Below are 509,811 nucleotides of genomic sequence, written 5' to 3'. Positions count from 1 at the left end.
CTTTACCAAGGGTTTCAACCTCTCCTAATCCTAGTTGAAGGGTGTCTCTTCCATGCTCGAAATTGACGAATGCACCTAAGTTGTTGCAGACATGCGCACTAGCGCCTATGTCTAGCACCCAGCTATCTTTCTAGAGCTCCTGACCAGACTAGGTCAGGAAAGCTGATTTCTGCAGAAATATAGAGTCTATAAATGCACTAGAGAGGTCTGGAATGGTGTCCAGAGTATCTGAAACTATGTCCAGAGTATTCAGAGTATCTGAAGCTGTGTCCAGAGTGTCTGAGATTATAGTATTTCGGCCGAGAAACTGGTCTTCGGCAGTGCCTGCGAGCTGTATACTATCGCTTGAATCGGCAGCATAGGTAGTTTGAGATGCGAAAAACACTGGTTTTATAGTATAGTTGGCAGTGTGGTTTACGGCTGCAGATTGCCTGGCTGGCTCGGCTAGGGTATTGCTGGTGTTGGTGGATTCTTTTAGTTTAGTGTCGATCCACTGTTTCCAGCCTAAATCCCCGTCCAGGGCCTATTTTATCTTCTGTTTCATGCCAGCATTTGGCTTTCTGCTGCCTTTACCATTTAAGTTGAAGCACTTATCGACAGGGTAGCTACAACCATATGGGCATGCCCTATCTTTAAATGGTTTTGCTTTCTGCTCCTATAGGAATTGAGCTCTAGCCAGAGCTTTCTTCCCTTGACCAGGGGCACTAGGTTGGCCAGGAGCATGAGGGGCAGGAGCACTGGCTTGGCCAGCTGTTTCCTGGTGTCCTTGGAACGTCGTGAACACTCCCTTTGAGATGGCTGGCTGCTTTGGTCTTTGATTCTGGTAGGTGGTTTTGAAATGATCTAGAAGGCGACGCATAGAGATCTGCTCGCGATCAACTATAATCTTTCCATGCCAGGACTGCCACCAGTTTGGCAGTATATCCTTTACCAGCTCTAAAAAGAGCCACACAGCATCATCATTCTTGGCAGCTGAGACGCCCTCAACCTCTGCTTCAAGGCGCGAATGCTCCTATTCTTCAAGCCAGGCGCCAATATCGGCGCCAGCTATAGGTGGAGTAACCGCAAAGTTGTGCCAATGGTAGAATACCCTGGCTCTGTTTGTTGACGAGATACCATAGCGGTCATACAAGAATTTAAGTCGCATAAATGGTTCGTCATATTATAAAACAAGACTCTGAACATATGTATCTAAGTGCTTTAGGATATATTCATTCACAGATTCAATTGCTCGCTTCTTGGTTTGGTAGAATAAAAGACGGAACTTGTAATCCTCTACATCGTCCTTCCAGTCCTGTCGTAACCAATCATACTCTTTACGATCCATGTCGAGTTCAAGCATTAGTTTGATCGGGTAGTCGCGTGGTTCTGATCCTAGGACTGGTCGTTCAGTCCTAAGCTCTGGATCGCAGTATTCCCATACATCTCCGCCAGTGGCTACGGCTTTGACTCGCCTATACCACTGCTGCCATTGAGAGGCATCTTTCAGTCTTATATCGCCGGACATCGCGGACACAGTCTTCAGTCTCGTTTACCCTTAAAATATGCTTTTCAAGGTAAATTGTCGGCGAACCGGGCTCATAACTGTCAAATGGAGGTCGACTACCAAGGAATAGTGGATTCTAGTGGGCAAATGAGAACGCAGTATGCGTACCAAAGTGTGTATGTGTATCGATTGTAGAATGGAGGAATCCCATTGTGGGATTCCAATGCTGACTAAAATAGACTAACTGTAAATGGAATCGGGCCTTTGACACGGTTGGTGGGTCACGTGGTACAACCACGTGATAGTTCACCAGGATTCAACCTGTTACAGTAAGAGAAAAAATACTATCATAGGATAAAAATATACTCAACTAAATAACTAAAGTATTTCACCACTGAACGGGTCACACTACTGAACGGGTCACCCCATCAATTTTACGCGTCAGTCTGGTGTTTCCATTTTCAACTACCCACCATGCCCCCCCTAAATGCTCTATATGTCCAAGACAAACAGGATCAGGAGAATAGGGTCTTATTAGCTTACCAAGCTTACAAGAATGGCGATATATCATCAATGCGTAAAGCTGCAGCTATGTTTAATATACCATTTTCAACCCTCCAACGCCGCCATTCTGGTGTCCAATTTCGTCTTGAAACACACCCACCGCAGTCTAAACTGACTGAATCTGAAGAGGATTCATTACTTCAATGGGTCGTCTCTCTAGATGATCGCGGCTGTGCTCCTAGAACTAAAGATGTTGGTAGAATGGCTAATATCCTACTCGCCGACCGCGGAACCAACCCTCCTCTTACGATCGGTAAAAACTGGGTTACTAGGTTTGCGACGCGTTTACCTGAACTTAAGACGACCTATTCAACACCGCGCGATTTTACACGTGCGCGTCAAGAGGACTATAATGTGATCAATAATTGGTTCAAACTGGTTGAAAACACGATCGCAAAATATGGTATCACCACCGACGATATCTATAATTTTGACGAGACTGGGTTTGCGATGGGACGATGTGCGACCGCGAGAGTGGTTACTAGAGCTGGTTATTATGGTAAACGCGCAAAAAAACAGCCTGGTAACCGGGAATGGGTTACTGTGATAGAGTGTTTAGGCGCGTCTGGTTACGCACCTCCACCCTGTATTATCTTTAAGGGTAAGGTGATGATGCAGAGCTGGTTTGCTCCTGATCTAGGTTTACCACCTAATTGGCGTCTTGAGATTAGTCCTAATGGCTGGACATCAAATCAAATAGGGCTCCGTTGGCTTGAAAAGCTCTTTATACCTGCTACTGCTCGTACTAAAGGACGGTATCGCCTTCTGATCTTAGATGGCCATGGTAGCCATTTAACACCTGATTTCGACAAAATCTGCCAGGAGCATGATATTATACCATTATGTATGCCTGCGCATGCGTCTCATCTTCTTCAACCTCTTGATGTTGGGTGTTTTGCGGTGTTAAAACGCTCTTATTCTCGGCTGGTTGAGTCTAGAGTAGAGCTTGGTTTTTCCCACATTAGTAAAGGAGATTTCCTAGAGATATATCCTACTGCGCGTATTGAAGCATTTGCATCTGCTTCTAATGCGTTTGCTGCAACTGGAATCGTGCCACTTGACCCTACTAGGGTGTTAAAAAAGCTTACTATGCGCGTCGATACACCACCACCACCACCCTCTATAGGAAGCGATTCAAGTCGAAATTGGACACCTAAGACGCCTAGGACGCAGAAAGATTTACGACGTCAACACCAAGCTATATTACGCACTGTATCTCGAACGCCACCAACACCATCTAAGAGAGCATTAGACCAGATAGTAAAGGGTGCAAATTACCTATATCAAGAGAATGCTCTCTTACGCCTGGAAAACAGAGATTTACGCGCCGCCCATGAGAAAAAGAAAAAACAAAAAGAACGTCCGAATCGTCAATTAACAGTAGTAGGGGGTCTTACAATTCAGGAGGGATTAGACCTGGTTGACGCGTCGAATGGTGGCCCTAAACTTAATGATGCCAATTTACAAGAGGGCCAGGCGCCTGTAAGGGCGCCTGTAACCCAACGCCGGTGTGGGATATGTAAGACACCTGGACATAGGAGGGAAACCTGTCCTAGTAGGCCCATTCAGTAGTTTTTTTTTACTATATTACATAGTAAATAATGGAGTTATTGGGATTCATAAAAATAAGTGGGTCAAACTGACCCGTTCAGTAGTGTGACCCGTTCAGTGGTGAAATACTTTAGTACAAATGTATACTAGTATAACTGGGCGGTGGCAGAAAACTGCGAATATTCGCGAATATTCGCATCAACTATAAGTGCGAATACGAATAATGGCTAGTGGTCGCGACTGCGAATACGAATAACCTGAAATGAGTGCGAATATTATTCGTGCCGAGCTCTAAAGTATCTTAATGCTCTCAAAGCTGAGAGGGACCTGCATTAGCTTTGTCTAAGTAAGTGTTGGTACTATCATCTCATGCTTATCATGGCATCACTCGCCGCTTATCGGGTGGGAAGCCACATGTCAACTTGGGCGAGGAAGTGGGATTATATGAACCAATCAGAAGACTTCACAATCTCAAATATGTGTGTATTCGCAGTAGTGAATCTTACTGCAGTAAAGAGCGTACGGAAGCTGACTAATAAAGAACACTAGACTAAAATAGGACTGGCCATTTGACACCACATGCTTATCATGTGACTTCCAGGTACCATATCCATAGCAGCAGTTTCATGATAATCAACCACTTCTTACAACTTACAACTACCGCACGTACTACACGCATACGTAGACCACTTGCGGCGTAAGCTGAAGTACAATAGCAAGCTATTGTAGATACTCACGACCTGAGTATCCCGACAGTAAGTCTGACCACTATGCGCCTTCACAGGCAGGCAAATAGCTAACTTGGTCTATTATATCATCGCAGTCTCATAATGTGAAAGTGAAGTGAAGTAATACATGCTAACTTCAGTCTTACTCTCATATAAGGAGTGGAAGGCCTTTATTCACTGTGCCGACTTTGTTGTTCAATCTTTCACTCTACATCTATCGTTCACATCTTCTCTACATTATATCCATTTCCACACATACTCGCTTTAGTAACAATATGAACGTTTAGATCATCCTTTCTTCAATATTCATGTCAGAAGCAGGGACAATTTGCTGCTATGGAGACTGCTATGTCTTCAGAGCAGACCGTTCAATATTTCCGCTGGTGGGCTCGCTCAAGAGGAAATTGACTTTTTATGCATCCAACGCTTCCTTCAGAGATGAGTATGCCAAAAAACAACTGTACGGAAGAAAGACCATATTCGCTTTCGGTTTTCATGAGAAGTTTCGGGACTTAGTCTTTCCGGAGACACCTAGAGGTGGCGACACAATGTCTTCTACTTGCCACTCTGGATACCACAAGATCATTAAGGTATGACACCCAAAATATTTTCCTTCATCTTGAACTGGGCTACAGCTAACACCAAGTCTCCCGACAAGTCAAGAAGACCTACTTTAGCTTTGGGTGAGAAGTTCAAATGCAACGCAACGCACGCTCACCTTACTTTTTCATTCTACACTCCAGCGGGTTTGCTGTCTGCAAGACACAAAATGAGGTCAGCGTACGCTCAGCTCAATTTCACTTTACACTCAATCCAGTGCCATTATACAGAAGAAGGCTAGAGATTGCAAAGAATTCTCTACACATGTCTGCTTATCAATAAGCTCTTTTCATTTGAAGGGACGCGTATGTTAGGCCAATACTTTGGTCTGAACCAGGCCCTATCCGTCCTATGGCGGATACAATATTCGTCGAACAAGCTCGGATCAACAAAGTTCCTATTTTGCGACTCATCCAGGGCACTCACGACTCCGGAGATTAAGGACCGAGTGATCGGCTCTTTATGGGACATCATCACACCTTTATATCTCGTTAGCACTTTCACATATTTCTCCTATAATTTGGAGGACGTGCGCAGAAGAGTTCCAAGAACCAAGTGAAGAAATTTGAAGAGAAGCGCCACGTAAAAAAAAACTCTGAATATATGCAGATATTGCAAAATGCTAGACAAATATCTACCAGGCAGCACCAGTGATTTGGGAAAAAACATCAGGATGCGTACCTAGGTATGCAAACTTGGATGTACGTGCTCTAAGCCTGGGAGAAGCTGCGATTGTTTGCACCCATTGCCAGCGGGGCAATAATACTCTCAACAAGAATGTTGACTACGGTGGTTGTGTCGCACTTCGGCATCAAGACTCCTACAAACCTCCAGTTGGCGATGGACTAATCAGGTTCGAGGAGGCAGAACGAGTTTGCTACAAGTGCAAGCAGCATCCTCGAAGTCATCCCATTGTTGGCATGTGCCTGCCTGCACAGCCTGCAAACAAACTAGGATGCTTAATCCATCCACGTATACAGCAAGATGCTGAGCTGGAAGTTGGCAGTGAGCTCTTTTTATTCGATGAAACTCTGTAAGTATACAGTGGTATACTTCACACCGGTATCAGGCTGCCCTTGTGGGACTGAGGATACCTCTTCAGATTTAGAGCTGTGTAGTTTTGAACCCGAAGCCTCTAGCAGCAAACCACTTCTCTTAAATTCCGAGGTCATCCTGGAACTCAATTTGATCTCCTACCACAGGCAGTCTCATCGAAAGAAAGTACCCGCCGCCCCATCGACTAGAAGCTCAAAAGATCGCACGCTCTCGCATTCCCATAGATGAAGCCCAGGTGAGCGCTCGTTCGCGCATTCCCATCCGTAATGTTGAAGATCAGGCCAGCGCACATTCCCACCATCTCATCGATCAAAAATCTCAAATGAGCACACGCTCCGCGAATAAGATAGAAAGGCCCCTACCTAGGGACCAGATAGCCCGCCTGCAATTTATCCGGTGGTATATTTGAAAGATGTCTTGCCGAGATGTACTTTTGTTTTTTTATAAACTTGAAAAGTAAAAGGAATGGAGATCCTCCTCAACGATGACTCAATGCTGTGGTTTAATTGGATAGTGGCGGAATCTGACTATTGTCAATTGATATCCTATTGATTGAGGACTAAGTGGGTTAATGCAATTGATGAAGGCACTTATTAGTCCAATTAGTAAATCACCCGAAGATGTGTTGTTGTGCTGTCTCCGCAAGCCGAGGTCCATTTTGCGGGGAAACAATCTTGTACAGAACATCAACTTTATTTACCAGTAACATTTTTTATTTATTTCCTTCGTCATACTTGAACAATGAACGCTCCACCCCTTCGAGGAGTTCGGGTTATTGAGTTAGCTGGTCTAGCTCCAGGTACAGACATGTGGACGAGAATGTATTTCCACGACCGATTCGATTAACTCTTATAGGTCCTTTCGCTGGTCTCCTTTTAGCTGACTATGGTGCGTCAGTCGTTCGCATTGACCGCCCAAATGTAGCGAGCAATGATTCACTTGCACGACGAAAAACATCCATAATCATTGATCTACGCGATGCGAAATCGCGCGATGTTCTACTACGTCTTCTTACGGCTGCCGATGTCCTAATCGACCCATTTCGCCCAGGCGTCTTAGAGCGTTTCGGTCTATCACCAACAGAAGTAATGCTCAAACGCAACCCACGACTTATCGTTGCGCGAATGACCGGTTTCCGCCGTGACGGTAAATACAAAGACATGGCCGGCCACGACATCAATTATATTGCCGTCTCAGGCGTACTCTCCATGCTAGGTCGAGCCGGTGACAGGCCATACCCACCGGGAAACATCCTGGGTGATTTTGCCGGTGGTGGAGCAATGTGTTTTTTAGGAATTATACTAGCACTTATTTCACGCTCTCATACCGGTCGTGGCCAGGTTGTCGAAGCTAACATGGTCGATGGCTCGGCATACCTAACTACCATGCCCCGACTTGCGCGCCAGAATCCCACATGGGCTCAGCCACGGGGCGAAAACCTGCTGGATGGCGGCTGTCCGTACTACGATACATATGAAACCAAGGATTCTGGGAAATACTTCGCTATCGGGCCGTTGGAGCCACAGTTTTATGCTGCTTTACTGCAAGGGTTAGATCTTGATCCTAGAGATCTACCTGCTCGTGAGAATCGTGAGAATTGGTCTATTTTACGGGATGTTTTTACTCGGCGCTTTAAGGAGAAAACTCGCGCTGAGTGGGAGAAGATCTTTGATGGGACTGATGCTTGTGCGACTCCTGTTTTGGAACAGAGTGAGCTTCAAGCTAAGGGGTATGAACAGCGTCCGGCAGTTCGTTTGTCCCGGACACCGGCTTTCCCTTTCAAGGTTGATGAGGGTGGTTGGACGGGAGGGGTGCTGATACCTGGTTCTGGAGGTCTAGAGACTCTTCGAGCGTGGATGGGATGGGAAGAGAATGATCTCCAGATTCGTCAGGATGGATCACTTGTTATGCCAGATGGCAGAGCGAAGCTATGAGTGAGATATGTGTGTGATTACTCTGTTTCTATTGATCCTCATATTGATATTTGCTTGTGTCTTGAAGTATGAGGATCTATAGAATGACTTTGAACTCGCATTATCATTAAGTTTCTTCGCTTGAGCCCTGGACATATTGCAATACCCTTCCAATAGTATGCCTCAACACTGGTCATGCACAGCCTACCTTCCAATTCGAGTATCCACCTCGTAGTTATAGTATGTAAGCAACTCTGTCTAATTTTGTTTCCAGCCCTAGTTTCAAGGTTCGCAAAATCTTCCATCCTCTGGGGCCGGCGACCCTAGTGACCAGCCTCCATGTCTGGGACAAGATTAAGGAGCACGCTGGATCCTCGATGCTAAGAATTCTTCAAAGGGTCACATGACCTGTAACTTAATGAGGAAATTACTCCAGTGTCATTGTGCATTTGTCCTAGACTATTCAACTCTCAAATCTAAGTAAAGCTTCAAGACCAGAACTATTGAAACATGTTGACGTCACAACGTCTAATAAAACCTCAACTCCACTTGAAAACCGAAATACCACCCCACGCCTTGGGGCTGTGGCGCAGTGATACATTGGTATTGTAATTACATAGTGATCCTACACTTCATACTATATAGCACGTGTATCCCAAAGTCAACGCTAAATACTTCCAAAATCCCTTAACTCAATAGTTTAGTGGCTCTACCCTTCAAAATTTGCTTCACGTCTGGGAACTATCGGAGTCTATGTCCCAAGTGGGTAATCTCCGCGTACATCTCCAGAATATGGGGCCATAAATCCCGGTACTCAGTATCTAACAGTAGAATACTTCCAAGTTTCTCTAGACTGAAAAGTGACCTGTTGCTCTCATTTCACTTATTGGAAAAACTAGAAAACTGCTCAGATGTGCCCAATCTTGGCCGATAACTGGACAAGTGACGTTGATGTAGCTAGCTAGGTGCATCCTGGTCATTCTACGCACCCTGCAGTACCTTACACCCCGCGCTAGTCAAAAGCCCTGATCGTTTAACTAATCCACTACCAAATAGTGCATCTGTTGGTACTTTTCTTAATTGATTATTGGCGCCACTTTCGTCATGGATTTCTGTTCCGTAGAACTGTAGCCATCACACTATACAAACCTCGACACAGCTTGGAGCTTGAAAGTGATCTCCTACCTAGAAAGGTCTTGCTGCAGTTAAGCTGTTGATAGGTATGTAGGTACTAGTATCAGTATCGGTCTGAATGAGCGATGCGTCACAATGACCAGCTTTGAAGCCCTAGAAATTAGTATCCGGGCTATCAAAATAGTTTGAGTTCCAGGCCATATAAGCCAAGATTGGACAGATACCTACTATCCAGCACGCGGGATTCGGGATGTCTTGTACGTAGTAGCTCAACCCCTGACATTCATCGTAGCAGGCCAGTATTCCATGATAGACGTAATGAAGACTGGGACAGACCTAGATACCCTGTACTAAAGTGATGTGTTTTGATTAAGCATATTCCAAGGCTCAACAATTTGCACACGACGTTTGCAGATTTCCAATGTTGCCCAGATCCTCATGACGTTGTAGGGCTAGATAGGATAGATCTACTCATCTATCCAACAGGGGACTGTGTTTCAGCTTTAAGCTTCCAGGGTTCAGATAGATGAGCCCCGAATGACAATTGATGGTACCTAAGTATAAGGCCGTCTAGGTACTATATGAGGCGTGGGCTTTAACCTTATTTACAGCTAGTATCAATTGGTTCAGCTTCGAGTCTTCAGCCTTAAGGTCAACTCCAAATATAATATTCTATAGAGTAGAAGATGAAGCATGAAATGATGAAATTGTTCAACAGGTATATCTTGAAGTAACAGAATATTCGCTTGGCTACATGAGATAGTTTATTTCCTTGATTTGACCTCGGAAGCCCAGCCCTATAGCGTGTATTAGTGTATTTTTCAATACCAAACTGTGGCTGGACAATACTCAACCCCACTCAACTAAGGAGTATTTCAGGTCCGCTGTGTTCCGCTGAAATCGGCCAATCATCAAGTAATAAAGAGAGAGGTTCTCCCTACTTTATCCAATATTCCAACTTCTTCATTTTCTTCATCTTTGTTCGTTAGTCAGGGCTATTGAGGCAATCGGGTACCGGAAGGCCACACCGCGTGTTCGGGTTTGTTATAGCGGGTCCGCACCCCCAAACTCTTCCCGACTCCTCCAATCTTCTCTCTCGTCGGCAACCCATTTCCCCTTGATAACGGAAGACTCAATAAACTCAATCCATATACACCCCGCTTCAAACTTCATTTAAAAGCGGGAACCGGTGGCTGCACGTCCCGCGCTGGGCGCTGAAACCTGCAGATTGTCGCAATCATCAGCCGCGCGCATCGGATTTACAAGAGCAAAGCCTGTCTTAGAAGGCAACTTCTCTGAAAGAAAAAAAAAAAAAAGATACACTCTCACTCGGTGTTAGCCTCGCCTTTTTCTCGCCTTTCACTCCTCTCTCAATCAGATCACCAGAGAATTCTTCCGTTCAGAATCCCCCCCTCAACATGACGGAATTTCGAGTCCCTATGCACCAGGGTCCCCCTCACCGGAAGCCCCTACCTAACTCCCAGCATGGCTTCCCATATCAGCCCTATGATGCTCCCCGGACAGTAGCACCTCATTTGTCAGGACCCCCAAGCGCCCACAGTCGGACTCGCACTACCTCTTCCAACGTTTTCCCGTATGCAGGAGGCGCTCACGCTCAACATGGTCAGCACTATCAATATGCTCCTCCTCCATTAACTCCTCAACAATCCATGGCTCCTCCGATGGGCTACCCTCCATCGCGAAGAATGTCGAGCACAACCACATCCACTACTTCGACTGGAAATCAGTATATGCACGTTGACACCGATATCCGACGGAGCGCCTCAAATCGTTCAGCTAATTCTCAGCTTGGATACGTGGCCCTCATGCGGCGGCAAAAAGCGACAGTTTGGTGCGACCGAGTACAACCAGAGGATGCACGGGCGCGGGCACAGGCACTCCGTGACAAAAAGCGGGCGTACCTGGAGGTTCATGGGTCTGGACGATCAGGGACTCTCTCTAGTGGCAAGATTCGCCACGGAACCAAGAGTGGTCTTGAATTTTCGCCGTCGAATCTCGTGGGAGCGAAGGTGCCCGTGCGCCTCAGCGCTAATGAGGTGGGCGATGGCGACGAAGCTCAGAGTATTGAGGGCGGTGCTATGCACCGGCGCACTGGCAGTGGACGTAGCTCCTTGGGAAGCAATCGGTACCCTAGTGGATACCAGCGGACTCAGGGAACTATGGGCAGCAACAGCTCACCGCCGAATGAGAGAACCGACCTTCCAGGTGTGTCAGAAAACACTCATGCTGAGGTTCAGGAAGAGGAGAAATTCCGGACATCGTCTCTTCATAGGGAAGACACCGCTACCTCTCATAGTAGTGAGCAAGATGACTTTGTAGGTGATATGGAGGCACCAACTGCAGCGGCTCAAGCAGCTACAAAAGCCAAGAAGGCAGCTGATCTGCGGCGACGAGGTAGTGTCGATGAACGGACTACTTCCATGACCAATGTGCGGCTGTTCGTTGCAAATCCTGACCTCAGCGACTAAAACTCGCTGGATCCTCTTCTTCTTCTCTCTCTATATATCTCCCTCCAATTACGCAGCGTCCTGCTCCTTGACTTCTACACTTTTGCTTTTCTTTTCCCCGTTTCTCGATGATCTCCACTTTAGATTATCTTCGACGCTGCACATAATACCTCTTTTCTGCCGAATTTATCTATCTGGTCGCACTTGGTTGGCCTTGATGGCTGGACCAAGTGCATTGTTTGTGACAATATGCCTTTTCTTACAGGCCTTTCCATCTTGGCCTTCAGGGCTTATACTTTCCCCCACATGTATTGGGATAATAATTTCAAGAGTTCAATACAAGATATTTCTTTCATAACAAAATTATAGGAAATATGCATGTGATACAATGTTAGGCCTAATGGACAGTAAAAGTATACGCCTCACAAGCGTAAGTAGAGATGAAAAGGAATGAATCGAGCGTGCCACTTGAAGCTTGATATATTGAATGCCGGAACGGAGTATCATTAACCCGATGCACTCAACACTTTAATCCGCGACGCGAAGTCCTAATTAACGCGTCTCACCGCTCGGCTTCGACATCATCCTCACACTTCTGCACCTAAGCTTCCAAAACCCAGCGTTGTCTCTTTGATTGATGATTCCATTAAACACTTGGTTTGCTGATGACAATCACCTTACCTTAAATATTATCTTAACCTGCCTCAATTGTTGGGCGTAATGGACTCAAAAATGAGTCTATCTCCTCTTCCTCCAGCCGGATCATTCACAGCATCTCCTTCATCAAGACCTCGAAAAAGATCTATTCATGAAGTTGAAGATGCTTCCTTACCTTCTGTTGGCCCTAAGCGAGCACTCACCGAACTCAACGAAGAAAACCAGGAGAATCAGAATCCAGTCCCAACTCACCCGAAAATCGATGCATCCCTATCAATGAGACAGACAGTTGTCTTACCCCCTCCTCCATCAGTAATTATCCCAATGAAGAAGACCAACGGCGAACCAATACTATCGCCTGTCAAGAATCAAACCGTCGATCAGGCGCCTTCTACATCCCTTTCCACAACAGATGTGACAATCCCCCTGCCTGTTACCAAGCCTTTGCCTGCGAACAAAGAAGCAAAGCAACAGGAAAAGGAGGCCCGAGAGCGCCAGAAGCTAGACGAAAAGTTGAAGAAGGAAGTAGAGAAACGGCTCAAGGCCGACGAGAAGAAGAAGCGTGATGCGGAGAAAGAAGAGGAAAAGAAGAAGCGTGATGCAGAGAAAGAGGAGGAGAAGAAGAAGCGCGAGACTGAGCGAGAGGGGAAGCGCAAGGCCAAGGAAGAAGAAAAGGCAGCCAAGGAGGATGAGAAGCGACGAAAGTCGGAAGAGAAATTGAAGAAGGACCGAGTATGTGGCAGTAAAATTGATAGTTCCCCGGATCTCCACTAATCTCTGTACTCTAGGCTCAACCCAAGTTGAATGCTTTCTTTGTCAACCCGAAAACAACCTCATCTTCTTCTACAGCCCCGCATATGGCCCCATCACCAGCCCAAGAGTCTCCCGCCATCGGCTCAAATACTGCTGGTACTCTACAATCAGACTATTCCCAAGCGTTCCCAGATTTCTTCCTCCAATCCCATACTACCCTTGCTCCCACAAATCGCTTCGAGCGTGACTCGGAAGCCCTGCAGCACGTTCTTCAAACAATTGACGATTCCTTGAACCAAAATGACAACTGCGAGACTATACCATTTCGTCCTTCTGATATATTTCATCTTATCCCGTACAAACGACGCCCAGCTCATCCATCTCCTTCTGTCAAGGATATCTTGCTCCAGATCCGCAACATGAATGAAAAGACCACCGATTCTGACACTATGGATGTGGGTATCCTTTCTAACCCCCATGAACTTCTCCAAAAAGTCCCTGTCAAGTCGCTCAAATTCACGGAAGATGTCCGCCCACCTTACCAAGGAACATTTTCTCTTAATCTTTCACAGGATGTTGCGAAAAAGATCGCATTAAATCCCTATTATCAGGGCCTACCGGGCGTCGACTACGTGTACGACTCGGAGGCAGAATGGGAGGAGCCTGGAGAAGGCGAAGACCTTGATTCGGAAGAAGATGAAGAGGCCAGTGACGAAGACGAGGACGATATGGATGGGTTTTTGGATGATGCGGATGATGATTTGGCTGTGACTGAAAAGAAGCAACGACCCATTGTGGGCGATCTTGAACCTCGTTCCAGTGGTATCCACTGGATAGCTGATGGTACTGATCCAGAACTACAAGCCCATTGTATCGAACCCCTCTCCAATCTTGTCCGGGTCTCTATTGACCCGTTCTCCACGGCGTATTGGAAGCAACCAAAGACTGCGGCAAAGACTGCAGCAAAGACTGCTGCAAAGACTGCTGCAAAGACTGCTGCAAAGACTGCTGCAAAGGCCGTGGCAAAGGCAAATGTAAAGGCGGCAAATGAAACTGCAAAGTCGGCAAAGGCAGCAGCTAAGACAACAGCCAAGTCACCGCCAAAGGTTGCCCTACCCAAAGGCCAGCAATCTCTTAGCGATGTTATTCTCAAACCTGGCTCGACTCCGTCTGCAGCTGAGAAGATTGTACCGGCGGTGAAAGTCAAACAAGTCAAACCGTTCCCCTCTGATAAGTTGGATGAATTCAAGGGCGTGGTCAATGACAATGGCGGTGTCAGCAAGATCGGAATGGTAGAGCTGCTCAAAGCACGGTAAGTGCCCTATTCTCCATTATACCATGGCGTATAGTTTGAGCCCGTACTAATCCATGCTACAGATTCCGCGGCGTTGCAACCAATGACACATTGAAGGCCACCCTGGACCAGGTGGCCAAGCGTGTTGGCCAGAAAGAGGCTGACAAGAAATGGGTACTCTTGTAAGTCCCGGCTCATAGTTCCGAACTAAGTGATGAAAGGAGGATTGTGCATCTGTTATGTCTCATGATTTGTTCTACTACGACCTGACACTGGTCAATGGATGAGAGTGAGAAGTTGAGTTTTAGCCAGCGAATGTATGAAGTATGAATACCAGCTTAGATGAATCCGTAGTACTCCTTGATATGCAAGTAGACTCATCCTGATTGCCTAGTAGATGCGATGTCACGCAAACTAGATCGAATAAGCAATTGGGAATCTAAACTTAATCGTGTTCACTGCTCATTTAATCGGTGTAAGATCAGAGTTAGATTAACGTACACGACTGAACTGCATGTAGTAATTTTATTGGAGAGAAGAAGCTGACTCCGCAGAGACCAAGAGGGGGGGCGGTGGGCGAATCAAAAGCAATAGTAAGGCTGTCCACCTCATTCCTGCATGCATTGCCAACGCATCGTGTCCGAGTATTCGGTACTTACCGCCAGTGTACTTGCGCTTGAATCTCACAATCTCCATTACTGTTCTTTACTGTTAATACACTTTTCACCTTGTACTACTTACTTAGTTCCGAGACAAATCTCAATCTGCAACAGTCCGCTTCGAGTCGCTATTCTCTTGACCTGTGATTTTATACCACGTACTTCTCCTTCTTCTCCTCCCTTCTCGCTCTCTTCATCCCTTCTTTCTTCTGAATCTATCCACCCTGGAATCAAATCACTTGGCCCCCGACCGGGCTTGTCCCTCTCATGAACATTTTCCTTGCCCCGCAATAGAACCATGCGATAAGGCCCCACCCACGGCCAGGAGCATTTCGCGACTGGCAATTTGGGATAAAATGGTGGACCAGAAAGAGTTAGAGGATCATCCCTCTCCGACTTCAGTGATTAGTATGTTGGTCATATCGATTACTTTTCGGTGCCTGAATTTAATCCAATCTGATCGACAGCCGTGCGGATTCCCCTTCAGCCCAATCCGCCATGTGACCAGTCGCATGAAGATCCCACAACGGTGCCTCTTCCCCCTTCACCAGTGTCGCCGCTAGCTACCCCTCCCCCTATACTGTTTTCGCCCGCACACGAGGCGGACCCTAACGTGGGGCCAGAGCCAGAGCTAGGTGAGCTAGGTGAGTTTGGTGGCTCGGGCCGTTCCAGTCCCATGTTTATGGCCAACCTCCTTGAGTTTGACTCACTCCGCGCAACTACAGCTCCCACGATGCCCGTCTCCAAGGATGTTGATGTTGCTCCTCAAGTCTTCTTTGAGGACTTTGCTATTCGATACCGCCAGAGCCAGCGCAAACAGGCTCAGAGGAAACGACTTGAAAAGCGTCTGCGGGCCATCAAGGTCTCTATCGGTGTTTCTGCGCGCTTGATTCGCATTGGTAGTACTGTTCAGAGGGGTCTAGTCGAAGCTCTCAAACAGGATGACAAGGCTAACTTCGCTGCCCTTTATCATATGCTCTATGATCTTCAGGAGTCCTGTTCTTCCATCTCGGAATGCGATAACCATGATGAACTAGAATCCTCGCATGAGATGAATCATTCCTCGGATTTCTTTCATCAGCTTAGCCCCCAGTCTCGTTCAGACCTGCTGGATATTCTGCGACTGGTTCGTTCTGACCCACAGTTCTTGGTCGACCGTCTACGCAGCCTGACCCCTTCTCAACTTGCCACTTTGACTGCCCCGGCCACCACTTTGGACCCCGGTGACCCTGCTTTTCCTTCTTCTTCTTCTTCTTCCCGCCCTCGGGGTCAATATCCTTTTAATCGAACCTATGTCCAGACCGCCTCCTTTAAGGACCACGCGTATGCTTTTGAAAGGACCGATCCACTGTCAATATTGCTTTGTAACGTTTATGCCGCGCCAATGGAGCCAGAGTCGCCGGAAGCGAGATTGCAGATGGAAACATGGTCGTCCGTCTGTGCCCAACTAATGAGCCACGGTAGCAGTAGATTCTACCCTCTTATTGGCCAGATTCTTTCCTCATGGGCCGCTGGCAGCAACTGGAAAGCTCGCCCCAAGTTTGAGCTCTACCTCATGGATATCCTGCAGACCGGAGCGTTTCTACTGGAACCTATAGATGCCCCTGCCGGGCTGGACTTTTCCACAAGTACATTGGATCCTCTCCGAACGGAAGTGGCCGAGGAGTTTTTTGCTTCCGCCGTGGATGATTTGTTCCGAGTTCTGGATGATCCCGATGGTGGCTTTCCTTGCACTGTCTTGAAGTTTGCCAAAGCTGTTCTGGGGAAATTGAATAACCCTGAGAGCCGCAGCCGATTTATTGAGTATTTGTTTTTACAGTGGTTCTTTCCCAAGTTCCTCTACAGCGCTTTGACATACCCCGAGGTAGGTTATCTTCTATCTCCTGAGTTTAAGCTGATTCTGACCGCGGATCCTTTCTTCTTTAGACATTTGGTCTGCTACTCGACTTTTATATCTGCAAAGATGCTCGTGATAAACTACTTAACCAAGTTGGATTGCGGGCCTACTCTCAAGTATTTGCGGTTTTACGCTCTATGTAAGTTTTATTTTTTCTCCCTAATGAGTTGAGATCTGACTGAGTTACTCTTCTAAAGGCCCAATTTCTCAATTCTTCGTCTCTCAGTCAGGGAAAGAGTTGAAAATATGCTTTCACGATTCAACACGGCTTCCGCTGATCCTACGGCTCCTGATCCTTCAGCTCCATTATCCGATTGCCCGAACCATCGCAACTCCTCGAAATTCTTGTTGTTGTCTTCCACGGATATGCTTACTATAATAGACGCCCTCTACCCAACGTGTTATTCCTCGCATCATACCTCTCCTTCCTCCGTCGGAATCCATTCCTGGTCGTTCAATATCCCAAGACCCTATAGTCCTCGATTGGAGCCGTTTACGGAGCCCAATGTTGTACGTTCAAATCATAATACCAGTCCACGGCCTACTTCCCAAAATGGATCTATCCTTTCCATGGAGTCTTTATCCGGCTCTGCCTCTGTTCCTGAGCCTGGGCCTGGACAAATTGCTTCTCGCATCCGCTTTGAGTTGACAGATCTGGACGATCTGAACGAGCGACCGAAGCTGGAGCACCCCTCCGATGAGCACTGGGCGATATTTTCCATCTCCAAAGATGGCAGAGGTTTGACCTGGAGCTTACTACCAGACTGGGAAGCTGGCTCGGCAGAGGTCTCGGGTATAGAAAGTGATGATGATACACAATCTACTACCTTGGGCCTTGAAGACAATCACGAGGCTTTGCAGACAGCTATTGTTCGGCTAATCAAGGAAGACCACGTTTATTATTATGATGATTATGATCGGCTGTCTAGTTCTGCACAGCGAGATCCCATGTCATTAAAGAACCGGTTCTATCGAGCCATGGCTGCTGCCCATAATAGTTTTGACTTTGTGGGGGAGCACTACTGGTGGAATTCGTCACAGCAGCTACGGCATGGGCGCGCTGGAGAGTCATCCCCTGTCGCTCCTGATTCATGGATTCTACAGCCTATGCATGACTCCAGCGTTCGCTCCTTGGACAAGTCACGAGCCGTCATTGAGCGCTGTGAGCAAGACTCGGTGTCTCTGGATCAGAGTCTTCGGCGACTTCAAAGCCAGATCAAGGAGCTTATGGCCACTGTTTCAAAGGTTCGCAATAAAATGTGGTACATGACAGATGTCAAGAACTCCAACAGATACGAAGAAGCCAGGCATGTGGCAATGGCCCTCAAAACGATGATCTACTCTCCACGATCCAGTGCCGCGATGCCTGACGAATCGAGATCTCGCAGCGGACCTCGATCATTGGGGGGATCCCTCTTCCAGAAGCCTGAGCTGCAAGTCATGAACATGATGAGAGCACCAAACAGCCAAGGTGGCCCGAAGAAACTATCAGACGAGCAGGTTGAGCTCACACGCAAGTGGCTGTCTCACAATGCGATCGAAAACTTTTGCAAAGGCGAGGAGAGGATCCACCGGTTCTGCTATGAAGTACGTGCTAGCATCACCCGTCTTGTCGGTGAGACCATGGCAGAGACACCGGTATTGTGGGCGAGCGAGTTATTCCAGAAAGAACGGACCAGATACGAAGGCTACGGTGCTCGCACCTTTCCTGGAATCCCCATGGCGACAACTCCTCGCTCCTCGACGACTACTAGTGAGGATCCGCTGCATTCATCACATATCCACAGTCCCGGATCCTCCATCCCCGAATCGCTGTCTCGGTTTTCTCAGGATATTCCGTCATTGGAACACAAGCCGTCCATCCAGAGTTTAATGTCTGACAGCTGGAGACTGCAACGGGAAGTACCTTCCATTGATGTAAGCTCTGTCGGAGGATCGCCCACTCGTGCCGCGTCTACTTCAACCGGTGATACCTACAGCACGTTCTGGTCTGCACCTTTTCGCCATCAAATGTACGCCGCCAGCGTCTCAAGCGCATACTCCCGACCTCCGTCAATGTTTAGTGATACCGGAGCACGGCATCTTCGCCGTTCCGACCGTAAGACCCAGGGAAAGACTGCTTTCATAGACAGTCTGAAGCAGACGCTTACCAGTCTCCTTCTGAGCGATCTCGGTTCTCCGGTTTGGAGCTGCGGCAGTGAGACAGATGCGTGGTTTGCCAATACCATTGACCAGAACCGCATCCGGATGGAGATGCAAAGGCGGGCTGCTGTGCAGAACTTCTACTCTCGCTATGACGAACGGGCCAAGCATCTTCGTGAGCAGCGTCGGCCTACAGGGGCTCGCCGGAGCAGGTCTCTCGATACCCCAAGTCTGCGTACGCGCAAAAACCAGGATAACGGGGCTTCTTATAATTCCGAAGAAGAATCATCGACTAAAGATGATAGGCCAGAGTTCTCCTACAAGACAGTCTTCTACCGTTTGATTGAGGTATTCTCGCGCCATGGTAATCCGTTTGTCAAACTTGACGCACTTCGAGATCTGAGATCGTTGGTCGTGGCCTCGTTGATCTCAGGACCGGACGCTTCTTCTTCTAATATGGCGGGTGTGAGACCCGTGTCTCCTGAGACAGACAGGGTGCGTGACAACTGCCCTAGATCACGCACCAGTGCAACGCGCCACAGCTTCTCGGCGCGCTGTGCAACTACAAACTCACAGATTGGCACGGCGCCGGCCACGGCGCCGGAGTTTAGCGCCCGTACATCTCACAGATCCGAACCGTCCGATGAACAAATAGTCACCGCCCTCCGTGAATTGATCCTGGATGTCAAGCCCAAGACGCTCTTCCGGGATCTTCAGTTCATCTCGGCTTTCGTTCCTGCGGACCAACTCAACAACACCGACCACGGCACAGCTTTCCTTCAGTTTGGCCTTGCTGCGCTGAGCCTCAAGGACGAGGTATGTCACAGTATGGTTGAAATCGCGGACCGGATCGTGTCTCGGGAGTTTATGCGACGACATCCACCTGAATCGGAATTCTACCCGCGACCAAGCCATGCTATCGAAGATGCAGCGGCCATGTGGATCATCACCGCCAAAGAAGGCAACGCAGTCGCACAACGTGAGCTGGCCATATTATACCTCACCCACCCCGAGATGCTCCCCCGTGTAACTCTTCCACTTACTCGGCCACGGGATACCTTCAAAGCGGAGATGATGTACAGACGTGGTAAGGACCCCAAGTTTGACCCACAGAGTATGTGTCTGGCACTGCACTGGATGCAGCTGTCAGCAGCAGGAGGTGATATATTGGCATGTAATCGACTCCGTGAGCGTGAAGAGTTCGATTCTATAGCGTGACGGGTTATACTTTCTCTTTTTCTACTCTATCAGACCGTCAAAACCCTTTTACTGTTTCATTTTCATTTCTAGACAGGGCAGGCCTTGGCTATTTGCATATACAGATACCCCCCCCTTTTTGGGCGATTTATCTGGTGTTATGGGGATTTCATTTTTATAACTTGTTCAACATTGCCTGGCACGGCGTTTCTAAATGCATTGAAAGGGGAAAATGCCTTTGCTCTAATTATTGAAGATTTATGATATCTATTGCCACAAGATAATAGACTGTATATTTCCTAAAGCAGTAGTGAAGCGGTACTTAAATATAATATAAGGTCAGGCGCCAAGTCCGACGTCATCGAGCACCACGTGAGAAGTTGAACTTCAGCTGACAGTTTAACTAAAGGACTTCAATTTATAAGATTCAAGATCTTCAACTCTCCTCAGCCCCACTTTCCAAGGTTCCAAAGGATCCGTCTGACACTCTTAATCTCCTTCTCTTCTCCTTCCTATCCCTACGCCCGTTTGAAAATTGGACGGCAAGCTCATCCTGTTCCATCCAACCATGACTACCGCACCGCATATGCCCGCGAAGGCGCACAGCAGCGACAACGTGCACCATCGGCCAAAAGGTAACTCGTGGATCTTCAGACCAAAAAAAAAAAAATTAAGGAGTTAACGTTAACAACATAGGTATCCTAAAGAACAACTCTGAAGTCTCAGTTCCCACAGTCATGCCAACAACCGTGCCTACGATTCCCGAATCCGAAACGAAGGACATAACCCTTCAAAACACCCTGCAGAACGCCGGCCCCCGTCGTCTTTCATCCGCACGACCGGGATCTTCGGCCCGCCGCCAGTCAGCCGCAAGTGTCTACGACGACAACGAGCCCCGTCTCAAGTGGGACGAAGCGAACCTGTACCTGACCGAGCAGGAGCGGACGGCGAAAATGAAGATCGACGAGCCCAAGACTCCCTATGCCCCGCACTACGACCCCACCGAGGACGACGAAGAGATGCAGCTTGCTGAATCTCAGGATGCGCTTATTAATTCCCAGGGCGTTATTGTCGATGAACTCGACCGTAAGAAGGTTTCCGAAGACGAGATTCCGGAATTCGAGCTCGGCGAGCCAGAGGAATCACCTCCAGTCGCCGAGGCTGCTCCTGACCAGCGCATCTATCGCGATCGGAGTATGAGCAATGAGTCGGCTAAGAGTGAGAAACACGTTCATGTTGGTACTGAGCCTGTTGATAATGACGATGGGCTCGTCACGACCGATGAAGCGAAGGAAAAGCATCGCAAGTTTGAGAAACAGCGGAAAATGCACTATGAGATGAGAAATATCAAGGAGTTGCTCGCGTATGATCTTGCCGTTCAACCCAAAACCTGGTTGTTGCATGCTAATACTGTTTTTCTAGTCACCCGGAGGACGAGGATGAAGATGACGAGATGACTGGAGCGTAATAGATGCATTACATGCTATCGTTCTTATCTGATTTTCCCCGCCTCTAATGCAAGAAACGCTTTCATGCCTTTACGATGCGGTTGAGTCCTGATTTCTGTTCTCAGATCTTTTGTGCAACTCCATGTATTATTCCCAACGCTTCTTTTTTGTCACTATTATTTTTGCTTTAAATACAGCCTTTTTTCGTTTCTCAATAACTTTCAGACTGTTTTCCCGCTTCTGTTGGATTCCATGGATTCAGTTCCAGGCACGCCGCTTATCTATGGCGACTCTCTACTACCTTTCTCTACTATCTTTATTGTGTGGTGAAGCTCGGTACTTTCGGTTTGCTTTTGATTGAGATACGAATCTTGAATAAGTCAAGACGACAGATGAATTTCACAGGTGAATTTCCAAACAGTTCAGGGGTTAGCCCTAACGATTCAAATGTCCAGTAATGACTTTCTGCGGAAGCATTCCCAGGCTGAGCTGGAACTATTAATAACCTAGGTAAATCACTGATCTCACAGGTCGGTATATGTACTTCAAAGCTTTCAAGGTTGGATTTGGAATGTCTGTTTCTCCGGATGTCATATCCCCGCTGAATCCCGTGGTCACTTACGCCATGATATGGAATATGGCGACCTCCAGATAAGCACCTAGCTCGAACGCTTTGTAAAATCGGCAGTTAGTATCGGTTCCCACCATTGCTATTTCCCCAGGTGTTCAAGCTAGTATATTTTCCAAACTTGATCCCTCCGGTAGCACGCAATAAACTTGTGTATTATGTGCTATAGTGACGATACCCACGTGAAATATCGCGAATTGGCTGGCAATGAATCCATATCTATAGAACCCCCTGTTTTCTCTGAAAGTGGAAATTTATTTGTTTAGAGTTGACATCTTGGCAGCGTTATTTGGTGGTTGACATCTTGGAGCCACGGCTCGAGCTAACAACACCATGGCGTCCATATACCGAAATGAACCGGATGAGTCGATTCAGAAAAGTGCCTCTGCTTTTAGAAAATGGCTGCGTGTTTTCGCGTGGTATCCATCAAGTTATTCTAAGAAGGAAAGACGTCTGTTGATCAAGTTGGACCTGTTTGTTCTGCTTTATTGCTGCATGAACTGTAAGTGCTAATTCTTGGAAATATTGGCACTGATATGACGGTTAACTGACAGAACCTTAATAGTCTTTACCAAATACCTCGACCAGACTAATGTCACCAATGCGTATGTCAGCGGTATGAAAGAGGATGTACGTATACTCTGATCACCTCTCGACATGGCTAGGCAGCTTACCCGATTTCTACAGTTGAATATGCAAGGGGACGAGCTCAACCTTTTCACAACATTTTATGTCATTGGCTATGTCATATCCCAAGTTCCGGGCGTGCTTCTCCTGACAAGAAATGCCGCACCCTACGTCCTCCCAGTCTGCGAGCTTGTCTGGGCTATTTTGACATTGTGTCAATCCCGAGTCACCAAGGTGCAGCACATGTACGCTATTCGCTTTCTGATCGGATTCGCTGAAGGCCCTACATTCCCTGGTATCCATTTTATTCTGGGCTCGTGGTACAAGAAAGGTGAGTGGACGGATATTCTCTAGCTGTGCTGATTCGAAAGCCAACTGACTTGAGCCTTTTACAGAGGAGATACATAAGCGTGCTGGCATTTACTTCGTCAGTAGTTGTCTCGGTACTATGACAGCTGGATATCTACAGTCGGCGGCATATAAACACTTGTCGGGTGTTAATGGATATAAAGGCTGGCAGTGGTAAGTGCGGTGCGTAAATTGGATTGGCATCCGACTGACAAGCTTGAAGGCAATTCCTTATTGATGGAATTTTTACACTTCCAATCGCAGTGGCAGGCCTTCTTCTATTCCCTGGTATCCCATCGAACCCTAAGAAATTTTATTTCACGGAAGAAGTAAGTTTACCTCCTTTCCCAAGTTGCTATTTGGGATTGGTACTCACAGATTGATCCACAGGAGTATGCCTTGAGTTCTTCCAGATTGGAGAGAAAAGATGAGAAGAAGCCTAATGCCACCAAGATTGAATGGGCGCTCTTAAAGCGTGTATTTCTGCGCTGGCACTGGTGGTTCTTCGTTATTCTGTGGAGGTAAGATCTGCTTCTCACTGCTCTCACGGACATTCGAATTAAATATTTCATAGCCTTTGTCAACTTCAATCCGCCGGTTCGAGTTATGGTATGATATACACCGCTCACAATCATTGGCCAAACTAACGAGAAAATAATTTCAGCTCTTCCTCTATGGTTAAAAAGCCAACCTGAGAGATTTAGTGTGCCACAGATCAACAACCTACCAACCATTACGACTGGCATAACTTTGATCTCTGGATTCCTCGGTGCATCTATGATCGACATCTTCCCAAAAGAGCCAATTGTTCTTACTATACAGGTATGGATACGGTCCTGATAATCAATTCCAAGGTTTCTTTAATATAATCAATACTAAGAACAAACCAATTTAGCTCCTCATGCTCTTCAGCAATATCTGCCTCTCCGTCTGGAACATCCCAGATGGACTCCGGTAAGTGCCTACAATCAATACACCGACCTTTTCCACACAACTAAGAAATTATTTAGTTTCTTCTGCTATTTCATCACTGGCATTGGTGGCCCCATATCTCCCATCTTCAACTCTTGGGCCAATGACGTCTGTCGAAACGATGCTGAAGAGCGAGCCGTCGTACTCGCTAGTATGAATACAATTGGCTACAGGTAAGTTACATAGCAAAGCTATTAATTATTTTGCTTTGTATTGAGTATCTACTAATCAACCTCTTCTCACAGCTTCCTGGCTTGGGTTCCGCTCCTCATTTGGCCCACCACACTAGCTCCAAAGTATCGTGTTGGTTTCATTACTAATAATGTCTTCGTCGTGCTTGCGGCTATCACTTTTATCATTGGAACTATTCTTGACAGGAAGGAGAAAAAGAAGCAGCGACTTTCGGCAAGAGATTCAGATGATGAAGATCAGACAATTGCGGTTGTTTCACCTGACGTTAAAGGTCAGACTGCCTAGCTATTTGAAACATGATTTCATCTATGTATGCATGAGTCAAGTGTTCTAGGTAGCTCGATGTATGGAGTAGTATACTACCTCTCCCTTTTGGAGCTTTCCTATATGCTGGTCGCTCAAAGTTCAGCTCACTAATTAGTAATTTCCCATCTGGACTGAACACTTGCCAAGGTACTCTTTAGCCGTCTTTCGTCCCTGCCTAGGTGATGTTGATCTGTAGGTATCTTGATCAGCCTAATGTCTCTAGGGCTATTGAAGGCCATTCCAGTAGTCTATAGACCCTTCAACCTCTTATTCCAGAAATTCAATAATTCTGCCAGTTGTACTGAAATAAGGGCCAAATGTGAGCTGAAACAAGAGTTTGACCAAGTAAACCACTTCATGCGCATTTTGTGGCTCACCTGCATGCTTCTAAGATCGCCGTACACCCTGATCTCAGCCGATCATTTCCTTTCAGGAAAATTGGGGTTTAGATTTATTTACCGGTAAATCTAAGCTAAATATATCCAAGCAAAAAGCGGCAATTACTAAAACGACAAGTGATCTACATAAACAATGAATTTATCAGATGACATATGAGAAATTGAAGTCAAGAAATTGAAATTCTGGAAACAAGGCGTACGTCTTTACATATCATCCCTCCGCGACTTTCTCCACGGCTTCCTTGTCTAATGCGAACGGGTACTGCACCAAGGGATTTCATCACTTAGTGACCTACTACCCCTTGCGTATTTCGAAGTGAATCATAGCCAACCCTTGAACATTCTTGAGAATTATTGACGAATATTGGGACCTGCAAGGAATCTCGCTTACCACTAGCGCCTTTTTGACAATACATATAAACCGCCTTCTCTATCCCCTTTCCCCCTCTCTTTTCTTCTTCATACTTACCTTGTTTGGGTGGCTGCGCTCATGAATGCAGTTTAACCACGATTCGGTCTCCACATTGCACTACGTGGATGATCAAGTCGTCCAACGGCTTTCGGGTCTTTGGCAGGCGGATTCTTTGGCATACATATTCCTTTTTATGGGATTCTTTTTTTCCTTCATCAACTCTTGAGTCAGTGATTCGAGGTTGGAGAAGAAACGAATTTGCCAGGTCGAATACAAATGGCGTCTGTCATCAACACACACATCACGTGTTGAGGCTGGTTCATTCATTGGAATCCTGAGTTTCACTTCATATATCCCACAACACTCTACGCACTTGAAATCTTCATCTTCCTGATTTCTCCAAGACCTGAAGACTTAGTCCTTCGCATCCATTACTCACTAGTCCCTATTTGTTTTCAGGCCCCAAAACTGACAAGCCCCGCTTGTCGATTATACTCCACCGGTCTAGTACCCTAACCCGTTTCCAAACCACTCATCGTGAACACAGTTCACTTTGATTTCTTCACAATGCAAAGCGCCGGCTTTTTCCAGAATATTGATGTCACCGGAGAGAATGAAATTGTCATTCAAGACAGGATATACGGCGAGCACGTTATTACTGAGCCTATACTTGTGCAGCTTCTCCAATGCCCTGAGCTCCTGCGCCTAAAGGGCATCTCTCAACATGGAATCTCAAGCCTCCTCGGGTTCACACCCAAGGTTACCCGATTTGAACACTCGGTCGGTGCATTCCTACTCGTGCGCAAAGTCGGCGCCAGTGTGGAAGAGCAAGTTGCTGCACTTCTTCACGATATTAGCCATACTGCCCTCAGCCATGTAGTTGACTATGCGCTTTCCAAACCTGGAGAGGAGAGCTACCACGAAGTTCACAAGGCTCGATACTTGAAGACGACTACTTTGCCTCAGATCCTGACCCAACACGGGTTTGGAGATTTGAAGGCATTCAAAGAGGAGTTATTCCCACTGGTGGAAATGCCATCCCCTCACCTCTGTGCCGACCGACTAGACTACGCATTGCGGGACACAGTGGCCTTTGAGAAACTCGGCCTGAAAGATGCACAGCAGGTGTTTGCAACCGTGAAGGCGTTTCCTTCCGCCTCATTGCCTCACCGTCTACTTGTTCTCGAGGATCCACAACTAGCATTGACGCTTGCGCGTGCATACTTAGCAGCAGACCGAGATGTATGGTCGAATCGCGCTCATGTTGATATTTATAAACGAACAGGTCAGGTCATCAGAGACCTAGTTGAACAAGGGTTTGTAAAAGAGGAGACATTATGGTCTCAGTCTGATCAGGATTTCTGGGCACTGCTTCGACGTGAGGCAACACCAGAGGTTTTGCATGCAATAAACAGACTGGAAACGGAAGGACTTCCGAGCGAAGAGGGCTTGCGACTTCCAGAATGCACGAAAGTACGCACCCTGGATCCTGACGTGTGCGATGATTCACCGGGCCAGCCCTCTCCGCTGTCAATGATTCTCCCACAATGGGGTTTGGAGCGCCAGCAGTACATCTCCTCCCGACAGGCAACCCGAGAATGAGTTGATCAGGCCTCGTTATGAGTTTTGAGGATTTTATCAAGCTAGGATATCCTAACTGGGTGTGTAGAACATCTAGGGCTTGCTAGAATATCAGGGCCTTGCTAGAATATCAGGGCCTTGCTAGAATATTTGCAACCCTAGAATCTTACAATCGGGTTATCAACTCTATAATAAGCTCAATCTACCTGTGATCTTAGAATAAGAGTCCCGGTGCGTTGATAAACTCGGTATAGACAAAGGAAAATCCCGAGGTCTGCCCAGGTGTTTACTTTTTTGCCGAATCTCTCCGAGTTGGGGTTCATGATATACCGTAGTCATATCTGCTTCTTACCAGGTCGGGTCTCGCCATGAAGTGCAGAACACAATCTGATACAATATCGTCGAGACAACGATCGCAATCAAACAGTGAATCTTTAGAAAGTGAAGCCATCACCAGACTGTCTAGGGCTGCAGTCAGATTATACCTCAATGCATGGGATCATCTGGTACTGGAAAGATGACAGCAGAGAGGCAGAACTCGATGTCAAAAAGTTGTCTCGGGCCCTCGTAAGGACCATGGGCGCCAAAGCAGAGATTATTGTATTCAATGAGGCACAATGGTGGATGCCGAGCATCTTGGACAAGCCAAATTCCTGGGGCTATTAAAGTAGCTTACCTAGGTATTGATAGAAGAAACTCGCTATCTAAACTAGAAACTGCGCCAGTATGGCTAGCAGATAGTTTGAGCTTGCGAACTTAGCATAACTAACTACGCAAATACGTTTTCTTCTTTTTATTAGGCCTATAAGTGACGCTGGCCCTCCGGGAGCCACTGCCGTGGAGGCCGTCAATTCTAAGCTCATTTCCAGGCTCAATTCTAGGCTGAATACATAGTCTCTATATTTGTTTTAGTAGGCTCCTACGTCGCCTGCAAATGGCGGGAATATTTAGTTAAATCCGAGTTCCTGCGTCGAACTGGGCCTAAAACGTTAGTGACGGCTGCGAGAAGCGGATTCCGGGAGTTGAAGTCAACTTGAGATCTAGGATATAACAGACGTAAATAGATTTTTGGATAATTAATATTGAATGTCTCCGCTCTCATGTATCTCTCGTTTTCCAACCCGTCAATCTACCTATCGGAAAATAAATTAGCCCAAGGTCTACATTTCGACGCAGGATATTCCAGGACGATGGCGAGACTCTACCTTCCAAGGTTGTACTTCAATGGAGTTTTCTTTATGAATTTGATCTGTACCTAGGTAGTGATTTTCAATTTCGTTTGGTCTGAATAGTGCTGTTTGAATATTGAATTTGCGATGACTAATAACATAATATGCAGGAAATAGAAAGTAGTTACCAAAATGGTATTATCATACGACCAAAGTGGATCCAAGTAGCTCAGCATTATCTCCGATAGCGGGCGAGTATAATCTTTGTGCTGCCACATGTCTTCCTATCATGTCAAAAAAGGCTGAAATTCTTCTAGTTGGCAGCGGTGGCGTGGGAACTATCACAGCACTGAACTTGGAGATAGGTGGACAAGCCCAAGTCACAGCAGTGCTTCGATCTAACTATGAGAGAGTCATCGCTGATGGGTTCCACATCCGATCATGCGATCATGGAGAACTCACTCACTGGCGACCATCTAAAGGTGCGTAGAATTTCAGGGCATAGTAGCTGGAGCTGGCCCGGCTAATATGAGAATACAAGTTGTACGCGAAATTCCTGTACAGCCACAGAGAACCTTCGACTACGTCGTCGTGACGACCAAAAACATTGCCGATCATCGGCCTAGCGTTGCAGACTTGATTGAACCTGCCGTGGCTCCTGGCAAAACGGTGATCGTCTTGATCCAGAATGGCTTGAATATAGAAGCACCACTTCTGACTAAATATCCAAACAATATATGCCTGTCCGGCATTAGTTTGATTGGGTCTCGCGAAACAGCACCGGCCCTCATAGAGCATGAGGACTTGGACAGACTATTCATCGGGGCATTCGAAAACCCTGGTATCTCTCAGGAGGCACGAGACGAAGCAGCAAAGGATTTCGTCGAACGATATTCCGCTGGAGGGAAGACGGACTGTTCATTCGCACCTAATGTGGCATTCCATCGTTGGCAGAAGCTGGTTTACAACGCCTGTCTTAATCCAATTTGTGCTATAACAGGCCTTGACACAGGGCGTATCCGACTCGCAGATGACATCGTGGCTACACTACTACGGCCTGCGATGGAAGAGGTGGTGGCAGCTGCCAAAGCGACTGGGGTAACTCTACCAGATGGGATTATCGATCGGATGATCACAATTGATCCATTGACATTATACCTCCAGCCCAGTATGCTACAAGATGTCCAAAAAGTGAGAATCAAGACCTAGAGAGAGAGAGAGAGAGAGGAAGCCCGAATTAACTGAGATAGGGAAATCTGATCGAGTTCGAGACTTTAGTCGGAGAGCCCTTAAGAGAAGGGGCTGCTCGCGGTGTTCCGATGCCTACTTTAACGTTCCTTTATCGAACATTGAAAGCTATGCAGTGGAGGATGAAGGAAGAACGAGGTCTCATTTTGATTCCTCAGAAAGGAGAGAGCCTAGATACTAGTGCGTCTTAGTCTTCAGATTAGCAGTTTATTTATTACGAAGGATCGATAGATATCCGAGTCATTTAAATGATACCAAATGTAATAAGACGGATGGACTTCAAGCTTATACGCGTTAAGATGAGGCCAATTATTGGGGAATTGGATGTATTAGATATCCGACTCGAGTCGTCAATTTTCGGCGTTTTAGCTGTGCAGTTGTGGCGTCAACAGCTTCTTCGGCTTTCCAGAAAGTCCACGTATAGAATTTCAAAACCCAAAGATCAACTTGCGTTGACCTAATTTCCTGGTGAAATTAATCAGGGGCTCCAATTTAATTCTCCGACGCAAAGTAAGCGTTACTGGGCACAAATGCATATAGGGATGACGGGTGGAGATCGGATGTGGGTCTGATATCGATAAGTTGGTCTAGACTAGCATTAAGAAGGCAACTGGCCCTAGTATGTTTTGCATGTTTTGACCCCCTGAGTCCCTTTTAAGATTTTTCTCTTCCTCCTATCCCCAATCACTCTCTTCCCATACAGTCTTGTCGCAAAATAATCATGTCAGAACAAACACCCGTCGCACAGCCCCCCGTGGCCGAACTCGAAAAGAAAGAAGTAGTTGCTGTCGCTGAGCCTGAGACTTCTACAGTTGTGGTGACTGAGAACGGCAAATATGTCGAGCCCACAGAGGAGGCCAAAGTCGATGCGCCAGTGACCGAGGAGGCTACCAAGGAGGATGCGCTAATCAAGGCTGATGAGCCTGCTCAAGATGCGCCCGCTGTCGCTACCGCTGCCGCTGCCGCTGCAGCTCCTGAAGCTGAGATTGAAGCTGCCAAGACTGAAGAGCAGAAGCCAGAATATTTGACCAAGATCCCATCCTTGAGCCAGTTCTTCGATCACCTTCCTAAAATTCTCGCTAGCACCGGCCACAGTGAAATGTGGGGCGTGCCCCTCAAGGACAGCGAGGATATTCCCACTGCCAACGTATTGATCAAATTCCTGCGCGCTAATGAAGGCAACCTTCAGGCAGCCCAAGACCAGCTTCACAAGGCGCTCGTGTGGCGCAAGCAGACAAAACCCTTGGAATTGGTCGAGTCAGGTCGCTTCAGCGCAACCAAGTATGGAGGTCTTGGATACTTGACCACATACGAGCAGGATGGACGCCCACTCGTGTTCACCTGGAATGTCTATGGAGCTGTGAAGGACATAAGCTCGACATTCGCGGATTCTGACGAGTGAGTCGCACCGAGTGATTTTGGAAGATGGTTTATACTGACATTCACCTTCAACTAGGTTCGTGAAATGGCGTGCTGCCCTCATGGAACTGGCAGTGCAAGACCTTGGAATGAAGGATGCTACCACCGTGATCGACTACGACGGCGAGAAAGACCCTTACCAGATGATCCAGGTGCACGACTACATGAACGTCAAGTTCCTCCGTATGGACTCTAAAGTGCGCGCTGCTTCCAAGCAGACCATCGAAGTCTTCTCTACTGCCTACCCAGAGTTGCTTAGCCAGAAGTACTTTGTCAACGTCCCTACTATCATGGGCTGGATGTACACTGCTATGAAGCTTGTCCTGAGCAAGAACACCACTCGCAAGTTCCACCCCATCACCAACGGTGCCAACCTGGCCCGTGAGTTCCCCGCTGCTCTCGCGGACAGTATTCCTAAGAACTATGGCGGAAAGGGCCCTGAGCTGAAGGATGGGGCTCGAACTGTTCAACTTGAAGAATTTGAAGAGGAGACAGTCAACGAGGAGACAGTCAAGGAAGAGACAGCTAAAGAAGAGACAGCTAAGGAAGAGACAACTAAGGAAGAGACAGCCAAAGAAGAGACAGCCAAAGAAGAGACAGCTGAGGAAAAGCCTGCCAAGGAGGAGCCTGCTTCAGAGGAGCAACCCAAAGAGGAGGCCGTCAAGGAAGAGGCCGCTAAGGAAGATCATAAGGAGGAGGCTCAACCAGAGCCTACCAAGGGAGAGACCCAGGAAGAGCTGAAGGAGGAGTTGAAGGAGGATTCCAAGTAAATGGCTAGTGGGCTTTCAAGCCATTTGTTGTGTGATACCCGAGCAGTGCTTGACACTCTTCACAGTTTTCGTTCCAGGTAATTTTTACCTTAGATAGTTCTTTGTAATAATCAATTATTATTTTTCATCATAAATTATTAGAATCAGCTTTAATCATTTCAATAATGGGCTAATGCGACGCGAAAGTGAATGCTGACCAGCTACGGCGAACCGGTAATGCCAGTAGTGCAACTTCTCTTATCGACAAGCTCCATCGCTCCTCCCATCGCGAGTCAATATATTGACAGTGCGCGCGTCCTTTCCAAAGTTTCTACTTCCGTTTCTTCCTTACAATTTTCTATTTTCTGGGGCTTCTTAACTATGCGACTTTCTTTCCTCTAATATTTTCACTCCACTAAACCTACTTCCGACCACCATCTGATCTCGAAGTCAAAGTCAACCAGTCCACCTGCCCGCTAGCTTTCCTACTCAATCCTTTCCTACCGCCATATCCCCCAGAATGCCCCTCCATTTATAAGGAAATCACTCGATTGACCTTTCTTCTCAACAACCATCCATTCGTTTTTTTTTTTTTTTTTAAAAAAAAAAGCGTTGATCCCGTACACCCATACATCTCTTCATAACCAACCATAATGTCTGTCTGGAATCCAGACAACATCAGGGATGTCGCTGAGTCCCTTGGCATCACCAACCTCAGCCATGATGTGATTGAGAACCTTTGCCGCGATGTTGAATACCGGGTTGCGCAGGTGTTAGAAGAGGGGCTCAAAGAACTGCGCAAGGCCAAACGCACCATGCTCACGACCCAGGACATTTCTATTGCTTTGCGCCATCTCGATGTTGAGCCTCTCTATGGCTACGAATCTCTTCGCCCATTGCGGTTTGGCGAGGCATCGCTGGGACCGGGCCAGCCACTATTCTATGTGGAAGACGAAGAGGTTGACTTTGAGAAGCTGATTAACGCTCCTTTGCCAAAGGTCCCCAGAGAGGTCTCCTTTACAGGTGTGTTAATTTTTTGTCCCATGATGAATTGTACCACGTGACTAACATCCAACCAGGCCATTGGTTAGCTGTCGAAGGCGTACAGCCATCAATTCCGCAGAATCCGACTTCTGCAGATTCCCGCAACCTTGAGCTGGTCTCAAAGGGTCCAAATGTCAACTCTACTCTGGCAGCAATGAGTGGTACCGGTGACGTGGCTGTGAAACCGCTGGTCAAGCATGTACTTTCCAAGGAGTTGCAACTGTACTTCGAAAAAGTTTGCAGCGCCTTCTTGGATGAGACCAGTGAGGAATACCGGATCTCCGGATATTCCAGTCTGCGAGAGGACCATGGTCTTCATCAGCTGGTTCCCTACTTCGTGCAATTCATCGCAGAGAAAGTCACTCACAACTTGAAAGACATTTTTGTGCTAACCCAGGTGATGCACATGGCCGAGGCCCTGGTGCAGAATCAGTCTCTTTACGTTGATCCCTACGTAAGTATTGCTCTTTTGTGAGCTCTGTATCAATAAAGCTTTCTAATCCTTCTCAAGATCGCTTCTCTCGTTCCCGCTATCCTGACTTGCTTAGTTGGCCGACAGCTTGGTGCTACTGCTGACCAAGTCGAACAATTTACCCTACGTGATCTGGCAGCATCACTTCTTGGTTTCATTTCGAAGAAATACTCACACGCATCGCATACTTTGCGACCCCGACTTGTTCGGTCCTGCCTCAAGAGCTTCCTTGACCCCTCGAAGCCTTTTAGTGCCCACTACGGAGCGATCATTGGCATCCAGGCCATCGGTGGTTCTGAGGTAGTGCGTGTGCTCGTCATTCCTAATCTCAGCGACTACTCCAAACTCCTCAGTGAAGGCATCGAAGACTCGGCTCGTCGTCCGGCTGCTGAGCGTGTGCTGAATGCGTTGATTGCCGTTCTGGCTAGTCTACGTGATAGCAAAGTCTCGCTAGCCAATGGCTATCCTTCTGTCGTCACTGAAGCTCTGCGCTCCCGACTGGCAGAGAAGGTTGGAGATTTCATTGCTGGTCGGATTGCTGAAGCAAACGAGGTGCAACTAGCACACTTGTTGGTTGACTCTTGAAATTCCCGCAATACCATAGTCCTTATCTCAATTGTTAAGATTGCTATAATTCCAAAGCTTTCACCAAGTCCATATCCTCAAAATGGGCATAAAATGGATAATTACAAGCCCATATACCTTTCAAGTAGTGTTCTGCAGTGTACAAGTACATCGAAACTCATTGGTCCAAATACCCTAGTTACTTTATTTGATTTGAATTATCTCATTCCTCCTATTCATTATTTCTCTCTTCATTTCGCTCACTATTACCTCCACCCCGTTTTCGAAGGTCTAATTTAAACAATGCACTACTCCACACTCCCATCAGATACCCCAGATTATCCGATGACGCAATCTACTAGCTAATCAATACCGTCGATAATGAAATTCGTGTAGCCCTATTGACATGTTGTAATTTCAAATTTCACATAATAACGATAGTCCAAGGGTAGTTTTTATTCGAGGAACTGCCCCAGATTAATACTAGTTACGTATGACACGCCCCAGTGAAACCAGACTCCCCGATCACTGGATTTGGTTTGATTGTCAAGGCCAACGGAGGAAATTGAGACTACTTTCTTCAAACCACTTCTAAGTTCTCACCAAGCTCTTCAGGGAATATTCATGCACGCAGACTTAGAAAATATGATGTATCATGTAGTTGAGGATGTACTGCAAGTCGTACAGGAAAAGAACAGGGACCAGAAAGTTTAATTTATTCTGCCACTTTCCACCGTCTCGGGTGTCGATCCTTGGTTTCTTGGTCTCTGCTTTCCTCGTTTCATCTCACTCAATGAAATCAATCCAACTCCTGTCCCCCATTGCTATTCAGATTACCAATGAATTTTATTTAGGTGTGTTACTCCAAGTTGAGTGAATGAATTATTTTTTTGCAAAAAAACAAGGACTAACGAACGCTCTGATGTCAGACAGATTTTGCCAGCCCCACTAACCCTCGGGCCCACAGCCCGCACATAAAAAAATCGCGCACCAACCATTAGACCGCAAACATTTCTCAGTCACCCCCTCTTCCTCTCATTGTTGAGAAAACGACCATTACACCCTTGTGTACGGAGTACTAGCTATATTCTCCTTGAACATACTAGCTCTCTTCGCTCGGACAGCAACTATACCTCAGGTATCCATTGGGCTTTTGCTCTAAGTTTGACAGTTGTACTTCTACCCCGTACTGCTGCTACTTCGCTCATGTTCACGATTGTGGTCTCGCGCGACAACGTGCAATCTTAAGCCGATTTCCTTTCCTGCCTTCCATGAGCCCAAAGGACCTTCTGCGATTTCTCTCCAAGCCTGCGAAGTAAGTGGTAGATTATTCCCACAATCCTTGGCAGAAAAAAAAAACACCTTCTTCGAAGCGACTTCAGTGTCATTTTTTTCTGCCGGGTTCCCAGCAGACCTTTGCTTTTTAATCTAAAATATCAAGTACTGATATATTCACTGTCATCCAGGCCTCGATAACGCGACTCACACCCACAACAATCAACATTTTCTCCAATATCTCTTTTAAAGGAGCAGATACCACTCGTCTGCTAGACCCGATACTTTGATAGGTATCGGTATCTTCCAGTACGAGGGTACTTGACTGACAGTCAATATTTCTTGTAACAACTTCTTCCTCACCTTCGTCTTCCAACCTCCCTAGCAGCCCCCTTCAGGCTTGTTTGGGTTACCCTGCCTGGATTGCCAGCCCGTTTTAGTCAAAAGGGCCTTCTCTTCTCAGACGGGCATTGCCCCCTACTCGTCTGGGTAAGTAGACAGTGCTTCTAAAGCCTTTTTGTCTCTGTTTGCATACGGTACCAGGGCGGTCCCACACTACATACGTTTCAATATTTCAGGCTACCCAGTCCATCATCTCCAACTACATCAATCTGCAAAGATGGTTCACGTCACTATCCCAAAGCATTACACCCAGTCTCCGTCGTCGTTTACGGCGACGCCCTCTCTTACAATCAATTATGAGGCTGCCCAGGACCTTGATTCGACCAACGCGTTTGAGGGTTAGTCAACCCCGTCACCATGAGGCCAATTTGAAACAGCTCTAATGTGAAATTTATAGGTCCTGAAAAGCTCCTCGAAGTTTGGTTTGCGCCATCTGCTACCGAGCTTGGTGTCGCAGGCCCAGAGGGCTTGAAGAAGGTCCCCAGTGAAATTTGGAAGGACATGCTCAATCTGGTCAACTGCCAGGTTCTTTCCGTTGTCTCATCCGACGATGTCGATGCCTACCTCCTATCAGAATCTAGCATGTTCGTCTGGCCTCACAAGTTGATTTTGAAGACTTGCGGCACTACTACCCTACTTTCTGGTCTTCCACGTATTCTGGAAATCGCTGCTCTGTTTGCAGGCTTCTCGCGCTCTACAGCTCCTCCATCCCTCGGTATTACTATGGCTGCGGCTCCGTATCGCGTTTTCTACAGCCGAAAGAATTACCTGTTCCCTGACCGCCAGCGTGGCCCTCACCGCAGCTGGCGCGACGAGGTCCGGAACATGGACAAGCTGTTCCTCAATGGAAGTGCCTACATGATCGGCAAGATGAATGGCGAGCACTGGTATCTGTACTTGACTGAGCCACACACTCTGCTCACGCCCCCGGCTAGTCCTCAAGAGCAGGACGTAAACTTTGCCGAAACCGAAACCAAGCTTCTCAACTTCCCGAACAGCGCTCCTCTTCCTGACTGTGAAGAGTATGATGAGACTTTGGAGGTTCTGATGACCGATCTAGACGAGGACAATGCGCAGCAGTTCTACCTGGACAATGCCGCCGCCGTGGCCGAGAAGCGTTATCGCAACCAGGACAAAGATGATGAGCACATTGACGTTTTCAACAATGGCTCGGATCTAGATGATACTGTCAATGAGAACAATGGCTCTCTGCCAACTGAACTGACCACTGAAGGTCATGCTCTTGGCACTGTGGTCTCCGAAACCTGTGGCCTGTCGGACGTTTACCCTAAGAGCAAGTTCCCCGATGCTCGTATCGATGCTTATCTCTTTACACCATGTGGATTTTCTGCGAACGGTGTTATCCCTGCATCTGACGGCAAGTCCGGGACTCACTACTTCACCGTCCACGTCACTCCGGAGCCACACTGCTCGTATGCATCCTTCGAGGCCAACGTCCCGCACTCCCAGAACGGCAAGACCACCGCCGATATTATCCAGCAGGTTGTGAACATTTTCAAGCCTGGTCGCTTCAGCATCACTTTGTTTGAAACCAAGCCTGTCCTACCAGAGAACGAAGGAGATGCCAATGCATTCCACGAGGTCTACTCGCAGCGCCAGGCTGCTCGCCGCCATCCTAAGAATGAGCATGTTGACGGCTACCGCCGTGTTGACCGTATCGTTCACGACCTGAACGGGTATGACTTGGTATTTCGCTACTATGAGCGTAACGACTGGAAAGGGGGGCACCCCGAATCGGAGAGAAATTCTGAGGACACTCAAGATTACTAGAAAGTCGTCTCTTTATTCTCACCTTCGTCTGGCCCAGTCGTTCTGCTACCAAGTCGATTTCCGTCCAGTGTCTTTGTGAACATCGAGTCTTTTCGCGTATCTTCTATTTCAATGTCTTGATTTGTCCCGCATTACATCTTTATGCTCTGAGTACACGTTGTTTTCGGTATTTTGTTAGGCCTCATCAGCAATGATGAGATACTTGATATCTTGTCTATCCTTTTTTTTCTGAAATTCCTCCTATTTCTATTATCGTCATTCATTGAATATTAAACTCAGTACTTGCTCTCATTTAAAAAGTCAAGTAACACACTCATGTAGAGACAATATTCAATTTCAATTTGATTATATTGGCTTCACTTCGACCTCCGAAGTGCTGCTTAAATATGGCAGAATTCCTAGAACGGCAGGCGGTCTGATGCTACGTCAGACCAAATAAACATCTAACTACTTTCTTTCGGAAGCTCTAGCTTCGATCACTTTGACAGTAGCCACATGGCTTCTTGCTCAACCATCCGCATATAACCCTCATCCTTCTTCTCTGCCACTTGAACCCGACATGTCGTCCCCACCACCGTATCAAAATGTCGCCAATCCCCTTAAGCGACATTCCATCTCATCGAATGCATCACAGCCTGGTAAAAAGGCGCGCATGCACCCACTCCGCCAGGCCTCGTTTGCAGATTCTCTCGATATCGAGCGCAGTTTTGGAGGGACAAGCGATGCAGGAAGCGTGACAGGAAGTTTCACCGGAAGCCTGGGCGGAACAAGCGCAGATGGAGTTTTCTCGCGAAACAAAAAGCGCGGACGCAAAAACAAAATTGATAAGGACTGCGACGATGCTATGAGTACACGTGCTACCGACACTCCGCGGCCGGGCTCACCTGATGGGGGAGGCTCAATCCGCGCGGGAATGGGTGGAGCGGGTGCTGGAGGCGCCGATGAAGCTGATGATGATGATGATTACGGAGATCTAGGCCGGGATGAGGGCACGACTGATACAGAGGCTGAGAAGAAGAACTTAGCGTATGTTTTTGCGCTCCCGAATTTACGTCACGAGCTGCACACTAACACTTTGCTACTTGATACAGTATTCTGGTTGACGCTTTCAATCCTATGCAATCCGAGCGATACGACCTCTTCAAGCGCGCCAAGCTTCGTAAAGAATCCCTCCGCCGTATTGTCAACCACGCACTTTCCCAGTCTGTTCCTGCGAGTGTAGTTACGACCGTGAATGGCTTCACAAAGGTCTACGCGGGCGAGATGATCGAAAAAGCTCGAACTGTCCAGGCTGAGTGGGCTCAGGCATTCGACGACTCCTCACGTGCTGCATTCGATGCTCAGGAAGCGGCTCGATCAGTCAAGGAAGAAGGCTCTTCGTCTCAACTTACACAGCGCGTATTCCGCCCTCCCCCGAATCCGCACCGTGGTCAACTTCTGCCATCTCACTTGCGTGAGGGGCTGCGACGCACTAAGCGCGATGGTGAAGGTGGAGGCGTTGGTTACTCTGGTCTTAGTAATGATAATCTTGCCGTCAAGGGCTCAGTTACTTGGAGCTCTGGTACTATTGGCGGGCGAAGATTGTTTCGCTGAGCTTTTCATGAAGTTTATGACTGTGGGAAAGAAGGCGTTCATATTTTACTAAAATTATCATACCCCGTTTACTTTTCTTCAGAGGTTGCCTCCTGGCACTTTGCGCTCTAATCATTCTTTGGACAACCACCCCTCTTGGTTTAAATAACTTGAGAATATCGTGCCCCGCACGCTCTAAGACGAGATTATGAGTAACAAACCAACAATCTGTGCTATTTAATCCAGCACTTTCTAATATGTGATTACCACTACAGAGTAGAAATATCTTTATTCACGAAACATTCCACTACTGAGGTCCGCAATCCATTCTCATACATCCCTTGGCAGTATCTAAATGACGGGAGTATCACCGAGTCATGAACGCACGTTCCTAGTAACCTCCTACTTTTTACAAGGCTCATCCACGTGTATATGAGAGTATTCTCAAGCAAATCTGCAAATATTACGGATTCTACGGAAATTCATGCGCAAGCCAGGTCATATGCAAGGGTCAAATCGGTCCATCGGACCCAACTACTCTTCCTGTCTCCTCAGCCTGGCATTCCAGTCCTTTTCTACATCGGTGCTATCAACAATGTTCAATAACCCCTAGTATGCGCTGAAAATATTCCACGGCACCTGGCTCTCTCTTCAGAAGACTCCATAGAGGGTTTTCTCGCGCTATCACTCGTGTTCTATTCGTGTTAGAATTGCTTGTTCACACCCCTTCTTTCGTGGCAAACCCCCATCTGCAGTCTTCTACATTAATTTATTTGCGTCGATTGTGGCTTTTCCAGGTGCCCCCATCCTCTTTGTTTCTTACATCACTGAGAGATATTCACCTATTCCTATTTAATATTCTAATACTATCACGTACACACGTTGATGGTTCCTTTTCGATGCCCTTTATGATTCTTATCTTGAACTGAACCCGCAATTCTCCGAGTCTTTATCCTATAGACCATGCCGCTCCTCCAATCGTCTCATCTATACACTCGTTTGAGGGATACAATTCCAGCTGTCATGCCATGGAAACAATCAGGCTCTACAACGAAAGGTGACCCACGGAAAAGCGTCAAGTGGATCGATGTTCGTGAAACAATTCAGCCCTAAACACAATCGATAGCTGCCCAAGCTAACAAACCTACCCAAAATTCTAGGGCCTTAGAGGAATTGCTTCATTTCTAGTCGTCTTGACACATCTAGCTCGTGCTTGGGACTATGACCTCTTCTCACCCCGCGACAATGAAAACGCAACGCCCCGGATGTTACAATGGCCAATCCTTCGTATTCCTTGGCAAGGTCGTATCGGTGTGACAATATTCGCTTTCCTGACCGGTTATGTCTGTGCCCTAAAACCACTCAAACAATCACGGGCTGGCGATACCATGGCGGCATTTACAACAATTGCAAAAAGCGCTTTCCGCAGGCCTCCGCGCTTGATATTCCCTGCTACTATTGCTTTATTTATCTCGTGGTTAGCTGCTCAGTTTGGGGCTTTTGTCGTTGCCAATCGGTCTGATTGCTGGTGGTGTAGATATGCTGCTCCTGAGGTAGAGGACTCGCTCTGGAAGGAGATTCTCCGGTTAGGAAAGAACTTCTTGACTACCTGGACGACTGGGTATATGGCCTATGATGATCATCAGTGGGCACTCCTGCCACTGCTCCGGGCTTCTATGCTGGTTTATATCCTTCTCTGCGCCACGATGTTTGTTCGATTCCGGTATAGGGTCATTGTATACATCGGGATGATCCTATATTTCCATCAGGATAATGCAAAGAACACAGGTGAGCCATCTCAACATGATTTTTTAAGGAAACAGAAAAAAAAACATTCAGCAGAGAACAGTTGCATGAACTCATAGCTGACTATTTTCTTAGAAACATTCCAAATGCAAGCAATATACGGCGCCTTTCTCAGCGATCTCTCTTACAACACAGCCCTCAAAGACTGGATCGAAGCCCACCGATACACTCGCAAAATGCTCACTATACCAATGACAATAGCAGGACTATTTATTGCCTCGTATCCAGGCGAGCATCCAGAATGGGCAGAGTGGTCCAATAGCATGTTCAATCTAGCACGCCACATCTTCCCACCGGACGTAAATATCGGAAAACGCTACACAGCAGTCGGAGTTGACCTTATCATTCTCGCAATCTTTCTCTCGCCCTCAACAAAGGACTTCCTCTCCAACCGACTTTTACTCTGGCTCGGAAAACAGAGTTTCGCCGTCTACCTCATCCATGGCACAATGCTGCGAGTCGTCTTGTGCTGGATGCTGTACGGCATCTCCGGCCAACCTTGGGAAGGAGGCGAGGCAAAGACAGACGATCAACGCCAGTGGCTTCCTCTGCGCCCTCCGTGGGTCGTTGCTATTTGTATCCCTATATGGATCGGGATTGTATATGCTTGTGCCACGGCTTGGACTGCTTATGTTGATAGGTTCTGTGCAAAGATGACGGCGAAGCTTGAGCGGACTATGTTTATTGAAGATGAGAAAGCTTCGTTGCCCATGCCTGCTGTTTCGATTCCTATGCACATGCAGAGTTCTTAACTTCAAATTCAAGTTATCTTTTTTATGTATGATTAACTTGATCTACTATTGAAACATTCCGGGTGTCATGACCTAGCAGGACTAGAATATGGTTCTGTGTGTTCAATTATCAACGTCAAGGCCGGAAAACCTTGGGATTTAAGCTTCCAAATTTCAGCCTACCACTTTAAATTTTAATAGGAGGCATGCAAATAATTGCTTTTAAATCATCCCATTAGTCTTCAATAATACCTAGAAAGGCGTCAAATGAGTTGTACGAAGCGGAAAGTATCTCGATGGGCCAATTGATAGTACCTCTCGAGTGCAACGTAAGATATGGGATACAAAACCCACATTACCCCAGAAAGACGACTGAGAGATCTCCCAAGTTCAAAGGGCGGAGAAGTTTAAGGGACCTCTGGATCTCCAATTGAGAGAATGAACAGTAATCTCAAGCCTCATTCCTCATGTGGGTCATTAGTCTGACGAGTAGTAAAATGGCCGATTCCAGCCGAACCTCGGGTTACAATAGCATTACTTAGTCAACTATTAGAGGTTGCATTATATTACTCAGTGGCACATTCATATGAAGGCAGCCGTTAGTGCAGTAGAGTGGAAGCCCTGCGAGAGGTATACCTTTCCTTACCGCGGCGAAAGATGGATGCCTTCCCGGGGTTGGGTTGTTCAAGAGTAGTATTCACGCCGCTATATAGGTACCAACCGAAAAAGGTTTCTTACTCAAATACTTGATGAAACAGCTTAACATCCTCTAACAATACTATGCGTCGACTGCATTGCCTTGCCATTCTGTTTCCATTGACTTTTGTCGTGAGAATCAATGGATACACCAAGCCGTGTATCTACCAAGCCGAAAAATGTGGCTATACATTGATCGCAGCCTACGGTATGAATGCACTATAAAAGGGCTTCCATACAAATATTGGAGCCTTGGAACGCGTAAGAAGCCAAAGTTAACCGCCATTACAGGTTATACCGTGAATGAGCTTATTGCTGCCGTCAATCAGACAGCTTCCATCCCACCCATTACATCAGACCAACTTGCCCAGGTCATATTCCACTGTGAGAATATATATGGAGCCCTCATTGGAAACTCCTTTTGTTTCAATGGATGCTTAGATTCTCGGAACCCGACCATGGATGACGACTGCCGAGTAGCAGGCAATGGCTCGGCCCCGGGTACTGTCACCGTCACAGCTACTACAACATCAATATCAACATCAACACTTACAGTCACAAGCCCAGGAAACACAACTACAACCACTGTTACTTCTGGGTATGCTTTTACATGCTTTACTGAGCACAAGGCTTGGTGTTTTGGAGGGAGTAATACATCATACATGGATTCTTATACACTGTACTCAGCAACTGCTACAGCAGCGTGGCTTACAGAAGTTTGAGCGAAATAAATCCATGGACCTCGGGAAAATTATTATGATGTTGAAAACAGTCAGAAGATTTGTTTTGAACCAGTGCAATTTTATTAAATCCACATGTATATCCAAGTTCTCCACAGGTTCTAGCTTTTAAATGCTCTTGAGATCTTGTAGATACCTACCATATTTCAATGTTCAAAACAGAAGTTCTAAAAACGTTCAATCTAATACAAGTACTGAGGTTTAAGCTTAGCATTTATCAATGGGTATTGTAGGTAGGTACGTTGGTGACTTCTATAGAAAAGGTGACAAGGTATGGCTTAGTGCAAGCGATTGTGGTAGTTAAATTGGAAACTAGCATAAAATGCCATTTAAAAAGAATTTTTCTGGTAATAATGAATGAATAGTCCCCTAGGCCCGACCCTTTCCGCTCAAAATCATGAAGGTTTATAGCGAACAGATGTTATTCAGGACTACCTAAGGAGGAGTGAATTGGAATCTAGACCCACCCTATAAAACGAGGAAAGGAGGTAACATCTCCAAATCAACGTATATATCGGGGTAGCCGAGCTAAAAGGACTTCAACTACCTTAAGAAAAGATGTGGAGAGCTCATGGCGCCTACAAGATACATTGGTCATTGCGAGTACCGGGCTTGGCGTCACATCCAGCGAAACAGAAAGCGTTTCCAGTGATACCACCCAGAATATCTGTACAGTGGAAAAGAGTTTGGGACAGCTGGGAAATGCTGATAGGCGGGATTGAAGCCGTATCGTTAACAGCTGCAGAGAGCTGGGCTTCGGTGTAGCCTAGAAAAGAGTTACTGTTAGAGAATTACTCGACGAAAGAGTCAAGAGATAGCGCTAACCGTATGGAGCAGCGAGCAAGGCTGAACCGCACTTCAATGACTGGTATTGACAGTTTGCAGCTTGTTGAGCCTGAACTCCAGCGAGGAACAGGCTAATTGATAGAACAGATTTTGCAAGCATGTTTATAATGGTTTTTGGGGGAAAATCGAGTAATCACTTTTGAATGAAGGTGTTTAGGGCTCTTTCATCCCATACATTCTTCGGGAATCGGTCACTATTTATACCTAGGTAATGCTTTATGCACCTAGGTACGACAAATTCAAAGTAGTAGCATAGTCATCCATTCGATTGCATACAACTGTCATGTGCATATCTTATGACAGAGGTCCCGAGGTCTGAATGCTACCATCGACGAAGTCTGTAAGGGAGCACTTGGATATGCTTAGGTAGCGTTCCTTTATCTCGATGGTCTGTGAAACACCTGGGCAATGAAGACACTGTCAAGATATCCGAGGCAAGAATATCTGGGATCAGTCCCACCGAAATTCAAAGTTTCACTTGGGCATGCATCATATAATGTCTGGAGAGAATCAAGGTCATAGTTTCTCACTCAAAAGTGTTGTATACAACCACCAGCCAGGGTACTTAGGTTAATGTCTTACCTCGAATTTGAGTATTTTAGTGCCCAAACTTTAAAAGAAGCTTAAATCAACGGCGCCAAATCAGCATCTGATACTGCCAATGTGACTAGTACCTAGTGACAGAGAACTGGTTACACCCGGGGGTGGGGCGAATCCTATGTAATATCGCACAACCAAGGGCCCAATATTTTCAATGAGGGGTCTGGAGGTACCTACATATTCAAGTAGTATCAATTAAAAATAATCCATTTCCGAATAGGAAACTACCTACATGAGTACCATATGTACATCGCTTCAGTATTAGGTATTGAAATTTCTATGTACTCTATCTAGGTATGCAGCATTCTATCAGCTTACATACCGCATTAAAATTCAATAATTCAAGCTTGATTCTACAAATACCCATACCTATCTGAGTAGAGTGTTTAGCTTTGGAACTTCCGAGGTCGCTAAGTGCCAAGCTTGCTAATATAACGACCATTGGAAGCTGCAACATTCTCCTCCTTTTCTCCTCAACTTCTTCCCTCCTCCAATTTTCCCTTTAATACAATGGCATAACTCAAGAACAAGTAAGATCAGCACCCTAGTTGTGAACCGCTCTAAACCACCCCTAGTTTTGGACCCGAACGTAAATTATGAGCTAGTCTAAAAAGGCAATATTATATACACCACAGACACTAGGTATGCCATTGAAACATCATCTCTTGTAAAGCAGCCCTTACTATGCTTCCTGGAGATTTTTTAGTTCCTTTCTCTAGATCCTCTGTCGCTGACGCTCTACTAAAGCTATAGCTTCTAGCTGTGCCATTTGAATATTTTCCATGTCTGTAAACCATGTATTGGGGTCTATAGTAATCCTTTTGTTCTTTTTATGATTTTGAAAGGTTTTACCTCGGTCAGTAAGTTTAGAAATTAGAGCTCCATCAGCTACCTGCTTGGTAGTAAGGAGTCTTGTAGCCTTGCCTGCTTTCTTAAGAGCTAACCTTTGGTCTCTAGTTGAATTTTGCTGTTTTTGAAGGAGATTTTGACTTTTTTTTAATATATATAAAGGTAGCTCTAGAGCGTAGTAAAGGCCATAAAGCACTTAGAAGAGAGGAGGGGTGTTTTGGCATTTTTGTGGTATAGAAGAAATCTGGATTTGAATTTGGGATGTGTCAAGGCCATTAGTCGGATAATGTGCTGTGTAGATAAATATTAGAAGCTATCTTTCCACCGTGGAGAACACGATATGTCGGAAAAATGTATTTTCAATCTAATCTTAGCATATTTCTTTCTAGCCTTTATCGTATTGCTCTTTAATACAAGGAGAGATATCGTAGTGCTCCTGGATAGCTGCTGGCTATATTTCATGGATTTTAGACGTATCAATGCGTCTGATAATACAAGAAGTGATGCGTGGATTCTGTTCAAGGAACTTTGATAGCCAAGCTTTTTAAGTGCTTTACCAGATTGTAAAAAGCAGATAGCCATCTCACGCGCATATATATGAGAGGGAGGAAATCCTTGGAGTCCTGTTCAATAATCCATTCAACTAGAAATTCTTCTTGGTACAGAGACAGCCTGTATTGATTTACGTGGCCGGCTCGAGCGTTTTATGTATTATTCATTCAAACGTCATAGGGTAGTTAGAGCAGCAGCACTCCAGTTTTGGACCACGCGGTCGCGTCCCCTACTTCCCATATCTTCCACTTTTCTAATACAATCATCTGTCTAAAATGCCTATCACTCGTGCGTTTCTGATCTCCAATCGGGGCGAATCTCTTCGCCGAGAGCTGCTGCCAATCCAAAAGCGATCGCGATACTCAACAGGCCATTTAGGTGAAGAGATAATCCAAGGGAATCAGCTAGTTATTGTCCAAGCCAAAAGATAAAATAAAGTAAAAAAATACGAAGTGGATCTTCTCCGATAGGGGGAATCGAACCCCCGGCTGCCGTGTGAGAGACGGCGATGTTAGCCACTACACCATATCGGATATTGGATATTTTAGTGGTCACTTTTTGATTATATAAATAATTTAGCCTTATGAGTCTCTAGCTCCCTGTGCGTGGCTCTATAAAAGTCCCCCATTTCCCCTCCAACTTTTTGTTTCTCATTTACCCTGCCAATTTCTCTCCACTATGTTTTGAGGTATTTCTGCTATTGGACTGGATCACCGAGCTCCGAACCTCCCTTGTATCTCTGGAGAGACTCGTTAGTTCCTCGGCGTAATCAGCCGGTCCTGAGTCGAATTTTCGCGCCATAAGATCTATTTCCTAACCCTTTCAGAATTAATTTTCTTGTATGGCGGGGCTTTAAATCTGCTTTGGGTATAATTGTTGAGCGAGGGGCTACTTAGCCTTAGCTTAAGCGATTACACGATATTGAAACGGAGAAACGCCATATAGTTCGCTCGATGTTACCGTCCCTGATAGCTAGTACAACTAGACATCGTTACGAGATGCTATGATAAGAACTGCAGCTTTAACAGCCATGTATGGAGCAGGAAATAGCTCCAACTGCTACAAATTTACTTATGATGTGGAAGAAATGAAGAGGGGCCACCCTTTCCCGGAATCAACCTCAACCACATTCTGCAACACTGCTGCGTTTGCCGCAGTCGATTACTATGATTTCTGGTGGAAGACGGACTCAAGTCCAACAACGCAGAAGATATATGTAACGTATAAGTCCGACACCGATGCTGGTGGTGATTTCATATGTGATTTATTAGAGGACCTTATTGATGCCTTTGTAGTCGTGGAACTCGAATTTGTGGTGGGGGACATTGAGCTCGGTGACGCTATTGAAGTTTGTTGGAACGAATATCAGCTGACATACCAAGATCATGTGATCTTGGCATGGCAGCTACTATATCTTCTTTCATCTGAGCATTTTAGAATGACACTTCACTTTTACCCAATATGCATACACCTATTATATACGTACAGAAACGATATCAATAGCTGTCTGCTTCGGTAATAACCTAGTCAACCGACAAAGTTCTTTATGCGGATAAAATGCCTGAAGATTAAGACTGAGAGCCTACTGTCGGTTGACTAGGTTATTACCGAAGCAGACAGCTATTGATATCGTTTCTGTACGTATATAATAGGTGTATGCATATTAGGTAAAAGTGAAGTGTCATTCTAAAATGCTCAGATGAATGAAGATATATGTCAAATGGAGGTCTGACTACCAAAGGAATTGTGGATTCTAGTGGGCAAATGAGAGTGCAGTATGCGTATGTGTGTATGTGTAGCTATGGTGGGAATCCCATGGTGGGATTCCAATGCTGACTAAAAATAGACTAGCTGTAAATGGAATCGGGCCTTTGACAATAGCAGTGCCAAGATCACATGATCTTGGTATGTCAGCTGATCTTCGTTCCAACACCTACTTGGCAGAAAATTCTTTTTTTTTTTTGTGCTGAAAAAACTTGGATTTCTTCTAATAAGCAAATCACATATGTTGTAACAATCCTACTCCGATATGACAAAAGAGGTGGAAGTAAAAATGGAATTCTAAGATGGGAAAAGAAAGAGAAGAAAAGAAGAGAGAGTGAAGCTCTCTTTGCTGAAACTATATATAAGGGATTGGGAAATTGACGCCCCCTCCTAGTATTCTGACAGCTGTTCTCACCGAAAGTACCTGCAGCAAATCTATTTTCTCCCCGCGCTGAAAAACATCTTCCTGATAGCCATACCAGTTCTCGAAAAACAATTTTTCCATTACAGTCCCATTTTTTTCCTCTACGGAATCACTGGCACTCACGACAAACTCCACCTCATTCATCTCCGTTCCCGGAGTGCTGTAAATGACATGATGGGTAAAAGGAGAGACTGCCAGTTCGCCATCACTTTGGGTACGGGGAGTAGGACAACCATTAATATCGATAGTAAGGCTACCGCGGAGGACGCGGAAGCACTCCCGCTGTGAAGGGTGGAAGTGGGGGCTTCTTCCTAGTGGCAGTCAGCTTGGCGTAGATCCCGCAGCTTGGGTGCAATGTGCCGTGAAATAAGAACAGGCAGTTCGGTGGCGGGTTTGCAGGGAGCCATCTTAAAGTTCGGCAGAGGTAAATATGGGAAATGAATCTAAGTATCAATCGATGACTTTAATTTACATAATGCTTTTTGATTCCGAGGCCTGGTCAGCGACAGTAAAATAGTCACTTTGAGCTCCACAAGGTCATACATAGACGAGATGTAATTCGGACGAGAATTTCGCTCAATCGGACTTCCATTTTAGGGCCTTCGTCGGCCGAATGCTGAGTCACCCTTGTTTGTTTGGGACAGTGCTTAAAAGTCACGATCAAGAGCGAGCTTTAAAGGGCAAAGTGCAACATTCAGATTAAATAGTTGTGACTCCCTCAAGCTTTTATATCTTATTCTGTTTCAATTTGAATTAAACTCTTATCCTTGACAAGGCTCTATTCCTCCCCAAGTTTCATCTAAGTCCTATCATGGTTAACTTTATTCAGCCGAAAGTGGATCCTCTGCCTTACGGGTAAAACAGTCGTGATTACTGGTGCCAGTGCTGGTATGGGACTGGAAGTGACCAAGCAACTGCTAAGATTTCGTGCTTCCGTGATTCTTGCTGTCCGTAATGTCGCGAAGGGTGAGACTTGCGCCACTTCTCTCCGCCAAGACGGCCGCATCAAAACTCACAACCCGAAGCCGAGCATTACGGTTATGGAGCTCGATATGGACCGGTACGAAAGCGTGCAAAAATTCGCGAAGCAACTTCGCGAGGAGGTTGCCGTGGTTCATATCCTTATCCTAAATGCGGGTATCAGCTTATTGAAGCTAGAACGTAGCCCAAGCGGCCATGATCGCACTACTCAAGTAAGTCTGTGTATTAATGATTTGCGAATGGCCTAGCTAACCGAATGATCTAAGTCAACTACTACTCTAATGTTCTATTAATTGCTGAGCTTCTGCCTTATCTCAAGGAAGGATCGGACAAGACTGGCTCTCCTGCGCGTATAAGCTGGGTTGGCAGTCGAGCGCTTGAGATGACAAGCCTCGAGAAGAAGTCTCCCATCAAATCCGATGAAGGGGTACTTGAACATATGGACAAGGCAGACGCATTTGTGCCATTCCAGCGTTATGGTGACTCCAAGCTCCTTTGTGTGTTATTCATTTATAGTCTCGCACCGCGCTTAGATCCCAAGAAAGTCATCATCAACATGATGTGCCCTGGCATGGTTAATACCAACATGAGCGATGTTCTCCCAATCTACTTAAAGTTCATTGTGAATATGGTTAAAGCGGTGCACGCCAGGCCTGTTGAAGTGGGTGGCTGGATCATCCTGAATAGTGCACTGGTGGTAGGTCCGTTGTCCCATGGAAAGTTCTTAATGGATAAAACAATCAGCAAGTAAGTGTTTTCAAATCCTTGTTTAGAAGTGCCTATTGTAAATGGCTAACAATTGCTCCTGTATAGCCCAACTGCCTTCATTGAGTCTTCGACAGGCCAGGAGATTCAGAAGACATTGTGGAAGGAGAAAATTGCTGAGATGAGCAGTTTGACAATTCTTCCTGCCGAGTTCAAGTAAACTACGTGAACATGAGCGTATGATCAACTTCTAACTCAAGTCACACAAATGGAACTATTATGGTCTTAAATAGTACTTAGCGTAGATCAATCCTACTAACAGCCAAATATAACAGTATATCCTATTCAGGCTCTCCTTATCCAACGAGGACACACCTTGTGCCAATATCCTAACTAGCCAGGTAGTATTAATAAAACGAAGTCCTTAAAACGCACGAAATTTCCACTGTCATAGGTAAGCTCATGTATCCGCTTAACTTAGCCAGTCATGGCCAAACCTAATACTACTCACCAAATCAGCTCCACGCCCCTCACAACCAATTTCCCGGTACTACCGCAGCAGATTGTCTCACCAGCTCCAGCGCGGCGAATATATTCCCTCTCTCATCACATATTCCACTCGCAAGTGCCACTGGCACTGCCTTCAGCTGCATACGACTCCACGTATACCAGGACAGCGTCACTGCATATCCCACCCAACATCGCAGTGCCCCAGGTTTTGCTCCTGTCCGGTCATCAATCCCTAGTCAGGTTGAATTCTAGGACTTGGTAGAACCAAGCAGATCATGTGACAGAGTTAGTGGGAATCGGAGTATGTCCGATTCTATCGCGGGGACTTAGAATAAGACACGCATCTTACCGCACAAATTTCTCCACGTATCAACGTAGTAGTGAATGGTGCATTGAGATCCCTGTAAACCATCAGTAGCGCAAACTGTGACCTACGGAATTGGCATATGTATACCCTTCAAATGTTGTCGTGGGGAGGATTATAAAGGAGGATAATATACTAACCCCTATAGAGCTCGGCACGAATATGCGAATATTCGCGAATAAAATATTCTATTCCTGATTAGGCTTAATTATTAGTACCAAATATAGGTGTCAGCTGACTATTTATTCTTACAATCTCTCAGATATATATTTCTACTCATGCATATTTAATTTAGTCAATTATTTCCAGATAACTAGGTTTCACAACCAACAAAATTCAATTTCTAGCATCAAAGTAGTTTCTCACTATCTTTAAATACATAAGACTTAGACTGATCATCAGACTCATGATAATTGACTTGAAAGACATTGCGAAGTAGCACATTCTTTCGCATAGTCTCACCTGTCATAGAGTGTCGACGAACACCAAGTAGGTCCCTGACACTTCTAAATAGTCTCTCTACTGATACCTCTGCTGCTGGAATAGCTAGATAGTCTCTTGAAGCTGCTGCCACCCTTGGATATTCACTTTTGTGGGCATTCTACCATAAAAATAGCTAGGCCCAATCTTGCTCAGAAAATGGGATAGGTTCTTTCTGGACCTCATTCTATAAAATGATCTGATGTTTGGCGAGTCGGGCATCTTGGAGCATAAGGTAGGTTGAGTTCCAAAGTGTCTGGACATCGACTCTAAATTATTGATAAGTAAGGGTATAGAGAAGAGTATAGAAGAGAGCTTACCAAATGAATTTATCAGGTAAAGAGTTCGCCTAGCAAATAGCCTTCCATTGCTGCCGTCTTTGAGGCGTCCACTTGACCCAAGGAGCTAGAGCGCGGATACGTTCTAGTATAGACTTTCCATCTGGAAGTCCTTTATTATCCTTAAGAAGTAGACAGATATCCTTAGAGGACTTCTGGCTCCCACATCTCAAGTCTGTAAGGATATCTTGCACAATAAGATGAAGGATATGGCAGAGACACCTAATAAGCTATCAACACCTAATAATTATATTAGTAAATAGTAAATTTAAATTTATAGAAAGCTTACCTTTGAAACGTGAGTTAGGTGTATTCTCAAGATAGAAGAAGATCTCAGATATCAGAGTATAATTAATACTAGCACTATCAGCAGTAATAGTGAGTAGCTTTGGTGAGATTTGGAGCTCTTCTAGTATCATATAAAGCTGTTCTGCCATATTCTCTCTGGTATGAGACCCAAAAAGCTCAACAAAATCAAGGATTCGCTCTTGATATTGGAAATCAGGGGTTATTGGTCATTGGCTAGCCCCTGATTTCCAATATCCAGAGCGAATCCTTGATTTTGTTGAGCTCTTTTGGGTCATATACTAGAGAGAATATGGCAGAACAGCTCTTTAAGATACTAGAAGAGCTCCAAATTTCGCCAAAATTACTGACCATTACTGCTGATATCGCTGGAAATAACGATACTCTAATGTCTGAGCTCTTCTTCTATCTTGAGAATACACCTAACTCACGTTTCAAAGGTAAGCTCTCTCTCTCTCTTTCTTATATATACTCTCTCTTATTACTAACTAATAATTTATTAGGTCTTGATAGCTTCATTAGATGCCTCTGCCATGTTTTAAATCTTATTGTACAAGATATTCTTAAAGATTTGAGATGTGGGAGCCAGAAGTCCTCTAAGGAGATCTGTAAGCTTCTTAATGATCGCCAAAGACTACCAGATGGAAAGACTGCGCTAGAACGTATACGCGTTCTAGCCCTTTGGGTCAAATGGACACCTCAAAGACGGCAGCAATGGAAGGCTATATGTCAAGCGAATTCTTTACCTGATAAATTCATTCGGTAAGCTTTCTCTATCACTCTCTTATACTATCTCTTTAGTATTGATGTCCAGACCCGTTGGAACTCAACCTACTTAATGCTCCAAGACGCCCGACTTTCTAAAAGGCAGATTATAGCATGGAATGAGGTTCAGAAAGAACCTATCCCATTTTCTGAGCAAGATTGGGCCTGGCTAGCAGAGCTTGAGATGGTTCTCTCTAAGTTCTATGAGTTTACTTTATATATTTCACAGCAAAGACCTCATATTAGCCTTATTATTCCTCTTTGTTATGAGTTACATGATCTACTCAATCATTCTATCTCTTTTGAAGAAGAATTTAAAGGGCTTAGTGCTGACATCAGTACTGCTGTCAAGTCTGCAATGTTGAAGTATAGTAAGTATTATGCTTACATGGATCAGCAAGACGCCTATCATATAGCGCTGCTTCTTGATCCACGCTTTAAAACGATCCTACTAGAGAAAGAGCTTGATGAGGATGCAGGACCAACCATTAAGTATATTAGGGACTTTCTACATGAGAAATACCCTAGTACTACCCAGCCTTCTCCTCATCAGTCTGATCCTACCTCTCCTCTACTACGTCTCCAGGCTCGCGTTATACAAAAACTACAGGGCCCTCGGTCTAGTATATCAGATATTGATCGGTATTTTGAAGAAGCACCACTCCGGATTGATTCTACTATTAGTCAGAAGGACTGGCTATTCTCATGGTGGAATGCTCATAAAGATGAATATCCAAAGATGGCGGCAGCTGCGAGAGATTATCTTGCTATTCCAGCAGGAGAAGTCTCAGTAGAGAGACTATTTAGTAGTGTCAGGGACCTACTTAGTGTTCGTCGATACTGTATGACAGGTGAGACTATGCGAAAGAATGTCCTACTCCGCAATGTCTTTGAAGTCAAGTACCATGAGTCTGATGATAAGTCTAAGTCTTATGTATTCAAGGATGGGGAGAAGTTACTTGAAGATTGGGAGGAATAGATTGAAATATATGACATGTTGAGAGATTTTTAAGAAAGTAATTAGATATCTTAGACTAACCTGAAAAGAATTCACACCTTACATTAAACAAAATTAGGATTAGATCCCACGAATAGTAAAGTGTGTTCGTCATTTCTATGTTCGCAAATTATTCGTATTCGTGCCGAGCTCTAGGTATAAATTCTATCAAGACCATCTAATATACACATTGACAAAACATAATGGCAAAATATAATGTAGAAAGGTGATTTTGTCATCGTAGCGCTATTATGCTGGGAAAAGTCCTTCAGGTAGACCAGCGTGCACGGAAGTGATAACAGGGGGATCAGAAGCTAAATCATCAGGATGCGCCAGGATGTTGTCAGATTCAACAATCAGCGACGATGACCAGGTCTCAATATCAAAACCATGCTCATTTTCGGCCACAAGCACATCATTTGATGGTCCTAACTTACTGCCACTAATGGGCAGCAAAGACTCTGTAAGGATTTGAGGAGTACCACATGCATGGCTGGAGTCAGTAATTGTAATGGAAGATGCCTCAGGTGTGACTGGATTGAGTGTTGCGCGTAAGTCGGATGCTTTGATAGCAAGGTGGGCCATAGAAAACTGAGCTTTGCACTCATTTAGGTCATACGGTAGCGGCGCCGGCAGTCGATCTTCCAATCCGAGCGATGAGTGGAGTTGTTCCTGGAGATGAACCAGAGCTTGAATTGCTATTGGCGTTCGTAGCTTGTCTTCGTTCGGTTCATTTCCAACGGAATTTCCCCTGCTCGAGGAGTCGAGAGCCTGGTAGGTCGACACGCAGTGATATATGACCTCATCGATACAGTATCGGGCTAGTAGGGTATCCTTGGTGTCCTGGAAGGAATGAAGGTACATAAGAGTCAGGAACACACATTGAAGAGGTCCAAAGTGGCTGCAGCAAAACCACACGTACGGCGAGAACGCAGGAGCCTGATAAAACTGCAGATATATACGCAGGTAATTCACACAGAGCTGTACTATGCTAAAAAATCAATTGAAAGTTAATAATTATAGTGGCAGACACTGTCGCAGTGGTATATTAAACATGAACATTGAATGTAGGCGAAGGGGATTCTTACCAAGTCCATGACCTGCAAGATTGAGGATTTGTATTATCTGCTGGGGGCAGAAATGGCTTCTACAGTAGAATGGCTATTTCAAATTTCAGCAAGGTCAGCATGATCCGCGCGCATGCTGCAAAGACGTTCGGCTGGTTTGAATCGTCATTGTATAGAAACGGATGTGTGTACGGAGATAAATTAGCAAGAAGAGATGGAATGTATCCCCTTTCAGGTATTCCTTGTGTAGGAATACGGGCGATGAGTGAATCAATCTTCTGCATAAGCTGCTTCGAATCTGTTATAAGATCTTTAAACCCATTATGCGTCGGTCCCTTTACACTTTGTAGGTATGATATGACCCGTGCCTGTATGCTAGCTGCTTCATAGCGCCCAATGGCAAATAAAATGGCAACGGATTGCCCATTCGAAACAGGGTCGGAGGGTGTGAGGTAATCAGGGTGATCACTGGTTCCTTCATTATAGGTGCCAACCATTCTTACAGAATCGAGAGCCTCGTTCCCACAGCATGGAGCAAGCCCTGTAGATACGCTTGACTGCACATCAAGCCAAATAATGTGCCACCAGACCCGACGTCGAATTTCCTGATCGATAGGACTCAGTGCTGACCACAGTCCCTCTCTGTGCAATCCCATAGTTTGGGCAATGCGCAATGTGGTGCTCACTTGAACTAGATTGCATAACGACTCAATGGGTCGGTCCATGAAGGGACTGGTGAGTAAAGTTGAAGTCAGAGTATTCATTGTAGGATGTTCTAGATGCTGACACATATAAAGGCTCGTCGTATATGCAGACTTTAGTTGGCTGACTGTTGTACTCTTCTGTAGGCCCTCAAGATTGGCTTGCATCCATCTTGCCGCTGGGGTGGCGGATGCACCGCAATATAGAACTGCGAAGAGAAGACAGATGAAAGTTGGGTCGTCGAGAAGGTTTTTCGATGGCAAGGATTTTTCACTATTTCGACACTAATCCCAAAAACTTACATACTCTTCCTGTAGATCTGGTGGGTGCAGAAGAGGAAGAATCGGCCACACGGCGATGAAGAACATCTTGAGCAAGGTATCGGCCACGGGCTTAGTGGGAAGGGACCGTAGGAGATTGAACATGCCCATAGATGAAATGTGGGGCAAAGGTAGATCGGGGTGAGCATGGAGGTTTTCATCAAAGAAGTTGTCACTCAGACCCTTCTACAGGAGAGTTGCTAATGGTCAGTGATGATAGACTGGCGATAGATTTAACAAATCTTGGTGTGCTTCGTGTTCACTCACCTTTCCGGCAATGAAACCCCAAAAGGTTCGGCCAATATAACGTGAGCGGGAGCCGCGCCGTAGGCTAAGATGATCATGGCCCAGGGGATCACCGTTTGTGAAGGGGGGCATTGATTGCACTGGCGAGGGATCCCGAGTGGTTGCCGTGCTACTCTGGGAGGCGCTAGGGTGAACCTTAGGGGGCTGGATGACCTCTTCCCACGATGATACTATAGAAAAGACCTCTGACTGCTGTAGTGACTTAGGACTAAGAGTCTGATTTGAAGAACCAGGTCTCAAATGCTCGGGATATGTCGCAGATTCAGCTTCCGCACGCCAATGGGACCTAGAAAGCTCGGGTCTAGCATTTGGTCCGTTGGAGACTCTTTGAGGTGACACTGGCTGCAGGTGCCCAGACTCCTCATGAATCATAGCCTTGTAGACACAATTCTCTTTCATTCGCACACAATTCGTACATTTGGGCTGTTCGCGACCGCAACGAACTTTGCGACGCCGACAGACATTACAACTAAGCGATAAGCGAGGTTTTTTGATCTGGCGATGCTTTTGCGAATCCATTTTCAGAGAAACAGAGATAATTGCCGCGTCAAGAGAGAGGTGTCTTGGGTTGTTGCTAGAAACGTAATCTTAAGTAACTCAGGCGCGGGTGTCTAAAAGCGGTGATTTCGGACTGTAGCCGTGTGGCTGGGATTGTCTAATATTCGAACTTAAGGTAACAAGTACGACAAGATCCAAATTCCATTGTTTTGATCGTACATAATAAGCCAGGAACTTAATATATTATATCCCAAAATCAGCTAAAGCGGCAAGTGGAGTGTGGAGCCGCTACAACCAGGACATGGTCATAACCTGCTATTCTTATGGCCAAGATAAACTTCAACTTTGAAAATTTCTACTTCTCGCGAGGTTTTGATTATACCCCTAACCCACTTTGTAAAAGATGGGTTGCCTAGTAGAGCCGCAGATCCACAGACTAATCTCAATAGTCCGTAGATAGGTCTGAGGACAGGGCTATGTGATACATCAGGGACTTATCTCTGTCTCAGGGTCGCCGCATCTTAATAACGACACATATTGACTACACCACGCGTTCAAAGTGATACAAAATTTCCCTTGCCAAACTGATAGGAACGCCTGCCAATTCTGCCTTGGGTGGACAAAGATACGCTTGGCCTAGTACTAAGCTAGGGCCCATTCAGATAGCCCTCATATGCGTTAAAGGCATGCATGCCCATGGTTGATGTGTTATCTTGAACTCCTGAACCCGGGATGTGATGTTTTATTACCTCTATCCTCGATTCAATAGTTGCATGGATCTCATTGGTTTTCCCAATATGTACTATCCGGGCTAGGTTTAACAGGTTAAATGGATTGAGCAGGGATTCTCAGTCAAAAGCCGTTCGTTTCCGGTTCCAGAATCGGTTGGTTAAAGATGCCCACGTATGGACATCCGTTCTGCTAAGCCAGAATATTCCAGGAGAACTGTCATCGATAGTCATCATTGCTAGAGGAAGTCACCAGCCTGCTCTCTGTAGATTGACCATTTTGATTATAAATCACAAATTTACTACTAACATCGCATTTGACGGATCGCGGAATTCCCGAGTACATGTAGAAAACAACTCTGGAACTCGGACCATCCAAACACGGCCCCGAAATTACTCGTCGGATACGTCAATTAAAAGCTATTTTGTTTGAAAATGGCTCCTCAGAGGCTATCATTGTCTCAATCTCGAATGCCTAAGTATTCAGTTCCAAGGTTTTACGGCAAAGTAACTAACCACAACTTGGTAAATATATCAACTCACGTGAGTTTCAGTGCCATTGGTCCATTGGTCTTTGATTGGATCGCGATTTTATCCACTGAAAGCATTGTATACTTGAATATATTAAAATGGATGTTGAAATCGGGGGAAAATGCTATATCCAGCTTTAGCCAGCTTGCGAGGTTTCCGAAAGCCGTGGACAGCGTAATTCTAATACCAAGATTCTCCAGACCTTTGGGGGTATTATAAATTAACAATGAGCAAAAAAGGAAGGAGGTTAACAATTCACAATGCCAAGAACCGACACGGCGGGGGAATCATTACGGACCTGCGCCAAGGCGTCCATGATAAGTACTAGAATGCGTCCTTCAGATCGACACTTAGAATAACCCGATACAGAATTAGAATATTAAACTAATCCTACTTAGGTAGCGAATGTTGATATTCGCGAACATAGGGGGTTCTCGAATATATTATGAGGGCCGTCGCTATCTACAACGGCAAATAGACCGACCATATATGAACATATATAATAAATATAAACAAAACATACAACAGTCAGGATTCGCATGTGGTCACCTACTATTACTAACTGACCGGCGTGTGGCTTGTGTGTGCCGAGAATGTGGAAGGCGGTTTCTTGGCATTGACCTTTACCAATCATGTTGTCTAGCTAGTTAGTTAGCTGGAGGCTTCTGCATGTCAGCCCCCAAAATGCTTGTCACTGGCCAGAGCCTATTCTGATGGCCTGACCTGGACCTCATATTTTCCAAAACAGGAAAATACGCGATGCCAGCCCGATCCCGTGGGTTGAGAAACCCGCGGGTATTACCATATCTATCCATGTTTCACTAGTCATGGCTTAAGATTTTCACTTCCCTTCTTATACTTACATCTTGCAATTCCCCGGGCCTACAGTCCTGCTCTACCCACGTGTACTATCTCTCACTTGATAATCACTTAAGTACGATTGTATACTGTGTACCGATAGACGATCAGATCTCGAGGGTACACACGCCAGATAGAGTCCTCGATGCTCACGAAATGCCTATTTTTTCAATTCCAGCCATTCTAAAGTTGGCCTGTATTCTTTTCATACTTATTGGGCCTATTACTGCGGTTGAGGTCACTAACAACACAGCTAAATCTGACATAGTTGTCTGCACCTATCCAGTCAGTGGACAATATGGTGCATTCCCGCGAGTCCTCAACTACGTTTCCGTCATCTTCGCAATACTAGCCCGTCATGCCGAATGGCTCGTCACTGGGGCTTTGGCGTCTGTTATGATATTTACCGCTACGGCTGTAGTCCACGCGATGGTTATTCTTGGCCAAAGCCTCGACCCGCCTGTGTTTGATCTCGATATATTGGCAATCACCGCTTTGTTGCTGAGTAATGTCCTCCTATTTGGCCCCATGATGGACTTCTCCAGTACTGTGCGTAAATCAGCGGCACGACCGATTATCGCCATCTGGGGCATATGGGTCTGGTCCGGATTGCTGATATGTATTATCGCCTGGTCGCGTTGTTTGGATGGTCCAAACCCTTCACCCACCCACTCCTTGATCCCTAGTTACATCCCAAAGAGCTCTGAACTTCTCTGTGTGTCGACAAATGGCACTGTCAGCATTTTGCTCCAGACGATAAGCCAACTCAACGAGCAGGTAAAATTCAACTGCACATATGACTGCTTTGCATATGATACTTCTCGCATAAGAGGGCAGGATGAGATCTTGGTCGTTCCACAAGATGCCATCTATAATAACTGGTTTGGAGCACTATGGGGCTTGTCACTCGCTGGTGTGATAGGTGGTGCTGTGGGGTTACTTATGATCCAACTGGGTAAGAAGCCCTTTGGACAGCGTATGACGGAGGCGAGAGAGCAGGATGAGCGGGGTAAGAGAGCAGGTGGAATGATTTATGCTTATCAAACAGCCCGAGGGCAATCCAATACGGGAGGACAATTTATTAGTCGATTATACACATATGGACTTGCCGCTATGTCAATTCCTGCAATCGTCATAGCCGAATACTATCTCGTTGGAGGCCGGGTCCCAAAAGGAGAGGAATACTATGCTATTGGACAATGGGCTCCATTAGTTTCGGCATTATTCGCTGTGCTAGCCTCGCTGTTTGACCATTTTGTTCTGGAGAAATTCCGGAAAGTATCTGAAGGGGGTACGTTCTATTCTAAAGAAGACCGAGAGTCCCCTAGGGAGGAGGAGCATGCGCTGATATCTATGATGAATTCAGCGACAACGCGTCAAATTTCACCCTATCTTCCGCCATTGTCGATTGAAGATTTGGCGACCGAGCCACTTACAGCTCACTCTGGAGACGATCATGTATGATGGTTGATACTGGCTGTGAGACTGGGACTTCTCCACACGGGTGTATGAGTGAGAAAATGGTATGGCAAGGTTGTCAGTTTACAGGGATCTCGATGCACTATTACTACGATATTGATACGTGGAGTAAGTGTGTGGTAAGATGTGTGTTCATTCTAAGTTCCCGCGATGGAATCCGATATTCCCCGATTCCACTGGTTTCATTCTCTTCCCGATTTGCAGTAAACTAGATTCCATCGGTTCTAAAAAATGTTGTGGATGCTATAGAGTAGTAAGGTGTAAGTATAAGGGTTGAGTTCCATTATGTGCTTTGGATTCGTAAACCACAAGAGGAATTGTGCTAAGGCAGGGGTCCGGTCTTCGCGGAGTCTATCCATAGCTGACCTATCAGATCTAAGAGATTTGCTCACTCTTTGTGTCAATTCTCAATCTAACGATCATTTAAACGTTCCCCAGCAGACTTATCGTCGACATCATTCTTCCCCCAAGCTGGAGGAGCCCCTGATCACCACCGAAGGCCTTTTACACCTCACATTCGACAAAACCAAGGTCTCGAGCGAGCGGGGCATGAACGTTCACCCAAGCAGGTTCAACAAGCGCGAAACCCAGCAACTTCCCTCCATAACGAGATCCACTCAGTTTCAAAACCGGATCAACAAGACCGAAGGGAAAACGCCTCCCTACTCGTTCAAGGTCACTTTGACTCTGAAGATGGCACGTCTGCTTTGACACACCTCTGCGCAAGTATTGCTTACGAATCCGCTACCAATCCAAAAGTGCTGATTCTCACTCACTTTTGCTCACTCCATACGGCCAGTCGCGCGGAGATCGGTCGCCGGGCTGGTGCCATGGGGTTAATCGCCAGCTTTATTGGTCAGCTTCTCTCTTACGAACACTATCCAGTGCAATTTGATCTATCTAAAATTACCAAACACGAATTATCACGGATCGAGGAGTTTTCGTTCAAGAAATTGTGTTTTTTTATTCGAAATGCTCATCGCCCAGGTTAAGAAGAAAATCAAGGTTATTTGCATTATTGACAATATCTCATCTTATGAGACAGAAGAAGCGGTGGGCGATCTGAAGTGGTTGGTCTGTTATCTACAAATCTGGGTTATACAGGCAAATCAAACTTCGTCGAAGCCAAGGATGAAGTTGTTAATCACCGATACGAACCAGACCACCCGGGTCTACCGGTATTTTCAGCAAGATGTTATTCTGGACCTTGACAGGAGTGGTGAATCGGGGGAGGATTGGGAGGATGACTCTGATGGGGACAACTGGATAGTATAATTAGGGCTCATCGTTCACAAATTGGCATTATGACGTCTGAAGGGACTCAGCAGTAGGGCGGCAAGGAAAAATTCCTCAAAAGATACAGAATGCAAAATGCAAAATTTGCATTTTGTAATATCTCTTATAGTGTGGGACAATGTGGCATAATTTACGTGGATGAAGTTCCTAAGGATGCATACCCTTTCCGCCGCCTCAATTTCAGGATTTTTGCGATATCCGAGGTGATCCGAGGTATAGATGACTTCTAGTCGGCTAAAATATCACACAAGGGCGAGATGAATTCCAGGAAAATGATATTAATTAGAGAGAATAAATATTGTGACTCTAAATATTCCTAGAGAACACTACTTTCCTGATAACCATGATTCTTAGCCAACTTTCATCACTAAAAAAATCTACCTCTAAACTAACTACTATTATCTCAACTTCTGAACAGCCGTAAACATCTATCCACTAAAGCAATGCTGTTCTAATCGGTGTTTTGGTTAGCGTTGTAACTAAAGTTATAATAATTATGGGATGGTGTCTGTCGGTTGACTAGGTTATTACCGAAGCAGACAGCTATTGATATCGTTTCTGTACGTATATAATAGGTGTATGCATATTGGGTAAAAGTGAAGTGTCATTCTAAAATGCTCAGATGAAAGAAGATATAGTAGCTGCCATGCCAAGATCACATGATCTTGGTATGTCAGCTGATATTCGTTCCAACAGTGTCTATGTTTTAGATAAAGTGTCCGGAGACCTCGAGAAGAGAAAGGTAGATCTAAGAATGATGGTATTGATGGAATTCGGGGAATCTCAGGCCCTTAAGGTCCTGAGGGGCCATCTAGAAGTGCTGGATTTAGAGGCCAGGACAGAGAGTGTGGCCTGCGTGGCCTGCGTGGGCCTCAAGGAGAATTAGTACCAGGGCTGATTGTTGCATCTGACCCACGGGGTTGCCTTGGTGTTCAAGGAATACCAGGAATTCAGGTTTTATGTGGTCGTGACGGTCAAAGAGGATTGCCTAGGCTGCCTGGCCCTCCATGCTTGGCTGGGCAATATGGCCATAATGGGCAAAGAGGATTGCCCGGACCTACTGGACCTGCTGGACCTGCTGGACCTACAGGTTGGCTAGACAACGTGGTCGTGATGAGAGGAAAGGATCCACGTGATCGGGTGGAAGATCTTGGCGGAACAGATGTAATAGTCGACCTGGCCGCGATGGCAAGAATGGGTCTACAGCATCGTGTGGGCGGAATAGCGATCAATCTTCCCGTACTCGACGATCATCGTCTCATAGACATTCACGCTGCCACAGTCCTCATACTTCAACTCCTGAATGGATATCTGGAGATCAGCAAATCATTATGATTAGAAGATAACAAAAAGACAGTTTTCTTAGCACCTAGTAAACTATTAATTATCTATCCTTCAGAGATAAATTATGCGGTTTGACGGTACCATTCCAATCTAAGGGAATAATAACTGTATCCGCGCGAGCTGATATTGCGCTATCTTTCCTGAAACTAACTACAAATTAGGCCCTTTAGAACTATAAAATACCTCATATCGAGAGGCTTTAGAATATAATATAAAGAACAAGGCACAAAAATTAGAATGTTTTTCTTGGCAGATTTAGTCATTGTAGATGTTAGTTAAATAAATAGCTTGGCCATCTAAGATTTGTTCAAACTAACATCACGCAGGATCATAGTCTCACTTTTCGTTACAACCAATAAGATCCAGGTCTGGTCATTTTTGCGCTTTTTATTTTTGCTCGGCCGTGCATGGTCTTGCATAACTATTCCCAACATTTTCAGGTTCCCCTCTTTATTTCTCTTCTTCCTTTTCCCTCTTGGCGATGTTACGGACGAATTGGGCCGTGAAAGTAACTATGTTGAATGACTTGAATTTTTTAAAGTTATTCCCTATAGCCTCTACTTTTTGCTCTAGGGCCTAGTTTCAAAGAAGGACAGCACAACCAGTACTACTCATACATTACTTAATAGCGGCCGCAGGCCAACAGTACGAGGGTATATTTCCCCTTCTTAGTTTTCTCCTCATTCATTTGGTAGGGCGTCGCATCCCACCTATCCTCTAATATACTTAGACTTCTCGTCTTGATTTGGCTTTCGGATCAATAACCAAAACTTTCGAAATTTAACCTTGGAAAAGTCCGTGTTTTGGGGAGGTAACTTGGTTGTATATCTTATGTGCTGATTTTACTGGACAAGAAACAGCATGAACGCCCGTTGAGACGCATCATGAACAAAAATTTCCAGAGCGCCATATGAGAAAACGCCAGATCATGACGGACGGCCGAGCGATGTGTTTGATTAGTCTTCATGGTCATTTCGTAGTGAAGCCTCTTGTGAGCCATAACCCAGCAGTGCCTCCGTACTAAGTTATGTAACTGTCATTCCCCTCTCCCGCATGACACAGTCTGCATCAGCTCTATTGCAGATGTAAACTTCCTTGGAATGCATAGAATTATTATACAGAGCAAGCGTGTGAAGTATACATTGATTCCTAAGGGCGAACACTCATTCGTGAAGCTGTGCATCGGCAAACACAGACACGCACGGGCCGGAAGCGCTAAGGAATGAAATGAGGCTACCTATGACCAAGCCAGAATATCTCTATGATTTCTATTTTTAAAGGAAATTTGGGCTATCTATCAAGCCTAGAAAGAAAGAGGAAAGTGGGGCGACCTGCCATCAGACCCCTGTAGTCTCCTTATCTGTGCGGCTCAACCTAGATATCTACTCAATCTCGAATAAATAGAAGGGGAGGGGCGGAGAAGCTCATATTTAATCCAATGGTCAGTTTGAATGTGGGGCTGAACAGATTTAATTCTCGGCACAGTCTGGTTGCATGATATAAGCGTTAAAAGAATCCATACCTCCTCGATCTATATCATCAATTTTGTTTTCAAAACGTTAGAAGTGATCTTCAGTCTTTCTTCTCTAATCACAGCTCCTACGATCACGGCTTAGTGTATAATGGTAGATCCTTTTTCAATAATAGGCGTTGCCTACCCCATTGCACAAGACCTATTCAGGCTTGCCAAGATAATGCAAGCCGCATACTGGGGAATTCGCCATGCAAAACAAGATCTCTGGAAAGTGATTGAAAGAACAAAAATAGTGGCCCGAACCTACGAATTATTTAGGGATACAATGAAGGGCGCGAAAGATATTGAAGAGTTAGCTCCAATGTTCAAACGACATCGAAAGCTCATCAAAGGAGTGAAAACGGAATCAAAGCGTATCATCAAGAGCCTAAAATGCATCACAACCATTTTCAAATCCATGATAACTGTGAAGCCTTCTAACTCGATTGAAAAATGGATCGCACAGTATGAATGGTGATGATGATGATGATGATGATGATGATATTCTATTAACCTGATGCTGCCTAGCTAGAGTCGCTATGGCAATGCAGGCGCTTCATCCGTCCGAAGCAAGAATATGCCCGTACGCCGTGCCCACGCAGTAGAGAATGACTAGACAAAAGAAATTGGGTGTGAACCCGTACAGGTAAAATGAAGCCCAAAATAAATCCCAAAATAGAGCCAAAATGGAGACCGAATCCCACCCAGAATGTATTGCTATGCAGTGTGCAATGCAAGATACGTTTTGATATCCCCAATATCACTCCTGTGCATCTTCCCGATGTCTATAGTCACTTCCCCTGCCCCTCTGACGTTGACACCTCCTCGCTTCCTTCGATAATGTTCGTCACTTATTTTCGCTGTCGTCGTGGTCGGTATCTCAGCTACCGCTCACTTTGTTGTTGGATACGCATCGTCTTCACCCCTTGCCCGTTCCGGTCAATCCCGGTATGTTGGTTCAGTGTCATCGTCGGGCTCAGGTTCAACATCACATTGTCGAAACTGCCCGAGAAGACCGGTTGATAGCATGAATTCGGCGACGTAGCGAATCGCCTGTGGGTGAGACATGATGGCCTCATAATCCGTCGGGTCCGTCAGGTCTGTCCGCCTGACTTTTTGCATGAATTCCATTCTCCTCTCTGTATACAACGGACACTGGAGGAGGACATGCCTCGGTGTTTGTGAGCCCTCCTCGCAGCTGCACCTGTCCGACTCCGCTTCGTTGATTTTGTATAGGAAGTGGCGCAGACCAATCCGCATCGACCTCATCTGTATCAAAATCGACGTATATGGTCTCGATAAGCCCTCCCATAATTTCAGAACCTTCTGGTGCGGCACGCCCACTAGCCTCTGGTTTGGTTTTCCAGTCTTTTCCTTCGCCCACTGCTTCGCCCACTCTGCACGAATTCGCGCTCGTACCTGCCGTTTGGCATTGGTCGCTAGTCTCAACTTAGGGCTCGCCCCGGCCCCGGAAGAATGTGGGTCCGCTTCCGACCCCGCCACCCCTTGTTTCGCTGCCTCCTTCGCCGCACAATCCGCCATCTCATTGCCGACCACGCCTATATGTGCGGGTATCCACCGGATTTATACCGAGTGGCTAGGCGTGAGGGCACGGATGTGGGCATAAATTGCGTGGAGAACATGTTGGCCGGAGGGACGTTTGGGGTTTTGCACAGCTTGGATTGCAGCCTGCGAATCTGCGAAGATAACTAGTTCACGTGGGGATGATTTGGACTTACTGAAGTGGCTGATCGCCATCTCTATTCCTGTTAGTTCGGCAATATATACTGTTGACTGGTCAGAGCTGCCTAGGTGTTGGCGCTCTGACGTCCATGGTTCCTCTCGTGGGGCTACCGCGGAGGCCCCGATCATACCCTCATAACCACTTCCGTCTGTGAAGAACACTACTGGAGGGATTGGGATAGGATCACAGTATGAATGGTTCAGAGCGAATAAGAAGGTCGTCCCTCCTCTTTTCCAGGATATGAAGGTTTTGGAAAAATCCATGAGGACAATTGGTACTCTAGTGAATACTTAGATACTTGAAAAGGCCTACCAGAGAGATAAATCTACTCTCATCTTAGAAAGAATGTAAGAATTATCCCACATTCAGACTAACATCTGGCATCTTGTCCTCTACTGACCATGTGTTTGGCAGAAAGTCTTCCCAAAACACCTTGAAAATCGAATTGAACAAGCTACAGAACGCTCAACGCGTACAGAGGGAGGTCTTTTTAAAGCACGGGATCTCCAAAATCCAAGACCTTGAGCCGAACCATTTTGCTCAAGAGATACTAAAGATCCTGGAAAAAGAGATTCCTGAAATCCCCAGGAATAATCTCCCTGATAGCTCATACACATTTCACTCTCATCTATCAGCAATCTCTTCAGTATCAGATGAGCATTCGCCATTGATAACACCTTCTCTTTCAGCTCATTACGAAGATGAAGATTGGGCAACAGCCACAGAGTCGCAAACCGCGAATGTATTATTGTCCAGACGGAAAATTTCGCGGAGAAGAGAAACTCATTCAGAGCCTCCAGTTAGTAAAGCAATTATCTATACCATCCTATATGTATATACTAATAACATTAACAGCAATCACGTCCACCCACATTTCCGTTCTCATCTTTCCTTTCGAATGTAACAGAATTCGAAATCCAAGACAATGAAAATTTTCAGGAAGGAAAATATGAGAATGAAGACCGAGAAATGAAAGGCGTATACATGCAAATGCCACCTAAGCTTGCTCCTCGCCCGCGTGCCGGACAAAATACCTCTAATGAAGCCAATATGTCCGGAGGCAGACTTGATAAGCAGCGACACAGCCCCTAGAGTCATGGAGTCCTGTTTAGAGTGAGGAGCGAAATGATAGCAGCATATTTGGCTATGGAATTGAAGGCGAGGCGACCGCTGGAGAGTAGAAAATCGCAAGAGCAGAGATTAATAATTAGTCGGTCCTGTTGAATCAATTTCTGTATGAATGCATGCGTATAGTTCAATACTAAGTTACTCCTGTGGATGACCTTCTATGTCGGCTAATCCATCCCACTATCCAGTCAATTGCATCCTCTTGGCTGACCACTTTATTAGGCCTACTGTGCCCTGAATCGACAGCTACCTAATGTAGTGGGGGACTCACCTGACACTAGTGGAGATTGTGTATTTGAGCATTCAGTTGAGAGATTAGACCATCAGACTACCTTTACCTTCTTGAGCTACCCCTTGGTTCTCCTTCCTTTCTCCCACGCAGCCCCTAGAGGACAGACTCTGACTACATCTACCATACTCCATGATTTAGCTAGGTTCGCAGACTGGCTAGGACGTCCCTGTTCCTTGTATCACTAGGTAGTAACCATACTGTAAGTAAAGTAAAGTGTATTTGGCATTAGGACTCGGGAAAAATCGAAGAGTGTAGGAGACCCCCGAGCTAGGAGCATTCATAAGTTCACGCCTGAATATTGAAAAATTGCCCTCGGTGAATCCGCACATAGTAAGTATGTTCCGAGATCGGTGCGACGAGGTGGAAAGACTACGATTTTCCAACTTAATACCACGTAGAATCATGGTCTTTCCACTGTCACTACCCTATTATTACGTATCTTTAACACCCATAAGGTCCTGAGATCGAGTCTCAGTCTGGTCATTTCTTTTATGCGGTTTTTTCATACCTCCGAAAAAGATTTCGTGCGCTGTTTCGCTCAGCTTAAACTATAAAATCTAAGCTCTTTTTAGATTGATATGTTGTATCCCACGCCGTTACACTAATATAGCTATAGGATGAAAGCAAACGTACTATGGTATTGTGTATCCTGTTGGTATCGTCGATCATACTTGTGCACGAAACTCAAGCTTGTTCTACATGATCCTGGTGTATATCTTACCGCTTTCATATCACGCTTCATTCCTTTAAAGAGGCGAATTGATAGTCACACTATTTGCCAGGAGTGTGCTATTAAACAAAGCTGTAACTATATAGAGGATGAACTAGACATCATTTTTAAAGCGAAAACACAAGTTATAAAGAACAAGAGACTATCTTGGGCATGCCGTGAATAGAATTTTTGGGTTTCAGCTTTAGAGCGTGAGATAATATGTCGTGCTATTGAAGAATGAGAGCTCGCCCTAAATTTTCCGATCATTATTCAGCCAGGTTAGATAGATTTCAAAATTATCCAAGAAGTCTGGAACTTACTATCTCTTATACAGTCGTTCTCGAAATCGGCTTGACAAACACGCACCGAGTAACTCTTTCCTGACCCACTGCCAAAGCTATAGTGTAAATCTTTTATTTAGCCGGCCGGATTCAATTGAGGGAATAAGAGAGGCGCTAGGAAGATACACACTAAAGAAAATTCTGGTGCCAGTAGTAAATCGATCCCGCGGTGAAGAAAGCACGGCGAGGAAAGCGAAGAAAGGTAGTACAGCTTACATCGGCCACATATCCTGATGATCAAAGGCCCTGGTTGCAATTCTGCAAAGCTTATCCAGGTTGAATGGGAGGAGATCATGGGGATTTTGACCGTCTAGGATAAAGGCTGATCCGAAGACGTCTTCTCGGGTCACAAAGAGGGGGAGTTCGGGGACTGTAGGGACGGGAAAAATGTGGCGCACTTCATCTTTGTACGGGATTCCCTGTTGATTCAACCGCCAGAATTCAAGTCGGGTCCTTACTTGTTTCCGGGCCTGTTTATACTGCTTAAGGAGCACCACTAGGCGAACAGTCGGAGCGCCTCCGATTAAAACTTTCCGTGCATTCTCTTTCAAGCTTTCATATGATTGGAAAAATCTAGCTTCAAAAAATATGCTCGGAATAGGAGACAGCTTTTTGCCCCGAGCATCCCAGCCGGATGAAGGGGCGCGGGAAGACATGACACCAGTGTCCGGCTCTTTTTTGAGGTTTCTCCGGGGTGCTCGCGGACTTGCGTGAAAAGATAATCGCCTGGGCTATCCTTCGTAATTTTCTGAATGACTTTTGCTTGAAAACACTCAAATTGATCGAAGTCGTTGGTGGAGGTAATAGTAACGCAGACAGGTGGGATGGAAAACGGAGATGAAAAACCAGGAGAAAGACGAGTGATGGGACTAGAGCTGTAATCATCAGCCGATGGACTTGACATGATGAAAACTAGATGATCTCAACGAAGGGAAGTTTCCCAAGAGAGGTTTTAGCGTTGCGTATGCCTAGATTATGAAGAAGGTGCAGCTGGTGGTTAGCTGAAAGATCTGATAATAGTTGCTCAAGTAAGAATCGCCTTATCATGAAACCAATCAGGATTACGCTTAGAAAAGAAGTGCCTAGATAAAACGTGATGAATTTTTGAAGCTGAAGAAGTCTACAAGTAAATAATCAAATATTGTTTTCCATCTCCCGTCATTTCATAATGATGATATGATTACCCTAGTTGTTGCGTTTTGAGTGGGCTTCGGTACGGCCCGTCCCGAAGGAGTATATAGAACAAATTCATAGACAAGAACGATCCCAAAAATCTCATCGACGAACTTGATATTATCGAGGGTAAGTAATAACCAGCTAATTACACCAAATAACTAGTTATTCTGATATTTCATAAGGACAACCTCCGTCGCCGAGCATCAAGTAATTTATGGGATCAAAGACATCCTAAAGATATCCCTCTAGATTCTCAGTTTTCAAGAGAGATTACTACGAGACAAATTGAGGCACGAACACGAATGATGGAAGCTAAAGCCCGAGAGAGAGAGGTCCGAACACGCGCATTAGAGCTAGAGAATGAACGTCAACAGCTAGCCCTAGAACGTGAGCGGTTAGGACTAACTAGATAGAGGAATTACCAGAATAAAGTAATTTTGAACAATAACTAGTTATTTGGTAAGTATTAGAACGAAGATCAGCTGATATACCAAGATCATGTGATCTTGGCATGTTATCAAATGAGATTTTTGACCGTTCAACCACCATTGGTTGACGAAACTGGATTGTCTATCTAGGGATGAAATCCTGCTTAAAGAGAGTAGTTTTATTGGGGTTGCCTCACAGTGCCTGCAGCCTCACGTGATGTCTACACCGACATTACTGAGGACCTCCCCCTCTACGACTGCCTCACGAGAGTCAGTTCTTGCCTCACGAGAGTCATTTGCTTGTCTACACAGGTAGTTCGTCATCTCTTGCACAGTCAAGTCTCGTTTTTGTCCCTCCCGCCTCCCCTCTGTATATAGAATCTACTATAATACAGACACATTGCCTCCGACCAGGGAGCGCGAACGGGCCCCCATGTGACGCTACGTTCTACGATCGCAGCGACAGGTGACCCGTTATGGCCAGACTACACTCTTCTTTCTCCATTTAGCCGCGTGAGGTCACCAATAAATACACACATTATGGATCCTGCTTACGTACAGCATAAACCCCGTATCGGACCTTTGACACATGGCAGCTACTATATCTTCATTCATCTGAGCATTTTAGAATGACACTTCACTTTTACCCAATATGCATACACCTATTATATACGTACAGAAACGATATCGTTGGTACTATCATCTCGTGCTTATCATGTGACTTCCAAGTACCATATCCATAGCAGCAGTTTCATGATAATCAACCACTTCTTACAGCTTACAACTACCGCACGTACTACACGCATACGTAGACCACTTGCGGCGTAAGCTAAAGTCCAATAGCAAGCTATTGTAGATACTCACGACCTGAGTATCCCGACATGTAACGGGCTGATACCCGCCATAGGGATTCTGGTGCCCATCATCCATTTTTACTGCAGTAAGAACTGTAACGGGTCGATGCCCGCCATATGGATCTCGGTGCCCATTATCCACTTTTACTGCAGTAAGATCACGTGACTCGAAGAACCTTCATCCCCGACTCCACGTCGACCTTCTTACAACCCTTAAGGATTTTGTACACAGTTTGTGACCTAGCTAGTTCTGAATCTAAGTTGAGCTTTAGCCCTTCACACGACAGATATCAATAGCTATCTGCTTCGGTAATAACCTAGTCAACCGACAGTAAGAATAGCCGGATACTCGGTAAAAAAAACCTTATGATCGACCCACTTATAATAAATATATAACTAGCTATTTCCCTGGTTTCTTCTTTCCTCTTCTTCATCTCTCTACAATGGCACAAATTATCAATCACCCTTCCTATGTACGATATCTTGAGGAATCACCTAGTCTTCCACCTCTTCAATATAGAGTATGTTAACTAGCTAAACCCTACTAATAACTAGTTATTAATATATTATAGGATGGGAAGAATGGCTCACGTGAGGTAACTCTTTATCTCCATGAGGTTTATTGTCGTCATTGTGGGCATGAGAGGCGCTATAGCTCACATCGTGGCTTACGGCAACACTTTAGTAATGCTCATAAGGATATTATTCTAGTAGAGCATAAAGGCCGATCTACAAAGAGCTTAATTACTGCATCTCTAGGTATGAATAAGTCTTATAGCTATTTTTATAGTATTTTACTAATAATATAGACTTTTATACTCAACTTTTCACTACTAAGTCTGTGAAATATGAGTCTAAAGCTACTCAAACCACTGAAATAGAGCCTATTGAGATTCAATCCGCCGATGAAGAGGTTATTGAGATTCAAACCACTAAAATAGAGCCTATTGAGACTTAATCTATTGAGGCTATTGATCTACGGCCTTACTTACCACTCAAAAATGACAAGACCATAAGTAATAACTAGCTATTCCTAGTTATTAACTAACTGTTGGAATATGGAACAAAGCTGTAACGGCGTGGGCTGCAAGAAGGCTGAGAGAGGCAATGGACTCTCTACATAAGCTGGCTGAACCAGCTGTCAGGGAAGCAGGGGTTCCCCGGATAAGCTAGTTAGAGATCTGCCACTTCCTGATGTATTTAACTCTCTGAGGTCTTTGGACTCTTGAAGGAGTTCAAGAGTTGTTCTTGTCCCCAATTTACCCTAGGGGAATTGAGCCCTATGGGATACCACACCCACACCTCCGTCCTCTGGTGGCCTTCTCATAATAGTTCTTCTCTTGTTTACGGTAGCCCAACCGCATTGGACTCTAACCCTTACAAAAGCAGTCATGTGATCAAATTGTTACTTTATAATAGATAGCAAGTTAAGAATGAAAACCAGACTTTACAACCACTTCAAGAAGACACACAGATATCATAGGGGCGTAAAGCGTTACTTGTGATAGGTGTCAGAAGTAGGCGTTAGCCTCTTATCAACTCTATCGAGTTGCTATACCCACCGGTGTACCGACACTAACTATTATAGTGTAAGGGTTAGAGTCCAATGCGGTTGGGCTACCGTAAACAAGAGAAGAACTATTATGAGAAGGCTACCAGAGGACGGATGTGTGGGTGTGGTATCCCATAGGGCTCAATTCCACTAGGGTAAATTGGGGACAAGAACAACTCTTGAACTCCTTCAAGAGTCCAAAGACCTCAGAGAGTTAAATACATCAGGAAGTGGCAAATCTCTAACTAGCTTATCCGGGGAACCCCTGCTTCCCTGACAGCTGGTTCAGCCAGCTTATGTAGAGAGTCCATTGCCTCTCTCAGCCTTCTTGCAACCCACGCCGTTACAGATACCACACACACACCCGTCCTCTGATATTCTTCTCATAATAGTTCTTCTCTTGTTTACGGTAGCCCAACCGCATTGGACTCTAACCCTTACACTATGCTTCTAGCTCTGCTCCTGACTATGGCTCTAGCTGTGGCTCTGGTGTATAGAATACAGCATTCTCTATACTAGGAAGATGTCTTACTCTTCTGATTGATTGTTCAATTGGTTGTTCAATTTAGACATGTTCATTGGGTTGGGTAAACCCATACCCAACCCAACCCAACCCACAATGGGCTGGGTATGGGTCAGAAATTTTACCCAAAACCCATATGGGTTGGGTATGGGTTTGAAGTAAAACCCACACCCAGCCCATAAACCCATCTTTTTGCCAAGACTTGTCAAAGGCCCGATTCCATTTACAGTTAGTCTATTTTAGTCAGCATTGGAATCCCACAATGGGATTCCTCCATTCTACAATAGATACACATACACACTTTGGTACGCATACTGCGTTCTCATTTGCCCACTAGAATCCACTATTCCTTGGTAGTCGACCTCCATTTGACAAGACTTTTATTTCACGTGATATTTGTCACCTAGTTAGTACTAGATTGAGGCAAAAATTAGGCACTAAGGCACTAATTACCCTAATTTAGTTTAGGTTGAGGCGAAAATCAGGCATTAAGGCATCAAAAATACCCATATGGGACCCATACCCAACCCATACCCACGTGGGTTGGGTTGGGTATGGGTATGGGTTTACCTTACCCCTGATGGGTTGGGTATGGGTATGAATTTTGACCCATACCCAACCCATGCACATGTCTAAACCCTGAAATAAAAGTTAGCTGGTTATTGTTAAATATTAGCTAGTTACTTACCTTTAATCTTCTCAATTAAGAGATCATAATCAAATTGTGATTTACATAGAGGGAGTGCTTCAAGGATTGCTCGAGACTGAGGATAAGGCGTGCCCCTTTGATAATGGATCATCTTACGGATTGATTATTTAAAATGAACTTGACAGAATATCATGATGCTTTGGCATTGCCAAGCCCAAGACCGGTGCGCAGGATCAATATCTCGAAGATAAAGGCCAAGTCCTATATAGCTAGTTAATATAGCAAAATATCCGGTTATTGAAAAACAAACCTTTCATTTGTCCTCTATCTATATCGGCTATGATGGCTTGCCAGTTATTTTCCAGAGTAATGGTACAGTATAGTACCCTGCAATATGCTGGAACGGACCTTGTATGATATACATTGAAAATACATTGAAAATGATATCTGTCCAAAATACTGCGGTAGTGCTGATTCCAGAGCCCAACACAAGATCTGAATTCGAGGGAAAGTAAGCATAATCATAAAAGCGCCGACTCCAGCCCAGTAAAGATAGTCCCAGGTTATGCTACAGCGCCATCTATAATCTAATACACAAGCTTCTTTGCGTTTATTGTATCACGAAAATGAAACTTGATAGAGACCAGCAATAAGGCATAGAATTATGTAGATATTTTCAGCAATTTTTGAGCTGCCAATCGCTGGGAGGTTCTGACTATAGTTGTTAAGTCTTCATTCCGGCTGAGGTCCAACTCACAAAGAAGAATACCACTCAAAAATAGAGCCATACCCCATCTTCCTGGAGACAGGGTGAGAATGACCAACAGGATAAGGAATCAAATCCGTACTTGGCTTCTTATCCGGACAAGAAATAAACATGTTAGAGATACAATCATGGATCCCCTGAATAAAACTAGAATAGTCCATAAATACGAATCGCATAAAAAGGCTGAACTCTCATTCCGCCACGGATTTGCCAGTTCGTTGATTGAAAATTGAAACCATTCAGTGATCTGAGCCCAAAGACTCTGCTAGGATTCAGGATGAGTGGGCTGTCTTCCCGGTATTTCGTCATAAGGGAATGAATAAAGGCCAAGAAAAACAGAAATCATGAAAACAATGTAGAAGTGATTGGAGGAAGATAAAGACAAATTGCTCTGCAGAATATTGAGCTTGATAGATCAAGTAGAATAGATGGCCATGACTGAGACCGAGATAGTTTTAATGAGCGAGCAACGAGAACATATCCAGAGGCGATAGAAAAGATTGGGGCTAGAGGGCCAGAGAAGAGGAGTCATAAAATGTGGAGTCGAAGAACCCCATTGAAGCCCTGTTATCCATATCCGAGATCGGGATGTTGTTGCCAGGGTAAAGCAAAATGTTTGATTAAAACAAGAAGAGAAACTGTTGGTACTATCATCTCATGCTTATCATGGGATCACTCGCCGCTTATCGGGTAGGAAGCCACATGTCAAATGGGTGGTGGTTTAGGCTCGATTGGGCCTAGTTAGCCTGATTTGGCCTGGTTTGTAGGGTTTGCATTACCCACTTTGTATCACTATTTTAGGCGAACTTCATCCCTAGTTTAGTAATTCAGTTTCATTCATTTGTGGCATTTGAATGATTGGCCAGTCTGAACCAGTCGACTTGACACCACATGCTTATCATGTGACTTCCAGGTACCATAACCATAGCAGCAGTTTCATGATAATCAACCACTTCTTACAACTTACAACTACCGCACGTACTACACGCAAAAGTAGACCACTTGCGGCGTAAACTGAAGTCCAATAGCAAGCTATTGTAGATACTCACGACCTGAGTATCCCGACAGAAACTAAGCCTCTCAAGCCATCAAGGTAAGCTGTACACCGCAGCTTCCTGGGCATACCATTCTGTTTCTCTTCTGGGCTTAACCATGATGGGGTGAAAATCGATCTTATGAAGGAGATAACTCTTGAATTTGAGAAAGTACACGAACGGCTCTTTGCAAAGTCTTCAGAGACAGCGGCATTCTATTTTCCATATCATTAAAAGCTAAGAAAGACTCGTGAGCTTCAAGTTCAATAGAGATAGCCCTAGAGAGAGTTCACAACTGATATGTCCAGAATTTTTCATAGAATATTGGAAATATCGTGGCTCTGCTGGAAGTTAGATGAGAAGATAGCCCCAAAAAATTGCGAAATATCATAAGTTCTTTTAGCGTCTAATTTTTAAATTAGCCGTTTCTAAAAAAAGACGACTTTGTATTATTTCTTTACTTTCCAGATGGGAAGCTACTTCGCATGCAGCATGCCGATGAACGAAGTACATCCCCACCCTTCCTCCCCCTCCTCACAGTACTTTAGTATTTTGTATTCCGTACTTTAGCTTTGATACAAGTACGTGCCCCATTAATCCGTAGTAGAGTTATACGGAAGTTTTTGATTTGATCGCATATGTTGGACTCCAAGACCCATACCCAGTTAGTATCATTTTAATCAATTTTTGTCAACGCAAAAGACTCGGAGTCCGGCGGTGGTCGTTCGCTACTTTGTAGCAATTATTAGCTCGCACATGTTAAATAAGAACCTAAGGTTACTTACCACTCGATAAGTAGGTAATTTTTTCCTCTTTAGGCTACTAGTCACCGGCAATTTCTCTTTTCACATACATTCTTGTTTCTCCATCATGGATATTGCAATTGGAGCACCGCAGCAGCCCATAAACTTCGAAATATCTCCACAATTGCTGATTGAGGAGGCAAATAAAATTACGAGTACTACGAAGTCTCTCTGGAATACACTGGTGGCCACTATCAGTGTTAAGGATGCTACTTTTGTGAATACCGTATGGCCAGTTATTCAAGACGAAAACTCCTGTTTTGAGAGAGAGCGTATCCTGCGCTTTTATGCATCAACTTCTCCATCCAAAGATTTACGGGTTGCCTCAAAGACAGCATTCAACATATTTTCTGATGCCAGAGTCGATTTGTTTTCTCAGCTTGAAAATTTTCGCCTGATAGACAGTGTCTTCAAAAATGCAGCAAACCAAAAGCCTATCTTAGATAGTGAATCCGATCACTATCTTCGGAAAATTCATCGAAAATTCATTCAAAACGGATGTGGTCTCACGGATGAAGCCCTCAGGAAGGAATTTAGCATCAAAATGAAGCGCATAAGTTACCTTGAGCTCGAGTGCAACAGCAATCTTGTCGAAGAAACTACGGGTCTTTGGCTCACTCGTGAGGAGCTTGGGGGATTATCAGACGCGACACTAAGCCGGCTTCATGAAGGTGAGGGTAGCCAAGTTGGCCGCCTTTGGCTGCCTACTAAGACTCCGACCAGCACCCCAGCAATGGAGCAGGTAAAGCGTGAATCGACTAGGAAGAAGATACACTATGCTATCAAAAATCGAGTCATACAAAACGCACCTCTCTTTCAAGAACTAGTGCTGCTTCGCGATGAAACCGCCAGAATCCTAGGGTATCCAAATCACTTCATGATGAGAACAACTGGTAAGATGATTCAACATCCCGAGATCGTTATCAGGCTACTATCAGAGATTCGCGACGCTTTAACCCCCCAGGCTAGAGTTGATGCAAAAGAATTTCTCCAGATGAAGCAGCAGGAGCCAACTGCCTTTGTGGAAACCAAGAACATATTGTTTCACTGGGATGTGCCATACTACCATACGCGAAAACTTAAAAGAGAGGAGCCACCGGAGTTTTCACTCTCGGAATACTTCGAGCTAGAGACGACGCTTACAAAACTTCTCCAGATGTTTCGACATCTCTTCGGAGTAGAGCTTCGTGCAGTCGATACTATAACCTATAAGCACCTTATTTGGCATGAGGATGTGAAGATGTACACTGCTTGGAATATTGATGGCTTACAAGAGGAGTTTCTTGGGTACGCTTATCTCGATCTCTTTCCTAGAGATGGGAAGTATAGTCATGCAGGGAACTATGCATTACAATATGTAAGCACCATTACTTCTCTAAGTGCTAAGTTAAAAGAAGATTGGATCTAATGGCCATATAGGGATACCAGCGCCATGATGGGACTCGCTTTTACCCATCCTCGGCTTTAGTCATGAACTATTTTAAGCCAGCTTTTAATAAGCCGACTCTTTTTAGCCTAGATGATGTGAGAAAATTGTTCCATGAGCTAGGACATTTATTCCATGCACTTTTCACTACAACAAGGTTTGCAGGATGTTGTGCTGTTGATCGTGACTTTGTGGAGATACCAAGTTTATGTCTTGAGCAATTCTTTTGGGTAGAGCGTCATATTAAAGAGACCTCGTTCCATTATTCCTATATCAATTCTTCGATGAAGGATGCCTGGATAGCAAGTCTTGGAAATGGTCAACAGACCAATCTTCCGAATATGCCTCCTCTTCAACTTGACGACAAACAAGTGGCAGATCTATCTCGCAGAGGCAAAGCCAGAGCAGCCCAAGGGCAGCTAGGTAATGTCTCCTTGGCCACCTATGATGTACTTGTTCATAATCCAAGTTCAAGCGAGGAGTTGAGAAGAACTAATCTCACGGAGCTGTTTAATAAGACGCAATCGGAAATCCTAGGTGTTGGAGGAGGAGAGCTTTTAGGAGAGGGATGGGAGTGGGGCCATGGCCAGACGGTTTTTCGAGCCCTGGTTAACAAATACGATGCCGGGTACTACACTTATCTTCTGTGGGTCTTCTATGCCTTGCTTTCATGTTCTCAAAAAAATTTAATGATTTAACAGGGGCAGAGTGTTTGCTTTTGATGTTTTCAAGACCGGGTTCAGCCAGGATACAATGAGTACAGAGGCTGGACGAAGATATCGTGATATGATACTTCGAAAAGGCGGCTCCCAGCCTGAGATGAAGACATTGAGGGACTATCTAGGTCATGAACCAACTGCTAAGCCATATCTCCAGTGGCTCGGAGTGAAATATAGTGAATATTAGATGGAGTTATTGGCGGTTAGCACATATTACGGTTTATTTCTTTTTATCCATTATGAGCCCGGTAGAAGTCAGGTAAAGGGATGAGTTCTGTTGGAAGAAATGGCGAGTTATGCATGTTCAAGGCAGGTTCCGCAAGTGTCTTGCTGTAGCGAAGTTTCTGCCTCCGTGTCACGGAGTTGATAAATCTGAAAATCATGTGACCATTATGTAATATCCACAACTACTTAACCGATCCGTACCCGGATCCATGATTTCTCCAAGAATCAGTCTTGAAATTTATCGAGTTCTTGTTCCCATTTTAAGTCTTCTCTATAAAATCCAGTAACCCCTTACAGATTCATACTGTCACCTTATCTCTCGTATCATTCAAGTAAAACTTAACACTATATTAGGGCAACGGCTATGCCCAAACAGAAGATAGCTGTCGGTTGACTAGGTTATTACCGAAGCAGACAGCTATTGATATCGTTTCTGTATGTATATAATAGGTGTATGTATATTGGGTAAAAGTGAAGTGTCATTCTAAAATGCTCAGGTGAAAGAAGATATAGTAGCTGCCATGCCAAGATCACATGATCTTGGTATGTTAGCTGATATTCGTTCCAACACTGGGCATACTTTAAGAGGGGTAAAACGCGGTCAACTGATAAAATCAAAGTATCATAAGCTCGCATGGCAGTCCTGAGTTCCAATCTTCTGCCTTAAAAATCAAAGTCTCTATTTTTAACTTCCAAATTCAATTCGATCGCTCGACCCAGCCAATTGCCTTTAGATTGATTTTGTTCGTGTCAATAAGTTGAGTTAACGTATTGCACGGTTTGGCCTTGGTCATTGCGTCTGCTGGGTTGGAGGTTCCATCAACCCACTTGATTGACGCGATTTGGCGGCGTTCATACGCCTGTCGCAGGCATATTACGTCTATCATTAGGTGCTTTTCCTATATAGACCCGAGCCGCACGAGGCAATCGTATAATGATTTCGAATCGGTGCATAAAACGATTGGGAAGTTCGCCTTTAGCATTTGATCCAAAGTTGACTTGATCGCGAAAGCGATATCTGAACTATGAACTATGGCGTAAAGTTCGGATGCCAAAACGCTCCTAGTGATTCGTTTATATTTGATCGAGCTCCAGTGAATGATATTAGCGTTGGCGAAGTTATCAATCTAGCTGGGTTCTGTGGTCTTGGTGTTGTCGATTTGAACGTTTCCCTTGTCGGCGAGCATAATGATATAGCCAATTTATGACGAGAGGTCCTTGTTGTTGGCAAATGATGCGTCTGTAAAGATAAGAAGTTGGAGTGATTTTATGTCTAAATCGACGAACTTGAGTCCTCTAGAAGAATTTTCTCTTTACCAATTAAGCCGTTTGTTTAGTAACTTATAGTCATCTTTGTCCAGGTGGGTCGCTTAGGCAGCGAATGATAAGTCGAACATAGCTTTAGGTTGATATACTGAAGCTATATAGGCGCCTCTCGCGCGCTCGGCGATATATTTATCTTTAGTGTTGGCAAGGGAGATCTTATCGCATTGGCCCTTCTGCGCAAGGGTGATGCTTCTATCTGTTACCAATTCGATGACTCCACCATTGAATTTTAGTGGATTTTCAATGGTTAGTTGTTCGCGTTCTTTCGCCGCGAAGTTTGCCTTTTGTAGCTCCTGTTTTTCTGCTTCTACAAATTCGTTATCTATAAGGATAAGAGTATCATCTGTTTGAAGTCCGACGATACCGAATCCTTTCGAATCTGTTATATATAGAAGATATAGGTCAAATGTCGACTGGTTCATTTTTAGGTTTATCGAATGGTGGGAGTGATATGTCCTGAACTAGTGGTTTCCTGCTTCGGGGATGCCATAGAGTGGCTTAATGACCTTTAGAAGTATGTTTTTCCTAAGGTGGCCTATCAGTTCCTTCGGCGGGCGTGCGTAAAATTCATGGTTTAGTATGGTCTTTGATTAGATGTACGCCTGGGAGATATCGCGGAGGAATAGCTTGGATTTAGCGGTAATGCCTTGGCGACTTGTAGCGATATAAAGGATTAGTCTCTGACTGACATGTTGAATCGTTGGCGATTGAGTCAAAACCAGGTCTTTCTCTTAGTCGTTATATGCTTAAATAACTAGTCTTGATTTTTCGAAAGCCCGCTCTATGCCTTTATTCTTGATATCGTCAACGAATCTTGAATTAAATAGTCGCACACCGGGTAGGGCTTCTGTGATAAGCTTAAAGACTCCCTTTTTAAGTAACCTATTGATTTCTTTTTGTCTTGAATCTCGGAACTGAGTATTGGTGCTGCTCTCCTCTTGTAAAAAGATAGTTATGGGCGGAAAGTGTTTACGTGGGCGACCTAGGCCACGTTTTTGCGCTTCTTTAGGGACAGGGGTAGTTATAGGTATCGGGTGCTTACGTGGACGGCCTGGGCCACACTTCTATGGCTACGTGGGCTGCGAGGGAGTAGGGGCAAGTTCTTGTTCTTGATTATCTACCCGTGTTCGGCCAGAGCGTCTAGGTTCTGGCTGTGATCCAATATGTTTAGAGAGGGTTTTAGTTTTGGCTTCTGGTGCCATTAGGTCGATTTGGTCTATTCCCTATGGTTCTGGGTTTAGAGTCGGCGATTCTATATAAAATGGTTTGACCACTGTCGATCGAAATGCTGTTGGTCCACTTGGCAGTTTGACTATGTAGTTTTCGTCTTCAATCGATAGCAGTATATATGGCCTAGTCTAATTGCCTGTTTTTCCTATGTTTCCTTCTCTCTAGACAAGAACTGGTGAATTCAGTAGCAAATCATGGATTACGGTCGTGTTTAGGCCATTTCTTATGTTTAATGCATCAGCGATTTGGCGTTCTGCTAGGAGCTTCTATATCTCGGCCATCGCCTTTCTGACTGCTATAGCACGCTATGTGATTAATGGTGAAGGGGAATCTAAGTCAATCATTCGGGGGTATGCGCCAAAAACGAGTAGTGTAGGGACTAAACCTCCTGGTCCAGCTGTGTCGTTAATTGCTTTAAAGGCCATTTAGAGGGCTATTTCTCGGTCGATTCCAGGAATTTCAGCAATAATAATCTGGTAGGCGCGGCGTAGGGGGCCGTGGTATCGTTCAACTATGCCGATTGAGTTATGCGCTTTAATAGGCATACTTCTTGTGTTTATGCCTATAGCTTTTGTATAAGTCTTGAATTCCTTATTGATGAAGTTCTTTCCGGCGTCGTGGGTGATCTAGTCTGGAGGGCCTAAATATATGTCGATCTAGCATGATCGTAGCTTATCCTAGGTGTTTTTAGTACTAATGTTGTCTAGCCATCGGCCTGATTGAAAGCGTGTTGCTTCGTCAACAATATAAAGGAGGGGCATGTTTACGATGTATATAATATCGACTATAATATTGAAGTTGAATTTTATATCATCTAGGTCCTTTAGGGTGAAGCGGAATCTTCCTGGCGATTTTCTAAACTTCTGGCAGAATTGGCAAAATTTGGTAAGGTGTTCCAGTGCCGTGGTGTTTATTTCATGGCCTGCGTTTTAGAGCAACTTTTGGAGTCGGCTGACTGATGGATGGCCAAAGCGACGGTATAGTTGTCTAAGCTTAGTATCGGTCAGGAAGCAAGGGTTTGTGCTGAACAATGTGCTTAGGTACGAGGAGAGGGGTGCGTCCTATAGTATGAAGGGGTGTCCAAAACGGCGGATAATAGGTATTTCATCATACTTGCCTGGTTTTGAAGTGATGATTATATTCCTGAGGTTGTTATAATATACTCCAAGGTTATCTATATCCGCTAGATATAGCAGGAATAGGGTGTCTGCATTGACGACGTGGAATTGAATGTTGCTAATAGGAGTAGAGATTTTTACTGATCCGATCGAAGAAGTTGTTCTAATTCCGAATTGGACGTCTACTTCGCCAGCTATGGAGGTATCCAATTTAATGTTCTTAATCCTCTAGAGCGCTTAGAACTGGCCAAAACCGGCTGTAGATTTTCTTGAGGCTCCGGTGTCGATCATGATTCCTATAAAATTTTGGGAACTATATCGGCTGATAGGCATAGTAGTGTAGCTGAATAGGTCAGAGTCAGCTAGCGAAGTATGCTCTAGTAGGCGAGAGTTATCGAAAAGCGAATGCAAGAACACTCTATTAGCAAGTTCTGAGCTTGTTGCTATAGCTTGCTTAGCAGTAATTGAGCCGAATGAGGTAAAGAAGTTATCAACATGGTCATATTCTTCTTCACCAGAGTCTGTTCCTTTTGTCACGGGGCGGGCAGGTGAATAGAATTATACTAGAACTGGACAGACAGTATTACATTGACTGACAGGCTAAGACGAAGACGTAGCTTGAAGAGCTACATTCAGACAAGGTTCTGAGTTTACATGAGGTTGCGGGTCACGTGGCCCGCACTATCTAATCAATCAGTAGTCGTCTGAGCTGGCACCGTGACACCTTTGGTCTGGAGGGCAATGGTTTAGGTGTCGACCAGAAGGGCTTTAAAGGCTTCTATTTGTTCGCTCTCGTCGTCTCCTTCGCAATATACCATATACTGCCTATATCGCTTATTGAAGTCACCGTTTTTCTCCTTATTGTTGTTGAATCCCTGGAGGAACTTTTGCTTAGATTGCCTTTGTTCCTCCTCACTATGTCTCCAAGATCGGTAGGTTGGTTTCTGGCAGACATAGCATTTTCCCTATAGGTTTCTTTTAGTCTGATTCCTGGTAAGTCCTCTTCCTTGATTACCGTCTCTATGGTATCGTCTATTGGTGTAGAATGTTTCTTCTAAGGCGAATGCTGCTTGCCTCTCGGGGTTTTCTTTCTCCTAGGTAGTGATTGATGACTATAGTTTATTGATCAATACCGCGAGGTCTTCTGGTGGATCAGAAAGTGCGTTACTACACGCTAGGACTCCTCTATAGGCTATGATAAGCTTATTAATAAGGTTCATATTGCTCCTGAGTTCTGGGTGAAGACTATATCGCTTTCTAAGGAGGTCACTAAGCATGGATTAGAAATTCTGATAGATTAAGTTTAGGCTATTAGAGTTGTTGTTTATCACTCTTTATAGTGTGATATCGTTCCATTTGATCAAGTTTTGGCGGTAGAATTCGGGACCTTTAAAGAATTAGTGTAGGTGGTTACACGCTTCTTAGAATGTTCGCGAAGGTAAATCACTGCTATAGTAATGATCTTCAGCGATTCCGGTAAGCATTGTTGGAAATACTATGTTATAACTGTCTAGTGTTATCCTAACTCTTTTATAGATGGTGTAGAAGATATTGAGTTTCTAGTTAAAGCTGCTATTATCTGTCCTATTATATCTCTGTTTCTTAGTATAAATCTTTGACATAGAGTTAATCTCTTTAGTGAAATCAGTCTTCAACTTCTTGGTTTCAAAGATAAACAGGCTAGTCTCTGGAGAAAACTGATTGGGAACGCCTAGAGTATCCTCTAGCAAGGATTTGTCGCTTCCTTGGTCAGGATGACTACTTCTAGGGGCGGACGTATTGATTTTTGGTGTAATCAGGCGGTCCGCTTATAGGGGCAGAGTGCCTTATAAAGGCTGCTTCAATCTAGTGCAGGTCGGGTTAAGGCGGTGTCTTAGTGCTCCAGTAATCATTGGCATCTTAAATTCCGTGAAGAAGCTTTCAATATCTTCGTCTGTCTATTCGTGGAACTCCTCTTGTTAGGCTACTATGGATAGTAGGGTGTAAATTGCTATTCCTCGACCAAATCGTGGAACAAATACTCTATGCTGAAGTAGATTCGTCCATAATACTGTTCGTCTTAGAGGTGCGACTTGCTTAAAGTGTTCTGGTTCCCAGTTTTCGAAAAGGTCGCAGTATGTTGCCCATAGGTTGTAATCTGATGTTCTGTCATCGAAATACATGTTCTTTTCAACGTAGTCATTTATCTCTCGCTTTATGGCTGTCGCTAAATCGATTTCCTAATCATAGTCATCGTTGATTGATTGAGCTGATTCAGCGGCTGAAGGTGGTGCAGACATAGTGTAAAGCAGTGTGGGTTTTTCAGAAATGTTAAGATGGTGTAGCAGTATATAAGATAGGTCATTTTTGGGTTTCCTGGATTTTGAATATAGGGATATGTAAGGTTAGAGGGCGAGGATGAGGGGATTTGAGCGGTCAAGGATATGCAAGTAAGAGAAATAGGATGAGGGGATTTAGGCGGTCAGGGATATGCAAGTATGAGAAAAATGAAGGGATTTGAAAGGAATGGAGGAAAATGAGAGGGAAGTATGGTAGTGTTTTTCAGTGTTTTTCAGTGTTTTTGGACATTCTTCATAGACCTTGGGGCTTCTATGAAGTAGGTTCTTAGCAAGATGGTGTAATTCTCGGCGATCGTTCAAGCCTCGAATTATCACGATCTTCTCCTTCGACTGAGATATGGCAAGGACTTAGCGAATCTGGAAAAACAGCTTTTGAAGACTGTTCAACGCGCTCGAGCTTCGTAGATGCGTATTTCCTGATCTGTACGTCTACTGATCAGTGTCGGTTGACTAGGTTATTACCGAAGCAGACAGCTATTGATATCGTTTCTGTATATATATAATAGGTATATGCATATTGGGTAAAAGTGAAGTGTCATTCTAAAATGCTCAGGTGAAAGAAGATATAGTAGCTGCCATGCCAAGATCACATGATCTTGGTATGTCAGCTGATATTCGTTCCAACAATAGCATAGTATGTATGGTGGTCAACTAACCGATGCTTTTCGGTCAATACCGATGCAAACTATGAATGGACATACACCCAAGAGTAGAGGTCGGCACGGTTTTACGGATATCCGTATCCGTAACCGTAACCGTAGAAATTCTACGGTTACGGATACGAATAAAATCTCTACGGTTACGGTTACGAATAAATGCCCTCTATCCGTACGGATATCCGTAATATCCGTAGCTTATATCACGTGTCTAGAACCACATGCAGTTCTAATATATATTTCCAAGTCTATAGAGTTATAAATCTCATGTAATTCTCAAGTAAAAGAAATTTCAATTAGGAATCAATATTATATACATCTCTTAACAAAACTAACTCTCTCATGGTCTTACTGTTCAGAGATTGTCGACGAACACCCAGGATATCCCTTACAGAACTGAAAAGTCTTTCAACTAAAACCTCAGCTGCTGGAATACCAAGGTAGTCCCTTGCAACTGCTGCCATCCTGGGGTATTGATCCTTATGAGCGTTCCACCATGAAAGCAGCCACTTAGAGTCATCTTGGTCTTCTATTAATCCTTCTACTTGAATAGGAGGCTCATCAAAATAGCGATCAATATCAGAAGCCCGAGATACTTCTTGAGAATGTACTTTTTGTAGAAGACGAGCTCTCATACCTGGTCGAGCAGGAGGATCCATAGTTCTAGAAGTAGAACTAGAGATGGAGGTAGCCAAAGGGGGATATTTCTTATGAAGAAAGACCTTAATGCTCTGAATGATTCCTTGGATAACCCCATCTTCAAGCTCTTGTTCTAAAAGAGCAAATTTGACACGTGGATCAAGAGCAAGAGCTATATAATAGATATCTTGCATATCCATAAGATCATAGTATTTCCTATACTTTTGCATTCCAACCAAGACAGCAGAAGAGATATCAGGACTAAGCCCTGTAAAGTCGCCTTCAAAAGAAGCTGCTTCTATAAGGAGGTCATGCAATTCATAGTAAATAGGAATTACTAGACTTATATGAGGTTGCCGCTGAGAGATAAGTTGGGTAAACTCATAGAATCTTGAAAGAACCATGGCAAGATCACGAAGATTAGACCAATCATCATTTGAAAATGGTATCAGCTGATTCTGAACATTATTCCAATGTTTAATCTGCTCTTGAGCAAGGATAGCATCTTGAATCATAAGATATGTCGAGTTCCAACGTGTCTCGATATCATACCTAGAACTATAAGTATATATAAGAAAGAGAGAAAGGAATCTTGCTTACCGAACGAGCTTATCAGGTAATCCATGCGTCTGACAAATGATTTGCCACTGCTGCTGTCTTTGAGGACTTCCAGATACCTAAAGGGCTAAGATTCGTACACGAGCTAGCGCAGAATGCCCAGCTGGTAGGCTCTTATGGTCCTTTAGGATACCACAGGCATCTAAAGAAGATTGATAATCGCCAGATTTCAACTCTGATAGAATCTTTTGGACAATGAGATTCAGAATATACGCCAGGCATCTAATATAGCTATCAAGACCTATCTTAAGTGAGTTTAGATAATTAAAGAGAGAGAGAGAGAGAGAGAGAGAGAGAGAGAGAGAGATGAAGAGAATCTTACCTTGAAACTATAGTGTAGCTAGATTTAACCCTTGAAGATTGAAGTAGAGCTCTTTAATTAGGGCACTATTATTTGTTGCATTATCAGCAGTAATAGTAAGTAGCTTAGACTCAAGTTGTAGCTCCTGAAGAGATATTTGAAGCTGGCTTGCCATATTCTCTCCAGTATGTGCTCTAATAAGCTCTATAAAATCAAGAATCCTCTCACGGTACTCAAAATCAGGGGTTATCCAATGTCCAATAACCCCTAAAATAGCTTTTTGATTCTTGGATGTCCATATATCTAAAGAAAAAGCAATTGTTGAACATGTTTCCGCGAGCTCACTGACCAAATAGGCACGATACTGAGTAAACTCCATATTGATTCGTCGAGAGACTGTGCGAGCAGACGTAAAAGGTAGAGGGGTATTTGGTAATTCCTAGAATAATTAAAGTTAGTAAGAGAGAGAGAGAGAGAGAGAGAGAGAGAGAGAGAGAGAGAGAGAGAGAGAGAGAGCTTACCCTGAAGATTTGCTGGAATGCTGTAGACTGAAGAGCAGTGAAAGGGATATTCTCCAAGACTATCCATCGAATCAAATTCTCCTCTAATGCCTCTAACATAGATTGACTAGTTTTTGTCCGAAACATAGAAACAATAGATGCTTGCTGAGTTGCTGATGATATCATTGATCCATGTTTTTTCATCAGATGCGTTTTCATATTAGAAGTTGATGTATCTCTCTGGGAATCCAAGATCTTCCATTCTCCACAATGAATACATACAATCTCTCGGTCCTGTAACGGCCCTTTACCCTGTTTAGGATGCCAGAACTTCCCTGGAAGATTGCGGATTGTAAATTAACTCCAAAGGGCTTGGTTTTTGGATTTTGGTGTCTTGGGCAAAGAAGAGTCTAAAGGAGTAGACACTATAGAAGAGGTTGTTTCAGGGATTTGACTCGCTGAATCATTCGGAGAGATAGATTCATCTTCATCTTCATCTTCATCTAATGGGGAGTGATAACGTGGTTGCTTTTTGATACGATCACTAGGATCAGCTTCCTCATCACTACCATCATTTAGAACAAGGTAATCCTGTCGTGGAGCGCGTTTAGGGCGTGGTAGGAGACTCATTCTATCAATGAATGGATAACTATTTAGATATCAAATTAGGGACTTCGGATGATAAGTTTCTATCGTAGTATCGTATGATTTATTTAGGCGGTGGCATAATATCACGGATATCCGTAATCCGTATCCGTAACCGTAGAATTTCTACGGTTACGGTTACGGATAGAAGCTCTCGACTACGGTTACGGATACGAATAATCCAAAATCTTACGGATATGTATCCGTGCCGACCTCTATGGGACTGAATAGCGAATTCGTGCGAGCAAATCAAAACAGAGTAGTCAAAATATGTGTGTGTCCAGCAATGATCTGGCGGTAATGCCAGTTACAGAATTTGACTAATAATGCACTAAACTAAACTAAACTTGGAATCGGTCCTTTGACAAGCTCTTTTAGCATCGGCGACTTAGGGGCTGGCTTCAGGGTCCTCATTCTACGCTAGGTGGGAATCAGCTGATAGAAGGATCAAATTTCTGGATACCGGAGAATGGGAATTTTTTCATTTGATCCCGAATACTCCCCGAACTCTTTGAATCTTCTAGCGGGCGTTACAGCAATTGTCTGCGTGAAAGATATTCTGAACCAATTGGACTTACCCTGTTACATACCAAAACAATGATAAAAGGTCGATAGCCATCCTCTTAGAGTAAATTTTGCGCTTTTTCATATATCAGTCAGAGACCATTTTAACTCAACGTGAATCAACCTCAAAGTAACATGGTAAACAGCAGCGAAGCTAAGCTTTCGGAAGAGAAGGTAGAAGATGTCGGGAGCAGATATTTTCTGCCCCGAAACATGGAGGAAGCAAAGCGAATGCAAAACCAGCATGAATGGCTGAAAGGAGGTGCCAATGGCTTAGTCTTAGCGCCGATTGATTTAGGTCGTTCAAGAATGCGAGTTCTCGACGCCGCTACTGCAGATGGTACGAGACTGGTTTTCAGATTTGTCACTTGCTATGCTAATCTTCTCTAGGCTACTGGATGCAGGATGCCAAACCTATCTTCCCCAAAGATACAGAGTTTGTTGGTTTTGACAATGCGTAAGTTCTAAATTATGTACTACGGTACAGTAATGTCGCCTAAGCTAACGATTTGCCTTTAGTCCCGAAGGATATCCCTCTCTCAACAGCATTCCTCCACTACAGATAGTGAAGCAAAACTTGGTAGAGGAGTTCCCTGCAGCGTGGAAAAACACCTTCGACTTCGTTCACCAGCGGTTCGTCATTCCTTTATTCAAGACAGAAGAGGTTCCACTGGTACTTTGCAACTTGATTGGGTGCTTGAAGCAGGGAGGTTGGATCCAGCTTGTTGAAATGGACTTCCAGACCCCAGTGTCTAAACATATCGAGTCATTGCCAGCTGTCCAGGCAATCCACAAGTTGACTAGCACAGTGGTCTCAGACCCACTTGCTTCAACAAAGCTGGCGAGTCGGTTGAAGGACGAAGGACTCATTAATGTAGGATACAAGGCAATTGACATGGTTGCTGGCTCGTCGCATCCTGATCCCGAACTGGGCAAGCGAGGACAGGAAAATATGTTGTCGGTTCTTGGATTTTTCCAATCAGTGGCCAGGTATGATCAAATCAGGGAAGACAGGGAAGGAATTTACTAACGAAACCTAGACCTGAGATGATTGAGATGACGGAAGAAGAATGGAAGACTTTGCCCCAGCGCTTTTCTGAGGAAATGAAGAACCACCATGTTGCCCTGAGGGTTTACTTTATATGGGGTCAGAAGCCAGAGTGATGGGAAATGAGCCCAAGAAACCCGAGACAGATGATATGAGAGGGCTTACTTTTATATAAATTCCCAGTAAACGGGGATAAATATGAGTACGATCAATCAAAGCTCTTATAATTGACTAAAAAGGATCTGTATTTACTTAAAGTAAGAATCGTGCAGAAGAAAACCTAGTCAACATGTATAATTTGCTACTCTTAAGCCTTCTCATAGCTTTAATCTTCTCCCTCAGAATACCATTTCAAATTAAGCACATGGGTATGTGAATTGTTTAAAACAACAACCTCAGCGCAAATTTAATTTTTGAAATTTCTCAAGAACCAGACCAGTTGACGACTAGCTCGCAACGGCAAGTTAAATCTAACTCTCTGCGCTATATTTTGATCCTAGTTGCCAGCACATATGGCCATGGAATCGATGGTGCGCGTGTCTAAGGGAGTTGGGGTCGTTCCGGCGGCCGCAGCCAACCTGTATTTAACGCGTCCGATGAACAGAGAACGCGTAAGAAACACTAATCAAGAGGCGCACGCCCTGCTGAAGGACATCAGCAGTGGACAGAACTTCAATCCCAAGGTGACGAGCTTCCTCAAGAGTGTGGAAGAGCTCACCAAGGACCTCCTCTCAACCCCCATGAATGACTGGCAGGACGAGTTGGGGGCGCTGCGACGAGACATCCAGGGCATCAAGGCAGCTATAGAGCAGCCTTCGAAGCAGATAGTGGAATCGTTCGCAAAAATGGCAGCCAAGGCGCCAGCGCCGGCCCATTTCCTGTCCTCCCAGTCCTTAGGCTCTGAGCCTGCACGACCAATGGAGGTTGCACGTGATCGCGAGGTGGTCGTCTGTCTTGGCGACCATGCGTAAAACAGCATCTTTAGGCGGTTGACGCCAGCTGAGCTCATAAAGAGGGCAAATCAGGCCAGGGCCAAGGCGGCAACGAACTCGAGAGACCCCGTTTCCGCCCTAGCTGCTGTCATGATCCTAGCATCGCGCCAGTTAAGATTGGGCGATCTCCGCTTCACGATGCGGAATGCAAAGGAGGCTAAGATCATGAGAATATATAGAGACAAGTGGGCTAAGGGTCTCTATAAGACAGCGTTTGTTCATCTCCTAACATAGGGCATCATCGTGCATGATGTTAACGTACGCTCGCTAGGCATTAATAAGGCGACGGACGATCTGAGACCAGTATAGGACCAGATCATAAAGAAGATGCTGGCGGCGAATGTGTATAACTGGGGAGGGGAGAAAGACGGGAGCGAAATTACGAGAATCAGCTGGCTTAAGATCCCGGCAGGGAAGAAGAGCGGCTCGCTTATCGTCGAGTTTGTGTCGCCAATCATAGCAAATGAGGCGATCGCAAGAGGAGTCCTATAGGATTGCGACCGGCTATAGGTAGTTCTCTACGACAGAACTGCTCGGGTGCGTTAATGCTTCAACTGTCAAAGGTATGGTCACATAGGAGCCACCTACGCCGAAAACATGCGATGTGTGTACTACTTAGAGGGACATCAGTCTCGGGATTGCCCTCTAAAAGACACACAAGGAGAGAACACACAGAAGTGCGCTAACTATAAGGGCGCATATGCTGCGTGGAGCTAAGACTACGAGATGAGAAAGGTAGAGGTAGAACGCGTCAACCAGTCAGCTAAGCAGAGAGGTAGATACCATCCTATGCCGGCATACTTTAGCGTGAAAATGCCACTAAGCCATCTCGAGGTCTCCTCCACCAGTTCGTGGGGAACATCATAGGAGTTAACAGACTCGAGTGGAGGTAGCTCCGGGGGTAGCGGCCCTATACTGTAGGACGACGAGGAAACAGGCCCTAGTAATAGAGGGCCGAATAATAGTACAACGAAGACAACAACGAGCGTAGCAATAAAGGAGCGCAAGACCAAAGGGGGGAAAACCGGATCGAAAGCGTCATCCATAGGGAGGAAACATGGCCGCCTAAGGAAAGCACCACAAGGATCCCAGGAAGCCATGAATACTCTAGAGGACATAGACATGCAGGAGGACGAATCGGCTGAGGCAGTAGGCACACCGCAAATAAGCAGACAGGCTTTCTAATTCGGATAAGGGGCAGTCCACCTGTTCATAGACCCAAGAGTGGTACCATCGACGCCACCAGGAGTGATCCAATTCGAACCCGAAATGGCTCACGAAACGCGAACCATAAAAGAAATGAGAGAAGAAGCAATCAGAGCAAAAATGGTAAAGGCCCGTGAGGCACTGGCAAAGAAGAGAGCTTCATTAAAGGCGAGTCAAGGAACCACGTCCTCTATATCAATAAGCAGAGAGAGAGTAAAAAAGACGAGGAGCCTTAAAAGAATGAATCAGACACACGAGCCAGATCTAAGCTTGGTTGACAAGGTGAATATGGCTAAGCTAGAAGAAGTACTTTAAAGAGATAAAGATTTAGAAGAACATACCAGCTCGCCATCACCAGAGCGAGTAAACGACGACGAATACCAGCCTACACCACGTAAACAAAAACAACCTTAAAGCAACCAGCGGTCAATTCCCTGGCTGTCGTCAGAAAAGCGCAAGAAGATTTATAGCAGGAAAACTCACCGGCCTTACCAGCCCTCTCAACAATGATTAACGGAACGTATCAGCTAACTTAAGGAACCTAACTCAACATCTTTTAATATAATATAAACTGGTTAAAGGATATAGTGATGGCGTAGTTCATATGCGATCTAGAAGTGGTGTCAGCAGAGATTATAGCTATCCAAGAACCTTAGAGAAACAGCTTTAAAGACGACACCCACCACCTAGTAAAACAAATACACGACCTCTACTACCTATTCGAAGCGGAGACTGGTGCAAGGGCACGAGTGTGTGAAGGGCTAAAGCTAATCTTGAATTCAGAACTAGCTAGGCACATGCTATTTACAAAATCCTTGAAGAACGTGAACAATTCGGGGTGGAATCGTGAGGTATGCGGTTGGTGGGTCACGTGGTACAACCACGTGATAGTTCACCAGGATTCAACCTGTTACAATACCCCCCTCCTATTCTCCTGTTTTCCGGGGTCCATTCGAAGTCGTAATTGGTCCGTATCGTAGTTCAAAGGTGTCGAGAGCTGTGCAGTTTTCCATTGCGTCGATAGGTTCCTATGTCAGTTCTGCGTATCCTCGCCATTTCACTAATGCTTCCCTCCGCGATCCACGTCCAATTTTTCGTGTCCTTGCTTGTAGGATCTCTTCAATTTCGTATTCCAGATCTCCTTCGACTAACAGCGGAGGCGGTTGCGAATCGTCCACGATTTGTGACGGTAACGGGTCTGTTGCCGCGGGTCTTATTAACTCAACATGGAAGACAGGATGTATGCCGCTTGGCACATCCAGCTTCACTGTATGAGAGGATGGCACTTCTAGAACTGTGTATTTGGCGTGAAGCCAGTCTAGTTTCTTTAAAGGCCGTATCGTGCGTACATTCCGTAGGTTTAGCCATACTTTATCGTTGATATTATAGACTGGAGCGGCTCATCTTGAACGATTCGCTTGTTCCTGTTGGCGTTCTTGGGCGATAGCCATCGCTGTATTTGCCCAATCGGTGGCGTCTCGTAGCCGGTTCGTGAACGTTTCCGCTGCGATCTCTGGTCCTCTCTCTGCTTAGACTTCTATCACTTCGACTGGATCGACATAGTATCCGTGTATGAAGAAGAATGGAGATAGTCCAGTAGAGGTTGCGTCTCGGTTATTGATCGCCATGGCTACGATAGGTAGTAAACTTGCCCAGTCGTCCTATGCGTATGTAGTAAAGGCGCGTAGAATTCGTTCGACTTCTTGATTTGCGCGTTCCGTAGCTCCATCAGTTTAGGGGTGGAATGCGGTAGATAATCGGCGTCGAATCTTTAGCTTTTCGCACACGATTCGCCAGAACCCCCCTACGAACTGTGGGCCGCGGTCACTAGTGATCGCTATCGGTAAACCATGATGTATATAAATATGCTTCATAAAGACATCTGCGACGCTTTCCGCAGTAATACTATGCATATCTATTAGGATCACTCCTTTAGATAGCCGATCAGTAATTACTAGACAATTCGTCGCTCTTTCTTTCCCAGTGGGTGGAAGTTCTGTGATGAAATCCATGGATAGTTCGGCCCAGATTCGTTATGGAATCGGTAACGGTTTAAGTAGGCCTTGCTTCGAATCTCTCCAAATCGTGTTTCGTCCGCAAATGGTGCAATTCCTTAAGAATCTCCGTACATCGTTCGTCATTCCTGGCCAAAAGAATCTACGGGCCAGTATCGTATAGGTTGCGTCCCGTCCTGGATGTCTAGTCGTGTAGGAATCGTGGACCTTCTGGATCAAGGTTGTGCGTAGTAGTTCGTTGTCTGGAATCCATGTCCTTTTCCTAAAGCGTAGAAGATTTCGTTCATCTAAGTCACACTCGGATAGGCTTATTTTTAGGTTCGATTCGGCAGGGATTCGTCGGTCTCCCTTTTCAAGTGCGAGTGCGAACTGCTGGTATATTTGATCTTCCTTCCGCGCGTTATTCCATGCTTCCTGCGTTTCTGCTTCTTCAAACATCGCCACTGGTATATCAAAGTCTAAAGGTGGACTTGGTTCAGTGCTATTGTTACGGATCGTTACTGATTCGAAGAGTTTCCGGAAACGATTCGTGAGCCTCTCATCAGAGATTCCTTTAGGTTCGTCTTGTCCTCGCCGGGATAGAGCATCTGGTTGGATCGCCTGTTTCCCGGGTCGATATCGTAGCTCAAAGTCGAATTCGGCCAGGATGTCTGCCCATCTCATTTGTTGTTCGCTTAGATCCTGCGCCTTATGAAAATATCGTAGATTTTTGTGGTCCGTTAAGACCACAAATCGCGGGACCATCTTCAGCTCTGGCTTCCATTCCCGTAGCGCATGGATGATAGCGAGTAATTCCTTGTCGTGTATCATATAATTGGTCTCTATAGGTGAGAACTTACGCGAGAGATAGGCGCATGGTCTTAGCGTCCCATCTTCTTGTCTTTGGGATAAGACTGCTCCTATCGCCCATCCAGATGCGTCTGTTTCCACTATTGTTTCGGTGTCTTCTCGGAAATAAGCCAATATTGGTGCAGAGATAAAGAGGTCCTTTAGGGTCTCGAATGATTCTTGTTTCTCCTTGTCCCATTTGAATATCGTATCTTTCTTTATCAACTGCACCAATGGTGCAGAGACGTCTACGAATCGTGGTATAAACGTCCGGTAGAAGTTAGCGAATCCAACAAAACCACGTACTTCTCGGACATTAGTAGGTGCTTCCCATAGCTTAATGGCTTCAACTTTCTTTGGGTCTACATATAGACCTTCTCCAGCTCGTATGATGAACCCTAGGTATTTCACAGAGCTCTGTTCAAATTCAGATTTCTCGATATCGCATTGAAGTCCAGCATCTCTTAGCTTTTAGAGCACCTCGCGTACTTTTCGTCTATGATCCGTGATCGATCCGTCGGAGTAAATAATGATATCGTCCACATATGCTGACACAAACTCGTCGAGAAATTCGCGTAGAACTTCATTGATATACCGTTGGAAGGTTGCGGGAGCGCCAGTCAGGCCAAAAGGTGTAACTAGCCACTCATAGAGCCCGTATCGTGTTCGAAACGCTGTCTTCCATTCTTCGCCTTCCTATATTCTGATCTTATAGAAAGCCGCTATGATATCGAGTTTAGTAAACCAGCGAGCCTTCGACATGTTTCGTAGTGTTTCTTGAATCAGAGGTAGGGGGTAACGGTCCTTGATGGTTATGGAGTTTAACCCTCTATAATCGACACAGAATCGGATGCCTCCACCAGGTTTTCGTACTAATAACACCAGTGAAGCTGCTGGCGATTTGCTGACTCGTATGAATCCTTTTCCTAGTAGATCGGTAAGAGTTTTTCGTAGAACTAATAGCTCTTCTCTATTTATTCCATATAATGGCCCATAAGGTGGTGTCGATTCGTTACCATTTCTATCGCGTGTCAAGGGTATCTTATGATCGATCCCTGGGCGATGGCTCGGAAGCTTGTCTACTTTCTCCTGGCTAAAAACATCTAACCAAGGGAGATATTATAGAGGAAGTTTAGCTCTCGGATCGGTGAATTTCTTAGGTTGCAGCGCCTTGTCGATATCGTCCATAGTCACTTTGGCTATTCGGAGGTGGTCCGGCGACGAAACGCTATCGAATAGTTCTTTGATTTCTCCCGCAGATGATTGCTGTACTTTCAATCTCTTTACTTTTGTTAGACCGATTGATGGGTCGATATGGTTCCAACAACGAATGCGCTCTCCATTTCTCGAATGGATATCTAAATACCCTTGTTTCGTAGCGTAAACTCCGTCGACATCTTTTAACCAAGGCGTCCCAAGTATCATTTCGTCTAACTATCTTGGAATGATGTAGGCAAAGACTTTCTGCTGTTGTAGTCCATTAACATCAAGATCGAAGTATGTGGCCTAAGTGATCCGTCCTTGATTCTTGATGACTCCGTTCAGGATTCGCGGTGGAATCGGGATACGCGGAAGGTTAAGAGATTACGCTAGGTGTCCGCTGATAGATGCATAGCTATCGCTTCCGTTGTCTACTAAAGTCTTCGCGAATTGAATTCCATTAACTCTAGCATCGACATAGAATGACGCCTCTTTCTTTAGCAGCTTCTCAACCCCCTTCTGCTCCTGCTCGCGGTTTAGTGCAGGAGCTAATCTTTTCCCCGAATCATTCTCCGCTTCCTCTTCTTCAATCGCTGGCGAATACTCCCTTCTTCGGGGGTGGCTCGATCTTGGTTCTTCGACTGCTACATTCCGTACCACCACTTGGTTCGGATTCCGTGCGGGCAGTAAAGGGCATACGCTTTACCAACAGTTGTCTCGACCACATCGTAGACATCTCTTTTCTGTACGGCGACGTTAGAGTTCTTCTTTCTCGACCCATTTTGCACGTTTTCCCATAAGATGTTGATCCTCTTTACGAACCTGTCCCTTTTCGTTCACGAATCGGGACGAATTCGTCTATGTGGTGTTCGTGTTTATTGTTGGAGTCCAGTCCATCCTATCCTCTATGGCTGTGGTTGATTGATCTCTTTGGATTCGCTGGCGAGTGGATAACTGGCGTCTGCCTAATGCGATATTTAGTGTCTCACTATCAGTGTCGATTTCGTGGAGCCGTGTGATAAGACCTATAAAATCATAGGGAACACCACGATTCATAAGCGAATTCGTCATATCTTCGTTAAGAGCATTTAGTAAGAGTTGTCGTTTTGCTTCGTCGTGCCATTCGGTTGCACCAGCATCTGCGAGCTCTCGTTCTAACTAGGGAAGGAATCGTGAAAAAGGCTGGTCGGGCTTCTGTTTAAGCTGATATAGACGCCGAGCTGCTCGTGACCAAGCATTAGGGTCCCCATACATCCTCTCAAGATATTCCAGAAGCATATACGGGTTGCCTTCGCTTCGTTGTGTCTTCACAAACGTTCCGGTGTTCTTGGCGGCCATTTTCTCTAGGCGGGAAAATGTATAGAGGAATTGCTCCTGTGGGGTACCGATGGCAGCTCCGTCTACTAGCAATTTGTTCTCTATCGAGATTCTCCAGGTTGGCCAATCAGAGATGTTTCCTGCATACATCGCGGGGTCGGGGAGACGAGGGCGAGGTCGTCGAATCTGGTTATTATCGCTGGTTGATTCGATTGGTATCCCTTGTGGTTCCGTGGGTGGTTCGGGAGCGGCTCGCTCCTGGGACCGAACCACTAATTCTTCGAGTCTTCTAATTCTCTCATCGGTACTAATACTTGTCTGACTGATGTGCTGCATCAACGTCTTGGCCCACTCGGGTGGGCTCGACGGTTCGCTTGCAGTCATGATGATGAAGATATTCGTTTTCTTCTCGTGTTTGAATCGGATGCTTTCCGTCTTCAATTCGTTTGTCGGATGCTCAACTAGATACTTTCTAAGAGCGATTTCGTATTTGTAGGACGCTCAATTAGATACTTTCTAAGAGCTTTTCGTATTCGTTGGTATGCTCGATCGGATTCTTTCCGAGAGCGATTCGTTCGTCTGTCGTATGTGGCTCGATCAGATACTTTCTGAGAGCGCTTTTCTTATCGTCGGTCGTGGGTTTTACTCTCGTTAGAGGAAGGATTTTGTATGTGAAGGGCTAAAGCTAATCTTGAATTCAGAACTAGCTAGGCACATGCTATTTACAAAATCCTTGAAGAACGTGAACAATTCGGGGTGGAATCGTGAGGTATGCGGTTGGTGGGTCACGTGGTACAACCACGTGATAGTTCACCAGGATTCAACCTGTTACAGAGTGTGCCTATTCATATCGAAGAAGATGGCACTAGGCACACACATCGTTCACTCAGCCGACTGCCAGGAGTATTAGATAAAAACAGAAGAATAGGAGCTCCGCATCATTAATATATATAATAAAGGAGGAATGTTAGCCATGAATGACCTAGCAAATGCTCTCCTCCCAGCCCGGGAGCAGATACTAAGAAGGATATCCTACCTAGTCATAGGCGACTTCAACCTTCATCATCCAGCCTAGGGCGGCGACAGAGCTTCGCAGGACTTAGGGTCAGACGACCTACTAGACTAAATCGACATCGCGGGTCTAGACCTATGGCTTAGACCTGGTACAACCATATGGAGAAGGGGAGGAGAAGCAGGCCTCCAGGAGACAACGATCGACCTAGTTCTGGCATCATATGCCCTCCGTGTCACGGTGCCAGCTCAGACGACTACTGATTGATTAGATAGTGTCAAATGGAGGTCGACTACCAAGGAATAGTGGATTCTAGTGGGCAAATGAGAACGCAGTATGCGTACCAAAGAGTGTATGTGTATAGATTGTAGAATGGAGGAATCCCATTGTGGGATTCCAATGCTGACTAAAATAGACTAACTATAAATGGAATCGGGCCTTTGACACACCCCTTCAGTTTTCACCCCTCCAAGGTGTAAACTGGCCTTAAACACAGGGCCGATTTGGGCTGTTGAATCGCCTCAATTCCCTCTAAAAACGCAGTCTATATCCTGATTTAGGCAGTTGATGCTCTAAATCCTCTGAATCTAGGGGTAAGACCCTAGATTAGAGCAGTTCACTTATATCTTCCAAATTGAGAAGACGAATCCAGGCGTCAAATCTCTGTTTTGGCAAGATTTTCGTGAAGCCATCTGCCACCATAAGCTTTGTTGGGACCCATCTGATCTTAATACGTCCTTCCTGCACCTCCTGGCGTAGCCAGCTGTGGTGTATGTCTATGTGACGTAGCTTGGTCTCAAATGCTCCCTCTTTAGTGAGCAGATCAACTGTTCTCTGGTTGTCGCAGTCGAGAGTTATATTGTCGTATTCCATTTCTAGTCCAACATGGACTAGTACTCTCTTCCACCATACCAGTGTTTTGGCTGCGTCCGATAAACCAAGCAATTCTGCTTCGGTAGTGGACGTCGTCACCGTCTTTTGTTTAGACGCCTTCTAATCTATAGGGCCGCCGAAGAGCATGCATATCATGCCTGCAGAGCTCTTACGGTCTTTATGGTCACCATAAGATGCGTCACTAGCGATGGTTAATGCCGATATGCCTATAGATTGGTGGGTTGCGTCGTTGATCTGATCCTTATTTCGGCTGAAATCAGGGTCAGAGGTGTCATCAGAATGTTCTGAATGGTCAGAATGGTGTCCTAAACCATATCTAAGTGCTCTGTTCTTGGTGTGGAACAGATAAGTGATTGTCCTGTCTGCCGCAGCAGAATGCTGCGGACCTGGGTTCTGCAGGAATTGGGCCAGTTTAGTGGCTGGTTTAGCTATATTAGGCCTGGTTATAGTAGCTGCATACTATATTGAACCAATCTTTTCCTGGTAGAGTTTGATCGCATCAGGCGACGTAGTTCCTTCATACGGTAAGAGTTCTTCAATTGGCATTAGTGTAGCTACTGATGGTCGGTTATTTAGGCCGAAACGGGCAGCCATACTATCAATATAGCTGTCCTGGCATAGCCAGAGCTTGCATTGTTTACGATCGCGTACAATGCGTATGTTCAGGAACCACTCTGCGTCGCCGTGATCAGTCAGTTCCCATGCTTTTTCGAGTTCCGATTCAAGCTGCCTTGCGTATTGAGCTTTTGTCTTATGGCTAGCAATCAGGAAGTCATCAACATAGAAGAATATTATGACTCCGTCGCCTATAAAGACACATGGATCCTCTAGTAACTATGTAAGACCTAGGCCTAACAGGACTCTAGAGGCCTCCTTCTGCTAGAGCTTTGGTGAGACGCGTAATCCGTATAGTGCTTTATGGAGGTGCCAAACTTGGTGTGAAGGGCTAAAGCTAATCTTGAATTCAGAACTAGCTAGGCATATGCTATTTACAAAATCCTTGAAGAACGTGAACAATTCGGGGTGGAATCGTGAGGTATGCGGTTGGTGGGTCACGTGGTACAACCATGTGATAGTTCACCAGGATTCAACCTGTTACAATACCCCCCTCCTATTCTCCTGTTTTCCGGGGTCCATTCGAAGTCGTAATTGGTCCGTATCGTAGTTCAAAGGTGTCGAGAGCTGTGCAGTTTTCCATTGCGTCGATAGGTTCCCATGTCAGTTCTACGTATCCTCGCCATTTCACTAATGCTTCCCTCCGCGATCCACGTCCAATTTTTCGTGTCCTTGCTTATAGGATCTCTTCAATTTCGTATTCCAGATCTCCTTCGACTAACAGCAGAGGCGGTTGCGAATCGTCCACGATTTGTGACGGTAACGGGTCCGTTGCCGCGGGTCTTATTAACTCAACATAGAAGATAGGATATATGCCGCTTGGCACATCCAGCTTCACTATATAAGAGGATGGCACTTCTAGAACTATGTATTTGGCGTGAAGCCAGTCTAGTTTCTTTGAAGGCTGTATCGTGCGTACATTCCGTAGGTTTAGCCATACTTTATCGTTGATATTATAGACTAGAGCGGCTCGTCTTGAACGATTCGCTTGTTCCTGTTAGCGTTCTTGGGCGATAGCCATCGCTGTATTTGCCCAATCGGTGGCGTCTTATAGCCGGTTCGTGAACGTTTCCGCTGCGATCTCTAGTCCTCTCTCTGCTTGGACTTCTATTACTTCGACTGGATCGACATGGTATCCGTGTGTGAAGAAGAATAGAGATAGTCCAGTAGAGGTTGCGTCTCGGTTATTGATCGCCATGGCTTCGATAGGTAGTAAACTTGCCTAGTCGTCCTGTGCGTATATAGTAAAGGCGCGTAGAATTCGTTCGACTTCTTGATTTGCGCGTTCTGTAGCTCCATTAGTTTAGGGGTGGAATGCGGTAGATAATCGGCGTCGAATCTTTAGCTTTTCGCACACGATTCGCCAGAACCCCCCTATGAACTATAGGCCGCGGTCACTAGTGATCGCTATTAGTAAACCATGATGTGTCACGGTGCCAGCTCAGACGACTACTGATTGATTAGATAGTGCGGGCCACGTGACCCGCAACCTCATGTAAACTCAGAACCTTGTCTGAATGTAGCTCTTCAAGCTACATCTTCGTCTTAGCCTGTCAGTCAATGCAATACTGTCTGTCTAGTTCTAGTATAATTCTATTCACCTGCCCGCCCTGTGACACTACGTAGCTTCTACCCTATACTAGAGCTGCCACCCGCCAGCATGCCCCGCCCTGAACCGCCTTTGAACGCCGATTCTATTGAAGAATTCCTGGCTCACGTCCAAGAACACCCCGATGTCTGGGTGCTGTACCTCCGGACTATGGAGGGCTACTCTCAAGAAATTGAGAAAGATAACCAAACCCTCCGCTAAGCCGCGACTGAAAGCGAGGAGACTCGGCACCGCAGGGAGGGCGTTATTAGATATCAGGAAGAGCGCATCAACAGCTTATACGACAAGATTGTTGGGCTCGAAGTCGAAAAAAATCAGATCCTGAACTCCGCCCTGCCTGCCGTACGAACCCCCCCCGACCGAAAACACTCCTGCCCAAGGTATTAAGAACCTAGCAGATATCCCTACACGAGAACTTGCACCGACTCCTACCCTAGGTCCCCGGTCTGCCTCCCTTAGTGAAAGAATCCCTAACCCGAAAGAGTTTGATGGAACTCGCAGCGACCTCCGCCGCTTTATATAGCAGATCTATGGCAAGATGAACGCGAACCAGGACTGTTTCCTGATAGCCACTATCAGACTTATTTATATCGCGGGGAGACTTACTGGTAAAGCGTACGAACTAGTACTACCAAAGATCTTGTACGGAGTTCCCTAGTTTATAGACTACCCGCAAATGCTTGAATATCTCGAGAAGGCCTTCGGCGACCCTGATAGAGTCTAGAATGCCTAGAACCGCTTATACCAGCTCTGCTAGAAGAATAACGACTTTAACACCTTCCTATCCGAATTCCAGTGTTTAGCCCTAGAGGGCGAACTACATAAAGAAGCTCTGACTCCCCTCCTAATATAAGCTATCTCGAACGAGCTCCAGGATATGCTCTTATATAACCTAGCTCCGTCCCGCTAGTTTTATAGCTATATAGCCTATCTTTAGTCGCTCGATAACCGCTTCCGCCAACACCAGCAACAGATATACCATGCCCGCCAACCCACGCCCTTAGGTAGTACACCCTGGGAGAAAATCGCAAGGACCTTGTACACAGCTGCCGCGACAACGAATATACTACCTAGGACCCTGACTCCCGCCTAAGGCCCTAGCGAACCTATGGATCTCTCTAAGGCTAAGCTCACCCAGCGTGACTAGGGGGAGTGCTTTAGATATAGATCCAAGGATCATCTAGTCTAGGACTGCCTGCTACCTAACACCCGCCCCTGTTCCCCTGCCTGCCTATATTCTAGCTGAATAGAGAACCCCGCCCAGGCTGACTCCGCTGCCTATACTAAATCTGCTAAGTCTGACTACTCTATACTCTAGCCAACAAATAGAGTAAGCCTAGCCTAAATCGCGACCAGGTAAAACCTAACCATGTGCTCCGCCTATCCACAGCTATGCTAGGAGACTCTATCGAAGAAGAGAACCTCCGCGCCGACGCTTTTATCCTGCCTATAACCCTAACCCAGAAAGAGACCCAGATCCCTATATACGCTATAATAGATAGTGGTGCAGAAGGGAAGAGGTTCGTCGATGAAGATTAGGCCCGAGACCAGAGCCTTATATTCGAAACCCTGAAAGAACCTATCCACCTGGAGGCCTTCGACGGCCGAGAGCCCGAGAAGGGCCATATCACCTATTTCGTACGAATAAACATAAGGGTAGAGAACCACTATAAGAAGAAGGCCCTATTCCTTGTCACGAAAATCGCTCACTACCCTGTTATACTAGGCCTGCCTTAGCTTAAGATCCACAATCCTAGTATTTATTTCGCGAACCATACCCTCGAGCTAAATAGCCTGTACTGCCAGAAGTTCTGTAACACCCCTGGTAGGGCCCCGAAGATCCAAGCCCTACATGATGTCCCGAAGAAAACCCGCCCTATAAACCTGCCTGATCGCCCCTCTGTCCTAGAAGGCCTAGATATATAGTCTATAAGCCTAAGGGCCTACGCCGTGTACACCCGAAGCAAGAAGGGCTATCATTTGTTCTCCGCGTCTATAGAGACACTGGACGAGATACTATAACCGAAACCTGACCCTGCCCTACCTAACGAATTTAAAGACTTTAGAGATATGTTCTCCCCTAAGGAAGCCGAACAACTTCCCCCGCACCGACCTTACGACCATGATATTCGACTAATAGAGGGGAAGGCCCTGCCATTTAGGCCCCTCTATACTATGTCCCGCCCTAAGCTAGAAGCTCTGAAGGAATGGATCTCCGAGAACCTAAGGAAAGGGTTTATCCACCTAAGCTCCTCGCCCACTGCCTCGCCTGTCCTATTTGTGAAGAAACCTAGAGGGGGTCTCCGATTTTGTGTAGACTACTAAGCCCTTAACACGATCTCGGTCAAGGACCGCTATCCCCTGCCCCTAACTAAAGAAACCCTGAACCAGTTAAAGGGGATAAAATACTTTACTCGCCTAGATATCATCTCCGCCTTTAATAACCTTCGGGTGAAGGAGGGGCAGGAGTACCTGATAGTGTTCTATATAAGATTAGGTCTCTATAAGAGCCTAGTAATACCGTTTAGCCTAATAGGCGCCCCTGCTATATTCCAGAGATTTATCAACGATTCCCTACGAGATTACTTAGACCTGTTCTATACCGCATACCTTGACGATATACTAATATATAGTCGTATAAGGGAGGAACATATCGGACACGTCTATAAGGTCCTCGCCCGCCTCCGCGAAGCAGGGCTATTCGTGAAACTAGCTAAATACAAGTTCTGTGTTTCTGAGACCAAATTCCTAGGCCTGATTATAGGAGGCGAAGGAATCTGTATAGACCCTAAGAAGGTCCGGACGATCATGGACTAGAAATCGCCGACGAACGCGACTAATGTCCGAGCATTCCTAGGATTTGCTAGCTTCTACCGACGCTTTATAAGAGACTTCTCGAAACTAACTACCTATATGAACGAACTCACAAAGAAGGATGTTGCCTTTAAATAGACTCCCGCCTATGAAGAAGCCTTTAAGACCCTAAAGACAGCCTTTATATCCACCCCGATCCTGGCACCATTTGACTAGACTAAAGATATGATCCTAGAAACCGACGCGTCTGATTATATATCTATAGGCGTTATTTCCTAGTACGACGAAAAAGGAATACTACATCCTATTGCATTCTTCTCTAAGAAGTACTTAGCAGCTAAGTATAATTACGAAATCTATGATAAGGAACTTATGGCTATCGTACGCTGTTTCGAAGAATAGCGCCCTGAACTTAAGGGCACAACCTCCCCGATCAAGGTTATCATAGACCACCGAAACCTAGAACACTTCATAAGCACTAAGTTACTAAACCGCCGACAAGCCCGCTAGTCTAAGTTCCTGTCCCGTTTCAATTTTACGATTATCTACTACCTAGGTAAATAGGGCGCGAAGCCTGATGCACTAACCAGGAGGTCAGAAGATCTACCTAAGGAAGGGGATGAACGACTAAAGCACCAGAGTTATATAATCCTAAAGCGCGAAAACCTGGATAGCCAGATCTAAGGAGAACTAGGAATACTGACCCCGCCTGCCTCACCACCGCCTGACTCCCCTCTAACCCTAAAACTAGACGCCCTAATAGGCCTAGAACCTAACCCACCTCCACCTGATATAGAAATAGTAAGAAGTGTACGCTTTATAGATAAACTATAGCTAGAACTACCAGTCGCTATAAAGGAAGCATACAAGTCTGCCCTATAAAGAGACTAGATATTATAGTTAATCCTAAGCGCCCTAGACGAAAAGAAAACCCGGCACCCAGATATCACGCTCGCGCACTACATAAGAGATGGGAACAACCTGCTATACTAAGGATGTATTTATATCCTAGATAACGACGACCTTAAAGCTGAACTAGCCCGACTCTGCCATAACAACCCAGCAACAGGACACCTAGGTCGCATAAAGATGTACGAGCTTATATCTCGCGAGTACTATTAGCCGAACCTCTACTGTTATGTCGAGCAATGGACCAAAAACTGTTATACCTGTCGCAGAATTACCCCGTCCCGAGAAGCCCGTCAAGGAGTCTTACAACCACTCCTGATCCCTGCCCGCGCCTAGCTAGATCTATTAATAGACTTTATCACACACCTGCCTAAGAGCTAAGGATTTGATGTAATCTTGGTAGTAGTCTGCCGCTTAACTAAAATGAAACACTTCCTGGCCTGCCATAGGACCTATAACACTAAAGACCTCGCCTGCCTGTTCTTGAAACACGTCTGGAAGCTATATAGACTCCCTCGTATAATTATATCTGATAGAGGCCCCTAGTTTATAAGCCAGTTCTGGAAACACCTAATAACCCGCCTAAAGACTAAGAGCCTGCTATCTATTGCCTTTCACCTAGAAATAGATGGACAGACTAAGCGAGCTAATGCTATCCTAGAACAGTACCTCCGAGCCTATATAAACTACCTATAGGACGACTAGGCTAACTAGCTTCCGCTAGCCGAATTCGCCTCTAACTCTATATAAAGCGAGTCGACTAGCGTCACCCCGTTCTTTGCTAATTACGGCCAACACCCAGTCGTTGGATTCGAGCCTGTCCGCCTAAGTAATCACCCCGCCGCCCGCGATATAGAGAGGTTCGCGGCTTATATAGAGGAGATCACGAACTTTATATAAGCCTAGATCCTGGCCGCCTAAGCTCGCCACGAAGAATTCGCTAACCATCACCACCAGCCTACCCGAACATTCACTAAAGGACAGAAAGTCTGGTTAGACGCCCGGAACATCAAGACCTATCGCCCCTAGAAGAAATTAGACTAGAAGAACTTAGGCCCCTTCGAAATCACCGAAGTTCTAAGCCTATACGCCTACTGTTTATAGCTTCCCCCTAGAATGATGATCCACCTAGTATTTAACGTCTCCTTATTACACCCTGCCGACGATAACCCGCTTCCCGCGCAGCAACAAGAACCTGCCCCACCTGTCGAAGTCGACGGAATCGACGAGTAGGAGGTAGAGGAGATCCTAGACTCCCGCTGGGAGAAACATGGTCGCCGGGGAACACCATATCTAAAATACGTGGTTAAGTGGACTGGTTACAATGACCCAACTAAAGAGCCTGCTGCTCACCTAGAAAATTGTGGACAGTTAGTGAAGAACTTCCACCTCCGCTACCCGTCTAAGCCAGGTCCTGTCTACGCCTCTACGGAGCTCGGCTCTAAGGAGGGGGATACTGTCACGGTGCCAGCTCAGACGACTACTGATTGATTAGATAGTGCGGGCCACGTGACCCGTAACCTCATGTAAACTCAGAACCTTGTCTGAATGTAGCTCTTCAAGCTACGTCTTCGTCTTAGCCTGTCAGTCAATGCAATACTGTCTGTCCAGTTCTAGTATAATTCTATTCACCTGCCCGCCCCGTGACATGATATATATAAATATGCTTCATAAAGATATCTACGACGCTTTCCGTAGTAATACTATATATATCTATTAGGATCACTCCTTTAGATAGCCGATCAGTAATTACTAGACAATTCGTCGCTCTTTCTTTCCTAGTAGGTGGAAGTTCTGTGATGAAATCCATGGATAGTTCGGCCCAGATTCGTTATGGAATCGGTAACGGTTTAAGTAGGCCTTGCTTCGAATCTCTCTAAATCGTGTTTTATCCGTAAATGATGTAATTCCTTAAGAATCTCTATATATCGTTCGTCATTCCTGGCCAAAAGAATCTACGGGCTAGTATTATATAGGTTGTGTCCTGTCGATCAACTACGTTGAAAGGACAGGGTTCACACGTTGCACTATATATACTAGAAAAGGGTATGGTTCGTCCTAGATTCTTAGTATATACGTTGTGCAAAGTGGTGTGAAATGTGTTCGATTCATGTAGCTACTTGAGTTCCTAATATAGTTGTTCCCCTATGACTCGGGGGTCTGTTTGTTCCGTTCCGGGTTTATGGTATTACATGATTGCAATATCCATGTTCCGACACTGGAGCAACTTTAAAATCTCGAGTCGCTATATACATGGATCGATAAAATAAATAAATGTGGATAGGTGCACGATATGCCCCCGAGTACCCTGTATATTATATCTGTTGGGTGGCCGATTTTTGTTGAAGAATCAGCCTTTATATAGGGTAAAGAAAGTGGTGAGTGGGAAAAAAAATAATAAAAAGTGGATAACACGAAAGTAGGCTTTTCCTAGAGAAGCCAGTCTCTATTTCGTCTTCTATCCGTGGTCCTCTCTGGCGGCATTTTACTGATCCCCTAAGATCAGAATAGCAAATGGTATTCTGTTGCCTTATTCATGATAACAGCGGTGTTCGTAGGTTAAGCCATTACTAATTCCCGGAAAAAGGATAATATGGCGGACTACCATATGGTATACCCTCCTTCTAAGGATTCTAGTCTATATAAGGTGTTCGGGAAGCGAATCGGATGCGGTAGGAGTCTGATTTAGGCGTTATGCTTTTCCCGCTGGACGGCTATATATTCCCTAATAAGCTTTAGGTCATATTTCTTGTCTGTTTCGATCCCCGATTCCGTCGAGTAGATTATGATTAGCTATCAGAATGCCATCATCAGGTTACCAGCTACCGCCTAGGCTATTTTGGGTGTGGTTTCTACCTAGGTGAACGCTGTGTTGGTTGCTCCTAGTATACCAAATGGTGCCGATAGTCCTTGACTCGCATATGTTGCGGCAGGGTCTATATTTCTGGCGTAGTCCATAAGTATATAGAATATCTAGCTATTATATTAGATTCCGAATAGTGGTGGGTGATATATGGCTTTGCTAGCCCCTCTATATTAGTTACATTTCTTACTAGCTATGGTATCGAAAAGGCAGTTAAACGTGGGAAATGTTTCTCCTTCCTAGTTTATGTTTTCGTGTCTAATATATCTAATATATATCATAAACTTTGGCTATTCTGGTATCGCCTATAGGGTTGTCGGCGATAATACTATAGTAGGTTCCGCTGGCACTGCTGGTGCTCCTAGGGCTAGGGCTGGGTCTGCTGCTAGAGCTAGACCTGCCGCTAGACCTGCTACTAGACCTACAGCTTTCGCTCTTTTAGGTCCTCTTGCTCCCTTTCCTTTTGCTTTCGTCACCCTTCCGGCCATCGATCGGGTGGTTTATAGTAGCTTCTGGGGGTGGCGTTCTTATAGGAAAAGGAAGGTTTTCGGCAGTTGGGGTCTTCAGATAATAGGTGGAGGAGTGTTCGGGTGATAGACAAACGGAGAAGGAGAAGGGGGCTTTTCTCTTCTTTTATTTCTAGGAAAAAGGGCGATTTCCGTGTCTAATGCGGGGGAAATCAGGGATTTTTCCTTTAATAGTATTATATGATCTGGTTTTCTAAAAGGAAAAATGGCCTAGTGTTTCCGTCGCCGAATTATTATTAAATAGGTATATGAAAGAAGTATGTTGGATACCGAAAAATAGTTGAAAGAAAGTGGTTGGCGATAATATTTTTAGGGCCGTTTATCATCGCCGGGTGATGCCTAATTTATGGTGGGTTATATAGAGAGATTTTCCTCTCTTTTAACCTATTCGATGGTTTTCAAGTTGATTCTGTTAGAGTCTATCAACTTCATCAATGCATCATAGGGCTTTAACTTAGTTATTATATTAGCCGGGTTAGAGTCGCCTTCGATCTAGAGGATCTCTATTTATCTTCGCTTATATACCTCACGGAGTACTATCACGTTAATCATAAGTCGTTTTTCTATTATAGAGCCTAGTTTCACGAGATAGTCATATAGGGATTTCGAATCCGTGTAAATAGTAAGTCGGAGGGTAGTATTTAGTATCCGGTCTAGGCTTATTTTAATGGCGATAGCAGCATCAAAACCATTAGCCATTATATATAGCTCTGACGCGAGCACGCTCCGGGTGACCCTCTTACACTTAACAGATGCCTAGTATAGGATGTTAGTGTTTTTACCCTCGGCTTCTAGGGTTGCAAGGATAATAATAAAGCTAATTTGCGATATGAGGTCTAGGTTATTTACGAACGATGCATCCACGAATACCAATATTTAGAGTGATTCGCGTTATAATGGTATAAATAATAATCCTCTCGCTATATTTTGAATCTGCTATAATAACCATTTATCTAGGTTATTTATATTATTAGCTATTAGGTTGATGATTTAAGCTACATGACTTAAGTTAAACGCGGCTTCTGGCTATAAGATAGTCGCGATATAGGTACCTCTCGCGCGTTAGGCAATATACTGCTCCTTGATTTTGGCCGGTTCGTGCTAGGTTTTTCTAATTATAGACAACTTTTTATATTACTATTTTTGGGATAGCGTGATTCCTTCTAGGTTCAAAGAAATCATTCCTCTATTAAACTTTAAGGGCGTTCTATGGTCGAGTGTCTTATAGTCTTTTGCTAAGAACTTCGCTTTATCTAGTTACTTCTATTCATTGGTTACGAAGGCTAGGTTAGCTAGGAAAAGTATATCATCCATCTATAGTCCAACGATTCTAAATTCCCCTATATTACTCTGGTGCAATAAGTAGAGGTCATATATCGATATTGTCATTCCTAGTTTCTCGATATAGTGCGAATGGTATGTTTTAAACTAATGATTTCCAGCTTCAGGGATCCTATATAATGGTCTAATTACCCTAAGTATCGAGTCCTCTAGTAATCTAAACAACTCCCGGAGTTCACATAGTGGGCGTGCGAAGAATTTTCGGTTTAGGTTGGTTGTGGATTATATATAAGCCTAGGAGATATCGCGGAGATAAAGTTTTATATCTGGTTATATCGCCGCTATAGCCAAGATGATTCGCTAGCTTACATATTAGATGGTGGGTGATTAGGTGAGAATCATCTCTTTGCCGGCATTATTAAACACCTGGACTACTAGTCTCGATTTCTTAAAGGCTTTCTTAGTGCCTAGGTGCTTGATTTCGTCCACGAACCATGAGTTGAATATCTAGGTTCCTGGTGGGACGTCGCTTCGTCTTGCGAATTCAAACACTCCTTTTTCTAGTAGGCCCGAAATCTCCTTTTGCCTAGATTTCTCGAATGGCGTGTATTGTGCGATTTATAGGTGGATTATCGGGATTTCAACATACAGCATTTGTTAGAGGCGAGGTTTCTTTGGTTTAGGGGGTTCCTCTTTTTCTTTATGCGATGCTCTTATCTCTATCCTCTCTCCCGCCACGTTCGGCCTTAGGTCGGCTAGGTTCTCTATCTATACCCTTATTGGTTCAGGTTGCGCTTCGGTTACAACATCTTCGATATCTATATGGTATAGCTTTACGACAACCGATCGGAAGGGAGTCGGGCCATATGGTAGGTTCAACGTGCAAGTTTCGCCTTCAAGCGCCAAAAGCGCGAAAGGTCCGTCCCATTTCCTAAGTTGTCCGCCATTTCCTTCTCTCTATACTAATATAGGCGAGTTTAGTAGGAGGTTATGGATTATGGTGATGTTAGGTCCGTTACGTGTCGCTAGGGCTTCGGACATATTTCTTGTGGCGCGCATCTTCTAGATTTCCCCTATCGCCTTTCGAATGGCAGTTACTCGTTAGGTAATCGTGGGTGATAGGGCGTCTAGTTCTATCATATATAGGTATGCTCTAAAGACAAGAAGGGTGGGTATTAGACCATATAGGCCGGATATATTGTTCGCGGCTTTTATAGACATCTGAAGGGCGATTTCCCTATTAGTACTAGGGATCTCGTTCATAATGATTTCGTATGCCCTTCGGATCTGAGCATAGTATCTTTCGACAAGTCCAATGGAATTATGGGATTCTACTAGGATAGTTTTGACTTAGGTACCGAGTGTCTTCGCATTCTATTTGAATTCCCTAGATGCGAAGTTCGTGCCTAAGTCGGTGGTAATTAGGTCTAGTGGACTAAGGTATATATCAATCTAGTACTGGTGTAACATATCCTAAGTATGTTTCGCTATTAGGTCGCATAGCCATCGTGCTGCTTAGAAGCAGGTTGCTTCATCGATCATATAGAGGATTAGAGAGTTTTTAATATATATTACATCGATGATAATGTTATAATTGAAGCGAACAATATCTAGATCTTTAATAGTAAACCGAAACCTGCCTAGGGAACGTCCGTATCTCTAGCAATATTCGCATACTTTTATGAGTTATTCGAGTACTGCGATATTAGTGTTCTCGTGTCCTAAGGCGCGTAGCAGCCTATATAGGCGAGGGACGGACGGGTGTCTAAATCTACGGTGTAGTCTTCGCAGCTCCGTGTCAGTTAAGTAGCATACGATATCGGTCAATCGGCTCTCTATCGTGTCATTTCCGGTTATATTTAACAAATAGGCCCTAAGTGATTGGTCCTAAACCATGAATAGATGTCCAAACTGGCGTATGATCGGGACTTTTAGGCCATCTTTTCGGACAAGGAGGTTCTCCAGATTGTTTAGGTAGATGCCTAGTCTATCCATATCTATAAGGGATAGGAGGAATAGTATATCCGAGTAGAAAACATGGAAGGTGAGTGTACTAATCGGGGTCTCTAATATGACCGAACCAGCCGACGATGCTTCTCCGATTCCGAAGCGAACCTTGATCTAGTTGGCTATAGAAGTATCTAGAGTCGCTAAAGGGTCCGAATTTTATAGGGCTAAGAATTAGTTATGCCCAGCGGTTGATATATAGGCTACTCCTATATCAATGATTATTCCTATGAAAGTCGTCGTTATATACCTGGTTTTTGCCGTTGTGGTTATGTTATAACTAAACGGCGATTCCTCCTCGGTTCCTATCTAGGGTGTGTTTAGTCCTTAGGCCATAGAGTTCTCCTATTATATATAGGGAGTTTTTGCGAGGGTTTCTAACACAATGTTATTAGAGAGCTCTATTATAAGTTGTTCCGCAAATCCTGGCGTTAAGGCTCTATAACCAGTCGTGAAGAGGATTTCATTTTCTGAGTCCGAGTCGTCTTCGGGTCCTATGCTTTTCGTGGTTAGGTAGTTATTCAGGAATATATCCATTTCCTCATCGCTCTCATCATCAGGTGTCGGCTCCTGGTTTAGTGGTCCTTCTATATTAGTGATGAATTGCTGGTATGCGGGTTTATAGCTTCCTTATTGATTTCTTTGAAATTTGCTTTAGAATCGTTCTCGGGCCGCGTCTCTTTCTTCCTTAGTGTAGTTATATGAGATATAGTCTGGTTTATAGCAAACACCATATTTCTTGCCGGTTCCTAGTCTATATTTCGTTCGGGGAGGGTTCGTTGATCGTCTAGGTGGTTATTTTATAGGGTTTATGTGTATAAACTTCCTTTCTATAAAGTTTGTTATAGGGAGTTCCTCCGCCTAGAATATAGATAGGTTATTAATAGCAGGCTCCTTATATTTTCTCTTGTTTTCCTAGGTGGTTATCGACATCTATATTCCGTTAATAAGTCCCGGGAGGTTTAGTAGTAGGTGTGCTAGGGTTATTCGGCATACTTTAACTCCTTTATATGCTAAAATCAATTTTTCGTATAAGTATTTATCTGTTCGCCATAAGGGATTAATTATATATCGGAGCTTATAGAGCTTATTAAGTAGTATCTTGAAGCATTGGTAGAGGCTCTTATCGGGGTTCTTTTGGATAGTTGTTCTAAGGTTTTAGCTATCCCATAGTTGTTTCTGCCTTCTATAGAACTCTGGTCCTTCGAAGAATTCCCTAAGTTTCTTGTATAATTCCGCGAAGGTTCTCTCCTATAGGGAGTTCGTGAAGTAAAACTCCAATGCCGGTCCTTTAAGGAAACTACTAAATACGTCTATATACAATTATTCCGGGAGTCTTATACGTTGGTAGATGTCGGTGAAGATCTTGATCTTGAAGTCGAGACTAGTACTTCCATCGTATTTTTGGCTCTCGGATATCGACTTCATGACTATTATCGTTTACCTTATATAGTTATCTAAGGCAAGGTCGGGAGTAGATCGAGGTGTCCGGGAATAACGACTATTATCTAGGTCGTTATTTCCTCTTAGAGTACAATCACTCTTATTATTATCATCGTCATCGTCACCCGGATCGTCTCCTAAGTTTCCGGTGTAGGTCGTAGGTGGTACGCCTCTAATTTAGCTTTTACGCATATACTCTTGGTTATTTAGGATGTTTATATACGCGTGTGGTTCCGGCCGAGGTGATGAGAAAACATGCGAGGTCTAGTTCTAGGTCTTGCGCTAGGTGGGAGGTATTTCCTTTAGTATTTAGCTTAGCTAGCTAGCTAGATTAACTAGATCTTATAGATATTAGGTAGTGGTCGTTCCCTTTAGACCATCTAGTATATCATTCAACTTATCCTAGAGTGCTAGAGTTCTTATAGCGCCATTGATATCTTTAAAGGCGTTTTTGATTTCTGCGTCTATCTATTCATGTTCTTCTTCCCTTATAAGGCATTCTATTAGGGAGTCGGCTAGTTTTAGTGTCTATCTCACATAAACTCCGCGCTGGATAAGTATATAGTATACTAATCGGAGGGTGTTTCGTTCGAGTTTCGTAAAGTCCTCCTCGGTCTAGTTCTTGAAGTCTGCTTAGAAGTCGGCCCAGAGTCCGCGGTCCATAACTCCCGTGGTTATATAGTAGGTAAATCGTGTGGTTATATATTCCTCACGCTGATCCTAGTTACATTCCTATGGGTCAAAACCATTTCTATAATAGAATCTGATTTTCTCCTCTTATATCATATTGCCCTATGATTCGTGCGCCTCTCGATAGGTCTGGTCCCTATCTATATATTCATCGGGGTACCCTTGGCCTCTACTCTAGTTAAAAGCGGGTGTAGGGCTAGTATGTTCTGTGTATAATCTAGGCATACTTGCTCGTGTATAGCTGCCCTAAGTGCGTGGTCTATATAACGGTGTTCCGTCTATAATGATGGTGAGTGGATCTGAACTTTCGTCGTCGTCTCGTAGGGTCAGGTCTTCTTCCGTGATTAGGGAATGGCGTGCGAATTACCCTCGGTTATTACACTTTTGTTCATAGTATATAGATTTGATTAACTATGGTGTCTAGTATGCTAGTGGTGCTATATAGCTCCTATAGGTGATGCTAGGAGGAGATTAGCTGTATTCTAGCGTGGATCTATAGAGGAGCTAGATAAGTCACAAGTAGAGAAGTTGAACAAGTCACCAGTGGGTTCTGGTGTCCCACAATTCAAAGAGGGGAAGATTTTTAGGGGTTTTTGAGTATCCCCAGTTTTTCCAATACAAAAAGGAAAAGTTTTAGTCGAATGTCCTTCGAAAAGTAGTTATAAAGGAGGTGTTGAAAGGTAGAAACTAGGGTGTAGTTTTCTAAATCAAACTTAAAAATTATGTTTTTAGAAGAGTGAATAGGCTTGCTGGTGCCAATTCATGCTCTTAACAGTGTTTTATCGTATTTTCTTCGATCGAATTTGGCTTATCGTCGTAACGAGTTTTCGTGGTTTTGAGGATTTTTCACAATAACTTAGTGATATAACCTCTAAGTCTGATTCAGCTCGTCAACTGATCAGTGTCGATCAACTATGTTAAAAGGACAGGGTTCACACGTTGCACTATATACACTAGAAAAGGGTATGGTTCGTCCTAGATTCTTAGTATATACGTTGTGCAAAGTGGTGTGAAATATGTTCGATTCATATAGCTACTTGAGTTCCTAATATAGTTGTTCCCCCATGACTCGGGGGTCTGTTTGTTCCATTCCGGGTTTATGGTATTACATGATTGCAATATCCATGTTCCGACATGTCCCGTCCTAGATATCTAGTTATATAGGAATCGTGGACCTTCTAGATCAAGGTTATGCATAGTAGTTCGTTATCTAGAATCTATGTCCTTTTCCTAAAGTGTAGAAGATTTCGTTTATCTAAATCATACTTGGATAGGCTTATTTTCAGGTTCGATTTGGTAGGGATTCGTTGGTCTCCCTTTTTAAGTGCGAGTGCGAACTACTAGTATATTTGATCTTCCTTCCGCGCATTATTCCATGCTTCCTATATTTCTGCTTCTTTAAATATCACCACTAGTATATTAAAGTCTAAAGATAGACTTGGTTTAGTGCTATTATTATGGATTATTACTGATTCGAAGAGTTTCTGGAAACAATTCGTGAGCCTCTTATCAGAGATTCCTTTAGGTTCGTCTTGTCCTCGCCAGGATAGAGCATCTGGTTAGATCGCCTGTTTCCCGGGTCGATATTATAGCTTAAAGTCGAATTCGGCCAGGATATCTGCCTATCTTATTTATTATTCGCTTAGATCCTGCGCCTTATGAAAATATCGTAGATTTTTATGGTCTATTAAGACCATAAATCGCGGGACCATCTTTAGCTCTAGCTTCTATTCCCGTAGCATATAGATGATAGCGAGTAATTCCTTATCGTGTATCATATAATTGGTCTCTATAGGTGAGAACTTACGTGAGAGATAGGCGCATGGTCTTAGCGTCCTATCTTCTTATCTTTAGGATAAGACTACTCCTATCGCCTATCTAGATATATCTGTTTCTACTATTGTTTCGGTATCTTCTCGGAAATAAGCCAATATTGGTGCAGAGATAAAGAGGTCCTTTAGGGTCTCGAATGATTCTTGTTTCTCCTTATCCTATTTGAATATCGTATCTTTCTTTATTAACTATACTAATGGTGCAGAGACATCTACGAATCGTGGTATAAACATCTAGTAGAAGTTAGCGAATCTAATAAAACTATATACTTCTCGGACATTAGTAGGTGCTTCCTATAGCTTAATAGCTTCAACTTTCTTTAGGTCTATATATAGACCTTCTCTAGCTCGTATGATGAACCCTAGGTATTTCACAGAGCTCTATTCAAATTCAGATTTCTCGATATCGTATTAAAGTCCAGCATCTCTTAGCTTTTAGAGCACCTCGCGTACTTTTCGTCTATGATCCATGATCGATCCGTCGGAGTAAATAATGATATCGTCTATATATGCTGACACAAACTCGTCGAGAAATTCGCGTAGAACTTCATTGATATACTGTTAGAAGGTTGCGGGAGCGCTAGTTAGGCCAAAAGATGTAACTAGCCACTCATAGAGCCCTATATCGTGTTCGAAACGCTGTCTTCCATTCTTCGCCTTCCTGTATTCTGATCTTATAGAAAGCCGCTATGATATCGAGTTTGGTAAACCAGCGAGCCTTCGACATGTTTTATAGTATTTCTTGAATCAGAGGTAGGGGGTAATAGTCCTTGATGGTTATAGAGTTTAACCCTCTATAATCAATATAGAATCGGATGCCTCTACTAGGTTTTCGTACTAATAACACTAGTAAAGCTACTAGCGATTTACTAACTTGTATGAATCCTTTTCCTAGTAGATTAGTAAGAGTTTTTCGTAGAACTAATAGCTCTTCTCTATTCATTCTATATAATAGCCTATAAGGTGGTGTCGATTTGTTACTATTTCTATCGCGTGTCAAGGGTATCTTATGATCGATCCCTAGGCGATGGCTCGGAAGCTTGTCTGCTTTCTCCTGGCTAAAAACATCTAACTAAGGGAGATATTATAGGGGAAGTTTAGCTCTCGGATCGGTGAATTTCTTAGGTTGCAGCGCCTTATCGATATCATCTATAGTCATTTTAGCTATTCGGAGGTGGTCCAGCGACGAAACACTATCAAATAGTTCTTTGATTTCTCCTATAGATGATTGCTATATTTTTAATCTCTTTACTTTTGTTAGACTAATTAATAGGTCGATACGGTTCTAACAACGAATGCGCTCTCTATTTCTCGAATAGATATCTAAATACCCTCGTTTCATAGCGTAAACTCCGTCGACATCTTTTAACCAAGGCGTCCTAAGTATTATTTCGTCTAACTATCTTAGAATGATATAGGCAAAGACTTTCTGCTATTATAGTCTATTAACATCAAGATCGAAGTATATGGCCTAAGTAATCCGTCCTTGATTCTTGATGACTCTGTTCAGGATTCGCGGTGGAATCGGGATACACGGAAGATTAAGAGATTACACTAGGTATCCGCTAATAGATATATAGCTATCGCTTCCGTTATCTACTAAAGTCTTCGCGAATTGAATTCCATTAACTCTAGTATTAATATAGAATAACGCCTCTTTCTTTAGTAGCTTCTCAACCCCCTTCTGCTCCTGCTCGTGGTTTAGTGTAGGAGCTAATCTTTTCCCGAATCATTCTCCGCTTCCTCTTCTTTAATCACTAGCGAATACTCCCTTCTTCGGGGGTGGCTCGATCTTGGTTCTTCGACTACTATATTCCGTACCACTACTTGGTTCGGATTCCGTGTGGGTAGTAAAAGGCATACGCTTTACCAATAGTTGTCTCGACCATATTATAGATATCTCTTTTCTATACAGCGACGTTGGAGTTCTTCTTTCTCGACCTATTTTACACGTTTTCCTATAAGATATTGATCCTCTTTACGAACCTATCCCTTTTCGTTCACGAATCGGGACGAATTTATCTATATAGTGTTTATGTTTATTATTAGAGTCTAGTCTATCCTATCCTCTATAGCTATAGTTGATTAATCTCTTTAGATTCGCTGGCGAGTAGATAACTAGCGTCTACCTAATATAATATTTAGTATCTTACTATCAGTATCGATTTCGTGGAGCTGTGTAATAAGACCTATAAAATCATAGGGAACACCACGATTCATAAACAAATTCGTTATATCTTTATTAAGAGCATTTAGTAAGAGTTATCGTTTTACTTCGTCGTGCCATTCGGTTATACTAGCATCTATGAGCTCTCTTTCTAACTAGGGAAGGAATCGTGAAAAAGGCTGGTCGGGCTTCTATTTAAGCTAATATAGACGCCGAGCTACTCGTGACTAAGCGTTAGGGTCCCTATATATCCTCTCAAGATATTCTAGAAGCATATATAGGTTGCCTTCGCTTCGTTATGTCTTCATAAACGTTCCGGTGTTCTTGGCGGCCATTTTCTCTAGGCGGGAAAATATATAGAGGAATTGCTCCTATGGGGTACCGATGGCAGCTCCGTCTACTAGTAATTTGTTCTCTATCGAGATTCTCTAGGTTGGCTAATCAGAGATGTTTCCTATATACATCGCGGGGTCGGGGAGACGAGGGCGAGGTCGTCGAATCTGGTTATTATCGCTGGTTGATTCGATTGGTATCCCTTATGGTTCCGTGGGTGGTTCGGGAGCGGCTCGCTCCTGGGACCGAACCACTAATTCTTCGAGTCTTCTAATTCTCTCATCGGTACTAATACTTGTCTGACTGATGTGCTGCATCAACGTCCTGGCCCACTCGGGTGGGCTCGATGGTTCGCTTATAGTCATGATGATAAAGATATTCGTTTTCTTCTCGTGTTTGAATCGGATGCTTTCCGTCTTCAATTCGTTTGTCGGATGCTCAACTAGATACTTTCTAAGAGCGATTTCGTATTTATAGGACGCTCAATTAGATACTTTCTAAGAGCTTTTCGTATTCGTTGGTATGCTCGATCGGATTCTTTCCGAGAGCGATTCGTTCGTCTGTCGTATATGGCTCGATCAGATACTTTCTGAGAGCGCTTTTCTTATCATCGGTCGTGGGTTTTACTCTTGTTAGAGGAAGGATTTTGTATGTGAAGGGCTAAAGCTAATCTTGAATTCAGAACTAGCTAGGCACATGCTATTTACAAAATCCTTGAAGAACATGAACAATTCGGGGTGGAATCGTGAGGTATGCGGTTGGTGGGTCATGTGGTACAACCACGTGATAGTTCACCAGGATTCAACCTGTTATACTTGGCCATTGGTGCTCCTGAAGCTAGAGGGAAGCTCTATATAAACCTCCTTATCTTTAAGGAAGCTGTTCAGGAAAGCTGCGACAGCATCTCTTTGACGTACATCTAGATCGAATGTAGCTATTATTACGAATAGCATGCGTATAGTTTTGATGGCTAGTATAGCTGAACGTTTCTCTTTAGTAGATATCCACTCCATATCTCCGCGTACATAGATATAAGCTTTACACTTCAGGAGTAAACCATTCTCATCAAACTTGTAAGCATATACCCATTTCAAGGGCAGAATCTGCTTTGATCTATCGTTTGGCCTTGGGACGACTGAGAATATGTGCTTTTCAGTAAGACTATCGATCTCCTTTTGCATTATAGTATTAAACGCATCTTTAAACGCATGCCCTTTTACCTCCTTAAATATGTTCGGAGGTGGTGGAAGGTCGTCTCTATGTATCTGGCTCGCTGGTTTCTGCACCATTCTGGTGTAGAATGTATGGTAATAAGCTTTAGATTATGTCTTAAGCTCATCTGGATCCTTGTCTGGCCGCAGCATAAGCTATGTAAAGTAGGCATCATCTCTCTTGGTTGGATGGCGAATATGTTTACTAGGGATAATGTTCGACTCGTCTAAGTCTAGACCAATCTGTCGGAATTGTGGTTCACTATCTTAAGCAGTAAACAGGGGCGAATCCCCTTTAGTTAGCTCTATAGGAGCTACCCCCACCCCTTGATTTAGCACTAAGTCTAGCGAATCTGGTGAATTCGGTGTGTTGTTAGTTATATCAGGCTCGATTAGGTCTTCTGGGAATGTCCCAGGAATCCAGTCATGTTCTGTTGGTGTAGGGTATCGTGGTGTATTTGGTCCAGGATTTTGGCCGAAAAATGGGTTTTCGGCATTGATGGATATACTAGACTGGTTGCTTTTTCTAGTAAATATATTAGGTTGTTGAACTGATCGAGCATCGAGAGAGAGGACAGGACTATTAGTATCCTGATCAGATAGATATGAATGGTCAACTACTTGTGTTTTAGGTAACATCTCCTATAAATTGGTCTATAGGTGGGTTTATAGGACTCCAATCTCCCTCTAGAGGACGTCGTCAGCCTCTTCTTTAGTTAGGATAACTGGCTCAGGACCAGAAAAAACAGGCATCTCCACTAGCTTATATGGTATAAAATCAGCTATATATCGCCTATTCTCGTCGAAAACAATGTCTCTGACTAGCCTAACTTGACCACCCCTTGAATCTGGAAACCAGATTCTCTAGATATTAGATGCCATATATCTAACAAGGAATCCAATCTCTGCCCTTCTTAGCATCTTGTCTGATTTCGGAATCTTTTAGATTCTATAGTAAGCTAGACTGCCGTATAGACGTATGTTCGCGAGATTCGACTTAGGCAGTGTCGTTTGTTTATCCTATAGGTCTGAATTAGCGTATTTACGCGCCTCTTCCTAGGGCACTATCTAGGAACCATTTGCGTTCGTTGGCATACGATTTAGTATATAAACCACAGCCTTTACCGCCTCTGGCCATAGGCTGATAGGGAGCTTTCCTTCCTCTAGGAGGGCCCTGGCGTATATAATTATAATGCCGCCTGCCCGTTCAATTAGGCCATTCATCTCAGGATGTCCTGGAATTGAATGCGTCACTATAATACCTTGATCTACCAGAAACCACTCTATAGTAAGGCCTACAGCTTTCTCATTGTTGTAGTGGAATGCTCGAATGGGTAAATTCCACCAGTTTTTCAGGAGTTCAATGAAGTATCGAATCGCATCATTTATCTGGTTCTTTATATGATAGGTAAAGACCCAATAGAAGTGGATTCCGTCAACGTAAAAATGGCAAATCCAACGCTCTTCATTATACGCGATTGACATTTAGATCAGGTCTAGAGAGATCTGTCCGAATCGACCATACCTATGTCCTAGATGATGTCTAGATATCTATCTAGGAGCTCTAGTAAGACTATAAATAGAGCATAGGCTCTATATTTGGCCATTTATACGGTCAGTGACTGGTTCAGTTGAGTCTGGTTGATCGCTTAAAACGACTCCGTCAACGAGCTTAGGAAGCTACTATATAGCATTATGGTGTAAATGACCTAGACAACGATGCCAGAGCTCTGTCGGTGCCTTAGATTCTAGTGGTTTTCTGGAATCCTTGCCTATGTATGCATGCTTTTCCGCCAAAAAAATCTCGTCAGGTGTCTCTTTATCTATCTCTTTATCTGAATCTTGTTCAGCTAATAATGGCTCCACGATCAATAAATTTGGGTTATGAATCCTTTGAATGGCTAGGACAGGTGTCCCGTCCCTATCAATAAGATAGTCTTTCGAAGGCACCCAATCGCCTCCTTTATCGTTTAGGGCGCAGTAAGAGAGTAGATTCAATCTAAACTCAGGGCTATAGAGGACATTTGACAGGATGATTGATGTCGATTCCTTGGTTACTGGATGGATCCCTTTGACTTCGCATTATCCTTTACCAAGGGTTTCAACCTCTCCTAATCCTAGTTGAAGGGTGTCTCTTCCATGCTCGAAATTGACGAATGCACCTAAGTTGTTGCAGACATACACACTAGCGCCTATGTCTAGCACCCAGCTATCTTTCTAGAGCTCCTGACCAGACTAGGTCAGGAAAGCTGATTTCTACAGAAATATAGAGTCTATAAATGTACTAGAGAGGTCTGGAATGGTGTCCAGAGTATCTGAAACTATGTCTAGAGTATTCAGAGTATCTGAAGCTATATCTAGAGTGTCTGAGATTGCAGTATTTCGGCCGAGAAACTGGTCTTCGGCAGTGCCTGCGAGCTATATACTATCGCTTAAATCGGCAGCATAGGTAGTTTAAGATACGAAAAACACTGGTTTTGTAGTATAGTTGGTAGTATGGTTTACGGCTATAGATTGCCTGGCTGGCTCGGCTGGGGTATTACTGGTGTTGGTGGATTCTTTTAGTTTAGTGTCGATCCACTGTTTCCAGCCTAAATCCCCGTCCAGGGCCTGTTTTATCTTCTGTTTCATGCCAGCATTTAGCTTTCTGCTGCCTTTACCATTTAAGTTGAAGCACTTATCGACAGGGTAGCTACAACCACATAGGCATGCCCTATCTTTAAATGGTTTTGCTTTCTGCTCCTATAGGAATTAAGCTCTAGCCAGAGCTTTCTTCCCTTGACCAGGGGCACTAGGTTGGCCAGGAGCATAAGGGGCAGGAGCACTAGCTTGGCCAGCTGTTTCCTGGTATCCTTGGAATGTCGTGAACGCTCCCTTTAAGATGGCTGGCTGCTTTGGTCTTTGATTCTGGTAGGTGGTTTTGAAATGATCTAGAAGGCGACGCATAGAGATCTGCTCGCGATCAACTATAATCTTTCCATGCCAGGACTGCCACCAGTTTGGCAGTATATCCTTTACCAGCTCTAAAAAGAGCCACACAGCATCATCATTCTTGGCAGCTGAGACGCCCTCAACCTCTGCTTCAAGGCGCGAATGCTCCCATTCTTCAAGCCAGGCGCCAATATCGGCGCTAGCTATAGGTGGAGTAACCGCAAAGTTATGCCAATAGTAGAATACCCTGGCTCTGTTTGTTAACGAGATTCCATAGCGGTCATACAAGAATTTAAGTCGCATAAATGGTTCATCATATTATAAAACGAGACTCTAAACATGTGTATCCAAGTGCTTTAGGATATATTCATTCACAGATTTAATTGCTCGCTTCTTGGTTTGGTAGAATAAAAGACAGAACTTGTAATCCTCTACATCGTCCTTCTAGTCCTGTCGTAACCAATCATACTCTTTACGATCCATGTCGAGTTCAAGCATTGGTTTGATCGGGTAGTCGCGTGGTTCTGATCCTAGGACTGGTCGTTCAGTCCTAAGCTCTGGATCGCAGTATTCCTATACATCTCCGCCAGTGGCTACGGCTTTGACTCGCCTATACCACTGCTGCCATTGAGAGGCATCTTTCAGTCTTATATCGCCGGACATCGCGGACACAGTCTTCAGTCTCGTTTACCCTTAAAATATGCTTTTCAAGGTAAATTGTCGGCGAACCGGGCTCATAACTGTCAAATGGAGGTCGACTACCAAGGAATAGTGGATTCTAGTGGGCAAATGAGAACGCAGTATGCGTACCAAAGAGTGTATGTATATAGATTGTAGAATGGAGGAATCCCATTATGGGATTCCAATGCTGACTAAAATAGACTAACTATAAATGGAATCGGGCCTTTGACAGATAGTGCGGGCCACGTGACCCGCAACCTCATGTAAACTCAGAACCTTGTCTGAATGTAGCTCTTCAAGCTACGTCTTCGTCTTAGCCTGCCAGTTAATGCAATACTGTCTGTCCAGTTCTAGTATAATTCTATTCACCTGCCCGCCCCGTGACACTCCGAGAGCGTATGATCGCATGCGAAACAAAAGAGAGGATCCACACTGACTTAGACCACCTACCGATATTAACCACACTCGAAATGAACACACCAAAAATCCCAGAAACGCGAAGACGACAATAGAAGAAGATAGATATTAGCAAATTTACAAAATTCGTATCCGAAAACCTAAAGAACAAGCTATGGATGCACTCACCAGAACTGATTAACGAATCAATCGACCACCTACTCGATGTCGTGTAATGAGGTACCGAGGAATCGATACTATAGGTAAAACAGTTAGAATATACACGCTAAGGGTGGACACCAGAATATACTGAAGTAATCAAAACAGCGAGACAGGCTTATAGGAGGTGGAGGCGATCAGACGACGACGTCGACGCACTGATCTATAAGGCCGCCAGAAATAGACATGTTCATTGGGTTGGGTAAACCCATACCCAACCCAACCCAACCCACAATGGGCTGGGTATGGGTCAGAAATTTTACCCAAAACCCATATGGGTTGGGTATGGGTTTGAAGTAAAACCCACACCCAGCCCATAAACCCATCTTTTTGCCAAGACTTTTATTTCACGTGATATTTGTCACCTAGTTAGTACTAGATTGAGGCAAAAATTAGGCACTAAGGCACTAATTACCCTAATTTAGTTTAGGTTGAGGCGAAAATCAGGCATTAAGGCATCAAAAATACCCATATGGGACCCATACCCAACCCATACCCACGTGGGCTGGGTTGGGTATGGGTATGGGTTTACCTTACCTCTGATGGGTTGGGTATGGGTATGAATTTTGACCCATACCCAACCCATGCACATGTCTAGCTATATGGGCTCTTAGCATGGTACTGTCCACTAGCAAAAGCGCTCCTAGTAGGAGAGCTGCGGCGAATCAGTAACAAATTCACTAAGATCCAATAACGTGCGGCAATCATGATCAGCGGTGCTTTCAAATCAACAAGTGCGGCTGCACTTAACATAGAACTATATCTGCTCCTAGTTAAGCTATTGATGGACTAGATGATTCAGGAAGCAGCATTACGAATCTAAACAGGGCCAGAATGGGCTCGCCTAGAAAGCCTCTGGAACCGTGCAAGGAATAATAAGGAAAGAAAAAGAAGCAGATGGAGCCCTCTAGAGGCGCTGCGGTTTAGGAAGGGAGGTGTACTAGCAACACAAGAAACTAAGTAGGAAACCCAGAAATCGTCCGTCCTAGCGCCATAGGAGGCACGGATCCTATATATTATCCAATTAGATCTAGAGGTAGCCTAGGCCTCGATATATGATATTGAGTGCGGACAGAACCAGATACTGGTTTATTACTCAGACGGAAGCGGAAAGAAGGGACAAATTGGCGCCGCGGCCATTGCTCTAAATGAAGGGGTGTTCCTAAGGAGACACCTCGGAACTAATGATGACTCAATAGTCCACGTTGCGGAGCTCAACGGGATAGAGATGGCGATTGCCTACTTCGCCAAACTCTAGAAGGATTCAATAGATGACCCCAGGTATATAAAGATGGTCATCTTCTCTGATTGCCAGGCTGCGATCTAAGCAGTCCAAAACCCAAAGCGATCGTCAGGCTAGTACATGCTCGACTTAATTTATGACCATTTCCGGACCCTCCGATCGCTCCGACAGACACCCGCGGTCGATACGATTCCCATCGAAATCCATTGGATTCCGCGCCCACGCGGGTGTGCCTAGCAATGAGAGCGCGGATGTTGAATCAAAGTTGGCTACGGAGAATATTGCGGGGACGGAACAAGGTTTTCCTAGTTCCGACCACGCTCCAGGAACCAGACTAATGGCGATCGCAAAACGCGAGGTGCGGGCGCGTACGAGGGCATGATGGGCGTAGGAGTAGGCGAGGGAAACAACTGGCAGACCGAATCAGAGACTAACGAAGGCGCCGGAGAAAAAGAATCTACGGAGATTCGAGGGGTTACCGAAGGCGTACTCTGCAGTGATGATCCAGATGCGATCAATGCGGATTGCTCTTAAGCACTTCCTCTTTAAGATTAACGAAGCCGACTCGGACGAGTGTAACTGCGGAGAAGGGTCTTAAACGCCGAAACACGTTCTCCTGCAGTGTCCGTTATACGCGAGCCTGAGGAGGCGGATGTTGACCAAGATCCGGGCACGGACGGACTTGGATATGAACAAGCTGGCTGACTACGATGCATTGGTATCAAACTCGCAAGCCACCCGCTATATGGCCAAATTCATGATCCAAACAGGCCTCCTCGGGCAGTTTAGACATATAGACGCTGGATCTGACTCTGAACAAGACGAAGACCCAGGCTAGAGGAGACTAAGACAACTAGCTACGAATGGCGCAGCGGGGTGAAGACGCTAGGTGTTAGGAACGACGAAACCTAGAGCTTACCGAGAAGCTTCAGAAGAATACATCGATAACTTCAATGAACAACAAAAGGAGGAAAACAGGAGTGGAGAAGAACATAAGGAGTGGTGAGAGGAGAAACAGGGGAGAGGTGATTTACAAGCGATATTACATGGAGGGCGTTACGGTTTAAGAAGTGGGATATGGGATTTCGGTGTACAATGGCGCAACGCCACATTTCTTTTGTATCTATCTTGACATTCTGGCGTTCGGAATACTCCTGTTTCCGCCGGAGGAAACGCCTGCATAGCCATACGCTACTAGTTAGGCTGCATCAGGTTAATAGAGTATTGATTGATTGATTGATTTAATATGTGAATTGTTTTATCTTCACATCTTTATAAGATAAAATCATTTCTCTAAAATTGATCAAACATTCGGTATTTTATAGGTGATATTAAGATGGATTTTATGCTTAGATAATGGCAATATCGCTCAAGGTTGAGTGACAGGGGACCTTGCGAGCGCACAATGGCTCATGAGCTTGATAAAAGACAGACATGCAAGATACAAAGTATTTTTGTAAATTTTACTCCTATCGGATATTAAATCGGCCTTTAAAAGCAAGGGCCACTTGATACTTAGTGTGCGCTGTACGACTTGTGTCATTTCTCTCTGCCTTGATACCATAATAAATCAAATAACAACAAATATTTGACACCATATTCTTCTCTACTTTAAATACCTTCTCACTTCGTTTTTTATCATAAGTCTGATTCAAACTTTTTGTTCTTTCATCTTCATTTCGTCAATGGAAATGGCGGATTCAACTGACGCTCTCATCATTGGTGGCGGCCCAGCCGGTCTTACCGCTGCCCTCACTCTCGCTCGTCAACAGCAGACTTCAATCATTTTTGATGCTGGAACCTATCGAAATGACACCGCGGACTATATGCATTTGATCCCAGGATTTGATCACATCAAGCCATCAGAGTTCCGTGGAAAAGCCATAGAGAATATTCTCTCAAATTATGACCATATCCAGTTTAAGAGAACCGCTGTGTCCATCGTCAACAAAAAGGTGTCAGGTGAAGGCTTCACCCTAAGGGATGAAAAAGGAAATGTATGGAATGGCAAGAAGCTCATTCTTTGCAGCGGTGTCACAGACATCTACCCTAATATTGACGGCTACGCTGAGTGCTGGGGCAAGGGAATGTAAGGCAACACCAAGATGACTACCTAGTGGACTATTCTGAGCTGACCTTTTACAAAGTTTTCACTGTCTGTTCTGCAAAGGTTACGAGGAGCGAGGTTGTATTTCAGCTGGTGTTCTCGCCATTGATGGACTTTCCAAGTCCCCTTGGGCTCTGCACGTCGCTCGGCAAGTATCCGCACTCACCCAGACTGTCACAATCTACACAAATGGCTCTGAAGATCTAGCCAAGGAAGTGAGTGCAGATTTTGGAGCTTCAGTTGTCATGAAGGTAGACTCTCGCGTAATCAAGCGCCTCTCCAAGCAAGCTGAGAAGGCAAGCGTGCTTGTGGAGTTCGAGGATGGAAGTAGCGTTTTAGAAGGATTTATAGCCCACACACCCGCGACAAAGCTTCATGGTCAGTTTGCAGAGCAGCTGGGCTTGGAGCTCACCCCAAGTGGTGATATCAAAGCAGGTCCTCCCTTTTATCAAACCACCGAGAAGGGTGTTTTTGTGGCCGGTGACAACTGTGGAATTTTGAAAAACGTTCCCCATGCTATTTTCTCTGGTTCTCTCGCTGGAATGGGAGTCTCAACTCAAATCGAAGCAGAGAACCAGGGGCAGAAGCCCCTGTTTGTTTAGGCTCAATTCGAGGACCTTTTCATGCTCCCGTTCATTCTGGACTCGCTCTGCATCCGCGAAGTCGTTTTTTATACAAAATTGTTTCCAATAAAATTTGCTCTTCGCTGTAATCACTATCTGATACTTTTCAGATTAGGCAAATTTTCGATGTATTGAACTGTGTCCGTTGTGGCATACCTTACGCATAAAGTTTAAGTCCATTTGAGCTGTGATCACGCTTTTTACTCCATTTCAGCAAATATCTACCCCTTTGAAGGCTCTTCATTGCGTTTTACTAGAAGTGAGTTATCTTTTACAACATGATAAGCTCTTAGCTTTTCCCAGTTCCTGGGGAATCAATAGAGATTTTTCTTAGATTTCTGTCAAAACTCCGTAATAAATTAATTTAGCAGTTAGTTGAACATTTTTATGATTAGCTGTACATCTTTCAAATGGTATAATCTATTATCCCAAGAAGAAGCAGAGAATTCATACTTTGAAGACATAGAGTAGTCGACAAGGCTTCATGAATCCTTTATTGAGCTTTAGTCTTTTGAAGTTCTCAAAACCCATCTGGCTTTGCCTAAATCATGCAGTCTGAATCGAGTCACTGAGGCTTAAATATTCACCGAAGTTTAGTCTCCGTAAAAGAACAATATATTGCCAAAGCCAACTTGTAGCAAATTTAACTAGTACCTTCCTCCCACCTCTACTTCAGATTGTCCAAAAACCAAACTGCCTTTCAAACATGACCCAACACACTATATCTGAGTCACCAGCCCTTTTGGAAAATAAACTCCAGCCCCAGTCCATATGTGACATGATCAAAGCAAATGCTCGCAATCAGCCAAATTCAATTGCCGCTCTCAGAGACATAGAAGCTTAACCTACGAGCAACTTGATACGACTTCCTCTTTTCTAGCTGTGTTCTTTAATTCACGTGGTATAAGGAAAGAGGACACAGTACCGATATTTCTCTCAAGGTCTTTGGAGAGTGTCGCGGCTATTCTGGCGCTGATACGACTGGGTGCCTGCTTTGTGCCTATAGATGTCAGCGCTTGGAGCCAAGCGAGAGTCGATGCAGTTTTGCGATCTGTCGAGCCGAAGATCGTGATTATATGTGAGCTGAGCGGACTGAATACCGCAGGGTACCCAAATATCGACCCAGAAGATGTTAGTTCCGAATATAATGCTTCTTTGGGCGACAAGAATGTTCCAGTCATGACTGGAGAATTTGATACCCCTGGTGACTCTGAGAATCCATTATATGTCATTTTCACTTCTGGGACCACGGGGAACCCGAAAGGCGTTGTTATTCCCCGCCGATGTGTGGAAAATTATGTTATGCAAGGACACAAGAGAGGTATGCCTTTCAATTTGGGAGTTGATAGCAACGACAAAGTGCTTCTTTTATTCTCTCTTGCTTTTGATGGTAAGTGCAGTCAGGAAAACTGAAAGACATGAAAGCATGCTAAAATAAAATTTGTGTTCTAGCCGCTTGGGGAGTTTTCTTCAGCTGTCTCTGCTATGGGGGCGTTTTAGTTCTGTCTGAACCGGACAGGGTTTTGGAGGACGCAAAGATCTGCACCATTCTTCCGGCAACTCCATCGCTCCTTGTCACGTTTGGGGACCCTAACGGATATCCACGGCTCAAGAAGATCTTTCTTGGAGGTGAATCTCCAAGTTTAGCGTTGATCGAGCGATGGTGGAGCCCACAACGGCGAATCTTCAACTGCTACGGGCCAACGGAGGCCACCATCTGTACCAGTATGGCCGAGTTGCAACCTGGAAATCCAATTATTCTTGGAGAAGCGATGGCGGAGACAGAATTGCTAATTCTAAATGAGCACCTTGAGGAATCTGATGAGGGGGAAATTTGTATCAGTGGACCCGGTCTGGGATCTGGGTACTATAAGAACGAAACATTGACTTCTGAAAGATTTATTATGCGGAATGGCAGTAGAGTGTACCGGACACTTGACCGAGCTCGCAGAGAACCCTGGGGTATTGCTTTTTGTGGCCGGGAGGATAGCATGGTGAAGAATAGAGGTAACCTTATCAATATCGATTTGGACGTTCTTCCTATCCTGACTTCATACCCGGGTGTATGTTCAGCGGCTGCTTTCATGCACGATGGTAGATTGCTGGGAGCTGTCACTCCTGAAAGCATCAATGTCACAGAGATGCGACTGCAGCTATCTGATTCTCATGATAAGTTCGTCGTTCCTGATCAAATAATCGCCTTGCAAGAGTTATGTCGCACATCCAGTGGAAAGATAGATTTGATCAAGTTGCGAGGCTATTTCAAGTCCATATCTGAAAGCATTTTTTCGAATACTATGAGCGGTACTCCTTCAGAAATACTTCAAGTAACGGTTGCTGAAACACTGGGGCATTTCGTTGGCTCAGTAACTACTCATTGCAGTTTCTGGGAGCTTGGTGGAAACTCCCTTCTTGCTATCAAGCTGTTGTCAAGCCTGCGCCAAAAAGGGTATGAACTCAGTTTTCAGGATTTATTTGCGCCAGTTTCCTTGGCTATTTTGTCTAAGCGGCTGGAGCCAGTTAGTGCCAAAAAAGAGACACAGTCAGTGCCTTCAATGGATAGCATGCAGAATAATTCCTTCATCACGTCCGCGATTACGGCAACACAGATTGGAATGATTAGATCTTCGATCAAAAGTCCAGGGACAAGTTACATGCTGGTGACCATCGAGCTTCCTTGGAATTCCGAAACGGGATACAATGACAAAGTTCGAAACGCCTGGAAGGTAGCTCTAGAGCGGCATACTATATTCAAAACAACATTTGATTTGATTGAAGGCATGCAGAAAATCAGTCCTGAGTACCATCATGACTGGGAAACTCGTTGGGTGGCTGATGAAAAGTTTTCCTTTGCTCTCTTGGGTGAATCTGAAGAGTTGATCAAAAGCACAGTCCATGACGCAGATAGTAATGTCTTCCAGCCTCGCAATATCTTTCGGCTTATTTTGAATAAGAGCAATACAAATGCCAGTTTGTTGTGGCTTGTTCATCATAGCGTTATTGATGGCTGGTCCATGAGTAACATCATCGAGCAAGTCCAAACACTTCTGGAGGGAAAGATTTTGAGGGGCATGCCTGCGCAGTTCTGGCAGTTCTCGCAAAATTTATCACAGATCAAGCTTCCGATGGAGAAGCAAATGGAATTTTGGAAGGAGGCACTGTCGAAGGTTGCCGATGCTGTTCCATTGACCCTTCCAAAGCCGAAGGATGAAATATACGAGCAGCGCTTCGGCATTACTACTGCCGAGGTTGACCTTGAATTAACTCAGGCTGAATACTTATGTCGAACACAGGGTGTTACATTGGCTGCAGTCATACATGCTGCCTGGGCCCTTCTGCTACGGTCTTATACAGCACAGGATCAGGTCATATTCGGAACTGTTTTCTCGGGTCGCGACTTTCCTTTCCAAGGGATCGACACAGTCGTGGGCCCAACTCTGAATACATGTCCATTTCCAATCAGCCTTGTGGACTGCGATATCAAATTTGACTTCATTGCAAGCGTTCAGCGCCTACTACTTGATATCAGCTCACATCAGTGGTCATCGCAAGAAGCATTACAAACCATAATGCCAGGGAGTCACTCAAGAGTTTATCAGTCCACCTTATTTCTGGAGTACAGCTTGCCAGGGCTTACAGATTCTACCTGGAAATTCTCTCGTGCCGATGTTCCAGAATTCGACTTGACCGTCATTATTCGGCAAGAAGGAGATCATATCCTGCTCCGGGGTATACATAACCAGGAAATTTATGCGAAAAAAGTTATGCAGCGCATGATGATCCATTTCCGAAACATTTTTCTAGCACTGCTCGATCCTCAATGTTACACAATACGTCAGGTTTGCGAAAGAATGTTGGAGCCAAGCGAGTTTATCTCTCTCATTACAAAATCCCCAACTCTCCTGAATCCCTACATAGGACCATCTAATCTCAAGGATAGTTTTGAGTTAGGTGTTAACCAGTGGCCAGAAGCAATGGCAGTTGAATCGCTCACCAGGTCTATGACATATCGGGAGCTAGACCAGCTGGGCAATTATATCGCCCAAATTATTGCAGCCCGCGTTAGTCCTGGAGATGCTGTGGGGATAATTAGTGATCGAAGCTTTGAATGGGTCATTTCTGTCATTGCCGTGATGAAAGCTGGAACTATTTACGTTCCGCTTGATACGAAATTACCTCACCAGAGAATGCACAGCATGATACGGACGGCTGAAGTGAGACTCTGCATTTTCCCTAACGAATGCTCTCATTCAAAGTTCCAATCCATTTTCCAAGAAAACATCCTTTTGCATAAAATCCTGGAAGAGAAACGCGTGAATATGTGTCCTCAGCTCGAGACAACGGTGATGGGAGAGGACATTGCATACATCACCTTCACATCTGGATCTACCGGTATTCCCAAAGGTGTTCAGATCCCACATCAAGCAGTGGTCTCATACCTCGCCTATGAGCCTGCTCGCATGGGCGCTCGCCCAGGTCGACGCCACTCGCAAATGTTTTCCCCGGGGTTTGATGTCAATCAAGCCGAGATTTTTGGAACACTCTGCTTCGGAGCTACTCTTGTTCTAGTAGATCCAGCAGATCCATTTGCTCATCTATCACGAGTTGATGCAACTATGATTACACCATCATTTCTCTCGGTGTTGGATCCTTCCGATTTTTCGAATATTGACACCATTCTCTTTGCCGGAGAGGCGGTTCCGCAGGCTCTTGCAGACCGTTGGACAAATAATAGAACTGTTTACAACTCCTATGGTCCATGCGAGTGCACAATCGGGTGCTTGTTCAAACTTCTTAATCCATATGAGGAAGTTACCTTGGGCCAATCAATTCCTCGCGTTGGAGTTTATTTACTTGATTCCCGGAATCAACCAGTCCCCATTGGTGTACCTGGAGAGATTTGCCTGAGTGGCATCCAAATTGCCAATGGATATATCGGCGCTGACATGGAATCTGTTTCTCGTACACATTTCATCTCGGACCCATTTGTGCCTGGAAATCACATGTATCGGACCGGAGACTGTGCAATCTGGACAGAGAATATGGAGCCTAGGTTTCTGGGACGATATGATAACCAGGTCAAGATACGAGGCTACCGGGTTGAGTTGAATGAGGTCGAAAATGTCATTCGGACTGCCAGTCCGCAAGTTCATCGGGCAGCAGTTCTTGTGAGCAATCAAACCCTTCTTGCGTATGTTGAGCCAGAAAATGTCGATATCTCTGGTCTCCAAGTAGCCCTTCGAGCCAGATTGCCTGATTATTCTTGCCCTTCGATCATTTTCTCACTTCCTGTTCTACCTACGATGCCGAATCAGAAGCTTAATCGCAAAGCATTGCAGTCGCATTTGGATCTATCAAGGAAACCAAGTCAAATTCAGTTGACATCACTCCAGTCTTTGATGGCTCAAGTTTGGCGCGAAGCGATAGGCCTTCCCGAAACCCGGGATTTTGACGCAGAGTCGGACTTTTTGGCACTCGGAGGTAATTCTCTTTCACAGATCAAAGCAGCTCAAATCGCCAGTCGTCGACTGAACACAAAACTGCCCATGGGTTTGTTCATTTGGAATACGACTTTGTCGGGATTATGCAAGAAGATTACAAGTCATTTGCCAGATGAACATGGGCTGTCTTATCAGCGGTCTTTTACTTCAACCTGGAAAACTGCCAAACCACCATACAGAAGTGTCTCTCATATTGAAGAAGAGATCTTCAAATTGTCAACATTGTCTCCAACACCTCAAGCCTTCAATGTGACCTGTCACCTACGATTATTAGGAGACATTGACCTGAGATTATTCGAGAAAGCCATTGCACGAGCCACTTCTCATGATCCACTTCTCCGGAGTTTATTTAAAGTCATTGATGGTAGCATCTCACGGGAGCAGACTAATGCTTCCTGTGAAGTAATCATGGACAAGGTGTCTGAGATCTCAATCAGCAGCTTTGTAAACCGACCGTTTGATCTGGCTGTTGGTCCACTATCCAGAATCATGATCACTCAAAACAGTTCATGGGTCGATATGATCATTTCGCAACATCACATAATTACGGATAAGGTTGCGATGAAGCTGCTTCTGCAAGATATTCGAGATGAGTATCTCCATTCCATAGAAAGCGATTCTGAAACAAGGGGGACTGTGCCTGCACAGGGAATCCCAGACTACACTATCTGGGCCCAATGGCAGAAAGATCATCAGTCATCTTTGTTCACTCGGAATGAACATGCCGCATACTGGCGAAACAATCTACTCGATTTGCCTAGTCCCTTATTTCGATCGCCTGTGGAGGGTTCTAGATCCTTTGTTGGACACTCACAATCTGTGAAATTGAAAAAACCCCAAGCCCTCGTGGGATCAATGGCACTTTACGTCGCTCTTGTGGGAGATGCACTTACAAAGTTTCAAGGACTTCAAGATGTCATCGTCGGCATACCGCATATTGATCGCGCTGAGCCTGGTACTGAAGATCTTCTGGGCTGTTTTCTCGACCGCCTACCCGTACGCGTAAATTTATTATCCAAAAGCCTCAATGATTTCGAAGATCTCATAAAAACAGTGCAATTTTCGATACAAAATGCCTTAATACACTCCATTCCCCTTAAAGACATTCGGAAGATCACTGGGCAACACGAGCTTTTCCAAGTGATGGTCGTTTATAACAGATGGGAAGATTCCATCACAAAAAGTATCGAGTTTCCAGATATCAAATTGGAATCTGGACATTGCAGAACGACAGGTGCGAAGTTTCCGCTTCTGGTTGAATTCACTGAAGAGGAACACCATACATTGTGTGATTTTGAATACATGGAAGATATGGTCTCCGCGGAAGCTGTTGCTTTGATTTTAGAGACAATGAGGGAGACATCCTCTCTGTTATAAATTTCTCATTATTGAATATGAATCTTTTCTTTCATTCCCCACATTGTTCGTATATTGTAGTAGTAGCAGTAGATATTGTCGGAACGGTGACGTTCTTCGGTGCATATGCAGCTAGTATTCTCGATGGAATAAATCTAGGTGTGTCGATGCGAAGTTGTAAGAGGTGTGTTTTTCAATCTTATCCTCGCTGTAACTATATAGACAAAACTCGCTAGATTCACTTCATGTCGAACTAACAGCATCGGAACCATTCGTCCTGTGCCCCACTTTGGTCTAGTGGTATCGACAGATATTTACCGAGAAGTTGCATTGGGTATAAGCCTGAGGTCCCTGATTCCTTTTGAAAACAAAACATGCACACGTAGAGTGTTGACGACCCACAAGTTTTCCTTTCCACATCATCTTAATTTCCATGAGGCACCTCCAAATTGCTAGTTTTCACATTCAGGGTCACCCAAATCATAGTAAGTTACCTCTGCCTGTGTTAATGAGGCATTATTGGTATTTGAAGCTGACTATTTAGTTCATCTAAATCAGATCGAATGGCCGCCCAAGTTCGAGCACGCGAATTTTTCAAGCAACCCTTCCCCAGACTAGTCAGTTCCACCCATCGGACAAAATCGAGCGCATAGCATAATATCTTATACATGCATACAATGGCTGAAGACCCGAACTTTATTATCAATTTCCAGGCCACCCTTAACAGCCAAGAAAGCTGGAGCACCCGAATCATTTGCTTTAGAGCAGATTCTCCCAAGACAATCCCTGCATGTAACAAGGAAATTGTAACAAGCCGCCTACACAACCAATTAGGTCATTATTTAGACAAAATGCTTCAGGCACAACAAATCAATGTCCAGTATGGCGGATTCAAGAGCGCGAATATCAACTATTCGGGGAAGCCTGATCTTGCTATACTAGATAAAGTGACCATTCAAGTGATGGGAGTCGGAGAGGTGAAGACCCCGTGGGTGTGGGAACATGATTTGGAGGGCTTAGATGATGCAGGACGAACAATAGCCTTTGCACAGACACTGGGCTACATGCATGAGCTTCACTTAAAGCATGGTTTTATCACCAATTACGAGCAAACCATTTTTCTCGAACAGATTATGGTAAATGGGCAGGTGACTGTCCTATACTCCCCAGTCATTCGCACCTGTTTGTACCTCCGAGCCCTGGTTTACAGCCAGCCGTGACTATACGACAGGCTTTTTTCATCTGCCCTATTGTGTCGATGGAGCTCTCCCATTTTTTAACCCATTGCCGCTGGACCGTTGGATGATATAGCCTATCAATTAATCAATCAATCAATCAATCAACTAATCAATCAATCAATCAATCAATCAACCAATACTCTATCAACCTGATGCAACCTAAATAGTAGCGTATGGCTATGCAGGCGTTTCCTCCGGCAGAAACTAGGGTATTCCAAACGCCAGAATGTCAAGGTATTAGATAAAAAGGAAATATGGCGTCATGTCATCATAAACCGAAATCTCTCTTTAAACTATAACGCCCTCCATGCATAGTAACCCGTAGCTCTCCCTCCGTAGCCAACTTCCTTTGTTTCCCCTCTCCCCCTTCATAGCATTCTCCTCCCCTCGTTTCAGTCCTTTTGTCGTTCGTTGAACTTGTCGATGTATTCGTCCTTAGCCTCTCGGTAGGCCTCGGTATTGTCGTTCTTAATACGCAGCGTCTTCACCACGCTGCGCCATTCGTAACAAGTTATCGTAGTCTCCTCCAACCTGGGTCTTCGTCTGATTCAGGGTCTATTCCAGAGTCAGATCCAGTGTCTATATGTCTAAACTGCCTGAGGAGACCTGTTTGGATCATGAATTTGGCCACACAGCGGGTGGCCTACAAGTTTGATACGAAGGCATCGTAACCCGCCATCTTATTCGATTCTAACTCCGCCCGTGCCTGGATCTTGGTCAAAATCTGCTTCCTTAAGCTCGCGCATAACGGACACTGTAGGAGCATGTGTCTCGGCGTTTGGAATCCCTCTTCGCAGCCGCAATCGTCCGAGTCAGCTTTGTTGATCTTGAAAAGGAAGTGCTTTAGGGCAATCCTCATTGATCGCAACTGGACCATTACTAGAGAGTATGCTTTCGGCAACACTTCAAATCTCTAAAGGTTCTTCTTTTCAGGTACCTTCGTGAGTCTCTGGTTTAGTTTACCAGTTGTTTCCCTCGCCCACTCCCGCGCCTATCGTGCCCTCATACGTGCCCACACCTCGCGTTTAGCGATCACCATTAGCCTGGTTCCTGAATTAAGGTCGGAACTAGGAAAACCTTGTTCCGACCCCACAGCATTCTCCGTTGTCAACTTTGCTTCAACGTCCGCACTCTCACTATCAGGAATAATTGTGTGGGCGGGTATCCATCGGACCTCGGTGGGAATCTTGTCGATCGCGAGTGTTTGGTACAGCGATCTAAGGGCCCGGACGTGGTCATAGATTAAGGCGAGCACGAACTAACTCGACGATCGCTTTAGGTTTTGAATAGCTTAGATCACAGCCTAGCAGTCAGAGAATATGACCATCTTTATGTACCTGGGGTCATCTTTTGAACTCTGTTGGAGCTTGACGAAGTCGGCAATCGCCATCTCTATCCCGTTGAGCTCCATAACATGGACTATTGATTCATTGTTAGGACCGAGGTGTCTTCTCAAGAACATTCCTTCGTTTTGGACGATGGCCGCAGCGCCAATATGACCCTTTTTCCTGTTTCCCTCTGAGTAATATATTAGTGGCTGGTTTTGTCTGCATTCAATATCGTATACCGAGGTCTAGGCTACTTCTAGATCTGACTGAATGATGCATGGGATGCGTGCCTCCCATGGCGCCAGAACGAATGATTTCCGGGTCTCCCACTTAGTTTCTTGTGTCGTCAGGACGCCTTCTTTCCTAAATTGGAACGCCTCTAGAGGGCTCCATCCATTTCTTCTTCTCTTATCTTTGTCCCTTGCTCGGTCCTGGAAGCTATCTGGGCGGGCCCATTCTGGCTCTGTTTAGATTCTTAATGCCGCTTCCTGAATAAGATAGCTCTTCGACCATAATATTCAGCAGGTACAATGACTTTTTTTAGTCGTATTTACCCCCATCGCGAAACCTGTCTCGTCGAAGTTGAAAATATCGGCCGTATCGGCACCATATTTGCCAATGGTTTCTTCAACCAACTCAAAATATAACGGGCTGGTGCTGTAAAAAAGTTCTACGTAAGGTACAAAGTTCTAAGGATTTGATGATCAGAGTAAAAGAAGTATGTTCGAAATGTAGTTCGTAGTAATTAACCAAGTTAATCGCTGACCTTCTCTCGTGGTTCAGCTCCTCTATTTTATACCATTCCTCGTCCCGTGTTTCGTACTTCGTGTTTTGAGGCTATCTATCCTTCCTCGTATTCCGTATTGTGCCGTATAAGGAATCGTATGTGATTCGTGGTTCGCCATCGAAGTTCGTATCGAAGTACGATACTTCGACAACACCCCTTACTTCTACAACTCAACTTCTTCGTTCGTCTTAAGTGCGTTTCGTGTTTAACCCACGAGAGATTTTGGGAGCGAACTTCGTAGCTTCTCCCGTATTTGTAAGTTCATGATTTTGAACTTCAAATGCGAAATAGCTTAACCTCGAATGAACCAAAACCCTAAGACGAAGTCCAGACACTATGTCCAAACCCTTAAGGGAACTTGTCGTTCTTCGTGCTTCCCTTCTTCTCCCTAAGCTATCGAAGTTCGGGTTCGAAGATGAGCCTCTACCTTAAGAACCTGGAGCGGTCCTTCCAGGATCGTGACAGAGCTCCTGCTGTAATGCATTTCAATGGGTATTTTGATCATGCTGACCAACTTGTATCCACGTATATACTGAATATAATCCTGATAGGTCACTGTAGTCATCCTTGGTGAGACTGTCCGGGTAATCTAATAATGACTTTGTCTGAAGTACGACATAGCCCAAACTTCATTTTGAGCGACCGAGTAAATATAAAGTCTCTTCTACGCTAGCTACACAGCTCCTGTTCATCTGAAATTCTGCTTATATATATAAGTACATCGAAGCAAGATTGAACTTGTGGAGTCCGACTCCAACATCTATATCTTGTTTTATTTACTAGACTGGCGCCTGAGGCATCGAGCAAGTTCACTTACCAGCTTGGAAATCCTGAATACCAAGACCAATCCTCCTGAGACCCTCTTGTAGCTGCTCATCAGGAACTCCGTAACAGATACGAAACCACCCAGCCTCTTGAAAATGATAGCCCGATCCTGATGAAACAGATAATCCTCTGCATTTGAAACATTTCAATAGCCTCTCTTCCTCATCGAAATCATTGACCCTTCCAAGTCTAGCAAACACGAACATACCATGAGTTACTGGTACATACTGGGTCTTTTCTTTCTCTAGGAAAGACTTTACGGACTTGTATGCTTCAATGAGCTGTTCACCCCCATGCTTTGCGATTTTCTCAACGGTGGCAGGCTTCAGAATCAATTTCGATGCCAACACAGTTGACAATGTAGATACTTGATTGTAAACGCTCAGAGCGGTACTCAGGCGCACAGCATCATTGAATTGAGTGATAAGCGCACCCTAAAATTGTTTGGAATGAGGTTTTAGTAATATTCATCGCAATTTTGCAAAATCACTCACGACGCGGATTCCGTTGCAGCCAAAGTCCTTGCTCAAACTGTATACAACATGAATCTGATCTTTCAGACCATCTTTACCGAGTTGAAGTGCCGAAACAAATGGTTGAAAATCTACCGCAAATGGCTGATGTGCAGAAAGAGCATATACTTCATCTGAAATATAGTGCAACTTATGACGCTCACAGAGTTCGAGCAAAGCCCGCAAAGTCTCCCGGGGGTAGCACTGACCCAATGGGTTGTGTGGATTGCAGACTAGAATGGCCTTGATAGGGATTTTAGAATTGTTGATCTCTTCTTGGTAACTCTGAATACTGCTTTTGCTGAAAAAATCATTTAAGGGCACATGGACAGGCACAATTGTGGCATGGCAGTGAGTGCTGATCGAAATATCAAGACCGGCCCAGTATGGCGCAGCAATTAAGATCCCATCCCCCGGATTACAGATCTGCTCCACAAGTGCCGTCAAGGCGAAGCTGGCTCCGGCTGTCAAGACAATGTGAGAGCTTTTGACAGTAATTGAGGGCTTGAAGTGGCGATTAAGCAAGTCTGCGATGCGCTCTCGAGTAGTTGGACAGCCACCAATGCTGGATGGATAGGCCAAGTTCTGGTGATATCCGTGAGTGTCTAAAGACAGAAGTATCATGGGCGAGGAGACACAAACATACATGTTCGGATAGTTCGCTATATGCCCCATTGATAGATTGCAGCAGTAACATTTTGGCCGCCCAGTTTTCAGCCGTACTAAGGTCGATGGTAGAAGTATCCTCGGAGAGAACAACATCGTGCCTACCCATGAGATTGGGTATGAGCGTTGCATTTCTTTCTCTACAGCAATCGGAAATTTTTAAGGTCATAGTGTATCAAAACTGTAGTACTGATTTCTCATGTCATTCATGTAAGTTAAATATGAAGAAAATTAACGGTAGTTAAGTCGGAATTTTTGAGTATACAGGCGGCGGGGTGGCAGGGTCGACCCCGCCACCCTACCACCCGACGAACTTTTCGTCTTATCGGCCAATAAAAACTCTGTATTTCATTTTTTGTGGGTAATATGATACATCATAATAAGTTTGTCGGGGAGCTAAAAAAAAAAGGTCGTCGGGTAGTGGTAAATAGCCATCTTATGTGGTAATATGCAAGATTTGACTTACGGTGCTTCAACCCTACCACCCCGCCACCTAGCTTCAATTTTCGATAATTTACCAGGAATTTGTAAAATGTTTCTTCCTTCATTCAACAATAAAACAGTCAACTCAATTCAGATTTTGATAATATAGATATAATTATTAAAGGAATTCCTAAGAATAATACTTTGGAACTGGTTTTAGGAACTTATTATCATTTTTTGAAGTTTTCATCTAAAATTATAAAATTTCATAACAATATATCTATATCTGTATATATATCTGTAGACTGTATCTATTTACATCTCAGTCCTTGCAAATCGATTCCTATCTTTTACCATCTTTTACTGATCCTTACCATTATTTACTAGACTGAAGATTTAGGTATTTGCTTTTTTTGTCTATTTATACTTCTCTATATATATCGTTTAATTTCTAAGAATATGATCTCTCATAATTCAATTTATGAACCCACAAATTCCCTTCTATTTGTACAGATTTCTCTTTTTTTTCATTTCTGTTTGCCTTCACTTTCTTAAGAATCTTTATAATTATGGCTTCTGCTATGATTTTATCTTGGAAGAAAAATCGATCAATTCCATTTGATGAACTCTATGATCCTGATCATTTCTTGAATCTTAATGACGAAAGGGAAAGCCTAGAAACCTTCTCTCAATCCCCTACCGACCTACCTACTCTTACTCAGGAGAACCCTCACGGCTTCCAACTTTCCTCTGTTCCAATATCTGGTGGATATAATAAAGTCAGATTCCTACAATACGCCGCATGTCTACCTGAGTACCCTCAGACGCATCCAGACGGATTTGCATATCTTATGCCGATTACTGGTCTAGATCCTTCAGATATGATCAAAGATATGCAGTATGGAGCTGGAGGTCGTGAAAACCAGCATAAGCGCTGGCATGGGGATAAGAAATCACCACTACTTAGGAATGTCACTTACACCTTTACTAAGAAGTCATGCTCTGGTATCAAATCTTGTCCGAAACTCGCAAATGATTTCACCTCTGAATTTGGTCATTCTGAAGTCACTGCTGATCTTTGGGATCATCTTGAAAATAGAAAAATCGAAGTCAATAACTACTTTCAGACCAAGTTTGGAGATGACCGAGCGAACGCACGTACTTACGCATTTTATCATAAATGCCGTCAACAATGGGATCGAAAATGTGGGAAAACACATAGAGATTATTCCCGAATGATTTTGAAGAGGTTCTCCTCAAGTGCGTTTGAAACAAATCAGTATTATCTTGGGTGTAGTGCATAGAAGCCAGAAGATGAATCTGGTAAGCACTACTTCCATAGGTTTCCGGTTCTCGAAGGCTATGATTTAGTCTATCTCAGAGAACTTGTGGAAGGCCATGCTAGCCGCGATATTACCGTGAACTCTCTCGCGTGCGCAACGATGGTACCAGCAAAATCAAGGACTTCAAAGTGCCAGTACCATGTGGACATGAATCTCCATTATGTCCCATGTAATACTATCTTTATCTCAGTGATTCCAAAGGAGACTAAGAACTACCCATTTATAATCTTGGCATCTTGGGGCACCCATACACATCCACCTCCACCAATGAGCAAGACGCCGTCCAACATCATAAAGGATATGACTCAACTGATTCAAAGGACCGATCATCATTCATTATCATATAGTCGATTCATCCGCAGTTCTATTGTGACTGAGTTTTTGCAAGCACAAGGTGTTGCATCACTCCCTGAACTTCACCCATCTCTTGGTAATAGAGATCTTATTGCTTCTTGGATTAAGAAGCAAAGAGTGATTTCCTGTCCGCTTGGACAAAACTGGATAGGTATGTTATATATTATTTATCCTATAGTCTAATCTTGATTTAACCAATCCTTACCGATCCTTACCGATCCGTATTGTATTTAGTTATTTTATACTAATTACTATTAGGTGCTTTACTTGAGCATTGTAAGCAGCAATCAGGACCTAAGGAAGACCTCTATATTCGCGAGATGTATAATGATGGTATAAATCTCCGGATTGTGTGTCTTACCGATGCCCAAGCTCGCTTTTGGACAACCATTGAATACTTTCAGGTCGATATGACTTTTAAAAGAGTTACAGGGATCTTGAACGAAGTTGTATTCGTCACAAAAGATCCTGACTTAGAGCAAACTGTCTACCTGGCAAGAGTCCTTGTTAGTAGTGACTCAACCGAATCCTACCAATTTCTTTTTCAAAGTCTGTTTAACATACTTGAGACGATTAACGGTAAAAAGATTGATTGGTTCCATATTCATCGGAAAGGCATCATCGCTGTGATGGTTGATATATATGGGAAACAATCTAGTGGGTTTGGTCAATATCTGCATTCAGTTGATGGCAGTTACACTTGGCAAGAACATATTCAACATATGTTTATATATTGTAAGGTTCATTACCATCGGAACCTTGCAAGATATCAAAATGAGATTGAGTACCCTATGATGCAACGGCTCGAGAATATAACACCTAGGAGCGCTTGTGAAAGTCTTATTACTACCCTTAAGTCTTCACAGTCGAAACGTGTTCGTGACTGGGTTAAGAAGATTTCTTGTCGTTGGTTAATCTCTGGACTGAATGAGTCAATGACTAAGATGAAAAAAGAGCATTTCCGTGCATTTGTTAAGCACACCAATCTGGTCGAGAGTAGTCATGCTGGTAGCAATCGTGGAGGTATCCAATTGCAACTACTCCCAGCTCTCAAGGAATCGCAAGCTCGAGATACACGCCCACTTGATGATATTGCCCGAAAAAGTCGTTATGGAGTCAATCCAACACAAAGATCTCGGACTTTTGGTAGTCATTTCCACAGAAAGCGCCCTGGATCTTTCCTAGAGACACCAACACCTATCCGGCAGCTCAATTTAGATCATATCGATCTCACTTCATCACCTCCATTATCATCAGCTATATTACAACAACCACCTCTTCATCATGAACCTACAACTAAATTAGCTGGAACATCTCATCAAGATTTACTAGTACAATTCGTGAACAGAATACCACAAATGATGAATGTTCTACAGAAATTGGAGCATACCGTCGAACGCAATAATGCTCGTATTGACAAGTTTGAAGAGATGATGGGTGAAGCAGTAAAGGAGAAGGATAGTTAGGATCAATATTTATCAATTAAAGTCAGTCAGAATCAGTCGAAATTAGTCGAAATTAGTCGAAATCAGTAAGAGTTAGTAAGATATGATCAATCACATTTCTTTTTAAGAAAATTTATTTCCTCGCAATTCTGGTTTTATCTGACTTTCCCCCTTAATTATTTCTATCTTTTACCATATCATTGGATTCTCTCATCATGCCATATTCTACGAGATCCAGGACTAACGCCAATCATCCTGATGATGAAGCCCCTCCTATAAAACCGCAGAAACAACCACGACTTCAGACAAGGGGTATATCGAAAACGACTATATCTACCCCAAGACGAACGAAATCAATTAAACCTCCTCTTCAACAAACTAAAGCAACAAGACCTACTATAAAAAAAACTAAAGTAGTAAAGCCTCTTCAAAAACAAACGAAAACAACAAAACCTCCCCCAAAACAAACGAGAATAACAAAACCTCCACCAAAACGAACAAAAACAACAAAAACTCCTCTGAAATCATCACTTCAACCGACCGATGGGACTGAGATATCCCAACAGCTCACTGATCAGGCTGAAGTAATCCAGCAACCAACCGACCAGACTGAAGTACTCCGGCAGCCGACCGACCAGACCGAGGTACCCCAGCAGCTGACCGATCAGGCTAAAGTGATCCAGCAACCAACCGATCAGGATGAAGTGATCCAGCAGCCGACCGATCAGACAAAAGCACTCCAGCAGCCGACCAACCAAACTAAAGCACCCCAAGCTAGATCATGGCCTCTCAAAGAATCACAACCCCGATTTAAACCAATTATTGGTCTCCCAGATCTTGGCCCACCAAGCAATACTATTTCTTTGGTCGCAAAAGAACGTGGTGAAATCTCACAAGAGGAAAGAGTTAGAGGACAAAAGGAATTATATCCAGAATTGATTCAAGAAAACCAGTCAAGAATCAGGTCCTTTAAAGTCTGCAAGTGTCAGGAGCATACACATGATACTCGATATAATATCTGGAATTTTACTGGTCCTATTGTGAGCTCAACTTCCTTTTCTTAATACTATTACTAATTTCTTTAGGCGATTCCAAGTTGCGCAACTAATTGCCCATATTGTTGTTACTCACCAGAAGGTATTAACAAAAAGACTGGACAGATAAGAAAATACCAGGCTTCTACAATTCGAAAGCATATTGAAAATATCCATACTATAAGTCATATAATATCTTATTACTTAATTATTTATATTGATTAAGATTAATAAATTTAGGTTGATAAACGGTTTACTAGACTCTACACTGTTTCTAACACTGTTTCAAAATCCTATTTTCGGTATATTGAGGGAGATAATAAAGAGGCCTTTAAAAAAGCGAATTACTTCCACCAGATCTCTAAGGAACCTGAATGAAACCTGAAAACTGCTGGAAAATGAAAAAGAGACTTGAAGTTGTTGTTCTTTGTATTTGTTTTTGTATTATCCTAAAAATCCTATTTTCTTTGGGCTCTAATAAAGAAAAGAAATTTTAATCATATGATCTGATGTTTGTCTTTAATTCTACCTAGATAGGTCTTTAACCGATTTATTGATCTAAAGATTTTCCTAGAAAATATTCAATTATTCTAGAAATTACTTTTTCGACAATAAGGTCATTTTGAGCTACTTAATCTATGAAGTTTCCCCTAAGTCCTCATTATCTTTTTCGATATTTTTTATTCTCTATCAAGCTTATTATGGCCAACATAATAGTTAACCCAAATGATCCTGACGATATTCCCACAGATACCCCTAGTGGTCATTGGTGGTATAGTAGGATAGATAGGATACCAGGAAGCTTTGTGTAAGTATAAGTCTCAATATTGATTCCTGACTATCAAGATAGAATAGTACTAATCTATCTCTTATTTTAGGAACCCTGTTAAAGTTTGTAAATGTCCAGAACATCCAGCACAAAGATGGCCTTGTCAAAACGCAATAATCGAGATTCATGGTTGTGTTCAACGATGTCCTTATTGCTCTTATACACCAATAAGTACTAGGTGTGTAGCAGCACCAATCCGAAAACATATTAAAATGTCACATATTGTGAGTTAAATTTGATATTACTAACATAACTCAATCTAATATCTATTAGAAACCAAACCATGGAGGTAAATGGAAGGGACTTCATGTCCTAGACGGTCGGAAAACTGCAAGAAGGTGAGAATTGATTATCGAAGCCCTTTACCATCCCTTACCATCCCTTACCACTCCTTACCATCTTTTACCATTACTTACTAATATATATATCAATTTTCTAGAAAAGAACGCAGCCATAAAAAGGTCGAAGATGAAGAAACTGCTGGTGTAGGCCAAGAAAGTGACGAGGAGGAAGAAAATGTCTTACAACTTGCAAAAACGAAAAAACGAAAAAGAAAATCAAGATTCTATAAAGATGACACCGATTCCGACGATGATAGTCCATCTGAATCAGCAAGAGACCGGCGACAGCAAGACAGAAATAAAAGACGGAAGCGACAAGAACGAGAAGATCGACTTCAGAATGCAAAAGAACAAGAAGAAAAAGAACAAAAAGAATTTGAAGAACAAATGGCTAAGATTCAAGCTCAAAAGAAGAAGAGAGAAAAGGAACTAGCTGATGCTAAGAATCCTAAATCTAAGAGCATATCTTCAAGTTCTGTCACGAAGGAAAGAAAAGGTAAAGAGAAAGCTGACATTGAGCTCCCTTCAGAAGCTGAGTGTGATAGCTTTGTTCGTTGGTTAGAGTCGCGGACGAAAGATGGTAAAAGTTCTGGGGGGATTTGGGATTTTCTGAAGCGACCTGAACTTCATATACCAGAACTTGAAGATAGACTTGATGAGTTGATAGATGAAGCATCTATTAGAGTGGATATGGAAGAGGATAGGAAAAGAGAAGCTAAGAAGAAAGAAAGAGAGAAGGCGATTGCTCGTGCACAAGCAGAACTTGAAAAAACGGATAAAGAAGGGGCGAAGAAAATAGCTGCTAAAGAGGTAAAGAAAAAGGCTGCTGAAAAGGCTGCTAAAGAAGCTGCTGAAATTATTGAGGATGATAAGGATGATCTAGGATCCGAGGAAGCAGGAGAATGATAAATAGTAGTGTAATAGTGCTTAGTGATTAGTGCTTAGTGCTTAATATTTTAATTTTAAGGTTTTTGATATCAAGTGATTTAAGAAAAGACTATTTAAGATGTTTATTTTTATACAGATATCCTTAAAATTAAGATTTATAAAGATATTACATTTAATTTGGAAAGATAATCGTTGATATGTTTCAAGAAATCATAAAATCTAGTAAATAATGGTAAGGATCAGTAAAAGATGGTAAAAGATAGGAATCGATTTGCAAGGACTGAGATGTAAATAGATACAGTCTACAGATATATATACAGATATAGATATATTGTTATGAAATTTTATAATTTTAGATGAAAACTTCAAAAAATGATAATAAGTTCCTAAAACCAGTTCCAAAGTATTATTCTTAGGAATTCCTTTAATAATTATATCTATATTATCAAAATCTGAATTAAGTTGACTGTTTTATTGTTGAATGAAGGAAGAAACATTTTACAAATTCCTGGTAAATTATCGAAAATTGAAGCTAGGTGGCGGGGTGGTAGGGTTGAAGCACCGTAAGTCAAATCTTGCATATTACCACATAAGATGGCTATTTACCACTACCCGACGACCTTTTTTTTTTAGCTCCCCGACAAACTTATTATGATATATCATATTACCCACAAAAAATGAAATACAGAGTTTTTATTGGCCGATAAGACGAAAAGTTCGTCGGGTGGTAGGGTGGCGGGGTCGACCCTGCCACCCCGCCGCCTGTATACTCGAATTTTTGGGCCAAGTGTGGTATCTCCGATAGCTTTCATAGTAATTAAAATCCTGCTGTCGTGACCGGCAAACGATTTAAGATGTCTATCAAATGAGACTCCTCTCTGAAGCGGAGAATTTGAGAGATTCTGGTTAATTAGTCGCCGAGCCCTCCTGCTTACGCTCCGTGAACAGGGTGACTGAATCCTGAGCGCATGAACGTTGGAAGCATCACCCCAGGAGATTTTATAACTGTACTTAATATTTTGTCAGATTAAAATCCAGCTCCAACTTGGGCTTCAGAGTGATACTAGCCTTTCCAATATCAATACAAGCGGAAGGCCACCATGGCATTGACACTAGTAAAATTCCTGTGAGTAACCGTCCGCGCACAATAACACGGTATAGTACTTACAAATGTTAGAACTCGATTTTCTAAGTGGAAACGGTCGGAGAAGATCAAGGTAATTAGATTTTTTCGTGAATAAATCAAGCCATTAACAATCAACCTATTAATATAGAATGAGAATGAGAAAAACGACCATCAACCCTCAGCCAATGACCGATCATTATGGATAAATGAGGTCGGCTCCATGCTAACTGACATGTTAATTATGGCTGGCTATCCTTCCCTATCAGAATCAATCCATACGAAGTTTTTTCATGAGTCAGTCGCACAATCTTTGGGTCCTCATCCTAGGGGGCGTGGGTCCCCAGACAGTTGGAAGAGCTTCATGACGGATGACCATACACCAGTCGAGCTAAGCTGGTGCTGGTCGACATCGCTAGAAACCCCTACAGTTCGATATTCAGTCGAACCTATTGGCCCATTCGCTGGAAAAGAAATCGATCCTATCAACACAGCTGCTAGCCTGCGCCTACTTGGTGATACTCTCCCCTTGGCTCCAGGCTTGGACTTGAGCTTGCATCAACATTTTCAAAGGATGCTTTCGTCACGAAGTGACCCGTTCAGAGTTGAAAATGAAAAATTGTCCGTTGCCCAGTCACAAAGTTTTATGGCCTTTGATTTGCTAGAAACATCAATTATTGTGAAGCAATACTACTTGCCGGAACGAAGGGCATTAGCAGAAGATAAAACAAAACTCTTCATCATTGAGGACGTATTTCAGAATCTTCCTACATCTGCAAATGCTCTGATGGACTCCGTTGATATGTTTCGCGACTTTCTTAGCTCCTTTCCAGGAAATTCGCAGCCAGCCGTTGAGATTATTGCAATTGACTGTTTAGATCCATCCCATTCCCGACTAAAGATATATGTTCGATCTCGATCCACTTCATTGGCGAGTGCAATTCACATGTTGAGTCTTGGAGGTAGGGCTCCCAAAACGCGTGAGGAAGAAGACTCTCTCCGGGAGCTTTGGTGCTCGGTCTTCGGTTTAGACCCTAAAAAATATCATGATTATCAACCACTTCGTGGAAAAGAACATCGCACTGCCGGCATTCTATATTACTTTGAGCTCAAACAGGGTACAAAAGCTCCCAAGTCAAAGGTATACCTTCCTGTCCGACATTATGCGCAAAGTGATGAGCAGATTTCCCGAGGCCTTTCCGATTATCTTGCTCGCCGTGGCAAGAAACTGGCGAAATTCTCTTATTATGATGGAGTTAAACGATTATGGTGAGCTTCCTGAAAAGTGATATCGCTTTTGCGGCCAACTGACTTAACAACTATCTGGCAGTACGCACCGGGACTTGGCCAATGGGTTAGGATTTCATACTTACATATGCTGGGCTTCTCACAAGGGGAACTGGAATGTGACTGCATACTTCAACCCGGAAATTTACCATCAATCTCGGTGACGGATAGGAAAATCTGAATGTCAGTCTTGAATGAGAGGGAGTCTCATTATTGTGATAAAAACTATAATACTATCTCGAGATGCTTCAAAGATAATGGGAATATCTAGCAAGTGCAGCAATTTTTTTGAATTTTTCTTTTGATGAGTTAGTCAATCATATTTGAGGCGACTTAAACGAAAACATTTATCAAAGCTACCCGAAATCCAATAGTAGAATCTACTGTAGTTAGTCTCACATTTTTTCGTGGAATTCAGTTCTTGGTAATCTCTAGCCTCTCGAGAGTTGACACTCGATGTTAACCGGGCGGGGGCTTGATCCGTTTGCAACCTCCTGGATGTGTATTTAATATTTTTGCACTAGTTAGAAATGACAGTTTTTTTCATTCATGTGTGGCTTTTTAATGATTGGTCAGTTGGTTCAGAAAATTTAACAACACTGCAAGCCGATATAAGAAAGAATCCAAATCTGGCTAAAATCGCTGATCCTCAGCTCGGAATCCTTATTTATAAGTTTACACGTGACAAATTCTAATTGTCAAATGGAGGTCGACTACCAAGGAATAGTGGATTCTAGTGGGCAAATGAGAACGCAGTATGCGTACCAAAGTGTGTATGTGTATAGATTGTAGAATGGAGGAATCCCATTGTGGGATTCCAATGCTGACTAAAATAGACTAACTGTAAATGGAATCGGGCCTTTGACACACCCCTTCAGTTTTCACCCCTCCAAGGTGTAAACTGGCCTTAAACACAGGGCCGATTTGGGCTGTTGAATCGCCTTAATTCCCTCTAAAAACGTAGTCTATATCCTGATTTAGGCAGTTGATGCTCTAAATCCTCTGAATCTAGGGGTAAGACCCTAGATTAGAGCAGTTCACTTATATCTTCCAAATTAAGAAGACGAATCCAGGCGTCAAATCTCTGTTTTGGCAAGATTTTCGTGAAGCCATCTGCCACCATAAGCTTTGTTGGGACCCATCTGATCTTAATACGTCCTTCCTGCACCTCCTGGCGTAGCCAGCTGCGGTGTATATCTATGTGATGTAGCTTGGTCTCAAATGCTCCCTCTTTAGTGAGCAGATCAACTGTTCTCTGGTTGTCGCAGTCGAGAGTTATATTATCGTATTCCATTTCTAGTCCAACATGGACTAGTACTCTCTTCCACCATACCAGTGTTTTGGCTGCGTCCGATAAACCAAGCAATTCTGCTTTGGTAGTGGACGTCGTCACCGTCTTTTGTTTAGACGCCTTCCAATCTATAGGGCCGCCGAAGAGCATGCATATCATGCCTATAGAGCTCTTACGGTCTTTATGGTCACTATAAGATACGTTACTAGCGATGGTTAGTGCCGATGTGCCTATAGATTGGTGGGTTGCGTCGTTGATCTGATCCTTATTTCGGCTAAAATCAGGGTCAGAGGTGTCATCAGAATGGTGTCCTAAACCATATCTGAGTGCTCTGTTCTTAGTATGGAACAGATAAGTGATTGTCCTGTCTGCCGCAGCAGAATACTGCGGACCTGGGTTCTGCAGGAATTGGGCCAGTTTAGTGGCTGGTTTGGCTACATCAGGCCTGGTTATAGTAGCTGTATACTATATTAAACCAATCTTTTCCTGGTAGAGTTGGATCGCATCAGGCGACGTAGTTCCTTCATAAGGTAAGAGTTCTTCAATTGGCATTGGTGTAGCCACTGATAGTCGGTTATTTAGGCCGAAATGGGCAGCCATACTATCAATATAGCTGTCCTGGCATAGCTAGAGCTTGCATTGTTTATAATCGCGTACAATATGTATGTTCAGGAACCACTCTGTGTCGCCGTGATCAGTCAGTTCCCATGCTTTTTCGAGTTCCGATTCAAGCTACCTTGCGTATTGAGCTTTTATCTTATGGCTAGCAATCAGGAAGTCATCAACATAGAAGAATATTATGACTCCGTCGCCTATAAAGACACATGGATCCTCTAGTAACTATGTAAGACCTAGGCCTAACAGGACTCTAGAGGCCTCCTTCTGCCAGAGCTTTGGTGAGACGCGTAATCTATATAGTGCTTTATGGAGGTGCCAAACTTGGCCATTGGTGCTCCTGAAGCTAGAGGGAAGCTCTATATAAACCTCCTTATCTTCAAGGAAGCTGTTCAGGAAAGCTGCGACAGCGTCTCTTTGGCGTACATCTAGATCAAATGTAGCTATTATTGCGAATAGCATGCGTACAGTTTTGATGGCTAGTATAGCTAAACATTTCTCTTTAGTAGATATCCACTCCATATCTCCGCGTACATAGATACGAGCTTTATACTTTAGGAGTAAACCATTCTCATCAAACTTGTAAGCATATACCTATTTTAAGGGCAGAATCTGCTTTGATCTATTGTTTAGCCTTGGGACGACTGAGAATATGTGCTTTTCAGTAAGACTATCGATCTCCTTTTGCATTATAGTATTAAACGCATCTTTAAACGCATGCCCTTTTACCTCCTTAAATATGTTCGGAGGTGGTGGAAGGTCGTCTCTATGCATCTGGCTCGCTGGTTTCTGCACCATTCTGGTGTAGAATGCATGGTAATAAGCTTTAGATTATGTCTTAAGCTCATCTAGATCCTTGTCTAGCCGCAGCATAAGCTATATAAAGTAGGCATCATCTCTCTTGGTTGAATGGCGAATACGTTTACTAGGGATAATGTTCGACTTGTCTAAGTCTAGACCAATCTGTCGGAATTATGGTTCATTATCTCGATCACTGTCTTAAGCAGTGTCTTAAGTAGTATCTTGAGTAGTAAACAGGGGCGAATCCCCTTTAGTTAGCTCTATAGGAGCCACCCCCACCCCTTGATTTAGCACTGAGTCTGGCGAATCTGGTGAATTTGGTATGTCGTCAGTTATATCAGGCTCGATTAGGTCTTCTAGGAATGTCCCAGGAATCCAGTCATGTTCTGTTGGTGTAGGGTATCGTGGTGTATTTGGCCTAGTATTTCGGCCGAAAAATGGGTTTTCGGCATTATTGGATACACCAGACTGGTTGCTTTTTCTAGTAAATGCGTCAGGTTGTTGAACTAATCGAGCATCGAGAGAGAGGACAGGACTGTTAGTAACCTGATCAGATAGATATGAATGGTCAACTACTTGTGTTTCAGGTAACATCTCCTATAAATTGGTCTGTAGGTGGGTTTATAGGACTCCAATCTCCCTCTAGAGGACGTCGTTAGCCTCTTCCTTAGTCAGGATAACTGGCTCAGGACCAGCAAAAACAGGCATCTCCACTAGCTTATGTGGTACAAAATCAGCTATATATCGCCTATTCTCGTCGAAAACGACGTCTCTGACTAGCCTGACTTAACCACCCCTTGAATCTGGAAACCAGATTCTCTAGACATTAGATGCCATATATCCAACAAGGAATCCAATCTCTGCCCTTCTCAGCATCTTGTCTGATTTCGGAATCTTTTGGATTCTGTAGTAAGCTAGACTGCCGTATAGACGTATGTTCGCGAGATTCGACTTAGGCAGTGTCGTTCGTTTATCCTATAGGTCTGAATTAGTGTATTTACGCGCCTCTTCCTAGGGCACTATCCAGGAACCATTTGTGTTCGTTGGCGTACGATTTAGGATATAAACCACAGCCTTTACCACCTCTGGCCATAGGCTGATAGGGAGCTTTCCCTCCTCTAGGAGGGCCCTGGCGCGTGTAATTATGATGCCGCCTGCCCGTTTAATTAGGCCATTCATCTCAGGATGTCCTGGAATTGAATGCGTTACTATAATACCTTGATCTGCCAGAAACCGCTCTATAGTGATGCCTGCAGCTTTCTTATTGTCGTAGTGGAATGCTCAAATAGGTAAATTCCACTAGTTTTTCAGGAGTTCAATGAAGTGTCGAATCGCATCATTTATCTGGTTCTTTATATGATAGGTGACGACCTAATGGAAGTGGATTCCGTTAACGTAAAAATGGCAAATCTAACACTCTTCATTATACGCGATTAATATTTAGATCAGGTCTAGAGAGATCTATCTAAATCGACCATACCTATATCCAAGATGACGTCTAGATATCTGTCTAGGAGCTCTAGTAAGACTATAAACAGAGCATGGGCTCTATATTTGGCCATTTATATGGTCAGTGACTGGTTTAGTTGAGTCTGGTTGATCGCTTAAAACAACTCCGTCAACGAGCTTAGGAAGCTACTGTTGGAACATGGATATTGCAATCATGCAATACCATAAACCCGGAACGGAACAAACAGACCCCCGAGTCACGGGGGAACAACTATATTAGGAACTCAAGTAGCTACATGAATCGAACACATTTCACACCACTTTGCACAACGTATATACTAAGAATCTAGGACGAACCATACCCTTTTCCAGTGTATATAGTGCAACGTGTGAACCCTGTCCTTTCAACGTAGTTGATCGACAGCTACTATATAGCATCATGGTGTAAATGACCTAGACGACGATGCTAGAGCTCTGTCGATGCCTTAGATTCTAGTGGTTTTCTGGAATCCTTGCCCATGTATGCATGCTTTTCCGCCGAAAAGATCTCGTCGGGTGTCTCTTTATCTGAATCTTGTTCAGCTAATAATGGCTCCACGATCAATAAATTTGGGTTATGAATCCTTTGAATGGCTAGGACAGGTGTCCCGTCCCTATCAATAAGATAGTCTTTCGAAGGCACCTAATCGCCTCCTTTATCGTTCAGGGCGTAGTAAGAGAGTAGATTCAATCTAAACTCAGGGCTATAGAGGACATTTGACAGGATGATTGATGTCGATTCCTTGGTTACTGGATGGATCCCTTTGACTTCGCATTATCCTTTACTAAGGGTTTCAACCTCTCCTAATCCTAGTTGAAGGGTGTCTCTTCCATGCTCGAAATTGACGAATACACCTAAGTTGTTACAGACATGCGCACTGGCGCCTATGTCTAGCACCCAGCTATCTTTCTGGAGCTCCTGACTAGACTAGGTCAGGAAAGCTGATTTCTGCAGAAATATAGAGTCTGTAAATGCACTAGAGAGGTCTGGAATGGTGTCTAGAGTATCTGAAACTATGTCTAGAATAGTGTTTAGAGTATCTAAAGCTGTGTCTAGAGTATCTAAGATTATAGTATTTCGGCCGAGAAACTAGTCTTCGGCAGTGCCTGCGAGCTATATACTATCGCTTGAATCGGCAGCATAGGTAGTTTAAGTCGCGAAAAACACTGGTTTTATAGTGTAGTTGGTGGTATGGTTTACGGCTGCAGATTGCCTGGCTGGCTCGGCTGGGGTATTGCTGGTGTTGGTGGATTCTTTCAGTTTAGTGTCGATCCACTGTTTCCAGCCTAAATCCCCGTCCAGGGCCTGTTTTATCTTCTGTTTCATGCCAGCATTTAGCTTTCTGCTGCCTTTACCATTTAAGTTGAAGCACTTATCGACAGGGTAGCTACAACCACATAGGCATGCCCTATCTTTAAATGGTTTTGCTTTCTGCTCCTATAGGAATTAAGCTCTAGCCAGAGCTTTCTTCCCTTGACCAGGGGCACTAGGTTGGCTAGGAGCATAAGGGGCAGGAGCACTAGCTTGGCCAGCTGTTTCCTGGTGTCCTTGGAATGTCGTGAACGCTCCCTTTGAGATGGCTGGCTGCTTTGGTCTTTGATTCTGGTAGGTGGTTTTGAAATGATCTAGAAGGCGACGCATAGAGATCTGCTCGCGATCAACTATAATCTTTCCATGCCAGGACTGCCACCAGTTTGGCAGTATATCCTTTACCAGCTCTAAAAAGAGCCACACAGCATCATCATTCTTGGCAGCTGAGACGCCCTCAACCTCTGCTTCAAGGCGCGAATGCTCCCATTCTTCAAGCCAGGCGCCAATATCGGCGCCAGCTATAGGTGGAGTAACCGCAAAGTTGTGCCAATGGTAGAATACCCTGGCTCTGTTTGTTGACGAGATTCTATAGCGGTCATACAAGAATTTAAGTCGCATAAATGGTTCGTCATATTATAAAACGAGACTCTGAACATGTGTATCCAAGTGCTTTAGGATATATTCATTCACAGATTCAATTGCTCGCTTCTTGGTTTGGTAGAATAAAAGACGGAACTTGTAATCCTCTACATCGTCCTTCCAGTCCTGTCGTAACCAATCATACTCTTTACGATCCATGTCGAGTTCAAGCATTGGTTTGATTGGGTAGTCGCGTGGTTCTGATCCTAGGACTGGTCGTTCAGTCCTAAGCTCTGGATCGCAGTATTCCCATACATCTCCGCCAGTGGCTACGGCTTTGACTCGCCTATACCACTGCTGCCATTGAGAGGCATCTTTCAGTCTTATATCGCCGGACATCGCGGACACAGTCTTCAGTCTCGTTTACCCTTAAAATATGCTTTTCAAGGTAAATTGTCGGCGAACCGGGCTCATAACTGTCAAATGGAGGTCGACTACCAAGGAATAGTGGATTCTAGTGGGCAAATGAGAACGCAGTATGCGTACCAAAGTGTGTATGTGTATCTATTGTAGAATGGAGGAATCCCATTGTGGGATTCCAATGCTGACTAAAATAGACTAACTGTAAATGGAATCGGGCCTTTGACACTAATCGCTCTGATCTACTCACAGGCCCAATAGCTACATAGTCATTGACTTAATAATTATTTAGCTAGTTATGACCATACTCAACTTCAGCTTTTCAACCATTTTCGCTTAGTGGTTCAAATTTTTCTTCGGTGGCTTATTATTTAATCATCAGCATCAAGAAAAACATCCCTACCCTTCATAGATACCTCACCGGCTTGTGTCAAGAGGAATCAACATGCCAGTCTGGGTTGATGAAAGCAATAGTATCATCATAAGGACTGGAGTTATGCAAAAAGTTTGATTTGTGAGCCGTAAACATCTTAATGCCGGGATTAACTTGAGGCACTAAGTTACATTAATTAAGAATATCGCGCATTATCTACCACAGTTAGAATAGAATACATAGGTATAGCCCTCTCCTTTGATAACATTGACACAAAGTGTCGGAATACTCAGGTCGTGAGTATCTACAATAGCTTGCTATTGGACTCCAGCTTACACCGCAAGTGGTCTACTTATGCGTGTAGTACGTGAGGTAGTTGTAAGTTGTAAGAAGTGGTTGATTATCATGAAACTGCTGCTATGGATATGGTACCTGGAAGTCACATGATAAGCATGTGGCTTCCCACCCGATAAGCGGCGAGTGATCCCATGATAAGCATGAGATGATAGTACCAACACAAAGAAACTATAAAAGTTTTCTCATTAACAGATCCTTGATCCCGGAGTTTTTACTACCCGAAATTGAAAAACGAATACTTGAGAGGCAACAGCTCGGAGAGTATGTGATGAAACCTAATATTATCCTCTCCTGTAGAGTACCTTGCAGACAAGACCTTGGAAATGATATATATACAATTGCGCCTGGTCAGTTATGCTTTAAAGCTATCACGAGAGCTATCTTCATCCCCATCAACGACGTCGGCAACGTCACGGATCATTCGTGATGAGCTTGATCAATTCCTGGTCTTTTTTTTTGCTTCTCGGTATATTCACAATATGGAAGCTTTATCAATGGAAGGATTATATAATTCATAAAATCGTGAGAGCATGTCCCCTCAACTAGACAATAATGACCGACCGTCGGAAACTTACGGACCCTTGGAATCTCAGATCTCGACTATGTTTTACCCAATTAAAAACACACAAGGTAGCAATATTCCAGGCCCTCAATTAAGATCTCTTGATGGGCAGTGTCTCGATAAATTTCTTCGAGGACGCGAAGCTAGTCAGGAATGGAGTCAATACGGACCAGTCTACCGCATCTGGTCAGGTTTTGTCCCCGAAGTGTAGGTCTTCTGGTACAACTGGGAGAAAAACACCAAAGCTTCAATATTGATTTACTACAGCGTTATTACGAGACCTGAGGACGTCAAAGCCTTTCACAGTGACTCGTTCACTCATAGGAAATCAAAGTCTAGCAACGGTGGCTGGCTATTCCATGAGCTTCTCGGGGACTGTATGGGTCTCATTAACGGGGAACGATGGAAACAAGTTCGGTCTCACTTTGAACCTCAATTTACTCATCGCACCGTGGCATCCATCTCTCGTTATTCAGAGCTCGCCGCAGCTGGGTATTTGCAGGGCTTTGACACAAAGCGTGCTGAGCCTCTTCAGCTGCACGCTGCCAGTGAATTTTCGCGCTTTCCATTTATGACTACCGCAGAATATCTATATGGGCCCTTGACTAAAGATCAAAAGGCGGAGCTGTGGCGTCTGGGTCAAGAAAGTCTTTCTCTCATGGGAAATGTCATTTCAGGTGGAGTATATCGCTTCAGGCTATGTCAATGGGCGAGGCCACAGTCGTTCCGCCGACTCCGGCGCTTTCAGACCGAATGGCGAATCTTCAATGAAAAGATCATGAAGTTCCCAGGACTTATGAATAATAATCTACCGCCTGCTTTCGAAGCTTGGAATGGGGTGAAAAATGGCCGTATTTCGACAGACGAGGTAGCATCATTCATTTTAGTATGCCTTCACAGCTTCTGATTGGCTTCTAGGTACTCCAAACTCTGAGCGAAATGCTTTTCGCTAACTTAGACGTTTCTGCACACGTTTTGAGCTGGCTTATTATCTTTTTAGGCGAAAACGTTGACATACAGCGACAGGTTCGTGAAGAACTTTTGGGAAAATCTGCATCCCTTGGAGATTTATGTGGCAAGAAGAGTACCCTGTTACATTGCTGCTTTTTGGAGTCAGCCAGACTTCGGCCATTTACTAGTAAGTAATTCCTTTGTACATTTTCAAAGAGCCGTTGACTGACGACAACAAGTTTTCACAATCCCTGAAAACTCGCCATTGACAAAGTCTCTTGGGAACTATATTATTCCACCATACGTCAGTTTTATCCATACCACGTCTCAGATCATTTACTTATTTCAAAGCCAGACAAGCGTCGTTATAGACACACTTGCAATCAACCACAACGAGAGATTCTGGGGGGCTGATAGTTCTCATTTCAACCCACATAGATTTCATCACTTAAATTCAACGGAGGTGAGCATCCATAAATGGAGAGTTCACATGCTTAATGCTGATACTGACTAGCTTCGCTATAATCTCTTCACATTCGGATTTGGAACAAGAAAGTGTCTTGGACAACACTTTGCCGAGTCTATATTAAAGCATTTTATCTACCAGCTAGTAGATCGATACGAGATCGAGTTACCAGTGGTAGAAGCCAAGAGAACTTGGAGCTCGCAGCCCATTCAGGAGACATGGGTCCCAATCTCCGACACGCAGGTTATTTTGAAACCAATAAAATGATGAAAATATATACCAGCCATACGATTCACGCGGATTTATTCAATAACCTTGGAACCAATAACCTTAGAACTATAGGTTAGAATTACTCGGCTCAGGTCGCTGGCTACATGAGTACACTGAGTTGGACTGGGTTGACGTAACCCGTTCACACTTCTTCTTAAATAATAAATTTTTAAACAAGTTGAGTTTCTTCAACCACAACGAATAAAACTCTTTCTCGGTAAGCGTAGGAGAGACTTCTCTACAGCCAGAAAGACATATATGATCAAATCCATGGGCCTCTCCAATTCATGTAGATGTTGAAGGGAAAAATTAATAGATATAAGCATCCGGGCTGACTGATCCAACAACCCACGCTGTCTAACTAGCGTCTAGATTGTCAATAACAATACCAACATTTCCTTCTAATGAGAAATATATTAATTTCTTGTTCTATTCTAAAAAAAATTACAAGTACTGCTTCGAGACTAATTCGATTCTAATCCTGGCGATTCAACTTCATGAGTTCTTCATCGGATATTCCAAACCGAGAAATTCGATTCAAGGCCCTCTCAACTGGAGGCAAGTTACTCATTCTCTCACTCCACTCCTTCAGTTTTGGCCAGTTCGTAAATTCAAGGTCGGCAGATTTTGCAACGCCCTCATTCGCCAAAGGTAAAATAGCAAAATCTGCAAGCGTTGGTCTATCAGGCAAGGCTATGTAATCTTGATCGGGCTCATTCAGCCGAGTCTCCAAGAATTGGTACTCTGTCTGGATATACTTGAGCAAAACTGAAAGAGACTCGCCAATGTCCACTGACTTGACTGCTTTCATCAAAAGCCAGGTCTTTCCAGTTGCACCTAGGCCCGCAGTATAGGACATCAGCCAGTTCATAACGACGGTTCGCTCGCAGATGTCCTTTCCAATGTAAAGTCCTTTATTGTCATACTTCTCGGCCAGGTATATCAAACACGCGGAGCTGTCAAATACGTTCAACCGCTGCGATTTACCGTCATATTGGTAGATATCGACTCCTTCCATGGCGGGAACCATTTTGTAGGGGTTAACAGAGTGAAACCATGTTTCGTTGCTAGTTGATGCAACGATATGAATTGTATGAGGGATTTCCAGTGCCTCAATTAGCATCAGCGGCTTCACAGTGTTAGCCGTGGATGTAGGACTCGCTGCAAACGGTTAGTAACTACCGTGGAAAATTCATGCTGAATATCAAACGCGAAACAATGACAAATAAAAAAGAGATCCACTTTACAGTCACAACACTGAACAATCTTACCTTTTTTGACGTACAGAACCAGCTTATCCTCGGGGATTTGAGGGTGTGCGGATATTTTTCCACATGACTCGGCCATCTCGTATGATAAAATTGCAATTAGAAAAAAAATGAGTTTGCATGCATACTTGAAAGCATACACAGGTACTGGTTTTGTCGTCATATATTTATCACATTGATATCGGCGAGTATATTACTCCCAAGGTTGGTCGAGTGAGTGATAGTCGCCGAAATATATTTTTGAAGCCCAGACAAGATACCTGAAAAACAAACAACCTTGCTTTCATTGCCGCCCTCTCATTGACCTCTGAGAGCAAGCGCTTCTTCACCTAAGCAGGATTTCAATTCTTCTAACTCTTCAAATGACCGAATCCCACACTCAAGACACCTATCGAGGCCCTCGTCACCAGGGAGAATATGATCGTCTACGAACTCAACATGATCTAGTGAAAGCTTCAATGGGCGGAAGGCTGCTCTATTGCCCTGTAGATCTAGAGCAACCCAATCTCCGTATATTGGATTCAGCCACTGCCGAGGGTATGTGGTTGATCGATCTGGCTCAATTGGTTTCCTCTTCGACGTCACTTTATGGAACCGATATCGCCCCACAGCACTTTGTCAATCAGAATGAGAGACCTCCAAATGTTCACCTTTCTCTTCAATCAATATTTGACCCGTGGCCAGTCAATTTCCAGAACAGCTTTGATGTAGTGCACCAGCGCTTCGTTCTCACAGTCGGCTCCAATGAAACAGCGCAAGAGGCTGTCAAAATGTTGTTCTCATGTGTGAAACCTGGAGGTTGGATTGAGCTACATGAAGGAAATATGCTTTCAATTCAAGAAGGGCCCAAACATGCAGCTTTTATGAAATTTCGCGATACGATGGTCAACGCATGGGCAGCAATAGGGAATCAGCCGAGCCCAGGACTGTTCCTGGTACCGTGGTTACGAAGTATTGGCGCTTTAAATATCTACGAAAGTGTGCAGACCATCAAGGTTGGAGCTGCATCGGATGATGAAGAGCAGGGCGAGAGGGCTATAACTGTCTTGCTCCACCTTCTGGATGGAATGAAAATTATGCTTAGTGGTATGTTGATTACTGATAGCCTTGCTTATACAAATACATACTGACGGACATTACATGGATAAAGATAAACCAGGACAGCTTACGTGCAAGGAGTTCGATGATCTTCGGAAGCAATTGGAGGTGGAGCTTCGCACTGTTGGGAATGTCTATTGCTATCATCTCGCTTGGGCACAAAAAGCCTTAGAAAACTAAGAGTTCCAGAAGCAGAAATGTTTTTCCAACTGATACAGCAGACTATCTAAATAGATCTGATAATTTCTTCAAATATGATGGGATCTTCTATAAAAATTTGAAAAAAAAACTCAGATAATCTTGCTGGTACCGTGACTAGATAGTCTTCGCATAGCTTTATCTTCCATTTCTCACTCCCTGTAAAGCTGTCTTAGCTAATAGCCGGGTCTAGCTACAGAAAATTGAGTCTTGGTAGAAATTTAAAATTCACAATATTAATGACTGCACGTTCATAAGATCAATATATCATTCGGTTTATGTGCTTCATTCTAATTTGATACATTCCACTTTCCCTCGCTATGAGTACAAACACCAAGATCCAATGCAAGGGATTCTTCCATTACACTAGGTAACATGGGATAGAGAAAACATTAGAATGCAGTTGATTGTATTATCTACCACTAGTAACCAAAGGAGAGGAATATGAGCAATTGTATTCCATGAGAGGATCATGATGGTTTCAGAGGAAAGAAAATATTCTTAATCTAATTGATAGATGTCTTGCTAAGCCCTTGAGCCACGTTGGGTTACCATAAGAAATTTTCGGAGCAACACATCATATTTAACCTAGCTCTAGAATTTGCTAGCGCTTCACCTTCAGCTCTTGCATCTCTTTCTCGTCTGCAATGGCTTCCTCAATGAGGCCTTCTGGTTGTTTGACACGTTGTGGCCAGTAAAAAACAGCAACGATGATTGCAGCAGCTCCAATCACTCCAGCCAGTAGCTAAAACGCGTTTCTGTATCCAGTCATCGATATCAATAAGACTCCTTGGACGGACTTCTGATTTCCATTCATAAAGGTATTGGCACCGGCTAGAAGAACACTAGCCCCTATTTGATAGGCGGTATTGAACAGTGCGCCAGCTACAGCTGAATCTTTTGCATCCACTTGGCGGAGTAAAATGCTCTGGGCTGGAACCATGGCCGGCGGGCTGCCACAGACAAAGATGATACTAGCTACAATAATGTACCAGTATCCGCTATGATGGTCTGTTCTTCCAGCTAGCTCAGGACTGGCAAACGTCCAAGCTACAGCACCAGCTGCTGTAATGGCAAGACCAATGACTAGTGTCACCTTTTCGCCGGTGAACTTGATCATTTGCGTGGACAACATCCCACTAACAATCGCAGAGAATGCAGCTGGCTATTCAAAATGAGTATTTATCGGATTTGAATTCCACTTGAAGCTTCCACAAGGTGATGCTAAGTGGAGTTGAAACGTTGAAAAGACTGAACCCTGGGAAGACTTACCAAGATATAAACCGCAGTCAAAATCGTAGTGTAACCCAGTCGATTGACACATAGTTGCGTACTGATAAAAAACCACGAGCTAAAGCTGCCACCAAACGCAAAAATAACGAAAAGCATGAAAAAGAAAGGCAGGTTCTTCCAAACATAATGGGGAATACAGGGATTGATCACTATCTTTATCTCGATAAAGACAAAGACACCTAATAGACATATTCCTAGTATTATTCCCACAAGGACAGGAGCTGAGGACCATCCGATTCTCGAACTGTCATTGAGACCATAAACAAGCAGAACGATTCCAGTTACAAAAACTAGACTTCCCACGATGTCAATTCGAACATCGCCCTTCTTGTCAAACGATGGCAAAAATAGGCAGGCTAGGACAAGCGCCATCGCGGTGAAAATAAGACACAGCCAAAAAATCGATCTCCAGCCAGCGCTAGAGGCTGAAATTGCTTGGTCAATTAAACTCGCAAAGAAGGGGAAGGGGGGATTGAAATATACAAGAGAGAAGAGATCCGATCACGGTGCCGATGGTTGACCCTAAAGGTGCGCAAGCTGTGTAAATTGCTAATGCTTTGTTTCGAGCCATGCCGTCTGGAAAGGCCGTATTCAGGATGGCAAGTCCGTTGGGTGCCTTGATATCAATTTATCGTCAGAGAGTGGAAAGTGCCACTTCATCGTTGTTATCACTCACAGTCAATCCCGCTCCAATCCCAGAAATCGTACGGCCGGCAAGAAGAGTTCCTTTATTTGGTGCTACTGTGTTGATAATATTTGATATTGCCAGAATAGCCGCACCTGAAATGAAAATCTTCTCCAACCCAAATTTTTGGCCCAATTGGCCCCCAACAAGGAGGGATGCGGCAAAGGTAATGTTATAAACAATCAGTACCCAGTTGATATCCTCGCTGGTAAATTCCAACGTTTTTTCAATATCTGGGAGACCGAAAAGGACAGATGAGAGCTGAAAAAGATCCAAAAAAGTTGACGAGGGCGGTTGTCATGAGAATCAAGTTGAGATTGGTCCTGGGGCCCAGCCGCTCACCCAGCTGATACGGCGGCGTCCACGGGCCCAGTATCATCTTGGTGTTTTTTTTTTTTTTTTTTTCAACTACACAAAAATTCAGCAAGAGGAAATTGGATGGTATAACTACCTGAATTCTTCAATCCAGTTGCATATTATATGTCAATAATCCCCGAGAAAGTCTCCGAGATCAAAGGATTATGAGGCTACACCAATCGGGGATAAAGTAGAACTGATAACTGAGAAATGAACGTGTGGTTCAAAAATACTAAAGTCAAGAGAGAAAGTGATAAATGACAGGGAATCACTGGAAAGTCAAGAAGACTTGTCCTTATCCAACGCTGACCGTTTCCTGACCTCCCCTCGAAAGATTTACCTTTTACAGAATTATAAAGGCTCCAAAGGTACTCACCCGAAAGATTCGAATGTCAAGTACCTTTATTTGCATGCCAATTGAAATTTTATTGGAATTAGGTTCTCCGATGCTGAGAAAACATGGTTAACATGAGTATATCTATGCAAGAGGCTCTCAGTATCCTCAAATCAGTTCCACTAATTGGTATGATACTTTGAACCTGTGAGGCCCTGTTTGAAGTTGACACTATATATAGACGGGCACAACGATTGGCCACACCTTATCCGTGGTTTTTATGATAATCGACTGAACGATCGCTTCGAGCCCAATAAATCCCTCGTTGGGCATGTTGATCTCAAGCGTCTGAGGAATGGAAAGTCTGGTGGGGCTTTTTGGAGTGTCTATGTAGACTGGTATTAACAATGTAACCCTGGTGTTGGTTTCTGCTGATGATATTCTTAGCCCTGAATCAGAATACTTCACCGAAAATGCAGCCCACCTAGTGATATTGCGAGATACGCTGCAGCAAATTGATGTAGTACATCAACTAATAAATCTGTATTCGGATCATATGGGTCTCGTGGATTGTGCCTCAGATATCATGTGCCTGTTCAAAGATGGGAAATTTGCCAGCCTAATCGGAGTTGAAGGCTTACATCAAATTGCAAACAGTTCAAGCGTCCTTCGCTTATACCATAAACTGGGAGTTCGATATGTTACATTGGCACACAATAAGAACAATCTTTACGCAGATAGTGCAGTGAGTGATGCCACTTCCTGAACAACTCACAGGAACTAACATACCTAGACTGCAATCTCCCCAGCACACGACGGACTATCTGCCGAGGGAGAATTGATGGTCAAGGAAATGAACAGAATTGGAATGTAAGAAAAGCTTGGTCTTTGCATATCATTCATTGTAGACACAATGAGTTGACTAGAATTAGGATCATTGACCTCTCTCATACAATTGAAGCTGTGATGCATCAGGTATTGGATATATCTGAAGCCCCTGTGATCTTCTCTCATTCTTCAGTGTGAGTAACAGGCTCTGAGTAAGAATACTCCAAAACGAATCTAAATCTCGAAACTATAGAGCATCGGTTGTCCCACATCCTCGCAATGTTCCTGATGCAGTCCTCAAGAAACTGCAAGCCAACGATGGAATAATTATGATCACATTTATCCCATCTCTTACCCATGTCGATGCCACAAAAGCGAGTATGGACCATGTCATTGATCACATTGAGTATGCTGGTAAACTTATCGGCTACGAGCATGTTGGACTTGGGTCTGACTACGATGGTATGTTTGAAGCTGCGAGAGGAGTCGAGGATGTTGCTTGCTATCCTCATTTAGTGGCTAGAATGCTTGAACGCGGCATTTTCCGGTCAGATGTGGAAAAAGTCATAGGACTTAATCTGATCCGCGTTTTCAAGTATGTAGAGCTTCAGTCTCGTACGAGCAAAGCTCAAGCACCATTTATGCAAGATGATGTGATGCAATTATGGAATGACAAATTTCGGACGTTTGTGAGAGAGGCTTACCCTCATGGTGAAAAGGATTTGCCTAGAAATTCATAGAATGTTACAGACCGAATGCTCCAAAGATCTACTATATCCAACAGCCTTTCTATCACTGCTAAAGTCGCAAAATTGTTTTTGGATAGCGTTTACCATTTTGGTGGCTTAATATTGGCAGAATAGAGAGGTGATATAGCATCAAATAAATTTAATTCTCAAGAAACCATTCTCATTGTTATTGAAAAACTTGAAAACCCTTGAGGCAGAACTTCTGTCCAAGGTCGCGATAAACCACCATGAACATCAGTTCCTTTTGACCTTCTCTCTATTTGCGTTCAGCTTTCAATAGCAGATGAGTTTTCGGTCTATTGTAGCCCGGCAGAATCTACGGAATGGTTCTGTTTGTCTGAGGCAAGTGAAGTTTGGATTTATTTTAGATCTAATCCATCACCTCTGCCCCAAGTTACACCGTGAACATAGTCATGGTAATACCACATAGTCCATAAGAGAAAGTCAAAGATCAGTAGAAACCACGGTGGAAGGTTTCCATCGTCGTCTTTAAATTTCCAAACACCCTTTTCAATCCAGCGCGCGACCCTCTGCCAGAGTATGTCAAATAACCATTTACCAACTTTGAATCGGTAACTTTGTCTCAGAGTAAAGGTCTGCTGTGACAAGAGTCTCTTCTGATATAAAACGGGGAGAGAATGTTCGCTGGCACCTCGAATCAATAAATCCTGTGTATTCTTATTAGTCTCTAGACGATCCATCGTTGAAGTTAGTGGACGACTTTACCATATATCTTTTTGAAGGAAGTCTCTCGTAGCCTCGTGGAATGATGTGTCTCCCGATTAATGTATTCACATTCACTTCAGAGCCATCGCTTTGCAACGTGGCTGTGAGAAGCTCGGTCTTATAAGCTATTCCGCATCTATACTATGTTATTTGGGGCTAAATGTGAGTGAAGAATTCCTATACGTACCCTTCGCTAATGATGACCTTTTTCATTTCGTCCGGGGATAAAAGATATGCAATGCCGTATACTGGAAGATCCTGATTTTCTGCCGAGCATAAGCCTCCCATGGCAGGATCTGTGTATGGAACACCCATAATATTAAAGCAGAGGGTGTGCGTTTTAACCACAGCAACTTCGGACCTGAGAGGTTGGATCTTGCGTCTTCCGATGAAGACATCCGAAAACATATTCGATCCATAGGCAAAATACCACTTTTGGTTATCTGCCATTTCGCTGATATACCAGAATCTCGTCAATTCAAATAGCCTTGGAAGGCAATAGGTAAAGTTGGGCTAGGAGAATAGACTTCAGTTTCTCACCAAGCCTGTATTTCCTAAAAGACTCAATTGTCAAGTCCCAGTTTAATTTCTTTTTTAACGGGCGCTGTTTTTTGTTTCCCACCCTTCCTGGTGCAGCTACCTTGGAGACAGCAGGATTCGGATAGGATCCGATGGTAGGTACCTTGTGAGTGATTTCAATTCTGTAGTACTGCATATTATAAGCATGTATCTCTTCTGGGTTAGTACCAATCACACCTGTTAAAAATTCATACAATGTGATGGGCACTAGGTCCACTATTTCTCCGATAAGGAAATTACTCAAAAAAAATCTTGGCTACATATTCGTACTCCCACTTGGGCTATTGGTGGGGCAAATGGCGGTATTTCAGAAATCTTCGAAGTTTTCCGTTACTCAAGTAGTTTGTAGAATAAAATTCCAAGCTTATAAGTCACCAACAGCCGTGTTACTAGGTCGATTTTATCTTTCAATTGAACCCTAGAAGCTGCTTTCTTTGAGAGAAACGATTCCTCAGCTTGGGATTTGATGTCTCCCTCCACTACTCTCGTTGACTGTGAAGGCACAGATTCCTCAATCAAGTCAATTGATAGAACACGGAAATCTCAAGAATTTGAGAAAGATTTTTCAAAACTTCGCAGTGCATGTGATGCATGCCATGCGGCAAAGGTTCGCTGCACAGGAGATAAACCATGTACAAGATGTGCCAGGGAGTAAGTCTCTTCTTCTGCAGATATCCGATCCATTACTCAGTGAGTATTTTCGCGCTCAACAGCAATCTTGAGTGTCGCTATAGTTACAAAGCAAAAATCGGAAAGCCAAGGGGCAGCATGAATAAAAAGACAATCGAGCGTCTACGCCAAATAAAGGAAGCAAAAGAAAAGCAACAACTAGCACTCCACACTCCGCCATCAATGAGAGATGACACCACGTCGATCCCCCCATTGCCTCCCTGCAACGAGGAATTAACATTCAGCCCACTAGAATCGCCCCTCAATGCGGAACTTATACTTGAAAACCAAAGCCCATCTAGTTTCGATCTAGACTCCTTACCCAAGGAGCCTATCTTGCCGGAAAATGATATTGGATGTATTGACTGGCTACCAATGATCCCTGATGAATCCATCGAGAATGTAAAGCATCCAATCATGAAATTTATTTCGTGTAGAAGTCTAACAGCTGTTTTCATCAATAGGGGCCTCATTCTTTATTCGGTAATTTGACCGGTATGTTCCTTCTTTTATGTTCTCTCTGTGCAAGGAGTTATGTAAATCCACAGTACTGACAATGCATAGCTCCAATTGAGAAAGTGATACCAAGTGAATGCTCTGGGGGATTTCTTAATGGCATTGGCTGTGGCTGGCACAATGCACCAGTGACCGAGATCGAATGTCCTTCCCTTTTCCCATGTTCATCCAAATTGTCGAGATGTGACATGGATGCGAAGCCCAGCTATCCAATTATTTACGACCACTCTGGACCTTCTTCATCAAAAAGCTCATGTCATCGCTCGACATCCGATGGCTGCTTTGCAACACTCAGCAAACACCTTTGCACACTTCAAGCTATTCCTCAATCTTCAGAGCAGGCGACAGCCATCGATATCCTTCTGATACAATCTCAAGGCATCATCCCTTCTATGCGTTCTATCTTCAAGTGCCATCATTGCATGCGAGACCCACAAGCACTTTTCCTAGTCAATATGGTCTTGGCGCGCCTGTTGAAATGGAGCAATTTTTCTATCTGTGCTTACGGAAAACGATTCATTTCAGCAGAGGTTCGCTTAGGCAAATATCAAATTTCTGGAGATTTTGGAACTACCGTTGCAAGAATGTTGGTACAGACACATCTGGCTGATATCAAGGCTGCTATCCTTGAGTTTGAGAGCATGGTTGGCCATAGCCAGGACAAGGCAGATGGTGCCTACTTGAGCCAACAGGCAAAAACACTTGAATCAGAGCTGAATATGCTGGCTGAAAAGATACAGAAAATTTCAAATTCTGGCATTGTGTAGATCCCTGCAAATACCTGTTAAAATTACATAGACCATGTGAGGCTTTTTCACCGCAATATTACCTATAGTATATAGTGAAATATAGTCTATTCCACGAGGCTCATGGAATTTGTAACAGTATGGGATGATGTCAAGTGGATAAGATAGGTCTGAGTATCTCGGGCCATTTTTGAATCTGCATAAGCCATTGTATAATATGCTCAATCCGACTTACCTGGGAGCGGATCATTCCGGAGATGTTCGGCAGATCAGGGGGGATTTCAAGGTGATATATCCATACTTGCACTCTGGTAGTCAGGTCGGCTACTAAGTGTGCGCCAGCTTCTTTGGTATTTAACCCAAACTTTTTATTATCCTCCTGTCCATAATCTAGGCGGCCAGGAGCTAGGCAGATTGTGGCTGTATTGTTGGCAAAGGCGAAGAGCAGATTAAGATTCACTCGAACAGGAGCTTCATCGATAACGTCATGTAACTAGTGAAAAGTGGAACGCTCTAGGTAGCACATTCGGGACGTGCAGGTCAATTCAGCAAAGAAAAACCAAACATAAGCACAAAAGAAAGCCCAATGAAATTAGGGAGTCAAAAAGTGAAGAGGTGTGTAAAGGTGCCCATTCTGTAACTATCACAGCTTCTATAAATGGTATAACTCGGTTCTGCCGACAACTTTAACATCGAGAAGCTTTGAGCACTTACACTTTCTACTAAATACAAGCTGCTGGGTGCCAGGGTAACATCGTCGTCATTATCCTCAGCATGATCCATAGCCTCTATTCCTCCAAGATCAAGCGTCAAGACTGTAAAATGGACCCCATATCCTGGGGCTGTACATAATCCCTCGTCAATATCGCTGACCGGATCAAAAGATTAATTCCGGGTTTTAAAGAGTGGTGATTACAGCATAAATGGCCATGAGCCGTAGTATATAATCTGTTCTACTTTTGACCGATGAAAAGTTTAACCCACTTACTTTATTGACCTAAGCGACGTTCGTCTCTCCATAGATCTAGAATTACGGCCTCAGGCATTGTCGGTAAGTTGCTTAACTGAACAGTAAACTCCCGAGGTCAACATAGTGTCACTACTCTAACGCCTTGATTCCTCTTTTCAAGATTCCATCACATCTAACATCAAGTGATTCATCACCAGTTATAACGTCATTGGTTGTCACTAGTTGTCTTTTTATTCCGTATCAAGAACTGATATCCATATACCCTGTACGAAGCCATAGGGCTTCAAATTAAAGACTTAGTTGGATCAGTATCTCAGCCACACGCTAGAAACCCGCATCTTGTCCTATAAACTCATCATAGACGTAGGTCATAGCCTACCTCAAAACGATTTGTCGAGGCTTTTTGATGACCCCATGTGTTCATTGGAACTCAATGTAATTTGGACTCCTCTCAGTTCGTAATGGTCACGGGTATACCCCTTACTCTCTTTCTTAGATTGCCAAGCAACCAACCCAAAGACAGCAATGAGTCCTAAGCCTATGATGGCCACAATAATTGAGTATCCGATCATGACAGCATGGGACGCATTTGACCAGTAGAGCCCAATACCGCCGTTTACGATCGCAGCAAACATAATGACGTATCCGAGATACCGATGAATTTTCCCAAATATAGTGGGCAACTGAATCCGCTTATATGAGAGATGGTGCCAGACACCCATGACCAGCTGGGCTAGAATCGCCAGTAGGATCAAAGTGCCAATAATCTGGTGCGCAGAATGATGCGACTGCGACTTTGTGAAAAGGTGGCTGAGGTAAAACCCGACGATTATACCTATTATGGCTAGGATAGAGGATAATGTCTGGTTGACCCAGTGCCATCTCACACTCCTTGGGGAGAGACGAAGATAGACCACGCCTGTGGGCATCAAGAGAATGATTGCAACGCAGACGAACACAGCATGGATGATACTAGGTAGGTTTTTGTCGTTTGTGATTTCTCCAGTCGATGATGAACCAGCCGCGTTGGCGTAGGATGTCGGCAACCCGCCGGTCCCGCCTGTCGCGTGAGTCATATTCATAATAAAAACTCCTAGATACTCCCGAATCAGTACCTCAGAACCTCAATTGAGTGTCATTTGGAATGTTCACAAACCATATTTCGAATGTCTTTCTATGTTGGCTGTTTTGGAATTACTTCGCATTCTAGCAGATGTGCTCCCAACTGGACCGAGCCCAAAAATCCACGGTTGCGATGTGGACGTTGAATCGAATGACCTGCTTGCCTTAAATGGTCCGCCTCCCTTAAATGGTATGCCTGCCTCGAATGGTCTGTCTGCCCACTGCGTACAGTCGTTGCATCGCGCATTGAGTGTCATCGTATTATTCACGATCCCTGTTCCAGCTAAGAGATCGAGAGAAGTTGAAGATGAAAAAACGGGTTCTTTTTCGCCAAAAGCGATTCGTGGGCTCACTGTCACATCTGTACTGGGATTAGAGAACGCTCTTCCTAGCCGTTGGGAGTTGGGCTCACTAACTCGTGCCATCAGCATTGGAATAAATGATGATCATGTGCGAACTCTGCATTCCGGCTCCTGTCCCGACCGCTATCCATGAATAATCTGCTGGGCCAGACAGATGAAGGTAAATATCAGTGGAGTCATCTGGAATATTAAGGGCGAATGTATAGTTGGCCGAATTTTGCTGCAGGGGAAGATTGAAGATGCTCGCAGCATTGGAACTGGATGATGCATATACCACCACAAAGAGGCACGAAACGAGGCCTGCTGTTAAGGAAGTACTGTTAGAGGGGCCATCGACAACAGCGAAAAAGTCCTCAGCTAACCTAAGACAAAATGTCCAAGTCCACCCCGGATGAGCGGTGACATTTTAACAGTCGAGTTAATTTTTGAGTTACTTTTGGTCTGATTGTTCAAACGTAATGCGATCACAGATGGCAGGAGCCGATTGTAATGATTTTGAGGCTTCCGGACCTATCCTTTGACCACGTCAATTGAGTAAAGTGCATGGGATCTATTTATATTCAGACCGCTGCCCAAGTAGGCTGCATTGATCGTATCTAGCTAGATCTCATTGGCCATAGCCTCCTCGATATGATTTATGCGTTCAGTTGCATATATCCAGAACCTGAAAAAGAGAAATCATGAATATTTCAGTACGTTGTATCCCGTAATGAGCCAGTCCTGAAGATGTTAATTTACCAGCCCCTCAGGTTCGACTTGTTCGCATTCCATATCTGGAATATACCGAAGGAGATCGTATGGGTCTGTGCAGAGATATGCAGGTCTTGGGAATACCCGGAGCCAGGGATAAACGGAGGCTTGAGAGGACGAATCATCTTTCTGACACATCAATACATGCAACAGGGAAGGAGAAAGTACTGACCGCGCACAGACTACCATCATCAAAACTTCCTAAAACTTCTTTTGGCAGCCCCGTCCATGCCTCCGAATTCACCTAAAAGACGTGAATATATAATATTAAACGAGCTCATTTTGATGATACATTTGATGCCCACCAAAAAGACACCTCTCTCAATCAAATCACTAGAACACTCGATTTCCACCTCCCTCCTTTGACAGCCCGTGGATGGCTTCGTGAGCGCGAATTACTCGGGTCTTCTGCCATTAGAAGGTCCAGAAATTTCTCTAAGCTTGGAGAAATCCTGAAGTATTTGCAGCTGACCTTGAGAAGCTGACGAACCGGAACGGTCCGATCAGTGAAAAAACCATGGGAATAGCAAGCAGAAACATTATTAACCAACCCTTTTGTGACCGCATTACAGCACTATGCAGCTCAAGATGATACATATCGGTTTAAGAGACGTCATATGACCGATATCTCCAGTCAAAACAAGCTAGAACGGGCTGAATATGCTCAAATGAAGAAAGATACAGAGAGAGTGTGTTATTCCTTTTAATTTACCCCTCGCAGAGAGGTTATTCAGGCTATATCGCCTTGAAGATCAGAGACTTGAACCGCGTCTGATGCCGGTTCGATCGAAAGAAGTTGACAAATAGACCGCGAAGAGTTAAGTGTGAAGAAAGGATATAGAAGATAGCGGTGCTTCTGGAGACCGGGGGAACGCAATTACCGTATCCACCAGTCGTTTTGCCGGCAACCCAGTTTGTTCCGAGTCCATGATTCTGCTAGATTTGAGAACCTGAATCCGCAATTTTCCATTTCCTAGAGTGAATTGGATCTCAAGCCGACCCTTTAACGCGCCCCGACTCATTGTAAAAGAATTCGATATATTGCCACTGTTGTTTAAAGATAGTGGAACATTATCATCCACAGCTAGGTGGTTCATGATGCATTCAAATTGAGTATCCGAGGGCCAATCTGTACTTTTAGCACGTATATCGGAGAAAGTAAGGGGACAAAACTGGTGCGTATCGGTCGCGCAAATAGCCTGCACAGATCGTTGAACGTGCAGACCTGCGCGAAACAAGCTCGAGGAGGGTTAAAATTGATACAGGGCCCGAGAATTGTTTGCACCTGAGGCAATGGAATTGCACATTTAGTCATCATCACTCGAAACACAACATAGACCTTCTTGGTCAGGTTAGCCAAGATGAAGGAGAAAGCTGCGGTGATCATTGTTGTTGGAATTATAATACTCTCCAGGCGCTGGAGAGGTCTCCGAAAGCGATCTCCTTGCTATACATGGAAACATGACCGACCTGCTTGTAGATCCAAAAAAGGAAGCGCTGTCATCACTCAGCCTTGCAAACAGTCTTTCCAAAAGTCAAATGCAAAGTCAGAGCGGTCGTTGCCACAGTAGTATACTTAGTTACTAAACATTGCACAAACTGAGCCAGATTGAACGTCTTGGTTATAAGCAGGCAAAAGATCGCGAAGAATGACTGATTTTGAAGAGCCACCATACTGGGCATGTGAGTCAGACAGTGAGAATGGGTTCTGTCTCTAACCGGGAGAGAAGGGTGAACTTACCAAGCGGCTCGCCTATGAAGGCTTCTTCGTTCAAATCGACTTTACAGACGGACATCCAAACCGGCTCGAGAGGTTCTTTCGTGTGAATATGATGTAATGGAACATTTAAGGACTTCAGAACAACCTGAAGCAACTTCTGGTGTTTGATAAGAACCGTAGAGCGTCCGCTCCATGACTGTGGTAGGTGGGCGCTTAGCCGCTGAAGGACAATTTATTGTCCAAGCCAAAAAATAAAGTAAAAAATTTGAAGTGGATCTTCTCCGATAGGGGGAATCGAACCCCCGGCTGCCGTGTGAGAGACGGCGATGTTAGCCACTACACCATATCGGAAGGGTACATTGAATTACTGCGTATGGCTTAATCTTATCACTTGCGATTTAGAGTCATGAGTCTCTATAGCTCCCCATGCGTGGTTCTATAAATGCCCTCATTTCCACTCCAACTTTGTTGGAGTTTTCCCCTGTCAATCTCCCTTTCACTCCACAGCTTGAGGCATTTTTGCTATTGATCCGGGTCACCGAACCCCTATATTCCTGGTGCGACTCGTCGGCTTCTCGGCGGTCCCTTGATTAATTAATGATGAATGATGAGTTGATGAGTGATATAAAATTTTCGCACTAAGTCATAAAATAGGTGACACAGTCTAAGAACTACTCTCGTCGGCGAGATGTTTTCGCTATATCGAAAACTCTAGGCTGGGCCTACTTTGCCTTATAGTCGCTTTCGTTTTACCTATAGGTCCTGCATAACCATCGTTGTCGCTCAATAGATGGCTTTTCTATCGATTTTGCCATTTTAAATATCCTCGAACTGACCCTGTATATGGTTTTTAACGCCCGCTTGATTAGACATGTGCATGGGTTGGGTATGGGTCAAAATTCATACCCATACCCAACCCATCAGGGGTAAGGTAAACCCATACCCATACCCAACCCAACCCACGTGGGTATGGGTTGGGTATGGGTCCCATATGGGTATTTTTGATGCCTTAATGCCTGATTTTCGCCTCAACCTAAACTAAATTAGGGTAATTAGTGCCTTAGTGCCTAATTTTTGCCTCAATCTAGTACTAACTAGGTGACAAATATCACGTGAAATAAAAGTCTTGGCAAAAAGATGGGTTTATGGGCTGGGTGTGGGTTTTACTTCAAACCCATACCCAACCCATATGGGTTTTGGGTAAAATTTCTGACCCATACCCAATGAACATGTCTACGCTTGATTTCTTTTCCGGTTATGCTAGTATTGATGTATTAGTAGCAATCAATAGTTGAAAGATTGTGTCCCTAATCTATTCTTCATCTTTGTCTTCATCGTCATCTTCAGAGCCGGGGCCAAATATCATCTGGTGGAGGACTTGGTAAGCCCGTTCGGAGGAGCAATCCTTACCAGCTTGGGGCATATCTATGTATAGAGAAAACGTCAGTCAAACTTCGTTATTGTAAGAAACTGCCATAGAAGAAACATGCATTTAATCTCTGGGCATAGTTCATTACACTCCTCATCTGTCAAACTATCTACCCAAGCCATTCGGGATTCCACCGAGTTCTCATCCGGCTTAGCAAGCTTGGTGGTGACTTTAGACTCAGTAGTGTCCTCGGGCTGGCTGGTGTCCTTAGACTGGGCGGTAGACATTCTTATGAATGTGAGAGAGTATTTTGAATAGTTAATAGGAGTGGAGTAAAGCTGGTTGAGTAGTAGTGGAGAAAAGAGTGGTGGAGCATATTTGGATTAACTAATCAATTACTAATAACTAGTTAACACACCTCTTAGTTACAACTCGCAACAATACATTTATAATAGATGCATATGCACCAGTAAGACGCGTCAATGTTCCGACACTTTCCACGCCAATAACATCTTACGGGCAGATCAGTAAGGTAGCTAAGAAAGTGTCGGAATATTGACGCGTCTTACTGGTGCATATGCATCTATTATATAAATGTATTGTTGCGAGTTGTAAGAGGTGTGTTATTCAAGTCTACTCCAAAACTGCCTAGAGTAGCTCTGGCCCCATTTATTAACCGACAAACCGATGAGGTGCCACAAATTTACTGCAGTAAATCTGGGCTCCACTCGTGGTTGAAACCACTTTCAGTTCATTGTATCAACAGAAACCCACTACTCCGCACTAATGTCCAATAATATAAAACGCTCACAATTCTGGCATATGCCTTGGGATGTTATTTGCCTAGAATCCCTACAGCATATGCAGTCGCCAGCTGGTTTATTGAAATGTTTCACTAAAAGACGATCAATACCACTTTCGCGCTAATCATGTTAAATAAGGCATACGTAAGATATGTGTTCATTCTAAGTTCCCGCGATGGAATCGGATATGCCCCGATTCCACTACTTCTATTCACTTCCAGAGTTCATTCACTGCAGGTAAACCAAATTCTATTGGTTCCAACAAACATCGTACAACTAGAGGTTTCCCCACGACGCCGTGTTGATTCGGCCACGAGTACCTGACGAGGTAAGCCCATTGCAATCTCAACATGTCCCATACCTGATAAGGGAAGATCTATCAGGGGATCATGCAGGGTGCATTAGCGAGTAGGGAATAACCTGCCCTGATCCAGATATAAGATAAACTGAGGAACTCCCCATTTCTTAAGGATTCCTCAAGGATTAGTAAAAACTACTCCTGTACCTCACTGGACCGATTCCCCTACTCTTCGTACATTGCAACTACTCCTCTATCGATACTAGACTTCGGCAAACTACCGAGTCAACCCTTACAAAATACGACTAAGCAAATTACAGCGCGAATGCCAGGGGTAAGCTTCGAGTCTTGGTTCAGTTCGTTCTTTTCTTTCTAAGGCTGCTCACTTTCAAAGCAAAATGGTGGGAAATTTTACTATCAAATCAAACTATGAATATGAAAGTGCTCTCCGAGATTCAGCATCCGATGATAAAGTGGATGATGCCATGCTGCCCCTTGACAAAAAGGCCGATGTGGACGCCCAAGGTGGCGAACTTGCAAATGATCTTCAAGCCGCAGCATACGAGGGAAATCTAGATGTTGTTAAGCTGCTCCTTGACAAGGGGGCCGATTTAAACATCCAAGGTGGTGAATATGGAAATTGTCTCCAAGCTGCAGCATGCGGTGGACATCTGGACGTTGTCAAGCTGCTCCTCAGCCAGGGTGCGAATATCGACATTCTTACAGTTGACTCTCGGGGCGCGTCATTGCTACATTCTGCTGTCGCTTGTAAAGACAGAGAAACCCTGAATTTTCTTCTTGAAGCTGGCGCACATATTTACATAGCTGAAGCTGATGCTTTCAACCAGACACCACTACATATCGCTGCTTCTTACTATCCAGAAGCCTTTCAAATCCTAGAAAACTCGTTGAACCTAGCTGCCAAGAACGATAATATGGACGCATGGGCCCTTATGCGCGTTGCTATCAACAAAGAAGACATTGATGGATGTACTCCTTTACACCGTGCTGTTGAAAATCGTACTTTGGAGGCTGCAGAATGGCTTATCAATCATGGGGCCAATGTTGATATTGAAGATTTCAACAAGACCACTCCATTTCAGCGCGCCTCTCAGTTGAAAGATTTCAGCATGATGAGCCACCTCTTCCCTCATGTCACCAAAAACTTTATAAAGGCAACAGACTGGAGAGCTTGCACCCCTCCAGGGGCTAAAAGAAATATAGTTCTAGCTCCAGGCGGACTAGAGATACCTCCTGTACAATTGAAGGATAGTCAGGAATTAACGCAATATTTTAATGCGATGTCATATTCCTTGAATTTTCCCACAACAAGCATATCAGCACAGGGTGATAAGTGTGTCGCTACTACTTTTTCACAGGGGGCAGTCGTGTGAGTTTTCCTGACACTTATAATCAGAAAATCAGCTCATTGTTACAGGCTTCTTGAAAACGACAGACTTTTCGGTCAATCCTCTTCTAAGGGGGTCTCCTGGAGATGGTGGCGTAAGGTCATGAGGAAACGAAAACAGAAAGATCTGAGATTGGAAAATGATAAACTTGATGCATGGCATTGGAAAGTACAGCTAGATGGAATCCCAGATTTTGTTGCTCTACATCAGCCTTCTCGAACTGAATGTTAGTAAACATCACCTTCACCTGTCTTAAGACCCCGATACTAATGACATGAAAGGCTTTCTCGAGTGCCGTGTATCACTTCCCTCATATCAAACACTCCCTTCATCTAATCATATGTCACCTCTGATGATAGAGCGAAAGAATCATGCCATAATTTGGCTTTTAGCTAAGTCCAATCAGCACCACCCGGGATCGATATCCGGAAATCCAATGCTTGAATCCAAAATTCTATTTACGACACTAGAGTATTGCGAAGTCTCAAAATCACCGATTGAGCTTTTCTATCCTTGCATCCGGCAGCTAGAGGATGAATGGAATAATATTTTTGAAGCTGCAGAAGATCATCTTTTCAATATGGTATGGGAATTAACCGCCTATTTGGATAGCCTTGTTGATCATCTACTAGCGGAGGGAGACGTTTCGTTCTAACGGAAGAAGCAAAGACCTAATCAAGATCCATCTGAGCGATGCAGAAATATGGAACGATTTCAAAAGGGTGCAAATGGAGCAAATAGAAACCCTTAGATCATTATGCGATCAAAGAAACATACAAACTCTCCAGGGAGCCAGCACTACTTTACATAAAAGGACGAGCCGAGAATTTATACGCAAAATCGAGACTACAGACAGGAAGGTCAAAGAAAAGATTTTATCTTTAAATCTAGCCTCTCAAGAGCTGATTCAACTGGTAATCTTCACACCTCATTAGACGTTCAATTTCACTGATATTTTAATAGGAATTCAATCTGGCCTCCATCACAGAGGCACAAAAATCTACATCCATGAACAGGAGTATGAAACGTCTCAGTTGGATCACTGTAAGGTTTAGCCTAATCTAATTCTATCAGCTGCTAACTGCTAGCAAAGTTCTTTTTCTTACCACTCATGTTTATTGCGGTAAAAATCCCTCATGATTACCTTGTATACTCGTGGGATAACCTTGACTTATGTTGGCTTCTAGAGTCTCTTTGGAGTAAACGTCGACCTGCTTGAGTCGAACCCACCTTGGTGGCTATACATCCCATTTGGTGTAATCACTGCTATTCTGACTTTGTCTATATGGATCTTGTTCAAGGGTAAAAAGGAGTAAGTAACTTGATTTCCATTGTCGTTTTTTTACCAGCAGAAGCAACGATATTGGAACTAACCCCCTAATCTGCTAGACGAAAGACGCAATAAAACAACGACTCGGTGCCCTATTCAGACGCAAAAAACTCAGAGACGAGGAATCCTTGCTGCATGTGAATCAAATGAAGGTGAGAACGGGAGGATTTGCAGAATTTGGGAAGAAGCGATTTTAAGTCAGCATTTGAGTATCGGATAACTGTTAGGTACAGTGAATTACGCAATTAGTTTAGTATTATCACCTTCCGATTAACGTCATTATTCTCTATAGCTCCCTGTCTGTGGTTCTATAAAAGCCCCTCGTTTTCCCTCCAACTTTCTTTTAATTTACCCTCCTCATCTCCCTTCCAATTCAAATTTTGAGGTATTTTCTTATTGAACCGGAGTTGATCAGCTTGTCCTGAGTTGAAGTGTCGCGCACTAAGGTCCATTTCCTATACCCTTCCAGGATAAATTTTCCTGTACAATGGGGCTTCAAATCTGCCTTGGCTTAGGAAGCTTGTACGATATCGAAACGGAGAAACGCCGGGATTGGAAACTGCTCAATCTTACAGATCTATTAACCCCTTTTTCCTGAAAGCTTCAAAATTCACTTTGCTGCCAATTTTAATTTCTAGTGGCCTTCCTCTATTCCTTCTCTCTACTCAGCCGAGCGTCTCCAAATCGACATAATTGGTCATAACAAGACGCTGCAAAGCATCACATCTCTTTGCTCCTTTAGTCAATCCATCGGCCGGATTGGGTTTATTCTCTATCCACTGAATATCCTTTTGCCTCCTTTCATATGCTTGGAGGCAAATCAGGTCTATCATAAATCTATTTTCTTCTGGAGTGCCGAGTATTACAACATAGTCAAAGATACTCTTAGGCCCTGGGCACAAGATAAAGAGAAGCTGGTTTCCGCCAAGTATATCGGTCAGAGTTGATCGAACCGCAAAGCTGATGTCGAGAGACCATGGATAAAAGCGTAAATTTCTGCTGTAAGGACACTGCGTGAGACTCGATCACACTTTACTAAAGACCAATGGATTATTTTTGCTTTACAGCGCTGTCGTCTAATGCCATCACAAATGCCATCTGAGAAGAAATATCTTTGTTGTTCGCAATACCGCGTCGGTAAAGACAACCAAAGAGAGAGAGAGAGAGAGAGAGAGAGAGAGAGAGAGAGAGAGAGAGAGAGAGAGAGAGAGAGAGAGAGAGAGAGAGAGAGAGAGGGAGAGGCAGCTTGAAACGGGTTGGAATCGGAATGAAACTTCTCCATCTCCATCTTCATATCCAAATTTATTAATCCCAGCCAGTATGTTTAATACAAATACTATTTCAAGGTCAAATCCAATGGGAAAATATAATTTAACCTTCTTCCCTGCTGCCTATATACTATCTTAAGCTCACACATCACCTTTTTTCTAGTCGCAATTTTTCAAAGCTTTTCGGTGTCTCTGTTCCTGAATTCATCGACAAATCAAACGCTCCTACAATGAGTACCCGTGAGGACCCTAGTGAGTTCTCTACACTCCCCATCCTGGTAATAAGATCAGACGAATAGGAACAGATCAACTATTTGATTAAAATCACTAATCCTTTCTTTAAATACACAGCTGGACTCTCTTTAATCAAGAAGGCCATATATCATCTAATATTTAGCATCTATGATAATCTTTTTCGCATATTGAAGAGTAACTAGACCGATTAGACTAAAACCCCGTGTCCCTGGGAACTGGAGACGTTGTTGCAGTCGAAAATGGGGAAAACTTTCCTTTTTTCCAACACTACCCAATGGTATTTCAGAATCCAACAAAATGTGCAGTAATCATGCATTAGCTAGCTTTACTATGTGGCTATGTGCAGATGCGAAGGCAGCACTGTTTCAGGAGAAATAGCCCTATCCAATAGTCTTTAAATATTCAAGGATCAGTACGGTAGTCATGCATTAGCTTAGTCTCACCCCAATCTCACCCTGGCTCACCCGATGCTCACCCTGGCTTATCCGATGTTCACCCTGTTTATTGTGTACTCACCTTGCTCACCCCCCGGTCGCGCGACGCTAAAGCAGCGCTCACCCATTGCTCGCCCTGGCGACACCCACCCGACTATTTTCCGCGTTTAAGCCACATGCCGGTCAGTTAGTAGTATGGTGGGTGACCACATGCGAATCCTGACTGTTGTATGTTTTTATTTGCTTTTTTGAATATTATTAGATACTCTGTAAACTGCACCCTTTCTACTGTAGGAGAATATGGGTAACAAGGAAGCCCGGAGAGCAATTCGATGACTCTTGTCTACGAACATGACTTCAACGGGCACCAGGATGGATGTTTGGGATTGTTCTATGGCTTGAACAAGGGACCTTGTCTTTTTTGGGAGAAAGAATGGGGAAGTATCTCTACTGAGAGCTATGGTGAGAGGATTGTGCCTCTTATTGATGGGATGGTAAGACTAGCGGTATTGATGGTATTACTTTAAAAGTGATGCAAGAGCTACCAATGTCATTAATGAACTTCGTTGCCGCGGAGTTCGTTTAATTCATTGGCCGGCATGGTTGATTAGATTTGTAATTCAAATTTCCTTCCTTTGGTTACATGGTCTTGCCATCTTTGGAATGCCTCCAAGCCCTGTCGAACTCTTCCCAGCCCCCAGGTGGTGCGTCCCACATGGCCAACTCCCGAACCACTGTGTCGTAGTATCCGTCACTGGGCATATTTCCCTGACAGACATTTCCTCCAACAGCAATGTTGATGAGTATTCTGAACTCAGTCATCTTCCTCGTTCCAGGCGGCTTTTCAGCCCTCATGATGGGCTTGCCGTCAATCAACCAGACCAAACGCCCCTTGCCCGTTGTTTCGTCTTCGTCCCAGATAAAATCATACCTCACCCCCGCCGGCGAGCTGATCATGGGGATGGGGGTTTCGAGGACGCGATGCTTGTTCCAGTCCTGGCCGTTGAAGTGGCCCCAATGCAGACAAGTGTGATTAACGGCGTCGCCGTTCCACGCCTCCATAATGTCGACTTCACCATCGTCAGGCCACTTGAAGGGGTCTTTAGGCAGCAGCCAAAAAGCGGGCCAGATGCCTCGGGCTACCGGCGCTGTAATTCTGGCTGACAGACAGCCCCGTGGTCTGCCGAGGGTCTGGTGACTCGACAGCCTGGCGCTGGTGAACTTCTGGGTGGGATCTGGATGCCCGTGGTTAATTAGAGCGCGCACGATCACCGCATCGCCCTGGGGTGTATGGAATGAGTTTTGCGGACTGTCGGTGTAATTCTGCGACTCATTGTTTCCCCATCCATGTTGGCCCTGCTCGTGGTAAAAGTTGGTGGAAACCGGCGCTTCGGGATGTAAATTGGGCTGCCAGTAGATCTGGGGTCGCGAGTGCTGTTCCTGATAAGCTGGTGGGGGTTTGCTAGAGGTTGGAATTGGCGGTGGGGGAGGCTTGTTATACGACGGTACCGGCGGAGGGGCGTGATGGCTTCTTTCCTCCCATGCCTTGTCTGCCTTGTCGATCAGGCCCTGTAGCGTCTGTCTGAATGTCATGTTGAGTATGACTTCAAGTATGGGTGTTGGGGTTGCGCAAGTAGCGAAGACATGCAGTAAGCAAAGCTGACGTCATATTGTGGATATGGAAATATCCTCAGTTTACAATCTAAAAAACGACGGATATAAACCATGTTTTATTCGTATATTAGGCTTAATAGTACTATGATAGTAATAATCACTATAACACACTATGAAGTTATAGTAAAATAATAATCTGTGAGTCCTCATTATGACCAATCTTAGTACCTGATAGTGATATATAGATTTAAAGACCTACGACGTACACCGGTTTCTTTGGCTCACTCCCTTCCTGAGGCTCTGCGATGAATGCTTCGTAATCAAATTCAGCCACTTCACTACTATATCATTTAATTAGCTAACCCAGATCGGGTGTGAAGAAATAAACATTCTCTTACAATATCCATCTCAAATCTACAGAGCGAACATAGCGAATCAGCTTGGTCAGTCCCTTTTCCTCCTCGGTAGAATTTATGAAAGGGCTCAACAGACGCATCATACGGAGCTACATCAACCTATGAGACTATTGCGATCTTGAAGAGGAGGAATATAGGCTGGAAAAGCTCCAGTCTACAAGACTAAGAAAACAATCGTTCTCCTTCAGAATCCTTCGAACAAGATCTAGATGGCATAAGACCAGAGGACAGGGTATTAGGTTGATGGTGTCTCTTCGTATCTCCAGGCTCTTATCAACGTAGTTATCCAATTCCTCAATTGAGTGGGATTCGGTGTTCGTGCCGTAATCACCCTATATATATCCTTGTTGTTGGCCGCCACCAATTGGGGCTTCTTATCTCCTTAAATGTGACTTATATGCAGGACTATTGGCCACGTGGGGGACAACTCTGGGTGGACTTCGAGATCAATGTCCGGCCGGAGACCTGTTTCATGAAGAGGTACCCTTTAGGGTGTGACTATTTATTTAATGTAATAAAATGGCAAACTCGTGAGATATGAATGATTCGACGGTCAGCTCTGCGGTGTGCGAAATCTTGAGTGGTTGCTTCGGAGGCTGTCACCCTATAGCCATACTTGACGACGATCTGCCAGGAGACCTTGATCGCCTGATCCCCATACTATTCCCCTCCTATCTTTCTCCCTTTCTTTTCTGCTCGGTGACGAAGGCCAATCAGCCATTTGTCACTGACGGCTTCGATATCCCAAGTTATGGTAGTCTTGAGGAGGGTAGAGATGAGAGAGACCAGTCAAATGGTGGCATTGACATGCACTTGTGATGTTATTTCCTGCTCCGGATGAGTGCTTTTAACAATTTTTCCCTATGGGGTGACTTTCGTGAGTTTATATTTACTCCACTTTCCGCGGGCGCTTAAAGCCTTGTGGATGAGGCTCGGCTCGGCTCCTGCATGATCTCTCCGTTACCATAGATCGGCATAGCTTAAATAATGCTTACTTTGGTCTCTCTGCATCATCTGAGCCAAAACCTAGTCATTAGAGACTCTATTTATCTCGTTGTCCTGTCAAGGTTTTCGAAAGGGGCAGACTTGGCAGGTCCCACGCATATCTCGTACTATTTTATAAAATATATTATTATCTGTCTTGTAACTCTTCACATTAAGCCTTGGTAAATAGTAAAGTGTGGGCGAAGGATGGCCAATAAATTTCCTCAACTTGATAGCACAGGCGCTTTGCCAACCCAATCAGAGCCTTCAGGTATCTGGTCAAGTACCCAAGCTGCTAAGCTCGCTCTGGATAAGAACATCCCATCACTGCCAGTTCCTGTATATGATGCGGTGACAGGTGCAGTAGGGCTATTAGTCAGGAAAGGCACTCTGAATAATGTCCACTTAAGCTGCGAGACATCCTGGGATGTCACAAACGAACCAAGACCTTTGAACTCATCATAAGCCGACCCGCCTATGATTTTGACAAGTATGATTGATAATTTCCATTTGAGAGCACCTTTATCTTCTGGTGCGGGAAATGAACATGTTCCGAGCACCAGTGCCCGTTTGTAGTTATTAGCAACTAGGGTAGGGAAGATGTGTTTCATAGCATCAGTCACGGGCTGCAATATTTCGTCAATATATGGAATCGGCTTTTTGTAAGAATAAAAGGGGTGAGCATAAGCCCTATCATTGACGCACAGTTCCTTTGGAATTTGAGACCGGTCCTGCGAACGAGACAAAGACGGTGGGACCAGAGGCTGCCGCACGCTGGAAACTAGACGTATCTTCCAGAGTACCCTCTACTACTGAGACGTTTGCATCCCTGCTTATCTCAGCAGGAAGCTTAGCTGGGCTCCGCACATAAAGGGTCAATTTTTGCCCTTGTGCTAGTGCGGCTTTGCAGAATTCCAGGCCCGATGGACCTTGTATAGGATTAGAATAATTTTGGACTGTGACAGAGATAGAGCTCACCAGTGGCTCCGATAACCAATATATGCGTTACTGCCATCGCTCAGAAACTTGCGTGCGTTGCTGAGAACTAACAAGTGATAAGTATTCTCTTATACGTTGTTAATCCAGAAGCAGAAGTGCGTACGGATGAACGACCATTCCGTGATCCGAGACCAATCGGTTTCAGTACTGCCGGCCCGGATGACAAATAGATTTTGAATGGTCAAAGCCCAACGGATACTTGCCCGAGTAGGTATTCGTCTGCATATGTTCATTTTAGCGCCTTGGCAAGATGAAAAGAAACGGCTTTTATTACCACGCACTGGTCAACGTTTTGTACACAAATAATATGCAGAAAGTGTGGAAATACGACCATTGTGCGTAGCACTCAGCAAGTGTATTAGTAAGATTGATTAAGCCAATCATAGTTATCCATTCTGCCAAGGCGCAAAAATGAACATACAAAGTAACTTTGGTACGGAGGACTACCCATAAGTAATGTTAGCGCGAAGTAGATTTTTTTTCAATTTCCCTAATTTCCCCCTTTTGAAGGAAGAAGGTAAAGTCAAGGCTAGCCACACGATTCCAGCATCTCACCATCACATCCTCTCGTCGAATCAGCCCTCTCGGCTTCTAAAAAAGTCGTAGATAAAACGGCGTGGTGAATATGCTTGATAGCGCGTTAGATGCTAGGCTGTCTCGCGCCGCTGATATTCCTAGGGGAGGTGCGGGGGTGTAACTCGTGATGAATAAGCTCGTAAAAGTTGCTCAGATATACGCTATAACTACATATAAAATCCTGTATTTAAGGAAAGATACATTAGATCGCGTGAGCTATTTCGTCCTTCGCATTTTACACGATCCAGTGGTTATTGAAAGCGCTGCATTTAATAATGAATCCCAAAAAGAGACAGTCCTGGTTAGGGGATTATTTTACATGTTAATTGTCTTCATCTTCATCGATTCCGGAGTGAGAGTGTTCTTCGTCATCTGCTTATAAGGACAAGTGATGTTCTTCGTGATCTTTATTCCCGAGACTCAACTAGTTCATCGGTTTTATTTTAGGGATCCGTAGAGAAGACTTACTAGGATAACAATTCTTTGTCATTAAAGATTTCTTGTGATGGTTAAGAGATCAAATATATGGATATAAAATCAAATAATTACATAGATGAAAAAGAACGGTGACTTGCTGGTGATCAACTAGCGTAAGCTATCAATATATGAAAGGAAAGTGTTATAATATCAATAATCTAGTCATATGACTATTGAGACTATATAGACTAAGTAGCTAGCTTTTAAAACGACAAACAACTTCACTATTCGTATACATTCTACTCTGTCTGCTCGGATATAACTAACCATTTCAACAGCCAGAAACCATACCCGCTACCTTACTTCATCTTAATTTATCCAGACTCTAGTATTTTGAAATCGGCCGGATAAGACTGTTATCTTTTCCGTTATCAACTGCCTTCGATAAATTACAATGCAGCCAAGTACCTTCAGAAGAAGAATTGTTATAAATTATGCTTAAAACATCGACAACTGTATCTCGAACTGACTTCAGGTTCCTAACATGTGGATGATACGAGTTAAAATAGTACTGTCGGTTGACTAGGTTATTACCGAAGCAGGTAGCTATTGATATCGTTTCTGTATGTATATAATAGGTGTATGCATATTGGGTAAAAGTGAAGTGTCATTCTAAAATGCTTAGATGAAAGAAGATATAGTAGCTGCCATGTGTCAAATGGAGGTCGACTACCAAGGAATAGTGGATTCTAGTGGGCAAATGAGAACGCAGTATGCGTACCAAAGTGTGTATGTGTATATATTGTAGAATGGAGGAATCCCATTGTGGGATTCCAATGCTGACTAAAATAGACTAACTGTAAATGGAATCGGGCCTTTGACACACCCCTTCAGTTTTCACCCCTCTAAGGTGTAAACTGGCCTTAAACATAGGGCCGATTTGGGCTGTTGAATCGCCTTAATTCCCTCTAAAAACGCAGTCTATATTCTGATTTAGGCAGTTGATGCTCTAAATCCTCTGAATCTAGGGGTAAGACCCTAGATTAGAGCAGTTCACTTATATCTTCCAAATTGAGAAGACGAATCCAGGCGTCAAATCTCTGTTTTGGCAAGATTTTCGTGAAGCCATCTGCCACCATAAGCTTTGTTGGGACCTATCTGATCTTAATACGTCCTTCCTGCACCTCCTGGCGTAGCCAGCTGCGGTGTATGTCTATGTGATGTAGCTTGGTCTCAAATGCTCCCTCTTTAGTGAGCAGATCAACTGTTCTCTGGTTGTCGCAGTCGAGAGTTATATTATCGTATTCCATTTCTAGTCCAACATGGACTAGTACTCTCTTCCACCATACCAGTGTTTTGGCTGCGTCCGATAAACCAAGCAATTCTGCTTTGGTAGTGGACGTCGTCACCGTCTTTTGTTTAGACGCCTTCCAATCTATAGGGCCGCCGAAGAGCATGCATATCATGCCTATAGAGCTCTTACGGTCTTTATGGTCACCATAAGATGCGTCACTAGCGATGGTTAATGCCGATGTGCCTATAGATTAGTGGGTTACGTCGTTGATCTGATCCTTATTTCGGCTGAAATCAGGGTCAGAGGTGTCATCAGAATGTTCTGAATGGTCAGAATGGTGTCCTAAACCATATCTAAGTGCTCTGTTCTTGGTGTGGAATAGATAAGTGATTGTCCTGTCTGCCGCAGCAGAATGCTGCGGACCTGGGTTCTGTAGGAATTGGGCCAGTTTAGTGGCTGGTTTGGCTATATCAGGCCTGGTTATAGTAGCTGCATACTGTATTGAACCAATCTTTTCCTGGTAGAGTTTGATCGCATCAGGCGACGCAGTTCCTTCATATGGTAAGAGTTCTTCAATTGGCATTGGTGTAGCCACTGATGGTTGGTTATTTAGGCCGAAACGGGCAGCCATACTATCAATATAGCTGTCCTGGTATAGCCAGAGCTTGTATTGTTTACGATCGCGTATAATACGTATGTTCAGGAACCACTCTGCGTCGCCGTGATCAGTCAGTTCCCATGCTTTTTCGAGTTCCGATTCAAGCTGCCTTGCGTATTGAGCTTTTGTCTTATGGCTAGCAATCAGGAAGTCATCAACATAGAAGAATATTATGACTCCGTCGCCTATAAAGACATATGGATCCTCTAGTAACTATGTAAGACCTAGGCCTAACAGGACTCTAGAGGCCTCCTTCTGCTAGAGCTTTGGTGAGACGCGTAATCCGTATAGTGCTTTATAGAGGTGCCAAACTTGGCCATTAGTGCTCCTGAAGCCAGAGGGAAGCTCTATGTAAACCTCCTTATCTTCAAGGAAGCTGTTCAGGAAAGCTGCGACAGCATCTCTTTGATGTATATCTAGATCGAATGTAGCTATTATTGCGAATAGCATGCGTATAGTTTTGATGGCTAGTATAGCTGAAAGTTTCTCTTTAGTAGATATCTACTCTATATCTCCGCGTACGTAGATACGAGCTTTACACTTCAGGAGTAAACCATTCTCATCAAACTTGTAAGCATATACCTATTTCAAGGGCAGAATCTGCTTTGATCTATCGTTTGGCCTTAGGACGACTAAGAATATATGCTTTTCAGTAAGACTATCGATCTCCTTTTACATTATAGTATTAAACGCATCTTCAAACGCATGCCCTTTTACCTCCTTGAATATGTTCGGAGGTGGTGGAAGGTCGTCTCTGTATATCTGGCTCGCTGGTTTCTGCACCATTCTGGTGTAGAATACATGGTAATAAGCTTTAGATTATGTCTTAAGCTCATCTAGATCCTTGTCTAGCCGCAGCATAAGCTGTGTAAAGTAGGCATCATCTCTCTTGGTTGGATGGCGAATATATTTACCAGGGATAATGTTCGACTCGTCTAAGTCTAGACCAATCTGTCGGAATTATGGTTCACTATCTTAAGCAGTAAACAGGGGCGAATCCCCTTTAGTTGGCTCTATAGGAGCCACCCCCACCCCTTGATTTAGTACTAAGTCTAGCGAATCTGGTGAATTCGGTGTGTCGTCAGTTATATCAGGCTCGATTGGGTCTTCTGGGAATGTCCTAGGAATCCAGTCATATTCTGTTGGTGTAGGGTATCGTGGTGTATTTGGTCCAGGATTTCGGCCGAAAAATGGGTTTTCGGCATTATTGGATACACCATGTGAAGGGCTAAAGCTAATCTTGAATTCAGAACTAGCTAGGCACATGCTATTTACAAAATCCTTGAAGAACGTGAACAATTCGGGGTGGAATCGTGAGGTATGCGGTTGGTGGGTCACGTGGTACAACCACGTGATAGTTCACCAGGATTCAACCTGTTACAATACCCCCCTCCTATTCTCCTGTTTTCCGGGGTCCATTCGAAGTCGTAATTGGTCCGTATCGTAGTTCAAAGGTGTCGAGAGCTGTGCAGTTTTCCATTGCGTCGATAGGTTCCCATGTCAGTTCTGCGTATCCTCGCCATTTCACTAATGCTTCCCTCCGCGATCCACGTCCAATTTTTCGTGTCCTTGCTTGTAGGATCTCTTCAATTTCGTATTCCAGATCTCCTTCGACTAACAGCGGAGGCGGTTGCGAATCGTCCACGATTTGTGACGGTAACGGGTCCGTTGCCGCGGGTCTTATTAACTCAACATGGAAGACAGGATGTATGCCGCTTGGCACATCCAGCTTCACTGTATAAGAGGATGGCACTTCTAGAACTGTGTATTTGGCGTGAAGCCAGTCTAGTTTCTTTGAAGGCCGTATCGTGCGTACATTCCGTAGGTTTAGCCATACTTTATCGTTGATATTATAGACTGGAGCGGCTCGTCTTGAACGATTCGCTTATTCCTGTTGGCGTTCTTGGGCGATAGCCATCGCTGCATTTGCCCAATCGGTGGCGTCTCGTAGCCGGTTCGTGAACGTTTCCGCTGCGATCTCTGGTCCTCTCTCTGCTTGGACTTCTATCACTTCGACTGGATCGACATGGTATCCGTGTATGAAGAAGAATGGAGATAGTCCAGTAGAGGTTGCGTCTCGGTTATTGATCGCCATGGCTACGATAGGTAGTAAACTTGCCCAGTCGTCCTATGCGTATGTAGTAAAGGCGCGTAGAATTCGTTCGACTTCTTGATTTGCGCGTTCCGTAGCTCCATCAGTTTGGGGGTGGAATACGGTAGATAATCGGCGTCGAATCTTTAGCTTTTCGCACACGATTCGCCAGAACCCCCCTACGAACTATGGGCCGCGGTCACTAGTGATCGCTATCGGTAAACCATGATGCATATAAATATGCTTCATAAAGACATCTGCGACGCTTTCCGCAGTAATACTATGCATATCTATTAGGATCACTCCTTTAGATAGCCGATCAGTAATTACTAGACAATTCGTCGCTCTTTCTTTCCCAGTGGGTGGAAGTTCTGTGATGAAATCCATGGATAGTTCGGCCCAGATTCGTTATGGAATCGGTAACGGTTTAAGTAGGCCTTGCTTCGAATCTCTCCAAATCGTGTTTCGTCCGCAAATGGTGCAATTCCTTAAGAATCTCCGTACATCGTTCGTCATTCCTGGCCAAAAGAATCTACGGGCCAGTATCGTATAGGTTGCGTCCCGTCCTGGATGTCTAGTCGTGTAGGAATCGTGGACCTTCTGGATCAAGGTTGTGCGTAGTAGTTCGTTGTCTGGAATCCATGTCCTTTTCCTAAAGCGTAGAAGATTTCGTTCATCTAAGTCACACTCGGATAGGCTTATTTTTAGGTTCGATTCGGCAGGGATTCGTCGGTCTCCCTTTTCAAGTGCGAGTGCGAACTGCTGGTATATTTGATCTTCCTTCCGCGCGTTATTCCATGCTTCCTGCGTTTCTGCTTCTTCAAACATCGCCACTGGTATATCAAAGTCTAAAGGTGGACTTGGTTCAGTGCTATTGTTACGGATCGTTACTGATTCGAAGAGTTTCCGGAAACGATTCGTGAGCCTCTCATCAGAGATTCCTTTAGGTTCGTCTTGTCCTCGCCGGGATAGAGCATCTGGTTAGATCGCCTGTTTCCCGGGTCGATATTGTAGCTCAAAGTCGAATTCGGCCAGGATGTCTGCCCATCTCATTTGTCGTTCGCTTAGATCCTGCGCCTTATGAAAATATCGTAGATTTTTGTGGTCTGTTAAGACCACAAATCGCGGGACCATCTTCAGCTCTGGCTTCTATTCCCATAGCGCATGGATGATAGCGAGTAATTCCTTGTCGTGTATCATATAATTGGTCTCTGCAGGTGAGAACTTACGCGAGAGATAGGCGCATGGTCTTAGCGTCCCATCTTCTTGTCTTTGGGATAAGACTGCTCCTATCGCCCATCCAGATACGTCTGTTTCCACTATTGTTTCGGTGTCTTCTCGGAAATGAGCCAATATTGGTGCAGAGATAAAGAGGTCCTTTAGGGTCTCGAATGATTCTTGTTTCTCCTTGTCCTATTTGAATATCGTATCTTTCTTTGTCAACTACACCAATGGTGCAGAGACATCTGCGAATCGTGGTATAAACGTCCGGTAGAAGTTAGCGAATCCAACAAAACCATGTACTTCTCGGACATTAGTAGGTGCTTCCCATAGCTTAATGGCTTCAACTTTCTTTGGGTCTACATATAGACCTTCTCCAGCTCGTATGATGAACCCTAGGTATTTCATAGAGCTCTGTTCAAATTCAGATTTCTCGATATCGTATTGAAGTCCAGCATCTCTTAGCTTTTGGAGCACCTCGCGTACTTTTCGTCTATGATCCGTGATCGATCCGTCGGAGTAAATAATGATATCGTCCATATATGCTGACACAAACTCGTCGAGAAATTCGCGTAGAACTTCATTGATATACTATTGGAAGGTTGCGGGAGCGCCAGTCAGGCCAAAAGGTGTAACTAGCCACTTATAGAGCCCGTATCGTGTTCGAAACGCTGTCTTCCATTCTTCGCCTTCCTGTATTCTGATCTTATGGAAAGCCGCTATGATATCGAGTTTAGTAAACCAGCGAGCCTTCGACATGTTTCGTAGTGTTTCTTGAATCAGAGGTAGGGGGTAACGGTCCTTAATGGTTATGGAGTTTAACCCTCTATAATCGACATAGAATCGGATGCCTCCACCAGGTTTTCGTACTAATAACACCGGTGAAGCTGCTGGCGATTTGCTGACTCGTATAAATCCTTTTCCTAGTAGATCGGTAAGAGTTTTTCGTAGAACTAATAGCTCTTCTCTATTCATTCCATATAATGGCCTATGAGGTGGTGTCGATTTGTTACCATTTCCATTGCGTGTCAAGGGTATCTTATGATCGATCCCTGGGCGATGGCTCGGAAGCTTGTCTGCTTTCTCCTGGCTAAAAACATCTAACCAAGGGAGATATTATGGGGGAAGTTTAGCTCTCGGATCGGTGAATTTCTTAGGTTGCAGCGCCTTGTCGATATTGTCTATAGTCACTTTGGCTATTCGGAGGTGGTCCGGCGACGAAACGCTATCGAATAGTTCTTTGATTTCTCCCGTAGATGATTGCTGTACTTTTAATCTCTTTACTTTTGTTGGACCGATTGATGGGTCGATACGGTTCTAACAACGAATGCGCTCTCTATTTCTCGAATGGATATCTAAATACCCTTGTTTCGCAGCGTAAACTCCGTCGACATCTTTTAACCAAGGCGTCCCAAGTATCATTTCGTCTGACTATCTTGGAATGATGTAGGCAAAGACTTTCTGCTGTTGTAGTCCATTAACATCAAGATCGAAGTATGTGGCCTAAGTGATCCGTCCTTGATTCTTGATGACTCTGTTTAGGATTCGCGGTGGAATCGGGATACGCGGAAGGTTAAGAGATTGCGCTAGGTGTCCGCTGATAGATATATAGCTATCGCTTCCGTTGTCTACTAAAGTCTTCGCGAATTGAATTCCATTAACTCTAGCATCGATATAGAATGACGCCTCTTTCTTTAGCAGCTTCTCAACCCCCTTCTGCTCCTACTCGCGGTTTAGTGCAGGAGCTAATCTTTTCCCGAATCATTCTCCGCTTCCTCTTCTTCAATCGCTGGCGAATACTCCCTTCTTCGGGGGTGGCTCGATCTTGGTTCTTCGACTACTGCATTCCGTACCACCACTTGGTTCGGATTCCGTGCGGGCAGTAAAGGGCATACGCTTTGCTAACAGTTGTCTCGACCACATCGTAGACATCTCTTTTCTGTACGGCGACGTTGGAGTTCTTCTTTCTCGACCCATTTTACACGTTTTCCCATAAGATGTTGATCCTCTTTACGAACCTGTCCCTTTTTGTTCACGAATCGGGACGAATTCGTCTGTGTGGTGTTCGTGTTTATTGTTGGAGTCTAGTCCATCCTATCCTCTATGGCTGTGGTTAATTGATCTCTTTGGATTCGCTGGCGAGTGGATAACTAGCGTCTGCCTAATGCGATATTCAGTGTCTCACTATCAGTGTCGATTTCGTGGAGCCGTGTGATAAGACCTATAAAATCATAGGGAACACCACGATTCATAAGCGAATTCGTTATATCTTCGTTAAGAGCATTTAGTAAGAGTTGTCGTTTTGCTTCGTCGTGCCATTCGGTTGCACCAGTATCTACGAGCTCTCGTTCTAACTAGGGAAGGAATCGTGAAAAAGGCTGGTCGGGCTTCTGTTTAAGCTGATGTAGACGCCGAGCTGCTCGTGACCGAGTGTTAGGGTCCCTATATATCCTCTCAAGATATTCCAGAAGCATATACGGGTTGCCTTCGCTTCGTTGTGTCTTCACAAACGTTCCGGTGTTCTTGGCGGCCATTTTCTCTAGGCGGGAAAATGTATAGAGGAATTGCTCCTGTGGGGTACCGATGGCAGCTCCGTCTACTAGCAATTTGTTCTCTATCGAGATTCTCCAGGTTGGCCAATCAGAGATGTTTCCTGCATACATCGCGGGGTCGGGGAGACGAGGGCGAGGTCGTCGAATCTGGTTATTATCGCTGGTTGATTCGATTAGTATCCCTTGTGGTTCCGTGGGTGGTTCGGGAGCGGCTCGCTCCTGGGACCGAACCACTAATTCTTCGAGTCTTCTAATTCTCTCATCGGTACTAATACTTATCTGACTGATGTGCTGCATCAATGTCTTGGCCCACTCGGGTGGGCTCGACGGTTCGCTTGCAGTCATGATGATGAAGATATTCGTTTTCTTCTCGTGTTTGAATCGGATGCTTTCCGTCTTCAATTCGTTTGTCGGATGCTCAACTAGATACTTTCTAAGAGCGATTTCGTATTTGTAGGACGCTCAATTAGATACTTTCTAAGAGCTTTTCGTATTCGTTGGTATGCTCGATCGGATTCTTTCCGAGAGCGATTCGTTCGTCTGTCGTATGTGGCTCGATCAGATACTTTCTGAGAGCGCTTTTCTTATCGTCGGTCGTGGGTTTTACTCTCGTTAGAGGAAGGATTTTGTATGTGAAGGGCTAAAGCTAATCTTGAATTCAGAACTAGCTAGGCACATGCTATTTACAAAATCCTTGAAGAACGTGAACAATTCGGGGTGGAATCGTGAGGTATGCGGTTGGTGGGTCACGTGGTACAACCACGTGATAGTTCACCAGGATTCAACCTGTTACACACCAGACTGGTTGCTTTTTCTAGTAAATGTGTTAGGTTGTTGAACTGATCGAGCATCGAGAGAGAGGACAGGACTATTAGTATCCTGATTAGATAGATATGAATGGTCAACTACTTGTGTTTCAGGTAACATCTCCTATAAATTGGTCTATAGGTGGGTTTGTAGGACTCCAATCTCCCTCTAGAGGACGTCGTCAGCCTCTTCTTTAGTCAGGATAACTGGCTCAGGACCAGAAAAAACAGGCATCTCCACCAGCTTATGTGGTATAAAATCAGCTGTATATCGCCTATTCTCGTCGAAAACGATGTCTCTGACTGGCCTGACTTGACCACCCCTTGAATCTGGAAACCAGATTCTCTAGACATTAGATGCCATATATCCAATAAGGAATCCAATCTCTGCCCTTCTCAGCATCTTGTCTGATTTCGGAATCTTTTGGATTCTGTAGTAAGCTAGACTACTATATAGACGTATGTTCGCGAGATTCGACTTAGGCAGTGTCGTTCGTTTATCCTGTAGGTCTGAATTGGCGTATTTGCGCGCCTCTTCCTAGGGCACTATCCAGGAACCATTTGCGTTCGTTGGTGTACGATTTAGTATGTAAACCGCAGCCTTTACCACCTCTGGCCATAGGCTGATGGGGAGCTTTCCTTCCTCTAGGAGGGCCCTGGCGCGTGTAATTATGATGCCGCCTGCCCGTTCAATTAGGCCATTCATCTTAGGATGTCCTAGAATTAAATGCGTCACTATAATACCTTGATCTGCCAGAAACCGCTCTGTAGTGAGGCCTATAGCTTTCTTATTATCGTAGTGGAATGCTCGAATGGGTAAATTCCACCAGTTTTTCAGGAGTTCAATGAAGTGTCGAATCGCATCATTTATCTGGTTCTTTGTATGACAGGTGAAGACCTAATGGAAGTGGATTCCGTCAACATAAAAATGGCAAATCCAACGCTCTTCATTATACACGATTGATATTTGGATCAGGTCTAGAGAGATCTGTCCGAATCGACCATACCTATGTCCTAGATGATATCTAGATATCTATCTAGGAGCTCTAGTAAGACTATAAATAGAGCATGGGCTCTGTATTTGGCCATTTATATGGTCAGTGACTGGTTCAGTTGAGTCTGGTTGATCGCTCAAAACGACTCCGTCAACGAGCTTAGGAAGCTGCTGTACAGCATCATGGTGTAAATGACCTAGACGACGATGCCAGAGCTCTGTCGATGCCTTAGATTCTAGTGGTTTTCTAGAATCCTTGCCCATATATATATGCTTTTCCGCCGAAAAGATCTCGTCGGGTGTCTCTTTATCTGAATCTTGTTCAGCTAATAATGGCTCCACGATCAATAAATTTGGGTTATGAATCCTTTGAATGGCTAGGACAGGTGTCCCGTCCCTATCAATAAGATAGTCTTTCGAAGGCACCTAATCGCCTCCTTTATCGTTCAGGGCGTAGTAAGAGAGTAGATTCAATCTAAACTCAGGGCTATAGAGGACATTTGACAGGATGATTGATGTCGATTCCTTGGTTACTGGATGGATCCCTTTGACTTCGCATTATCCTTTACTAAGGGTTTCAACCTCTCCTAATCCTAGTTAAAGGGTGTCTCTTCCATGCTCGAAATTGACGAATACACCTAAGTTGTTGCAGACATGCGCACTGGCGCCTATATCTAGCACCCAGCTATCTTTCTGGAGCTCCTGACTAGACTAGGTCAGGAAAGCTGATTTCTGTAGAAATATAGAGTCTGTAAATGCACTAGAGAGGTCTGGAATGGTGTCTAGAGTATCTGAAACTATGTCTAGAATAGTGTTTAGAGTATCTAAAGCTATGTCCAGAGTGTCTAAGATTATAGTATTTCGGCCGAGAAACTAGTCTTCGGCAGTGCCTGCGAGCTATATACTATCGCTTGAATCGGCAGCATAGGTAGTTTAAGTCGCGAAAAACACTGGTTTTATAGTGTAGTTGGTGGTATGGTTTACGGCTGCAGATTGCCTGGCTGGCTCGGCTGGGGTATTGCTGGTGTTGGTGGATTCTTTCAGTTTAGTGTCGATCCACTGTTTCCAGCCTAAATCCCCGTCCAGGGCCTGTTTTATCTTCTATTTCATGCCAGCATTTAGCTTTCTGCTGCCTTTACCATTTAAGTTAAAGCACTTATCGACAGGGTAGCTACAACCACATAGGCATGCCCTATCTTTAAATGGTTTTGCTTTCTGCTCCTATAGGAATTAAGCTCTAGCCAGAGCTTTCTTCCCTTAACCAGGGGCACTAGGTTGGCCAGGAGCATAAGGGGCAGGAGCACTAGCTTGGCCAGCTGTTTCCTGGTGTCCTTAGAACGTCGTGAACGCTCCCTTTGAGATGGCTGGCTGCTTTAGTCTTTGATTCTGGTAGGTGGTTTTGAAATGATCTAGAAGGCGACGCATAGAGATCTGCTCGCGATCAACTATAATCTTTCCATGCCAGGACTGCCACCAGTTTGGCAGTATATCCTTTACCAGCTCTAAAAAGAGCCACATAGCATCATCATTCTTGGCAGCTGAGACGCCCTCAACCTCTGCTTTAAGGCGCGAATGCTCCCATTCTTCAAGCCAGGCGCCAATATCGGCGCCAGCTATAGGTGGAGTAACCGCAAAGTTGTGCCAATGGTAGAATACCCTGGCTCTGTTTATTGACGAGATTCTATAGCGGTTATACAAGAATTTAAGTCGCATAAATGGTTCGTCATATTATAAAACGAGACTCTGAACATGTGTATCCAAGTGCTTTAGGATATATTCATTCACAGATTCAATTGCTCGCTTCTTGGTTTAGTAGAATAAAAGACGGAACTTGTAATCCTCTACATCGTCCTTCCAGTCCTGTCGTAACCAATCATACTCTTTACGATCCATGTCGAGTTCAAGCATTGGTTTGATCGGGTAGTCGCGTGGTTCTGATCCTAGGACTGGTCGTTCAGTCCTAAGCTCTGGATCGCAGTATTCCTATACATCTCCGCCAGTGGCTACGGCTTTGACTCGCCTATACCACTGCTGCCATTGAGAGGCATCTTTCAGTCTTATATCGCCGGACATCGCGGACACAGTCTTCAGTCTCGTTTACCCTTAAAATATGCTTTTCAAGGTAAATTGTCGGCGAACCGGGCTCATAACTGTCAAATGGAGGTCGACTACCAAGGAATAGTGGATTCTAGTGGGCAAATGAGAACGCAGTATGCGTACCAAAGTGTGTATGTGTATATATTATAGAATGGAGGAATCCCATTGTGGGATTCCAATGCTGACTAAAATAGACTAACTGTAAATGGAATCGGGCCTTTGACACCATGCCAAGATCACATGATCTTGGTATGTCAGCTGATATTCGTTCCAACAAGTACCACTAAGAAATTATAGTTTTTTCTCTGCCACGTTTTGTTTATAGGTCGCCCATCACCTCTATTTGTATGAATGGAATATAGCGGCGATGTTTGACTTTTTTTTTTTTTTTTAAGAAAGGATTGTTCTTTACCGTACATATAATTGAACGACCTCAATACTCTCCCCTACCTATCTATCTATATCATTTCCCAGTAAATCGTTGTTCATCGCCCACTCAATCCCAAATAAATCAGTTCTCCCGCAACTAAACATCTAGAGCTTCAATCTCGATAGCCATGGGATGGATTGCAAGTTATAAGTACGTCCCCTTAAAAGCATTGAAGAACTCCCTAAATTCTGAGACCCGCGCAAGTAAGGAAGACGGACTATCACATTCAACAAGCTCTCCATTATTCATCAGAGCCACTCGGTCAACACGAGTGATGTAGCGAAGTCGATGCATGACGATGATAACAGTCTGATCAGTGAATTCTGTCTCTATCAATTCCTGCATACCCTGTTCTACTGTGACATGCTTGTATAATGGACTCAAAGACTCGATCTTTTGGCTCGATTCAAAGAAAGCAATCAGAGCGGTGATGATGTATATCGTCGTCCACAAACCTCTGCAGGGACCTGACGCAGGAATTAGCCACAATTAGCGTAGCCAGGGATCCACAGAAGTGTTAGCGAAGAAAAATAAACAACTAGAAGGTCTGATAGCTGCATTGAGCGTTGGTCTTCTAGAAACGAAAGGATTACTGCCCCAACGGTGACAACGATATTGAGGATGTCGGATGCTAGTGAAAACGAGGTATGCAACACCGACGTTCTAATGCTCAGAACTGTATAGACTACATGCAACATGAATAGAGCCGTTAAAAGTGTCTTTTTCACTCATCACGGTCAGAGTTTAGAGCTCGCATGTACACAAGAATTTCCCTCTTACCAGTTTATACGCAGCTAGTTTATAAGACAATACTTTCACCGGATCTCTTTGTACGATATGTAGTCGTGCTAGTAGGAAGAGAGAAAACAAGGCTGCGGGTATCATTGTTAGCACAGAATCCTCGAAAGAAGAGTGAAATCGAAGCTTCGACAGTTGGTAGCAACACGAGGGTCAAACTGTTGGTCACTGTTAGTGACACAGATTACGGGCATGTCGACTAATAGTTATCCGCCAGTTACGGATTACACAAATCTCAGGATATTCTTTCCCTTTGAAGAGAGTACCTGTCTTGGATTAATGGGGATTTGGTGAGGCAAATTTTTCTCTCTGTGGGAGGTCATAAGTTATTGTAATGGGAATGCGTCGTATTTTTATGTATTACAGAACCCGAAGAAGTACTATACCAAAAATTTTAAGCCTTAGTTTAGGTGCTGAGGAGCCCCTGGAGGTACACTCATAATTCCATTTTGGATCACTTGTTCCTGTACATAATACAATTACAGCGCTATCCTATAATATGTATTTCCCCTCTTCTGTTATTTTCCACTTTACCCTATTAGAAATTTAGTCTGCTGCTTTTGGTGTTAGTTTTCCCAATTTTTCTCCTATCCATAGATTTATCTTAATTTTCTGCCTCCGACCTTGAAAATTACTTTGTCCTCCTTCAAGGTTTGCTCTAGAGACGCTGTCAACCTGAGGATGCTCTATGGTAAATGCAACCTTGGAATAACGAAGTACAGATAAAATTCTGATGCTTTAGATCTGTCCCAGGTTCTAGGCATCTTATCTCTTTTACCAATCGAGAGAAGAGCCAGGATTCTGAAGGTTTATTTGAGAGATAAGGTCAATAGAATAGCAGGAACTTGGGAGTATATTTCAAGACCGATTCTTAGAGGAATCAAGAGCGAAGCTTTCTGAGCACTTCTATTAGAGCCTGGATTGGAGTAGAGTACGATAAGCAACCAAATCAATAACAAGCTTTTTGATTTCAGCTCTTCTGATAGGCATAAAGATGAAGTTCTCATCAGCTTATGACGAGTCAATGTCATTGATTATTAAATACTGTATTGTTGTTTTTATTTATAGTAAGGCTTTTCTGAACAGTTAGCGCAAACTTTTGGGGCTCTAAGTCATTTGATTGTTGCTGCGAGCTGTGTGTTGGTTGGTGTAGCCTGGGGTCTACACATATAGGCTCCCTGATTTAATTCGTGTCAATTTACACATCAACCATCCGAGCATCTGCACTATGGCCCCTTTGAGGCTTTGACCCTTTGATGATAGAAACTGCGGAGGAAATACACCCGATTTCTTGCGCGATTAATCGCCGAGAAATATTCAGCCTCTAATCAAGTCTGAAGATCGTGATTACCAAGCCATACAAGTCAATTGAACTAGTCCACTTCTGACCAAACGATCACGCAGATTAATAATATAAAGGACATAGAGTTCAAGCAATTCCTAGCCACGCAATACTCGTTTTCTTGAAATTGCGGACGCCTTTCGGAGCTAATATCATTATAAGAATCAAGCACCTGCTTAACAATCACCAGAAGTCTCCGATAACTAGGCATATATTAAGCCATTCTGCATTCAATAATGTCGCTACAATAAGCTCTTCATCAGTTTCATCTGACTCTATATGTATGAATCATCGCAAAATGTCAAATCTTTTTAAACCACTCCGAGTTGGCCGCATTGAGGTCTCCAACCGTATTGTCCTAGCACCATTAACCCGGTGCCGCAACGACGACAAACACATCCCACTTTTCTTTGTAAAAGACTACTATGCTCAGCGTGGCTCAACCCCTGGCACCCTTCTTATATCTGAAGGAGCATTAATCACCCCACGCGCTGGCCTCTGGGACAACTCTCCAGAAATTCACACCGATGCCCAGGTCGCTATGTGGAAGGAAGTTACCGACGCCGTGCATGCTAAAGGCTCCTATATCTATATGCAAATATTTGCTATGGGTCGTGTAGCCAGTCATGAACAGCTAAAAAAGGAAGACAACTTCGACCTTGTCTCTAGTAGCGCAACCCCCCTATGTGCCGATGGTCCAATCCCGCGTGCCCTAAGCGAGTCCGAGATCGAAGAGTACATCGCCGACTACGTACAGGCTGCGCGTAATGCCATATCTGCTGGCTTTGACGGTGTAGAGATTCACTCAGCGAATGGCTTTTTACTTGACCAGTTCCTTCAAGATACCTGCAACAAGCGCACTGATTGCTGGGGCGGCAGCATTCAAAACCGTGTGCGGTTTACACTCGAGGTCACCCGCGCTGTGGCTGCTGCTATTGGTGCCGATCGTACTGGTATCCGCCTGAGTCCCTTTAGCCCCTACAATGGTATGAAGATGGAGAACCCGCTGCCGACGTTCAAGTATCTAGCGCAGGAGTTACGCAAGTTAAAGATTGCCTACACACATCTTATCGAGTCGCGTGTCTCTGGTGCTGAGACTATCGATGCGCTCGACTCCCTTGACTTCTTTTTAAAGGCATACGAGGACGCCAGCCCTGTTATCGTTGCTGGTGGGTATAAGTCTGATTCGGCGCGTGAAGCTGTTGATATACAGTACCGCGGGCATGATATTCTTGTTGCATTTGGTCGGCCTTTTATTTCCAACCCCGATCTGCCATTTCGAATCAAGGATAACGTGAAATTTGCTCCCTATGACCGTGATACTTTTTATACCCCCGGTACTTCTAAGGGCTATACCGATTATGAGTTCAGTGACGAGTTCAAGGCCAAGGCGGCTGCTATTGCAGCATAGCCCACGAAGGTTAGTCCAATGCACCGGCATTGTAATTATGCAAGGTTTTTTCTAACCAAAATGTAGAACATTGGAGTCATCTAGACATGAAATGGTTATAGTCTGATAGATTTGAGTTATTTATTGAAATCTTTCTAATTTCCTATACAAATAAAGGATAGCTTTTATTTCATATTGCTCATACATAGACTTCACCGAGTGCGACGGTATCCTTCAAAAATAGATGGCCCAGTTCGCAGCTGCTCAGCAACAATTCGAGCGGCCGTTAAAAGTAATTCGTCCTCATCGACCATACGTTTGTGAGCTTTGACCGCGGCTTCTTTGACGGCATTTGCCGCCTGGTCAGAGACCTTCACCATCTTTGAAAGCTTGGGGAATTGGAGTTCCTTTTGTTCCTTCTGTTTCAATGCTTGCTCGGATAGTTTGTAAGCCTCATGTCGTTTCTCGGCCTGTTCTTCTTCTTCACGTGCCCTCTTTCGAGCACGTTTTGCCACTGTCGAGTTAATGAGATTTTGCCATGCGGTTCTTTCTTCCTCCTCAGTTTCAAAGGCTAAGGTATAAAGTTAGTGTTTGAGGGCCGAGATATATATTTTCATGGATTTTATGAGCTTACCTGGGTATAAATCATCATAATTTCGATAATGGCTTCGACTGAATGTCGACGCGTTAAAAGATGAAGCGGACGACGATGTCGATGTTTGGAATGGGGTACTAGTCGCACTTTGTTCCGGAGACATGACCCGATTGGAAAGTGATTGGGCCGCAGAACCAGCCAATTCATTAGACTCCATCGGTCTGAAGGACGCAGAGGACGCAGATGGTGAGAATGGCGTGGGAGAGAAAGCTTGTTTTGCCAGAGTGGGAGGAGTAACGGCCTTTTGCTGTTGCCCGGATGGCTTGGCGAATGCAGTGAAGGGTGAAGATGATGGAAATGGGTTGGTGGGAGCTAATTCCGAGGAAGGTAGCGTTCCAGCAAAAATAGAGCCACCTGGAGCATGGCTTTCGTTGATTTTCTCTAATCGATTAAATGATGATATAGACGCTTCAAATGGGTTGGGAGTTCCAGCTTGCCCCGTTGAAGCAGGAAAAGTATTGAATTTTTGGCTGGGCTCCGAAGGCTTGGAAGATAGGGAGGACGAAGATGCTGGGAATAGAGATTGTCCCGCCGAGGTGGGGAGAGTACCAGACTTATCGTTTAGCTCGGAAGGCTTGGCGGATGCAAGAGTGGACGAAGATGCGAGGAATGGACTTGGAACAGGTGTTTGTTTCGTAGTGGGTATTGTAACCCGATTAAACAGAGAGCCAGCTACAGCATTGGCTTCTTTGATTGGCTCTGATGGCTTGAAGGATGATAGCGATGCGGCAAATGGATTTGGAGTCATTGATTTTGCAGTGGTCTCGAAATTATTTGGCGGTATCAAGTCGGAAGCAGGAGAATCATCAGCCTCTTGGTCAGGCTCCGATGATATAAAGGAGGATATAGAATCTGCGGACATATGGGGAGCCACAGCTTGTCCCGTTGAAGCAGGTGGGGTGTCGGCCTTTTGTCTGGGTTCTGGTTGTTGGAAAGGTATAGAGAGAGGAGAGGAGATGGTGGATGAAGAATCATCCTTTTGGTTCAGATCTGGTGGCTTAAAAGATGTAAAGGGGGATTTCGATGGAGGAAACGTAAATATTCCCGTCGAAGGTAAGATAACAGACGGATCGATAGGTTCTGACGGCTTGAAAGATGTAAAGGGGCTGGATGAAGATGATGGGAATAGGACTGAGGTCGTAGGTTTTTCCGTCGAAGTAGACTCCTCCTGGATGGGCTGCGACGGCTTAAAAGATGTAAATGGAGATTTCGATGGCGGGAACAGAGACTGTCCCGTGGAAGGAGGAAAAGCACTAGCCGTTTGGTCAGGTGCTGCCGGATTGGAAGACGCAAAAGATAATTTCGACGGCGGAAAGATGGATTGTCCCGCAGAAGAATCAGCAACACCCATCGGTTCTTTGGGTTCTGTTGGTTTTAAAGATCCAAATGGGGATGAAGATAAGTGGAGTGAAGTGGCGGACGTAGTTTGTTCCGTCGAACCCGAAAAATTATCAGCCTGCTGGCTAGGTTCTGATATCTTGAAAGGTCCGAAGGGAGACGAGGATGCTGGAAGAGGCGTAGCTTTTCCATTCAAAGTTGAAAGGGTGTTCTCGGCCGTTTGATTTGACGACCTCAAAGACGCAAAGGGGGATGAAAGCCCCGCAAAGGGAGTGGAAGCGGCAGGTTGCTTCGAGGGCTTGAGCAAAGTGGCCGGTTCGAAGGCAGAAGGAGAGGGATCGGCCCTTGGAACTGCCTCTAGCGGGAAGGATTCCATGATTGGCGACATTGATATCTCAGAACCGCAACGAATCTCTTCTGGGTCAATCATACCCATTGCAGCAGCTTCACGAATGCTCATTCCAAGGATGATGGCAGGGAGAGATCTTCCGACCCGTTTCGACTCTACGTATGTATTGGAGAAACACTGTGTCGAAGATGGGGAGAATGGGATGGTGTCAACATTACGGTCGGCCCAATCCAAATAAAGCTGTCCACTAGCATTCTCTTTCAGCTGAAGATCCTGTTCCTCGCAGAACTGGATTGTCTGCTCGTCATCGTCAAAATGCAGAACCCGGGTCAATTCATCCAGAGTCCAATCTTCGTTTTTAGCCTGTTGGCTTACAGGCAATCGACGGTATCCCTTCCAAATCGAACGAATGGCTGTCTGACGAATTTGAGAAAAGTAAATTTCAGCAACACATGCCGTGAGATATGACACGCTTGGAGAATCAATAATGTTGAAGAATCGACTATAGAATCCTTGGGCAATTGCATTTGGCCGACGCGCATCGAGAGTTCCAGAGGACTCCCAAGTATTCCCAGAAGCTGCGTACAGCTCCAATGCAACTTGAACTCGCGGAGAATTCAAAAGTGATGCGGGCCATCTCTGAACTCGGACCTCAAGGTCAGGTCGTTGATCGTGGATGGAGAATAAAATATAGTATGCTCGAAACTCATCCTCGCAGGGAAAATGGATGCGTTCACGATTGTCATCGTAGTAGTACATCAGGGAAAGCATTGTGTTGTTCAACTGCTCGCGTTCCTGATGCCTGTCGAATGGCTCTTCATTGTCTGGGCTGCACAAAAGATGAAGGGAAACGATGTGGAATCGGGCAATTCTTTCCAAACACACTACAGCCAGTTTGACATCGTTCTCACTGGTGACTTGTTGAACAGAAAAATCATTACGAATGGAACGCGTCCGGTCCCAAACGAATTTGTGAATAATACCCAATGGTTCCTCTCCACCAATGATATGACGAATAAGATAGTTTGTAGTTTGCAACAGCGTATTCGGGGTTCGAATGTCGGAAGGGAGCTGCTCCTCATAGCCAGCTGCGGATCGTCGGAAGCGCTTGAGCATCATAGCTATCGAATTCTGTGGGACACCGGTTGATGGATCCAGGTACTGAGAGTAAAAATTTAGCTTGTCGCGCGGGAGGCTGAAATGTAAGGCGAAAAAGGTGAATAGCGCGTGAAAACTGATGATAGACCACAACATACCTTTTCTTTTTTGTCGACCATTTTCTGCACAATCCGTTCTATGCTCTCAAACTCGGGGCACATGGAGGTACATGTACCTACAGGCCTGATAGCTTTGTTCAGCGCTGTAGGTTGATCTGGATCGGCCATGTGTCCTTCTCTAATCGCCTTCTTTCTCTGCGCCGCGCGTTCGGATTTGAGCTGAAAAGTTGGGTTAGATGATGGGTTTGAGATTTTATGCAAAGGCAGGCTGGGCAGATTATTTTGCTGACCTGTTCATAGCGTTCTTGGTAATTATCGGACGGTGAGACAGTCGATTGATGCGCAGGAGACGATGTCGCAGCCGATAGGGAACCGCCTCTGGTCGCAACGCCAGCGCCGCGACCTCGACCCCGAAAACCCTTGATTACTGCCCCTCTTCCACGGCCACGGGGATTGTCTCCTGATCTGTGTGCATTTGTGCTCCCGCCTCTTGAAATGTGTTGCGAGCCTCGCGTAGCGGATCCTCGTCCACGAAATGCGTTGTTGCCGTTGCCCGAGGCGCCTCTCTGGCCCCGAGGCGCGCCAAAGGAGTTGAACTGACTAGCCATGCTAGCCGCTCTTAGCGGAGCAGTTCAAAAACGTCGGCGAGAGAAACAGGCTACGGTGAAAGTCGTGGGGTTATGGTTGGAAAGGAGAGGATGCTGAGAGGAGAGGGAAGCAGAGGCTCTGAGCTTGAAAGAAAGCGGACCCACTTTAAAGGCGCGCCGCAACAATGACCTCGACTTGCATTCATACGTCCTATATTTCATAATAGCTTCTCTTTCCTCCAATAAGTTCAGAATAACATAAAAGTAGTCTCAATTATTTGAATCTTTCTTTTTACAATCTTCTGCTTTCTATCACCTTCTCCAACATGATTGTCCCAAGGAATTCCGAGTTTGTTCACTGTCCTGAGGGCACCGAGGTTTCATTTGCCGAGCGCGACAAGTTTTCCTCCCAGGCCTGGGTCATCGTCGAGAAGCTCAATGAGACTCTGGAGTAAGTGATCCAGGAAGGCTTTGATGATATTGGACCTTCGTATACCGCTGCCAAGTTCCCTGTCATTGCAAAGATGACAAAACCAAGATGGGTTTCATGAGGATTTCTCTTCAAGCTCCGATCACTGGTACAGAATTCCATAGCCTCCAGATCTGAGCGCAGCAGGCTGCTGCAAGAGGCGTCTGGCTACCTGACAGACCACCAAGTGACATTAGATGGTACTCCAGCGTGGATGTACCGCCGGGGATACCAGGTGTGCCGGTGCGGGAGAGGAAATGCGGGTTTAAATCGTCAGTCAGGGGAAGAGACGACCGAAGCGCGAAGAGCTCAACCCGGTGAGCATATCGATCTGACGGCACTCCAGATTATGAACAAGCTGGCATACCATGCAGTGCCAAAGCTTCATCGCTACAAGGAACTCAAGACCAAAGTGGTATTGCTCCGCGCAGTTACGTTATTCATCTCGTCTAGGATAAATTCCCCGGCGACCTTCTAGAATTAGAGAGGCTCTGTGGCATAAATTCTGCCACTCGCCGCACAATCAGCGATAAGTTTCGCATTGCCTACGAGTAAGTTGAAGCCAGACTTATACATAAGTATATCACAGTTACACAAAGTAATTACCGTATCAATTCCGTATTTTTGACCCTCACGTGTGTCCAGTCACCGCTCTGATACACATGTCACCTCGCTACTACGGGGTATTTTCCCTGATCGAAGAGACTGCACAATCCTCAAAAAGTGAAATACACGTCCATTCTCACGATGCTGGAGCCCACAAAATCGACCTCTGACATTTTCATGAGCATAAAACCCGAGCACATGAAAAACATTGCATCAGGTGCAAAGAATCACGAATACCGGGGCTATCTACTCCCATCAAAAGTTCATCGCATCTGGTTCTACACTACTGCACCCGTCAAGAGGCTTGAATACGTTGCTCGTATTTCTGCAGGGAAAACTCCAGGAAAAGTCCCAGAGAACGGTGGAATCGGCAATGTAGATTTCAACGCCGGTCTAAAAGAATCCAAGTTCGGATACGAGATCATTGAGCTATGGAGCTTGAAGAACCCTATCAGCTTGCAGCAGGCTATCTCCACCAAGATCTTAAAAGGACCGCCGCAGAAATACTGCTGGGTACCGGCTAGTCTGATCCGAAGCCTTCCACTTAACACACAGCACCAGATCATTTCAAAAAGGAATGAGCAGGTGAAGAATTCCACCCAAGAAACTACCCTAGCGGAATTATTCGCCAAGAATAAACCGGCACCGGCTAATGAGAAGCGAGAAGGAAACGTGCTAAAAGCCAAGGAAGAAGAAATGGGCTAGGGAAATATCATGTCATACTTTGGCAAACAGGAATAGCCTTATGCTAAACATATGGTTCATTCGATGGCATACCTACGGGTGCTGTGATTGAAGAATAAGAGTCAGTAAAGCTGCACAAGGCTATTCTCCGTGCGGCCAGTTGCTTATCAATATAAGCAATGGTGTAGCTCCTAAAAAACATGAAAGGTTTCTCTACCTATTCGTTCACTTCCGAGTAAAGAGCTTCTAGTTCATAGTCAAGCTTCAGCAATAGCTCTATATAGTACTGCTGTTCAGTCTCCGAAGAATACCTGTAAGCACCTTCCTTAACATACAAGCTCTTCGAAAGCTTGGCACCAGACCAGTCAATAGTTTGAGGACACGAAAAAAGACGCCATGTGAATTGCTCCTGATAAAATCCAGCGTAGTCAGACCCAGTACACATAATCCACGATTTGCTCACATCACTTCCAGATATTTTTACTCGAATTAGGTTGCGAAGTGGCGTTTCCGATGTGTGGGACGCAATTTGGCTGCGAGCCGATATGAACATCGATTTCCGGTAGAGGGCATTGATCACTGAGATATTTGATTAGACTGTCTTTGAAATAATAAGATCCTGTTCCGAGGGGGTGGTGAATGGCTTCGTCGTGGAAATCCATGATGCTGTAAGGCTGAAGATTGAGAGCAGGCGAGAGATTGAATAAAGACTGCCTAGGTGCTCTTACTTTTCGACCGTTTTCGACAAACTCTGATCCTATAATTAAGGCTGTCAGGAAAATCAGCTGACAGATGGTCCGCATTGCACTTTTAGTCTTGAGGAAGGCAGATTTTGAATTTGACTATATAGTGAGATTATTAATTTGAGTAGGTACGAATATAATTCATGTGGTCAAATTAATAGTATCATTGGTATCTAGAAATAAGAACTATAGCAGGTAGATAACTAAACAAGTTTTAAATAATAGCTGTAAGATAAAATGAACACACGAATACACACACGCATTTCAATTCGTTGATTCAGTGAGCTTAACTGTAGACTGAAATTTATTCAGTGAGCCCTGCCTTCATAAAAGCGGCTGCACCTGAAATACGAAAGCCCCACGGTACGTAGAGTGTACCAAGATACCGTATAATTGTGGATCAACATAACCACCCGGAGAACCCTATAATAACAAACACCAACGAAAGGTAAAGTAGAAACAAAGAGTATTAGCGAGAGTCAGGAAAAGTAGAAAATAAAAGAGCAATAGGAAGCCGGAATATCAAAAAAACCCCATCCAAGATATCTCAAAATGACCAAAACCAAACCATATCTGTACGGGTCACTTCCCGGCGACACCGTCTTTTTTTGTATTCACAGTTAAAGAAGAAAAGAATATAAACTCCCCTAGGGAAGCCCCCGTATATTTGAGTGCTTCACGTGGTAATTGAAAGCCATCAAGTCATTGATTCATTATAAAGGGCCATGCTTTTTCCATAGTTATGGAAATCACCTGTCAACTGGGTCCAGCCCAGTCTGCCTTGTGATTTAAGCAGGGTGGGAGATTGGAAGTCCGTGAGGATGACTAAGGGAGCCATTGCGGAAGGGCAGAGCCCTTTGCGAGTCCATGGGGGACTGAGAGTGGTGGTGGTGGGACATGTCCTGCAGGTGTGTCGATGCCAAGTGCATGTGGTATTGCATTGAAGGTTGAGGAAGTGGTTGACTAGTGGGCGGGGTGCTGTAGTCCACAGGACCGTAAATGTGTTGTGGGCGGAAGGTAGGTGCCCAGCTATCATACTGGACATTGGGGTTGCGTTGCTGCTCAGCAGAGGTTGGGTAAGAGTTCTGAGACGAGTAATCGAAGACTGTAACCTCATGGGGGCTAATTATCTCTGCGGGCACTGGGGTGTTGAGCATTGACTGTGAGGAGAAGGATTCGGCGTAGTGAGGAGGAGTAGCATAGTATGGTCGATCTTGTCGGGTAGCGTCGAATCCAATTGGCTCAGCAATCGAGTAGGTAGACATAGAGTGAACACTCGACACAGGCAAGTTCATTGGGGTCATAGAGGTAACTGCTTGTTCGACAGATGATGTGGGTGTCATTAATCCCTCTTCGATGTGCTCGGAAACGTCAGCAGAGGCATCGTTCGAATCATCATCTTCCTCGCCATCACCCTTAGGGCTAGGGCCACGGTTCATCACATAGACTGCCATGCCAGAGTCGACTTCACCACGTTCAAAACGCTCTTCCATCTTCCGCACTCGCAAAATCTCATAAATAATATCGACGTGGGATGGGTGCTTCAGGCTACGTTTGGTATCTCCAGCGACTTCCTTGAGCTTGTCTGCAGTGATTCCATAGCTCCCAAGCTTGCGGATAATGTGAAGTAAGAGCTCGATACGGTCTATCAGAAGTTAGCATGCATAACACGATTTTTGAAGTTAGGACTGATACATACACTCTTTTCGTAGGTGATCAGGCTCTTTGTGCATGACCATAGGAGGCCACCATTCAGGTTTGGTCTTTTCGGGGTCGCCAGTGGTGCCAGGAGCGGATCCCGGTGGGGGCTTACCGCCGTTATATGGGTGTCGTACTTGCTTTCGAGGCTCGATGAACTTGATAAAAGCCTTGGCGACCATACGGCAGTTCAGTTGCTGGAAGTGCTTCAAAGCACCTTCATAGTAAGCCATGACCTTCTGAGTATCTCCAATACGGAGAGCGACCATCTCAGTTGAGTTGTTAGTACCATAGTCATCGCTATCGGAGCCATGATCGGCCAAGCGGTTATCATTGACGATAGGACTGCGAAGGTTACCGCTGCGACGGGGCTTAACTCGTCGAGGAGAAGCTTCCAAAATGCCTGCTAGGTTCTATTAGTGATGGAATTCATATTTGATCAAGATCAGTCGAACTCACGCCGAGTGGCTGGGTGGTAGCCAATCTTCTCTCCCAAAATTTCCAAAAAGCTCTGGCGGACCTCCGGGGTGAAAATGCTTGTATTTTGTTCTTGAATAGAGGCTGATTCATCAACCTTGAGTTTGCCCTCGTTGTCTAGGTAAATCATGGCATAGTGAGCATAAGGTAAGCGCATAGCTGAGCGGGAGCTGCTGATCATGGGCTGAAGATGCGTTAGCCAGAGATCCTATGTTTTCAAGGATGGTAATAAGCCTACAGGAGGAACATCCCAGCCAGGAGCACCTTCATGCATAACTGAGGCTGACCTCTTCATGGCGCCGTTTGACGCACTGGGCTTGCTGTAAACCATTGCGAAATTGTTAAAAGATCAAATCAACGAAAATCTTGCAAAATCAATGATCTTCGTGGATGTGCCCTTAAAGTTTCGAATTTCGAAGTATAGAGTTTGCTTCGTCTTATAGAAAGAGTGGAAAGCTGTCTGTGTAACTGGTTGACGAGCTCTAAAAAGACCACAGTTAGTCCCACTTTCTTTCAATTTCACAATCTGATGCAGAAAGTTGAATTGAACCGTTCCATAACCAGGCTCTTGACATATAGTCGGCCCAACGGCAGCCAGCCCTCCTGCTGTTCCCCACCGGTGCCCCCACTAGGAACCGGTAGGACAGAAAATATGGCATTTGGGAGCGGTTCAAGCCAAGCTATTTGGAACAGAACCATGCTGGGGGATCTTCTGCAGGATGTATACTCACAGATATCACTCTTTTGGGATGAGATGTTGGTAATGTGGCTTCGTAATGCAAAGGGAGACTGCAGAAGAGGTTCAAGATGCTGCTCGTAGCCGGCGGATTCGAATGCAGGAGCAAAGAAACTCCACTCGTTTCGAGTTGGCAAATTTCCAGGGATGATCAAGGTTTGGTGAGATGAAGGCTTGGAGGGGTTGGTCTAGTTGAATACACAATATCTTGTTTCAATGTTGGCAGGTGGATATAGTCAACGATATAGATCAGAGAACCCAAGAGAGTGAGTGGGCCAAACAGATGAGATGACTTAATTGAGAATAATAAAATGGAAGACTTGAGAAGGGGAATGTCAGTGTTTAAATCGACACGAATTGGATACGCATTTAAATCCGAATTTGGCCAAAGTACGATATCCATGCTATGACACTATCCATAGCGTACAGGTACAGAACATGGATGATCCTTGAAGAGATTAGAAGCCGGGGGATCCCCGGGAGCTATTTCTGATCGAAATATGAAAGCTGCAACAGGATTGGATCAATTCGTGGTCTTTTTGCAGTTGTGGGGAGTTTCCTTCTCTAGCAGTGTCCCGATTCGGGATGACATCCACAATCCCTGCCAATCCTAAGGTACTATTTGTAGATCAACCTACACTTTTATTTTATTTTACTTTATTAATTTATTTCTTTTTTTTAAATCCATTTTCAATGATTTTTGGGGGTAATTTTAATTTTCTGATTTTCCCTATTTTTCCATTTTCCTTAATCGTCCATACTCCACTTAGTGTCAACAGACCAGGTGTGAAGTAGACTTTTATATGGGAATTTTGAATATTACTCTTCGTAAGGACATCAGGATTAGGAAAGCGTTCTATAATATGTACTTAATACATTCTACATAGTACTTGTTATTAATAATCTAGAATTCACTGAGAACAACCCTTTATTTAACATTTATCTCCCCACTTTTGATGCGACTTACGCCATAGAACCATAGCCTGGAGGTAACGGTATGGAAGCGCGTGGTTGGCATATACTATTCTTTGTTTGTAGAATTTAGCCGAGTATGTATAATTTTGATTTAACTCCGGTTCCCACCATATCCCCACTGTCTAGTTCAGGTAATCACATATTTTGCAAACGTTCGTTCGAGTTCCAAGGCTCAAGTCCTTCGAGCCCTCACACGCATATCACGCACAGGCCCTAAGTTGCCACCTGTACGGAGGATATTGCAGTGGACGCTATTCTTAAGCTACGTGCAGATCAACTTCAGCTTTTCGGAGCGTCCACAAATGTGGGACTTCTGCAGCTACGGGCTACTTTTACCCTTCATTTAGCTAGTGGGAATTTTCAAAAAAGAAGGTATTAAATAAAACTCAGGACAAAATAAGCGTATACGTAAAATTCTGCTAGATAATTTTACGATGAATTGTGCGCAACCCTCGGCCGTGCTCGATCATCGGATCTCGCAAATTGTGCCCCGACGCTAGCTGTACGTCCTGGTGGTTATATGGAGCCAATGAACGGTTCCACACCCAAATTCTGTCTAGACCTTCTTTTTCCATGAACCTCTCAATATCAATTTTGGGTGCGAGGCCCAACTTCCTGGCTCCTGGGATAAAAAAAGGATGACTCGCTGATCCTTTCATCCATAGATCTTATCAGGTATCTCCGTTTGATATACGGTCCCCGTCTTTTAGTATTTTATATTTGACGATCCTTCTTTGTTCTTCATGGGCCCTGATATCTGTAACACATGACAGAAGTTCGCGGGTTCAGCCTGTAACTAAGTATCGAATACAAACTATGGAATGCAGACTAACGGGTACACAAGCCATCGTCTCAGCTTGATAGGTGAAATTTAACCTTGGATTTTGATAAGGAGAAGCCTAGATAGGAGAAATTAATAAATTGAGAACCAAGTCAAACGAACTTTTGTTAGCCTAAAATGATTTTCAAGGCAGACTAAAAATATGAGGCGGTTTAGCATAGCATCTAGACAACTTGATGAACAGTGAATGTGCTCTATCATTATACATAGGTACATTCTACTCGATAGTGCGACCAACGCAAAACATGGCCGACGTACTACGTAGCTAGGTCGTCTACGACATACCATGGAAGGTTAGCCGCCGTACCTTTGTGTCGTTTGGCTTCCCCCGGTCCCCCTTGGCGCCCAAGCACTCTTTATTGTCAATCAGCCAAGGAAAATCTCTTCTCTTTTAGAACTAAGTCCCATCTCGAAAGAACCCCCGCACATTAGGGTCTCCGTCTTCCCGACAGGAAGGATTCCCTTTAGGGTTTTAGCCTCTTGATGCTAGACGGTAAATCGGGGCCCAAGGGAAAGGGAACATCTACCCAAACAACTGTCAGCCAGTCTATCTCCCGTTCTAGTGGATTCCATGGCGCCATTTTCTAGGTTTCTCACCCCCATAGTTAATTATTATAGTTAATTATTGCAAACTCAGAAGGCTCCAGGCTCTAAAGTCTGACTGACTCCCAATCGCAGCCCAATCATCGCTGAAACTGTTTAGCTTGCAGGATGCGCAAACACCGTACCTGCGTGTTTGATCAGCCGTTTGGTTCATCTTGATTGGTTTTTTGCGCCCTGCGGCTGATGAGAGTAGGTGCCGTCCTTATCCGCCACGCTAATTTATACGTAGATATACGGGGCGGCGCAAATGATCGTATAGCGTAATCATCACCGCATCCCCTTATTTAAAAATACGTTGTTACGAGGGTTCTGATAGTAAATTACGAAGTACTTTTTCAGTTGAGATTCCAACCCCAGGTATTCACTACTAAGTATTTCTTCTGCTTATTTTTAGGCAAAATCTCGACCCTCGAACGCTAACGTCTACATGCGTAACTAACGAGTAGCCGCTCAAATCCGAGTTCCGCGATATCCACTGCATGTCGCAAGGGGTGAATTCTTTGTTTGTTTACCAGCCCCCATTTATATGTCCATATCGGTATAATTTTCCGTTTCTTTGTCTCCACCGTTAGAAAAATTGAACAAAATTGGGCCGTTTAACGTTAATGTCAAATAATCCCCGACATACAATCTTGTGAACAAAGAAAACGGGGTATTCCGCAACTCGAGAATTAACTACTTGATTCAAGTGGTCTAGAACCCCTCTCAGAATTTCTAGGGCTTTGACACAAATGAACTTTGATTAGTCGCTCAGCCACACTAGAGCATGTGGCACAGCTATTTTCAGCTATACCCCGCCACACTGTAATGCTTATCAGAAGGCAAAGTACACTACATGAGACCCCCCATCTAGTCGATCAGATGCATATATTAAAAATGCAGGGGAGCCTTGTCAAGTTTCGAGTCCCTGGGCCCCGGTCAAGCCGAAAAGGTTACCTTCATAATATCGCCGTGATCACACTATTTACAACTCCACGCCACTCAGCACTGTACGGAGTACTCTGTCAGTATTACAATACAATTTACCTTGAAAATACTCAAGTCGAGTCATGACAGGCCTTGACATTCCACACACGAATCAGATTAAGTTTGTACCGACAACTATTTCTTAAACTATAATTAGGCTAATACTATGCCCGTTTTGAACACACCATGTTTGATTAGGAAAAAGACCAGAAGCCAGTAGTGCGAAGCTACTCAGTAGTCAGGAATCAAGATGCAATTACCCTGAAACTTCAAGGATGATGTATTTCCTTGGCTTGAACAGGATTTGAAAATAGCAGCTGTGCGGTAAATCGGAAAAGGGGGGGGTAAACCGGAGTTTTGGAATTCCATCCAGTACTTTCTTGGATCTGCAGAACCTTTATGTCTGTACCCGCTTTGCTTTTTCCTGGGAATCGTTCACAGCCTGTCATTACCGAGGTTCATAGTTCTACCGCCTTCGAAGGAATGTACATATACAAAAGTTCCAAGGCTCCGTACTTTTGTTTCTAGCTTCTGGATTCCATTTTCCTTCTATTCATTAGTCAAACAAACGATCGAGTCAGAGTGCTTTTTGTACAGTATGACAGAGCGATATTAAGAAGTCCAGATGAGGAAAGTTTTGTGTATCAACTCGTTCGATCGATCTATGCTGGTGCATTGAGACGCAAAGGGACCATCGAAGCAAACCGAATATGAAGTCATTCGAGGGCAACCTTGGAAGACATAAAGTTTGTCTGTTTGCTCAGATCGTTTTGAGTGATTGCCATTGCCGTATCTCTATTTGATTTCTCGGGTCATCGAAGCCACCGGGGCGGACATTAAATTGCCGAGCCATTGAACGACAGATGGATCAATCAGAGTCAACGATCGAATCTCATCGGTCCGATCTGGAGGGACATGGCGTCCGAACGAAGCCCATGCCTCGGGAGTTGAGGTCGCCGATGCCGGGGATCCAGAAAAACCCTGAAGGAATACGGAGTCCATGGTAGTTCATGAGAAATTAACGGCTTACTCCGTACTACGTACTGCGTTACCGTCTATACTTCTTTAGGATACGTCTTTTGAACTAGCTGTCAAACTCTTGCCATGTTTCTTCTGCCCCCCTCTCTTGACTCTCTTGGTCCATGCGGGCTTGACAGCAACTTGGTACTTAGAGCCCAGGCCCCGGCTGACCAACCACATAGTCTGGCGGGGGCGGCCCGGGGGCACCGGTCCGGAAGGTACTAAAGCTGTCAAACTCTCGAAGAAGTTTAGCGTTGGTCCCCTCCCCACCAAAAAACCCAACCATAGGGTCAAAGTTGGCAATCATTGCGCCGAAATTTCTGATAAAACACAACCTGGAATAATGCCACCTCAGATCTCCTTCGATCTCGGAGCTGATCTGACGATCTAGGCCTGTTTCATGCTAACGACCGGCCGTTAGAGAATTTCTAATAAGTGTCAAAAGAATATATACGGATTACGCAGTATAAGCCGCGAGTATACGCTTGTAGTGTACGACAAGATTCATGCCTGCCCGGACCATGAAATTTTGCTATGTAACCTTTACCCACTTTAGCCGCCCCTTCTACAAGCATCAAAAATTGGAATAAGGCTGATCCGATTGAACAAAAATTAAAAATGATATTAAGCTCCGCGGACGAAGACATTTTTCAAAGTCATGAAACTAAAAATCACCCGTTGTTGAGGTCGGATCCGGTTACCGCTATCACATGGCCTGTAGCTCACTAGTCCGGCCGTAGACTATGAGATGTCTCGCCCACTTCGGATCACGTCAGATAACTAATTGGAGCTAATTGTTTTAGGTTATTGGATTTTCCCTTTTTACATTCCTTGCTTTTTCCTAATACGATGTGATTGCATGATGTTTCGACTTTTGTCGTTGACACTGCAAGCCGTTCTTGCGCCCTGTCTCAGGAGTACTTTACGCTTTACGCTTTGCGTCGATCAACTATACATTCTGATGAACCAATCAGTTATTTCAATATCAATATCAGCAATCTTGAAAATCTTTCAATATGAACTGTCTTCACGATTAACTCTGGTGGGTGCTGCGGGTAGAGTGCACAGAGCACATCCCGCGTGGATATGACACCTGGTCCCTGCTATGGCCTATTATATCTTGATTTGGGTATGAAAGGGTGATTATACGATTCTGATTGGTCTGCGATAATGATCATCCCCCTTTTTGCTTATTCGTATTTCGTATTCTCGCGGTGCTTTAGCTTAGTTTATCTTTGTTGATCTCGTCAGTGGAGTCTGACCCCGATGATCTCCCTAGTCATGCTAGAGTTTCGTGACAAAGATAGCGCCTTGCTTTAGGGCTGGAAGTAGGTTACTTTGTAGATCTTTGTTCTTTTGTCCAAGGCCTCCAGACTAAAGGCTTCGTGTAAGTGGCGTATTATTTGTATCATATAGGCTCTAGTAATATTGATAAGTTTTTTGTCATTTTTTGGTCATTTTTTAGCAATTCATGCAAGCTAACTACCTAGCTAGGTACCAATATGTACTTACGGATAGGACGAGAAGTACTGGGTATACCTAGGTATGCAGTACTCGAACCACGAATGGCTCGATCACTTCCAAGGTTGTCAACCTTGGAAGGCTCGCATAATCTTACAGGATAATGGTCTATCAATCCGGGTCTCTGTTTTATGGGTTCCAGTTATCTGGGATTTCCTTCCCCAACACGGATAACTAGATTCGAGGATCTTCTGATATCATGGCTACATCAAACATCGAATTAAATCGGTCGGGGAGTATGAGGCCTAATCCGCGACCTGCCGTTGACAAGGTTAGAGCCCATCATCTTCGCCTACAGATCCTTGCATAACGCCTTCATCCGAACATTCAGTGACAGCCACTCAACCCACGTTAGCACTATTAGCACTGCATGACTTCAATTCTATTCCGTAGAAGACACAACCCCTATATTCGCGCTAAGAAGGTTCCCCGGAAACCTATTCTTGGAACCCACCACGGTGGGCACCGATTGTTCAATAATGGCATGCATGATCTTACTTTCTCCTCAACTATATTGAAGCGGCCCGTTTGATTTCATGCCTTGATAAAGCTATCATTCTGAGTCGTTTGAAGTATTGTTTCTACTCCATTACGAGCTATTTAGGATCTAGACCGTGGAATCGATGCAATGTCAATGAGATGCAGCCACGGACAAATTTCCCGAATGGGCGGTCCTAGATCGTTCCTGGCGGAGATCTACGCTCCGAAGTGGATCTCATATTAAATATCTCCTATCAAATATCTCCTAGCTTTTTCCGCCGTCCTTTTGATTCTTCATTCTCCGTTCCGATATTAAATCTCCATCTGTCTAGAGTTGAGTTTATTGTTGAGATAGATAGAACGTCAATTTTCACTTCGATTGGTACGATCCACTTTACCCGAAGGGCCCGACCCATGCGAGTCGTTTCGTGGCGTAGAGAAGCTGAGATCTTTTGGGTCATTAAAATCTCCACTCTTAACATCATCGTCTCATCCCGAGGTCGCATAGGTACTTATGTCTACCTAAGTAGGAATAATATCACCAGGGCCACATACTGTGGAGAATACCCTTGACGTTGCAACATAAAGTCATTTTACTCGCGTAATAGATTCATCTACCAAGATTCCAAGTCCAAGAAATGGCATAGTAGATTTCAAATCCTCTCTTGTCTGCTGGGAATATAAGTCACACCCTGCATATATCGTAGCAACAGAGTAGCAAGCCTAGAGATGAAATCGGCAAAGCCAATGACGTCGACGTTTGGAGACATATTTTCCAATGCCCTCAGTCATCCGTACTTCTGCATCTCCCAGCTCCGATGTAATGCAGATATCTATATCCAAAAGTTCGGTTGTCCCGAGAAGATCATATGCATCGGATCCGCAATATAGAGAAGCCACATTCGTCCCGAGGTCATATCCATGAATATTGTGCATGCAGCAGATGACCTTGGGACCAACAAGGACAAAGGCTAGACGATCAGAAGGTCTTTTCCATTCCATGGCAAAAACTTAATTTGACATTTCTGAAGCCCCGCGCTTTGAAGGCTGGCTGAGCGAACCGGTTAAAGGCCAATGCATACAGATCGGGGTCCAGAACCTTAGAATCGACGGAGATCTGGTCCCTATCACTCTATATTCCACTTGAAGCGGGGTTTACTATCAAGTATATTCTAAAATCGAAGTCCTTTCAAGTTTCTTGCATCAATTTCACTGCCACCAAAGTTGAGACGGAACTTTCTTGATCTCCTTCCTGGTAATGCAATGAACCACCTTATGCAGACACGTTCGGCGGTAATGACAAAAGAAGGCTACAGGGCTATGCCTTAGGCGAGACTTTGACACGAGAAGCGAGATGACACTTCCGCCGTGGCTTAAAAGGCTTTTCAACCTGCATGACAATGATGCATGTATCAAGATCGATCATGCGGGATATAGATCGATGAAGAGAGATCATTGGAGGATCGAGAAACTACCAGAATTCCTAGGACCGGGATGGCAGATTGGAGATTCCGTTACCTATTTAGGGTTTTCCAACATTAAGTGGCCTATTCACGATCCCTTGCCTTGAAAGTTAGAAATTTTTGAATGGTTTACCAATCGAATTCCGATAAAAGCACAGACGGGGTGAATAACGATAAGTAACGACTGGTGGCCCCATATTGTCCGGAAAAGATATCCACGGCTTTTAGAAGTAGTATGACAAATTGTGGTACTTTTGTTTTAGTCTTATTCCCGACTTGACTTTTTACCCAGTAGATCTGGCGTGTAGATCATATCATGCTCTGTACAGAGCATGTTGGTAGGTAAACTACTTTGGGCAAGGCAAACTCAGGGCTGTACTATGTACACCTGAAACGTCAAAACCTAATCGCCACAACTAAATGCCAGTTTCCTCCTTAACCATGCATTGACTAGTTCAATTTATGATGCAATGCATGCGTGTACGAACATATGCGTATGTACGTAGTAGATATCTATTGCCGCGTGGAAGGACTCAGTTTCCGACACGCAATATCTGTAAGGGGTAGGTGGCCACGGCGTTGCCACTTGGGTACTATTGAGAAGCGCAATAATCAGCATACCTAAGCATTAATCTCCCCAAATGCCGACAGACTTACTCCATAATCGGGACTTTGTCAGTCTATTCTTAGGCAGGTACCCTGTCAGTGTTGATATAAGCAAAGCATCAGGAGACATGGATTGTGTTTCATTAAGAGGGCTGTATGCACTTATCAGGTGCTTCTAGTGGAATCAATGCAGGCTTTTGTGAAATTAAACCGTCCTACCTATGCATGGTTTGGTTTTTCTCAAACAGTTCTAATTTGATTGCTTCTCAGGTTGAACAAGGCCACAGTGCCCGAATAAGTACTTTTTTTCTTCATTCACAGTCTTGGAAGTCCTGGAGCTTGAAGTGAATCTTAGGCATGTAACTATCTGTCTCATGTAAATTCCCATGTATCTATTATTACCCAGATGGATGGACCAATACATGTAAGTCTTCCAGGGTTGCTATGAAGACCTTGGGACCTACCCGGGTGTTGAAAGCACATACCAAGGTGCCACTACATCAATTGATGGGCTCCCTTGCAAAAACTTTCAATGGGTGGATCAATTGATGTTGATGGAAAACATAAAATACCTCTACTCTTACCTATACGCCTAAGTATTCCCTTCAAATTTTGACTTTGTTGTAACTGAATGCCCATTTGAGCAAGCTTCAAGATATATGGCAGACAAGGTGGAAGATATGTCAGGTACCTTGAGGGCGTATTTCTCTAAAAGTTGGTCGGCCACCTGGATATCTACGATGGATATATATCTTGCCCGAGTTCAAAGTTCCTGGGGCCGATGCAAAAGTGGGCATTAAATCTTTTGAATGTGCCTAAAGGTAACAAAGGGTAGCAACCATAAACTTGAGAGGTATACCAGGCTCAGATAGTTTGTTACCCATGAATATTTGGAGCTTCTAGATACTTTTGGATTTTGTAGTCAGAAAATGAAGGAGAATGATAGGTATTATTGACCAATCGGTAAGTGCCGAAAATGATATATTAAATCAGCCTGATTGTTTGTTCTAAGCAAAAGTTCACTCGATTGTTCAAAATATTGCTTAATGGAATATGTGAAATGATCCCTCAGTCTAAGGTCCGGCAGGCTTGTAACGAGTATCTTTATACCTACACACCGTATATAAGCACTCCAGGGCTCCGATATCAGTGACCTCCGAGGTCTGTTAGACCTCCTTGGCCTTGAGATATTGTCTTTTATGATTCTATATATTCCAGGTCGTCATGCACATATATATATATAACCACCTCAAGCTGATCTTACTATCGGAATTCTACCGGGTAGTATTCTTCTGGCTAGTCTTCAAAAAGACTTAGCCACATATTTAAAAGCATCATTGATATTATATTGCTAAAAATGGTCTTGTGCAATTTTACTATGAGCTCCAGAGCCTCGTGACTATTTGATGTGCATATGTTAAGGGTCATCGGCAACGAAATTCGGTGGGGTATTGAAATGTATCATTGCTTTTGATGCTCTTCTTCATTATTCCAGTTCGAGGAGACATATGTAGTACAAGCAAAAGAAAGTGTGTTGAATTCTGGATGAGTGCGTCGAACCCCAACATGGCCAAAACTTCCGAGGTCCCGCCCAAGAAAAGGGGTTTTGTTTCGTCAGAATGATTGATAGACGCGGGAGTTAGCTACTTCATCCATCACCCTTTATATAAGTGTGAGAAGCGGCATTCCCGGAGCCCGGTGGAACCCTCCAAGGTTGGAACCTGGCCAAAATTTTATCAATATTACATTACTGCACTCGTTCTTCAATCTCAACTTCGGAGAGCTACCTAGGTACATGCGGTCTGCGCACGTATTTTTCAGTGTGGTCTTTTATGATATCATCGCTACAAGGACCTCCAGGGCTTTCTAAAAGTTGTAATATATTCACATATCTAGGTACATATCTGGACAGCTTTTGAATCTTTCTATTGGAGAAGATTTTATCCAGATAAAAGATGCACTGTTTTTCGCGGAACACCCTGGCTTCTCTAAAGTTGCTGAGTCGCTGGACTTTCAGTATGAAGCAGTGATTATGTTGATTTTGAACTCGTCATACCAATTGGTATGATATTCATTAAGGAAGAAAGAGAAGTCTTTGGCCTTTTGAGCGCTATTTTTCTCCTTATCATTTTTATCATAATCTGCTTAAGCTCAGGGCCTGACAGGGAGCTATTTAAGCCCATAATGGACAAGAACTTGCCGTCGTTATTGCTCGGTGAGCTCTGGTTCTCGGTATTTCAATTGCATCAAAAATGCGGTATTTGCAATGAATTTAAAGGTCATCCTTTGCATATGAGGGCCTCCATTAGAAAAGCGGACCATTGCACCAATGTCGAAGTCCAATGCGGTTACTTAATAACTGGCAGGCCCAAAGAGCGAAGGGAAAATGCATTTCAGCGGCCTTGAAGCGGGCATGGAAGTATGCACATATTTTCGGGGTTCTGTCTTTCTTCATCTCATTCCAAGGTTTGATATAATAGACAAAGATTCAATATTTAATTGCCGAGTAAATTTGCGAGAAAAAGACATGTGAATATCTCGAGGTCATTCAGAGCTCATGAAAGTAGATATTACATCGATGGTATAGAGATGTCTATACTTCATTGGGTCTAAAGCGGGGTGATACAAATTACCAGTAAACAAATCCCTCCCACACCAGTGAATCCCCGAGTTTATTCCACTGGAAGCAAGGACTTGAAAGCTTAGGCCGCTGAAGATAATTTTTACAATCCTAAGTCTCTTGTATTTCAGATATCTAAATTCGAGCAATTGCATGTTGATATCGGATAAGCCAGTTGGCATCCTCACCGCTACCTACAAAAGCACAAAGCCCTACGTTGTATGACCTTAAACTAAGAGTGGTAAGGTCACCGCTCGTTTAGTAACTCTACACTACTGCAGATAATCAACAAATCTCTGCAAGCCTTGCTCGAATTGTGTCATGTTCTACATATTTAATGCAAAGTTGAAGTCTAGATTTTCTAGATTTTCCTGCTTTGTGCTTGTATGTGCTGCTATATTATCCACATCTAATCCAAAGTACAGATAATCGAAAACTTGACATGATATAGTCGACGCAACTTTCAAATACAGGAATAAGAGATATAAGATTCCGCATTGAGTTAAAAGGAGGAATCGGAAGATCAATAGAAGTAGATAAAAAAAAAAAGAAAACACATTTCGCAGGTTGGCCTATCGGGAATTCCGATATCTGGTTGGAGCGAAATACTTGAAACACAAGGATTTAGCTGCGCAGTAGTTCGATGGTTGAGATAATTGAAAGACCTTCCCCTCTTCTTTTTTTTTCTGTCAAGGTGGGGTGTACGATACTGCATTGACAAGACATAACTACTTCAGAGCAGGGATCATGCCGGCAGATGAAAGCACAGACACTTGCGCCACACCAGGGGCACCCATCTGCATTTTTAAACGGTCGGTAGAAGAAGGGCTGGACCCATGCAAGAAAAGGCAATTGAACAATCAGCGATCCAAGGGCTCAAATAGATCGACCCGAGGCGTCAAGAACCCGGACTCCCCGAACCACTCAGCAGTCTGTGGACATGAGTTGACCACATGACGTAGGAATCAGCTAATTACAACACGAGTGGCTTTTTACGCTATGAGGAACTGGAGGAGGCTAGACCGTCGCCATCCAACAGGCCAGCCTCCTTGGCAAGCTCGTAGAATCGTCCACCTTGCTTGATCAGTTCAGCTGGGGTGTCAAATTCCGCCACTCGGCCCTTGTCCAACACGACAATACGATCCGAGTCGATGATGGTGTTGATGCGGTGCGCAATGGTGATGATGGTACGATCTGAGAAGACGCTGCTGCGCAGTGTGCGTTGGAGCAATGCGTCTGTCTCTACATCGACGGCGGCCTGAACTAATGTTAGCCGATGCGGAAAGAACTGAGGCAGAATTCTACTTACTGTTGCCTCATCTAGAACAAGGATGTTGCTGGGTGTCAATAGTGCTCGTGCGAGCGAAACCAGCTGGCGCTGGCCTTGACTCAGGTTGGATCCTATTGTGCCTCATGTTAGCCATCAGATTAACTCGGTTTACTATTCAAAATAAATCTTACCTCCTTCCTGGATCTCGGCGTCAAGTTGACCTTCCATCGAGGAGACGTGATCCTTCAGCTTTGCGTGGTCTATCAGGGTACAAGATTAGCTGGTATTCAAGCAACTCAATCAGCGAAGATTGTATCTTACCAAGTACGCTCCATAGTTCAGTATCATCATGAGCATGGCGCGGATCAAGGTTATCACGCAAAGTTCCTTCAAACATTGCAGGATCCTGAGGAATAATGGCAAGACGGCCACGTAGGTCAAATAAGCCAATGGTAGTCACATCAAGTCCATCAATACTAGAGTCGTGTTAGAGTTGAGCAAAATCCAGCATTTGTCAATCTATTTCTTACCTGATAGTTCCATTCGTGGGCTCGATCATTCTGAACAAAGCCAGGGTAAGAGAGCTCTTTCCAGCCCCAGTTCGACCAACAACACCAATCTTCTCACGAGGCTTGATATCGAGGTTGATATCCTTGAGCACCAAGTCAAGGCCAGGGCGGTATCGAGTACTGTAGTCCTGGAATGAAACAGCACCCTGGGCAGGCCAACCGATGGCGGGTCGGCGCTTGAAAATGACCTCTGGGGCCTCGCTTGGGAGGTTGGCATATTCGAGCACTCGTTCAACGGAGACAATGTTGGTCTCGACCTCGACGGTCTGACGAACAATCCAGTTGAGCGACTGTGTGATTTGAAGGGCGTAAGACATGGCCAAACCAACCATACCGGCTGAAAGACCGCTACCAGTTGCAACCGACGTGATGGCAAGGCCAGCAGATGCCAGGATAATGATTGAACCAATAAACTCGAGACGAACAGCAAGCCAGCGGTTTGCACTGATAGAGGGGAAGTAAGCGCGCAGATTGGCATCCATGCGCCACTCATTCTCGAGAGCAAAGCGGTTCTCTTGACGGTAGGCACGGATGGTTGAAATTCCACCCAGAGATTCTTGGAAATGGGCAAATATGGGACTACGAGTCACACTGTCCAGGCGCTTCAGCTCGCGAGATGTTCGCAGGTAGTACTTCTGGTAACTGAGATAAACCCAAGCCAGGGGGATGACCAGCACCAAGAACGCGGGCGTTGAGGTTGCAATCACTACCATGGTGAAAACCGCACGAGCAGAGTTGGCAAACAACATGTTGAAAGTACGGGCAAGTACTTCGTCAACACGGTAGATATCACTGGAGAATCGGTTGAGAATTCTTCCAGACGGGGTAGTCTCGAAGAAGCTCATAGGTGAGCGGAAAATAGCAAAGGCCATGCGCTCGTGGAGCTTTCGAGATGCCTCAATCGAGCAGAAAATCCACAAGATTAGGTTTTGGAGAATGACAAGGAGTGATGATCCAAGACCAAGGGCCAGGTAAACACCAATGAACTTGCCGACATGCTGGTTGGTACCGCTCTTCTCGTTAGACTCGGTCCAGCTCTTCAGCCAGAAGTTACCAAGAACCTGAGCAGTTTGTGCTGCCAAAAGAGCAAAAAGGTAGAAACAGACAGCCACAACATTACTGTTCTTGGCATACTCAGCGTAGACGCCCCACTTAACTTTACCCTGTTGCGAAGCTTCCTGAGTCTGCTTGCTCTTGAGAATGTTCTCCTCGTCATGCAACTTGCGCCGGGGTCCCTGCCAAGTTGCAGTACTGGCTCGGCGCAAGGTGACTGTACTGGTTCTACGACGAGTCTCGGAGCCCTTGATAGGTACTAGAGCACCCAGTTCTTCCACTTCTTCATCTTCCGATTCATTCCCAGTCTCGATAATGGTTTCAGAGGTAGAGTTACCAAGACTGGCGAGATCATCGTCAGAGGCGCTGGGGGAGTTCTCGTCGTCAGATTCTACCAAATTAGTCCGTACAAGATTGGCGATTTCGCCCTTCATTGCCATAAGTTGGTCGTATGTGCCATTTTCAATGATAGTCTTATCGCGTAGCAATCCGATGTAGTCGGCCTCCTTGAGTACGGTAATGGCATTCGTGGCAAGGATTCTTGTTTTACCGCTCAGAATACCAGACTGCCCGAGCACCTTGTTAATGATGTGACGACCGACATGCTGGTCAACCGCGGAGAGAACGTCATCGAGAAGATAGATATCTGCACGGGCATAGACAGCTCTTGCGAGGGTCAATCGAGCCTTTTGGCCACCAGAGAGAGAAATTCCACGCTCCCCGACTTCGGTCTGGTCTCCATCAGGGAGGGTCTTGAAGTCGTCAATTAGAGCGCAGGCCTCAACAGTGAGCTCGTAGAAGTCGGGGTCCCAACGGTGCCCAAATACAATGTTCTCGCGAACACTGGCATTCATCACCCATGGAGATTGAGCAACGTAAGCGATGCGACCTCGGACGGTTACTTCACCTTGGCTCTTCCATAGTTCACCAAGGATTGATTGAAGGAGAGAGGACTTGCCAGCCCCAACACGGCCAACGATGCAGCTTAGTTCACCCTTGCGTGCACTAAGACTAATGTTCTCTAGCACTGAGTTTCCGCTGTGGCGGTTCCAGGAAAACGAAGCGTGGAGAACACGAACAGCTTCATCTCCTACATGCTCGACTGGATCTTGGAATACAACGGCATCAGTTTGAAGCTCTTCTGCCATGAAGAAATCCATCAGTCGGTTCACAGCCACGGAAGACTCAATAACGGAGGTGATAACCATAGGCAATATCGAAAGAGGGAATGTCAACAGGTTGAAGAGAGTCAGGGCTGGGAAAACAATCTCCGTTGTCAACGGTTGATCGCTCATCAAAACGAATACAGTAAATGTCGAGCAAGAAACGAGGAATGGAGTTGACTGCCAGGTAAAGTTAGCGATGGCCTGGGTGGCACCGATTTTGCGCAGAGTGTTGAGCTCCAGATCATTTCGGATATGGCTGAGTTTGTTCATGAAAGCAGTGTTCCAGGCATAAAGCTTGATACTTTTGATGTTGTTGAGGATTTCGGTCATCAAGCGAGTTCTCGAGTCCTTATTCTTCATTTGAGTAATTTGCAGCTTCTTCATCATGCGAGCGATAACACCGTTCAGAGGAATCATGAGAATCATGACTGCGATACCCGCAAACATGCTCGCGCCGACAAGCTGGTACAGCGACACCATGCATAGTACAATTTGAAACGGAGCCGACAGCAGCTGAGTTCCAAACTGCGTCAAATCTGAAAGTCGCTGCTGGTCGACGGCCATGTGGTTGACAATGTCACCTGTGGTCTTAGTCGAGCGACCCTCAGGGGATAAGCGCAGAGCCTTGGCATAGATCATGGCAGTTAGTGAGGACTTGACTCGCATGCCAGTATCGAAGGCTCGCTGGAAGTATTGGTGGAGACAGCTTGTCTGACAGACAGAGACAAAGAACATCGCAAGAGCGATAGCAACACCTCGGACGACTGGCTGCGGGTCTGGGCCACGATATGAATCAATGAAAGCGATCAGGTACCGCAGCAATTGTGGCTGGGCAAAAGCTAATACGTCACTAACCGACTTGATGAGTGCACCGAAGATGTATGGACCACTGAAAGCCTTGAAGAGAGCAATCCAAAGAGACGGGCTCTTCTTCTCTAATTCTTCATCCCATGCATTAGTCAGATCATCGGCTGTCGCGCGGGTGGTATCGCGACGACGCAGATTCCACAGATCATCTTGGGTTAAGTAATTCGTGTATCCAAATTTCATCAGTGGCGTCATCCAGCTGAAGGTGAGGACTGAGAAGATATCGGCATAGTTGTAGGGGCACTCGTCTTCGTCGCCCAAAGCATCGTAGGCGCTCTGCTTCTTGGGAACGACGTACTCTAGAATAAACTCCACCAGCGCCAATCCCAAACTTATATTGATGGCGATGAAATATGGGAGCTGACTAAGGTATTCTTTCCGATCGACAAGCGCCTGAAGCTTGATGGCATAAGCGATGATGAAAAGGGGCCAATAGAAAAGGACTACTCCATTCGGCTGTCGGCTCCGCCAATGTTCAAAGTACTGAACAGCGAAAACCACACCCAGCGAGCCGAGAGTGAGAATGGAGGACCAAAAACGAAAGTCGGCCCAGAATTTCTTAGGCTGGGATTCGATTTGCAGGGCTGCTTGGAGCGCGGTCACCAAGATAATGGAAGCAAGGACGGCCTATTAAGAATGAATATTAGCCAAGATTCAATGTTACAAGCCAATAGCAGATGTCTGGTTGACGCACCAGTTTTGCATAGAAATGCCAATTCTTCGAGACCGGCTGGGGAATGCGTTTTTTGAGCAGAAGCCATAGAGCACCTGCACCTGCCAAAGATCCCCAAATGGCCACCACAGCCATAGTAGCATCGAGGAAGCATGGAGTGAGATGATAGCCCGTGATACTCAAGGGACCCCAGCCCTCTGAATCGCCGCAGAACGACTGTCGCTGGTGCGTGTGTCCAAGAGCTGATACGAGAGAAGACTGAGAGTCTCCTGGGGAGACCCCTAGGAACACCTGGGAATTGTCATTCAACATTTTAGTGTCAAGCGACAGCAGCCCAGTATTCCAATGATTTGCGCTATGGCAAGAAAAAGGGTGGTCGGGAAGCCGTGCTTAGTAAAGTGAAGCCGCAGATAAACTCGCAACTTTTAAGTCCGGGATTGATTACGTAGAATGGATTACTAGAGACCCATAAAAGTGGAAACCTTTTGCTCCACGTTTGACCAATATATTAGTTAAGGTGTAGGTTACAGAGAGAAACAAGTTTAAGAAGATGATACGATCAATTTATTATCATTCGAACCCATGTTTTCCCGGTCATTCTGCAGTACGATATCATGTGATCAGATTGACTGATAAGCCCAGCCTAGCGTTCAAAATAGCCTACTTATACTCCTTGACATTCTGAATTCGTACCTGATGTCGCAATCAGAGAGTCTCATGGCATTTTGCGGATAATTGGTCGGGTTCCTGCATTAATCTTGTAGTATCCGATTCTCTCAACGACGTCGATTTACTTTGTAGTACTTATGTAGCAACTATCTAGGATAATTAACTCCCAAAAGAGAATTCTTTCTAATCGGATTTTGTAGTAAATAAATAATTAGTAGCTTATCGGGTCTATGCGGTGAATGGGCTAGCAATGTACCAAGGAATAGAATAGACCAGTAGAATGGCGCAGTCTGAGCACGCATATTGCCAGATGTTAGTATTGACTCTATATCGACTCCTTATCAAACTATGGAGAGGAACACTGCCTCCAAGACCCCGAAACCCACTGTGAGTCAGAGATTTTACCCAAATAGGTACCCGAGCAAGTAGGACAAAAAATCTAAACCAGCAAAGAAAGTACCGAATGACTCAGGATTGGTCATCAGTTCTATGAAACGCAGCCTTGAAGCTAGAATCTTCGAATATATAAAGATCACACCGCCCGCGGTTATCCAGAGCGGTCAGAGCCTTATCGCCAGTCTTTTCAACCAGTTGGAGGGGCACTATTTCTCAATTTCTCATCTTTAGCACATTTTCATTACCCTGATCAAAAAGTCATGGGGGACCCAACTCCCCTCAAGGAGTGTCTTAAATGTCCTCTTTATGGTAGGTATCATCAAATATATAGTTCTTCATCCAAGATTATGTCACTGACTCCCGCGTAGCTTACAGCCTACCACCGGAGCTTCTGACAACATTGTCCACCAAAACCACGAAACAGCCTGTCACTGAACAACCCGACGAGAGCGCAAAGCAAGACGTTGATGCTGTCGTGCAAGATCTGGCGATTGCAATCTCAACATCTTGCTCCCTCTGTAAGGTCTCCTATCACAATGTGCACGAACAACGTAGTCATGTCCGATCCGATCACCACCGGTATAATATTAAGATTCAACTGCGTGGAAACACGCCGCTTGATGAAGCTCAGTTTACGAAAGCTGTTGGAGAGCTTGATGAGTCTATATCTGGCTCCGACTCCTCGGACTCAGACTCGGACGAAACTGACGGTGACACAACGCTCATAGCATTGTTGAAAAAACAGGCCAAGCTATCCGAGGCGCAGTCCGAGGAAGGGACTGCCACAAAAGTCACAGCCAAGAATCCACTTTGTTGGTTTTCTAGCTCTGGACTGCCTTCAAACATATCGCTGGGCATATACAGAGCAATTTTTTCAAATACTGAGCAGGATGAACCTTCTCACTTGGTAGAAACCTTGAAGAAAAAGCAGTTGGCACCCGTACAGGCACGCACAAATAAGTCACAGAATCAGGAAACTACCGGCCCTCATATCTTCATGTGTATGATTGGTGGTGGACACTTCGCTGCGATGGTAGTGTCGCTTACGCCTGAAATCCACCGCAAGCAGGGCGGTATTCAAGAGCGACAAGCAATGGTACTCGCGCACAAGACATTCCACCGATACACCACGCGACGAAAACAAGGTGGCTCTCAATCCGCCAGTGATGCCTCTCGTGGAGCTGCTCACTCGGCTGGTTCAAGTCTGCGTCGCTATAATGAGGCTGCACTCGAGAAGGATATTCGAGATTTGCTTTCGGATTGGAAAGAGATGATCGACACCTCGGAACTGCTGTTCGTCCGAGCTAGCGGAACAACAAACCGAAAAATCTTGTTCAACCAATATGAGGGGCAGGTTCTCAAGCAGAACGATCCCCGCATGAGAGGCTTCCCCTTCAACACTCGTCGCGCGACTCAGGGAGAGCTCATGCGATCCTTTAAAGAGCTGACTCGGGTTAAAGTGAGTGAGGTTGATGAGGCCGCGCTGGCGGCAGCAGCGTCGGCTGCCAAACTGAAGGAGGAGTCTAAGCCACTCACCCCTCGTCCGAAGCCCCAGAAGCCCAATTTGTCCAGAGAGGAAGAGGATGCTCTGCTGCAAACTTCGCAAATCCAGTCCCTCATCAGGCGATCTAAGGTCCCTGGGCTGATGACTTACCTCGAGAACAACTCGATCCCATCCTCATTTATCTTCCAGCCAGCACAACAAGGTCAATTTTTCCGTTGTCCCACCCCTCTCCACCTCGCAGCAAATCACAATTCTGCTGCTATTGTGACCGCTCTTCTTACAAGAGCCGGAGCGGACCCCACCATCCGCAGCCATGAGAGTAAAACACCATTTGAGCTCGCAGGGGACCGTCCCACTCGCGATGCGTTCCGTATTGCTCGTCATGAATTGGGCGAGGACAAGTGGGATTGGACCAAAGCCAATGTCCCATCTGCCGTGTCCAAAGCAGAGGTGGAGAGTCGTGTTGAGACTGAGCGAAAGGCTGTCGAAATAGAAGAAACCAAGCGCCGCAAGGCCGAAGTTGAACGACTGAAGAAGGAAGATGCGAAAAAGGCATCCCAAAGAGTGACGAAATCAGGTGGTCGAGCTCTGGGAGTTGGCAAGACGGCAGCCGAGCAACGTGAGGAGGAGACTCGAGGCATGACACCTGAGATGAGGATGCGATTGGAACGAGAGCGACGAGCCAGAGCTGCTGAAGAGCGCTTTCGCAATATGCAGAGCAAATGATCATTGGAAATGACCTTGGGCACTGGGAGCTGGAAAGACGACTCAAGATTTGATACGGTTTGATACCAGTGATGATGAATACGACTGAAATGAGAGCGACCACCTTAGGCTGCGAAAGAGTGCTTTTGCAAGATGAGGACATAGATCATTGCAAATAATCTTGTATTCTTAAAGTTCTTACAGCATTTTAATTGAATTTTTTTGGAGTTGCAGTGGGTGTTAAAGTACTGGTTTTTTGATGAGGCCCTAATATCAAGTCACATGTGTTTTTCTTCTCACTTCGAAATCTTCTCATCCACAACACCTAACCTCGACCCTTCTTTCTCAGTTTTTCCATCCAATTGTTGTTTCCTGACTTCTGAAATCTAAATATGGTATCTCTTCTGAGATCTGTCAGGTCGACAGCACCCAGCCATCTAGTTGGCACTCTGACACGATGGGACCCGGATACTAACACCTGCAGCAGCCCGCTCGAGATCCACAGTAACGAGCAAGTATATGTTGGCAGAGATAAGACCAAATGGTATGTATAACTTTACTTTCAATTGTACACAAGTGATACAACGACTAACTTCGCGTGATTTGACGCGTCCTTAATATAGTCGTTACTTCATTAATGATGTTTTCGTTTCCAAGGTCCACATTTGGATCTACTGTATCATCTTCGACGATTCAAAGCTAAACGAGGTTCCTCCACTAATCTTTGCTCATGACCTGTCCCGTAATGGGACCTTCCTCAATGGCTTCAAAATCAGCCAAGACGGTGTTCTCCTAAGTAATCGTGATGAGCTGAGGATTGGCAGTCATATTCACCTTCGATTCACCTCAGCCTCAGATGATAAGCGAGACAACTTCACTTCGCTTCAGACGATCGAGATCAAGGTTAGCTAGTTTTTTTTCAATATCACACACTACATATATCACTGACATCAAATTAGCGCATCATGGCCAAATTCTTCGTCACCCAGCGCGTGCTGGGTGTTGGTGGATTTGGCCGAGTTCATATGGCCTACCGGGAAGACGACATGAAGCAGCTGGCCTGTAAGATTATCAACCTGGAGTTTCCATCGTCACCCAATTCAGGGGAGTCCATCGATCCACAGCACGTCTCACGAAATGTTCGGCTGTGCCAGCAGGAGGTCAAGTTCCTTTTGAAACTATCTCACGTGAGTCTTTATTACACCTTGCTTCATGGGTATTTACTGACTGGTTTCTCACTTTAGCCAAACATCATCGACATGGACACTGTCATCCGATCAGAAAGCACCCTGTAAGTAGTACAACCTTCCTTGCCTGGCTTATATAGACTGGCTAACGTCTTTCTAGCTACATCTTCACGGAGCTTTTCACGGCGGGTGATCTGTACTCTTATATCAACTACAAAGGAGGCCAGCTCGATGATACGGGTGCGGTGTGGATCACTCGACAGCTGCTGCTTGCCGTGGACTACCTGCATGGCAAGGGGATTGTGCACCGAGATATCAAGCCTGATAACGTTCTTATGGCCTCCCTGAAAGACGGCTGTAAAGTGGTCCTTAGCGATTTCGGATGTTCGACATTCGTCGGTAACCCTGCAATGAGGCGCATGACCAGCTGGTGTGGTACTGCGCTGTACCTTTCTCCGTAAGTTTCCCAGTCCTTTCATCTAAGAAAATAGTTACTGACGTCTTGGGAATAGGGAAATGAGAGTCCACCGTACTCGCATGGAGAAGGGATATACCTCGGCCACCGACCTCTGGGCCATTGGATCTGTAGTAGCGTTGATGCTGACCGGCCGAGTGCCGTTCCACGCTAAATGCGTGGATCTCGCTCGGCCACTGCAACAGCTAGACGAATTCCTGCAGATGCACAAGGTGGAAGAGTTTCCTCGAGACCTTCTTCATAAAATTTTCGTCGTAGACGAAGTCCGTCGTATCACAGCCAAGCGCGCGCTGGATCACTCTTGGTTCGTTTCTTACTCTGCTGAACTGGAAGCAAGATATCGGGCAGTATTCGGTAACTGGAAAGAGAAGATCCGTGGTTACTCGGCCATCGTCGCGCTAGATAGCTTGCCTTGCGTATCAGCCTGCGACGTAGCTCCTGGCGACGTTCAGGCAAGCGCAAGTTCTCGCCCTCTACGTGAAGCCCAGGTGAGCACCCGTTCTCGCATTCCCATCGCTCAGGTTGAAGATCAGAACAGAAAACGTTCCCATCATCAAATTGATCATCGAGTTCAGATGAGTGCACGTTTTTGTACTGCTCTACGTGAAGTCCAGGTGAGCGCCCGTTCTCGAATTCCCATTCGTAATGTTGATCAGGCCAGTACGCTTTTCCGCAATCCCATAAATCACGGAGCTCAAATGGGCACGCGCTCTCGCATCCCAGTACATGACCAGATAAGACCACGTGCCCGCATTCCCATCCAAGATGTTGAGAATCAAGCCAGCGCACGTTTCCGCCTTTTATCCATCGACCATGTATCGGAGTCGTTTAACGAGGCAGCCCAGGACACCAACCGAGATGACAGTGAGCATGCGCTTCCCTATGCTGGACTGGCCGATACCACCCAGGATTCTTACGCGGGATATCAAGCACCTTCTTACATCAATGATATCCGTCCAATGGAGCCATTTTCAAACCCCTTCCTGTCCGGTTGGGCCCCCACACGTCCAGGGAATGGGCCCCTTCTACCATATCTTTCACGATGCCTAGTCCGTCCAGAAGATGAGCCCCTTCTACCGCCATGTCCAACTCTTCCACGACGCCGGATCCCTTTACCCGTTATGTTGACCTCAACCCACTATCCGAAGATCACCAATGAGCAGAAAAGTGCTGAGAAAGACGGTGAAGCCTATCAAGAAGAAAAGAACCTGGTCAGCGGAAAGAAAATCCAAAAGCGACATATCTACGGCCAGGACGCTGACCATCTTGATGACCCGTGATATCTCTTTCCAAATGGTATGATTCTACTCGCTGTTCACGATACATTTCCAACAAATCTGGCGATGAAGAACTGATATGCGCTTATAATCATTGCCATTTTTACGACCATCATGCAATACCACTCCATGTTGAAGGTTAGTGAGTGAGGAAGGGCTCATGTGCGCTAATCTTGATTTTCATATTTTATCAGCTGCAAAAGCTACCATTCCAAGTTCAAGGCGCTCATCTTGACCGGTATGTTTTACAACTTTATGGATTACTCTTCATGTTTCAGGTGAGTGATCGAGAATTCATGTGCAATGATATTCATTTCCTTATTTACCACCTGTATAAGATGAGCTTCTAAGATCAAAGCGCTCTCGTATTGACTGACATGTTTTATGACTTTATGAGATACGGTTCACAGCTTCAGGCTGGAAGTATATGTTCTATTGTTACTTTACTTATTGCTCAACTCATACTTTACGTGAAATTTTCGTGGATATCTTCGTATTAGCAGGCATAATCCAAGAAATGATTCTCATCCACTTCATTCCCGAACCACTTTAAACTTGCAATATTACTTATCTAATCACTGGCTCTAGTAGGTCGGTGAGACATACTAGAAGCACTGGATTTACCCTGTCACCTCTTGACTTTTCCTTTCAGTTTTGCGCTGATATATGCCCCAGGGCTGTTGAGGTGTGGAGCTAACTAAGACCGAGTGTCTTAATAGATGCTCCAGGTGACAGATCCTCATGTTGGACCTCGTACTGAGATCTACTCAGCACCTAAGCCACCTAGGCCTTTCCAGCCGATGCAAATATGCATGCATTTCACGATATGATTGGTTTGCTGTTCTCTGTTCTCTGCATAGCGGCCATACATCCCGAGGTCCGACAGTCCCGAACACGAAACCTTCAACATCGCCTTCGGGCAGCGATGCTGCCATGTTAGTGCAAAGCCAATTAAAATTGAAATAAAATACTTGCATGATAGATTATTTAGGTACTTAACTGAGGTTCGTGGATGAAATTGTGGTGAAAGACAATCTTGAAAATATCACCGATATTCAATCTTTAGACCTGACCCAAAATGACCGTGGTAGATAGACCGCTCGATGTACTGATTGTTGGCGCCGGTATTTCTGGCCTCTGCGCGGCGATTAGTCTTGGAAAGCAAGGACATCGCGTTGTGGTAAGTAGCAAGTCCTATAGAGCTGCGAATATAAAAATAAAAGAGCAAAAGCTGTTAATTTCGCCTCTGATAGATTGTGGAAAGATCGGCTTTTATCAAGGAGACTGGTGCTGCTATTCATCTCCCTCCTAATAGTACTTCTTTACTGCGCTGGATGGGGATTGATCCAGCTGATTTCGGAGGCACACTTCTCCGCGAGGTATGGAGCTCAGTTGAAAGTGAGCGAAAGCTAATTCGGTTTAATAATGCTTTCTATAGATCCATCGGTACACCTCAGAGGGAGATCTTAAGTTCAAGAAGGACTATGACGATATTCGTCACCTTTGGCAAGCGGTATGGAGATGCTTACCCGGTGAAATGACACAGCTAAGTTTAGCCAGGAATATTATCTTGTTCACCGAATCGATTTGCACAACCATCTCAAGAAACGCGCTCTGGAAACGGCGACCCTTCATACAAGTTGCAGGATCATAACGATCAATGCCGAATCTGACCGGCCATCGGTCACATTGGCAGATGGGCGCTCGTTTGAAGCTGACGTCCTTCTAGGTGCTGATGGAATACATGTATGTTACTGAATGTGAGACACTACGGCATCTAACCATTGACTAGTCCCAAACCCGAGGAGCAATTGCGCCAGAAGCACCGGCTCCATACCCAGTGGGGAAATCGTGTTTTCGATGGCTGCTTCCCATCGATCAATTGAAAGAGTATGAGTCAACTCAGGCGTTTGTTGGCAGACCAGGTGTATTCATCGAGTGGGCCGCTGAGGACCGCCGGCTTGTTGCGTATCCTTGCGGTGATAGCAAGATATTCAACCTGTGCGCCTTTATGCCTTCTAATGAAAGTAAATCCAACATACAGGTCAACAGTGAGTGATGAGAGAATCTGAATGAAATTTTGGGATGGTAGCTGAGGGCATGTTAGGCTGGCAAGCGGTTGGCGACAAATCAGTCATCGCCAGTGCCTTCTCCCGGTTCTGTCCCGGCGTCCAGAAAATCATCGATAGTGCAGAGGACCTCAAAATGTGGGACATGTATGACATGAAGGCCCTGCCGGCGTGGGTCTCCAATAATACGGCGCTTATAGGCGATTCAGCACATCCATTCCAGCCGTGTGAGTTCGTTTCATTTCACTTTGATTGATTAATCTGAAGCTAATATTCACAAAGACTTGGGCCAGGGAGGAGCTATGGCAATTGAAGATGCGATCGAAATCGCTACGTTGCTTCCTATGGGAACTCAAGTGGTAGATATCCCCAGACGTCTCGAGATATACCAGGCATCTCGTCAACCACGGGTGAATATGGTCCTCGATTTCACGCGGTTGAACGGCCGCGATCAAAATGATCCCACAGGCGCCCGAATTACACGTAAGTGACATTCTGTTTCCGTTTAGTATATAGCTGACTGAATCCAGCGGCTGATATGGTTAATTTCATGGGAATCTGCTTCTCGTATAACGCGATCGAGCACTCAAAGAGCCTTCTAAAGACGGAGTCGGTGAAATGATAGGCCGAACAAAGATTGGAAACCTTGGAAATGAGGAACGGTCCTTCTTTGGAAGGAGACCATACTTTTCAAAGCAACCCTCTTAGAAATTATAGAGAAAAGACAGTTGACGACGAAGGAAAGCAATCTTATTGGTTTAGAGAATGAAAGAGGTCAAGATTGACAGAAGCTGATTAGACATTTGATTGAAGCTCAGTTGCCACAAAGGAGAGACCCACATTTCAATAGAAGATAGGATAGAATATGGAAGAGTAAAGGGACATTTGAAAGCTTTGATCAGAGGGATGAGGGGATGACTGACGTCTATTGGCTAGGTTTTGTGTAGAGGGTCGCCAACAGCGAACAGGATATCTACTAATAGCAGATAAAGGGTTGTAGGGCTGGGATCTGAGGAGCAAGACTGAGCGAGGCTGAGGTATCCCTTGCATGCGAAGTGGTGGCTGGTAGGAACGAGCCTTCTTCCCCTTCAGAGATGGCCTGGAGAAACCTTGGATGGGGATTGAAAGTGGGAATAACTAGGCACCTAGATATCCCTGTAATAGGTATTGTTCCTTTAAGCTTTCGTTCAGGAGACCATAGCAATACTGTAAAATAGGATGTCCGTCGTAAGATACGTACTCATGTGGGAAGACCAGGAAGGCATGCGGCGATGACGGAGGGAGAGTATGCGCTCTGTACCACAATCTAGTTAGAATTAAGGCTGCAGTAGTGCCGCAAGATAATGCAGGGTTCGAGGAATTATCCATCAAGGTGATAATCTTATGCCATTCTTAGTCTGTATGCTCGTGCCATTGTAACCGGGCGATGCAAGGGTTTGTAGTATAGGCTGACTAAGTATAAACATACCAATTAAGTTTGTGATCAGTATTGACTCTGATTGGTTGCCTGAGTCGCGTCACACTACGCGTTCGCGACGCGTTTTTGCCTCAATTTTCAAATTTTCAATTTGCATCAAATTTATATCCATCAAAAGTACAAGGATTCAGAGAAAGGATTAGAATGTCCAGGGCGACCCTACAAATCCACCTCTAGGTCTCCTCCAGGGCTAATTTTAGTATGGCAGGAGAAACAAACTCCTGGTGGTGAAAAGCCCAGCCTCTCCATTATTAAAACACGCTGGTCCCTCGGAGTCCAGACTTGGGGCCGGACAAAACGAATCATACTCCGTATTTCTATATGGTTAGGCAACGCTGTACTGAGTATATGCATATGTACATGCACGTCATAAGATATACCAAATTTGGAAGAAAATAGAGTAGCCTAGTGTCATATCATGCGGACTGGTAAGGCCCGTCGCTCTTGGGCACTCAATGGACTGTGCTATTATCATGACATGGATCATCAGTTAATTGACCCAAATAGGAAATGTAATTGGAAAATGTGGATCATCTATTTCAGGGGAAAAATACTCAACAGAACGTTGTAGGATCACCAGCCCTTGCAGGTTATGCCCTTATGCCCTTAGTCCCTTGGATCGTGTTTCACTGGGGAAGGGCCACGAGTAGATGATCAAAGAACATTCATGAGAACAAAGTAATATATAAGAATCCCTGTAGAATTCCAGACAATCCATCATCGTCAATTCGAGTCATTCGTTGTTCAAACCTGGATTTACCCTGCTTAACCTGTTGGGCTTATTCTGACTTCATTCATTACTCATTTAATCTATAATCATTTACTCCATCTCGCATTCTTCCAATCTTTCTTTACTCTGTTCTTGCTCTGTTTTACAAATCAAAGCAAAGCAAAGCATTCGATAAACAAATTGTGGAGCCTTCGCTTGACCGTTTACGGCCACTTTTTTTCTTTTATCACTCATCGGGCCCCGCCGATTCTTTCTCCTGAACAACCACCATTACTTCTTCTTCACTGTTGCTGTTCTTCGGAACAAGTGCTCTAGGAAGCGCATCAAGTCCACATTGCACTGCACTCGTTCCGTTCTTTCCAACTCCATTTTCGCGCTGCGCAATCCTTCCCGGCGCAATCGCCTGTCGCAAATCCGCACAAATCCACTCGCGCAACCTGGCGCGACTTGACTCAGTCCACAACTTATCTTATTCCACACGCGCAAAAATGCTGCTCCCATCTGCTCTTCCTTGCGATGCGCGCCGGTCGTCTCGCTTCTCTCCTAGCCGTCTCTTCACAACACCTCCCCCATCAGACACCGGCTATCCCTCAGGAAGTGGCCTACAGGGCACCTGCCGCGCACTACAATCTCTACTCAACGGATCGCCGACACCATCGCCACAGCACTCCTCCAAACGTCTTCAAAGCCCACTTCCTATCATCTCCCCGCGCCGCTCACCGCGATTGCGCCAGGTGGCTCCTTCTGCGCCTCGACCAACAACTCCTCCCATCACCACTGTTTCCACACCACCACCCGCACCAAAGCGCACCAACAAGCGCCGTCGCTTTGACAGTGAAAGCGACAACGAAATGGACGCTTACAGACGCGATCTTTCCTCAACTCCAATCAAACGCCGGCGGCACGTCCCCTACAATCTACCGCTTGGTTTTTCCCAGACAACTTGCTACTCTCTACACTCGCCACCCGTCACACAATCACCCCCTTCTCCAGCCCAGCGCAACATGGGCCGCTTTTTAGAATCAAGTGCACCCATTCATCCTGATTCACCCATTCCCTCCATTGAACAACCGGAGCAGAACGTGCGCTCTGGGGAGTGGACTACTGCGCAGGATGAGCGTCTTTTCGAGCTGGTTCTCGAGAAGTTTGCTCTTTCCCAACAAGATTTGGAGGAGTGTGCGCGCCGAATGGGCCGCAGTGACTGTGCCGACGTCAGCAACCGGCTGCAATCTTTCCTACAAAATGGCCGAGTTACACTCCGACATGAACGCCGATAAATATCTATTTTCTGACATGTATTATACGACACCTTTTTACTTTTTTTTTCTCATGCTTGACGCCCCCGATTCCACGCTGCCAGGAATAATTTCCATCATCACTTATTCTTTTGGCTTTTTCTTTTTCTGGTTACATACCTTACGGACCTATTATTGGAGTCTGCTTCAATAGCTTATTTTTATTGCTCTGTCGGGACTCAAGGCTAATTATTGCACATGACTCTTTTGCTCTGGGGGGGGGGGTTTTTTTGAGCGATGTATCACTATTACTATGGACCTGTATTTTTACTCAAGATACCACTGAATTTCAAACTGTATCATTATCAAAACTCCCATTCCCTGTAATAATACAATGGTCAATGACAAGCTATTACTCAATTTGGAGATAAGTTTTTCAGCTTCAAATGGAACACAACATACTTGAACGGGCCTTTATGGGTTGAAGACCACTTGGTTTTGTATGAAACACCAGCGCATCTGATATGCTCTATATCCCCAGGTCTACCTAGGTGACTATATATCCGTTTTAGATCCATGGACATACTGGTCAACAACGGGCCCTAACCAGCCCATATCCAGCCAGGCGGCCAGGAACGCTGAGCCGTATTTATCTTCACTGAGCCTTGATAGTCGACAGCTGACATCAGTGACATTATCCCAGTTACGCTAGTAGGAGCAGCAGAAGTGCAGCTAGAAGTATCAACAGCAGAGAAAGTACTGAGGCAAATATAAATGGAGGAAATACTCAGCAAAATTCCTGATTGGGCTAGAGTATTACAGGGAAGCATGGACATTATTCTTCCACGTGAGATTGAAGTAGGTGAATGTCTGCCTTTCAAGCATCTTTGGTCAATGGTAACGATAGACAGAGGTTATATGACTTCAGATGAGCGTTCTACATGATAGTAATCTCCAATGAGCGAATAGAGTGATGTGCAAGAAGAGTTTAGTGAAAGATTGCATTAAATCCTGAAAGTTCTTCCAGTGAGATGCTAAACTACATGTTCAATGTGTATCTAGATAGGAAGAGAAATATCATGCACATGAAGTACCATGTTATAGTATGCCCAGGTGTTGTTGAAAGTGATTTCCCACCACTTGAAAGATTCTGCTTTGCAAGCCTCACAGCTTAGACAACGTCCGAGCCGAGCCCTTATGGGCTCGATCGTAAGTTCAAGTAGGCCATTGTTCGTTCCTGTGACAATCATAGACATTCATTATTCAGGTGGGATCAGTTTATGGCTGGTAATACTAGATGTAAACGGTAAATTTTAACTAAAAAGCAAACTATATTATACTCCGTACATAAGGATGTATGGCAGCAAGGCTTTGATGTGAGGCTTAAAACGGCAAAAAAATGAGATATTTGCATCATCCGTGAATCGAACACGGGCCTCGTCGATGGCAACGACGAATTCTACCACTAGACCAATGATGCTATTGATGTGGATGTTATCCATGGTTAGCCCTAAGTGGAGTGGAGTAATTGTGGTGAATCCTCGGATAACGGGAGGAAGATGGATCCCCAAAGAACATCATTGTCTCTTCCTGGAGCAATCACAGTTGACTGTTGCTGCAAGGATTTGTTAGGATATCACAGTCGATACGTTACCATCAGAAAAGTCTACTGACCTCGGCTTGTAAATCCAACTTCAAGCATGAAATCAGCGAAAGAGTCTGGTTTTAAAGGATACTGTATGCATCGATTTCGCTCGAGTTGTTACTATTCGTTATTTTCACCACTCTTGCTCGGGAACTCTGAGTTACTGGGTAAAGGTAGACTAGGGAAGATGAGGAAGGTAGGAGAATAGGATTAAACCAAGTCCAGAAGATGAGACAGGATGTCATGGACATCTGATCATTATATTCGATAAGCGGATGCATTGCATGGACACTAGAAACATCTAGTCTGTTTCTAGCTTTGCTTTTTTGTTTCCTTCAAGGCGTGTGTTCCTCTAAATCATCATCTTCACCTCGAGTCAATTAAAGATATGCAAAGTTTGAGTACATAATGAAATGAAGCAGTAATATGTATAGTACAACCGACGCCAAACACCTACTCCTGATGCACATCAGCCTTCAGAAGAAAAGAAGACTGCAGCTATGCATAATTTGAGATATCAACTTTTTTTAAAAGCTAGGAAAAACAGGTCAGTATCAAGGCCTACTTATTGGTAGTGAGAGGACATACCGGATCTCGTAACTTCCTGCGCGAGTCATGTAGCGCACCCACTTAACAGAGCTGTAGTTACTCTTCTCAAATACCTTGAGGTAACGCACCAAAAGTCCAGAAGAGGTAAACATCAGAATGCTAAAGGAAAGGCCGATCGGGGGCCGACTCCATGCCTTCTGATGGGTCATTGAAGTGAGAGTAGCCTCAGCATTGAGGACATACTCGCTACCGCCAGAGAAGCGGGGGATCTTCCAGACGATATTATTCTGCTCGGGCTCATACTTGGCACGACCTTGGCTGGTTCGCTCGGTAGTCGTGGCGGTGTTGAGCGGGGTGGGGATACGAACAATGACGTTGGTAGCAAACAGTTTCGAGCTGTAGTTCGCCTTGATGGCAATACTGTACTCGACCTTCGTTGTGCCGACCTCCCGCACAATCGGGTGCACCTTGAACGGGAGGTTGACGTTCTCCGTGGCACGGTACCGCATCAGCTCGAACTCGCCGTCCGGCGGCACGAACGAGATAATCCGGTCTGCGTCAAATCGGCCTAGTTTCACACACTGATGGAACTGGCAGTCCTCAAGTGTCACGGATCCGGCGGCTGCGCGCGTTGACTTGCCAGCACCCGATGTGCCACCACCACCCCGGGCGTTGGTCCCAGTCGAATCACCCGGGTCCAAGAGGAGCCGATCATTCAGCCCGAATTTGCACTCTGGTGTACCAGAAAGGTATGCGCGCATGACGATCTGTCCGTTCACGTCTGCACGCAGGACTGTGCCGGTTGCTGACATTAGTAGGTTTACATCTTCGATAACATCCACGAAGGCCTCGTTCTTGCGGTATTTGATATCTGCGCGACGCCATGACTGTGCGCCGGTGGCCTGCATGGTGATGCGGCTCGAGTCTGAGGGCGAATTCGTGATTGCAGACTTGACTCCTTCGGTTGTAATGTACATTTTCAACGTATCGGTCTCGGTATTTTGCGGGTATCCGAAGTCGAGGATCTCTGTTTATTTGAGTTATTATATGCACTTGAAATTGAAGGTTTAGGGACAATGGCGTACCATCGAGCAGTTCGTAAATTAAGACAAAGTTGTTCTTAACGGCCTCCTCGTCGAGCTTGCCAAAATAGCTCTTTCCAAGTAGGATGAGTCGGTAGAGGAATTCAAAGACTAGTGCCGCATTGGCATTGCTCCTGGTCACAGCGACCAAGTAGATGTTCTCGTGCTTGACATGACTGAAAGTTGTCGAGCCCAATGTCAGGATAGGCGACCGAACCGAGGGATTGCTGATAACTTGTATGCGGAACACGTCGCTGAGACGTTCTTTGATCCATGTCAGTTAAGTGTTTGCGACCTCGATATACTAGAGTGTTGATACTCACGACGACAGTCGCTGCGAAAGGCTCGGAATATAAGGTTTTCACCCTTCTGGTTGAACATCAAGATACCCGACAGCATGGTGAATTAATGCAGGTCGAAGCTTCCATGGAACGGTGTATCAATTGTTATTATATCTCAGCAACAGCGTTGAAGCACTTGAAGCAGTCGATTTGGAGTTAAGGAGCTCGGGGGAAGGAGATTACCTAAGATGTGGGGTGGATCAACACCGCCTTCTACACCGCTTCAACCCCTGCATCTCTATCGCAGACGATAGGGATTCTACCTATATTACTGTAGGCTGTAGGCTGTAGGCAATTTCTTTAAAATTATTTCTCTCATATAGACCGTAAGGTCTTGGTATCTACTGTAAATACTAAAGTCTTCAATATCAACACGGGCCTCAAATATAAAATGTAAACGGGGAGGTCACAGTGACCAGAATATCCGAAATGAACAGACAGAATTAATCCCCAGCGGTAAATAAATAATTAAGATCAAGTTGTCAGAACAAAAAAAAGTGGCAGGAAGAATAAGTAATAACACAGAAAACCCCAGGGGAAAGAGACCGCTGAGGAAGGGGATATCATGGACAGAGAAAAATTATAAGCAGATGTACATCGAAGGGACTAGACATCAATTTCCAAGACCAACCCCACTGCTGGGTCTTGTGTTGGGTACGGAAGGTCCCTCGCTGGCTGCCATGCCAACTTGAGGATCTGGGATCTGTATGTCAATAGACATGTAGGCCGTACGCCGTAGACTCCATATGTGAACTCCATCTCTGGAGCCTACCTCCCGATTCCAATCCTCGATCCATTTCTCCACGCGTTGGAGTTGACTTTTGATGCCAGGAGCATTCAGATCGTCCCAAATCCAGCCAGTGAGAAGTCCGAGTAACCCGTCAAGCCAATTGTGCAGGCTGAAGGGGTTAAAGGCTTTCACCAAACTCTCGTTAATAGTGGAGATCACGATGCGGAACTCTTGCTCGGAGAGTAGTGGGTCCAGGATCTCGGGGTACAGATTTGAAAACGTGGGCGCCAGATCACCGCTGATCATCCAGTCACGCCGAATGCGAATGACTCGAGTGGTAAGATATTCTTGCGACCCAATGGGTACATGTGGGTTAAAGTGAGGGAAACACGGATGGGCAGGTCCCCACGCCAGGTCCTGAGCGACATCAGGGGGGACCGGACCCGTATTAGATGGAATAGATGCGATTTGCGACTGCGATCGCAGAGAGGTTTGCGACTGGACATGACGCGGCCGGTTTTGTGTATATGTGAGATTTACATCCCCTGGTGGTCGCAGGCTACCAGTTTCCGTAGCCGCCATATCTTCTATCCGGGGAGAATGCTCACTGCGCCGCTGGCGAAGAGGCAGCCCGATACTGTTGTGCCTACTGTCGGACTCAGCCTGGCTGTGTTCAACGAAGAGGCTGCTGCGAGATGCGTCTAAGCGACTGAGCTGACGCTCGGAAACGCTGAGGAGGGGGTATGCGTCCCGCTGGGGACGAAGAAGGTTTTCGTCTGATGGGTAGAATGGAGTGATCGGAGTAATTCGAGGGACGTAATTGACAGGGTTTGCGAGTCGAACTGAGGGAGGCTGATGGGCAGGGAGCGACGACGGTTCCGAACGCTGCCGTCGCTGTGCTTTGACAAACGACGCTTCCACGGGGGCGCGAATGGTGGAAAGACTAAAGGAGTATTGGCCTGGGAGATTAGAACGCGATGCGACTTCCTTCGATCGGGCTGGAGAAGTGGAAGAAGCCGTTTTGAGGAAAGACGGAAGAAGCTAAAGGGGAGCACAAATTGGTCGGAGCTGAAGATTGCGGCCCAGGAAAATGACTTTAATTGTAGGCAACAACTGAGAGACATTGACATTGGAAAAAAAGGAGAGAAGTGCTGACGAAAAGAGAAAATTAGAATTATCAGTTAATTTCTTATAGGTCCTTCAGACTGAAAAAAATGAGGCAAAAATAACAATGGAAGACAAATCCACTTGGGCTTCAATCTATAGAAAGTGGGGATTGTCCCTTTACATAGAAGAAATGCTAACTTTTAAAGAGAAAAGGATTAGTAGAATGTGTTATACTGTAACACAACAGAATCTGATCCGAGTAGTTCATTAGAACATCATAAAATAAAATAAATTGCGTCAAATCATTTCACTTCCTCGGCTGTTTCATCCTCGACTTCAGATCGTACAGGTCTGTCGGTGTCCGCTATTTTGTCCCCTCTACACCAATTACAGTCCGAAATCATTGACTACCTTTTCTGCAGTACTCAGTACCGAGATATTCAACTTCGTTCCAAAGTCGAGACAGAACTTGAACTCATCATTACTTTCCTTCGATCTACCTATCATGCACGAATCGGAACCCACCATAACCCACCAGCGTAAATGGTGCCCAATAGAAAGGGCTAGACCAGTCAAGTTGGGTTAGAATCATTCTCTTGATATGAAGGAGATATTTAGCATCAGGAACAAACTCGGAAGGATCATGACCCCTCTGCACAGTCCAGTCTTCTAAAATATCATTGAGGAATTCCTCCGCCTTGTTGCTATCCAACAACAAAAGATTTATCTGGGCTTTCCTCATGATATCAGAGACAGTCAAGTGCGCGTTGTTTTTCAAATACCGGTAGAAAAGGGTCATGATGAACATGGATCCAAAGTCGCTGACTTCCCAGAGTGCTCCGATATAGGCTTGACAGCCTGTACTCAGGACGACGTGAGAAAAGCCAAGGACTTCATTGCCAATCGTTGCCTTTCCAAGCCCACTGAGACAGGCGGCGAAGACGAGAAGGTTGACCTTACTTTTTATTGCTGACATATCGGCCACGCGAAATTCTTGACCATCTCCAATTGAGATCGATGATAGCAGAGGACTGCGATGGTTGAAATTGCCGTGTGTGCCAATGTGCATTATCAGTGATTCTCCTTCCACATAATCTTGAAAGTCCTTTCGAGAGAGAGTGGACGCTTCGATAGGCCAAGTCGCAAACAAGCGTGCAATATTGACTGCTTCAATTCCCGCCATGTGTAAATTGACCTCACTTTGGGCTCTAGCAACATCTTCTGATGCCACAATGGGTGACTTGGCGAGCACAGAGACTGTCGGCGCCTCTGATTTCATCTCCCGCCGTGAAAGGTGATAGAGAATTGTTAAGCTGGGTACTTGGGAAATAGCCGCGTGCATGATTAGAGGCTTATCATCGAATGGGAGAATCGAGAAGGGGAATGCTGTCAGAGGGTCGGATAAGGAGAAAATGATGTGAGACTTGGCTCTGATGATCTCAGCAAATGGGACCAGCAGTACATCGGAAATAGTTTGAGTCAGTGTGTACAGGGCTTTCTTGCGATTCTCTTCTTCCTCTCCGAGAGTGCCACTCATCTCTCTCATGACCTGCATAGCCAGCATCACATTTCTTCGCATATCAACAAGACGTGTGGACTCTTGATACGCCCGCTGAATGCCATTTCTAGTCACAGCGAAAGCAATCATACCGCGAGATCCAAACGTTGTCTCAATAACCACAGTGTTTGAGTCGATGCTCTGGTATAATTTCTTTGGGTCGATTGCAGAATTGACTGAATCGATGAATGTGGCTGCGGAAGACAAAGTGCCATCCTCCTCTAGCGCTTCAATATCCGCTTGCAGCTGCGAGGCTTCTAATTTTTGTTCTGGAGTCATTGATCTGAGGGCCATGAGAGATCGCAGGAGGCGTCGCTTTTGAACTGCCTCTGACAGAGACGCAATCTTCGGTATACCCGGTATGTCGGCTGCTTGAGCGGCATCTGGCTGCAAGGATAAAGAATCTAGCACTGTACGTGCCCTGTTCATCTCGACAAAGAGCAGGGCATGTTCAGCCCAGGATGCTTCCTCAAAGTGGCCATGCTCGTACTTTTGAATCAAACCCAGAGGAGCGTCAGAATCCGCATAGGTGAGGCATATCCGTGCAAGGTCCTGGTAGACCTCATTACTCCAACTTACCCTGGAGTGCCCAATACGGGCATCCATATCGGTAGTCTGGCTTCGTCTAGTCTCAATCATTTTACGGGCAAGAAGCAGCTTGGACAAGGCAAGCTCAGGGTCCACATCCATCATGATAGTCCCAAACTGACCGAGACGATTAGAATGATCGAACACATTGTCAATCGCGTCATCGAAGAATGTTGGCGATATATCAGTGATGATTGTTATCAATCGGCGAGCCCTCTGCATATCCCTCCCGTAGATGCTGAATGACAATGCATTTTGTGCCACCGTTGGGAAAGCCAATCGGACGGCAGTGTTCTTTCGATAATATTCCAGATCTCCATTGAACAGCTCATTGTCATCAATCGCATCTAGGGACTCTCTGGCCTTGACTAAATCTCCAATTCGCTCATAGGCTAAGATGCGGTTGAGGTTTCGTGTATAACACTTCTCCAACAGCTCTGCTTCGGCCACAAATCTCCGAAGAGTTTCTTCCGCCTCGATAACGTTTCCTTCGTCCAATAGCCGACGGAACTTAATTTCGCAAGAGCTGTATTCAACACGTGCTGTATCTTCGGCTATGGATCGGCGCCAGATATCTCTATGTGACGTTGCAGAAAATCCGACTTCGGAGTTGAACAATCTATTAAGACGAGCATTCTCCAATTTTTGTATCCATTCGCGAAAGTGGTCATCGTCCTCGTACCATTGATTGAGTTTTTCCTGCCATTGAAGGAAGGCTTGTAGATCCTCCATACGTAAATAGGTTCTGGTCATGATTTGACCGAATGACCATAATATCGTGCATCTCATTATTATAAGTGTTGACCGATCTACTTTCATCACTTCGTTATCAGGCTGACTGTTAATCATCCTATTCAAGTGATTTATGAGAGGATCAACCATGGCATATCCTTGTTCAATCAGAAGAAGAGCTTCTGTCGAGTTGAAGATGTCATGATGAGCAGCGGCACGAGCAACAACGGATTGAAACATAGGAATGAGATCCCCCATTGGCTCAAGGACCTCATATGCACACTCCCAAGCCTGCAAAGCAGTATCCAAATTGGAGTACTTCGACCACTCCTGCTGCGCAAAGCGAGAGAAAAGAAGTCCAATGAAATGAATCAAAGTCTCGTTCTTGTTCTGAGCGCCCCATTCGCCAATTTGTCTCGCCAGTATCTTGCCGCGTTGGAGATTCCCTTCAAATATTCTCAGCAGAATCTGATGTGCCTTCACAAGCTGTAAATTTGCTTCGTCATCCCCGAATAACTCAAGAGACTCTTGTAACTTGATTGAAGCCTCGTCAATAAGATCAAGATAGTCTTCATTCTCTCTTCGACGGTTGCGTGCTACTAGGTGCAGACAACAAGCCTGTCGAAGCAAGACTGCTGCCTGACCGCGATTGCAAGCAGCTCTGTTAAAGAGATCGAGGGCATTCTCGTAGCAATTACTCGCCTGAGACGAGTATTCAAACGTGAGATCGTGCTCTATAGGATCCCATATGGGGTCCTCCGCAATGGCAGAATTGTTATCGGTGAGGATAAGATTCATTGAGACAGGGCTGGTGAAGGGTGGACAGAGGAGGCTATCTGCTCTCATCATCTTGGAGTTTGCCATTCCGGCATAGTCATCAATTTCCTCATATATATCATACAGACCTTCAAGTGCGGATGCAGACTGGGAACTCCGGCAGGCAATATGAAACTCAACGATCAAGCGAGTGAGATACGTCGCGATCTCAGGTGAATCATTTTCTTCAGCTGTTTGGCGATATTTCAAGAAGAGGCTGGCCTTTTTGGAGATGACGGGTTCCAAGTCTGCATCGGATGGATACTGCAGGGCACTTGGAGAGAGGGGATGTAAAGTGTTGGTCAGATTACGGACGTGAAATGGATGCCACACCACGGCAGATAGCACCAGGCACAGTTCTCGGTCGCGGGATGTCGCAGGTGTATACTTCAGGCAACCTGCCGTGAGCTTTTGCGAAATCTCCCAAAAGCCTATGATATCGCTAATTGTCACCAGATTGAGGGGTTTGCCTCGCTCATGGTAGAAGCGTATCATTGGAGGATAGCGGCGCGTATAGTCTGCCAGAGCCTTGTAGTTTGAACATCGCAGACCCCATTCTGGAGGCAACTGGCTCAGAAGATTATGAAGGGCAGTCAGGTTCTCATAGGCATCCGATAGCTTGCCTGTCAAAATGGAGTATATGGATCGACATCGTAGATGTTCGGCCTTGGATTCGATTCCTGCATCTGGATGTATTTGTAGATAATCCCCTGCTGCATGAAGATCTCCCCTATATTCTTCTGCAAAGATAGATCGACCGCACAGGCCTATAAAATGGTCGAAGTTCATCTGCCAAGGTTATCAACTCGTATTGCAGGGACAGGTTATGATCATTCAGAGCAGACGGTGTAGGTATACGGAGTACCTAAGTACTGACACGGCTTATGTACTCATGTTTTTCCGACTAAAAAGGCTACCTGATGAAGTACCAATACATAGAAGTAAGCTAGGCACAAACCAAAAAAACCCCGCTCAGCTGACGTACTTCAGTTGAAAAAGCAAATATTGGATAAAAATGAGTATCTAAGTACTCCAGAGTAGGAGTCTTTTGGCATAAGTTCTAACAGTAGCTTTGGTCTTCAATATTCTAACAGTTCAAATCCATCTTTTTCAATGGGTAACGACGACTCATCCTTCGTTCTCTATGGAATGGGAGAAAAGCCAGAAGCTTTGACGCTAGGATCGTTGGTGCTGGAGAAGTATTGGCAGCCGTTGATTGCTCGCCATTATACTCATACCCTGCTCAAGTATGGCGTTTTATACCCATGTTAGTACAGTTTGACGTTTTAACTGAAGGCTTCTCAGTGACGAAGATCTACGGCAACACGCCCACACAACCCAATTGACCAGTGCCATCTTTCATGGATGTTCTCGTCTCACGCCTGGTGTCGGCTTAGATGCTGGTGATATAGCCAATCTGAGTCTTGCCTACCATCGAGACCAAGACCGAATTATCATTGCGGAGAAGGGTGTTCGGGCCACACTTAAAGAGTAACTTTGATCCACATACTGCCCTATTGATCTGCCGTATGCTGAAAAAGTTCTCTGCAGTCCTGAATGCTTCCTTGAAACAAATGTCTTGACGAACCCAGACGCGCAAAAAAAGCTCAAAATGTGGCTGTCTGCTGCTAACAGCGACTATGTGATGAACTTCAAATTTGCCCGTCGACCAAAGATATGGCTGCTTACAGGACTCTACCTACTCGAGGGCACCCGTGCAGTCGTGGCTAAGAGCCACTCATCCAGCGTATCAGTCGGAATTTCCTCTGCCCTCGTCGGTCTCATATCAAGTGTACCTATTGGTGGGTCCGTCAGTCTTGGTTCCGGGTCGTCCTGGGAAATGGCAATGCAGGTGGCCGAGCCGCATGTGTGGGCTGCTCAATTCCGCCTCCTTGATGCACGTTTTATCAAGATGGGTAGAGCAGGCGTAGATGGCGTGAGACTTCCGTCTTCTTTGGGTCTGTACCGCGATGTTTTGTCTATCAATAGGATTACCCGAGCGGCAGGAGGAGGGACCTCTGTTGAGCTCGAATTGGAAAAGGAGAATGGGCTGGGAAGTTCATATAACGAGGATCAGGAGAGTCAGGAGCTGAAGGAATATGAAAAACGGTTAGAAGAAGCGATGGAGGTATTCGAAAGATCCTTGACAAGCCATTTCTTGCAATGAAAGGTTCCATTGTATCGGAGTTTGGGACGTGAAGTTTGCCTAAATTGATCGAGAACCAATTATGTAATTTTTTCTTATGCAACGTTCTGTGGAGCGTAAGCTTCATTTCACTGTGAATTATGTACAAGTATTGTAGCTATACCAAGCCACTATAACCCCATCCGAGATCGAAAAATTAAAGCAGAGTTATAGAAGGATTTCATCCAGATCATGGTCCACGTGTCTATGAATGTTTCGTCGAAGCTTGCATCCGTCGAAGGGTTTTACGGTGGAGGTCTGTCATACTTCCACGCTGCATCCCCTCGGCAATAGCACTATCAATATAGGCAGCCGAGGCCTCGCGCGCTTGCTTTACAGAGCTGAGCTGAACACGCGGTCGTTCAGTAATGGCAGGTGAGCTGGATGACAGGGAGTCTCGCCCGTGCGAGATATCCTGTCGCACAGATTGTCGCCACGCCGCCATGACAGCCGCGGATCTCTCTGGATTAGCCGCATTCTGTGATCGAGAGGTCTCAACTCTTGGATGACTTCCAGATGATATTTTTCGCCCTTGTTGCTGTAATAAAGCCCGTCGCTTGGAAAGTGGCACATCATCTTCATCCGAAAAGGCTGCGATACTTTCTTCGTCTCTCTCGTCGGGAGCGGAGAGGATTGAGGTTATGTTGTTTCGGTTTTGATTGACTGGAGATTGTCGGGACTGGCTTCTTGGTGGCGCAGCCCACGGGTCATGGCGAAGAGATGTTGAAGATATACGGTTCCGTATCATGTTTTCCCGCACCGCTATGAGGGGAGGTGGCCCCTTCCAAGGCGATGAATCTGATGTTTGCCTAGTATCAATTGGGTTGTTGTTGTCCATAATTGGAGAGGATGTGCTACGGCGCATTGTAGGAGATGAGTTCTCGCGCACTCGTGATACGAGGGAACTCGAGGAAAAGTTTCGAGGAAGTATTGGCGAAGATCGGGCGGGGACTGAACTCTTGCCTCCAGTTCTGGACGATGATCTTGGCAGCTCTTCATATTCCAGAGATGACCTTTGAGATCGTCGTCGAGTTGGCTCAGGTCTCGTCGGCTCCGTGGGATAGGGTTTGTTCACGACTGGCGGGGGTAGCGCATTGAGAGGTGTTTGCAGTAGGCTATCCAAGTTGACAGGGGCTGGAGCTTCCTCGTCATTTCCCTCGCTCTGGATCTCCTTCTCCAATTGAATAGGTTCGATGTCGGGCATATCTGCATCCGCTAGATGCTTTGCCCATTCCCTCGTCCTGAAAGAGTGTACTATCCGTGATGTCTGCTCGGGAATACTCTGCACAGTCGTTTTATCCAGCTTTGGTTTCTCTTTCTTTACTGGCTCCGCTTCAGGCTCAGGCTCAGGTTCAGGTTCAGGTTCAGGATTTTTCTTATCGGATGGTCCAACCTGCTCTGCGTTTGCTGGAGAGTTCTCAACTACTGCACCCTCAGCAGGAGCATCAGCAGTATCAACAGAGTCTGTTTTCTCTTCAAGGGCATGGCTTTCAGTATCCTTATCGGCCGTCTCTACCGCCTCTGTCATTTCGAGCTCTGATTGTGATTCTTGCTGCTTAGAATCAGGGCTCTTCACTTCGACTTGAGCGATCGGGGCATTAAAGTTGTCAGCCTGAGAGCTGTGCTCTCCAGTCTCTTGAAAATTGACAGTCCCCTGATCCACAGACTCTTCATTTTGGTGCTCTTGAGCTTCAGTTTCAGTCCTGGAAGTGATATTTCCATCATGTGCTTTTTCATCAACGGTCGAATTTGTTCCAGTGACCAGTTTTTCGAAAGACTCCAGTCCCAACTCAGTCTCTCCTGAAACGGATTTATTTTCTGAGAATAATTTGGAAGATCTTTCCGTGTCTGGAGTTTCCATTTGGTGCTCAGTGTCGTTACCAATGTCAGAAATACTCGAGCGGCGAGAGCTTATACTCTGAATATCACCAACAAATCCTTGCACAGAAGAATTCGAGTCGACAGGTGCAATAAGAGCTTCTTCAGATTGGTGATATCTCAGATTCATGCTATTACTGGATCTCCAAGACATGCGGTTCATAATTGATCGACTAGAGAATCGCTTCGAACGAGGTGTTCCAATCTCTGATCCAACAACAGCTCCATGTTCTGATTCATTCTCATCGTGAATTTCCGGGTCTGCTATTGCCACCACTATCCGTGATGCAGGAGTGATCGGTCGTGCGGGTTCTGGATCTGTGTGTTCTTGTAGATCATTTGGTTTGCCTTCGATTTGCTGTTTTGGCATCTCAACATCTTCGGCTGTTGATTCCTCCACAGTATACAGGGTGTTATTCCCACTTTCAGATACAATAGCTGATTGGCGAGGACTAGCCATATCGTGCATCTCGACAGAATCCTCTTTGTCGCGATGAGAAGACTCCAAGGCGTCTGAGCCTGAGTCTCTCCTCGAGTCGGCAACCGCCGTTTCGGATAAAGAAGGCTCCTTGTTGTCATCTTTGCTGTCACTTGCACAGCCATGACCGTACATATTTTCCCACTCAACACGATCGCGGATGTTCTTTTCCTCTACCAGTCGAGTCGTCTCAGCCTCGGCCTCCTCCTTTTTCCTCTCTTCCTCTTTCCGAGCAGCCTCCTCCTTGATCTTACGTTCTTTGATCACTCTCCACAATCTCAGTTGGGCTATCACACCCAGAGCTGCAACAACGATGGTAACGGCAAGCTCGACGCGTATACCACGAGTGACTGAGTAAGTTGTCGTATTCAAGGGGAACACGTCATCGTTCAAAGCTAAAAGCGCATTAGAATCATACTGTTTCGATAGCATATGAGACGAAACATACCCCAGATATAGAGCCAGAACTCCTTCAAGCCTGTCCGGCTGAGACAGTCAATCCCAAGCACCAGCGACGTGGAGCCAGCGAAAGCAGTGCAGACAATTGATCCGTATGCGCGAGTATAGTGACTGAACGAAAGACAGAAAAATGCCACCGCAAAGACGATTATAAACGCGGCCTTTGGTCCGCTACTCGTCACTAGACCTCCAGATTTCAGAGTGATCAGCCACATCCCGATGCAGAATCCTCCAAGAAGACAACAAAGTCCTTCGGTGAGATCCTTGAAGAGAATTGCTACGCCGCCGAAGACAAGTCCTGTGAAGAATATTGCGACTAAGTAGCCGCCTTGTACGCCATCACTCACTGGAGGGCTCATCACATATATGATCAAAAGCTAGCAAAACACTTGTTAGTATTGATCTAAACGTTTTCATACAGCTTGAGAGACTAACAGTAGTACCTAGTGCTGCGAGAAGTCCCGTCGATAGGAATATATGGACCCTGTCAATGGTTAGTTTAGGAGCTTCCAACTCTATCATCAATCTGAAATACCTTGGTTTCCGGATCCCAATGAATGCCAGGACAAGCCCTATGGCCAGCAGTATCACACCTCCCACTCCCAAAGCCGGTGTCACTTTGGGCTGAATGGGGAGGCCATTGGAGTAGATCGTTGTTTGATTTAGCACCGATTGGTTGCTGGATCCATTCTCTAATGACGGAACAGATGATGCGACAGTAGTTTTGCTTGCATCAGAAGCTGATGTCTTTGTTGTAGAAGCCGTCGCTGTTACTTCAGTCTGAGTGTTCGTCGCGGTAGCCTTAGATACAGATGTATTATCTGTCGCTGTTGTTGTCGCATTTGTAGAGTCTCTGCCAAGAAGTGTAATGGCGCCAACATCTCGGTTGTATTCCACTGGAGCTGCTAGGCACTGCCCATAGTAGAAGATAAAGATAATTAGAGTAAGAAGTGAGAAGTACCGCATCTCGACGGTAGTAAATTATAAGTTAGAGCCGCAATGCAATGGGTATAAAAAGATCAAAATTATCGATTCGCATGTCCTATGCCAGCCTTTTTCCAAATAGAAAAATTAATGGCTTCTCATTGAAGGAAGAGAAAAATCGGAGTCAAAAGGCACCAGTGTCCATCTGGCGCTTTGGGACTCTCGCTTTACATATGAGAAAACGCGACGCGGCTGGAGCCCGACGTACGGAAAATAGAACGGGAAATAATTTCTTTTTTTTTCTAGCATCTTATTTAGGTCCCGCTGTTCCAGGGGTGAGTGAAGCGACAGGGAATTGGACAATAGAAGACCATATGTGCGGAGTCGACGCGGAGTCGACGCGGAGTCGACTGGAACATATCCAATTTGCCCCACTGACAGAAGAGATCGGCGAGCAAGTAAGGGTTGTGATGCTTAAACCAAAGGAGGTTAGAAGCCTGCCTTAGCTTGGCCGTTGGTCGGGGATTATCAGATCTAGTCCTGGAGAGAATCCGTAAAATAAAAATTCACTTTTATCTTCTTCGTTTTCAACCTCACTCTCTGTAGGGAATATTCTGGAATAAATTCTACCCTTAAATGCGGGTGCTGTTTGATGTTGATGGGGCTTCGTTTCGGAGGTAGGCCCTTAGGGCTATTTCCATTGTTCCAGTATGATCACCAGGGATCCCGTCCACACTTTAATTACACAAAAACAAGATATCTGCATATCGGTGTAACCACAGTACACATTACGGCGTACTTTCGGCTTCCGTGATGGTTATGATTCCAATATCCCTGTTTATCTTTATTGTCAACAAACGAAATGCGGATATCCAGTCGGGAAGTACTAGTATATTGTCCTCGATCTATCACATTCTACCCAACCCAGTTATTTCGCAAGACTGTATCATATACCTGGTGAATGTTCTCGCAGAGTATCTGAGGGGTAATGGGTCTAGGCTCTGGACAAAAGACCTTGATGCATGATAGTCAGCTTTACAGCTCTAGCAACCAGCCACCAAAATTCCTTTCTCAATGACCCGGAAGTACCGGTAACCAACAATTGAGACCGAGGGGTTCGTGAATATTGGTGGGTCCAATCTTCCTAGGTAATGATATATCACGAACCATGCTTTCTTTTTCTCATGTTCTTGTTCTTTTTGTGGGTCAATTGGCCTATCAGAACAGTAGATCTGTGCATTGCTCCAGTTCGGTTATAAAATTGACTTTGTTAGCTGCCGAGTAGTTCATTACACTTATTTAACACCAGGCGAAGTGCTCCGGTCTTCTTGGCCATTTCCATACATAGACATCCTGTTCAATATCATCAAAAAGCTCTATGATGGAAATATTGGAACTTGACAAACTCTGTTTGCAGATCAATTAGTCTACTTGCTCTTGTAAGATCATCGTCAAAATACTAAATACCTGTTTTCATAAACTTAAACTGAATAAATTCTTGATGCAGTCATCATTGTACACTTTGTTGAGTCGGGTTTAGCTCTACAATATAAAGAGCAGCATCTACAGATACCCCAGAGCTCGAAAGAACATGGATCTTTCCATTAAAGTGGAGTTGGATGGAATCTTGGAAAGTGGACCTAGGATGGCTTTCTGCTGGCTCTACGCTCTTCTAGTTAGCTTCGAGGCTCATTATCACTTCCAGGGTTCACCCATGCGACGTAGAAAAACAAACTACTATAATAGTGCATGACAGCACTGACTTTTGCTTTTCAAGATTACTTTGCCTTCAAACGTAATATTTTATTCATTATTACTTTTACTTCCAAGGTTTCACTATCGATCTCACTATTCCCTTCATTCACCTGGACACTGCGAAGATGTATTGATATTCACTCCCCTTATCTTTACCTCTGATAGTGACTCAAGTTCTCTACGGAGTATAATTACATTTATCCATTATTCTCTTTCCCTCCTTCCTCTACCTAGCGAGTAGCACCAGGCTTGAATCACTCAGCATTCATTTAAGACATTGTGCAAAAAGTGTGCAATATATCCGCATTGAATCGCCTAATGCGTATTTCTCTGGGACATGGGAAGTCTTCGAATACTTTTTCCCACGCGGGAGTATACCAAGCTCATCCATGATTCTAACGAAACCCCAGTAGCTTCTTCAGAATACAAGTATGGATTACCACTGGACCACGAGATGTTTCTTCTTGCAAGAATTGATGGATACGAGAATTGTAAGTAAAGACCAAGAATCTCATATCATTGACGAGGCCCTCGCAGAGCCGGGTCGTGAGTGGGCAATATACAGCCTTCCTGTACATGGAACAAAAATATACATCATTTACCTAGGTAGTACAGTTTAATTTGAATATTGGAAGAAAAACAGCGTGCAAGACGCGCGTCCAATGCAGATCGATAGCTATATCATTCTTGCAAGCGCGGCATATTGATGGGACACGACTAGATACTTCCCGATGTGACCCGTTGGTATTTCCAAAGCTAGATTGCGGTAATAAGACTAGTCCAGAAAAAGTCGACTAGTATACGACTTGATTCTCAGGTTGTTTCCAAGGTTTGTGGACTTCAGGAGTAAAATTGTCGATGGTTTCAAGATTTGGACAACGCCAGACGAGCCATTGATACGGAAGTCCTACCTAGGTAGAGGCATACAGCCCTAGAGCCGGTAATTATAAACATGATTAGCTACCTGAATATTATTCGAGCTCCTCTTGAGTAGCTTGTCTTCATTTTAGCCGTTCACATCAATACCCTCGGAGTCAGTTCTTAGGCTAGTTTGTAGATCCAACCCAAAATAAGCACCATGGACCCGGTGAGCAAGCCCCAGTAGCTTCTAAATTTAGCTGCATATTATTATCACGAGCTAGGTCGTCTAGCACTAGATTTGTGACGTGGCAAGGAAGAAAGGCAATTCACGTGAAGTGGATGGATATTCAAATCGAGTCAACTTGGCCTCCCAGAAGGATTATAAGTCTTCTGTGAAACATGATTGAACTAAAGACTTATCGAAGCTTCCCCAGTCTGGCAAAAATTATGAAAATCAATGAAGACAGAGAAAAGAAGATGAAGAGGGTTCATATCTAGAACGAGGGTAGCATCTAATTTGAAGATAAAGTGAAGTGATGATGAAACATCACGTGCCCTCCACTATTATCCCCACAGCGGGCCTAGCGAGCTTCACTTGAAGCAGACTAACTTGACTTCAATTCCTTGACTTGAGATCATGGAATACTTACTTCTCCATTTATATCTTTGATTTTACCTCCTATACTTATCCCTATCTCATATCTCAATTGCTCCGGGCATCACAACGCTATGGATGACCTCAACGGCTTAAGTTGGTCCAACTCGGCCCCCGCCAACAAGCCCCCTCCTATGAATTCGGGTCTAATGTTTCCACCTGCGCAACGAAATGCCAATGTATCTCGTCTCTCAACGCCCCTCTCAGAAGCCTCAAATCGGTCAATTTCTCCGAAACCTGCACCGTCTTCTGGGGATAGCTTCGCGAACCTAGTTAATTTCAACTCTTCCGCAGCCAACAAGAACCTCTCCCTTCTTGAGCAGCAGAAGCGACTACAACTAGAGAAAGCAAAGAAGGATGCAGAGAAAAAGAATCAGTACGAAGCGCAGTGGGGAGGGCAGAACTCTCAGTTTTGGAACAGCTTAGAGCAAGGCAGTACTAAGAGCCCTGCAGTGGCACCGATCTCACAATCCGTGTCGCCACCGTCCAATGATGATGATGATGATATTCTGGCCGCTTTCAATGCTGCAGCTGCAGCACCCGTCGATAAATCGAGTCACTTCCCGGTTCCCAGCTCGAGCGCCTCTCCAAATCCTTTCCAAAGTACGCCATCAGGGGGAATAACAATGCATGATAGTACCAGAGGTCTAGATGTCTTCGACGATGACGATCCATTTGGCCTTCACGATTTGAAAGGAAAATCTGCGGCTCCCACTCCCGCGCCAGCCCAAGACGACGATGACGACTTCCTCGGCCTTCTTGGAAAGCCCGTGTCAGAGATTCCTCAGCAGGTAGCCCCAAAGCCAACGCCACCACCAAAAAACGATCGCAGTAACGATGTCTCTCCTATGCCCTCAAATGAAGTCGATCGCGCTATAGCAGAGTTGGTTGATATGGGTTTCCCCGCGGACAAGTCCCGTGAGGCCCTTCGAACTACCGCATCTGGAACCGACGTACAGACTGCGGTCAGTTGGCTTCTTACAAAAGCTCATTCAGACGCGAAACAGAAGTCCCAAGGGCGATCAGGAGCCAATGGGCATCATAGCGATCCATCGGAACGGAGTGACAGCCGAGATGTTCCCGCTTGGATGAGGGAGGGTAGATCGCAGACTCCTCGCTTGCGCGATGACAGTCGAAGCCCGGCGCATGCGGACCCGGCTCAAATAGCATCTCAGATCGGCAGCAACTTCCTGAAAACTGCAGGCTCCCTTTGGAAGACTGGCAGTAAGAAGTTTCAGCAAGCTGTGAATGAATTCAATACGGAACACGACCCTAGCCAACCTAAGTGGATGAGAGATGCTTCTGCCCACCGAGAGGAACTCCCGTCGCCACAACCATCCCATCCTGCCGATATTCCGGTTCAGTCACAACCAAAACCTCAAGAATTTACTGACGAAGCGGCTCTTCTCGAGTCTGGGGATTCTCGCCCTCATAGGAAACCCGCCCGACCATCTCAACCAGTTCCAAATGAGAACGACTACCGGAATCAGCAACCTTCTCCAAATATTCAACATATGCCGCCACCAAACTTTCTTCAGCGCCCGTCGCGACCAACCTCAAAAGAGCCTAAATCCAGGCTTTCGAGATTCGCGGCAGAGGAGCAATCGGCGCAGGCATATGTCAGTCCAGCAAGAAGAAAACGTCCCCAAGCGCCACCTGCAGCTGCGGCGGAGCCCAATATTGACCTATTTGACTCTCCTGCACCTTCATCCAATCGGCAGCCACCCTCAACTGCAGCCAAACCTGCGCCATCTTCGACACGTTCGACCCCTATCCCTGTACGACCCAAAGCTCCTGCGCGATCTATACCGACTGTATCCCCCGAGGCTCTCCAGTCCACTCACCGACACCGCGAAAAAGCCGCAGAGGCATACAAGCGGGGCGATTATGCAGCTGCATACCAAAGCTTCTCCACAGCTATCAGTATGCTCCCCGATAAGCACCCAATTATAATAATGATCCGCAGCAACCGTGCTATGACTGCTCTGAAAACTGGTGAACCCAAATCTGCAATTGACGATGCCGATACTATCTTAAATGTGATCGGTCCTTCAAGGGGTGAATCAGAGACTATTGAATTAGGAAACGGCGAACCTGCCAAGCAAATGAGGGATTTCTTTGGCAAGGCCTTGATGCGTAAAGCTGAGGCTCTTGAACAGCTTGAGCGATGGGCAGATGCGGCAGAGTCATGGAAATTGGCGGTCGAGTCGGGTCATGGTGGAAGCACTAGTATCCAAGGTCGAAATCGATGTGAAAAGGCCGCTGGCATCAGCAAGCCTGTGTCGAGGGCCCCAGCCCCTGCCAAGAAAAAGCCTGCACCTGTTCAGAAAAAAGTCTCTGCTCTGTCAGATCTTGCTGAAGCCCCTACTTCTGGGAAAGAAGCTGAAGCTGTCAGTCGTTTGCGAGAGGCCAACAAGGCCGCCGAACGCGCCGACGAGGAGAAGTTTGCTCTGTCGGATAGTGTTGACGCGAGAATCGCCACCTGGAGGGGCGGAAAGCAGGATAACCTCCGCGCTCTGCTCGGCAGCTTAGATTCAGTACTTTGGCCCGAGTCTGGCTGGAAGAAGATCAACTTGTCAGAGTTGATATTACCGAACAAGGTCAAGATTCAATATATGAAGGGTATTTCAAAGGTGCACCCTGACAAGGTATGTTATTCTGAGTTTTAAATCGTTCCTCTACGCCTTGACTAACTGAATATCCAGATTCCCACCAATGCCACGACTGAACAGCGCATGATTGCTGGTGCTGTCTTCGGAACACTGAATGAAGCCTGGGATAAATTCCGGGCAGAGAACAATCTCTAAGTTTTGCTTGATCTTTGCATATCATATTTAGCGTCATTTTTCCTGGCTCTTCACATACAATGCCACTTTACTCGAAGATAATTTATAGAACATAGCTCGAATAAGAACCGTGCATGTGTTAATCATGAACCAATCCAACTTGCACTCATTTCTTTCAATAATCTCATAATACCCTAATCAAGGCCGCTTAGTATATATAAAAAATGATGGCCTTGACTTATTTGAGCATTTTTGGTGTGAGTTTTCATTGAATGGAGGTCCGTCAAAGAAGAGAAGATGGAGGGATGCTAAGGAAAAGGATCCAGTTATAAAAGGAGCCCTAGAGATGAGCAGACTCAAGAAGTACTTGCTGTATTAGATAAAATACATAAACGGGTTATGCCAGAATGTACTTGACTCAGCTTGTTTACTGAAGTTCAATATGTATTGAATTGGGAGCTCTAATTATACTTATCTGGGGGTTTTAAACCCCATATAACTATTTTATGTTCATATGGCCCCTCATGCTAACTCTCTGAATTTAAAGTGAGGAAGGAAAGAAGGAAGCTCTGGCTTCTGCAGCTCCTCTGACATAATTGAGCCCGAATAATCCTGATATTACCCTCCACTTACCACCGAGATATAAATTCACACCAAGAATATTACTAGTATAGGCTTTTATAATTTTACTTGAAAATTATGAGAAGAGAATTCAGTGTTCAAAATTTGAAACCTGATTGGTTCATATTTTGCATTGAATTGGGAACTCTCAAGTAGAACTAGGATTGCAGCGATCCAACAACTCTTCAACGTACATAGTTTCGTGTTTGAACGAAGTAGTCCAAGGCTATGACTCGACATTCTCCTCTTTCTCCTGTTGCTTTTGCCCCGCTTTTTCTTTCTCCAACTGCTCCTTAAACTCCCTCTTCATCTGTCTTCTAGTCTTTCCAGTCTCTTTTCCTTGAGTTGTATCAATTTTATCAGACGGCCACTTTTCACGGCATCTTTGCTCCTCCTCCTCGGACCAATCTCTAGGTAGAATGGCAAAGACCAAGTAAGATGTGTGCGTCTTCAGCTCAGGCTCAGGCCGGTGCACCAAGCGTCCCAAATCATATGAAGGAGCATATGATCTCTGCTTAGAGGGATCCTTGGACTCCTTCTTAATTGAGGCATCGTCTTGACCAGCAGGGTTGTGTGAGCGAGTCCGCTTAGCTCGTTCGTCGTCATCACAGAGCTTTGTTATGGCTTCTTCCACACTCGTGGGGAATACGGTTGCACCACGTACACCTTCCGCGTCGAGCCCGATACGCTCCCGTTTCACATCGATCCGGTGGTGGTTGACTTCGACCATGGAGATGTCGAGCCATGACAGCTGGCGCATAGTGCGGATTGTGCGCTCTGCTTGCTCAAGACATGGAGAAAAAGTGCAAATGTGTACAGTGGTATTTGGGTCAAGTGCAGACTCTGAGCCATCTGCAGGCTTGCGCATAAGGTGTTTCAAGGCGATCCATGGGGCAGGAAGATCCAAGAAGATAGCGTTCGCCTTGGGTGAAGAGCCAGTCTTGGGAGTACCTAACAAGAAGCCATCTTCATAGACATCACGATGTGTTACTTCCACCAGACCATCCAGTCCATGTTGTGTGATTTCCTCTCGTACCCTGCCAGCTCGCTGTTCGTGAAATTCGTAGCTGCAAACTTTGCCCATCCTCCGTCGCTTGGTGGCGGGCTCCTCTGTAGGATATCCATTAAACACAGCACGAACGGATGCGTGGGTAAAGGAGCCACTACCAGCACCAGCTTCAATTATTGTGCTTCCTGGTCGTGCACGCAGTCGGTGAAGAATGTAGCTGTAGTCGGGGGTGTAGACAACCTGTGTTCGATGGGGCAACGACAAGGTCCACGATTCGGGCGTTGGGTACATAAGGTGTAAGAAACCACTGTCTGCCACTACAGGAGTCTTTAGCGGCTGGTTCCCGTCATCAGTGCCGGTATTCGTGGCAGATGCATCGAGTTCCTCGGCTTTGCGCTTGTTATCGGCCTTGGGCTTCCTGCCGCGCGAACCTGTATCGACTTTGGAGGCCCGAATTTGGGAGCCCCATGGCTTTTCGAGCATGGTACTGTGAGGGTATGAGCCAAAACGGGTATTAGTCACTTTTCCCTCCTTGTAGCCCCGGTTCTCGTCATCGAAGGTGCGGAGGATCGTTGGTACTGTCTCATCGCGGCGCAGATTTAGCAGAGCAAGGCCGTCAGCCTGGGAGATGGAGCCGGGGGTGAGGAACGGGGAAGGCATGATAGAAGGTGTAGGCTGTGAACAGAGCACAGCTTTAAATTGAACAAGCGGAGAATTGAAACTGCGCAAGCTGTTTCTAAATGTCTTCTTCTTGATCTCCGCTCAAGAAAAAGATGGTACATTTATTTCCTTATCTAGAAATTAGGGCTTAGGGCTGATACAGCTATCAACACACGGACCAATCACATTGTTGTATTCATTCCCCAATGAGTCAATCCAGTCTTCAATCATATTGAATCTGCCCCCGCCTTTGATTCTTTGCTTCTTTATGCCCATCCTCCTGCGTTTATTCCTTCTGCCCAAGCAGCGCATTCCCCGCTCGACCTTCCCTAATCTATTCCCTTCCAGGGCGATGTCCACTCGTCAGCAGCCGCCATGGCAGCACCCTCCTTCCCCCGCGGGGGTGGAGTTGCCGCCTCTAGCAGTTTGGAACTCCTTGACCAAGTCTAAGACGCCCTTTGTTCCAATAGATCCCTCCGGCAGGAAGGTTAGCTGGTACGCTTGCGGTCCCACAGTCTACGACGACTCCCATTTGGGTCATGCTAGGAACTATGTGTCCACCGATATCATTCGGCGCATCATGCGCGACTATTTCAAATTCGATGTCCACTTTGTTATGAACATTACAGATGTGGATGATAAGGTACGGAGCTACCCTGAACCTGTTGTATAGAAGCCAATTACTTAACTGAATTGCATAGATTATCCTACGCGCAAGACAACACCATCTCTTCCACGAATTCGTCTCCACCAACCCTGTCGTCTCCTCGGGAGTGCTTGAAACAACAAAAAGCGCTTTCACAGCCTACATTAAGAAAAACTTGTCTTTACTGGACCCCGAACTGGTACCGGTCAAGTACCAGGAAGCGGTGGAGAAGACATACGCGGTGGTTTTGAAGGGAGGTGCATTGCCAGGTAATGAGAAGCCCGGTGATGACGAGGCAAAGGTTAAGATGCACATTAAAACTGCAGGCTCAGCCGCTAAGGCCTTGAGCGCAAAGGAAATTGAGGCGGGGCCATTCTACGATAGCGTCCAAGATGTTCTCCTACCCTACTTGGATGCATTGAAAGGATCTTTGATCGATGCAGGCGACCACAGTATCTTTACTAAACTCACCAAAAAGTACGAGGACCGGTTCATGAAGGATATGCGAGATTTGAATGTCCTCGACCCCGACGAGTTGACGCGCGTTACGGAATACGGTGCTGAGATTGCCGACTTCGTAGAACGCATTGTCAAGAACGAGTTTGGATACGTCACTGAGGATGGCTCCGTATATTTTGATATTAAAGCATTTGAGGCAGCAGGGCATCCATATGCGCGCCTTGAGCCTTGGAGTCGATCTGACAACAAATTGGCCGCCGAGGGCGAAGGTGCTTTGACCAGCAAGACTGCTGAGAAGCGGGGAACCTCTGATTTTGCTCTCTGGAAGTCGTCCAAACCAGGAGAGCCGAGTTGGCCCAGCTCTTGGGGCCAGGGTCGCCCTGGCTGGCATATTGAGTGCTCGGCCATGGCATCAGCCCGCTTGGGCAAGCAAATGGATATACACTCTGGTGGCATTGATCTTGCCTTCCCACACCATGATAACGAGCTGGCCCAAAGTGAAGCCTATTACCACAACCACGAGCAATGGGTGAATTACTTCTTGCACATGGGTCACTTGTCTATTCAAGGATCCAAAATGTCCAAATCCTTGAAGAACTTTACAACAATTCGGGAGGCTCTTGAGCGGAAAGACTGGACCCCCAGGAGTCTGCGTATTGTTTTCCTTCTGGGTGGTTGGAAAGAGGGTGTTGAAATCACTGAAGAGCTGGTGAACACCGGTAACTCTTGGGAGGACAAGGTCAACAACTTTTTCCTCAAGACAAGGGACTCTGCCGCTTTCCAGGGCTCTGGAACTGATAAATCCCTCGGCGCCGATCTCAAAGCTGCCAAGGCTACCGTACATGAACACCTTTGCGACTCCTTTAACACCGTGGGCGCCATGCAAGCCGTCTCAGAGCTCATCACAAAGTATAACAGCGCCGATAAGATAACCTTGAACCCTAAGGATGTCGAAGCTGCTGCTCGGTGGGTCACTTCAATTGTAAACATTTTCGGTCTCAATGGCACCGCTGCCGCCGACAGCACTACAATTGGATGGTCAGGCATCGACGTGCCCGAGGAGGCCAAACCGTTCCTCAGCCCACTCTCTACTATGCGCGACACACTTCGCCAAGCTGCTCGCTCAAAGGAAGGAATCTCACTCACAGTCATTAAAGAGGCTCTCAAGCAGGAATCGGCCCCGCAAGACATCTCCGAGTCTGCCAAGCCCTATGCTGAAGTGTTGGCAACCTTCCGAACCAAGATTTCTTCCCTAAAGCCCACCGACTCAATCAGCAAAGAGATCCTCGCCCTGTGCGATCGCGTCCGTGACATTGAACTCTTCGACCTGGGAATCTACCTGGAGGACAGAGACAATCTCCCCGCGCTCGTGCGTCCGGTAACCACAGAAATGATCAAGGCCCGAGAGGAGAAGGCCGAGAAGGCTCTGCAGAAGGAAGCAGAGAAAAAGGCCAAGGAACAAGAAGCATTGAAGAAGTTGGAGAAGGGCAAGCTCAGTCACTTGGAAATGTTCCGCACAGCCGAGTATACTGCATGGGATGACGAGGGTATACCCACGCGCGATGCGGCCGGCGAAGAAATCACCAAGAGCCGAGCTAAGAAGCTTCGCAAGGACTGGGAGCGACAGAAAAAGGCCCATGAGGCTTGGCTGGCTAGTCAAGCCAAATAGAAAAAAAAAAGTGGCTTCTTTCTAATATCTCTTTGTGGTTTGGGGCAGGTCTTCTGGGAGGTCCTTCACTTGCATGGCCAGGCGTTTCTCCATATAATTTTCTCGCAAGATCTTGAGGTAGTTCCTTCTAAATTTACTTTATGATTATAGCATACAAGCTAGGAAATTTGAAGGGGGCTATTGAGATCCCAAATACGAAAGAGTTTCCAAAATTGGAATTCCATGAACTTCATTATTACCCACTGCAAATTTAGCTAATATTACAACATGTGGTCAGCAGTAGGAATAGGTTGAAGGGAAAAAAAAAAAAAAAAAAAAACAATAGCAATAGCAATAGCAATAGCAATATCAGTTGTGGTATCTTAGTGCGATCAGTTAACGATGGCTGAGTTGGCAACCAGATAATCTAGTTCCTCTTTCCGAATCTTGTACGCTTCCTGTGCCTCTCGCTCCTGACGCATGACAGTGGACACATTCTCACGTAACTTCTCCAATCGCTGAGAGATAACTGTCTCCTCGGAGGTCTGGAGAGTGCGGAAGCCGTCCAGTTGTTCCTGGACCTTGGGCAAGGCTACGCTGGCCTCCTTGATCTTCTCACGGAGTGTCTGTGCGCGTTTCTGATACCCCCCGTAGTGTAGGGCAAGTTTCTTTTCAAGCTTGTTGCCAAGCTGGGCAGTAGCAATGAGCGATGTGGTAACGTTATCAAGAGTTTTGCTCAGGAGCTGCTCCTCTTCATCTTCTTCTTCGTCGCCGTAGTTCTCAAGACCTGGCAGCGCCTTGGAGCGGGTTGATAGACAGACATCATTGAATTTCTCTTGCCATTCTTCCTTCTCGACTTCGGTCGACGCAATTTCAGCAGCAATGGTTGCACGGGCTGCTTCCAGGAATGCATCGTCCAGATAGCCCAGTTTAGGTGATTTGCCCTCAACCTTCGCGCCGGACAGGGGAAATTTTCGTGCATCGTGAGCAATGAGAATAGCGGCTTCCCGGGCAATCAGGCCCTCGATGGGATCGCTAACGTTAGAAGCGCGCTGCATCAAGGCACCGATATCAATAGTGGCAGGCCGAGGCAAGCCACGCTGATATACCTGCGACTGGCGCTTGAAATCAACTTGGGCAGCCAATTCCCGAGCCTTTGCCTCTCTACGGTCAAGTTCGGCCGCATCCTCTACACTCAACTCGACAGCCGCAGCTGGCTCGGGGTTCTCAGAGGGTGCCTCCTCAAACTCCCACTCTGTTTCCTTGGGCTTGGGAAGGGAAGAGAGCTTGTTGCGAATTTCCTGGCGTAGGAAATTCTGATGCATCTTAATATCTCGGGGCGTGCTGCCAACCAACTGACGACCTTCGCCCTCCCGATTGAGCGCAAAGTGATCTCGTGGTGTACGCAGCGGGGTGGCTCCAGGTCCAACCCCACCAACCATGGGAGTGGCGCTCATGCCGTTGGCCTGTCGGAATGGCGTCGCCATTGGGTTGGGTGTGAAAATGGCTTGCTTTCGAGGGGCGATACCATCAAAGCCAGTTGACGAGCCCCCCTCGTGAAGAGGAGTGTTCTCGCCTCCAAGTAGAGAAGATTGTGTTTCGTTCAATGCCCGGATATTTCTAATTTCGTTGGCGATGTGGTCTTCCTCGGGAGCTGCCCGTGGCGTCCGAATTGGAGCTCCGCCCATGATGGCTCCGTAATGTCCAACCAAGCCGCGAGTTTCATCTTCTCCTTCGAGCATTTGGTTGGCCTTTGATCCGGCTATTCCCATTTTGATCACACTCTCTAACTCGCTTTCGGTAACCTGCGGCGCAGGCAGCACTAGACCTCGACGCTTGGTGCTCTGTTCTGATTCACGGATTTTCTGCATCTGGCCGGCACGAACAGCCGCGGCAGAGGCAGCCGAGGGGCTATTTTTGTCATTTTTGTTGCGCTTCTTTCGCTCTTCATCGTCGCCTTGATCGCCTTTCCGCTTATGAGCTAGCTGCAGCTTTCGCGGATCGAACTGCGCCCGCTGGCGTTCATTGATATCCTGCTCCTCGAGAGTGTCATAAAATCCAGGGGCTGCCGGCTTCTCAAATGGAATATCCGCGTTATAGTCCATCTGCCCAGGCTTTCGGGTCACAACCTTGACATTGATACCGGAATTCTTCAGTTCTCGACGCTTCTGCAACACAGCCAATCGTCGGGACTCTTCCAGTTGACGCTCTCGGGCCTTTCGCTTGGCCTTTTTACCCTGTGTGTTAGCAAGACGCGCACGCGCCTCGCTCAGCATTTCCTTCTCGTCTTCATCAAGATCGATCGTATCGGGGCGGGCGGGCTTAGATTCTGGGTCTGGGTCCAATTCTCCGGGGCTAGGAAATTATTAGTACTAGTAAAAATATTAAGGATTTGGATTCACGTACCGTAAACGGCGAACGTCGTCTGCGCTTGGAGCGGCGGCTTCTCCACCCTCTGGTCCTCCCAATCCAAACTCATCATTCTCACGGGACTCTGCCTCGTCCAAAAGTTTTTGGTAGCGTTCAAGACATTGTGTGGCGGTTCGTCCAACGATAGGGGCAATTGTGCGCCATTGTGTCGGCATCAGTTTGGCAAGGTGCAGTAGCTTTTCGTCCTCCTCGCGCGACCACTCGACCTTGCGAATACCTGGATCCAGCCATTCTATCCAACGTGCCTTGCATTGTTTCGGTGTCTTCCGTGCAAGTAGAGAGGAAACACGAGCCCATTGGTTCAGACCATACTTGGAGACTGCAGCTCGAAGAACCTCATCTTCGATATTGGTCCAGACACCGCCTTTGACGACAGGCATTATGCTCAGTTAGAGCAAATGTCAAGGAAAAAACTGCAAACAGGTGGAAGGGTGAAGAGGTGTTGCGGGGAAGGAGCGTTGTGGAGGATAAGCATAAAGATGCGTTAGGAGCTGCACAAGTTTCGAGGATGAGTTACGCGGTATCTTCACCAGTAGTATTTTCACCGCCTACCTTCCTAATTTGTAGGCGGTCTCTTTATCGCCCATTTTCTGAATTAGGCAAGCGGTAAGTGGGATCCGCAATTTTACTTTTCTAAGTTTTTTGAGATTTCGATTTTACAAAAAAGACGATAAGAGGATCAACCATGTCAAACAACATGGATGCCCCTCAGCAGTTCAAACAGCGCTCACGTAAAGGAAAGAAGGCCTGGCGCAAGAATGTGGACCTTACTGATGTTCAGGAGGGTTTGCGTGTGCTGAAAGATGAAGAAGTTAAAGGGTACGTCTAATATCTTTTTCTGATAAGCATTTCCCTGCTCTTCATGACAATTTAACTGACTTTTTAATAGTGGTATCATTGCAGAGAAACCCTCGGACGAACTTTTCATCCTAGACACCGTTGGATCAGAGGATATTCGCAATAAGGTCTCTAAGGCTCGTAAGACACTTAGGGCCGATGAGATCATTGCCCAGCGGTCTGCTATCCCCGCATTGGACGGCCGCAAACGCAGCAACGGAGTTATCTTCGATGGAGTTATTGAGCCCAAAACCAAGAAGCACAAGAGCGACTGGGTCAGCCGCAAGGAATTACTCCGCCTGAAGCAAGTTGCCAAAGATGGTAATCCCCTGAACAAATCGGCTAGTAATGAGTTGGTTGACCCTTGGGCGGAGGATGAGGATACAACTCCTGCATTTGAGGACCCCCGATTTGATTTCCTGCCTAAGCCGAAGGCCAAGGTTGCACCAGAAACCATCAAACATGCCCCCATATCACTTGCCGCCAATGGAAAGCCGATCCCCGCTGTCCGCAAGCCGCACGCAGGAACCAGTTACAACCCTGTATTCGAAGACTGGGACCATCTCCTAGAGGAGCAGGGCGCCAAGGCCGTCGAGCTTGAGAAGGAGCGCCTGGCGGAGGTGCAGAAGGAGGAAGAGAAGCAGCGCCTGATTGAAGCTGCCCAGGGTGACGATGGTGAAGTCAAATCAGACGATGAAAGTGCATGGGAGGGCTTTGAAAGTGAATACGAGAAGCCCGAATGGTTGAACAAGAAGCGACCCGAGAGAAAGACAAAGACCCAACGCAACAAGATCGCCCGGCGAAAGGAGGCCGAGAGGCTTGCTAAGTGGGAAGCACAGAAGGCGAAGAAGGAGGCACAAGCCGAGCAGGTCCAGCTTCTTACTGAGCAGGCTGTGCAGCGGGAGTTGGATCGTCTGAACGAATCCGATGCTGACGACTCGGAAGAAGGCGACGATACCGCTCTCCGACGGAAGGCATTTGGTGGAAAGCTCGCGTAAGTCCTTTTGAATATTCTAATATATATTCCAAACTGACAAATTCACAGACCTCCGGAGAAGCGATTGGAACTCGTACTTCCTGATGAACTTCAAGACTCTCTCCGACTACTGAAGCCCGAGGGTAATCTCTTAGATGACCGATTCCGCACTCTTATCGTCCAAGGAAAGCTGGAGTCCCGCAAGCCAGTGACACAGCCTAAAAAGGCCAAGAGAAAGGCGACAGAGAAGTGGATGTCAAAGGACTTCCATGTCCCTGGGTTTTGATTTTTGATTTCTATATAAAAATAGCGCGCATCGGTGTTTGGACATACAAAAGGATATCTTCAATGGATAATTTTACATGCTCTCGTCATCAGATTTACGAGGCAGAGGCAGTTTGTCAATTATAGAATATTTACTAGCCTAAATCAAAGGTATTGAAAGCCAAAGACGAATATGAAGGGTAGTCTAGTACTACCTCAAAACAACAGATGAAACCATTGTATGAAAACCACTTAAGTTAGTTCAGATACTCTAGGAAGGCGGTGTAAATACCAATCAGCCGCTTGCCTTTTTTGCCGCCAAAAAAAAGTTGGTTAATCTTTCACCAGTTCAAAGCTTTTCAGAGACAACAAGTCGGAATGGATCCGACCAGCCTTTCCTCAAATTGGAAGAAGCTACAAGCGACACTGAAAAAGGACAAGCCCTCAACTGCATCTGCCACAAAACGCAAGGCTTCAGATCGAGAATCGGGCAATGGCCCGTTGAAGAAACAAAAGTCAGATACCGAACACTTGCAATCGCGAGAGTTGAACGCATTCTACAAGAAAAAGAGAATGGCCGATAAGACTGAAGTCACATCTTCTGGTGCACGCTCGGCGTCGACTAGTTCGCGGAGAAAATCTACTGCTAGCACAACTACAGCTGAATCCTGCACCGGAAAGATCAATGAGGGGCGTTCGTCGACGTGAGTATTAAATATCAGTTTCCTTCTCTTGCTTTACCTGACTAACATGATCCATTTTAGTGCTGAGGTAGGAAAATATGTTGCCATGGATTGCGAAATGGTTGGCGTCGGGCCAAATCCAGATAACGACTCGGCACTTGCACGAGTTAGTATTGTCAACTTCAACGGCGACCAAGTGTACGATTCGTACGTGCGACCAAAGGAAATGGTAACAGATTGGCGAACACACGTCAGCGGAATTGCACCAAAACACATGGTAGACGCGCGCGATCTCGAAGTGGTCCAGAAAGAGGTGGCCGCAATTATGGACGGCCGAATCCTTGTCGGACACGCCGTGAGCAACGATTTAAATGCTTTGATGTTCGGTCATCCCAAACGCGATATCCGGGATACGAGCAAGCACCCTGAGTACCGGAAGATTGCTGGTGGTGGATCACCACGGTTAAAGGTGCTGGCGGAGCATTTCCTTGGTATCAAGATTCAGGATGGGGCTCATTCTAGTGTGGAGGATGCGCGGGCGACTATGGCCCTTTATCGGCGGGAGAAGGATAATTTCGAGCGGGAGCATTTGAAGAAGTGGCCGGTGCGAAATGCAGAGGCTCAGGATAAGGGAGATGGTCAGAAGAAGAAAAAGAAGAAGAAGACTCATCGTAAGAGGTGAGCTAGATCTTTGCATGGTGTTGGCAAATGAAGCGGACTTGTAGATGCTTTTATACCCCAGATTCGCATCCAATTAGAATTGATTATTGCATTGAATATGGATATTGGAAACATACTAACTATGAAGCCCTAATTTGAGAAATAGTATCTCTATCGTAGTTCAACAATCGCGGTGAATAACCCTTAATACCTGTGGTTCATTCGTTCCGCCAAATCCACTTTCCACTTTCCACTTAACGCGACAACGCGACGCGCTCCTTGACATTTACACACCTTACAAGAATTTAATCCAACTCAATACCTTGCGACTGGGTCAACGAGCTCGAAGAACACAGTAATTCATTCTCCAACTCGAATTTTGAACCTACAATCCATCACGTCTAGAACTCTTTCGTCCTAAACCTTCTACTTCAGCTGTGAAGCTGGCCCTCCAGCAAATCCAACACAATGCCAGACACATGGGCCTTCCAACCAAGCCCTACAACAGGTCAATCTGGAAACACCGTTCCAAAATACACACCAAACGTCCTTCCTTGCCGAATCCATCATGATGGTCCGATCAATTCCGTTGACCGCTACTGGACACCCGAGGAAAATGGAGGTAGGTAACACCTTGCGCAAAGCAGAGTATCTATAATTCCCATACCTCACAAGTCCTCATATCTAATTCCGCTCAGATGAGGCGCAGACGGTGCATTTCCGGGGGCGCAAACTGCTAGGACGCCGCGTTGCTGTGCCGGAGGGCTATCAAGGTACGAAACTACGATCGGGAGTACCGTTCAATGAATTATGGCAGCTCACTTGGCTTACTTCTTTCTATCAGGTGTCATCGCCACACGCACGGATAAGGTGTTACCAAGTCAAAATCAACAGGCGGCCGACGAGGAGGCCGAACCCGAGCAGCCGGTTGGGGTTATCGAGACACAGGGCACATTCGACGAGGTGATTGTATGGGGACATGAGAGTCTTCCGCTTGCAGATGATACTTTCGTCAAGGGAGTTGAGGAGTGGGTAAAATTCGCTGAGAAGGTATGTCAAGCTTCGCTTCTTGTGGTTTATCATCTGACCTTTTTTAGATGCATGCGCCAGCGATGCCTGTCACTAATGGTAGTACATAAACATTCAAATTGGGTATTCACGGGCTTATTTTCTAGATTGGATGGCGTATATACCCTATGAACATGCCGTATATGCTCTCGAGGCCGAGGACTCTACTTACACTGATGGTTTCATATACACCAGTCATTATGATCTTGAATAACGTGCAATTTTTACAATATTAAGTGCTCTTGATGAGAGTGGATTTTAGCATTCTTCAACCAAATTAGATAGATTGCTATTATGGTATTCTGATTTGAATGGTGACTAAATGTGGGACCAAGATTCATCTCTCAAGAAATACTCAGGTGACTCGTTCCTTCTGATATCTCTGGAAGAAATCCAGACTGTTTCTCAGAGTGACCAATAGCCCCCTCTTCATCTGCCTTCTTCTCATCAGCCAGCCCATCATCCCCATCGGGAGTATGATGTCCCTGCGTTTTCAGCGTCAAGAAAGGAACGAAAAGAAGCGAAAGACCCGCAGCACCAGCCGCGAACCAATACACTGCCAAAAAGGGACGAATAGGCGGCGGAGACGGCGTCTGATTTGAAACAGCATTCTGGATCGAGGTGGCGATGCCCAGACCGAGATTATTGCAGAATTTGTTAACGGTGTTGAAGATGCCGCCGGCTATGGATTGTTGTTCTTTTGGAAGTGAGGACATCACGTACATCTGTAGCAACCTGTCAGTGATGTGGACGAGCCCTTGGACAGTATTCAGTAATAATAGTGACGAGACTTACATTCGTGATGTTGAACTGGATGTCCGCACCCACTGTTACGAGAACTAGGGCCGGGAAGATATATGCCCAGTACGACGCATCTTCCTTCATGAAGCTCAGGATCAGGAATGCTGCTGTGTACGCCAGTGCACTAATAACCATTAGGAGCTTGTTGCTCATGCGATGGAGCACAAGGCCGCATAAGATATTGACTGCAATGCCGCTCACCACCATCGGAAGCAGTTGCGCTGTGATGGTTAGTGCGGAAAGGTGTTTTAATTCTTGGAGGTATAGAGCCAGGAAGAAAGTGACAGCTGCAAATCCCATGAAGCCGAGACAAAACGTTGCCATTAGCTAGATTAGCCCGACGATGTTAGCTTAAGCTGTCGCAGGACTTGGGGGGTTCTTACCAGACTGAAATTGCGGTCTTTCCACATCCACAGGGGCATTAGAGCATACTTTGCGATGGACTGCCAGTAAACAAATGCTGCGAGCATGGAAATTCCTACTATGAACAAGGCGAGAACATAGCCCGTTTGCCAGCCGTCAGGTGCATCTCCAGCCAATCTGTAAACTGTTAGAACTAACACCAAGGTAAATTTCCATATAGAAACATACGAAAGCGAACTTGAAAAGAAAGCAAAGCCCACGATAATCAAAGCAGTGCCTAACAGGTCAAACTGTTTAATAGTATCCCTATTAACTGGCGTCCTAGCAAAGTCATCCGATGGAACAGTCCACGCCGTCAAAGCAGTAAATATAGCATAGATAACAGCCAACGCCCAAATAGACGCGCGCCAGTTATACTCGTGGGACGCAATGCCGGAAATGATCATTCCACCTACGAACCCGAGCGGGTTTCCAGCGCTAAAGCAGGCAAAGGCACGATTCTTCCGCTTAGATGGCTTGGGATAGACGGCTCCTAGAGCTCCAACTGCTGGTGGCACAACTGCTGCGGCGAAGAGGCCTAGGATCCCCGAGAATACATCCATATATATGGCGTTTGTGGCGAAGCCTGCTACTAGCAAAGCTAGTGTGAATCCGCCCATACCGATTATGAATTGTGTTTTGCGGCCAAACATGTCGGCTAATTTGCCGAATGTTAATAGGAAGGCGCCGCTGCTCAGGCTGTTCACAAGGTATTGTCAGTTGGTTGAGAAGAGTAGGGGAAATCGATATCAATATCAGCTTCTGTGATTTTTGGAGAGTAACAAGATACATACGAGGAGCCAGCGCTGATCCAGGTGATCTCTGCTGAACTCATATTCAGATCTGATCCGATTGAGGCGGAGACACCAACGATAGCTCCTTGGAAGAAAGATTGTTGGCCGATGGCCATAGTGGCCGTTAGGACAAAAAGACATTCTTTCAAGGTGGAATCGAAGCATTCAGGTCGTTGTGCATAGCCCATGCGCTCATTCTCCGTCAACGTAACTCCAGGACCTTTTCCCTGGTCAACCCCCTCGATTGATTGCACCATACCTATGTAGGTTACGATGAAGACTTCAAGAGAAACCAACAAGACGATTTCAAGATTTTTTTCAAAAAAAAAGGTGGCTCGGACCAATTCTTAATTGTTCGAACTTCGGACCTGGGCCGAGATTCTCCAAATTCCGGGGAAAGTTCGCTTTTTTTTCAAGTTGGAGATGGTTGGGGTGGAACTAGGACGTATCTAGACATGGTTCTGGATTGACTTCATCAAGTGGGGGAATTTCGCATCTTGGGGGTCACAATGTGCTAATTTAGTAATATGTGCGACATCGCTACCGCCGGTCTAGTTCCACGATATAGATGTAATCTACCCCCTACTTCATTTCTGTGTGATTGGTCCTTTCGGGAGAGATACGTGCGGGGAAGCAAGCCACGTTAAGCCACTCATACTAGACCAAGAATACATAATTTATTCTTCTTCTTCAACCCAGCATTCACGGGCATTGAATTTCAGAACTTCATTGCCGCACGCATACCAGCCGGCTGTCAAATTGCGAGCAAACACTTCCAAAGCCGAGTAAGAAGAAGCAAGATTGACAGGACTGCACTCAATCTTAGACTCGGTCTCTGCGAAGAAGAGCTGTTCAAAAAGCCATCTCAAGTTTGGCTTGCGAGAATGAAGATCCGGTACACCAGCTATAACTCGACGGGTAATACTGCCCGGATCAACACCTAACAGGTCTGTTTCCAATGAATCACCCTCGCTGACAGCTTGGTATTTTTCTTTTTCTGTTCCCCTCTGGCCTATGACGAGAATCTCATAGGGTTTCTTCCAGAGTCCATTCAGCGGAGAAATGGGTTCGCCACTAGTCGTGACCTTGATCCAAATCCATTCCTCAGAGATGCGGAACCCAGAGTTTAAAAGAGCTGCGTAAGCTGCTTTTCGTGCTTTTTCGGAATTCGTTATCCAGATCGCTGCTATGGAATTTTGACTTGATGTGCTGTGCATTGTGGTAGGGGTTAATGATTGTTCAATGGTATTTGGATCATATGCGTGAACTTGGAGGATATCTTGTAGTCGCTGCGTGAGACTGTTCATGTCGTAATACATGTGTGTTTGATAGTCGCGACTGCGCCGGACAGAGCGATTCGGCCAGGGCGGATCGAAGAGAAGTAGATTGAATTTTTGCTGGGCAGGTAATCCGGGGATAGGCTCTTCAAGGTGTTCTGGCTCGGATAATGGTAGTGTACAGAGTACAAATGTTGACAGTGGCGGTATCAGATACTCGGCCGTACTCTCTTTTGAAAGTTTGACCGATGCACACTCCGACGCGGTGTTTTTTACCATACCACTAAGATCCGATATGGAATCGAAAGTGTTGGATGTAGATGATAAGATTAAGGGCCGTTTGGTGGATATGCTTGGAATACTTTCATCATCCTGGTCATAGTCCGTCGCCTTTCGCTTTCTGGACTTATCTTTTGGTAGCCTTTTGTCATCGGCAGGTACATGTCGATCAAGACACCAAGGGCGACTGCCATCAACTTGATATCCAGCTCGAATGGCTTCCAAGGACGTTTGGACTATTGGCTGGATAAATTCATGGTGAAAGCGCTGCTCGGCCAATGAGCTTCGAGCTAGGACCTTGGAGCGTGCAGATTCTGTCTTGGGCTCTGTATTTGGGTACGGCTGCTCGCGTGGTAGACTTGAAACCAGAATTCTGGGTCTCTTGTTTTTTACTGTTTGTTGGTTGCTTGTAGATGAGGATGACAATTGCTGTGCTAGGGTGATTGAGGATGGAGTGTCAATTATAAAGGTGGTGTTTTCATGATTATGGTAGATAATCGCAGAGTTAGGATTGGTCATTGCGATGTTCTAACCAGTCCTTCGAGGTTGTTGTCAAGTCGTGGAATTAAGCTTACATCGATGGGCGGGGAATATTTTTCTGCGGCAGAATATTTGGAGATTAGAAGAGTAGATATATATTCCTGCCACATCAACCTGCGGGCAAAACCTCCTGAGAGCTATTCATTTATAAGGATACAATTTCTTCCTACTTCTGTTTCTTCCATGTCTCTTAAAGATGCCTCTTTTAGAACCAGAGCACCACTACAAGTAAAAACCAATGTAAAATTTGTCCATTGCCCACACGCCATAAAAATGGATGAAAAACATAAATAAGATGAAAAAAAAAATGAAGATAGAAATCCGAAAGATCAGATACCTCATGGTCAAAAAAGAAACGCTGACTCCCCCATGAATACATGAACATGTCTGTTCACCTCCACGACACCGATTTTTTTTGGTTCCAACACCTCCGGGAAAAAAAAGAGACCCCTGGCCTTGTTCTCAATTCCCCTTACCGAAACGATCCAGCGTCCGATCAGATGAAGAGAGAGAGGACAATGGCCATTACAACACGTAGGTAGATCGCCCGCGGAATCTCCATGAAAATCTTCATGAAATGGATGGCCAAAAAATGTTGAGAGGAAAGGAATTTGTACAGGTAGATGTAGATGGAAGTATAGAGAAGGTTAAATATTCTGATTATAGAAATCATGGGTCGGATTAACGCTATATCGGAGGTTGTGGGTTAGCTGATGCCATTCGATGTATAGTTGGGAGTTCGGGTCGGAGGAATTATAGATACTCACCCGTCCACGTCGACCCCCCCAGGTTGTCCCTGCACTGGCTGTGCTTGGGAGTAGAACTGTGGGGGGATATTGGTACATCTGGGCCGGTTGCACTACCGGGCTAAACTGTTGCGGGGCGTAATTGGACTGGCCCAGAATCTGATTCATTTGACCGGGTCCGGAGAGCGAAGATGCCTGATTTGAGAGGGAGCGGAAGTTGTCGAGAGTGTTCGAGTACCCAAAGTTACCACCGGGCATGTTTGGGTAGATACCACCAGGGGAGACGCCCCGACCTTGGGCGGAGAGGTACGTTTGGTAGTGAAGCTGTTGTGGGTTAAGGGGAGCCACGGGGTCCTGGAATCCAGTACCGTTAAGATTTCCGAGGCCATTCATAGGGCTGCCAAAACCGTTTATGCCATTCGTTCCATAGGCATCGAAAGACGCGTTGTTTTGATCAGCGGTCATGGGTCGAGAGTCAGGCTGAACAAGCATGTGTCCACTGTATTGTCTATCCATGGATGACTGCGATGGGAAGTTCGCGCTTCCATGGCGAGATGTCTGACGATGCTGGGACTTTTCAGGGGTGGTGGAATGGCCGACATGGTCCCGTCCGTGATGGTGTTCACGACCGCTACCGCGCGAGGAGAGACCAACTTCATCCATCAAGCGCTTGTAGCCTTGGCTTGGCGATGCCTTGAGTTTGGTAAGAACCTTGGACACGTTCTTTACTACTTCACCTCGCATTGACTCGTCGAAGAATGGAGTCGTCAGAACCTTGAAGATCAAAGTGGCGCCAGACGTTTGGTCGCTCAGAATTTTCTCCAAAATTTCATCACCAGGGCTAAAGAAAAGGGCCTTGAGGACTATATCTCGGGCCTCCGGCTCATTGCGTTGATTGATCACTTTGAGAACGGTAAGGTAGGCGACCTTGTGTGTGCAGAGATGAACAAGATGGGGCACTAATCGGGGAGCAAGGACAGTTCTGCGGCGGGGGAATGTGCAAGTGTCGAGGAACCAGGTGAGCAGTAGAGCGCCATTGGCATTCGTAGCCAACTGAACGCTGTGAAGGGCGATGGCAGCGGCAAGAATTCGCTGTTGGTCCTTGGAGGCGTGGTGGCTCTCCAGGCAGGCGCGCATGGCTCGAGCACCGAATCTTCCCTGGGACACCTCCCACATGCGACTGAGCATGGTCTCAAAGATAAAATCGTTGAAGGGCGTACCGAAGCGGAGACAGCACTGGAGAACGTAATTTCCGTATTGGTCAAGGAACAAGGGAACGGTGTAGGGGCGAAGGGCATCAACAACCATATTCATCTGACCTGGGGTCTTCGAGACATCGATGATCTTCTGTGCGGCCCAGGTGCCATTCTTGTGTACACCAATCTCGGCCAGGTGAGGAGAAATATGAGCGAGCATCTGCTCCTTAGTGGACTCGGAACAGAATTCAAACAGCTTTTGGACCACAGTGTTACCCAGGTAGTCGGAGGACAACTCTGCAATCTCAGGAAGCATTGCGCCGGCAGTTTCTTCAATCTCTTGCAGCGAGCAAGCGCCATTGTCAATTCGCTTGCGGATGTCACGCAGGCGAGGTGCATCGAACATGCGGCTCTGGCTGGACTCGGGAACAGGAGGAATTTCGTCCTGGAAGGACTGGAAGTTGATGGCAGTCTGAATGCTCTTTGTGATGCTCCGTGTCTCCTCCTCAGTGGCACCAAATTCCTGGACGATGCCTACCATCTCAGGCAGCAGATTGGCAAGATCAGGGAGCTGGGGAACGTTGTTGAGAATGTCTGGGCGATCGACTCCGTCCGCGGATGCCAGGTTGGACATGAAGTTGGAGTCGGGAGTTGGAGAAGACTGAATGCCATTCGCACCAGGTGTACCATTCGCCGAAACGCCAGGGACCTTGGCATAGCCAATTCTGACAGGACCAGCACCTGGGAAGATCTCTTTACTATTCAAAAGCGACTTGGCCTGCACAGCACTGTCGAGGCGTTCAAAGTTAACGAAACCACAGTTCTTGTGGGTCAACACACGAGTCGACTCAATCTTTCCGTAGAGACCGAATATTGCCTCGAGAGAGGTTACAGTAGTCGACACAGGAATGCTGCCAATCCACAGAGCCCGAGTAGGACCGTCCTGGTTATTCTCGTCCGCCAATTCACCCGTTGATCGAATACCCACGGCACCAGCACCATTGTTGGCGCCAAGATGCAGCAGCTGAACTGCCTCAGACAGTTCGTCGTATTCGCCATTCTCAGAAATGTGGAATTCAGCAGCAGAAAAGCTGTTGTCCAAGCGCGAGGGAGTCGCTAGATACTGGCGGATAGAGGAGCGCTGGGTAGGTGCCTCGAGAATGCCAGCAGTGCGTGCCCGAGGGCGATTCACTGATGCATGACTGGCAAAGGCCTGTACGGCCAAGTTATGCTGGTGGATTTGGGCCTGGGTTGCGGCCAAAGCAGCCGATGCGGCGGAGGGGGTGATCGTTCCGGATGGGAGTTGCGAGTAGCGACTCTCATACTCCATATCCTCGTCATCGGCATACTTCTCTTTAGCGTTGACAGAATACGATCGGAACCGATTATTATTCTTCATCATCGCCAGCTCAGCCAGGAGCGGCGGGAGTGCAGAAGCTTGCTGCTGCTGCTGCTGCTGCTGTATCAAAGCCTCCATCGAAGATCGAGCCAGATTAGCTCGTACCTGCTGAGGAGTCTCTGCAAGGCCCAAGTAATCCAGTGTTTTCACATCCGAGTCCAGTCCAGCTCCTGAATATGACGAGTGGCTTGGCGAATTCAAACTTTCCGACGACCTAATACTGCTCAAAGTTGTCGCGCGCTCACGACCGGTGGACCAATGCGAAGAAAACAACGATGGACCGAATGGGTTGCCTCCGCTTAGTAGACTCCTCTGGGGCATCGAGCCTGCTCGAAGACGGGACAACATTGCCGGGTTTGACGCTGCAGTCGAATTCGCAATCATACTTGAATCCATGCCTGATACTCCTGGGGGTTGGAACGGGCTCGTGGACGGTGTTGGTCGGGAGGTCTGCGACGAGAAAGGAGGCTGCTCAAATTCCATCTCGTTGAGAGTACCCATTGGGGGGAATCGCGAAGGCACGGTACCAGCGCGGGCTCTACGGCCGGAGCTACTGAGAGAGCCATTTGAAGTAGGAATCAAATCGGGGAAGCTGTCTTGGGTTGGCGATTCGGGAATGTTTTCGCGAAGCGGAGAGTAGAATTGCCACTTGTCGGCGGACCCCAGATGCTGGTCGAAACGCCTTCTTGTGCCTGAATCTCGCGAGCTCTGTAATTTAAAGTGAAGCTACTATGTTAGCAAAACACATTCATATTTTCAATGGTGCAGGGTACTCCTTACCTTTTCGGGTACAGACGCGTGCCCAACTCGTGAGAAGGGGAACCAGCCCCGAGCCTCGCGGCACCAATCGATCCAGGTGGCCCAAAGGGTGCCTTTACAGTACCACCTCCGATATCACTAGGCGAGCTGCGCCCAGTGGATGTTCCCGACATGGACTGAGAGGTGGGGATGTAATTGAAACTCATTTGGCCTTCGCGCGAAACCGGTAACATTATCGAATTATCACTTTAAGTCTGTTGAAAGACGATCACTCTATTCCCCTTCCACTCTATGGACCGGAGGCGCAATAGGAAGGGACAGGCGGGGTTTGATTACTGGTAAGACTCCTACTTTAAAAAAGCGAGGGCGTCGCAGATACCATGTGGTGGTGGAAAACTGGCTGCGAGGAATGAAATGAAATGAATCGAAAGTTCGAGATATCAGATTGCAAACCAGACGCTCTGTAGGATGAAAGAATCGAGTCAGTTTCAAACTGTTCAAGTGGAGGTGCGAAGTGGAGATTCCAAGTGGTGGGTTCAGGATGAGTCTTCCGAAGCAGAGAACCGGGGTAGAGAGGGGGGGGGGGGGGGGGGGGACCCGAAGGGAAGCGAAGCGAACAACTGAGCAAGGAGGGGGTAGAGAGCAGATTGTGTATAGTAGGAAGTTCTCAGGACTGACCGGAAAAGAGGAATGGATAGAAAAAAGAAGTTCGAAGGGATCGCGTTGGCTGGATGGGGAGTTAGTTTGCGCGTGGCAAATAAAAGCAAAGGAAGATGGGGAAGATCACCGAAAGAGAACTTGATGCAGATACAAGAAAGAACAATGAAAGAAAAGTGAAGGGAAGAGAAGCCAAGTGGAGGAAAGGGTGGAAAGGAAGAAGAAGAAGATGTTGGGGAGTTAGCCGGATGTCAAGGAGATGACTGTGGTTGGTGGACACTTCTTCATCTTCTTTTCTACTCAATTCGTTTCCCAAATCTGACACATAAAAAAAATTAAATCAATCTGACTTCCTCACTTTTTCACAATTCCATTCTCTTTCTTCTGTTCTTTCTTTTGTTGTGTACTCGTATCATAACGGGCTTGTTTTGTATCTACACCGGTAGTCAACCTGCCGATTGCCGGCCTAACGGGTATAGTATTATTGTTTCGAATCATGAGCTTTATGGTAGCTAAGAGACTTATGAAGCCTTTCAAGTCCATTCCAGGCTAATCTAACAATCAATCTCACTATGGCATGGTATGTTCGGGTGAAAGAAAAAAAAGACGACAAGCCCCGCATTCCACAATGCGTCATGGCAATATCAATTGATATACTCCATATGCTCCGTCGCATGAAGATGATGCAATTATATGAATCATACTGGTCATTACTGGACTATGTAAGGAGTCAATCAGCAATCAAGTCTAGCTTTTGAGTGAGTGTTTGAGGGCGAGTAAGGGATGCTGCTCCAGGTACGTGTCCTGTCTTTGACTCAGGGCTGCTTGTCCAATTCTTGAATCTTGATATTTAATCTTTAGAACAGCTCAATCATCACAAATTGGTTATGGCCTTTGCCTCTTTGACTATTTGGAGTGATATCTCCGTACAGAATGGATTCATATACCTATCCAGGTGTCTTATGGTAAACAATTGCCAAGCTTCAGTTTCGGTTCACGGCTTAGGGCTACGGAACGCTCGGGATAGTGGGCATACTACTTAGGCATACATCATTGCAGCATTGCTATGGAATTAGCTGATCAGTCTCAGGTACATGAAGTTATAACTGACTAGGTGGTTTTTAAGTTGTCTAGTGTATCGCCTAAGGCAGCTAACATAAGCGGCAGAATCACTAATCACTGATCTACATAGAGCTACCATTGATATACGGTGATATATCATCATGCGTAGGTACTGAAATTCAAGTAGTAGATATACAGTCACCAGGGTCCAGTAAGAGACAAGTCCCGAGTCCAGTTCAATTAGTTTCTCTTGATTTATAAAATATTTACATGAAAAGTTTGGTGAGTAAATATTCAATAGCCAATCAATAAGGAGGCGGTATACTAAGCGGTGAAACTGTTTTCTGCCTGTAATACGCATCAGTATGGCGATCATGTCGCGTTCAACGTTCACACCAGCGCCTTCCTAGGTATTTATTTACCTCAGGCTCCGCTTATAACTATAATTTTCTTCCTATTTCCTCTCCCATATTCGCCAACAAATTTATCATTCTCAATCCATTTTTCCTCCCAACCCTTGAAAATTGAAGGCATCATGGAAGATGTCATGGAGTCGGAGCCCACACCAGGGTCTCCAACCTCAGATGAAGAAGTTGAAGAAGTTGAAGTGGAAGAAGAGGTGGAGTCCCTGGTCAAGGGTCGTGAGAGACGAAGCACTGCAGGACTCAACATGTCCGCCTTGATAAATGCCGCCGCCGATGACGACCTGACACTACTATTTGAAGAAGTAGAAGATGATAACGAGTTTGCAATGGGTGCAGATGTTGACGATGAAGATGTGGCTCTAGATTCATCCTCAGACGATGACGACCAAGGACCGAATGCGCAAAACGAGTACGAGGGTGAAGACCAACTCCAGAAGGAAGAGCGCAAGAAGCGCCGGACGCAGAACGACCTCAGATTCAATACTCTGCGAAAACGCGTCAAGATTGACCCTACTGCCATCGCTGGACCGGCTGCGCCCCTTCCTCGTCCTAAGAAAAAATCCGAACGCATCTCGTGGCTCCCTACTGTGGAAGATGGCCCTATCCGAGCCTCCTCGCGACGCCAGACTATGGTCAATAAGGAACTCACACACGCGCGTCTACAAGAGAGTCAAGAAAAGCGTATCCGAATCATCGCGACTATGGAAGAGGCTGCGAAACGGAAGGCTCATCTGAAACCCAAGGAGATGACACAGGAAGATCACCTCAACAACGCTGCGCGAATGGAGCGATTGAATAGCAAGAGTGTGAATCGGTGGGAAAAGAGAGAGAAGGAAAAGGCCGAGGAACGCCGCGCTAAGATTGAAGCACTACAAAATCGTCGACTGGAAGGGCCTGTCATCTCCTACTGGAGTGGAGTGGCTACGTGGGTGAACGGTCAACTGACCAAGGTTGGCAAAGCTGATATTGTTCCAAAGACCGAGAAAGATGTTAAAAGCAAGCCTAAGAAGGCTCCAGCTGCCCCGTCTGTTGTGATCCAACTTGCAGAGAAACCTAGTGCAGAAGGTCAAGTGCAGCCAGCTCAACCTGTCAACACATCTACCGACCAGTTTAGACCCATCCTTACAGGCTCACCAGGTAAGCCAGTGCCTACCGTAGAGATTTCATGCCGCGGGTCGATTGCACAATCTACGAAATCAGATAAACAGGCCCACTCATATGCCATGGATATTGATACGGATACGGCCAACGCAGATGCTACGAAAGTGGATTCTACACCTCCAGCCAACACAGATGCCATGGAAGTGGATTCCACGGCTAATGCGTCCATCTCAGTTACACAGTCGGTCATGGGTCCTGCAAGCCTGCCGGTTGCCACGAGTGCGGATACACCAGCTTCAGAGGTGGTCCAGGCCACAAGTACAAGTACAACTGTGGAACATGATAAACCCAAGCCTGATACCGCAATTGCAGCTACGCCATTGGCCCATCTAACCCCTCAAGCCTCTCCAGTCCCTTCGACCAATGCTTTCCCCCTGCAAGCCACGCAACCCGAAACAAGTGCACTTGCAAGCCTTAGCGGTCCTACACCACCTATCCAATCAGAAATTCACGGGGCGCCAACAGAAACACTAGAACCTGCAGCAGTAGCCCCGGCGATTCCACCGACTCCGCAAGTGACCGAATACACCGGCCGCCAACTGACGATCCTCGAGAACTTCGATGATAAGACGGCTCACAGCAAGAAGTACAGCATGTACTTCAATGCTAAAAGGCCACCCAAGCTAACAAGTAAGTCACCCACACCTGAATTTGAATTTGAGAGTTGCGTAGAAGAAGCAAAGACCAACTCTTCGATAGAAATCTCGGCGTCTCTCTGCGTCATCACCTCACTGCCGCCCCGCTACCGTGACCCCGAGACAGGACTTCCCTACGCCAACTCATACGCTTACGGTCAGATCCGCAAACTCTTGGCGGAGGGGTATACGTGGAGTTCTATGTTGGGGTGCTTTGTAGGTGGACCGGCCTCGACAGTAGCCCGTGGAGTCCCGGAGCGATTCCTGGGTAAACCCAAAAGCAACGAAGAAAAGGAGGCTACGGTGAAGGAGGTAGCGAGATTGGAAGGTGAGAAGGCTCCGGGGGATACCAGCTTGAATGCTCCAACTGGGGAGGCTGCAAACACGGATGCTCGTTCGATACAATTGTAGGAGTGCTAGTTGACGAGACCGCAATGCTAGAGCGAGAGAATGCAGCACGGAGCGAGACAAGCAATCCACCTAATCCACCTGATCCACGATGGAATGTTCTATGTATGATATGTCATATTGACAGATGGAAGACGAAGCCAGGTCCACAAGGTCCACAACTGATCATGGACTTTTACTTGAATATTTTCATATTTTAGTTTAGGAATGATACGATTTATTACCTAAGCAATATTATCTAAAAGTTCGTCACATTCTTCATTCAACTTGTCATTGTCGGATTGGGATAAAGTGTTCTAGATACTAAAGGGCTTTTCAGATGATGACCAGCCTTGGAAGGTTTTCCCGAGGTCTACAGTAGTATCCTTATCCTCCGTAGGAGTCTATCTAAGTAATAATATAGAGCTAGCCCTATCCATCCATGGATCTCGACCATGAATCTTTCTCTTGTTCCCCTGCACCATTCCCGAATAGCAACCAAAGTGAAACCTCGAAAGCGAAAATGAGACGGAAAATAATAATATAATTTAATATGTACTTTTGTGTGAGCAACGACAACCCAAAAAGGCGGAACTGGCGTTAGATAAAGTCTGGGGATGAAAATCCTGTAGATCATACAAATCAAGACGATGGAGAAACATGTATCTCTACTTACGGCGTACGTATGATAAGTCTAGGTTCGCTCCACTTTCCTTGTTGGATCTATTATGTGATCGTGGGCTCACTCTTACATACTCCCGCTGACCCGATTTTTCTTTACCTGGGGTTACGGGTTCTATGATTAGACCTATTCCCCAGTTTTGTGTGGAGTAGGTAGATCGAGGTCACAATCACTATTCCCAATATTACGGAAAACATACTTACCTACATAGGTAAGTATACCTAGCTAGATGCCTGACTAGCCTTGAAGGTTGGGTATTTATATGCCATGTCCTCCTCTACTATGTAATGTAGAATCTAGAATCTCAGGCTACTAAATTAGTGGATAAGAGATAAGACCCACCCCATTGTATTTTTATTTTTTGTATTTTTTTTATTTCCACAATGTTGCGCAATTCCATTGCGACATTCATGGCGTCATATGAGAAGATATTGAAGATATTTAAATATATGCTATGTACACTTGCAATTGTTAGTAAATCACGCCAGAATAGATCTAGTTAATCCCGGACTCGTCCGATAGACTTTCTCACTATACATTAGCGCGGCCTTAATTCTGCAGGAGAAACTTGGTTGCGTATCAGTTGAGCACGTTCATACAAAACGCAAATTATAACGTAGTACGGAGTAGTACCTAGATACTTAGTAGAAATCTATAGATATAAATATAGCTAGTTATAGAAGGGTATTATAATTGTATAATCATACTGAGATTGTAGATGGCAATACCTAGAACTAATAAATTATAAATTAAAAAGAAACAAAAAGGGGAGTGACGAAGATCAAGAATTAGAATTAGAATTACCTAAACAGGTGGAGTAGATCGTCATGTTCAATCTAGAACGTCGAGGGACTTGGAACAACCTCGGGACTCTTCCCCTCTTCACTATCTATATAATAAAGGTCAAAACTATTTAATATAGCCTTCTATTCTATCTTATTCACTATTCTCTCTGTTTTATTCCATCTATTCAGCATTCGTTTATTCTGTTCCATCCTGGTATGTTGCCACTATCTATATCACCTACTCTTACGCCGTGTATTAACCTTGGACACGTTATCAGCTCCATTCTTCTGTTTCCCACACAACCTGTCCATCACATTCTGCTTTTGAATTCTGCTGCAGGATCCCGATTAAATTCCTAGCGGTCTAGGGTTTAATAGAGAGCGAGCAATAAATCCCTCAAAAATCCGTGCTTTATCTCACGCTTGATTTCGTGCTCCACAGAGATAAAGGCCTCTCACCCTCACCGCCCCCCATGACTCAATCCCGTCGTTCTCCTTCTTCTCCTCATAAACAGAAATCATCTCGTCCTATACTCCATCGTCGAGGTACCTCTGGTGCCAATCTCTCCATTTCAAAATTAGGCTCTGGTCATAGGACAACCAAGCCGGACGATATCGACATGTCTGCCAGTTTTCTCAATTTCTGGTGAGTTTTTTCCATTTCTGATCTCTTATCTTGGCCCCAAAACATCCTTCACTCCTTACTCATACATACCATTACTTGTTAATACTGACTTTCTGATTAGTGCTATGTGTGAGAGACAGATTACTGTCCCTAATAATTCAATCCTATACTGCTCTGAAAGGTAATTCCCATGTCCTATTTATAGCCCTTCACCCTTTATACAAAACATCCCCAGTTTCCGATTCCAATTCCAATTCCAATTCTAATCTCAACTTCTTCACTCAGCTGCCGCCGTAAAGACTCTTGCAAACCGCTCTCGGCTTCTCTACCCTCAATTTCCAAAATGTCTACCATCTCAACCACTCCTCCCACATCTCCTCCCCTCTCCCCACGCACAATCGTCGCTCCAATGACCCCGACTAGGGGTCTTGGCCACTCTGTCCCATCCATCCGGATACCAGGCTACACCCACCACGCCAAGACAGATCTTGATCCCACCGAGTGGAAGCCAGTTATACGGCCGGGCCTCATGACTTCGTCGTCTGTCGCAACCTCCGACGCCTGGAACTACCTCTCCAAGTTCCACGGCGGCGCCGAGTCCCTGCTTCATCGACCCACCTCCGTCCGCAGCAACAGTCTGCCCGTGCTTGCTGGCCATGGCGACGCACACGTGCCCTCGCTGACCCACACCCCGGGCCCGTCCACCGTTGCCTCCTCGTGCAGCAGCACTGCCTCCGATTACCTCGGCAACTACGAAGCTTCATTCCAGCGCCCGTCTGCGCCGCGCTACAACCCTCCTTTCTATAATGCTGGTGCCAAAAGCGTTGAATTTGTCGTTCCGCATGTAGCTGAGCCTGAGAACGAGGTTTCGGATGATGTCCTCTTCGCTACTGCGGACTGGGAAGATGCTCCTTCTCCGTACAAGAGTGCTCCTATCAGCATGATGCGCCCTGTCGGTCGATCTTAGAAAGTGTGATTTGCATCTACATTTAAATTTTACTTTGCATATTTTCATTGAAAACTCATCAGTTTCTGGGAAATCTGTAAATATTTTGATGTACGCATTGCAATTTTTGTTTGGATTTTTTGTTTCGTGCCTAGAACGATCAATAGACCCTTTTCTAATCTGACTATTTCCTGTAATTGGCCGGTGACATGGCGTGATTTTCAAAGTTCAGCCCTGGAATAACAATAGCCCTGTCGTCGATCCAAAATCCAAATGGCGGTGTGCCTTTTCTTTTTCTTCCTTGCTTTATGATACGATGCTTCGATTGGATTGTGTGCATGATCAAACTGCATATGATATGCCAAATCAGATTAAACGGATAAATACATACCTAACAAAGGACATGACATTGACCCCCCCGAATATCAAACATAGCCCTAACCAATCCAATAAAAAGCGATACATTCCTCCCGATAATCCGTCTGGCTATATGACCTGGACCAGTCAAACTCAAACAAGACCTAGAAACCAGGCGATGTAAAACAACACTCCCAGCATCCCTTGCCCTGATAAAGGGCCGTTTGCTAAAAAAAAGTAGAAAAAGGCATTAGTAAAATAGAATCGCAATCCAGATCTAAATCCAGCTCAAATACGAGAATGTCAGCGTATACTCACATAAGGACCAGGACACGCAGCTTCTCTCGCACTCTCAAAACAAGTCCCCATACAAAACGAATTCCCCTCGTCCTTCCCATGCGGCTTCTCAATACTAACAGGCGCAACTTCAATACCCGGTGTCATGGGGTCGATGGGCGCGATGTTCGTGCCGTGCGGGTATCCCTTTGCAACAGCGCCTCCAGTTCCAGAGCTAAAGCGCTTAGGACTCGTTTGGAAGCCTTCATGCGGGTGCGCGGGTGCCACACCGTGGTTTACGAAACGCTCTTCTGCCGTGGAGGGAGTTGCCCCTGGGCCTGAACTGTAGGGTGTTGAGGCTACGTCTGTTTCTTGGTCTGCACTTGGGCTTGGAGTCGCGCTAGCACTTGCGCTGTAGGGTGTTGAGACTAGGTCTGCGTCTTGGTCCCCGCTTGGGCTTGGAGTCGCGCTGGCGCTTCCGCTTTTGACGTAGGGGCTTGATGAGGCTACTTTTGTCAATGAGCCTGATGATTGCGGTAGCATTGAGTACCAGTGGTAGGGGATTTCATAGAGTGCCGACTCGGATGGTGATGGGGTTGCTGAGGATGAGTATGCCAATGATGCTGGTGCCGACGACGAGGGCGTTGGTGAGGCTGAGGCCATGTGAAAGGCACTTGCCTGCGCGGCGAGAAGCAGTACGAGTGAGTACTGCATTTTGGTTCCTTTATTACTGGGCTTGGTTGATTGCTTGCTGGAGGGTTAGGGCTAGATAACGCTCTCCTGTCGTTGCCGTCGTATGTCAAAGTTGACGCGTGTTGAGGAACTCCATCCTCAGGTTCTTGCGAACAGGTATATACATCTTTTTTACTCTTCCAAGGGGGTTGGTAGCATTCTTGTTGGAGGCGTGTTTGGAATGTGGTTGTGGATTACATAGTTCGCGTTCTATTCTCGATAGGGATGGATACCTCGTCTTCTCATCCGAATGGACACGTAGATTCAAGTGTTATTTCCTTGTGGGTATGATCTCAGAAGTGGTCGAGGGCTATAAGAGAATTTATAGCATCTCAAGGTTTAGGTAGCAGGTAGGTAATTTCGTCGGTTTGTAGATCTCGAAAATAAAAATGCTCAAGTGGGTTGAATACTGTCAACAAGGCTTCAGTATGTGGGATAGCCCATTACCACCACCTAGGCATATAGAGTACGTAGGTAAGTAAAGCTTGACAGTGCCCACTTGGGCAGGTGAGTGACATGGTATAAATTTGGTCTCTATGCCATCCAGTCTGAAAGAATAAATTAAACATTGAATCACATTTTCCAATTCTATATAAATTCTAAGTGAATGACATATACCAAAGCCTGCTGTTAGTAATAGTATATCTCAGAGAAATGTTCTACAGCCTACATGCATTTCAAGGTTACACTATGCTTACCATCTGCTTCTGATCCTGCAGCGCGTGCGCTCCAACCTACCTACTAAATATAAAATACCTAAAACTAACAACACCGCATGACTGCGCGTGCGCTCCTGCCTACCTAATATAGATGTAGAAATAAAACTAACCAACTAGTCCAGGGAGACTGGCAGATAATGCTGAGAAGAGGGTGCGACAACAGCCATGGATCTCCTGAGGCTTGAACTCAGATTCCTGGGAATTGGACTCTTAGGGTTTTGGCTCATGAGTTCCAGACTCGTGAGATTGGCGAGTAGTATTTGGAACAAATCTAATGCCCACATGGAATGTAGATAATATAGCTGACCGCGTTGACCATGCGCCTACTCGTGCTGCTGTAAAGAACTCAAGCTTTCGCTCTCCAGCGACTCCACCATCCTGATGCAGACTGCACTTGAGAGGAGCACGATTGAGAACCTAGTGCGTGTTTCGTGACGCTGACCAGGTCATGCGGTTGAGATCGATCTGCTGGAGGGTCCTCTGTACTAAGCGTCAGGGACTACCACGTCTGTCAACAATGGTATCCCTCGGTGAGCCTAGACAATTGTATGATCGACAAAAGTCGAGTGGATGCAGGGAATTCATGGCCTCGCCAGCATGAATCAGCAAGATGGATCGGTCCAAATCTCCTTGCGAGGAGTCCAGAGCAGTTCAAAATCTCTCGCAATCTGCGAGCAGTGTAACTTACGACACCGCCTCCCTGTTTGGGTGGATTGGTGTCCAGTGGGCCAGATGTATCTTGCAGATTCTTGAGTTCGTGCTCCTCTGAATACTTCTGCTGCGTTGCGATGCCGATCTTGTGCATTTCGGTCAGAGCGGAGGTAAGATCCGTATGGGTGCCAAATCAAGGAGTCACGCATTACGCTTCTTTTTGGTCATTGTACCTAGAAGAAGCTTTTCTTAGAACGCCTCTCGCCACCTTTATAATTGTTGTTCTCTCTGTTCTCGGTATCAATTCCATTGCTTTCCGCAAGTGGCGGATGTCAGAGGCGTGATGTTAGGATTGGGGCCTCTTGATTCCATCTCTGTCGCAGTAGAGACAAGCCCTGTATAAGCGATAAATCAAGAAGCCAATAATTTCTTCTTGGTCATGGATGTACTCCTCCATTGGCCTCCTTAGTCTTGGCTGCTGAAAACTGCTTTCTTCAGAAAATGAGCCATGACCGCCACGATAGAGGATTCCGCGACAGATATTCGGGGTTTCTGCAGTATCCGGGCTTAAGAAGATGGACTGTGTGGATAGAACCTTTTAAGCTTGGAAGATTATGTGGAAGAGTTGGTAAGATGGAATGGAAGTGGAAGGGAGGATGGAAGAGAAGGAATAAATAGCTTGGGAAGCCTCCAGATATAGGAGCTCCTAGGCGCTAGAGACGATGTCACGGGAGAACAGGAAGAGTGAAAGTGAAAGTGAAAGTAAAAGTAAAAGTGAAATCCATGGAAAGTGAGCCCTGGATATTTAGATTGATAACTTGTACAGATCCGTGGTTGACAATCAGGACTTCGTCATAGAATTATAGAATATGTAAGTTCTAATTAGATCAATCTACACTCCAGTACATTTATACCATCACGGTTTCTCTTGAGTAGGAAGATCAATCAATTCCAATAAATACACACATATATACAATATATACACAGACCCAGTGAACGTCTCATTGCTACCGTGAGGCAACTAGATCACGCCCTTGATCAAATCAGCGGCCCGTTCAGCAACTGCATAAATACCAGACTGGATATTTCCAGTGATCTCAAGAGGCATGATACTAGCATCAACAACTCTCAAGTTCTTGGTTCCGTAAACCTTCAGGTTCGTGTCGACAACACCTCCACTCTCCTTTGGTAGCATGGAACAGGTTCCGACTGGGTGGAAACAGGTATACAAGCGCTCCTTCACAAGTTCCTTGACGTTATCTAAGTTGCTCAGGTCATTTGCGTGCTCAGGCTGATGCTTCCCGGCCTTGAGGAGACCGGCAAATGCTCCGGTTGAAGCGACGCGACCCGCGAACTGCATGTGTCGGGCCATCACCTCCAGGTCAATGGGGTGCGAGAGATAGTTAGGGTCGTATACAGGCTTCTCATCGGCCTTTGCAGAGACGATGTGGACGGATCCACGCGAGAATGGGTGGCTGTTCAGCATCATGATGGAAACGTAGCTTCCGGACAGAGTCTTGGTCAGCACGTCGGGCAGAGTTGTCTTGCCGGGCTTCATGTGCAGCTGGGCGGGCAAGAAGAGATACTGCAGCGACGCGTCCTCGGTGTCGAGGAGCATTTCGCGCAAGCGGTTATATTGCAGTTTCAGGCCAGGTGAGATGTCGTCGCTATCGGGGTATGCGGCAATGAGCTTTTCGATCTCTTCCTTGGAGACGACGCCTTTAGCCTCTGATCGTCCGTCCACGAGAGGGAGGTATGCCAAGCTGATGGGCATACCTGCCAGAGGACCTCCATTTGTCTCAGCGTATAGTTTGACAAGTGCCTGGACGACGTTCGGGTCGCGCATGATATCACCCGAGACCTGGCCATCGGCGATCTCGAGGTTGAGACTGGTGAGGGCGTGATCTTGCAGGTTCTCACCCACAGCCGGGTTTTCGATGATCACTGGGATACCGTGCTTCTGGAGAAGATCCTTGTTGCCAATACCGGAGAGTTCAAGCAGCTGAGGGGAGTTAAGACTTCCTCCACAGAGGAGAACTTCCTTCTTTGCGGCGATCTCGTAAGTGCTGTCCTTGGTCTTGACCTGCACGCCCTTGGCAACGACACTTCCGTCTTCTTTGACGAGGAGAATTTTCTCAACCAGGGTCTCCGCGAGCAAAGTCAGATTTGACCGTGCGGCAACCTCAGCGGTATAGTAATCTGCAGCGTATCCTCTCTTACCCAGCTTGGAGTCAATGCTTAGGGCGGGGGTGAAAGCACCAAGCTTCTTGCCATCGATGGGATCATCATTTGTCTCCCAGCCCAACTCCTTAAAAGTCTCATCCCAGGCTTTATTGAACGGTCCATATACCTCTGGGAAGGAAACGGGGATAGGACCTTCAGCCCCTTGGTTGTCAACATTGGTGTAACGAGAAGAATCAATGATCTCCTCCGAAGTCTTGCTGGCAGGAGTGAACTTCTGGTACTTGCGAATGTAGGGAGCGAGATCTTTAGCACCCCAGCCTTCATTGCCCAGATCCTTCCATGCATCAAAATTGGAGTTAAGAGGGTAGGTGTTCACGGAGAAGTTCATGGCACTGGTGCCACCAACAACACGGCCACGGGGCTGAGCTATCTGTCGGTTGTTTGCGTGGGGCTAGTCATGACTCGTATCAGTTATGTAATTGAGTTGAGAGATGAAGATGTCAGTACCTGAGGAATACTCATATAATCCCAATCATAGTCGGCATCACCATACAGCGTGGCCAGATATCCAGGGGTATCAATACGCGGATCACCAATGCGATTGGCACCAGCCTCAATGAGAAGGACCTTATTGGAGGCATCTTCAGTCAGACGGCTAGCCAAACAAAGACCACCAATGCCAGCGCCAATAATGATGTAGTCGTATCCTTCCATTGTGTACTTTAGAATCAGCCTTGCTCAGGAGTACGGAGTATGAAGAATCAAAGTAATGGAACCAGTGGAGCAATCGGACAACTTTATTCCTTAAATGGCATGCGGAAAGTCCTTTTGTTTCCGCGGGGAGGTTCCGAAAAAAGCCCTAATCCGGATATCCATAACTTTTGGAGTGACCAGCAGGTCGATCCCGTATAGCGGCTACTTATTCGCTTATTTTGCTGTAAGCGTGAAACCTTTCCAATAAGATAGTATCAATTTGGCCCCGTTGATACTAGCTCTCATCAGTTAAATTGAGTAGAATACGCTAATGCGCACCAAAATTAAACTAAAAGTTACTAAAATCCTTTAGCCGGTAAAATGGGTCCTTCAACGGTCCCACGCGCCACTCTTTAACCTACCAGAAACCTGGAAACTTGAATTATTTGAATGTACCCCTTGAATAGTTTAAGCCTGATTTATAAAATTCTATTATAGAACATTCTATATACTGACATATGTGATCCTGTCTTAACCTTGGAGCATCTTTCTTCTATCTCAGTGGGAGTACAAACTCTCGATGATTATCTTGTCAGAAAAAAAAAAAAAAAAAAACAAGCTCTAGGGATAATTTGATTTGAAATGCAATTATACAATGTTTTTACTTATTCCCTTGTGCGAGGACAGCTTATCGCCAACACTGTCCTTGTCGCCGGATCTTTTTTTATGGTGATATTACGATTTGTCTCTCAACGGATTCGAAAGAGCAACCTATGGTGGGATGACTTCTGCTGTGTCCTGGCCCTTTTACACACCTTCGGGATGCTATCCATGCAATATTACTACGCTGCTATCGGTATGCGACACCAAATGGCGGAACTGCCAGCCAAAAACCAAATCCTCATTGTGAAAATACTCTTGATCTACCAATTCATCTACTACAACGCCATGGTACTTTCTAAATTCACCTACCTATTCTTCTACTTGCGCATCTTCGTGAGCAAGGAGTTTCGCATCCTCACCTGGGCGTGCATGGCAGCCTCGTTTGCATACTGGCTTGGATCTACACTTCAGGTTTTCCTGCTATGCATACCCTTTGAGAAGAACTGGGATGTATCGGTGCCAGGTCATTGTGGGAATCGGAATGTGGCCTTTTCGACAATTGGAGCCTTCAACCTGATTACGGATGTGGCGATTATTCTGTTACCCATGCGCTTTATCTGGAAGCTGCAAATGTCTCTCTCGACTAAGCTGGCGTTGCTTTCCATTTTTGGACTTGGTGCATTGTATGGAAATCTCCCGACCCCTTCAAACATCTTTACAAAATCTAACTAGACTACAGTATTTCATCCATTACCATCATCCGAATTCACGTCATGGAAGTGATCGATTTCTCAAATCTTGCATACTCAATGACCTGGGCTGCCTTTTGGAGTGTCACCGAGCCCTCTCTTGCCGTGTCAAACTCCTGTGCACCTATGATACGACCTGTTATAAGGGCTGCTTTTCCCAGATTTTTCCCCACTGCCAATGCTGGATATTCAGGCACACCTCCAACTGGAGGCTCAGGCGCCATCCTCAGCAAAAACCACACGTCAAAGATGAATGAGATGGATAGTGAATTTCCTCTCACGCAGTTGGTTGTTGAAACAGGATCGTTGTATGAGGGGTCGTTGAACGACCAATCACAGGATGGACACTCGCAGGATGCGCAGCACCGTCATTTTCCTACAAGTGTTATCGTTGACCATCTTAAATTAGGTCAATGATCACCCAACCTCAGGATCGTTTGGAACATTCCTTCAAGGTGGGCTTCCTGCCCAGGTGGCTGGATTGTATCACACTACATGTCTTTCCTTGTCTTTTTCCTCGTGTCCATATACTCTCATTCTTTCTATCTCAATAATGATACCTACTTACTTGACAACTAAACTGAAGAAACGAACAAGAGTACCCCTAGGCATCTACTCTTCACTATGGATGAACAGCATGATTGTAAACAAAGCACCATCCACGGCTCGGACTAATTTCGTCCGTTCTAAGCCTTGGTACTTATGCATACGAACTCAATTAGGAGAAAGCCTAGACCGAGCTGGAGTGAATACTAAGCTTTAGATTAATAAAATCCTGCATCCTTGAACCCACTCCACCGGTTCAGATATAAGGTCGGCGTTTGGAGCCTTGCGGATTCAATTATCACCCTAGAGATAGACTCATGAGATTGGTTAATAATTTACAGGATCCATTCAAACCTGTTTCAAGCTGTATGGAGTAATCTGTTGATCGCATCCAAGAATGGAAAATAGGTGGGATAGGTGGGACGCGGTCATACGACTAGAAAAAATCGAGAGATGTCGCATGCTATTAGTTTATCCGCAGCAATTAAAAGTTCGCTATTGATTGTGTCTCGTCGCAAATGGGCACGTTCCTTGCGCCACAGAACTTTACTAAGGTTCTAGTCGTCTTCTGAACTGTCTATAGCATAACTGCAGTCCATGGACAACATCTCCTGATTGCCAGCAGGAATAAACTTTGAAAGGATTGAAAGCACCGAGAAATTTGTGATTAATTATAGGAAATGTCTAGAAGTGACCGATAGCTGGCCCGGGAGGTAGGGTTACAGCCTTCAACTTTGAATATGCACAAGAGACGGATATATTCAACTCTTGGAAGGCTCTCTCTGGGACCCTTGAAGAGGACCTCATGATTAGGTATCCCATGGCCCATAATACCGGTATATCTAAAAATCCCTGAATTTCAACCCCTGTCCATCGCACTTACCTGAATATGAGAAAGTACTGGAAAAAAGTACTGGAAAAAGTACGAAGAAGCAGGTATTGAACGTTCTGAATAGAATAATAAATCCTGAAGTCCACGTATCTTATCTACCTAGGGTATACAAATACAAGTACAGGTGTAAGATCACTGCTTAGACGACTAATCAAGTGACCTCCTGATTATTGCTTGGCAACCCACTCATTTATATGACCTTCACGTGAAAAGCAAAGTTCCTCGTGAGACAGTTTCACTTATCAGGGGGTCATTCGCATGCAAGTAAATTTCACTGTCATTGTATATCGACTCTGGTGGTTTGTATCCACCATTTGCCGAAACCCAAGGGAAGATTTCTGCTGATGACATAGAAACAAAGGGACAATCAAAGCTGCAAATCTCGTTTCGGACTTGTATTTGTGACTTTGCGAATTGACTGGATAGTCGCATGAGGAGTCCTAGTGGATCAAAAAAGACCCATATTGTAAAGTCCAGTTCCAATAAGCGTAGAGTGGACGTTGTCTGGAGCATGATTAACGGGTACGAACTCTTAGCACGGTTTTCGCTTCAGGGGATTTTCCAGCAGGCTGTTACGTTAAAAACGGAAGGCTGTATAGTAGAGACCGCCATCATCGGAGCTTTGGAGATATAGAATTCTCCTGATATCAGCTTGCTCTAATTATGGTACTGACCCCGACGATATCCTGAAAATATGGCCCTGCTCCTGGAAGGTCCATAAAACACCGCGGAAGCTGTCCACCAGAACCCATTTGGATTAAGGGGAGGCGTTTTATCGAGGACCAAGTCAATGGACATCGGTAGAACTAAGAGCAGCCCCTATACAAAGGGACCTGAGGCAAGTACGGCGTTGGCTACTTCGTGATATCACTCAGCTACTCTTAGGGCTTGGGATTTCTTCTAAAATTGGTTGTAACGATGGACTAACCAGGTTACATGAAATATCTGGCTCTCGTAATGAGCCACAGAGACTTGATATCATCACACTACTATATGGGGAAATGGGGAAATGGGGTCTTTTTACAACCGTCTCTGACTATTATGTGAAAATGTCTACCTACTAATAAAATAGATTCAATTTACAACCATTTTAAGCTCTATAAACTAAGAATAGTTTAAACCTAAATCGTGAGGGTAAATTGACGGTATCCTAATAGCGTTGGATGGGTTTCATAAATGATGACACTAGTGTTCCTGACACATCGCTGACACTATTGCTTATAGAGCTACCTATAGCACCGGAAAAATCTGGAACTATTTCGACGACCATATTTTAAAAAAAAAATGTATTTTTATAATATTAGTATATAGCAGTATCAATAACCATATTGAGTAATTTTCCAACCTTCTAAGGTTAGAAGGTTCGAACCTTTGTACATTCCCCTCTTGATGATCATCACTAACGCGCCTCTACCTACTTTTGATCTCTCTATCTATGGCTCCTAAAACGGTTATAACCTTGAAACGCTCTCCTCCTCTTTAGCTATGATCATCATTAACCCGATTCTATCTAGGTAGGTAGACTTGATCTATCTATAGCTCTTGATACACTATTACAATATTATCACATTATCGCTCTAAACATATCACTATTATATACATAACACCATTATAGACACTATAGCGGACACTATCCTAGTACAATTTTGAACCTGAAACTATGGCGCTAAGACTTTGGAGGTGACATGGTTGCATGGGTTGTCTTAGTGATGGTTACAAAAAGACCCTATTTCCCTATGTGGTATGGTTGTAGCCCATGGATATGTAATAGGGAATATAATTGATCATAGGAAGATGCTCGTTGGTCGACTGCTCATTTGAATGACCTGCATTACCTTGAATGACTGGTGGCAACTCAATGGCCACTTCGAATGGCTGTGCGTATTGAATTTCAACGCTGTAGAGAAGGTTGCAAAAACCTGATTGCCTATGTTGTGTAGAGAGCAGAAGTCAGCGAGAAACTCCAGCGTAACATGGGATGATGGTAGTGAGTAGGTAGTAGAGCCAGGACCGATGGAAACCTGGTTCCTTTAGTGGCAATGACCTGGACGAGAGACACACTTTGTCATTTTCATTGGTAAGAATGGCCTTCTACCCTTTTCTAGGAGCCATAATTGTTGTCCACCATCGAGCAGCACTTTTATTCACCAATCCAATAATGTCTATGTCGATAGAGCGCAATTTTTCGCTTGACTCAGAAACGCAGTGATCCTACCAACTCGCAGCTAAGTTTGTATAAGCCTCTGAGCCTGCATGCTACTGGACCTCAATCAGCCGGTAAGAGAGAACAAGAGTACATACAAGCGCCAGAACTCTAATATAGTTTGGTGCTCCTTGTTCCTTGATTCCATATCACCATTGTCGAAGTAATTGTCATATAAACTGTAAATGACAGGGGTTAGGACCCTTAGCAGTAATGTTACGTTGGTCCTTTTTTACAATCTGTTACTTGCATTACACTCGGCTAGTTGGGAAGTATTCAATTCCGACGAGGCTGCAGTCAACATCATTTCTTTTTGGTGTAGTCGGCCGAGGTAACTTCGTATATTGCAAGCAGCTTGGCTGGTAACGTTGGGACAATAAAGGGCATTTCTCACGGCAGGACTGATCCTAGAGTAGCTCTATCGTCTAAACCTTCAAGGGCTTCCTTCGCGAACGAATGTCAATATACTCGTGATTCATTTGTCGCAGTATTTGGCTGCAAGGCACTCGGCTGCAGTGTATCGTTAACTCTTGCTAAGAACATGGCATGCTTCTAAATATCAAGGCGATTTGCAGGTGTTCAGCAGTATTTAGAAAGACACAAAATGAAATAAAGTTGGATAATGAGGAAGCTTAAGATAATATAAGAGATGTAAGGTTAGTAGACAGATTGAAAGTAGAGCGCTGAGTGATCTGGCTGATCTACTGGGATATGCGGCTATGCGCTTAATCTGACTAAAAGGAATAGTGATAGGTAGTATTGCAACAAAGCACTCCTCTACTCCATACCTTGGGATGCAAAGCAGTACGTACCAAATTCGAAAAATACCGAACTCGATTCAACGTCCGTACCAAACTTAGTAGAAATGATAGGGTGGACTCTTACCCACTCTGTATTTATCGTTCATATTTGATGTCATACTGTACAGAACCCCCAAGGTTAGAGAACTAGGAATATCCCTTCCATGTCTATCTCGATCTGAGGAACCGGTTACCTTGGGAATGTTATTAGTGACATGATCATAATTTGTTCAGTAATATGGCTGTCAAGTTAATTAAGCCGGGCATCGGGACACGTCCTTTGCACTGGTCGACTCTTGAATAAGACCTACATCCGAAAAGAAAAGATAAAAGCCATGCTAAGACGGTTACTACATAGCTAGATAGATGATCAACAGGGAAATGAAACGATTTTATGTACCCCTTCGTTCGATGTATGACCCCCTGTACCTGTAGCACAATTAACAAGGAATTAATCTTGGCCAGATGGTATAATAGTTTAGAACCAGGCTGCCAGGTAGGTGCAATGGTGTAGCCTATACAAAGCTGAATACATTTCCGTCGACATGGATGTATCAAGCCTTTCCTGGTGAAGCGGCAGCATCGGCCTGTCCCACACAGGTGGTTTTTTCATTCGACAAATCAGCTATTTCTGGATAAATTATGGATATTTTTTGATAGTTCCATTCAACAGAGTGTCTTTCGGATGAATCTTCAATATAAGTTCCTCGAGTAGGGATGGTCAGAATGTAAAAGTGCGAACAGTCGTGGCTGGAGGGCGGAACCGTAGCTCCAATAATAATGACAGGAACTCTTTTCCACTGACACTAAAACGCCACGGATAGAGAAGGAGAGATTGGAATGGGCAACCATCTTCATCTCCCCGGTCAATTCAATCCTGGAACTAAAATCATTGAAATGCCTGCTTTCCTCTGTTCCGGAGCAAAAGCAGGATTCGAGATCTGGAGGTGTTTGTTATGGCAGTCTCGATCTTCATATAATGGTCCGATCTTGCCTTTTTTTGGCTCCACTGTCTCGTCTTTCGACTCAAAAAACAACGATGGTTCTTCTGCGTGTACTGAGCCTCGTGATAAGGCTGGTGACGATGATGTGAGGCCGCTACTAACACGCTGCTGCATATCATCTAGATAGTCGCATCTGAATGGAGTCACACAAGCTGGGATATTGACGAACCCTAAAAACAGAAGTATTTTCATATTCATCCGCCGACCGTGTCGTCCGGACATATTTGCTACTAATTAGCAGATCATAATAACACGCAATCCTTGATAACCTACAGTATAAGCACGACGAGAATCCACGGCCAACAATCTCCTCATATTCGAATCCTACCTACCACACACATCAACTCGCTAATGGAGTTCATCGTGAGCGACATCTAGGCCTTGCCATCCCGGCTCCTTCTCGAGAGTCTCACTGGATGGCAATTACCATCTGACCCGAGATTGAAGACTACATGGCCTGATAATAACTGTATTACTCAAGTTTTAATGGGTTCTTTTGTCTGGGGCTTTCAAAGTGTTCTCAGTGTGATGAACCCTCGGCACTGACCTTGTCTATTTGACGTTGCAAACTTTCAGTTCCTGTCATGTAAAGTCAGAAAGAGGTGCACTTACCTGATACAGGACAAAATCTCGAAGACAAACAACAATAGGGCCAGGATCTTCAAGCCCAGAATGCACGAAATCGGCTCAGGGATTAAAGCACGTCGAGATAGCTTCAGCCATGAATGCTAGCTGTACTGCAAGCATGGAATAAATGCCTCGTCACTATGAAATCTTGCGTCGAACCCTTTGGGGGTATTGGGGTCCAATAGCACCATATCCATGGTCATTGGCAATATGCCATCCACAAGGGACGGCTGACTTCAAACACAAAAGGCTGCGCATATGTTCTTTGAATATCTCTCATAGAACACTACACTCCTGTTCTCAGTTTGTTTGTGGGCTGTTGTCGTTGACATGCCCATCAATAATTGCTCATATGGGAACTTGAGTTTCTCGAACGCGAAGCAAGCCGTTCACAGAGTCACAATGGACCACCGGCACCATGTGTTACTCCCGTACTCCGAGCATACGATTGAATGAGTCAAAAGATGATGACCGTGCGAGCTCGAGGGGCTCGGATTTTGTCACAGTCACGAATAGAGGAAATGAGGAGGTTCGCATCCAATCGATTTGACAAGCTCTGGTCTATAGTGACGAGTGACAGTCAGCATACTGCTTCTTTTCACACATTCTCATATGAAAGTTGAAATATAATTCAAGCAATACCCGAGTTATAGCTGACCTTGACCCTAGTGTCGCTAGGGTCATCCATCTTGGCCCAAGGACCATTTCTCATCACTTGAACTCAGCCATATGCCATTTGAGCCATCATCGGATACACCTGTGTGAATGGTCTCATTCCTGTGTCGTTTCTGATAATTTGATTTGGATTTTCGTCGCTAGCGAGGGCGTGGAGGAAACCGTGAATCGCGAACTCGGACGCGTCGAAGTTGATACGGCAAAGAGTTAGCAATAGGGCCCAGCACGCTTGGTGCAACTGTTCTCTCTGTCACTGCGAAGGTATTATCTCTGTCACTGTGAAATGTGTTAAGAGTGACATCCTGACAGCTGGCAAACTGCAAGCTCACGACCCGGCATCTGACAACCGTGACAAGGGGGTCTGTCAGTATCAACTGGATTTGCTCTAACTCGCTCCTGTCTTTGACCACCAATAGGACTCTCTAATCCAAGAAATATGACGGTGATAAAGCCCGTTGGGCCTAACAACCTCTCTCAGCACACATCTCCAGACTGGTCCAATGAGGATCTCGGGAACCTTCAACTATCCAGCAACAGTCTTGTTTCCAGCCTTTTGCTTCACAGAACAATGGTCTGATCGTTGAAAGATACCGTACACCAATCGTGCGGAAAGGGCGAGATGAGGCAAATCAATTTTTGCGATACCTCATGGATTCGGGAAGATCTTGCAAACAGTCTCGATTATTGGACGGCACGTTCTTCCGAACCGACAGAAGCCTGCGACCTGCTAAGAAAAGAATTTCAACGAGGGATTTCGGGGAAATGAAAGTGGACAACAACAGGGTAATTTGAAATGATATTTGAAAAGAATGAAGTCCGTTCGATCCCGTTTGAGGGGACATCGCCAAGAATGGCCGATCTGGCAACCAAATCCCATCAAGTAGAGAAGCGACAGCACGAGCAAACAACTTGAAAAGGACAAAACGCAATTTGAGTCCATGGCTCTAAAAACGTCCCACATTGATCCTTGTTATCACTCATTCAATTTTCCTTTCGATTTCTCGCGGGTTTTTCGAATCTGGACTTCCTATCCCGGCACTATTTAGAGAATCAAATATTACTGTATGACCGACCGCTCTCTTTGCCCTCCCTTTCGGGCCCTTTCGGGCCCTTTTGTTCTACGTTCCCTACTCTAGACCCTTTTTCAAGATCCTCACAATATCTCGTCCATTTCCCTTCCATTTTCATGATGCTATCGGGCACTGACGCCGGAGGACTGACTACTGCAGCCCTAACGGTTAGACGCCCACCCATCGAATCCCACATCACATTACACCTTCATATTCTTCATTATCCTAAACAGAATCATCATCAGCCCGACTTCCCACCCGTACACTCTGTAGTATCATCGTGGTCACCAACTCAACATGTCGAACCGGGCAGCAAACAACTCTGGTAGCCAGGGGGCCCCATCGCAGAACGGAGGACAGACCAACGGACAGACCAACGGACATGCTTCGAGGTAGGCGCGTTCCTCTTTCGCTAATCCTCATCATCATACTCATCATCCTCATCCCATCTCGTCCCCTCAAGATAGGCTTCTTGTCGTACTTGTTTGTTCTCTGAGTGGGGGAAGGGGCACGGTCAAGCGAGACTTCTCTCTGTTGCCGTGTGAATGTGAATCCGATCAGTAAGCTAAAATCAACTCACCCGAAAACAGAGGTGCCAGCCCAGAACAAGCAAATGAACTTCGCGAGTACCTCCGTACAACAAACTCCAACGACGCTCCTGTTCTCAACGGGCTCATCGAGCTCATCTCGAACGGAGATGAGGAGTCTGTTTCCCGCATCATCTCCGTCATCCGCACTGGTGCCTCGCAGGCCCAGATCCTCGATACTATCAACCATATCAGGACCCGGAACGGAAACGGTGCTTGATAGTGACGACGTACATCCCTCAAGCCCTGACGAATCCGAATCCGCTGAGTTGGAGTAAGGTCTTTGAAGGAGATGGGTAGTGGCATGCTCGACGACGAGGCTGCGCTGACATACCGAGTTCTCTTAAAATGCTTTGCTTGGTTGGATTTGAAATTTATCCGGGTCAGTTTGTGACGAATGGATGAATGATGAGAATGGAAATGATAATATGTCACCGATGACATGGTGATCTTTTGTTGTTGCTTTTTGTTTGTTTCGGTTGAGAAATGAGAGATGCAGTCCAATATATTCTCGTTTGCCGTCTGTATCGAAAGTCTCAACTTTTCATTGGAAAATGGACTAAGCTCCCAAAGAATTTATGTGCCTGCTAAAATCGATAACAGAAACTGGGAACGCATTGGATATACATCGATTCTGGAATTGTGCAGCAATTTTGCCCCTGATATCATCGTTGTGGCGTGACCGACGTCCATGGACAATGACCTCAGATCTCTAGATGCCGAGAACCTAGAGAGAACAACTTAAAAGGACCAAGCCAGTCAGTCAGGCCAAAGAATTTGCCAAGACCAAGATAAGAGCTTGAATGCTCTCATCAGTTTTTGTTCTAAGGCGAGATGAACCCGGTCAAGCGAATTGGAGAAAAGAATCAAATACAGATCCAAAGATCTTTCTCTGGTTCTCTGGATCTGCGAACCCCTTCCAAGGCAATCGGTGTTGGTGCTCTGGACAAATGAGATGACTCGTTGAGCTACGGAGTCTTTCTCCGAGTGAATTGAGCAATGGCATCCAGCACGGGTGGTGGAGCACGGGGATTATTCTCTGTTCGACGGTAACTCTGAGGAGTCCTCCCTACCAGATCCAAAGAACATGACCTTTCTCTTTTCATGAGTGAGAATGAAGTGTGAAGGATGCGAAGGAAATGACAAGCGGATAAAACGGCTTTTCAGAATCCCCAATACCTAGACATGGCATTCTATGGCCACTTCTCATCTTCCGATCCCGACCAGCAAGCAAGTCTCACCAGCCAGAACGAAGGGGTCCCTAACTTGAAGGTCGATTACCTCTTGTCACAACTCACCTATCCTACCTTGTTTAGACACGCGATTCGGCCCGTCGCCTATCCGTCATCCACAACCCGTCAGCCCTTCTAGTCCGCCCGTGCGAAAATCAGAGGCTGTCCAGCCGAAGACAGTACCGACCAAGGGAAATGCTGTTGTTTTCCGACTGTATAGTTCTATCTTGACATCGTATAGATGCCATGCAGTGCCGTGTTTTGGATACCTGCATGTCTGGTAGCTGGAGCTGCTAGCTGACAGATGAGCCTGTTGTGTGCGGTCTCAACTGTGGTCTCTATATGTAGTCTGGCTTTTGGGTTAACTTTGTGAGATGTTGGCTTGTATGCCAGATCTTTTGTACAGCTGACTGTAAGGTTGCGTTTCGTAGACGATAAGGTGGCACGGTACGGGAAGCTCAAATGGATTGTCGTTCATTGTGTAAGCTGTATAACTCCTAGGTATAGGTAAGTCAAGGTTAGGTATCTAGATAGTTTCGAGGTTGGTTGGGAATGATAGGCTTAGTTTACTACAACTTTCCCATTCTAAGCGAAACTAACATAGCTAAGGGAGAAGTGGTAATGACAATGAAATTAACATTGGAAAACTCAGATATTCATTTTTTGGTATCCCCTACAGCTCTATGAATGGAAAATACATTTACGGAGTGCATCGGCCGGTGAAGCGAGGGTACAGTGTGCACTCTCGGACAGTGTGACGCTCACACAGCCAGGCCAGGAAACGCTCCAAACCAAATCCGTAGCCTCCGTGAGGGGAGGTACCGTACCTGGAGACATCAGTTAGTAAATTATCTTGGAAGACGCTGCTGGTATCAACTTACTTGCGCTGGTCAGTGTACCAGTAGTAGGGCTTGGGGTCCATGCCCTCGTGCTTGTAGGCAGCCATCAACTCCTCCCAGTCATCCATTCTCATACTACCGCCAACAATCTCACCAACGCCTGGCATGAGCACATCAACACTCTCAGTGACACGGCGGTCCTCAGGGTCCTTCTTCATGTAGAATGCCTTGATCTCGGCGGGGAAGTGGGTAAGGAAGATGGGTTCGTTGATGATGTCGGTCATCTTGCGCTCGGCAGCTTCGGCGATATCATCACCAAACTTGTGAGGCTCACCCTCCTCGTTGGGGATCTGGTGCTCCACCAGCCATGTTACGGCATCGGAGTACTTCATGCGACGGAAAGGACGCGTGGGGATCTTAAAGTTGGGGTTGAGCGACTTGATGTACTCAGCAATCTCGGGCTCGGCCAGAACGAGGTCGATAACGCGACAGATCATGTTCTCGAGGTGATCAAGCAGATCGTCGAAGGCGATAAAGTCCAGCTCGGCCTCGATGTGAGTGTACTCGGACAAGTGGCGGCGGGTGAGCGACTTCTCGGCACGGAACGATGGGCACACGCAGAACACGTCACCCATCGATGGGAGACAAGTCTCCAGATAGAGCTGGGACGACTGAGTCAAGTAGGCCTTTTCGCCGTAGTAGTCGAAGCCGAAGAGGGTGCTGCCTCCCTCGACCTGGGTCTGCACCATGGCGGGCGGGGTCACCTCCAGCATGCGGTTCTCCTCGTAAGACTTGCGGAAGGCACGTAGAGTGGCGGCACGCACCTTTATCACTTTTGAGGAGGTCTCACCGCGCAGTACGAGGTGACGGTTATCGAGGAGAGTTTGAGGGTCAGCGTCCTTTGCCACGCGGGTGGTAATGGCCTCCTTGTCACCGGCAGCACGGCCGATGACGGTGAAGAAGTCGGCGTGAAGCTCGCGGTTGTTGGGAGCGTGGGCACCCTCGGGAACGGCGCGCATCTCACCGTGAATGGAGAGGGAAGTCTCCAGAGTAAGAGTCATGATATCGTAAGTCTTGACCATGTCGCCTGTCAAGATGCACTGCAGATAGCCGTAGCCGTCGGCCATGGTGATGAAAACAACCCCCTTTTGCGCGCGCATGCGGTGGACGCGACCCAACACACGGACTCGGGTGCCTGGTTCATCGGATTCGGGTGTGCGCAGCTTGACGATGGCGGGGTCGGTGACATCCAGGCGAATGCGCACGGGCTTGGGCAGAGAAGCATCCTCCTTAATGATGACCTTCTTGGCTTCTTCCAGGAACTTCTGGCGTCTGTCAAAGTCTGCCTTCTCACGGATGGCGAGATCCTGCTCCTTTGCGGCCTTCTTCTTGTGCTGTTCATACAAATTGGTGGCCTTCTTTGTGGCGGACTTGGTGGCGGGTTTCCATTCCAGTTTGGCAGCTGGGTCCACATCCTCACCAGCAGCATCAGTCTGAGACTTGCGGGTGAGGTATTGGATGTCCTTGGTGGGAGGGTGCTGGATGAAGGCGTGCAAGAGAGTCTTGTATGGGGCAGTTTCGGTGCCAGCGGCGGCGGCGCCGTCAAGGCCGACATCCTCATCAATGTAGATGGAGGTTGCCATTGTGTTTATATGTCTGAATGTAGACTAGACCAATGGTATGTGGGGGAGGAGCGTAGATGAGGATCTGGATCTGCGAAAGACGAGGTCAACTTATGTATCGCAGTGTGAGTCATAGAGAGAGAGAGAGAGAGAGATAGAGAGACATAAGAGCTGCACCAACATGTCACATATTTCTCTCTTGGTATAGAATACATACCTAACTCACTACCAAAACCTCAATTAACTACAGCTGAATTGAGCCTGGTCTGTAGACTTTTTTGTGGAGGGGTAAATTTGCGATAATTGCGATAAGTTGAAGACATGTCGCTGCCTGAATGTTCAGGCATAAATAGAGCCACGAACCATAACATTCTAGCATATTAAGAGATGAAAGATCCATGGGTTGAGTATACAGTAATTAATTGTCAACATGTCAGTGATAAATAGTAGTAAGTATTCCTCATACCTAGATGCTTTGATATATCTAATATTTTACACTATCAAATACTATACTATCAAAATTAAGTATATGAAGCTGAACTTATTCACATCCATGTCAGGGACGCCCAGTGCTTTCATGATTGGCGGGGATCGATCTTCTGCATAGAACTAAACAAACATAAGGATGCTAACCTTCTATTCTTTAAGTCTTATTCATTTCAGTATTGTTGTGGTTGATCGATAGTTTAGCAGTAGCGGTAGTAAATAGTAGTACTAATAAATAAACTGGATACCCCTTTAATTAGAACCTCCTTTCCATGGTAACTCTCTCTTTCTTTACTTCCCCCTTTTTAACATACCTTGCCTAGATTCACTTGAATCACTTCCTTGCCTTTCATTCTTTTTTCTTCTACTTTTTTCTTCTCTTCTTCTTTTTTATTCTTTATTTTCTCTTGATTCTCATCCACTTCATATTCTTCTACAAGTTCGTATTCCTCCCAATTTCTACTTTTGATCTCCAACATCCACTTTCCCCCCCTTTTCCTTATTTTCCACGTCTAGTCTTTTCACACTTATCCCCTTTTAGCTAATGACTTTATTTTAGTCTCCGCACAGTTTGGACCTCTTTCTTCTTCTTTGCGGGACTTCACATATGTGACATTCTCACCATTTCTAGCCGCAGGTTCGTCCCTTACCCCAACTCAATACCCACTATGCACATTCCTGACTTGATATCCTAGAATACCTTCATTGGCCTTTCTTGTTACTTTCTTCTTCTTTTTATTCTTCTTCTTCTTTTCTGGCTTCAACCTTATTCTTACCCTTTTACCCCTTGGATTCTTCTTCTCTCTTCCGGGAAAAAGAAAAACAACCTCCGTTGTGGAGACAATCCCCTGAATGGTAATGATATTTTGAATCCCACTTTTGAAAGTCTCTCTTCCTCAGGGCTCTACAGGGCTATATACTTGTCTTCATTTGTTTCTGGTCGGAGGAAATCTATCCTGTCTTGGATATCTCCAACCATGCAAACCTCAGATGCGAACAGCTCGCGTTTGAATTATAAATATAACCTCAACGGTGATACTGGTTTCTCCCACGGCGCCTATCATTCAAACCAAAATCCTCAGGGCTTCTCCAACCGATCTCGTCGCATCAATATCCCTGCTATCAATACCGCCGCCACTGGCCAGAACAACGATCTGAACGGTTTCGATATGAACTTTACTCCACTCCTCCCTTCACAGTTGCTAGTTGGCAGCCCCTTCCAGCCCGGTACCCCTTCAGCCTTTGCCTCCCCTCAGTTTGCAACTTTCGGAGGCTTTCCCCAAGCCAATGGCAATGGACATGGACAGAACTCCCATAATCAGCTCGGTAGCCCGACGCAAGGCATGCAGAACCCCGGATTGTACCCCGGGATGCTCTCGACCGATGGATTGAGTGCCTCACAGCTTATGGGTGGCCCTCAGTCCCCAATTAACGGGATGAGCTATGGTAGTGGGTTAGGTAGTCCTTCGGCGTCAGTCTCCCCGGGGATGCTATCGGGAACCAGTCGCACCGTGTATCTTGGAAATATTCCCGCTGAAACAAGCGCCGAGGAAATCCTAAACCATGTGCGTAGCGGTCAGATCGAGTCGGTGCGTCTGCTGCCCGATAAGAACTGCGCTTTCATCTCCTTTTTGGATAGTAGCTCTGCCACCCACTTCCACTCTGATGCCATCTTGAAAAAGTTGGCCATCAAGGGTAATGATATCAAGGTGGGTTGGGGAAAGCCTTCCCAGGTCCCTACTTCTGTTGCATTGGCTGTCCAACAGTCTGGCGCATCACGTAATGTTTACCTGGGTAATCTGCCTGAAGAGACGACTGAAGAGAACCTGCGAGAGGAGTTGGGCAAGTTTGGGCCCATTGATACAGTGAAGATTGTCAAGGAAAAGGCAATTGGTTTTGTCCATTTCTTGTCAATCAGCAACGCAATAAAGGCGGTGGCACAGCTCCCCCAAGAGCCGCAATGGCAGGCGCCTAAGCGTGTCTTTTATGGTAAGGACCGCTGCGCGTACGTGTCCAAGACTCAGCAGCAGAATGCAGCACAGTTCCTGGGAATTGCCCCTGGTTACGCACATGTGCTCAACTCTGCCGACCGAGACTTGATCTCAAACGCCCTCGCTCAGCAATCTGTCGCTGCCGCTGCCGTAGCTACCACGGCAGGCGGCGTCAACAACTTGGGCAACCGAACTATATATCTGGGAAACATTCACCCTGAAACTACCATTGAAGAGATCTGCAACGTTGTGCGTGGAGGTCTGCTGCATCACATCCGATACATTCCTGACAAGCATATCTGCTTTGTTACATTTATTGATCCTACCTCCGCCGCCTCCTTCTATGCCCTGAGCAACCTACAGGGTCTGATGATTCACAACCGACGACTGAAGATTGGCTGGGGTAAGCACTCCGGCCCTCTGCCACCTGCCATTGCACTGGCGGTAAGTGGCGGCGCTTCTCGCAATGTCTACGTCGGAAACTTGGATGAGGCTTGGACGGAAGAGCGGCTCCGCCAGGACTTCTCTGAGTACGGCGAGATTGAGTTGGCCAACACCCTGCGCGAGAAGAGCTGTGCCTTTGTCAACTTTACCAACATTGCCAATGCAATCAAAGCTATTGAAGGTGTACGGAACCGCGAGGAGTACCGCCGCTTCAAGATCAACTTTGGCAAGGACCGTTGTGGTAACCCGCCGCGCCAAGCTGGGCATAACCAGCAGAATCGCAATGGCATCGACGACGTTCAGTCGCCCTCAGCTTCGAATGGATTCCAGAATCTAAGCCAGTCAGGCTCTCAGTCAAGCCCCACTCGCCCTGCTCTGTCCCCTGGATCTGGTTCCACTGGTTCGCAGAATGGCCAACAGCTCCGTCATCCACTTCAGAACGTGTCTTCTCCTTCTAGCGTGTTGAATGTGGGCTCCAACAACCCATTGACCATGTACCTGAACCAGATTTCCGCTCAACAGGCCCAGGATCAAGAGAATCGACTGAACGACCCTATGCTGAGCCTGCAAGGCCAGTCTCAGCAGTCCCTGTACAACAACAGCAGTGGTGAACTTGACTCGCCTTTGCACCATCAAAAGACTTCAAACTATCTGAGTGTTGGTACCTCTGGTCCTGGGCACCACTCCACCGCCAGTACTAGCAGCCTGAGTGTTCCGCGTGCATCACACTCGCGGGCTGTAAGTCTACCTTCCTTCTCCCAGGAACCCTTTGGACCGGTCGCGGGACAACACCTCCGCACCGGCGCCCACCAGCCCCAGAGCAGCTTCTCCAGCTTCTCCTCTGCCCTCAGTGGAATCAACCACCCTGGCTTTGGACTTGCTATTCAGAACGAGAACTCCCTACCCGGATGGGTTGAAGAGGAAATCGGTGCTAAATAGCTACCATTTTCTATGACATGATTCCAATAATTCGACTCAAAATTACTCTTGGTGAATTGAATGGCAAATCTTCTTTTCTCTTCTTTTTTATTTTTTCTTTTACCCCTTTTTTCTTCCTTTTATACACATAGTTCATCTTTGACTTGTGACGCCCATCTTCTTCATGTGCTTCATTTCTTGTATCGGTCTTACTTTCTTCTTTATTTTCGCATCTTTCGCCATTCTCTTCTGAGATTTTTGATATTGTTATATTGACCGCCAATGACCTTTCATTCCCCCACACCCTTAATTCTTGGTTCTAATACCTCTTTCTCTTATCACCATGTATTGCTAGCTGGCTATGAGTCCTAATTCCTTTCTATCTATGTTTTTTTTTTCCTTTTGCTGATATCATTTTTACTTGAATTATGTTGCATCGGGTGGTAGGATTGGATTCTAAATACTCAATACCCAAATATCCATTCCCAGTTTCTCGCTCTTGCCTCGTCTCGATTGAGGAGAGCGTGGTTTGGGCTGATGTCTAATTAGTGGAAAGAGAAATGGAAGAAGAAGTCTATGAATGTTCAATGCAAGATAGGATAGTAGCTATGAAACTCATCTATAGATGTAGCGATAATTTCAAGTCGATATGTAGATGATATCTATGCATCTTAATTGTCCTTTAAGCTCTGGAGGTTGGCTCAAGAGTATTTACATTCGCCGTTCCCTAGGGCTTGGGAGCTTGAAAGTTCTCAAAGCCTTACTACCTTTGGGGCTATGCCCAGGTGGTAGGTACACAGTAACCATTCTGATATCAATAACCTTGAGACTGCCAAATGATAGGTAGTACACCTAGGCAGTCCTGGCTGATAAGTTTGAATTCTTCCAATCAGACATACCTCGGTACGTAGGTAGTCACCCCAGGGCCTGCAATTCATATTTCCAATAACATTTCGATTGATGTCATACCCGTGGACTCTACCTACTACCTATGTATCTACCTTTACCAAAGCCCAACTTCCACCTTGCAAGGTTTCAACCTCGGAAGGTTGGAAGATTGCCACCAACCCATCTAGACAAGCCACCAATGACCTTCCCACAATTTAACCCTGGAACTCTACATGTCTCTTATGATATGAAAATCCACGAATGAGAATAAAACTAGCATCCATAGATCTTGGAACCTCTATTCCAAATGACCTGAACCAAACACCTGCAGCCGGTTTTTTTGGTGGCTCAAAGAAGTGATGTTTGTAACGTGACAGATGCGCTGGCGCCATGAAGATTCTCCCCTGCCCACCCTCTTCAAGTTTACAAGGTTATATAAACTTTGAGGCGCACGATTCTCTGTACCTACTGATGTAGGTACTGAAGTAGTTTATGCTCATTCATTGCGTTACGTAGGTATCACGAAAAGAAAAAAAAAATTAAACGAAGAAAGAAGAGAAAAGAGAAAAGCCCCGATTGGTCTGCGCTTAGGTATTTCAAATTTCAAATCCTTGACGCCCCAGGTGCCTAGGTAGGTACTTGAGATAATTATTTCATTTGTTTGACTTAGTCTCTGTTATAGACCCCTATAAATTACTGACTCGTCATACTTCACGAGGTCAGTGAGCTGTTTTGGGATCTGTGGGCCTGGTTTATTAATTTACTGACTTTTTCCACGCTAGTATGCGCTTGCACGCTTTTTATCTTTTATATATTGTTTTTGTCAAAGTTTGACAAACATCAATGGCTAAGCAGTTGAGATTGTATGATTGCCATGTGCCCAGGTGGAGGGGCTAGGATGCGGGGTTAACTGATCAGCATAAAGGGCACCTAGGTAGCAAATCGGGTATTTTTGGTGACGCTGAAAAATTAGATGAAACCAAAATAGAAACCCTTATGTTCGTACATTGGTGTACGGAACCTTGCAAATATGATCTCACTTTCATCGATGTATAGCACTATTTACAGGGCGGATGGTAATACCTGTTTAAGCGCTTATTACAGTCATCTGTACAGATGGATATGCATAAGAACTGCACAGAGTATCAATTTGGGAAAGAGCTAACCTTACATCTATATACATGAATCTACATGAATCCACGTAGGAATAACATATCACCTATTATAAAACCTGTACCAATCAGTCAGCGTGCATGTGCGCTGAAACAGTTTCTCTCGCCATGCAGTATGCTACCTGTACATGCAGTGGTCGAGGAACTTGAAGGAGGCTGGGGATAGAATTGGGAACGGATGTTGACAATTTTTTACATTGAGAGGTTACATTCTCGCTGATCTATAGAGTCAGGGTCAGAGTCATGAGTTGAGGTTGTAATTTAATGTTACAGAAAGGTATTATAGTGATAAATCATTTAAATCTGAGACTGCATTTTTTTTTTTATAGATGGGAACTCTTAAGCTAGATGTTTACACATCATCAGGCCATATATTCCTGCCAGGAAGACCTCACCTTCAGTCTGACTGAAGAAACGGAAACGGCACGGGCACGCTCGGGCTTGGGACGTGCGTAAATCATTGCATGTCAGATTCAGTTATAAATTGTCAGATACCCGGGTAGGAGCTTTGTACATGAAGCTAGGAGTTGATAAATATCTCAAAGCTCATAGTAGTATAGTACGGTACACTTGCACTCAAACTCGGAAGTCGAAAGGACGTTTGAGGCTCTTTTGTTTTGAATCAATACTGTATCCAGGGAATAGTACTGTATTTCAATTATATAATACTTTGTAAAATACCGGTATTAAATGACTCGAGATTCATAATCCACTTTCATGTGCTTCCATGTGGCCAACCAATTACTAAATCAACTCGCCAACCCGAACAACTCCGGTGATCTGAATATTAGCAATATTACAACCTTGGAAATGGTGTGGAGAGAAAAAAGAGAATTGGAGCTGAACGTCATATGGTCTTAAAGCCGAGCCATATGCTTTCCATACTTTTTGGTGGAGCCGACGCGGCCCCATTTCGAGTGATATAGACCATTTGCCCGTGAAGAATCGACAAATTTTACTTTAATGGGTTAGTCTCGGGAGGTCCATGTGGCACCTGTCATAGAAATCCATGGATCTGATGCAGATACGGTAATTGTCCACACCTTGATAAAACCTCTTCTCTCATCTTTACGAAGGTCGGAGTTAAGTCACATACAGTGACGTTATATTGCAAATATCTTAGCTGGGCGCTATCGAACCCGGGGCGGTGGCCTCGGTGTGATCAATTGATGACTGGACATTAGCCTGTAGCTTTGATTGGGTGCTTCATTTAAAAAAGCAAGTATAAGTAATACGGCTTTATGCTCTTGTTATTTGAAGATTCATTGGATCTTACTGTGTATTATCTTATGCGCATCACATCATAAATTTGTAAGCCCTCTTTCCAATAGGTTAACTCGTTAACGATCGGACAAGTACCCACTCCGGTCAAAGCGGAGGTCGGAAGTCGGAATAGTTGTGTCCGGCTTCACTTCGGGTATTGTTTTTATCGGGGCTAAGCCCCTGAAAATACTAGAACTTAAGAAGAATCAAAAGTATAAGTCGTTTATAGTTTTTAAGAATCATGGTTCGAACCGTGAGTAAATAAATAATTAAGCGAATAGTGAGTAATAGTTGTGTAATTACCTAATTACCCACTCGATCCTGCACGGGCAGATTACTATAAAGTAAGTAGATTTGCTCGGCTCCACTACGGAGTAGGCCGCCGGCTCTGAAGGAATCTGTCTGGGGAGGCGAAAGGAAAGGAAGGAAGGATGAGATATACATTGGGGGCGGATTCCATTCCTTCCCTTTCTCCAGATTATTCTATTTCTGCCTACGAACCCCTGGATCCTTAAGTCGGACTTGACCGTTTGCCCGATGCAGGCAATGTTGATAAAAAGATGGTAGGAGATGGATTAATGGACAACGTTGTTGTCTGGTAGTGATTGAAATACAGAGTACTCTATGGAGAAGTCATAGTTTTTCTACATACGTTGTTCTCCCCTTAGCCTTTTTCTAGAAAATTGGAAAATGCTCTGAGTTTACTAGCCGAAAGGGTTACGACGTAATATCATAAAGCTGCTAGTTCTGACTCTTTGTGGGGCCATTCGTATGTGGCGTGGTACAAATCCTAGCTTCTCCAGTCGATCATGGTTCATCTGACTCGCCAAAAAAAAAAAAAAAAAAAGCAGATCCGACGTGACTGACTCATTATGGATTATTATGGATTAGAAAGAGAAAGTGGAATAGAAGGGTATTATTTCCAAGTTTTAAGTAGCTGTGGTAACGACCCAGTGTTCCCCGTAGCTCTCTTTTTATGAAGAGATCCATAACTATGCAGAAAGTAAGATCACCCGTTAAAGATCCAAGCTTTTCATCAGGCAATCCTTCATCCGAAAACCACGTGCCCTGAGCTCCCCGTTAGGTATGGTGTGGCGCCGAAGGCTTATGCCTCTTTTCCTACTCCTAACCGAGTAGAGTATAAATTGGTGCCTCAAAAAGGGTCGCTTCCTTCGTACATATGATATGTGGAGGATACGGAGATGTTTGTAATATCTTTATAATCCGAATATACAAATAGTTGCGGAGGATGAAGAATGACTAACTAGATATCGTAACTAGTTAGTAAATCGTAGTCTATCTTTACTAATTGGAGTTCTACACTGTGAGAGAACTCGGGGGGGGGGGGGAAAGAGGTCGACTAATGACTCTAGGTGGAAAACATAGGAAAGCTCTGACACTACTTTTTGCATGAAGTGAATACATAAATTTCAAGTATGGTATTCGTATTGAAAGTGAAATTTTACCGTTCCCAATTCTGATAGCTTTGGTGCGCCTTGTTTTAAATTTCCATGATTCAGTAGACCTTATTCGCCCGCTCGCTTATCTTCCTAATGGGTCGATCGAAAGCCCCGAAATCGTGCCGGAATCCGCCAGTTTTCTTTCTTTTCTTACTGGTTCGGCTTCGATAGACTGCGGCAGTCGACATGCGGGTTCTAGACTCGACTCAATCTGAGGTGGTAAGCCTCAAATAACATTTGTACTACGGGCACTGAGTTGATCTATGATCTGTGTAATATCTTAAAAATGGTTACTCTTATTTATCACTCCTTACGGATGTATTGATATAGTATCTACCCCCCACCGAAATTACATACTTTCTTCTACCTCCTTTCTCATGTCTAGTCTGTTCTCCTATCCTACTTTTATCTTTCTTCTCAGTGTGTAATAGATTAATATATCGGTAATAAGGAATTCAAAGTTCTAAATACCGAACAGTCAAAATTTCCTAAATCGAAAACCTGCAGGATTTAGGGAACAGGGGGACGCTAACTTCGGTGGGGAGTGTGGAGTCGTACGAACGAGCTTTGAGTTCTGCATCAATGAGGCTGAAAGGGCCCTCGGATCCGACTTGATTCTTCGGCCGACTCCAGATAGAGTAAAGAGCGGAGTAGTACTGCTCCACACAGCAATACTTCAACCCTGCGTCATAAACGCCTCTAGTACTTTGTGTCTACAGAGTCAGACTATCTTTTTACAAAGTACGCGCAGGCTTGCGCAACAGGTTGATAAGCTTTATAATCATGGTTCTTGATGGATCCACTAAGGTTTATGTCGATTCTCGCGGCTCGCTACGCGGAGAACATTTATCTCTTAGCATATACGAGAAAGGATCTAGTGAAAGTTAAGCAATTGCAGCGAGTAATGTCTTAGAAATACTAACTATAATTACGAAGTACTCCCGTTCTCCATAGCCACGCCATACCCTGAACCATGGTTATGAATCTGCCACGCTTCGGCGCTAATATCCATTCTTTTACGATGCACGATTTATCACGGAGAGGTCCGAGCTACTTGTGGGGGTTTTTACACAGATGTTTCTTTTTGGGATTTATGACGCTACTAGTTTTAATTAATTAACCCACTATCTACAATGTAACTTCTCCGCGACGGGGATCTGGATCTTGCGACTGGCGTAGCCACTGCGCAAAATGTAGCGGCTCTGCGGTTGTTCACACCAGAAAGACTTCTTAAGTATATATAGTACAGAGAATACTCCAGAACTATTTGTCATTACCGATTCTATGAATAGACCTTTTTCCTGTTTAGTTTTCTGTTCCTGAGGTTCTGTACTCTATCCAAATATCAACGAACTTAACCTTGATATGGCGTGCTTTCTTTGTGCTTTCTTTGTCCTCAGTAATTAGCGATTTGGCGGCTATCGCGAGCGGGTCTCTGGTGGGCCACACTAGGCTCCGTAACAGGGCGCACACGGACTTGTGAAGAGGATCAAAGAATGTCTGCTGTCTAATCTAACTAAGGTGGGTTGTATTCTACGAGTCGTGCGGAGCTCCCACGGAGCATTCGGAGATTGAGAGATCTACGGACTAGTACGAGCCCCGAGCCCTGCAAGGGGGACTACTTTAGAGGAGATGATTATGTCCATGAGTCGGAACTCAGAGTCACAGACGAGGCAAACTGCTCCAGACGAAACAAATTGACAAGTTGTCTTTGGCTTGCATCAGCGGCTCAAATGTAGCTTCAGTGTGTACAGAGTACGGATACCACAATCTTATTTTTGCTCAGCCCAGCGGGTAACAGTTGCTGAATACAGAATATGGTTGGACGTTGGATCGGAATGCCACCATGCACGACATGACTCGCAACTGTTACTGAATGTGACGATGGGGTAAATTGAAAAAAAAGGTCCCACGCGCTTCCAGGATTTAGATCCATGGAAATCACTGTTACTGGTATCAGTCGGTACTTGATATATTCTGTAACTAGCGCCGGCAAGGGAGTTCCGGTTGAATCCTTTGTGCCCTAAAAAGAGAAATGGATTCGGGCTCAATTGAATCACGTGATGTCAACATGCTGCAGCTACGCGACATTAGTCGCCTTTCTCTGGTATGATTAGGACTAGTCACTACTAGTGGAGTCAAAACAAAGAAATAACAGAAGCGGGGGTGAAATAGCTTTAGCCTGGGGCCATGTTGATCTTGATCTGCACGGAACCGGGAGCTCTAGCCCGGTCAATCGAGACCCAGTCGAGGGGAAAAGGGAAAATGAGAAGAAAGTACGCAGGTAAGGAAAAGAGGCAAAAGGGGTTTAATAAAGACAAAATCCCAAAATCGAGTATGGAAATGCCAGGCACTATCGAAATTGGGGGCTTTAAGGCTTGAGAACTTGGAGTTAAAAATTGTTGTATAAGCGCGGTTATCGTTTGATATTGAGTATAGTATCGAAAGTAAGTACCATGAAACTATATGAGACAATGGGCTGATTAATGATGGAAATGTATCGTAGGTATTTTATTTTATTTTATTATTTTGCTTTTACCTGAAGAAAATCCTCAGCCGTTGCAGATAATCCGCTGATCCACGGCTATGCTATTTACTAGTAACTAACTACGGAGTACGGAGTACAGAGTACTACATAGTAGCTACTACTCTAGAAAATCGATGTCCGAGAAGAGAAAGTGGATTCACTCTCGGATCATACAAGAAAAGAAAGAAAAAAAAAAGGTCTCATAAGGTCTGGATCATTGATGAAAGAGCGGGATATTCGACTAACAGAGGACATCCACATTCCCCTCTTCTTTTCTTGTCTTTATACATATGTACTAAGTATTTTTATCTGTGTAAACACGGCTGTCGAGGTTACCCCGATATCATGTCATATATAACCATGGTTCACTCTCTGACCGAGATAAAGTTGATAGACTTTTATCCTGATTAGTTCTCCTTTAGCATTTGATCCTAATTTGAAATCTCCGAAAAAAGAAAGAAAGCCGATTATCTTTTTCGAAGGTATAGACAAACGGCTGTAAAATGCAGATGCGTTGGCAGACGCAAATCCCCACCTGCATTGGAGACTACATTGAGCTTGCATTAGTCCCAATAAGCTGATTCGTTTGGCGGGCCCGATGCCACGGCGGCGTCGCAACAGCTGACTTTTTGTCTTCCAATAGACGCCGCGCGTAGCTGTTGGTTTGTTTTGGAGAAGAGGGAGAAAAAAAAAAAAAGAAAGAAAAACCGTCTTTTTCCGATTTCTAAGATTTGATTATTTCGTTAAGGGGGCCCCGGGGAGAAGCAGAGGTTGCGAGTCAGCTCGTTTCACGGAAGACATCCGGGGTTCTTAATTATACTATTACCGAAGTAGATAGAGAAGAAGATGTTTAATCTCGACTCAAATTGGCTAATGGTTAAGTTCTAGTCTATTCTATGTTCGCGCTTTTTTTTTAGATTTTTAGATTTTTATTAATTTTATTAATTTTATACTACGCACATCCTTGTATTTTTTTTTAACTCCAACTGCCACAGCAATAGACCAAGAATACCCAAGCGCGTCCCCACATTTATTTCTTACCAAAATCGTGTACTGTGTGAAATATGAAGCTGTCTGATTCAGAGGATTTACAAATTGATTTAATTATATTTGGGATGTTTCGCCTTGGCGAGTGCCCAGGTGGATACTCATCGCTTGTATTCGGACGAAAGAAATGGAGGAGTGTGAAGTCCGATAATTAATAGAAATGATAATGAAGCTTCTCGCTTCTAGCAAGTTAATCCAAATAGAGCACTGTGAACCATGGATTTGAGTTCCTTCCCCCCCCCCCCCCCCCCCCCCTATTCATGGAGACATTATATGTGGCAAAATGAAATCTATCGGTCACGGCCTCTCCGATTTACCGATCAATTCTAACGACCACTTTCCCTATATTAGTTTACTCTGGGGGTGGAGAATCATCCACCCCTGCTAAATGCGTATCCTCGTATTAGTTCTGTATTGATACATACGATGTAAAACCAAAGGAGCCCGAACCAGGCTATCGGTATTCCAATACCCAACAACCTGTTAGCCCTGCGTGTTTCTTCTCATTTAAGCCCGTATTCTCCAGATGATTTTCTAATATTTAATTTTGATCTATAAAAAATTTACCCTCCATACCACACTTACTACCTCTACTCCATTCCTACTATACATCTACTTTAGGGCTGGGGAAGAATCTTTAATTTGATCTATACTAGATCAATCGTCAATCGATCGATATAAAACACAACAGCTCGAACGAGAGAAGCCTTCAAATATGTCTACCAGGATGGAATACACCCAGCCAGCTGTACGGCAGAGTCGTATGAAAATCGATTCACTCCTGAATCCACCAACAGAAGAGTCAGAATACCTATCAACAGGCTCTCCCTACTCACAACACGCGACCATGTCCAACTCTTCATCACACCCAATCCCAAATTCCCCAGGATACCCTCCAAGTCCAAATCAATACTGGCCAGGGTATGGTAGATATCATGGCTACCACGATACAAGCCCCGGCGCTTCAACTGCCACGACCCATAGCAGCAGCAGCAGCAGCAGCAGCAGCAACAATCAGCAACCTCATCACATGTTCCTCTCTTATCGGCCATCCGGTCCTGGGGATGCTCGCTCAGGCTCATCACACTCCTCACCAGACCCATACCACCCCCGAGAGCGTTACGACTCAGTCTCTAGCAGTGAAAGCAACGGCACCGACCGCCGCCGTCCACCCCGTCCCAAATACGAAGAAGAAGAGATGTACTTCATTTGGTACCACCGCGTCGACCTTTGCCAGGAGTGGAAGGAGGTGCGCGAATCTTTCAATCGACAGTTTCCTTCCAGACAGCGCCGTGGCTTCCAGGGTATTCAGTGCAAGTTCTACCGCTTTATCAAGGAAAAGAAGTGTCCTACTTTAAGAGAACAGAGACGCATGCGGGATGGCGAGTTCTTGCGCGAGGGTGCTTCTTTACCGCAGGACTCGGGGGCCCCTAAATTTGGAGTCATTGAGTCAGGCAATGTGTGGTATCCCTGGATGAGGGAGGATCGAGAAACAGTCTTGAGACCGCATCTGTCGCATTGATTTTCTTAGTATTTCGTTTCTTTTTTTTTTTTTTTTACTGGGTTATACTTATGATGGGAGGTTTATCTTGCCTTTTTTGCGCTCTCTACATGATACCTCATTGGAGTTTTTGTTTTCATCCCTCTGTTGGATTTATGGATTTTGGGTTGGGAGGACTACCTGGAACAATCTTTTGGACTCATGGCAGGCTTTCGTATACCTGGCCTGTTTTACACTATTCATACCTATCATTAAACAATATTATACCCCTGGGGTATAAACCGATTCTAGTATAACTACTACAGATGAACACAAATCAAAGATCACAAATCGAAGATCGCAAATCAAAAGACCAACTACAACAAACTACACCGCTAGTAACTGTCGCGACATCCTTACGCAAATCAGGCCATAAAGGTCTGAGCCCCTCGCCACTTTGGGATTTTAACTTCTTTTATGCAGAATAGAACGTCACGGAAATTTCCTGAACAAACAGCCAAGTCTGTTTCCCGAGGTCTCGTGTTTGAAAAAGTTTCTTTATAGAGCTAGAAGCGAAACGGCAAATGCGTTATAGCGAATACAGTCCCTTATACGAAAATACCAAGTCTCACTCGGCTAATAGACTATACGAGAACAGAGTTATGCAGGAGTCAAAGCATGGACTCGTCAAATTTCTTGAAATGACTTTTTTTTCAGCATTTCAATCTTCTAGAAGATGACAGCACAAACTAGACTAGCGTGTTTGAAAAAAGTCGGCAGTTGCCATTCCTTCACGGAAGGACGAAGGTTCGCAGTCCTCATTTTCCTGTTCGAGTTAAGTCGCCCACACGGAGCTTACGCATATGGGGCCCGCGCGGATGATGAGCTCTACTGAGTATAATTTGGAATATTCATGTAATCCCCGCTTTGCTTCGCTTGTGCCATACACTATACAATATATGCTGATCTTGAGTTGTTATATTCGATCCATTATGAAACTTGAGGGCTGCATAAGATTAGTCGGATTTAGCGATCTTCAGACTTCTTTGATTTTATTTTATTTTTATTTTATTTTTTTTCCATGGTGGATTCAGGGCTGAAGATCATGCACGTGGAATTGTCAGGATTTTATCTAACTAGTGACTGGTTAGGACCTTCATAACACATTATGTACACAGTACTGGAGTATAGACGAATCTATTCCCTTCCCTAGGTATGGTACGGACGTAAGACTGCTGTATATTCATCTTGGAATACCCGCCTACATCTAGGTGGTATATGCATAGACCCTATCTACACAACAGTCACAACAGGGCACTGGGGTACGGAGTACTCCGTAGAGTACCCGTAGATCCGTAGATCCATAAATCATCCTTCAAGGATCATAGTCATACTGCCAGCTCATCGGGCACAGTCAGCACTTGAGGAAGATCGCTCAGATTTGGAAATTTAGCATAGTACTCGGATTCGTCAATATTTCTAAGCTCTTTGATTGAATGAAACACTGGGTTGGGATCAAAAGTAAATCAAAATACCAATATCACTGTTTGGTTGTTTAGTATCAAGTCGTGATGCCACTATTGGCCAAGTCCCACGTGTTCGTGTTCTATTTTGGTATCAATTGTTTACTGCACGGACACCGCGGTTTACGTCGTAAACAACTCCGACATTCTGCCCAGGTGGAGCTAGTAGCTCATGTGGAGCTGATGTTCTAAATTTGGGGGCCATGTATTGCACATTTTCCTTTTTGGTGTGAATGTTGAGAACGCGACGCGACTTGACCTTCTGAGGGATTCGTTGGATTCAAGCTTCTTTTTCCATTTGGTTTTTGACCGTTTAGTTATTTTCACGGTACGACAGGATCATCCTGTAGAGTTTAGTGATTTTGGCTGCACAAAAGATATGTTGCTCCAGGGCTAGTTAGTGGCTAGGATAATCAAGGGCTTATCTTCAATGCCTCTGTGCTAACCAAAGATCTTTCCAAAGCTCTAGGACAGTCGCGCCATATTTATCATATCATGTTTATCAGAAATTGAGCTTTGGCTGATCCACTGCTGTACCTCAATACAATATCTTTGGTTTCTCAGAGTGGTTTAATTACGTGTACGCCGCCGCCATTTGCGACGAAGTTTATATCTTCCGTCGAGGGATAAAGATATCAAAAAGGATTGATAATTGTCGGAATATCTGGCGCGTCTTACTGTTGCATATGCATCTACTTTGTAAATGTATCGTTGCGAGTTGTAAGAGGTGTGTTATTCAATCTTGTCCTCGCTGTAACTAAATAGATAAAACTCACTAGATTCACTTCATGTCGGACCAACAGCATCGTAACCATTCTCATTAGTCCCGTGCCCCACTTTGGTCTAGTGGTATCGACAATAATACTCAGGGAGCTTATAGAGTTGGGGAGTAGCAAGGTATAATGCCGTTCTGGACCAGAGGGCGTTGGCACTGAACATTGCCCATACTGGTTGTGGCAGTCTAGACATCAAGCGTTACTTGTAGGGCTGGAGTAACTGAGCCGAACATTATCTTACCTGGAAGCTAGGAAACGACTAGCCCACCATGCGCGTCCAGGCGACTCTAACTTCAACACCTTCCAAGGTTGTTTTAGGAGCTGGGTATCTCGACAGCTGGACCTGTTGCGGAACTAAGCTTAGACGACTTTATGGAGTCGTTCAGTCAAAGTGAGTTCTACGGAGGACGGGCTAGATGAGGTGATGGAGGGGGTGATCTAAAAAGCGGCACAACCACTACGGCGTCCTCCATCACGACCACAGTCCTGCACTGGTCCTATTTTTAGGCTTGGGTCTCGTAGTGAATAGATGTAGTAAAAAAGGTTATTCTCGAGAGCGTGCGCGATACTTGCAAACAGCATCTTACGGAGTGTCATCTGCCGGCAGTTTATTCCACCTCAGTCCCTGCAATTAAAGCGCATTTCTACCGCATCCGGCTGGCTTGCTTCGGGCCAAATAAACAAGGCCATGGTGATTTAGTCAAAGCATTAACATAGATACAGTGGCTCACAGCATACTTCCGCAGCTTCTGGCTGATGTTACAGCCCTGTAACAACCTCGCAACGACACTCATTTGAACGGGAACTGGTAAGCTAGTCATATTAGACAATCCGGCTATAAATAATACCTTGGGCGGCCGACCATGTGCATCGCATTACCCTCAAGTTCCTCCACGGATTACTACAGGCAGAAAGATATTGCGCGTAAGGTAACAGTACTGCCACCATGGCTCAGTATGTGAATATCGGTATTCACCACACGAGGAAGAACTTGTCGACTGGCGAAAGCAGTAATTCGCCTTCCCTCACCATCACCAGCATTGAATATTTTGAGGGAAATCCCTGTAAGGACTTAGCCTAGACCCCGTAGGGCGACTCTCTCAGCACAATGCTCTGGTAAATTTCAACTCGTAATGAATTAATAGAGTAATGAGACTCGAAGAGGAGCGGTTGCAAGTTTATGCGTACGTGAATATAACAAATGGTCTCGATCAAGGTCTGCGTTGATGACAAGACGACGCCGGGGGCGGTATCACAGACTGGGACCATGCTGATAGCATGACTGGCATGACCCATGCCCCCGGCTAATCGAGAACTACCTATCTATCTAAGAAAACAACACATAAAAGTAAAAGAAAAGCATACAAAAGAGCATAAATGGAAAGAAATAGCGAGAATCATAACAGAAAAAGAACACATAGCGCCCCAACGCCGAATGACAGGCCCCGCAAACCACCATCCTAGCAGTACCCCTGTCTGCTTTCCAGCTCCTCGATACGCCGATGTAGCTCTACCACCTTCATGCAGAGGTCGGCTGCAACTTCCCAAGGAAGGTCACTATGACGTGTGATCAGCTCTGCAGAGTCAGGAATCGTGCGAGTTTCCATGCTGGAGATGGTGGTAGTGACTGAGTGGATATGGGAGATGACATCAAGTAGTTTTTTCACTACTAGGGGCAAGACTGTCAACGAATTGACAGCCCGCTTGGCGTTACGCACAAGCACTCCCACTCCACCCACCAATGGGGTATCCAATTCTGTGGCTGTCACCACAATCGGAAATGCCTTGGCTAGTAGGAGGAAAGCTACTACTAGCAGGACAGCAGTGCCAAGGAGACGGTGGAGGTTGACATTCATCAGTGTCGCCACTGATAAGGGCAGAGCGTTCCAGTAGACTGCCGGCTTGGCCATCGCTGGCTTAAATTCACACTTTTCGTCTCCTGCTAAAAAACGGTAAAGCTCCTTGGCCACTTGGACGGGGGTTTCACCGTCCACCTTAGGTTTTTGAGCAACCGGTAGATCCGCCACCGGTGCGTTCGCTATATCAGGATGGTTTTGCGTGGTCATATCATCCTCCACAAGCCCTTCCACGGGTTGCTGCAGGCAGAAAACTACTGCGTGTAAAGTACCAGCGCTGAGGAGACATCACAGGCTTACATCCATCGGTGACGCTAGACTTGTCACCAATAGGGGCATGACACTCATATAGAGTGTCAGCTTGGCAAAAAGCTCAAGCATACCCACGTTACCTCCTGCCAACAGACGATCAATCTCTGTGGCAACTTGGTACCTTCCCGTGTTCACTTCCTCAAGTGACTCCACGCCAACAAGCAGACAGAAAGCAACTGCTAACCAAAGTTTGATGATCGAGAGATCGAACAGGCTGATATCCATGATTGGCGCCAGAAGCGTCACCAACAAGGGCAGAACAGTCGCGATGATCATCATGAGTGTCGACTTGGCCATTGGGCAGCCGAGTCTACTGTTCTTAACCGTCTCGATTACATCGAGCGCGTTAACCCACTCCTCGGGTTCCTCGACGCGGTACTTGGCCACAGGAGCGTCAAGTGGCAGCTGAAGTTCTGCCGGTGCATCTTCAACTGCAGTGATGACCTTTGTCTTCACCCAAACCTTACCCTCCACCTCATCCAACTCCTTGCTGCTGTCGTCACTCTGACTTGGCATGTGGATGTCGTTATTCACCATGCGAGAAAGATGTTGAAAGCTGACAGAGGCAGCAAGTTGATTTCCCTTGCCCTCACCAGGCCCAGCCATCTTGGGGATGAACGGGTGACTATCGCCATGCAATGATTTAGTTAAAGCCTGGGAGGGCAACTCGCTCACCTTGGCGCACTCACTAACAAACTTGGGTTGCCCCAGTGAGAGCAGCATGTGTTGGGGCTTGGGCTTGGGGAAATCATCCACAAGCTTCTGGAAGGCTACAGAGCCGCGCTTGGGTGCGTAGCGGCTCTGCATGAAGGGATCCTTCAGGATCTCATCCACCTTCTGCTCGTAGGTGAGCCCAATCTTCTGCTCCATGGTGAGGGAATGACGCTGCTTGACGGCAGTAACAGCCGGTGCCACGAAGTTCTCTACCAGCTGGTCAAAAGCTGCGGACCCTTGTCGAGGCGCGTTCACACCCTTCATCACGTCGGATGCAAGGATGTACTCGACCTTTTCAAAAAATGAGAGTTCATGGCCCACAGTAATGGGAAATTGACCAGCCGCAGACGCTGTATTCAGGCTAGCTAGGGTGAGGTTGTTGGCTGCACCGGCTAGCTTCATGTTCTGACCCATGTCGGTAGGGTCAGCGACAGTGGACGCCTAAAGAGTAGGAGTCTAGTTAGTTACAGAGCACGAGTAAAGGGTTTGGAAATTATTATACCTTTTGAGCAGCCGGACGTGTTTGGCTCTTGATATTGCCACTGGTTGTGGTAGGCTAGACATGAGAAGTTGGCTAGCGAGCTTGAGTAGCATTTTTGGATTATGACTTACCATCTTCTTGCCGTAGCGAGAAGTCCGCACAGCCTTGCGGGTCCGGACACCATATGCATTGGGCTGAGACATCAAGTGTTAGTTATAGGACCGAAGTAACAGAATTGAATATCATCTTACCTGGAAGCTGGGGTGGTGACCATCCCACGATGTGCGTCCAGCAGGTGGCGGGCTGGACGAGGAGGTAGAGGGAGGGGAGGGATTTGGAATTGAAAAGTGCCCAGCGGAGGAAGAACCAGGGGAGGACGAGCTGAGAGAGGAGGTTTGGAAAGGGGAGTTGTTGAATTTAGAAGCCTTTTGGTAAGACATCTTGAGATTTGTTGATACCGATGAAATGACTTGTCCTGTGAAGGGGATAGAATCGATGAAAGTGGGTGAAGAAAATATTGAGGTGAATGAAGAAAGAAGAGATAGTTGGTGTGAGAAGCACCTTTTAAAGGCATTAAACAGGCTCGCTCATTCTTATCGCACAAAATAATACATCACTGGGTAGACTTCCACTTTGTATTCAACCTCGAATACAACTTCCACTTCTTATCTAATTCCCAAAGCACATATATCGACCGAAAATAGTCCTCCTCAAACTCTCAATACTTATTAATTATGCTTCTATTTATTTCAAATCGAATCATATGAACAACCATTCCAATGGCTGAAATCCCTAGTTGACACTTTCCATAATGGCATTTTGCTTAACATGAATCAATTGTTTCCCACCGTTATTTTCACCCCAATGTTACAGCCGGTATTTTCCCATCAGCTTTTCCAGCATGGTGTCTCCCTTCCTCAATCTTTGCAATTAAATATTTTATCCAACCTTTCTTGCATTCCATCTTGAGTTGTCAATATCTATAAAAATGAGGCTCTTGCCAAGCTTTCCCCACAATTCGCAGGTAATCGGTTAATTACGTCATCGCCCAGGAAGTAACGTGATTCACTATCTCCCGGGAAACACCAGCACCCGGGAAACCCCACCAAATTGTCAAAAAACGCATCAAATTTAATTCCACTTTTAGATACAAAAACATAATAATATAGACTAAACTAGAAGTTTCTGACACCGAGTATAGGTATGCCCTTTAGTCCCGCAACCTGAACAGGTTAATTGACGTCGAACAGGAGCTAAAACTGGTAATTCTGGCTTAACAGGGTCATTTTGAGCAGCTTCCATACCAGATATATATCCATCAATAACCACATTCTCAACACCACCAGGATTCGGTATATCCTCTAGACTCCGTAAACTGCCCTCATGAACCAGCTGTTTTTTACTGGCAGCTCGTTTTTTCATCTGTTTTTTGTTTGCCTGCTCTAAATGACTGCAGCGATCATTTAAAAAAACAATGTGGTTGTGGACCATCCGAGTAGTAATATCATAAGCTCTGGTAAGCTCTCTCTTCACAGGCGATGGTATTGAGCTTGAAGATACTAGAGCAGAATCGATGCGAGATTTAGACTACTCTAGTCTTTTGATGTTCCAAATTGTATCATCGTCGTCGTCGGTGCCAGGAGATAGAGGGCGCTCAGGATTCAGTTCAATGTCAGGCAGACTTTCAAGCTGAATATTCAGCTTATCAAGTATATTTTATGGGTTTGAAGACACTAAACCAGCAGCTCTAAAGCTACTAATTATAGTGCTAGCTTTAAAAGCAACATCCCGGGCATCTCTAGAGAGAGGGAGGAAATCATCTTTTTCAATAGAATTGATGCCGAGCCGCATTAGCTCCGCAACACCCTTTCCATATTCCCTCTTTAAAGGCCCAAAACAGGCCACATCAAGAGGTTGTAAAAGATGAGATACATGTGGAGGCATAAATAAAGTAATAATATCATTTACTTTAAATATCTCATTAAAAGTAGGTTGTAAATGAGAGTTATGGCCATCGAGTATCAAAAGACAAAATTGACCCTTTCTACTCCTTATATTAGGAATGAAATGCCTTTTAAGCCAATATAGACCGATCGGAAAGCTAGTCTAGCCATTAGAGCTCTTATTTAAGCTCCAATTAGCTTTCTCCGGCAGCTCATCAAACCATCGATGCATAAAAACTTTGCCTTCAAAAATCAGGTAAGGTGGAAGAGCATCTCCATTTGCTCTAATAGTCTCGATCACAGTCACCCACTCGTGGTTTCCTTGCTGTAAAGCTGCTCTCCGACCATGGTATTCAGCAGAGTTAATAAAATCTTCAGAGCCATTTACTCCTATCGCAAAACCTGATTCATCAAAATTGAAAATATCATCAGAGTGGATACCATATTTCGCGATACTATTCTCAACAAGCTTAAACCATGGTAAAATTATACCAGGATCCTCAAAGAGAGCTCCCTTGTAGTTATATCGACGTGCTCAAAGGGTTTTAAGGTCGGGATGTCTCTCAATAAACCTGGTTACCCAGTTTTTACCGATAGAAATAGAGGTGTTGGTGGTGGTTGAAATTCGTGATTGGAGTAGTAAATTGGCCATATTTCGACACATAGCATAGGTAAGAGCTGCTCCTCTAGAATACATAGAGGATAGCTAACTTTTCATTGATTACTCTTCAATCTCAGTGAAATTATGCTTCTATTGGCGACGTGTGACCAGGTGTTGACGACCATAGATGCGACCATATAAAGTGGATTTAGGCACATTGAAAGCTTTAGAAGCAGATAAAATAGAGGGAAATTGACCATATTGAATGAATTTAATAGCTAATGAGGTACGTCCCTACTGCTCTACCAGTTTTTGCCTTTTTTTCAGGACGAATTGTAGGCATGGTAGTGATTTAAAAATGGTGGATTGCTTTTTTGTAAATATTTTGGTTGAGTTTCCCGGGTGCTGGTGTTTCCCGCGAGATGGTGATCCACGTTAACTAAGACGCCTTACATTACATAAAGTACAATTTACAACCTGTATTACGCAACATATATGATTACAGGTCGTAGCAGATGAATTAATTTTCCAAATTCTTCCAACTTTCAATATAACCACCTACAGTTAGTAAATATATAATCTGTTTGTAAGAAAGGTACCTAGGTATGGATTAGTGACCAAACTATAGACAAAACCACAGAAATCAACTCCCACGACATTTTTTGAGCCTTCCATGCTTCATGATCTCTACCAATACCTTCTTCCACTTCCGCCATTTCTTCTCTTCATTAGCTTTCTCACTGAGTATATACTCTTTTAGCTTCGTTTTTTTGACTTGATCGGAGGTACTGGTGCCTGTAATTCGTGCATAGCGACGAGAAGTCTTATCTCGGGCGTTATGTGCTGCTCGAGTAGCTTGTGTTTGATCAAATCCCCGCGGTAATTCTTTAGCTAGGTGATAGATACGCGATTCATGACAGAACCATTGAATAGTTCTTCTTTGGCTCCTTCATGATAAGCCATTGATCTCGTCCGACACTAATTGGAGGCCAGTTTCGTCAGAATTATAGACATCTTTGGGCAAATCTTTTGATCGGGCGAATCAGCTCCGTGCAAGCTATAAGAAGACTCTACGCTCTTGGTGGCCAATCTTGCATTGGCTTCTTGATATATCTATTGTTAATGCTTATTGTATTGCAAAGATTGCTCGCCAAAACAGGGTTAAGCTAATTAGTCAGTCTGACTTTCGAATATACATGACGGTCTCATTTCCATGCTGGTTTAATTTCCAGGTTGGTGTCATTTTCATGTTGGTGTCATTTCCAGGTTGGTGTCACTTCCAGGTTGGTGTCATTTCCAGGTTGGTGTCATTTCCAGGTTGGTGTCATTTCCAGGTTGGTGTCACTTCCATGTTGTACGGTAACACCTTGGCGAGAAGAATGTAAATAGACATTTTACTACTAGTAATAATCTAGATAGGCCGTGTAATTTATATTTTGCCAAGGCGCTACTGAGTGCAACCTGTTGCCAGACAAGGGATAGTATTGAAACAACGTCTTAGTCAAAGATTTATTGAGAGCAAGACTTCTTTCAATATCAATTGCTCGTCAACATCGACGTTAGTATTTGGGGAGATGTTCAAGGAACCGTTATAGCCAGTGTTTGCCGATTTATGGTGGTTTTGTGTGTCTGAATGGGCCTCTTCAAGTATCGAATTGGCTGTGATTTCAATTTGTCGACTGATTAATACTTCCACCTTATCAACATAGTTGATTTTTTCAAAAAGAGCTAATTTCTGTGTAGAATTAAGCCTATAGCTTCTAGGTCGTCGTTCAAATAACAATTTTCCTCCACCATGCTAGCGCCGAAGAAGTCAGTCGCAAGGGTCCACGAATTCTCGCGCAATTTCCGCGATATTAGGTTTCGATTGAGTATAGAGAATTCAAGGGCTTTAATGATCCGGTCTTCGATTTCCCCACTATTTTTTAGCTTTTTTGGTGGAGTTTTCAGTAAAAGAAGAAAGGTTGTAGAATTTTGGAGAATTGGAGAATTGGAGAATTGGACCATTTGGGTATCGGGCCCTTGATACACGAGAGCCGGTAATGAAGTGTAATTTAAACGTATGTAAGGACCGGTTAGTACCTTTGGCAGTTGGAACTTTTAAATAGTCTGCATCTGCCGAATGTGAGTCTTTAAACGTTATACTTCGAGTACATCACTTTGTTAAGTCTCCACTCATTATCATTTACGTACGGAATACCCCACCCCGACTCTTTACCGACTTTTACTCCTACCATTGTCCATGACGCATTTCAAGATCGCCAACTCTGACCAGTCGGTCCCTGGTGCCACACCTCTTGAGTTCGTGTTGAAGACTGGTCCCAACACAGACATCTGGGCCAAGCCCCCGTCCACAATTCGCTTTAATGCGCCCATACTGTACCAGACAGTGCCGTTGGATTCGTTCAAACGCGTCCGTGTGGACTTTAATGCCTCTTGGAAACATCAGTATGACCAGGGCGGTCTCGTTATCGTACTCCATTACGAGGACGGGTCCAAGAAGTGGGTGAAGGCGGGTATCGAACTCACCCACGGCAAGCCGCATATCAGTGTCGTTTCCAAGGACCGCTGGGCCGACTGGAGTTTACTTCCTGTTCCCTCCAATGGTGTAGCAGCTACTCTGGAGATGGCACAGGAAGTGGATGGCAGCCTGTGGATATACCTTGTGGATGGACTGGAGAAGGCGCCTATTCGGGAAGTGACTTGGTTGTTCCAGGAAGAGAATGTGAAGGAGTGCTGGGTTGGAGTATACGCAGCTCGTCCATCTGAAGAAGGCGGAGATCTGGAGGTCAATTTTAGAGATTGGAATCTCGAAAAAGCATATTGAGCGTAAACCTAAAGTTTCCCAACCACGTGCCTTGGGTAGTGCAATTGTCCTACTTAAAAGTCACACGTAGTAAACTCCTGACTATATAAATAATATAATATCTATATTTGGACTCTTAGAAGGTCATGGAACATTGCATGTTTTTTTGGAAATTGGAATATAATCATTGGACGCCGGTGCAACGCTGAAATGTTCAATCTGATGTCTTATACTTGTGGTCATTTTTCTGCCCAACAGATTTATGGATCATTGCTGCCGCGTCACCCGCTTATTTACTTTAATGCCTCCATCTCCGATCGACTCAATTTAGTCTAACATCCCGCTTACTCCACTGGGTCCCGTCCACCCTCTCATGCAGACCTCTCCATCAGGAAGATCTCGTCAGCGCCTCTTTCTCTTACTTGAAGAGACGGCTTAGATCTACTCCGGATTGTATCTCTATCCCGCTTTCCCCCACCTTCAGCATTTAGGTCGATTATTGCGGCCCTCACATTTCTCACATAGCCCTGTCCATACATGTGGCAGATCCCTTGTATTTGCTTTTTTCAATCTGCAGTATTGATTAGCAAAGTTGGCAGTGGATCTGAGTTGCCCCTCTTTACTCCGTAGGTGTGCCGAGGCCAGAGCTGAGGACATTCTGAGTCAGGGTTCATCCCCCTTTACGTGATACGCCCACTGTTTTCTTTCCTGCATGAACATTTGTTTCATTTCATGACTTTTTCGCCGTCTGTCTTGTTGTGCTATGTACAAACCCTTTTAGAGGTCTCTAACAGCATCAACTAATTCATCCGACGGACCCACGGCGATGCCGCTTTTTAAAGGCCGCACTGGTCTATCTTACGGTACTATGGATGCTGAACAAGCTGGGTATCCTATAGATCAGGAACGCGATCAGCTGTTACGAGATGACGATAGTGAAGGGGAACTGAGCGATGACTCAACTGCTGAGGATACTCAGGAAGGAGTTCGAAAAATCGAAGCGATCAATATGACTTGGACAAAGCGGTCTTTGATTGTGGCATATGTCAGGTTCGTGTGGCTTGCAGAACTTCCCCTATCTATATACAAGCTGGCCGAACTAACTTGACGCAAAGTATATTCCTAATGGCATTCTGCACGTCGCTAGAAGGACAAACTGTTATGTCGTTGTCGGCGTATGCTACAAGTGCATTCAGCCAGCATTCATTGATTTCCACTGTTCTCGTGGTCCAGAATGTAGTCAACGGTAAGATTGTGTTGCGTTACACCAAGCCACCGGTCGATCCACTAAATGTTATGCAGCTGTCATTAAACCTCCTATGGCCAAGGTGGCCGATGTTTTCGGTCGGTTTGAGGCCTTTTGTCTCAGTATTCTTTTATATATCCTGGGGTATATACAGATGGCTGCTTCCACTAATGTTCAAACATACGCCTCTGCGCAGATCTTCTACTCGGCCGGCTCGACAGGCTTGCAAATTCTGCAACAGGTCTTCATCGCCGATAGTAGTGATTTGCTAAATCGCGCTTTTCTGGCCCTCTTGCCAGAGTTGCCATTTCTGGTGACTGTGTGGCTTGGACCGACCATTGCCGAAGCTGTTCTCCGGACGAGCTCATGGCGATGGGGCTATGGCATGTGGACCATCATTCTACCTGCCGCATTTCTGCCCCTGGCACTGTCATTGCTTGTCAACCAGCGCAAGGCTCAGAGGCTTCGTTTAATCAAGCCATCAAAGCCCAGACGCAAGAGAAGTCTTTTCCGCATCATCCGACGGACCTGGTATGACCTGGATGTGGGAGGACTTACGCTTTTGTCTGCTGCAGTGACTCTGATATTGGTGCCGCTCACTCTGGCAGCCCACTCCAAGAATGGATGGAAAACCCCGAGTATCATTGTGATGATATTCTCGGGTTTCCTCTTCTTGATCGTGACACCTCTATACGAATCTTCCAAGAGACTTGCACCCAAGCCTTTGCTTTCCCTGCACCTTCTCAAACAGCGAACTGCTCTCGCGGGCTGTGCGCTGGCATTTTGGTACTTCAGTATGTTGATGTGATCATCTCAAGAAATCATTGCTAATCAACTTCCTAGTGGCATTTTATTTCTCTGTTCAGCCATATTTCTACTCCTATCTCCAGGTCGTTCAGAACTATGATGTCGCCACTGCTGGGCGCATCACTCAGACGTTCTCATTTACCTCGACCATTGCCGCATTCATTGCATCAATTCTGATCAAATACACCGGCCGATATCGAATCTTTGTGACTGTCGGCTGCGTCGTCTACATTGTTGGCCTGGCGCTGATGCTCGTGTACAATCAACAAACCTCCTCATACGCGCAGGTGCTTGGCATACAGATAATGATCGGCTGTGGAGGTGGCTTGGTCAATGTGCCCGTCCAGCTGGGTGTTCAAGCGTCAGCTCGTCCTCAAGAAGTTGCCGCAGCCACCGCAATGTTTTTGACCTCAATGGAAATGGGCGGCGCCATTGGTGCTGCCATCTCAGGGGCTATTTGGTCGCAACTTATTCCGAAGAAGCTTCTGCTATATCTGCCCGACGAGACCAAGTCTCAGGCAGGTGAAATCTTCGGCAAGCTTACCACTGCCCTGGAGTACCCTATGGGATCTCCCACGCGCATTGCCATCAATCGCGCGTACCACGAGACTATGACTCGGATTCTCACTTTGGCTGTCCTTGTCACGCTGCCATTGATTCCTCTGAGTCTCATGATGAAGAATTACAAACTTGATAAGATGACCTCTGGCAGTTATGACGACAGCACAGATACACCACTGGTTTCATCAGAGCTTCACTCTGAAATCCAACACGACAAACGAACTTGAACTATTTATCCTTCACGTTTACATGATAACCTCACGAACACTACGTCCACACGAAACTGCGTCCACACGAAACTATGTCCACACGAAACTATTTCCACACGAAACTATGTCCACACGAAACTATGTCTACACGAAACTACGTCCACACGAAACTACGACCACACGAAACTATGACTATGTCTGACCTGATTTTCCTGTTCAGGTCTTTTCTCCGACACCATCCTCAGCGACATCTATCTTCATGCAAACTACGACTATATATGACCGTCTTTCTCCGATATCATCACCCCCTACAACATTTTTTCCATGCAAACATTTGAACCACGATTATTTGACTCGATGTTTCGTTTTGATCTTTTCCCCTTGCGACCCTGTTTCATGCATTGCAATTAGACTCCAACCTGTATTTTTGATATATTCGAAATAGACCAATCCCTGATTTTGATACATCGGGTCAACCCGTGAATATTGTGCATTTGGCGTTGAAGATCAGCGTAGACGCGTCTACCCGGAAATTGCCAGTTTAGACAAAGGCAATCCTTTTTTAGGTGACATCCTCAATATTACATAATGCGCCTAGTCTGGAACTAGCTCAGCCATTTTCTCCACGGCCTTTGCGCACAGCTACCTAATATCCACAGTGATAAAATGCAAGTCCAATCTCAAACACCTGGGCACCCTTGATATTTCCTGTACAGTGATCCTGAGTATTTTCGCATTATTGCCAGCTTACTCATGGTTTCAAGCTCTAGACTCTAGTTTGTAATAGATTGCGACAGATTGCCTTGCATGTACCTGCATATCGCGTCATGCAGGCTTTTCTCCTTTCACATATATTCTACTTCCAAGGATCCAAGGTTACTTCCAAGGTCAAGGTTGATCGAGTTCAAAAGTTTCTGTTATAAGACTTACATAATACTATATAAGGCAGTCAGCTGATAAGGTATCAGCATCATAAGCACTTCCTCGACGTTCAACCTAAGTAACTTCTAGGTATCTTCTCTACCCAAAGAATATAGGGGGTCGGTGTATGAATACAAACAGAAATCAGATTAGCGTACTTTTACTCTTCACCCCCCGTTCTGACATTATAGAATTTGGGCTTTCGTTAGTTATGTAATGGGGACGGGAATAGGGGGTATTTATTTAGGAATCAGGTGTTGAAGGGGAGGAATATACTTGGAATAGAATATTCAGATGATAGACATCATCAATCTGAGGGTATTTTATGAATATAATCAGTCATAACTGGTATATTAACCGGTATAACCGATAATATGTAGTATATAATATGTGGAGCGCTTAAACGGGCTGTCACATCGAAGTTCTTTGATACCGCCTTGGCGTCCTCGAGAAGATTTACTTATTCAACTGATATACTCATTTATTTCTATATAATATATAATATATTATTTAGTAATTAGAGATCAGTTGGAATATTTATCAATAGATAATAGTTGGTATCAGGTTGTGTGTCAGGATTTAACATTGTCTAGACTCTCTATTCTTTGCGGGTTGCCCCATTCAATCCAGACCACAGCTTCCTCCCTTTTCGTCTCCCACCAACAACCTCTTCTTCCACTCTCATCTTCTCACCTTCCCGCATCCACCACTCTTCATCTTCAATCTCGGTTTGAACTCCTGTTTCTAACCATCATGGTTGTAGCTACTATCAAGTACATGATTTCTCTCTCCCCTTCCCGAAGCGCCCGCCCCCGCTCCTCCTTTTGCTAACCCCAATCTTTTTCCCAGGTGTGTTGTAGTGGGGGATGGAGCAGTGGGTAAAACCTGTCTGCTCATTTCCTACACTACCAACAAATTCCCTAGTGAATATGTCCCTACGGTTTTCGACAACTATGCCGTGACTGTGATGTAAGTCGCCTCTTTCAAACTTCCCCCCGATAGCCTATAAGGGACGGATAGAAGCTCATTTACTAACTTCTCTTTTTTTCTCTCGACTTACAGGATCGGCGATGAGCCCTACACACTTGGACTATTTGACACTGCTGGTCAGGAGGATTACGATCGTCTGCGACCGCTTTCATACCCTCAGACCGATGTCTTTCTCGTTTGCTTCTCCGTGACCTCCCCCGCCTCCTTCGAGAACGTTCGCGAGAAGTGGTTCCCCGAGGTCCACCACCACTGCCCCGGTGTCCCCTGCCTCATTGTTGGCACCCAGACCGATTTGCGTGATGAAGCAAATGTCCGTGAGAAGCTGGCTCGTCAGAAGATGCAGCCCATCCGGAAGGAGGATGGTGACCGTATGGCAAAGGAGCTTGGTGCTGTCAAGTACGTGGAGTGTTCTGCGCTTACACAGTACAAGCTAAAGGATGTGTTCGATGAGGTATGATTCAACTGACTATTTGCCCCCTATATCCACTCTCCCGCTAATTCACCACCCATAGGCTATCGTGGCTGCTCTAGAGCCAGCCCCGAAGAAGAAGTCCCGCGGATGTCGCCTTCTGTGAACAATCCGCCATGGATACTTTTCACCGGTTGATTTACCCGGTAATGTTATTTTTCAAGGTGGTTCGTTAACCGCCCTTGACTTAACAGATACGATGGAATGAACCTGCTTTTGATCTTTTTTTTCCCCTTCTCTGGGCGGCAAAGTACGGGAACTGGGTAAGCTGGATGGGATTTCCAGTTAGGTCTACTTTAATGAGCTTGCATTTATCGTGTGAAGCCCGTTCGATCACAACATCTTCTGATTTAGATGTGCTCATATCGATAATCCCTGCAAATCTTCCTTGGACTGTTTCCCGCCTTTTTTATTATTCCTGGCGACCTGATAATTCCTCTGCACTTCCCCTTTTTACACACTCTACCTCTCTATCTCTCTCTACAGCGAACAGCGACCTCCGTCGTTTCCAGCTCCAGATATTTATTTCCCTGTGCTGCTTTCCCCCTCATCGTCTCCCTCGGCGTTGGACAGGACGTGCTTTTGGATATTGATCCATTTGTTCTTGTTTCCCTGCTTTCCCCTGTACCTCGGAAATAACAAATTGAGCTTCACAGCTCTGCAATTAGTGCAGTTATGGCCTTCTATTTCTGAGATTTGTGCACTTTCGTGGATTATCAGTGATAAATCCAACAAGTTATGATTCAGTGGTGTTGTTGAAATGTAGTCAGCCGAGTCTATAGGTCGAATATCAAATCACCTGACTATCAACCAGACAGCTACCTCTTATGCTTACGCCCACCTACCTAAGTAATTACACTTGTTTGACTGTTGACATCACCCATTCTTCATTTTCATGCTACAGATCATGTTCTCATATAAATATATGTACTAACTTACAGTTCATCCTTGGAGACCTCCTCGACGTTCGCTTCACCCTCAACCGCATCCTTCCATCCATACCAACCACCCAGATCCTCATCAGCACCAGACTTGACCATGCTGGTAATAATCTCAAAGGCAACCTGTGCGGCAGCAAGAGCAGTAGTCTCACCCTTGTTATCATAAGCAGGGGAAACTTCAACAATGTCAGCACCAACAAGATTCAACTTCTCCAACCCACGCAGAATACGGATGAACTCGCGCGTTGTCCAACCACCAGGCTCAGGGGTACCAGTTCCAGGAGCAGTGGAAGGGTCCAAAACATCAATATCAACAGACAGATACACGGGCTGTTCGGGATCGAGACCGATGCGCTGGATGATCGTCTCAACGACACCCATAGGACCAAGCTCATCGATATCATCCGCATGGATGCGGATAAAGCCCTGCTCCGGTCCAGGGTTGGTGTAATCACCAGCATCAACACCCGTAAGACGAGTTCGCAGACCGGCATGCGCAGAGGTCAAATTGCAGATCAGTCCCTCCCGACTAGCCTTGTGGAAGAAACTGCCGTGGTTGAATTGCGTCTGCTCAGACTGCCAGTACGCCGAGTAGCGAACTGGATTCCAAGTATCCAGGTGCGCGTCGAAGTGCAGCACGGTAATGGGCTTCTGGTAGATTTGGTAGAGTGCCCGCAGCGCCGGCAGCGCAATACTGTGGTCCCCACCCAGAGTCACGAGCTTCGGGTGTCCCGATCCAATGTTGTTCTTGCCATTGGGCTCTTGGTGTACTGGCTTACGCGATCCCAGCTCCAGGAATGCTTCGTACATCTGTCGCTCTGCGAGTCCATTGTCGAAAGGTGTGATGGGGATGTCGCCGCAGTCGGTGATCTTCGCCCATGACTGGTACGGGTTGATTCCTGCGCGCGTGTTGTAGCTGGTACCAGCCATTTGGCGTGCGCTGGCGGCGCGGATAGCGCGAGGGCCGAATCGGGCTCCTGGTCTGTAGCTGACGGCTGTATCAAAAGGAGCGCCAATCACTGCGATGTCGTAGTGCTCGGAAGGTTCGACCAGACACTTGACAGGCTTCAAGTGGGCGAAGCTAGCAATGCCGGAGAAAGACCACTAGAATTGTAATTAGAAAGCTATTTTTCTCTCTCTCTTTTGTTTCCGATTGTTCTTTAGAGTCAAATACATACTTCCTGATCCCATTTCTTCAGCAATTCCTCACGCTCATGCTCCGGCACAACCTCGGCATCTCCATGGTGGGCGCAAGACACGGCAGTACCGGCCAACGCCAATACACTCACTAGGGACTTAAAGAGAGACATGACCAAATACAGAAGAGGTCAAGGAAAGCAAAACAATAGTTGGAGGAAAACCCCGACTCAATAGAGGGCTTTATATTTCCATGAAAATCGGCCTTTTCTATAGAAGGAAAGACGAGCAGATACGGGCCCCGCCACCTTATCGTGGATCGCTGGATCGTGCAGACTTTCCCTTCTCGGCTTAACACCCGCTTTACCTTATCCTCGTTCTGATTACTGGACAGCCTTCTACTCGTTCTTTTCCCTCCAATGCTATGCGTCGCGTTGTTGTGACGGGTTTAGGGGCGGTAACTCCGTTAGGTGTTGGTGAGTAACCCTTTATTTATGCATATCCGAATTTGAGAATGCTCGATCTGTCATAAGCTCGAAGCTCCAAGAAAACGTTGGCGTGAGTTCTTGATCTCCACTTTCTCCGGAAGAGAAAGGTCTTGACACCTCGGGTTCCTTCTATACTTTCTATGCAGATAGAAAACAGGCCACTTGCAGTGTGTGCGGGACTATTGCTAATTTGTCGCAGGCGTTCGGCGAACCTGGAAACGGTTGCTCGATGGCCATTGTGGTATTATCAATGTGAATCATCGTGATGCACGCTTTGCAGAGCAGCCGTGTCAGATTGCTGCCGTTGTTCCTACACAGTCCTCTCCTGAAGATGGTGGATGGGCGGCTTCTGAATGGTTGAATCGTGGTGTGAGTAATGTTTTTTTTTCACTTTGAAATATGATGTACTATTGTATTGTGTATACCTATGTACTAATATATTTTTTAGGAAGAGCGCAAGATGGCCCTGTTTGCTCAGTATGCCATGGCTGCTACGGAACAGGCCTTGGAAGATGCTGGATGGAAGCCGACTTCATTCGAGCAGAAAGAAGCCACGGTATGAATTGAGTGACTACTTAGGTACAATGAGTTTTATGAGTCGCTGATCATCACCAGGGAATTTGTCTTGGCTCTGGCATTGGCAACTTTGAAGAAATCTATAACACGGTGGTCGCATATGAGAAAGGCGTGAGTCTTCATCTTTTTTACTTCTCATGAATTCAATTGACCAGCTAGAGCAGGGCTATAAAAAGGTTAATCCTCTCTTCGTACCGAAACTTCTCATCAACCTTGGAGCTGGTCATATCTCCATCAAGTATGGATTGATGGTAAGGCCTGTGTCTTTTACCGCTAGTTATTGCATCCCCCGCTGATTTAATATCAGGGTCCGAACCATGCCGCGACGACTGCTTGCACTACAGGTGCCCATTCAATCGGAGATGCAGCACGGTTTATTGCCTGTGGCGATGCTAATGTGATGGTCGCCGGTGGCGCCGAGTCCTGTATCCATCCCCTAGCAATCGGGGGCTTTTCTCGAGCCCGAAGTTTAGCTACCGACTACAACGACGATCCAAAAAATGCATCTCGACCATTCGATGCTGACCGCCGCGGTTTCGTCGTTGGAGAAGGTGCAGCTGTACTGGTTCTCGAGGTACGTCTTTGCATCACCAGCTCCATAATCTATGATTAACAAGTTCCAGGAACTTGAACACGCACGCTCTAGAGGTGCTCATATCTATGCTGAGCTCAAGGGCTATGGCTGCTCTGGCGATGCTCACCATATAACAGCACCCAAGGAGAATGGCCAGGGTGCTTTCCTAGCTATGAAAAGGGCTCTAAAGCAAGCTCAGATCCCTCCTTCGGCTATTGATTATGTTAATGCGCATGCTACATCAACTGTCGTTGGTGATGCTGCTGAAAATGCTGCTATCAAGTCCCTTCTTCTTGGTCCAGAGGGCAAAGAAAAACCTGCTGACGTCAATGTCAGTAGTACCAAAGGTGCCGTGGGGCATCTTCTTGGAGGTGCTGGTGCTTTGGAAGCAGTGTTTAGTGTTCTTGCCATTCAAGATGTAAGTTTGATATTGATTTGGATGAATAATGCCTTCGGATGCTAACTCTGTTAGAATGTCATGCCGCCTACTCTCAATTTGGATCGCCTAGGAGATGGATTTGATTGCAACTATATTCCAAAATATGCCCAATCTCATCAGGTCAACGTTGCTTTGACGAATAGCTTCGGTTTTGGAGGGACTAATAGCAGTCTCTGTTTCGTTCGACATGGCAATTAAAGCACTCATACGACTTTGTATAATATCATGTCCTAATTTACGCGATATCTGCTACTCTTTATTCTACGGGAGTACTTTGTAAAACACTCAATCAGCTCAGGTATCAAAAACACATTTCATCTAGACTTCTAAATTCATACTTCAAACACATCACGTGATAGGATAACTAGATCCACTTAATCTCGAATACACGTGACTAGTATTCGTCCTATTGCGGAGCCCAACCCGGGGGTCTTGAACCACAGACTAAAACGCGAGTCCTTCCACACACCTTCTTTCAACCATTATTAATCAACCTTTAAGAATATCCACGGAGCTGAATCGTCTAGACTTGGCTCCCCAGCAATCCCACAATGGCGACAAACGGGGATTCTTATCGAGGTAAGTGTCACTTGATCAAGTTGAAAGCGCGTCTTTCAAGCCTATGTTGCGACGAGATGGGTTACTCTTTGCCAAAAGAGCTAGAGGCACTGGCTGCGCTCATTTGCTAGGGAAAATTCCATGTCAAAATCAAGCAGCCAATGTCGCCGACTTGCAGATATGCGAACATGAGCTAACACTGCTGATTCACAGCTTCAGGATCCCTGGTGAATGCATCTGGTTACAAGTTTAGCGAGAAAGACACCAAGCCGGGAAAGATGAAGGTTAAAAAAACCTCGAAAGCTAAGAAAAAAACAGACGGTATGTTTTGCATCACACTTGGTGTGTAATGTCTAGAATCCAAGACTAATTTTACTTTTAGACACAAAAGATGCTCCTTTCGATACCTCACCCACCGCCTCGCCCCTTCCGAAAGTGAGCGACAAACTTGCTCGGTTGTTCCCAACCGGTCGTCCTCGCGAAGATGACCTTCTCGAAACTATCATCTGCAAGCACTGCAAGCGTCCTACCCTGAAACAGATCTCCCTCGACCATATCCGCGGCTGCTTGAAGGCAAAGCAGGAGAAGGCGCGCAAGAAGAAAGAGATCCGCGATGCAGCCAATCGCGCAAAGACAGGTGACAAGGACGAAGAAGATTTCCGTGACAAGGCAGACAACGTGGGCGATGAGACCGTGAAAGGTCAGAAGAGCGCGAAGAAGAGCGCCGTCGACCCCGATGACCCCACTAGGAAGGGAAAGAAGCGCAAGGCCGATGACGACGACAAGGAGCCTAAGAAGAAAAAGAAGAAGGACGAACCCAAGACCAAGTCTGCTAAACCAAAGGGTCCCGTTGACGTAGAGAAGCAGTGTGGTGTTACTTTGGCTAACGGTGCTCGGTGCGCGCGCTCTCTGACTTGCAAGAGTCATTCCATGGGCGCCAAGCGTGCTGTCCCCGGCCGCTCTTTGCCCTACGACATGCTGCTTCAGCAGTATCAGAAGAAGAATCAAGCACGACAGCAAAGTATGTCAAATGACCTATCCCAAAATGAGATCGAGATACCCCCTACAGAGGGGGGTATCGTGTGGAAAGTTCCTGTGAAATTATAGATGGCTAACAAGGATTCCCAACAGAGGCCGCTATCGATGCAAATGCTCCATTGCAAGACGAGATTGACACAAATGGACCCGTTGACTCTGACGAGGAAAGAGACTCAGTCATGGCCGCTATTGTCCGCTCTAATCCGAAACCCATAGTCGAACATACTCTTATCAGCACGCGAACCAAGTATCGATATGTCCGTATTAAGGAGCAGATGCTTCATGCTATTGGAGGACGTGGTGGTGGCCTTTTTGGTGCTCCGGATGACAACCAACCTCTGTTCGGTGGCCTTTTTTCGTCCTTTGAGGATGTGGCTACGTCGTCGCCTATGCTCCCCTCTACTGAACCCGTGGATGCTTCCATTGTCAATGTTGGCATGGATGGAGCAAAGCGAACTTCAGTACAGGGCGCACGAAAGGTCCCTGCTGCTACTGGTTGAGTGGCTTTATATTTTTAATGATCTCACGATCTAACGACTCTTATTCCTTTAATTTGGCGATGAACTTTGATACCCCGGCAGCTGGCGTAATAAATTTCGCACAGAAAGTAGCTTGAATGAAATACTTTCTCTTTGTTTGAGGCTTATATGGATAATTTTCCAGTTGATAGGTAACTCAGAATAACTACTTCAAGATTCAAGTATTTGGTACGGAGTATTAATACTAAATAATTGCAGCACCAAATGCTTACGTTATTCGATGCCTTAGGCGACGATCATTGGTACCCGCTAATTGTTCATTGTCTTCCTCAGATCCCATGCGCGTCAGAATTTAAAGCTCTCTTGAGCCCAATTGCTATTTTGGTTCAGCGTGGACAGCTGCTTGCAACTGACAACCTCATTTTATGGGCGTGTCGCCCCTCGCGAACACCTTCAACTGGCATCTTCCCCTCGCAACCTTCTCCAGCCCACCAACGAAGTAGCTCAGAGCTCCGAGCTCCAAACTCCTTGAACCTATACGGCATACAACAGCACTTCAACATGAGCAATTCTGTGCCTGATCTCGACTCGCTGGGCATCAAAGCTGGGCCCGAGCTAGCAGACCAATTCCGTCACGAAGTCGCTAAGCTCCTCGGGCGCACTAATCTCAATTTCCCTGGTGCACAGCCAGTCAGCTTTTCCCGGAAACATCTTACAGAGCTTCAACAACGAGATTATTACGTTTGCGAGAAGACAGACGGTATCCGATGTCTAATGTACTTTGCGCGAGGTGATCCAGACTCCGACATGCCTGAAATCCACTACCTTATTGATCGCAAGAATGACTATCGCTACGTACCGCACCTGCATTTTCCTCTTCCGGGCGACGATACTTTTCAGTCGTACCACGTTGACACCTTGGTGGATGGGGAGTTGGTCAATGATACTTTTGAGGATGGGACCCAACAGCTGAAGTACTTGGTTTTCGACTGCCTAGTACTAGATGGTCAAAGTCTTATGCATCGCACTCTTGATAAGAGACTCGCATACTTTAAAGAGAAGGTTTTGAAGCCATACAACGCCATGTACCGGAAATTCCCCGAAGAGAAGCAGCACCGTGCTTTCGCTGTCGAAGACAAGTCCACCCAGTTCAGTTACGGCATTGAGATGATGTTCCGCGATATCATCCCCAAAGTCAAGTGTATTCATGGCAATGACGGCTTGATTTTCACCTGCCGCAGCACACCCTACCGCAACGGAACAGACGAACATATCCTCAAATGGAAGCCTCCGTCCGAGAACACCGTTGATTTTCGCATGCGTCTCGAGTTCCCGGTTTTAGAGCCTGACTCCGATGACGAGGCTGAGGGCGTTTCAGAGCCTTTCGTCGATTACGAAGCCATGCCCATCTTCCACCTGTTCGTTGCAATCAATGATAACAAGTACCGTGATTGGGGCGAGATGTACGTCACCCCGGCCGAATGGGAGGATATGAAGGCTCTAAAAGTTCCACTTGACGATTCCATCGTTGAGTGCTATCAGGATGAGCACAATCGGTGGCGCTTCCACCGCCTGCGCGACGATAAAGTTGACGCAAATTATATCACTACAGTCGAGAAGGTTCTCGAAAGTATCGAGGATCGGGTTACAGAGGAGGACCTCATTCGTCTTGCTCCCGTCATCAAAAACGCCTGGAAGAAGCGTCAGGCTCAAATGGCTGCTGAAGAGGAAGAGCGCAAGCGCAAGGCGCGTGGTATGCCACAATCCATGAATGGAAATGGTGTCAAGCGCAAATTCGAAGATGGACAAAATTGATTCCCATCGAGTTCTTTAATTTTTCTATTCACTTCTTTTCCTTGCAAGGCGCCTGGAGTTCTGGCATTCGAAATAGCATAATAAATGGTGACTAGGTGGTTCCTGGTGCTGGTTACATGGATGGGAATTTTTAATTACTTCGGGTTCACGTTTATCTTGGAAGAAATCAGCAGGTATCCCATAATCCATGGAGAGTTCTTCATTGCCGACATTTGAATCTGATACGTATATATACCCACATGATATCGTAATGGGAATAACATGCAACTAATCCAAGATTCAATTCTCAACAATTACAATCGGATTATGCTAAGGTGAAGTTTAAGAGTTGCGAATACAAAAAGAATACCAAGAGCTCTGGAATAAACCTTTTGCATAAAAAGAAAGCCATTGATGTCGTGATAAATCTATAAATCTCATATTTGCAGCACTCTTTCTTCTCTATCTGCAGCCAGCAAGGGAACATGGGCTATCAAGCAATGAAAAAGTATAAGAGTGATAAAATATGATAGCTTCCATCGGACGTGGATGAATCTCAGAATATTCTTCACTAATACAGATATGGAGATATTAGGAAAAACAGGGTCTGGCTTAGACTCTATCAAAACCCCTGGCACTAAGCATGATGAAGAAAGAAAGGAAGAGGAAAGAAAGTGGGAAAGAAAAGGGGGGAAGATGTAGCTATATCGCTTACGAGGCACAGAGTAAGATCGGTGGAGCAAAAGGGCTCCATGTGAGACTTAATGCAGCTGAAGACTATTTTTGCTTTAGTCTACATGGCGATCATTTCTGCCATGATAAGTAATATGCTCATATCTGTGCAATCTAGTAGGTGGAAGTCCTGAGTCAGTTTTGGAATTCATATATTCAATATCTATTCTAAATCTGGAAAAGCCAACTGAAGATGTAGAATATCAACTGCTGGAGTCAATTAAAGTCTGGGCTTAGATAATGATCCCCCTAGGAAGATGAAAATCATCCGTTTCTCCTTAGAAAATAGAGAGTGAAATCAATCTAAAAGAGGATTTTGGTTGAATCTAGAAGTGCCTGCTCCATTCATGCATAGGAGGTTAACGAAGAAGAAAGAGGATGAGCAGGAAAGATATGGGGTAGGGAAGATTCTATAGTTCGGAAGCCTTGAAGGGGCAATAATATTCAAGTATAGTGAGGAGTAATTCATGGGGTGTCGTCATGTTCAAAATTGAAGAGATAAGATCTGTACGTACATCTGGGCAGGCACCCGAGGTATGAATACTCCTTTGTCCAGGTAATGTTTCCTAATTTTTCCTGTTCAAAATCTCACCTTTTAGCCAGCCTTCACTTGCATACCCTAGTAGAGAGCTATACTGATCACATACATCTGCATATCAAAAACTCCAGGATGATTGATCTGCCGGTGAACTGCCCAGCCCAAAGCACCTCCAATGGTATCATGAGCTGAGAAACTGGCCATCTCTAGGTGCTGGCTAGGTCCGTGAGTATTGTTGAGCACAATATTTGGCGAAACTGTTCGTTGTCCAAAATACTTATCGACTTTTAATCCGATTACTCGGCTCGGGCCGCTGCCGGAAAGATCTCATCTCCGATGCCGTTGCTTGGCCTGGCCGTCTTGAGACTTGACTACTGCTTTTCAATGTTCAAGTTGTCCTAAAGCTGCCAGAGTATGGCTTATACAGGTCTCCAGAGGTCCGTTGAGCTGCCTCTGACTGAACCCTACTACCTAGGTAGAATTGATACCATAAACTTGATAAAGGTGAAGCGTATAATTGGCTGAGTCCGGATGTGTATGTTCAGACTAGTCATGAGCTTCAGGACTTTACTCTTGAATGTCGTCAATGCCATGGTGGGACTCTCTGTTTCTGAGATGGACAAGAACAGACATCCCAGAGCAGCATATTAGTAGATTTGCGAGTGATAGTCCTTGAAATGTAACTGACAGCTCATTCACGCGAGCTTCAAGCCCTTATCAGACTTGAGATAGAGCTACGGAGGCATTATTAATTGCATCACCCTAACAGACAATGATTAAGTCGAGGGAAATATCACACCATAGAGGAATAATTCTGATGTGAAGATAAGACCAATGCTTATCGATAGCCCCGCCATACCCGCCTCCTCGTCTCTCTAAGTGCAGAAACATCTACAACCCTTGTATCCGTCTTTTCGCTCCGAGTTTGGTGCAGGTCTCGTTGATTATCAATATTTGAGTTTTCTCCGATAAAGCCTCCTCAGTCGCACCAACGCCCTCCCACCCATCCTCAGAGGAACCCACACAGTCCCTCTACTCTCTTGGATTACCACTTGCGATCGAACTTGCAGGCGCCTAAACAGCCTTTAATAATGCGACCCGATACTCCCCGCGATCCAGTCGCTGGTCCGGCCTCAGGCCCGGAGGCTCCCTACCCGATACGATTGTCTGGCCCGGTGATCAAGGGCTTTGGCCGTGGAAGCAAGGATGTATGTCCATGGAAATATCACTATCGTACCATAACCCTGAGCTAACATATATCCTTACAGTTGGGGATCCCCACAGCCAACATTCCCGCCGATGATCTTTCCGAGAAGCATCCTGATCTGACAACAGGAGTCTACTATGGCGTGGTAGCACTAGACCCTAAGAACTTTGCCTATGAGGGTGAATCAACAGGAGAGACCGTTCTTCCAGCAGTTTTGAGTATTGGATACAACCCATTCTATAAGAATACTGTTCGATCAGTGGTAAGTACTTCGATATCCCACTCATTATCAAGAACTGCTGCTCACGTGTCCATTTTTCTTTCTAGGAAATTCATATCATGCCTCCTCTTACACAGCCCTCTCCAACTGCAGTTACGCAACCTAAGTTCAACCGTCTCCCTGACTTCTATGGTACAGAGCTCAAGCTTTTGATCTTGGGCTATATCCGTCCGGAATTCGACTATGTCTCGTTGGACGCACTGATCGAGGATATTCGGCTGGATTGTGAGGTTGCGCGAATGAGTCTGCTCAGAAAAGCGTATCAAAAGTACTTGGTTGAGGATGGACAAGCCTCACAACAGGACAACGAGGATCGGAAGTGGTTGGTGAGCTTTTAGTTCGAAGTGAAAGCTTGGAAAGGCACGTGTATATATACGAGCATTTTAGTAGAATAGATACATCTTTTAGACGTCGTAGTCGGTATAGCTATAACTGCGGTCTTGATAAACTCTTACATTGCCTTGCCCCATCATACCCAGGTACCTACCCATGTATGGACCTCGGGAAGAAGTAGTCGTACAACTATTTACTCCGTAGTATAAGGAAGGTGGGAAGAAGGGAATAAGAAAACAAGATGGCAGAAGATTATTTCAACCTATACCAATTACTTTGACTTAGACTAGCTAGTAAGTGAGTGCTTATAGCTGTTCCAACTCTGCAATTGCTTCTTCTGGAACAATGACTACTTCTCCACCCATTCTCTGCCGATCGTGCCGATCTTTACACGGTTGGATTAATCTGGCCTCCCACATATCAAATCGGTCCTCCCGATTAGCCATTCGGATATCAAAACTGTAATGAGCCTGGACCGTGATTATTGGCATGTGAATTGTATACATGTTCGCGATGGTTCTTCAAATTCACGATTGCAAACTTCTACTTGGCTCCGTATAAGTCTTTGAAAGTAATTCCCCATCTCATGGCGGTGGCAGATCCTCTAGAAACATTCCTTGAAAATGTCAGTGAATATGATGTTGTTCTCTAGGGTAGAGCAGTGAACGGGAGCGTGGAATGAGTTCACTAAAGTTCGCTGAACATTTCTTACTTAGTTTTAGTTGTCTCCAAATAAAATGTTGTGTGAAGAAGTTTCGTATTGAAATAAATCGAGACGTTCCTTGTCAACAATCGCCCTCTGAGAGTCTCGAAAATGGATGACAACGATTTAGTCGCACAATGATACATTTCGAACTCTTTTGTGAGGTCGCTGCGAGTGATAACCTGTAGCAGCCTCGAGCATAGGGGTTGGCCCTCTTGATATCCATGAGAATTTTAAGCGACATTCAAAGTCTCGATTAGTTGACCTTGCAGATGGAAGATATATATACGGAAAAGAAATATTAAGGGAGGAAAAGCGAGAAATGGCTATATATAGGGCGTATATGGGCTGGAAATGGATGATAATCAGGAGAGTAAAAGTGAAAGTGAAAATGAAAGTGATAGTCAGTTAAATCCACGGGTTTTCAATCGAGTATACGCATGTGAGCCTTGGTATGGACCTTGGGAAGAAGCAGGTCTATAATGAGGACTTGAGGCTCACTCTCGAAGAATAACTGTCAATCGATAACCCTGGATCCAAAAGTTGAAATTGATATTGAAAAAGCTTTTTAATTTGGAATAAATGAAGTACCTCTAATGCAATAAATACTTCTCATCCCCACATCATTCCTATAAGCCCAGGATATCTCGCAAGCCCACAAGCTCTTTGCTCACACCACCATGGCTGGTCAAGGTTCTCCGACTTGCTTCTTGTGCAACTGATAGAATCTTTTCAATACAATCGGGCGAGTCATCCTTTGCCAGACCAGCCACCAACACACCAAGCAGAGTATCACCAGCACCATTGACACTGACAACGTCCTCTGGCGCCAATTTAGACGCAGGAGGAAACAGACGCATATAAACGCCACCGAATGGCGCGACAGATACCGGCGAGTGGCGAGCCAAGATGTACGGCGCATGATCAGGGTCCGTTAGACGCGGGTCACCAGGCTGTAAAAGCTGGGTGAGGAGAGCACCAGCCTCGCCCAATTTAGTAATGATACATGGGATAAATGGAAGGAGTTGAATAGATTGCTGCGGTAAGCCTTCATCGACAAGCGCGGAAGATGTCAGGTACACCAGATTTTGACGAGAACCGGTTAGAGACAAGCCCATGGCATCAATAATGGCCCACCAACTAGGGGAGTCGAAGAGCAGCGCTTCACGTGCAGCTTTATACATAGATGTTAGCTCGAGGCTATTAGGGCAGGCGAGACTGATAGCGTTATTTGGAACAGTTTGCTCGGGACCAATTGCTCCATCTGCACTCCTACCATTACGAGCAAACAGGCGGCTAGCTTTGGCAGTAGATACGGGTTCAAATGCTACGCGAGCTCCGTGTTTTTTGGCAATGGAGATCCATTTTTGCAGGACTTCTGGGCGCCAGTTTGCATCGACGACGACCCATCGAGGTTTTGTGCGTTCGAGCAGCGGTTCCCAGAATTCGTCAAAGTTGAGCTGATTTTCGGGTAGCTCAACGATCCCCATGTCAGCCATGGCGACAACGAGGTCCTTTTTGGCATCGTTTATAGCAATGTATTGTGCTGTGCGCGTTCCTGAAGTTGAAGGGAGAACTTGTACTCCTGTACTGCTGAGACCTTCTTTCTCGAGCGATGCAAGAGCCGCTCGACCGCTCAGATCATCTGCTACCACACTGCAAAACATAACCTTGCTTCCAACAAAGCTGGCTGCAATGGCTACGTTATGGCCCACGCCACCAAGACTCTGGCCAATGGTAGCTGGGTTGGAAGTGTTAAGTGCAGGTGTAACTTGAGCCCGCTCAGCTTCAAATGGTGTATAGTCACAGGACAAATCGATTGCAAGGGATCCGGCAACTAGGACATTTGCCTTCTCAGCTAATGGAAGAGGTGCAGCAGTGCTTACGGGCTCAGAAATTGGTTGGGTATTCACTGGTTCAGTGGCACTCGGAAGTGAAGGCATGTGTCTAATCAGAGAATAATCTCCATACTTAGCATATTCATTACATTTCTGTATCTAGAAATCCAGACTCACTGAGACGCATTTCCTCGGTCAAGTTCCTCGAGTTTGGCAAGCTCCACGGCAACGCGAGTTGCGAGTTTGACGTTGGACTCTACCAGGGCACGATTAGCAATCACACTCTTCCCGTTGCTGAGCTCCTTGATTTTAGCTAGTATAAATGGAGTGTTGTCGCTGCCTTTAAAGCCCTCTACGTCTGCAAGGCGGATTGCCTCGGCAATGACAACATCCATCTCAGCTTTGGGGATGGAGTACTCCAGCGGCACAGGATTGGCGAAGTGAATCCCAGACGAGACTGGGAGCTGGTTTTGCGCATCTGGTACCCTGTCAGTTTCAAAAACAGGAGGTGGAGCGAGGGGACTACTAACAGATTATTGCAGCTGCCTCGGCCTCATTCTGGATCACCCGTGGACTGCGAACACCGCTATCTCGAGTATAGAAAGCTGGGAAATCCACAAACCCTTCGCGGCCATCGGCAAAAGTACCCACACAGACACCCTCGGTTTCAAGATACTCGAGAGTACGGGGAATATCCAAGAAACTCTTGCATCCAGAACTAATAACAGTAACCGGGGTCCGCCCAAGCTCCGTAAGATCAGCTACATTGTAACATTAGTACTAGTCCAATTTCCTGAGGTAAAAGCAACTTACCGGAGATATCCATGGAGCTTTCAGCGCCACGGTGAACTCCACCTATAGAACCAGTTAAACAATTGGTCTACAAGTAGAATGCTGGTACACTTTACCTAGTCCACCAGTACCAAAGATCTTGATACCAGCAAGCTGCGATAGAATCATCGTTCCTGATATCGTTGTACCGCCATGGATAGGCTTTCCAGACAAACCCTATAAAGATTTTAGACTCGAATTCTAAGCCTCCAGGGAAGGAGTTCAATACCATGCCACAGATGTATCCTAAGTCCCTTCGGGAGACTTTCAACGCAGATTTATTTTCTGCTGTCGAGGCCAGTTCAACAATCTCGTCTGCACTCATACCAACCTGCGCAACGCCACCAAGTATACCTACAGTTGCGGGGACTCCGCCATTGGCTCGGACGACAGACTCCAGTAGCGTCGCTAGGGCAATATTCTCAGGGTATGGAAACCCTAGGTCCCAGTAAGCTTAGGCTATACTTCTGCTATCCATCCAATGGTACCTAAATAGCTTACCATGGGTATAAATGGTGGTCTCGAGAGCGACAACCGGTTTGCCTGTTGCGACGGCATCACGGACTTCTTCTGAGACCTTCAGGAATTTGCTTTGAGAGCTATGAAGGCCATGCAATTCGCGAACCCGAGGCAGATGTGTTCTCCGGTAGACATTTCGAATTGTAGCCCTGAAAGCGAGCATTATGGCGACCGGATTGAATGTCAAACGACGTAGATCAAGTAGAGATGGAGAGAAGCTGTTATCGATAAGAAAAGCGGAGTGTGCCTAGTGGCCGCTACGCGCGTATACAATGGGGACACCTCATCAGCTTCGTCCGACCAACTTATCATCAAGCTCCTCCTCCTGACGACCACCCCAATTACTACCTGGAGATTTTCAGAGCTCCGGCGTGATATCCTCCGGCACTATGAGGTTCTTCACCGCCACCATGCTCGGCCTGCTTGTGCCCAGTTTGGTTTCCGCGTCAACTGATCTTGAGGTTGAGGTGACTTCTTACGGCTTTCCTCCTGACCACAAAATTCCACAGGTTTTCAAGAACACCAATCTTGTTCGGAGTACAAATTTGGAGAAGGGCTACGTTCGGGAGACTGTCAATCTCGTCGTTGAGAACATCGACAAAGAGCCGCAGAGCTCATACTATATTCCCTTCCCGTCAGAAGTGTTCGGCCATGTCGGAGGCTTTGAAGTCCGCGACAAAAAGGCACCAGAGAAAGGGCGATTGAAGATTTCTAAAGCTGAAATCATATCATCAAGGTGATTTTGCAATTATGAATGCCAATGGTGGTTTTTCAATAAGTGCTAATCCTTCCGACTCAAAAACAGCGGCCCCAAGTTCTTCGTCGTTGAGCTTCCTGAGCCCCTCGCTCCGAAATCACAGATCACCCTGGGTGTCTCCTACTCCATCCTCTCATCTCTCAGTCCTCGTCCCGCTACCATTGAGCAGAATGACAAGCAATACCTTACCTACTCGTTCAACGCCTATGTGCCATCAGTTTACGAAACCGTCACGCAAAAGACCAAGTTGAAGCTCCCTAGCACCAACGTCCCCGATTACACCACAACCTCCGGCCTCAAATCTGGCGCTGACCCGGAGCGCAAGGGTGCCACATACACGTATGGTCCTTACGACACGGCCAAGGTGGCACCAGGTACCGAGTACCCGATTACTGTGCGCTATGAATTCACAAAACCCGTGATTACAGCCCACCTTCTCGAGCGCGACATTGAAGTTTCTCACTGGGGCGGCAACTTGGCTACGGAGGAGCGGTACTGGCTGCGTAACAATGGCTCTCAGCTGTCTAACCAATTCTCCCGTGTCCAGTGGACTATGGCAAACTACCAGAAGGCCCCTAGCTCGGCTCTGCGTGAGATCATTTATCCTCTGCCTGCCGGTTCGGTAGACCCATACTTCACCGATGATATTGGCAACGTCTCAACCAGCCGCTACCGCCCGGGCAACGGCAAGTCCGCTGCGAACTTGGAACTGAAACCCCGCTACCCGATCTTCGGTGGCTGGAATTATAGCTTCCGCGTCGGCTGGAACAACGATTTGGCTCAGTTCCTGCGCAAAGCCGCTGGTACTGACTCGTGGGTTCTCAAGGTTCCATTCCTTAACGGTCCCAAGATGAACGAAGGAATCCAATACGAGCGTGTTGTTGTTCGTATTGTTCTGCCAGAGGGTGCGCACAACCTTCGCTGGGAATTTGTCGAGGGCGCTTCAGGCAACGGTCTCCCTTCAAAGATCTTCGTTGATGAGAGTATCTCCACTTTCAAAACATACATGGATACCATTGGCCGGACTACATTAACCCTGAAGGTTAATCAGTTGACGGACGAGGCGCGCGATGCCCAGATTGTGGTATGTTTTATCTCCTATTTTACCCTTTTCGTATATCCTCTAGTAACATACTGATCAAAATCACTAGGTGACCTATGACCACTCCTTCATTGATGCTCTGCGCAAACCGCTCACCATCTTTGGTGGTTTGCTTACTGTCTTTGTGGCTACATGGTTCATCGGCAACATCGATGTCAGCATTAAAAAGCGGTAAATATGTATTCTCGAGAGAATATATGTGTTTTATAGTGTTTCTCTTCTTTGAAAGTTATCATAACATAGCCATGGAACAGTTGATTTTCATGAGAGCTGAAGTTAGTACAGAATGGATTAAGTTATCCAAAATATTCCTAAGAAAACAAGGCTTGAGCTATTCAATATTGAAGTCCTAGAGGTTGATAGGAGCATTCGACTAATCTCTTTACCCATTTCCCCAAGGTATCTACCATTTACTAGGTAATGAATAATAAAGTGGACGTCAAACTATCAAATGGCATTATATCTCATGGATATCATCAATTACCACCCAGACAAGTCATAATTTTGTTCCTTTTGAGCGCCGCATGAACTTCAACGGGGCCCCCAAAAATCAAACCAACGTAAAAAAAAAAAAAAAAAAACTCCGCATGTATGTACGCGACAGGGATAGTAAATAAATGGGGAATCATACAGTCCCAGAAGAGGAAGAATATGTACCTGAAACAAGGAAAGTTAAAGTCAAAGAGAAAAGGAAAAAGGTGAAGGGGAAAATAGACCAGGATGAATATGCTGGTCAAGGGTATGAGAAAGAAGAGCAATGGACAAGACAACGGAAAAGCCATTAACAAGGATAACAAGAGACGATGTGTCTCAAGATCACGAGTCAAGGAATCAAATACAGGGTAAGAACTAGACATGGGTTTGAGTTAGTCAAAGGCACAGCGCAAAATATTCGGTCATGTTCACTCACATTCATCACGATAAGCATTGGGATATCGAACACATCTCGTTTGACTGTCCAGCAGTACGCGCATTCAACTTTACCGTCCTTAAATCCAAGCTGATTCATCCCTGCCTCACCCGCGATTCCGCCTTTTCGAAGGTTGCTGTTCCACTTGCTTTTTTCATCGGTCTGCGACTCCATATCCTCCTTAGTCTTGTACTTGAGTAGCTTGCACCTCGTCATGACACTACCGCGAGAGTCTCCAAACGCCAATCGCGCAAAGTCTTCGTAGAACTCAACCACACTATCGTCATCGAAGAGCTCAGCGAGGAACACTGGTTGCAAACGCCCGTTGTTTACATTTTCCAATGTTGATATGTGGGGAGTAAAGCTGCGTGAAGTCGTACCAGATCCTGGTGCGGATGATCCGCCTGTATTGACATTAAGGTTCGGCTCCTTACCTAAGAGCACATCCTTCTTCCACCCGGTCAGGATGCTAAATTCCTTGCCCACCGCGGCGATCTCTCCAGTGCGGCGACAGACAATAGTTGGAGTGCCACATGCGTTGATGAAATCCTCATATTCCCATAATGTCCGTTGGAAACATTTTTCCATGAATATTAGATCGTCCCTGTTCAGAGTCTTGGTTGTCGCAATGAATGACGGTCGAATAGATGCAAGTGCCTTAGCAATTCGCACAGTCTTCTGTGGCGAGAAGCGACGCTGAATGTAAGCGGTAAGGCTGTGGAACCGACTTGTGTAGGCATATGGCTCCTTGACGTTCTCATATATGGAAGAAGGATTCCGGTGTCGTCGCTTGTGGCCGACTTGTAACGTCTGTTGTTTGAGACTTGGTGTGGTAATTACATGTCGCTGCCCATTCGGGGGAAGACTATTTGGTTTGGCCGCCGCATTGAAGTTGTCTTCAAACCCGGATGTTGTCACATGTGGACTGGCCGCTGAACCAGGGCTGTTAAAATTGGCAGGATTACTCTCAATAGCAAAGGCATGTGGTCCATCTGCTTTCATGTGTCCATGTAACAAACCATTCTGAGCATACACCCCACCGACGTTCACATGCGGCTGGCCAGGAGCCTGCCCTGTAGACCACTCATTGAGCAATGGATCGCCAAACATGAACGGCTGTTGATTCCCCGGACTTTCCCCAAATCCAGCAGCGGGTGTGGAGAAGTGGGTCTGCCCACTATGACCGATAGATCCTCGCTGCGTTCCCGAGTCTGGTGAATCTCCAGCCCCGGTAGCCATGTGACCCAGCATGCCAAATTCAAGAGCTCCGTAACGATTTTCAAAGTTCATGCTTGAAAGATCAAAGTTAAACAATGCAGGGTCGCTGGGGTCGAAAAATGGCCCCGCAAAGGGATTGGGTGGCTGACTAGTCTCGCCCGAGAGAGCCGTGCTGGGAGTGGGCTGTTGCTGGTTTGCTGTGGAAGAAAAGCTGGAGGTCCTTCCATTGTGGTTTGTTTTCAAATTAAAGGTAGGCGAAACAGGAGACTGCGTTGCAAAGGGGCTCTGGCTCATGGTAGGTTCTTGATACATGTTATATGATCCCGGCTGTGGTTGCGGTTGCGGTTGCCCTTGTGGTTGCGGTTGTGATTGCGATTGTGGCTGGGTCTGGGATGTGGGGTAAAAATTCCTGTTTGACTGCTGCTGTTGTTGTTGCTGTTGTGAGGTGTTGGCCGTGGTACCATTCCTTGGAACCGGCATATTATTGGGTACAGGACTATTGTAAAAATTCCCACTAACGCCGGGCATTAATGCCCCATCTGGGGCATCGTGAAGATACTTGGCCTTCTTGCGCACACCATCGTGGCATGCATCCTGTAACCCGCGCTTGATGCAGCGCTGACAAGGCCGTTCGTCCCCTGAGATATGAAATACACGTATTAGAGAAGTTTCAATTTCCAATGTAGACACAGACCAGAATACATACCGCAAGTTAGATGAGCTCTCTGACAAGCAAAACAAGCTCGTCGGGCCTTTTTGCGACGCGGCCGCGAGGGATCCTTGGCATTGGAAGCTTTACGCCCATTCTCTTTACCACCGTCGCCATTGATCCTATCCTTGGCATTATCTAAATGCTCCGAATGTTCGGTGATGTCGGCAGAGTCTTGATCTCCTCCACTTAGATCTCCTGAAGCCGGAGAACCGTTCTTGGCGTCCATCATTTCGGCATGTATCCTGCAAGGTCGAGGGGAAAAAGTACTTTTCAATTTCGACCTATAACGCGTCGCAAATTATAAGATAATTACTGCGGACCAATATCCAAAAGAATTGCGCGTTCTCGTTTTCGATCTCAAAATCTAAAATGTCGTGATGGCGGTAGCATGGGCGCAAATTCGACCCGAATCGTTTTGGCGGGATCCACGTATTGCGCAATTAGACCTGACTTGAATTCAGCGAAGAAGTCGGAAATGAAGGTTGTCTAGCCCCTTGGTGCGCCTATATCGCCTAATATAGCCTGGTATTCTGTCGTTCTTATAGTAGCGCGTGCGCGATTATTACCGGGCGAATGGAAGAGTGCCTGGTCGAGTCACGGGTGTAACGGGGGACAATCGACTCGAGGTATAGCGAACCTTGGAAATCGCAGAGATCCGACACATTGAAGGGTGATATCAATTTTTATAGGGGTAGAAAGCAAGGGGATAGACGATAGGCGGAGATGAGGAAAATGCCGCAACGGTTTCGGATGCAGCTGAAGTTGGGAGTGGAGAGGCGGCAGACTTCTTCGGCTGCGGGGAAGACGGAAGTTGAAGCTCAGTCCAAAAAAAAGTAACAGTAGAATTCTTGCAAGATGCACTGATCTCAGAGATCAAATTATTGGAAAATTTAAATGATGGAAGAAGAGAACCTTGGAGGAAGTTTGGAGATGAAAGTTTGGATGGAATGTGTTCCCGTGACTTCAAGTATTGTATTGAGGTATGAGGTATTGAAGTTCTTGGAGCAGACGAGATTTCAACCGGGCTAATTTCTTCAAAAGGGAACACTTCCGTATAACTATTCTTCTGTATCGGCTGCAACTGCGTTTTTGTAGAATTTTATTTCCAGTTTTTTCGTATGGAGAAGTGTGGGGACTTATAGTGGCTAATCCTGCTAGTTATAGCCTCGTCTCGCTTCGTAAGGCTGGATCTGGACGATACTTTGAGTAACGTAATAATTACTGATATTGGAATATCATAAGCAAGGTCATGTAGCAATTTTAAATTTGATATCCTTGAAGTTCTATATAGTAAGTCGATCTACAATGAGTGATTTAATCCTCATTATTCTCACATGCTGACGTACGGCATACAGGCTTATGGCGGCCAGAACAATACTTCAATACCTCAATACTTCCACTACTTAGCCGCATCTATTGGCAGATCGAATATCCCCCACAACTAATAGGTAAGGAAATAACGCACGTGTGGAATTACATGGGCCTTGAATTTTAATGCCTCAGTGCCTGACAGATGCGGATCTCTGCCGGTCCCGCTTAATTCCGGGAATTGATGTTTTTATACTTCCATACACCCTCGGTTAGAGTAGATCATTGGAGAACTTGGCATTTGAAGAGTTACCTAGGTACTTGAGTTGAAAAAATACTTGAAAAGTATCAAGATCAAGTCCAAATCTACATTCTTTTTTTTTTTTTTTTTGCAACTGGCCTAAGAGGGCCAGTGACTACGGAGAATTAGAATCTGGGCTCGATGCAAATGCCGAGGATTCGTATTCATTCCCAGGGTTCTCCAGGGCTCTTTGAATCTTATAAACGATTACTGCTTAGGTATACCTGGGTAGTTTCAACCTAATTATTATTCCAGCTAGAGAACACCTAGGTACGTGCATGAGTACATAGGCAGCCCTGGATGAATAGGTAACCATGAAGGCAAATGAAAAAGATATAGACAGATCAATGTGAGTATGTACCATATTTCAAGGTTAGAACCTTGAAACGTTCTCTCCGTCATGTGCATTGTAATTAAAACTAAATCTACAGCTAGCCCTGGAGGACAACAGCAAAAAATTTTGGAGTACTAGTCCTGATGAGGGCTGACACATAGATCAGTTGACATCCAGTCTCAAATATCCTCGTCACAGGCTCACAGGGTAGCATAAATGACAAGCTGGGAGAAAAAGAATATAAACTTGCCACTAAAACTGTGCAGTATGCAGGAAAGAGCTGTTAGACCGGCTTGATGTATAACGTAAGAGCTATTTCGTGAATATCTGATATAGTGGAATACGAGATCACGAATTGGTTTTTGTAAAGCGGCTCTTCTGGCGAAGGTGACTTCCATACTTGAAGAAGATGTACCTATCTCTGATATCAGTAGGATTCTCAGCGGAATCTTGGTGGAGGGTATGTGGTGGTTTGGGTGGTGACTATGGTCGCATGCAGCTAGGTGAAACTTGGCTCTCCCATAGGGTCAACTTCTTGAGATTTTTACATGCAGGGGAAAAGGAGGTTCATAGGCCATAGCGCGGGCAAACAGGGATAGGAAAAAATGGGAGCGTCGAGGATATTAACACTTACGGGAAAGGTGCCATGATTAATGTCAAAAATGCTAGTAATGATGTGGCCCAATGGAACCCAAGCTTGTCATACACTATGAAGCCGTTAGCAGCGATCTGTTCTGGACAGTTTTTCAACAATGCTCATCTTCCAATTTCAAAGGCTGCTTAGGAACACGACGCAGCCATCATGCAAGTCTGCACCACCTGCACAGCACAGACCCTTGACACCGGTTGTATAAAATTGAAAACAGTAGTGGAACGTGACTTACTCTGGATTCCAAACAGGGGAAAGATGCCTCCAAAGGAAGACCGCATGAAACTATTTGCCGCCAGTGCACTTGCAGCGAACATTGGATATGCGTCCACTAAGAATGTGAAGACACCTGAGAACACAAGCAACATTCTGGTAGTAGCGCGAACTATTAGCACCAAGAAATAGATTTGAGGGCCGACTGGAGCTGATTCAATGTCAGGTGAACATACCCTATTCCGAACACGCCACTACCTATGATCGGAGCAATCCAGTGCACATCAGAGTAGATCGTCCAGGCAAAGATGAAGAGACCGATGGTTACCAATGGACCACCCAGAATCGCTATGTCACAAAGTCAGTATTGAATCATTCTAAGCCTCTCACTCCCAATTATTACCTGGAGGTAGTCGCCACTCTGGCTGGAATTTGTCGGTACCGTGCACAGCCTGATAGTTGCGTTCGAGTCGAGCATAGTTGCGACGCCAGATTGGATCTGATGCTGTCCCGATGGCCATACCAACGGCAAGTCCCATGAAGCATAAGCCTCTTTGCCACAATTGAAATCCGTACACTTCCTCAAAGATCAGTTGAAAGGCCCCAAAGAAAAGGTATAGAATACCTAACAGAATCGCAGAAAATAGGCACAAGTTCAAACACATAGGCTCTAGTACCAGAAGCTGAAGTGGGCGGAGACACGACCGCAGAACTGTCTGTGTCACTGAACGATTCATTTTCTCAATCGGGGCTATCCATCGCTCGTCTCCTGTTTCTTTGCGAAGCTTCTGTGCTTTGCGTCTCAAAAGTCTGATTACAAAAGTCAGCGGTCCAGACAGAACAAACGAACTCGTACTGTGAAAACATACACTGGGTGATACGTCTCTGGGACTAGGAAAATCAGCGATACCAGCAAGATGCCGGTCCATATCAGAAGCACATAAAATGTCCAACGCCTATATTTGATCTGTTAGCCTTGACCACCGACTATCAATATGAAATATGGACATACCAATTGGTAAATTCATTAATGAAGCCGCCGACGCTGCAGGTGTAAGATGCTGTTAGCTTCTGATGTCAAATGAGATACACTAGCAAGGTTCTTACAGGGGCCCAAGGTCTGGTCCAAGGAATGGGCTTGCCGTATACACCATCATAGGAAAGGCAAGTTCCTGTCGATTAAACATATCACCAACAGTACCGCCAGCAACACTCAAAAATGCGCTTCCTGCGAGTCCATTGAAGAATCGACATATGATCAACGTCTGGATATTCGTTGCAACTGCGCATGGGATAAGCCAGATCAGGAAAAAGGTGAAAGAAATGAGATAGATATTTCTCCGGCCATAAAACTGTGCAAGGTGAGTTCTCCACATTGGCATTGAAGCAACCTTGGAAATTCAAACTTACCTCGGATAAGGGACTAAGAAAGAGCGGACCAACTCCTATAAGAAATTCAGTGAGAAGCCCTTTAACATAACGACAGCCTCATGGAAGAGTGACATACCAAGACCCCAGATGAAAAGTGACAACCCCAGTGTGGCGACTTCTCGGGAGCATTTAAAATCCGGCATCAGCTGGCCATAGGTTGTGGTGTAAACGGACGATGTATAGGTCCTAGATAAGTCAGTCTCGGTTGCAAGGCTATAGCTTTTATAGGGGTCCTCACACGCAGATGGAGCCCAATGAGACAATTATAACTATAAGCCATTTCCTGGCTGTACTCATGTTGCGCGGGTTCATTGAGTCATTCTCTTCCCAATCCACAATAAAGGAAGTATCCTCGTCTCCATCTTGCCTAGATTCTTCGTCGTTCTGGATCTCGTTACCTCCGATACTAACGCCATCGTTCAAAGACCAACTGCGCTCTAGTCTAGACGTATTGCTGTGCTGTTTCTGTGGGTGTGTGGCGTCGTCTTTCGGGGAAGAGATCGGTGCAAATGCTGTATCTTCGAACTTGGTCTCATCGAGAGCACTATCAGAAGAAGTCTGATGGGAGGAGAGCTTCTCTGAATCCATTGCGACGGGGCTTGCCTCTTCGGCGAGAACTCCGAGTGTTCTAATATTCACTTGTTGGGTTGGAAGACGAATTTCACTCTGAAGACACTATCGCCTGCAGTCTACGGTGTACCTGGGCGCTTAGCAATGATCTTAGATCTGACTGATTAAATCGTAAAAGGAATGGTAATATCATTCGGCCCCCTCACCAAGAAAATCTCCTGAGACTAGTTAATTACTGGAGCTGATTAATTATTACTAGCTTTAGATCCACATATTCAGATTTCGGACCTATGAGACCTATAACCGACGTTCGAATGTTTCCGTAATTTAAATGTATCCGACATTAACCCGATTAAGCTTAACCTTATTTTGATACTTGCATGGAAGTACAAGAAACCTTTCAACTACTTTGAATGTATATGATATGTCGAATACCTAGGAAGTCATTAGGTGATATATGCCGCAGAAGTTTACTCGTAAGCCCCATCTATCTTGACTATTTAGTTTCCGCGGAGAATTTTTTAGTTATAGTGAGGTATCATCTTTAACGCCTCTTACCTTGGCATCTTACCTACAGGGCTTTCTTCCCCTCTTCTACTCACCTGGCACATAATCCTGTAGGGGTTGATGTTCCCGAGGTCTATAACCTGTTATCAGGACGCTGAAGAAATGGATAAGTATAAACGAATCCGATTAATGCTAAGAGTTTTCATTTACCTAGGTACGGAGTAGATGCAAGAATTCGGACTAAATGGTATGAGGTATTTGTAACAGATTACAAGACTCGAGATCTTATCGTGAAATCAAAATGTCAAGCGGGAACTTGGTCAAATACTAGGAATGAGTGCGCAAATACTTGAACCGGCTACCAGATCTGGAGAACAGTTATGTGCTCATCGACATCAGGGTAACAGGACTGCAAGATGTCATCATTGAAAAGCATAGTCATATCCAAAAACTCCATTGGCACAAAAATAAACTTAAAAGCCCGTATCTCTCTATCTATGTAGATTTGAATGGAGTTGTTTTTGATATGACATAGGATGAAGACTTCATACTCACCCGGGGTGTAACGGCAGCGTGCGTTTGGTTATTTGCGAGTCAGTCTGCTTTGTCAAGAATTTCCCAGATATCGTTTGATTATCTTCTGATTTTATACCTCGCAGCCCGCTGATCGCTAGATCTCCAAGCCGAATTATAGTAAATATAGTAAACCTGAAGTGGTCTGGGTTAGATCATAGCCAGAAGAAAGTTAATGCAGATAGTCTTGCCTCCGAGTCAACATATTGATAGTATAGTCGAAAGAGCTGGACATAATCTCTGCTAAAAGTTTGAGTGCTTCAATATCGTTGTGATGGATGCAAATATACCCTGCGATTATCTATGTCAAGAGTATCCAAGGAAGTTGAAAGGGTCCCGAAATTTACATATTAATTAGAAAGTCAGCAACATAAAGGATGGCCTAGGAGGAGTTCGGGAGCCGAGCCTTATAATTTTATCTTCCCGGCCATAAAGGATTCATTCAAACATAAGATAATAGGAGCCATACATCTTCCATCATATCTGGGCATGTACAAGATCATAACGATCCAATATTTCCATCTGGAGGCCCCACTACCGAGTCGGGTGCTGTTTGGTATCAGTGCAGAGATCTTGTGACTGTTCGGCCTTGAGTACATCGGTAATTATTATTCATGTTCGTGCATATACCTTGTAGCAGCATGTGAGATTAAGAGGTCCAGGAACCATATCGGAAGGATTCTAGGCACCAGGAACATAGTAACTGACGAGAAATCGTAGTTTGGTGGCTGAGTTCTAAGAAAAGTGTCGAGGTTGATAGCTGCAAAGAAACGGTTGTACAGTAGCAACCTTTTTGCGCCAAAGAGTCTCTATTGCTCCACTTGGGGCGGCTAGATCCCTCTGCTTCCAAGATCCTTTAGTCCCGATATATTGTTTGAAATCAAGGCTTAGATCAAGCCTTGGAGTAAGTTTCATGTATTGAGTCGAACTACAAAGGTCTTGCTCTGATCACCTGACTAATGCCTGCCCTACATGTATAGGTCTCAATCGAGGCTTCGAAAATGTCAATCTTGTCCGAAAACTTGGATTGACTGGATTCAAACAAGGTATGTTCAATTGATGAATGAGTGTTTTACTAAAGTACTACAGTTGAACCAATCGCTCCAAAGAACAATATCCCGAACTCCAAATCAAAATAGCAATCGCCTCCAAAAGCCCCCTTTTCTCCATAACAAGTCCCCAAACACCCAATAGGAAAAACTGTCCTACCCTACCTCCAAGCAATTATCGGATCTTCCAGAAACCCTGTCCCAAACTCGACTGTACAAGAATGTAAATGCGCCATGATGACTCGTAGTTTCACAGAGAATAAATCACTCTACAAAACCTGGGTCTGTTGGCTGGGAATACCCGCAGCGTTCTCCTCAGCCCAGGAACCCCACAGGTTCTGCTTACCACGGATTGTGAGAGGTTCACCAATGGAGTCGGACCTCTGTTGAAGCTGAACGGCATCCTTGGTGGCCAGAACCAAGACTTCAAAGAACATCTTGGTGGCATCTGCTTTGGTGGAGCGCTTCTCGGGAAGCAAGTCCTGGAACAGTACGCTCTTGTTCTGCTCAGAGGCAGGTTCACCCAGCTGCTCGCGCAGAATGTGTACAGCGTGCTTGGTGCCAATGGAAACGGGCTCGTTGTCTACGGGGTGGACGTTATCATCAAGCTCATCCAGAGAACGATCAATGCCCTCGTCGTCGCTCAGGTGCAGGTCTTGATGGCCGTCATCACCGGGGAAGTCGATTTCAGAGCGCTGGTGAAGAGTTGTGTCGAGACCGAGACCCTCATCATCAGGGACAATAGCTTCTTCGTCGCCAAAATCCAATGCGGGAAGATCAACAGCATCCACATCCATATCGGCAATGCCGCTGTCACGCTTACGTTTCAGCTCACCAGCCTTCTTTACAGATTCTAGAGATAGGAGACCACGAATTTCAGGAGCCCAGCCAAGGCTTCGCTCTTCACCGAAGATGCTTGAAACAAAGTCGCCGTTTTGTTGGCGGGTCATGAGGGTAAGGAAGACGGAATCGCGGGGGAGGAATGTTGCAGGCTTCAAGATTGCAGAGCGATCTTGCTGCTGCGCCTTAGCCTCACTCGCGGACAGACGGGTTTCCCGTTCCAATGGCAAGTAGGCTGCGACTCTTTGGCGCTTAGAGCGCTGACCATTCTGTTCAGTGGGTTCGGGAGAGTCAGAGATGTGTCGTTCGTATTCTTGCTCGAGCTGTTGCATCTGAGCAGAGCCGGCGTCCGAGAGAGGGCTTTCAGATTCACGGTCAAATCGGCTAAGTTCTGGACGCGGGGTCTGGCCCCCGAAGTCCTCGTCGTTACCAAGATCCATAGGACCATCCACCAGGAGGTCATTCAAATTATGTTCATCGTCGCCGAGATCCATTTTATCCAGCGGAGCGTCATCTTCGCCGAGATCCAGACCCAAATCATCGTTGTCGTTGAATTTACCAGCGTCACTGTACAGATCGTCTTCCATGGGACGAGGCGGCGGCGCATCTCGACCAATTTCCATAGTGCTATCAAGTCCAAGAGGAACTTCATCTTCACCTAGATTAAGATCGACTAGAGAGGGATCTTCTAGGTGTGAGGGCTCCTGAGAGACAGAGCGGCGGAAAGAGCTGTCGGGCAATAGTTGGCTACCAAAATCCATTATACCCGGTCGCTTACCCTCGGGTTCCAGGCCCAGATTCTGGGGGAAAAGCAATGACGCATCTAGATTAGCAAAAAGATCAGATTCCGTAAGCACGTCAGGCAGAGTAATGCCACCTGGTGCCACCACTGTAGTCGTCAAGTCGTTATTATTTGTGAGACGGAAAGCCTGTTCATTCTGTTAGTAGAATGTTAATGCAAAGGGAACGGGGCATCTTCAATACCATTTTGATCTTCATCAATGCTTCATTACAATCATCCAATAGGTAGCGCGCTTTTCGGCTGTAGATGCGCACTACACCAAGTAAAAGCTGTCCACTTAGTCGAAGGGCCATGGGCGCTTGGCCCTGATCAACAATGGCGCTCACACTACTTTCGATATCAGACTGAAGAATGTGCGATTTGGACAGTTTGCGTTCGATATTGGCAGACAGCCACACACGGGCCAACGGGCCTGTCTTGGACAGAAGAGTTTCGGAGTAAAACATGACGCGTGAGATTCCAAATCATACAACGAGAAAGGAGGTTATCCAAGTAGCAGAGATAGAAAAACCCGCCCGGCGCGGGGTGAAGTGTAGTAGGGGGTTTGACGCGCTAAGACCGGGAAAACAAAGACTTGAGGAAAATTTGTCACGTCGAATGTTAAAAGTAAACAGACGTGATAATGATACAATAAAAATGTATGAAATTTAAGTGTTGTGGCAGGTAAAAGATGCCGTGTAAACAGCGCGAGGGATAAGTTTGAGAAACTGTTACTGGAGGGTGCGCGTGGGAATTCAGGCGTTCAAGTCTCTGCCTAGACTATGAATGACTAAGGAAATAAAGAAATAATAGAGGGGGCTGGGGAACGAAAAGAACGTGATGTATTATTGGTTCGTCTCATTTTAGCTAATCCTAAAGTAGATGGGAAGGATAAACTATTCTCCTTTAAAGCTAGTCCCTAACGGGTAATGTATCATCATGGGACTTGGCCGCTTCCAATTGTGTTTCTTCAATCCAGCGTTGAAGTTGAGATTAGTTGCTTTTGGCTTCTATTTCCTTAGTCGTCGTCTTCTCCTCTTTTGAGTCGCTTCTTGATAGTTGACTCATCTTCATTCAATCTACTAGTACTTTGCTGTTCGGCCGCGTTACGTTACCCCCCGTTCCCCGTTCTCGGTTCATCCATCTAGTCCGCTTCCTACTTCATACTGCCACCTCGCATCTCCTATACCGTGCATGATTACTTCCCTTCCTCCTTCCAATTGTAATCTGGACGAGATGACCAGTGCTCGATAATAAACCTTACCCAATTATTCTTTTTAACTTTTCTTCTATTTTTTTATATTTGTTTTATTTCCTTGTCCTACTCGACAAAGCATGAGAGATGTCAAGGTCCACCACACCTGCGCTGCCGCTGCATAATGCACAAATCTCAGATTCTTTGCGACCTTCTTCCAACCCTACTTTAGGCATGCGGTCAGATGCCCCTCCCTCGGTAAGCTATATTGTGCGTCATCGCCCAATGCCCTGACAACAAGTAGTCAAGTATGATCCCCGATCATGAAACCCCGTTAACTGATTTTCGTTAATATAGGCTTCAACCTCGACGTACTCATGGCTCGAACCCCATGAAACTGCACATCGCTTAAATACCTCGCTCCTTCATGGCCTCACTCCCGCGGAGGCTGAAATTCGCCTCGCACGCGACGGACCTAATGAGCTTCCTCACGAGGAGCCAGAGCCACTATGGCTGCGATTCTTGAAACAGTTCCGGGAAACATTGATTCTTCTCCTCCTAGCCTCTGCCGGTATCTCATTCTTAATGGGCAATCTTGATGATGCCATCAGCATCACTCTGGCGGTTACAATCGTGGTGTCTGTCGGCTTCGTACAGGAATACCGGTCGGAGAAATCGTTGGAAGCGTTGAATCGACTCGTCCCTCATTTTGCGCATTTGATTCGAGACCTGCCGTCGGCAAATACCGCTGTGGAAAATCTGGTCCCAGGGGAAGATATGGAAGAACTCAGGAGTAAAAGCTCTGTTTCTGCGTCTGCTGCGATCAAAGCATCTAGCACTGTTCCAGCTAATGAACTGGTACAAGGAGACTTGGTCCTATTCTCAACAGGCGATCGCATTCCTGCCGATATTCGTATTACCGCCGCTACGGACCTTTCAATTGACGAATCGAACTTGACTGGCGAGAATGAGCCGGTATCTAAATATGCGGCTGCCTTACGCACAAACAGTGGGGGCGTTCAAGCTTTCAAAGGCATTAGTCCTCCTCGATCACCTTTTTACGATGCCCCAGCCAGTGGTGCAGTTGGCGCTGATGTTCGACTGAATGAGCAGCATAATGTTGCGTTCATGGGCACTCTTGTCCGTTCAGGATACGGTCAGGGCATTGTTATCGCAACTGGTGCAAAGACAGAGTTTGGAAGCATCTCGATTTCTCTTCAGCAAATTGAGAGTCCACGAACCCCATTGCAGCTATCAATGGATCGCTTGGGTCAGGAACTGAGCTATATCTCTTTCGGAGTTATCGGTCTGATTGTGGTCATTGGGCTTCTGCAAGGCCGTAAAATTCTGGAAATGTTTACGATTGGTGTTTCGCTTGCTGTCGCCGCAATTCCAGAAGGCCTGCCCATCATTGTAACGGTCACACTTGCTCTAGGCGTACTTCGTATGGCCAAGAGAGGCGCCATTATGCGAAGACTTCCAAGTGTAGAAACCCTCGGCTCTGTGAATGTTGTCTGCAGTGACAAGACTGGGACCCTCACCATGAACCACATGACTGTCACAAAGATGTGGCATTTCGATTGCACTGAGCCCTTCGAGATTCAGCGGGACATAACCCATGCTATCACGCCCGGACCAGCGGCCCGCACTATCCTTCGTGTGGGCAATATCGCAAACAACGCTCGGTTATCACGTATGCATGCAAACTCTCCTGCAAGCGCCTCCTCTGCATTAGTCCTATCTTCAACAGTCGATCGAGATTCGGCGGCCGTAAAGAGTCGCTGGGTTGGTCAACCTACCGATGTTGCCATTCTAGATTTGCTCGATCATTTGGGTGAGGACGATGTCCGTGAACGTATTAGTGCCCGTGTATCAGAGACCCCCTTTAGCTCTGAGCGAAAGTGGATGGGTGTTATCATTGGTGGAGGATCGGATGTTGCCTATATCAAGGGTGCTCTTGAGCAGGTCTTGGCCAGATCGGACACTTACCTTACTAAGGATGGCCGAGAGGTCATTTTAGACGAGCCTCGACGTCAAGTTATTCGAGATGCTGCTGAGAACATGGCAGCAGAAGGTCTCCGCGTTCTTGGCTTTGCCAGTGGTGCTGTTCGGGATGCATCTAGGGGCATGCGGGGATTCGGCAGCCGATCCAGCACACCCGGCTCCAAATCAAGCCCGGTGAGTGACGATGATCGGTACAACGGTCTCGTATTTGCGGGACTTGTGGGCATGAATGATCCGCCTCGCAAGGATGTGCACAAAGCTATCAAACGTCTGATGTCCGGTGGAGTTAGAGTTATAATGATCACAGGTGATGCCGAGACAACGGCTGTTGCCATCGCGAAAAAGCTTGGAATGCCCATCAACGAGTCTGCTGGCGCACGGTCGGTTCTCCGGGGCGATGAAATCGACCGTATGAGCACTGCGGAGCTTGCGCAGGCCATCACAACCACTTCTATTTTCGCTCGCACAAGCCCAGATCACAAAATGAAAATTGTGACCGCACTCCAGTCTCGTGGAGACGTGGTTGCAATGACGGGTGATGGTGTGAACGATGCTCCCGCTCTGAAAAAGGCCGACATTGGCATTTCAATGGGCAAGCTGGGCACAGATGTTGCCAAGGAGGCAGCGGACATGATTTTGACAGATGATGACTTTTCGACCATTCTACAGGCGATTGAGCAGGGCAAAGGCATCTTCTACAACATCCAAAACTTTATTACATTCCAGCTCAGCACCAGCGTGGCTGCCCTCAGTCTTGTTCTTCTCAGTACCACTCTCGGGTTTAAAAATCCACTGAACGCCATGCAGATCTTGTGGATCAGTAAGTCAATATTTTTCCAACCTTTGAAATTTTCATTCTAACACTCTTTTAGATATTCTCATGGATGGTCCTCCTGCACAATCCCTTGGCGTTGAGCCCGTGGACCCTATGATTATGAACCGGCCTCCACGACCCAAGACAGCGCGGGTATTGACAAAACCTCTTATTCAGCGTGTCCTCACTTCAGCTATGGTTATTATGATCGGAACACTCTCCATCTACATCCACGAGATGGGCGACATGACAGACGGCCAACCATTAGACAAACGATCTCGTGTGGTCACAGCCCACGACACCACAATGACCTTCACCTGCTTCGTTCTATTTGACATGTTCAACGCCCTGACCTGTCGCAGTGAGGGTAAATCCGTTCTGCGCGGCGAGCTACCCCTCTTCGGTAACAAGATGTTCAACTACGCTGTTCTCGGCTCGTTGGCCGGTCAAGCGTGTGTCATATACCTGCCCTTCCTACAACGCATTTTCCAGACGGAGGCACTCAGCTTCAGCTCTGTCTTCAAGCTTGTTTGTCTCACCAGTTCTGTGTTTTGGGTTGATGAAGGCCGCAAGTATCTTCATGCTATCCGGCGCCGAGGCGGACTTGGCTTTGGATATAGTCTTAATGTTTGATAATCAGTGGATCTGGGTGGTTTGTTTTAGAGTCGTATAGAACTGCGAAATGTAATGTATTGATTGATATCCCAAACTATATGAGTTTGCCGTCTTGTAATGGCAGATAGAGCCTTTCAGTACTGATACCTAGGTAATCAATCGGTAGTACGTCTAGGATATCAGAATCTGTTCTAACTATTCGCGACTTCTGTGTAACCAAAAGAAAATCAGCTCTGTACAGAGAGAAAAAGGCAACATCAGCCGGAGGCAAAAGATCATAAAGAGTAAAAAATTGACCTACGCAGGGGTCGAACCTGCAATCTCTTGATTCGTAGTCAAGCGCCTTGCCATTGGGCCAGCAGGCCAATTGATGAAATAGGATCGAAAATTTGCCATTATGTGTGGGGCTTTTAGTTATTCGGCCTTGTTTCGGGTAGGAAAGTACTACGTTAGGTATTTAATATTCATTCCACTACGTAAAACATTGGAAAGTGTTGGAATATGGAACAAAGCAGTCATGTGATCAAATTGTTACTATATAATAGATAGCAAACTAAGAATGAAAACCAGACTTTACAACCACTTCAAAGGACACACAGATATCATAGGGGCGTAAAGCGTTACCTGTGATAGGTGTCAGAAGTGGGCGTTAGCCTCATCACCTTTATCGAATAGCTATTCCACACTTGATACAGGTGTACCGACAGAAAGTGATACATCTCAAATTGATCTTGGAACCAAATATCAATACGAGAATGCTTATTAGTTGGAAGCAGTCTTGGACATTATTACGGGTAGATTACCGTTCTTGCTGCTGGGCTGATGTACCTAGGTAAGCTCAAGTATATATCATACAGGTATGTTCCCACAATCATTGGGTACACAACTTAGAAGACTAGCGATCCATGTTGTCTGTCCAAAACCCAAATACAGTGGACCATAGGGAAATATACCTAAGATGCTGAACCTTGGAGCGGTCGAACGGAAACATCTAGGTGTATTTCTACAAACTTGGAATAAAAACCCAATCTCAGAGAGGGGAGATATACTCAGGTAGATATTCAGAATTTATACGATTCTCTCCACATTATCATACTTATCACATTTATGGCACATGCTCAAGTGCCCCAGGTAGTCATTCAACCAGTCATATGTTTCCCGACAGTCTGGGCAGTCGCTTAAAATCCCGGGACGGTGGATGAATACCTGCGGACCGTGTTAAGTAGATTGAAACATAGGACCTATCAGAATTTAGCCAAGTAATCCAAATGATTCAAGTGATTCAAGTGGTCCAAAGTGAAACGAGCTATGCTGAATCCGTAGGTCATAGATGTTTCCTTTTTAATGCTTTCGCTTACGACAGAATATATCAAACCAGTTCGAAACGACCTAGTATTCTCAGATCCAATGCTCATATGCAGGTGTACCTGATTAGGGATAGCGCTATTAAGCTTCGAGAACATTGAAAATTTAGATATGCATGATGCGAACTATGGAGGTTCCCCACTTTTGGTAGTTAACTGCAAGTAAAATTAGGGCTTTTTGAGGTGTGTCAATACGGCAGAAGCTTAGAAGTACTCCATACGTCTGAATAAACTGTTGGACTAGTAAACCTTGGAAGCCAAGTGTACAATGACGCACTTCACTTAAATAAAGTATTTTCCAAGTTCTGGGGAATCGAAAGAATATCGAGACTGCATCTTGCAGTCAGCAGCCTAGCTAATACAGGTATATAAAAAGGGATTTGGCCCGTCAAATTACGGAGGTCTATGAATACAAAAATAGAGAATACGGAATAAGGCCGAATAAGAGGCCGAGTAACGGGAAGTTTAGAACCCGAAAGATTCCGAAGCTAACGAACATTCTTATCAGAAGCCAATTAAAAGTAAGACAAGGGAACTGACACTAGGCTTAATGCGAGCATGCATGGAGACCCACTTTGTCGGCCGATGCACCTGCTTTATCTACAACCAATAATATCGCATCAATACTACCAATAGTTCAACCACGATAGCACTTCTTCATCTCATAGCGAGGGAAGGAAAGAGATATCTCCTATTTCTAGTTGCCTCTGATAAGATTGCATTGGTATCCCTGTGTGGCGCTTTTGTTTAAATTCCAGCTACTAGCCTCCATTGGCGAGGTTCACCTCATTTACCTCATATACCTGCTTTTAACTACTTGAGATCATCGGAGTTATCGGATCTCGTGTTTGGAGTCTTGGCCGAAATAAGCTAAGATCACAGTGATTCGATGGAGAACATGGGTCTGCAAAGGCAATATTGCCACTTTGATCTGGAAGAACATCAATATTCATCAATATTCATCAATATTCATCAATACTCGACCTCCAAAATTGAATATCTAGACGTGTGTGTACTCATTATGTGTAATATTATACTGATAGTCGCCATATACTCCTAGGTATCTCATCACGATTCGATACCCTCATGCCAAGAGATTCCAGTCCTTCACTATGATTGGCTTAGTTGGTGGGGAATAGAATTAAATATGATTATCCCATTACTATTGTCATAATCTATCTCTACATTGTTAACCGCGTTTCCCCCCGACTTTTTTACTCTTTTCTGATCTTACCAGGACAATTCATTGCTTGTTTTTCTTACTCTCATCCATGCCTGTTTCATCCCTTGTCCGATTATAGGCCTGTGGACCCTCCGTCGATCCCGACCATATTCTTCTTCTCACTCCATATCCATAGATTCCCTTTTTATAAAGGTTCTCTCTCTCCCGTGGCGACTTTTCTTCAGACCTTCCTACCTACATTTTCCTCCAACCCTACTTATATCAGGGTACAATTAATACATAATATTCACACTTTCTTGGCAACGTTTCAGTTTTCCATTCTTCAATCCTTCCTTCAGCTCGAGGAGCTTTCTGATCATGTCGGACTTCAATGGCAAAGTTCCGTACGCCCCGGACTTTGCATCCTACAACTGGACCGGTGCTCCTTCTGACTTCAGCTTGTCCACAAACTCCAATACTGGTGGTGATTCTCGTATGTACTGAGTCCTAAATCCAATTGCCAATTATAGCTCCTCATTCTCTCTCGTCCAGGTGTCGAAAATGTGAATAAATGGTTCCAAGCTGGTGACCAGGCCTACATTATTGTAGCCTCCGCCATGGTCATGATCATGATTCCAGGTCTGGGCTTCCTCTACTCTGGTCTCGCTCGGCGAAAGTCTGCTCTGAGTATGATCTGGGCTTGTATGGCTTCTTTCTCCATCATAACCTTCCAATGGTACTTCTGGGGCTACTCGCTTGCCTTTTCCCCAACTGCCACAAATGGTTTCATCGGTAACCTGCGCAATTTCGGCCTGATGAAGACTTGGGCTGATCCCAGTCCTGGTTCGCCCTTGATTCCGAATCTGCTCTATGCTTTTTACCAGGTACGATCTGATCTCGCACGTGGTGTCGCACTGGTGTCGCTCACGGACCCCTCGATCTCATACTAACTTGATCTGTTCTCTAGATGCAATTCTGTGGTGTCACTGCTGCAATTGTCATGGGTGCTGTGGCTGAGCGCGGTCGCCTTCTTCCAGCTATGGTATTCACTTTCATCTGGGCTACTATCGTCTACTGCCCTCTGGCCTGCTGGGCCTGGAACGTCAACGGCTGGGCTTACAACTATGGTGTGATGGATTATGCTGGCGGTGGCCCCGTCGAGATCGGCTCTGGCTTCAGTGCCCTAGCTTACTCAATGGTCCTCGGTCGACGACAAGAACGAATGATGCTCAACTTCCGCCCCCACAACGTCTCCCTCATCCTACTCGGTACTGCCTTCCTCTGGTTCGGCTGGTTGGGCTTCAACGGTGGCTCGGCTTTCGGTGCCAACCTTCGTGCTACTATGGCCATGTGGAATACTAACTTGACCGCTGCCTTCGGCGCTATTACCTGGGTACTGCTCGATTGGCGTCTCGCCCGCAAGTGGTCTATGGTCGGCTGGTGTTCTGGTACCATCTCCGGATTGGTAGCTGCTACTCCTGCGTCTGGTTTCATTACCCCATGGGCTAGTGTGATTCTGGGTATTGTCACCGGAATTGTCTGCAATTACTCCACTAAAATCAAGTACTGGATCCGTATCGACGACTCGATGGATGTGTTGGCTGAGCACGGAATTGCCGGTGTCGTCGGCCTCATCTTCAACGCCCTCTTCGGAGACGATTCTATCGTCGGTCTGGACGGTGTCAGCACCGGAACTGGCGTCGGCGGCTGGGTTATCCACAACTACAAGCAGCTTTACATCCAAATCGCCTACATCGTCGCAACCGCCTCCTACGCCTTCGTCATGTCTGCCATTATTGCCTTCGGCATCAACCTTATCCCCGGCCTGAAGCTGCGTGCCTCAGAGGAAGCCGAGCTGCTCGGTATGGATGACGACCAACTGGGCGAGTTCGCCTACGACTACGTCGAAGTCCGTCGTGATTACCTCGCCTGGACACCACAGAAACACGACCAGCACGAAGATGGCCACGAGGTCCCCGCTGCCGACCGCTACGGTATTGGCGAGCACAGCGATATGATGCTCGATGGCAGGTCGCAAACTATGCTGGAGGGACGTCGTCCTAACGGTGAATTGAGCCACAGTAGCCACAATGGCAGTGAAGGTGACATGGAGATTCAAGAAATCAAGCCTTCGCGACAGGTTGACCAACATCCTGTCAGCGAGAAGGAAGAAGTATGATAATACTTTTCTTCCCCCTTCCTCTACATTTGTTCCATATTCCTCTGAGCGTTTCCGCCTTTTTTTTTTTTAGTAATCTTTTCAAGCCTGGGGCTTTCTCATTCTTGTACACATGTTTCCCTCTCCAGCGACTTCCTCTACCTCCTCCCTCCATCTTCACCTCTACCTCGACCTTGAAGTTCATCTTCTCAAAAAGAAACTGTTTCCCTATATATATTTCTCTTTTTACCTGGGTGGCGTTGTGTTTTTGGTTCGGGAACCTGGGTTGGCTGTATTCACGACATATGGACCCTTCACAATTTGTCTTTTCTGAGCTTCGGCTTGGGTCTGATCTAAATATGCATAGAAAAATTTTAAATACTCTGTCCCTATCTCTGGCTTGTTTTCATTAGTTACTAGATAAACAAATATTCGATATAGTATGTAAATATTTATGCTTCAAGTTTGATACCCCGTCCGACGCCCGAGGAGGTCTATACAGACAGATATACAGTGTACACCCTCTGTACCTTAGAATCTTGAAAAACAAAAAAGCTTGAATTATAATCTGTACCTAGCGGTACTCCAATTAGATACACATACAGAATAAGAATATATAAAAAGGAAAAAAGTTAACAGCCTCAACAACTTACTAACATTCATTGTCTGACCATCGCCCGCACTCGGACTCTTTCCTCGCGACTCAGCTTGTCAACTACTTCCACAGCTTCACCATCACGTAAAACCTCTTCCCACTCATCATCGTCCATACCCATGACCAGGGTCATTTGTACACAGCGGGCAAGCGCTTCCCGGTGACGGTAGCGACCAGGAGCACTTGATCCATATCCCACATCGACGGCCACACCCACAATACCTGCAATATCGCGCTCTAGACGAGCTGCACCGAGAGGGTTGACTCGGCCCTGGTAAGACCAGAGTCTTTTTTCTAGGAGGCGGGAGAAATAGGCAATCGTGACGGTTAGGAGACGGTCGAATGCTTGCTGGGTTAGAATTCGCGCGAGTGGGACGAGTAGCTCTGTCCAGCCTGCTGCGAAGCGTGGCCGCACTAGTTCTTTGCTGTTGCTACTGCTGCGATCGAAGTCATCGTGTGTGTCGATTGGAGAGTCGCTGTCCGAGGACGGTTGGTACTCGATATCTCGGAAAGCGTCTGCGAGGATCGGCCTGAGACGGTGCTTAATTGCATTGTTGAATACGACTTGGATTCCGTCTGTGAGCAGGTCTGTCACTTTGCCTTCGAAGGATGTTGCAAGTGATCGGAGCGTCTGCGCGACGCGGAGAGCAGAGGTTGGAGATGGGAAGAGCGAGAGGAGATGCTCTGTGACCAGGTTGGCGTCGTTATGATCGCTCTCGTTCGAGGAGGAGATAGGTTGCTTTGAGCCGGTGTTGTTCTGCACAATGCGTCGGATGTAATCCACTGCTATGTCAAGATTGTTTATTTGAACCAGGAAGGAGATTAGAGTCTGCTCCGGAGGCTGGGCACCTTGAGATGGTGCGCGCGGATAGCATTCGTCACGCATCTTGCGTTGGGTCATGCCGATGAAATCAGATCCCAGTACGCGAGAGAGAGTAGGTACAACATTCGTCACTACAGCCTCTTGCGAAGTCGCTAGAGATTGTTGCAGAACCTTATTGACAATGTACATGATGTCGTCGACAGCAGAAGTCATATGGGGAGGATCCGCTTTGAGAGGTCGTTGCAGGTTCAGACTCAAGCCCGATGGTGACTCGTCCAGTTGGAAAGCCTTCTCTACGGATCTCCGGAAGAAGAAAGTTGTCATTACGTTGAAAGGTGTGACCAACCGGTCGTTGGCCTTGCGTGCCAGAGAAGATTCCTGCAAAAAGGCAGGAAGTTTAAATCTAGTTTCATCATCCTTACTCTCATGTTCAGTGGGAGGCTGGAAAGGTAATTAGTGATTTGAATTGTAGATACGGGGAATGATCTCACATTGCAAGTGTCCGTCAAGAAGCGACAGTAAAGGGACCAACGGCCGAGCATGATTGCCATTTCGTTCAGCACACCGTCGATCTCCTTCATGTCCACTCCCTCGTCCTCGATTCCTGGTGCCTGTGATTGAGCGAGTGGCTGGCCGGACCGCTGAGCCGGAAGGAAGCTTTGTACCAAGAAAGTAAATGCGTACGACTTGATATCTATTAGCTTGCGGTCCACCTGACGCTCATCACTCCAAGTGTCCAAGATGATTCCACCTTGCACGTCAGCCTCAATCTGTAGACGTTCGATGACACGGCCCATCTTTCGCGGCCCGTAGTGTCGCTCCACCAGGCCTCCGTGCCCATCGATAATCTGAGCGATATGTTCAAACAGCTTGGTCAAGGCATTGGCGTAGAAGAACCCATCCTTAGCTTGGGCCCCTGTACCGGCATTAAGATTACCCCGGGCCCGTGCCGCCACGCCTTGGCAGACATAACGACCGTATACATCCAATCCAACCTCCGATCGACCGATTAGCGGGAAGAGCTTGAAGAATCGCGTGATCTTGGCCCCGTCATTATCCTTCACTGCCTTGTCAAATTCGCGCAAGAATAGTCCGCATAGCGACTCTGCTGCGTTGTCGAATGTCACCATTGGGGGATCCGGCACTTCGGCTGTTGGGATCATTTCAGCTGCAAACGCTCCATTGATCACAGATCGTGGAATCTGTGCAGCGCGGTGCAGATAGTTGGCGGCCGTTTCCCAATCCTGAGAGGCACCCATTGACCCCACAACGCCCAATGCACACGCCTTGAGCTCGGCCACCTGTTCTACCACTTCCAAGGTTGTTTTCACATGAGCTTGTTCCAGATCCAGTCGGCGCACTGCATGAGAGATGCGTTCGGCAGTCCCGGCGGCCTCGCGGAGCATCCCATGGCTGATGGACCGTGTGGCGGTTGTTTGGGTTCCTATATTCGCCCGCAGTAGATCTAACCGACCCAATTCTCGAGAGAGATCTTTTTGTGAGGTTACCAGGGCATCGAGGCGAGCAGTCACAGACGCTTCTTGACTGTGGAGGCGGGATAAAGCGGCCTTGATCTCAGCCACGGAGCTGGCATTGAAGATATCAGTTTGAGTGGGGGGAATCTTGTTTATAGGATTTAATTGATCTGATGGGAGTGATGGTGTTAACCCATTGACATTAGCCGAATGGGAAACGGCCATCATGCATTGGGCTTTGGTTGAGCAGAAGGTTGATGCCAAGTATATCAATATTACGGGCAGTTACCTTGACGGGCGGTGAGGGATAAGTGTATCCACTCCCCACTCCGCCTTTCTAATCCAGTGCTTAATCTACAACTACTACTACAGCAACTATTTACTGTTATATACTAACTGTACTGATGTCTTGCTATACATTGGATGAACAGATCCAGAGCGCTACGATCCACAGATTTATCTCGACTTTCCAACGTTGTCACCGTCCATTGGACTGGTATAGAATAAGGCCCCTTGTTATAACGCTTAGCAAGATACATAGTCACTTGCAGTCTCTATATCCTGGGATTTTCGGGCTACATGCTTCAAATAATATGAATAGGACTGGTAAATTTAGCCAAAGAATTGCTGAGGTGACCACAGTTTATGCTATATGTTGTATGCTGCATGAAATGCACTAATTAAGTACCTCAGTATGAGTATAGATACCTCAGCTAAAATACCTCAGCTGAAGATGACGTCAGTCTTTCTCTCTATATACCTAGCCAGGACTATCAATATAAACGTGAGCCCATAGTTTATAGCACAAGTCTTCTAACCACACCTCTTTTCACCAAATTATCCAAATCTACTAAAATAGCACCAATAAACGTTGCTACTGTGAAGGGCTAAAGCTAATCTTGAATTCAGAACTAGCTAGGCACATGCTGTTTACAAAATCCTTGAAGAACGTAAACAATTCGGGGTGGAATCGTGAGGTATGCGGTTGGTGGGTCACGTGGTACAACCACGTGATAGTTCACCAGGATTCAACCTGTTACAGCTACCTAGGTGTGAAGGATGCTGGCAAAGCCGCCCTAGCAGCAGACACTTTCTAAAGTTTCAGACAAATCAATAGGCACAAAATTTCTGGAATACGACCAGATCAGTTATACTTCGAAATATTTCATGAAATACTCTGCCTCCAAACATGACTACAGCCATACATATTACGGAGAATACGCCAAATGTGAAAATGATCTCTATGAAGGCACCTTCAAAGCTGATATTGTCATCCTTGTTGTGACTTGCAGATGGAATACATGGTGATGCACAAGCCACGATGGAAAAGGCGAAGGAACTTGGCATCAACCATTTCGTGGTGTTCTTGGGCAAAGCTAATGATAAAGGTGTTGATGATCAACTTATCGAAGGGACTACAAGAATAACTGGAGATTATCTGAGCAAAATGTGGTTTCGGGGATATTTCTGTCATTCGGGCTCAGAAGTCCTTCAATTGTGATAGCGCCTCTGAGAAAGCTATTGGGGAGTTATTGAAGGCCTTGGTTACAATTTCGGATGCATTGTGAATTCATTATTGAAAAAGGGATCTATTTAGTAATTGCAGGCATGTATGTAGATCTACTTCCATGCCAAGTTATAACATTGGAGCATATCTTCTGACTCAACTTGCTTTATCCTATTAGTACCGCCCTAAACTTCAAAATTCTTCTGAATATGCATGTGCCCTGCATACGCTTCCTCTAACCTCTGATATTTATCTAGGAAATTTCGCCACCAATATTGATGAGCCAGGCAGTCGCGAGAACGGAGGGCTTATAGATGGGAATCTGGCTGTGCCACTTTTAAGTATATTCCAGGGCTAGTGGCGTCAGAAGTTATGGTGCTCAGCTCAAAAAAACTCTTCAATGGGATTTCAATAGAATTATATTCCAGAGAACACGGAGGTAAATGCACCAGATACACACCAACTCCAGTGCGTATTTACTACATTCGGTAAGAGTAATATGACTAGAATAATATTTCATGGTTTGTCACTTTTATTGTGCGGTATTTTGACGCTGCAGAACACTCGTAGGTTAGAAGACAAAAGATTCTAAGGATTGTACTCTTGCTGCAGCCTGTAGCCTATGCCATCTGCGATACCAATAGTTCTTCAGCGTCATAGATAAGCTCATGGTTTAAAGGGACTACTATGCTCTAGCTGGTGTGGCCAATCATTAACTAAAAATCTATGCGTACCAAGGCGTAACGGTGATAAGTACGCCTTCTAAGGTTGGCATTAGGTTCGAGAAATAATCGAGAAGTGTATGCGGTGACACCAGTTTCGGGAGGTACTTATTGAAGGCTGGTATCAATGAGATGGCCTTCCAAGGTTACTATATATAGGACGAGAAAGACTCAGAGCATCATGATCCATGGAACCTTGATTGCTTTTCGAAACATCTACCTATCCATAATCATCGCAATTGATACATTCAAACAGTCAATGTTTTCCAAATCTCACACTATGTTCTAACCTAAAATTGTTCCAAGGACCAAGGTTAGTCGGATTTCTGGATCCTTAGAACAATCTGAATGGCCCGGAAAATGGCGATGTAGATCTATTATGAATGTTCGAAGGTTGAGTTGGATGACTAAACAGTTCTTTATGTCGGGCGGTGAGGGGTAATAATCTTTTTTTTTTGGCTTGTGAAAGACTCGATGCCTTCGTTTGATAGTCTTAATTTAAAATAATATCAGCCTTTCTATCTTTGTCTTTTCTTTGTTGGTCGTTTTTGCATTCATTGACAGTTCTGGTTTTAAGAGGGTGTCTGCCTAGAAATTCATCTTACGTCTCTCACTCCCCCACACCTGCTCTACTTTAAATGAGACCTCACCCAGACAAGACCGAGTTTCTTTTTCAACTTTCCATCGTGCATATCTTGCATTAACACACAATCTCTATCATTTCATCATGGGCAACGAAGAGTCAGTTATTACGGACGAGACTCCAGCCTCGACGCTGGACTCTCGCAACATGGAGGCAGTCGCCAAATACATCAAGGAGAATAATGTCAAAAAAATCGTTTTAATGGTAAATTATGTCATAATGTTGATCTTCTCGATTGAAAGCTGACTGAGTAATACCAGGTTGGGGCGGGAATAAGTACCTCTGCAGGCATTCCTGATTTCCGTTCCCCAGATACAGGACTCTATGCCAATCTAGAATTTCTGGACTTGGAGGAACCTGAAGATGTATTTGACATTGAGTTCTTCAGAGAGAACCCCAAGCCGTTCTATGCTTTGGCGCGTGAGCTTTACCCAGGCCGCTACCGTCCTACCGTCGCCCATGCTTTTATCAAGCTTCTCCACGATAAAAAAATGCTACTGAAACATTTCACGCAAAATATCGACTGCCTTGAGCGTCAGGCAGGTGTTCCAGGAGAATATATAATTGAGGCCCATGGCAGTTTTGCCACACAGCGCTGCATTGATTGCAAAGAGACATATCCAGATGCTGATATGCATGAAGCAGTTGAGAATGGAACTGTCCCGCACTGTCCTTACTGTGATGGCCTAGTCAAGCCTGATATCGTGTTTTTCGGTGAGGCCTTGCCGGATGAGTTCCATGCGAATAACTGGATGCCGGCTCAGGCTGATCTATGCATCGTCATGGGAACTAGTCTGTCAGTTCAACCGTTCGCCAGTTTGCCTTCGATTGTTCGCGATGGAATACCCCGAGTGCTTATAAATATGGAACGTGTTGGAGGCTTGGGCTCACGAGCCGACGATGTGCTTATTTTGGGTGACTGCGATTCCGGGGTCCGAAAGTTTGCACAGGCTATGGGATGGAAAGAGGAACTGGAGGCTATTTGGGAGGCGATCCCAGATCCCAAGGCTAACAAGAAGGAGGAAAAGACTCTTCCTCCCAAGACCAGAGACGAGAATTTTAATGAGGAGATGGAACGCTTAACGAAGGATGTTGACCGTACTCTGGAAATTTCCGATGCTTATGAGAAGCGAATACGCGAGCGCCTCGATTTGCAGACTTCGCAACGATCTAGCTCCCCTAATAGCTTCCCTGAGGACAAGGTCGCTGAGGTTGAGACCTCTAATGATAAAGTCCCCGAGGAGAATCTCCCCGAGGACAAAATTCTTGATGATGGACACCTCCATGAAGATATCCAGAGATGAATTGCTGCTTGATCCCTCGCACTCAGAGCACGAAGTTGTTAAATTATGAGCACAACGTGAGGTGTTAGTTTCAGTTATTGGAATCGGAGTTACAGTGTTTGCACATTATTATCTCCTTACATTGTTATTAGCTCATGTTGAAAGATTATGAATTACCGACAGTTGATTTTAAACTACAATGAATAGATGGATTTTTTGAAATTTGAAGTGCAATTTTTGCTTAATAGAGAACCTTCAGTAGACCATTGACAATGGACTCAACTTTGAGTATCGAACTCAGAATCATCGTTCATCTTAGTAGATTGTAAGTTTGAGCCTGGTCTGTGGGCATTGTGGCCTTTAGACTTAGTGTGCTGGTCGAGAGAGTGTAAAGAATAGATTGATCATGTAAACCTGTGCATTGCAAGGTAGCATGAGAAGGAATAGGCAAAATTTTCTGTCATTGACGTCCCTGACTGCGCGAGAAAAGGCCCACGTCTATTATTACTTCAGTGTATCTCGTCCGAATTGATAGAGCACACCTGAGCAGGGATTGAGCCAAATTTCACCGAGTTCTCTCCGATGATGCGCTATCTTGGAAAGAACATAGATCTCCGGCGTCTTTTTGGACTTCAACTTTAGCTTTGCGTAGTTTCTACGAGTTGGAAGATAAGTTCACGTCCTTTAGTGCCCCAGAGATTCAATTTTGCGTTTGAAGGTAACAATACGGCGACATCATCGTTCTGTTCGATAAGATAATGACGCGCCTGATTGCTGTTGAGGCCACTCCTAGCCAAGTATACCTAAGATTAATCCAAGGTTCTACCTTTGCTTCGCAAGCAAAGAGTAACTATGTATATCTTTTTATTAGCACGGAAAACTCTGTCTTCAGAAGACAGTGTACTCGAAAGCTCATCACGAGGTCAAGCTCTCATCTTGCTGGCGAAAACCTCGATCAGTGGCGTGATGCAGGTCCAGATGACCTCTGCACTGATCCTGGTGGGACCATCAGGCCCAAGGTCCATGATGGCATTACTGAATCGCTTGACATCTTCGCCGGCAATAGTTGCATGTGTTGCAGACGATGGGAGTTGTTGGTAAGGGTTGGAGACTAAGGTTTTGCACAATAAGAGTTTTAGGGCGATGTTTCACAAAGGAACAGCCTCGTATTAGCTCTAGACCCCTTGAAATCATCATGGTAATTTTGTACTCCGTCCGGGGAGAGACTCGGGATCCCGGGGTTCCCGAGGATGCCGAAAGATGCCGGGGGGAAATTGAAGAGTATGGACTGATGTATGGGAGCATATTGAGTTAAGAATAAATTAGAAGCTGAACCGAATGAAACAAGTGGGATTGAGATGATATGATTCGTGGAGAGATGTTTTGAGGGGAATCGAAAAAGGGAATTTGAGCTGCTCCCACCGCAGCCTAATCAAGCAAGGTCGATCCCACCCCACGTTCATAGTTAACGTCACTCTTCCCCTCCTAACCACCCCTCCTCCAACTTTTGAACTTTTCATTCTATCTTATTTATACATCGTATTTAAAATGGTCGGACTTGGTCCTAAGCACCCTCCTTCCCGCAAGGGTAAGCTTCTTACCCACTGACACAGCAAACAACAAATGCTAATCCTTCACCAGGATCCATGCACGATGTGCCGCAGGATCTTCTTCAGCACGTCAAGGAGTTCGAGACCGTCTTCACTGTGGACCGTGCCAAGCTCAAGTCGATTGTTGATCGCTTCATCGTTGAGCTCGAGGCTGGTATGTCAGGTCCTGATTCCCGATACCTCCACCATGTGCTAATACTTTATTAATTTAGGTCTTGCCGCTGATGGAGCTAACATTGTATGGTCCACGAACCGTTGAACCGTCAATATTGTGAATTTGAACTGATCTTCTTTTCTTCTTTAGCCTATGAATGTCACCTGGGTCATGGACTTCCCCGATGGCAACGAACAGGGCACTTTCCTGGCCCTCGATATGGGCGGTACCAACCTCCGTGTTTGTGAGATCACCTTGACCAAGCAAAAAGGTGGTTTCGATATCACCCAATCTAAATACAAAATGCCTGAGGAGCTTAAGACCGGTACTGCCGATGAGCTATGGAACTACATCGCCGATTGCCTCGAGCAATTCCTTCACACCCACCACGAGGGCGAGAACCTGCACAGCTTGCCTCTTGGTTTCACCTTCTCCTACCCCGCCCAACAAGACTACATTGATCACGGGATCCTACAACGTTGGACTAAGGGATTCGACATTGACGGTGTCGAGGGCCATGACGTCGTTCCTCCTCTGGAGGCTGTCTTGAAGAAGCGAGTATGTTTTACTTTTGCTTTGATACGCCATTCGCAGTGAACTGACTTATTTGAATATAGGGCTTGCCAATTAAGGTCGCTGCTTTGATTAACGACACCACCGGTACCCTAATCGCCTCTGCTTACACTGACACAGCTGTCAAGATTGGCGCCATCTTCGGCACTGGTGTTAACGCCGCATACATGGACAACGTCGGCTCCATTCCCAAGATTGCCCACCTAGGGCTTCCCGCCGATATGCCCATCGCCATCAACTGTGAATACGGTGCCTTTGACAACGAGCGAAAGGTGCTCCCTTTCTCTAAATACGATGAGATCATTGACCGTGATTCACCACGACCCGGTCAGCAGGCTTTTGAGAAGATGACTGCTGGTCTGTACCTTGGAGAGATTTTCCGTCTGGCTCTGTTGGATCTCCACGATTCCAACCCCGGTCTCATTTTCGGCAAGCAGGACATCTCGAAGCTGCGCAAGTCATACTTGCTAGATGCATCCTTCCTCGCTGCCATTGAAGAAGATCCCTTTGAGAACTTGTCCGAGACTGCAGATCTCTTGGAGAAGGAGCTTGGCATTTGCGCCACCTTGGCTGAGTTGGAGATGATCCGCCGCCTCGCCGAGCTGATCGGTACTCGTGCCGCCCGCATTTCTGCTTGCGGTATTGCCGCCATCTGCAAGAAGAAGCAGATGCAGACTTGCCACGTCGGTGCTGATGGCTCTGTCTTCACCAAGTACCCTCACTTCAAGGTCCGTGGAGCCCAGGCTCTGCGTGAGATCTTGGACTGGGCTCCCCAGGACAAGGACAAGGTCGAGATTCTGGCTGCTGAGGACGGCTCCGGTGTTGGTGCTGCCTTGATTGCCGCCTTGACTCTGAAGCGTGTTAAGGCTGGTAACTTAGCTGGTATCCGCAACGTGGATACAATGAACACTCTTCTTTGATTTAAAATAAAATCTAGAGATACCTGATTGTGGGCTTTGATTTCTTTGTAGAAATCGTGCTCTGATACGATGTTTATGATGTCAATTCCCGAATTGCATGGAGATCAGCCATAAATTCAATGGGTTTTCAAAGTAGTATAGATAAGAAATCTATGAAGACGGAGATACAGGAATAAAAAAGGATTTTCAATTATATCCAGTTGACGTCTGGTCCAGAGACGCCGTGAAATTTCTATCTTGAAAGTACTTTTGAAACGCTATCTAACTACAACACATATCTGAAGTGCTTGTTGTCGAGCTCCGTTTGATCCAACATGCCACTGCTCACTCCCTCGTCTTGCTCACCAAGATCGCCGGCAGCCAGTGCCTCGCGGTCTCGGCGCTTATTTTCGTAGTGCATGTACAGGTACAAGGCTATAATCGCAAAAAGCTTGACCGAGTAGCCAACGAGCATACTGTCAAAACGTTAGAATATGAAAATATCAAAGTCAGGGGAATGAAAACTTACGCAATGTAGGCACTGTGGTAGCCCGGTTTCTCTGAACTCTTAAAGGTCTGGGGCCCGATGATATTTCCAACACAGTATCCAATGAAAAGAATAGCAGCTGTTACCTGCTTCTTGGTGTAGCCGGCAATGTTGGAGGAAACAATTGTCAAACTCATACTAAATCCTAGACCCTGGAAATAGCACAGCCATAGAGCGACCAGACGACCCCATTTGTTGTCGTTCGGAAGGCCAACAAGCAGGCCTGCTCCGACAATGCAGATGAGACAGGCGACGATCATGCAAATGCTTCGCGAGTGAAACTTGCCGTCGAATTTCGTGGCAATGATTCCACCGGCGAGGATGGTGACAAACTGCACTGCGCCGCCGGGGATTTGCATATATTGACTTCCAAGAGTACCGAAGCCAAATGATTTGACAATGATAGATGTGAACTGGAACAATTCGTTAGACTTTAGTATCTTTGACAGATGGGTTCAGAGGGAATGACATACACTCGTTAGGGCTGAGTTGGGTACTTGTGCTCCGACTGCTAGGATGAACAGAAGCCATGTCTTAGGGTCTAGCGCTGTCTGTCGCACCTGATACCACTTGAACTCCTGGCTCTTCACTCCCTGCCGATTCGAAGCCACACGATCAACGGCAATGGCTCTCTGTCGCTCCGTGAGGAACTTTGCAGTGGACGGAAGATCTGGAAGGAACCAAAGAGCGAAAATTCCAGTTGCAACGGAAGCAGATCCGAAAATGAGGAAGACATACATCCACTGCGGCAGTCCGGATGTGATGTGTCCAACGGCATAACCAATCAGTCTGGGTTTGAACAGTTAGCTAGGTACATCCACAAACTTGGGACTCGGACAATTTACTTACCCACCGAACATGGTAGCAATACCGTTGGTGCAATACCATGCTTCAAGTCTCAAAGGCTGCTCTTTTGATGTGTACCACATGCCCATCATCAGCACAAGTCCTGGGCTGACGATGGCTTCTACCATGCCGAGGATGAAGCGGTTTGAAGCGATTCCAGCGAAGTTGTGGCATGCCGGAGTTGTCATAAGGACACCACCCCATACTATATTTGCGTTAGCGCCTGTCCACGAGATAACCGGCCTTTATGAAGTTATTCATAAGGTGGAAAAGGTACTGTACCTATGGTCGTGACTCCCAAGACCTTGCCAACAGGTAGTTTTTGAATAAGAAATCCTGCTGGTATTTGTGCAAACATATAGCCAAAGTAGAATATTGAGCCTGTATATTGTTAGAAGAATATCAGGGGAAAGAGGTAGAACACGGTAACATACTAAGCCATGAATAATCTTGTCCAACGAGGTGGGTGTCTTCTTTTAGACCATAAACAGAGGCAAAGTTGATACTGTTTTTATCAAGATACTGTAGAACCAAGTTAGCAATGAATTGACAAGATTCATAGATGAATTATAAGTACCTGAAGAGCATAAATAACAAACAAAATTGGGATTATTTGAATGTCAATTTTTCTTAACACTTTCTTGCCCTCTTCTTTCGTATACTCGAGGCCTCTAGTCTGTTGGAAGAATTCAAACTGATCATCAGTAGCATGGACTGAACTAGTCGCAGCTTCGGCCTTTTCAAAATCACTCATCGTGAAGTAGGTTCAATACTGGACTCAAATTTGGAAAAAAAAAAATTCTTTCTCGCCTTCGTCTTCGGCGAAACAGGGGGGGGTCTATAAACCATCTTCCACGGACCACAAACACTTTACAGGCAGGAGCAATTAGGTAGACGTAATGGGTCCACTAGGAACTTCATGGAAAGTCATATTGTACGAAGTATCAGGTACAGAAATAAAATAAAAAGAGGAGCCAAATGGAATCAAAGTCTGCAGCTAAAAGTAAAGGGAGCGATGTGATTCGACAATGAGGGTCCATGTAGGCGAAGACGGACCATGGCGGTTCCTCTTTTAGGATGAAAGTTTGATTATAATCAGGCTTGGTAGTTGCATATATTATGGACTTTTGTGGACCACTTCTGTTAAAGGGTGGTTTTAATTGCGAATAACGGGGCTTGAATCACGACATCTACACTCCGATTGCGAAATTCTTAGTTGATCTTCTTTTTAACTGTTACCCGGAGTCTTCCCGAGCCCATTATTGTTTTTAGGTTTCAGCCGGTGGTTTTACTTCCTTAGTAACTGCATGTTCTCTTGTTTAAATATTTTCTTGATTCAACGTTCCAGATATCCCTTCCTATCCGAATTCAACTACAACAACAGATACCAAAGAACAGCATGCAATTGATACAGGAAGTTTCTGAACTAATCAGCTAGACCCCTGAATCCGCTTGAACGATATCTGCAGACGCGTCGTATGCATCCCACTTGTTACACACCTGCTCAAATGGCTTATAATCAATCAAACCCCGAATCTCATCATACCGCTCAATAAACTGCAGTGCAAGTCCCTCATTTACATGCCATCCGATATGGCAGTGCATAAGCCATGCTCCCGGATTGTCCGTTTTCCAGGCAAGAAGCAACCACCCACTCGGGGGTAGCATGGCTGTGTCACGACGAGGCGGGTTTTGAGTAATCATCGAGCCGTTCCAGATACCATTGCCCTGAGCTAAGATGGAAAAGTCATGCCCATGCAGATGTATAGGATGAGTAACTTCAAAGGTGGTGTTGATGAGGAGGTATACCCATTTGTTCTTGAACGGTAGTTCAATAACTCCACTTGTATTGGTGAAATTCTTTTCATGGTTGTAGATCTTACCCAAGGTCGGGTTTTCCCAGCTCACATTCAGCGACGTGGCATTGAACTCCCATCGAAAAAGCCTTTCAGGGTTTATGAAGACACTGACATCGGTGTTATTGTTCCAAACTGGGGGGTCAACATTTTTCGGAACGTATGGGACCAGATTAGTCAAAGCCTCGTCATTGCAGTCGCTCGGGCTGAAATGACCCGTTGTTTGTGGGATTGTGGATTTAGTCCCGTAATAGACGATGCCTCGGATGTTATCTGCATTATCGTTGCCTGAGCATGCAGTTGCTGGTATAGCTCTCATCCAGAAAGATTGAGCTATTTTGGCTTGATTGGCAGTGACGATTACATCATAACGTTGACCTAGCAGCAGATTAGTCTCTCAAATGTGTATTTATATATTAGAGGGAAAGAAGAATCCTACCCATTCCAATACTAAGAACGTTCGTTTTATATGGCTTGATAGGCACAAGATCTGTCGATATAACAGTCAAGGTGTGATTATCAATGCTGAATTTCCAATGGGTGTCAATAGAGGGATTCACAAGTCGCAGCCGGTAAGAAGTGCCAGAATTAACCTTCATGGTAAAGCGAGATCCCGTTGCACTTGAGCCACTTTCATAGACATTTGTACCGTTTATAAGCCCATTCGTCAGATTGTTTACTGGGCCAAGCTGCTGCTGTGTAAGATACAGCTCGTCAACAGTTCGATGGGTCCAGTCACTGAGGAATAAAACGCCCTTATCCACGTCGTAGTTTGCACTAGCGGGTCCGTTGATGATTACTCCACCGTATACACCCTCCCAGGCTTGCAGGCCGATATGAGAGTGATACCACGTCGACCCATACTGAGTCGCCCGCCACTTATAGATCATGCTTGAGCCTGGAGCAATGGGGCACTGCGTTATGGAGGGAACGCCGTCGTTTGGGTTTGTATAATTTTGTCGAATGCCATGCCAGTGAATACTAGATCCATTTTTGGCCTGACCAAGGTTGTTGGTGACATGGATGATAAGCCAGTCACCCCAGTTTGCAAATATGGTTGGTCCGGGTAGAGTGCCGTTGACTGTCATGACTGGGCGCGAAAATCCATCAGGGGCAAGTGTAACTTCTTCTACGTTGAACCAGTACTCGCGTGTCACGCCGGTATTGGGGACAACTGACTCGTAGTCTGTGCTGATGCTATAGTCGCACCAGATAGACCTGTGGCTAGGGGTGTTACCTGCGCATGGAGTTGGTTTCGGAGTCGTTTTGGTGTATGCAGGTCCAGCACTTAGTAAACTTGCTAATATAGCAACATAGTGAAGCTTCATGGTGGCTGTATCAGAATTGAAAGAATTAAGTAGCGGAAACCAGTGTGAAAATGCTGAAATAAATAGAATCGCTTCATAATCGAGCTTATTGAAGCATATATAGAATTTTTGGAGCCATGAAAGAAGAGACTGGATGAATTACTCAAGGAACTCACCTGGGCATCTGAACACACTTTCGAGGCTACTGGGGTATGCTGGCAGAACTTGCAGATGAAGAAATAGATGAGCGAGTTCATCAGATGACACAATACGAGCTCTCTAGGCAATCAGGTCATGAGAATATGATTCAAACTGTTTCGGCAAGCAAGATGGTAGATGATTAGCTACCCATCAACCACTAAGATGCGAAAGGTGATGCTTTTGTCATTAGGGCCTTGAGATAATACACACCATCTCATCATTGAGTCATAATATTTCAGGCTTGACTAGCGTGGCAATCCTTTAATTAGATCTTCAGTTCGTCCGAGCCACTAAAGATCTACATATTGTCGCCTCATGTGGAATACCCATGTCGATAATTTGGAGATCTCACGGCTGATTCAGGGCCCCTGATACCGTGCTTCCAATAATATATCAAAGCATTTAGGCCGGCAATTGTGATGAACACGAGATTTCAAATCACTTCACACATCACCTTCGGGGAGATGGTCCGATAAAGTTGCAGAAGAGTGTTGCCCAGCGTCTCGCCGCGTGGCATCCGATGAGATTGGGTATCTTGTTCCTGGACCCTTGCCAAGAACTCAAATCTCTGCAGCCAGAAGTGCCCGGCACAGTGCATATCATGATTCAAGGCTTTGTTCAGCCACGTAAGCCTAACAGGTTCCTGCGCAAGAACACGAGGCCCGCCGAGATTGGAAGATAATAACAAATCTTCACAAGGAGAATCCTAGAATGCAGTCGATTCATAACAAGGTAGACACTGAAGTGACGTACTATATTTATTCAAGAATATAACTTGGCTGCCACGCTTACATTGTGCAGCTGCTTAATCTCAAACTTTTCACCATTCTTGACCGTAACCTTGGAACCTTCGAAATGTGTATGAGATCAAGGAGATATCAAGGATACATCACAGTATCCATCATGGCATATATGATTCTATCCTTGATTCTAGCCTTTGGATTCAGCTCGGCACATCCAGTTGGGCCACGACAGCTTGATGGAAGTCCATTTCGCCTATATGCATATGGAGATGGCATGAACGGACTTTCGGTGTTTTATGCCGATGGTAGGTTCTAATATGACTAAAACATTACCCAACGCATACCTGTGTAGAGGTCGATGGCTTATCCTGTCGTTTGAATAGGCCAAGCTCAGATTGGTGACATCTCGCTCTCGAACGCAACTACCAAGATACCGATTTACTGTAAGCAAAACTCCTGATGAAGTATGCTAAGTGACAAGTCTGACAGATTTCACAGTCACAATCGAATCAAACTCAAATTATTGGGTTGCGCACGTCGATACTACAGCTAAATCTTCGAATTCTAGCTCCTTCCAGACAGCCGACGTGTCCTCCACAACCAACCTGCTGAGTTTGACCAAGACTAGTGAACTGGTCAATTCTGTCAGCTTCAGCAATGACGGGGTCAGTACTGATACAGTTAGTGGCTCATCGACGAAACTCACCAATGTCTGGACGCTATATGGAAAATATGTCCTGCTCAATCAGCCCAAGGCGAACTTCTATGCTAAACCGACTGACAAAAAGGGATGGTATTTACTGACGTGGAGTACAACGGTTGATGCGTCTGTTGGTAATACTCCGGTGAATCTGAGGACGATTGGGCCTTTGAGTAGCTAGATAGACTCTCAATGGAGACGCTGAGAAAAAGCTGTGGGAGTGGACATTGGTGTGAATTATGGAAGTGATTATCGGAGAATGAGAACTAGGTATTCATAGTCTACTAAATTGATGCAGACAGCTGTTCTAAAAATCAGGGCAAATTTAAGAAAAAAATTGTAAAAAATCAAAAATGGCAAAAAAAGAACGCTATGCATCATCCGTGAATCGAACACGGGCCTCGTCGATGGCAACGACGAATTCTACCACTAGACCAATGATGCTATTGATGTGATACGAGATGGATATCCACTTATCACTTCAACGAAATACACGAAAGTGAAGATTTAAGTAGTCCACCCTCAGATGTTAAGTTCAGCGCCTTTCATTCAGATTTGATCAGAAAAAAAGAAATCTATTTACAGCCTCGCAGAAATCTTGTCTACCAGATGCTGATTCACAGGGGTAATTGCCTTGCCTGTCTGGTAGAATGAGATAATATTATCCATCCCAAGACGCTCAAACCCGATATGCGCATCTAGTGAAGCACCGGCATTGTGAGACGTGACCTCTACATTCCTCATCGCAGCCAGCTCTCGATTAACATGGGGCTCGTCATAGTGCACATCAAGACCAGCAGAAGAGAGTTGGCCACTCTTGAGTGCCTGGATCAGGGCGGCCTCATCGAGGAGTCTTCCTCGGGCGATGTTCACGAGTCGCGATCCTGGCTTCATCTTCGACAGCAGCGACGCGTTGAGAAGAATTTTTCCGCTGAACGGTGTGGCTACGGCTACACAGTCTGCCTCCGCAAGTAGGCTGTCCATGCTCTCGTGGAACGTGGCCTTAGAGACGTCTTCAAGCTCTCGTGGCATCTGCACAATGTCGTTGTAAAGGATCTTCATGTTGAAGGCTTTGTAAGCCTTCTCGGCTGTGCGACGTCCGATCTGTCCAAACCCTATGATGCCTAGCGTGTGACCTTTTGGGTTGTGGGAGACCATGGCGAGATTCCGGTTTGCATCCACGAATTGGTCGGCATCAGCAGTGCGCGCTGCCATTGCCGACCAGGAAAACAGCCGGAAGGTAGAAAGCATCAGCCAGATAGCCGCATCGGCTACAGATTCGGTACATGCTGCGGCCGCATTGCAGTAAATTATCCCTGTCAAGATATCCAGATCAGCATTTCCGTACATCTGACAAACAGTCTTGAGCTTCGGTATCACCTTTCTTAGCCAAGCATGCAGTATCAACCCAATCAAACCCCGCACCGGCACTGGCATAGATTTTGCAGGAACTTGGAAGAAGAGATATTAATTCTTCGTTCCAGTTTCCCATTTCACCACCAGTATTCCAGAATGGACGGTATATCGCAAAGAAATCACCGAATTTTCGTTCTTTCAGAGCTCGGACAAACTCGGGCCTTGACATACTGTAGGCGCGTTGAATCTCAAACTGGTCGTTGAGTTTTGAGTATAGCTCATGATTCCAACGAATATCATCACCTAAATGGAGAACTATCGGCTTTGTCATTTTCATTTGTGTAATGGGCAGATCCGGAAAATCACTGAGCCTGATTGAAAGAATGGAAATGGTTGTAGAAAAAGAAGTTAATTTCTTCTCCGGTTCTAAAGATAAATCAACAAAAAGAATGTTCTGTATCGGCAATTGAAATATCTAGGTATCGGATATGAGGTTCCGATCCATGGTTTCTCCTAAGCTTAATTTTACCCCACAAATCTTATCCTCTTTGTCCTGAGCTCGATATCGGCTTCTTAGATGTTGCCTAGAGTTCTGAAATTAGAAATTTCCAAGGGTCAAGATCTTAAAGGGTTTTTGCTGAATAGAATGGAGTGCAGCCAAAGAATCATCTTTGATAAATCGTGTTGATCTAGACTCTGTCGTGTCTTCAGTAGCCTCTAAATGCCAGTGTTTATACAGATCGGTCTAACAAAAATGACGTTCAAATTGAAGTAAAGCTATCAACTAGTACATAACAAAAGAAAGAAAAAGATGGTCGTTCTTGACAACGCCTTGCCCACTGCAAAAAGCAGGGCAACAGCTATAACCGGATATTGGAAATTGGCAAAGAAGGAACCCTGGAGTTAGTATGGATTCTGCGTGGGTTTAGAAACAATGGTAGCAGAAGTAAAATCAGATCCCTGGGATCGATGATATTGAACGAAGGAGAATAAGATCAGGATAAGCAAGAAATATAGCCAGATAGGAAACCATATGCACGCAGATAAATAACACTTGTAACTCCCATCCTGGTTCCTAGACGACGAAAACAAGGATAGACAAAAGGAAAAAAAGAAGACAACACGCCGTTGGGAAATAGAGAATGAAATCCATAAACACCGAGCCACAGCGCCTAATTCCGAAATTGATATCTTGAATAACCAGTGTGGATGAAACCGAAAAAAAACACAAATAAAAACATATCAGGTTGACAAGCTCACAAGCTGACGAGCTGAAAAAATGACAAAAGGAAGAAACCTGGGGTATTCTCAGTTGAACAGAAAGGCTTATTTAGCCTCGGCGCCTGCGCAAACCAAACTCCTCCTCTTGGATTTCCCGAATGAGACGAAGGCTTTCGGCATCTGTATCATATCCTAAATGGTGATTGGTGTGCTTTGATTGTTGAGGAGACAGTGAAGAAGCGACATTTCGAGCGTGCCTCTCGACCATGGGGGAGCTCTTCTTTACATGGGATGATGAGGGACGCTTTGAGGGCGTGGCCCGGCGCATAGGAGGCGAGGGAATTTGGATCGCTGGCTTAGCCACAATCACTTCTGGTACGAAACTTTCAAGGTGGTTTGATTGTTTAGATAGATGATGAGGGATGGAGTTGGTTGCATGGAGAACCGTGGAAGGCTGAGTCTCGACGGACACCAACGGATCGCCATCATGCACAACGTCCATTTCGTCGACTAGCGATGTCGGTGGCGACACCAAAGAGACTGTCGGCTTTGATGAAACAGACATGGAATTGACATCCTTCGTATCGACAGATTCAGCGTTGAATGTAGGCGGGGATGCATACATATTAGGTTGAATAGGTGCATCACTCTGCTTGGCGGGTTCTTCTTGGAGTTGCTGTCTCGTGGTGCTGTAATTTCCCAAGAAACCCTGGGTCATGGTAAATTTGCTCTCATTATCACTGAAGAATTCCGAGGGCATAATTGGAGATGTGCTCTCCTGCTTCGTTTTCTTGGAAGTGATAGGCATACTATCATGTTCATTCGGTCGCGGTCGTTTTGCAGAGGCAGTACCACGAGGCTTGGACCGTTCCTGGGCCTTGATAGGATCAATATTCCCGTACTCATCGTGAATACAGCGTCGCTGTTCATGGGTTAGCAAAATAGTTCTAGAAATTTAAATTAGACCAGTAATTTACGAACCTTGCTTTTTCGGCAATCATCACACGCCTTGCTTCGTCCCTTTTTGCCACCATTGGTTCCATCGGGGCTTGAATCATTCAGCCCGTTGGCAACTGTTGTCGATGCACCCATCACTGAAGAGAGTGCAATGGATTCTTCAAATGGTTCCACTCCGGACATGCCATTGCCTTGAAAGCCAGCCTGCGAGGCAATTGCAGCCAGTGAATTTAACGCGGACACAGCATCTTGGGCCAAAGAGGACGGAGTGCTGAGGCCTGATCCCGAGCTAATGTCGTTGATGGCCATCATCTGTGTACCGAATATCAAGTCATTGGGTTCATCCTTGTGACGGCACCGAATGCGCCTCCTTCGACAAGCGTCACAGGCGACGCGCTTCGGCCCGAGGCCTGAGCTACGTGGGGTAGAGCGAGGTTTAGGGGTAGCAGTCTCTTGAACACTCGATTCGGAGATCAATCCAACAGGTCCTGGGGTTTCACTCTCCGATGGCGCATACGTGACACTGGTGAATTGGGGAGTCGGGGGAACGACAACTTCTTCTTCTGGTCGCTGCACAGCCTGTCTTTCAGCGTAAGTTCGCTGGCTGTCCACGTGCCGTTCAGATCGTCGACTGGGCCGACCAGCTGGGCGCTTTTCTGTAAGAGAGACCTTCGGATTGCTTTCTATGACGCCTGGGTGAGTCCACTGGGGAGCCTTCTCGTTTCCACGTTTCCAAGCGACCCAGATTCCGAACCGTCGGATCACATCGATGGGATCTGTGACTAGCTTTGGAATCGAGCGGCGAACCGCGTTGCGCTGTTCTATGGTAACTCCGTCCACACTATAAGAGCTCGCGATGAGCGCCGTGCGCAAAAGATACTTGGTCAACTCCGGCAAGCCCTCCAGTTCCGCCTGCGAGTAGAATCGAGAATTGTGGTAAGGAGAACCAGCGGGATCCGGGCTAGTATGCTCTTCGAACTCGTAGTAAATTGGATAATGCCGATGGAAGCGATAATTCTCATCTTGGATGAATGCATCCAGCACGCTAGGGGGAATAGGATCGTCCTCGAGATACTTTATTGCTGTATACCATTGTATCTTCTGGAAGAATGGATATCTGAATTTCCTCGGGACCTTGGTCTCCTTTTCGACATTGAGGATCTTGATCTGCATACCGTAGTTCAGCCGTGTGAGGAAATTGCCCCCGATAACAAGGCTGTTCTCCGGTGTCCAGACGGCATGGATCCATCCTGATGGAATCAACATGGTGTCGCCCTCTGAAAGATCAACTCGGTAGCACTCTTTGACCTGGTTGCCAAGGAATGTCGTGTCTTGTGCAGGAGAGTTGCACCATTCCTCGTACTTCTTCAGATTTTTGTCTTTCGGAGGAATGAAGAAGAATGTCTTTTTGCCTTTGATGATGTGATAATACACCGAAGACCCACCGAAATCGATGTGAAAGTCAGTGTAGCAGTCAGCCACAGACATGAGACAATAGAATTGGACTTTTGGGTAATCGCCAACTGCCATCATCTCCTTCGGCCACACATCATCTTGCAGGTCCAAATCGCGTACAACTTTGGGTCGCTTGATGAGCCTGCCCATCTTGCTCTGGGATACCTCCAAACTGATAACGTTACGGACGACTTTGTTGGGCTCGCTGCTCTCGTAGTAGTCGGCCCATTTTTGCAAGTTCCATATCTTATCTTCTCCTTGTTGTGACTTGACATCAATCACCTCAAGTCTCTCCTCAAGGCCGTACATCTCAGCCACAGCTCGGACAGTCAAGCCCTGTGGAATGACCATGTCCAGCCGGTCTTGGCCACAGTCGATTGTCTCTTCTGTCTCGATATCTTGCTCGTGAAGGTGCTCCAGCAATTCATCAAACATTTCTTGGGTTGACGCTTCCTGGATAAGATTTTCCAATCCCGAGTCCTCTTTAGCAGCAGGTTCACGAGTATTCCAGCAAGCGGGTATGACCACTGGTTCGGTCCATCCATTGCCGCGTTCAAAGTATTCTGCTGTGACTAGCTCTGGTCTAATGCGAGGGAAACTTTCGGCATGAAATCGAATTTTACCCTGACGAATAGGCTCGAGGTAATGATGATCTAACGAGTCAGTGGCTGCTTTCACAAGGCCTTGGTTGAGACCGGCATAGTCGATTGCTGTGCGAGCTCGCGAGGACTTTCGCACGAAAGTCGTTTGGCCGTGCACAGATTGGCATTTGCGACAGATAAACTTATCAACGGTGCGAAGTTCCCGGTCGTTCTTGAACCCAGCACAAAGGATATGAAACCAGCACTTGCATCCGTCGCATCCAATCCAAGTATCCTCGTTCTTGCCATCTGTATCCAACGCAATGCGCACTAAATGGCATTCCGCACAGCTTGCTTGATTCGCGTCGCTTTCCTCTTCTTCAACTTTGGGTGTCAAATCAAACGTCTTGCGAGGAGTAGGAGACTCTTGAGTAGTGGTACCGGTCGATCGATGTTCTTCGAGACCCTGCTGGCGAGACGCACCTGCGAATGAATTGTCTTCATTCTCATCTTCCCAGGCGATGGATGGCAAAGTCCCTGAGCTAGTAGTAGGGCGCATACCGCTGATCACTGGACGCAACAAGAAGGCTGAGCCATCAGAACGAGACCTCATCCGTGAATGTGGGATATGATCGATTGAAGAGTTTCCAAATTTTCCGTCACCGGGACCAGTATGAAAAAAGTCTGCCCGATGATGGCGCATTGCGTCAGCTCCGTAGTGGTGGTAAGACTCGTCAATGCTAACTCTTTTGATGTGGCTGCCGAGAGGAGCATTGGTAGGTCGCGCAAGGTTGAGCAAAAGCTCTGCATCGTTTGTCATGGTATCCATTATGTGCCGCCGGGCGGACGGCAGCTCCGAGGGATCTCTCTCTGATCGAGCACGTTTTGCAGGCCTCTCATCAGAATTGGAGGAAAATAAGGACATATTGGGACGAGACTTGGGAGAAGGCGGATGGTACGGAAGCGGCGCGAAGGTAGGGCTTGTTGCGAGAGCAATCGTTGCAAGAGTATCGATGGTTGAGTTTGACCGGCCATGACTCGACCGGTGATTTGACGTACCATCTCCGAGAGTGCTAGTCGTATGATTTGATTGTCGCTGGACCTGATCAAGGTTAGTGGCGCGAGTATTACCGCGCTCAGTCCACGATCCACGAAGTTCAGCGGACGGGGTGATGGGTTCGACGGCGCGTCGCGGCGGGGAGGGGGTTCGATAAAGCGCAGGTCGATCACCCATATGATTCAAAAATGACGCCGCGGTCGTCATTTTCGCTAGAGTGTAAAATGCCGAACAGGTAAAGAGATAGGGGAAAGGATCGGTGGTGTTAGACAATGCGCTTGCGGTAGGTGGGTGAAGCGGGGATGTTGGTCCACGCGGGCTAACGAGAGGCCGTTTTAGGAAGAGGGAAAGTCATTCCTAGAGGAATAACTTTTGCACGGGAGGCCGTGAAGAAGAATGAGATGTTTTATGGCCGATTGAGAACGTCAGGGGCCGGAGGGGGATGCTGAGTGCTGAGGGGGGGTTATGAGTCGAGCGGCGACGACAAAGGCAGCGCCAACGGTCGCGCCACAGCCCGTGGACAGGAATGAGCGCAGATAAAGTGTGATCCAGTGAGCAGGAGTGAATTCCTGCAAACTGGATGACAGGAAAATAGTATGCGAATGGTGATGAGCGCTTCGTGGTGGAGGAGGAGGGGGGATCGCAAGGAAGGCAGAAGTCCGAGTACTGAGAGCGGGAGAAGCTGCGTAAGGTTACGACCTCGGTTCCTCACCAGCTAGTGGTGGTGATTGATGATGGTAAAAACAACTACAATTTGATTATATCGTAGGAACAGAAAAATAAAACAGTGATTGTTAAACAACCCCGAGATTATTTGCGACGTTCAGAGAGCTGATCTCGGTGTAATACATTACGTTACCAATTCATAGTCAGATCCCGTACGGCCACGCCGGGTATCAATGTCTCCGGTACTGTAATAATTTAATACGACGCTAACCCCTTTTAAGCATTGAAGGCGCCAAGAACTTCGTGCTCGTTCTTCGTGGTGGCTTCCTTCTCTGCTTTGTTCCTCTTAGCACTTCCAACGTCATACGAGTACCCTAGGTATCTCACTCTCAACTTCAACCTAAACTTCATACCTTTAATCATCCTCGTTTCTAAGAATGAGCCGAAAGCTCGCCCCCGAAACAAATCGGTATGTGCATTTTTGATTTGCCTCATTTGCCCCTCTCAATCCTCGCAGGCGCGCAAAGAGCATGATTTTGATATCGTGTGGGGTGCAGCAACTAGATTTGAGGCTAATATTTTTTTTTTCAATAGGATTCTCTTCGTCAAGAACCTCAAGTACGTACTCGCATGCCCCACAATGCACTTTAACACATTCGTGTTTATGCCGCGTGTTACATCTTCAGCCAGGCACACAGAAAAGCATTTGCTAATATCTCGGGTTTAGCTACAACGTAACCGCGGATCAATTATTTGAACTCTTTGGCAAATTCGGACCTATTCGGTAAGCTGCTCCTACTTTTGCTCATCTCTTATCAATCGATTCCCCGCTCATAGTTTCTCCCTTCTTTGCAGGCAAATTCGTCAAGGTATCGCGAATAACTCGAAAGGAACTGCTTTTGTTGTCTATGAGGACGTGCACGACGCTAAACAGGCATGCGATAAGCTCAACGGTTTCAATTTCCAGAACCGATACTTGGTCGGTACGCATTGCAGCATTATATCCCCCGACCTCTAGGCTTCAGGACTGACTCGCGTATTACTCTAGTATTATATCACCAGCCAGAAAAGATGATTCGTTCAAAAGAGAATCTCGCCGAGAGACAGCAGAACCTCGAACGACTCAAACAGGAACATGGGATAGAATAATTTGATGACACTCTGGCTTTTATGATGCTTTCTCCTAGCACTTTGGCTGCGTGAAGCATTGCAACGGCTCTCCGATTCATGGTTGTGGGGTTTATTGGCGTTTCTTAATTCCCTGGGCTTTCATTTTTTATCATTTCCGTGGTCCTTTTCTGGATAGCGTGATGGATGTGTTGAGTCTCCGACAGTGAGACTGGAGAACCTCATCAAGATATCTTTTGGCAAGACATTCCTCTTTCCTTCTGCATCTTATTAATCTCATATCTATACTGGATCAATATGAATCTTCCCCACTTTGGCTTGTTTTTTCTAGTGTGTTTGAAGGTTATTGTGAAAAAGTTGTAGATTGAATAGAAAGCACCTACACCGAATACTATTAGGTAATTTAACTGGGACTAAAACTAGTTTGTTTAGACTCATCAAAGTAACTACCTAAGGTTAGCTAAATAATGTTAGATTAGATCTACGCGCGTCATTGATAGTTAAAATAGTAAAAGATCCACCTTAAGTAGAGGAGCCACTTGGCAACCGTACGTGGAATATGGCTCTGTCAGCACGAATCATGTAAATATGATACTATTGAACTTTTCATACAATTAAGGTAGTTGAGTAATATCAACAGTACCTCTAGAATATAATCTATATTGAGGCGAGTGAAATAGAAAGCTTTCCCATATTGAAACGTCGAACTTGAATATTGTTGCGGGGGTGGACACCGCCTGCCCCGGCCTAATGTAGCTGCAAACCCTGTTTTTTGCCTTCCCTTACTTACTCTCTGCTTCAGCCTCTTCTAACCCCTTTTAGGAAGAAGTTTTTCATTCTTGTTGTAAGACGCAGTTCATGCTACTTTAGTGGTATTTCAGAGCAGCATAAGCCTGGTGGTCTCGTCCAGCACCTCCAGCGCCTTCGCCGCCTCTAATATTTCACGATACAACCTCAGATATCTCTCATACTGCCCCCTTGACGTCCGATTTTTGATCTGATATATCTGTCTAATATCTGTCTGGACTTTATGTATTCTGCCACTACCATCTCCCAAGCGATCGGCTCGACCATGTCCTTTATCGGTGATTCATCCGTAGAAAGTCTGCGGCCATCAGCTTCGCCACATCCACACTCGATTTATTACCACGGAGCGTCACCACCAAATTCAACTAAGGGTCACGATAATGAAGATAACGGAGAGTGCAAGCTCCTTGGATCCTTCTCTATTTTCATACAGGTTGCCCTAGGAGCGCTGGCACTTCTCTCCTTGGTATTTAAACGTTGGAGAGAACGACCCCAGCGGCCAGTCAAGGTGTGGGCATTTGATGTCTCAAAGCAGGTCTTTGGATCGGCCATGCTCCACCTGGCGAATCTTCTCATTTCCATGATCTCGGCTGGTCAGTTGGAGGCTATTGGGAAAGGTGACAAACCAAACCCTTGTTCTTTCTACTTACTGAACCTTGGTATCGATGTAAGTATTCTTATCATTTCATTTTTTGAAGAGAGAGAAAGTTCTGACCATGATAGACCACTCTTGGAATCCCCATTCTAATCGTTGCTCTCCGTATTCTGAAATACCTGGCTTCCTACACCCCTCTCGCAAATCCCCCCGAGTCGATTGAATCCGGAAACTATGGTCATCCACCGAAGGCATTATGGTGGTTCAAGCAGGCTATCATCTACTTTTTAGCACTACTAATCATGAAGGCCTGCGTGTTCATTCTTATCCAATTATTTCCCTTCATCGTTAACGTTGGCGACTGGGCTCTCAAATGGACAGAGGGAAACACGGCCCTCCAGATAATTTTCGTGATGCTGCTGTTCCCAGTTGCCATGAACGCCATTCAGTACTATATCATCGATATCTTCATCAAGAAGCCTATCTCTCAGGACATTTACAATGAACCCCACGACTCAGCCACAGATGACGATTCTCATCGGCAAGCTCTTCTCAATGGATTGGATGGAGCATACTCTGATTCTGATGTTGATGATGTATTGCCCGCGAAAACACCCAGCCCACTGTCTGAGCCTTTGGACGTATCAAAGCCTCAACCAAAACCCGACGGTTCCCTAGCGGAGGATCAATCTACGCTTCCGCCGTATGAACCACGAAGCTCTGGTAGCAGTAGTCGCGACCAGAAGTGAGGAATGAAGTCTATTTATTTTTAATCGAGCACTTTTTGGGTATTGTTGTTCTTTGAAGAAGAAAACGTCAATTTATGCCAAGTCAACTACAAGCATCTTATAAGATTTTATGTGCATACGAATATGGGTATTGCTAATGTGATTATATGAATATTTTCATCATGTAACTATTGACATAGCCTTCGAATCATAAGTAATATCAACCATCGACATTAATTTTTTTACCTCAGCACCTTGACGGATAATAACTCTAAGGGAGATAATAAGTATTAATAAATGACTATTAATCATTTAGGTTATATGATTTCAGCGACGTAATACTCACACTAGACTGAAGATTCAACTTCCAGAATGTATATGATCTCTTCAGCTGCCCAAAATGGCAAAGGTTGGTAGATCTGACCGCCATATCCACCGCTCAAATCTGCCGGCATTGCAAAAATCAGTCCGAAAAATATTCAAGCCCGCCAACAGAAGCTTCGGCACGCCGAAAAATTTCCAATTAAATTCAACACAGAATCACAGTGATTCAAAAATGCCCGTGGCATCGAAAACAAAGACCAAGCGGGCTTCCGCTTGGTCTCAGCCGAACAACCCTATCCTCAACCCGACCCCAGACTCGGATGTTGATATGGATGATGAAACGAGTTCAGATGAGGATGACGTTCCTGAAAAGGACGCGGCTGAGTTGAAGCTTGAGCGCATGCTTTTCGGTGATGGTGAAGGTTTCATGAACGCATTGAAGAGCCAGCAGGAGCGGGCCGATGCCATGCAGCTCACTCTGCACAGTGATTCTGAGAATGAGAGTGCCGACGAGGGCGAGGATGAGGGCAAGAAGGTTGATTTCGAGGACATGGCCGATGAGGATGTAAGCTATTCTTTACATGCTGTTCCCTTACCATTTTCATATACTCACTTAGTTGCTTTAGCTCTTCTTCCTTGACGCTGGCACTGCGGCCGATCCAGATCTTATCTCCCCAGAAACTCCATCTGACGACGTCGAAGACGACGAGGCTACCGCCGCTATTTGGCATGACAGCGATGACGAGCGACTTGCTGTCTCACTCACAGGACAAGCCAAATTGCGCAAATTGCGCACGACTGAGTCAGAAGATGTTGTTAGTGGCAAGGAATACGTCCGGCGATTGCGCATGCAATTCCAGCGCTTGCATCCCAATCCCGATTGGGCCAACCCCGAGCTAGCAGCTAAGCGTCGTAAGACCGACTGTGATGATTCTGATCTAGAAATGGACTCCGATGAAGAGGATGGACAACTTTCTATGCAGCCGCTGGCCAAGCTACTTCAAAATGCCTCTGATTTAACCCGTATTGATGACAATACCCGGTCAGGCACTAAGCGCAAGTTGCGCCAGGAGACGCTAGATATCCAGCGATTGAAGGATGTTGGAAAGGCACAACCGGTAAGAAATATTCCCATAAATTCTTATTCAAACATGATAATAACATGGTCAATTTTTCAGTCTTCTATTGATTCGCTTTCTTTCCACCCCCACTACCCACTCTTGATGTCCTCCGGACCTGCCTCAACTTTATTCCTCCACCACATATCCCCCTCTGCCCCATCTCCTAACCCCCTCTTGACCTCTCTGCACATCAAGCGCACTCCAATCCACACATCTGCATTCGCATCACCCTCCGGAAATAGGATCTTTGCCTCCGGCCGTCGACGATACTTCCACATTTGGGATCTGGATTCCGGCAAAGTGGATAAGGTCAATGGATCTGCAGATCGAAAAGAGGAACAGAAATCCATGGAGCGCTTCAAACTTTCTCCATGCGGCCGCTATGTCGGCCTAGTCGGCACCTCTCGCAAGGGCGGTGGTCTGATTAACATTCTAGACTCCAAGACAGCACAGTGGGTCGCACAGGTGCGTGTTGACGGCCGCGGCGGTGTGGCCGACTTCGCCTGGTGGTCCAACGGCGAGGGCATGACTGTCGCCAGTAAGAGTGGTGAGATCTCCGAGTGGGACGGCCAGCTGCGTCGTGTCGTGGCGCGCTGGCTCGATGCTGGTGCCGTTGGTACCACAGTCCTGAACCTTGGTGGCCGCTCCGGCCGTACCCAGCTCGGTGGTGACCGCTGGGTCGCTGTAGGAAGCTCAAGCGGTGTCGTCAACGTTTATGACCGTCGTGATTGGGCTACTTCCTACGCCACTGCTTCTCCTGCGGAGAAGGACGGTCCGTCACAGGCCGGTATCCCGCGCAGCCCGACCCCCGTCCGCTCATTGGATCAGCTTACTACACCTATCAGTCATCTGGTCTTCGCACCAGATGGACAGATGCTAGTTATGGCAAGTAGATGGAAGCGTGATGCCCTGCGACTTGGTAAGTTAGTCCCTTTTGTTTTGGTTGTCGTTCAAACTAACTATTATTTTAGTTCATCTCCCGTCCTGCACAGTCTATCGTAATTGGCCCACCTCTAACACCCCGCTTGGCCGTATCTCTTCCGTGGCCATCTCGCCTAATTCCGAGCAATTGGCTGTTGGTAACGAGCAAGGTCGTATTCGCATGTGGGAGATTAGAGGGTAGAGCGCGATCTGTTTTGTGCTTTGGACTAAGAGGGCCTCATTTGTTTCTATCAACATATCATTTTATATCTGGCACGTATTTACTAGGCGCTTAAAATTGTGCCCATTGGGCAGGTGTTGAGAACTCGCATGGTTGTACTTTTACAACAATCCAATTCAAGTCATTTAAAAGTTTTCCGAGGTTTCTACCAATGCGCTTAGTAGAGATTAGTTTTTTGTCTATTTTGTATGACGCTATCACCTTTCGGTGCTCGATGTTCTAAATAAACAAAGTAGATCGATCATAACACTTTCAAAAGCTCAAGTCAGAAGAACTTTAAAACCAGTAGGAAGCCAACGCCGCCAGATGTGGAGATTTAGCAAGATATTCAAAAAAAAAAAAACAAGTCAAGCCAGTTCGGCCAGTGTGGGAATCGTAGCTCGTGTCGTGTTTTTGATCGTTGATCGTTCAAGAATGAAAGTTTCAAAGGGATGTCAAATCCACAACAGGTCTATCCTGTTGATGAAACAAAGGGCATAAAACATAGCAAGGGTATATAAGTATTAACGCAAAATCGCACAAATGCAAGAGGAATAAGGATGGGAATTGGGGAAAGGGATAGCCCCTGCTTTATGGGTAGAAATTAGTTGTCGGATGTTGAGTCGAGACTCATTGATCTCAAATGTCGAAGGTTGTTGAGCTCAAAAGAGAGGTTCAGCTTGGGTACAACAGAGACTACTCCCCGGTGCCGTATTGGCCCCATTGCGGAATTCTTCCAGCTTCTCCAATGAAATCTTTAACGGCGCAGTGGGAGTTGTCTGGACCTTGACAGACCTTGTATCGATTCAAATGCTTGAACCGCGGTCCAAGAGGTCCGTTGACAAAGTGATATTGACCAGCAAATCGGTATTGGCGGGAGTCACTGAGCGGATAGAATTTGTCGCCCCAATGACCTTTAAAGTCGAACCACTCCGTCGGCGCATTTGGACTGAAGGTTGAAGCGCGTAGCTTGTCGTTATCGAAGTCATATGTATAAGTATGCGAGTTGAGCGTCGGGTCCCACAATGGACCTCTATCGGTAACGTCGTATAGAATGCCGAATGGAAGGATGTATGGGTGTACATCGGGAGTGGCATACATAGCATGGCTCCCTTCGGCGGAGTATATGACAGGCTTTTGGAGAAGAGTTAGTATTATCGATGATAATTTTCAATTTTGGGAATTTGACTCACCCGCTTGCCTATTTTCTCCACTGCTTCATATTTATATGCTTCGCCTGCAGCATGAGCGCTGAAGAACAAAGCTTTGGGTTGACCGTGATGGAATCGCACTAAACAATGCTCCCAGTCGCCAATGTGATTTCCAAATCGCACATCGAAGACGGTTGTGCCGAGATTGAAGCTGTAGAAGAAGAACCAGAAAGCATCCACAACTCCATCGCCCTTGTCCATCACCAATAAGATCGCTGGCGCATCGCTGCGACCTCCTTTTCTGTCGTGATCAGGGCCATCGTTGATCGGCTCCTGGATCGGCTTCCCGCCATATCGTTTTCGCAACTCCTGTCGCAGGCGTTGATGGGCTTCCAAGGAGTCCCGTTCTAGCGCTTCGGGGCTCTTCTGCTCCTGCTCATGCTCATGCAGCTCGAGGTGTCTTAAGTCCAACCAGTGCGCACGATCTTCTGGAGTGTCACCCGGTATCTTTCCATCCACTCGGCCGTCCCAGTCGGCCCATGACTCTTGTACTCGATCACCGGATTGTGGGATATTATTCTCTCCCTCAAGCCACGGAGGACGGGATGACACGTCGTCGTTGCTGGTCAGAAATACGTTTCGTGTACCCCATTGATTAAGTTCATGTAGGTTTTTTAGAGTCGGGTGATCGGATTTCGTCTCGATAGTGGTATAATTCAGGGCTGGGGTCGTGTGGTATAGATGCTCCGCAATATCGCTCGGCCAAAATTGCTCTCCGGAATAAAGATGGACTAGTGGGGCATAGTCAAAAACATAGTTGGGGATCTTCCGCTGCGCCCGTTCTTCAGCATCCCACTTGGCATCATCGGCCCCGCTTAACCAGAATGACCGCCAAGGGTCGAACTCATCGGACTCATCAGACCCTGACCACTTGGCCGGATTGCGATGTCCAAAGGGCCCACGAGCGACGTGTAAATGCCACAAACCGCAGATGCCGAACCAGCGACAGCTCTTACGATCTAGCCATGAGCGAGAGGTCGCAATCCAGCGGAAATCGTCTCGATCTTCATCACACCAGATGAAGTAAGAAGGTCGGTAGGTGCGGAGAAGACTGTTGACGGATATGTACACGATCAAAGTCGACAGCGCAACGATGGCCGTCTTGGCCTTTCGCGTCATCTGCTGGAGAGAGAGGGAGAGACTACCGGGGTTGCTGTATACTCATGGACGAGGCCGCTATAGAAGTTGGGAGAGTGGGGGTAGTTGTAAGCGTAAATTCGATAAGGTTGATAATTATTGATATCTATCTGAGAAAGTAGAAATGAGCTGGGGATAATAATAATGAAGTATGTCAGTGACGGGGACTCCAGGAACCCGATTTTCCCGTGAGTAAGAGAAAACATGAAAGGAAAAAATCAGAAATTAAGATCAAAAATCCCAAAGAGGGAGGAATCAGAACAAGTGAGAGAGAGCGAGTGGCCGATTCCCGGGAACGTGCGGAATTCCACGAGGGCCAGCCAAGCCGGATGCAGATCGTTAACCCCGAGACTGCAATTATTTCATTGATTGGTAAGTATCCGAGTCTTCCGTCTATATGGTATATGCCAGTGCCATATGCTATATCGGACATATCTTGGCAGCTCCGTCTTGAATAAGGTATATAGATTGGGCACTTTTTGTCCTTACTTCGTCCACGGAAGATGGACTAGGAAGAAGAAAGAGACCAAAGAGTGATTACTTTCTATCTAGTATTCTGGTAGTGTTAATTATCTGGTTCGGATTCAATCTTGAAACTCAAGACATATGATTCATACTATCATAAGTTGGATGATGTATTATTGTATTCATCTAATCATGATTCGAGTAACCTCAATTTCATAAGCCGCTGATTAAGGAAAACAAATAGTTAACCTGGTCCCTAAATATTTAAATAAACGTCATAGTTAACTATCATAACTAGTTAGTTGATTAGATATTTGACTAAACAAAATCGACGTAATTAAATTTGAATATTATTTATTTATTCAACTAGTTTATCTAAGTCGTTATAGCGGTGTGAGTTTGTCTCGGGTCTACTTCTACTTTTATGCAGAACTCATAAGCAGGAGGAGTGTACTGTGTAGAGAAAAGTAAGAGAAATAGGCTTAGCTTAAAAGCAAATAGTCAACAACCTAAATAGTAATACATATTTACTACGTCTCCAAAACATCCGATGATGTAGTTAACCACGACCTTTGAATTAGTCAATTTCCATACTTCTCCACTTCTGATTATTCATCATATCTTATCTCCTAAATCCATCGCGCAAAACCCTTTGCAGCATCATGGATCCTTCCAACGACATTGAATCAGACTCGGACGAGTATGAATATGAGTACCATGAATCAGAGAAAGAGGTATATATTATGAACTGACTCCCGTCACCCAATATTTGACTGATAAAGCCCTCCACAGACCTTTTTCTTGAATCTAGACCTCACATCCATTCACGGTCCATTGCGCGCTCCACGGCAACGATCAAAATCACCACATGAGAACTCAACACAGGAGAACCAGGATCCAGACAATCCAGGAAACCACAACGACCAGAATGGAACCAACGATGACAATCCCGATGAAGTTGACAAGAATAATGCTTATGCCTCTATCGAGGGGACCCCCGGTGATCGAATTCAAATCTTAGGTCTTCACGAGGACAACCCTGTCGTCACCTACCATAACCAGGTCTTTAGCTGCTCATGGGCAGATCAGATTGGTACTGAATTGATTTTTACTACCCCTGAAACAAGCCTTGATACAGCTGTACCCTTGCACCAGGGTCCAGGGTACCAGCTCGTCACCGCCAATAGTGTCAAGATCTTAGGTCGCAAATCAAATCTCATGTCAAGTGCTGGAACCCTGTTTGAATTACAAGGCGCGGGACCTTCCTTCGCAATACCTGTAGCCGATGATGCAGATTTAGCACCTCGGGCGTTTGGAACACGTCGCACAGCTCAAACTCCCCAAACCCATTTCATCCGGCACTTGCAGAATATCAAGGATGCCAAGGGCCAAACAGATACTGTGCGTGTTGTTATGAAGAAGCAGAGCAACATGGCAATCACAGACCGGTTGAATTCATGGGCTCGAACAGAAGCCCAGATGGCTCGGGTTCAAATGTTGACCAAGAGGGCTGCGGAGGGAGATGACGATGCACTGGAATCTATTGAAGATATATTGGATGAATTGGATGAATGGGACGAATACAACGCCCAACTGTGATCAGATCTGAGCCATCATGAGTACTGTAACAGGAAGCGCATGCTGAAATGGAAGTGAAGGGGGGTCCAAGTTCAATTAATAAATACGCTGGTCGTACGAAATGTGCATTTTACATCTACGTCTTTTCTCGCCATTTCCAACTCTCTTCTTCTCCATCCTCTGAACCTAACGTGAAACAGTATCTAGTAACATACTCACAAAACCCAGAATAAATCCAGAAGAAGCCTCTGTTTCCATCTTCAAGCTTACCTAGATATATCCGCCATTACACAGCCTCGGGCCATTATGAGCTTGTGCAACCGATCTCCAACACTTTATGTCTATGACTCCACAAAGTTGTGTGACCTACGATTCCTCGGATGTAATTGTGCGATAGAGTGGTCTAATCGGCAGCTACTTCTCTACATAATGCAGTAATGCCAGGCAGTACTAAATATAATTTTCGGATTCCGATCCGGTGTGTATCTGGTGGCCGTGGACATGCGGAACCAGATGGAAGAAAATAAGCCATTGTATCAGCCATTAAATATATATCAAAACTCCGTGCCTTATTTCCATATACCCGAATCACTAACTTTATCCAAAACTCATAAGACCCGGAAATTCACGCCTCGCAGATGCCAAATGTAAAGGAAAATAGATAGTGATCAAAAAGTGATCAAAGACATCATAAAAGTGTCAAGAGAGAGAGAGAGAGAGAAAAGAGAGAGAGATAACTTGATAGAAGTCTTGTCTCACTTAACCCTTTATAGCATTAAAATAAGTGATGATGAGAGCCCAATCTGTTTTCAGATGGGTAGAATCGAGGCGATAAAGGTAGTAGTAGGTGATGGTACAAAAGGACCCTCCTTTAAGCAGAGGTCTTTTTATTCGTATTTTTTGTCTGTCATTCACTCCAGACTCAGACTTGGGACTTTTTCATGTTTTCCTCGAGTTGTCTTCCCGTTACTGTCAATAGCGAATGCGACTGGTGACGGTGGAGGAGCAGGAGGCATTTGTTGCAGTTTAGCTGACTTTGGACTTGTGGCAGTCATAATAGCACGGGAAATATCCTGTGAAAATGTGGCAAAGGCTTCGTGGGATGAGGGAGGGGTGGCAGTTTTGGGAGAGACGGCAGCCATGATGTAGATAAATATAGATATATGTGAGCGATAAAGTGGGTCGAGAGCTTCTTTTTATAAAAAAGGCTTCGTTGTTGCGTGGATGAGGACCTCGGCTTCAGTATTTGACGGCGTCAAAAATCGAGATGCTTCTGTAATGTTGATTTACTACTCATGTATAGTTAGTAAATATTCAGTAGATTTCGGGAACGAGTAAATGCTGGAGAACTCTTCTCCGAAACCGCCGGATATCACAAATTGAACCCCGGGTATCCGAGATCTATGGTAATTTGAAAAATAACTCACATATTGAAGAAGATATCAAGTTTGAAAAGTAGAAATAGAAAGTGTAATTCAGGTGAGAGTAGATTCAAATATAGGAATCTGGGGGAAGATAGAAGATAAACTGATAGGATGATAAGAACAGGGAATGAGGTTTCAACACGTCGCTGTGAGTAAGACTAGGTGAGACTGAGGTTACCTACTTCGTATCAAGTTCTTCCTTGCGAAACCAAGTGGGAACCAGATCTAGTTATATCTATTTTTCCCTCTCTTTATTTTACTGAGCAAAAATTTAAAAAGAATATATGTGGAGTCCTAAAAGGGAGTATATACTAGAAAAGACTCGTCCAGGCTTTTTTGACCTGCCGCCTCATTCTCACAGTCACAATCCTACAGGGATACGGGAGACATTCCCGAATTCAAATTTCATAATTTCACAAATAGAGAGCGACTATCGCGGGAATCATTGGGGAGGACGCGTTATGGTGTGGGGGAGGCGGGAACAGGGGCAAGTAAATCCACGACGTTGACTCGCTAGATTTTTAGGTGATTTCAATTACGCTAAGGATACGGGGAATCGGAAGGATACCGAGATAGGAATGGTTTATTTTTGTTTGGTGGTTATTTTAGTATGTATTTTCTACTCCCGTAACCTCCACTGTGGCGATCAAGAAATGCCTAAATTCCTTCTAGCGTGGTTCGATCAAGGTGAAAGCCCGGGAGATCTCGGCTTATCCTTATACTAGTCTGTCGGGGCGTACAGAGAAGGTAGAAAATCAATTATACCTATATTATCCTAACAATAGAAATATACGGAAGTTGAAGCTGAAGCTATACGCAGATTCTAGTATCTAGTAGCTGGTATCTACAGGGAGTGCCATGTCAGGGGCTCAACGCCTCATTATCCTAAAGAAAACCTTGGAAGCCCAATGTTTTACCCGGATGATCAGTTTGTTCAATTCTAATTACCCGGTTCGGAGTACTTTCTCTCTCTGATCATAGTCAGCTGTAGATCAATAAAGGGAGCTCCACCTGAGCAAGCTACCCCCAGATTCAAGGGGGCATTATTGGAATAACCCTGCAATGAATGTATGGGGTAACACTCCACTCTTGATCTGAAATCTGGGGGAAAGGAGAGCATACCAGAACATTTGACATTCTATCTATACTCTCCAGGGCTCCACATTATCATATTTTCAAAATATCACAATCCTGGGTATCCATGTATGGACGTGAAGTCTATCAAGTACCTAGTTAGATATGAAGAATACTTAGTTCATACCCATACCTAGGTACATAACATGAAGCCACCTGGGTTCCCCAAAGAAGAGAAAGTAGATTCATCCAAAGTTCGTCCAAAGCTCGAGTACCTGGTCAATATGGATCACATTCATCCTGTCCACTCTAGTAGATCTTGACACTTAATGAACATGCATACATGTATTACCTAGGTACAAATGCTCGCATCAGGCTCGATACAGTAGCCCGAGGATTCACCTGGAAGATCACATTCCTGGATGACGTGGGTGGACATGACTGCAGATATGGAGTACGATGTGATCTGTGTACAACATACAACGGCCAGCTGGCGCCGGTACTTTATAGCCTCAACGCTCATTAGTTCTTCCCTAGTACCGGAGGAATAGGCAGCAAGTGAGAGTGACAAAGATTGAGACCGTACCCTGGCAAGTGTCGGGTTTCAGACTGTTGTCCTTCTTCACCGCCAGATACCTTTGCACCTGTATTTCTTGGCTTTCTACTTCCGTATTAGTGCTGATGTTTACTTTTGCAGTCTTCAAAGCAAATCCCCGTACGAGTGAAGATGAAGATTATTTACCTGTTGATTCTGCACTAATAGCTAATTGCTGATTGTGATTTAGCGTATCACTATCCAAAATAAGATATAAATCTTAGGACTTTCTACCCGTCTTCCTAGCTAGCTGTCATTGATGTAACGATCAAATCGGGACGTCAGTGGCAATCCTATGGTAAGAAGGAAGGTCGAAATCTAAGTCCGCACGCTGATCATAAACAGCATCTCCCCTTGTGTCTAGGCGACCTGGGTACATAATTCCTCACATTTCATCAGATACCTCATAGACAATCTTCCAATAATCACCACGGTCCAAAGGCGCGAACGCAATAGAGAAATATTGAGGTAATTAACCATTAGGGTCGATATCGAAGACGATGGTAGAGCCTTGCTGGAATATTGAAGGTTACGCTATTCAAGGAAACTATTCACGTAGATAGGAACTTCTTGGAGCATTAACTGGGATAGTTTTTTGAAGTCTGTAATATGGGCCAGTTGTACCAGGATTATTAAGATTAGTTTCGGTGACATGACCGGCTGATGACAATTGTGTTGCGAAGCTCAGAAATCTGCAATCTATCCAGTAAGCAGTAGGTAGAAAAGTTCTTCTGATTCAGGTAGGGCTTTCAAAACTTCGACTGACTTTCAAGAGAATCGATCTTACTAAAGAGCTGCTTCTCGAGCTTATTAATGATGACGATAGACTGGCATATAAAGGGGTTTGCTTAGTAGATGTTCTTTGGTGAGCATATCCTCCGATTAAAGATCGAACAGTTGAATCTATCTTCTCCGGGGTTCGTTGCCATGATATTTTGAACCTATTAATTTGATCTATGGTGTCTTTCAAGTCCGGCTGAGTTTGTAGAAAAGTCTTGAGATTCCCAGGCTTTGCTATAGTTGACCAATTCGATGTGATCAGGGGGGTTAGCTTGAAGGTTTCCTGGCGTGACACTTCTTGGAGAAATGAAAATGTTCATGGAGTTAATACAAGCAGCAGGACGTGACCTGCCTCTTACCAACGACTGACGAAGACTCTGAGTCACCCTTAGTCTTGGGGCCAAGGCTGATGAGACTATTCTCTCCCATACCTTTCAACTTTTAAGTATTAACAGCATGACTGCCATTATTGTGATGGTGGCAGTGTAGAGATCGATATGAGTTGTCTCTCCTCTCCTTTTGTCTCCTGGCATCCTTGGAATGGCATCACTTGACCACTTGATCACTTGATGTTAACTTTGCCAGACGGGTTTGCAATGGTTGACTAAACTTCCAAAGTTCCTGCAAGCCAAATGGACGGTCAGACCGCCTGCCTAGACCTTGATGGCCCATGAACATGAAATTGTGGCGGTGAAAGGGAAGAAAGCACAAAGGCTGGTACGGAATATACGGGGAACCCAATAGTGATATTTACGAGAACAGGGAACCAAGAATCAAGGCGAGATCAATTTCATAGCTGGTGGAGCAGAGAAGAATTATTACCAGGTACTTATTCAAGTACTATTTAAGGTGGATGACTACTACCCCGCATTCCAGTCCACCGAGTATGAAATCATATTGTGTCGTTTCCCCATATTATGATTTCTCTTAGTCAAGGATTGCGAATGAGAGTTATTAAGTTCAAATAATGACACATAGATATTGCAATTCAATCACCTCATTAAAGGGAACCTGTTCTTTGTTCACCGTTTTAGTCATAGAAAGGGTAAAAATAGATGATAAGCTCAGGTGACTTATTCAGGGCCTAACCAGCCGATAAATAGCTAAACAGTATTTATTTAGTTAGCATTAGATAGCTTATGTAACTGCCGATTCTAGCCTTAGAACGTCTGGATAAACTATCTTAACTTCCTTGTCAAAACAGTTATAAATAGTGTTATAATAATCTTTCATCTAATAGTAGGATCAACTCCTGGTTTGAGGCAATTAATTGATATTTTCGGCCCGTATGACGCGGGATTTTATTCATCGGCCCTTGGAGGGGCACTATAGCCAATAGTCATTGGAGCTCATCGCCGCACTTGGTGGAGTCCCTGCGTATCAGGCGTCGAGACTTCAGGATGGAGTGGAATTCATTGCGCCTAGCATCGGTTATAATTTATGACTGGCTTGTTCTGTTTGAGGGATCTAGCCTTGAAAGTTGGAATGGTCCTATTTTTGATGTTTTCTCTGGGAGTTGCCCGAGGTTAAGTGTTCGTTCGTATTTAAGCAACAAGGATTCCCCGGGTTTTGAAGTTCCTAATAATTCAGATCAATTCAACATACTTATATTCGTCCCATGGCGGTAAGTTAAAGTTAACATCAAACATATCCCCTTACCTGTTATCTTCTTACTGCCCCTTGACCGGCCCGGGCCCGGTCTTGATAAGGATTACCTTGTTTGCCTTTGACTCTTATCTATCCTACAACCACTGCCACTTTCTACTTTATCCTAACTTTTTCTCTCAGCGTTCTTTCCTTTCTATTTCCTGTTAAAATCATACAATGTCTTCTCCTGCGCCCTCCACTACCTCGGAGGCCTCCAATGGCGCATCCCTCCCCTCTCGTCCCCTGGGTGGAGATGGGAGCTCCGGCACGGGAACTCCCATCGGTTTCCAACGGCAGCTCCACAATAAGCACCTGGACCATGTCGTAGGCCAGGTGCGACAACCTTCACCTCAGCCTACCCATCTGGCTGTCCCGGGTACTCCCCACCGTGTTCTGTCGGAGGAGGACCCTGGCTATATTGCCGCCACCTTTGAGGGCAAGCAGCAACAGATGGAGCAAGGTATGTAATTAATAAAGATCGTATGGTCGAAATGTACAATCTGTACTGACAATTATTTAGTGATGGATCAATTGGAAGAAAAGGGCTTCTTCCCCAGTGATTTCGTCTCCTCTGAAACCACCTGGTTCTATAACATGCTGGGCATCGATGATACTTACTTCCAAACTGAGACCGTTGATGCTATCGTGACCCAGATCCTCTCCCTCTACGCTGCCAAGGTCGCTGCGTATGCTCGTGATGACAAGCAGCTCTCAATTCGTTTTGACAAGGAGGATGAGGACCATGCCGTCTACATTGATACCAGCCGACCCGGTTTCTCTAACAATGATGGTCCTCAGTATGAGCAGCGCATCGATGAAAAGTACATCAATTCTTCCAAGGGTGCCAACAGCTTCCGTGTGGAGACATTCCGTTCTCCCAATCCTCTCCCAGGTGACAATGGCCAGCAACTTCGCTGCTACTTCGTGTACAAGTGCCAGTTTGCCGAACCCAACCCGTCCCCCAACGAGACCAACATTGAAATCATTGGTGAAAAGCGCTTCCTCCAGAAGGCGACCCCCAACACCAAGGCCATCTACCAAGAAGTCATCTCCACGGCCGTCAGCCGCACTGGTCCGGTCATTGAGATGTTTGAGATTGAGGGCAGCCGCGAAAAGCGCCTCGTCATTGCCTATCGCCAGGGCTCTGCCATGGGTCTGTTCAGCGCACTGTCGGATTTGTACCACTACTACCGCCTGACCAGCTCGCGCAAGTATCTTGAGCACTTCTCGAACGGTATCACCGTCATTTCCCTTTACCTGCGCCCCTCGGAACGGCCTGAGATTGCGGCCAAATACCCCCCAATTGAGGCCGCCATCCACCAGATCATGAAGGAAGTGTCACTCTTATACTGCATTCCTCAAAACCGCTTCCAAGGGCACTTTGCCTCTGGCCGCCTCAGTCTGCAGGAGACCATCTACGCCCATTGCGCCTGGGTATTCGTGCAGCAATTCCTGAATCGTCTAGGCTCCGAGTACACCTCCCTGTCTGCTCTTCTGGACGCCAACAACAGTGTCCATGCAGAGCTTCTTTCCAAGATCAAGAAGCGTCTGCGCACTGAGACCTTCACTGCTGAATATATCTTTGAGATCATCAACCGATACCCCGAGCTGATCCACAAGCTCTACTTGGATTTCGCCAACACCCACTACGTTCAGACTCAAGGTCCCAACGGGGATGACTTCCTCCCTACCCTTAGTTTCATGCGTCTTCAGGTGGATGAGGTCCTGGATAGCTCCAAGCTCAAGCAGCTTATTCGAAGCAGTGCTGTCAATGAGCACGACGAGATGGTCATGACCTCCTTCCGTGTATTCAACTCTTCCATCCTCAAGACCAACTTCTTCACCCCCACCAAGGTGGCCTTGAGCTTCCGCTTGAAGCCGGACTTCTTGCCAGAGCACGAGTACCCCCAGCCTTTATTCGGCATGTTCATTGTTGTTAGCTCCGAATTCCGTGGCTTCCACTTGCGCTTCCGCGATATCGCCCGTGGCGGTATTCGGATCGTCAAGAGTCGAAACAAGGAGGCCTACGGCATTAACGCTCGTTCGCTTTTCGATGAGAACTACAACCTGGCCAACACCCAGCAGCGCAAGAACAAGGATATTCCCGAGGGCGGTGCCAAGGGTGTCATCCTCCTGGATGTGGACCACCAGGACAAGGCCGCCGTCGCCTTTGAAAAGTACATTGACAGTATCATGGATCTGCTGTTACCGCCGGTCAGCCCTGGTATCAAGGATCCGATCGTCGACCTATACGGCCAAGATGAGATCCTTTTTATGGGCCCTGATGAGAATACTGCCGAGTTGGTTGACTGGGCCACTGAGCATGCCCGTGCTCGTGGTGCTCCCTGGTGGAAGTCGTTCTTTACTGGTAAGAGTCCCAAGCTGGGCGGTATTCCCCACGATGCCTACGGCATGACCACTCTCTCCGTTCGTGAATATGTGAAAGGAATTTACCGCAAGCTGAACATCGAACCTTCGACCATCCTCAAGCTGCAGACCGGTGGTCCTGATGGTGACCTGGGATCTAACGAAATCCTGCTCTCCAACGAGAAGTATGCTGGTATCGTTGATGGATCTGGTGTCATCTACGACCCGGAGGGTCTGGATCACCAGGAATTGATTCGTCTAGCCACTAAGCGCGTGATGATCTCCGAGTTTGATGTTTCGAAGCTGTCTTCGGAGGGTTATCGGGTTCTAGTTGATGAGAAGAATGTGAGACTGCCCAGTGGTGAGGTTGTGGGCAATGGCACCAACTTCCGCAACACCTTTCACCTGCGTAGCCAGGAGAAGTTCGACATATTCGTGCCTTGCGGTGGCCGACCCGAATCCATTGACCTGTCCACTGTGAACAAGCTCATCGTGGACAATAAGTCTATTCTCCCTTACATTGTCGAGGGTGCCAACCTGTTCCTCACCCAGGACAGCAAGCTGCGCCTTGAAAAGGCCGGTTGCATTCTGTTCAAGGATGCTTCCGCCAACAAGGGCGGTGTTACTTCCTCCTCCCTTGAGGTTCTGGCTTCGCTGTCCTTCAACGACTCAGAGTTCGTCGCTAACATGTGTGTGGGCGAAGATGGAACTGTCCCTGAGTTCTACCAGGCCTATGTGAAGGAGGTCCAGGAGATTATTAAGTCGAACGCTGCTCTCGAGTTCGAGGCCATCTGGCGCGAGCACGAGAAGACTGGTGTTCTGCGTAGTGTGTTGAGTGACACTCTCAGTGTTGCTATCACCAAGCTTGATGAGGAACTTCAGCACACTGAGTTATGGGATAACGTTGCTCTTCGCCGGTCGGTATTGAACGATGCTCTGCCTCGTTTACTTTTGGATAAGATCGGTCTGGATACCATTTTGGAACGCGTAAGAGTTCTCCCTATTCTCCTTCTTCTCAGCAAAAAATGCTAATATCTGACAGGTTCCTGAAAACTATCTCCGTGCTATCTTCGGCAGTTACTTGGCTAGCCGATTTGTGTACGAGTATGGCAACAACCCGAGCCAGTTCTCGTTCTTCGACTTGTATGTTGCTTATCTGACTATTCCCCTAATCTCATTTCTATTACATATACTGACTTGTCTTCACAGTATGACCAAGAGAATTGCCCAGATCCAGTCGTAATCGACTGTTGTTCCCATTTTACGTCTCCTCTCAATGAAATCACTGCCACAACCCAGTAACGAAGTATGGGCTCCGATGCACGCTACCACCACAATAATACAGGTCAGTTGGATGACTTGGTTTTCTTATGAAATATTGTTTAGAAAAGTTATTGGAAATCGAAACCAGATTTTTTTCAATTCAGCGTTAAAATCATGATTCGTAGCCCACCACTATCAAATAAACCTTTCTGTTCCCTTATTACCTAGCTGGAAGTCGGTACTCATGCTTCACATATTCCGCTATCACAAGCACTATACTAACAGCCTGCATCAATTAGCTCTTGCCTATGCAATGCACGTGTAAGCAACCCACAAGTAGCAGATCCACACCCTCTGCAATCTCCACCTCCCACCGAGGCATCGGCCCAGACAGGTTAAAATCCAACAACTTATCCCGTCGAATATGTACGATCATCTTCCTCCCCATCATCACAGCAGCAGTTGTCCTAGTCTGCTGCACCACCTTTAATTTCGTCTTGGCACTGGCGCCCAAAGACAGTGGTGGAGCCGCTGACAGGGACGACGCCGTGGCTGGGGCTGGTTCTGCCGGTGGCTCAATCGCATCGAGCAAGTCTCGCAAGGAATGACTCGAGGATCTACGCACAGAATCGTAGGATGGCAAGCCACAGTCTCGCTTGCCTACAGTGATCTCATCCAGTGAACTATCACTTTCTGTCGAGCTTTCGCCGCTTTGACGATTGTCCATGCGGCTGCGGAAGTTCTCACTCATAGCCTCTCTATACGAAGGTGGATCCTCTTCTCTGTGGGAGTGAGAAGCAGAAGCAGAAACAGTTGCGCGATGACCTCTCTGTCCCCGACTCACGAGCGCATTCTCAAATCGGACTCCCATCTTCCCTCGTATACTCCAGCCCTGGTCCGCGCTGAGTAGATCATCTTCTGTCTCGGCGCGCTTTACCATCCACAGTCCGCGCCACCAGAGTCGCTTGAGCCCGAGGAGCGGCTGGCCCGCTGCATCCCGGATCTCACGGTACTGCGATGTGCTCCCGAGTCGGCCTACGACTGTGTAGAGTAGTATGCTGCGTTGGGGACTAGAGACGTCCTCGTAATTGCGGATTTGGAATATACTGAAGTCGTGGCCGGAGACAGTGTTCTCGCGTGTTATGCGGAGGGTCGTTGGAGTATTGGTTAATCGGTCTGGCGCGGGGGCGAGAAGATGGGAGCGATGGAGGGCGATAGGGTTATCTGGGGGTTGGAGTGTCGACATTGTATATATTATTCGTTATTTTATGTTACAGATAGACCATATCTAGGTAGCCCCTGAGAGCTTTATATGTGCAAGAGCTTGAACCTTGGAAGTTGGAGTTGTAGTTAGAGTTGAAGTGCGGAGATGCTCAGATTCTGGGCAACGACTGGAGTAGAAAAATCCCGCTTATAATCCTTCATCTTGGCTCAACTTGAGTGGTTTAATTAGGAATATCTACATACCTAGGTATCTTGTTGCCTGTTCAAAAAGTTGTACATGGTTAACTTTGCCGAGGGAATGCTACTTAGTGTATTTGAAAGCGTCAATAGCTCCGCCATGTGGATGCACTATTAGAAGCTAAATAAGGATGACCCCAGAATTAAACACCACTAAATAATCATTGTGAGATTTAGCCTTAGATCTATATCAAGATGAAGACAAAGATGATATATTAGAAAACGCCATTGCATCAGCCACCATGTGACTAGTGACTAGAAATACAGAAGATATCCTCGTATGATATGACGATCCGGTTTCACCCGTTTATTTGTTGGTAAGTATAAATATACAAAGTAAGTTTGGGTGGATCACGAGGAGACTCCACTGGCCACGTTCGAGACCAAATTAGGAAATTTGCCACTTTTTATGTTAATGTTTAATTGTGCATATTTGCACAGTGAGACAGTAAAGCTTGTTCTTTTTTGAGTATGATTTGTACTTTGGATTGGAGTGAAACTGGTGTTTTATATCAAGCCCTGGTAAGCCACAGGAACATTGCAGTACAAATGGCCATCTTCCATGCACAGACCAGCCTTAGTACTATAATCTAACCGGTTTTACTATGTGGAGTCAAAAAGACACAAAGATCCATTTATACGCTAAAGACTGAGTTAAAAAAAATCAATTAGTCCTCCATCCCGCTGTTCATTCATTGTTTAGTTCCTGTTCCTACATATCAATTGAAGCATGCTCTGTTTGTGGGGTATTCATCCATAGCTCCTCTCGTTTCTTGACATATACTCTCTCACCTTTGCACTATTAAATAGACTGAGATCCGGCTGGCTCCGAATATTTTTTCTTATTATCCTCAAAATGCCAGAGCTGGAGAAAGCCCCTTCTCCTCCACACTCTGAAAACTCCGCCAATGATGGTAGTACAACTGTCAATGGAGATGACTCTTTGCACCAGCAGTCTACAACTCAAGATACGGTCACTGGCTTGCCAAGGAAATCTTCTATTCAAGCTACATGGAGGACTGCCAGTCAACGAGTTCGAAATCGCATTGCTACTGTAGCCGAGTCGCTGGGCCGGCCCAGTAATGATACGGGCGATGGTTTGGATTCAAGCTGCTCACCTGAATTTTATGGCGCCACTGATGATTTGAAGAGTTACGCCGCTCGCCAGGCGAAAGATGAAGAGGATGCTGTGGGTGATGGACATCACCATACCCAGGCCCAGCTCTTGTTGCAGCAACTAGGGCTCCCATCCAGCGCACTCAAGAGTACTGCGGAATCAGAACCTCCATCAGGAGCCACGACAGGAGCCACGACTCCTTTCGAAAGTGGCTCATCGACACCTCTCAATGGAGGACTTCTCTCTAATCTGCTCCGGGCTTATGCAGATAATATGGCTACGGGAAGTAGAATCAGTGTCACTTCTACGGAGACTATCGCGGACCCAGAAATTGAAACGGTCCCTTCGATCATGCCATCAACCACGCCCGGCTCACCTAATGCAGATAGCCATCCGAAGAAGAAAGAAAAGGTGAAATGGTACAGCGACAGCGAGGGGGGAAGCAAGTTGAATTTGAGTAATTTGAATCTGAAAAAGGTCACAGATCACAAGAAGAAGAATAATAATTCCTCGGATAATCTTTATACCTCCGCCCTCATCTCGGCCTCGATGGGAATGGGTCGAGTCGCGATGCCGGGTGCAAAAGGTCCGGCTCCTATCAAAGAGCGGAAGAAAGAAAAGCGCAAGAGTAGGAAGAGTTTCAAACTCACTAAGCATATTGCTGCCATGCTCGCTCGTCAACAGTATATTATGCAGCTGTGTCGTGCACTGATGAAGTATGGCGCTCCTACTCACCGTTTGGAAGAGTACATGATGATGACCTCCAATGTGTTGGAGATCAATGCCCAGTTCATGTATATTCCCGGCTGCATGTTCATGTCTTTTGACGATCCTTTGACTCGCACTGCCGAGGTGAAGATTATCCGTGTTATTCAGGGCTTGGATCTCTCTCGCCTGGCCGAGACGCATAATGTGTATAAGAACGTGGTCCATGATATGATCGGTGCCGAGGGTGCCACGATTGAGCTGGATCAGATCATGCAGAAAAAACCACGCTACAACAAATGGATGCTCGTTATCTTGACAGGCCTAGCCAGTGTCGCTGTCGGCCCCTACTCCTTCTCTGCTCGTCCCATCGATCTTCCCATCATCTTCCTCTTAGGCAGCTTGGTAGGCTTCATGCAGTATATTCTCGCTCCATCCTCGGCCACCTACTCCAACGTCCTGGAAGTCTCTGCCGCCATTCTGACATCATTTCTTGCACGCGCCTTTGGAAGTATCAAACACAATGGCAACCATGTGTTTTGTTTCCCCGCTGTGGCGCAATCCTCCATCGCTATGATCCTACCTGGATTCTCGGTTCTCAGTAGTAGTTTGGAGCTGCAATCGCACCAAATGAACGCTGGGTCAATCCGAATGGTCTTCACCATCATCTACTCCCTATTCCTCGGCTACGGCGTGACAGTCGGCACCACTATTTACGGATTGATGGATGGTGCTGCCACCCGTGAACAGACCTGTTCCACGGCTAGTCTCGATGTCTGGCAGAACCAGTATATTCAACACTTCCCATGGGTGGCCCTGTTCTGCATGTTCGCCGCTCTCACCAACCAGGCCAAGTTCAAGCAGCTTCCCATCACAGTATTCTTGGGCGTTTGCGGTTACATCGCCAACTACTTCAGCACGAAGAGACTGGGTTCCCAGGTCGGTAATACCGTCGGTGCCTTCGCTATCGGCCTCTTGGCCAACTTGTACAGTCGTCTCTGGCACGGTCATGCGGCGGCCGCTATCATCCCCGGCATCTTATGTCTGGTTCCATCTGGTCTCGCATCCAGTGGCTCGATCATGGCTGGCTTGGAGTATGCCAATGCTGTCGTTGATCACACAGTCACCACTTCTACCGGTACCACATCGGGAAGTTCATTGACTTCTCTGGGTTATGGAATGATTCAGACTGCCATTGGTATCTCCGTCGGTCTCTTTGTTTCTGCATTGATCGTCTATCCGTCTGGAAAGAAGAGAAGTGGTATCTTCAGCTTATAGAGCTCTGATATGCTTTACTCTTTTTCCTGTGTACATGTTGCATTAATGGTTGTATAAAATTCTCCTTTTTATTTCTAATTGTATATTCCTATGTGAATATTAGCGAGATTCACCTATTTGACTTTGGTTTATTTTGTTTCTGTGAAGTTATTCAGAATTTCATATGGATTCACGTCGAAGGTTTTTGTTTTTATTAGCGATTTACTTACATATTGTTACTGTGCACATGTCAGAATATTAGAATATCAATTTTCCTTATCAATTGATACATTACGCCTGGGCATAAGACAGATCCGGATTCAAAAATTCCCTAGCCTGTACTCCGTATAAAAGCGTCAAGACAACCACAGCGCAAGCATTCGGACCCGATGAACACTTATCCACAGCGCTATATTCCCCGTCGCCTCAGTCTTCTTATCCGCATCAACAATCCGCTGTAAATGTCCCGCAACAAACGGCACAATACACAAATGTCCCACAGCACCGATCAGTTCAGCCCAGTAGAACCTTTCCGTCTACAACCCTCCCCGTTGTCTATGCAAATATAAAGTTGCTGCGTCTGTTGAGATCGAGCCCAGGTTTAGGGATAGCATGGACCAGACCTCTTGGTTGAAGACTCGGTCATATCAGGTTGATAGGATGTTGCTTGGGTTATAGATTGTTGGTGTTATAAGGGCTGAGTTGGTGATATGTTCTACAGGGCGTGCACTAGGGTTCCTGTGCTTATTGCTAGTGGAATTGTGTGGGGGAGGTGAATTGGTTTGAGGGTTAGACCGAAGTCATTTTTATTGCTTCTGATCTTGTAAGCTTGGAAGGTGGTATTGATGTAGATGTGTCTAGGGAAGTAGTAAGTACATGTGCAGTAACTAAGTAGGTAGTTCATATACTAAGGCCACGATAGATTGATACTTCCGTCTTTCGGGGTCGCTGCCCGGAAGTATTGTGCGGGGGGTTTTGTTATATGATTGGAGTTAGAATCGGAATTCGGAGACGGAAAATAGAAAGAATGATGGAGAGAGTTGGACAAAAGTTCGAATTGATTTTATATTCGAATGATTATGTGCATGATATATTGCGCTATACCCAAACCTCATTCGTGATGCCGTCAAACTTCAAGCCCTCCTCGTGTTCACTACGTTTCGTCTCGGCCAAGTGTGTCCACAGATCCGGATATTTTCGTTGCGCCCATTCCTCCACTTGGTCCTTCCAGTATTGGTACAAGATAGCATTGTAGAACAAACCAATCCTATATAAAATTAGCATTTTTCAAAAGTTGGATAGGTTCTTGGTACAGCTTACGTTGTGCTAGTGGGAGGCACTCCAATCTCTGCTTGCATTTGGTCAATAGCCTTGCTTGCCAAGTCAAACTCGCATTGAGCCGCTAGCGCTTCAATATATGCAGTATACAGGCGGCGGTCGATTTCAAAATCTAGCTTTTTGAGCTTTTGCATCATCTTTAACGCTTCCTGTGTGCCGTTGTGGTGCTTCTGACAGACTTGGAAGAAGATAGCAATGGTCTTGTACGAGGGTCCTTCATCTGATTGCAGAATTTGGCGAAAGATCTCCATGCTCTTTTCGGTCATATCGCATGCGGCATATGCCAGCATCATTCCATTATAGACTCGAGTGTTGAGTTCCACCTCCAGGTCAAGTTTGAGCATATTATGCACCAGCTCTAGATTAGTAGCGTCAGTCATCCGGGCCAGTCCCTGGAAGCACCGCGCATAGGTGTCAGGCTTAGGACGGCGGGTCGGATCTTCAGCCTGGCGCATGTGTCCAAAGACATGAACCGCATGGTCACTGTTCTTGCGTTCAAAGAATGAGCACATTAGCTCAGTGCGCACGGCAACCCCGGTCTCGGGAAATGCTAATTTCAACAGCTGGTAGACCTCCCATGCATCTGACTCTGCTTGATTCAAATCCAGAATAAAATCAGTGACTGCAGTTCGAATGATTGTCTTTCCTTCACTATCGTAGCTTCCCAACCTGGGACGCAGCAAGTCAGAAACAGCCTCCCAGTCGTGGCGATAAAGAAGCATGTGCGTCAATGCGGCAATGGTTGCTGGTTCTAGACGGATCTCATCTTCAAAGAGAGGGTCAAGGAGGGATGCAATTTGCTGAAACAACTCATCCCTTTTCTCTGACGTGCAAAGCATAGTAATAAGGTCGTTGGCCAGGGGAAGTTTCTCACCAGTCAGACGACTAGGGTCTAGTCGATCTTCTAGAATTTCAAGGGAGCGTTCAACATCACCGGCTTGGATATGCGACTCCAACAGAAGCAGGTAAGTCTGCTCGTCTGTATCGAGGCCCCACTCTCGGGCCAAGGTTGCAAATGCCGAGGCAAGTTGTGGGTTTTGTACAGAATTGGCATACTGAAGGAGGTCGTTCAGGTCGGCGATGCTGAGTGCTTCTTGAAGCTGAGGATTTGTCGCAAACCATGACTTCGCTTTCTCGGCAAGTGATGGTGCACTGCTGCCTCGTGCTGCTTCCCATAAAAGAGAGATACCGATGGTCTCCGAAACAGGCCCTTGCGGGAGAGATTCGAAGATAGGTTTCGCCCACTTGTTTTCAGCATTGAAGATGGCATGCTTGATCACAGCATTCTTAGCGGCCATAGATGGCTCGGAACTGCCGGTGATTGGGCACTCATACACTGTTTGAACTGCTTTGAAAAGGTTCTGGGCTATGAGAAGATTGATCAATTCCTCGTGTGAGGCCTGATCGAACTTGATACCATATTGCTCAAGCTCCTGGGTGATTTTCCGCAGCTGATGTCGGTCATCTTTCATGGCGAACCCTTTGAGAACGGTAAGCCAAGGAGACGGCTTCGCTCCGCGCAATTGACCTCCAAACTTGACAAGAGTGTGACGGGCCTCCTCAGGATTCCCATTCGTTGCCAGGAGATTGATGTAGATAAGTAGACTGGGCCGGCTGATGCGATTGGGACCGAAGCCATGATCGGCGCAGAGTTCGAGATAGGCAAAACGAGCGATCTTCATGATTGTATCGCGCGACTCGGGAAGAATCTGCGCCTCGGAAAGCACAAATAGCATCCTTTCAAGACTCTCGACCGAGAACACATCCTGCCATTCATGGTCCTCCATTTCCTTCTGCTGCCGCTTGAGGTGCTTCCATGTCATAGAGAGCAAGCGGGCTTGATACAAGGTGATCACTCCAGGGAATTCCCCTCTGGTATTGAAAAATAGCTGAAAAGCTTTTACCAGAGTCCGAGTTGGTGGTGCTCTGCTCTTGTCCTCCAATGTCCGCTTCAGGTCGGTCATCGGCTGGAGGCCTTTCTCTGAGGACAAGGTGGAGGTGCCTTCGCCTGCCTTTGATGTAGACAAATTGAAGGCGAATAAGGTCCTTTGGGACACATAAGTGAGACTGGATATGTGAGATCGTGGCCGTGGCCGTGCGGGGGATATAGTATGCAACAGTCGGTTCCGGCAGCATCTGGAAAAGTAGAGAGGCTCGTTATTGATGATAGCCCTACAGACTCGTCTCGTTAAATGAGACTGCATGGCTTGTTGAGCTCAATTGAGTAGAAATGACGGAGCTGAGTTTAAGATGGGCGAAGAACTAGAGGTTGTAGTTTGTAAGGGCTGGCTTCGCGACGCGGAGCTGGTAATAAATAAGAAGCGGAAAGGTGGTCTTGGCGTTATGAAAAAGATCAAGATCCATTGCCGCGTTGATCCTAGTCACCAACCCAACCTTCCTACTCCGCACCAATTTTTCTGGGATTCAAAGTCTGATATTCCAGAATGTCTTCGAATATTTTTTACTCCTGCTCGCTGCTGCGAACCGTCACAAACGCCATCCCTTCGGCATGCCGATGGAGTTCGACGTCCTCGAACTCGACGGCGTCCTTGAGCCGCTTCACCTCCCAACGAGCCCCCGTGTCACCGAGTATGTTACGATGGAAACCTCTCTCGTGGGGCATCCCTTTCTATAGTGATTCATCTCTGACTGAGCCATAGGTCGTGCGCCTAACCGACGCCGGTTACCTAACCGCATGCGATTCCTTGAAGATCAAAAGGCCCAAGGTGAAAGCAGAGCTCTTGAGAGATTTCAACCCCGTGAGTGGAAGGCTGGTGATATCTATTCTCCTCATGATCTGAGTCCTGCGGAGATGAAGAAGTGGGGAAAGCGCCAGAGTCCTTCGCGGGATGCTTTCGATGCATTGGACCTTAACCCATTGAGCTTATACAAGGTATGAACAAATGCAACTATTCTTGACTTGTTTTGTGCACTCCTTTTCTTAAATGGAACCGATTGAAACGATTTATTGCTGACATTGTCCCTCAAATAGAACTTTGCCGTCATGTCCGAATATGTGTCGCCGCTGGGACTTATCAAGCACCGAAACCAAACTGGACTGCGACCTGTCAACCAACGTAAGATTGCCAAGGCCCTTCGCCGAGCTATGGGACTCGGTCTGATGCCTTCTGTGCACCGACACCCCGAGATCTTGGTCAGCGAGATCAGGGTAAAGATGGAGAGTAGAAGAGGTTACTAATGGCGAATCACAAATCTCCATGAAACCAGCTATATGATTTTCTTTTATAGATGAATGGGCTAGAAGGGGCTCATCCTCGTGTATCATTAGTTTCAGCGCACATGATCTATTCTACCATTTACACAGTTTATCCGGTTGAATTATTTTCTATAAGACTGTATATTGAGCTTAAGTGAAGAGAAGTCCAAGAACTACCCAAATTTGAGAGACGGAAATGTATTATCATGTATTTAATATGAAGCAAAAGATATAAGAAAGTGATAGCAGATGAATCCATGGATGTAGGATTTCCCCACTAAAAGAGATGCCCCTGTACGTCAGTCCCGTAAACATAACCTCTTTCTATTGACCCCTCGAACATCCCTCCAGGGCTTTATCAAATTATCATTATCCTTCAATGTCAATCACAAACGGTATTTCAATCCTTCCTCTCATAAATCTGATCATCCCCTGACTATCAGTTAGAATCTATCTGGGCAGCCAGCCCCTCCACCACCCGCGGCCAGCCCACCCAGCTCTCCTCGGACTCCAAGGGTGAGCGGCTTGCATATGCCGTACGACATTCATAAGATTTCCTTGTCATCTTTCCTTGATAATGCTTCTAACCGATACTATTTCAGTCCAACAAATCTATCTTCTTGCGTTCAATCGATGATCCCGCAATCGCCCGCCAGTATACCGAACACAAGGCACAGACAACTGTCGCCCGAATCTCCCCCTCCGGCTTCTATGTAGCCAGTGGTGACGCTGCTGGTACAGTGCGAGTGTGGGATTGTGTCGGAGAGGGTATTACCAAGGGCGAATACAGCATTGTAAACGGCCGCATTAACGACTTAGCCTGGGATGGCGATTCGCAGCGCATTATTGCCGTGGGTGACGGCAAGCAGCGATATGGCCACTGTATCACTTGGGACAGTGGAAACACTGTTGGGGAAATCTTTGGTCACACACAGCAGATCAACTCGGTTTCAATCAGGCAACAGCGGCCTCTCCGAGCAGCCGCCGCCGGCGACGACAAGAAGCTTGTCTTCTACCACGGTGCGCCTTTCAAGTTCAACATGGGAATTGGAGACAAGCACACGAACTACATTTACGGCGTCGGATTCAGCCCAGACGGCTCGACTTTGGTCAGCGTGGGTGGGGACCGAAAGATTTGGCTATATGATGGCAAGACTGGAGAAACGAAAGGCCAGATCGGAGAGGGAGAGCACAAGGGTAGCATTTTCGGTCTCTCTTGGTCCCAGGATTCCAAGAAATTTGTAACTGCCAGTGCGGACCGGACTGTCAAGATCTGGGACGTTGAAGCAGGTAAATCCACCCAGAGCTGGACTCTTGGAGAGGACGGCGCTATGGCTGTTCGCGATCAGCAAGTCGGTGTTGTCTGGCCACCCGCGCGCAGTGATAACCTGCTTATTAGTTTGTCTCTTAGCGGAGACTTGAACTACCTGGTGGAGGGAACCCCCAAGCCACGCCAAGTGGTTCAAGGCCACCAGAAGAACATTACATCAATGAGCCAATCAATTCAGGACGGAAAGGAGACCCTTTGGACTGGTAGCTTTGAGGGCCGAGTCTGCAGCTGGGATGTTCCCTCGGGCTCCGCTGGAGAAATTGAAGGAGAAGGCCACCCTGGTTACATTTCTGGATTGGTCCCAACTTCGGAGGGATCTGGAAGAATCTACAGTGTCGGCTGGGACGACACGATCCGCTCTATCGATATTGGAGCCAAGACGTATACCGGCAGTGCCTCAAAACTCACTGGTCAGCCTAAGGGCGTCGCCGCTGGTGATTCTACCGTGCTGGTGGGTGCTGCGGAGGCTGTCGAGATCTTTGTTGATGGCAAGAAGACCGGAGACTACAAGCTCAACTTCCCAGTTACCACAGTTGCAGCCCATGGTACTGTGGCAGCGGTGGGTGGTGAGGATGGTTCTGTTCAGATCTGTACAGTCGCAAGCTCTAGCCTGTCTTCTCAAGCCGAAATTAAAGCCTCCCGGAACCAGATCTCTACGCTGGCATTCTCCCCGGATGCCTCACTTTTGGCAGTTGGTGATCTGCGCGGTCGTGTTCTAGTCTACAAGGTGGCAGATGGCAGTCTGGTAACCGACCGTTGGACTGCACACACAGCGCGAATCACATCTATATCCTGGAATCCGGCTGGCTCACATGTCGTGAGTGGCTCTCTGGACACCAACATCTTTGTTTGGAGCTTGGCAAATCCTGGCGATTGGCTTGAACTGAAGAATGCCCACAAAGAAGGTGTTAACGGTGTGGCTTGGATTGAATCAGGCTCAAAGATCGCATCAGCGGGTGCTGATGCTGCTGTAAAGGTTTGGAAGGTTGAAGGACTAAAATAAGATATTCATGTAAATAAAATCTTCGAGATCCGAATTTCATTACTTTCATTAGTACATTACTAAATACTATTAGTAGTAGCCAAAAGGGAAGAGGAAAGAAGGTGCGTGGAGCCGCTAAGACCAGGATGTGGTCATAACCCGCTATTGCTATGACGCACCACAACAAACTTCAACCTTGCAAATTTCGAGTGAGACTTGCCCTGAAAGAACCTAAAATCTCTGTATCATGAGCCTCCTAGAGGTAGTCGGCTTGAGTGTGAAGTAAAGCTGGCCATGTCACCGTTCGGAGCTCCAAGCAAAAGCTCCTCTCGTCGCAAAGAGCGGCCAAAGGTAACATCCTAGCCCTACGCACACGCGGCCGTACCTACACAAACGGGTGTACATGGAATGCTGGAAAAAATTGGAAAAAAAATTGGCAAGTTGACTAACAGCTTCTGCAGCTTCGAGATGCGACCTTTGTCCTGCCACGAACCGGTCAGCGCTTAAAGGGCTTCGTGAACCTACGCAGCTCCACGCAATCTACGGAAGCTTCTGAAAATGAGGAAGATAATGAACGGCGTGGATTACTTACTGGAGACATTGAAATTCCTCATGGAGTTGCAGCTCGGCTATCAAAATGGGTGCGAGAGCTATGGGCGTGGGCTTGTTCATTCGTCACCTCGGAGCAAGGAATTGGAATTTTGAAGTGCAGCTTGGCATACTTACTCGGCTCGATGGCGACGTTCATTCCTGCGATTTCTTCCCTTCTTGGACAGCAAGATGGCAAACATATGGTAGCTACGGTCACCGTATACTTCCATCCAGCAAGAACCAAGGGAAGTATGTACCGCGCCTCAATCTGCGCGTTACTCGCATTCTGCTACTCGAGTTTTCTGTCAATCACGAGTATGCTGCTTGAGAGATACTTCCAAGACACCTTGAACAAACCAGTCCTGGGTCATGCTTTAGTTCTTATCGTATTTTGCGGGGGTGGTGAGTATTTTCCCTTGAGGTGCAGCTACTACCCAGCTATGTGAACATCAGTGACTAATAGATATGGCGATGATAGGATTGGGCTTTGTCGGGTGGACCAAGCAGCGACTCAAAGATCCTGTGGTGAACGTCGCATGTTCGCTCACATCCCTTGCAACAATCACTGTTTTGACCAAGGAAGGTGCTGTCCAGAGTGGTGATCTGTCTTTAAACAAGATATCCCAGGTTTTGAAAATGGTTTTGATGGGAATTTTAGCTACGTGAGTGATATGTTCCTAAGCATATACTTTGAACAACTTCTAATACTCGCTTGACAGCATGACTGTATCATTTCTGATTTTTCCCATCTCGGCACGAAAGAAGCTTCGCGCAAATCTTGTTACAGTCACTGACACGCTGGCGATCATGCTAGCTATCATTACAGACAGCTTTCTCAGCGGTTCAGAGGAAGAACTGACATCTGCTGAATTTTTAGACGCACAAACCAAACATCGTAAAGCTTACAATCAGCTTGATAATCTGGTCAGGGACGCAAAACTTGAGCACTTGTTTGCAGGCACTGAAAGAGAGTATCGCCTTGAAAAGAAACTTGTTCGCTGGGTGCAGGATATTACCCATAATATGGGAGGATTGCGAAGTGCAGCTGCTCTCCAGTTCAGTCTGATTCGGGAAACAGCAGTCATGGAACCTAGCTCATCTAGTGAGCCGCTAACTCCTCGTTTTGACTATGTTTCGCGATCGTGGTCATTTGCCGATGGTGATGGGCCATTTCTCGAGCCAATTGATGAACGTCCAGAGGCGGACCTTTCGCCTGGTGGAGATACTCCAGTCCAGGGCAACGAAATGAACAAGGCGGCACTTGCTCCTGCAGATGTTTTCACCGTGTTCATTTCCCACTTGGGTCCATCAATGGTAAATTCTTGGAACCCATCAAAACTAAATGGAGCTAATTGAGAAAAATAGCGATCGCTAGCCTTCACGTTGAAAGAGATTTTCAACGAGATTCCATTTGGCCCTGCTCCAGACTACAAAGTGTCAATAAATAGCCGCCTTCGAAATAGCCTTGACCGTGCTCTCAACCTTTACCAGGAGTCACGTCAAAGCACATTGAAATCCCTCTATCAAAAAACAGAGGCGATGAAACTGAAGAGCTCAGAGGCTGAAGCGGATCTCGAAGAAGTATCTGCCAGCTGCGGCCATTTCAGCTTCTCACTTCAAGAGTTTGGGGAGCAGTTGCACGACCTGCTGAATATTTTGGATGAATTACAACTCGAGGCCGAAGAAAGACCGTGCGGACGATCCTGGTCTTGGTTGAAGTTTTGGCAGACAAAGGAGCCAGTGATTGAGACAGGTATGTGATTCAATTTCAACGAGCAAGCTGACCCTTTGATTGTTATATCCTGACTTACTGATTCCAGGCTTATTCAATGGCTCTGAAACCATCTCCCGCCATCACATCTCTCGTAGTCTCACATCCAAAGACAAACTCACGGCAGCTCCTCATATACGTCGACGACCTAATACCGATACATCCATCAAAGAAAGATTGGGCTATCGGCTTTGGAAGTCTCTTGAATTCTTCCGGCGAGATGACACTAAATATGCAATCAAGGTTGGAACCGGTGCTGCGCTTTATGCGCTGCCTGCCTTTCTTCCTTCGTCCCGTCCGTTCTACCAACACTGGAGAGGCGAATGGGGATTGTTATCGTACATGTTGGTGTGTTCAATGACAATCGGGGCTTCTAATACTACTGGGTTATCTCGCTTCTTCGGTACATGCCTAGGAGCTGTTTGTGCAATTCTCGTCTGGTACACTACAGGCGGTAATGCGTACGGTCTTGCCTTTTTTGGATGGTCAATGACCATGTGGACAGCTTGGATCACTATTGTTCGAGGCAATGGACCCATGGCTCGATTCATAATGCTAACGTATAACTTATCTGTGTTGTACGCTTATTCACTAGCTCAGAAAGAGGCCGATGGTGACCAGGACGAAGGAGGCACGGAACCAATTATCACGGAGATTGTACTTCATCGCGTGGTTGCGGTGTTCAGTGGATGCAGTAAGTACTTTCCTTTGAATACGCGAATACAGATGGCTGACAGATGTACTAGTTTGGGGTATTATCATCACTCGAGTGATCTGGCCTATTAGTGCGAGAAATCGATTGAAAGATGGCCTCAGTATCCTTTGGCTGCGGCTGGGATTGATTTGGAAACGCGACCCACTATCTAATATGGCGAATCACGGCCATTCAATTCTATATATGAACTCGCGAGAGAAACTAGAGCTCGAAAGATCCCTATCTCGATTGGAGTCTCTTCTGGTTGCAGCAGGATCCGAGTTTGAGCTGCGGAGCGCCTTTGCCGATGTTCAGTATGCTGATATCATCCAGCGTACTCGAAGCATGGTGAATGCGTTCAATGCAATGAATCTCGAGCTCATGAAAAGCGATACAGTCACTTCAGGTGAAGTGAATCTTCTTAAATATACAGCCAAAGAACGGTGGCAGCTGTCTGCTCGAATCAGCCATCTTCTAACAGGTAAGTCTTCCTCTTCCATCATTTTGGGCAAGAACGCTGAGTGTTGCTTAGTTATGGCATCTTCTATGAAACTTGAATACCCACTGAGCGATGTCTTGCCTAGCATTGATCATGCACGCGACAGGTTGCTGGCTCGTATCTACCATTATCGTCAGGACCATGAGGAATCTCGACTGACCACAGATGAGGACTGTGCCCTACTATATGCATACAGTGAGTACTCACAAACGTTGCTCACTATATATTGAACTAATCTCTATTGTCTATTACTAGTTCTCGTGACTGGCCAGTTGTCTCAGGAGATTACCAAGACCATAGACACCATTTTGCAACTATTTGGCGTTCTGAGTGAGGATGTAGTTCAGCTCGTGTAGAAGGTCCGAAGTTCGAATTGGAAATCAGATGATAGTTTTTTTTTTCTTATGTAACAAAACCTTGGTAAGTGCTTTTTGCCTGCCATATGTAGCTAATAAAAGCTGGTTTCGGGGAAGTGAGGCTATCCGTTTCTGTTATTACTGGCGGGGGCAACCACCTTTCGGAAACCTCCCTCCTTCCCTTCCTTTTCATCATCAATCCATCATAGCTGCAACTCATCACCCATCATCCTTTTCCACCTCTATTCAACCCGATCGCTAGACTTTCGGACCCTTCATGAATGCCTAATTCCTCTCCCTTTCTGCCGCCCTTCGGCCTCGCCTCGTCGCGCTCTTGCGAGTCCTACAGCCGCTATGCAGATCGACCCGGCTGCCCTGAGTCGGACTGAATCAGCATCAAACCCGGCGAAGAGTGCGGCGATAAATGCCCCGGCGACCATAAAGTCATCTAGAGCTCTGATATCAGTGCCGCGGCTCGACCTAGAGCATGCTTATACCGACCTGAAAGCCGCGGTCGGAGACAAGTGGGCCGAGTACAAGGAATCCACAGCCCTTTTCCTACTAGGTATGAAGCTCATTGGCGCATGAATCTATCGTTGTTTCTTACTCTCCATTGTCCGCAACTAGGAATTGGCCTGAAGTATGCTGACCCCCTGGCCTCTTACCTCTTATAGGACACTACAATCAGAACGAATACGCGTCGCGAGTCGATTACTTCTTATGCGCAGATCCTAAAACTGTACATCTACACAATAACTTCGTTTGCGCGATTCTCGGGAATCTAACACGAGATCTTCCCGATCATGGCGTTGCCAACTGGGTCTCGGCGAACGATAAGCCTTCGTTGGTGTCCAAGCCAGTCTCGGGCGATGCCGCAGAACAGAGACTGAAGACTGAGGTTATGCAACTGCCTCCAAGGGACCGTCGGCGTATCAAGGCAATACCAGAGGTAAGTGACTGACACAATGAATCAACAATCCCACGACAACGGCGGCCATTTGGTCCACTCGGTACTATCAAAATTTAATTTACTAATAACGCCGAACAGCGAGATCCCAACGATTCGATACCCAGTGAGCTGGAGCTCTACAATATTGCCAAGAATATCAAGCTCCCAAGTCAAGTGCCGGCTAGTGCTGGTGGTTTGAACAAGACCAGTAAGAAAGCATCTTTCCATCGCGCGCTTTAACACCCCAACATTAAACTTCCGCTGACCAATTGTGTGCTTTCCAGACTGGGAACTGGAGATTCGAAAACGATATGCGCAGCCTCTTGCCGCGGAGACCGGCGAGTTCCCTGACGCAGAGTCCATTTATGCTCGTATGGTACCCATGTGTTACGAAGAGTCGCTTCCTGGAGGCGCGGGCATGCCATGTGCCGAGTTCATGGCAATTGCGACGGAGACCTTTGTCAAAGAGGTCTTGTCTGCGGTGTTCTCGCGCACTCGATCTAATGGCCCTTCAGGTACGATTAATGGCATGATGATGAGAAAATATCGGGAACAATTGGAACGAGAAGAACTCGCCTTCACCAGAGGTGAAATCTCGAAGGATACTGCCACCGGTCTACTTCCTGTCGAGGCAAAAGAGGCTAGTCTTCGCAGACCTCTCAGTGTTAAGGACCTACGCCTTACCTTGGAGCTCAGTCGTGGTGTGCTAGGTCACATGCCACTAATCATTGATCAAATAATGGGTGGGTATTTCGAGAATGAGCTCGACACAGAAAAGCAAGATCCGGTGGAAAACGGATTTATTGAAGCGCATGAACCTAAGGTCGATGAAGATGAGATGGATATCGATGATGATTCTCTACTGGATTGGGAAGGAGGTACAGACATCGACCGGGAGCAGCTGGGCTCTTTACTTGACGAGTGCCTTTCCATGGCTGCGTGAAGATCGATCTGAAGCTTGAACCACATTATATTTCCTTTTCTCGGGGTTCTCGGACTCTTGGTGGTAAGAGCGGCGTCTGGGATTGTCATGGCTCTGGTGCTCATAATTTGCATCTGTTTCTGGAGTTCTTTTTTTTACCTTCTGAAGATCTGTCCGGACCGATCCTTCTTGATTATTTTTGCTGATTCTTTTCAAACTACCCCCTTTGTCTTGTACAGTACCATTTTCTTTACGGTCAACGTGAGCGCGGCCAGGGACAGGAAGTTTTCAACATAAAAAGCAGAAACGACGGCGATGACTGCCCGGCGTGGAGAAGTCACGTTAGATACCCCTATGAAGTGATTCCATTACTATTGCATTTTTCAGTTTTAATTTCGATTAGAGAGTCTCACTCAATAGCCCGACCACCTCTTCGTTGACCCTTAGTCTAAAATATCAGAGATGAGACCTAAGTAGTAATACATCATAAAAGTTCGTATTTCGTGAAACACCTCAGTTAATGGTGTCAGTGACTATCTTCAGGATCTCTTCAGTTGACTTGAATGCGTTGGCTGGATCCTTAGAAATGGATTGCCACACCTCGCCATGCTTCGGCTCAGCTGCAATGCACCGGGACACAAGATCAGCCTGCTCGGCTTCCGTGCCGTATTCCTTCAGATACTTGTAATACCAAGCCCAGCCATCACCGTAATCACTGTCCAAGGCCATGGCCTTCTCGAACCAGGTCTTTGTCTTATCAAATCGACGCTCATTCCAAAAGAGTCGCGCCACCGTAATCAGTGTCATTGGGTCACGGTCAGCTACCTTGACGGCCGCCAAGCTACGTGACTTGCGTTGTGTACGGATATCAAGATGCCAAATGCTCTCACTCCAGAGTAAGCCAGATGTTGGTATTTCTTTCAACGCCATAGCCATCACTGTCTTGGCGTGTGGAATGTTCTTCGCGCGGCGTTCCATCCGAACACACTCGCACCAAATTTCAGGACTTTTGGGGACGGCCAGACGGGCTCTATCGAGGATAGAACGGGCCCGGATGGCAACACCCAGTTTTTCTTCCAACCGTGCAGCTAACAGCCAAAGAGGCACAGACTTGGAACAGGCTCGGGTACCAGTTCCATACGCTTCACGCGCCTCTGGAAACTTGCCCAGTGACTCATAGATCTGGCCCTTCATCATCCAAAGCTTGTCAACTTTGGGATACAGTTTCAGTCCTTGGTTGACTAGGTCCAAAGCCTCGTTGATGTTTCCTAGTGTTCTTTCGAAAGCAACACTCTTGGTCCATACACGGTCCGTGCCAGCTTCCTGGCGGGCCTTAATGAGAAGTCTTCTAGCCTCATCTGGATTCTTTGCTGGATTCTTGGGATCTGCCTCCAGATTGATAGATGCGAGCCAAATATCTTCGTTTTCGGGAAGTTGCGTGTGTGCACGAGTTAGCACCTGTCGCGCTTCGTCGATATCACCGGCCAACATTCTCTCTTTGGCAAATCGCAACCATAGATCCACGTTGGAAGGGCATGCTTCGACAGCTCTCTCGAGGACCTGCCACAAACGCTCTTTTTTGTTGTGATTGCGCTCTAAATCTGCAGCGGCAAGCCAAACAGGCTGGAGAGTTGGGAAATTCTGTAAGGCCAAGGAATAAATTGCTCGTGGCGTTTCGTACATGCCCCGTCCAATGCTTGATTTAGCGTCCTCCATCCATATTTGAATGCGATCAACGTCCTCGGTCATACCCACTCCAAGTGTCTCGGCGATGATGGACGCGCAAGTGAGTTCCCAACCTCCTTCCTCGCATATTTCAGCCTCCGCAATCCATGTCTCTCGGCTCGGCATGCCCTTTTCTTTCACCAGACTTTTGACGGCATGCTTCATCACATTGTCCTTTTCAAATGTCTCCATTTTTTCAGTGAAACGCGCTGCAGCTATCCACAGTTTGTGATTGGTGGGGTTAGCCTTACGTGCGAGGTTTAGAACAGTTCGTGCGTTCTCTGGAGTCTCCAGGCGAACAAGAGCGAGCCACAAATCAACTGCCGATGGAACTACCTCGACTGCCTTTGCAAGCATCAGACGAGCATCTTCAGGGTTATCCTCTAGATTCACGGCTTCTTTCCAGATCTCGATCGATTGGGGGACGTGCAGAATAGCTTGTCTAAGCACGTTCTTTTTTGAGCGGTCGTCTTTCTCTAATTTCATTGCCGCGAGCCAGAGTTTTGCGGATTGGCTGTTATTCTGAACAGCATTTGCTGCAATAACCTTGGCATTGTGGCCATCGTGAAGTCGAATAGCATAAAGCCATACGTCTTCATTTTTAGGGCAAGCCTTGCATCCCTTTTTGATGACATTTCTGGCCGCAGCAATGCGGCCGGCTTCCTCTTCCAAAAGTGCGTATGACATCCAGCCACCAGGATTCGTAGGGTTGGTACTCGTGACTCCTTCCATCAAGGTACGGGCCCTTTTGATGTCACCAATATCAACTTTGCTGCCTTCTTCCTTCACCAAACTGGAAAGGTAGTCCCCTTGGTTAATGCTATTCTCGGGCATGGGCTCGGCCCCTGCAGCATGAGCTAGCCTCACTTTCAGCACCATATCACGGGCTAAACCCATGTCCGAAAAGTTTTTCTGGAAGTCCTCGTCTTGAGTTCCATCCTCAGCGATCTCTGAGTTGAACCCCTGCGAATCTGCTGCTCCTGCGAGGACGCTATCGGGAACGGCGTAGAATCGCTGCTGCCGCTCAAATTGTCTTTGGCGTTTGTTTTTACCTGTGAGGTCACCAACATCTGGCAGGTTTTGCCACTCCTCTTCAGAGATAACAGCAAGGGATCGCTTCAGGTCGGCGAATTCCTGCTGGATTTTCGGATTCTGTCGTTCGCGTTCCTCCTGTTGTTCCTTCTCTCGAGCTTCCCTGCGAGCTTTTCGGCGTCTTTCCATCTTTTCATCCACCTCCGCATAAACTCTATCTGCCTCTTCATCTGAAGAATCGTACTTGTGTTGGGCGAAGAGGTCTTCCTCGACATCCTTGAAACGTTCCTCATCTTTCTCCGCTGGTTTTCCTGTGTTGCGAGTGGCATTACCATAGGCAGCAGGTGTGGGCACTCCCACAGCACGTGCGCGTTGCTCGATTAAAGCTTGGTACTCTTCTGCTGATGGACCATCTCTGGTGCCGCCTATATCGGAACTCGTAGTGAAAGCACTTGCGCCACGGCCCAGGCCAGCAATATAGTTCTCTGGCGGTGCCCTGGTGAGCCAATCACCCTTGGGTGGCATGTTTGGACTTGGTTGAAAAGTTGTAAAGATGGAGGAAAGGCGGAGTTAATGATATATGGATAACATTCTCTCGGAAATAAGTTAATCCGGTAACAGTATCTGACAATCTTATCGCAAAGAAAAAAAGCCATCCCGCCAACTTAATATATTTTTCACTTCACAAAAAGGACCCCTTCAATTGGTTGATGGACAAGTTGCTTCCAAGTCAGAATGCCCAAAGTCATTAAGCAGAAGAAGCGCAATGGCGCACAGGCAGATGCAGCAGCAAAGACCAAGGCGGCTCACAGCATCTTTAAGATGAACACAGATCTAGGCCAGCACGTTCTGAAAAACCCTGGTATTGCTGAGCAGTATGTCACAAAAATATCTCTTGATTTTGATTCCGGGCTAACTTGAATTCTGTAACTAGAATCGTCCACAAAGCCGACCTCAAGCAGAGTGATGTGAGCATTGCTTGTGACATCTAAAGGAGACCTAAGCTAAATATTATATTACAGATCGTCCTTGAAATTGGTCCTGGTACAGGTAACTTGACAGCCAAGATTTTGGAAAAGGCCAAAAAAACCATTGCAGTGGAATTAGATCCTCGAATGGCGGCCGAAGTCACAAAACGTTTCCAAGGCACTCCTGCTCAAAAGCGCTTGGAGGTGATCCTTGGAGACGTGATGAAGACTGAACTTCCCTACTTCGACGTGTGTATCAGCAACACACCTTATCAAGTACGTCAACTTCATTACCTTGAATATATTATAGAATCTCATGGGGGCTTACTATCTATACAGATTTCTTCTCCTCTCACATTCAAATTGTTGGCCACAACGCCGGCACCACGAGTCTGCATTCTCATGTACGCCTTATCCTTGTTCATTTCCATAGTCATCGACTTCCATTTACTAATTTACATGTTTTTTTTTCAAATATAGGTTTCAGCGTGAATTCGCTCTTCGACTTTTCGCCAAACCTGGCGACAAACTTTACAGTCGACTATCAGTCAATGCGCAAATGTGGGCTAAAATTGACCATATCATGAAAGTCGGCAAAAACAACTTCAAGCCTCCACCATTGGTTGAGTCCAGCGTTATTCGCATGGTTCCCAAGGTCCCACGGCCGCAGATCAACTATGAGGAGTGGGATGGACTATTGCGCATTGTATTTGTTCGAAAGAATAAGACTCTGCGAGCTAGTTTCTTCGGCACCCCCAGCGTTATGAACATGCTTGAAGCAAACTATCGGACCTGGTGTGCTCAGAATGATATCCCCGTGGAAGATGGCCCGGCGGAAGATGCCGACGGCGACGTGATGGATATGGGCGAGGAACAAGAACAAGAGAATGCGGAAGAGCCCGATGAGACTATGGAGATGGATGATGACGATGATGTTCCGGATTTCTTCAAAGAAGAGACTAACCCGCGTCTTCAGCAAGCACTCAAGGGTCAATCTTCACGAAAGAAAGGAGGAAAGGTGGCAGAGTTGGTACGCGAAAAAGTGCGACAGGTCCTGGAGGACGAGACCCACCTTGCTGACAAGCGTGCTCGAATGTGTGACGAGACTGAATTCTTGAAGATGCTGTGGGCGTTTAACCAGAAAGGAATCCATTTCAACTGATCGATCCCATGTCTATTTCGGAGGAATCTGGAACGGAATGATGAATTATGATTACTATCAATTAAAATATACCATTTTCAGGAGGCTCATCGCCAGCAGACCGAAGGTGCGCACGGGAGTCCTGGAATAGGCTCTGCCAGATAAATGCCTCACTCAGTAGAAGCTCGATATCTTTCTCAGTCCAATCCCTTGTAGGTAGTGCTTGGAGGAACATCATGGTCTCCTATACAGATATGAGTTCCTGGATCAGGTCAATTGCGAAACTTTGTTCTTACCTGGAAATCCATCTTTACCAATTGGTCCGTCCATTTGACGAGGAATGCAGCGCAGACGTAAAGGTGAAATCGTGAGAAGCCCTGCTCCTCGGCCTGACAAGAACCATTAGCATCAAAGCAAGACAGGGTATTCCATACAAGTCGCCTACCATATAAGTGTCCCACATCCTTATCGTATTTCTGATGTTCATTTCCCGCATGAGCAAACAATTCATCCATCGGAAGCTGAATTGCATGAATTCCACGCCCTCTCGTTCCAGGTGTTTGGCAAGAGCGGAATCAATTCGCATAGTCAAGTCCCTCAAAGCTCTAACCTGCCTGTGGATTCCTGGCTGAGCGTAGATGTAGTTGTCTTGAATGCCGTCAAGGAGCTTGGTCAGACACCAAAAGGTATCAGCTTCCACTGCATCAAGCACACTTCGAGGTAATTGGCCGGGGTCCATACCCGACTCGACATTTAGATCGGTAATATACACTCCCAAGAATACTTGCCAAAATGGGGTGACTAGGTCATTAATGCCTTGCACATAGCCACTTGCTGGGTGCCTAATGGCCCACACGTAAAGAATTCGCTCTAAGGACCGCTGGGTGGCCTCATAACCATACAGAGGGATGTGTGGACTCGTACGAGGAACATCAATGCTAATTTGATGCCAGACTGCTTCGTCCAGACCACGTCCACGCGCACGCGCAGAACTTGTATCAGGAGGATTGGAGGCCCCACTGTTTCTTTCAAATGCCTGGCGAACTCCATCGAGGTACTCCTTGCGCTTTCGCTCCAGAGTAGATATACGTCGTTCACTGTTCGTAGGAAGGTAGCCAAGCAGGAGTTGCCAAGTCATTGGTCGAACTTCCTCGGGAACTCCAGACCATGCCAAATCTCGCAATGCTGTCAGAGATACTGTACTTGACTGTAGAATTCGCTTGAACTTGTTGATGCGCGAAATTCGGCTGGAATGTATTTCCTTCTCCTTGGGAGACGCATTAATGGGCGACGCAGAGTGGTTGATGAGATTCAAAGCATTTGCCGGATCTGATTCTTAGAAATTAGCACATTCTTCTACGCAAGGAAATAAGTTCGGATATGATTCTGACCTTGCAGTATATCTTTGTACTGAGGCCGGAGAATTTTGCCTTCGCCTTTACGTGCTGTTGGGTACATGGGTGTACCGCGTTCTTCAGCAATGTCTGAGCTGTTTGCCCGTTGTCGGTTGTTTGTTGTTAACCCGTATCCCAAAGATGAGGGATTTCCTATCGATCCATCAAGGTCATAATTCTTTGATTTTATTGACGAGGCTGCTTTTTTTCTTCGCATACTGGCCAAACTTGGCAATCCAAATTCGTCTTCGTCGTCGTCATACACAATCTCATCATCGTCATCTTCATCATCTTCAGTAGGGTCCCGGCTCCATTCATCCACTCCTTGAGTCATGAGGGCATAGGGTTCACGAGGGGATGATGCGATATTGTCAGGTCGGTGTGTCAAACGCGATGGTACATTGGCAGCAGAGGGTTTTGGAGGTGTCCTAGGAGGATTTGAGGAACTTCTGAGAGTATTTGAATCATCAGTAAATATCCTGTGCTATGTATGACGCGACAGGCTGGGTCTCAGTGGGGGACAAACTGTAGCATATTGGCATGGGAGTATGAAGCTCCCACCACCGTGTTCTGACCATAGATTTTCGAAGGTGATTGATTCAAGGGTGCGGTTCGGCCTGTCCAAAATGGAGAATCTGTGCGTCTTAAAGGTGATCAGTGCCTGGAATAATATCACATAGGAAATGTAGTCAACATACTCCGAACTGTCTATTCAGCCACTCGATTAGCTACTAATCGCAAAGAAAGTGGTGGAATATACGAACCAACTTGAACCATTTCCTATATTATAATATGTAACTAGTCAGCTCAATCTTTCAAAACATACAAATCATCCCAAATACTAACCTGCTGCCCCTTTTTATTTGCCATGACTATAGCAATTTCTTGTTCTGGTGAGTGGTAAATGCGGGGTGGGCCAGGGATCGTATTATTTCATCCCACCGAGCCATGAAGAACTCAGTTTTCAGCAAGACATTGGTAAACTTCTCAAGATTAGTTTTGAAATTCCAATTGTAGCGAAGAATTAATGAACAGCAGTGAAATAGTTGAAGATGGGGAGGGTGACAACTGTACCTCCCGCTGGAAGCTTGCCACTAGTTAGCGTACCGCCGCCCTATTCTGAATGAGTAAGCCGATTTGTCCACTTTCCCTTCCTCCCTTCGTTTCTTTGCCAAATTCACATTTTCGGAATCACGTTCAGAATTTCGTCTCGTTAGCTCTCATTCTTTCAACTAATTTCTCTCACTTTCTCTTTATTTCCCTCATTGCCCCTTTATTCTTCATATTGACCCCTAAGCATCATGGCTGAACCAGAAGAACTTGAGGAAGATCTCTTCGCAGACCTGTATGTTCTTTGCTTAAAGCTCCTTCCAAAAATCTCTCACTTACAATGATATCTCTCCCAGTTATGACGCTGATGAATCAACCAAGCGTACAACTTCCGCGGTCGAACCACCCAAGTCGGTTGAGCCACCTTCTGAAGTCCCTGCACAGCAGTCTTATGAAGAATCGGCACCCCAGAGCTACGACTATTCCACAAATGATACATACACTGCAAATGCTGCACCCCAAGTGGCCTACGGCTCAAGCTACCAGAATGGACCAGAGTCTGTTTCCACTCCCGCAGACAACGAGCCTCAAGGAACCGGGATCAAGGAAGATGGGTGAGTACTCTCTCTCTTTTTTTCTGCGCACTTGTAGTATCCCAACTTCGTCAAACATGCATTTTCCCCTCTATTACCCCTCTGGTATCTGGATAGTGTCGGTTGCTATTCACGGTCCAAATGCGTCTTCGGTGGGGATTGGAATGTTATTTCGTCTTGCGATGTCACTATGATGGGTTGAGAAATGCGGTCCTAGTCACTATCACATACTCAATTGCTGCGATATGAGCGACCGGATATTTTACTGGTTTGGTTTGGATATATGAGCTGGCTGCAACACTATCGGCGTCTTCCGACAACTACCCCCGCGATATTTCTCCGGTCAGCTATTTTCCAGAGTTTCAAGAGCAAGAAAATCAAAGAGGAGTGAGAAGAAATCAAGATGAGCTCCGGTGAGCCATTAAATGAGGACAGCGGAGCACATCGGCCTGGCAAGAAGCCAGTCTGTTCCACAAACCTTTGTTGCAAGCGACGATATATAGTATACAGCGGATACTATATAGCTTCTTGTCGATATACTTTGATAGATCAGAGCAAGAAGTAGCAACGTTGTCGGGCTGTCTGGAGGTTATCAAGCCGATTTTACCTAGCTTGGGAAATCTGTTAGACAGTTCAAGGCTTTTCTTGGTCAGAGACAGAGAGACAGTGACAATTCACTTAATTCGCCTGAACTTCTCACACTACTTCGTCCTACAATTCGCTCGCTTTTTTTGGTCAAGATCCTGAAAGAGTTCACTCTTGGTTCTTCTACTCCAACCACGGACTCATGTAAACCAAGTGGAAGCATGAGTTATACGTGTCTGCTCAGCCACTTTTATCTCACCAAAAGCCAGCTTGAAACTTCCGATCATCGACGTGGGTCGAGCCAATTCAACAATTAGCTGTACTTCTGAATAGCAGCCTAGCACCACCAGCTCCTTAGCCAGAGCCCCTTACACTGATTTCTTTACCCTGACATATGCATTTACACCTTTGAATTGTTTCTTTATTTTCTGTCCCGTTGTCATGTCCAGATTTCGGCTCATTTCTATCGTGGAAGCTTAAGTACCTCAACCCATATGCTAATCCATATCAGGAAAATGTTCATTGGTGGCTTGAACTGGGAAACAACAGATCGTACGTACCCTCTATATGATATTCGTTTCCCATTGTCTAATTTATATGTAATAGAGTCTCTTCGCGACTACTTCTCTCAATTCGGTGAAGTCCAGGAATGCACCGTTATGCGCGACAGCGCCACGGGCCGATCGCGTGGGTTTGGATTCTTGACTTTCCGGGATCCCAAGACCGTCAACACGGTTATGGTGAAGGAACATTATCTAGATGGCAAAATTGTAAGGCAGAGAAATTTTCGAAGATTTTCTGAGCTAATGATATTTCAGATTGACCCCAAGCGGGCCATTCCGCGCGACGAGCAGGAAAAGACGAGTAAGATCTTTGTCGGTGGTGTTAGTCAGGAGGCAACCGAGCAGGATTTCAAGCAATTCTTTATGCAATTCGGTCGTGTGGTTGATGCTACTCTCATGATCGACAAAGACACTGGACGTCCCCGTGGATTTGGTTTCGTGACATTTGACAGTGAAGCCGCCGTTGAAAATGCACTTTCGCGACCTCTTGAGATCTTAGGCAAGCCCATCGAAGTGAAGAAGGCACAGCCCCGTGGTAACCTGCGGGATGAGGACCGTGGTGGCCGCCGTGGTGGCCGGGATAATTATCGCGACATGGGTCATGGAGATAGTTCTCAGCAGCAGGGAGGAGGAGCACCGCAGGGTATGACTGGTGGCATGACTCCCCAAATGATGGCCCAGTATTGGCAACGTATGCAACAGTATTTTGCCATGATGCAACAGCAGATGGCCATGGCCAACGGTCAAGGACAGGGTATGGGCGCCATGGGCATGGCTGGCATGAACCCAGCTATTATGCAACAGATGCAGCAAATGCAACAGATGCAGCAGATGAAGGCACAACAAGGCGGCATGAGCCCCACTCCCCAGAGCCCCAGCTCGCAGCCGGTCATGCAAAACATGATTAACCCGGCCATGATGCAGCAGATGCAACCCCAGCCCCAACAAAGCGGCGGTGGTAGTGGTGGTACAAGTCCTGCCCCTAGCGCCGGCATGGGGGCGAACTACAACCGCCAGACTGCCACAGGTCCCGGTTACAATGCACAGGAGCAGATTGCTTTCGAGCAGCAAAAGTACGAGCAACAGCAAGCCCGCCGTACTTTTTCACCCTACCAGCAAGGTGGTCCAACTTCGTGGGAGGGTATGTATGACGAGGTTCCTCAGCCCAACATTCCATCTGGTCCTCAAGGTATGGTTCGCGGTGGCAGTGGTACGTTTTGATTCATTTCATTATTATCATTATCATTATCAATCTTAATATTTTAGTTAACTTGCTTAATTCAGGTCATACTCCGCAACCACAAAACGCCGCTCCAGCGAATGCGCCAACAGGCCCCCGGAATGCAGGAAAGCCTGGCGCCAACTACCGTGGTGGTGGACGTGGAGCACACCGTGGTTTCCACCCCTATTCGCGTTAGAAAGCGTGCCTCGTCGCATCTCTTTCATTTCCAGTCGTCCTTACAGATGCTTTATTCCAGCTGAATCAAGAAAAGAAAAAAAACTGCCGGGGATTATTTTGCGCATGGTTTTAACCCAGGACGGCAAAGTCTACTTGCAGCTTTCTGCCTTTAATAATTTCATTTTTCATCTAAGGGAAATGAATCAAGGGCAATTACATGAGATTGACCCGATATTATGTATGTTCTGTGTATGCGTAAAATGTATCAAGATTTGTCGGATATCTTTGTTTTCCTTACCACAAGTCTATAATTAGGGCAGTTACGCTTCCAAAAGCCATATACCTCAATATTGTAGTCAAATTTTACTGGATACGTGAAATAGATAATGATCTAGATGTTGGTATATCTAAGGTTTTCTTTACAAGTCTGAATCGACTCATTCGAGTGAATATCGTCAGAAATCACGAAAGGGTAGTGAGGCAAGGGACTGCATTCTCCAACCGACCTCTCCAAATCTGTAAGAATCGGACATGGAATCAAATCCTATCACATCAAGATTTTCCAAATCTTCAAATGCTCCCAAGGTCTCAAGCGCAGGTATAAGACTTCTTTGTAGGATCGTTTCGCTTCTTCACTCTTGAATACCAAAAAGTAAGCTAAACGACGAGCAGCCTGTCCGCGATTCTCGACTTTGCCCTCCATCCCCGTCCCTAAGAAAGCACTCCCTGCTATTGGTCTTTCTTTGAAATTCTCTGGCAGTTGTTCAGGACGTTCCAAAGACTATATGTGGCATTATCTAAGCCAACCGGAAGATACATAGTCAAGATCTCGTAGAGCGGTTGTAGGTGAATGCCATGGCTTTCTTGGATTGCCCCGGTCATGTATATTGATCGGTCAGACAAGTTCTCTTGTCCATACGCGAGGTGTAAGAGCTTGTGTTAGTTAGTTTTAGAAATAGCTCCGATGCAAGAAATTTTTCTCTAGCTTCGCCATCTCTCTACCTATTTGTCGGTTAGTGAACAAGTTATAATCTTCATCGCGTAAAGAGGCCAGTGCCACTTACCAGTTATGAATCATTCGATGCCGCTTAGCCTCGTGTGGACGACCTGGCGCAACAACTAGCCTTCCTTTCTGTTGATTTAGTTCTCGTAAAAGACTGAATAAATTACCGTTGGCAAAGATGACAGCATGACTCTATAAGCGACAGCCACTTCAGGAACTTTCGTGGAGATACCTATTTGAGAGGTGTTGAACTGTTGGGGTATGGAACAAAGGAGTCATGTGACCAAATCGAATAGCTAACAAACTAAGAATGAAACTCAGACTTTACAACCACTTCAAGAGGACACATAGATATCAAAGGGGCGTAAAGCGTTACCTGTGATAGGTGTCAGAAGTGGGCGTTAGCCTCCCCTGTCATTGAATAGCTATTCTACACTTGGTACAGGCGTACCGACATGAACTTATGCCAGATTTCACTAACGCGGATGCTGCGGCGCGTTTGGCCGATCGAATGACAGGCATAGCTTGATAAGGAGAGCTTGGGGTTGAGAAGAGAGGGGAGAAAAGGGGAGGGAAACCCTATGATAGTTGGAAGTATTAAATATAGTGAACTTTAGGCCCATACTCGGATTATATGTATTTTCTTTTTCTTTTTTATTATTACCGGGGGATTAAATATCGGACGAAACATAGTAAAGTAGCCTAGGTGCAAGAAAACCATGCTTAAATATCTACTAGAACATGTCAAACACGAGTTTTATAGTATTATTGGTCTTAAGAGCATATACAATAACAAATACACGATCAAAGCCGACACGAGGGAAGAAAAGCTGTAGCTGGAGCTTTACGAGTCAAATTCAAGTCCGCAATGGATATAAAGGACAGAAAAGTCAGGAGAATGGAGTATAGAGGGAGAGAAAGAAGATGAGTATATAGCACAAGCATCCAAAAAGAACCATCCGCCAGTCGGGCACGCTAATAAAAAAAAAAAAAAAAAAAAAGGGGTCAGAAAAGGAAGTAAATGAATGGTACATCCCGCTCAGGACAAGGAAGCACATGAAAATAAAAAAAAGTATCATGACATCGCATATTAGTACACCATGCCGTACCCAGCAGTGGTAGGCTTGCGACCATCAAGTGATGGGGTTCGATGATCATCATGATCATCTCCATGTCCATGGGTATCTCTTGGCATCGGGCTGCCAGAACGATCAGCATAAGGGTGGACTAGTCCCTCTTCACTGCCCGACGAATTACGTCGTGCTGCTTGGTTCCGATATGATTGGTAAGGACCAGTGAAGTTGAACCTGCTCATCTCGGTGAAGTCTCTCTTCGGATTATGATCAATCAAGAGAGATTCTCGAGCATCCAGAGGAGTCAAATCGTCGAGATCGCGGTTCATTTTTTCTATTGAAAGCACGTCAGTATGTGTTGGTGAAAACTTTGACGATTTTAAATGGGACTTACCAGCTTCTCTCCTTCGCTTGGCGTGTGGGTTCTCACGGATGCAAGCAATGATAGCGTTGATGCCGATGAGAATAGCGAGGGCAGCGGTGAGGGTGGACTGGAGTACAATTAGGACAACACCAGTCACCGTCTTTGTGGTTTGGGAAAGCCCTAATTCCTCCACAAATACCAACACACAGGCAACCGACAAGACGCGTACAATCTGGATAGTGATGTTAATACCCAGGGATGATTTGGTGGCGTAAGGGCGGTTCCACAACAGAAGGAGCAGCATGAGAGCCTCGACAATCAGTTGGCCGATAGTCTGCGCCATACCATGACCCTGCGCTCCGGCGATGATGCAACCCTTTACCAAGGCGTATACAATTATCGGCACAAACAGCCACCAGTAGTCTTTCTTGTAAGCATCGTAGAAGAGGCTGTATTTACGCCAGGTATCCCTGTTTTCGTAGAGCCCGCTAGTATCGCCTTCGGTTCTCTTATACTTGCGGGCCATGTAGAAGATTCGCCAACCGAAAAAGGCCAGAACAGCTGTGAAGAGAGCCAGTGTTACCGCAGCCAAGATCTTGGCCGCCCAAGAATCACCGTTCTTCAACTGGTACACACAGTAAAGGACCCAGATGCTGTAAACAAGAAGGATCAAGTTGGTGATGGTTCGAGCCATGATACCCCAGTAGTCGTCTCGGAAGTCGGCCAATTTTCGAGGGAAGTTACCGTAGAGTGCCCACAATTCCAAAATAACCTTTAGAAGAAGGATACCGACGACAACCACCGCAATAACAATAGCAAAAATCAAAAGGACGGTCATGAAGACGTTGGCGGAGGGGATGCTGAGCTCGGTTCCCAATGCTTTTATACAATCTAATTCAGAAGAGGACGAGCTATTTGATGAATCAGACAGCAAGTCTATCGAACGACCTATCAGATCTAAGCTCCGCTTTGTCGATGAGGAATTAGAGGAGTTGGAGGTCGACTGCGAACTAGTTAGGTAGCTATAGCTGGCATCGGTCAAGTTACCGCCGGTTCTTTCCCGGAAGTTGTCAATTGAGTTTTGCAGACCACCCCAGGAGACCAAGCCAGTGCTCCAGGCAAAATTCTTGGTAAAGCTCGTATAGATGATGGGATAGTTGACGCTTAGCATGCCGCCGGTGGCCATGGTATGGAACCAACCCATTACATCACCGAATCCTGGGCTGGATGAGGTTGCGCCAGGGTGACCAGCGGCACCAACAGCAGATATACCACTCAAGGCTAAAGAAGCACCGGCAACACCTACAGATGCCCAAGACACTGCTTTGACTTCCGTCGATTTGCCGTTGGACAGGTCGGATTCGACACATGCCAAATTTGACTTTTTGTCTTCAGATTTAAGAACCAGCTTCGCTTGACCATCAAGATCGGGAATGTTAAATGCAATGGCAGGAATATCACTTGCGTAGTTCGAGGGAACAGTCATGGAACCCTGAGCGGCAAAGGAGCCAGACGGGACTAGAAAGGCGCAAAGGCATTAGGGAGAGAAAAGAATTGAAAAGAATAAAGTGATTGTTACACACCAGGACATAGTTGATCCACGTGTATATCAGTACCGCATGGATTGAAAGTTTTGGTATAGACCTGTAGGCCGTAGGCTGTCACAGTCAAAGTCGCGGAGACATTTTGTGTCTCTGAGTTGGTACCAGCCAAGTCAAAGACTACCTCCTGAGTAGAGCGAGTGTAGGAGACATTCAGCTTTTGCACTTTGATAGTTGAGTCGGTCATACACATTTGAAATCCCGAGGTGCTGAGAGTATCTGCAGCTAAGGATTGGGACACGAGGCCCAGGCCTCCTAGGGCCCAGAGCAGCTTCTTCATCTTCTTATATAGAAATAGTTGGGATATCTATAGATTCCCACTAAACCATCAATCGAAAGTATCGAGGCAAAATTGGAGCACCCCAGCAGGATCAACCTGCAGGGTGAAATAGAAGAGAGGGGGAATGAGGGGAGAGCGGACCCAAGGAGAAAGCTAGAGAGTGAGAGAGAGAGGAGCCTCAAGCAGGGCCAAGGAGTGTAGATGACACGATGGTTCGAACACGATAAGGGATTGTTGAAGGGAGTATTGAAGGGAGTGTTGAAGGGAGAAAAATGAAAAGACTAAGGAATTGAAAGAGAAGAAAGAAGAAAGTCGAGTCTCGACCGTTATGTTGATCAATGAACCCCTGAGTTTGATTGGTTCAGGGAAATTTTCAGGTCTAGAACTTGTAATACATTACAAAAAGGTTCATTACAAAGGGGGTGTTCTGGTATGAAAATCATTACCGAGATTTATTACGTATGATTCAAGAATGTGTACTCTCTACCTTTTGTACACAGTATTTATGGTGTGTTCACGAAGGATGTACTCCGTAAGTGGGGTCAATTTAGCTATTTAGCATTTAGCGCCGAAGTTGTATCCACGGATTCATTTAATACTTGGTACTTATCCTATTAGAATCCATATTACTCAGTAAATATAATTGACCACTATAGCTTCCGCCACAATTCCAAGCCACGGCTAGTAAAAAGGTTGCTGAATATTACATACGCGTCCAAATGCAAGGTACAACACACCTTGCAGTCCCATTTGCCACTTGATCTTTGAAGCTTCTAGTTATAAATCAAGGGGTTTAATGAACATGAAATTATACTAAAGTGGCTCCTCTATACTTGAGACAAATGCCGTGGCGGCTAAAGTATTGTAAATAGAATACACAATACGAATACCACCATAATCTATTATTATCATCTTATTTACCTACTCTAAGTATAGATTTCTGCTTATTTATACGAGATTACTTCAAAGTCTCAATATTCAGTTCAATATTCATTAGTCGTCAGGCCAAGATACTACAGAGTAGTTAGTTTCCACCCTTCGCCTCAAACATAAAACTGGCTTCAACGGGGACAGTACTGAAATGATATCCTGAGATTAACATGATTTTACTACTTCTGTCCGGCCTTGTTTTGCATTTCCCGCATTGCTGCCCGCGCACTGCGGCTCCCACCCAGCTTAGGTCCCTTGGGTGCTTCCGTCTTGTCAGTCTTGCTGGGTCGTGACCGTGCAAGTCGTCGACGGGATTGGATTTCTTCCATAAAGTCTTGCTGGAATTGTGCCGCGATTCGTTCATCTGCCGCTTCGTCATCATACAGTGGTTCATCCTCGGGTTCATCATATACATCCACTACGTTAGTCATGTCAGCCATAATTTTGACATTCTGATTAGGTTTCAGGAAGGCTTACGTTTACTTTCACGTAATACCTCCTCCACAAGTCGGTCTCGTTCGATATCTGCACTGGTGCGTCGCTTGCGGTTGTACCATCGCTGTCTGTCAGCAGGGCCACTAGGAGGTTGACTGGGTATGCCAGTTGAGTCATCGTCCCCCACAAGTCGTCGAGTGGCGGCCTCCGTGCGTGCGATGTTCTGCAGCTTTATTTCCTGTCCTAGATTGATTTCATGTAGCTTGCCCAGTGATGCGGGCTCTCGTTCAGGTACAGACGACTCGCCACGAGATTCTATGATTGAATGGTTTGTCTCCGCGGTTTCTGGGTGTGGATTTCGATGATCGCGTTTAGCCATCTCGGAATCTATGTAAGCAATCCTTATCTTATTAGTTCGCGTCGCTCTAATAACAGTCCAAGGAGGAGATGGTTCTAACATGTGTCGGTCCACATCCACAGTCTGACCAGTATGTTGTGTAAATCGGTCCCTCATGGTCTGAACCCTTTCTTTTGCCTCTTGTTCCAACTTTTCAGCTAACGAGAGTGCCTGCTGGTGACCTTCATACTTGCCAAATCGCGAAGTGGTGGAAAATCCAATGCCACCTTTGCGAGTAGAGTGGGGTCGTCCTACACGGACAACACTTGTAGTTTGTTGAGATCTGCCATCACCTTCGCTGGGAAGGGCTTCAGATGCGTCGTTTCCTTTGAGGGCAGTATCCCCTGCGCCATCGTCTAGCCGTCTTCTCATAAACTTGCGTCGCTTTGTGGGACGAAAGAGTGTCTCAGGAATAGAATCAATTTCAGAATCCATAATTTAAGAAAAGAGCAATGCTAAGTAAGAGGAGAAAGTAGAGGTGAAAACCAAAATTTAAAGGTGAGGTCATTTTGGGGTGCCGGGATCTTCTCCGCCCCGAAAGCTGTTTCTCCCGCACCAAAAAGCCATTCTCTCTCCCTCTTCCCTTGTCCACCACAATTTTGAATTGAATTGCCGACACCCGTTCTACGAATTTGTTTGGCCTTGGTCATAAATATTTTGCGACACCGCCATGAATTCTTCCAATGCACCCCAAGCGGCTGAATACGGTGGAGGTACGTGATTTGCGCATGCGCAACGCGCAACGCGCCCTTGGTGGTCCTGACTCTTATATTTGAAAACAGGAGGGTTATAGTATATTGAATAAGTTACTGATATTTGCGGTCGCATTTTAGATGAAGTTTCAGCTATCGTTCTCGACCCAGGTTATTCAACTACGCGCGCTGGCTTTGCTGGCGAAGACTTCCCAAAATCCCTAATTACAACATACTACGGCAAGTACAACGCCGATGGGCAAGATAAATTGATCTTTGGAGATGATCTCTTCGTCGGGCCGCGCCCAGGTATATCCGTCCACAACCCGATCGGCAAGGATGGCATTGTCGAGGATTGGGACATGGCAGAGAAGGTTTGGGAGTACTCTTTCACCTCGCGACTTACCGATGCTGTGAAACCAGGCAATCCCTTTCAAAATGGACTGAATGACGTCTCCAGTGAAGAGCTTCCTACGGAAATGGACGTGGAATCTGATGAAAAACCTCTTCTTGCCGACAGCCCATTGTTGATGACGGAGCCTGGTTGGAACCCTGCCAAGGCACGAGAGAAGACCATTGAAATCGCCATGGAGAAATGGGGAAGCCCTGCCTTCTATCTGGCACGGAGTGGTGTGCTTTCCGCGTATGTGTATCTCTTTCACTCACATTCTCTCTGCAACCTGTTTAATCTAACATATGTTTGCCCTCTCTAGATTTGCTTCCGGTAAAGCCTCTGCCCTTGTCATTGACATTGGTGCCTCAAACATTTCTATCACCCCAGTTTTCGATGGCTTGATCCTCAAGCGTGGTGTGCAGCATTCCCCACTCGGTGGTGATTATATTTCGTCGCAGATCCGCGCATTGCTCAAGAGGAACTCCCCACAACCCATTACCATCACACCTCATTACTTGATCAGTTCAAAGACCGCTGTGGAAGCTGGCCAGCCACCCCAGGCCAAGTACAAAAATTTATCTGCCGATAAGGCACCAGATGCCTCGTACCGCGCTCTTCTTGAAGAGCGGACATTGGCAGAATTCAAGGAGTGCGTCGTGCAGGTCTGGCCTGGCCCGACCAAGCTTTCCGCCACCGGTCCCAACGGCGTTTTGAATGAAGATTTGGCTCGCACTTCTCCTCCTCGCCCGTTCGAGTTTCCCGATGGCTATAATCAGGTTTTCGGCGCAGACCGTTTCCGAGCGGTAGAGTCCTTGTTCGATGCAAAGGCTGCCATCCCTGACCCTGATTCACCCTTTCCAGCCCCGACCCAAGCTCAGACTATTCCCGAGCTAGTGAAAGCATCGCTCAGTGGTGTGGATGTGGATATCCGTCCCCATCTTCTGGCCAATGTAGTCGTGACGGGCGGCTCCAGCCTCCTTTACGGCTTCACAGAGCGCCTGAACCAAGAATTGGTGGCCCTTTTCCCGGGCCCAAGAGTCCGCATTTCAGCTCCCGGTAACATTACCGAGCGTCGTTTTGGGTCCTGGATTGGTGGAAGTATTCTGGCCAGTTTGGGTACCTTCCACCAGATGTGGATCTCCAAGAAGGAGTATGACGAGCACGGCGCAAATATCGTCGAAAAGCGCTGCAAATGATTCCAATTTTGGGGGTTCAACAACTTTTTTTATCGTCGTATATGGTTATGAATGGGACCATGTATTGTTTTGGTCATTTTATGGAGTTCAAATCTTAGGTACTTGGCTTGACTATGCGGAATAAATTCAACCCCAAAGGTCTGAAAATGAATGCTTGGTTTATTCATTTATAGTATTTGATATTGAATATTTGAATGGTTTTCTGTAAACTCATATAGATATTATAAAAGTGGTACAACGATGGATTTCAGTCGTGGACATGAAGAGAGACTAGTGTGTATATATCAATACTGTCTGTCTCATGGATCATCGTAGGCTCCCGAGGTTTTGGGCAGTGGGAAATTGATCTCCCAACCTTAAGCACATTCCACCATCCGGGGTCTATATTCGGCAGTGACAGATGCAATAGATAGACTAGGTAGGGCTGTAATGATCGAATCTGTATCGTCGCTCACGTCCAGATTGTCCTCGCTCATGCGGCCAAATTCCATCTCGTCATCCAGGGCCATTTGAATGGACAGCACATGAATTCGCGGTGTCATCTGATCTTCAGGTGGTCTCTGCTTGAAGGAGTACGTATTCCAAGTCTCTGGCTGTTGTGCCCATGACATCTGGTTGTGAAATTCTGTACCAGGTAGGCCCCTTCGATCATTGAGGCGGGCGCGCAAGGCATCAGAGGACTTGGCTCGGAAAATGCTGCAGGGCCCGTCCTTTGCGAGTTTTGTACTACTACGTTTTCGATCGGCTGTCTTCGTTGCCATATGGTCCCACGCCTCGATCACGCGGTCTGTCTTCAAGAACTGGGATATATGGTCCTTCATTGAATCAATGCCATCAGGCTGTTGCTGTGATCTTTGTGGTTCTGATCGGACTGGTGACTTTGGTGTAAATTTAGGGGTTTTGGGACGATTGCTGGCCCACATCGCCTTCAATTGCTCTATCGAGGCACTGCGAGACTTGAGCGTTCTGTCCGGAGCGGTTGCCGGACGGGGGTTGGGAGTGAGGGCATTTTCGGTGACTGCTCGTTTGAGAAGGAATGGCCTAGATAGCTTTTTGCTTATTCTTCTTGGAGTTTGAGGCGGCGTTGTAGCGTCCTCGATGGCTTCTGCTGGCAGTGCACCCCATGATTTAGATAGTATCAATCTGCTAACTCTTCTGCTGTTCCTCTTGGTATATCGTTTTTCTGTCGTTGGTGTATCTTTGGCCTTGCGGGATTTGGGAGTACTCGGGCCAATGAAAGGATCGAGTGGTAGTGGTTTGTCTAGTTTGATAACAGGAGTAGATGGCCGCTTTGAAAACAGCCTTTGTCTGACCGATTTGGGTCGACCAAAACTTGCACTCGTGCTCAGCAGAGGACAATTCGCCAATGAATACTGTATGTGTTAGATTCTGATGAGTGACTATGCGGGCGTAAACTCACCACTTCCTTCCTACTCGCCACACCAACTCGCCGTTGCATCTCGGTCACTGCAAATGAGAGTTGACTCAAAGCTTTCTGAAGTGCAGCACCACGTCGACGAAGTTTAGACAATGATATAATCCAACCTTCCATATTGTCCATCATCACCTTGAAGAAAGGCTTCAGAATATCCGAATCGAAACCACCTTCCGTGTCTAGCTGGTGCAGGTAGTGCCATAGAGCACTTGTCGCATCTTTGCCCTTGCGAATATCTTTGAGTGCATCTGTAATAGCGAGCGTAAAGCGTTCAATGGCATGTTCAATTTGATCATTATAGGAAATGAGGGTCAGTCGAAAGTGCCGATCCTGGAGCATGTCATCAAACAAGTCCAGGTTACTAAGGGGCAGGCTGAGATATTGAATCCTAGTGCTGACATCTAGGTGAATAATCATAAAGTCTTCTGTTGTACGCTGAATAAAACCATCCATTTCATCGACATGGGTTTGCAGGATTCTCATTACTCGTGCGTCTGATTTGGCCAGTCTCTTGGTTAGGAGATGAACCCCAAACGCCATCTGAGATATAAGCTTCCAGAATGGATGATATCTATCTCGAGATTAGTTCAAGTCCTGTTCGAGATGATGACCAGTTCAGATCTCACTGTTCAGCTGCCCTTTGACGCCATTTCCGGCCACACAGTCGTTCGTATTCATCGTTCTCCAATAGGTCTCGGCGACGCGTCTGTGCATTTATATTCACCAGCCACTGACTCGCCAATGCCTCGTTAGTTTCGAGAATTGACTCCTCAAAGGGATCCTGCAGTTGAGGGAGAGGATGCACGGGGTATATACTACTTCGTTTGTCCTCGGAACATGCAGGTTGTTGTTCATTAGTATATGCAGCACCTGCAGTCGATGCGCTCTCCAGACCTTTCGATGCAGCCATTGAATCTTGCTTCTTCGAAGTATAATCAAAGACGAACTGTCGAGTATTCTAACCAAGTTGATGATTAAATTGATCCAGTGATATGCCAATTAAATCCCATGCCAGCATCCATAAGGACGGTCGTATATAAAATTGTGATTTTAAACGACCTTCAGGGGTCTCCAACGCTTTGATTCAGTTGTGACTTGACGGCTGAGAAAATGGCTGGGTTCCAAGGTTGATCTGAATCAACGTCAAGGCCCTTCGGTCGGAAGACGTTTGAAGGGGGGAATTCTTACCCTTTTAGAAGACAAGACAAGAGAAGATCTTAATGTCATTGAAAAGATAAAACACACCTCCACAATCCCTCAAGACGTGTTTAAGAAAGGTAAGGGCGTTAATGATTGGGGGCGGTTGTTTTTAACCTTTCAAGGTTTCCTATGCCATTTGTATATTCTGTAGTTGAAAATGAAGGAGAATAAAGGAAAAAGAGAAAGGATTTTGATGGATTGACAGCCCACTATATTTTGAAACAAGAGACAAAGCCGAATGGGGCGATTAGATCGGGGAATATGCCATTCGTAGGATAATATATATTTAATATTTCCGAGTAATTTCTTCGCTGATTTCCCCTCCAAGTGGAGCCGGGCTTGTTATGTCCTGCAGCTAGTATTGTCTTAAGCAAGTGAAGACATCGAATTTCATTTCAAAAGGGCCCGTAGATGTATACTATATTTAGATCCGTCTTCGAGAAGACTTTTAGTCAATATCTGAAGACTTTTGGGTTCAAGGTGGAAGAAATATATCCACCCGATTGCCATGGAATCTGACGGTATCTTAAGGCTTGTTCCACATAGCTCGATGGGCTTGTCCAGACTCTGGCCCATTCCTTGGACCGCCCTGGGCACAAAACCTGTATCAGATTGGACTCAGAGCGAAGCCTTGGAAGTTGGGGCTTAACATCGTAGTCCGTATTTTGTCAAAAGGCCACCATAAGGCAAAAGAAATGAGGATCGTCAAATTGTCGAATCAACTATTGAACTGATCCGTAAGCTTACCCGCAATCGCCTCATCACTCCGACGCTAATGAGTGTGGTGTGGAGATGGTAAGCCACAGCCTTTCTAAGGTTATGATTGACTACCTCCATTCTCAAAAGCAAAGATAGGATCCCAGAAGTTTGTAGGGAGGGACAGATCCAAAAATTCCCCAAATAGTATATCAATGTCGGTAAATTTTTGCATCGAAATGTCTGTATCATTGATTGAAGGTAGATCACTAGCCATCGATATCTCGGCTGTGGGGAGTGGCATAGTTGAATCATTATTTATATGGTTTACCGAAGGGATTTCATTCGGATTTGAGAATCCAGGTGCTCTGTCAATCAAGGATGTGTTTTCAGTTTGCTGTACGGGTAAAGTCGGACGGTAGTCAATCTGTTGCAGTGCCTTACGACCTAGGCGAGCCATCGCCTCGGCAGCATACCAGGGAGAGCTGAGCTCTTCTAACAGAGAGCAGCATTCCTCCAGACTGGTTTTGGCCCGATTAAAGTGGGTGATCAGTTTACTGGAGCGGAGCTGACGATAAGATACGCCCATGGACAAAGAGATTGCATATGCAACAATGGGCAAAGGTGGCAAGTCGCCCGAGCATTCTGATGCAACAATAGACTGAATTCGGATGGCCGCAAGCCCTTGTCGAATTGATGAGATTTTGGTACCATCACTATGGTCAGTCAACTCACGTCGACAGGATAAGATCGCAACAGACTGATAGTACAATTCTAAAAAGCCTGCGTAAAATATAAGTCATATAGAACATTAAAGGCGATTGGAGCATACCCAGAATAGCAAAGTTCAAACTACCGTGAGAACATTCGGCCACAATATCTTCAAATGGAGGAAATCCTTCCTCCCAGCCACTAGTATTGGTGGCCGAGGGTCGATAATAGGATATGACAGTTGCAAGCAAATCTGAAATTGCAAGCCACACCCCAAACGCCCCAAGGGTCTTCCGATCATTCAAAGTTGGGGTTGTGATTCCAATGTCGCGGTCAGCCAAAAGAACAGGGCGACCACCGATACTTGCGTGCATCTTGTCCAATGTCCATAAGGACCAGAACAGTCTAACAAGGGGCTCCGCAGATGTCCTATCTGGTCTATCGAGATGCAAGCCTATCGTTTGGGCCTGATGTATTGCATGGCAAAGATGAAGTGATGCCGTTTCAGCTCCGTCGTACCCTTCACAGTGTAGAGACATCAGAGCTAGCACACGGATGCGGGTTAAGCGATCGGGTTCTAATTCAGCATCCATCGCAGCCCTGAGCCCCTTGTAAACTTCCGAGCAAAATTGACGCACCGAAAGAAGCGGCCCATCTTTCACCAAGCGCAAATAAGAAGCTGCCGTTGGGTCTTTGGCCGCTACTAAACAAATCGCTCTCTTGAGAAATACCGAGGCCAACTCTGTAGTTTGATGTTGCTCCAGAAGAGGAACAATATGATTGACCTTCGAGAAATATATTGCAGTTAGTGGCTCTCGGGTGGACGTTGGAAGCTGGTCACAAGCCCGCATTGCAAATGAATATCGATCATGTAGTAAGGATGTAACGACTCCACTATTCAAAGATGATTGACATGACTGCGTTGATATTGAATCTGAGCCGGTGGTTTGTTGGTTGCGAGGTATCCAAAGCCCTATGTGATCCCGACGGGGGATTCCAGTTGGTTCATCCAAATTTTCACGAATAAAAGCCTCTGGATTCAGATCCCCGACAAATCTCTCTGTAATAGGGTGATTTGCCAAATAGGGATATGTTGTATTTCTTGTCGCCTGCGAACGATCCAGATCATGGTCACCTCTAAATGTGTGCAGTGGACGGATGTATGTCTCTGATAGCTCTGAATTAGAATTGATATGTCGACACCGTTTCTTAGAACATTGGAATAGAGTCAGTATTGAATCATTGTTCAGTATTCAATTGATATATACCTTGCGCTGCTGACAAGCTGAACACGCTTTTAGGGCCCGAAGTCTACTCCGAGATTGAGGAGAGTCGACAAGCCAAGTGAGCTCCATTGGAATTGTTTTTTCCCCCCCAATTACAGGACCCAGGTACCCTGAGGTATCTTACATTAAGATGGAGTAATTCAGGAAGAGGTTTAAATCATGAAGTCTACCGCCTGGCAGTAATCAGCCCGCATTGGAATGTCTAATCGAGCTCAATCTTAGTTTTTATTTTCTCTTCTAGATTAGACATTATTTCAGATATCCTGGTCAGCTGCGACCAAGGCTTCAAGGGCTTCTGCATCATCAAACTCATCAAATTCAGTAGACGGCAGTGGCTTTGCGGGGTTTGAATCCGTCTCAGGACCAGCCTCGGACAGTACTTTCGTAATATTGGCCAAAGTCGATGAGTTCTCCTTGTTCGATATAGCAGGTGTAATCTTCTTAGTCGGTACCAGACTCCAATCGATAATTTCATCATCACCATATCGTGAAGCGAGCCAATCATTGCATTTCTTGAAGTGGCCGTTTTCAAACTAATCAACTGTTAGCGACCTATCCTTGTCACAATGAAGGATCACATACAAACCCACGATGGGCACTTAAGGGACTAGGGTGAACTGATTTCAATACACAGTGCTTCTCTCGGTTGATTTTGGCTACTCGTGTTCCAGCAGGCGTTCCCCAAGCAAGAAAAACCACACCACGAGTTCGTACTCGGGCAACAAGATCAATTGCCTTTTGAGTGAATTTCTCCCATCCCTTGTTGGAGTGACTATTAGCCTGATGAGCACGAACTGTGAGGCAGGTATTCAGCATCAACACTCCCCGTTCAGCCCATGGAGTAAGCAGCCCACTGTTGTTGGGTGGTGGTGTAAAGTCCGGATAATTCATCTTGATTCCTTTGTAGATATTGACCAGGGATGGCGGGGCTCGAGTCGGAGGTCGTACAGAGAAACACAACCCATGGGCTTGGTTATCATTGTGGTATGGGTCTTGGCCAATGATGACCACTTTTACACTGTGCAATGGTGTATGCCTGGACCTGTGCTTCTATTTAGCAGGATAAAAGTAAAGGGATGGCCTGAAGGTGGTATACCATGAATAAATATCCTCTTCTGGGGGAAATATCTTGGCCTTGGACTCCTTTTCTGCCTTCAGAAAGCGCTTCAAGTTTAAAAACTCGGATGTCACCAATTCCTCCTTGAGATGAGCAAGCCAGCTGACGTGCAACGTATCGATCTCTAACTGTAGCAGCTCCTTTTGCTCTGGAGTGAGAGATGCCACCCATTTTTCCTTATTGAACGAAGAGGGTTGAGTAATCGACTGAACTGTTTGGGTCGCGAGGGTCTTCGGCTTCTTAGGCGCTCCAAAGAAGGATGTAATGTTTCCATCTTTAGGCTTTTTGCTACTTGTAATGGTAGACGAGTCCGCCTTTCGCTTAAGATCGGGACTGGTCATGATTAGTGGTCAATGAGCTCCGTTAGAAGGGAAGAAAAGATGAATTTGAATCAATTAGAGTCAGCTCGGGCGGGATCGACGCGTCTGATTGAGACGCGTCAGATAAGATGAGTCAGATATTTAAGATATAGTTATCTACTTAGCATTAATACTAATTTTTACTGAAATTCTCATTCTCAAAATTGCATTTTAATTTGATAATACATGATACAACAACGCAATACCAGGAATCGCAGTGTTTACAACTCATCCTTCTCTTCAGTCTCGGGGACAGGAGCTTCCGCGGTCACATCCTCCTCCACCACCTCAGGCTTCTCAGCAGCCTGAGCAAACCCATCCACACCGTACTTGCCGTTATCCTTGATGAAAGCAACAAGATCCTCAACAGTACGAGAGCCATCGTACTCGATAGGTTGATCCTTTTTGCCAGCGGCGTAGAGCTTGATGGTGGGGAATCCGGTAATGGAATCGGGCACATCATTAGCAGTAGCATCGATTTTAGCTACAACAACCTGGTCCTTGACTTCGGAATACAAGGCAGCCAGTTCATCGTACTTAGGAGCAAGGCTACATACATATCAAGATTAGTATAAAGGGCAATATGTAAATGTAAAATGGTGAGACGACAAGGAACTTACGACTTGCAGTGGCCACACCACGGGGCATAGAATTCAATCAGGACGTCCTGGTCATTGTCAATGACGATCTCCTGGTAGCTACGACCCACAACGACAACGACACCCTCTTGGGTCTCAGGGATGGGCTCAGACTTGATGCTGGGCTCCACCTTCCCGTCCAGGACATCCTTAATGAACTTGCCGACGTCCTTGGCGTCGAGCTTCTTTGACTGGTCAAAGGGATATTTGGCATTCTTGGTGGTCTCCTGGATAGCAAAAGCGGGGAATTTCTCGGGCTCGAGGTTGAGGTTGCCAGCGTGGGCACCGAACAGCTTTGCGTCGAGTGTGACCACGTTGATTTCACCACGGTGCTTCTCAGCGATGGGACGGAAATCCTCAGCCAGCTTCTCGCGCTCCTCGGCGGTCTCGGCGAAGATGTAGGCCAAGGGAATGCCAGCCTACAGATATCAATTGAGATCAGCTCAAATGTTCAATTTGAAGATGTGGAATCATTTTTATTATACATACGGCCATATATTTAGAGTAGGTCTCAGGGCCAAGCTCGCCTACAAGAGGAGTGCTGGCAGTCTGGACCCACTTGAGGATAGACTCCTCATCCAACTTGCCGTCATAAACGGCCTTCTTCTCATCAAAGTCCTTGTAGAGAACAATTGAGGGCTGCTTCACACCCTCAGCCTTGGCAAGAGCGGCGTCGTTAGAGGCAGCGAAAAGGTAGTTGTCACGCTGGGACTCGGCAAATGAAGTGAAGCTAGTGTTGGTGGTCTTGTCATCGGAGGCTACGTAACCGATAATGACAATATTGTCGAGGATCTTGAAATCCTCTAAGTTCTCTTCGTTGACAGTGGAAACGGCGGGCATTGACTGCTTCGTCATGTACGAAACGATGCTATTATTGAAATAATCAAGTTAGCCAAGTTCACTTGGTGTAGGATATGAGGTTTCAAAAACATACGAGTCAGTGTTACGGGCACCTCCATATGGCTTAGGTGAGTCAAGGCCACGGAAGACCTTGAGGGTAGGGTATCCATCGACACCATAGGTTTTGCAGATCTCCTCCTCAGCTGTGCAGTCCACCTTAGCCAAAGGAATATCTTTACTCTTCAACTCTGTTGCAGCTTCTTCATACTTGGGGGCTAGAGCCTTGCAATGGCCACACCATGGAGCATAGAACTCAGCCAAGACCAGAGGATGCTCCTTCACGAAGGCATCAAAGGTCTCTGTAGTCAACGTGTGAACGTTTGAGTCAACATCAGCTGCAGGTTCTGTAGCATAGACTGCAGTAGCACCCAAGAGGCCCAGAACCAGAGGGGTGAATGAGCGCATTGTGATGAACTGCAAACAACGACACCTAGTGTTGTCAGCGAAATGAACGGAGGACGATGATGAGGAGATAGAGGTTGAGAGAGTAGAAGAATTACTTACACGAGCAGTTATTAGAAATATGATAAGAAGGAAAGATGGGGGAAAATCCTTGGAATATAAGCAAAGGGTTTTTGGGGGAGAGAAGTTGAGGACAGTTTGTTCTTTGCAGGGCTACGGGAGTGGACGCAAGGGCTTACCTCGGCCGGTACCTGAATACCTGAGGGGCGGGAAGTAAAGTACCGCCTTACTAAGTATAAATATTGTACCTAACTAGTAACTAGTTATTCATCTCTCTAAATGTATTAGAAATTAAACAATGAGAATTATACGACATGCTACTTCTGTTCAATCTGTTCTACCCTTTCTGTACGACAGTTGGTGACACCACAAGAATTGTCAACACCGTGGCTGTCATCAATATCTACTATCTACTGTATTTGAGAATGCAGGATTCAGGATTTGAAACAGTAGCTAGTATACCCTGGATAGTCTTACCTAGAGATTCACAGATGACCTCACTTTTACCGCTTTGAGGCTCTGACCAGCAAATCCATTGTTACGGAGTATATAAATAGATCTTCCATATGAAGTCCTTACATTCTTCCTAGGTCAATTTGATGGATAATTGGCATTAATGGATATCTTTTAATATGATAACCAAAATACAAAACATAGCCAATGTCATTTCATTTATTCAAAGGCTTCCAAGGTGAATGAAGTGGTACATATGAGTCGTGGATGCTGCTATTCTTCTGATGCTTCTGAAGCCTGCGTACTGTTAGCCTCATACTGAGGTCTTGCATTCAGTTCAGCTGCCAATGCAAGAGCATCTCGTTTCCCACGAGCAAGGTCCACAAGTAGCATCAATGGTAGTGGAAGGAAAATTAGGACAGCTAGAAAGACAAACGCTGGTCTGATGCCACCATATTTATCTGTAATAGCTCCAACAACAGCCGGTCCAAAGATACTGGAACCTTTGTCAGTAATCGAAAAAAGGGCGAAGAAAGCTGATTCATATCCAGGTGGTATAAGCTCTGCAAATAAGCTTCGGCAGTAAGACGAGAGTCCACCCATTACAAGGCCATAAACAGCCCCCAGCGGGTACATCTCCCATGGCTGTCGTAATCCAAGGCCTACACTCTGCACAGAGGGAAGAAATCCGAGGATGCCGTAAAGGGGAATCAGTTCGAATAAGATAATGCAGGCGATAATTGTCTGCGATGCGCTAAGATGAAGCAGCCGAGAAACATATCTCCAGGAAAATGCTCCACACACGCCAGCAATCATGACAATAACGTTGATCAAGCCCAGCGCTGCAGGCTTCATAGCGAGTTCTGTTTTCGCAAAAAGCACTGCTGTCCCACTGACAGTAGCAATACCGTCGCTGAGAAGGAACCAGGCACCGAGAAAGAGAAGAAGATCTTTCAAACGACTTGCACGCATAACAGTCTTTCCTAGAGATACCCATGCATAGATCATATAGGCTGCCCATGAATTGAGCGGCTTCCCATTGCTTAGAAGAGGTGGGCCGGGACGAGCGCGGAGCCATATATTAGCTGGGATAGTAAATACAAACCACCATAGCCCAATCATAAACATGACCAAGCGAAGAGAAAAGGTGGTTTGATGGGTAATCACAACGACGGCAATGAGTATTATCTGCAGGGTCACCGCCCCGATATAGCCAATTCCAATTCCAAAGGAAGATATCTTGGTGGATAGGCTGAGTTCATGGGAGGTCAAGTTTTCAGAAGATTCCAGATCACCTGAGCCAGACGCCAGTAGAGGCGTGGAAGAATCTGGGATTGATTGAGCACCATTTTCAGGTTGAACTTTCCGGCACTTTTCAAGTATCAAAGGGTGGTGACGAACAAGAACTGGTAAAAACGAGTTCAACATCACGAAAGATGCACCAAAACAAGTATTCGCAATTATCGCCAAGGCGGCGCCCAGTAAGTAAACTTGAGGGACAACAGCGAGGAACAACATGGTTGCGATAGCGCCGACAAAGGCAAATCCGACCAGAAGCGTTTTACGATAGCTCCCATGATCTGCTGCACCCGACATGGAGATGATCAATATAGCTTGGATCAGGACACTGAGGGAAAATATATACATGGCGAAGCTCGCCGTGTTGATCTCTGCACCAAGGATGAAGATTATGCACTGGCCAGTATCCGCACCTTGGGCCTCATACCCAGCTTGTTGATCGATTTGTTTGGAGTGCCATGTTGGGCTACATGGCGTGGTTTTATCAGATAACAGAAAGCCCCGATCGCGTGCCATTTGCTCCAAGGTGATAGGCAGAAATGAGCCTGTTGATTTCAAAAATGAATATCAGGGATAGATAGAGTTAGAAGTAAATATAAAGATATACACACCCATAGCACACACAGTAAACACCTCGGCCGCCCAGCCATAACAATACCAGCCAGCAAGCTCCATCTTGCTAGTATGACGAGTATCATCTCCTTGGTAGAGAGGTTTTGGCCCGTCTAGCATGTTTGCTTCCTCGTACTGGCTCGTAGTGGCCGTCATTTTTGCGCTCCTCTCAAGGAGTTCGGTTGATGGATAAGGGTGGTGAGGTCATGTCTGTAACGGAAGTAATGAGAGTGTAAATATTCTCACCGCAAGTTGTAATCAATACAGCAATCTGACAGTACCAACTACTATAAGGCAACAAGGCATAAATACAAGGCGGTACGTGCGCCTTCGCGCTTTCAACTCTTTTGGCACTTCGCAGCCTTGAATATCTTGAATTTTCACACCTTCCCCTCATAACCTTAGTTTTTCATCTTGAACTCCCACCTCTTGGCTTCCTTTAAATTATCCCCCCCATTCCAAATAACCTCCAACTCCCTCGTCCGTGACCCTCCTCCGAAGCGCTCTCAATATCTGATTGCCGGCGCAATCAGGTCGGCCAATTCCTCCAAGTGGTTCACCCTCAATAAATCACTTCTCGAACTGTCAAAATTGTCAAAATTATTCAACAAATTCCCATTCGGAATCTGAGCGTGCATCGCATTCCTTTATTATGATCGTGGCCATTGTTTTGCATGGCTAGTGAGACGTATTGGGCTGAGATCTTTTTTCTCATTCGGCCTTCCATTCTCAGCTTCCCTTCCTACTTCCGGCGCCAGCTGATTCGTGTTCAGGGCAGTGACTGTATCAGGTTACCTGTTCTGTGCCGTACAGAGCGCCCTGGAGGGGAAGGCTCAAAAGAACTGACCCGCCCTTTCTAGACATGCCAGGCGTCATCATGGAAGCTGCCAGTGAGACTTTGCGTAATCAGGGCCTTGGTGTGGCACTAGGAAATGTGTCTAACTCGTATGGTGGCAACGATAAAGCCAGTCAACTCTCTGATTCCGTCAATGGCCCAATCCATGTCAATGGTGCAAATATGAATGATTCGATGGCACCATGCAAAATCCCAGGAGATAATACAGAGGCCAAATTCAACCTACCACATATCACTCAAGGATTCTTTCCATTCGGAACACTCGTGAATCGAGCTACGCAACAATGCTGGAATGAATTTTCCGAATTGATCACGGAGATATCTACCATTCAAGTTCCTTCTGAAGGCCCTACCCAGCCAGTCACGAGTGGGAAACCTTTCGGCAATCAATCTGACGAAAATATCCGAAAAAAGGTTCGGATCATGGAATTTGCGAACGCTAAACGGAGTGAATTCATCAAGCTCTTAGTTCTCTCTCAGTGGAGTCGACAGGCTGCGGAAGTCAGTAGGCTGATCGACATTCAAGGCTTCATTCGTACGCGCCATCAAGCCTACGAGGCAGCAGTTCAGTATGTTGGTGAAATGAAACGGGATCTTGTTCGGGCACAAGTGGCCAATCCTGATCTGAAAACGGCCCTCGAGGTGCTTTCAAAGGGACGGGTCGTAACCCTACCAGATGTAAGTTGATCCTGGTGGTTTCTAATAATTTTTCTAACCTTTGATCGCAGTTTGGCTACAAGCCACCCAAACCGCTAACAGCGCGGGCTACCCTCAAAAAATTACACAAAATCAACCGCATCATCAGCGTTCGATTGGCAGTTTACGACCAAATCCCACCGTCCCTACAAAATTACCGTGTCCATGACGGCCGTGTCACGTTCATAGTTCCAGGGGAATTCGAGCTCGATCTTTCTGTTGCAGAAGAGGCAGAGACTTCCCAATTTTTTTTTGTGGACATTCGTTTTCTCTTCTCACCTTCATCACCCCTTCTTAAAGGCGCGATACTCACTGAGCTTGAATCTAAAACCAATGAAATCCTTCGTAATAAGGGCCTCACAGGAGGATTTGACTTTCTTCACGGGTTAGTTCTGACTACCAAGGTCAACACCCTCTTCAGACAAGCGGTTGACTTGGCACGTGGTTTGTGGTTGGATTCTTTGCGAATCGAAATGCTGCATCGAACCCTTGTCGTCCAATACTGGCCAGCGAGTACAGGACCGAAGAGCTGGATTGAGATCGGTGTTCAAAGATGTCTAAAAGGTGGTACCGGCGATGCCAGTGGTAAAGTTTCTCGCGTAGGTCTTCGCTGGATGCGGGATGGTCAACAGGCAACCATGGATTCTATCCGATTTGATGTGAACGACCTCTCTATGGAGCGTATTTTGCGAAGCGTTATTGCATTGCATACGTCGCATATACTGTCCACCGCATATGCCTCCTTGAAAAGGAATCTTTTATTCTTCAATCGCGAGTTATTTCTACAGGCTCATTTATCTCGATCAGACCCTGGGGATTGCTACCTCGACATTCAGTTAACACCCTTCCGATCCCTTCGCGTCTTTGTCGAACCTTCATCGGGGACAATTACACTTTCTGGTACACCTAGTGTGATGGATCGCTCGGAAATCGAAAGAGCTTCGACCAAATCTGCAATTGACGAGCTTCTTTCTCGTGTCACACGGCTCCGTTGCGCTACTGCAGTGGACGAAATAGAGTCTGTTACCAGAGCCCTCGGCCTAGATATTGTTAGTCAGAGAGTGTTAGGACTTGACATTCGCCGATCATTTCCCTCCAGCACTATCCGATCCTTATTCTTCACTCACCGGCTTTGGGACCGCCGCTGGGTTGCTGCCGCCACGAGTAGTATGGATGGCGACAAGTGGTGGCTGGTTCAAACTCTGGCATCTGAGACTTCACGCGAAGTGTCCTTCACTTCCGTTGGATATAACTCACCGACACATCGATTAGCTCATCCTATCAGCAACACATTGATACCCTCACATCGGCGATCCGACTACTCTTCATGTGCGGAGTTGGTTCATGGTCTGACAGGGGTCTTGGCTATTTATGCTAACGCCCGGTGCCTGGCAGACTTGCCAAATGTGAATTTATATCCACCACTGGAGAAATTGAAGTTAGGTGCAGATCTTGAAGTACCGGATTTACTCTTTCAGTACAGGCAGTCTTTACTGCCACCCGCCTTTCGGATAGCATTGCCCGCGGGGCTCAAACAAGGTTCTTATCTTCAAGAAACTGTTCGCCTCTCGTTCCACGGAATAGATCAACAGAGTCAATCCGCAGTCTTGGTAGCCCATGGGAGTCTGCGATACCGCATAAAATCTCTATTCCCTCTCATTTCCAGACTTGATTCTTCCATTATTATGAGCCCTAATGGCGGGAACTTCTCGATACGCCTACTTGCTCCCGCTGGTCAATGCGTTATCATTGGCATATTTGAACGATTACAACGACTGGAGTGTCTTCTCTCAATATTGCAATCTCTGATAAAGAGAGGAATGGTCCCGCGGTCATTTTCTTGGTCCCAGATTGCATTTGTATACGGCCCTGAGAGAAAGCTTTCTGGACAGTTTAAAATCGACGTTTCAGGGCCTTCTTTGTCATCCGACATTGATATCGCTCGTGCCCTCTCCAAGCCTGATCCTCTTTTCCGCTTGCAACTGCGGGTCAACTTCGATAGTCCAAGTCCCCACCGTCGCATTCAGGAGTCACTTGCCGTGGCTTTGAATACTCAGTCGAACGAGATGGGAATAGATACCACGCTCGGTTTCATTTCAGATACATTCGTGGTATTGCAGTCTTTGGATCAAATTACCAAACCCCAAACAGGATCCTCTCTGGTGATCGTCACCACACGGCGCCCGTCTGTGTTCCTACTTCACTATCCTCAAGTCAATTCTCGCTTCCAATTATCCGCTCGTGAACGGCAGGACCGCATGGTGTGGCTATTAGAAGACATCAACAGACCTAATTCGGCCGAACGTGGTCAAGTTGCAACCATAGTGCGCGAGAAAATCTACAATTCTAAAGGCGATGGCTGGCAAGGCCTAGGGGACGGTGCCACTTCTTCACTTGAAACGGTTGGAAACCTTGTGTCTGAGCTGCATACTTGTCTGAGTGCTTGTCCCGCGGACCCCAACTGGCAATCAGAGAAAGAAAAAGGCGAGCATGCTGTGACCGCGCAGAATTCTCAAGATACATTGGTAACATCTACTATTAACCCAGGGATTGTGCAAAATTCTGCTCCTCTTGGCGGCAAGTCCGAGGTGATAACGATTGACTAGTATTCCTGTAACCGTTGGATCGTGGTGGGAAGACCAGACCATACATACTGTCTTCTCTTTGTAACTGTATTTCTAGATCATCAATCATCGATATGAATTAGCCATCCTACGCAGTTTATAAGCATTATGATATAGCATTTATTATTGGACGAGTAGATAGGTAGACATATATTTACGTGCGATAATAGCACTAGTAACAACTGACTTGCATTTTGGCCAATACACTTCGGATCAATATCGCTCTTCTTTCACCTTGCCTCGATTTCGCACCAGGTCATACTCAACCCATCTCACTACCGGCACCCCACCATCAGGCAACAATCGACCAGGATTCATGACATGGCAACCCTCATAAGTCATGCAGAAGGGTGCAGCCTCGGAGTCTGCCAGAATAAGGGCTGTTGGCAATGGGTATAGCTGCACAGCTGAGGCGTGATCCCATAGAACAGGCCGCACCGACATTGGAAATGGGGCAACCGTTCCTTGGTCTAGAAGAGTTTTGACCAGTCTACGGCCCATCAACGCTGCAGACGATACAGTGTTTGCTTTAGCTCCATTAGCCTGGTCTGCTCGCACCGGTGCCACTGAAACAGCTTTGGTCGTTGCGCCATCTAAAGCCTCATTTGAAATAGTATCAGGCTCATCACTCTCAGTCTGAGTGTCGATAGCTGTGCGCCGCAATCTACCGGAAACGTCGTCGCGAAATATAGCAATATCATGAATAGGTCCAAACCATGATAAACGTGCCGGGTTCGAAGTCCAAATGGCTTCTCCTGGCGGATCTGATGTTTTAGATCGATCAATTTCGGAGTTTGCCGTGGCGAAAGCACGTCGAATTCTGGATGTAAAAAGCTCAGGAATTGGCTGTCGCGGTATAGTTGAAGAGGCACCGGCTGAGAATGCCGATGCCCATGGGTCGTTGTCACCTGGGACGAAAACAAAAGTTGAATGCTGTAATAATGCAGGGAATTCGGATAGAACCACCGCGAGTGAATCAAAATACTCCTTATATTCAATACTTCCAGCTCGGCCACTTCCATTGATAGTCGCTTTTTGCACAAAGTTGCCCATCAAGATGAATGTTTCAGGACGTTCAGCAAGGGCAAGGTAGTTGTACAAACTGAAAACCTTTCGCAAGGCGTCCAGAGTTCTCATATTGTCGAGATTGACCTCACTCATCACTGCCACCTTGACACGAGCTGGAGCTTCCATCGCCTCCGGCTCTCCTCGCAAGCATTTTTCTTGAATCCTCCTCATGCGGGCGCCCTGGGCACGCTCACTACCGACTCCCAGGAAATCAACCCAGCCAAATCCACCGCTGGAGGCCGACTCACCGCTACCCTGACGATTACTCGTCCCTAGCGAGATATCCCTCCGCTCACAAGGAGGTCCACATATTGATACACCAACGAAATGACCTCCTATAGCTCCTCCAATACCCGAATTTCCGCCCAGGGCTGATCCCATGACCATATCTTCTTCTTCGTAGATCCCATCCACAAGCACAATCATGCCTGGTGCGAACCATGCTCCGTCCTCGGGAATCATGCGCGCGTGGCTCAGATCCAATTCCACGCTACCTGTAAGATCCACAAGGGCGAGATCCCCAGTTGGTGAAATAGTAAGGAGACCCAGGATAAGGTGGGAAGTCCCGCTTCGGCCCAGTAGATTTGCGATCGGCGTCAATTTATAGGACTGTTGGATCGCAAGATTTGATGAAGATCGTTGCAACGATGGCACTCCCATTGCACCCAGAGAACTCTGAAAAGACTCATTGCGTAGAAGCCGTTGGTACACCAAGTTGAAGCGATCTCTGAACAATGTCGTCTGGTGCGAGGGAGACGGAAAAAGGGTCGGTTTTGATTTGATCACCTCAAAGTATTTCTTGTCGACGTTATATGTCAAATGAGGAAGGTCGAATGCGTCGATGACTTTGAGCCAGTGACGAGGATGAAACGAGAGTTTTGAATCATCCTCTTCCGATGCCCCTCTTGTTGCAAAGGACCTGTCGTGACTAGGTTCAATTCGGCCAACATCTCCACCAGAACTGGCCTTCGCCGATCCATCTTGGGAGCTGGCTTTTGCAGTGACAATTCGCCCACCACTCATACTACCCTCCAGGGTCTGTAAAATGGTATTCAGCGACGCTCCTTTCCCTTCTTCGACAATGACGCCTCCACCAGCTCTCTTCCAGATTTTAGCGACTTCATCCAGGACTCTTTCTGCTAGCCCTTCTTCTCGCCATCCCGAGCCACAATTCTTACCCACGAAGACTGATAGTGTCTGCAATGCGGATGAAGAGATTGTCAGGTTATGTTTGCGAGTAAATGTCCGGAAAGCCACGGGCCGTAAGGTCGAAGGTGGTAAAAGGATTGTCAGTATGGACGCCTTTGTGGGAGGTGCATGGCCCTTTTGTATTTTGAATGGTCGAGCTGGAGTTGCAAAAGCAGGAGACGATGAGGGGATTGGGTCAGTAGCACCCATTTTGAAGCGACTTGGAAGTTGCGGGGTGGATGTTGGATCCATGGTGCCGTGTTGAAAGCCGCAAAGTGGATGTACAGTAGCTTTATTCCTCTCAACCCCAAAATCAACTCACCAAATTGGTAAATTCAATGGAAAAGAGATTTGGTTTAAGGGCTGTTGAAGATCGTTGAAGTTATTCCGTGGTTTAAAGTGCGACGCGTTGGACGCGACTCGCACGGGCCGGACTCTTATCGATTATCTTTACTTTCGCGCTTTTGCTTCTTCACTTCCTTCACATCCTTTCCATCCTTTCCATCCTTTCCATACACCTTCCTTCCCCACCCCTCACCCCATGGCTAACACAGAGCAATCAAGCTCTGTCATCGAAGCAATGTCACTAGATAAACGAGATGAGTTAAAGGATCTCATTAAAAAAGCTGCCGCCAAAGATGCAATCAAAGACTACAATACTGCTTCAGATCTCTATTCCCAGGCCACAGAAATACAGGCAGAACTGAATGGCGAGCTTTCACCTGAAAATGCCGATCTTCTCTATTCCTATGGAAAATCTCTTTTCAATGTTGCTGTGAGCAAAAGCGACGTACTAGGATCCAAAGTAGCTGGTGAGCCTCAGACACCGTCCAATCATCCTGAGCCAGCAATTTCTGGCGAAAGTACGATCAAGGATGCCATTTCGAGTGCGAGATCGAAGAATTTCCCATCTACAAAGGAAGAGGATACATCGAATGCTGGGCCCTCAAAACCGCTTTTTCAATTTACCGGCGATGAGAACTTTGCCGATTCCAACTCGGAAGATGAGGATAATAGCGATACTGGGGAGGAGGAAGAAGAAGAGGATGATTTTTCCAATGCTTTTGAGGTTCTGGATTTGGCCCGCGTTCTATACCTCAAGAAACTGGAGATCGCCGAGGCAAATACCAGCACCAAGGACAAATCAACTTCACTTCCCTCAGACACGAATCACATCAAGGAGCGACTTGCCGACACTTATGATCTTCAGGCTGAAATTTCACTGGAAGCAGAGAGGTTCAGCGATGCTGTTACTGATCTGCGAACGGCACTAGACCTAAGATATTCTCTCTTCCCGTTCGAAGACCCCGCCGTGGCTGAGTGCCACTACAAACTTTCGCTTGCCCTTGAGTTTGCGTCAGTCCAACAGCAAGAAGGTGATGACGATGAGAGCAAAAAAACGGTGGATGAGAAGATGCGAAATGAGGCCGTCAGTCAAATGGAGCGCGCGGTCGAGAGTTGCAAGGTTCGGATGGCCCAAGAAGAGAAGAAAATATCAAGTGAGGATATGGATGAGGATAAAGCGACTGCCGCGAAGAGGAAGATTGTCAATGTTAAAGAAATTATCGCCGACATGGAGCAACGAGTAAGAATCCTCCTGCTGCAATATATACGAGTTCTGCTGACATATATAGCTCATCGATCTTCAGGCGCCAGTCTCTTCTCAGGATAATGATAAACAGAATGAGGCTTTCCTCAAGGGTATCCTCGGTCAGATGGTAGGCCAGACGCCTGCAGATAAGAAGGCTAGCCTGGACGCTGTCAGTAAAAATGCTACCGATCTCTCATCTTTGGTTAGACGAAAGCCTACCAATCCATCCCCGTCAACGGCCTCATCCAAACGACCTGCAGACAATTTGCCTTCAGAAAGTGATGCCAAGCGCACGCGCGTGAACGGCAACTCTTCACACTCTTAAAGTGTTTCATACTTATCACTTTATTCATTTCACTCAAGAGCTCATGGGAGCATTTTAGGTCACCCCGTATCTTGGTAACTCGACTTAGAATTCTCATTAATGAAATCTCCAGATACTATATTCTCACTTAGGTCTATGATAATTGAAATATTAATATTAATAAACAAGAAAAGATAAATCAAATCAAATCGTCATATTATTGGTCTCTCACAATAGTCAGAGTGAAAAACTTAAGTTGGGTATCATTAGTGCATAGGTATTCAAAGGACACTTCACGAGCTCATTGCCTTTCACTTATTAGGATATTCTGAGCATGGCAGATCTTCGGTCAATCTTGAGGCCTCGACGACGATTGGCAAGCCCTGGGCTCCATATACCTGCAAACAGATCCTCACACTCATCCTCGTCTTGACTATCAAACTCGGCCTCGGTATTATGTGATTCATTTTCCTCCTGCTGACAGTCCTCAGACATAAGGGGGGGCACGCTGGGTGGAGACTCCCAGCACGATGATGCAGTGATCCTTCTAGTCTCCAGGATGAACTTTCCCACCTTGTAGCGTTGTGATTCTTCCTCGGCTGAGACATACTTCCAGCCAAGGACACTCTCGCAGAATATACAAACAACGTCGCTGACAGTGTGGGCCCCTGTAATGAGCTGGCGAGGGGCCGGCTCATGCAGGACTGTATTGGGCAGAGAGACTGTCGGTGACGAGGATGCACTGACAGACACCGAACTAGTCAGGTCTGCGGACACGAGATAGGCGCGACCATATCTGCCTGTGAAGCCTTTGCTGATAATCTGGGATGTCAGGCAAATGTGTGCGGCGCATCCAGTACAGCGTAGGTATGAGACATGACCATCCAAGTATTTCTCTGAGCTTGGTGATAAGTGTGGGGAATCTGGAGAGCTAGGTGGGGTGGAGGGACCCACCCGCCGTTTATCGGGGTATGAAGGAAGAATAAAGCGAGGGAAGGAAAGAAATTTGGACTTCTCTTTTCCCATGGCTTTGATGAGTTTGGTTTATTTATGACCTTAGGAGGTGATAAAGATTAGATTTTGGTTGATAAGCACATCACTTAAGTAGAGAAACCTCGTATTTTATGAGGTCATTTGCTCGGTTTATCTTATCGCCGGCTTGGACTACTAAGTATTAGTACTATTTATTATTATTTACTACTGATACTTTTTAGGAGATGAATGGGCATACTAACTAGGTTGTATCTGAAGGCAAGCATCTATACTGACAATGAAAGTGCGCTGAAGACATGAGGAGGAACAAGGAAGGCACGTTTTAATAATCATCATCTGCCGTAGAGACGGTAAGATGAATATCTTTTGATAGCAAAGATCAAGGATAAAAATGAAATAAGAGCCAAGAAATAACATCTGGGTGTTAAGGAAAGAAGCAACTAGGCTTCGGCGATCAAGAAAAGCCACTTCTCGCTCAAGGATGGACTTGGTTCCCCACTGATATCCCACGGATTCAGGGTGGTCAAGTTAAATCCACACCATCCAAGGCTTCGAACGAGCTCCATTTCATTTGTATGCTGTGAGCGCCTCACACAGGTGACGATCTGGGAGCAGTCAAAAGCCTCAGTTCCCGCAAGTTCAAAAAGAGCGATTAACCTGTAGTAGACAGTAAGCGGATCTGTCCGGTTTTAAAAGACCTGGAATACCTTACCCTGATTTGAGGCCGTGGCTGAGTGCACCTTCTTCGAAGAAGACAAAAAGGGTTCGCTCTCCGTGTTGGTCTGCCACAAATCCACGATAGATGGTATCACCGGTGTAGTCCCACACCTCGATCCATCTCTGGATATTATGACCCGGTCCAATTTGAATTGGCTGTGAGTCTTGAAACGCACCCATCCCCAGTGACTCCTGTCTCGCATCAGTCCCCTCACCAAGGAATGTCGCGAACAGTTTGTCACAGAAGAGTCTCTCACACTCTTCCGGGATGGTATGCATTGCCTCCCCTTTGTACTCGGGTTTATTCCCGGGCCAGACTCTTTCCACATCGGGGGTGGGAAGTTCCAGGGGAGGGCTTAAAATGGACGATTTAGACCCCGAGATGACCTCAGGGATACCACTGTGCCCCTGCATGCTAGTATCAGTACAGTGATATGTGAACAGAGAAAGAATGGTGAAAAGACTTACCGGCGCCCAGGGTAGTGCAGTAGTGGAAGCCATGGACCTTGGAAGTCAACGACTCAACAGAGTAGCAACTGGCCAAGACAGTGGACTCCTGGTCGAAAAGCTGAGTCATTTGGTTGCAATTACTACTGTGATTACTGATATATTTGGCCATTTTTGAATTTCGTCGCGATATTATTGACGGTAATTGGATTGTTGGTAGAAGAGTTGGGAATGAAACATAGGTGGGTTTGGTGGAAGAGTTGAAATGGTGGAATTGTGGGGAAGATCTTCTCCCTGGTCACATGACCCGTAACTACTCAAAGGTATTGTATAGTGATCAATTGAAACGTGAATCATATTTGTCTAATTAGATCAGCTAGAAATACATGAAAATGCCGTCCTCCCTCCGGATCCTATCCAGGGCATGCAGTAAATGATAAGGGAGCAAAAAAAAAACGATAGGGAATGGGATAAAAAAATGTTGGTGCGAGAGAAAAGTGAACCATAACAGACAAAGATAGAAGTAGGCAGAAGGATAATGAAATAAAAACCGCTATAAAGAAGAACTCCTCCCCTTTACATGGGATGAGAGGGATTCATAACGCCGAATTTAAAGAAAAAAGAACTTGATCATCAAAGTTCTCGGTAGTCACTTGGTCGAACTCTTCGGTTTCTTGCCTGGTGGCGTTGTGGGTTCACAGGCTGACGGAAATATGGCGAGTCTTCCTCGCGAGAAAAAGGGCCGCTAAACGCAGTTCGTTGCTGGTTAGAGAAGTTATTCATCGCCGGACCCTGGAAACCCTGGTTTTGCATTGCCGGCATCTGGGCCATTGGAAACCCCATTGACATTGAGGGGTCCCCATTGAACATGGGAAAGCTGTTGGCTGGGTCAAACATGCTTGATTGGAGAGGGTTAAATGGGATATTCATTGGGTTCCAGGAAGGACCCATCAGGTTGGGGAAGCCATTGGACATAGCCATGGGATTCATGAAGCTCATGGGATCATTTCCGAATCCGGTATCTGAGAAAGGAGGCATAGATCCAAGGTTACCGAATGACAATGAGGGATTGAACGGCACTGCTGAGCCATTCGGGGTCTCTGTACCGTTACTGTCTGTAGTTGACTGACCGGGTTCGCCTTCTCCCTTTAGTTTCTTAGCCGCGTTACCAGGACTGGAACTGCCGTCTTCCTCAGCTGGCCTCTTCTTCGACAGGGTGGATGCATTCTCTGACTCTGGGGATTGTTCTTTGGTGGCGTCCACGGTGGCATCATGGTCGATATTGACGTTGGCAGTGATACAATCTTGGCCTGTAGTTTGCTTTTCCTTTTCTTTCTTTGCATCCGTCTTCTCCGCTTCATAGGCCTTGATCTTGGTAATGGCATCCTCATCCGGGGTAAGATTATCCAGTAAAACTCCTTCCGTAGCACAACCAGGGCAGACTAAGTCACTTTCGATCAAAGAATTGGAGATACAATCATTGCAATATGTTCGGTGACAACAAGGTGTTTGTGTTGGCTCTAAGAACATCCTCTTGTCAATCGGGCATTCTAAGCCCCGAGCTTGCAGCACTTTGCTCTCCTCCGCCGCGGCAGCTTCAGCAGCCGCAGCAGCAGATGCCTTGGCCTTTTCTTGGTACAATTCCCAAGCCGCCTTATCCGGCTTCGCAATGACGAAATCACCATCGGCATTAACCATGACACCAGTGTTTCTGGATTCATCAGTCGAGCCATCGGGTGCCAGGGATTCTGGCTTGTCCACCTTTGTCTGAAGTGATCGAGGAATACCGGTGGACCGTTTAACCCTGTATTTCCCGTCGAACTTAGGGTCGTTGTTGGTGGGACATGCTTGAATCCAGTGACCTGAGTTTAAATGTCAGCCTTGTCTGTCTCCTGGAGAATTGAGGGAACTAGGAAGAGCTTTATAAATACCTTTCTCTCTGCAACGGTAGCATAAGTAACCGGGAGGTGGGGGATGATCAGGGACATTGACGGGTTTTCCTCTTCCACGGCCGAATGGAACTGGGGTTGCACTACAATTCTGTTAGTATTTCAAACCAGTTTGTGATCTTCCTTGTACTCACTTAGCCATTTCTTGTTGCTGTTCCTGCCATTGACTTGTCTGCAAATTGAAGAGGGCATTGATCTTCTCTTCCTCTGTCTGGGCATTGTTCAGTTCCAGGGCATTGTTGACGGACTGAGTGTTTCCAGCTGTGTGCCTATTGGTCAGAGGCTCAGTGCGAGATGCATTACGCGCATTGACTGGCATTTTCCCCGAAACATAGCGAGCGGCACCACCTTTTCCTGGACGAGCTGCTGGCAATCGGCGAGCTATAATTGAGGTGGATCGGGGGATAATAGTAGTGTCATCATCGTATCCTATGGATTGTTAGAAATTAGAAGGTGAATGGGTCCTACAACACGTACCTTCTCCAGTATCCTCATTGTAGATGGACAACTCAAAATCAGACCCATCGCCCAATCTACTTTGACTGATGATCTCTCGCTTGAGTTCAAAGACGGAAATACCAGTTCCATCAAAGGTGACCCGAGAGGGCTCCTTCTGGGACTTGAACTTGAAATGAACAGAGGATGACATTGTATTGAGCTGTGGCTGTCAAACCAGAAAACTGCAACTGCAAGCCTAAGGGGGTACCAACAAGGGACTGAAATGAGAATAATGTAAAAGGGTGGGGGGAATTGAGAGTGCAGAAAGGTTGAATGTGTGTGAAGTGATACCTGAAGGAAGACAAAGAAGAGATTTTAAATGAGGATTGGGAACTCCGCAAAACTGATAATCTCTCGATCTATCGATGATGGAATGAGGTGATTTGGGATAGAAGTTTTTTTTTTCTCTTGAATGCTGAAGGGTGAGCGATCACACTGCATACAAATGAAGATTTTTTTTAAAGCACAAAATATTAAAAGATAAAAGAACTGTCGCTTGGCAAAGAAGAGTGGTGGATTGAAGAAGACAGGGTCCGTCTTTGCGCCTTTCCGTCACCCTGAGTCAGACCACTTGTCTGAGCTCACTTTAGGAAACCTGATCTCAGCAATAAGAGCTAAATGCCAAACGGGTAAGAATCAAATAGTGATTCAGGGGTTGTTGTCAAATGATGTTGTGAAACTGAAGACAAGGAGAAGAGATGAGAAGAGGAAGTGAATGGGAAGTGGAAGTGGAAGTGAAGATCCCCGGTGGCATTGAAAAGTCAGATGATACCGCCTTTTACACCGCCTTTGCTTTAATAATCGCTGCCCTTCCCCGAAAATGGATTAGGTTATATACAGGACTAATATCACATTCTAACATCTAACCACATTCTATCAATTATAAACAAGGAAACCAAGTCTCAATTCTCAAAAGATTTTTAAATTGAGGTCTCAAATTGCCGCACCAAGAATCCCTCTGTCTGAAGGTAATCTTTCACTTGGCTCACAGTATACTCTCCACGATGGAACTATTCAAGTATTAGCAGAGCTTCCGTCTCACATGGCTGAATGTTATGAATATTTCCACTTACCATGCCAGCTCCAAGTGCAGCATCAGTGTTGGTCTTGCTGAAAACCTCAGCAAAGTGATCAGGAACACCAGCACCACTAGAAGCAATCACAGGGATCTTTATAGCAGCCTTGACATCATTAATCAGTTCTAGATCAAAGCCACTGTTGCTACCATCCTTGTCGATGCAGTTCAACAATATTTCTCCAGCACCCATAGCCTCAACAGCCTGCACCAGTTGCCGTACATCCATATCTCTAGTTTCTCGGCCACCTTTGACAGTGCACTGATACCAGCAGTAATTCTGCCCAGTGCTGTTGGGATGAGCAGTTTTGATGGTGTGGTGGTGAGTGTCCTCCGGTCTATTCACAAAGACGCGCTTGGGATCGACGCTCACCACTACTGCCTGGTTTCCGTACGCCTGCGAAATTGTTTCAATCGCAGTTTGGCCACTCAATTTTCGACCAGCATTGTAATAGTCCTCCGCAGCAAAGACAGCATCTGAACCAATGCTGACTTTGTCCGCACCAGACTTGAAGTACATGGTCGCAACGTCAAGAGCGGGGACCCGGGTGCCATCAGTGTCTACTGTATCCCTGATGCCGCCTCCAATAGTCAAGGGCACAAACACTGTTTCCGATGTGCGTCGTAAGATTTCCAGCATAGGAGTGTCCACTAACGGGCAGTTTCGGAAGGAAGTTATGTTCAAGAAAGTTACCTCATCAGCTCCTTGCTCGTAGTACTTCTTGGCCATGTCGACGGGCTTTCCTAGGTTTCGGACCTGGCCACCCGCATCATCCCCGCTCTTTTCACGCACATCATACTGATCTCCCTTGGTGACAACCAGATCACCAGCATCGTTTGCGCGCACATCAAGGCAGGCGATGACTCGACGAGTCAGTCCATTTGCTTGGCCAGCAACCTCTTCCTTCGCGAGAGAATGGAATTGGTCGCCGTTTAAGAAGGCGCGAAGTGTTCTGAGACCAGCCACTCCACTTTTCTCTGGGTGAAACTGTGCACCAAACACGTTTCCTCGGCTGATGGCACCAACAAATTCCTGATCGCCGTAAGTGGCTGTAGCCACGGACCAGCCATCCTCTTCGAGGACACCCGGCGTGTATAGGGCCGCGTAGGAGTGGACATAATAATATTTGCTCGTTGGTTTCAATCCGTAAAAAGTCCGCTCATTTGAATCATGCGCGGTGCTCAGCGCAGAGTTCCAGCCAATGTGCGGCACACTCTTGGACGAGTCATCAAACTTTTGGAAGCGCATAGGGACTATACCCAGGCCAGGTACGTCGGGATCTTCCTCAGAGCCCTGGAAGAGAGCCTGTAGACCGACACAGATTCCCATGAAGGGCTTACCGGCTGCTATGTGTTCCCGAATTGGACCCAGAAAACCGCCTTTCTCGAGCTGTGAGAGGCAGTGGCCGAAGTGGCCGACACCAGGTAGGATGAGTTTCTACGAATCAATCGTGTCAGTAATTTTATATGGTCGACGACCAGAGGCGAGATTTCTCATCTTCACACACATCCGCATTCTTGACATCCTCGGGGGTTTTCACCCATTCCACTTCGTATCCGACCTGGTTGATCGCATTGACGAGGGAACGGATGTTGCCCGCAACATAATCCAAAAGGTGAACAGTGGGCATTACGGACAGTTTTCTTAAAGAGCCAGCAACTTGAACAAATAGAAAGAATAATCGAGTTCAACTTCCGGGGTCCATAATTGATGAGTCATTCCCTTTTCTGCCGGCAGAATCAACAAAGCGGGGGTAGTTGCAGAATTAGTAATATTATTTATTTAAATAAATAGTAAAATATTTAAGGTTAAATAACTACTTTAATAAATAGTTATTTAACTATTTAAATTAAGTAATGTTTAACTATTTGATGAACAGAAGGTTATTTACACATCATAGTACATATGAAGATATTGACCTGAATTATGACGCTTTAGGGCTACATAGGCATCACATCAACACTCATCGTAAAAGATAAATCTGGGCGTAGTTATTACCATAAAATCTACCAGACACTTGAAGCATCACTTCAATTTCAACAAAGAATCCTCCAGTTAATTCTGAGTTGTTTCCTTGAATTCTTGTAGATCAATGAGCCCATTTGATATCTGTACCAGGAATTAATATGGTTTCGAGGTTCGAGTAAGACTTGGATATCTTACCGGGCTAAACTGCCGTAGATGCACACCCGCAGCTTCGAGAATGGCAGCACTCTAGATAATAAAAAGCAATCAGTATAAGAATAGCTTCGCCATTACAAGCTTGAGTAACTTACATCTTTGTCCATGTTATAGCCCTGTGAGTAAACAACTTCTGAAATGCCGACTTGAGTGATTTTCACCGTACAGGTCAAGCAAGGGCAACTGATATCAAATGTTAGAAATCAATACCAATACAGTATGGTAAGAACTTACGTGTCACAATAAAGAATAGCACCTTCTCGAATACGCTCCCTGCCGGCTTCCAATAACGCATTCTCTTCGGCATGAATACATAGACAGGTAGAGAGACCAACGCCACCTCCATCACCACGGTTGCAGCGGGGACCTACAATAAGTATTTAGCATATCAAAATTAACTTATTGGTTGGATCACATGTCTCATACATCCACCTTCATTGCAGTTTGGGAGATGCCGTGGTGTTCCATTATAGCCTGTACTGATGACGCGACGTTCTCGAACGAGCACACATCCAACCCTTCGCTTCATACAATTGCTTCTTTGTGCTGCAAGAGATGCAAGCTGCATGAAATATTGATCCCAAATTGGTCGAAGTCGTTGTTCATCAGCAAGATCAAGTCTTTGGAGGGATTTATGGAGTTCATCTAGAGACGAGGAGGAGTTGAACAGGCGCACCTGAGCTCTGTCAGTTAGGTAGACACGTCCAATATACCTCTCATAGAGGTGACGGTCATTCAACAAGACAAATTTCTCGAGGTCTAGAGGCTCTACTTGTTTCTGCCGGCACCTAGCAATGCAATGTAAGTTGAAAAGTACATTGTACCAGCTAGGGCAACCAACCGTTCGGTAAATCGTTTCCAGCGCAGGCTCACAGGAGCATCCACACTCACGAGAAGGAAGAATGGACGCAGGATGAGTCTTTCAACGATGGTCTCATCTATAATATCCGTCGTTACCCAGCGTTCTTGCCATCTTTTTGTCACAAATTCAAGCAGGGCATCGACAGTTTCAAACACGAATTTCGATTGGAAGTTCCCATTTTCTCGACTCTTTGTCTGTATCAGTAGATCATCATTTGGGTCATTTGATAAGCGGGTCTCGGATTTGCTGATAAGCTCCAGAAGCTGGAAGCCTTGGTGTTGAATCAGGTACTCAGCAATCGCATTTTTGCCAGCGCAAATGCCTGAAGACCAGATGTTAGTTCACATGAGAGCTCTCGATTCATATATCTGCTGACCTCCACATAAGCCGATAAGCATTCTCAGGAAAATGAGCAAATAGAAAGAAGACGATAGAGAAGTCTTTTTTCTTGCAATGTCACGCGTTGAGTCCACGCGCCGTAACGGTTCGCGCCTCTGATTACATCACCCAATTTCCCCCACCCCCCACTTCTACGCTTCACTCTGTATACAAAGTATTTCATTTTGGACAACTTACTCTTCATATTGAAGTTTATTACTTGGCTATGTCCTGCGATAAAAAATGATGCAATATACCCCATTTGCCTCTGATATTGAACTGCCGTTCTATACTGCACTTTCCTCACAGAAGATTAATCATGACAAGCTTAGTGACTCCGCTCGACCCGTCCTGGGTCTCTATGAGATCCGCCCCTCGGACCCAGCAAATTCTTCTTGTCGAATGCAAATTCATGGAAATGCCCTCAATATCAATGAGTAAGATATATATGTACCTAGTAACGTTTAAAAGCTGACCCAGTTGGCAGAGCTTCTGCAAGCTTCTATCGCGCCGAGGGAACGATTAAGAATTTGAATACCATAGAGGAATACAGGAACGCGGATAAATTGAAAATGATTCTGGAGGCTGGTCAAGTAGTAAGTATTTAAAGTTGAGCCTTTTCTATTCCAAAAACCAGTTTTGATACCAAAAATTTCAGATTTGGGATGCCATCAATGATGGAAGCATCTACACCAGTCCCTCTTTATTGTCTTCCTTCGTCATTCTCTCATATGCCGACCTCAAGAAGTACAAGTTTTATTACTGGTTTGCCTTTCCCGCACTTCATTCTGACCCAGCCTGGGCTCTCATCGGATCAGCTGAGTCCCAATCGAAACCCGACCAAGGCGGGGATACGGACATGCCTCGGGGAGAGTACCTGTCTTCTGATGACAGCTCCTCATTAGTGGAATCAGTGCAAACATGGAGTTTCACCGTCGATGACCGCCAGCGAGGGTTTTTCTTGGCTTATAGACAGAGAAAGACCTCAGAAAGCTCGGCAAGCATCTGGCACATAGCGTCACTATCTCAATATGAGAATGGATTCTTTAGTAACGTAGCCGATGAGGATCGGTATATTTGCATTGCAGATCCTTCCAACTATGAAAGCGCCTCGGGCTGGATGTTACGAAATCTGTTGGCCATGGTTCAGCAGAGATGGAAGCTGGAGCGAGTGCAGATTTTACGATATCGGGATGTGCAATCGAAGCGTGACCAGGGTCGCAGTATGGTGATTCGTCTGGAATCGAAATCGGGGCCTGCTTCCAATTCAGTCAATGAGAGAGTGCAGCTACCCAAAATCACTGGCTGGGAACGCAACCCGGCAGGAAAGTTGGCTGGTAGAGTGGTGAATCTTACGGACTATATGGATCCTGCAAGGTAATGTCACAGTGGAGGAGGTACCAGTCCTGATACGGACTGCTGACAATTTTCCAATAGGCTTGCAGACCAATCGGTCGACCTTAATCTCAAGCTCATGAAATGGCGGATTAGTCCAACTCTAAACCTCGAGAAAATCAAGCATACAAAGTGTCTTTTGCTCGGAGCTGGAACTCTGGGTAGCTATGTCGCTCGAAACCTTTTGGTAAATATGCTTTTTTGGGTGTTCCTTTCTATAAACATAACTGCAGCGGTTCCTAACTAATAGCTACTTTAGGGCTGGGGTGTCAAGAAGATAACTTTTGTTGACAAGGGCACCGTTTCCTTCTCCAATCCTGTTCGACAGCCACTTTTTACATTTGCAGACTGCTTGGCCGGCGGGGCACCAAAAGCAACAAGATCATCACAAGCCCTAACCGAAATTTACCCGGGGGTTGAAACCGCAGGTTATCAACTCTCAGTGCCGATGGTCGGTCATCCCATCGTGGATGAGAACGCGACAAGAAAAGATTTTGAGACACTTCAAAAATTAATAGACGAGCATGATGCCATATTTCTACTTATGGACACCCGAGAATCGCGTTGGTTGCCTACGGTGATGGGAAAATCCGCTGGAAAGATTGTTATGAATGCAGCCCTAGGCTTTGATTCTTTTGTGGCAATGCGCCATGGAATTACAGGGGCAGATGAGGCGGCGGATCTTGGTTGCTACTTTTGCAACGATGTTATGGTACCAGCTAATGTGAGATCTGCTCAAGAACCCTTACTTAGTGTGCCCAGCTGACCACTCAACAGTCAATCAAGGATCAGACCCTTGATCAACAATGTACCGTCACTCGTCCTGGGGTTGCTGCGATAGCATCTGCACTTCTCGTTGAATTGTTGGTATCAATTTTGCAGCACCCGCAGGGTCCCGCTGCCCCAGCTCCTTTGAATCGACATGATGAGCGTGGCGATCACCCCTTGGGACTCGTACCCCATCAAATTCGAGGATTCCTTGCCACATTTGAAAACATTGTGATCACTGGCAAAAGCTACACATACTGTAGCGCTTGCTCGGAAAGGGTGACAAGTGCTTACAGAGAACAAGGTTGGGATTTCGTCCGAAAGGCCCTCAATGAGTTGGGATACGTTGAGGAATTGAGTGGACTCAAAGAGGTACGTAGACATTTGGCTTCATTCGTACTTGGATAACTTTAACCTATATCACAGGTTCACGAGAAAGCGGAGGCAGCATTAGCCAATGTTGAGTGGGAAGAAGCATCGGATAATGAAAATATCGAGATTTTGTAGGAAGAATATTGCGCGGATATATCTCCAGCTTGAGTTTCATTGCCAGTCAATAGCTTCACGGCCGACGAGAAAGGCCGACAAAGAAAGCTTCTTTAGATTCCTAATTGCTGCGTTAGCTAATAATTAACTTGCGAGAATGTATTTGAAAGGACGAAGCCTACGCTGCGAGATGACTCGGGCTTGAGTCGATGAACTTTTTGGAACAAGCCCTTGAGCTGGTTCTCTAATTCTTTGTCCTCTACACCTTGGTAGAATTTACAGACAAAATGCCCTCCTGTCTTGAGAACTTCTGAACTGAAGCGTAAGGCAGCGTTGCAAAGGTCCTATTCTGAGTTCAGCAGTGAGAATAACATCAAGTTTAGCAACGACCACGTACCATACTCCCAGCATGATCTCTAAAACTATTCCCGCTAGTGTTCATCATCCTGTTATGGGGATTACTTAGACTTCGTTTCCAAAAACCAGTTGTTTGAAGCCAGGGAGCGGACATATCGCTTAAAACCACATCTACCGTTCTTTCAAGTATATTGGCATTATTTGTTGTATCAGGAGCATTTCCACCCTCAGATTGATCAGAAGTCACCGTATGGTGCTCTAGAACACTGATATTGGCATCACCGAGGGCCTCTGATTGACGTGGTCTTCCCCGATTTGGATTGCGTAAAAATTCCAGAATGTACGCCTGAATTTCGGGAGCAAGAAAGTTGCCCTGTACGATTGAAAGTTAATTGTTTTGACCCGCAGAAAAGATTATTTCAGCTGAATATACCTGGATGGTGGAAACTCCTTTGGGTGGTTGTGCTGGAATAATGTCAACACCAAGAACTCTACCTTCAGGCTGAGTCCGGCTCACAGCGACCTGGAACCCGATTAGTCGTAATCAGAAAGAATTTCCAATGGCTAATTTACCTGTGACCATGACCCTGGTGCATATCCCTGAAAGATTGCCGGATTAGGTCCTGGGGTTGTCCATGTCCAGTAAGCAGTGTTCATACCAAATCAACGACAGTCTGCCCACGTCTGAATATACGATATTTCTCATCAATCTACTTAATTATTTGAGTAATTGTTATGACCATTTGAGTACACGCATTTGAAGTACCTGTAGAAGCTTGAAAGCAGCGCGGCTTTTTAGACCTTGTACGGTTGCCTCACGAGTGAATTGGTCCTTTTGTTGGCGAGCTTGCCAGCGTTTTGACGATGAGAGCCGAATCTGTTCTAAAACTCGGAATCCGCAAGATCCTCGAGTAGGCCAAATAGGGAGGTATTTTAACATGATGAAGGGCGTGTATTTTTCAGGATTTACTGCCCCGAAGATGATAATTATTTGGCGTTCTGCCGGCAAAATTAAACAGACCGCTCCACTATTTCCGCTTCTTCATTTATTCAGATCTAAATATTCGTTCACTATTATGATAGGTAAATATCATGTAGAATAAAATAACGAGAGCTGAGTGAGATGTAATAGTATTATAATATAGCATTCACTATCACTTTCGATCTCTTTTCAAGGGCGAAAAGGCGCCAAATCCAAGCGTCCGAGGCAATCGATCCCCTGTCGGTGCACCAGGTTGTTGAGAAATTGAGAGAGACGAATTCCGACTCACTCCCAGCGCAAGTTTACGTCCTGGCTTTCTGCTTTCAACCCTCTCATCTTCATCATCTTCGAATAAGTTTCTGTCTCGCTGGGCTCCGAGCTTACGCTTCTTAGATTTTGACTCTAGTGAGTCAGTGGGCTTGTCACTTTCCCAAAATTTGCTATTCGGACGGCTGCGAGGCTGTTTGAAATCCGGTGATCCCGAGATAGCAGTGATGGCGGCCTCACGGTAATTTGATTTTGCTGCTTTAGCTGGAAGAGCTCGAGCGAGAGAGGGTGAATCTGCCGAGGAGGTGCCGATAATATTCGATTTATCCAAGGCTGTAGCCGTGGCTGTTGATGCATTGATGTCTGCCATGGCCTGTTGAACTTCATCCTCGTCTACCTCTGAGCTCGTTGGAGAGTCTCTCGGGGCACCGGTTCGGTTCAGAAACGGGGTTATAGAAAATGCCGATTTGTCGCCAGGCAGTGCTGATAGTTTTTTGACCTTCTCCTGCAAGCGAATAGCCCCGGGGGTGGCAATGGTAATGCCACTTTGATAATCCGCACTGGGACCAGGACGCTTGATGGGAACAGTTCGAGAACGCAGCTCTGAACTATCACCTTCATTAGGCCTGGTATTAGCACGTCTCTGCAATTCAAGTTGAGTTTCCTGTAACTTGTCCTTAGTCGAACGGAGCTGTTTTTTCAGTGTTTCAAGTTTCCCTTCGAGTACTGTGCGCTGGGACTCCCATTCTGCATTGTGCTGCTGATCATCTCGTTCGTGCTGCTGCCTCATTCGCATCTCCCTCGCGAGTTCGCCTTTCAAGTTGTCAACTATGTTAGAAAGTTCACTAATATCATCCTCTTGCTGTAATGCCTTTAATCGAGTACCCTCATGTGCATGTTTTTCGTTCTCAAGCTGGACCTCCAGGGAATTCAATCGTTGTTCCATCTCGTGTTTTTCTGTCATTGATGTCTCATGGGATGAGCTTTGGGTCTTAAGCCGTTTATTTTCGGTTTCCAGGTTTGTAATATCTCGGCTCAGGTGAAGCTTTTCGGCAAGAAGGGTATTGTAACTTGTCGATGTATTGTTTAGTGTAGAAATATCCTCCTGTGGTGTTGGATATCAAATCGTTATTTGGTGGGGAAAAATAGTGGCCAGGATGATATAACCAACCTTCAATTTCTCAATTTCATTGGATGAGAGTTGTACCTGGCGATTCAGATGATCGATTTCTTGGCAGGCTTCATTTAGTTGAAGTAGCGTTTCCGACTCGGTCCGCGTGAATCCACGCAGCTGCATGTTGGCTTGATTGAGCTGTGATCTTAAGCTTTCACTTTCAAATTGAAGAAGCAGATTTTCCATTCGTCTCATTCGATCTCTCTCAGCATCTACTAGACGCGCTGAATCTGCAATAGCCTTTTCATATTCCTTCTCAAGGCGCACTGTTTTCATGGACATCTCACACTGAGTCGTAGTTAGTTCAAATATTCTACACCGGCTAAGGATACTTACATCCGATAGTGATAAATCTGTAGATATTGCCATTGCGAAAGGTATGAAGAAGAAGACGCGCAAATATAGGGTTGGTAACGCGACTGGTGCGCCATTTTCCCCGTCGTGACTATTTGGAGCGAAGAAGACACTTACGTAATACGGGCCACCTTTCCACTCCAATAAGTAAAGCTACCTCATACTCCATAACGACTTCCTCAAAACACTCCGGGACCTGATATCATTGGCATAATGAAGTCCTGGAATACCCTTTTTCTTTTGTTCTCATTTATCTCAGGCATTCTCGCCGCGAAGCCTGCGACCGATAAGTTTGAGAAATACTCTCTTTCCCGGTCAGGGCCTATCGATCTGGACAATGCCTCATTTGATGACTTGACGACAGCACCTCGGGATTACTATGCCGTGGTTATTCTTACTGCAATGGATGCTCGTTATGGCTGTCAGATGTGCCGCGAATTTGACTCGGAGTGGAATTTGATCTCTCGGAGCTGGAATAAAGGTACCAAACCCGATGGACTTAAAGTGGCTTTTGGTACGCTGGATTTCGACAGGGGCAAGACAGTCTTTCAAAAGGTATCATATAGAAATAAGTCCAACTTCAAACATTTGGAATTAAGCTAATGAGAGATCATAATAGCTCATGCTCCAAACTGCACCCGTTCTCCTGCTGTTCCCTCCAACTGTCGGACCTTTCGCTAAGATGGAAACGGACCCTGTGAGATTTGATTTCACCGGGTAAGTCGACCATTCTAAGCTTTTTAAGTGCCGTGTATTTAATTAATTTTACAGTCCAATGTCTGCCGACCAACTGTATTCGTGGATCAATCGTCATTTGCCTGATGGCCCCAAGCCTCCACTGGTTCGACCTGTCAACTATATGCGCATCATATCTGCCATCACGATCTTGATGGGTGCTGTGACTCTATTTACAGTTTTGTCTCCTTATATCCTACCTGTTATTCAGAACCGAAACTTGTGGGCGGCTATTAGTCTGATTGCCATTCTCCTCTTCACCAGTGGGCAAATGTTCAATCATATTCGAAAGGTTCCCTATGTTGCCGGTGATGGCCACGGTGGTATCAGTTATTTCGCCGGTGGATTCCAGAATCAATTTGGTATGGAAACTCAGATCGTGGCTGCCATGTGTAAGTTATGCCTCCACGAGGTCTTTGCCGAATCTAACATCAGCCTTGAATACAGATGCTGTCCTATCTTTTGCAACCATTGCACTTGCATTGAAAGTTCCCCGGATGGAAGATATCAAGGGACAGCAGTTAGCGGTGCTGATCTGGGGAGGTATTCTGTTCGGAACTTATAGTCTCCTGCTCAGTGTTTTCAAGACAAAGAATGGGGGATACCCTTTCTATCTTCCCCCCTTCTAAGAACATATTTCCTACCCATTGCAAAACTATTTTATGGGTATCAAAAATCAATGGTGTTCTACTGATCATGAAAATCATCCTCACGGAGATGTTGATCTGGGGGGAGGACAGATTACTCTGGTATTATTGCTCCCTCTCTCTTTTTCTCTCTTAAAATAACAAATTTATATGTAAACACTGTGCATTTCGATGAGCACAGGGCTGTCTTCTTTTCCCCTTATAAAAATCATTCCCATAATTAATTTACCGTAAAATCAATACGTAAGGTCCGAGGTTGGCATTGACTACGTAAGCAGTGCTAATTCCTTTTGGACACATTGATATCAATCATTCCTTTCTTTACTTTCGTCTTGTTTCTATTCTCAATTGCCTCAACCTTGTCTATGTAGAGATATACATTCATTCCCCATTTCTTCCCGTCTTCTCCTTTTTTCTTCCATTTTCTCCTTCTCCGCCTTGAATATGTCGTCCAACGAAGCCCTTTCGGGTAATGTTGTAGCGTCGTCTGCTTCTGGAACAACTTTTTTGATTCTGATTCAATTGGTATCAAGAATCTTTACATTCCTCTCGAATCAGCTGATTCTCCGAAGTCTATCTCCAGTCGTATTAGGAATTGCTGCCCAGTTGGAGCTATATCAAGTTTCCATCTTATATTTCTCTCGGGAAAGTATTCGAATGGCTATTCAAAGACAACCGCTAATAGCAAATCTAACTTCACCAAAGACTACTGGCTCTAAAAAGACAGGGAATTCATCCCGGGATTTGCAATATACTGCCTCCCAATCAGTGATTAATGTGTCTTATTTGAGCTTGATGTTTGGGATTCCCTTAACATTAGGCTTCACTATGCTGTACGAGTACTTCGCACCCATCCAGGCGTCGCAAATCCCCTTTTTCAAAGCTAGTGTGATCCTGACAGGACTGGCCTCCATCATGGAACTAAGTATTGAGCCGTTCTTTGCAATCATTCAGCAGCGCATGTGGTATGAAAAACGTGCTGCGGTAGAGATGCCAGCCGCATTCTTGAGGAGTTTGACAACGTGCAGCGCTTTCTTCTACGCATCTCATGTCTCTTGGGACCTCGGTGCTTTACCTTTTGCACTGGGATATCTGAGTTACTCAGTCACCTTGGTCTGCGGCTACTGTTTGTTGTTGGTCCCGCGTGCAGGAGACAGACGCTTTTCATTTCTTCCCTCCAGCATACAATATGGGTAAAGAGGGCTTCTTCAGTCAAGTTTACATATTCAAAACCGTTGCTAATCACCTTGCAGAACTTCCTCGGAATACATTTATGGTCGGTTTTCCCGCCGCCTTATCTCTCTCGCCGCGAGTGTCTTTCTTCAGTCAATTGTCAAACATCTCCTCACACAAGGAGATATCATGTTTCTTGCTGCCATGTCAACTTTGGAAGATCAAGGGATCTACTCACTGGCATCTAACTATGGTGGTCTTATCGCCCGGATTCTATTCCAGCCTCTCGAAGAAAGCAGTCGCAATTTGTTTTCGGCCCTTCTCAGTCCTGATAACCACGGAGACCGAGATAAAGCCCAAATCCGCAGAGCCAAAGCCCACTTGATAGATATTCTGCGTGCTTATCAGTTGATGTCAATTACTATCTTTCCACTTGGACCTGTGATGGTTTCACAGATGCTTCGTATATTGGGAGGTCGTCAGTGGGACTATTCCCAAGTGGCGGATTTGTTATCGATCTACTGTCAGTACATCCCATTCCTGGCTCTCAACGGTATAACCGAAGCGTTCGTGTCATCTGCCGCCAATTCTCGAGAGATTAGAAAGCAAACAGTCTGGATGGGTGGCTTCTCGGCGTGTTATGGCGTGGCTTCGTATATTTTCCTGGAAGTAGCTTCGATGGGCGCTTACGGGCTCGTTCTAGCCAACATGGTGAACATGGCAGTCCGTACTCTGTGGAGCTATGTTTTTATTCGGTCGTATTTTTGTGAATATGGCGATGGTCTCACGATTGGAGAGGTTTCTCTTCATCTCAGAAGTTACGTTCTTGGCGCGATTGCGACTATAATAATGGCTACACAGCCAAGACAAGGGCTCATCTCCACCATCGCATTCTGCGGGGGGTATACTCTCTTATTGTAAGTCGATTATTGCCCTGCGAAGATATTTTTGGTATTTGATCTCTAATGATATCCGCAGAGTCTATGTAGAAAAACAATATCTGATAGAACAGGCGAAAAAACTGCATCAGATCATAACTTCCCGCACCAAAGATTCAAAGCTAGAGTGACGATTTTAAAAGACATAAACAAAAAAATCAATCAAATACAATTTTAGTTGCCTTCTTGTCGCCAACATCCTTGTAGAAAGCGCCATAAGCATCGTGCTGCTTCTTCTTAACAGTGGTGCCAAACTTCAACAGGGCCTCCGGAACTTCTTGCTTTGCAGCCTTGAGGACGTTGATCAATCTGCATAAAGTTAGCACTGAATTGTCCCTCGGTGACTTATAATAAACTGTAATCAATATCACTTACCCTCCAGAAAGTCCCTTATCCTGCTCAGTAAACAAAGTAATGGCATAGCCATCGGCTCCAGCCCGTCCAGTTCGGCCAATACGATGCACGTAATCTTCCACAGTAAGGGGGAAGGTGACATTGATCACCAATCTCACTGCTGGAATATCCAGGCCGCGGGCGGCCACATCGGTTGCAACCAGAATGGTGGCAGCACCGGTCTTGAAGGCCTCGAGATTTCTGAATCGATCGGACTGGTTCAGATCACCGTGGATTCCAGCAACCTTAAAACCCTGGTTCTTGATCAGTCGTTCAATTCGCATCGCTTCTTTCTTGTATAAGCAAAACACGAGAACTTTATCAGACGCCTTAGGCCCTTTCTGGGCGCGATTAAGAAGCTGAATGAGGCGACCTTCTTTATCACGCCCATCCACGACCTCAACCTCCTGTTTAATTCTCAAATTAGCGCGAGGATCGGCAGAAGGATCACCGCCGATGGTGACAGTGACTGGAGAGCTCATAAAACCGGCTGCCAGCTCACGGACTGACCGGGGCCAAGTTGCTGTAAACATGACAGTTTGTCGGCGAGACACCGGCATCGGTTTCACAATATCCTTGATGTCTTGTTCAAATCCTTTGTCCAGCATACGATCCGCTTCGTCTAGAACGAGATACTTCACCTTACTAAGGATGATGGAACCCTCATTCTGGAGATCCTTCAATCGACCAGGTGTGGCTACCACAATGGAGGCTGTCTTGAGAGCTTCTCGCTGCTCATCCTTTCCCACACCACCAAAGATACAAGTGATGTTTGATTTTGCGACGTCAGAAAACTTTGCCAACTGATCATAGATTTGCATGGCAAGCTCTCGTGTAGGGGAAATAATGACTGCAGTTGGGTGGTAGGGCTTGATGCTTCGCTTAGACATCGTCAAATTGCGAAGACAGGGCAAGCCGAAAGCCAAAGTTTTGCCACTACCTGTCTCTGCGATGCCGATTACATCACGGCCAGCAAATAAAAGCGGCCAGGTAGCTGCCTGGATGGGTGACGGGGCTGGGAAAGACTTCAGCGGTGCGTATAGCTCACCATCGCAGCCGGGCAAATAGTCAAATGAAATAAGCGGGCGGAATTTTGGTGCATCGGTAGAAGGATCGGTACTCTTGATAATATTGTCCTCGAGAAATTTATCAATATGAGATTGAGGAAGATCGCTGAGTGCAGAGGCCTGGGAGTAAGTAGCCTCCTCGTCGACTGATGGCTCCACAACGACCGTCTTTTCTTTGTTGGAACGTTTGTCAGATTTGGATTTTTTCTTGGGCTGCAGCTCTCCTGTCTCAGCATTTCGTCTCTTCCCCATGATAGGCAAATCTCAATTGGTCGATTAAGATCCAAAAAAACGGAATGAGAAGGTTGCAATCAGCAAGTTCAGCGGCTCCAAAAAAAGGTAGGGAAAATTTAATAATGCCAGTCTATACCGCCTTAGATCTATACCGCCCAAATGATCTTCAGATCTAGCCCAAAGTGGATGTGCAATATCTATGGTAAAATTTGAGAAATGAAGCATCACACAATTTAAATTAGAAAGCATTTAAAGAAGGTTTTGAATTTGAAGGTAGCGTTGAGTAATGTAAGTGTCAGAATAACCATAAAGAATCAAGTTGAACAAGTCACAATTTAGGGCCCAATAATCTAACTCAGATTGTAAGAGTTGATGATATCGGCCAAACGGGAAGCCTCGTCAGAAAAGTTGATCATCTTGGAAGATGATACTTGATATCGCACACTACAAAGCATACATAGTCAGCAGAAGTTCTCTCATAAATGCGAAGCGTTCCATGGTTACTTACCGTTGCTGTTCACCAAAAGTGTCAATCTTAGCCCGGCATCGGAAGCTCCAGGTTCGACAGTTGGCTTCCTGGAAAACTTCCAGGAAAGCAGCATGATCATCCTCCCGTAGTTGCATGAGATTATCAGCAGAGGTTCCCATGATAAGCCGACCCGTGTCATCAAAGCAGCTAAGCCAAAGCTGACCTGTATGGTCGCTTACACTAATGGGCATGATGTATCGATATTCCGGTTTGGGGTGAGTTTTTTCACAAAATTCACATCGCCACTGGCCTTGGTCTAACTCTGTAACTTTCTTGTTGCAGGTTTCACTTAGGCATGCGGGGTAGCACCAGGTAGAATCTGACCGAATGAAGACAACAGTTGCTTTCAAGGAGAAATAGTCCACCTGGTCAGACATACCCAGCTGTTCCTCTCGCACTTGGGCAATAGTCTTCAATTCATCAGCTTTCATGTTAGAGTTGGTAGCATTAGACAATGATGCATGGGAGGCGAAAGCCTCAGTTCGGCCTTGTGCATCATACCAGCCCTTGAGCCGATGAGCTTCACCAATGTCAGGATCCACAGCCATGGAACCAGAGCTCAGTAGGCTGAGACTCCGTCCACCAAAGTCTGAAACTTTGACTCCCTTGAAAGCGACAACAGACTCTGGGGCTACATTGAAATTGACTGCATTGGCACCCCAGACAGTCAACCGGACTGAGAATCCCGTGTTATCTACCAGAGTAATCTCCCGTTTGTCGTAAGGCTTGCCAGTTCCTTTGGACACAATCTGGGACGTTTCTCCAACCTCTTTGAGGATACCAATAACATCAGTAGTTGTATCTTTCTCCACAGATTGAAGGTCTCCGATAGTGGTGAAATTGAAACGAATTTGGGGTACGTCATGTTGGTCCTCTGCCTATTTAAATAAATGTAAGTGATGACGCACCAAATATAGGAGCAATGAACATACCTTTTCAACAATAGTGTCTCGCTCAAATGTAAGCTCATAGTCATTGTTGAGGTTCGTGAATTGCTTCTTGGCGATTTGAACACGACAGGGGCTAGAAATATAGTAGACTCCTCCTTCCTGGATGAGCTCATACAACATGTCACACTGATCATTGAAACCAGTTGCACGAATCTCACCACTGTCATCCAACAAATTCACACTGAAAAGTTTTCCTTCTCCATTCTTGTTGTGCCAAGTCTTAATGGTTGACTTGCTTGTGCAGCGGGCTTTGATGGTCCACTTGTTGGAATATGGGGAGATGGCCTCAATGGGATAGATGGTAGCATGTGAAGAGGTGGAGGGCCCTCGATTGGGCTGCTGGGGGGTGGTCCACTTGAAAGCTTGTTACCATAGAATCCATTACTGGAGATGGTGGTGGGTTGGGGCTTCTCTTCCTCCTCAACCTTCCCTTCCAAAGGCTTGGGATCTCCAATTTTTTCAGCATCACCCAGTTCCTTTAAGACCTCCAAGTCCAGAATAATTAGGATCCTGACACACATGTTAGTTCATATTTATAACGTATCCACCCTGGTATTGACTCACTTTTTACCCTTGACCATGTTAGCCTGAAATGATTTAAGTCGGACAAAGCATCCCTTCCGCAGGGAGCCATCAGCCACCAAAGGGTTAGATTCTGCTAGTGAAATTGGTATTTAAACATGTAGCTTTGAGATTATGATCGAAACATACGGGTGGATATCATAGTCTGGACGTAATTGGCAATGTCGCTGAAAACAGCTCGATAACGTTCTGGATGGTTTGGTTGGGGAGGCAGCGGCTTGATCTGGACACACTGTACGATTGGCTCTCTAACTTGAGGTTTCGTTTCATCGAATATAGCACTATAATTCAAGTATTAGTGGTCAAGCTCACTCGTACCCCAAGCTAGAAACTTACCTGAGAGCCCCAACAGTGATCTGGGAAGCTGCATCTGATGCCATGATGATTGCCTCGATAAATAGGTGATGACAAAGAGTAGACAAAGTTGTGGGGGAAGAGGTCAATATGGAAGAAGAGGAAATTTTTGGGATGGTGCCTACGACGCGCGAAAAGGAAATAACGCGTAAAGTGCTCATGTGACCCCGCTGTAAGCCTCAGGCCCGCTTCCCCCACGTCCCTTAGTAATCGCCACAGCCCCACGTTCATGAGCTTCTTCTGCCTAATATTTCTTCCCTTGATCTTCTAAATTGTCTTTGGACGAGTGTGCTAGAGGGAAAGAGCTTATTACAGATCCCCTTCATCTTCTCTTCTACTCTCCTCCCCATCTCTCCCTGTCGCTTCCTTGTTTTTCTTGCTGCTACGTCAATCAAGATGGCGTGTGCCCATTCAAACAGCCCGGGTGAGAAGGCTTTCCACCTCCATTCGATATCGAATTGCTAATTAGAACAGAACTCAAACCACCACAATCATCCCAGGCTGTGTATCGTGAGGACTGCACTCAATGTTTTGACTCCATCGTATGCTCCCCGACCCTATTTCAATGCTGTTATTTCTAAACATAGTCTTGATTAGGACAATGACTCGGGCTTGAATGTATGCCTTCATTGCTTTAATGGAGGCTGTACTGGTGATCGAGCCCATGCTTTACTTCACTATCAACGCTCCGGTCACTCACTGGCCCTGAATATTAGAAGGACCCCGAGACAAGTTCAGGTAAGGTTGAGCTTCCATTTAATAACATCCCATCTTTCTAATAATAGAGCAGCGTGATGAGCCGCCACCAAAGATTTCGAAGCTTGCAATTCCTGCTGAGACGGAGGAGGATCGATATAACATTGTGACATCAGTGATATGCTATACATGTGGTCGAGAGGATGTGGACACAAATCATGGCATGCTACCTACAGTGATTGAGGGTGTCATGACAGCGATGACATTCTCCAGGAGGGAGGAAGTCAAAGCATGGGAACAAGAATTTGTCCCTTGTGAGCACACATTATGTCTCATCCAACAAGATGTCGAGAATGCAGCATCCAAAGGTATGTGCTCCCTTGAGATATTCATCATACAAGCTTAACTAGTTTGTATCTACAGATTGTAGCCAATGCTCCACATGTGACTTAAAGGAGAATCTCTGGCTTTGCCTGGAATGTGGAAACACTGCATGTGGCCGAAGCCAATTTGGTGGTATTCGGGGTAATTCTCATGCTCTCGCTCACGCCAATGAGACCTCACATGCTGTGTCCGTGAAGCTGGGCTCTATCACCGCGGAAGGTTCTGCAGACATCTATTGCTATTCGTGTCACGAGGAACGAATCGATCCCGAACTAGTCAATCACCTTGCACATTGGGGTATTCTATTGGCTGGACGTGAGAAGACAGAGAAAAGCTTGATGGAGATGCAGGTTGAACAGAACCTGCAGTGGGAATTTTCTATGACTAATGAAGACGGCCGTGAATTGATCCCTGTTTTCGGACCTGGTTTCACTGGACTGGCCAACCTAGGAAACAGCTGCTATCTTGCCAGCATCATGCAATGCCTTTTTTCAGTATCAGGCTTTAAGAACCGATACTACCACCCTAATGAGGAACTGCCATTATGTCAAGATCCGGCACAGGACCTTGAGACACAATTAAGAAAGCTTGCAGATGGTCTCCTATCAGGTAGGTACTCTCAACCGGATCCCCGCTCCCACCTAGAAACTTCCCACCAGAAGGGATTGGCTCCATCAATGTTCAAATATTTGATTGGTCAAGGCCACGAGGAGTTCGCCACTATGAGACAGCAGGATGCATTTGAGTTTCTTCTGCATGTGTTCAAGTCCATCAGCCTTTCAAAGCATACTGATGGCAAGGTCAATCCTGTTCAAGACTTTCGATTCCAGGTTGAACAGCGCCTTCAATGTTTGGGCTGCAAAAAGGTTCGCTACAAGGTAGATGAGCAAGATAACCTGTCTGTGGCGGTACCGGCGCGTCGTATGGCAAGCGAAACAGGTGGATTTGAATCTGTCGCATTGTCAGAGTGTCTGGATATTTTTACCGCAGAAGAAATTGTTGAACTGGTTTGTCCCGCATGTGAAAGCCGTGACGGTTTCTCAAAACGCCTATCCTTCAAGACATTGCCTCGTGAATTAGCTATAAATGCTCGTCGCTTTGAACTTGTCAACTGGGTCCCTACAAAACTGGATATTCCGGTGATCGTGGATGATGGACCAGTCGATTTGAGTCGCTACCTGTCCGGTGAGCATGATGTGCATGAAGAGCTTCTACCCGAGGTTGAAGAAAATATAAGCTTCATACCTAATACTGGCTCTCTCGATCAACTCTTAGGCATGGGTTTTCCACTTGTGCGGTGTGAAAAGGCTCTCCATGCAACTGGTAACTCCGATACCGAGGCTGCCATGAATTGGCTCTTTGCTCATATGGAAGATCCCAGCATTGATGAACCGCTGGTGCTAGATGGAAGAGTTTCAAATTCAAAGGTCACTGAACAGGATGAAGGGAAAATTTCACAATTGGGTGATATGGGAATCGAGGCTCCAAGGGCTCGACGAGCCTTGGCTGCTACTGGTGGTGATGTCAATCGAGCTCTTGACTGGGTATTCAGTCATCCTGATGACAATTCAGAAGGGGAGGACCACTCCAGCAGCGATGACATGCAAGGTCAACAGGGCTCATATGGCTACGATACCTTACCAGCTCGGTATCAGCTGCGTTCGGCTGTATGCCATAAAGGCACATCTGTTCATGCAGGGTAAGCAAAAGTCTTGTTTATCTTTTTTTTACAATTACTGTACTAAAAAAACAGCAGGCATTATGTGGCTCTGATTCGCAAAGCATTGCCAGGTCAGGATGCGCTATCCTGGATCATGTTTAACGATGAAAAGGTTGTGCTATTTGAGGACATTGAGAAAATGAAGAAGACAGCATACATGTATTTCTTCACACGTCTCTAACAGGTATATCATTTCTATCATCTTTATGATAAGATTAATTTGACTAGGTCTATCACTGGTAATATTTTTACGAAAAAAAATCCATAGCTATGTTGGACTGCAATCGACCGGTGTTGGATAAAGTAGAGTGATCTTATATTCCCGATGTAACAGGCTGGTGCCTGCTTTAGCATTCATGCCTGTGCTACTCATGCTCGTCACGTGCCACCCGCACCCGCATCCCTTATATTGCCACATGTCCATAGCTAGTCTCTCTCTCTTCTCTTCAAGCTTAATAAAGACAGTTTTTCGGCATCACTAGTTCTGCATTCAAGATTAGTATTAGCCCTTCGCACCCGAGCTCAAATTAAGTATACATATACACGGAAAATACCTAGATTGAGAAATGAACACAAACCTCGCATTTTGATCATTATCAGACTGGGGTTAAATTGTAACGGCGTACGGAGATGCGACCGGCATTATGCTCAATTCAGTGTTCTACAAGGTTGGTATATATATATATATATATATGGAACTTGCAAATAATCTTCCGTTCGGAAAATTATTATAGCCTTTTGTGGCTCAGCGGAATATCAATTCAATTCAATTCAATTCAAAGTTCTATTAACCCGGTCGAGCTATACTAGTCGCGTATATGCTATGCAGGCGCTTCAACCGTCCGAAGCAGGAACTTGTGCCCAACGCCGTTTAGAAATCAAATACAAAAGAAATAGGACTGCTGTCCAACAGGTAAATTCCAAATCCCACATTCCTTCTCCCGGTGCCAAACTTCTGTAGAATCTTCGTATTCTCTCCCCAGTTGGCATATTCTTCCGCTCCCCTTCGTTGATCTTGTTCATGGTGTATTTTTGATGTCGTGGCCTGGGTGCTCGGTGTCCAGGTTTTTCATGGTGTCGTTACCCATCGTCTTCCCCTCCTACTCCCATGCTCAGCGGAATAGTCTACAAGCGCGAGTGTAGATCGTTAAATAAATCTCTAATAAATTGGTCTAACCTAGTACTAGTGTTTCGCGCACCGCAGGCTATATAGTGCTTTAGGTTGTTGAGCTGGCATTGTTAAAATATTGCTCCACTGGCTGGCCACTGCTGTGGGGGCGGTCGATGTGGGGTCGTGCCCGGTTCTATGCTCTATTCCATATTTAAAGACCGAGGGTTGCTATACGAAGTACAAATAGTTTTATTAGTTAAAGATATACTTTATCCCTAAGATTAGGAATGAAGAGGTAAATTTTGCCTTTAATATTGTATGATTATAGTAGCTATATTACTCTCAAATTTAATCAAATTTATGAAGATAAAGATATACTATCTATCGTATTTTATATGCTTCTAGAAATATCCTAAAGTTTATATCGTTTATTGCCTTTAGATGTAGGTTGTTTGTCACCTTTAAAGAAGCTTTATAGTACTACGATATTAAACTAGATACTATTTATTGTTAAATCGATCGATAAAGATGATTTCCTTGATATGATCTTTGATATCATAAAATTTAGAGCAGATACGATAATTAATAGCTTTAAAAGCTACAGCTTTAGTCCTGTACTACAGTACTAGATAGGTTGAATATTTGACTTAAATATTTCCCTCTACCTCCTTTGATATAGCTTATGATCGACCATTATTATGGTGCTATAGTGATCACTCTTTTTAGACGCTAGAAGACCTAGTAAAATCGAAATCTTATAAAGTATAACTGTCGCTCGCTTGGCGATATTCGAATATCTTAACTGAGAATGGTGACGTTGTGAGCTCCAACAAACCGCTACTCAACACCGTAGAAAATCCACCGGGTGTAGTGGATGCTACGATACTGAATATTGCGGTTGTTGTGAAGTCTGCTTTTTCATTGATGAAAGAACTAGCTACTTATAGTATATGGGTGCCCCTCTGCTCTGGACGAATGTCAACATTCGTCCGAGACAGAAGAGACGGTGAAGACGGGACATTACTGTCGCGAATGCACATCGCTCAAGGGTGTCGTTTGCGATGAATGCATATCGTTCAAGGATGCCGTGATATACTAATCCAGTTCCGGAGTCGCTGTCTCGGCAGAAGCTTTTTCGGCCGAAATACTTTCCGTCTGTTGATGGCCTTGTTTCTCGGCTGTCGCAACAATAACACATGCAAACGGGACACAGGCGAGCGGAACACCCAGAACACCATAGTAAACTAGAAAAAATTGAATGTCATATCTCAACAACCACAAGTAGGAATGATTTTAAATCTTGAATTTGAATTGTTTCTAGTTAAAAATATAATATTTATATGCAAAGAAATATTTGGAAATCATCAAGTAAAGTGTAGTTAAAGCTAAAATAGATAAATTACAGTATAGTAATTTATGGTACCATTATAATCCATCTATCTAATTTACTTAAAATGAATTTATTCTTTATGAGGTCTCTTATCGTGATATATCACCGAATATTTAAATATTATCGGAGTCATGGTTGTTGAGATATGACATTCAATTTTTCGAGTTTACTATGGTGTTCTGGGTGTTCCACTCACCTATGTGTCCCGTTCACATGTGATTTACTTTATTTATTTAGGTCTAGAGTCATTACTTAGTTTGATTCTATCGCCTACTAAAAGGACGATTGAAATAGTTCATCATATTTTTTTAATATAATTACTAAATACAAAACTAGGCGCTAGCTAACCTGCTCGAGGTGGGTAAAATAGGGCATAAGATCAATCAGTTTAATTAAAATTAATGAGTCAGCTATGACCGGGCCTTACATACGTCACATAAATTACACTTAATTTCAGACCCTCGCTACACAAGGGTCCGCCACCCAAATGGACTATTCTTCTAAATTCCTACAACAACCACATTTTTAACCACCTCTAAATAAATATAGTATGAATTAGATAGAGACTAAATTATAGTTAAAACCAAGAAGAATTATTTTTTAAGCTTTTTTTTCGACCTTCCATGCTTCCTAATCTCAACCAATACCTTCTTCCACTTCCGTCATATCTTATCTTGATGAGCTTTTTCATTAAGCTTATACTCTTTTAGCTTCATGTCTTTGACCTGATCAGAAATAATGATACCTGTGATCCTTGTGTAATGATGAGAAGCACTATATCGGGCGGGGCGTGCTGCCATGATAGGTTTTGTGTTGTCAAATCCCCGCTGTAATTCTATGGCGAGAGTAGCCTGAGCCTCTAAACAGGTAATAGATTCGTGATTGGTGACAGAACCATTGAATGACTCCTTCTTTGGCTCTCTTGTAATGATCTATTGGTCTCTTCCAACATTAATTTGGAAGCTATTTAGTCTCGTCAAAGTTATAGACATCCTGTTGACAAATACTATATTCTATGATGACACGCTCATAGTCTTTAAACCATCGCTCAACCATAGATTTAATTAAAAGCAAGGCTTCGCTCAACATCAATTTCTTATCAGCGTTGACGATGGTATTCAGGATGACGTTTAAGGAGGCGTTTTAACCAATGGTCGCCGATTTGTGATGGTTTTGTTGTTGGGTCTATATGGGCCTCTTTGAGAATTGAATTGGCTGCAATTTCAATTTGTCCGCGACTAATTGATACTCATGCCTTATCAAATTAGTTGGTATATTCGCAAAGAACTAATTCCTAAGCACAATTAAGCTTACGGTCATTAGGTTATCGTTCAAATAGTGATTTTCCACCATGCCAACGCCGATGAAACCGACCGCGAGGAACCGCGAATTCTCGTGCAGTTTTCGTAATATTTAGTTTTAATTGAGTATGGAGGGATTTGAGGGCTTTAATAATCTGATCTTCAATGTCTTCATTATCTGAAGGCATCTTTAGTGGAGTGGTGGTTAAAAAGGTAGTGGTTGTAGAAATTTTTTAAAAAAATAGTCCATTTGGGTGGCGGACCCTCGTGTAGCGAGGGTCTGAAATTAAGTGTAATTTATGTAACGTATGTAAGGCCCGGTTACGAGTTTATAGTGATTATTTCGGGTGTACGTGTAACGGGACGATACTACATTAAATTGGGCACTGTAATAGTCCGATATGATTCAAGAAGGATGAACTGAGGACGAGAAAACAGTGGTAAAGGCAAGAGTCTGATATAGGGAAGCGGGAAGAAGGCACGTGACGTGTCACGGCGATACGCGTATGGCGCTGTGAGGGCTCACCCTGTAACAGTACGTGTTATACAGCCTAACTCAAAATAATGGGACATATGGTCAAAAAGCTAGAATCATCGTAGTTATAAAAGGATACTTCGAAATTATTTAAATCTATTATTAATATTTACCTGTTAAATTCTTAGCATAGCTATGAAGTTATGTGGAATACCTTTATATGCTTCCCACAGTCATCCTGGCTATTACTATAGCCACAGACATAAGTAATGGTCTTCTTGACTTGCGCCTACACCAAAAAGGCTCTTATAATCTTCCTGTGCTGAAAATTATCATACTGAATTCTCCCGCTGACCAATGAGTGGTTTCTTGTACTATTTTTTATTCAATACTTTTTATACTATGTATTTTAATTTCATAGGTAAAGATCTTTATTTTTTTTAGTTTTAGTGAGAATCTTTTATGAGAATATTATCAAATAAGAAATTTCATAAAATTACTTCAGTATAAAAACTAGCTCTTGTAGACATATCACAAGTTATCGCTAATATTATATCATCTAGAGTAAAACACGTACGACCCGTGAATTTCATTTTTTTTACGCGTCATTTACGTGTCTTACTTTTTCAACCTCTCCCCATGCCACCTAAGAATGTTCAAATAGCCCATAAACGGGTTGAACAGGAAGGATCCTATTAGCTATTAAAGCTATAAACAATGGCGAAATTACCAATACAACCTAAGCTGTATCTACCTTTAATATACCCCGCTCAATCCTCCACAATCGCCTATCTGGTGCTGAACACCCATTCGAGAAGCACGTAAATATTCATAAATTGACTGAAGAGGGAACTCTATTAAAATGGATTTTCTCTTTAGATGACCGTGGATCTGCCCTTATACCATATTATGTTGCTTAAATCGTCAATATTCTACACTCCCACCGCAGAGTCGACCCACTTCTTATAGTCAGACGAAACTAGGTTTCAAACTTCACTAAACGTACACCTGAAATCGATACTCACTATTCAAAACGTTGTAATTTTGAGCGCGTAAACAATAAGACCCTAAGATTATTCGCGATTGGTTTATATTAGTTAAAAGGTCTATTCGCGAGAATAGGATTTAAAAAGACGATATTTGTAACTCTGATGAAACTAGTTTCGCAATGGGTGAAACCGTGACTACCAAAATCGTTAATAGAAATAGCTATTAGTAGTACGTAGTAGTAGTATTATTAATATTAGGCGAGCCGAGCCATGGTGTCTGTAACGGGTCGATACCCGATGAAATGCCCAGTGGAGAGACTGCGCTCCTGGCATCTATGCGGAGCCGGATGAGCCATAAGAGCATCTGGTACCCCAATTCCCTTCCTTGGTTAATTCTTTTCGTTTATCAATCGGATCTTTACAGCGTACAAATTCCTACATTCATCCCGTAACCGTGTCTAGGCTATCTACAGCCATAGTGCCCAGTCTTCCTATAGCTTGCTCACCGTCTAGAGAGCATCCCCTGTGAAGGGCTAATACTAATCTTGAATGCAGAACTAGTGATGCCGACAAACTGTCTTTATTAAGCTTGAAGAGAAGAGAGAGAGACTAGCTATGGACATGTGGCAATATAAGGGATGCGGGTGCGGGTGGCACGTGACGAGCATGAGTGGCACAGGCATGAATGCTAAAGCAGGCACCAGCCTGTTATATTACTGCAGTAAAAACAAAGAGGTTGGCAAGCTTCAACTAACTGCTACTCAACACCGTAGACAATCCACCGATCTGGTAGTGGATTCCTACTAGTTGAATATTGCAGCTGTGAAGTCTGTGTTTTCATTGATGGAGAGAACTAGCTACTTATAGTATATGGGTGCTCCTCCGTCCAAGACAGAGACGGTGAAGATGGAACATCCACTGTCGCGAATGCACATCGCTCAAGGGTGTCGTTTGCGACGATGCATATCGTTCAAGGATGCCGTGATATACTACTAATCTAGTTCCTCCGAGTGGTTATTCCGAACCGAGGGTCACTGCCTTGGCAGAAGCTTTTCGGCCGAAATACTTTCAGTATGTTGACGGCCTTGTTTCTCGGCTGTTGCAACAAAAGGGGCGATATAGGTTATTGATTCTATATAGCTATGGTAGTCACATTACGCCTGATTTCGAGCAGATATGCTGATAGAATAATTTTATGCTAAGATAAATGCTGCCATGTTCACCCCATCTTTTATAGCCTCTAGATATAAGCTGTTTTGCCGTTTTGAAGAGGTCATTCATATAGCTATGCACCAACGTATGGTTGTGTAAGATCAGAAAATAGCTGCTCTTGAATCTTCATAAAGCTAATGCAAAAGATATGAAAAAAGGCACGCCCTAACCGCCGAATGGTTGTTGAAGATGGTCTTGCGCGAAGCACAACATCATATCAACGTCTCACCCTCATTGTTTGGCATTTCCTTTATTCTCGTTGTATTTATTTATTTATGTGGTTCTGCGTTTTTACATTCGATGGAAGGGGAATGCCCCTTTCTAAGCGCTGGACACGCCTTTCAGCACCGCAGCAGGCTGCGGCGCACCCCCGCATAACGGCATGTTTTGAGTATAGTCAATTAAATCTGGTCAATTGAATTCATCATCATCATCATATTGACGCGTCAATCAATGGTGTTGTAAATAGTAATGCTGTAAACCAACCGTTACCGACGCCAAAACCCGGCTTCTTCTCAACCAGGTCATCGGCCACATAGGTGTGGGATATGTCGGGAAACTGGGCATAGGAGAAAGATGGATTGACACCCATAGCGTCCGATACAATGGTAGTTTTACTGAATTTAATAGAGTTATGGGATAAATAATGTAATAAAATGAAGTCAAAGTAGATCTAATTCACAGGTCGTATATGTTATAATCTACTATTATTACATACTATATAGTAGCTCTAATAATTGATCTAGTTATAGGATCGACAGCCTAGGAGAGAAGGATTATCTATAAAATTGTCGAAGAAATGTATATATTTACACTACTTTGTAATACGTTATAAGTCAAAAGTCTTCCGACAGTCAGGAACTAGCCCCACCCCAGATATATGTAATGACTTAAACACTGACATCTTTTTCCATGATTCTTATAGATATTGTCGCTCGAAAGGGCGATATTGTACTGAGAATATTGTTCAAGTTTACTGCAGTAGAATCAAAGACTTGTTGAGCTTCAACAAACCGCTACTCAACACCGTAGAAAATCCACCAAATGTAGCGGATGCTACGATAGTGAATGCTGTGGTTGTTGTGAAGTCTCCTTTTTCATTGATGAAAGAACTAGCTACTTATAGTATATGGGTGCCCCTCTGTCCTGAACGAATGTTAACATTCGTCCGAGACAGAAGAGATAGTGAAGACGGGACATTACTGTCGCGAATGCACATCGCTCAAGGGTGTTGTTTGCGATGAATGCATATCGTTCAAGGATGCCATGACATACTAATCTAGTTTCAGAGTCACTGCAGAAACATTTCGGCCGAAATACTTTCCGTTTGTTGATGGCTTTGTTTCTCAGCTGTCGCAACAGATATACCTATATAAATGTCGGAATACTGACGCGTCTTACTGGTGCATATGCATCTACTTTTTGGTAAATGTATTGTTGCGAGTTGTAAAAGGTGTGTTATTCCACTCTACTCCAGAACTGCCTAAAGTAGTTCCCCATTTATTAATCGACAAAACAAATTATGTGCCAAAGATTTACTGCAGTAAATCTGCGGTCCACTCGTGATTGAAACCACTTTCAGTGCATCCTTTCAACAATAAATTACATATTTAAATTGACGATTGAGATGATAATAAGATTTTATTCGATATTTAGTATAATAACCTGATTAAAAGGCGCTTAAAACACGGGAAGTACTAGCAAACTTTTGACCTCTTTTTACTTTCCCATATAAACACTAATAGAAGAATATAAAGTAAATCACATACGACCGGCGCACACATGCGAGTGGTGCACCCAGAACACCATAATAAACTCCAACAAATTGAATATCATATGTCAACAACCACCCATTGAATTGACTTCAACTCTTGAATTTGGATCACTTATAGTTGATAAAATAAAGATATAGAAGAAGGAACATAAAATCGTCAATTAAAGTGTAGTTAAAGCTAAGATAAATAAATCACATCCTAATTTGTGGTATCACTATAATCCACCTAATTAATTTACTTAAAATGAATAAGATCTTTATAAGGATTCTTATTATTTTATCTCACCCAGTATTGATTCTTTGAGGGTTATGGTTGCTGAGATATGATATTTAATTTATTCGATTTTACTATGGTGTTCTAGGTGCGCCACTCGGTTGTGTGCGCCGCTCGTATGTGATTTACTTTGTACTAAGAATGAACTAGAAGAAAGATAGATATAAGTTCATCTCTATAAACATAGCTAAGGACCAGAGCCTAAAGATACTTAATTAACGTGCTATAATCATTAATAATATCAAAATACATCTTAGACCTAGAAATGAAGGAGAAAGTTATTATATGAATTATCCAAATAAAATAGAATACTTGCTGTCATTTTTTCACTAGTCAGTAAATATAAATTGGAACTATTATTCAACAATCTAGCAATTTTTACTGAAGATAGTTAGCTTATAATCATATTGATATTTGGCATTATCTAGATACGCAGGTTTCTGAAAGAATTCATAATAGATATAATATTTACATTGGATTCGAGATTAATAAAAAATTCGAAATAAGAAAGAAAAATTTCAAAAATTTCAATATCTATGCTAGGATTCATCCAAGATATTTATTAGTTCTAAAGAAAGAAGTTATCGATATATCTCCTAGCCCTTATGCTAATTAATATTCATTTGGGTTACGGTTAAGGTTTAAACGTCAAAGCCTTTGACTACGACTATGAGTTGAACATAAATCGATAGTATTGAGTATAGTCAGTCTAATGACTATCGAGCTCAACATAAAATTGAGTAAAAACTGGAGTTTAGAAGAACCAAGTATATAATTGAGCATGGTTTTTATAGTAACTATTTTCAAACGCTGGGGGCACAACAATAAGGCTGTGATGTTTGAAAGACCAATAAGTATACAACACTGGACCTGATAGAATAAAAGGATCTTTCTATATAAAAATAGGGATTAATGATGGATGATTTGAGCTGTTTTTTCAGTCTGTGAATATAGGAATAAAATATATTTACATTTTTATTTTCAATTAAATCATTCCAGTACGGAGCAATTTTGAATATTTATGAAGATTATAAGGTATAATAAGGGAAACATGTTTAATCGCGTGGGCCACCTTTTTCAATTCAATTCTTGAAGTACAATTTATGGATTAATGGAAGCTATGATAAAAAGCAATAATTTTCCCATGGCCAACGTGCTGGAATTCTCTCTAAAATCATTACCCATTCCAAACATGACAAGGAAAACTCAGCTTGGCTCATACCGGACATTGGCTACTGGGCCTGACTAGAGAGGTTCAAATCCCTAGAAGTGCCACGTATTAGGATCAAACAGCCCTAAGCCTAACTGGAAGCCAAGAGAGAATACATCTTAAATCACCAAGAAAGTCAAAGAGGAAACCGGGTGGTCCACCCAACAACTGCAAGTGAAGGAAGAAAAAGGGAATATAGCTATTCTGTCGGCTAGACCCATCTTTTCTTGTGTAGTATGGTCTTTTTCTTCATGATCCTGGAGATAGGATAACTCGTGTTTCCGCTAGAACGCCTACATAGCGATACGGATCTAGTTAGGCTGCATTTGGTTAATTGAGATTTGATTGATTGGTTGAGGTTTAAAATAAATTATATATAGGGAAATATGGTCTTTCTGCAACCATCCCTGACCATTATATTGATCCATTGTATAGCATTTCCCATAGTGAGATCATAGTACGATAGTAAGGAAAATATTATACAACATGTATTTTATAGTATCATAATTTAACCCATCTTATATATACCCTATAACGTAATTCCCGGTCAAGTGGTCCACTCAATCAAATTTGAAAATCAACTGAATTTTAAACACATATTTAGAGACCAAATTAATGTAAGTTCAATTAAACAACACGATCAGGACACTGATAATATATATGCCCCTTCTTTCCACACTGGGAATAGTTAACTTAGGGCGTCGTATAGACTAAATATAAAATAGGCAATTCAGGCTTGATATACTTGACTTAAGTAGCTTCACCATTCTCATCAATACCAATATCCTGAAGCTCTTCTAAACCACCTAAGCTCCCTTTATGCGCCACCCACTTCTTACTAGCGCTCCTAATTTCACCTGTTTTTTCTTAGCTTCTTCTGAATAACCACATTGATCATATAGAAAAATATGGTGATGAGTTGTGGGAATAGTTGCTATTGTAATGTTTTTGAATCTCCTTTTTATAGATGCGAGATTCCGATTTCGATAGGTCTTGTAGATTCTAAATTAGACCAGGATTTCTATCACTACTGGAAGAAGATAACTAGTTGATTGGATAGTAATAAGCTTCAAGAGATGGTAAATCTTGAAGTTGAATATACAACTTATTAAGAAGCTGATCGGGGTTTAAAGGTACTAAAGCAGTATTTTGAAAGCTAAAAATTGATAGTAATAGCTTGAAAGTTCCACATTGTATATCAGGGAAGACAGATAAGAAATTAATTATCTTTCTTAATCAAATTGATTCTATATCGTATATGGTCTAATACCGCATCACTATGGAGCTTCTTTAAAGGAGTAAAATAGCTAAAGGCTATAAGATATATGAAACATACATATATATAGGCATATAAAGTACGATAACATTATTTTCCCAGTAAACCTGATCGAAACCTCCTGGGGAGCTAAGGTAGCTACTATAAGCATCTGATATTAATAAACGAAACTGCCCTTTCTACTCCCAATATTAGGAATAAAACAGGTCTTAGTCCCATCAATACTAATGTCATTACTAGTCCATTCTTCCATATAATATTCAAATAAAACGAAATTCAATAATCTTTGAATGGATTTAGGGGGGTATTGGGTAAGTAGCTAATAATATAGTATATTACTCACTTTAACTGTTTTTAGTAAATTAATCTATAACCTAGAGATCAATCAATCAATTAAAACTCAATTAACCAAATGCAGCTTAATTATTCAATTCAATTCAATTCAAAGTTCTATTAACCCGATTGAGCTATACTAGTCGCGTATATGCTATGCAGGCGCTTCAACCGTCCGAAGCAGGAACTTATGCCCAACGCCATTTAGAAATCAAATACAGAAGAAATAGGACTGCTATCCAACAGGTAAATTCCGAATCCCACATTCCTTCTCCCGGTGCCAAACTTCTGTAGAATCTTCGTATTCTCTCCCCAGTTGGCGGGCTTAACTAGTTGCGTATGGCTATGTAGGCGTTTCCTCCAGTGGATACACGAGTTATCCTAGCGCCAGGACATGAAGAAAAAGACCCTAATACAAAAGAAAAGATGGCGTCTGGCCGACAGAATAGCTATATTCCCTTCTTCTTCCTTCACTTGCAGTTGTTGGGTGGGCCACCCGGTTTTCTCCTGTTTGACTTTCGTGGTGATTCAAGATGTATTCCCCCTTGGCTTCTGGTAAACCTTAGGATTGTTTGTTCCTAATACCCAGCGTCTTCA

General features: G+C 45.4%; 153 protein-coding genes across 153 annotated transcripts; 84 read left to right on the top strand and 69 right to left on the bottom strand.

Moving 5' to 3' along the window:
• Positions 1-6,726: 6,726 nt before the first annotated feature.
• On the top strand, positions 6,727-7,919 carry N7495_006268 (CaiB/BaiF CoA transferase family protein; the record flags this gene model as incomplete). The annotated part of the gene is made up of 2 exons (XM_057208919.1): positions 6,727-6,784; positions 6,841-7,919. 2 exons carry the CDS (start codon positions 6,727-6,729, stop codon positions 7,917-7,919), a joined length of 1,137 nt encoding a protein of 378 aa, XP_057062693.1.
• Positions 7,920-10,450: 2,531 nt separating this feature from the next.
• Positions 10,451-11,521, top strand: N7495_006267 (uncharacterized protein; the record flags this gene model as incomplete). Its single annotated transcript, XM_057208918.1, has 1 exon — positions 10,451-11,521. One exon carries the CDS (start codon positions 10,451-10,453, stop codon positions 11,519-11,521), a length of 1,071 nt encoding a protein of 356 aa, XP_057062692.1.
• A 699-nt stretch (positions 11,522-12,220) lies between these two features.
• Positions 12,221-14,384, top strand: N7495_006266 (putative chromatin assembly factor 1 subunit A; the record flags this gene model as incomplete). Its single annotated transcript, XM_057208917.1, has 3 exons — positions 12,221-12,889; positions 12,946-14,222; positions 14,288-14,384. Coding segments are annotated over 3 exons (2,043 nt in total), but the record flags the coding sequence as incomplete, so codon positions are not given.
• An 835-nt stretch (positions 14,385-15,219) lies between these two features.
• Positions 15,220-20,120, top strand: N7495_006265 (uncharacterized protein; the record flags this gene model as incomplete). Its single annotated transcript, XM_057208916.1, has 4 exons — positions 15,220-15,271; positions 15,331-16,727; positions 16,790-16,899; positions 16,958-20,120. 4 exons carry the CDS (start codon positions 15,220-15,222, stop codon positions 20,118-20,120), a joined length of 4,722 nt encoding a protein of 1,573 aa, XP_057062690.1.
• Positions 20,121-20,667: 547 nt separating this feature from the next.
• N7495_006264 (PP1-complex regulatory subunit GLC8) lies at positions 20,668-21,567 on the top strand (the record flags this gene model as incomplete). The annotated part of the gene is made up of 3 exons (XM_057208915.1): positions 20,668-20,734; positions 20,796-21,462; positions 21,522-21,567. The coding sequence occupies 3 exons, from the start codon at positions 20,668-20,670 to the stop codon at positions 21,565-21,567; spliced, it is 780 nt and encodes a 259-aa protein (XP_057062689.1).
• Positions 21,568-22,508: 941 nt separating this feature from the next.
• N7495_006263 (MFS general substrate transporter) lies at positions 22,509-24,599 on the top strand (the record flags this gene model as incomplete). Its single annotated transcript, XM_057208914.1, has 10 exons — positions 22,509-22,677; positions 22,741-22,805; positions 22,863-23,133; positions 23,198-23,324; positions 23,374-23,479; positions 23,529-23,671; positions 23,855-23,972; positions 24,046-24,104; positions 24,161-24,295; positions 24,368-24,599. 10 exons carry the CDS (start codon positions 22,509-22,511, stop codon positions 24,597-24,599), a joined length of 1,425 nt encoding a protein of 474 aa, XP_057062688.1.
• A 1,398-nt stretch (positions 24,600-25,997) lies between these two features.
• On the top strand, positions 25,998-27,032 carry N7495_006262 (uncharacterized protein; the record flags this gene model as incomplete). Its single annotated transcript, XM_057208913.1, has 1 exon — positions 25,998-27,032. The coding sequence occupies one exon, from the start codon at positions 25,998-26,000 to the stop codon at positions 27,030-27,032; it is 1,035 nt and encodes a 344-aa protein (XP_057062687.1).
• Positions 27,033-28,469: 1,437 nt separating this feature from the next.
• N7495_006261 (ketopantoate reductase family protein) lies at positions 28,470-29,607 on the top strand (the record flags this gene model as incomplete). The annotated part of the gene is made up of 3 exons (XM_057208912.1): positions 28,470-28,662; positions 28,722-29,371; positions 29,431-29,607. Coding segments are annotated over 3 exons (1,020 nt in total), but the record flags the coding sequence as incomplete, so codon positions are not given.
• Positions 29,608-30,149: 542 nt separating this feature from the next.
• On the top strand, positions 30,150-31,617 carry sfh5 (CRAL/TRIO domain protein; the record flags this gene model as incomplete). The annotated part of the gene is made up of 2 exons (XM_057208911.1): positions 30,150-30,826; positions 30,885-31,617. The coding sequence occupies 2 exons, from the start codon at positions 30,150-30,152 to the stop codon at positions 31,615-31,617; spliced, it is 1,410 nt and encodes a 469-aa protein (XP_057062685.1).
• A 632-nt stretch (positions 31,618-32,249) lies between these two features.
• N7495_006259 (TATA-binding protein-associated factor TAF6) lies at positions 32,250-33,697 on the top strand (the record flags this gene model as incomplete). The annotated part of the gene is made up of 3 exons (XM_057208910.1): positions 32,250-32,619; positions 32,676-33,094; positions 33,152-33,697. The coding sequence occupies 3 exons, from the start codon at positions 32,250-32,252 to the stop codon at positions 33,695-33,697; spliced, it is 1,335 nt and encodes a 444-aa protein (XP_057062684.1).
• Positions 33,698-35,570: 1,873 nt separating this feature from the next.
• On the top strand, positions 35,571-37,144 carry N7495_006258 (adenosylmethionine decarboxylase SPE2; the record flags this gene model as incomplete). Its single annotated transcript, XM_057208909.1, has 2 exons — positions 35,571-35,691; positions 35,751-37,144. 2 exons carry the CDS (start codon positions 35,571-35,573, stop codon positions 37,142-37,144), a joined length of 1,515 nt encoding a protein of 504 aa, XP_057062683.1.
• Positions 37,145-37,703: 559 nt separating this feature from the next.
• Positions 37,704-38,737, top strand: N7495_006257 (transcription initiation factor TFIID subunit 11 family protein; the record flags this gene model as incomplete). The annotated part of the gene is made up of 2 exons (XM_057208908.1): positions 37,704-38,170; positions 38,236-38,737. 2 exons carry the CDS (start codon positions 37,704-37,706, stop codon positions 38,735-38,737), a joined length of 969 nt encoding a protein of 322 aa, XP_057062682.1.
• Positions 38,738-39,679: 942 nt separating this feature from the next.
• On the top strand, positions 39,680-41,274 carry N7495_006256 (acyltransferase family protein; the record flags this gene model as incomplete). Its single annotated transcript, XM_057208907.1, has 3 exons — positions 39,680-39,805; positions 39,877-40,504; positions 40,598-41,274. The coding sequence occupies 3 exons, from the start codon at positions 39,680-39,682 to the stop codon at positions 41,272-41,274; spliced, it is 1,431 nt and encodes a 476-aa protein (XP_057062681.1).
• Positions 41,275-42,033: 759 nt separating this feature from the next.
• N7495_006255 (uncharacterized protein) lies at positions 42,034-42,671 on the top strand (the record flags this gene model as incomplete). The annotated part of the gene is made up of 2 exons (XM_057208906.1): positions 42,034-42,157; positions 42,241-42,671. 2 exons carry the CDS (start codon positions 42,034-42,036, stop codon positions 42,669-42,671), a joined length of 555 nt encoding a protein of 184 aa, XP_057062680.1.
• A 596-nt stretch (positions 42,672-43,267) lies between these two features.
• Positions 43,268-43,635, bottom strand: N7495_006254 (uncharacterized protein; the record flags this gene model as incomplete). Its single annotated transcript, XM_057208905.1, has 2 exons — positions 43,268-43,455; positions 43,515-43,635. The coding sequence occupies 2 exons, from the start codon at positions 43,633-43,635 to the stop codon at positions 43,268-43,270; spliced, it is 309 nt and encodes a 102-aa protein (XP_057062679.1).
• Positions 43,636-48,199: 4,564 nt separating this feature from the next.
• On the top strand, positions 48,200-49,630 carry N7495_006253 (uncharacterized protein; the record flags this gene model as incomplete). Its single annotated transcript, XM_057208904.1, has 4 exons — positions 48,200-48,232; positions 48,561-48,917; positions 49,007-49,452; positions 49,519-49,630. 4 exons carry the CDS (start codon positions 48,200-48,202, stop codon positions 49,628-49,630), a joined length of 948 nt encoding a protein of 315 aa, XP_057062678.1.
• Positions 49,631-53,419: 3,789 nt separating this feature from the next.
• On the bottom strand, positions 53,420-56,084 carry N7495_006252 (uncharacterized protein; the record flags this gene model as incomplete). The annotated part of the gene is given in 4 exon segments (XM_057208903.1): positions 53,420-54,161; positions 54,322-55,223; positions 55,242-55,445; positions 55,527-56,084. The coding sequence occupies 4 exon segments, from the start codon at positions 56,082-56,084 to the stop codon at positions 53,420-53,422; spliced, it is 2,406 nt and encodes an 801-aa protein (XP_057062677.1).
• A 1,997-nt stretch (positions 56,085-58,081) lies between these two features.
• Positions 58,082-60,370, top strand: N7495_006251 (uncharacterized protein; the record flags this gene model as incomplete). Its single annotated transcript, XM_057208902.1, has 5 exons — positions 58,082-58,097; positions 58,449-59,189; positions 59,319-59,471; positions 59,547-59,638; positions 60,098-60,370. The coding sequence occupies 5 exons, from the start codon at positions 58,082-58,084 to the stop codon at positions 60,368-60,370; spliced, it is 1,275 nt and encodes a 424-aa protein (XP_057062676.1).
• Positions 60,371-60,631: 261 nt separating this feature from the next.
• Positions 60,632-60,934, top strand: N7495_006250 (uncharacterized protein; the record flags this gene model as incomplete). Its single annotated transcript, XM_057208901.1, has 1 exon — positions 60,632-60,934. The coding sequence occupies one exon, from the start codon at positions 60,632-60,634 to the stop codon at positions 60,932-60,934; it is 303 nt and encodes a 100-aa protein (XP_057062675.1).
• A 7,307-nt stretch (positions 60,935-68,241) lies between these two features.
• Positions 68,242-68,685, bottom strand: N7495_006249 (uncharacterized protein; the record flags this gene model as incomplete). Its single annotated transcript, XM_057208900.1, has 1 exon — positions 68,242-68,685. One exon carries the CDS (start codon positions 68,683-68,685, stop codon positions 68,242-68,244), a length of 444 nt encoding a protein of 147 aa, XP_057062674.1.
• A 2,245-nt stretch (positions 68,686-70,930) lies between these two features.
• N7495_006248 (uncharacterized protein) lies at positions 70,931-71,445 on the top strand (the record flags this gene model as incomplete). The annotated part of the gene is made up of 3 exons (XM_057208899.1): positions 70,931-71,008; positions 71,060-71,083; positions 71,326-71,445. 3 exons carry the CDS (start codon positions 70,931-70,933, stop codon positions 71,443-71,445), a joined length of 222 nt encoding a protein of 73 aa, XP_057062673.1.
• A 4,436-nt stretch (positions 71,446-75,881) lies between these two features.
• Positions 75,882-78,146, top strand: N7495_006247 (M3 family metallopeptidase; the record flags this gene model as incomplete). Its single annotated transcript, XM_057208898.1, has 3 exons — positions 75,882-77,171; positions 77,234-77,886; positions 77,942-78,146. 3 exons carry the CDS (start codon positions 75,882-75,884, stop codon positions 78,144-78,146), a joined length of 2,148 nt encoding a protein of 715 aa, XP_057062672.1.
• Positions 78,147-88,255: 10,109 nt separating this feature from the next.
• Positions 88,256-89,284, top strand: N7495_006246 (uncharacterized protein; the record flags this gene model as incomplete). Its single annotated transcript, XM_057208897.1, has 4 exons — positions 88,256-88,460; positions 88,511-88,577; positions 88,640-89,110; positions 89,161-89,284. 4 exons carry the CDS (start codon positions 88,256-88,258, stop codon positions 89,282-89,284), a joined length of 867 nt encoding a protein of 288 aa, XP_057062671.1.
• Positions 89,285-89,680: 396 nt separating this feature from the next.
• Positions 89,681-90,139, top strand: N7495_006245 (uncharacterized protein; the record flags this gene model as incomplete). Its single annotated transcript, XM_057208896.1, has 1 exon — positions 89,681-90,139. The coding sequence occupies one exon, from the start codon at positions 89,681-89,683 to the stop codon at positions 90,137-90,139; it is 459 nt and encodes a 152-aa protein (XP_057062670.1).
• Positions 90,140-90,189: 50 nt separating this feature from the next.
• N7495_006244 (uncharacterized protein) lies at positions 90,190-91,284 on the bottom strand (the record flags this gene model as incomplete). Its single annotated transcript, XM_057208895.1, has 3 exons — positions 90,190-90,350; positions 90,423-90,664; positions 90,884-91,284. 3 exons carry the CDS (start codon positions 91,282-91,284, stop codon positions 90,190-90,192), a joined length of 804 nt encoding a protein of 267 aa, XP_057062669.1.
• A 34,804-nt stretch (positions 91,285-126,088) lies between these two features.
• Positions 126,089-127,112, top strand: gliT (thioredoxin reductase gliT; the record flags this gene model as incomplete). The annotated part of the gene is made up of 2 exons (XM_057208894.1): positions 126,089-126,492; positions 126,551-127,112. 2 exons carry the CDS (start codon positions 126,089-126,091, stop codon positions 127,110-127,112), a joined length of 966 nt encoding a protein of 321 aa, XP_057062668.1.
• A 1,200-nt stretch (positions 127,113-128,312) lies between these two features.
• Positions 128,313-134,011, top strand: N7495_006242 (uncharacterized protein; the record flags this gene model as incomplete). The annotated part of the gene is made up of 2 exons (XM_057208893.1): positions 128,313-128,454; positions 128,586-134,011. 2 exons carry the CDS (start codon positions 128,313-128,315, stop codon positions 134,009-134,011), a joined length of 5,568 nt encoding a protein of 1,855 aa, XP_057062667.1.
• A 656-nt stretch (positions 134,012-134,667) lies between these two features.
• Positions 134,668-135,210, top strand: N7495_006241 (uncharacterized protein; the record flags this gene model as incomplete). Its single annotated transcript, XM_057208892.1, has 1 exon — positions 134,668-135,210. One exon carries the CDS (start codon positions 134,668-134,670, stop codon positions 135,208-135,210), a length of 543 nt encoding a protein of 180 aa, XP_057062666.1.
• Positions 135,211-138,152: 2,942 nt separating this feature from the next.
• On the bottom strand, positions 138,153-139,455 carry gliI (aminotransferase gliI; the record flags this gene model as incomplete). Its single annotated transcript, XM_057208891.1, has 3 exons — positions 138,153-138,602; positions 138,663-139,265; positions 139,327-139,455. 3 exons carry the CDS (start codon positions 139,453-139,455, stop codon positions 138,153-138,155), a joined length of 1,182 nt encoding a protein of 393 aa, XP_057062665.1.
• Positions 139,456-147,103: 7,648 nt separating this feature from the next.
• N7495_006239 (uncharacterized protein) lies at positions 147,104-148,399 on the top strand (the record flags this gene model as incomplete). The annotated part of the gene is made up of 3 exons (XM_057208890.1): positions 147,104-147,129; positions 147,181-147,220; positions 147,278-148,399. The coding sequence occupies 3 exons, from the start codon at positions 147,104-147,106 to the stop codon at positions 148,397-148,399; spliced, it is 1,188 nt and encodes a 395-aa protein (XP_057062664.1).
• Positions 148,400-156,251: 7,852 nt separating this feature from the next.
• gliC (cytochrome P450 monooxygenase gliC) lies at positions 156,252-157,118 on the top strand (the record flags this gene model as incomplete). The annotated part of the gene is made up of 2 exons (XM_057208889.1): positions 156,252-156,418; positions 156,479-157,118. The coding sequence occupies 2 exons, from the start codon at positions 156,252-156,254 to the stop codon at positions 157,116-157,118; spliced, it is 807 nt and encodes a 268-aa protein (XP_057062663.1).
• A 1,255-nt stretch (positions 157,119-158,373) lies between these two features.
• Positions 158,374-159,245, bottom strand: gliG (glutathione S-transferase gliG; the record flags this gene model as incomplete). The annotated part of the gene is made up of 2 exons (XM_057208888.1): positions 158,374-159,059; positions 159,170-159,245. The coding sequence occupies 2 exons, from the start codon at positions 159,243-159,245 to the stop codon at positions 158,374-158,376; spliced, it is 762 nt and encodes a 253-aa protein (XP_057062662.1).
• A 283-nt stretch (positions 159,246-159,528) lies between these two features.
• Positions 159,529-160,444, top strand: N7495_006236 (class I SAM-dependent methyltransferase; the record flags this gene model as incomplete). Its single annotated transcript, XM_057208887.1, has 2 exons — positions 159,529-160,252; positions 160,317-160,444. The coding sequence occupies 2 exons, from the start codon at positions 159,529-159,531 to the stop codon at positions 160,442-160,444; spliced, it is 852 nt and encodes a 283-aa protein (XP_057062661.1).
• A 622-nt stretch (positions 160,445-161,066) lies between these two features.
• On the bottom strand, positions 161,067-162,819 carry N7495_006235 (MFS transporter; the record flags this gene model as incomplete). The annotated part of the gene is made up of 6 exons (XM_057208886.1): positions 161,067-161,207; positions 161,259-161,627; positions 161,735-162,180; positions 162,239-162,371; positions 162,432-162,673; positions 162,783-162,819. The coding sequence occupies 6 exons, from the start codon at positions 162,817-162,819 to the stop codon at positions 161,067-161,069; spliced, it is 1,368 nt and encodes a 455-aa protein (XP_057062660.1).
• Positions 162,820-163,256: 437 nt separating this feature from the next.
• gliJ (dipeptidase gliJ) lies at positions 163,257-164,699 on the top strand (the record flags this gene model as incomplete). The annotated part of the gene is made up of 5 exons (XM_057208885.1): positions 163,257-163,320; positions 163,373-163,513; positions 163,590-163,876; positions 163,925-164,001; positions 164,213-164,699. The coding sequence occupies 5 exons, from the start codon at positions 163,257-163,259 to the stop codon at positions 164,697-164,699; spliced, it is 1,056 nt and encodes a 351-aa protein (XP_057062659.1).
• Positions 164,700-165,559: 860 nt separating this feature from the next.
• On the bottom strand, positions 165,560-165,884 carry gliK (gamma-glutamyl cyclotransferase gliK; the record flags this gene model as incomplete). The annotated part of the gene is made up of 2 exons (XM_057208884.1): positions 165,560-165,575; positions 165,622-165,884. The coding sequence occupies 2 exons, from the start codon at positions 165,882-165,884 to the stop codon at positions 165,560-165,562; spliced, it is 279 nt and encodes a 92-aa protein (XP_057062658.1).
• A 1,502-nt stretch (positions 165,885-167,386) lies between these two features.
• Positions 167,387-167,965, top strand: N7495_006232 (uncharacterized protein; the record flags this gene model as incomplete). The annotated part of the gene is made up of 1 exon (XM_057208883.1): positions 167,387-167,965. One exon carries the CDS (start codon positions 167,387-167,389, stop codon positions 167,963-167,965), a length of 579 nt encoding a protein of 192 aa, XP_057062657.1.
• A 1,329-nt stretch (positions 167,966-169,294) lies between these two features.
• N7495_006231 (cytochrome and DOMON domain-containing protein) lies at positions 169,295-170,759 on the bottom strand (the record flags this gene model as incomplete). Its single annotated transcript, XM_057208882.1, has 3 exons — positions 169,295-170,007; positions 170,071-170,397; positions 170,453-170,759. Coding segments are annotated over 3 exons (1,347 nt in total), but the record flags the coding sequence as incomplete, so codon positions are not given.
• A 239-nt stretch (positions 170,760-170,998) lies between these two features.
• On the bottom strand, positions 170,999-171,273 carry N7495_006230 (uncharacterized protein; the record flags this gene model as incomplete). Its single annotated transcript, XM_057208881.1, has 2 exons — positions 170,999-171,062; positions 171,137-171,273. 2 exons carry the CDS (start codon positions 171,271-171,273, stop codon positions 170,999-171,001), a joined length of 201 nt encoding a protein of 66 aa, XP_057062655.1.
• Positions 171,274-174,180: 2,907 nt separating this feature from the next.
• Positions 174,181-174,524, bottom strand: N7495_006229 (uncharacterized protein; the record flags this gene model as incomplete). The annotated part of the gene is made up of 2 exons (XM_057208880.1): positions 174,181-174,293; positions 174,386-174,524. 2 exons carry the CDS (start codon positions 174,522-174,524, stop codon positions 174,181-174,183), a joined length of 252 nt encoding a protein of 83 aa, XP_057062654.1.
• A 1,212-nt stretch (positions 174,525-175,736) lies between these two features.
• On the top strand, positions 175,737-176,732 carry N7495_006228 (ankyrin repeat domain-containing protein; the record flags this gene model as incomplete). The annotated part of the gene is made up of 1 exon (XM_057208879.1): positions 175,737-176,732. One exon carries the CDS (start codon positions 175,737-175,739, stop codon positions 176,730-176,732), a length of 996 nt encoding a protein of 331 aa, XP_057062653.1.
• A 3,941-nt stretch (positions 176,733-180,673) lies between these two features.
• On the bottom strand, positions 180,674-181,627 carry N7495_006227 (glycoside hydrolase family 16 protein; the record flags this gene model as incomplete). Its single annotated transcript, XM_057208878.1, has 1 exon — positions 180,674-181,627. The coding sequence occupies one exon, from the start codon at positions 181,625-181,627 to the stop codon at positions 180,674-180,676; it is 954 nt and encodes a 317-aa protein (XP_057062652.1).
• A 268-nt stretch (positions 181,628-181,895) lies between these two features.
• On the bottom strand, positions 181,896-182,144 carry N7495_006226 (uncharacterized protein; the record flags this gene model as incomplete). Its single annotated transcript, XM_057208877.1, has 2 exons — positions 181,896-181,989; positions 182,047-182,144. The coding sequence occupies 2 exons, from the start codon at positions 182,142-182,144 to the stop codon at positions 181,896-181,898; spliced, it is 192 nt and encodes a 63-aa protein (XP_057062651.1).
• Positions 182,145-182,601: 457 nt separating this feature from the next.
• On the top strand, positions 182,602-182,883 carry N7495_006225 (uncharacterized protein; the record flags this gene model as incomplete). The annotated part of the gene is made up of 1 exon (XM_057208876.1): positions 182,602-182,883. One exon carries the CDS (start codon positions 182,602-182,604, stop codon positions 182,881-182,883), a length of 282 nt encoding a protein of 93 aa, XP_057062650.1.
• A 389-nt stretch (positions 182,884-183,272) lies between these two features.
• N7495_006224 (NAD(P)-dependent oxidoreductase) lies at positions 183,273-184,063 on the bottom strand (the record flags this gene model as incomplete). Its single annotated transcript, XM_057208875.1, has 3 exons — positions 183,273-183,674; positions 183,754-183,977; positions 184,027-184,063. 3 exons carry the CDS (start codon positions 184,061-184,063, stop codon positions 183,273-183,275), a joined length of 663 nt encoding a protein of 220 aa, XP_057062649.1.
• A 15,559-nt stretch (positions 184,064-199,622) lies between these two features.
• N7495_006223 (alkene reductase) lies at positions 199,623-200,735 on the top strand (the record flags this gene model as incomplete). The annotated part of the gene is made up of 1 exon (XM_057208874.1): positions 199,623-200,735. The coding sequence occupies one exon, from the start codon at positions 199,623-199,625 to the stop codon at positions 200,733-200,735; it is 1,113 nt and encodes a 370-aa protein (XP_057062648.1).
• A 191-nt stretch (positions 200,736-200,926) lies between these two features.
• N7495_006222 (uncharacterized protein) lies at positions 200,927-204,880 on the bottom strand (the record flags this gene model as incomplete). Its single annotated transcript, XM_057208873.1, has 5 exons — positions 200,927-201,285; positions 201,349-204,217; positions 204,313-204,492; positions 204,564-204,651; positions 204,702-204,880. Coding segments are annotated over 5 exons (3,675 nt in total), but the record flags the coding sequence as incomplete, so codon positions are not given.
• Positions 204,881-205,186: 306 nt separating this feature from the next.
• Positions 205,187-205,807, top strand: N7495_006221 (uncharacterized protein; the record flags this gene model as incomplete). Its single annotated transcript, XM_057208872.1, has 2 exons — positions 205,187-205,311; positions 205,462-205,807. The coding sequence occupies 2 exons, from the start codon at positions 205,187-205,189 to the stop codon at positions 205,805-205,807; spliced, it is 471 nt and encodes a 156-aa protein (XP_057062646.1).
• Positions 205,808-206,076: 269 nt separating this feature from the next.
• N7495_006220 (uncharacterized protein) lies at positions 206,077-206,640 on the top strand (the record flags this gene model as incomplete). Its single annotated transcript, XM_057208871.1, has 1 exon — positions 206,077-206,640. One exon carries the CDS (start codon positions 206,077-206,079, stop codon positions 206,638-206,640), a length of 564 nt encoding a protein of 187 aa, XP_057062645.1.
• Positions 206,641-208,150: 1,510 nt separating this feature from the next.
• Positions 208,151-209,868, bottom strand: N7495_006219 (uncharacterized protein; the record flags this gene model as incomplete). Its single annotated transcript, XM_057208870.1, has 4 exons — positions 208,151-209,007; positions 209,062-209,466; positions 209,520-209,721; positions 209,776-209,868. 4 exons carry the CDS (start codon positions 209,866-209,868, stop codon positions 208,151-208,153), a joined length of 1,557 nt encoding a protein of 518 aa, XP_057062644.1.
• A 4,585-nt stretch (positions 209,869-214,453) lies between these two features.
• N7495_006218 (uncharacterized protein) lies at positions 214,454-214,660 on the bottom strand (the record flags this gene model as incomplete). The annotated part of the gene is made up of 1 exon (XM_057208869.1): positions 214,454-214,660. One exon carries the CDS (start codon positions 214,658-214,660, stop codon positions 214,454-214,456), a length of 207 nt encoding a protein of 68 aa, XP_057062643.1.
• A 7,705-nt stretch (positions 214,661-222,365) lies between these two features.
• N7495_006217 (ATP-binding cassette glutathione S-conjugate transporter YCF1) lies at positions 222,366-227,278 on the bottom strand (the record flags this gene model as incomplete). Its single annotated transcript, XM_057208868.1, has 6 exons — positions 222,366-222,626; positions 222,678-222,769; positions 222,830-222,898; positions 222,960-223,114; positions 223,169-226,920; positions 226,988-227,278. 6 exons carry the CDS (start codon positions 227,276-227,278, stop codon positions 222,366-222,368), a joined length of 4,620 nt encoding a protein of 1,539 aa, XP_057062642.1.
• A 1,013-nt stretch (positions 227,279-228,291) lies between these two features.
• Positions 228,292-230,261, top strand: N7495_006216 (putative C2H2 finger and ankyrin domain protein; the record flags this gene model as incomplete). Its single annotated transcript, XM_057208867.1, has 2 exons — positions 228,292-228,340; positions 228,400-230,261. The coding sequence occupies 2 exons, from the start codon at positions 228,292-228,294 to the stop codon at positions 230,259-230,261; spliced, it is 1,911 nt and encodes a 636-aa protein (XP_057062641.1).
• Positions 230,262-230,632: 371 nt separating this feature from the next.
• Positions 230,633-231,152, top strand: N7495_006215 (CAMK protein kinase; the record flags this gene model as incomplete). Its single annotated transcript, XM_057208866.1, has 2 exons — positions 230,633-230,784; positions 230,864-231,152. The coding sequence occupies 2 exons, from the start codon at positions 230,633-230,635 to the stop codon at positions 231,150-231,152; spliced, it is 441 nt and encodes a 146-aa protein (XP_057062640.1).
• Positions 231,153-231,205: 53 nt separating this feature from the next.
• On the top strand, positions 231,206-231,888 carry N7495_006214 (uncharacterized protein; the record flags this gene model as incomplete). Its single annotated transcript, XM_057208865.1, has 3 exons — positions 231,206-231,427; positions 231,485-231,531; positions 231,588-231,888. The coding sequence occupies 3 exons, from the start codon at positions 231,206-231,208 to the stop codon at positions 231,886-231,888; spliced, it is 570 nt and encodes a 189-aa protein (XP_057062639.1).
• Positions 231,889-231,964: 76 nt separating this feature from the next.
• Positions 231,965-233,182, top strand: N7495_006213 (kinase-like domain-containing protein; the record flags this gene model as incomplete). The annotated part of the gene is made up of 1 exon (XM_057208864.1): positions 231,965-233,182. The coding sequence occupies one exon, from the start codon at positions 231,965-231,967 to the stop codon at positions 233,180-233,182; it is 1,218 nt and encodes a 405-aa protein (XP_057062638.1).
• Positions 233,183-234,257: 1,075 nt separating this feature from the next.
• On the top strand, positions 234,258-235,870 carry N7495_006212 (FAD-dependent oxidoreductase; the record flags this gene model as incomplete). Its single annotated transcript, XM_057208863.1, has 8 exons — positions 234,258-234,359; positions 234,433-234,558; positions 234,618-234,692; positions 234,740-234,925; positions 234,972-235,230; positions 235,287-235,475; positions 235,531-235,731; positions 235,779-235,870. 8 exons carry the CDS (start codon positions 234,258-234,260, stop codon positions 235,868-235,870), a joined length of 1,230 nt encoding a protein of 409 aa, XP_057062637.1.
• A 2,073-nt stretch (positions 235,871-237,943) lies between these two features.
• On the top strand, positions 237,944-238,732 carry N7495_006211 (uncharacterized protein; the record flags this gene model as incomplete). The annotated part of the gene is made up of 1 exon (XM_057208862.1): positions 237,944-238,732. The coding sequence occupies one exon, from the start codon at positions 237,944-237,946 to the stop codon at positions 238,730-238,732; it is 789 nt and encodes a 262-aa protein (XP_057062636.1).
• A 2,130-nt stretch (positions 238,733-240,862) lies between these two features.
• N7495_006210 (AP-2 complex subunit mu) lies at positions 240,863-242,365 on the bottom strand (the record flags this gene model as incomplete). The annotated part of the gene is made up of 4 exons (XM_057208861.1): positions 240,863-240,869; positions 240,924-241,911; positions 241,970-242,230; positions 242,290-242,365. The coding sequence occupies 4 exons, from the start codon at positions 242,363-242,365 to the stop codon at positions 240,863-240,865; spliced, it is 1,332 nt and encodes a 443-aa protein (XP_057062635.1).
• A 555-nt stretch (positions 242,366-242,920) lies between these two features.
• On the bottom strand, positions 242,921-244,167 carry N7495_006209 (ERF4 family protein; the record flags this gene model as incomplete). Its single annotated transcript, XM_057208860.1, has 2 exons — positions 242,921-244,035; positions 244,152-244,167. The coding sequence occupies 2 exons, from the start codon at positions 244,165-244,167 to the stop codon at positions 242,921-242,923; spliced, it is 1,131 nt and encodes a 376-aa protein (XP_057062634.1).
• Positions 244,168-244,640: 473 nt separating this feature from the next.
• N7495_006208 (CHAT domain-containing protein) lies at positions 244,641-248,627 on the bottom strand (the record flags this gene model as incomplete). Its single annotated transcript, XM_057208859.1, has 1 exon — positions 244,641-248,627. One exon carries the CDS (start codon positions 248,625-248,627, stop codon positions 244,641-244,643), a length of 3,987 nt encoding a protein of 1,328 aa, XP_057062633.1.
• A 324-nt stretch (positions 248,628-248,951) lies between these two features.
• On the top strand, positions 248,952-250,005 carry N7495_006207 (uncharacterized protein; the record flags this gene model as incomplete). The annotated part of the gene is made up of 3 exons (XM_057208858.1): positions 248,952-249,085; positions 249,144-249,329; positions 249,390-250,005. The coding sequence occupies 3 exons, from the start codon at positions 248,952-248,954 to the stop codon at positions 250,003-250,005; spliced, it is 936 nt and encodes a 311-aa protein (XP_057062632.1).
• A 223-nt stretch (positions 250,006-250,228) lies between these two features.
• Positions 250,229-253,804, bottom strand: N7495_006206 (TMEM198/TM7SF3 family protein; the record flags this gene model as incomplete). The annotated part of the gene is made up of 4 exons (XM_057208857.1): positions 250,229-252,774; positions 252,828-253,215; positions 253,274-253,322; positions 253,374-253,804. 4 exons carry the CDS (start codon positions 253,802-253,804, stop codon positions 250,229-250,231), a joined length of 3,414 nt encoding a protein of 1,137 aa, XP_057062631.1.
• Positions 253,805-257,107: 3,303 nt separating this feature from the next.
• On the top strand, positions 257,108-259,840 carry N7495_006205 (UBA/TS-N domain protein; the record flags this gene model as incomplete). The annotated part of the gene is made up of 2 exons (XM_057208856.1): positions 257,108-259,681; positions 259,739-259,840. 2 exons carry the CDS (start codon positions 257,108-257,110, stop codon positions 259,838-259,840), a joined length of 2,676 nt encoding a protein of 891 aa, XP_057062630.1.
• An 826-nt stretch (positions 259,841-260,666) lies between these two features.
• Positions 260,667-262,109, bottom strand: trm61 (tRNA 1-methyladenosine methyltransferase subunit GCD14; the record flags this gene model as incomplete). Its single annotated transcript, XM_057208855.1, has 1 exon — positions 260,667-262,109. The coding sequence occupies one exon, from the start codon at positions 262,107-262,109 to the stop codon at positions 260,667-260,669; it is 1,443 nt and encodes a 480-aa protein (XP_057062629.1).
• Positions 262,110-262,461: 352 nt separating this feature from the next.
• Positions 262,462-264,883, top strand: N7495_006203 (cysteine--tRNA ligase; the record flags this gene model as incomplete). The annotated part of the gene is made up of 2 exons (XM_057208854.1): positions 262,462-262,752; positions 262,811-264,883. The coding sequence occupies 2 exons, from the start codon at positions 262,462-262,464 to the stop codon at positions 264,881-264,883; spliced, it is 2,364 nt and encodes a 787-aa protein (XP_057062628.1).
• A 371-nt stretch (positions 264,884-265,254) lies between these two features.
• Positions 265,255-267,672, bottom strand: cef1 (putative cell division control protein (Cdc5); the record flags this gene model as incomplete). Its single annotated transcript, XM_057208853.1, has 2 exons — positions 265,255-267,217; positions 267,269-267,672. The coding sequence occupies 2 exons, from the start codon at positions 267,670-267,672 to the stop codon at positions 265,255-265,257; spliced, it is 2,367 nt and encodes a 788-aa protein (XP_057062627.1).
• Positions 267,673-267,977: 305 nt separating this feature from the next.
• N7495_006201 (ribosome biogenesis protein NOP53) lies at positions 267,978-269,391 on the top strand (the record flags this gene model as incomplete). Its single annotated transcript, XM_057208852.1, has 3 exons — positions 267,978-268,111; positions 268,182-269,123; positions 269,175-269,391. 3 exons carry the CDS (start codon positions 267,978-267,980, stop codon positions 269,389-269,391), a joined length of 1,293 nt encoding a protein of 430 aa, XP_057062626.1.
• A 356-nt stretch (positions 269,392-269,747) lies between these two features.
• rex4 (putative 3'-5' exonuclease) lies at positions 269,748-270,734 on the top strand (the record flags this gene model as incomplete). The annotated part of the gene is made up of 2 exons (XM_057208851.1): positions 269,748-270,073; positions 270,134-270,734. The coding sequence occupies 2 exons, from the start codon at positions 269,748-269,750 to the stop codon at positions 270,732-270,734; spliced, it is 927 nt and encodes a 308-aa protein (XP_057062625.1).
• Positions 270,735-271,180: 446 nt separating this feature from the next.
• N7495_006199 (ribonuclease H2 subunit C) lies at positions 271,181-271,840 on the top strand (the record flags this gene model as incomplete). Its single annotated transcript, XM_057208850.1, has 3 exons — positions 271,181-271,334; positions 271,411-271,485; positions 271,557-271,840. Coding segments are annotated over 3 exons (513 nt in total), but the record flags the coding sequence as incomplete, so codon positions are not given.
• A 284-nt stretch (positions 271,841-272,124) lies between these two features.
• On the bottom strand, positions 272,125-274,034 carry N7495_006198 (uncharacterized protein; the record flags this gene model as incomplete). Its single annotated transcript, XM_057208849.1, has 5 exons — positions 272,125-272,505; positions 272,576-272,908; positions 272,965-273,121; positions 273,173-273,682; positions 273,778-274,034. 5 exons carry the CDS (start codon positions 274,032-274,034, stop codon positions 272,125-272,127), a joined length of 1,638 nt encoding a protein of 545 aa, XP_057062623.1.
• Positions 274,035-274,454: 420 nt separating this feature from the next.
• On the bottom strand, positions 274,455-275,852 carry N7495_006197 (MT-A70 family; the record flags this gene model as incomplete). The annotated part of the gene is made up of 1 exon (XM_057208848.1): positions 274,455-275,852. One exon carries the CDS (start codon positions 275,850-275,852, stop codon positions 274,455-274,457), a length of 1,398 nt encoding a protein of 465 aa, XP_057062622.1.
• A 668-nt stretch (positions 275,853-276,520) lies between these two features.
• N7495_006196 (putative RNA binding protein Jsn1) lies at positions 276,521-280,206 on the bottom strand (the record flags this gene model as incomplete). Its single annotated transcript, XM_057208847.1, has 2 exons — positions 276,521-279,896; positions 279,995-280,206. 2 exons carry the CDS (start codon positions 280,204-280,206, stop codon positions 276,521-276,523), a joined length of 3,588 nt encoding a protein of 1,195 aa, XP_057062621.1.
• Positions 280,207-282,227: 2,021 nt separating this feature from the next.
• On the top strand, positions 282,228-284,324 carry N7495_006195 (putative signal transducer; the record flags this gene model as incomplete). Its single annotated transcript, XM_057208846.1, has 1 exon — positions 282,228-284,324. One exon carries the CDS (start codon positions 282,228-282,230, stop codon positions 284,322-284,324), a length of 2,097 nt encoding a protein of 698 aa, XP_057062620.1.
• Positions 284,325-286,240: 1,916 nt separating this feature from the next.
• Positions 286,241-287,359, top strand: N7495_006194 (uncharacterized protein; the record flags this gene model as incomplete). The annotated part of the gene is made up of 3 exons (XM_057208845.1): positions 286,241-286,355; positions 286,399-286,573; positions 286,678-287,359. 3 exons carry the CDS (start codon positions 286,241-286,243, stop codon positions 287,357-287,359), a joined length of 972 nt encoding a protein of 323 aa, XP_057062619.1.
• A 500-nt stretch (positions 287,360-287,859) lies between these two features.
• Positions 287,860-288,685, bottom strand: N7495_006193 (uncharacterized protein; the record flags this gene model as incomplete). The annotated part of the gene is made up of 2 exons (XM_057208844.1): positions 287,860-287,922; positions 288,014-288,685. The coding sequence occupies 2 exons, from the start codon at positions 288,683-288,685 to the stop codon at positions 287,860-287,862; spliced, it is 735 nt and encodes a 244-aa protein (XP_057062618.1).
• Positions 288,686-290,024: 1,339 nt separating this feature from the next.
• On the bottom strand, positions 290,025-290,227 carry N7495_006192 (uncharacterized protein; the record flags this gene model as incomplete). The annotated part of the gene is made up of 2 exons (XM_057208843.1): positions 290,025-290,090; positions 290,111-290,227. 2 exons carry the CDS (start codon positions 290,225-290,227, stop codon positions 290,025-290,027), a joined length of 183 nt encoding a protein of 60 aa, XP_057062617.1.
• Positions 290,228-291,094: 867 nt separating this feature from the next.
• On the bottom strand, positions 291,095-292,971 carry N7495_006191 (GMC family oxidoreductase; the record flags this gene model as incomplete). The annotated part of the gene is made up of 2 exons (XM_057208842.1): positions 291,095-292,708; positions 292,765-292,971. 2 exons carry the CDS (start codon positions 292,969-292,971, stop codon positions 291,095-291,097), a joined length of 1,821 nt encoding a protein of 606 aa, XP_057062616.1.
• A 621-nt stretch (positions 292,972-293,592) lies between these two features.
• N7495_006190 (uncharacterized protein) lies at positions 293,593-294,719 on the top strand (the record flags this gene model as incomplete). Its single annotated transcript, XM_057208841.1, has 2 exons — positions 293,593-294,236; positions 294,293-294,719. 2 exons carry the CDS (start codon positions 293,593-293,595, stop codon positions 294,717-294,719), a joined length of 1,071 nt encoding a protein of 356 aa, XP_057062615.1.
• A 4,890-nt stretch (positions 294,720-299,609) lies between these two features.
• Positions 299,610-299,969, bottom strand: N7495_006189 (uncharacterized protein; the record flags this gene model as incomplete). Its single annotated transcript, XM_057208840.1, has 1 exon — positions 299,610-299,969. The coding sequence occupies one exon, from the start codon at positions 299,967-299,969 to the stop codon at positions 299,610-299,612; it is 360 nt and encodes a 119-aa protein (XP_057062614.1).
• Positions 299,970-302,416: 2,447 nt separating this feature from the next.
• Positions 302,417-302,926, top strand: N7495_006188 (uncharacterized protein; the record flags this gene model as incomplete). Its single annotated transcript, XM_057208839.1, has 2 exons — positions 302,417-302,511; positions 302,710-302,926. The coding sequence occupies 2 exons, from the start codon at positions 302,417-302,419 to the stop codon at positions 302,924-302,926; spliced, it is 312 nt and encodes a 103-aa protein (XP_057062613.1).
• Positions 302,927-304,638: 1,712 nt separating this feature from the next.
• Positions 304,639-306,420, bottom strand: N7495_006187 (asparagine--tRNA ligase DED81; the record flags this gene model as incomplete). Its single annotated transcript, XM_057208838.1, has 2 exons — positions 304,639-304,765; positions 304,820-306,420. The coding sequence occupies 2 exons, from the start codon at positions 306,418-306,420 to the stop codon at positions 304,639-304,641; spliced, it is 1,728 nt and encodes a 575-aa protein (XP_057062612.1).
• Positions 306,421-307,862: 1,442 nt separating this feature from the next.
• Positions 307,863-310,259, top strand: N7495_006186 (putative differentiation regulator (Nrd1); the record flags this gene model as incomplete). The annotated part of the gene is made up of 1 exon (XM_057208837.1): positions 307,863-310,259. One exon carries the CDS (start codon positions 307,863-307,865, stop codon positions 310,257-310,259), a length of 2,397 nt encoding a protein of 798 aa, XP_057062611.1.
• A 9,051-nt stretch (positions 310,260-319,310) lies between these two features.
• N7495_006185 (uncharacterized protein) lies at positions 319,311-320,117 on the top strand (the record flags this gene model as incomplete). The annotated part of the gene is made up of 1 exon (XM_057208836.1): positions 319,311-320,117. The coding sequence occupies one exon, from the start codon at positions 319,311-319,313 to the stop codon at positions 320,115-320,117; it is 807 nt and encodes a 268-aa protein (XP_057062610.1).
• A 3,203-nt stretch (positions 320,118-323,320) lies between these two features.
• On the top strand, positions 323,321-323,601 carry N7495_006184 (uncharacterized protein; the record flags this gene model as incomplete). The annotated part of the gene is made up of 2 exons (XM_057208835.1): positions 323,321-323,438; positions 323,522-323,601. 2 exons carry the CDS (start codon positions 323,321-323,323, stop codon positions 323,599-323,601), a joined length of 198 nt encoding a protein of 65 aa, XP_057062609.1.
• A 233-nt stretch (positions 323,602-323,834) lies between these two features.
• On the bottom strand, positions 323,835-326,177 carry N7495_006183 (uncharacterized protein; the record flags this gene model as incomplete). The annotated part of the gene is made up of 5 exons (XM_057208834.1): positions 323,835-324,470; positions 324,531-325,697; positions 325,759-325,812; positions 325,869-325,931; positions 325,989-326,177. 5 exons carry the CDS (start codon positions 326,175-326,177, stop codon positions 323,835-323,837), a joined length of 2,109 nt encoding a protein of 702 aa, XP_057062608.1.
• Positions 326,178-329,782: 3,605 nt separating this feature from the next.
• N7495_006182 (uncharacterized protein) lies at positions 329,783-330,288 on the bottom strand (the record flags this gene model as incomplete). The annotated part of the gene is made up of 2 exons (XM_057208833.1): positions 329,783-330,016; positions 330,076-330,288. The coding sequence occupies 2 exons, from the start codon at positions 330,286-330,288 to the stop codon at positions 329,783-329,785; spliced, it is 447 nt and encodes a 148-aa protein (XP_057062607.1).
• A 235-nt stretch (positions 330,289-330,523) lies between these two features.
• N7495_006181 (uncharacterized protein) lies at positions 330,524-331,108 on the top strand (the record flags this gene model as incomplete). The annotated part of the gene is made up of 1 exon (XM_057208832.1): positions 330,524-331,108. One exon carries the CDS (start codon positions 330,524-330,526, stop codon positions 331,106-331,108), a length of 585 nt encoding a protein of 194 aa, XP_057062606.1.
• Positions 331,109-331,913: 805 nt separating this feature from the next.
• Positions 331,914-333,928, top strand: mirC (siderochrome-iron transporter MirC; the record flags this gene model as incomplete). Its single annotated transcript, XM_057208831.1, has 4 exons — positions 331,914-332,137; positions 332,203-332,333; positions 332,390-333,127; positions 333,177-333,928. The coding sequence occupies 4 exons, from the start codon at positions 331,914-331,916 to the stop codon at positions 333,926-333,928; spliced, it is 1,845 nt and encodes a 614-aa protein (XP_057062605.1).
• A 1,656-nt stretch (positions 333,929-335,584) lies between these two features.
• Positions 335,585-336,396, top strand: cdc42 (Rho family GTPase CDC42; the record flags this gene model as incomplete). The annotated part of the gene is made up of 4 exons (XM_057208830.1): positions 335,585-335,604; positions 335,681-335,800; positions 335,894-336,272; positions 336,334-336,396. 4 exons carry the CDS (start codon positions 335,585-335,587, stop codon positions 336,394-336,396), a joined length of 582 nt encoding a protein of 193 aa, XP_057062604.1.
• An 829-nt stretch (positions 336,397-337,225) lies between these two features.
• N7495_006178 (agmatinase) lies at positions 337,226-338,541 on the bottom strand (the record flags this gene model as incomplete). The annotated part of the gene is made up of 2 exons (XM_057208829.1): positions 337,226-338,335; positions 338,410-338,541. The coding sequence occupies 2 exons, from the start codon at positions 338,539-338,541 to the stop codon at positions 337,226-337,228; spliced, it is 1,242 nt and encodes a 413-aa protein (XP_057062603.1).
• Positions 338,542-338,792: 251 nt separating this feature from the next.
• Positions 338,793-340,643, top strand: N7495_006177 (putative beta-ketoacyl synthase (Cem1); the record flags this gene model as incomplete). Its single annotated transcript, XM_057208828.1, has 8 exons — positions 338,793-338,844; positions 339,056-339,225; positions 339,305-339,412; positions 339,472-339,543; positions 339,588-339,683; positions 339,740-340,006; positions 340,056-340,424; positions 340,479-340,643. The coding sequence occupies 8 exons, from the start codon at positions 338,793-338,795 to the stop codon at positions 340,641-340,643; spliced, it is 1,299 nt and encodes a 432-aa protein (XP_057062602.1).
• A 353-nt stretch (positions 340,644-340,996) lies between these two features.
• N7495_006176 (deubiquitination module subunit SGF73) lies at positions 340,997-342,541 on the top strand (the record flags this gene model as incomplete). The annotated part of the gene is made up of 4 exons (XM_057208827.1): positions 340,997-341,024; positions 341,217-341,324; positions 341,386-342,078; positions 342,135-342,541. 4 exons carry the CDS (start codon positions 340,997-340,999, stop codon positions 342,539-342,541), a joined length of 1,236 nt encoding a protein of 411 aa, XP_057062601.1.
• A 243-nt stretch (positions 342,542-342,784) lies between these two features.
• On the top strand, positions 342,785-344,335 carry N7495_006175 (mRNA guanylyltransferase; the record flags this gene model as incomplete). Its single annotated transcript, XM_057208826.1, has 1 exon — positions 342,785-344,335. The coding sequence occupies one exon, from the start codon at positions 342,785-342,787 to the stop codon at positions 344,333-344,335; it is 1,551 nt and encodes a 516-aa protein (XP_057062600.1).
• A 2,340-nt stretch (positions 344,336-346,675) lies between these two features.
• On the top strand, positions 346,676-347,409 carry fmn1 (riboflavin kinase; the record flags this gene model as incomplete). The annotated part of the gene is made up of 3 exons (XM_057208825.1): positions 346,676-346,792; positions 346,853-347,053; positions 347,119-347,409. The coding sequence occupies 3 exons, from the start codon at positions 346,676-346,678 to the stop codon at positions 347,407-347,409; spliced, it is 609 nt and encodes a 202-aa protein (XP_057062599.1).
• A 1,327-nt stretch (positions 347,410-348,736) lies between these two features.
• Positions 348,737-351,458, bottom strand: N7495_006173 (pseudouridine-5'-phosphate glycosidase/carbohydrate kinase family protein; the record flags this gene model as incomplete). The annotated part of the gene is made up of 7 exons (XM_057208824.1): positions 348,737-350,054; positions 350,123-350,423; positions 350,476-350,706; positions 350,759-350,800; positions 350,854-350,953; positions 351,006-351,214; positions 351,278-351,458. The coding sequence occupies 7 exons, from the start codon at positions 351,456-351,458 to the stop codon at positions 348,737-348,739; spliced, it is 2,382 nt and encodes a 793-aa protein (XP_057062598.1).
• Positions 351,459-351,684: 226 nt separating this feature from the next.
• Positions 351,685-353,329, top strand: N7495_006172 (dolichyl-diphosphooligosaccharide--protein glycotransferase subunit OST1; the record flags this gene model as incomplete). The annotated part of the gene is made up of 3 exons (XM_057208823.1): positions 351,685-352,031; positions 352,101-353,136; positions 353,204-353,329. 3 exons carry the CDS (start codon positions 351,685-351,687, stop codon positions 353,327-353,329), a joined length of 1,509 nt encoding a protein of 502 aa, XP_057062597.1.
• A 656-nt stretch (positions 353,330-353,985) lies between these two features.
• N7495_006171 (Zn(II)2Cys6 transcription factor domain-containing protein) lies at positions 353,986-356,223 on the bottom strand (the record flags this gene model as incomplete). Its single annotated transcript, XM_057208822.1, has 3 exons — positions 353,986-354,003; positions 354,065-355,920; positions 355,989-356,223. The coding sequence occupies 3 exons, from the start codon at positions 356,221-356,223 to the stop codon at positions 353,986-353,988; spliced, it is 2,109 nt and encodes a 702-aa protein (XP_057062596.1).
• Positions 356,224-358,567: 2,344 nt separating this feature from the next.
• On the bottom strand, positions 358,568-360,818 carry N7495_006170 (MFS transporter; the record flags this gene model as incomplete). Its single annotated transcript, XM_057208821.1, has 10 exons — positions 358,568-358,644; positions 358,822-358,955; positions 359,036-359,147; positions 359,203-359,609; positions 359,669-359,755; positions 359,812-359,844; positions 359,907-360,151; positions 360,210-360,244; positions 360,307-360,416; positions 360,469-360,818. 10 exons carry the CDS (start codon positions 360,816-360,818, stop codon positions 358,568-358,570), a joined length of 1,590 nt encoding a protein of 529 aa, XP_057062595.1.
• Positions 360,819-363,198: 2,380 nt separating this feature from the next.
• Positions 363,199-365,017, bottom strand: N7495_006169 (kleisin alpha; the record flags this gene model as incomplete). The annotated part of the gene is made up of 2 exons (XM_057208820.1): positions 363,199-364,698; positions 364,754-365,017. 2 exons carry the CDS (start codon positions 365,015-365,017, stop codon positions 363,199-363,201), a joined length of 1,764 nt encoding a protein of 587 aa, XP_057062594.1.
• An 875-nt stretch (positions 365,018-365,892) lies between these two features.
• On the top strand, positions 365,893-369,196 carry pmr1 (Ca(2+)/Mn(2+)-transporting P-type ATPase PMR1; the record flags this gene model as incomplete). The annotated part of the gene is made up of 3 exons (XM_057208819.1): positions 365,893-366,003; positions 366,103-368,569; positions 368,622-369,196. 3 exons carry the CDS (start codon positions 365,893-365,895, stop codon positions 369,194-369,196), a joined length of 3,153 nt encoding a protein of 1,050 aa, XP_057062593.1.
• Positions 369,197-372,082: 2,886 nt separating this feature from the next.
• On the top strand, positions 372,083-373,883 carry N7495_006167 (ammonium transporter; the record flags this gene model as incomplete). The annotated part of the gene is made up of 3 exons (XM_057208818.1): positions 372,083-372,197; positions 372,257-372,588; positions 372,672-373,883. The coding sequence occupies 3 exons, from the start codon at positions 372,083-372,085 to the stop codon at positions 373,881-373,883; spliced, it is 1,659 nt and encodes a 552-aa protein (XP_057062592.1).
• A 638-nt stretch (positions 373,884-374,521) lies between these two features.
• Positions 374,522-377,040, bottom strand: N7495_006166 (Golgi transport complex subunit COG4; the record flags this gene model as incomplete). The annotated part of the gene is made up of 2 exons (XM_057208817.1): positions 374,522-375,781; positions 375,832-377,040. 2 exons carry the CDS (start codon positions 377,038-377,040, stop codon positions 374,522-374,524), a joined length of 2,469 nt encoding a protein of 822 aa, XP_057062591.1.
• Positions 377,041-379,771: 2,731 nt separating this feature from the next.
• N7495_006165 (SIR2 family NAD-dependent protein deacylase) lies at positions 379,772-380,991 on the top strand (the record flags this gene model as incomplete). The annotated part of the gene is made up of 2 exons (XM_057208816.1): positions 379,772-379,891; positions 379,948-380,991. The coding sequence occupies 2 exons, from the start codon at positions 379,772-379,774 to the stop codon at positions 380,989-380,991; spliced, it is 1,164 nt and encodes a 387-aa protein (XP_057062590.1).
• A 1,527-nt stretch (positions 380,992-382,518) lies between these two features.
• On the top strand, positions 382,519-384,227 carry N7495_006164 (putative hexokinase Kxk; the record flags this gene model as incomplete). Its single annotated transcript, XM_057208815.1, has 5 exons — positions 382,519-382,558; positions 382,612-382,734; positions 382,793-382,818; positions 382,885-383,292; positions 383,352-384,227. 5 exons carry the CDS (start codon positions 382,519-382,521, stop codon positions 384,225-384,227), a joined length of 1,473 nt encoding a protein of 490 aa, XP_057062589.1.
• Positions 384,228-384,492: 265 nt separating this feature from the next.
• N7495_006163 (putative MFS transporter) lies at positions 384,493-386,353 on the bottom strand (the record flags this gene model as incomplete). The annotated part of the gene is made up of 7 exons (XM_057208814.1): positions 384,493-384,682; positions 384,736-385,166; positions 385,227-385,542; positions 385,603-385,804; positions 385,882-385,980; positions 386,034-386,121; positions 386,177-386,353. The coding sequence occupies 7 exons, from the start codon at positions 386,351-386,353 to the stop codon at positions 384,493-384,495; spliced, it is 1,503 nt and encodes a 500-aa protein (XP_057062588.1).
• A 680-nt stretch (positions 386,354-387,033) lies between these two features.
• N7495_006162 (uncharacterized protein) lies at positions 387,034-388,783 on the bottom strand (the record flags this gene model as incomplete). Its single annotated transcript, XM_057208813.1, has 2 exons — positions 387,034-387,833; positions 387,895-388,783. 2 exons carry the CDS (start codon positions 388,781-388,783, stop codon positions 387,034-387,036), a joined length of 1,689 nt encoding a protein of 562 aa, XP_057062587.1.
• Positions 388,784-389,674: 891 nt separating this feature from the next.
• On the top strand, positions 389,675-390,587 carry N7495_006161 (uncharacterized protein; the record flags this gene model as incomplete). The annotated part of the gene is made up of 5 exons (XM_057208812.1): positions 389,675-389,695; positions 389,765-389,822; positions 389,898-390,011; positions 390,090-390,149; positions 390,205-390,587. 5 exons carry the CDS (start codon positions 389,675-389,677, stop codon positions 390,585-390,587), a joined length of 636 nt encoding a protein of 211 aa, XP_057062586.1.
• A 398-nt stretch (positions 390,588-390,985) lies between these two features.
• N7495_006160 (D-mandelate dehydrogenase-like dehydrogenase) lies at positions 390,986-392,093 on the bottom strand (the record flags this gene model as incomplete). The annotated part of the gene is made up of 2 exons (XM_057208811.1): positions 390,986-391,722; positions 391,766-392,093. 2 exons carry the CDS (start codon positions 392,091-392,093, stop codon positions 390,986-390,988), a joined length of 1,065 nt encoding a protein of 354 aa, XP_057062585.1.
• A 999-nt stretch (positions 392,094-393,092) lies between these two features.
• jhd1 ([Histone H3]-lysine-36 demethylase) lies at positions 393,093-397,240 on the bottom strand (the record flags this gene model as incomplete). Its single annotated transcript, XM_057208810.1, has 2 exons — positions 393,093-393,905; positions 393,965-397,240. The coding sequence occupies 2 exons, from the start codon at positions 397,238-397,240 to the stop codon at positions 393,093-393,095; spliced, it is 4,089 nt and encodes a 1,362-aa protein (XP_057062584.1).
• An 896-nt stretch (positions 397,241-398,136) lies between these two features.
• Positions 398,137-398,848, top strand: N7495_006158 (putative pre-mRNA branch site protein p14; the record flags this gene model as incomplete). The annotated part of the gene is made up of 5 exons (XM_057208809.1): positions 398,137-398,168; positions 398,294-398,317; positions 398,427-398,483; positions 398,555-398,682; positions 398,748-398,848. The coding sequence occupies 5 exons, from the start codon at positions 398,137-398,139 to the stop codon at positions 398,846-398,848; spliced, it is 342 nt and encodes a 113-aa protein (XP_057062583.1).
• Positions 398,849-399,857: 1,009 nt separating this feature from the next.
• Positions 399,858-400,978, top strand: N7495_006157 (STIMATE family protein; the record flags this gene model as incomplete). The annotated part of the gene is made up of 2 exons (XM_057208808.1): positions 399,858-400,301; positions 400,358-400,978. The coding sequence occupies 2 exons, from the start codon at positions 399,858-399,860 to the stop codon at positions 400,976-400,978; spliced, it is 1,065 nt and encodes a 354-aa protein (XP_057062582.1).
• A 535-nt stretch (positions 400,979-401,513) lies between these two features.
• On the top strand, positions 401,514-403,525 carry N7495_006156 (uncharacterized protein; the record flags this gene model as incomplete). The annotated part of the gene is made up of 4 exons (XM_057208807.1): positions 401,514-401,846; positions 401,908-402,399; positions 402,460-403,321; positions 403,374-403,525. The coding sequence occupies 4 exons, from the start codon at positions 401,514-401,516 to the stop codon at positions 403,523-403,525; spliced, it is 1,839 nt and encodes a 612-aa protein (XP_057062581.1).
• Positions 403,526-404,239: 714 nt separating this feature from the next.
• N7495_006155 (uncharacterized protein) lies at positions 404,240-405,873 on the bottom strand (the record flags this gene model as incomplete). The annotated part of the gene is made up of 2 exons (XM_057208806.1): positions 404,240-404,677; positions 404,737-405,873. The coding sequence occupies 2 exons, from the start codon at positions 405,871-405,873 to the stop codon at positions 404,240-404,242; spliced, it is 1,575 nt and encodes a 524-aa protein (XP_057062580.1).
• A 1,145-nt stretch (positions 405,874-407,018) lies between these two features.
• N7495_006154 (TFIIIC subunit 6 family protein) lies at positions 407,019-407,955 on the top strand (the record flags this gene model as incomplete). Its single annotated transcript, XM_057208805.1, has 2 exons — positions 407,019-407,090; positions 407,149-407,955. 2 exons carry the CDS (start codon positions 407,019-407,021, stop codon positions 407,953-407,955), a joined length of 879 nt encoding a protein of 292 aa, XP_057062579.1.
• An 890-nt stretch (positions 407,956-408,845) lies between these two features.
• N7495_006153 (uncharacterized protein) lies at positions 408,846-409,076 on the bottom strand (the record flags this gene model as incomplete). Its single annotated transcript, XM_057208804.1, has 1 exon — positions 408,846-409,076. The coding sequence occupies one exon, from the start codon at positions 409,074-409,076 to the stop codon at positions 408,846-408,848; it is 231 nt and encodes a 76-aa protein (XP_057062578.1).
• Positions 409,077-413,631: 4,555 nt separating this feature from the next.
• N7495_006152 (glutamate dehydrogenase (NAD(+))) lies at positions 413,632-417,064 on the top strand (the record flags this gene model as incomplete). Its single annotated transcript, XM_057208803.1, has 4 exons — positions 413,632-413,914; positions 413,975-416,808; positions 416,864-416,964; positions 417,031-417,064. The coding sequence occupies 4 exons, from the start codon at positions 413,632-413,634 to the stop codon at positions 417,062-417,064; spliced, it is 3,252 nt and encodes a 1,083-aa protein (XP_057062577.1).
• A 315-nt stretch (positions 417,065-417,379) lies between these two features.
• N7495_006151 (uncharacterized protein) lies at positions 417,380-418,330 on the bottom strand (the record flags this gene model as incomplete). The annotated part of the gene is made up of 1 exon (XM_057208802.1): positions 417,380-418,330. One exon carries the CDS (start codon positions 418,328-418,330, stop codon positions 417,380-417,382), a length of 951 nt encoding a protein of 316 aa, XP_057062576.1.
• Positions 418,331-419,401: 1,071 nt separating this feature from the next.
• N7495_006150 (threonine/serine exporter family protein) lies at positions 419,402-421,645 on the top strand (the record flags this gene model as incomplete). The annotated part of the gene is made up of 1 exon (XM_057208801.1): positions 419,402-421,645. One exon carries the CDS (start codon positions 419,402-419,404, stop codon positions 421,643-421,645), a length of 2,244 nt encoding a protein of 747 aa, XP_057062575.1.
• Positions 421,646-421,980: 335 nt separating this feature from the next.
• Positions 421,981-422,238, bottom strand: N7495_006149 (putative integral membrane protein; the record flags this gene model as incomplete). The annotated part of the gene is given in 2 exon segments (XM_057208800.1): positions 421,981-422,152; positions 422,165-422,238. The coding sequence occupies 2 exon segments, from the start codon at positions 422,236-422,238 to the stop codon at positions 421,981-421,983; spliced, it is 246 nt and encodes an 81-aa protein (XP_057062574.1).
• A 484-nt stretch (positions 422,239-422,722) lies between these two features.
• N7495_006148 (uncharacterized protein) lies at positions 422,723-425,166 on the bottom strand (the record flags this gene model as incomplete). Its single annotated transcript, XM_057208799.1, has 2 exons — positions 422,723-422,891; positions 422,945-425,166. 2 exons carry the CDS (start codon positions 425,164-425,166, stop codon positions 422,723-422,725), a joined length of 2,391 nt encoding a protein of 796 aa, XP_057062573.1.
• A 240-nt stretch (positions 425,167-425,406) lies between these two features.
• N7495_006147 (Ribosomal protein S18) lies at positions 425,407-428,512 on the top strand (the record flags this gene model as incomplete). The annotated part of the gene is made up of 5 exons (XM_057208798.1): positions 425,407-425,551; positions 425,623-425,855; positions 425,955-426,131; positions 426,623-426,715; positions 426,782-428,512. The coding sequence occupies 5 exons, from the start codon at positions 425,407-425,409 to the stop codon at positions 428,510-428,512; spliced, it is 2,379 nt and encodes a 792-aa protein (XP_057062572.1).
• A 273-nt stretch (positions 428,513-428,785) lies between these two features.
• On the top strand, positions 428,786-434,294 carry N7495_006146 (Transcriptional coactivator SAGA-type complex Ada1/Tada1; the record flags this gene model as incomplete). Its single annotated transcript, XM_057208797.1, has 12 exons — positions 428,786-428,842; positions 428,944-429,484; positions 429,546-429,744; positions 429,802-430,396; positions 430,448-430,835; positions 430,903-431,547; positions 431,600-432,241; positions 432,302-432,376; positions 432,665-432,967; positions 433,077-433,351; positions 433,451-433,559; positions 433,636-434,294. 12 exons carry the CDS (start codon positions 428,786-428,788, stop codon positions 434,292-434,294), a joined length of 4,488 nt encoding a protein of 1,495 aa, XP_057062571.1.
• Positions 434,295-434,786: 492 nt separating this feature from the next.
• On the bottom strand, positions 434,787-437,555 carry N7495_006145 (U4/U6-U5 snRNP complex subunit PRP6; the record flags this gene model as incomplete). The annotated part of the gene is made up of 1 exon (XM_057208796.1): positions 434,787-437,555. One exon carries the CDS (start codon positions 437,553-437,555, stop codon positions 434,787-434,789), a length of 2,769 nt encoding a protein of 922 aa, XP_057062570.1.
• Positions 437,556-437,765: 210 nt separating this feature from the next.
• Positions 437,766-439,160, top strand: N7495_006144 (dimethyladenosine transferase; the record flags this gene model as incomplete). The annotated part of the gene is made up of 5 exons (XM_057208795.1): positions 437,766-437,905; positions 437,965-437,998; positions 438,053-438,274; positions 438,338-438,402; positions 438,479-439,160. The coding sequence occupies 5 exons, from the start codon at positions 437,766-437,768 to the stop codon at positions 439,158-439,160; spliced, it is 1,143 nt and encodes a 380-aa protein (XP_057062569.1).
• A 61-nt stretch (positions 439,161-439,221) lies between these two features.
• N7495_006143 (GTPase-activating protein GYP1) lies at positions 439,222-441,403 on the bottom strand (the record flags this gene model as incomplete). The annotated part of the gene is made up of 7 exons (XM_057208794.1): positions 439,222-439,383; positions 439,436-439,528; positions 439,585-440,468; positions 440,531-441,017; positions 441,060-441,194; positions 441,298-441,313; positions 441,360-441,403. The coding sequence occupies 7 exons, from the start codon at positions 441,401-441,403 to the stop codon at positions 439,222-439,224; spliced, it is 1,821 nt and encodes a 606-aa protein (XP_057062568.1).
• Positions 441,404-441,834: 431 nt separating this feature from the next.
• N7495_006142 (uncharacterized protein) lies at positions 441,835-442,201 on the top strand (the record flags this gene model as incomplete). The annotated part of the gene is made up of 2 exons (XM_057208793.1): positions 441,835-441,878; positions 441,940-442,201. 2 exons carry the CDS (start codon positions 441,835-441,837, stop codon positions 442,199-442,201), a joined length of 306 nt encoding a protein of 101 aa, XP_057062567.1.
• Positions 442,202-443,276: 1,075 nt separating this feature from the next.
• Positions 443,277-444,742, top strand: N7495_006141 (RNA-binding protein; the record flags this gene model as incomplete). Its single annotated transcript, XM_057208792.1, has 4 exons — positions 443,277-443,313; positions 443,368-443,531; positions 443,580-444,534; positions 444,591-444,742. The coding sequence occupies 4 exons, from the start codon at positions 443,277-443,279 to the stop codon at positions 444,740-444,742; spliced, it is 1,308 nt and encodes a 435-aa protein (XP_057062566.1).
• A 2,074-nt stretch (positions 444,743-446,816) lies between these two features.
• On the bottom strand, positions 446,817-449,044 carry N7495_006140 (transient receptor potential ion channel family protein; the record flags this gene model as incomplete). Its single annotated transcript, XM_057208791.1, has 3 exons — positions 446,817-447,133; positions 447,194-448,681; positions 448,747-449,044. The coding sequence occupies 3 exons, from the start codon at positions 449,042-449,044 to the stop codon at positions 446,817-446,819; spliced, it is 2,103 nt and encodes a 700-aa protein (XP_057062565.1).
• Positions 449,045-450,153: 1,109 nt separating this feature from the next.
• On the bottom strand, positions 450,154-451,241 carry N7495_006139 (telomere length and silencing 1 family protein; the record flags this gene model as incomplete). Its single annotated transcript, XM_057208790.1, has 2 exons — positions 450,154-450,392; positions 450,452-451,241. The coding sequence occupies 2 exons, from the start codon at positions 451,239-451,241 to the stop codon at positions 450,154-450,156; spliced, it is 1,029 nt and encodes a 342-aa protein (XP_057062564.1).
• Positions 451,242-451,476: 235 nt separating this feature from the next.
• On the top strand, positions 451,477-453,088 carry N7495_006138 (actin family protein; the record flags this gene model as incomplete). The annotated part of the gene is made up of 3 exons (XM_057208789.1): positions 451,477-451,519; positions 451,640-452,141; positions 452,212-453,088. The coding sequence occupies 3 exons, from the start codon at positions 451,477-451,479 to the stop codon at positions 453,086-453,088; spliced, it is 1,422 nt and encodes a 473-aa protein (XP_057062563.1).
• A 356-nt stretch (positions 453,089-453,444) lies between these two features.
• On the bottom strand, positions 453,445-455,433 carry N7495_006137 (uncharacterized protein; the record flags this gene model as incomplete). Its single annotated transcript, XM_057208788.1, has 3 exons — positions 453,445-454,461; positions 454,509-455,094; positions 455,150-455,433. The coding sequence occupies 3 exons, from the start codon at positions 455,431-455,433 to the stop codon at positions 453,445-453,447; spliced, it is 1,887 nt and encodes a 628-aa protein (XP_057062562.1).
• Positions 455,434-456,540: 1,107 nt separating this feature from the next.
• On the bottom strand, positions 456,541-458,485 carry N7495_006136 (transcription factor domain-containing protein; the record flags this gene model as incomplete). Its single annotated transcript, XM_057208787.1, has 3 exons — positions 456,541-457,202; positions 457,252-458,338; positions 458,399-458,485. 3 exons carry the CDS (start codon positions 458,483-458,485, stop codon positions 456,541-456,543), a joined length of 1,836 nt encoding a protein of 611 aa, XP_057062561.1.
• Positions 458,486-458,670: 185 nt separating this feature from the next.
• Positions 458,671-459,874, bottom strand: N7495_006135 (uracil-DNA glycosylase; the record flags this gene model as incomplete). The annotated part of the gene is made up of 3 exons (XM_057208786.1): positions 458,671-458,949; positions 459,047-459,434; positions 459,513-459,874. 3 exons carry the CDS (start codon positions 459,872-459,874, stop codon positions 458,671-458,673), a joined length of 1,029 nt encoding a protein of 342 aa, XP_057062560.1.
• Positions 459,875-460,113: 239 nt separating this feature from the next.
• N7495_006134 (uncharacterized protein) lies at positions 460,114-461,370 on the bottom strand (the record flags this gene model as incomplete). The annotated part of the gene is made up of 3 exons (XM_057208785.1): positions 460,114-460,441; positions 460,513-460,949; positions 461,020-461,370. 3 exons carry the CDS (start codon positions 461,368-461,370, stop codon positions 460,114-460,116), a joined length of 1,116 nt encoding a protein of 371 aa, XP_057062559.1.
• A 48-nt stretch (positions 461,371-461,418) lies between these two features.
• N7495_006133 (Protein disulfide isomerase) lies at positions 461,419-461,835 on the bottom strand (the record flags this gene model as incomplete). The annotated part of the gene is made up of 1 exon (XM_057208784.1): positions 461,419-461,835. The coding sequence occupies one exon, from the start codon at positions 461,833-461,835 to the stop codon at positions 461,419-461,421; it is 417 nt and encodes a 138-aa protein (XP_057062558.1).
• Positions 461,836-462,618: 783 nt separating this feature from the next.
• Positions 462,619-464,412, bottom strand: atg22-1 (putative autophagy protein Atg22; the record flags this gene model as incomplete). The annotated part of the gene is made up of 2 exons (XM_057208783.1): positions 462,619-464,189; positions 464,256-464,412. The coding sequence occupies 2 exons, from the start codon at positions 464,410-464,412 to the stop codon at positions 462,619-462,621; spliced, it is 1,728 nt and encodes a 575-aa protein (XP_057062557.1).
• A 706-nt stretch (positions 464,413-465,118) lies between these two features.
• Positions 465,119-468,414, top strand: N7495_006131 (mediator of RNA polymerase II transcription subunit 14; the record flags this gene model as incomplete). The annotated part of the gene is made up of 2 exons (XM_057208782.1): positions 465,119-465,790; positions 465,841-468,414. 2 exons carry the CDS (start codon positions 465,119-465,121, stop codon positions 468,412-468,414), a joined length of 3,246 nt encoding a protein of 1,081 aa, XP_057062556.1.
• A 231-nt stretch (positions 468,415-468,645) lies between these two features.
• Positions 468,646-470,940, bottom strand: N7495_006130 (DNA polymerase epsilon noncatalytic subunit; the record flags this gene model as incomplete). Its single annotated transcript, XM_057208781.1, has 1 exon — positions 468,646-470,940. The coding sequence occupies one exon, from the start codon at positions 470,938-470,940 to the stop codon at positions 468,646-468,648; it is 2,295 nt and encodes a 764-aa protein (XP_057062555.1).
• A 328-nt stretch (positions 470,941-471,268) lies between these two features.
• N7495_006129 (SHNi-TPR domain-containing protein) lies at positions 471,269-472,604 on the top strand (the record flags this gene model as incomplete). The annotated part of the gene is made up of 2 exons (XM_057208780.1): positions 471,269-472,273; positions 472,323-472,604. The coding sequence occupies 2 exons, from the start codon at positions 471,269-471,271 to the stop codon at positions 472,602-472,604; spliced, it is 1,287 nt and encodes a 428-aa protein (XP_057062554.1).
• Positions 472,605-472,901: 297 nt separating this feature from the next.
• Positions 472,902-473,609, bottom strand: N7495_006128 (uncharacterized protein; the record flags this gene model as incomplete). The annotated part of the gene is made up of 1 exon (XM_057208779.1): positions 472,902-473,609. One exon carries the CDS (start codon positions 473,607-473,609, stop codon positions 472,902-472,904), a length of 708 nt encoding a protein of 235 aa, XP_057062553.1.
• Positions 473,610-474,016: 407 nt separating this feature from the next.
• Positions 474,017-474,794, bottom strand: N7495_006127 (ornithine decarboxylase antizyme; the record flags this gene model as incomplete). Its single annotated transcript, XM_057208778.1, has 3 exons — positions 474,017-474,233; positions 474,289-474,701; positions 474,762-474,794. The coding sequence occupies 3 exons, from the start codon at positions 474,792-474,794 to the stop codon at positions 474,017-474,019; spliced, it is 663 nt and encodes a 220-aa protein (XP_057062552.1).
• Positions 474,795-475,373: 579 nt separating this feature from the next.
• N7495_006126 (cleavage polyadenylation factor subunit MPE1) lies at positions 475,374-477,338 on the bottom strand (the record flags this gene model as incomplete). The annotated part of the gene is made up of 4 exons (XM_057208777.1): positions 475,374-476,602; positions 476,672-476,772; positions 476,824-477,118; positions 477,167-477,338. 4 exons carry the CDS (start codon positions 477,336-477,338, stop codon positions 475,374-475,376), a joined length of 1,797 nt encoding a protein of 598 aa, XP_057062551.1.
• A 769-nt stretch (positions 477,339-478,107) lies between these two features.
• N7495_006125 (imidazoleglycerol-phosphate synthase) lies at positions 478,108-479,893 on the bottom strand (the record flags this gene model as incomplete). The annotated part of the gene is made up of 3 exons (XM_057208776.1): positions 478,108-478,197; positions 478,261-479,700; positions 479,771-479,893. The coding sequence occupies 3 exons, from the start codon at positions 479,891-479,893 to the stop codon at positions 478,108-478,110; spliced, it is 1,653 nt and encodes a 550-aa protein (XP_057062550.1).
• Positions 479,894-480,318: 425 nt separating this feature from the next.
• Positions 480,319-481,704, bottom strand: N7495_006124 (deoxycytidine monophosphate deaminase; the record flags this gene model as incomplete). The annotated part of the gene is made up of 7 exons (XM_057208775.1): positions 480,319-480,372; positions 480,427-480,477; positions 480,540-480,627; positions 480,679-480,811; positions 480,871-481,232; positions 481,286-481,628; positions 481,683-481,704. The coding sequence occupies 7 exons, from the start codon at positions 481,702-481,704 to the stop codon at positions 480,319-480,321; spliced, it is 1,053 nt and encodes a 350-aa protein (XP_057062549.1).
• A 223-nt stretch (positions 481,705-481,927) lies between these two features.
• Positions 481,928-484,354, top strand: N7495_006123 (putative autophagy ubiquitin-activating enzyme ApgG; the record flags this gene model as incomplete). The annotated part of the gene is made up of 7 exons (XM_057208774.1): positions 481,928-482,121; positions 482,172-482,280; positions 482,343-483,061; positions 483,122-483,266; positions 483,339-483,803; positions 483,857-484,219; positions 484,274-484,354. 7 exons carry the CDS (start codon positions 481,928-481,930, stop codon positions 484,352-484,354), a joined length of 2,076 nt encoding a protein of 691 aa, XP_057062548.1.
• Positions 484,355-484,470: 116 nt separating this feature from the next.
• Positions 484,471-485,630, bottom strand: N7495_006122 (RlmE family RNA methyltransferase; the record flags this gene model as incomplete). Its single annotated transcript, XM_057208773.1, has 6 exons — positions 484,471-484,677; positions 484,731-485,063; positions 485,124-485,213; positions 485,264-485,290; positions 485,350-485,400; positions 485,457-485,630. 6 exons carry the CDS (start codon positions 485,628-485,630, stop codon positions 484,471-484,473), a joined length of 882 nt encoding a protein of 293 aa, XP_057062547.1.
• A 214-nt stretch (positions 485,631-485,844) lies between these two features.
• Positions 485,845-487,482, bottom strand: N7495_006121 (uncharacterized protein; the record flags this gene model as incomplete). Its single annotated transcript, XM_057208772.1, has 3 exons — positions 485,845-487,044; positions 487,111-487,401; positions 487,450-487,482. The coding sequence occupies 3 exons, from the start codon at positions 487,480-487,482 to the stop codon at positions 485,845-485,847; spliced, it is 1,524 nt and encodes a 507-aa protein (XP_057062546.1).
• A 198-nt stretch (positions 487,483-487,680) lies between these two features.
• On the top strand, positions 487,681-488,831 carry N7495_006120 (OST3/OST6 family protein; the record flags this gene model as incomplete). Its single annotated transcript, XM_057208771.1, has 4 exons — positions 487,681-488,022; positions 488,087-488,184; positions 488,239-488,594; positions 488,650-488,831. 4 exons carry the CDS (start codon positions 487,681-487,683, stop codon positions 488,829-488,831), a joined length of 978 nt encoding a protein of 325 aa, XP_057062545.1.
• An 846-nt stretch (positions 488,832-489,677) lies between these two features.
• On the top strand, positions 489,678-490,943 carry N7495_006119 (uncharacterized protein; the record flags this gene model as incomplete). The annotated part of the gene is made up of 2 exons (XM_057208770.1): positions 489,678-490,042; positions 490,103-490,943. 2 exons carry the CDS (start codon positions 489,678-489,680, stop codon positions 490,941-490,943), a joined length of 1,206 nt encoding a protein of 401 aa, XP_057062544.1.
• Positions 490,944-491,118: 175 nt separating this feature from the next.
• dbp3 (RNA-dependent ATPase DBP3) lies at positions 491,119-492,672 on the bottom strand (the record flags this gene model as incomplete). The annotated part of the gene is made up of 2 exons (XM_057208769.1): positions 491,119-491,269; positions 491,336-492,672. The coding sequence occupies 2 exons, from the start codon at positions 492,670-492,672 to the stop codon at positions 491,119-491,121; spliced, it is 1,488 nt and encodes a 495-aa protein (XP_057062543.1).
• Positions 492,673-493,004: 332 nt separating this feature from the next.
• On the bottom strand, positions 493,005-495,095 carry N7495_006117 (replication factor A subunit protein RFA1; the record flags this gene model as incomplete). Its single annotated transcript, XM_057208768.1, has 7 exons — positions 493,005-493,098; positions 493,163-494,061; positions 494,116-494,259; positions 494,316-494,643; positions 494,698-494,791; positions 494,845-494,996; positions 495,052-495,095. The coding sequence occupies 7 exons, from the start codon at positions 495,093-495,095 to the stop codon at positions 493,005-493,007; spliced, it is 1,755 nt and encodes a 584-aa protein (XP_057062542.1).
• A 370-nt stretch (positions 495,096-495,465) lies between these two features.
• N7495_006116 (ubiquitin-specific protease UBP14) lies at positions 495,466-498,050 on the top strand (the record flags this gene model as incomplete). Its single annotated transcript, XM_057208767.1, has 6 exons — positions 495,466-495,493; positions 495,544-495,611; positions 495,667-495,807; positions 495,857-496,133; positions 496,189-497,848; positions 497,903-498,050. The coding sequence occupies 6 exons, from the start codon at positions 495,466-495,468 to the stop codon at positions 498,048-498,050; spliced, it is 2,322 nt and encodes a 773-aa protein (XP_057062541.1).
• Positions 498,051-509,811: the final 11,761 nt, after the last annotated feature.

This window comes from Penicillium taxi (genome assembly GCF_028828555.1).
Source record: "Penicillium taxi strain IBT 34144 chromosome Unknown utg000004l_segment0_segment0, whole genome shotgun sequence".
In the NCBI taxonomy this organism is placed as follows: Eukaryota; Fungi; Ascomycota; class Eurotiomycetes; order Eurotiales; family Aspergillaceae; genus Penicillium; species Penicillium taxi.
This window is presented reverse-complemented; position numbering and strand designations above follow the sequence as displayed.